General features: G+C 49.8%; 4 protein-coding genes and 1 pseudogene across 21 annotated transcripts; 1 reads left to right on the top strand and 4 right to left on the bottom strand.

Annotated features, from left to right (window-relative positions):
- Positions 1-5,172: 5,172 nt before the first annotated feature.
- CALHM3 (calcium homeostasis modulator 3) lies at positions 5,173-14,045 on the bottom strand. 2 transcript variants are annotated; one of them, XM_070780765.1, is made up of 4 exons: positions 13,678-14,045; positions 11,070-11,320; positions 8,554-8,809; positions 5,173-6,103 (listed from the first exon to the last, which is right to left on the bottom strand). In XM_070780765.1, the coding sequence occupies exons 2-4, from the start codon at positions 11,300-11,302 to the stop codon at positions 5,612-5,614; spliced, it is 981 nt and encodes a 326-aa protein (XP_070636866.1). In that variant the 5' UTR covers positions 11,303-11,320; positions 13,678-14,045; the 3' UTR covers positions 5,173-5,611. The 2 variants fall into 2 exon arrangements, with proteins under 2 accessions (XP_070636866.1, XP_019844128.2); XM_019988569.2 differs by lacking the exon at positions 13,678-14,045 and having other exon boundaries at positions 11,070-13,336.
- A 13,894-nt stretch (positions 14,046-27,939) lies between these two features.
- Positions 27,940-31,800, bottom strand: LOC139179969 (large ribosomal subunit protein eL6 pseudogene; annotated as a pseudogene).
- Positions 31,801-32,280: 480 nt separating this feature from the next.
- NEURL1 (neuralized E3 ubiquitin protein ligase 1) lies at positions 32,281-106,441 on the top strand. 3 transcript variants are annotated; one of them, XM_070780772.1, is made up of 6 exons: positions 32,281-32,493; positions 87,518-87,759; positions 88,185-88,506; positions 100,312-101,001; positions 103,451-103,597; positions 104,102-106,441. In XM_070780772.1, exons 1-6 carry the CDS (start codon positions 32,409-32,411, stop codon positions 104,338-104,340), a joined length of 1,725 nt encoding a protein of 574 aa, XP_070636873.1. In that variant the 5' UTR covers positions 32,281-32,408; the 3' UTR covers positions 104,341-106,441. The 3 variants fall into 3 exon arrangements, with proteins under 3 accessions (XP_070636873.1, XP_070636874.1, XP_019844170.2); XM_070780773.1 differs by lacking the exon at positions 32,281-32,493 and adding an exon at positions 69,169-69,522; XM_019988611.2 differs by lacking the exon at positions 32,281-32,493 and adding an exon at positions 73,234-73,396.
- Positions 106,442-107,594: 1,153 nt separating this feature from the next.
- SH3PXD2A (SH3 and PX domains 2A) lies at positions 107,595-356,030 on the bottom strand. 5 transcript variants are annotated; one of them, XM_070780766.1, is made up of 15 exons: positions 355,451-356,027; positions 295,923-296,003; positions 259,215-259,290; positions 230,912-230,988; positions 220,650-220,741; positions 194,264-194,292; positions 171,651-171,695; positions 164,997-165,128; positions 135,692-135,805; positions 131,982-132,065; positions 126,909-127,026; positions 122,765-123,102; positions 121,749-121,798; positions 119,056-119,175; positions 107,595-116,942 (listed from the first exon to the last, which is right to left on the bottom strand). In XM_070780766.1, exons 1-15 carry the CDS (start codon positions 355,520-355,522, stop codon positions 114,969-114,971), a joined length of 3,402 nt encoding a protein of 1,133 aa, XP_070636867.1. In that variant the 5' UTR covers positions 355,523-356,027; the 3' UTR covers positions 107,595-114,968. The 5 variants fall into 5 exon arrangements, with proteins under 5 accessions (XP_070636867.1, XP_070636870.1, XP_070636868.1 ...); XM_070780769.1 differs by lacking the exon at positions 131,982-132,065 and having other exon boundaries at positions 355,451-356,030; XM_070780767.1 differs by lacking the exon at positions 171,651-171,695 and having other exon boundaries at positions 355,451-356,026.
- Positions 356,031-359,299: 3,269 nt separating this feature from the next.
- Positions 359,300-425,353, bottom strand: STN1 (STN1 subunit of CST complex). Of its 11 annotated transcripts, none has more exons than XM_070780777.1 (11): positions 425,221-425,348; positions 424,340-424,532; positions 417,473-417,568; positions 412,531-412,599; positions 407,159-407,323; positions 406,331-406,454; positions 404,879-405,053; positions 398,835-398,957; positions 396,025-396,097; positions 365,925-366,080; positions 359,300-360,610 (listed from the first exon to the last, which is right to left on the bottom strand). In XM_070780777.1, the coding sequence occupies exons 1-11, from the start codon at positions 425,299-425,301 to the stop codon at positions 360,516-360,518; spliced, it is 1,350 nt and encodes a 449-aa protein (XP_070636878.1). In that variant the 5' UTR covers positions 425,302-425,348; the 3' UTR covers positions 359,300-360,515. The 11 variants fall into 11 exon arrangements, with proteins under 11 accessions (XP_070636878.1, XP_070636884.1, XP_070636879.1 ...); XM_070780778.1 differs by having other exon boundaries at positions 359,309-360,332; positions 425,221-425,347; XM_070780774.1 differs by lacking the exons at positions 359,300-360,610; positions 365,925-366,080 and adding exons at positions 388,137-388,274; positions 392,923-393,245 and having other exon boundaries at positions 425,221-425,349.
- Between the last annotated feature and the right edge of the window lie 27,167 nt (positions 425,354-452,520).

Consider the following 452,520-nt stretch of genomic DNA (forward strand, 5'->3'; position numbering starts at 1 on the left):
CATTCTTTTTTATGACTGAGTAATATTCTGTTATATATACATATTTCACATCTTCTTTATCCATTCATCTGTTGATGAGAACTTAGGTTGCTTCCATATCTTAACTCTTGTAAGTAATGTTGCAATGAACATAGGGATGTTGGCTCATGGAAATAAGTCTCAAAGATAAGAAATGCATGTAACTGAGTTCTGGTTCTTGTCACTCTAAAATATGAGAGTGTTTTGGTTTTTTTTTTTTTCAGATAAATACTCAAGAGTGGAATTGCTGGATCATATAGTAGTTCTATTTTTAACTTTTTGAGAAATCTCTCTTCTATTTCCCTAGTGGCTGCACTAACACTTACACCCTCACCAACACTTGTTATTTGTTGTCTTTTTGATAATAGCCATTCTGACACGTGTGAGGTGACATCTCATTGTGGGTTTGATGTGCCTTTTCCTGATTATTCATAATGTTGAGCATCTTTTCATGTGCCTGTTGGCCATAGATACCTTTTCTTTGGAAAAATGTCTATTCAGGTCCTCTGCCCATTTTTTAAATCAGGTTGTTTGTTTTTTTGACTTTGAGTTGTGTAAGTTCTTTGTATCATTTGGATATTAACCCCTTACTGGGATATCATTTGTAAATATCTTCTATTCAGTAGGTTGCCTTTCTTGAGAGAAGATCCTGAACCCTTAGCTTAGTTGAGTCCTGCTGACAAAGGCTTTCATACCCTCGCCCGACCCATGTACTTCCTCTTCACAGCACTGATCTCAGTTAGTAATGTGTTTTGGAGGGTGTGTTTGTTTAATATCCAGAGCTCCCATCGGACCATAAAGGCCCACATCTGTTTTGTTTTCCTGCTATGTTCCTGGGGCTCAGAACAGTGTGCCTGGTGTAAGAGAAGCTCAGTTAACAAGTGCTGAATATTGGAATGAATACTCAAGTAAGTGAATAAAGGAGAGAAGTGAGCCTTGGACCAAGATGAATTTGTGAGGAGGTAGGAATCTGGACACAAATAGGACATGACAGTCCTCACCGCTCTGGCTCTGTTAGCTTCTGTGAGCAGAGTAGGAAGGGCTGAAGAGCAGGTCCCCCTCTGTGTGCTGGCTGGGTGGGCAGGAAGGGCTGGTGTACATTCAAAGCTCACCACCATGGCGATAGCCACTGGCAGACCAATGTCACCTCTATTCTGCTACCATTGGCCACCCCAGCCATCTCCTACTGCTCTTCTCTAGAGCCTCAGGGCCACTCTCCTCTTCCCATAGCCCTCCGGCCCTCCCTGATGTGAGAGCTGATCAAGCTTCGGGGAGAACTCATTTCATTTGACCTCAAAGAGTTGGGCAGAGGTGGGCTCTCAGCAGAGAAGTATGGATTCCTTGACTCCCATCATAGTCTTTAGGTCCTGGTGCCCTCCTCCATATCAATATTCTAAATGGGAGCAGGCTCCAGACCTCCCACTCTTCCTTTATGAGGCTGGGTGGGGCAGGTGTCCAGGGATTTAGGTGATTCCTACAGAAACCCATCCATCTGCTTTGCCAGGACCACCTCCCTGGGGACGCATTCCCCTGCCCTGGAAGGTTTCCAAGAACCTGTGATTTTCACTCAGTCCCCTGTGCCTCCACCGCTGGTTTCCCTGAAGCTCTGGATTCATTGCTCATCCTTCCCTCATCTTTAGGGCTTCCCTGATAGCTCAGTTGGTAAAGAATCCACCTGCAATGCAGGAGATCCCAGTTTGATTCTGGGGTTGGGAAGATCCCCTGGAGAAGGAATAGGCTACCCACTCCAGTATTCTTGGGCTTCCCTTGTGGCTCAGCTGGTTAAAAATCCACCTGCAATGCAGGAGACCTGAGTTTGATCCCTGGGTTGGGAAGATTCCCTGGAGAAGGGAAAGGCTACCCACTCCAGTATTCTAGCCTGGAGAATTGCATGGACTGTATAGTCCATGCGGTCACAAAGAGTTGGACACTACTGAGCAACTTTCATTCATTCATTCCCTCATCTTGAAATTCACTCCTTCTTGGCATTCTTTTTTTTCCCTTAAAACAGCTGCTTGCTTATTGATTGATTCTGTTCCCCAGAAAGTACAAATCTCTATGACTCTAATAATTATTTAGATATTACCAAGATGGGACTCTTACAACCATAGAAACCCAGTGTTGGGAAGGATCTTAGAGTCCATCTAGTAAAATCTTAGTTCATCAAGGCATGGATTGAATGAAATAGTCAAAACTTGATCAGTTTTGGCTTTCAAAATGTAATTAAAATTTTTTTTCATTGGTGGATAATTGCTTTCCAGTGTTGTGTTGGTTTCTGCCATGCAACCACGTGAATCAGCCATAAGTATATGGATGTCCTAACACTCTTGAACCTCCCTCCCACCCACCACTCCATCCCACCCTTCTACGTTGTCACAGAGCACCAGGTTGCCCCCTGGCATTCTTACAGAACTTCTGTCCCTGTGATTTCTTATTCTCACTTGCTGCCCCGTCTTTCTCCCCCAAAGCTCTAAAGGTCTCAGTCTTTCCTCTTCTCACTCAGTCTCTCTCGCTGGCGTATCCATTCCTGCAGCTTCAGGGATCACTGCCAGGTGGAGTATCATTCTGCCTTCTGACTCTGCCCGGAAGCACTTGCCTGTAGGATAACCTCAAAGACCTGAGCAAAACCCTCAAGGATGCCAGCATCTTCCACTTCTCATGCAGAACCGCAGCTGCCCAGACCATGTGAGACAGGGGACTAACACAGCCAAAGTCACTCTTACAGTACATTTCTGCCTTGCCCAGCTAGTCACCGTGTCTCCCAGAAGAGAGGCCTTGTGTACAGGGTGTGTTCAGAAGGACTGTCTCCCAGAGTTGAAGGAGACTTGGGCAATGAGCATGAGCACCCACGAGGGCTGCTCTCTTGGGAGGGGAGCAGGTGGCAGCCTGCCACCTGGGTCCCTCACCCCCAGGTGGAGTGGCATGAGCTACACACGGCCTCTCTCCCAGGATATGAGTAAATGGTGGTGTGAAAGGATGATGGCAAAGAGGTTTGGGGTTTGAAACCATGTCATCTGGGGACTGAAGAGGGTAAGGAGGCATTTGAGGGCTCCAGGATCCAAGACGGTGTCACTGGGTGTGGGGCTCAGAAAGCATCTCTTGGTGGGATTCATTGGAACAGACTCCTCGGCCCTCTGGCGAAGGTCCTTCACTTTGCCCAGGCCGGACCACACACCCTGCACGCGGTTGTTTGTTCACTGGCTCACGTCTTATCTCCCCTTCAGACTGGAATCTCCACTAAGATAAGACGATGCCTTTCCTGCTCTTTGGTGCTCTAGGCATTCCATCAAAGTTTGCTGAGTGAATCAGCGAACCCCAATTCTTTGCTTTTGTTCTGTTTCCTCCTTGTATATGCTCTGCTCCCCCATCCCCATCCCTCTCTACTTGTCAAACCCCCGCCCCATCCTTTAAGGCCCATTGTAATGAGATCCTTCTGATTCTCTCAGCTTGGAGCCACTACTCTTCATGCTGAATCTCTGTGGCACACAGCTTGGCGCTATCGTATCACTTTACACCTTTTGCTTTGGGTTGTAATGATTTCTGTACCCATCTCGGTCCCTCTAGTAGAGAGTGAGTTCCTTGGGGGTGGGGCAATATGCATCATCTGTGTATTCTTCCTTCCCTCCTCCCTGGCACAGTGCTTTCTATGCAGTAGGCTCAATATAAGAAGGCAAGTGGCCCTTTACTGGTCCAGATACTGCTTCTTTAAAGCCCAGGGTGGGGTCTCTGAGCCTCCTTTCCCTGGGCTGGGCACTCGGCCCTGCTGACTGGATCATGTCCAAGGTCTGCCTCCTCCCTCCCCCACCAATCCCTGCTAACACTTTGCCTAAATCTTGGCCTGCCCAGTACCATTTTAGACATTTGCATGGCCTGACCACAGCGAGGTAGCAGGGGAAAGACTGGGCTGTATGGATAGTCTGGTCCTCCTAGGCCCTTTGGCAAGCACCCAGGAGAGCAGAGATTGCCTGATACGGAGGGAGCTGGGCTCCAGGACCCCTGTACTGCCCCCATGCCCTCATTACCAGTAAAGCATAGAGTGAACCTACTGCATGTCTGTGGTCACCAAGCACTGTTGTGCTGACAGAGGCAATAACAGGATGTGTGTGCAGGGGTGGGGGTGAGTGAGTCATCAGGGAAGGGCCGAGACCCAGAGGAGCTCACAGAATAGATCTTCCTCAACCTTTGCTGTTTGGGCTGCCAGAGACTCAGAGGCAGTTCTTCCAGGAAGATTTAACCCTGGTATTTCGAGGGTCTTCATCCCTGAGTCAGACCCCACACCCACACTTGGTCCAGAGGTTTTTAAACACTGGATTTTGCAGAATCACCTGGAGTGTTTGTTCAATGGAGATGTCTAGGGCTGCCTAGACACCTGATTTGCACCCTGACTTGTAGATCTGGTCCATTCCTCATATCCCTAGGGAAATTCTTACCATGGTGTCAGCTTCTTGCTGAGGGCAGTGGGTAGATGGCCCTGGGATGCCTGGCAAAGGAGACAGCCTTAGAAAGCAAGGTCAAGCTCAGGGGTCAGGCTGCAGGTGGTGAGGAGGGTGGTGAGTGGAGAGGTGACGGAGGAAGTGCTTGCTGGCTGGAGGTGAGCAGAAGGCTGGGCTGACAAACGAGCTGCACCTGAAGGCTGCTTGGCCTTGGTTGGTTAGAACAGAATTGGTGGAACTGGAGAAGATGGGAGCTGGAAGGGTCAGCTCCCCCTTGACATTCAGAAACAGAAAAATCCCCCTGAAAAGATATAAAGCTATTCGTCTGCAGTAGTCAGCAAGAGACACTAATTTGTACTTTTGAGAAGAATTCTCAAGCAGGGTTTGCTGAGTTCACTCAGAGAACCTTGTTGGAGGCTGCAGGAAACCCAGCCACGGCCCTGAAAACACACACACACAATCTAGAACATGCATGCGTGCATACACACACACACACACACACACACACACACACACACACATAGCCTAGAGGATTAATGTAGTAGCTCAGAGCAGACTCTAGAGCTGATGTCCTGAGATCAAATTCCAGCTCTTATATGGGTGACCTCAGCCACCTTAACCTTTAATGCCTCACTTTCCTTCTCTAAAAAAAATGGGGCTAGTCATCATCCTACTTCATCAGATTATCATTAAGATTAAATGAGTTATATATAGAAAGAAGTTAGAGCAGTGCCTGGTACATAGTAAGCATCATACAAGCAGGTGCTGTTGCCATTATTATTATTTTAGATTTAGAATATGGACATCTAGGACCCAGCACCCAGGACAGATCTATTTAGACTCTTACTCGGAGTTTGGTCCACTGACCAGAAGCATCAGGAGCTCGTCAGCAATGCAGTCTTGGCCCTGGTCCTAGATGGACTGAATCAGAATCTGCATTTGACAAGAGTCCAGGTGAACACGTGAGCACAAGGAAGTTTGTGAAGCACAGCTTTAGAGCACACAAGAGGCCACGCCCAGAAGCTCGGCCAGGCACTGGGCTGTTTTGGGGAAGGAGGCTGACAAGGGTTAAGCTGCCCTGCCATGGGGTCCCCACTGCCTGGAAAGCCCCCACATCCTTGTCAGTGTGGGCATTTTACGTGAGGATGCGGTCTGGGTCCTTACACGTCAGTGTGTGGGGACTCCCTGGTGCCCGGGACCACTGTGGGGGCGCGATGGGTGAGGCCGCACCCCCAGAGCCCAGAGGATGCTGTGAGGTCAAGTGGTGGTTTGCTGGAGTACCAGGCGCTCAGGAGGCGGTCCACTTGCTCCTGACTGGAGACTGCGCGCAGGTGGGCCTTCCCGCTTCCACCGTCCAGGCCGTCTGGGGGCTCGGGCCTCTCAGGGGCCTCCGGACCCCTACCCGCAGAGTCCCGGCGCAGCCCCCGCGCCTGCATCTCGCTCTGCATGCTGGCGAAGAAGTGTAGCACGCAGCGGTGCGCAAAGTCCCGCGCGTGCTCACAGCACGTCTCGTCGAAGAGCTTCTGCTCCAGGTCCACGTAGTTGCTCCAGTATCTGCGCTGCAGGAAGACTGTCTGGTCGAAGCAGGGCCTCAAGCAGCGGGCCAGGAAGGCCAGGAGGATCAGCAGCAGGGTGAGACTCCAGCCAATGGCCTAGAGGGTGGGGAGCGCTAATGTAAGCGTTCAGACACACAGATATTGTACAGTGTGGCAAGGGTGTCCCCTTTACTTATCCCTTCCATCCATTTTCAGATCTACCCGCCTTCCAATTCAGTCATCCATTCTACCAACTACCTCCATCCATCCTCTCTCCCATTCATTCATTCCTCCTTCCATCCACTTTCTATCCAACTATCTCTCACCCATCCCATCATCCATCCTCTTATCTGACTATATATCTATTGTCTTCCTATCAAGCCACCTTCTCAACCATGCTCCTATCTGTCCATATCCCTCTATCCAACCATCTATGCTCCCATCCATTCATGTTCCCATACTCTCATCCTTGTTTCCATTCATCTCTATCTAATCATCTATCCACTTGTTATTTATCCCCCCTGCCTTCCTCCTGAACAAACACACCTTACAATCCTTTTGTTTCCTCCCATGTATTTATTTATCTTCCCACAGTTTCCACCCTTGGAAGCATAAAGCTGCTTTCCTTTGTCCTGACATTCTTCTACAAAGGTATTGTTCATAGCTGAAGATGCTATATAAGCCGCAGTTCTAAGCCACTGCTTAGAGTGACTCTGTTTTAGGTTCCCCCTGCCTGATGAGCACTTCACACAATGCTAAACTGTTTATTTTCCTCCTGTTAATCATTCTTTTTGTTAGAGTCTCAGCTGAAAACCTAAGGTGGGTGGAGGTAACGTTTCGCCTTCTTGCACTCCCATCCATTCATCTGTGCATCCACCCATCATCCTTTCATCTTTTTATCTGGTTCTTCATCCATGCTTATATATGTGCATCCATCCCATCTATGCATCCATCCATCCTATATTTTCAGGGAGACACCGAGGACTCAGTCTTTGCTCTCACAGAGCTAACACTTTAGTGGAAGTTACAATGACATAGGTGATGACTGGCTAAGTGCCATGTTGAGGGATGTATCTTGGGTCATGGAAATTCTGAGAGGGGACACCTGACCTGAATTTGAGGCCTCAGAGAACAGTGAAGTTGAGGCTGAGACCTAAAGGCTGATGATAGTTTACAAGATGTGAACAGGAAACAGTGTTCCAGGCCAAGAGTAAAGAGAAGCTGAAGTAATTCTGAGGCTGGAGCCCCAGCCTGGCTGCTCCTGGCCCTCCCCTCTGCCCAGCCAGAGGTATTGAGACATCACCTAGGACTAGAGCAACTTTATAGACCTGGAGCAGAAAAATCATCCTCTAAACCACAAGACTTATTTGAATCCTTATCATTTGTAGATGTGATTGACAAAGCTCTCTGCCTGGCCTCTCACGAGGCCCTCCCTTCCCCCCACCTCTAAGTTTAAAATGCTTGTGTGAGTATTTTACTTGGAGGAGCATTTAATGTGACTGATCGTTTACAGCTGAGTCAGGACTCAAACCCTGGTCTGAGGATTCTGCACTCTTTCCAGGGATAGTGAACTAGTCTACAGTGTTTACATCCACAGGGACATCAAGGTGAGTAGACCGAACCTCCGTTTATTTTGCAGGAGAACCCGAGGCCCAGAGGGGAAGGGGCTCATGGCCGTGGTCACAGTCTGAAGCAGAATCAAGTGTGTCCCAAGCATGGTCTTCTCTTTGCCACTCCACGGGCCTGCATTCACCATGAGCCTGTCCTGACACCCCAGAGAGCTAGGGTGTATCTCCAGTGATGCTCTGCACGTGGTGGGACCATGTAAACACTTTTGGGGAGACACAGCCCAAGCAGGCTCTGGCAGTGGTGAGGGTGGGATCTGGAGCTTGGGCTGGGGTTTGTCCCCAGGATAATGGATTCTGTGCTCTGTGGGGAGCCAAGCGTCTGGGGAGGACCTGCATAGTAGGGGAGGGTTTGGAGGAATGGCATTTTAGATTCCTGCCCAGCCTCTTACAAACTGTGTGCCTTTGGCCTTGTGAACTAAACTCTCAGAGCCTCAGTTTCCTCATCTGCAAAGTGGGACAATCATGATGGCATCTATCTCATAGGGCAGTTTTGAGAATTAAATGAAGTAATGCATGTGAAATGCTTAACAGTGCCTGACACATAAGTGCCTCATAAGTGGTAATTACTGTTATTTCTGAGGGGTGGGCAGAATGCGTGTGTGGGGTGGGGGCAGGGTAGTGCAGTATATCTGCAGCGTTTCCTGCCATCCAACCTGGAGATGAGCCTAGCTGACTCCAGAAGGGTATGGACACCTGGTCTCCACCCTCAGGTGAGTCAGTGTTCATGGCAAAGTGCCCACGTCCTAGGCCTGACACTGTCCTGTGTATGGGTCATGTCTCTGATCACCCCCCCAGGGACCACATGCTCCGCGGTTGTGTCTCTAGCATTGGGAGGGGGCCTCAGGAAACCATGTATACCTCCTCACCCCGCACCCCTCGGAACCAGTGCAGGACATTTCCCAGGGCAGAGAGAAGAAACCCCCCAACCCCCCGAATTACCTGTGACAGGCACCGCAGGTAGCGAGACACCGCCTTCCGAGCGGGGCTGTTCCTGACCAGCTCATCCTCCTTGCAGGGCACCTTGGCCAGAAAGAGCTGCACCTGACTGGGGGTCATGTTGGTGAAGTCTAGAAACTTCTCAGGGTCCACGGAGCTGCTGAAGGCGCACACGAAGCACTTTCCATCGAGGAGGGCCAGCAGGATCCAGATGACGGGGGCGGCCAGCGCTCTCTGCAGTACAGAGGAGCACATGTACCTGGGAACAGAGGAAGGGAGCGGGAACACAGGGCAGCCAGAATTCAGCTGCAGCAGGAAGGCTACAGGGGGGATGCGAGGATGAACTTCCCAGGATGGTGCATGGTTACCCCAAAGGGAGGGTTGCAGCTCCCACTGCAGAGGCCTGAGCAGCAGAGGGTTGGGGAGAAGCAGAGCTGGGGTCCTGGGAGCCCTGGGACTGGAACACTGGGGAGCTGGTATTCTTCCTGCCTGAGCCTTTGTAGCAGACTCTGTTAGTGCTCTGCTCAGGCCAGAAGCATCTAGAGCTTTGGTGGGTAGTTTCTATTCACGTGGAGAGCCTGAAGACCTCTGACCTCAGCCCCCTGCATGGCTCTGAGGCTTCAGAGGAGTCCCTGCTCCCAGTGCGGGGTGGCCTGGAGGGTTCACCTCAATCCCAGAGGGCAGGGCCTGGTAGTTTAATGCCCCAGCATCCGGGACCCTCAGTGGGATGATTCTGAAGTGGGTTCTACCCACTCCCTTAGGCCCCTCAAAGGACTGAGCCCCAGTTGCCTCCTTATTATCACTTCTTTCCAGAGCCTGCTTTTGGGGGGACCCTAAACTAAGAGGGTCCTGTGGAATAACCTGCCCAGAGACGGCATTACACACCTCCTGCAGTGTCCAGGGAGCCTCTGATTGTCCCCAGGTGCCTCTTTTGACCTACTATGTCTAGTGGCCTGAATTGGGTGTTGGTCACAGGACAGGAGCTCAGTGGAGCTGGAACCACAAGACTCCAGAGGAAAAGCCTCCCTGCGTGGCTGAATCACAGGGAGCCGGGAGCCCCTGGCAACATTAAAGAGAGGCTGCTTGTGCACAGAATGCAGGTGTTTTTAACTTGCGCGTGTGCTCAGTCACTCAGTTGTGTCTGACTCTTTGTGACCCCAGGACTGTAGCCCACCAGGCTCCTCTGTCCATGGGATTCTCCAGGCAAGAATCCTGGAATGGGTTACCACGCCCTCCTCCAGGGGATCTTCCCCACTCAGGAATCGAACCTGGGTCTCTTATGTCTCCTGCATTGGCAGGCTGGTTGTATACAAAACATAGGATGGTGTGCGCTGGCTGTGTGTATGTGTGTGTGCGTACATGGCCTACCTGGTGGTGAATTATAAATATGTTGTAGGCAGGGGTGGCTCCAGCATTTTCTATGGGGGCAAGGTGGTTAGAAGGTGGAAACAAAGACTTGTTACGAAGTTACATAATATGCTCTTGAGAACACCCCAGTTGTCTACATCAGTAGAGGAGAGGAGAAGATCAGAAGTGAACTAAAACCCACCAAGTCCCTCCTACCACTGCCCGTGGATCTAGAGCACTTGGGTATTTTGTCTAAAACACTCAGGGCAGCGGTTCTGGGTTTGATTTGAATCTGAGCTTCTTCCTTGCTGTGGGAGCTCAGCCAAGTGACTTAACCTCTCTGTGCCTCAGGTCCCCCATCCTTAAAAATGGATCCAAGACAGGAAGAGACCCAGGGCCGAGGTAAGAATTCAGAGGCTGTGCACACACAGTACTTGGCACAGAGCTTGGCTGACTGTTGGCCAGGGAGTATTATGAATTGCTAAAGTCTGTCAGCTTTTCTTCTCTCTCTCTCTCTCTTTTTTGGCTGTGTCACAGGACTTGCAGGATCTGAGTTCCCTGAGCAGGGATTGAACACAGGCCACAGCAGTGAAAGAGTGAAAGTGTCGAGCCCTAACCACAGGACGGTCAGGGAATTCCCCATCAGCTTTTCTTGATACAGGGCACTGACCAGGGTCTGAGGACACAGTGATAGCATATGGGGTCTTTGCCCTCGGGGAGCTTGCAGGAGACAGGATGCAGCCTTCAAGCCAACCACGCCTCTCATATGTGCAATATGGTATGCACATCATGGGATGGTCCTTCATGCATGTGGGGAGTTATAATCCATGGCCAGCAGGACAGACGTGACCTGGATAATTCTTAGGAGTCCTGTGTCATTCACGCGTCTTTATCATTGGGCGTGGGAAGGTGACAGACAACGGGATCAGAAATATCTGTTTCCAGAGTGGAGACTGGCAAATCTGTCTCTGTGAACTGATGGTGCCTTGGTATCATTTTCTGGGGGAGAGCAGGGGGCACATCTGAAAGTAGGGTGCCTGTGGGGGTGCCTGGGGGAGCCCTGACCATACCCATGGGGGTCACTGGGGTTTGGGGAGCCCCTGGCAGTACTTATGCAGTTGGGGGAGCCCCTGACAATGCCCACGGGGAGCTGGAGGGGGGTGGGACCGCACCTGACGATGCCCGGGTCCTTCCTCCGGTGCCCGGCGGGCCGGCGCCACTCCTCCACCATCACCACGGACTGCCGGTTGGCCAGGAGGCCGCAGAGGAATAGGGCGATCGGGGGTGTGAACAGCAGGCCCAGTCCGTAGAGGGCATTGTAGTGCGCCAGGCAGGGGCAGTTGAAGTCAAACGAGGAGTACAGCTTGACGGTGACCATGGCCAGCAGCAGGCAGACGCCATTCATTACCGACTCGGAGCTGGACTGGAAGTGCAGGAAGAGTGTGCGGAATTTATCCATGGCCGTGGCCTGGGTGGGGGCCAGGGAGGCTTCAGCTGCCTTCCTGGTCAATGCCACACTGGGGGCAAGCCAGGGGCTGCAAGAGGTTCTTCCTTCTCTCCCAAGGGCCTGAGGGGACCAGGAGGAGACGGCGTCCGGCCAAGGGTGTGAGGCAGAGGCAGGCTCTCTCTACAGGCTCCCAACTGTCCCCTACTGCTCCGCTCCTCTCTGGGAGATGAGTCACTGCTCTGTAACCAGCCATCCCACAGTACTCTAGGCAAATGGGCCCCACCCTGTCCCCGCATCCCTCCCCAGCCGATTCCTTCCTTTCTTCAGGGTTTGGATACTGATGCTGGACAGCTGGTGGGGCTGCCCGTGGAGGACAGGCAAATTCTGGGTGTGGTTGAGGCCATGGCACTGATGGAGCCAGTTACATTTTCCGGTTCTTGGTTAAGAACATGACTTAGCTCCGCTGAGCCCAAGGAGCTTTCACATTGGTTTTTGTGCTGGGAGGAGCCAGGAGGGGCGCCTTACTCTGCCTGAAGCCATCCTGCAAGAGAAGTCTCTTGAAGAGCATTGAAACTGTTTCAGTGTTTGCCCGGGTTGGGGAAGGGGAGGCCTTCTAGATGGAGGGTACTGCCTGGTCAAGGGCACGGAGGTGAGAAGCAGCCAGGTATGGGTTGGCAGTTTGGGGTTGCTTGACTGTAGTGTCAGATGGGGGGTGTTGGGAGACGGGGTGGGGGCTCAGTGAGTGCCTGCGACTCTTTCCTCCACTTACTCTGCTGCCCTTCAGGTCTGGCCACTGGCCAGCCCAGGTCTCCCTAAAGCACAGGTCCCACTACATCACTCCTCTGCTCAAGTGTGGCCGGGCCCCCTCAGCCTCCTTATCGTGACATTCAAGGCCCTCCTGACAGTACTCACAAGTGTCTTCTCACCTCCACACATTTGCAGATGCCTCTTCCCCTGGAGAACCCATGCCCCTTCCTCCCACCTGCTCTGCAAGACGCAACTCGGATGAGGCCTTTCAGCAAGCTGCCCCTGGTGACCTCAGCTCTCGGGAGCCTCTCCTCCCATTTGGCCCTTGGAAAGGCCGCTCCTGCCTGCTGCTCCTGCCTCCCAGGTGTGGGGTGGGTCTCCCAGCTAGGATGGGACCTGCATTCACACCTGCTTGTTCCTGCAGCCTCCAGCAGCGTGCTAAGCATACTGCAAGGGCGGCAGAGGTTTGTTCTCTGTGATGTTGACACTCATTCCCCCTGCTTCCGTCTCTAGCTTTGTCCTCTCTGCCCAGGCCTTGACCTGCACCTGCCCCTCTGTCTGCTCCTAGGAAGCAGATGGAACGAAGGTGCTGCCCTGAGCTCTCTCTGTCTCTCTCCCTCTCGTTCTGCTGGTCTCTCCATCTCTGACTCTGCCTTTCTCTGTGTTGTGACTGTGCGTCCCTCGGCGTGTGTGTCTGAGTCTTTCCGAGTGTCTTTCTGTCTCTGTCCCCCTCTCTGTCCTGCAGTCTCTTCCTATCTATCTTTCCCTCCTCCTCACCTGCAGCCCACCCCACAACACCCCATCTTCCTGGCCCCCAGTTCTGACCCAGGCAGTCTGACTTATGGAGGGGAGTGGAGGCAGCCACAGGAACTGCTCCTGGTCACAGATCCATGGGCGTGGACTGAGCCTGGGCTGGGAGTGGGTGAAGCCCGGGCCCTTCCTCAATCTTCTCCCCTCTATCTCCCTCACTGGCAGCTCAGCGCTGCCCCTGAGCCAAGGAAAACCTCAGGGGCTGGGGTGCCCTTGACTCCACTGACGCCTGCTCCATCCAGCCTGGACCAGTGATGTCATCGGCACTTTGCTCACAGTCACGAGCGCCACTCCCGAGCCCTCTGGAGCATGGGAGGCAAGTATCTTTCTGAGTCCTTCTGGACCCAGGGGCGCAGCAACACTCTCCAGTCTCCACAGAGCCCATCGGCACCGTGGCAGCTGCGCTGACCGCCCTTCTTCCTGTAATTTCAAACAACTTTTAGAAAATGGAAATATCTCCATCTTTTTTTTCTGATTAAACACACCATTATGAAAAAGTTAAAAATAGAGAATATGAAAGTGTCCCCAAGACTGCCCTCCCACCCCCGCCCCGGGGCCCCGGAGTCTCCCTGTCACGTATCAGCGTGTGTTGCCCCACACTGGCGTGCCATGCCGTTGGCCTACCCGGCCTTCCTCTGGAGACTCCGGGGACCACTGAGTGAAGCTCTGGGCATGCTACTCACCCGCCCAGGAGCCCCGGGGGTGCTGGGAGAGGGGACTTCCATCTGAGGCCGGTCTCTCCCTTCTCTCAACCCTCATGATACAGGAGGACTTACTGTGTCTCCATTTCAGTTCCTCTGAAAAATGAGAGCCCGGCAGTTTGAGGGACCCCTGCTGCTGCTGCTGCTGCTGCTGCTGTCACTTCAGTCGTGTCTGACTCTGTGCGACCCCATAGATGGCAGCCCACCAGGCTCCCCCGTCCCTGGGATTCTCCAGGCAAGAACACTGGAGTGGGGTGCCATTTCTGGGACCTGCCAAATGAATGCTGTGTAGATCATTTAGCCTGTAGTTTAAGTCAGACTGTCCGCAATATGTCCTGCAAACTTGCTAAGTTATCTGTGCAGTCTCTACCTCTGATGAAGTAGTAACAGACAGAGGCCTGGGTCCCATTCTTTGTAGTTTATCCAGTGATGTGCTGTCAGGACCTGTGTGAGGGAAGGGTGGGGGCGGGGAGGGAGAGGGCTGGAGTGTGACTCTGCAGGGAGGGGAAGGAAGAAGGGAGGGGAGGGGAGGAGAGGGAGAGGAGGGAGGGAGGGAGAGGAGGGAGGGAGGGAGAGGGGAAGAGGGAAGAGGAGAGGCGGGGGAGGGGAGAGGGGAGACTTGAGGGGAGGGAGGAGGGAAGGGAGAGAGGGGAGGGGAGGGGAAGGGAGGGCGCACGTTCTGGAGAAAACTTTCTAGCCTGTCACTAGCAGAGAACCGCAGCCACCACCACCAGATTCCTGGGGCAGGGGAGGGTGCAGGGCCCCGGAGAGGCTGGGTGTCCTGACCTGGGTCACACAGCCTTGGTGGGGACAGGGCCAGGAAGGAAGCTGGGCTCCTCCTCTGTGCCTCCCAGCCCTGGTCAGCCTCGGGGCTGCTGCCAGGAGAGGGGACTGTCTGGCTAAGGCTGTGTTTCTCAACCCTGAACCACCTGAGAACAGAGGGGAGAGAGGTGGGCTGAGAGGATCTGAGCACGCCTCGCTCCCATTCTACTCTGAGGGAGAGGGGAGTGGTCAAAGGGCCGCCAGCCAGCCGCCTCTAACCTTGGGAGTCTCCAGAAAAGAATGGACAATGGGGGCTTCCCTGGTCTTCCAGTGGTTAAGATTCTGTGCTCCCAACGCAGGGGACCGGGGGTTGGATCCCTGGTCGGGGAACTAAATCCCAGGTGCCACAACTAAGACCTGTGCAGCCAGATAAATAATTTTGAAAAAGAGAAAGAACGGACAATGCATCTGGGAGAACACTGCAGAAAACTGGGACAAGGTCTCTCCCAGGCCAGCCTGTTCATAGCTCCAACCTCTAGGAGGTGAGACAGCCCTCCCAGGTCAGCCTGGGCCCTGGGCCTCACAGGAAAGGAGAACCAGCTGGTGTGACTGCACTGGCCCTTGCTGGGTATTTACTGGAAAACACTCAAGCAAAGAAAAAGGCAAAAAGGAAGCCCAGCACAGCTTAAAGGGATGTTACCTCTCAGGGTGAGCAGCTGGCTTTACATCTTAAAAAATTCTGTATTTTCTAAATTGTCTATTTTGTAATAATGATTTTTAAAATTTCCCAATAAAAACCATAAATGTTTTTTACTGGAAAAACTCAACGGGATTAAGGGACAAGGTAAAAGGGAGGAAGATCACCTTTTGTTGCCTGGAGCTTAGGCCTGCTGAACAAGGAAAGGCAGAAATAGAGGGAAGATAGAAGAAAGATTTGTTATTCCTGTGTGTGGAAAGCAAATTAACTTGTAGATGTGCTGCAGAATAATGCCTCAGATCTGATTCTTCTAAACTCCCTACCCCACCTTGGGGTGCCTCATCTTTTTTTTTTTTAAGATTTATTTGATGTGAACCATTTTTAAAGTCTTTACTGAATTTGTTACAATACTACTTCTGTCTTATGTTTTGGTTTTCCGGCCTCGAGGCACATGGGATCTCAGTTCCCAACCAGGGATTGAACCAGCACCCTGTGCATTTGGAAGGCAAAGTCTTAACCATGGAACCACCAGGGAAGTCCCCAGATCTTTTAAATCTGGAAAATTTTTTAAAGTCAGATTTTCATTTTAATGTTGACTTAAATCTATTTAGCACTTGTAAATATGTGTTAATATGTGTTAACTTGCAATTCAGAGAAGGCAATGGCACCCCACTTCAGTACTCTTACCTGGAGAATCCCATGGACAGAGGAGCCTGGTAGGTTGCAGTCCATGGGGTCGCTAAGAGTCGGACACGACTGAGCGACTTCCCTTTCACTTTTCATTTTCATGCATTGGAGAAGGAAATGGCAACCCACTCCAGTGTTCTTGCCTGGAGAATCCCAGGGACGGGGGAGCCTGGTGGGCTGCCATCTATGGGGTCGCACAGAGTCGGACATGACTGAAGCGACTTAGCAGCAGCAGCAGCAACTTGCAATTGGAAGATCTTTATAGAATAAGTCTTTGGTTTCTTTTTTTTTCCTCAATGTGGGGTCTTACAGATATGTTATTGGGGGCCCTCCAGATTTTTATTTCCTTTCAAAAGGAAAAAGGAATCTGGGTGTTATTTGAGAAACACTGGTGTGACTGTTCTTGGAATTCCTGTGATGGAGAGGGCTCTTTAGGACAGGGTGCCCCCTGCTAGGGGAGTCGGTGTGTCTGATGTGTGTGTATGTGGGGCGGTGGTATTTGTGGGGATATGTGTAGTGTGTGTATAAGTGCGTGTGTCTTCAGAAACAAGTGTGGCTGTGTTTCTTCTTTCTGGATGGAGAGCACACCCTCCTGTGAGGTCTCCTTCAGAAGGAAGACACTGGGTGCGTGGCCCACTTTCCTATCAGGACTGGGAGGCCATTGTTCCCTCGTGTCTCTCAGAGCTGTGGTGCCCTCTCCACCCTTGAGAGACCTGACCCTCTTCTACCAAATGACAGAGGTCTTCTGTGGGATCTGGATGACAGGCCTTTCTGGCTGTCTCTGGCAGAGAGAGACAGAGCAACGTGGCACTTCTGTGGGCTCTACTCTGGTGACTTTGTAGAGTCACACAGCCCTGAGGGGCTGAAAAGAGAATGGAAAAAAAGGGGGGGAGACTCTGAAAAATGGCACCGGAACCACTGGCTAACCATTTAGGAAAATGCAGGTGAATTTCTTCACCATCAGAGGCAAGGGAAGGCCGTTGTGAACAGAACACAGAATTCGGTAGTTGTGAAGGAGAAGATGGTTAAAGTGCGCCCCACAACTTCTGTGAGCAAAATGCCAATCAGCAAAGTAAAAATAACAAAAAGCTGAAAAAATGAATTTTTTCACAAGCTGCACAAAGCCCTATGTCCTTAATTTGTATATGCAGAGGAATCATATAATCAATAAAAAAAGGTGAACAAACCTATGAAAAAATGGGCAAAAGATGTGAACAGGCTATTCACAGAAAACGAAAGACAAGTGGCCCCAAATCCTGTGAAGATTCTAGTCCTTACTCATAATTAAATATGAATCTGAACATCCAGGTGTCTTTTCAAATTTACCAAGTTGTTAGAAACTAAAAGATTGGTAATACCCAATGTCAGTTCTGATGATGGGAAAATGGCAGCCTTAGGGTCACCGCTGTGCACTTGGTGAGGCCTTCTATGGGACTTGCGCTTACTTAAACATGGCCACAGGCCAACCCTATCGTGACACCGTGGCCTATTGATACCTCGTGAAAACTTTCTGCGCACATTGGATCACCAGTGAGAAGCTGTGCAGAGCCCAGCATGATCTTCATTTCCAAGCTGCCACCTATCTCTGCCTTCTAGGCAGCATCCGAGAACATGTGGCCCTTCATCGAGAATTTCATGCCAAGGGGTCTTAGCTGGATGAGGTGTCTAACCAGTGTCCCCCTGCAGTGGAAGTACAGACTCTTAACCGCCAGACCACTATGGAATTACTCCAGAATTTGTTTTTTTTAACCTGTATTTAAATGAACAGAAATGATATTTATAAAATTTGTTATTAGGTAGGGCCACCCAAGACAGATGGTTCATGGTGGAGAGTTCTGACAAAACATGGTCCACTGGAGAAGAGAATGACAAACCACTTCAGTATTCTTGCCTTGAGAATCCCATGAATTAGTATGAAAAGGCAAAAAAGATATGACACTGAAAGATGAACTCCCCAGGTCAGTAGGTGCCCAATATGCCACTGGAGAAGAGTGGAGAAATAACTCCAGAAAGAATGGAGAGATGGAGCCAAAGTGAAAACAATGCTCAGTTGTGGATGTGACTCATGATGGAAGTAAAAGTCCGATGCTGTAAAGAACAATGTTGCACAGGAACCTGGAATGTTAGGTCCACGAATCAAGGTAAATTGGAAGTGGTCAAACAGGAGATGGCAAGAGTGAACATTGATATTTTAGGAATCAATGAACTAAAATGGACTGGAATGGGCAAATTTAATTCACATGAGCATTATATCTACTACTGTGGGCAAGAATTCCTTAGAAGAAATGGAGTAGCCCTCATAGTCAACAAAAGAGTCCAAAATGCAGTACTTGGGTGCAGTCTCAAAAATGACAGAATGATCTCCGTTCATTTCCAAGGCAAGCCATTCAATATCACAGTTATCCAAATCTATGCCCCAACCACTAATGCCAAAGAAGCTGAATGGTTCTATGATGACCTACAAGACCTTCTAGAACTAACACTAAAAAAAGATGTCCTTTTCACCATAGGGGACTGGAATGCAAAAGTAGGAAGTCAAGAGATACCTGGAGTAACAGGCAAGTTTGGCCTTGGAGTACAAAATGAAGCAGGGCAAAGACTAACAGAGTTTTGCCAAGAGAACGCACTGGTCATAGCAAACACCCTCTTCCAACAACACAAGAGACAACTCAACACATGGACATCAGCAGATGGTCAACACCAAAATCAGATTGATTTTATTCTTTGCAGCCAAAGATGAAGAAGCTCTATACAGTCAGCAAAAATAAGACCAGGAGCAGACTGTGGCTCAGATCATGAACTCCTTATTGCCAAATTCAGACTTAAATTGAAGAAAGCAGGGAAAACCACTAGACCATTCAGGTATAACCTAAATCAAATCCCTTAAGATTATACAGTGGAAGTGACAAATAGATTCAAGGGATTAGATATGATAGAGTGCCTGAAGGATTGTGGATGGAGGTTTGTGACATTGTACAGGAGGCATGATCAAGACCATCCCCAAGAAAATGGAATGCAAAAAGGCAAAATGGTTGTCTGAGGAGGCCTTACAAATAACTGAGAAAAGAAGAGAAGCTAAAGGCAAAGGAGAAAATGAAAGATATACCCATCTGAATGCAGAGTTCCAAAGAATAGCAAGGAGATAAGAAAGCATTCCTAAGTGTGCAATGCAAAGAAATTGAGGAAAACAATAAAATGGGAACTTCTAGAGATCTCTTCAAGAAAATTAGAGATACCAAGGGAACAATTCATGCAAAGGTGGGCACAATAAAGGGCAGAAATTGTATGGACCTAACAGAAGCAAAATATTGAGGTGGCAAGAATATACAGAACTATACGAAAAAGATCTTAAGGACCCAGATAATCACGATGGTGTGATCACTCACCTAGAGCCAGACATCTTGGAATGTGAAGTCAAGTGGGCCTTAGAAAGCAACACTATGAACAAAGCTAGTGGAGGTGATGGAATTCCAGTTGAGCTATTTCAAACCCTAAAAGATGTTGCTGTTAAAGTGCTGCACTCAATATACCAGCAAATTTGGAAAACTCAGCAATGGCCACAGGACTGGAAAAGGTCAGTTTTCATTCCAGTCCCAAAGAAAGGCAATGCCAAAGAATGTTCAAACTACTGCACAGTTGCACTCATCTCACACGCTAGCAAAGTGATGCTCAAAATTCGCCAAGCTAGGCTTCAACAGTATGTGAACCTCGAACTTCCAGATGTTCAAGCTGGATTTAGAAAAGGCAGAGAAACCAGATCAAATTGCCAACATCCATTGGATCATAGAAAAAGCAAGAGAGTTCCAGAAAAACATCTACTTATGTTTTATTGACTGTACCAAAGCCTTTGACTGTGTGGATCACAAAAAACTGGAAAATTCCTCAAGAGATGGGAATACCAGACCACCTTGCCTGCCTCCTGAGAAATCTGCATGCAGGTTAAGAAACTACAGTTAGTTAGTTAGAATCCAGTTAGAACCGGATAAGATCTTAACTGGAACAACAGACTGGTTCCAAACTGGGAAAGGAGTACATCAAGGCTGTATATTGTCACCCTGGTTATTTAACTTATATGCAGAGTACATCATGCGAAATGCCGGGCTGGATGAAGCACAAGCTGGAATCAAGATTGCTGGGAGAAATATCAATAACCTCAGATATGTAGATGACACCACCCTTAAGGCAGAAAGTGAAGAGGAACTAAAGAGCCTCTTGATGAAAGTGAAAGAGGAGAGTGAAAAGCTGAGTGCTGAAGAATTGATGCTTTTGAACTGTCATATTGGAAAACACTTTTGAGAGTCCCCTGGACAGAAAGGAGATCAAACCAGTCAATCCTAAAGGAAATCAGTACTGAATATTCATTGGAAGGACTGATGCTAAAGCTGAAACTCCAATACTTTGGCCATCTGATGGGATGGGAAGAACCAACTCATTTGAAAATACCCTGATGCTGGGAAAGATTGAAGGTAGGAGGATAAGGGGATGACAGAGGATGAGATAGTTGGATGGCATCACTGACTAAACGGACATGAGTTTGAGCAAGCTCCGGGAGTCGGTGATGGACAGGGAAGCCTGGCGTGCTGCAGTCCATGAGGTTGCAAAGAGTTAGACACTACTGAGCAAATGAATGTCAATGAGGGCTTAGGGAAGCAGTCACTTTCATACACTTACGGCTGGAATACAAATTTGTATGAATTTTCCTAGAACAACTTGGCAATATATTTAAAGCAAAAATTTAAATATACATGCCCTTTTTATATTTTTAATATACATACCCTTTGACCTAAGAATTACATAGGTCTGTATTTGCTCTATTGATAGGTTTGCCAAGATACACAAAGATAAACAAACAATATAAAACAAAGATAAATAATAGCCAAGATAAACAAACAAGAATGTTCATTACAGCTTCATTTTAATAGCAATGCAATTGGAAAGATCCTGAATTTCATCAACAGGGGATATTTAATAATTTTTGAAATAAATTATGGTACAGCCATAAAATGGGATCTATACAGCCGTTAAAAGAATGAATCAAATCTATGTGTGTTCATATGAAAAGACCTCTAATAGATTCTGATAAGCATTTAAAAAAATATTTGGGTATACTGTACATAGTATAATCTTTCTGAATAAAAATGATATAAATACGTAAAAGTTTTGGTATTGTGCATACACTTTTTGCTGGAAGGATATATAAAATATGTAGACAGTTAATACTATTGGTTGCTAGCACAGGGGGCACTTTTTTCCCTGTTTTATACCTTTTTGTGCTGTTTGATGTTTCAAACAATGTGTACATAAAAACTTTATTTAAAAAAATCAACAGAACTATTCTGGGCAGTAAATTTATGGATTTAAAAAATTGTTTCCATATGTAAATAAATGTGCTTAGTCACTCAGTTGTGTCTGACTTTTTGTGACCCCATGGACTTATAGCCTGGCAGGGTCCTCTGCCCGTGGGGATTCTGCAGGCAAGAATACTGGAGTGGGTTGCCATGTCTTCCTCCAGGGGATCTTCCCAATCCAGGAATCAAACCCAGGTCTCCTGCATTGCAAGCAGATTCTTTACTATCTGAGCCGCCAGGGAAGCCCATGTAAATAAATATTACTTTAAAAAAAAAAAAGGATTGAAATATATGACTGACACAAAACAAAATAACCAAGTTGAAACCTTAACATTCTTCCACACTTTAATTTTTGGTTCTCACCCTATAGGTTACAGAATGTGAAAAATTTCATTCATTCACAATACATTTCTAACTCCTTTTCTCAGAAGAAGAAACAGTTGAGCCTGGTTTTATAATATTTTCACCTTTTTCTTTTAAACATGACTGACAGTCTATAAAAATGGACTTTCTGACCAAAGTGAAATGAAGTGTTCCCAGATCCTCTGAGGGGGGCTGGTTTTCTGGTGTGGAGGTCCTGCTGGTGGTGGCATCAGACATGGGGGTGCTGGGCCAAATGCAGAGACTGGGGGTACAAAAACAGGTGAGTTGCTCTCTGGGGAGGGGGGCACACATCCAGCTGGATTTTCCGAATTCTATTCTTACTCCATAAACACCAAAGACAGTACCTCTGGGCACCTGCCTTTTCCCTGTTGCAGCGCTCACAAACTCATGAGACTTCTCAGACGTGTTTGGGACAGCCCTGGGCCATGAGTGGCAAGCCCCAGGTCTGAGAGTAATTGGGCGCAATGGCCTCACACCCTCAAGCTCTGGCCACATAACAACAGCTGCCCACTGGACATATGCAGTGCCCACAGCCAGGTGCTGTGCTGTGCTGGGCACACACAGGTGCCCACGTCAGGTACCAGACACAGGCAGTGGGGCAGCTCAGTGTGAGCTGAGGTGCTCTGAGGAGGACCTCCAGTTGCCTTAAGTTTGGGGAGATTCACTCAAGTCCTGGGACAGTGTCTGCTGGAGATCCAGTCTCAGAATGAAAGATGACAAAGTGGCCTCAGGGAAGCAAATGTGCCCAGAGGGTAACCTCTGGGTGGCTAAAGAGCAGAGCTAATTTCTTCATTGACATATTTTTATTATAATGAAGTAGTTAATGGAAGCTATCAGGATGTATTTGCTCCCCAAATTCTCCTTCCGCTTTGAAAGAGGAAATCAAGCAACCTGTAAACATTTAAAAGATGTGTTGATTGGCTTGAGGTCCCCCTCCTCAAAAGCCTGACAGAGACAAAGCGGATTTTAATGGAGGTCTAGCGCCACCTCCTGGTGGCCTGAGAGAAACGGAGAGGGACGACTGGGAAGAGAAGATGGGACACGCAAGGCTGCTCACCCCACTGAGAGAAAACGTTCCACAGGCTGCTCTGGTTGGGAAGAGAGGAAGCTTTCCACAGTCTGAGGCGCCTTTGGGTGAAGGGTGAAGGAAGGTCGGAACAAGCGAGCGCCTCTGGCACCTCTCTTGGGAAAGGAGGATAGAAGTGAGAGGCTACCCAGGCAGCAGTAATGGAGAAACGTCTGTTTCCTGTTCTGCATCTGGAGATGCAGGGCGTTTGAACTGACTGAAGGCTTCTGACTTAGTGGAGGTGTGTCTCCTGGCCCTGAAAGTGTCTTCCAACTTTTACCATGAAGGAGTTTTAAATTTGTATAGAGTCTTACTTATCAGACTTTTCTTTTATGATGCTTGGATCATTGTAACATTCTTAGAAAAGATTTCTTGCCAGATAAAGTCATTCCTGGCTTCCCTGGTGGCTCAGACAGTAAAGATGCTGCCTGTAAAGTGGGAGACGTGGGTTCAATCCCTGGGTTGGGAAGATGCCCTGGAGAAGGAAATGGCAACCCACTCGAGTATTCTTGCCTGGAGAATCCCGTGGATAGAGGGGCCTGGTGGGTTATGGTCCATGGGGTCACAAACGGTCGGACACAACTGAGTGACTAACACAAGGTCATTTAAAATATCTCTGTAGGGAAAAGAAAATGCCGGGATATTACATCCACTTGGAGCTTTTCTTTGAGTTCAGTTTTGTTATTTTTAAATCTGTTTTGTGTTGATTAGTGGCCATGTGCTTCCTAACTTCTGGAGAGCTGAGCCAAAGCCCTGGGGAGTTTTAAGAGTCTCATCTGTAGGAGGGGGCTAGTTAGGGAACTCAAGGGAGGACACCTCCCTGGCGACAGGTGTCTTCCTCAAGCTGGCACCTAAAGGAATCCCACTCTGGGGCAGGGATTCGGACTCAGACTATCCTAGGACTGAACCTCAGTGCTTCACTTATCAGCTCCTAGTCAAGTATCTTAACTTTCCTAAGCTTCAGGATTTTCATCTTTAAAATGGGGACACTGTTGCTGCTGCTGCTAAATAATAATACCTACTTCACAGGGTTATTACCAGGCTCAAATGAATTAATACAGATGAAATGCTTAGACCAAGACCTTGTATATGTGACTATGTGCTCCATAAATATCTCCTGTAGGGACATCCCTGCTGGTCCAGTGGTTAAGAATCCGCCTGCCATTATAGGGCACATCCCTGGTCCAGGAAGATTCCACATGCCCTGGGGCAACTAAGCCCACAGGCCACAACTACTGAGCCCGTGCGCCTAGAGCCCATGTTCTGCAACAAGAGAAGCCATTGCAACAGATCCAGCACACTGCAACAGAGACTAGCTCCGGTTCACCACAGCTAAAGAGAGCCCACACTCAGCAACGAAGAGCCCGTGCAGCCACAAACAAACAAACAAACAAATATCATCTGTCAGTATTACCTGAGCCAGGGACCCTGGGATGAGTCTAGGGATGCTGGACTCCTTTGAAATCACTAAACAAGTTTCCCAGGTAGGGAGACGTGTGGTCCTCTTTCTGGCATCGCACGTTTTTCTTTCTGCTTCTTGCAGGAATCTCCACCTGTCCTTTTGTGTGTGTTAGTCGCTCAGCCATGTCTGACTCTTTGCGACCCCATGGACTGTAGGCCACCAGGCTCCTTGGTCCATGGAGTTTTCCAGGCAAGAATACTGGAGTTGGTAGCCATTCCCTTCTCCAGGGATTGAATCCAGGTCTCCCGCATTGCAAGCAGATTCTTTACCATCTGAGCCACGAGGAAAGCCCTTTTAGATCCAGTCTTAAGAATGCTTGGCCTCAGGCCTGGATTTTATCCATAGGCACTGTAAGTCCAGGACTTAGGTCTAAGGGTCTACATAAGACTGGAAAAAAAATCCAGTGGCTCCAAATTATGAAAGGAAAACTTCAAAATCAAAATTAAAAAATGTTTACTTAAATGTCTATAAAACAACATCGTGTCAACCTCATTAATCATTAAACGAGTACTCATAAATATTTCATTATATATGAAGGTTCCTCTGTGTCTTTTCATAGCTTGATAGCTCATTTCTTTTTAGCATTGAATAATATTCCATGTCTGGAAGTACCACAGTTTGTTCATTCATCTACTGAAGGACGTTTTGCTGCCTCCAAGTTTTGGCAATTATGAACAAAATGGTTAAAAACATGCACACGCGGGTTTTTTGTGGACATAAGTTCTCAATCCCTTTGAGTAAGTATGCAGGAATACAGCTGCTGGATAATATGCTAAGAGAACGGTTAGTTTTGTAAGAAACCACCAAACTGTCTTCCAAGGAGGCTGTACTATTTTGTATTCCCACCAGCAATGAATGAGAGTTCCCAGCGTCCTGCTTGGTGTTGCCAGTGTTCTGGATTCTGGCCACTCTAATAGTTCTGCAGTGGCATCATCGTTTTGATTTACGTTTTCCTGATGACATAAGATATGGACCGTCTTCAGATACTTATTTGCCATTTTCTTTGGTGAAGTGTCTGTTCAGGTCTTTGGATCATTTTAAAAATGAAGTTGTTTTCTTACTGTGGAGTTTGAAGTATTTTTTGTGTATTTTGGATAACGGTCCTATCTCAGATATGTCTTTTGCAAATATTTTCTCCCAGTGTGTGGTTTGTCTTTTTATTCCCTTGACAGAGTCTTTTGGAGAGCAGAAGATTTAATTTTAATGAATCAAGCTTTTCAATTATTTCTTTTAAAAACCTTTTTATTTTATATTGGAGTAGAGTTGATTAACAATGTTGTGGTAGTTTCAGGTATAACATGAAGTGACTCAGTTATGTATATACATGTATATACTTCTAATCCAGTTCTTTTCCCATTTAGGTTGTCACTAAATAGAGCAAAGTCTCCTGTGCTAACAGTAGCAGTAAATTGTCACTACATTGAACAAAGTTCCCCGTGCTAACAGGAGGTCCTTGTTGGTTATCCATTTTAAATAAAACAGTGTGTACAAGTCAGTCTCAAACTCCCTAACTGTCCTTTCCCCCAGTCCTTTCCCCCTGGTATTACCAGTTCTTTCTTTCTTGGTTCATACCTTTGTCATCTTTGCAAAAATCATTATCAAAGCTAAGGTCGTCTAGATTTCTCCTATGTTATCTTCTAGGAGTTTTATAGCTTTGCATTTAACATATAGGTCTGTGATCCATTTTGATTTCATTTTTGTGGGTAGGGGTGTAAGGCCCATGTCTAGATTTACCCTTTTGCATGTGGATGTCCAGTCGTTCATGTAACCATTTGTTGAGAAGATTACCTTTGCTCCATTATATTCCTTTGCTCCTTCATCAAAGATTACTTGACTGTGTTTGTGTGAATCCATTTCTGGGCTCTTTATTCAGTTTCATTTATCTATTTGTCTATTTTTTCACTAGTACCATACTGTCTTAATTACTGCAGCTTCATAGTAAATTTTGAAGTTGGCTAATGTCCTCCAACTTTGCTCTTCTTCAATATACTGTTCATTACTCTGGGTCTTTTACCTCTCCACGGACACTTGAGAATCAGTTTGTTAACATCTACAAAATAACATGTTGGGATTTTCCCTGGGATGTAATGAATCTATAGTTCAAGTTGGGAAGAACGGACATCTTGACAATATGGAGACCTACGAGTGTGTTCAGCCCTAAACTTGGCCCTGGGAGGTAGGAAACTATACTGGAGTTAAGGAAAGCATAGGACAGGCTCCCTCATGGTGTTGGCAAGGAAACTGTACTCCACACAATGCTAGATGTACAGAGAGTGCTCAAAAGGGTCGCTGGGGCAATGAACGAAGCTGAATCCCGAAGCGCCTGGAAACAGGGCAGTAAGGTGCCCATTGCATGCTAAGATGGTTAGCACAGACTCCGGTCCTTCAGAGGAAAGACCTGACCTCGAGGAAAACTTTGTGGCAAAGGTGCTGTAGAGAAGGGAGCCAGCCAGAAAGGCTGGTCTGGGCAAGGCTCTTGGGCTTACTGAGTGGCTGTATTGATAGGTTAATTCACTGACATTGATTCATTGATTTGTCAAATATTTATCAAGAATCTACTATGGTTCAGGCACTCAGGGATCTCCCATCTAACACGTCCAGCCACCCCCTGCAGTTCAGGCAGGACCACTTCTGTGTGTTTTCGGATGGTGGTCTGATGATGTTAACTATGGGCTGGGCCTCAGAGCTGCCATGTATCCTAGCCAGGGATGGCTGAGGCTGTTTCCTGTTTAAAGGCTAGCTTCTCAGCAGGGAGGGCGATGTCAGCTGTTGAAGTTTAAGGGAGCCCTGGCTCAGCCTAGATGAACTCCATCTTGTCTGCCCGGTGGGGGACCATCCTGTGGCTTGCTCTGGGCTCAGTCTCTAGGGGTTCAGGGAAGGAAGAAAGGAAGCTCTCCGTCAAATATTTTATTATTTTATCCACATGGAGACTCTTGAAGACTTGAACTGATCTGGGAGATGTGGAGAGTGAGAAAGGAGGGGAAGAGAGAGGTGAACCAGCAGGAGACTGAGCAAGGAGCAGCAAGGGCAGAGAGATGGCAGGACAAGGGTGGAACAGGGAAGAGGGGGAAGAAGCGAGAAAGACAAGAGGGAGGGAGAGAGAGGAAGAAGGAGCAAGAGAATGGAGCTGGTCAGAAGGGAGAGAAGCAAGGGAGAGAAGGGGCGATGGGGGCCAGAGCTGCTGCTGAAACTGTCCCTGGGTCCCCGCCTTGGGTCCCCCCCTTCTCCTGTGCATTGGTGTGAGCGCTCACAGCATCCACACGGACACACGTGTACACGCAGCCAAACACATATGCACTGACACCCACCCCCTTGGGCAGAGCTTTCAGAATCTACACTGCTGGGGAGGCGGGGTTGCCACGGTGACAGGTGCTGGAGCACCACCTTATGGGTATTAATAGCTTCCATTGAAGCCACCAAAACAGTGACTTCATCCAGACCTTCTTCCTGGCAGCCTCCTTCTCCCTCCTCGCTTTGTAATTGGGGCTGGGAAGGGCCCCCGGGGCCTCAGAGGCCACTTCCCTGCCTCCTGGCAGCCTCTTTGGTGAAGGATGCTTGAAGTCTCAGGGATTCCACCCAACATCCAGGGGAAGAAGCGTGCTGTGGTTCTTTGCTCCTCTGAGCTGGGTCCAACCACCACCCCTGCCAGGAAAGGGTTTCTGAGGCACAGGTCCCCCGGAGGGGTCACCCTCAGCTGCTCTGGGTCCTGTGCAGCCACACCCACCTCCTCGAGGTCCCTGCCTGGCCAGAGACCTACAGTGAGTTGACAGTGGTGTTCCACCCGCCCACCATAGCACAGAGCTCCTTGGGAAAACTAGGGCCAGTCTAGGGAGATGACATAAGGCGGCGGTCCCCAACCTTTTTGGCACCAGGGACTGGGTTTGTGGAAGATAATTTTTTCACAGATAGGGTGGGGGAATGATTCAAGCACTTTACACTTATTGTGCACTTTATTATTATTACATTGTGATATAGAATGAAATAATTATACAATTCACCATAATGCAAAATCAGTGGGAGCCCTAAGCTTGTTTTTCTGCAGCTAAATGATCCCATCTGGGGGTGATGGGAGACAGTGAGAGTAGGGTTTGTGCTCCTCTGGGAATCTAATGCTGCTGCTGATCTGACAGGAGGCGGAGCTCAGGCAGTACTGTGAGGAAGCCCTGTGGCAAAAACAGATGAGGCTTCGATCACTCACTCACCACTTGCTCACCCACCACCCACTTCCTGCCATGCGGCCTGGTTCCTAACAAGCCATGGACTGGTACTGGTCCGTGGCCCACTGGTTGGGGACCCATGACATAGGGTACAAGATTTCAGAGGCATCACACTCAAGCCTGAGCAAGAGCAGGGTGGCTGTTCATTGCATGGTTCTAAGGGCGAGTGCCTCCTTACATTTCATCACACAGGGACGCCTCGCTCATCTCACCCTAATCTCAGCCTCGTGGATGCTCTCATTATCTTCTCAGCCTCTGAGATCAGGGGATGTTTCTGTCCTACCTTCAGTTCCCTGCCTCAGTCCCTAATGCCTCTGGCCCTCCTGTGCAGCTCCCTGGGGTCAGGTTGTCCTGAGCAGCAGAGCCTTGGACCCCTCAGGCAGGCACCGGTGTCTGGTCCCCTTGTCTCCCCTTCCCTGTGACCTTCTCCATTTCTCCCCTGCTTGGCCCAGAGCCCCAGGTTTAGACCACATGGGACCCATGACATCCCTGCCTCCCTACCATGGGGCCTCACCAGCCCCCATCCCTTCTATGTCCCAGCCCATCCCCCTAAGGAAGGGAAGGAGATGACAAGCTTCCCCCCCAGCCACTGTCAGTAAATCCTACCAAGGGCTTGCACTTCACACACTCTCCAGGGGAACTAGTCGCGTCTATACAGTCTTCAGATTTATTCTGATGCCAGCAGCAGCCTAGAGTGACCTCATTCCAGCAGGCTTCAGTGGGTATATGAGTGTGTGAGAGTGTGGATATTTGTGTAGAAGTGAGTGTGTGCGAGAGAGTAAAAGTGTGTGTGCAAACGGATGAGTGTGCTGCCATTCAGAGCCCATGGATTTCTGATGCATGAGTCATCAGCTGGCATGAGCCTTGGGGAGATACACCCATAAAAAGACAGCACCCCTGACCTGCCACGTCCATTCTGCAGCTGGCTGGGCACGTGATCCTGGGCATCTAAGAGGCGGGGGGCGGAGAAGGGAGCTGTCTTTCCCTCCAGACCCCAGAGAGCAGCTGTCAAAGATATTTCTAGCTCGCCTGGAGTCCCAGACATTTAAGGATGTGATGCCTGCAATGGGGTGGGGGTGGAGGGCAGGAGAGGGGAAAAAGGGATGGTTCAGAGGCTTTCCTCCCACGCCTCTTGGTGGAATTCGCCTGGCAGCCAGGGGGATTCGTCCATTTCACAAGCAGTGTTGGACAGTCTGTCATGTACCAGGCACTCTCTTGGAGACTGGTGACATCATGGTGGATGGAGTTGACCTGCTGCTCCACTCACCTTGGGGGGAGGTAGACCATAAACCAGGGGGGAAAGTCTACTTTCAAATTAATTCCAGAAGATAACACAGAGTAATGGTATGGAGCGTAACTGAGAGTTGGGGGGGTTCTCTGGCTGGGCTGGTCAGAGAAGGTCAGGAGATGATACATGAACTGTGCCTGAATAATGAAGAGCTGTCACATGGAGACTTGCGGAAAGAACCACCCAGAAGAGGATGGATGGCATGCCCGAAGCCAGCCCGTGTCCTTGCTGGATTCTGGATCAGAGTTGTTGAAACCAGTCAGGGAGCTAGAGGTGGCGGAAAAGGAAGGCAGATTCCCTCTCCCAGCAGGACCTTGGCTCCTCTTCTAGCCCTGACCAGACAGGGAGAAGGATAGTACTGTAAACTATATGGGAAAATGATCTGAAAAAGAATGGACATATGTATATGTATAACTGAATCACTATGCTATACACTTGAAACTAACACAACATTGTAAATGAATTATACTCCAAAAAAAAAAAAAGACAAGGACAAGAAGATGCCCCCCTGTCCAAGTAGGAGATGACTCCCTTCCCTTCCTGCAGGTCCTAGTATCAGTGCTGAGCTTCAGGATGGATGAGTCATTTGAACAGGTGACTTGCTGAAGGCCCTTTCCTCCAGGAAGCTTTCTTTGACTGCTGCAAGCCACAGAGGCCCCCCACCTCTTGGAGCTGACAGAACCACTCAGTTCAGAGTTGGTGGTTCTCTGACAGTTTGTTCCTGAGATTTGTCCCTGAGGCTTGGCCCTCCATCCAGTCTTCTAGGTCCAGTCTGTGTTCATCTAAAGGCTCCCCAAGCCTTTTTGTGTCCAGCAACTGAACAGCCTGGGGTTCTTGATCTGAGCCTTTGTCCCAGTGCCCCTTGGAGCTGACAGAGAGCAAAGGGTCAGGTGCTGGGTGGTTTTTTTTTTTTTTTAATGGACAAGTTATTTAATTAGGTTCTTTGTAAGAAGTTCAGAACACTACTTTGTGAGGATAAATTCCATTTGTGAGAGCAAACACAGAGCGCAGGTAGCCCTGGAGCTGAGGGACAGCTTTGATTCTTTGCAGAATTTATGAGTCCACGGCTTTCTGATCAACCTTGCACTGCTCTGTGATCTCCTATTTCTCTCTGTGTTGAAGATCTCAGCCTTCTGGTGTCTGGGCTTATGCAGCTTCTTCTTCTTGAAGTAAGCGTCAGTGAGATGTTCTGGGATTTTCACACCAGTGATGTCGATTTTGGTGGAGGTGGCAGTGACAAATTTCTGGTGTGTTCTACGCAGAGGAACTCAATTGAGGGACAGAAGCCCAGTCACAAGTAACAAGCCACTGTCCAGATGCTTCAGGAAAATGACCCTCTTTCCTGTGTGGTGCCCTGTGAGGATGATCAGAATAGTCCCGGGAGAGATGCCGCTGGCACGCAGCTTTTTCACAAGCTTACTGAAGGGTTTTCTGCCGTGACTCAACAGCTTCTGAGGCACATCTTCAGTAGGGTAATACCTAGGCGTTTTGTGAAGTCTTACCACTCAGGTACCACCATTCTTGTTGCCACCAACTGGTTTTGTGACAGTAGCAAGAACTCGAACCTTTTTTTTTTTTCCTACCTTGGATTTAGCTGCTGAACACTGTCTCTTGTACAAGGCCTTCCTGGAATATGTAGCTGATCGGAATATCTGCCAACTCCTCTGACCAGGACAGGGTTTCAGCTGCAGTGGGGCTTCCCCTTCTTAACCTTCTTCACCTTTTTAGCCTTGTCGCCAGCATCAGCCTTCTTGGTTTCAGGTTTTTTCTCCTTAGCATTCGGCTTCTCAGCCTTTTCAACCGCCATCTTGCAAGACAGGAAAGAGTGGGTGGGACTCTTAATCTCACTTCATTTATTCAGTCATCATCCACTTAAAAAAAAAAGTATATATATATATATATTTATTTTTTTCTGGAGCTTTTATTGTATGCCAGGCACTGTACCTGCTACTAGAGAAATCGGAAATAAGAGTTACTTCGTCCCGGGCCTGGTATCCAGGGAGCTCACCGTTCTTACTGTATGGTTTCCCTTGTTTTCAAGACCAAGCGCCACTGTTGGTGAGGGGAATAAACCCAACCCTTGGAGCCCCAGTCTCTGTCTGATATTTGACCCCTATCTGCTCCCCCGCCAGGCCAAGAAGGGCTAGTGTTGGCCGGAACGTCGCGCACCCGGCGCCACATCTGGCTGAGCGGGCGCGCGCGAGTCACTAAGACGCTCATTCACCGGCGCAGCTGTCACCATAACAACCGGAGCGAGGGAATCCTGGCGACGGCTGGGGGCGGGGGCGGCGGTCGCGCGGGGGACCCGGCGGGGGCGGGAGCGCGGCGTCGGGGGCGGGCGGGAGACCCACCACCGCGAGAGCGCCCAGCACACCCCGCGCTCCTCGGAGCCCCGCTCCATGTCGAGCCGCCGGCGGGAGGGCACCACGCACGTCGCCGCCTCGGTCGTCCCCGCGGGCGGGGACCCAGCCGGCCGCCAAGCCGCCGAGCCTCCGGGCAGGCCGAGCCGCTGAGCGCCCGCACCGAGAGCCCCGACTCTATGGCCGGGGGGAAGCGTGCCGGAGCCAACAGCCGGAACCCGAGCGCCAGCGGGAGGAAGAAGGGAGCCCCGGGCGCCGCCGGCCCCGGCCCAGGGGCGCGCCCGCCGCGAAAAATGGCAGGCAGGTAGCCGGCTCGCGCGAGGAACCCCCGCGGCGGGCAGGACCCGCCGAGGACCGCGGAGCCCAGACACAGAGAGGAGAGGAGCGGCCCGCCCGCCCCCCGCCGCAGCCCCACCAGGGCCCTCCCCCGGCGGCGCGCGCGCCGGCGCGCGCACACACTTGCACACCGTACCTCCGCTCCAGCCCAGCCTCGCCTGCCCCCTGCGAGTGCCGAACCCCACTGGGGCCGGATGCCATGGGTAACAACTTCTCCAGTATTCCCTCTCTGCCCCGAGGAAACCCGAGCCGGGCGCCGCGGGCCCACCCCCAAAACCTCAAAGGTAAGGCTCCGCCGGGGCCGGGCTCAGCTGGCGGACTGGGGTGCAGGTGGAGGGGCAGGGAGAGGTGGAGAGGTGTGGTTGGGGAGGCCACACAGGTGCCACCTGTTGTGCGTCTTTGGAGACGGGAGATGAACCCCTGACCGTTGGGGGTGCGCTGGAGGTGGGGGCCTGCCGGTGATGATGGCGAAAATCAGGGAGGATGGCGTTCCGTGGGGTCTACGCAGTTCTCCCAGCTACACCAGAAACGTCACTGGAGTCCCCTCAGGCCACGGTGCTAGGCGAGCGTGCAGATGCAGGGGGTGAGGAAGGGCATTTGCCCAGTGGATGGGGAAGTGTGGCAGGGTGCTCAGGCCGGCCAGCTGTGCTTCCCAAGAGAAGTACCACGGCCTCCTTTTTCATCTAACCATGGCTGGAGAGGTGATGGCTGGAAACACTAGTTGCCTTTCCGATTGGAGGGTCTTAAAAATACAGGGCCGAATAATAACAGCCTGGAAGAAGGGACCAGAGCTGGTGGCCTCTGGAGTCCTCTGCAGCTACTGACTTTTTGTATCCACTGAATCAGCTTGGTTTCTGGTTCCCCAAAAGCTAGATGTCCAGTCAGAACTCTAGAAAGGATGGGCTGAGAGCCTTGAGACAGATCTCAAGGTCTTTGCCCTCTTAAGTCCACTGACCTACTCAGCACCCTAAGGGAGGTGCCAGGCCCTGTTCTTTGCTTTACCTCTTCAGTGCTGTCTCTGACCTTTTGAAGACTCACCTGGGCCTTCCCAGGCCCTCAGAGCCCACTGATTCCCTTCAGAAAGCTCCTTTTCTATCATCCTGAAAACCAGCCAGTACTGACTGGGCATTCGGATGACTAAGAGTTAGGAAGGGAAGCTCTTGGGCAAGTTTACAAAGAACTTTCACAAATACCTTTTCAAATGAGCAAGGAAACTGCTCTGCATGGTGCTCAGAGCTCGTCATACCCATTTCACAGTTAGGAGAAGCAATGCTTGTTTCAGGATCCCAAAGCCAGAGCGGCAGAGCTAGACTGCAGACCTGTATCTTCTGTCTTGGAATACTACCCTCTCTTATGCTGGACAGTTAACCTTCAGAACTGGGGAGAGGAGAGGAGACAGGACCACAATCCTGCATTCTAACTCTGACACTTCCAAAACCACCTCTCACTCACCTTGGGCACATCAGTGGGTTTGTTGTGTCTTTCTGAAAATTAATATGGTGGCACACATCAATCCCTTTTAAAATATCATTTTCATTGGCCTTGTGATTCTGCCTGCAGAATGGATCCTGAAGAAATGGAGATGAAGGCAAATACTTGTACACGAGCCTAGGATGCTATGGCAGTGTTGTTTGTACTAGGAAACAATCTAAATGCCCTGTAATCATGGTGAATCCTCTTGGTGGAGTATTATGCAACCTTTAAAATGGTATTTTTGAAGAGCATTTGATCACTTGGGAAAATGCTCACAGCAGCATAATGACAGTTGTAAGAAGCAGTGGCAAAGCTGCATAAACAGTAGAGCCCAATTTTGTTAAAATGTCATGGATGCCCCTCCCCCATAGAAATCAAGCAACCTTGGAAAGAAAGTTTCCAAAAGGTTAACCATGGTTTCCTCTGGGTAATGAGATCTTATTAGAGTTTTTCTTTTCTTTTTAATATTTTGCTCTTTTCTAAAATTTCTACAATAAGCAAATATTAATTTTAATCATCAGAAATAAGCTGTAAGTATTGCAGGCAAGTATCATTTTTAATCATCAGAAATAAGCTGTAAGTATTGCATGTATGATGACTTTCTGAACATTGAAAACAGATTCCTAATGATGGTGGAACTTGTGTTTGTCATCCAGTTCAATGTTCTCTCTTACAAGGGAGAGAAATGAGGGGAAGGGAGAATGATTTGCCCATTTACTCAATGGGCCAGTCAAGAGAAGGTGGCAAAGTCAGGCTGACTCCTTCAAGGGCAGGAGTTAGCTGGGGGCCAGTGAGCTGACTCGGCGCTGGAATGCTCATCAATTACCCTGAGAAGGCTGTGTTCCATCCATGACCCTAGGGAAGCCCAGAGAAGGCTTCCGTAATTGCACCGCTTTTTTAACCTACAGTTTGGGATTGTAGGGATGTGAAGTCTCTGGGACTGGAGTCTTTGACAAGGGAGGGAGTGGGCAGGACAGGGTCTGAGGCCCGCCTATCTCCCTGCTCCCACCCTGGCCTCCTCCTCTGCCTGACTCCCCACCTGTCTGGCCTGAGAAAGTCGCCTTGCGCTGCCTCCCTGATTGATAGGGATCAGTTCTTATTCAGTGGAAGTAAATGGGGGAGAAATTTTCCTCACCCCAGCAGTCTCCCTCTCCTGGCCATCTCCCTTCTGGCTTGGTTTTCCAGGATCCATTCTCCCCTGTCCCTAACCACACACCTACAGGAGGGGCCATGAGAATTTTGGTTCTGCTCCTACCGAGGCTGAGATGGATTAGAACATGCCAAGAAAGCTGACTTCCGTCCTTCGTCTAGGGTCTCCTGATTCGGCTTCTCAGCCTGACTTTTCCCCATCCTAAGAGAACCATCAGTTTTATTCTGTGATTGTTTTAATGTTCACTCCAAGTTCCTTTCTAACTATGTCAGCATTGAGCTAGGGGTCTTCTCTGATACATCAACGGTCATCCAGAATTCCACCCCCATTTTATTGGTATGACCTTGATACTGGCTGTGATTCTAAGACTGTCCACCCCAAATTCTCCTTTGTACTCACCCAGAATTTCAACTCTGCTTCTTATCAGTGTCCATCCAGAAATTTACTGGGGGCAGGGAACTCTTGATTGTTTTTTCTCCTTCCATAATTGCCATCTATTGATTTCTCACCGTTTTAATTAAAACAACTGGAAAGGACCTGGCATAATGGGGACCCTGGGACTCATTAGAGATCTAAGGTTGGTCTGGCTGTCAGGCTGACATGAAATGAAGCTCTTCCATCACCTGTCAGGTGGTAGACTTCGGTCTTCTTCCTGAAGACACCCTGACCTCACTCCACTGATGGTGATTCACACTGGGGTCTGAACAGTGTTGGTCTAGGAGTGTCCACGGGAGAGGTCCAAGGTATAGATCCTGGATAAGGACCAACAGATAGTTATGTAGAGCTGGTTATGTCCCTGGGTCAGGGGTGAGGGCTCGTGACATCCCTGGACATTCACAGAATGAAGATCTACTTGATAAGGTGGGGCTGAGGGAAGGGATGGCATCAAATACTTGTTTGGATTGTTAAAATCCCAGATATGTGTGAGCAGAGGTCAGAAATGGGGAATCAGGGAAGAATTTGAGTTGGACATGGAAGGAACTGTAGAAATTGGGTAGATGGCAAGGGGTGCAGTGGGAGTCCTAGATATGGACAGGAGGTAGGGCAAGGGACGTGCAGCAAAGGCTTGGGGCAGGGTGAGTAAATGTGTGTAGATGTTCTCAGTGATGGGCCCAGGGTGACTGGAGTAGGGGGTTCATGCTTCATGGAGACAGATACAGAGAACAGAGATCTTCATCCTTCCCTCTCTCTTTCTGAGTGCCTGCCTACTTGGTGCTTGGTACTGGGGGGAAGGTAACTAGGAAAGCCTTCGGGGAGGCTTTCCTCCAACTCAGTCTGCCATGGTCACCCATAGATGGGATGGGGATGGGAAAGACCACCTTCTGTCATTTTTTTTTTTATTGTGGTAAAATTCACATAACATAAAATTCACCGTTTTAGCATTTTAAGTGGCATTTAGTACATTCACAATATTGTACAGCTACCACTCTATGTAGTTCCAGAACATTTTCATCACCCCAGAAGGGAAGCCTGTGCCCGTGAAGCAGTCAGTCCTCATTACTCCCTCGCCTGAATCCCCGGCAGCCACTAGTCTGCTTTCTGTCTTTATGCATTTGCCCACACTGGGCATTTCCCTTAGATGGACTCATAGTACATTTGTCCTTGTGTGTCTGGCTCCTTTAACTTAGCCTAGTGCTTTCAAGGTTCGTCCATGTCCTAATGTGTACCTTCTTTCCTTTTTGTGGCTGAATAACATTCCACTGTGTAGATTTGCCGCATTTTGTTCACGCACGTCCCAGCTGATGGCTATTGAGATTGTTCCGCTTTTTGGTTACTGTGAATTTTGTGCTGTGAAGATTTGTGTTTAAGTTTTTGTTTGAACACCTGTTTTCGGTTCTTTGGGGTCTATACCACGGAGTGAGCCTTCCATCGTTTTAAAGCTGGTGCTTTTGAATTGGACATTTGATAAAGCCACTGGTTGTGACGGATGTAGGGGGGATCATCCCCCTCCGGCTTTGGCTGGGGGTTGTACCCACCAGACATCTGTTGTCTTCAAAGGCTTTTTTCTGTGGTGGCCGAGGCTCCTGGCAGGCAGAGGGGGGAGTATCTGAGGTTGACCGAGGAGCTTTGACTCTTTGAGGTGGACCAGAGTGAGCTACAGGAACTTGTCTGTCAGACTCTTAACCTCCTCACTGCTCTGGGGTGGGGTTGGGGGGTGCATTTGCCTAGGACAAGGTCCTAGCCATTTTTCAGCCTTCAGAGCCTTGCTGGTACTCCCCCTCATCTGGGTCCCCAGTCCAGGTATTGCAGTAGCTGACCCCTCTGCCTCTCATTCCTCCTTTGATGCTGCGAAAGGGATCCTCCTAAAGTATTCCTTTCATCTGCCCCTCTCCTATCAATAGTCTTCAGCGTCATGACCCAGACTGCCATCATCGGAAATTCAAGGCCTCCATTCTTTGCTTGACCCACAGATATTCCCACAGCCCTTGTCTGGGCTCCTCACTTGGCTGTCATGACACTTGCATGTTGGGTTAGCTCATCTGTCCACCCCCCAGCCTTGCAGCAGACAGAGTTGGCGTTGTGAAGGGGTGGGGGCTGGGGGCCTCCTCTGTCACACCAAGACTTCAGAGAGCTGAGTTGAGACAGCCCCTATGCTGAACCTGGAGCATCTGTCCTGCACACCCTGTTGGGTTTTTATCTAGTCTGACCTTTGAACTCTGTACTGTTAACCATCACAGTAACATAAGAGCAGCCACATGTGTTGGGTGGTTATTGGGTGCCTAGTGCTTCTGTGTAGATTATTTCTGAGTGGGGAGCTATCGTTGTCACCATTATAGATGGGGAAAGAGAGGCTCAGAGAAGTTAAATAGCTAATCCCAGACCGCACAGTTTGAAACTGATGGAACTGGGATTCAAACCCACGTCTCTCTGATTTTAGAGTTCACTCTTGCAACCACTATACATTTTGCCACCATAGAATTCACTCTGGGTGGGCCCTGTCTTCCATTGTGTTAGAGAAACTGGGGAGCAGTCTCCTGGCCTCTTTCCCAGAAGAGGGAAAGAGAGTACCATAGGGTTCTTGATGCTCCTTTCCAACCCCCGACCCCACCCCTCCCACCTCCTCTGCAGACCCATCAGCCAGTCATCGGACACTTTCAAGGGAACTTTATGTTCCTTTGGGCCAGTGTTTCTCAAAGTGAGGTTTTTCTCTCGCCAGCATCAGCATCAACTGAAAACACATCTAAAATGCAGGTTCCCAGCCCCCAGGCCAGACCAACTGTCTCAGAACACCTTGGTGATAGAACTCCCAAACCTGCATATTTAACAGGAGCCCCAGGTCATTCTGCCTCATTATGCCTCAGAGTCTGAGAACTATCAAGGCTGTGGGGCCTCAGAACACACCCATTCTGGTATTCTTGGAGTTGGTGAAATCAGGCTTCCCAGAGGAGAGGAGCCTGAAGTTGGATGGAGATTTGGAATGGACATTCAAGGGCACCTTGGTGAGGGCATGGAGGCAAAGGCACAGAAGCAGGAAAATACAAGGTGCTGGCAGAGACAATGAGCAGTCCTTCCCATCTGGGAGGCGAGACCCACAGTGGGGAGATGAACGGGTCGACCTCTGAAGATAGACTGAGGTTAGATCTCACAGGGCCTCGGATGCCAGAATGAGTTTGGGTCGATCCTGTCGGCAGTAGGAGCTATGGGTGGCTTTTGAGCAGATGAGTGTAGTGATTTCCTTTAAACTGCAGCATCCGCAGAGAAAAGAGGAGGAGCAAATGAAGCATCTTGAGCTGCTGGGAGGTTAATGGAGCTAAAGGGCTCTGTCCTAGGTCAAGCTGAAAGGGCTGGGTGGGACAGCCAAGATGATGGACTCATCTAGGCTTCCCATGGGTGAATCTGGAAGCATTTCTGACCAATCGCTATGGCCAGGAGGGCTCTTATTCATCAGAAGAAAAAAAGGATTTTTAAGAAGTGTGAGACCTGATGCTTGGCACTATGCTGGGTGCATTCTTGTAGGTTAATTCATTTAATCATTCAGTAAGTGGAAAGAAGGTATTATTCCCATTTTATAGGCAAGAAAACTGAGACTCATGTGTTCTAAGAGGTCTGTCCAGAATAGGAAATGGCACAACTTGGATTTTTAACTGGGACACCAAAAGTTCATGAGGGAGAAAATTCATGAGGGAGAAAATTAGCCTTGGGGGGAATTTCTGCATATTGGGACTTTCTTCTCCCTGAGCATCTGGGATGACAAGCGCCTAGTTCTAAGATGTGTACATTGAGGTCCAGGCATTGGCTCTAAATCAGAGCCAAAGATGGTGGTGGTGTGGGCACCACCAGGGCAGTAACAGAGAAGGAAGAGGTGGGAGGAAGGAGGACAGGAGCGTGTGGGGCACTGCCCAGGGCACGCGGGAGCTGCCTCCACCTGGGTGTGCCAGCTGCCTGGGCCCATTTCCTGTTGGCCTGTGACTCTCTCACTCCTGCTTCTGCACACCCAGGGGCTGGAAGCCGAGGGGCTGCTCCTCACTGAGCTGGTTGCTTTGGCAACCCTGGGTAGGATGTGAGTGGTCTCCTTGGTAACGCCTGGGAAAACTGCCTGCAGGGCTGGAGGGAAGTGGACTGGCCAGTGGTCAGGCTGGGTGGCACAGGCAGACCCGGGCCAGGCTGCTGAGACTCCAGGCCGGTCGGGAGAGTCTGGCTTATGGAATAGCCGGGGCAGCCTGTTGGCCATTCCTCAGCAAGCCAGAGTCCAGGGGCCTTGGGGGCCTGAAGGTCTACCTGGTGAGACCAGAGGCACTAATGGGCCAGCCCAGGAAGTGGGAGGAGATGGCGGTGAGAGCAGGAAGTGAGGAGACTATAGCTTCTGGATGACAGATCCAGCTACAGGGTTTATTAAAAGATGTTTATCAGAGGTCATTACGCGGATCCTGCTGCTCTAGGAAATGAGCAGGTGCTGATGTCTGTGGGGCAGGGTGGAGAGAGAAGCAGGGCTCAGAGAGGAGGAAGAGTCACCGGAAGGCAGGTGGGAGGCTTTGGCTTTCTCTGTGCTCTAGCTGAAGATCTGGGGGTAGGCAGGGCTCTGCGCTGGGCTCCAGAACTGAAGTTCTCCCAGGGTGAGAGTTGGGGTTCCAAGGATACTCTGATGGGAAGGGCTCATTCTGTTGTTTAACAAACACAGACTAAGCATCAGTGATGAGGCAGCTGTTCTCCTAGGCTTGAGGATATGGTAAAACACAAGAAGATGAGGGCTTGCTGCCATGGAGCTCCCCTTCCAGTCTGGGAGTTAGCTCAGAACAAGAACAGCAAATGAACAAATGAATCAGAATATGATAGCAATTACTCACACTTATGTGCCAGAGACTATGCTAAGCTGTTTACACCTATTATCCCCTTTAACCTTTAAAACAGTCATGTGAAGTAAGTATGATTATTATCCCTATTTATAAATGCATAAATGGGCTTCCCTGGTGGCTCAGACAATAAAGAATCCCCCTGCAATGTGGGAGACCTGGATTTGATCCCTGGGTTGGGAAGATCCCCTGGAGGAGGTCATGGCAACCCACTGTAGTATTCCTGCCTGGAGAATCTTCAAGGACAGAGGAGCCTGGCGGGCTACAGTCCATGGACTCGCAAAGAGTCAAACAAAACTGAGCGACTAAGCACAGCACATAGATGCAGAAACTGAGGCTCAGAAAGGTTAAGTAACTTGCCCAAACTCACATGGCTGGTATGAGGTGGAGCTGGGATTCTAGCCAAGATCTCTCTGACTTTGGCCCTACAACTCTTAAAAAAAAAACACAAAAAAAACACACAACTTTTCATTTAGAACAGTTTTAGATTTACCGAATTATTGCAGAATAGTAGAGTTTCCACGTAGTCCATGTCCGGTGGCCTTCATCCTTAGCATCTTACCTTAGTATGGAACATGTGTGACATTAGTGAGCCAGTATTGAAGATGGTCCTCAACTGACGTCTGTACCTCACTCTGATTTCTTCAGTTCTCCCCCGTGTTCTTTTTCTGTACCAGGCTCCCATCCAAGATGCCACATTGTATTTATAGCTACTACATTTTATATATACAGTTGTGTTTTCTTAGGCTCCTCTTGGTTGTGACAGTTTCTCGTACGTTTCTTGTTTTGGATGACCTTGACAATTTTGAGGAGTGTTGGTTAGATATTTTGTAGACTGTCCTTTCACTGGGATTTGTCTGATATTCTCATGATTAGACTATGGTTATAGGTTTCGGAGAGAAAGACCATAGCGGTGAAGTCCCATTTTAGTTGCATCATATGAACAGTAAGTGTCATCAGCATGACTCATCGCTGTGGCTGAGGACCTTGGTCACAGGCTGAGGTAGAGCTCATCAGGCTTCTCCACTGTGAAGCTGAAGGTGCACTTTCCTCTCCTCCACCTCGCACTCTTTGAAAGGACGTCGTGTGTGCAGCCCGCGCTAGAGGCGGAGAGCTGTGTTCCACCCCTGGAGGCTGGGGCACGGCTTTAACTGTTCTGCCAACTCTTTAGTTTCTCGTCTTTGTCTTTCAGTTGCTCAGTCATGTCCGACTCTTGGCGACGCCATGGACTGCAGCACGCCAGGCCTCCCTATCCTTCACCATCAGTTTCTTACACAGCACTAATATTTGGATAAGGACTGTGAGAGAGAAGACTGGGAACTTGGAGGAACGTGACCTGGTCTTGGGGGTCTGGGTAGTGAAATGACCAGGGAAGTGATCTGAAAATGAGTAGGGGTTGGCTTTGTGTTCCTGGGGGCAGGGCTGCTCCTGCCATGTTGGGTGTGGAACTATTCATTTAGCATCCGTGACCCCTGCCCATTAAATGTCACTGGTCACCTGTGTCATTAAAAAAACAACTCTCCAATATTTTAAAAAGCACCCCAGTAGGGGAGCTCCCTGGTGGTTCAGTGGTTAGGACCCTGTGCTCTCACTGCCGAGAGCCTGAGTTCAATCCCTGGTCAGGGAACTGAAATCCCACAAGCTGCGAGGGGTGGCAAAACATAAAAAAGCCATTCAGAGAAGACAGTACCACCCCAGTTGAGGATACTGAGCTGGGTGTGGGGCGCAGAGAAGGGCGCTCCTGGAAGCGGTCTGACACAAGCCCGTGTTGAAGACAGAGCTGGCTCTGAGTATGTGTGTGCTAAGTCACTTCAGTTGTGTCCCACTCTTTGCTACCCTAGGGGCTATAGCCTCTGTGCATGAGATTCTCCAGGCAGAAACACTGGAGTGGGTTGCCATGCCCTCCTCCAGGGAATCTTCCGACCCAGGGATCGAACCTGGGTCTCCCGCACTGCAGGTGGATTCTTTACGACTGAGCCACTGGGGAGGGCTGAGTCCTGGCTGGTGTCATCCCAGCCTTCCAGGCCATGGAACTTCCTGCAGAAAATCACTGAATGGCTGCTCCCTTGCCTCTCTACCTGTGGAAGCAAGTTGCTGGTCCCACTGGCTGTCTGTGTGGGGGCGGGGCAGGAGGAGGAGAGAGAACCCTCTTGGGATGATTGAGAGGGGACGGAAGTATGTCTACTGGCTTTTCCAGATAGCATTCTTTGCCTCTGTTGCCCCGTCATGCCATGCTGGCTGCTCCAGAGGTTAGGTGGGGGCAGGAAAGGGAGAACATTGCCAGGGAGGTTTCTGTCCTTCGATGAGGGTGGTGGCACTTCCACATGCTCCTGGCTTTCATCTTCGTCTTTCCCCTTGGCTGACCCCCAGCCTCTGCCTGGCATCTACTGAAAGGCTGACCTTCTCCAGGGAATGGGGCTGTGGGTGTGTCTAGGTGGGGGTGTCCGGGTACCCTTGAGAGCGAGGAGAGGAGACACTTTGCCCTTATCAGAGTTGAATGCAACTGTGAGGATGCTCCAGCTGATTCATTTCATGTGTTGATGCCCTCTGTGCTGGGCCTGGTGCTGGGCGTGAAGAATAGGGAGAGGGGCACTGGATGTCATCTCCGCCCTTGAGATGCCCGTGGCCTATGAATCGCTCATCCGGTTCTGACAGCAGTGGCAGAAGGGGCCAGGAGCCCTTCTTCTCTGTGGTTGCTTTGCTTTGCTTTCCTTTCTAAACCCTGATCTTACCAGCAAATGTCCTTAGAATACATTTTCCCTGAAGCTGGTCAGGTATGTGCATGGGGGTGGTGGAAGAGGCATGGTTACTGACTTCTAACATCAGAACCCAAGTAGACCCTAGAGGTCATTATGTCTTAGCTCCTTTCTCAGCCCAGGTCTAGAGTTCTCAGACCTGGAGAGAGGAAGTGACTTGTCCAAGGTCAGACACCTGGATGGACCAGGTGCTAATGAGGTCTTAAGGCTCTGACCTTGCTGGATGACCTCTTCTGGATGGCAGAAGTTAATTCCAGAGGGACACCTGAGGGGGACGAATGCTTGTGGCAACTGTGATGTGTACCATCCTGAGGGCAGCTATTGAAAGAAGAGAAGTCTTCCCAGGTGGCACTAGCGGTAAAGAATCCCCCTGCCAATGCAGGAGACGCAAGAGACTCGGGTTTGATCTCTGGGTGGGGAAGATCCCCTGGAGTAGGAAATGGCAACCTGCTCCAGTATTCTTGCCTGGAAAATTCCATGGACAGAGGAGCTACAGGCGTCACAAAGAGTCAGACATGACTGAGTGGCTGGGGTCACCAAGAGTCGGACACAACTGAGCAGCTGAGCACACACTGAGCAGAAGAGTGATAAGATCTTGTAGATGCTTTGGAAGGCTCTGGGGCAAGAGAGAGGGGCAGGGGAGGACGAGGCTGGAGGTTCCTGTTCCTCCAGGGGAGGAGAGGTGTGGCTTTTCCCAGGGCAGGGCTGTGAGCAGCTAGGCAAGCAGATTGATTTGGGAGACACTTTAGAAGGTCGACTTGAAGATTTGGAGAGGTGCCACCTGTATGGATATGTGTTGGAGGATTCTGACCTCTGAGGCAGTGGTCAGTGAGGCATACAGGTGGCTCAGCTTGGAAGAGCTTGGCTGTGCATGGGGCGGGGGCATCTTGGGAAGTCAGGGGTGAGCATGCTGATGTTTGAGTTTTCCCTTGCAAGCTGTGTCCTACCCAAGGCCTTGAGACCTTAGAGCCAAGAGGAGAGAGCAGGACAGAGCTGGCTCTGAGCTCTTGGCTCCATTCCTACCCGCTGGGACACCATCAATAGTTAATGCCCCCTCTGTCTGTCACAGGTGGCTCCCAGGTGGGTGGAGGCGGGGCCCTGGCACCTGTGCTGTGATGTGCCTCTGGCTTCTGCCGTGGCTTTCAGTCCCAACCTGGCCAGGCTTTCTCAGGTGGCTCCTCGCTCTCCGTGGGGGCCAGTTCCCCCAGCATACACACACAAACCATAAAAGGTGGCCATAAATCAGCCCAGACAGGCCAAGGCTACTCTTGTTTTCCCAGAATTGAGATCAAAGCCCCAGACCCTCACCCTGAGGCTCCGTACTTATTAAATTATTAAACTGTGAAGGGAAGGGAAAGCACAAAGGTCTGGATGGATGATCATAGAGTAAAAGAGAATGCGGAAAAATGGCTGAGAAATGAGGCAGCAGGTGGGAAAGGGGAAGAGAGGAGAGAAAAAAAGCTCTTTGTCTCTGCCCTGAGCTTGGAGACTTCACAGGGCTGTGAACCTTGCATTTGAACAGCCTCAAACCATTCCCTCCTACTTCTTCTTCTGATTTCTCATTGGGGCCCATGATCAGAATTCATGGCCCCACTTTACACAGGAGAAACTGAGGTGCAGATTGTCACAGGATTATCAAAGTCTGTACTTTTTAAAAAATATTTATTTATTTGGCTATGTTGTTTGCTTGCGGAATCTTTTATTGTGGCACGCAGGCTTCAGAGTGCATAGGTTTAGTGTTTGCGGTGCATGGGCTCAGTTGCCCCAAAGCATGTGGGGTCTTAATTCCTTGACTAGGGTTCGAACCTGCATCCTCTACTGTTAGAAGGCGGATTCCTAACCATTGGAGCACCAGAGAAGTCCCCCAAATCTGTACTTCTGAGTCCTGTTCCAGCCTCTTTCTAGGCCTCTTCATAGGTCCGGAATCAACATTAGGTTAATATCCGTTCTTGACCCTGGCTCTCAGGCTAGACTGGAGTTCGTGAAGAACCTCGTCCTGACCCCAGCAGGCCCAGCGAGGACCTCTTCCTGCCTGGAGACCTCGCACTTTCCTTTAGCTTCCTGGTGCAAAGACAGAGCTCGGACCCGAGGGAGTGCCTGTCCTGATGGAGGCAACAGATTCTGTCCTTGACTCCTGACTCCTCTTGATGGCAGGAAACAGCCTCCTCCCCCAACCCTGCTTCGTTGTAGTATAATTGGTAAATAAAATTGTAGTACACTTAGAGTGTACTGTGTGGTGATAGGTATATGTATATATTATGAAATCATTCCTGCAATCAAGTTAATTAACACATCCATCTTCTCACATAGTTACTTTGTTTTGTTTGTTTGGTAACACTTAAGATCTACTCTTAGCAAATTTCAAGTATACAAGTATTAGGAACCATAGTCAGCATGCTGTGCCTTAGGTACTCAGAACTTACCTTGTAACTGAAGTTTGTATTTTTAACCAACATTTCCATTTACTCCACCTCCCAGCCCTTGGCAACCACTATTATACTCTCTGTTTCTTTCAGTTCAACCCCTCCTTTTTTAGATCCACATATAAGTGATATTCAGTTCAGTTCAGTTGCTCAGTCATATCCGACTCTTTGTGACCCCATGGACTGCAGCACGCCAGGCTTCCCTGTCACTAACTCCCAGAACTTGCTCAAACTCAAGTCCATCGAGTCAGTGATGCCATCCAACCATCTCATCCTCTGTCGTCCCCTTCTCCTCCTGCCTTCAATCTTTCCCAGCATCAGGGTCTTTTCCAATGAGTATATTATATGGTATTTATTTTTCTTTATCTTTTCTGTGGCTTACTTCACTTAGTATTAGGCTCTCCATGTTCCTCCATGTTGCCCTAAATGGCAGGATTTCCTTCTTTTTATGGCTGAATAATATTCCATTTATATACATGCAGACATATCTGTGTATACATATATATATATATACACACACACACACTATATTTTCTTTATCCATTCATCCATCAGTAGACACTTTGGTTGTTACCATATCTTGGCTATCGTGGATAATGTGGCAATGACCTTGGGTGTATAAATTAGCTCCTCAAGAAAGTGATTTCGTTTCCTTTGGATATACACTCGGAAGTGGGGCTGCTGGGTCATATGTAGTCTACTTTTAATTTTTTGGGAGACCTCTACACTGTTTTCCAAAATGGCTCTGCCCAGTTTACACCACCAGCAGTGTACAAGGGCTCCCTTTGCTCCACATCCTCGTCAGTATTTGTTTTCTCTTGTCTTTTTAATAGTAGACATCCTAACAGGTGTGAGGTGTTACCTCATTGTGTCTTTTAAAATCATTTTATTTATTTATTTTCGGCTCTGCTGGGGCTTTGTTGACTTGTGGTCTGATTGTGGCGAGTGGGGGCTACGCTCCAGTTGTGGTGTGCGGGCTTCTCACTGTGGTGGTTTCTCTTGTTGCAGAGCATGGGTTCTAGGGCACGTGGGTTGCAGTAGTTGTGGCTCCCGGGCTTCTAGAGCACAGGCTCAATAGTTGTGGCCCACGGGCTTAGCTGCTGCATGGCATAGTGGGTCTTCCTGGATCAGGGAGCGAACCCATGTCTGCTGCATTGGCAGGAGGTTCTTTACCACGTTCTGATCCTCACTGTGGTTCTGATTTGCATTGAGCACATTATCATGTACCTGCTGGCCATTTGTATGTTTTCTTTGGAAAAATGACTATTCGGGTCCCTTGCCTGTTTTTTGATCGAGTTGGTATTATTATTATTTTTGCTATTGAGTTGTAAGAGTTTCTTATGTATTTTTGGAAATTAGCCCCTTATCAGATATATAGCTTGCAAATACTTTCTCCCACTCCACAGAGTGCCTTTTCATTTTATTTTTTACCTTGCACGCAAAACCTTTTTAATTCGAGGTGGTCTCACTTGTTTATACTTTCTTTTGTTGCCTCTGCTTTGAGTGTCAACCCCCCAAAATCGTTGCCAAGATCAGTGTCAAGAAGCTTAACTCTTATGTTTTCTTCCAGGATTTTCGTGATTTTAGGTCTTACATTTAGATCTTTAATTCATTTTGAGTTGATTTCTGTACCTGCTATGAGATGGGGGTCCATTTACTTTTTTTGCATGTGGATATCCAGTTTTCCTAGCACCTTTTATTGAAGAAACTATCCTTTCCCCATTGTATATCCTTGGCATCTTTGTTGAAAATTAGTGGACAGTGTATGTGTGGGTTTATTTCTATGCTGTCTATCCTGTTCCATTGATCTATATGTCTATTTTTTTATGTTAACAGAGTATTGTTTTGATACTTATAGCTTTTTAGTTTAATTTGCAATTTGTCTTAGAAAAAATTGTCTTGAAAAAAAGAAAGGAAGTGTGATGCCTCTGTTCTTGCTCAAGAATGCTTTAGCAGTTCTCCAGGTTAGCCACAAAACAAGTCTTACCGTATTGAAAGAAGGTTGGAATTTCATTGAGTATTTTTTCTGACCACAATGATATGAAACTAGAAATCAATTATAGGAGGAAAATGAGGAAATTCACTAATATGATTAAACAACATGCTCCTGAACAGTCAAAAGGGAAATTTTTAAAGTCTCAAGACAAGTGAAAGTGGAAACCTAGCAAACCAATGGAATGTTAGGAGATGCAGCACAAGCAGTTCTAACAGGGAAGTTTATAGTGATAAATACTCACATTAAGGAAAAAAAAAGAATGATTTCAAATAAATAACCTAATTTTATACCTCGGGGAATTAGAAAAAGAAAAACAAATTAAGCCCAAAGTTAGTAGAAGGAAGGGATTAAATGAAATAAAGACTAGAATGACAGTAGAAAAGATCAACAAAACTGTTTTGTTTTTTAAACAGATAAGCAAAATGGACAAGTCTTTAACTAGACTAAGAAAAAAGAGAGAAGACTCAAATAAATAAAATCATTAATGAAAGAGGAGACATTGTAATGGATACCACATAAACCCAAAGAATTGTAGGGGGCTTTCCTCTTATATTTTCATCTACTGTGAACAATTATATGCCAACAAGTTGGATAACCTAGAAGAAATTCCTAGAAACATGCAACTTACCAAGACTGAATCACAATGAAAGAAAATCTGAACAGACCAAGAATGAATAAGGAAAACCCCTCTTTTGGGGGTGCAAAGAACCTAGCCAGTGCCTGAGAGATGCACAGGGGCTTTCTGCTCTCCTGAGCCAGGCGTGGCAGATCCTCTGGGGCTGAGGAGACAAGCCAGACATCCCGACCCTGGTGTGGAGCCAAGAGGATGGAGGAAGTGGTGGGATGAGGCTGTGAGTAACCAGGATGCCACTTACATGGAGCTTTCTGCATCAGAGTGCAGCCTTCCTCGAAACGGGGGTTTCCGTTGCGTGAGAGTCCTCTAGTTCTCCTACTACAAAATGTGAAGGGAAGTATTTTAGGGAGCTTGGGTTCCCCTCATCTGGTCCCCAAGTTGAGGTTGTGTTAAGGAAACAAAATATAAGAAGAGCCTGGACTGGTTTTGAGAACAGAATTTCCTAAAATTTAGGGCTTGTTCTGAGGATGGTGGGGCTTTGCTCTCTGGTGCTAACGGTTGATTCCCAGGGTACAAGGTTCTATCTGGGAGATGAGGCTGCAATATATGAAGGCAGGATTTGGGGTAGGTATTGGTGCATCTGTCTGGGGAGTCTGAGTTCCATGCTGGGGTGAGGATTTTATCCCTAGGAGGAGTTTTCACTTCAGGGTCCAGAATTCACGATTGCAGTTGAGCATCGAGTCTTGGGGCCAAGAGTTCATTTGGGAGCTCCATATTCTAGGATTGGGTTGAGGTTCCAGTTTTAGGCTTGGAGGTTGATTATCAGATGGGAAGTCTTGTGCTCTGGGAGGAGAGGAAGAACTAGAACCCACTTTTTCTTCTGGGGAAGACTTTCTGGGACCATAAGCAGAGGAATGGACCAATACACTGATGATCAGGAAGCTGGATTCCAGCCCTTGCCTGGATATGAGACCAAGAATAAATCACTTATAAGCTCGAGGTCTCTGGCTGCAAGCTCGGCCAGGCAGTGGTGTTGACTCACAAAGCACCATCCAAGCTTGCTTGATCCTCCCAAAATGACACTAATGGTGGGCTCCATAGGCACCGACAGCCATTGCTTGGTGAGTCAAATCTCTGATGACAGTACTCAAGCCGCCCTGGGCACTGTCAGCTTGGTCCAATTAGTGCCAATCAGATCTTAACTTGTGCTGAGGGGCCCCCGGGACAGGGAGCGCACATGGAGTGAGATATGTTAAATCTGGGTCCCGGGGCTTGGAGTGTGGCTCTGGCAGGCGGGGGCAGGGCTGGGCTGGGCCCACGGCTTCTCTCCCTATGGGCCAGCTCCCACCCAGACTGACTGGCAGGGGAGACGTGATGTCGCTGTGATCAGGGGCCTTTCTCTCGTGTGCTTTGCAGGGCAGCTGGGAGGCAGAGAGTCATTGCTGGTGACCTCCTAGCGCCCCCGTCCACCCCGACGGCAGGCGGACTTTCTGGTCTTAGAGGTCCTCTTCCTTTTTGTCCAAAGGGGGCCAGCCCTGAATAATGCAGAGCAGTCAGAGTGGGGTCAGCAGGGAGCTTCCAGCTTGGGGTAGTTTCTCTAATGTTCCAGAAAAACTTCTCATTTGGGAAGGAGCCCTTTCTGGTGGCCCAGAAACCTGAGGAAACCTGAGAAGGTGGGGGAGTTTTCTCCACCACCAAGTCTGTCCTGGGGATGTAGGGATGGCTCTGTCTGGGTCTGCAGGGACCCTCCAGCCCCACTCTCTGGGCCTGGAAGGCCGAGAGGCCTGGGAGTCCTTCTGGGCTGTGGAATCACAACCTAGACATTGAACTCTGGTGCTGTCCAGCAGGTCTCTGAAGTTCCCTTGGGGCATCTGGGGGCACCTAGGCCAGTGGTCACACCTCAGATGTGAGGAGGGAGGAGAGGGAGACAGGGTGGTTGAGGCCCAGGCTCTGGAATTGGACTTTGTCTTTGCTGCCTGAGCCACCTGAGGCCACACGCTTCTTCTCCACACCCCAGCTCTTTATTGGAGGTAAAGCTAGACGAGTAATAAATGCATAATAAATACTTCTTCTCGTTGCCATCATTAGGCTCAACTGTTGGATCTTGGCTTAGACATCACTTCCACCAGGAAGCCTTCTCAGACCACCCTGGCTAGTCAGATGGCCTCGGTGTCCTCGCTCCGTGCTGCCCTGTGTTTCCCTCATGAGACTGACCACACTGGCCATCAGGGCCTGTTTACTTGTTAGTTTCTTTTACTCCCTGGCTTGCTCACTGTATCGCTGTATCGCTGCCACCAGTGCCTGGCTCACACAGTGGGCACTTGATGGATATATATTTTAAAAAATGTTTATTTATTGGGCTTCCCTGGTAACTCAGCTGGTAAAGAATCTGCCTGCAATGCAGGAGACCTCAGTTAGATTCCTGGGTTGGGAAGATCCCCTGGAGAAGGGATGCCCACTCCAGTATTCTTCTGCTTCCCTGGTGGTTCAGACAGTAAGGAATCCACCTGCAATGTGGGAGACCTGGGTTCAACCCTGGGTTGGAAAGATCCCCTGGAGGAGGGCATGGCAACCCACTCCAGTATTCTTGCCTGGATAATTCCCACAGACAGAGGAGCCTGGTGGGCTACAGTCCATGGGGTCACATACAGTCCATGGGGTCACAAAGAGTCGGATGCGACTAAGCACAGCACATGTATTTATTTGGCTGTACCGCGTCTTAGTTGAGGCACACGGGGTCTTCAGTCTTCACTGTGGCAGGCGAGTTCTTTTAGTTGCAGCATCTGGGATCTAGTTCCCTGACCAGGGTTTGAACTCTGGATCCCCTGCATTGGGAGCGTGGAGATTTAGCCACTGGGCCACCAGGGAAGCCCCGAAAGATACTTTGAAATGAATGCAAGGATGGACTGATTCTCGGGAATTCAAACTTTTCTTCTATGGGCTCTTCAGGGCTGCTACAGCCTCACTTTTCTTTGTTGAAATGACATTTCTGCACACCAGGCCCTGGGGCAAGAGAAGGGGAGAGCAATATGGAAGTGATGGTTTGTGTGTTCATTCCCTGATGGCACAGGTGTTCTCTGAGTGCCTCCTGGGCGCAAGGCCTTGTGCTAGCCTCAGAACAGACATGGTCCTGCCCTCATAGCGCTTATGGTGCTGATCACTGCGGCTGAGGCAGATCACAGCAGAGGAGGGTAGTTAGTTAGGCTGAGTGGGGTCTGGGAGGGTTTCCAGGAGGAGCAACTTGCTTTGCGGAATGGTGGGAAGTGTGGATAAAGATGGCCAGCTCTCGGGTGGTGAGCAGGTAGCAGATGGAGCAGACAGAGCCATCTGTGTTTGGGCAGTAAAGCCAAGCTGGCCAATGACGGCGTGTTCAGTGTCCTTGACTATCAAGTTGAAGGAGGATTCAGAAGCTGTGGGTGCCACCAGCTCTGCCGTCCACAGACCAAAGACCTTGAGCAGTACTTGTCACTCCCTGAGTGCTGGTTCTAAGATGGAAACTGTGATGCCTTCCAGCCCCCTGGGGTTGTCAGATTGCAATGGCAAAGCACTTTGTAAATGGAGCTGGCCCAGGAATGGAGGGATCCAGGGGCAGGCCCTGACCAGTTAGGTAAAAGGCCTGTGGATCTGGAGGGAGCCAGTGGGAAAACAGGAAGGCAGCCCAGCTTCAGCCTTCTCTGTTTTGTAAATAATTAAATTCTTATCTCAGGTTTGTGGTGTCCACATTGTGGGAGGCAGGTGGGGCCGCTGGGAGCAGGTGGCCGAATTATCCAGGAAGTGGAGCCCCTCTCCTCCCCCTAGCCTCCTGGTCACCCACCCCCGGCAGGTGGGGTTGGGGTAAGAGGAGCCTCCCAGGGTCTTCTGGTGGCTGGCTGCATCAGTCTTCCTCTGCATTTCCTTTTCTCTCTCCCTGTCTCCATGTTTGATCGTCTGGCCCCCCTCTCCACGATCCCACTGCTGCAGACACAAAGGGCCTCTTTCCCCCTCCACCCCAGCCCCTCGGCGCTGTTCCCCCAGTGCCTGCCCCGCATCGCTGCCTGTGGAAACCCTTCTCTTCGCGAGGGCCCCTCCTCAGACACCCCCACCTCCAGAAGGCCGGCACCCCCAAGTCTGCCAAGCCTGTTGGGGGCCTTAGGGGAGCACCGACCTCTCCCTCACCCCATGATCCAGAGACAAACCGTCGTTTTTTTTTCATTTTTAGTGCTTAATACTGAAACTGTGAAGGTCTGTTTAGTCTTGTCCAGTTAACATAAACCAGCCGGAACTGGGCCGTGGTTGGGAACTGTGCTCTCAGTTCCCTTATTTGGAATGAAATTCACTGTTTTTTACTGGGAGGCAGTGGGGCCTTAGGGAGGCCCCGCCGCACCCCCTCCCCAGGGTGTGGCCTGAGTGGCCCCGCCAAAGGTCACCGGGGTGCCCATGACCCAGAACTTGGCCCTAAGATGCTAACCACATTCGGTGCTTCAGGGATGGAGAGGTTTGGGATCATAGTGTCCATTCCTGCCCTGTTACAGGGAGAAACTGAGGCTAGTATAAGAGAGGGTACCAACTCAGAGTCACAGGGCAGATCGAAGCAGAGGAGGTCTGGAACGCGGGGCTCCTGGTTCTCCGGCTCTCAGATCTCTCTGCTCCTCCAGGGCACCCTGAGTCTAGGAGCTGGTGGGGGCGGGGCTGCGTGGTGGGGTGGGGGCTCATGAATCTGGCTGAAGTGGCCTGAGGTCTGGGAGTCTCCCCAGCCTTCTGGAGAAGCAGCTGAGCAAAGAGGCAGGGGCAGGGAAGAAAGGCAGTGGTTGGTGGGAGGAAAGGGAGAGGTGGCCGAGGGTCCAGGAGAGCTGGGTGCTGGTCCCGACTCTGCTGCTGTCACTGTGACTTTGGGCTCCCACCTGTCCTGGAGACTCAGCCGTGTTTTGTGCATCTCGCAGGTTGGGCCTTGGATGAACAGAGGTCGGGGGGTGTTCCTTTCCTGTGTTGGACTGAGGGAGCCAGCTCATTAGGCAGGTTACTATCCCTCCCTGTGCGCAGGGCTCCTCTGCCCTAGAAGGTGTGGTCTTTTTAAGATTTCTCTGCAAGAGCATGAGCTTTAGAGGCAGAACTTGGATTCTAGTCTTGACTCTGACACTTATTAGCTGCGCTACTAATTATGGACAGATTTCAAAACCCAGGGCTCTAGAAGGAGCAGTGAGGATCTTTGCAAGAATGACATGAACTCGATGATGATATGTAAAAGGTCTGTACCCAGTAACCAGAGCAAGGGGGCCGCTGACCTCTGAGCCGCACAGTGCACTCAGGCCAGCCTTGGGACTCTGTGACCTGCTTCCTTTGCTCTACCTAGGTCCCTCCTCGAAAACCACCAAGGGCGTGTTTAGATATTCTTTCTAGAGGGAACCTCCCCACCCCACTCAACATCCTTTAAAATAGCTTCTCATTTATTCACTTATTCTTCTTACACAGACCACACAGCTGGGACCTAGGAAGCTGTCACTAACCAGTGTAGAAATTCCTGAGACTTTGAAAGAGGAAAGAGAAGTGTTAGAAATCGCAGGCCTGAGAAATCCTAAGCAGAAGCCCCTGGCGCTGGGGAACGGGGCCGGGAGACCTTGCATTGTTTACTATGAGCATTCCAGTCACTGCTCTCTTAGCAGTAATGCCAGTGCTTGTATCCAAGGCTGTGTATAAAGATACATTGAACAGCTGCTCCTATGCGGTTAGTGAGGCACTCATTTACAAAAGATCACCTCGTTGCCAAGAGCAAACCATCACCTAGTAAAACAGTAACTCAGCATTAAAAGCAAAGGGAGATGATAGATGGACCAGTGTCCACACAAGCCGGGGGGTTCTCTGGGTGGTGGGAGCCATTAAAGGTTTTAGATTCATTTTCTGGATAGCTCATTCTAGCTGGTCCATGGAGGGTGGATTTAAGAGGGATACAGTGAGAGCTTCCCTGGTGGCTTAGAAGGTAAAGCGTCTGCCTACAATGCAGGAGACCCGGGTTCAATCCCTGGGTTGGGAAGATCTCCTGGAGAAGGAAATGGCAACCCACTCCAGTATTCTTGCCTGGAGAATCCCATGGATGGAGGAGCCTGGTAGGCTACAGTCCATGGGGTCACAAAGAGTCAGACACGACTGAGCGACTTCACTTTTACTTTTCACTTTCACAGTGGGAGCAGGGAGACCAGTTATGATGGGAGTGTAGCTGTCTGGCGGGGGTGGGACAGATGCCAAAAACTGAAGTGCAGTTTTGGTGAAAGAGAGGAAGGGACACATTTGAGACACACTTAGGAGGTGTGCCTGGCAGCACTGGTACATGAATGGAGGTGGGGGTAAGGGAGAGGGAAGAATCGGAGATGGTGCTGGGGTTTTCAAGTGTCTGGAAGGCTGGTGATCCCACAGGACACCGAGCAGGAGGGGAGGGTTGGAGGGGAAGAGGGTGGGTTGAGTTTGGGGATGTCAGAGAAGCCCCGAGGCATTCTGGGCGAGTCGTTGGGTTGGCAAGGCCATGTGTGAGCTTTAAACTCAGGGGAGAGGTTGTGGCTGCAATGGAAGGGCAGAGGGCTGGAGAGGCTGAGCAGGGTCCTGGTGGTAGAGTTTAGAGGTCGTGATATGGCATAGCGCTGTGGTTCTCAGACCTTAATTGGCCTACAGATTGCCTGGAAGCTTGAAAATCTGCAGGTTCCTATCCCCCACCTCCTCCAGTTAACCTGGTTTAGTAAATCTGGGGGTGGGTGCCTAGGATCTGCTTCTTAAAACAAGAACATCAGGCCACACTGGTGTGAAGGATCCATATACCATTGGTTGTGAAACACTTGTCTGGGGTCAAATCTTGACTCCTGGATCTTGACTTTGGACACATCTCTTGATCTTCCAGACATGGATTTCTTTGTCAGTTACTAGGCATTCTAGTTCCTACCTCACAGGGCTATGGTGTGAATTAAATGAAGTCATAGCTGTAGGTAATGTGGCTAAGGACCTGGTGCCTAGTAAGAGCTCAGTATGGAAGAAGTGTTTCTTGTTTATTATTGGAAGTTTGGAGATGGTGAGCAATGGGGCAGGGCAGCTGCTGACCACACAGACGGGTCAGTCCCAGGCGAGTACTCTTGGTTTGAACTGGCCCCAAATTTCCATCTCCAAAGTGTCTTACCTGAGTTGATAGGGCTGGGGGCTCCTGACTCATCTGATCAAGTTCACAAAAACCCATGAATCAAATCAGAAGTCAGTTTACCACTTCTCACAGAAACAGACTGTGTCGACTATTGGCACATTTCCCCCCTGCAGAAAGCCACTGAAGTGCTGGGTGAACCTGGCACCTGACAGAGAGCTGGGGCCCCAATCTGAGGACTGAATGACCTTGGGCTCTGAACCCTGCCCAGGCCACTTCATTAAGAGAAATGTCTGCCAGGTGGACCTAACACTTGGACCAGCCTGGCAGGACGTCATCTCCCTGACCGTGCTCCATGGGCCCCACCACGGTTTGCCTTGGTGACACCCCTTTCCCCTGACACCTTGGTGGCCAGTGAACACGGCTTTGCTTTGGATTTGTTAATGCCTGTGGTCATGTTTCCTGTAAGTCCCACCACGTCTGGGGCTATTTTGTTTTGGCGGGTAACTTTGCATGCCCTGATCCTATGACCAACCACTTTCTTAGACTACAGTTCAGGGAAAGCTTATTGCTAAGTTCCATGGGGACACCTCACTGTGGCCTCCTCTCCACTAATTGCCCACAGGGCGTTTCAAGAAGGAGGGAGTAGGTTGAATCAATGATGGCATCTCTCATACTTCTGGGGGCTGGCTGGGTTGGGTTCCCCTCCATAGGAATTAAGGAACCCCTTAAAGACTTCTCTGGAAGACCCCAAATCCTCCTCCTGAACCTGTGTGTGGTTTTGGATCCCCTTGTCACAGACATCATATTGCATCCTCCTCATTTTTAAAATGATTTTATTTATTTATTGACTGTGCTGGGTCTTTGATGCTGTGTAAGCTTTTCTCTAGTTGTGGTGACCTGGGGCTACTCTCTTGTCGCGGAGTGCGGGCTCTAGGGCACACGGGTTTCAGGAGCTGTGATGCCAGGCTCAATAGTTGCTTCTCAGCGTGTGGGATCTTCCTGGATCAGGTATCGAACCTGAGTCTCCTGCACTGGCAGGCGGACTCTTTACCACTGAGCGACCAAAGGAGTCCCCTCATCATTTTTGTCACCGTTTGAAACTCTACCACTATCACCAACAACAGAAGATTTAGAAAGAGTTTATTAAATTATAAGAGTAATATACCTTTTGACTAACATCTCCTCATTTCCTCCATCCCTCAGTCTCTAGCAGCCACCAGTCTACTCTCTGCTTTAATGAGTTTGACTTGTTTTTTTGGAGTTGACTTGTTTTTTTGGAGTTGCCTTTTATTTTTTTAAAAATCTATTTGTTTTTAATTGAAGTGTGAGTTTGACTTCTAAGATTTCATATGTAAATAAGTTCATGCAGGACTTGTCTTTGTCTAGCTATTTTATTTAGCATAATGTCCTCTAGGTTCATCGATGTTGTCCCTAATGGTGGGACAACATTCTTAAAAAAGAAATATGATATTGTGGAATAATGTTCCATTGTATATATGTACAACATTTCCTTTACTGACTCATCTATAGACAGGCTGTTTCCATGTCTTGGCTATTGTGAATAGTGCTGCTGTGAACATGGGAATGCAGGTAACTCTTTGAGAGAGTGATTTTATTTCCTTTGGATATATACTCAGAAGTGGGATTGCTTTTACTGCCTGGCTTGCTCACCGCTGTATTGCTGCCACCAGGGCCTGAATCAGCTTTACTGAAGTATAATAGATGCACAGTATGTATACTACATATATAATAAAGTACAGTTTTATGTGTTTTGACATACATATATATCCATTAGCCCTGTAAGTTCATGAACATCTGCATCACCTTGAAAAGTTTCCTGTGCCTTTAGAAACCCTCTCTCTCTGCCCCTCACCCCCAGATTCAAGTAATCATTGATCTGCTGTCACTAAAGGTTAGTTTTCATTTTTTGAGAATTCTGTGTAAATGGAATGATATCGAATATACCCACTTTTCCTCTGGCTTCTTTCACTCAGTATACTTATTTTGAGATACATCCATGTTGTGGTGTGTATTCATAGTTCGTTCCTTTTTATTGCTTAGTAATATTCCATGCTATGGGTGTACAATTTGTTTATCTGTTCATCTGATGATGGGCATTTGGGTTCTTTTCAATTTTATGCTATTACAAATAAAGATGCTAAGAACATTTGTGTATAGGTCTGTGCTCAGTCATGTCCGACTCTTTGTGACCCCTGCCAGGCTCCTCTGTCAATGGAATTTTCCACATAAGAATACCGGAGTGGGTTGCCGTTCTTCCTTCTCTAGGGGATCTTCCCAACCCGGGGATCAAACCCATGTCTCTTGTGTCTCCTGAGTTGGCAGGGGGATTCTTTACCACTGTGCCACCTGGGAAGCCCTTATGTATTCTGGGTGCTATATTAGATATGTGCTTTGTAATAATTTTTTTCCCTGTGGCTTTTCTGTTTATTCACTCTTTTCATTCTCTTAAAAGAGACTTTTGATACGTTTTATGTAATATTTAAATAAATGACATAGTTTTCCAGCATCTCAACCTGTCATAAACAAGTTCATAAACAACTTCGTGTATTATGCATACAGTTCAGCTGAGGAAGCAGCAGGTGCACGGAGACACCAGGGGACACCCCACTGGTTTTGAAGTCTGTGTGCTGTGGTGTCAGTCCTGTGTTCCAGAGGGAATGGAGCTCATCAGTGTGGCTGAGACCCTGTTTTTATTTGGGGTGGCAATGTGTCCAATGAAAAGACGGAATGTTCCACCTTCCCTTACATCTTGGTTTAGCCATGTGACTACATTCTGGTCAATGGAATGTAAATTAGAATTGTTGGGCTGGCTTTGAGTAAGGCATTTTTAAAGAGGCCCAGATAGTTGGTGTAGTTCCTTTGATTTTGGTTTTCTGTGTTCCTTCTGCTTCCTACCTGGAAAATGGACAAGGTGGCTGGAGCTTCAGCAGCTAACTTGGACCAGGAGGCAACCTTGGAGTGTCTTGTGGAATGGTGGGGTAGAAAGATAAAAGAAGCCTGGTCCCTGATGACTTCAGAGCTGCCACACTAGACTTGGGCTGCATACATGCAGACTTCTTCTATGTGAGAGGAAATACCTTATGTGTTTAAAAATCTGTGTTATCTCTGTTTTTTTGTTACTAGCAACCAAATCCAGTTGCTAAAGCAATTTGGTTAATATGGCAGTGGGTCAAGGGGAAGTCATTTCTACTGAATATGTATTTATATCATCGTGATCATATTGTTATAATACTTTTTATTCCTGCTTTCCATACTTTATCACTACTACTGTTTTCTTCATCATCACACCATATTCAGCTTTATCATCATCTTGCTCATATTGTTATTATTTTGAATAGTAATTATTTTCATTGTTGTAACAGTCTTTGAATTTGCTTCTTGTTGATGGAGGACTGTTTGTGTGTAAAATGTATTTCTCTTGTTTAATATTCCATAGTGATGGGACAGGTACAGAAAAGGGGGAGACTTTGCCACCAAAAATGTCTGTGGAAATGGGTAGAGTTGGTGCTCAGATCTTGTGCAGCTTCAGTGTTCATTGGGAATGAGCTGTGTCAGTCATTTCTGCTCTACTAATAGCCAGCATTGCTTCCACATGGGAAAGCCCTCCAGGCATGTAAGTGAAACAATAGGATTGGGTGGTGGGGCAGGTCTGAGTCAGCAGTTGCCTATAAAGAAAGGCAGAGGAAATTAAACTTGATGGTGTAGGAAATGAGAAGTGATTGAAGTTTTTTTGTTTGTTTTTTGCCTGCACTATGCAGCTTGCAGGATCTCAGACCTGACCCATGGCAGTTAAAGCCCCATATCGCTGGTGGGAGGCCACCAGGGAACTCCCAAGTGATTGAAGGTTTCTGGGTGGCAGTGGGGGGGCAGCATGGCTAGTGTACGAAGGATTGGGGATGGGTGAAGGGGACTCAAAGGCGGGATGCCCACTTAGGAGACTCTCACGGTGGTCCAGGCATGAAGTGGTGAATTTCCATTGTTAGGCAGGTCAGATGTTATTCAGTGACCATCAAGAGGCGAGTAAACATGCAAAAATAATTTTTAAAATTATCAGAGGATATGCTTGTATAAGGAAAAATAGGGAGAAAGTGAGGAGAGCCTGGACGAGCCATTAGACCTCACTGCTGGCGAGCCTGCGTGAAGGAAGAGAGGTGAGGAAGGAAGTTTGGCAGAAACATTTTAGGCTGCAGGGCAAGTCTAGGGAAAGTTCTTCAAGGCCCTTGGGTCGTCCTCAGACCGAGCCATAGTCACTGGTCAGAGGAGTCCCACGTCCCCCAGGAATGGGCCTGCCTTACTTTCTCTGCCCCACGTAGTCATTGGCTGGGAGTGGCTATTGGAGGCAAGGCCGTGGAGCAAGGGCTGGAGTGGATTTCAGAGCTCCGGGGTGGGGCCCTCATTCAGTTATGCCTCCTGTAGGGAATGGTCTAAGAGGGCATGACGTGGGTGGGAGATATGGGGCAGGTGACTGCTCCTGTCTTGGGGTTCTGCTTGCAGATCACACACGTGGCCCTGGACTGACTTAAACACTGAGCAGCAGGCTGTACTATCTCAGGGCATAGGAGGCCCTGAGAGGAAGAAGTGGATGTCCTCCTGTGGACATCCACAGGAGGTGGATATCAGGCTTGGTGGAGTCTGGGCTCAACGATGAGGTGAAAGATGACACACTTTCCATCTCTCTGCTCTGCCACCCATGGGTTGGCTTCCTTTGGGGCTGGTAGTGACATGGCCATGGCAGGCCCCCAAATCATAGTCAGACCCAACAACATCTAGAGGAGGAAGAACAACCCCTCTTGTGTTTCTGCTTTCATGCACGCTAAGTCATTTCAGTCCTGTCCGACTCTTTGCGACCTCCTGGACTGTAGTCCCCCAGGCTCCTCTGTCCATGGGATTTTCTCACCAAGAATACTGGAGAGGGTTGCCATCTCCTCCTCCAGGGGATCTTCCCGATTCAGGGATCGAACCTGCGCCTCTTATGTCTCCTGCATTGGCAGGTGGGTTCTTTACCACTAATGCCACCTGGGAGGCCTTTTGTATTTCTAAGGAGCTAGCCAACCTTTCTGGAGAAGGCAATGGCATCCCACTCCAGTACTCTTGCCTGGAAAATCCCATGGACGGAGGAGCCTGGTAGGCTGCAGTCCATGGGGTCACTAGGAGTCGGACATGACTGAAGCGACTTAGCAGCAGCAGCAGCAGCAGCAGCAAACCTTTCTCAGAGGGGCTTTGTAGATTCCCTATTATGCTTCATTGGCCAGAAGTGGGTCACCTGGCCATACTTGACCCAAGGGGGAATAGAACAGCTATGATTGGTTTATACTGGTGGATTGCAACTCTGGATACACATTAGAACCACCTGGAGAGCTTTTAGAAGCACACATGCCTGGGTCCCACCCTCAGAGTTTCCATATTAATTGGTCTGGAGTTGGGAGCTGGGCATCAGTAGCTTTATAACCTCCATGCTGCTGCTGCTGTTGCTAAGTCGCTTCAGTCGTGTCCGACTCTGTGCGACTCCATAGACGGCAGCCCATCAGGTTCCCCCGTCCCTGGGATTCTCTAGGCAAGAACACTGGAGTGGGTTGCCATTTCCTTCTCCAATATAACCTCCATGCTGCTGCTGCTGCTAAGTCGCTTCAGTCGTGTCCGACTCCGTGCGACCCCACAGACAGGCTCCCCCATCCCTGGGATTCTACAGGCAAGAATACTGGAGTGGGTTGCCATTTCCTTCTCCAATGCATGAAAGTGAAAAGTGAAAGTGAAGTCGCTCAGTCGTGTCCGACTCTTAGCAACCCCATGGACTGCAGCCTACCAGGCTCCTCCATCCATGGGATTTTCCAGGCAAGCGTACTGGAGTGGGGTGCCATTGCCTTCCCCATAGGTGATGCTAATGTGTAGCCAGGGTGGAGAGTCCCTGTTGTTTTGGAGCAGAACAGATGCTGGGGAGTCAGCCGCAACGTCCACTCCAGTCACTTAGCAGTTTTGTGTGGCTTGGGCAAATCAGCCTCTTTGAACCTTAGTTTCCTCATCTGTAAAATGGAGCCCGACAAGAACTGCCTCCTGCGTCACAGAGAAGACTGAATGAGCTCACAGATGCTCATAACTTTGCCGATTGTAAGTCCCTGACACCTGAGAGAGTTTGCACATCACTCCCCTTCCATGTGGAGGGAAAATTTAGCTCCTCCACTGCCTGGGGTAGCCAGGGTAGAGATTTCTCCTGAGCTTAGCTTCCTGCCATGAAAGTAGAAAACAGAAGAAAAGGGAGACTGGGGAGCCACAGGCAGTGGCAGCGGGCTTTTTCCTTCTTGGATGGCGTGGGTTTTGAATGCGCTGCTATAAATGGTTTATGCAAACGAGCTGGAGGGGCTCATCTCCCTGCCGCCTTAATGCGGGAGCGGCTGGGCTGGAGCCAGGTATGTGGTTTTTAGCACAGGCCTGCAGCCTGTGGTTAGGGGCCGGTGGTTGCTCTCTTGCTGCCTCCAGGGAAGATGGTCAGATAAGGCTGTGGTTCCTCAGTGTTCTGGGACACACCTGGCTGCTCTGCTTCTAGGCTGTTTCTACCGAAGTGAGCACTGGCTTGTACTGCCAGTAGAACTCAGGGAACAAGGAGAGCCACCTGGGGAATGTGAGATCATGGGTCAGGCAGTTTGTGACCTTCCAGTACCGCTGGGCCTGCCTGGGGCATTGTGGCTGGGCTGAGGCTCCATAGAGCCTGGAGAAGGGTCAGAGGGGATCAAGTAAAACCCCTCACCGTTAGCCTCGGCCTCTCTTCTTTCAGTATTCCAGTTCCTCTCCTTTTCTTGCTTCCTTCATAAAATATAGTTTGAGCAGACCCAGCGCCCACCACGTTAGGTGCTAGGGATCCAGAGCTAAAAAGACACCTGCCTGCTCTCAGGTTGCTCCCAGTATGGGAAGAGGACCCCTGGCATCACTGCAGGACTGGGGCTGCACGAATGGATGGAAGTGCCTTGGAGGCAGAAGGCCTAGTCTTCCCACACCCCAAGGCTGGGATGACCTCAGAGGAAGGGGCCATCCAAGCTGAGAGATGAAGGCAAGGTGGGAGTTTTCGAGTGACTGGTGTGGTGCAGGGCACTCCAGGGAGAGGAGAGCGCCGCGGACCTGTGTGATGCAGCTGTGTTCTGGGGCTCGCATGGTTCAAGTGCACAGTGTGGCTGCTTGGGGCTGGGGAAGTCACAGCCTGAGGTGACGCCAGGTACCGTGGGCTGGGACCTTGGTTGCTTCCCAAAGGAGGGTGGAGCTTATCCACTGTGGGCTCTGAGCTGGGCAGCGCCCTAGCCGATGAGTCAGGCAGAAAGGTCAGCCTGCAGCCCTGAGGGGGACAGGCTGCTAGAAGAACTGTCCAGGTCAGGATGATGCTGGTGGCCTGAACTGTGGGAGTAGCCAGGGCATGGATCATAGAAGGACACAGTGATGGCCCACATGGGGAATCCAGGCTGACGCCAGACGTGTGGCCTGGCTGGTGGCACTCAAGGGGTAGACCAGGCAGGCCACAGAACCCTGGGGAGGTGCCCATGTCGGGTGGGGTCAGGAGGAAGACTGAGAGGCAGTAAGTTAGAGCGTGCTGGCTGGCCCATCCTTGGTTTTCCATTAGACCATGGTGGAAAGCAGGGCTGGGAGCGGTAAGGGGGGAGTGGAGATCCTTGATTGCTTCTCCCTAAAGGATTCCCCTCCCACATCCTGAAGATACACGAGTCCAATTCATCCATTTTACTGATGTGGAAACTGTGGTCCACAGAGGAGTTTGACTTGCCCCAGGTCACACAGAGAATTATTATGGAGGTGGTGTCATGACTAGTTAAAATGGGTCCCCAAGCAAAGGCTTATGTAGCCCACACCCCTTAATTGGTGCTGAGAACACTTGTTTTCCTGGCAGGAGAAGTGGGTTTGGGTAAGCAAAGTTGAGATTGTGAGGCCTGGGGCATTGTTTTAGGGAGGGGAGAGAGATCCTTGCTTCTTTTCACCTGAAGTGTGTGTGTCGCTCAGTCGTATCTGACTCTTTGCAATCCCATGGACTGTAGCCCTCCAGGGTCCTCTGTCCACGGGATTCTCCAGGCAAGAATACTGCAGTGGGTTGCCATTCCCTTCTCCAGGGGATCTTCCTGACCCAGGGATTGAACCTGGGTCTCCTGCATTGCAGGCAGATTCTTTACTGTCTGAGCCACCAGGGAAGCCCATTCACTTAGTAGTGGGACCCAGCCCACCAGGAGCAACATTGACCCACCTCCTGGCGCCTTACCCCCACCAGAAGGAAGGAACCTGTGCAGACATTGTAAGAGACTGCCCTCCTTGAGTCTCCCCAAACCCAAGCAGGCTTATTCAGACCTTCCTTGGCCTTGGTCAAGTTTTACCATGGACTGTAGGAGTCCTGGCTCCCAGGGAAAGCTTATCCTCTAAACTCTGATGCTGGCAAGCCCACCTTGTGCATTGCTAGGGTGGCTGGTGGATTATCTGACCCCAGGCTCCAGCAGCTTGAGGGATGGAGGGAGGGAGAGGGTGGCATCTTGAAGGAGGAGCCTGAATATGTTAACTGAAGAGAGAGGCAAGAAAGGTGGGTGAGGCAAGGCCTCGGATGACGGTGCAAACTGGGAGATGGGGCAACTGCAGGAAGCAGCTGCAGGGAGGAAAAGGGGCTTTCTGTTATTGCATTCACCCTGGGGTGGCTGCCCTTCTGGGGCTGTCCTTTAGGTGGAAGACCATAGTCCGACAGCCCATTCCATTGGCTGCACCTGAGCTCTGGCTTCAGCAGGGGAGCAGCCAGCACTGAGGCAGCTGCAGGCTTGTGGTCACCCCTGGGCCTTTAGGGACAAGAGCCCCTGTTGCGGGCTGACTGATGATGCAATGTGAGGTTGTCTGGGTTTGGGATGAGGACCAAGGGCTGGAGGTGCAGGGGCAGGAAGTTGAGTCCCTCTGTGGGCTCTGTGGGCTCAGTGGGCTTGGAAGCCACAGGCGTCTCGTGACAGGCCCTGAACGGACCCCAGTACTCACAGGTGCCACCGTGCCTGGGTATCCTGCTCTCAGCTCTGCAGCCAGCATGGCTGACGTCCCCTGTGTTCCAGGTCATGGCCCCGGGTGGTGGGCACAGAGCTGGCATAGTTCAGTGGCTGGCCTTTAGGTCAGCCACTCACTCTGGCTCTGTGAGAACAGAAGCACCAATCTGAGACCCTGCTCCCCCAAAGGACCTGCCACCCCCTCTCTCTTTTCAGAATATTTTCAGGTTTTTGTCTTAGGCCTGTGAGGGTGGGTACTGCTCTGTGTTAATCCCCACTTCCCCTTTGGTCATGTACATGGTGTAAAGCTCTGGTCTCCAAAACTCAAGAGCCCCTGTCCACCTCCCAGTGTTGGGGTGGGCCCAGAACCTGCCTTGGGTGAGGTCTCTGGTGGTACAGGGCCCCAGGCAGGGTCGGATAGTGTCTGCGGGTACCGTATAGCCAAAGTCCAGAGTCAGCTAACCTTGGGATCAGCAGATTTTACATTTGCACCTTTGCTGACCAGGGCCCCTCTGACCAATGCTGCATTTATTGAATTGAAGGTGGCTTTTCTCAGGGCAGTGTTGTGTAGTAGACAAAGCCCAGGACCCTGGGCTCCGGAGTCTGAGATCTGGGTTCTGGACCCTGCTCTGGCACCTTGTAGCTTCTACAATTCATTTTTGTCTCCTTGAGCTTCTGTTTCTCTCATCTGTCAAAGGAGATGAGCAGCTGCCCTCTAGTACCTGATGGGGGCTTTTTGCAAATCCAGTAGGATATTTTTGTGAACATTTTCTCTGGCTTGTACGAGCTGGGTTTTTCCAAGAGGCCACATGGCAGAGAGGCCCGCGCTGGTACTCTGATACCAGGTCAGACGTGTCCAGATCTCAGTTTAGCTGCATGTTGACTGTGTGACCTGGCTGCGGTGTTCCACTTCCCAGGCCTCGGTTTCCTCATCTAGACCCCGAGTTCCCAGTGCCGCCCCTCCCTATGTGTGCTCAGAGCAGGTGTTTCAAGGTGCTGGCAGCTGATGTCATTTTCTTAATTGATCTGGATGCTTGCTTGTTTTAGTTTCTGCCTAGTTTCTGCAGCAGGAGGAGGTGGTACTGGGGCTCCCACTGATGGGGTAGTGGGGAGTCAGGTCAGAGGTCATGGTGAGGAGAGGGAGGCAGCCTAGCCCAGTGGTACTAAGGAACTCTGAGAGGCAGGAGCCCCCGGTGGCCAGCCGAGCTGCTGGGGATGGAGTTCTCTCCTTTGGATGGGATTCTGGGACTTCAGGGCCCACCTGCCCTCTGACAGCCCCTGGGACTCGCATTTCAGCCTCTCTGCTCTGCTGCATGGCTTCCTGGATACCAACTCCTCCTTTGCATCCTGGGCCCTGGGTGGTCACCAGCCTGGTCCTCACCAACGCTGCATCCATGACCATTCGCTTGACCAGTAGCCGTCTGTCCTGGGAGGGGCACCATGCAGGGCCTCAGTGCAGGCTCTGGAGGCCAACTGACCCGAGGTCAGATCCCACATCTCCCTGCTCCTACTCCGTGTCCCAGTTTCCCATCCTTAAGGCCCATCCACGATAGGGTCCCAGTTTCCCATCCTTAAGGCCCATCCACGATAGGGTCCCAGTTTCCCATCCTTAAGGCCCATCCACGATAGGGTCCCAGTTTCCCATCCTTAAGGCCCATCCACGATAGGGTCCCAGTTTCCCATCCTTAAGGCCCATCCACGATAGGGTCCCAGTTTCCCATCCTTAAGGCCCATCCACGATAGGGCCTTTGTGTCAGTTCAGGTCTGTAAGTATCTCATCAAGAGCACTCCTGCGGTCACGGCACTTCTGTGCATCCACCCTGTTCTGTACACACTACCTATGGGGATGTATTTCATACTTGAGGAGCCCTGTGAGGTCAGTGCTTTTATTGTCAACCTCATTTTCAGTTGGTAAAACGGGCACCCAGTACATTTTATATCTGAGATTTGAACAAACCCAGGTTGTCTGGCTCAAAAGCTCGTTCTTTACCACTACCTCTGAAGCACCTAATGTCTGCAACCTCTGAGTGATGCAGTGAGTAATATCTGGTGTTGTCAGATCCTTGGGGTCTGGCTGCCAGTGGCCCTTCTGGGAGTGCCCCAGAGCCTGGCCCCGTGGAGTCCTGCACCATCACCCTCGCTTGCCTGCTAATGCCCAAAGGAGAGGCCCTGGCAGTGGGCAGGAGGCAGGGTCAAGGCATAGGAGTCGAGGTAAGGGCCACGTCAGCTGGTCCTGGACTCTGCTATCCCACAGTAGACAGGATCTGGGAGGGGCATGAAGCAGGAGAGAGTCTGAGGAAGTGGACTCCTCAGAGGCAGGAAGGTGGGCTGGAGGAGGCGTGGGGTAGGGGAACTTCCCAGCCTGTGGGGGGCTTCAGATATCTGGGTGCTGAGATCAGAAAGGGTGGGCCCTGGGATTCCTGGCTGAACCACAAGGCCTGGAGGTGCGTGTATGAGTGTGTGGCAGGGAGGGGGTGGGGAGGGACAGGGTGGGGGAGGGTGGACTCTGGCTGCAGAGGAGGGATTTAAACTCCTGCAGTCAGCTGCCAGCTTTCCTCGAAATCCAGCAGGATCAGTCGAGTGTGTTTACACATCTCTAGCGGACGAGGCTCTTGTCTTGCTCCAGCGCGTGTGTTCCATCTCCTGTGTCACCTGGGATCTCTCCATCTCTCTGCTTCCCCTTCCCCTTCAATGTCTTATTGTCTGCCCTTCCCCACCTTCCTCAGCAAGGTCGTAATTTAGGGACCAAACTTTATGAACTCAGGCCCTGATAATTTATCACTTGTGATCACTGGGATGGCTTTGAAATTTAGAATAGAGTGCTAACCTGGTGACAAAGGACGATGTTTATTCTGCTTGCTTAAAAGAACCCACATTTCACCTGGTACTCTGGGATGACATTTGCATGAAAGGCGAGCACGCCATAACACATGCAAAGCTTAGAACGGCGGCGAGAGCAAGGCGAGTGCTGAGTAAGTGGTCCATGATGGTGCTGAGGAAGGTCATTACCTATGGAGGCGGGTCCTCCCTTTCTTCTCCTTGGTGTACTATATACTCATAATCTGCACGTCCCAGGTCTCGCCTCTCTGAGGTTGGGGTGGAGATCCTAGCCTCTTCAGGTTCTACCCGGATTCCTGAGTTCTCTGGCTCTCTGAACCACATCATCAGCGTTACTGTTACTAGCCGAGCCCCAGGCCTCAGGAAAGCTCTGTAGCTTGCCCAGTCATGTGGTAGAGGAGCTTGCCTATCTGACCTCCAGATCAGAGCTCAAACCTCCACGCAGGTGGGTGGCAAGGCACCCACCCTTCCTGGCGGGGGTCATAGATCTTATCATGGGCAAATGGTTCCAGCTGGGGGCTCTGTGGGTGTGGGCTCCGTCTGGCACACTGTGTTCTGGGAACTGAAACCTTGTTCTTCTTTGTTCTGTCCTTTCTGCCTGGCACGGACGGTGACCCCTCTGTCTAGTCCAGGCTGGGCACGCTGGCCCTGAGGCCCAGACCGGGGGAGCAGGAGGAGGTGTGTTGAAGTCTTGGAGGGTCTGAGAAAGGGCTACTTGGCGTTGGGCCTGGGACCTGGGAGGGGTGCCTGACTCCAGGCTGTTTTCTCAGATTCCCTTTCAGTCCCCGCCCCGGCCTCTGCACCTGTTGTGTTCCCGTCATCCTGGGCGCTGGCAGCTGTCACTGCTGGGGCACCTGTCCCACCCCCGAGGACGCCCCGTGGGCTCCCTGGCTCCGGTTTCCTGCTCTCTGTCCCTGTGCAGCTTTGTCCTTGTCACCATGTGCTTGCTCGCTCTCACAGCTTCTAGGCAGCAGCCTCCACTTTAGGTTCTGGGTGTGGGAGGCAGCTTTTGGGGGTTTTCTGCTCCCTGTTCTTCAGCACCAGGCCCGGTCTAATCAGGCAGGGACAATGGCCCTAGCAGGTCAGCCTTAAGCCCCAAATGTCAGGTGACTCATCAGCTCAAATTATCCCTTGTTCTTGATTAAAAAAAAAAAAAAAAAAGACATTAAAGCAGCCAGAAGTTGCCTCCCAACTCCTCCTAGCAGGGCCGCATCCCCTTGCTGACCTCTCTTTATACCAGGTTCCTCTGTCTACCTCCCCCGCTGTAAAGAGAAGTTATCACCTCTCCTTGTCCAGTCTTGCATGTTGCCCAACGTCCCGACCTGTGTATTATATTAAACATCAGACGACATTAAACCTGAGTTTAGTGCTCCTGCCTTCCACTCACTGTGCAACCAGGGGAAAGCCCACGATCTACTCGACCTCATTGCCGCAGCCGGAGGCGGTGGCTGGACCCAACACTCTCTCGCATTCCCTCCCCTTCAGAGAGCTTAGTCTCTGACTTAAATGGTTTCTCTTGTCCAGGGAACTTGTTCCAAGTTTTATTGTGCTGTTATTGGGTCTGTTCTAGACTTTACGTTCCAAGAGGTGCTGGGTCTTGGGAGATGTGGATGAAGAAGGATGTGGTGAGGGGAGGGTTGAGGTGGGGAGCTCGTTGTGGGGACCAAGAGGGGGCCCAGGAAGGAAGAGGAGCAGGTGGCAAGCGGTCAGGAGAGAGGAGGTGGCTGGGAGATGAGGGGGCCGCTAGCAGGGTGAGGGTCTCAGGAGCTGAATGGATTCAGAGAGGGGGAGTGTTCCCTGGACGGAGCTGGAGGGCAGAGGCAGCAGGGGGCTAGCTAGAGAGGGAGGGCTCCTTTCTGAAGCCTGGGCAGGCTTTCTCTCAGCCCAGTTGCTCCCCAAGGGCACACCCAGGCCTTCTGCCTGTGTGCTCAGAGAGACCACAGCCCCTTCCCTCCCCCACCCGCAACGTCAAGGATGGGTCTGCTTCCTCCAAGATCTCCAGGATGGGCTCTCGTGTTAGCAGGTGGGAAGTCCAGGCTTGGGCAAGACCACAGTCTCCCTTGCCTTTATCCAAGCTCCATCCCTGGGATGTCACCCTTGGCCTACTGGACCATTCCTAGGCCCTGCCTCCACCTAGAATCCTTCTGATTCCTTAAGGAGATAATTGTCCCCTTGTCTTCTCTTCCCCAGGAAAGAAGCGCTCCTACCTTTTCATCTGTTCTGGATAAAGTGTGAGTTTTGAATGTCAGGCAGATCTGGGTTTGAGCTCTGCCTTGAGTGTTACCCGGTTGAACTCGACTTCGAGTCGAGTTTGAACTCCGGGTCAATGTAACCTTCCATCCTTGCTGTCGCAGCTTTATAGCCTGCAAGATGGGGATGACTGTGATCCTGCAGGGATGTGGTGGGGTGGGCAGGTGTGATTATGTGTGTGAAACACTTAGCACCGTGTCTGGGCCGCAGCAACTGTTCAGTAAACGGTGGTGCTTGTAGTCACTTCTGTAGATTGGCTTGTAGATTCCCCTTTCACATCCTCTTCTCACATCCTTTCTGGCTACAGAACAAAGTACTGCAGATGTTCAGCCAGAGCCAAAGGAGCCTCCTTCCTTGATCCCAGCATGGCTCCTGCTTGGCTTCTGAAGGGCAGAGTTGGGTCTCACTCACTAGTGGGTCCATCGTTGGCACGCAGTGAATGCTGGGTGAGTAAATGAATGATGTAGGTCCGACAGAATTCTTTGGCCAAATGAAAATTTATGTGATGCCCCAACTGGGCATCACATAAAACTGGGAAGAGGGGCAGCACTGGCTCCCATGTCAGCTGTACAGGCCTGGACACTGCCCTGAGAGGCAATGGGGGTAACCCTTAGTCACGGGACATTGCCACTTCCCATTTAAATTGGGGACGTGGATTTGTAGGAAACAGAACCCAGGGAATCTGCTAGAAAACTCCTCAGACAGTGGTGCCGTAAAGGCCTGGGGCTGCCCAGTTCTCTGTTCATCTTCTCTCATGTGGCTGGAGTGTGGACTGCCGTCAACTTGAAGGACCCTCCCTGCCCCCACCCACCCCCCATCTCCAGAGCGTCACACAGATTCAGTTCCTTGGGTGAGTGATCTTCTGAGAGCCGGCTCTGTGCAGGCACGAGGCTAGGCCCGAGGAGCAAGGGCAAGTCAAGGACCAGCCTGACCCTGTGGATGCCACTGTTTTTGCCCCTGGTGCCTTCCTGCCTCCTCCGTGCGTTCTGCACACCAGATGGCAGGGTGGCCTTTTAGCAGTTCAGACCTGGTGTTGCCGCCTCCCTGATGAAGTCCGTCAGGAGTTCCCTATGGCTCTCAGAAAAAAGTCCAGATTCTTCGCCCTGCTCTTTGAGCCCTCCCTGATGTGTCCCCAGCTTCCCTGGTTTTGCCAGGGGAAAATCCCCCCAGGCTGCTCTTGCAGTCCCTGCTCCATCCTTGCTTCTTGAAAGGGCTGGGCTCCCTTCAGCCACAGGGCCTTTGCGTGTGTCATGCTCACTCCCTGCCTCTAACCTACCTCTGCAACACAGGGATACGCACATAATTATCCTTCACAGTTGCTTTTCAGGAAACCCTGCCCCGAGCCCTGCTTCTTCCAGAACACTTTCCTAGAATTGGGATAATCTTCCTCACTCTACCACTTGACAAATGTCTGTTTCTCTCTAGACTGTAGGTCCACAAGAACCAGGGCCTGTCTACTGTCGATCACTGTGGCATCCCCAGTGCACAGCTTAGAGTCTGGCATGCCGTAGATGCTTAATAAGCGTTGCTGTTAAGTCACTTCAGTTGTGTCCGACTCTGTGCAACCCCATAGACGGCAGCCCACCAGGCTCCCCCATCCCTGGGATTCTCCAGGCAAGAACACTGGAGTGGGTTGCCATTTCCTTCTCCAATGCATGAAAGTGAAAAGTGAAAGTGAAGTCGCTCAGTCATGTCTGACTCTGGCGACCCCATGGACTGCAGCCTACCAGGCTCCTCTGTCCATGGGATTTTCCAGGCAAGCGTACTGGAGTGGGGTGCCATTGCCTTCTCCATACTAAGTGTTAGTCATGTTGAATTGCTGAAATGCATGCAGGAAGCCAGGACAAGCAGACAAGGCCATGACTGTACCTGTGTAGGGTGGAGTAAGACAGCAGATTGGGAGAGGCATAACTCAGGCTCAGAGGAGAGACAAGGTCCAAGAAGGGGGACTCTGTCTGCAGTGGGGGCCCTAGTGGGGCTTCCAGAAGAGGGATTTCCAGTGCTGGGTGATGGTGGGTGATCAGGCTGCCCCAAGTGGGAAGGTTTGGTGAGGAAAGGCTTATCAACTGGTGCTTTTAAAGGCAGGTGGTTTGAAGGGGGTTGACTTCTGCTTTGTAGGAACAGCCTCCAGAGCAGCCTCTTTGCCTCAGTTTCCTCATCTGTAAAATGGGCATGAGAATGCAGTTGATCTCTCAGGGTTGTGGGAGAAGTGAACAGGTTAATAGGTGTCATGTGCTTAGGACTGCCTGCATACATTGAGGCCTTGTGTTTGCTATTTCTGTAATTATTTACCCCGGAGAAGTCTTTAAGTTGTTTCCTCTTGATCAGATTTTGACTTATCCTTCCAGAGGAACTGTGTGTACATGTGTCACGGAGTGTGTATGCATGTGTGTGGCCACATAGAGCCAAGCATGTGCCCGGAGAAAGGAAGCACCCCGTGTAGAATCAGGTGTCACAGCTTCTCCCAGGGAGGAGCCTCAGGCCAGCCTCTGGTTTGGGGGGCTGTGACACTGTGTGCTTATGGGCTTGCCCAGCCCTCTGGCTTGGTGACCCTAGGTCCATACCGGATGCCCCTCCCCCCTCACTGCCCCTCCCCCAGGCCCACTCAGGAGACCCCCCCACTCAGTAGCGGGGTCCTGAGGTGAGGGCAGGATGCCCAGACCAGCCCCTTACAGTGCCTGGGCCTCTGAGTTCCATCTGACACCTTTCCCGTGGTTCCTTTCCTAGCCCCACCCCTCTGCCCCCTAGCCTTCCCTCCCCACTCAGATCTATCTCTGGGAGCCCACATCCCTAGGCCTGGAGACAGGAGCTGGGGCCAAGCCAGGGCCTGGGAGAAGGGGGTAGTCCTGTTCTCCTGGGAGAGACTCCGATGGTGATGGCTGGGAGATTGCTTGAATCCTGCCCCTGCCCCTGACCTGCTCGGTAACCTGAGCATTTCAGAACCTCCACTTTCTCTTCTGTAAAATGGACATAACAGAAACTTATGCCACCTGGAATAGAAATCAGATCACACAGGCACTGCCTGCTACACACTTAGTGGCTGGTCTCTTGATGATGCCTTGGGGTCCCAGCATGCTTGCCCAGGGCTGGAGGGCCTGCCCTCCCACCACCCTCTGCCCTCTCGGCCCCCTTCTGTCCCCCAAGGTACAGGGTTCTGCACGTCAGGATTTCTTCAGAGGCTTCGCAGTCTGTGGAAGTGAGGATCTGCCGTGTGTGTACCCTACGAGGTGTGTCTGTACAGGGGTGTGTCCTGGTGAGCAGGAGGTGACTAAATGTGCACAGTGGTGAGTGCTTTCAAGTGCTTGTGAGCCTGTGTTTGTGCATATACCTGTGATGTGGTATAGCAGGTAGTGTGGTGTGTATATGCTGGTGTGTGTGTTGTGTGTTTGTGATGAGAGTGAAGGTTTGGTGTGGGGGTAAAGGAATCTAACCCCCAGTCCCCCCAGCCCCGCAAGGCTGCCTGGGTTTGCCTCCTGGCCCTGTCACCTTCTGGGCAGGTAGCCTCTTTGTGCCTCTGTTCTCTCATCTCATTTCTCAGCAATAATGATGGTACCTATTGACAATAACCATGTACTGAGCTTATCGTTCAGCCTGTGAGGACCAAAGGGGTGAATATGCATGGAGCACTTGGAAGAGGCTAGGAGGATGTCAGCTCTTTGTTATTAAGCTGCATGAGTGAGATTGTAAGCCCCTTGAGGGAGAGACCAGGTCTGTCTTGCTCACCACAGTATCCCATCGTTTTCCCAGTGTCTGCATGGAAGTAGGTGCATAACACGCGTGGATGTCTGTAGCCTAGGTGAATGGCGAGGTTGTGTATGTGTGTGTGTGTCTGTGATGGGGAATGTGCATGTGTGCGTGCGTACATGAGTGCGTGTGTGTGTGTCTGTGTGTGTGTGTATGCGCTCTGGCTGGGGCATCTCCAGCGCTTTCTGGAGCTCGGCTATTTCAGGAAGCCTCTAGTCTCCTCCTCCTTATGTAAATAAACATGACAGATCCCATCGCCTGTACCAGTGCGGGGAGGTGGGGGAGGCTCTGGGAGTGGGTGGGAGCTGGGAGGCGGCTCTGAGCGGGGCCAGAGGGGCGTGCGTGCGTGTGTGGCCCGTCTTGCGGGCAGGGCGCCGTGTGCTGGGGGGTGCAGAAGGGGCGGGCTCGGCCCTGCCATGCCGGCTGCTGCTGGCCACGGAGGAGGAGGCGGGGGGGCAGGGGGAGGGGAGCTGGCTGCCAGGGCGGCTCAGTGACGAGGCCAGCCGGCCAAACGGAGGTGGCCGTGTTCCCCGCTGCCCGCGATGGGGGGACAGATCACCCGGAGCACCCTCCACGGTAAGGCCCTGGCTGACACCTGAGGGTCTGTCCATCCCCAGCCTGGGGACCGCTTGGGGAGGCTGGGACCAAGAGGCACTGGGCTGAGGGCATGGCCATCCCCTTGCCTCTTGGGGAGGCTCTGGAACCTTGGAAGGGGGTGCCTTTGAGTGACAGGCACTGGGGCAGAGGGGACGGAAACAGGAGGTTGGGCAAAGCAGGAAGAGGGGTCTTTCCCCGGCAGTCGGTCAGGCAGCTGAGTCTCCCCACAAAGTCTCCTCATCCTCTTACCTCCCCAAGGTGCTGATCAGCGCCAGGTGGGATGCGAGGTCCGGGGTCCATAGGTCCCTCTCCTAGACCCGAGGCAACCCTCAGTTAGACAGCTGGGGGGATCTGTTTGTGGGTCCTGGGATATGGGCCATGGAGGTCAGTGCTGTGCTCCATGACGGAGCCATGGAGAGATATGTGGGTACACACGTGTGTGCATGTCTGTGCCCATCGGAGGTGTCTGTGCGTGTGTACCTGTGCTGACTTGTGCCTAAGCACACAGGGGTGTGCAAGTGACACCCCCACACTGCCTGATCTCAGTTCTGAAAGCGTGTGCTCTTCCGGGGAGGTCAATGAACTTCTGATTCCTGGAGTTCACGTCCGTGCTCACCTAGACCTCAGGCAGACCGGGAGGCTGGCAGGTGAAGGGGTGGGAGAGAGGACTGCTAGGTGGCTGCTGCCTGCCCCTACTCCTGTCTCCTCGTCTGCTTGGCTCCAGGGCTGTGGTCTTGGGAGGAACATGGCCGATGTGGCGCCAGACCCAGAAGGGGAAGTCTTCCCAGGGACTTGTTTTGTCATCGCTGGGCCCCAGGAGTTGGGGTTCCTGTGCAGACTGGCTGGTGCCAGAACAGTGTGGGCTGACCTTGGGGAGTCCCTGCTACACTCCCCTCTGTGTGCCTCCACCCTCCTCAGGCAGGGCGTTAGGAGGTGGGGCTGCCTCCATCTGCTGGGTTCAGTGGGCACCGAGGAACGGGGAAGCACCTGGGATGGAAGGAGGGTGGTGGCAGGAGCGAGTGGGAAGCCGTGGCCAGGACTGGTGACCAGGTGACTTCCCCTTTCCGGGCCCTGGACTTTGACAGAGTAATTTCTAATTAAAAAAAGAAAAAGGCAGGGAAGGAAACGTGGGAAAAGCAAATCATTGGCTCTCTTAAAAGGAAATGAATTTTGTCCTGGGCCCAGAGGGCTAAGTGACAGATGGAAGGCCCTGGAAGACACATAATCCGGAGCCGGCCAGAGGCAGTGCCAGTGGCCTGGGCCTTGGCCTGACACTTGGATTGGCCTGACCTGAGCCTGGCCCTGCCCGTCTGTGGGGCGGGGGCTCCTCTTGGGCTTGTTGGCCCCAGTGGGGCCTGCTGGCATAGGGTCTGGAGCCGACTGGCATTTTCCACTGGAGTCAGACTTGGGCAGGCCCGTGGCCTGGGAAGGACGAAGAGGCCCTCAGAACAGGCTCAGGACACAGCGTGCTATCTTCAGCTGCCTGGGAGCCCGGGGTTCAGAGGGGAGCGGGACCCCAAGAGTACCCGAGATGGTGTATGGCCATCAAGAACTCCTGCTCTGGAGGAGACAGACACGGTGGCAGCAAGGGCAAGCGTCCCCTCGAGCCTTGGTTTTCTCATCTGTCAATGGAGCTAGTGACAGTAGCCTCCTCACAGGAGTATCGTGAGGACCGCAGGGGACAATGTGAATAAGGACTGGACCCAGGGAAGGCCTAACGGGCCTGGGGAGGCGTTCTGGGGGTATGTCCTGTTCCTCCCTCTCTTTCGGGGAATGGGGATAGCTTGGCAGGGGTGCGCTGAGACTCCACGAGTCGGACCATTGGATGAGGGCCTTGGCCGCCAGCCCCTCACCTGGACCACTCTCCTCAGCCTGGGCCCCCGTGAGTGGACCCCAGCTCCGCCCCCAGCCTGCCATCAACACGAATAGGTGGGGGGAGTTTGGGGGCGTGGAGTGTAAGTGTTTGCCTGTGCCCACAGAGCCCCTTAGCCAGGACCCTGCATGAGTGTCTGTACCCACGGGTCCCCACGCCTGGACCTTGGCTGCCCCGGTGGCTCTGGTTTCACCCTCTTTTGGGAGGTGAGTTGGGGGAAGTGGGAGATGCCAGGGGCTTGCTCCTTCCTAGGGGTGCTGTCAGCCCTGCAACCTGACTCTGGAGCACAAGGTCCTTCGTTCCTGATTGGGTGCCTGGGGCTTGGTTTGGTTGGGGCTGAAGACTCTGGGTTGCTGGGTTACAGTGCGAGGTGAGGGGCTGTGTGGGGTTTTACTGGAAGTGGTATGCTTGTGGACGCGTCCTGGTGGTTTGTGTTTCTGGTGTCGGCTTATTGTACCTGAGTTTTAGACCTCCGTATGTGTGTGCCTGCATAACGTGTACCCACCTGTGTCATATTTAAGAGGCCGAACATTTTGTCTCTGGGTGTCCGTGTGTGAGCAGCCACATTTGTGAAAGTCTGTTATTTGGTAGAGGTCAGTGTTTCTGCACAAGTCGTGTGTATGTGTGTGTATGCGTGTGCCCGCGTGTGTGTGTGTGTGATCGGGCTGGTGGTGAGGAGTCGGGCTCCTCTGGGATCAGCCTGGCAGGGGACCCTTGGGAGAGATTAATTCTCATTTGGAAAATGGTTTCGGCAGTTACATGCTTGATCTCTTTCATGAGGCAGATTTCCAGAGCTGCTCCCTGTCTTGAGGGCAGGATGGGGTGGGGGAGAGCACAGAGGCCCCCCGTCCTTCTCCTTCCCACCCTCTCCTCCTCTTCCCTCCTGCCTCCTTCACTTTCTTCAGCGCTCCCCACCCCGCTGTGACCCAGGGCAAAGGATGGACCGGTTGCTGAGGGGCTGATGTGCGGAAGACACACACATGTGCACCCAGACACACATGTCACCCTCAGGTTGGTCTCTGGACCAACAAACTCCAGATGCTGGGGTGCAGGGGCCTGAGAGATTGGCTCTCACTGTCCCTTTACAAAAGGGGATGCTGTGGCTCAGAAAGGGAAATGGCTGACTGAGGTCACATAGCTGGCCGCTCAGAGGGAATCCAGACCTTGTCCCTTCCGCGGCTAACTCCCCGCTTCCCCTCCATGGTTCCTTAATTCTCACTCCGGCAGCAGGGGAGAGGCCATCACAGGGACTTAGGCGATCCGGGATTAGCATGGAAAGAGCCGCCTGTCTGCCGGCAGCAGCTCTGGAGGCTTTTAGGCCAAGGTGAGCCCCCCAGAGCCTGGCAGGTGTGTCTGTGAACACAGGTGACACACACACTCACCCCACTTATGCCTGTGGGTGTGAGGAATTAGGCTAGTCCCTATCTGTTCTCTTCACCCAGCCCAGTATTTGGAACCCCACAGATGCTTGACCAATGAGGAAGGAGGAAGAATGTGGGGTTCGGGCCCTGGCTGCTGGACCACATCAACAGAGGTGGGGCAGGTGGTCTGGGGGAGCAGATAGGAGGGAAGATGTGAGCCCTGAGCTGGGCGACAGGCCAGGCAGGGCTGGGGAGGGGGTGAGACGGCTGTTCCTGGTGAGAGTTTGAATCCTGTTCTGCTCTTACTGGCTGTGTGACTCTGGGTCAGTGCCTTTATTTGTCTGAGTCCCAGTGGGTGGGGGTGGTAAGGGTTACCTGGAAGGGTTGTGGAAAGAGTAAGTGAGCTAGCAGACATAAAGGGCAGCCCACCTGGTGCACAGCCAGCACAGTGTACATGCATGTGAGGGTCTCCACAGAGGCTCCTCCAGGCCTGTGTGCGCTCAAAAGTGTACACTCACACATACACACACCATACACCCCGGCTGCCTGTAAAGACCAAGACTGCATCTCTACCTCCTGCAGCCTTGGCAGGCCCCTGGCACAATGTGTCACCTGGACGCTGTCCCCGTTAGGCACACACCTGCTGTGAGTATATGCACACATGTGCATACAGAGGACAGCTGGGGGCGATGGTCTGTGTGGCACATGGACTAAGCCATGCGTCCCCTCATTCTCTCCGACCTGGCTTGGGGCACTTTGTGGGGTCACTGTGAAGACAGGGGCTCAGAAAGGTTATCATCTGGAATCCCCTTCTGGAATCTTGGGGTGAGGAGGGGGAGGAGGAGGGCTGGTTCCCTCCCTGCAGTGCCGGTATTGGGAGACACATCTGTATGTACATCTGGCTGCTGGAAACATCAGGGACTGGGATGCCGTGGAGTGAATGAGAGCAGGAGGCTCTGTGTGGAGATTAGCTTGGTTGTGAGGGTGCCCATCCTGCCCACGCCCACTCCCTGCCACTCTCTTTTGCCCACCTGGTCACTGGATCCATTTGGTGTTCCAGGGAGCAGCAGGACCTGCTCTGCCCATGGCCAAGCTCTATGGGTCAGATGGTCAGGTGCTAACATGTCCCTTAACCCTACACAACAAAGGGTGTGCATGGGGGCTGCAGAGATCATGGAGAAACTGACCAGGGTGGAGTGGAGGGTTCACACTGGGCAGAGTGGACCGAGCATGCTGGCTGGCTAGCTAGCTGCAGCCCGGTGAGGATGACTGCACAGCCGGACAGGTCTGCAAGTCAGAGCCCAGCTTCACTGCTTACTGTGTGACCCTGGGCAAATTACTGCCTCTCAGAGCCTCTGTCTCCTCATCTGTACCATGGAACTAAGTGATCTGTATTGATGCATAACAAATTACTCTGAAAGTTAGTGGCTTAAAACAGCAATGTGCATGCTCAGTCACTCAGTCATGTCCAACTCTTTGTGACCCCATGGACTGTAGCCCACAAGACTCCTCTGTCCATGGGATTTTCTAGGCAAGAATATTGAAGTGGATTGCCATTTCCTTCACCAGTAAAACAACAAACACACATTTAATTATCTCACATTTTCTGTGGGTCAGAAATCTTGACACTGTAGCTAAGGCCTCCAGTTTAATGTCCTTCTTGAAGTTAAAATCAAGTTGCTGGCTGGGGCTGCAGGCTCATCTGAAGGCTTGAGGGGGAGCCCCATCTAAGCTTACTTACTTGGTGATTGGTGGTCCCCAGTCCCTCCAGTGTGGGCGTGTCCACAGGGCCACCTTACACTGAGGCTACTTTTCCCAGAGGGAGCAACCTGAGAGGCAAGGAAAAAAGATGGAGGCTAATGCTGGCCTGCATTTCTCATCCTGGGGACCCTCAGCGTATGTATGTGGGGGTGGCCTGTAAAACAAGCACATATGGTTAGTATAAATTCTAAAAATCATTCTAGTGTTTCCAAAGGCAGATGGATCTGAGGCCTGGGTTTGAAGCCCACTTTGCTGGTGACTAGCTGTCTACCCTGGAGAAGGCAATGGCAACCCACTCCTCTTGCCCGGGAAATTCCATGGACGGAGGAGCCTGGTGGGCTGCAGTCCATGGGGTTGCTAAGAGTCGGACATGACTGAGCAACTTCACTTTCACTTTTCACTTTCATGCATTGGAGAAGGAGATGGCAACCCACTTCAGTATTCTTGCCTGGAGAATCCCAGGGACAGAGGAGCCTGTTGGGCTGCCGTCTATGGGGTTGCACAGAGTCGGACACGACTGATACGACTTAGCAGCAGTAGCAGCAAGGGCTTTTTACAACCCAGCCTTGGGAGTCCCATCCCATCACTTCAGCTGTATTCAATTTGTTGGAAGCTAGTTGCTAGGTCCACTCCACACCCTAGGGGAGAGGGTTATGAAGGGGCTTACAGAATTACAAAGGGATGGCCAGGAGGTGGAGGTAGGGATCACTGGGGACATCTTCAAGGCTGCTTCCCACAGATCCCTAACTGTCAGGGCTTGGCAGAGTGGGATGAGGCTGTACAGGAAAGGCATCTTGTGTCAGTTCCTGACACAGAAGAAAACAAATCAACCCTTGCAATTTTTCTCCTTCTTCCTGTAGGCAAGTGGGGAGTGCTGGAAGGTTCTGGAGCAGCCTGGACTGTAGTCAGGCATGGAGTGCAGGATTCTGGTTCTGGGCAAGGAAGGAAGCTGTGCCTTTAGTCCTCACTTTCTCTGATTTATCCACTGGGCACCAGAAAAAGCAAGGCACCAAGTGGGTGCTGCTTGATCATTAGCAAGTTTTCAATGGACTGAAGAAGTGAACAGGGGCAGCTCATTCAGTGCTTTTATTGAGTACCTGCTTTGTGTGCTGAGCTAGGCGCTGGGGAAACAGCAGTAAAAAAGACAATGGTCTCTGCCCTCAGAAGGCTCACGGTCCATCAGGGAGACACATAAATAATCCCATAGCCTTTCCTAGCCAGAGAGCCGCAGAACACAGAAAATGGTCTGAGTGACTCTTTTCTCACATGCCCAGAACCATTCTGGGTGTGAGGAAGACAAGTCCATGCATTGCCTACAGTGGGTGCCTCAAGGCATTTGGGCTGAATTCTGTGGAGGATCCAGATTTGACAAAGGCTGCTTGGGTGATGGAAGGTCTGTTAGGGACATAGGGGACCCCTGGACCTGGTTTGGGAATGAGAGAGACTTCCAGGAGAAGGTGGGCTTTAAAATCAAGGTCTGAAGGATGAGTGAGAGAAATTCAGGTTTATAGGTGGGAAGGAGGAAGGGATGGTTTCCAGAAGAGAAATAGGCTTGCGCCAGGCCTTGAGGCTAGAAGCAGGTGAGGGAGGTGGGCCCCTGGAGGGAACCCAGAGAAGTTCACATCTGGCCAGTTTTATAATCATCTCTCTCACTTGAAGCCCCTCCCCACCTGCTCTCTGGCTTCCTCTGAGTCTCTCCCAAAGAGGAATCCCTGTTCAGTGACTGTGTGTAAACTAGCCCAATCTAGGACCACTCTGCAATCTGGGTTTATGGTGTTTGGGGTAAATGAAAACAGAAGTGTCTGGCCTTCAACTGGTCTGAAGTGAACTGATCATTTCCTATGGTTGTGGTTGTTGCTTTTATAAGAAACAATAAGACCTTATGTTGGGATCAGGTGTTAAAGTTTGAAAATTTCTTTTACATCCATGAAGTCACTGGGTTCTTACAATGGCCTGGAGAGGTGGGCAGGGCAGCTATGATGACTCTGTTTTACAGAGAAAGCAATTAAGGTCCAGAGGGATGAAGCAACTTGCCCAAAGTCACACAGCAAATCTGTGGCATGGTCAGGGTTGAACCCAGGACCTCCTGCTTCCAGGGCTCCTGCTCTTTGCCCTGTTCCATACTGTCCAGAAAGTGAGACAAGCCTCCCTCGTTAGTGATGTAAATGATCATGCCAGCACTGGTATTCAGGTCCGCAGGTTCAGGATGAGGCTGTCTTAAACATAGTAGGATCCACCTGGGCCTTGAAAGATGGGTGGCATTTGGAGAGGCATGGGTGAGGCAGGGAGAGAAGATATGCAGGGAGGGGGAAATAGCTTGACCAGAGGTGTAGGAGAGCACAGATTGATGTTAATTGAAACAATAATATAATTATCTACAACTGTGGGCTTCCCTGGTGGCTCAGACCGTAACGAATCTGCCTGCAATGCAAGGAGACCCAGGTTTGATCTCTGAGTTGGTCAGATCCCCTGGAGGAGGGCACGGCAATCTACTCCAGTATTCTTGCCTGGAGAATTCCATGGACAGAGGAGCCTGGTGGGCTACAGTCCACGGGGTTGCAAAGAGTCGGACACGACTGAGCGACTTAACACTTTCACTTTCACACTTTTATTTACAACTATTATTAGTAATAATAGAATTATTATTATAGCAACTACTTACTGGGTTTTGTTTTTTAATTAAAAAAATTGTATCGCAGTATAGTTGACTTAGAACGTTGTGATTGTTTCAAGCACACAGCAGAGGAACTCAGGCATACATATACATGTGTCCATTATACATATACATGTGTCCATTATACATATACATGTATCCATTATACGTATATGTGTGTCCATTATACGTATACGTGTGTCCATTATACGTATACGTGTGTCCATTATACGTATACGTGTGTCCAGTATACGTATACGTGTGTCCATTATACGTATACGTGTGTCCATTATACGTATACATGTGTCCAGTATACGTATACATGTGTTCATTATACGTATACATGTGTCCATTATACATATACATGTGTCCATTCTCCTCCAAACTCCCCTCCCATTCAGGCTGCCATGTAACACTGAGCAGACTTCCCTGTGCTATACAGTAGGACCTTGTTAGTTATCCATTTTAAAATGTAGCAGTGTGTGCCTCTCTATCCCAAACTCCCTAACATCCCTTCTCCCCATCCTTCTACCCTGGAAACCTTAAGTACATTTTCTAAGTCTGTGAATCTGTTTGTGTTTTGTAAATTCATTTTTTTTTGGTAATGAATTTTTTTGCAGATTAATTTTTTGGTAAGTTCATTTGTATAATTTTAAAAATTGGACTCCACATGTAAGTGATATCATATGTTATTTGTATGTCTCTGTCTGACCTACCTCACTTAGTATAATAATCTCTAGATCCATCCATGTTGCTGCAAATGACATTATTTCCTTCTTTTTTATGGCTAAGTAATATTCCATTGTATATATGTGCCACATCTTTATCTATTCATCTGTTGATGGACATTTAGGTTATGTCCATGTCTTGGATATTGTAAAAAGTGCTGTAATGAACCTTGGGGTACATGTATCTTTTCGAATTATGGTTTGCTCTGGATATATGCCCTGGAGTGGGATTGCTGGTAAATATAGCATCTCTTTAATTCTTGTAAGAATGCCATGGAGGTCTGCTGTGGTCACCATTTTACAGATGAGAAAAATGAGGTCTCAGAGTTGGGTTTGGAGGCAGCAGGCCTGGGTTCGGATTTGGGCTCTTCACTCCGGCTGGGTGACCTTGGTGAGTAGCTTCACTTCTGAGGACCTGTGTCATTGGGAGTGTCATGAAGACACGGCCTGTTAAGCCACACACACACAGAGGTTGGTTATTGTCATAAGTATTGAGCCAACACTCAACCTCTCCTCCCGGTTTCTCCTTGGCAGCCTAGGTACCCAGGGCTCTGCCAGGATGGTCCTGGGGCAGGGTATGGGTGGGGGCAGTGGGGAGGTCACTCCGGAGACTACACTGGGTCTGGGCATCCCCGCCTTGGACCCCACCAAGAGGCAGGAATGTGGTCTGGAGCTGACCGAGGGTCACCCAGAGGGCTGGCCAGGCTTGTTTCTGGCAGCTCATAAATGCCCAGGAGGAATGGGCTGGGGTGGGGCGGGCAGAGTTTCCATTGTGTCAGCACCAGCTTTGCCTGAGGGGGTGCTCCCACTATGACTCCCTAGAAGCTTGTAAACCTGTCATGAAGGGGAGCCTGCCTGGGAGCAGATGGCGAGACTGGGGCTCCACCCAGGACCACTGGTCACTAGGGGAGCAGTTGTGCAGCTCATAGGCCTCCTGGCATCTTCACACCTTTTGCTGTGGCTGCTCCCCTGACTGGACCTGACCAACACTTCCTCCACACAGCCTTTCAGCACTATGCCTGCCATCTTGGGCTCACGGGGAAAGTGATCTCTAGTGTCAGCCACTGAGTAGGGTAAAGGACCCCAAACATGACATTGGGAGATTGGGGTTCATGTCCCAGCTCTGCCACTTTATTGCTGTGTGACTTCAAATAAGTTGATTAACCAGTCTGATTGGCGGCTCATCCATGGAATGGGGGTTTTAAGGGGTCATACTGTATGTCGAAATGCACTGGGGAGAAGCCCTGCCCTCAGCTGCCCCTCTGGCCCTTGGCGTCAAAGCTGTGAAAGTGAAAGTGTGAGTTGCTCAGACGCGTCTTAACTCTTTGGGACCCTTTGGACTGTAGCCTGCCAGGCTCCTCTGTCTGTGGAATCCTCCAGGCAAGAATGCTGGAGTGGGTTGCCATTTCCTTCTCCAGGGGATCCCTTTGTTCCTGCTTGTTGTATCATAGTGCTGTTCCTTTTTATTGCAGAGTTGTATTGATTGTGTGGGTGTACCATGTTTGATTTATCCATTCACCAGTTGGAGGGCATTTAAGCTATTACCAGCATGGGGTTATTATGAATAAAGCTGCGGTACATTTGTGTACAGGTCACTGTGCAGATGTTTCATTTCTCTTGGGTAAGTGCCTGTGAATGCGATTGCTGGGTTATATGATCGGCGTTTAACTCATAAGGAACTGCCAAGCCATCTTCCACACTGGCTGTTCCATTTTGCATCCTAGCAGTGATGGATGAGGGCCACGTATGGAAACGGTTTGCGTCTCTGTGTTCTGGTGGCGTGCACACATGTACTGCAGAAGAGGCAAGATAATAGAAGGCCAGGTATCCCCCTGTGTGCCACATGAGATCATTTTAGGTTTGACCCAGGTGAATATTTTTTCAGGTTTCATCAGTCGTGACCATATTTTAAAGTGCATTAAAAAAAATGTATTCAAACCCTTGCTTTCTTGGCTGTAAAAGCCGAGTAGTAAGACCTGGGCCCTGCAGTCAGATTGTCTGAGTTTGGCTCCAAGAACCCCATCCTGCTGGCTTTATGACTTTGGGCAAACCGCTCAATCCCTCAGAGGCTGATTCCTCATCAGGAAAATGGGCTTGTACTGTCTCTCCTACCTCATCATTTTGCTGTGAGGGTGAAACCAGTTAAGTATGTGTGAAACTCGCAGTTCAGAGCCTAGCACGTGTTAGCACGTGATGAATGACTGCTATTATTATTAGATGGATGGCCCATGTGCAGAAGACATGTATACTGTCTCGCACATCCATGTGTACATGAGTAGTCATGTATAAATGTGTGCGTGGGGAGAGAGAAAAGTCTCTCTGCTTCCTAAGTCTCCTAGGGTCTGGGTTACCCTCATATGCTCACAGATGTGTGTGTGCTTTTTTGAGGTCACACGTCTGGATGCACACTGTGCCCCCAGGGACCAGGGTCTCCCCATTCTCCATCTGCTCAGCTGTCAGCTAGGGAGGCTGGCCCTGGGCTGCCCTCGCCCACCCATGCCCTCCCTGTGGATGGGAGGCCCTGGGAATGGCCCTTTCAAGGGCCTGGGTGTTCAGTCCCTGGGAGTCCTCATTGTCTTTTCTCTGAGCCAATGTTTCCTAGATCTTTACCCAGGGCCCCAGGATCCCAACTAGGATACGTGGGGAGTGTCTTGAAGGAAGTTGAGGCCCTGCCGTTGGTCCATGGATTCTGAGTGGAGACCGTAGCCTCCACTCAGTGGGACCTCATAGAAGAGATTCTCAGCAGCTGCTGGGCTGGGCATCTTTAAAAACTGCTCTATTGAAACTTAGTTGATACACACTAGACCAGGGGGGATTAAAGTATATGACTGGGTACGTTTTGACACGTGCACACACCCCTGGAACCGTTTCCACAACAAGAGGGTGAACACACCTGTCGCTGTCACCCCAAGTATCCCCTTGCATTCCTTGGTGTTTCCCCCTCCTCCCACCTTCCGCATGCACCCGCCAATCTGCTTGTTATCACTCTAGCTTAGTTTGTGTTTTGAAGACTTAGTACCCTGTGGGGGAGGGTGGGAGGAGTGGAGGAAGAGTTTTGAAAGGAGTGGAGGCCCTGCCATTGCTCCATGGTCTATATCCAAATTTGGAAAAAAAAACCGGCTTCACTCAGTGTGATGATTTTGTAATTCATCCATGTTGAGGCTCCTATCAGTAGTTCATTCTTTTTTCACTGCTGAGTAGTATTCTGTTTATAGATGGACTACATTTGTTACCATTCACCCAGCAGGTATTTCTTTTTTTTATGTTTTCATTTCTGCCTATGTATACAGCCCTGAACGGTGTGTGATGTTACTTTTCACCAGCAGTTTTTTTGAAAGCAGGAGTCAAGCTGTGTCTGAGGCTGGACTGAGCCCAGGGGGTACCTCTTCTAGATGGGGCAACTGTATTAAGTGCCACCCTTTGCTCTCCCTCAACTGTCCCTTTCTGTGGAATGACCTACCTTGCTCTACCCTCTTCAAGGGTCACTCAGCTTTTCTGGGGGCCTTCTCAGACGGGCAGGGTCTCCTCTGAGTAATTCCAGCTTTCACCACTTGGTGGCTTTCTAAGCCCTTGAGCACCATTCTGGATTCCTTAGAGCAAGGTGAGCCCCGCCTTGTAAGGTGCCCACCTCGTGGGCCTGGCATGCAGGAAGCTACACCATAGAAGCTAGGAGGCTGATGTTCAGGGTATCTGGCTGGTTCTGGACAGTGGATCCTGGTGTTTGGGGCCCTCTGGGAAGGAGAAAGGGGGAAGCAAAGATGCAAAGTGATGCAAACCAGAGCAAACACTGGACCAAAGTCTGGGCCTTTCCGCCTCCTGGGACTCTTCCCTCCTTCTCTCCCACCTCATTCCATCCCCTTCCTGGAAACCCCTCCTTTCCCTTTAGGGAGGGGAAGGCCTCTTGGATAACCAAACTTTATTATTAAATTCCTGCCTTAGAGGGACCAATTTTGAAACATCCTGGAAGGCCTTGGTCACATTATGTCACCCCCATCTTCCGCATCCCCTGTGCCTCTTCTCAAGACGACAGGCAGGAGCTGTCCTTCCTGATGGATGAGACACAGGTCTTGGGGAAGAAATGACCCTCCTGCCCGAGCCCCCAGCTGCCAGGACTTGTGCATTAGTGCTGCCAGGGCTGCTGACACATGTCTCAGAGCCACAGAGTGGAGGCCACTTATTGTGTCAAAGGAGCTTCCCCAATGGCTCAGCAGGTAAAGAATCCACCTGTGATGCAGGAGACGCGGGAGACCTGGGTTCAGTCCCTGGATCAGGAAGATCCCCTGGAGGAGGAAATGGTAACCCACTCCAGTATTCTTGCCTGGAGAATGCTATGGACAGAGGAGCCTGGAGGGCTGCAGTCCATGGGGTCACACAGTCAGACACAACCTAACACATGGCATTGTGCCAGAGAGGAAAGTGACTTCCCCAGGGTCACATGGCCAGTTAGTGACAGACACGAGCTACCTGGCACCACATCCCGTGTTCTTTCCTCTCTTTGCCCTGTCTCCTGGGTGCCAACCTCACATGTTTGTATGGTACCTTCCGAACCCAGCTCTGTTAATGGAAGGAAGCACAGGCCGGGGTGCTTGAGGCAGCTCCGAGTTCCTTGGAAGCCTGGGTGAAGAGGCCTGCCTGTGTCCACGGCGTTGTGGGCGTGGGTGGTGTAAAGCAGGAAGGCAGCCTGCATGGGGGGAGGTGGCCCTGAAGGAGGGAAGAGATGGGCATGGTCCTGCAGAGGCTGCCCCACCCACCCACCTTCCTGGTCTCCAATGGCAGCCCCATGGTCACGTGTTGACTGCAGCCCAGCTTTGTCGGTTCAGCTCCAGTGCCTTCTCCTCCTCCTCCTCTCCTCCAGGAAGCCTTCCTGGGAAGTGACTTATCTGTACATCCTTTTGTGCTTCTCGCTGTCTGCCATTTGTATTGCAATTTCTGTCCATGTCTTAACTCCCTCCTTGGACTGTTGGCATCTTGAGGACAGAATCCATGTATGTTTCATGCCTTTATCTTCAGTGCCTAGGACAGGGCTTGGCATTCAGCAGATACATAATGAATATTTGTTGAATAAAATAAATGGCATTGGGAGTGAATGACAGTGAATGGTGGTAGATGTTGGTTGCAAATGATTGCTTACCATATGGTTGAGGTTGAAAATAAATGGTCATAAATACCAATGAGGAGCAGTAGATGTTAACTTGTGGTTGTGGGTGACACATGAGGGTAGATGATGGTGGTGGGAAGTGATGGGTGAAGGGTAGAGGTAGCTGGTGGTGGTGGAGGTGATGGGTAAAGGGTGGAGGTAGCTGGTGGTGGTGAGAGGTGATGGGTGAAGGGTGGGAGTAAATGGTGGGAGGTGATGGGTAGGTGGGGGTAGCTGGTGGTGGTGAGAGGTGACAGGTGAAGGGTGGGAGTATATGATGGTGGGAGATGATGGTGGGAGGTGGGTGGAGGGTTGGAGTAGATGGTGGTGGTGAGAGGTGACAGGTGAAGGGTGGGCACAGATGGTGGTGGATAACAAACAGTGGTAGGTGGTGGAGTGGGAAATGCAGTGGATGGTATCAGAAGGATAGTGGCAAGAGGCGGCGGTGGTGGTGAGGGGCGGTGGTGGTGGAAGTCCTGGGCAGTGGTGATTTCTCCTATACCCCGGCCCTCTGCCCTTCCCTAGGGGACCTTGGTCCAGCTCTTGGACTGTCAGATTCTCTAACGCTGTGGCTCGTTCCTTTGCAGACTCCACTGGGGGCCCCTGCCCTGTCCCCTCTCACCGATGCCACCACAAGCAGAAGCACTGCCCGCCGGTGCTGCCCGGCGGGGGGCTCCCGGCCACGCCGCTGCTCTTCCACCCCCACACCAAGGGCTCCCAGATCCTCATGGACCTCAGCCACAAGGCCGTCAAGAGGCAGGCCAGCTTCTGCAACGCCATCACCTTCAGTAACCGCCCGGTCCTCATCTATGAGCAAGTCAGGCTGAAGGTGGGGCGTCTTTCCCTGCTCCTGTGGCTGCACTGCCTGGGGCCTCTGGACTTCCCCACTTCTGCTTATGGCCGTCACCCTCCTTGCCCCTTCTCTTTCCTCTCTGCTGCCACTTCAGCTCTTCCTAATCTCTCCTCTCTCTCCTTACCCTTTTCTTAACCTTCCCTGGGTGACAAGGAAATAGAAAGGGGAGTGGCCATGGGGAGGTGATGGGAGAAGGATAAGGGTAGTTGGTGGGGGGGAGGTGAGGGCTCCTGGGGGAAGGAGAGGAGCCCCAGTTGTGGGTGAGCTGGGCAGGGTTACGTCCCATGGGAGTCTGCCTGGGGGTGGTCTGCAGAGAAGGGTGCCGTCCCTTCCCCTTGGGCTCGCTGATGGCCGGGGCGGGGAGCTGGGCTGGGGGTCTGAGGCCACGCCCCTGCCCCCAGATCACCAAGAAGCAGTGCTGCTGGAGCGGGGCGCTGCGGCTGGGCTTCACCAGCAAGGACCCGTCCCGCATCCACCCTGACTCACTGCCCAAGTACGCCTGCCCCGACCTGGTGTCCCAGAGCGGCTTCTGGGCCAAGGCGCTGCCTGAGGAGTTTGCCAATGAGGGCAACATCATCGCCTTCTGGGTGGACAAGAAGGGCCGTGTCTTCTACCGCATCAATGACTCGGCCGCCATGCTTTTCTTCAACGGGGTCCGCACGGCTGACCCGCTCTGGGCCCTGGTGGATGTCTACGGCCTCACTCGAGGCGTCCAGCTGCTGGGTGAGTGCCTTCTCCCTCCGGCCCCTCAGACGCAGGGCACACCTCCAGGGGCTGTGGTCAGACTGGTTCCATCAGGTATGGGGCCACCCCCCACACTGGTAGCAGTCCTGGGGCCGAGTGGGAGCCTTGGAACTGCAGAGCATCCCTGACTTCTGGCCCGCGGCTGTGGCCGTTGGAGCTTGGTGAGGTCTCTGCTCTCTGTGGCCCCACAGGTTGTGCCTTTGAGCTTCATAATCATATATGGCTGCCTCGAAGACACCCCCCGCCCCGATCCAGGAAGTAATTAATGTTAAGCATCGTGACTACTACAGTATACAGAGTATTTACTGTGTGCCAGGCACTTTGTTAGTGCCATTCTGCTAACAACTCTGGGAGGCTGACCCCATCGCTGGGCCCATGGAGGTGCGTCTCAAGCTCAGGGAGGTTGTCTTCATCCCTAGGAAGTGCTGCAGGTGAGCTGTAGAACCAGCACTCTGTCCCGAGTGAGCCCCGGCCCTGGGCTCTGCAGCCTTCCAGCAGGTCCAACCCTACCTTAGTGCTCTTTGCATGGATGGGGGTGGAAGGGGTAGTGGGGGAGAGCAGAAGGCACTTGGGGGGCCAAGACTCTTCTGGCTGCTCCCGGGCCCGCAGTGTGACTAAGGCTTCAGGGCAGTGAGAGCGCAGGCATCCTGTGGGCGGTCCAGGAGGAGGAGCATTAGAGGCTATCCTGGGGTTGCTAAAGTACCAGGCTTCCTGGCGAGGGCACATGCAGACCCCCAAATGCCAGGGCTGGAAGGGGCCTCCGAGTCTTAGACTTCCTTGAGTCTCACAGCAAGTTGGTGGCTGAGGACTGAAAATCCAGGTCACTGGACTCCCACTGGACTTGAGTGTGTGCCGGCAAGCATGTGTGTGCCTGTGTGCACAGACTGGGCACAGGCCAACCCAGGAGGAGCCTGGATGAACCTCAGCTTTCCCATCTGTACAATGGGTCAGTAGGAAGATGAAACCCAATTAAAGAGGCTGTGAGTAATGTGTCCAGCCTAGTCCTGGGTACCAAGTCAATGCTCAGCCAACACTTGCTCTTGTCACCTCCCCTCCCTTCACCATCTCTCTGCCTGCAGAGAAAGCTGCCATGGAGGTGGTGGGAAAATGTTTTTTTTTTTTTTTTTTTTGTCCTTTCTGACTTCAGAGCCTAGAAACTGAAGCTTTTCTCTTCTAGTCAGTTTATAGTGGGGGGAAAAAAAAAGATGATGAAAGTAAAAACAAATGAGTAAACCCTTCTCTGAGAGGGAGGGATCCATGCCTTACCCACCGGGTTCCTCTCCGGAGTGGAATCTTGGGCCTGGTGTGTGGAGCATGCTGAGGATATTTGCAGAGTGAGGAGGGGAAAGTGGGGGATAGATGGTGACTTGTTAGATGAAGGAAAGGGTTGAGGGGTGGCTGAGGGAGACCCAGCCCTGCTCACAGACAGCCCCAGGCTCACTGGGAAACAAAGCAAACACAACTCCAGACACGATCCAGGCAGAGCCCAAGCGAGGACAGTAAATCGCTGGATGCTGTGGTCGCAGGATCTCGTCCGTCTGCCCAGATGGTTCCTTCCAGTTACCTTATTCACCCTTTCAGCCCCTGGCCCTGGAGGGAGTGATTATTATCCCCATTTGGCAGGGAGAAAATTGAGGGCTATGGAAGGCCTGGCTTGTGTGTGTAGGGATGTGGCAGAGCGGAGACTTGAACTGGGTATTCTGGTGCCCAAAGCGGTACATTTCACATTAGCCACTGGGGGGTTTCAGCAGGAAGTCAGCGGAGGATGAAATTAGTGAGGACAGGTGGAGTTCAGGAGGGCTTCTTGGTGGAGGAGGCCTAGGCTGGGCCTACAGCTCTGCAAGGGTGAGGACAAAACGGACACACCAGGTGAGATGAGGCTTCCTAATCTGCAGGGCTGAGGGAGAGGCCTGAAGAGCGATCCTGAAGGGCCGCACCCAGGGCAGAGCCCAGGCACTGACCTGGCCTCTTTGACTATAAATAGGTTTTCACGCAGTAATTTCAGTTGCATTTGAATTTCCCGTCAGGCTCCTTTCTGTACACCCTGTAAGGCCAAAGCCCTAGCTGATTCCCGTCACAGCTGTAAATCACCATAATCCCTGGGCATTTTTAAACACTGATTATGGCCCCTAAAATGAATTAGCAGATTAAAATATGTCCTCATTTTGTTCTTCCTAAATTGATTTTTTTTTTGTTAAAAAAAAAGAGAGAGAGAGAGAGTGAGAGAGACCCATCCAGGTTATCTTCGGAGGTGGGCCTGCTGCTCTGTGCCTGCATCCCACACCCCTGCCCCCGGGACATGCCCACTGCCCGTGTGGTCTCAGGGTCTACTTCCCTCCCTGCCCTCTTCCCTCTGCTCCCATCCGCCCATCTCCCCCTCCCTCCTCTCTGCCACATCACTGCACCCGTGTCTTTCTGGGCCTCCTCCTTCCACCTAGATCCCCCTGGCTCCTCTGCTTCCCCTTGTCTCCCTCCTCCGCTGAGTTTCTCCTCTGAAGAAGTCACTCCCTGTCTTGGTGGCTCTGAAGACGGGCCTATCTTTCCTGTGCTCATCTTTGTCCCCTAGATCAGTGTCTCATCTTTAGAGATTACCTGCCAGCCCTATCTGCCTGCCCCCACCTGTCTGGAACCTGAGGCAAAGCCCTTCGAACCCCGCCTGGCCAGTGTCTGCTCCTCAGGCTAGAGACATCCTGGGGTCCAGGGCACAGAGTAGGCCTGCAAGGCAGGCCATGGGCAGATTGGCCATCTTCCCCAAAAGGGTGGAGGCAAGGGCTGGTGTCTTTCCCTGGTTGACACCGCCAAGTGGGGGCCCCATCCCTACCCCCCACAGCCCTAAACATCACCTGGGCTCCCCGCTGCCCAGGCCATGGCCCCAGCAGAGCTGCTTCAGGTCTTCCAGGCTCCCTGTTACACTGGAGTTCACAGCAGATCACCCTCTTCCCTCCGGGTGCCCTGGCCCAAGCCCTGGCTGGTATCTCCAAGAATAACAGCTTCCTACCTCCTGGAAGAAGGACCTGCCAGCAACTAAATAAACACAAGTTTTATGGGGTGATTAATACTTGGAGAGATAAGTTCCTAAACCAGTTTTCAAGGTCTCCCTGCACCTCTCAGAAGTGTTGACTCAGGAAGAGTAGCTGTGGGTCCTGGCCAAAAGCTGGTGAGCCCGGATTCCACTTATAGGATGTTCCTGCAGCCTAGGTGCTGTGCAGTGGTCAGAGGGGACACTAGAACTGGAAACCCAGCCCCTCACCTGAAAGAGTTTTTACACTGGGGGACATACCATATGACTGCTCTGAAGTGACCTAAATCCAATACTGCATAAAAGTGTGGCTGAAGAATAAAACTATGGGGGTGCATCTGGGGAGCAATCCAGAAGGACTTCCTGTAGGAGGTGAGTTTTAAGTCAGGAACTAGAGGAGGTGGGAAGAATGGACCTCTTGAGGAGGAACAGTGTACGCCAGACAGGAGGGGTGTGCATGGGCACAGAGATGGGGAACTGGCACTCAGTTGGGGAAAAGATCCTTCAGGGAAGGGGGTTAGGTGGGGAGGCTGTGGATGGCTTGTGGACTTGAGGAGAGTGGGTGTGCACAGGTGCGGATATGTGTGTGTATCACAGGGGACACTCAGCAAGAGAGTTGAGTTTCCAGCAGTTCTTACTGTCAGGTTTTTCAGTAAGAGGAAATGTGGCCCAGAGATGGGAAGGAGCCTACCCCAATTGTCCCTAGTCAGAAGCCAGGTTGGGCCCACAATTCAGACTTTCCAGCTGATCTGGGCCCAAGGTCAGTGTAAGAAGACTTATTGCTCACTCACGATGTGTGTGGCTGAGCCTAGGAGGCTGTTAAGAGGCCATGGGTATGGGTTAGGGTTAGGGTTAGGGTATGGGGGGACTCCCAAGGACTCATGATGTCATTTCAGGTCTTGGAAAAAGACCCCATCTGCCTACTGAGGAGAAGGATGTTTGGAGACTCTCAGGGTCGCTTTCTGGGGGCCAGGCTGCTGCTGTGCCAGTTTCTGGGGTGGTGGGCCAGCCTGGCTGCCCAGCAGTGAGAGGCCTGGACCTCTCTATAGATAAGGCCAGGGGTCGGGTCCTTATCCTGGCTGTGCCCAGCTTGTGGTACAGAGCGTGAGGCATCCTGGCCGGCTGAGGACCACACTGCCACCTGGGGTTTCCACTTCCCAGGCTAAACTAATATTTACCTTCAGCTGTGGCTGCCAGGGGCCGAGAGGCAAATATTAGCTCAAGGGGCCCAAGCCAAGCCCTCGGGATGAAGAGATGAGGATGCTGATCTTGGTGTCTTTCCCTTTGATGGTTTTCGTTTCATCTTAGTTAAAAAAAAAAATCTTGCTATTCCTTCTGCTTCACACTCTTCCAGTGCTTCTTTTTGACTCACCTCGAATTCTGCCAATTATATCAAGGCCCCGTACCAAACCCTCCCCTCCACTAGGAAGTCTCCCCTGACTACTCTGTTCTTCCTGACTCTCCCTCTTCCTGAAGCGAGTGGAGGTCTACTCCACAACAGGGGTTCTGTATCATGTGTTTGTCCCGCTCTTTAAGAATACAGTAGAGATCGTCTTTGATTACATTTTAAAGAAAGTTATTATTGTGCCTATTTTGCAGGTAAGGAAACTGAGGCTCAGAGAAGTCTGACAACTTGTCCATGGTCACACCACTTAGTAGAGCTGGCGCTTGAGCTCAGAAGCATGGGCTACATTACTCCCCAGGCTCTGTAAACAGGAATCTCTCTGGTCTCCCTATTATGTCTAGATGCCCCCCAGGGGTGGGGATTTGGGCCCCCTATGTCTTCCAGAATAGAACTTACAAGAGCTCAAGGCATCAGGGATCAGCCACATGTGTTGGACACAGATAGGCCACCAAAGGCCCTGGAAGAGACCAAGATGGGTGGTGGGTACCCAGCGTCCTGTTTAGTGGTGACAGTGGGTCTGCCTGCCTTGTAGTTCCCTGAAGTCTTTTGAGGACCTTGTTTGATCCCGTCATTCACAGTGTGCTCTAGTTTTCTACCAGAATGAACCTTCATAAAGTGCAAGCACATGTAATTGCCAGTAGCAGGCTGTTTCTAATGTCCAGAAATGGCAGTTTTGTGTGTCCCCATCTAGTACCTCTTTGGCCCAAGATACAGTTCTGGGGAACTTGGAGAGGCCTGGTGGCCCCAGGAGGGGAGGAGCTAGGGTCTTGGCGACGAACTGGGGACGAAGCCCTCATTTGAGAAACAGGAGGCCCGACTGAATTAAGACTCCACTTGGCCGCTCACTGACTTCGGGCATGTCTCTCAGCATCTCTGTGCCTTGCCCACCTCTTCTGTTATTTGGACATAATTGTACATGCACCATTTACCTTACAGATAGTCTGTGAGGCTTCCGGATACATAAAAGTGTTTATACAAATGGGAAGGGCTGTTGTTTTTAGGTTAAAAAGGAATATCTAATTTAAAAACACCACCAAAGTAGACAATCCCCAACCTGTCCTCTCATTGAGAGGGGGGCAAGTGCCTGTGTCTGGATAAAAGTCAAACCACGCAATCTAAATTATTTCTTGGGTTAAGGCCTGTGGTTCTCCAGCTGGGTCCCTTGGAGCACTGGGGTTCCACAGAGGCATCTCTGCGGTGGCTGAGTGGCCGAGCTCTGTGGTCACCTCCTAGACATCAACCAGAATTTTCTGTTCCTTTGGACGAACGATTCTATTGCTTGGGGGAAAAATAAAAGTTTGAGACCCACCAGACCAGATGATTCTGGGGATCTATCCATCTAAGATCCCGTGGCTTGAAGATTCTGTATATCTAAAAATCTATGACTCTGAGGGCTTCTGGAACATTCTGCCCTTTGTTCCATGAGCCTCAGAAGTGTGTTTGTTTTTCCCAACTTTCTTGTGGTTGGGTTTATATGGAGAGGGTGGAGGTGGTGTGGGTTTATATGGAGAGGGTGGAGGTGTGGGTCTCAGGGCACTTCCCAGAAGGGTGGAGGAACTCTTTGCCCATCCCAGCCATGCACCCACCCTCCCGGCTCCTTCCCCTGCCCCATGCCAGCTGCGAACCAGCAGGAGGATGTTTATGGACACAGTTAATGGGTTGGTGCGCCTTCCAAACGGGCCAGCAGAGGTCCGCCAGCCGGCTGGGTGGCCGCAGGCTGACCCGTGGTTAAAGATTATCCAGTGCTGTGGATGTGAGAGTCTAAACAAACAAGACTTGGACCGATGGCTGGCCCGCTTCCAAGGAGCCTCTGCTGCAGCGCCCAGGCCCCACTCATCCCACACTGACTGGCAGCGTGTAGATCTCTGGGCTAGAGCTGCCCGAATGCCCTCCGCCTGGCATCTCCCCCTCCTTTCCCTTCCTTTCTCCTTGCTGGTTTTGCTCACACTTTTCTCCCCAGGCATCTGCTAATGCAGTTTTCCCACCCGAGTGCCTCTTGCTTCTGTCAGTCCAAATGCTCTTGTCCTTCAGGGCCTGGGTCAAATCCTGTTTCTTCTGAGATGCCATCTTTGACTCACCCTGAAAAAGAAGTTCTTAGCCTCAGTTGGACAGCATTATCCTAACAGGGAGATTTATTCTAAAGAAGAAAAGGCTCAGAGTGGGCCCTAGGGAGTGGGTATGGGACACTTGCATCTATGAAAGGAGTTTTTTTCTAAGTCACAGGTGTCCAAAGACAGGGAATAGATAGCCTTGAGAAGTGGTGAGCTTCTCGTCCCCAGGGGCGTTCTAGCCAAGGCTGGGTGAGAGCTTGGCAGAGATAAACAGATTTCCTTATTCTCCTCTAAGGTCTTATCTAACCTGATATACTGAGAATTTTCATGACTCCAAGCTTCAAGTCTCCCAAGGGCTCCTGGCTCCGCAGGGCCTGGGTCCTGGCTGTCTCTCCTTAAACCCTGTCCAGGGCTGGGCACACAGGGCTCAATGGGTGGGTATGCCGGGTGCCTTCCCTAAGAGGGGAAGCCCAGGCCTCCTTGCCCTTTGCAGGGCCTGGCTCTTTCTGCCCTGGCCCAGGGGATCTGCCAAGCCAGCACCAGGTGCCAGACGAGGCAGGAGCTGAAGATGGACAAGTTCTTTCTTGCAAAACGGGCCACGAGAGGGGAGCCAGCTTTGCAGCTTCTCCTGTGGCCCTGTGCCACCTCTCCACCATAAACAACTCTCAAGTAGGCAGCCGCATGTCCCAGGCCCAGATTAAATAGCTCGTTGCTTCAAACATGGGGTCATCCACTGATGGAGGTTGCAGGCCGGCCGTCGGTGCCCCAGGGTGCAGTCCTGGGCTGAGGTGGGGCCATGGTGTTCTCCCCTAGCTTTGGGAGCCTGGCCCCTTCCCTGACCCCCAACTTGATGTGGACTCATTCTGCCAGGACCTTTGTTGTCCCCTCTGTAGAGGGTGCCCTGACCCACTCCTCTAGCTCAGGTTTCATCTATTTCAGGGCCTCGCGCAGACGGGCACACTAATGGGATGGTTATTTTGGAGCTTGCTGGCAGCTTGCAGCTGCTCCTGACCCTAGGAGTGGAGGGGATGGGAGAGGAGACATACTTGGGCTGGGCAGTGGCCCCAGGGGTTCTGTTTTTAGCTGGTTCCCAGTACCTCTTGTCCCTCCTCTCCCAACTCCTGTGATATTTCAAGCAAGGTCAAAGGAGTCACTTTCTTGCCCCTTCTCCTCTTTCTTTTCCCGCTGTTTCTCCTTCTTTCTCTTCCTTTGTCTCTAATCTCCACTTGAAGCTTCTCCTTCCTGGTCTTTAGTCAGTGAGGTCATTCAGCGATTCTGTCCCGGGTGCTTATGACTGATGCGAAGTCCTAGGTTCAAAGAGTTAGTCGCCTGGGTGCACGTGGACCTGACTTTGACAAACTCAACCTGAGCAAATGCAAATAACAGAAATTATCAAGTATCTAGGTGCCGGGGGCTTCGCACTCTACCTCTGGTCCCTTCAACAATATCGCAAAGCAGGGATTATTACCCCTGATCTCTAGGTGAGTGATCTGGGACTGGAGGAAAGTGGCTCACCCACAGGCCACCAGCCAAGTGCTGGGTCAGACATTTAAACCCAGGCCTGTATCACTCCAGGGCCCACGCATATCCTTCTGAGCCAGGCAGCATGGAGACAGTAGCAAAGGCTCACAGTACCCTAGGGATCGTCTTGTGCCAGGCACTCTAGTGCTTCATCCCACTCCATCTTCTTCACAGCATCCCTTCCAAACGGGATTTCAGATTTCATACTAATAAGGAAATGCTGATTTCACCACTATAGAAGAGAGGCCCAGAGGGCTTAAGCTGTTTATCCAAGGTCATACAGCCAGGAAATGACAGAGCTCAGATGGGAACCCAAACTGATGACTTCAGAGTCTTGCACTGGACTGTGTTCCTATCTTGCTGACCAGTTTATGGATTTTGGTTACCAAAACTCCTAAAACACTCTCAGGTTGTGAGAGTACTTATTAGGAGAGGTGTGATGGCCACACTGCGTCAAGCTGGTGAGAGTGTATCTGAGAGTGTACTGAGTCTGGAGCTGTTCATTGTCTACGAGGTGGGAAGGTGTGTGTGGAGTCTGAGTGTTCCCTGAGGAGAGCTGTCTTCAGTGTGGGGCTGAGAGGCAGCCCCAGAGGTAGTAGGTATAAATACAGGAAGGTTATAACCAAACGCACCCTGGAAAGTAGACTGTATATAGAGCAGCACATGAGCTGACAGACAGTGTCGGGTGTGTTTATATGTACACGTTTGTGGGTAGCGATCATTTTATTTAGGTTGATACACAGTCTACTCATTTTTAATATCTAGTACTTTCATACAAAAATAGCAATTAATTTGTAAACACTACCAGAATATTATCTAGCTGGTTTGTAATTTTTTAAGAGTGTTATTTTGTGTTTGTTGTGGTGGTGGTAGTAGCTCTTGTGTTCATTTTTAAGTGTAGATCTGTAAATACAATTGCAGGATTTAAAGCTTTAGCATGACATCTTGTGTACACGAGAGGAGGGATTTGAAGGAAGATGCCTTGCAGAGTGAGTTGGGTGGCAATTGTTAGGTTAAGGGAATTTATTTTCCTATGGGGTACGTGATAGTGTCAAAAGGAAGCATTTCTCCTAAACTTGGGAATAGGCAAACTACTAATCGGTGTAGCTTTGCATAGTATACTAGTCTAAAAAAGACAATAGGTAATATAATGAAAAAAAAAAAAAAGCTTTTATGATGGATTTTGTAAGGTTTGTTGTAGGATAACCTGTTTTCTTGTTATGATCTTACCACTCAAATGAAGGTAATTTGAATAAATTTTGTGTGGTACAGGATCAATGAACTAATTTTTCCTAAGAGTTCAACAAACAAACAAAAAAGCAACTAGGGAGGTAGATTTCAGTTTAAGAGAAGGAAACATTTTCTTAAAGACAGAGTAGCTCAGCAATGGCCTGAGTTGTCTGGGAGGGAGTGGGCATATTCAGGCAGAAGAGGACTCCTGTGGGGGCAGAGAGCAGGAGAGCGTACATCCAGCCCCATTCAGGAGTCTGTTTTGAGGGTCTGCCCAGCTCCATGGGCTCTGGCCTGATTGTCCTGAGTGTGGGGGTTGCGTGGGGTGGAAGGAGCAGCATGGGGTGTGTATGTGTGGCCCCCATGACAGCCTTGTTCATGTAAACCCTGGCTGGGCATCTCTGAGCCACTTCTTGCCTCCTTACCCTGCTTCTCCATCCCTTCTCTTCTCTGTCCCCAACCCTCTTGGAGTCCCCAAGGGCCAGTCCCTGGAGTCCTTGAGGGGTCAGGGGAGCAGGGCTGTTGCCTGGGGTCCAGGTCGGCCCACAGCCCTCCTCTGCCCGCTGCTATTGTCTCCCATGTCTTGCCCTCCTCGCCTCTGGCTCTCCGCAGCCCCCCAGCCTCTCTGCACCATTGCTGTCACAGAGTCAATTCCCTGGAATAATCACATTTTCCGGTTGGCTCCCTCCTCCTTACTAAACACGATGCTGGGAAATCCCGACCAGCCAGGCCTCGAGAGGCTTCTCCAGAGAAGCAGGAGACTTGTGGGGAGGGCTCAGCACCCTCTCCTTGCTGGGGCCCAAACAACACTGTTCCTGGATGGGGCAGAGGAGCTGGGGGAGAGCAAAGATAGGGAGGCATTAGAGAGCAAATCTAGATTCAGCTGGAGCTGAATTCTGGCTTCGCTATCCCTACCAGTCTGTTCCTCCAAACTTTGCTCTCATGCTGAGCACCCCTGCCATCCTTACTCAGTTCCTGGAGAGAAAGCACAGATTCTCCCTTGGGGAGGCTCAGAGAAAAGCCTCCTGAGAAGGGATTGGTCCATGGTAAGGCCAGCAGTGGCCCCAGCCAAATTTGGGGCCTCCCACGAAAAGGATCCAGTAAACCTATATGGCTTGAAAGTGGAGGGTGTGGGATAAGGAGTTGGGTGGATCACGCTTTAACCCTGGAGCTGCAGCTTGGTTGTCACAGAACATCTCCGAGCTTTATCTGTACAAAGGGAACACCTCTGTGGGATGCTTTAAGGAGGAAATGCAGCAGTAATTCATTGCACCTGATGACTTTTATTACAAATTATAGGACTCCATAAAGCAGACGTAACCAGCCATTAAGAAATTACGGTCTCAGAAACATGGTTATTAGTGTAAAAGGGTATACAGGACACGATAAATAGAAAAATTAGTTTTGAAAAGGAAATTTGTATAACAGAGTTCTTCACCTGGAGTCCATGGCCATGGATGCTCTGAAATTATCCACAGAATTTAGGGAGAATGTGCATTTTCCTGAGAAGATAGGTACAAGTTACATTTTCAAAGAGATTTGTTACCTGTAAAAGTTAAAGTTTAAAACTACTGATGTTTATATAGTATGATTCAATTTTTGTGTTAAAAAGAGAACTAAAATATATTCAAAAAAGGCTGGAAACTCACACATCTAAATATTAAGAGTATTTTCCTCTGGATGGCAGGCTGACAGGAGATTCCCATTTCTCTTTGCTGAACTGTCTTTTTTTTTTTTAAACAAAATACAGTCTGTATTACGTGTATGAATAAAAAGAGAAAGGGTTTGCTTTCCAGTTGTTGGTTTTGAAAGGAGGGCTTGGAAAAATTCACTTAGCGTCTCCACCTCAGCGTCCTTTGGTAGAAACAATATCAAAAGCTAATTTTTGCTATGAGACAATTTGTGCAGAGAGGTATTCTAGAGGGGAGGGTTCCCTCTGGGCTCCCAGAGGCATAGAGTATCAACATGCATTCAGCAAGTGTTTACTGCTTTCTTCTGAGTGCCAGGTGCTATCCTGGCTGCTAGGATAAAGAGCCAGGTCCCAGGAGTTCATTTTTTTAAATCCGACTTTTATAAGTGTACCATTTAGAAGTAATCGTGTTTTTAGTTTTGGTGTCTTTCCTGCCTGATGATCCTTTGCTTAAGCAGATAGGTAGTCTGAGGTCCTGCAGAATGTGTGATGTTCTTGTTCAGTGGCTAAGTCGTGTCAGACTCTTTTGAGAACTCACATGGACTGTAGCCCGCCAGGTTCCTCTTCCATGGGGATTCTCCAGGCAAGAATACTGGAGTGGGTTGCCATTTCCTTCCCCATGGGTACCTTTCCATTCCAGGGATCCGACCCAGGGATCCAATCTGTGTCTTGTGCATTGGTAGGCGGATTCTTGACCACTGAGCTACCAGGGAAGCCCCTGTAAAATGTCCGAGCATTTTCTTTGCCGTTAGAAACTAGATTTGTCTTACTAGTGCCGGCTTTAACGACTAGTGGGAGGAGACTCACAGGCGATGGGACCCGGGGCTGTGGCCCGCCTGACGGTCGCCCTGTCCCCCTACCCCCGCAGACAGCGAGCTGGTGCTCCCAGACTGCCTGCGCCCGCGCTCCTTCACCGCCCTCCGGCGGCCGTCCCTGCGGCGCGAGGCGGACGAAGCGCGCCTCTCCGTGAGCTTGTGTGACCTCAACGTGCCGGGCTCTGACGGCGACGAGGGCACGCCAGCTGCCGGCTGCCCCATCCCGCAGAACTCGCTCAACTCGCAGCACAGCCGCGCGCTGCCCCCGCAGCTCGACGGCGACCTGCGCTTCCACGCGCTGCGCGCCGGCGCGCACGTCCGCATCCTGGACGAGCAGACGGTGGCGCGCCTGGAGCACGGGCGCGACGAGCGCGCGCTCGTCTTCACCAGTCGGCCTGTGCGTGTGGCCGAGACTATCTTCGTCAAGGTCACGCGCTCGAGCGGCGCGCGGCCCGGCGCGCTGTCCTTAGGTGTCACCACGTGCGACCCTGGCACGCTGAGGCCGGCCGACCTGCCGTTCAGCCCCGAGGCCCTGGTGGACCGCAAGGAGTTCTGGGCCGTGTGCCGCGTGCCCGGGCCCCTGCACAGCGGCGACATCCTCGGCCTTGTGGTCAACGCCGACGGCGAGCTGCACCTCAGCCACAACGGCGTCGCGGCGGGCATGCAGCTGTGCGTGGACGCCTCACAGCCGCTCTGGATGCTCTTCGGCCTGCACGGGTCCATCACACAGATCCGCATCCTTGGTGAGTGCCCCTGGCCACGTGCCCTCCTCCCTCGAGGTGCATCCTGAAGCTGGCGCCTCCCGGCCTAGCATCTCGTCTTCCCTGGAGGCAGAGTCTGTCTGGGTAGGGGGGAACAGCGCCCACCCTGCTCCTTATGGGTTCTAGTCAGAGTCACTCTTTTGATTAGTCCATGGTTCTCAGATTTCACCAGATAAACCCTGGGGAGGGGGAGAAAAGCAGGGAACACTGAGTTTCAGGCTCAGAACCGGTTTCACCCACATGCCCACGTGCATAAACAGCTCTCATACACATTGCCTAGTGGTTGTGGCCTTTTAAAAATGGGGGAAAAAATTGTTTCCACTAGCAGTGAACTTTTTGAGGTTCAGTTTCCATTTATCAAAAAATGGGAACGAAGACCTCTACCTCTAAGGACGGTTTTGTGTCTAAATAAGATAAAGAGGGTGGTGTGTCAGCGGCCAGGTATCTCTGAAGAGCAGTGCCTGGATTGGGGGCTTTTGGAGAATCCCTGGGCCTTGGAGGAAATGGGGTTGCAGATGTCTGGGCCTTCCTGGCTTTGAATGGAGAGTTTGAATGGACTGGGTGACGTGGATTTGTATAAGCCATATTTCGCAGAGTGTTCTGCAGGATGCTGGGCTCAGTCAGTCCCTCAGTTGTGTCAGATTCTTAAATCCCACCTCCAGAAATTTTGATTCTGTAGATTTCAAATTAGGTCCTGGGCATCTAAAGTTTTCTTCCTTAGCAAATTTGGTCAGACAAGTTTGGAGACCCCTGGGCCTCACAGCCCCCAACCTAGACCTCACCCCAGGAGACTTCATAGACATGATAAAGTGTGTATGTGAGTAAGCATGAGTAACACCGTAAGACTGGCATACCGTGTCTAGGCACATGTGAGTAAATGCATGGGTATTTGTGTATGCGGTGCTGTTGGTAATTGTGAGTGTATGAGAGTTTTGTGAAATCAGGTAAAATCAGTGGAGACTTCCTCCTCTGGAAAAAGACCAAATGAAGATGGAGCGGAAAATAAATTGGAAAAAGAATGAAAAGAAATGGGACTAGGGTGCTAAGAAATTAGGATTGAGGGAAGATAAGTCAGGGAAGAGTGAAAAGAAATCAGGCTAGATAAAAAGACATCAGAAAGGAAGAAAATTGGCTTAAAAATTCAAGGTGGAATAAAAAGAAACCAGACTAGGGTGCAGAAAAAAAAAAAAAAATCAAGCTGAGGTACAAAGATATTTGGCTACAGTCATCAGGAGATACTGCTCCTCAGATAAAGGATATTACATAAGGGCAAGATAGTCTCTTGCATCAGCACCATCTAATAATAGTTAAGTAGCTTTTCAGTAAAGCTTCTGTTGCTCAAAGAGGCTTACTAGACTAGAGCAAAGGAGAAGCTTAAAAAACAAACAAAAACCCCAGGACTTAAATGTCCCCAGAGGGAAGTAGGCCAAGGTGGGCGTTGAAGATTAATCATTCAGAATTTAATATATGCTGAACAGTGTGCTCCTGAGCTGTTTGGAGAATTGGACATCTTGACTACCAAAGTGGTGATAGAGGATCCTGACTCTAAAGGAAAAACAAATCAGTAACAATGTATGGAAGGATGATTATTTACTTCATAGAAGAGTGCTTTGGTTTGTTGAAGGCCTAAGTGAACTAAGAATGAAAAGATATTTCCTTCACCCTAAAACTATAGCCAATTTCATGCTTCATGGTGAAACATTAGAAACATTATCATTGAAGTCGAGAATGTGATTAAGATGCCGTACAGTATCATTCTGAAAATGCTAACCAGTGCAATAAAGCAAGAAAAGCAAATAGGAGGTATAAATTTCTGAAAGAAGGAGATGATAGTTCACTTAAAACATGTTAACACTACTAAGAGAAATCCTGTGGACAGCTAATAAATATTCTTAGAAACAGTGACTATTAAGTGAATTAGATTGAATAAATTAGACTGAATAACTACTAATAAAAAAATATCTCATTGAGCACTTACTTGTGTGTAGGGCATTATGTTAGGGCCTGTGGGAAAGTCACAGGTGAGTCAGGCTTTCTGCTCTCCAGAAGCTCAGGGTTTAAATAGGGAAACATTACAAAGTTACATTCCTGGGCAAAGAACAAATAATTTCCCAGGCTCTGTGATTGCTTATTTCTATGCAAGGTGTGTATGACTGGTCAGTACTGGATAGAGATAGGTGGTGGTGGGGTGGGGGGAATCAAGGCTGGCTGGAGGAAGGGACTGAGGAGAGAGCCCCAAGAGACTCCCTGGACAGTTAGCTCTTTAAGGCAAAGGCTCAGTCAGTCTCTGAGCTAGTGGCTGGGCTGTGTGGTCAGGCTGCACCACCCGTTTCTCTCCTGGGAACCTAATGGAGGATGGAAACTCAAGCTTTCCAAGGTGGGCCTCTGAGTGTCTAGGTCCCACCTTCCCCCTCTCCCTCCCTTTCTGCAGGCTCCACCATCCTGGCAGAGCGGGGCATCCCATCACTCCCCTGCTCCCCCGCCTCCACACCAACCTCCCCCAGCACCCTGGGCATCCGCCTCTCTGACCCCTCGCTTGGCACCTGCAGCTCTGGCCCTCTGGGGAGCTCTGCTGGAGGTAAGTAGGCTGGCCTCTTTGGTTCCATGTGACCGTGCCAGCCCTTCCACCCTGAGGGACCTGCCCTCCACCCTGGCTGAGGCAGGTCTGCAGACGGGGCTCCAGAGGAGCTGGAGATGGGCCCAGTGAACCCACGTTGAGTGGTGATTCCTGGGCTGTGTCCCGTCCTGTCCCTCAGCTGGGTGGCTTTCTCCAGAGGACTTCTTGAGCACAAAGAACACCAGAGAGTAGCTCAGCGGGGCCTCCCCAAGTGGGTTTTGGGCCTCCATCCTTCCCGCCTCTTCTCATTGCTTCATGGACACCCTGGCCCCTGGTCTGGGCATGGAGGGGCTGGAAGTGGGGCTGTCCAGAGTGCATCCTCTTTCTTCTTGTGCCCAGGAGGTGGGTGGCAAGGTAGACAGGCTGATCCCAATCCATGGAGGAGGAGAGGCCGGGGCTTTCTTCATGAACCTGGGACCAGCCAGGTTCGTGCCTCCCCCCTCACTGCTGTCCCCGTGTCCCCAGGAACAGCCCCCAATTCACCAGTGAGTCTGCCCGAATCACCAGTGACCCCAGGCGGGGGCCCGTGGAGCGATGAGTGCACCATTTGCTATGAGCACGCGGTGGACACGGTCATCTACACGTGTGGCCATATGTGCCTCTGCTATGCCTGTGGCCTGCGCCTCAAGAAGGCTCTGCACGCCTGCTGCCCCATCTGCCGCCGGCCCATCAAGGACATCATCAAGACCTACCGCAGCTCCTAGCCGTCACGGACCCATCCGCTCCCCAGCTTCCTCCGAATCCGGCCCGGCTCCGGCTGAGGCGCAAGTCAACGGGGCCCCTTCTCTTCTTCCTCGTTTTGGAAATTCTTTCCCCTTCTCATTAAACTTGGGAAACAGCCCCTGAGGTCTGGGGAGGAAGGGGAGTCAGGCTGGGAGGTGGGGGCAGAAGCAAGTCTCAGCTCTTCCCTGCAGGCCGAGGGGCTAAAGCGGGGGGAGGGGGGGTCTCAGCCTGTCCTGGTCCTTTCCTGCCTGGGGTAGATTCCCAGGAGGTCTCTTTAGCCTGTGTGGCACCTTTGTGAACGTTAGAAAGTGTGTCCCATCCTCTGGGCAGATGCGGCCCTGAGTCCAGACACGTGGCCTGGCTAGTGGAGTGTGGCCCTGGACTTCAGCCTCTGTTTTCTCCCTCAGCCAGCTGCCCTTGAGCAGTGCACAGCCTGGGCTGCTGCCTTACTCTCTGACCTTCCCCCACTGTCTCCTTCCTTCTTTCCCTTCCCCTTGGGCCTGGCAGCCAAGGGTAAGACGGCCAGTGGATCCCTCTCATCCCAGGAGGGCTGCCGCCTCTGTGCTGTGCCTGTTGCCCACTCACCCTGGATGGGTGGACAGACAGGCCACGGAAGCCTCTGGGTTCTGGGTTGCTAGCCCCCTGGCCTGGTTGAGACGTGGAGGACCCCTTCCTGGTCGTGGCCTGTTTGCCTCAGTGGGCTCGGGGATGCTCTTGCCTGGGGGCAGCCCCTTGGCGTGGGCTGGAGAGCAGGGGAGGTCTTCTGTCAGGCTTTAGCATCCCTGGGAGAGGCCAGGATCCTGGGTTGGGAGTAGAGGACTTCCTGGAGCAAGAATGGCTTTTTTTTTTTCCTGTATTTTAATTTATTTATTTATTGGGTTTGTAGGGGTTAGTTTGGGCGGGGGGAGTGAATTCCCACCCCCCAGACTCCTATAAAGGCTGCCCTAGTAGGTGGAGTGCCTGGTTGGAGGGGCCAGCAGAGGTTGTCATCACTTAAACTCTGCCCTGAACTCCAGCACATGAGTGCATAGCCAGCTCTGCTTACCATGAAATAGAACTCCATAAAAAGGGGCCGAGTCGGGATGCCTTCTGGCAACTTGTGTCCACTTTCTAGAGAGGACAGCAGAACCTTTGCAGTGCCCTGGGACTAGCAGATCACCCGGAGCCACAGAATGCTCTTCTTCTTGGGCTGGAGCCTGGGTATCGTAATTGGCTCATATACATCGAGAGGCCCGAGTTCCCCACTCTGTAAGGACATGGAAAAGTCTGGCAGGCTGGGGGAGGGAAGGCCAGCAGGTCTTGTCATTGTAGGCGCTCTCTCCCCCAGGAGAAAGGAGAAGGGGTGGGTCCCAGCACCTCCAGGTTCTTGATCCTGATTTTGGAGTGAGGGGGTACCCCCAGCTGGTCTTAGGTTACAGTCATCTCAGCCCCGCACACCTGTCCTGGTAGGCCACGGGCTGGGGCCAGCTCTCGGAGTCCTGGCAAGTCTCCCCGAGCCTCCAGCCCTCTGTCCCCTCAGATGGCTCTTTTTTACGCCCATTGGAGACTGCTTTGTTACATGGCCTGCAGAGCATGGGATTCTAGACCTGGCCACTGACCAGTTGTGTGGCCCTGGCCAGGTCACAGTCGCTCTGAGCCTCAGCTGCCACCTCTGTAAAATGATTGTTGGGGGTGTGGGAAGACTTTTTTTGTGACTCTCAGGGGGTTCTTTGGTGGTGGCTGCTATGGGGTGGGGTGGTGGTAAGCACAGGGAGGGGGGTCATGATGCCAGGCTGGCCCTGTCTGTACCTGCCTTGCAGGGCAACTTTGGGAAGTCACCATTCTGCCATGGGCCTCTGCTCCCCACTAACCCCGTAGACCTCTTCTGTGGGAGTGGGGTGAGATGGGGCTGGTGGTGGCCCCAAGCAGTCAGGGCGCCCATCCCAGAGGCAAGGGAAGTTCACATGTGCAGGGGCTGCATGGCCTGAGGGTCAGGGAGAAGAAGCCATCCATCCCATTGTCTCTGTTAGTGTGAGGGTAGTTGCTGCCTCCTTTGTGAACTTGGATCACCGTGATTGTGAATAAAGGTGATTTCGTACCAGCCTGAGGGCTGTGCTGTGCAGTATGGAGGGCTGGAGGGGGGGAGGAAGGGCGGGCCGGTGTGTGTGTGTGGCGGGGGCGGGTGGTGATGGTGATGGAGGTGTGGAGGAAGAGGGCCAGGTGTCCTGGTTTGGAGGGGAGCCAACAATCAGAAAAGACCCCCTGGAGACGGCAGGGGAGGGGGAGGTAGCTGGAGCATGGCCTGGGGCTTGTACAGCAGAGGCCAGAATGCCAGGCGACCCTCGCTGTAAGCCGAAAGGGAGAAGCCACTGCCCTTCCGTGACTGCAGGTCTCTGGATCTGTCAAGAGCAGGAGCTGCAGAAGTCGGTGAAGCTCCAAAACGCTGAGCCGGATCTGAACCTGTGTGCAACCTTTGTGGAGGGGCGGCGCCACCTAGGGGCTAAAGGGAGGATGGCAGGGGCTGTGCTGAGCTCCCCAGAACTGGGTCTGCCCATCCCTCACCCCAAGCCCAGACCTCTTGCCTCTGGCTGGGAGCTCAGCTGCGCTCCCACTGGTGGGTGCAGAGGCTTACGCCAAATGAGTGGCACAGCTAGTTAGAAAGGGAGGCCTCTGGCTACGGGCCTTTGGAAAAACTTCTTAGGTGGGCTGAGTACATCTAGGTGGCTGTGAAAGCTGGAGTGCCAGAGGGGGTCCAGGCACGACGTGGGGACCTAGCTCATTTGGCAGCCTGAGCCTCAGAGGGGCATGGGATGCTTGCCTTCCTGCCCTCTCTCCTGGGAGGATGCTCTGGCTGGCCAGCCTCTGCCTGGCCTTGAATGGCCATGGGCTACTTCCTACACCAGGACTGCTCAGCCCTGCTTACTGAAGTCCAGCAAAAGTAGGGGAGGGTCAGGGGCTCCAGGCTGAGGAGCCATGGAAGCCCACTGGATGTGGTCTTGGTGGCCCCAAGGTCTGTATCTCTAAAAGCCTGGGCCACTGGCCAGAAAGCCTTCCAAAGGTGGGGAAAAGGTGGGGAGCTTGAGCACGCTTCTCACCAGCAAGGGTGGCAGCTTACATGTTTCCCTCTACCCCTCCAGTGTCCTCAGAGGGCCCGGACCCTGAAGTTCATGCCTCATTTGGGCGTAATGTGACTTTTGCCACTCAGCTGGATGTTTTTTCTGGTGGCAGGGGAGAATCAGGAGGTGATTCTGTTCAGTTAAAAAGGCAAAAACTTTATTTAGTTTTTGGGGAAATACAAGATGCATGTAAACATAAAATACAAAACAAAACAACCCAAATCTTACAGTCTAGAAGCATGCCAAGACAGAACATTTTCTGCAGACCAGAGTCCCGTCAAAAGGATAAAGGACACCTGGAAAGTGGCAGGTCAAGGGGCTGGGTCCCTTCCCCAAGGACACTGCATTTTTGTGATGAGAACAACTGAAAAAAAACCAACCCATTATTAAAAATATTAGAAACATGGAGACAGTTTAGCACCACCATTGAGCCTGGAAATTTTTTAGCACTCGAACTGCACTGAATTCAATGTCCTTTTCTTCAGTTTCTCTGCTGAGGGGAGAAAGGGGAATGACCTCCGTCAGCCCCACAGGTCCCACTAGGAGCTGGGAGGGGTTGCGTGGACACTGTGAGGAGCGCCCCAAAGACATCCAGCTAGCTTACGTGCAACCATGCAGTCCACAAACCCACGCTTCACAAACCTGCCACTCACACCTGCCTTCTTCAGAAGTCGCCTTCCTGCAGGTTTCCTGTAAACTGTCAGGGAAACCCTTTTCCTATCCTGGGTCCTGGATTTAAAGAAGACCTCTTACAGAGACCAAGTTGCAGATCCAAGAATGGAGGCTCTGTTGACCTTTCTTTGAAATGCTCAAGAGCAGTATGCCTTGCTCACAGGCCACTAACATGATGACTGCATTGCACCGTCTTCTGAGTCACACTAGTGAGGCAGGCTCAGCAAACTGAAACACCATAGACATCGTTAGAGATACTCAAGAATAACTGGTGTCAACAGAAGAGCAAATGAGGTTGCCTTCCCCCCAGATATGCTGGATGGTGTCTGGACCCCGAGGTTTCAGTCTGGGGATGGTGGGTCCCTACTGCATGAACCATTCTGGTTACTGGTCTCTGGTTCAAGTAATTTGAGAGGCCAGTTCTAGATTGGACAAAGAAAGGTGGGCAAAATCAGCCTGGAAGCTAAGAGATGGAGGAATGTTCTCCAAAGATTGGTTTGTTGCTGGCAACTTTGGCTTTCTACTAAGTAAATCAGTGACCGTTAAGAACATGCTGGCGACCCAGCTTGTGGTCCAGCAACTAGCAGTTTCCTCTGGTCAGCTTCTTCTACAGCCAAATCTTGAGACTTTCCCAGCCTATTCTGTCTGGGCCCTTGGGTGTTGAATCATTGTTTCCTCCCTACTGGCTCGCTTCCCTCTGAAACACTCAGAATTCACTCCTTTCTTCTTTCTACTAAAGACAAAACTCCAGACTCTAAATCCTGACTCAACCTCCTCACTCTTTTCCCTTTCTGCCTAGCAGACATCCTCTTCTGGGAGTCACCTTCCCGGGGAAGGGATGGAAAACCCAGCCACCCCAGTCTCTCACACATTCATCTCGCCGACATGCCTCTCACTTACTTTCAACGTGCTCGACCCATACTTTTGCTTTAAAACGATAATTCTTTCTTCCTCTTTCTTGCCTCCTGAGGTCCAGCCCATTAGCCAGGATGGAAATGGGAGCAAAGGAGGGACCTTCATCGCAGGGACCTATTCTCTAAGGCCACTAAGTTCTGGGATGGGAGAGGAAGCTGATTGTCAAGTGCAAACTCAAGATTAGAAAGATAGGATTGGGGAATGGGGGACAGCGTGGTAAAACCAACTTTACATGCAGGTTGGGATCAAGGCCCAGGAAGGCAGAGCCCTCCACCCAGTCTATAAGCACCAGTGTGCCCGACTTGCGGCCTGAGGACCCAGGTGTACAGGACAAAACGGGGAGGGACTCCACCATCAGAGGGGCTGTCCTCCTGAAATGAAGCCGTAGGTCATGGCCCTGTTCTGTCCCTGGCTGTGATCACAGAACTTGAGAACCAGAGGCCACCCCCAGCCAGAGATCATAATCGAGGCAAGAAGCTCAGTAATGTCAAGGGGGAGCCCTCCACATGACCCCGTGAAGTGTTCAGTTGGGGCCGGCGGTCTAGATCGGGGGTGATGTGCCTACACAGGCAGGTGAGAGAATTCTCACCCCGACCAGCCTGACCCACCCTCAGCCACACAAGAACCGAGGGCAAGCAGCTCTCAGGACACGGGGGTTCCCACAGTGGTGACATGCACGGCAGAGGCTGGGAGGCAGCCTGCTAGACACGCGTTTGCAGGTGGTGGCCCTGTCTGAACCCCTCAGCACTTCCACACCCAGCGGCGCCTCCTTTCCACATCTTCATTTTGGAGCCCGGGACAATGGCCTAGGCTGCTTCTGCTAGATCTGTTAATGCCAGTGTGAAGTTTCCAACTAAATACTTAATAAAATAATTACAAAAAAAAAAAAAAAAAGACACATTGCACTCTCCAGCCAGAATTATGTGTGTGAGTAACACATACACTTGCTGCCAGAAGCTGTGAGTCCCGTGGGGCCTGCCCAATGCCAAGGACTTGTTCAGTGGAGACAGCTTGCCCAGTATCTCTTTCCTCTAACCCCATGTTATTTAGTTCAAGTGGGAAATGACCAACACTCACACACATGCACTCACGCGCGCGCACACACTCACACCACATGCACAATGCACTTACTCAACAACACACAGCCCTCAAAAAAGTGAGGGAATCTTAATTCTTTAGCAATGTGGATGGTTCTCTTTCCAGAGAGCACTGCATCGTCTCGAAAATTGGACCTATAGACGTATCCACTCCAAGGAGACACACCCACCCACAGGGGCACAGTCCCACTCTGGGCACCAGATCCATATTTGTACAGAAATTCATCAAATGGGTTGGAGCAGCAAGTGTACAGTACTGGAGGGGGAAGGGATGAGCCAGCGAGGTTGCACCTGTCACCCTGAGGGGCAGAGCTCCCAGGGCTTGGACCCAGAGACTTCCCATCCTGCCCTCTCTACCCGCACCTGGGTAGGAGGTGGGAGCTTGGTACCTGCCGGGGGAAGTTATGTCCGCAGGGACCTCCGCAGGCTTCTCCAACACGTTTTTTCGAGATCTTCTGGGAACTGTTGGGGTGTTGAGCAGAGGCAGGATCACGCCTCACTCGGGCTGAAGTCATTGAGATGAATGGGTGGCCCCAGCTCAGCGCCAGGCCCAGCTGCAGGCTTGTGGGAACTGGTGTCACCGGAGGACGCTAGGCTCAAGGCACCCACATACCCCCCTGAAGGATTTGGTTACACTGAGGGTTCCTGCTCATAAAACTGAACTTGAGGTTACATAGTTTTAGAAAGACTCAAACATACATCAAAAGGATCATGGCCCAAACATCAAGAGATTGGGGTGAGAGAGGGCTGCTGAGGGTGATTTTTAGGACAGGTCTTTCTGAGCAGCTGGCTGAAAAAGAACGGAAATGAAAACAAGGAGAAGTTCCTGGAGGTCCTTGCTGTGCGCCGAGGGCTGGGGCCCTGGGAGGCCGAGCGCCCCATGCCACTTCCCTGAATCCCGTTCTTCTGGGTGGACAACACCCAGCAGAAGGGGCTGCCCTCTGGCAGAGACCCCTGCCATCTTGCCAGGGAAGGGGGAGGAGGGATAAAAGGTCACCTGTTGGCTCCACCGCTGACTCCTTCCAAGAGCCCCACCTCCCCCAGCAGCACGTGGGGCTGCTGGCCCTCCCCGCCACTGTCCTACAAGCCCTGGCATCCCTCTTGATAATATTGCACTTTTCCTGTCTCTCAGATTGTTTTCATTTTCGATTGAGAATGCAAAGTATTTGGAGGGGGAGGGGAAGTGAGTAACCTTATAGAAATTATATATTAGTTAAATACAAAAAACAGGAAACGTAGGGGTTACTTTTTCTTTTTTTCCTTAAAAACAAAAAACTACCAAACCAAGGTCTAAACTTAAATAGTTCTACACCTATTCTGCAAATACTACTAATATGGAAATAATGCTTGACCGAAATTCCCTTGTCTTTTTTTTTTTTTTTCTTAGATGATAAAAGTAGTAACATGCCTTGCTGAGGAAAGCAATGGATATAAATGCCTGTAAAATATGCTGCTCTAACATCTGAAAGTGATTAAAACGATTCTATATAATGCCTTCGTCAAGATGGAGAACAGTGGAGGAAGAAAGAGGGGCCCATGGGGCCAGGCTTGGGGGTGGAGGGGGCCAAGGGCTGGCGAGGGGGCCCGGTCACAGCTGGCACACCTGCAGTTCAGGTTGTCCCTTCCAACTCCCTCTTGCTGCCCTTGGGGTCCCTTGGCCTAGTGGGAATAGCATGATGGCTGCCAGAGACCCCAGCCAGGCCCCTGTTACAAAGTGGGAGAGAGATGAAGACATCTTTTTCCCTTGTAATAAAGTCTTTAAACTGAAAGAAAAAAGCACCAAAGGATGCATCTTCAGGCATTATATAAACCTCAATAATGACCTCAGAAGGGCTCATTATGATTAAAGTTGCAGTATACAGCAATACAACGTTATTTCACATTTTCAATCGCAACTAATGGAAAACTAGGTTTGGACACTGCTGAGATTTCTTTTTTTTTCCTTTTTTAGTCCGATCTGGTTTTCCTCCAGATGGGTCAGAGCCCCAGGCCCCTTCCCTCCTCTACCTGCTGCCAGCAGTACCCTCCAACATCACAAAGCAGCTCAGTAGCTCTAGGGAAAAGCCCTCTTGCCCTGGGCAGGGCTAGGAGTCCAGGGGCGCAAGCCCTGGCATCCCCTGGCCATGACTGAGAGGGACTGGCATGCACCCTTCTTGCTTCAAGTATTAATATTCTCTTTGGGTTTGCAGGGTTTGTGCTGTGCTGAGAGTCGGGGTGATGGCGAGGGGCAAGGGGTGAAGATGGGGCATGGCAATCCCTGTTCACTGCCCAAATCTATATGCTGTCACTAGGTGGCAGCACTCTCCACTTTTCCTGGATGCCTGAGCAGCCCCAGCCATCCTTAGGGCTGGATGTCACAATGTAAACATGATGACCACACTATACACTCTAACGGGGGTGGGAAGGTCTGCTGTCAACTATGTGATTTGGGAAAGCTAATTCCTGTCTTTGGGCTGCAGTTAACAGGAGGGTATGGCATGAAGTGATCCTGAAGGTCACTTATAATGACTCTATTACTTAAGAGCACTGGAGATTAAGGAGACGGGGTCCTTGGCAGGGCTAGGAGAGCCCCACAGGGCAGTACAGTGGAAGAGGAAGGGCAGGGAAAGGCAGGCTCTAGGGAGCACTGTGCTCCAGTCCAACTGAGATGCTCTGTGCTTGGCAGATGGGTCCTGCACTCCTTCCTGGCCTGGCTGGCATTGAACTGGCTCAGTGCAGACATTGAGGAGTGAAGCCGCTTGAGCCCTCCCCCTGGAAGATAGCTACGTGGAAGGTCCTTTAACCCGACAGTCACTCTACTTTTAAATTTTATTTTAAATAATCATAAATTACTTTTTTTCTTTTAATAAATATGTGCTGTTTAAAAATGAGAAAAGTATATACTGCATCTTTAAGTAATGCACTTTGCTCTCTGGGTTTCTTTCCATTCCACCTTATTAAAGTGCATTAATTAAAAAATAATGAACCACTTCTTTATCATTATTGTTCAAATAAGTCCAAATAATATTAATATAAAGACACTACAACACTACCATTAGTACTGCAATCTAGCAGATAACTCAACATCCTGCTCTATTTAATACTGTCCAGCAGAAGAAAATAACTAATTTTAATTTTAAACAAAAGGAAGCAAAATCTCACCACGGCCCTTTCAACAAAGAACGGGAGCAGTTTGCTAGAGCTGCCAGGCATCAGTGTACGGTGAGGAAGGGGGAGAGGGGGTGGCTGGGGGCTGAGGGCACGAGTCACGGGTCCCGTGCTGTTTTTTCCAGCAACATACACTGCCTGGGTGGGGAACAGGGGCGGAGGGAGGGCTTTTCCTCCTCGATCCAGGATCTGGCAGCTAAATCAGTGGCTGTGAGCCTGATTTGTCCACAATCAAAGGCACGTGTGGAAATCTACTCCCAGCAAAGAGTGAGTCCTCAGGGAAGCCAGTGTGGCCTCTGAAATGTTGACTGAAAGATACCACCCAGAGTTGAGAGGGACTTCACGTTCTCTCTTCTCGCTTCACAGGGGCGCTGCCCCTGGGGAAGCCCGGGCTGGCTCCGGGCCCAGGGATCTTCGTCTTCTCGGGCACTGCTCGCAGGCCACGGATGGCTGGTGGTGTCTGCCCAGTGGGGTCCCCTCAGCCCAGGGTGGGGTGACCGCTGCTTCTCCACTGCCTACACGTGAGGCTTTGGGCCCTGCCTGGGCCGGAGAATGTACGCTGTTCCTCTCCTGAACGCCACCCTCCTCCCTGGGGAGGGTCCTGCCTGCCGAGAGAGCAGCATCTTTGCTTCGCCACGTCCGGGGCTGAGGCTTCTCCCGCCTGAAATCCCTCTGGCCAGCGCTGGTGCCGTCCACACAGTGGAAACCAAATGAAGCGACTTCAGCTTGTGGAGAGGAAGAATGCAAAACACAAACCAACCAACCTCCCCACAAGAGTACGACAGAAATGCCACCTTCTCCGCATCCTGTCCCATGAGGCTAACTGCCCTTGGGCCCCCAAACAACCCCAAAATAAGGCCAAAAACCCAAGGCCTGACATAGAAGCCCCAAAGCAATACACCTCTCCCAAAACATGCAAAGGAATTGCCCACCCAGAAATACCCAAAAGAAAGTCTGTGCAGACTGATGAGACCGACGGCTCCACCCGCCCGCCCTCTCTGTGAGCTCTGGAGCTGGTGGTCCTCCACGGCATGCCCTGGGCAGGTGGGCACTCTTCCCAAGGCCAGCGGCAGTGACGGCTAAGAAAGGGGATCCTTGCTGGCACCTGGGCAACTGCCTTTTCTTCCGCAGACATGGATGGAGGCCCAGCCCAGGGACAGCCTGAGCTCACAAGAGATGTCTCCAAACCCCAGGGCCAGTGGTGTCTCCTACTACACCCACCCGTGGCGGGTGGTGGACCCTGGGAACCAGGATAATTCACAAATACAGGTTAGGACGATACAAGGGCCACTCTGGAGGCTAACAGCTACTGAAACCAGGCTAGGCAGGGGCAGGGCACGTGAGGCCCCTACAACCACATCTTTTCCAGATTGGCAGCCAAGGCACAAATTGGGTTTCCCACACGGCCTGTCCCAAATGGCGCCGAGTCCATCAGCAAAGTCCCCAAGGTACACACTTGAGGCTCAGCTTTCTCGCCCCTGATCCCAGGCCCAGGGCACCCCTGCCCATTCCCTTTCCCTGCTCAATGTGGGCCCCCGCCAGACCCCACCTTCTAGCTGGGGTCTTCGAGGTCACACATTCTGCAGGTTTCATGTTGTCCTCCCCACCCCCTCCCATTTCCCCTTTCCCTTTTGTCTTATTCCCGCTCACCCACACTAAGGCTGGAAGGACCCACTCCCCCCCTTAGTTCTTTTTCTCCAGGTAGTTGGAGGGTACCCAGCCTTTGAAGGGCTTCACCCCATCCAGGATCTGACAGTACCACCAGCCGTTGGGGTTCCTCTCCAGGACCTCCATGGACACGCCCTCCTGGAAGCCCGCCGTCTCGTCGTCCCCCTCATAGTCTGCGATCGAGACGTACACATCTTTGAGGTTGTTGTGGATGAACTGGGACTTCTCAATGGGCTTGGGGCGCACGGGGGACACGGGGATGCCATTGCGCTGAGTGGGCAGCAGGGGGGGCTCCGAGCCCTGGCTGGCAGCACGTTCAGCCAGGCGGCCCTTGGCCTCTGCGGCTGCCGAGCGGGCGGCGCTGAAAGAGGAGTTCCGGCGGACGCCTCGGAGGTTGTCGGTGGCCGTGAGCGACTCGTTCCTCCTCAGGGCGCAGGACAGGTTGCTGTCCTTGGGTGGCGGGGACACGAACACCGACTGGGGCCTGACGGCCACCTGCCGCACACCGTTCCTCATCTTCACCGCCCCGGCGCCTGAGGTCTTGACGAAGCCCCCTGGCGGCTTGGAGGGGATGGGCGGCGTGGCCCTCTTGCTCTGGTTGACGGTGTTGAGCGCTTGGACGCGCTTCTCGATCTTTTCCAGGCTGTCTGACTTGCCCTCGTTTTGCTTGCTCTTGGGGGCCACTGTGTCTGTCTCTTTGCCAGGCGGGTCGGATGGCTCGTTCTCGCCGAGCACCAGATAGTGGGCGGGGGCCCAGCCCTCCAGCTCCCCAAACCTCACGTACCACCAGCCGCTCTCCAGCTTTTCAAGCACCTGTACCTCCACGCCCGCGGGGAAGCTGATCTCCGAGTCCTGGACCTTCTGGTAGGCACTGCATGTGGTGTAGGAGGTGGCCTGCCCTTCCCGACCCTTCTTGGTGGGACAGGGGGGCGAGGCAGCAGGGAGGGTGATGAGGTCGGCGGAGCCTCTCCTGGACCCCTCGCTGGGACCCTCGAAGGCCGTCTGGGGGGGTAGCTCAGAATCCTCGCTCTTGGAGCCCTTGAGGCCGCCCCGGAGCTGGCCAGTGGGCCTCAGCTGGCGCCGTAAAGTGCTGATGTCCATCTTCTCTTGACTCTGGGACTCTGCGCGGTTCAGGAACGGCTTGGGCCGAACCGACGGCTTGGCCCGGGCACAGGAGGTCAGCCCAACCTTCGGGTCGGCATCCTTCTTCGCCCCGACCTTGGGAGTGCCACGGATGCCCGCGTCCGAGGCGGAACGGGGCTTCAGGTCCCCGCTGTTCTTGGACAAGGATGAGGAGGAAGAGGAGGAGGAGGAGGAGCAGGTGGTGTTGATGGTGATGGACGAGGAAAAGGAGGCTGAGGAGTGGTTCTTCCCCAGTTCCGCCTGGGCGTTCTTCTCCGCCTTGAGCTTCAGAAGTGAGGATGATTTGGGGGAGTCCGATTTGGGGGAATTTTTCCTGGCAAGGGACAGCGGGGAGCCCCCTGGGGAGTCGCTGTCTCGGGAGGAGCGTCTGGCCGACAGGCCGTCCTCTACACACGGCCGGAAGCCCTCGTTCTCGTAGATGGTCTCCTCCTCCAGGGCCACGTCCTCTGTGGATCCGCCCACCTTGAAGCGGGCGCGCTGCAGCGAGGAGGCCGGCGAGGGCCTGTGGGGCTGTGTGGGCCGCCTGTCCCCCGAGCCACCGTCCTCTGTGGGCTCTTCGGTCAGCTCCGGCTCTGAGTCGAAGCCAAAGGCAGGGATGTCGTACTCAGGCTCCTCGTACTTGAGCCTCAGAGGGGAGTCCTGGCTCTCGCCGGGGCCGGCTGGACCCTCGTCAGCCTCCTTGGGCTTGCTGGGTGGTGCCGGCGGGGGCACCTTGGGCCGTGTCAGAGTGCTCGTGCGGCGGCTCAGGTTGGGCTTCTTGCGCTTATCGATGTAGGATGCAGGGGCCCAGCCCTCCTTCTCACCAATCTGCACATACCACCAGCCACCTGAGTTCTTGTCGATGACCTGGGGGAAGGGGCAGATAGGCCGCTGAGCTGGGGGACTTGCCGGTGCCCGACCGTGTGTGGGCTGGGCCCTGACACTAGGCTCTAGAAGACAGCAGCTCCACTTCCCGGACAAGCTAACACCACTGACTAAGTGGCGCAGGACCCAGCGCGGGAAGTGATGGGCTGGCATTCAAACCCAGGTCTCTGTCATCTCCAGGGTGGGGGACTCCCTCTCTCCAAAGCCCCTGCCCCTGTTCTTCCAAGTCTCTGTCAACACCCTGGTGGAGCTGGCCTCCTGCACAGACCCTCACTTCCCTTCCTGCTGAGCCACTATGCTTAGAAAATGCCCTGTTCTCAGTCCCTACAAAACCCCACTCGCCAGGGACCCATCTGTACAGAAGATTGCCACTCCACCACTCCCATCCTCCAATCCCCCGTGCATTGCTGGCCCTCCCTTGGGGTCCCTGGAAAGGGTCTCTCAGGGCAGAAGAGAACAGGAGGGGGCAGGTGAACGGAACTCAGGTAAAGCCTGAGACCAGATCTCCCTGGCTTCCCCACTTCACGCCATTTCACGCCACTGAAATCCCACCACTGAGGAGCTCTCTTTGAGTTGGTTCCCCATGGGAAGGCTGGGGCTCTCAGTCATTCCCAAGAAGCTTCTTTCTAAACTGCTACTTGAGACTGGAGAAAGGCCAGGAGTGTGCTTGCCGGCTGTACCGAGGGCTTTCCACGTGTGCAAGCTCTGCATTCCAGGATACAGGGGCCAGCTGCATTCATTTTCCATGAGGGCATCGAGCATCCCAGGATCTGGGTCGTGGAACCAACCCCCCACGGATCCCGAGGGACAACTGTAATTCTGAACTGTGGAACACTCCTGGAAGAAGGGTCCCAGGGAGAAGGAGGGAGTCTCGAGAGCACTGGCTCTAGGGGCAGAGGGGGAAGGGAGGAAGGAGGAGATGGTCCTTCTGTGGCCAGCTCTCGGCAAACCCTGCCCTGCCTTGGGTCCTACATTTCATCCCTCGCTCTGCCCGCTCCACACTCAAGATGCCTGCCTGTGTAGATCCTAAGAATATCAGTTCTCTTACACTATGAACTTTGTAGGCTCTTCTGGAAGCACAGGCACCACTGAGAGGATGATTTCTCTTAGAAATTTAGTTCTAAGTTCTAGGCATGTGATTTAAAACATCCACGTTGGGGATATCACTTCCTCAATAGGTAGAGACTGCCCAATTACTCTTTTGATGGTTTTACAGGAAGTATTGGATTTAACTCCATTACTACACAGAGCCATCCAAGAGAAATGACTGAGTCAGGGATCTTCTCTGGCCCCTGGAATGCCACGTGTAGCGCCGGCCACAGAGCGGGGTCTCATAAATGCTAGGAGATGGGCTGGGAGGAAGCAGGAAAGGGCCTATGACCCATCTGCAGAGAGAGCTCATTAAAACCTGGGGGAATAAATGCTAGAGGATGGACTTGGAGGGAGTAGGACAGGGCCTATGACCCATCTGCAGAGAGAGCTCATTAAAGCCTGGGGGAGAAGTGCCTAAATCAAAGCTCAGAGGTGCCTGTGGTGTGGACATGGTCAGAACTGGGGTCCTCAGTACCTTACTCTGGCTGCCTGCTCCACGCTCTCCCAGCAACAGCATTTCCTAATGTAGGTCTTGTGGAACCCTGGCCCCCAGGTGCTCCTGGGCGAGGAAGGTAGGTGATCTGGTCTATTCCAGTCCCCTCTTAGAGACACACACAGTGACACCCCTATATCTAGGTTCTGAGAAGTTCTGCAATTAACGCAACAAAGCTGGCTGGGTTTTGTTTAAGACACTCTCCTCCAAAGTCATTCGACTCCAGAAGCCCTTTGTTTCAAGGCGTCTCCGTCACAGGCTCCTGTGATGAGCTTTGGGAAATGCTGGTGTGAGGGGAGCTGGGTGGAGACATGAGCTGTGGGTTCTAGTCCTGGCTGTGACACAGGCTTTAGGCGAATTCTCAGCCTTGTGGGTCCTGTTTCTGCACCTTTCCTGCCCACCCCTCAGGAATGTTTCCCCCCTGCCCCTACCCCCAGACATAAATGGGAAACACGGGAGGTCTCTGACCAGCATGAGTTATAACACTTAGCCTCATAGCCCAAGGCTCACCTCTGCCTTCTGTCCACCTCGAAAGCTGATCCCATCTGAAATGCACGACTGGAATTCAGCAATCGTGTAGTACTCCACCTCAACAGAAGGGGGCTCTGGCGGCTTCGGCAGCTGGAATCCCTGAGGCAGAGAAGGGCTCAGTGAGCAAGACCCACCTGATCAGAACGGTAACAGAGGTGAGTGTGGCACTTACAGCAGCTGGACAGCAGGTGACCTGAGGATTATCAATCACCTGAGTCTCAGGGTGTCTCCTTAAGAGACCATTCTCCTGCCCAGGCTCTCTAAGAATACCCAGGATTCAGTTGCAACTTGTTGGAGCTATGAAAATGACCCTCTAGTAAATCTCCACTCATATCTTCGGAATCCAGTTTTCAGGTCCCAAAGTGAACGTTAAAAAACAAAGAAACCGTTGTAACAAAGCCCTACACACTGCCCCCCGGGAGATGAAAGTCACATCCTTGAGTCTCAGGTGAAGGTCCACTGGGGTGACACCTCGCTACAGAGGTGTGGGGTGGGTGTCAGGGACTGTGGGGTTGGTGAGACAGCCCTTGGGTTGGTCATCATGATGGTGTCAATGGTCAGGCAAGCATGGAATAAAGCTCAGGATCACTTGCTCTGGGGTGGGGTGATCATGCTGGGCAGCCTAAATGCTTCCTAGATGCTGGCATGTTGATACCTAAGCCTGACATGCAGAGAAATTTAGAATGTGGCCCCAGCCCATGACCTGTGAGCCTCAATCATTCGTTTTACAAATGTTTGTTTTGTGTCTGCTGGGTGTCAGCCTCTGTTCCAAGGCACCAGGCAACCAAGAATGAACGAGCAGGACAACCCTCTTGACCTTGCGGAGAGGACATTCCAGCTTTGGCTGGTCTCATCTCTGACGAACGAGGACCTGGTGTCTCCCTATCACTTCCAGTATGTCCTGGGATCATACAAAGAGGTTAAAATAAAAAAGGTACATGTATTTGGGAGGCTAGTGTTGGGGAAGCAGCTTTTGAGGACAACCTCAAATGACCCTGCCTTGCAGATGGATACATGTGGGCTCCAAGCCCAGGTCAGCAGTTCATCAGCTGTGTGACCCTGAGAAAGGCCCTTGACCTCTCTGAGCCTCAGCTTTCTCATCTGTAAACTGGAACTAATAACAGCATCAGGAGAGAATGAAAACTTCTGGTCTAGCCAGGGGCACAGGAAACACTCTATAAATACAAGCCAAAGTTGAACACCATCCTGAAACACCATCCTATTCCTCTTAACCTGCCTTGTCCTTCAAGGCTCAGCATGTTCTATTCCTACCAGTCACTGCGGAACTGTCTCAGGTCAGAGTGAGTGAAGGGTGGGGGAGGATGGTTTTGAGGGATTGGATATGATCCGGTCAACTTTCCCTGCCCTGGTGCCTGGCCCTGCTGTTGTGAGCATATGCATATGTGGCCCTGGTCCCAGCCCAGCGTGACCCCCAGCCTGGTGGGAGTCAGCCAGACCTCGCTGGAAAGAGCAGATCTGCCTCTATGGGCTCTGCTCTTGGTAGGTGTGGAAGGAATCACCCCATTCTTGCCAAAATCAAGTCTGCCTGAAAATAGTCAGTGGGGCTGAGAGAGATGGGAGAAGGGGAGCCAGGGGTGGGGGGAAACAAGACAGAAGGTCCACTGGGGCTGGTGGCCAGGGCCAGCACGGTCCCATCTCCAGGGCCCATACCTTCACGGTCCTGTTTACAGAAGGGCCACCACTCCAGCGACTGCTGCTATCCCCCTCCCCAGGGCTTAGGTCACTGATCACAGTAAATCTTGCTGCTAAGCCCTGACATGACTGTGGAAGCCTTGTCCCGCAGCACACAGAGCTGACAGAGGACATGAAAAGCTGATGACCAGCCTTCTACACACACCACCTCATCCCATCCTCATAACAGCCCTAAGGGATGAGTGGCATGGTCCCCCTCTCTTATAAATAAGGAAACTGAGGCCCATGGCAGGTGAGCAACCTGCCCAGGGGCTCACTGCTCCTAAATGTCAGAAGTGGAGCGTGAATCCATGCCTGGCAAAGCCCCACTCTTTCCACTGCATCCCGCGGCCCCGGATGACATTTTTCGGTTCTAGGGCTCTCTGCCTGCCACCTCTCACCCCAAGCCCCAGCACCCTGAGAGCCTGCCGGCCTCCCTGACAGTCTGGGTGCCAGAAAACCCCACCCACACAGCAGTGCTGAGCCTCTTTGAGCTTCAGCCTATCCAGTCCCTGCCATTTGCTACCCTCCCACTGAGGCTACTCACTGATCTATCCTCTGCCCTCCCAGGCTCTGGCCTCCATCGCATCCGTCGGGCACTTCCAAGCAAGGAAGGCAAAGCTGAATGGCTTCCAGGCTCGCATGGAGAGCAGCCCTATTTCCAGCCTCTGGCAATGCCCTGGCTGGACACTCTCGCCAGCCAGTCTAAATGTTTATGTCTGCCAATGCCGTGGCCAGGGTGGATTTATTTAACTTTGGAGAGTGCAGTGCCTTTTCGATTAAAAACTGTCCAGCTAGGCCCAAGGAAGGCTGGGATCCCCTGGCTTTCCTCCCTGCCCCCAACCCCACAGAGCTGGAAGCCCCAGCATGGCCCTGGGAAAGCTCTGGACCAACAGGCTCTGCATGGAGACAGTCAACTACTGGAGGCTACGAGAGTGCACCCAGAAAGGGAACAAGAAAGACAAACTGAACACACATACCAGGCTGGACTCTCTGCGAGGAGGAGGCCTTGTCCTCAGGTTCGGGGAGCCTAGAAGAGGAAACAGGGCTTCAGAAATCCCAGCCAGGCAACAGTGCCTTCCCTGCCTTCTCTGGGCACGACCTCCTGATCCTGGAAGTCCCTGCTTCTGTCCCACGTTTATGGGGAAATTGTGCCCTCGGTCACCATAGACAGCACAGTTGGGCTTCTTCTGTGGGAAGTCAGATCTTTAAGCTTCCTTAGCTGTGTTTCAAGGGGATCTGTGAACCCTCTAAAACGATGCACACATTTCAAAATGTATGGACACAGGGGCATTTTTTTTCAGGGGAAAGGGTAGATAGCATGATCAGATTTTCAAAGTTAGGAGAAGAGACCATGTCTATCCACCAAATCTTTAGAAGCTAGCACAGTGCGAGACAAGAGGAAATGCCCCCAAAACCCTTCCCAAGTGACTGCTCAGAAGGTTTCAGACATAGAACTAATTTAAACAAGTTCAGAACTAAACTGAAAAACAGCTTTCCTCCAGATTTTAAGAATGGCTGGACACAAACAGAAGCTGGCCTCATAATACAGAACAGTTTAACCCTCAACCACAGGCATCCCAGCCCCAGAGATGCCAGAGATTTGGAGGGGCCAGAAGCTGGGTTTCTCCTGTACGAAAGGAGGAGATTCTGGAAGAATACTGCTTGAAAGAGCTTGTGGAGGGAGGTACTCCCTCTAAGTGTCTCAGATTTCCGGTAGCTGGAGGAAGGCAACAGGAAGAAGGGGTAAGGCTCAGCACGATGCTCTGTCAGCTCTCATTCACAGAGCAGGCTTGTGTTGAGGGCCCCATTTCACAGTTGGAAGGAACTGACTTGTCCACATGTGATCAGCACAAGACAAGCTGGCACAGCGAGCCTGGGGTCAGGGGAGAATAATCTGGGGGTCATGCACACCCACCTTGGGCTTGCCCTATACCTCATGCCCCTTCTCTAAAGAGCGGCATGGTGAGGACCTGGGGGTCCGAGAGGCTCTTACTGATCTGGGCCCTCTGAGGGGCAATCCTGGCCACGGCTGGGGAGCCCTGGGCCAGCTTGGAGACGGTCCTCTCGGGGATGCCCAGCGCGCTGCCATTGGAGGCGTTGCAGAGGATGGGCAGGCTGATCTCCTTCTTGGTGATGGGGGGCTCCGGGCCCTCGCCTTCGGCCGGGGGGGTCTCCTTGTCCCCGGACGCCTTCTTGTTCAGCAAGTTGCTGATCTCCATGATGTTCCCAATGATCTCCACTGGGCCTGCCAGATTCTTCTTCCGTGCTGGCAGCTCGTCCTTGGCTTTCTTCAGGTAGGATGCTGGCGCCCAGCCCTCTTTGCCCAGGTATCTGCAGGGAGGAGAGGGACCTGGCATCAAGGGGGAGCCCTGGCCAGACCCCAGGCTCCATCTGGCCTTGCCTGGCTGAGCTTTCTCTACTGCACCTGCAAGACACTTGGCAAAGCCACTACTCTGGAGAGAGCTGAACGAGGGCCAGTGGAACGATGCCTAGAACACCCTTTCTTCCTCTCTGTCTCCTAGGTCTTTGCCTGATCCCTCTTGGTGTGGGCCCTCATGGTCTGCAAAGTCAGGCAAACATGGGACCTTGACATGAGAAGATTCTTCCGATTTTGGGTTGCCTAAAAGGTAGATTTTACCATGACCTGCTGCCTCACGACAGCAGAGGGCAATTCTAGAGATAAGAAAGGAGAAGATGGGGACTCCCTGGTGGTCCAGTGGGTAAGACTCCACACTCCCAGTGCAGGAGGCCCTGGTTCAATCCCTGGTCAGGGAACAATATCCCAATGCCACAACTAAGTGTTTGCATGCTGCAACTGAGACCTGGTGCAGCCAAATAAATACATAAATAAAAATAAATATAAAAAAAAATAAGAAATGAGAAAGCGAAGCTCCAATACTTTGGCCATCTGATGCAAAGAGCTGACTCACTGGAAAAGACCCTGATGCTGGGAAGAATTGAAGGCAGTCCATGGGTTTGCAAATAGTTGGACACAACTTTGTGACTGAACACACACACACAGAGTTAAATGCCCAGTTGGAGAGGAAAGTATGATCAGAGAGGTGAAGTGGCAGCACAGGGGACAGTCGTGAAACCTGAGTTCTGGTCTATGGTACTTTGGAACACGATCCTCTCCTGGAGCTCAATTTTTTTTTTCTCTTCTGCAAGAGGCTGGGATAGAGTAGCTGCAAACATTTATTCAGAAGGACAGACATAGTGAGACCAACTGGGAAGATGTGTATAAAGAGTGCCCAAGTAGGGAACGCATCCACTGTAGGAGGAGCAGACAGATCAAGTTCACAGAGCAAGTCCACGAACAGACCAGTGCTCAAGAGGACAACTCAAAGGACTCGGGGGAGGACGGGTTACTCAGTGAGTGATCTGGGGACGACTGATGATCCATCAGGAAAATCCAGTGAGACTCTGGCCTTACAACTGTGTAGCAATGTTAAAAATGCAAGTTGTGAGTATCTCCTTAATCTTGGGGGTTGAGAAAATCCTTCTGAGTGGAACTCCAAAAGCAGAAAGTATAAATGAAAAGCCTAAATAAAGCACATGACTGGATAAAATCAAAGCCTTGGTATGGCAAAGCAAAAACAAAATGAAACAAAACAAAACGAAAACAAAACCCCAAACCCATAAACAAGAGCAAAAGGCAAATGACAGGGCCAACTTAATTTTAGGGGATTTGCTGACTTCTGAAAATAAGCTTTTCCCTTTTTCCCTCATGGTGTTGAGCTTCTACCCAAACCCACTGGGAGCTTACTTCCTGGTCCAGCAATTGCTGGCCAATGCCCCAGAGTCTGGGGTGCAATGTCCCTGCCTGCTCCCTGGGACATCTGGCTGTCTGGAATGGCTCCTCCATGCCAGATGTCTGACAACAGCACCCCCCACCCCCCACCGCCTGCCTCCCTGATCAGGCCTGGTTCTTGGGGGCTAATTAGGTAGGAGAAAAGGGAATGCGGAAGTTCAAGATTCTAACATGTTTGAGCTTTGCTGGAAAGCTCAGGTAGGAGGTGGCTTCTTACATTCACTCACATGAATGTGCGGGCAGACTGACCCAGGCTTGTCTGTCTGGCTCCGTTTTGGGGCTTGGAAGGCACATATCAGTGAATAAATGGATGGAAGTCAGAGAGCTGGCAGACAGAAGCACAGTCTCAGGGGCAGATGGAAGCAACTAGCAAAGGTGCGTAATTTTACGTACACCAACAACCAAGGCTCAGGAGAGCAAAGTGAGTAGCAGAGGGTAACACCGTGAGCAGCTGGCAGCATCCTGCCCAGAACTGGGTGCCCTTCATCCAGGAAGATGATGAACCTCTGGCCACTGCGAGCACCCTGTGTGGAGAGGAGGGGCTGGGTCTCCTGGGGTGATGGGCAGGGCTGCTCACTGTTCAGAGGGCTCCTGTTCCAAACCCCAATGTGCTCACTTGGTGCTACATGGATAAAATTAGATTCCAGACGGGAGATGCGAGGGAATCAGGAGCGGCTGTGTGTGCTTGGGTCCAACTTTGCTCACATCTGCTTTCCAGCTCTGGAGCACGGAATGACTCCAGAGGGAAGCGAACTGGAAAAGGAGGATGGGGAGAGAGGGGGAAGAGAGGGAGAGAGAGAGTGTGTGTGTGTGTGTGTGGGGGGGGGGCGTGGAGAAGAAAGACAGGAAGTAAGGATCAACATAGAGCCTGGGATGCTGGGAAATGGCATATTTAAGGGGGTGTTGGCAACCTTCTTAAGGTGGAAACTTTCAGCAGGGTTTTCTCAGTTGAAGCTCCCACTGGCTGAATGGCCATGCCATAGGGACAACAGTTGACTAGATGAACCAACTCAGTGATTTCACTGGTCATTTTAGAAAACTAAGAAAAAACCCCAGCAGCCTTGTAGATAACCTCTGGGTGGATGATTTAGGTTAGCAGCCTGCTAGAATGTTCCCTGGCCTTCCCATGCAGGCTTGTGGCAGCTGGATTGTGGGCTTGGCACTAGTTTCCATTGTCCAGGCACACAGTCCTGAACCACCTAACGGGACAGAAATGGGCACCTCAGCCCCAGGACTGGTATGCACAGGGTGGAGGGGCAGAGGCGGCTATGTCCTGGCAGGTCACACTAAGGTTCAGGTGGCCGGCGATCTTCACCTCACCCGTCAGCACAGACCCCTCTTAACACTGCATGGTGCGCCATGTTACAAGCAACTGTCCTGTGAGTACCCCCACCACCTGGGCTACCTACGCCCTCGGTGGGAGAAGGCTCTCACAGCACCCTGCCCACAGAGGGTATGGGGTTCCCAGGTGTGGTGAGGTGGTCCTCATAGCCCACAACAGGGACTATTGGACATCAGGGTTACAGGCAGAGAAGAGAAACTGGGTAAAGTCATCACAGCTGAACTGCTTCTAAAGAACCCAAAAACATTTCCTGGGAGTAATCCCCTTAGCTGGCCTGGGCAGAGGGGCCTGGAGGGCAGGACCTGGTAGGAAGACGTGAGTGAAGCCTACAGGGTTGAGCCTTCTTCCCCGAGCGTCAGGAAGCTCCCCACTCCCCTTCTCACACCCCCAGATGGGTTTCTCAGCTGGGAAGCAGGATGAGGCCCAAGGAGAGGGAAGGGCAGAGCAAGAGGCCTCTGAAGCAGGCCTGGGCTCAGGCCTCATTTCCGCCCCAGCTCTCTCAACTATGGAGCCAGCCCTGCCGAGTGGAGCAGCTGGGGCCAGAGCTTGTGTCTGGGGACCCTGGTGCTGAGCCGTGGGCAGCAGGGGCCGCCCGCTGCGACTTCAGCAAGGCCTGTGGACGCCGGCATTCCAGGTGGCCCAGGCTGCAGAGCACGCCGGGCAGCCAAGGCCGGACACAGAAAACCAAGTTCAGATGTGCTGGAGCCTCTTGGCAGATGCCCAGGAAGGTATTGCACCACAGCCTGCAAGCCGAGCCGGGGCCCCTGCGCCCTGCTGGCCGTGGCTCGACTCTGCTTTACGTGTCCCATTTATGTGTCCCGGGAGGGAATCTGCAAGACGAGCCTCTGTGTCAGAGCGGTTCAGCTGTGTGGAGCTGAAGCAGACAGGCCGGGCCATGGGCGCCCAGCTTCGGTCAGGGTCTGCCTGCCAGCTGCTGCCCAGGACCGGCCTGGGGGCACCTCACTCCTCTGCTGCGGCTCCTACCTGATGTACCACCAGCCTTCCAAATTCTTCCGGATCACCTCCACGGTGACTCCCTTCTCAAAGCCAATCTCGTCCTTGCTTTGGCTGGCGTAAGGCTGCACGGTGACGTACTTCTCCTCTGCGGGTTGTGGGTGAAGCAACAAAGCATGATTATTTGCGGACAGGGTACAGGTCCTTTTCCCCATCTCCCTTTCTTCCCTGGCCTGGCCTCACTTAGTTGGTGCCTGGAGTGTGCTGGGTCAGCCTCTGGCTTTTCCAGGAAAGGGAGGAGAAGGGACCCAGCCTCACAGCTGCACCCTCAGGCGGCCCTGCAAGACCCAGGCCGCACAGAGCTGGCTCTCCCAGCCTCCCAGTCCCATAATTTCAGCCAGGGTGCAGGGGCCTGGAGTCCTCAGGGCCCCCGAAAATCCCTGGACTAAAGCCAGGGCCACGAGGAATCTGGCCCTCATCGGCCTGAGTTAGGGAGTCTGAGAACAAACCTGGATGTCCCCTCAATGTCCAGAGGCCCCTCAGTAAGCCCTCTCCTTCCTGAACATGCCATCCATGCCCCAGGCCTGCTCTCCCAGCCCTTTTCCAGCCGTAAACTCGTCCTCTGTCCAGCCTTCCCACAGCTCCAGAGGCGCCTCAGTCCCCCTTATGACTCAGCTGATCACCCGATCCCATCATTTCCCCAAGGGGACCCCATGGGCATGCTTATGCGTCTGGTTAAGGGTCCCGTGGCCACACGAGCAGTGGCCACACTGAGAGCAGCACAGTCAGGCAGGAGCCCCGAGCTGGCTAAGATAACCTCAGCACTTGGCGGAACCCCACTTGGAGCTGCCTGCCCTGGGCTCTCCGTAGCACTGCACCCCCTGCTTGGGGCTCCCCAGGAACTGGGAGAGGGGCTGAGGTGGAAGCTGAGGTGGAGCATGACGGGTAGGTGTGGGGAGGCTGGGCAATTCACATCTTCCTGGATTCCCTTGGGCCTCTCTCCTGGCAGGGACCCTATGCCTCCGAAGTCCTCGCTCAGGCTTCCAGGGAGGTGCTGGGGACAGGGAGACCCACCGCTGATGGGGCACAGACACCCTGCCTCCAGGGGGAGAGCCTCCCTAGAGGAAGGGCTGGGGAGGGAACACACAGCCCCACCCTCGCCCTCACCAGAGAGAGAGAGAGTGGCAGAGACAGACAAGGACACCGACCCGCAGAATACCCTTTGGGAGGCTCACCCTGAACCTGTGCTGTCCTCTCAAACCTGGATTCTCCCTGGGGGCTGAGAGTGCCTGGCACACAGGAGGTGCTCCAAAGGGACTATGGAGTACACCGAGGAGGAAACTGGTGGGCCGAGCTGGGGCAGGATACTGGCACAGAGAGGCTGGCTCTGAGATGGCTGCCCCTCAGCCCCTCAGCTGGACCGTGACGGGCGGCCTGCTCAAGCTCTGGCAGCAGTGGAGGAGGGGGCAGCTGCCACCCTAACCCCTGGCTCAGGGGGGTCATCTGTTCATTCTGCCCTAGATTACTGGGGCCCTGTCTGTAGCCCTGTGCTGGTGGAGACAGCAGCTCCCTTTGGGGTGGAGGCAGCTGTCCTGCCCAGCTGCAAGGACAGAGCTGGCAGGCCACTGGGCGAATCTGAAAGGCTGACAAGGGGCCAGAGGTAGGCGATGCCCGCCCCCCTCAAGGAGCCTCCATAGTCCTGCGTGCTCTATTCAACTGCAAGCGTTTCTCAGCATCGACTCACTCCTGGAAGCTTTCAGATTCCAATCCAGCAATACTGGGGAGAGCCGCCAAGACTGCCTGAGAACCTGGTCCGGCCAGATTCTGACTTGGGCTTTGAGAAGTTCCATGTCGTACAGTCCAGGCCCCTGCACTCCCACCCATTCCTGGTCTTGCTCCATTTTCCAGTGGGACACCGTAAATCCTGGCTCAGGCGGTGGGATCCAGGGTCCTGAGGTTGGGGGTGAGCCGAGGCCTGGCCTCCACATTTTGCCTTTGCTCAGTCAGGCTATTTTTAAAAGGCTGTGGTTCACGCAGGAAGCCATCATTACAGTTTCCCTAGGCAAAGCTGCTTTTGCAGAGAAAAATTACAGCTCTTCTCTTGGGCAGATGAGAGGAGCCCTGCCCTGCTGCACGGCAGAGGTCAGGCCGACACTGTATCGTGGGGGGTCAGGCTTCAGCACCAGCCCCCCCCAGCCTGTGTGCTGAGGACAGAGCTCTGAGGGCCAGGTCAGAGTCCTGCTTTCTCCTGCCGCTCCTGGGGTGGGCAGTCCAGGGATATCGGTGTTACCCAGGGAAGCTGAGCTGCTCCTGCACAAAACCCTCTTCATGGTGGCCCTGCGGCTAACGTGAACACAAAGAGTTTATGCTCTGGGAACACATGGGAGTTTATGCTCCTGGAAGAGACCTGGCTGCCTCGGGGGCTTGTCCTGCCCCGTCACTAGAGGTTCCAGGAGGTGAGAATGCGGAGCCCTGATCCCAGGCAGGGCAACTCTGCCAACTGGTCTGTACAGGGGTTCTGTTTTCTGTCACATCTGGCTTGGATGATGAAAGTGTGGGCTACACCTCCGAGTGGACACATGGCCCACGATCTCAGTTCTTTTCTCCCAGGTTTCCCTGAGGCAGAGCAGCGCCGGTCCCTCCACTAAACAGGGGCCACAAATCCCACCTCAGGAGGCCAGAGAGGAGGATGCCCAGACTGATAGAAATGACCTGGGGCTGGGGGGGATGCAGATTGGGGTGCAACTGAGTCACTTGCATTGGTTGGGATCTCTAGAAAAGAAGTCCCTTAGGAATCAAGTTGAGAGAAGGGGTCCGGGAGTTCTGGGGGGCACCTCTGGGCTTCTTGGAAGTGCCGAAGCTGCGGTCACTCTGATATGCCATCAAAGGTTGGTTGCCATCTCGCCCCAGGGAGGGCTGGCCAGGCCGCCCACGGGGTGGGTGGGTGGGAGGTGGACAGGCCTGTTCTGGTTTTGGAGGCAGGGGCTGGAGAGCCTTGCAGTTTCCAAACCACAGACGCCTCCTCCTTCCAAACACTTTCCCCTCCGTCAGCAGTCTCCCTGGCTCCCCTCCCAGCCCCCACAACTTACTCAACCCCGCTGCAAGAGGCCTTTTGATTCCAAAGGCCTGGTTGGCTGCGGGACTCAGGGAGAGGAGGCCCCGGGGAAGCACTGCTTTTCTCTTGTCTAGTTAGGTACAGCCCACTGCCTGCTCCCCCCTCGGCAGTTCGGCTGTTAGCAGCGAAGCTTCTCCAGCCAACTTTCTGCGTTTTCCTTGGCTGCCTGACTTAACTTAGCCCTAATTTAACTTAGGGCAAAGACCGGGAAATGATGTTGTTTAGGTCTTTCATTTAAGAGAGAGAAGTCGTGGGCCTGTTTTGCTTGCATATTTGCATATGTACGGGTGGTCACAGAATGAATGCATTCAATTGGGTATTTGTGTCCACTTACATCATCGTATGTTTATAATGGTGACTACGCTGTGGACATACTTGTGATATAAGTTATGATATGTGAGTGCATATGCACCATATGTGTACTTGTGAGGTAGCTGCAGAGGAGTGCCCATGACGTGGTAGTGTGGATAATGCATTTGTGACTGTAAAAATAGTGCAACTGTGGAAGGGTCTACACGAGGCTGCCTGAATGTGCATCTGTGAGCAGCCGTGTGCAGGGCACTGCAGGTATGCAGGTGTGTAGGGGCTGGACGGGCAGTGTGCTGAGGCCCTCAGGGTGGTGTGCTGGTGGTCGTGCTTCACCGACTGCAGTGTCCGTGAGTCCACGTGGTTGTGGAGACAGAGGTGTGCTTGGGGTTCAGTGTGTGTTGGTGTTTGGAGCGGACACAGAAGGGGATGGGGGAAGGTAAAAACCTTCCTCCCTGCACTTCTGCCAGGCCAATGTCCCACTGTCCTTTGCTGCTGAGGCTCAGGGCTGTGTCGCAGCCTGGCCCCCCACCTTCCTCCCTCTAGGGTGCCTTTGTTTCACATCCAGCCTGTTCTTTCTGCTTCAGTGACTTGGCCCCCTGCCCTGCGCCAGCACCCAGGGTCCAACCGTGCTCCGCCCTCAGGACAAGCTGGGCTCCTCGCGGTCAGTGCTCTGGCCTGATGCGAAGCCAGCCCCAGTAGAGTTCAGGCTTGTTGCTGCTTGGGGCAGACACCAAAACCGAGTCTCACAGTCACTCAGAAACAAGCGTTAGGGGTGGAGTGTGAGACCTGGGGCATCCCTGCTTTTCTGGAAAAGCCAGTGCTCGTGACACACCCTCCTAGCTGCGCCATCATTGTTTGGAACACGCCCTCCGCTCCCCTCGAGGCAGGAGACATGGGCCACCCACTGGCCTCAGGGCTCTGGAGATGTTTAGAGGTTTGTTCAGAGGCCCACCCCTAATTTCCCTACCTCCCAAACTCCTGGTTTTCGGAAAGGCCCTAGATTGGGAAACGTCTGGGCTCTCAGTCAGCCTTTGTGGCAGGCCAGGGGCCTCTCTGGAATCATCTTGATAAGGCTAAGTCCCATTGGCCAGGCCTGGGGTGCTAGAGCCCCTGGCTGGACCTGCCCCACCCTTAGAGCTGGCGGGGGCTGTGCGCTTGGACCCACAGGATTTAGACTTTGGTCCCTTCCAGTTTCCCTGGAACTGTAGGAGGTGGGAACGGCTCCGCCTCCTTCCTCATCTGTCCCTAAACCACTGCCAGGTCGGCTTCGGCCGAGGAAACCCCTCCTTAGAGGAAGGAAGCAGGGAACAGCTCGGGGTGAAGGCAGGGACCAGGCAGAGACTCAGACCCACTCAGTTCTCTTATTCTGCAGTTTCAGGACCAACATGCCCCTTCTCAGAGTCCAGCTCCCCCACGATCCTGTATAAGTCCCATGACCCTGCCCCCAGGATGCTGGCCAAAGCCAGAGCCATCCCCAGTGTCACCCCGATTCCCAAGCAGCCCCTGCACCCTCCCAGGCCCCTCCCCGCCAGCTAGAGTAGGTGAGAGGACAGTCTGGCTGGTGAATCTAGGTGAGGAGGCCACGGGGCAGAGAGGAGCAGAGCCCAGAAAGGAGGAGGAGCGTTAGTGAGAGAGAGAGGCAGCAGCTGGGGGTGAGCAGAAGCTAGCTCCACGGTCACCTCGGCTGTGCTGCCTGTTGACCATCCCGCCCAGCGTCCACCGGCGATCCAGGCGCCGCAGGTGGGCCTTGCGTCTCTTGGACACTGGTGTGGGAGATGGCGATGGAGCACGCGGCCGACGGGCACCGGCGGAGAGAATGCAGATGAAGATGAGATGGGATGGGGGGAAGGGGCAGAGGGAGGGGAGGTGCACACCCCTAGGTCTCCACATGCCCAGACCAAGCCCCAGGGGCACAGACAGGGCTATATGGGCGAAGAACTGACCGGTGACATCGCTGGCAGGGGGCAAATAACTCAACCCAAGCCAAACTGTTTGGTTATGCCCCTCAGCCTGGGAGGGGCTAAGACTTTAGAATCCCAGCACCTGAGAGAGGAAGAGGCTCCATGGCTCCAGCCCAGTGCAAGGATGACCCTCGGAGGCAGCCCCAGAGGAAAACGTGCCCCCCACGATCCCTGGGCATTGATGGCTCCCAGGAGCATATGCCCCGCCTCCACCAGAGCTCACATCAGTCTCCCATCCCCACCCACTCACTCAGCAAGTCCTGCTTGTGAACCTGCCACCATGAGCCAGGCACCGCATGCAGAAGGATAAATGTGCCCCAGGTGGAGACTTGGGGTCCCTTCCCTGGGGGACTTGCAATTCTCACCATCCTGGTTTGGATTTGTCTTTGCGTTTTCAGTAATCCCCAGTGGATCAAATCTGCTGAGGGCTAAGTCTCCATATCTCTGCATCCCCAGGGCTCAGCAGAGGCCTGACCCCCTCTGAAATGTTGCTGAGTGAAGCACAACACAGGAGGAGGCCACAGGCCTGGGTATGTTCCTGCCCCACGCACTGCCCATTGAATTCCAGACAGTGGGGGACCTGCCTCCCAGCTGCTCACTGCTCCACACCCCTCCTATCCACACAGGTCCTCTGGCTGCTGTGGACCAGCTCGACATGCCCCCTTGCCTTCCTAGGGGACACCAGGTGGGTCAACTCCCCCCCTCCCAACCCCAGGCACTGCAGGAGGAGGGAGCCAGGCTGCCCAGGTCTGGGGGAGGAAGGCTGGCAGCTAAGAATCAAACTGTCCAGACATACCCCAGCCACACCCCATCCAGGCCACCTGGGAAGTACTCGTTTTTCCAGAGGCAGGAGAGTAGCCTGTTTGACCTGCTTCCTGGAAGTGGGAGGCCTGAGGGATGGATTCAGTCCAGGCTGCACCGCCCGCTTACTATGTCATCATGGCAGGCTGCCAGCCCTCTGTAAGCCTCTGTTTCCTCATCTGTCTTTGGGGTGGACACCATCTGCCCCGGTGTGAAGTGAGACAAGGACTGAGTGGGCTCCATGGAAGAGAGATGAGGTCCTACGTGAGGTCACACTGGGAAGAACCCGAACAGCTGACCTCCCGGGGTGTCCACCTGGTTTCTCTGTGGGAAGAGGAGCTTCCCTCAGCTAATGCCCAGCCTTGGGCCACCTTAGCAATAAGTAATACTTACCCAGTTTAAACCAGGTGCCAAGACCCTCCCACAAAGGCCCCAGGTAGTCAGCACTCTGCCCATTCTAGAAATGGGAGGCCAGAGGCACAAACAAGGAACGTGAGCTGTTAGGGAAGCTCTGATGGGATGAAAGGGCCCGATTTCTACCTGCAGGACTCAGGGGATCTATAATGGGGTGGGAACAGGGCCAGGGCAGAGATGGCCTGAGAAGGGACCAGGGTGGTGGGACCAGCGTAGAGACTGGTAGACACAGCACAACTGCTGGGCCTAGGGCTGGGGGACTGAGCCTTGAGCCCTTCTGTAGAGCTGGGGGTAGATGCCCACAGTGTGATGATGGAATTCACAGCTGCCCAAACGTTGCCGGGGTACTGGCACACAGATCCTATCAGAGCGTGCAGAAGAACCTATTATCAGAAGGTTTGCCTTGAGCATACATGTGTGCACATACACACACACACACATACACACACGTCCTCTGAATGCGGAACCTGCACTGGCTGCCTGGTTCTTACTCCATCGAGGTCAGACGTCTTTACAACCCGCTACTGCTTGTTCTGTGAAAAGCACCCAATCTCTCTTCAAACCAGCTTGGCAGCAGTGCCCACGCAACCTCTCAGGCTCCTTCCTGCCCACTTGTGTCCTGGTCCTCCAGCATCTCCCAACGTCTGGCTCTCTTGCCATCACCTTTTCAGGAGGGGCTCCAATTCCATACACACTCTCTCCTAGAATTGCTCATAAGCAAAATGCATCACAGAGAGGCGTTCATGGTGGGAAGACCATCAGCAGGGAAGGCTGACCGGGGGCTCAGGCCTTATAAGGACAAACGTGTATCTAGATTCCCTGAAGCCTCAGCTACTGCACCGGGGAAATGGAGGTGGTGCCAGAACCCTCCCTACCCTGGTCCCCAGTTAAAAGTAATAGGGCAGAAACCTAGGAGTGAGTGAGGCCTCAGGTCACTCTAGGGATGGTTACTTCCGAAAAGCCCTGGGGTGACCCCCAGGATGCGGAACTGGATAGGAGGGGAGTCTGAGTGACTGCGGACAAAACAGAGCAGATCCAACTCAGGGGTTGTGACCCTGCACCGCTGCAGTGATGAGATGGAGGACAGGCTCAGCCCCAGGGCTCGGGGAGCAGCCAGGAGGGACAAGCACCCGGACTGAACATGACGGCCCTGCCCGACGGGGCCAGGAACCTGTCACAAGGCAGACATGCACTGCAGGGGCTGTGGCACTGATCAAGGGACCGAAACGCAGCGTTTACAGGGGAGGAAGGGCAGGGCTCCAACTGCCCGGTGATCGACATTCGGGGAAGGATGAATAAGGAGCTGGCGCTGGGCGGGCTGCTTATTTTGGCTTGGGCAGTGTGGAGTGGGGGTGGGGAGGGGCAGGCTTGGAGGTGGCCTGAGCCCTGGGCGGCGGGCATCCATCCCCCTGGCTCTCAGAGGTGCCCAACTGGACGATCCTCACTGACCGTTAGGGCAAGCATTCCTGCTGCCAGAACAAGGGAGGTTTGGAAGTCACCAGGAGCAGGCAGACTTGCTGGGCTCTGGCAGCCTGCTCTGGGGAATACCCAAGTCCACTGGACAGGCTGAGCAGGCCAGTGCTGGCTGCGGGGAAGGGGCAGGCTCTTGGAAATGCAACGGAGAAAACCCCAGAAAAACCTCTTAAGGCCAGAACTAATCAGGGAGGTTGATGGTGCAAGGGTTGAAGCCACCTCTGGGTTCCGGCAACACAGAGAAACGACTCCCCCACCTGCCCACCATGTCCGCACCCTGGGCTGGGCTAATAGGTGCCTGAAGGCGAGGCCTCCGAGCAGACTGTGAACAGCAGAAGTGCCGTGCACACAGCCCCTTTGGGGTCGTCCCTGCCACAGAGCACAGTGCGGGATGGGGGAGGCAAAGGTGGATCTCGGTAGGGGCCCCCAGAGGAATCTAGGGCTTCTGGGGGGAGAGGGAGCTGTAGGGGATGAGCCCTGTTATCCCTAGTCTCTGACCCAAAGTTGTCAAAACCTGAGACCCAGACCCTAGGAGAATCTCCAATCTAGTTTGAGTCCCATCCAGGACCAGAGAGGACTGACCTGGATAGGAGGTGAGCTTGTGGGCTGGCCCCAGGGAGATGGGCCCCAGGGAAAGTAGGGGAACCATGATCCAATCTTTTTAGAGTTTCTGATGGTCTTAGGGAGAAGGGTGGGAAAGCTGTATCACCACCCCGCCCCTTGAACCTGCAGGCCCTTACCTTCTCCAGTCTTGGAGGTGTTGATATCTGAGTCGTCCCGAGTACCATTCTGGGCCTCCAGGTAGGTGGCAGGGACCCAGCCCTGCTCCTCAGAGGTGCTCACAAACCACCAGCCTGCGGCAGGAACAAGAGAGAGTGCAGCCATGAGAGTCAGCGGATGGCTGAGGTGGGGAGGGGGCCAGGACAAGGAGGAAGGAGCAGAGGAGGGCAGAGCACAGAGCCACACGGCCCCGGGCCCCAGCAAATGCCTGGCCCACATCCAGCCTCCTGGAGCCCAGGTTCCTGGCTGAGGAAGGAGAGACCAACACAGTCCCTGAGAAGAGGGGGCCTGATGGACCGCAACCCACCCACACAAACATGTGATACACCTGAAAATGAAATGGACACAGTGATATGCCCAACACACGAAAGTCACCTTGCGGGAAAGGCCAAGGGGGCTCCAGCCAAACACAGAGACCACGTAGGGTCTTTCAAGCCCACTAGGACCACCAGTGTGGCCTGGAGCTTGACCATTTTCTCTGGTTTAACGATACCTGGCAGTAAAAAGGCCTCACGAAAACATTCACGGTCATTGCTCCCACTTGCAGGTCAGTGGTAATTTCACATCGGTGCTAATCACAGCTGCCTTCAGTGTGTTGACAACTCCATCACAGTAAGTGGGCACTGCACCCTCGAGTGACCCTCGACGGTCATGGCCAAGTGAGAGCAGTACATTCACTTTCTCTCCCAATTGTTGGCTCATTCATTCATCATTCAGACAAAAGCTGAGCCAAATACTCCAAACTCTGAAGCTGTGGCACTCCACTGTCTTTCATTCCTTCCTAGGAGGTACTTTTCACAGGAGCCTATCTCTGCTCGCCTCCCATTCTGATTCTTCCCTGCCTCCAAAGCCATCTGGCACCGACGCTCTTTTCTGTCTGTGACAGAGCTCACTCACCATTTCCAAATCTGGACTGCAACCTTTCAAGAGACTCCAGGGCTCCTCCCTAGGCAGCACACTGAGGCCCCATCACTGCCCACAGCAGTGAGCGGCTACCCAAGGAGGGGGCACATGGGGACCTCCAGGCTCTCCCAGCTGGGCTTAGCACTGGGAGGTGGAGAAGGCTGCCTGGGGGCTGCTATGACAACAGTGGAGAGGGGCAGAGGACAACAGTCCCACCCCTGCACAGGACCTCACACCCAGGGTCATCACTTAGGTCTTCAACTTCCATCGCTCCGAGTCACAGGGCTGGGATAGCACACATCCTGTGGTCTAGTCTTGAAGGCCCACTGCACCCTACCCTTTCCAAGAAATTCCACAACACTCTGCACGCAGCTCTGCAAAGCTTATGATCCGCCATGACATCTGTATGATACTGTAACATCGGATACAGTCCTTGTTCGTCTGTCCACACCCACAGAATGTCCAGCACAGAGAGTGGACCCTAAGTAGAACTCGGGACCCTGGGTGATTAGGATGTCCATGGAGGTCATCAGTTGTATCGAATGGACCACTCTGGTGGGGGATGTTGACGACAGGGCAAGCTGCTTGCGTGTGGGGGGACAGATGTATATGGGACCCCTCCCACTCAATTTTCCTTGACTTAAACTGCTCTAAAAACAAAAACAAAGTCTTAAGGAAAAGAAAAAGTTTCAGACAAGGGTTTGGACTTCTGAGGCCCAGCCCTTAGCTGGGTCACTGCCCCAGGGGACTCAGGGTGGAAGCCTTCATTCTCTGTGTGCCAGATTCAGGTCAATTCCCGCGCCCCTCACCCAAGGGGGATGGGTGTGGGCCATGTGCACACTCCGGGCCTACCCACCCGGGCAGCACTGCCATCCTACCTAGAGCCTTGGCCATAACCGCGTGGCTGCTCAGGAGGCTGTGGCTGAGAGACCCCAAAGCAGCCAGAAGGCATGGACTTGCAGGGGTCTCTGCCTGGGGTGGCTTCTCCCCTTCTCTCAGGCTGTGGGGGAACTTTCAGGAACCCCAACTGTTCCTGCCAATAGGCCCCAAGCCCAGTGTTCTTTCCCAGAGTCTGACTGGACGTCACAAAACTGCCCACCTCACAGACGTTCCCACCCTACGGCTCTGCCTCCTTGACCACAGGAGTGGGCGCGTCTGGCCACTGTGTTCCGACGGGCCTGTCACCTCCCCAGACACTGTAACGGTTCACGGGCTTCTCCTGGAATGGACATGGGTGCACTGGCGACCTGAACCCTAAGTCCCACATTAACCAGGAATCGCAGGGGTGTGGGGAAGAGACGTCCTGAGAGTTAAGTCAATAAAGCCAAATCGGGCAATGGAGAAAGTCAGTCCCGATGACCATCACTTGACCCTGGGGCACAGAGTTGCTAAAGCTAGGCTGCCCTCATTACAGTGAGCCAGCAACCTTCCTGTGCTGTTCAAATGGGCCAGAGAGGGTTTCACACACGCACTTAGTCAGCAGGGTTCAAAACAGAAGGTCTGCCATCACGACTCAAGTTTGGAGAACAAAACCCAAGTCCGTTGGGCACCTGCCACCACAGACCTCATTGGGGAAGGATGGAGACCTCTGAGTCACTCTTGGTAAGCAGTCCTTCCCCAACCAAACTCCCCCTCACAGGATTAACCTCCAAGAGCCCAGAAAAACAGTCATCACAGTCCCCAACCTGGAGTCATTTGGGGAGGGTCTGGAAGGCTGAGGCTCTCACATGCCTGCCCAGGTCCAGGTCCACCAGCAGAAGTTCACAGGCTGTGGTCACCACACCCTCTAGACCCCGTCAAACTGTGTCCAGGGAGATGAAAGACCAGTTCCAGCCCCCAGAACCAAGCCAAGTCCCAGAAGGCCAAGGTAGTGCCCTGAAGGCCTAGCCTCAAAGGGAAGCCCTTCTTCCCAGAAGAGGACTTCCCAGGATGGGCTCAGGGATCTTACGGTCATCAGACAGAACAGGGAATGTGTCTGGAGGAACAGAAGAGCTTGGATACATGTGTCTCCTTGAGGATTTTCTCAGATCTCTCCACCCAGCCCCTCCCAGCCTCTTCCTCTATACCAAGCTGTGTCCATTGCCCACTCCACCCACTAAAACAACCTACTTGCTATCTCAGTGGCAGCATAGTCCCTCCTTTTCGAGCCCACAGCTTCCCAGGAAAGCAAGGAACTTGGCGGTCTCCTGGATGGCTGGGCTGACTGTCTTCTAAGCCTTCTCTCTATTTCGGGACTCTGGGCCCCAAAGGCATCCTCAGCAGAGGTGAAGGAGGCAAGCTCTTCCACGGGCACCGGGAGGACTTGTGGGAGTTCCTCCATCAGTCTCATCCGAGTTTGTCTGTGTTCTCGCCTGTGAGTCTTCAAGCCTGCTGACCTCCTGGCGTCCTCTCTCCCAACCTCCCCCCATGGCAATTTCCAGACCAAAGCCCAGTGTGGACTTTTCTCATTGACTCCAAGGGCTTTACAGTCCCAGAATTTAGGGTTCTTCTCTGCTGGTGGCATCATTTCCCCTCCCGCCCAACTTCACCCTTCGAGAACCTTCCATGTACTTTCTGCTCCCTCCCTTCCCCCAGGAGCCCGGGATCTGGGGTGGAGGGATGGATCTGGACTTGTCTGTGTGGAGTGTCTTCCCAGGGCAGGGCCTGCCTCCTACCTCTGCCTGGCATAAGCCTGGCACTCAGGGCAAGCCGGGCAGGGATTTGCTGAGGGGCTGAGCATGTGGCTGAGGCGCCCAGTGGGCAGGAAGGCATGATGGTCTGTGCCTCACACTGCTGGGTGCCCCTGGGATGTGCCAGCGCTGTCTCTCTGAGTCCTTTCGACCTCAAAACCTCTGCTGTATGCTAGGTTTCTGTGGAGCCTGGGCACACCACTGGCAGACTGTGATCATCTCATCCCAGGGCAGCAACTTAGAGTCCTATCGCCTGCTGCACCCCAGGTCGTGGGGCTGAGACTCTCCTCTTCCTCACAGCTCCGAGGTCCTGCCAACCTTACCTGAGAATACTGCAGCCCTGACACATGCAGAGCTGGGCTGTGTGGCTCTGGGTCCCAGGTCCCTCCTGCAGCAGGCCCTGCAGAGAAGAGCCTGCCACTGGACAGGCTCAGCCACTGCCCACGAAGCAGAGACGGACAGGCTGTCATCACCCAGGCAGGTGTTGACTGAACATGGGTGGGGGTGCCCACCCAGCTCCACGCAGACCCCCCGGGAGCCCTGGCACGAGTCACACAGTTGGGCCTGTGGGGGTGGCTCCTTGGGCCTGCGCCTACCAATGGCTGCTGGCAGGCCTCTCCCAGACGCCAGCAGCTGCAACCCGGGCCCCTGACCAAAGTCACTGTGTCTTCACCATGGAGCAGTTAGAGCCTGAGCCACCCTGGGTGCAGCCCAGCTGGCCAAGATGGCTCAGGCGTCAGCCAGCCCGCAGGCATCCCCGGCTCCCCTCTAGTGCACACCGTGTTCTTGCTCCTGCAGAGGCGCACAGTGGCAGGCAGGCTGTGTCCACATACACATGCATGGGTGGGTACCTGTGTGCATGGAACAGAGGTGCGTCTGTACATGTATCACACGATGATGACAGCCAGGTGCTGAGAAGAGCACGCCGTGTCAGGAGCTAACATTACACACGTCACTTGATTTCATCTTCAAGGACCCTGTGAAATAACTTACCGTCGTCACTATCCCCACTTTACAGATGTGAAAACTGAGGCAGAAGAAATCACAACCAGAAGGAGGCAGAGTTGGGCTCAAAACCAGGCGCTCCAGCTTTAGGACCCACATTCTCACCACCGCAGAAGCGGGCCAGGCGCACCTCTGTGCCACGCACAAGGGCAGCAGTGACCCCTTGACGACGAGTGTCCCCGAACACGGAAGCTTTACACATGTCCGCCTGTGAGTCTGTCCACATCGCTGAGTGTGTGCTTTCTGTGCATACACCATGAGCAGAGTCTCAGGTTTGAGTGTCTATGTCTACATGTGAGGACCCTCTGGGGACAGAGGGTAATAACTGGGAGTCTGGAGTCAGAAAGACTCAAATTCAGCTGGAGTGCCTTGTACTGAGATGCTCCCCAGTTGGGGCAAGGGAGGACTGCTATGTCCATCGACTCTTTTGAATGGGAAACTGCGAACTGATGTCCAGGAGCCTGAGAGAGGAGCACTCAGATGCTGGATGTTCAGGAGAAGCCCCCAGGCTGGGGCAGTCCCTTCTGGGGTCCCCGGGCTGGGACAATCAATCATCTGGAAGAATCTAGAACTGCCCAAGCCCCCAAGCCTCACCCTGGCCTCTCCTTCTGTGAGGGCCACATATCTACAGTGCCAGAGAAGAAAGGACTTCAGCCAGGCCGGCCTACAGGCCAGGACCCAGCCCTCTGCAGGAGGCAAAGGCCCAGAGAGAACAGCAATGTCACCTGTTACAGCAGCCGACCTGCTCGGTAGGACTCACTGAAGCCCACTTCACCATGGCCAGGAGTGGAGGGCGAGAGAAAGCAGAGCCTGGCAGGCCTGGCCAGCACCTCCAGCTCAGGGTGGGGCAGGGAGACCCTCAGCCCATGTAGGAGAAAGCTCAGGTCCAGAAGTCAGTCTCTCTCTCTGTCCAGGCTAAGCATAATCATTAGCTGTTTGGTCACTTTCAAAGCCCTTTCAAACGGACTCTAATTGAGGCTTCCTAGGGGTGGCACTGGGGGAGGGGTGGAATGGTGGGGGGCAAGAAACTTATGAGTCGACAGATTCTCTCTCTCATGAAACACACACACACACACACACACATACACGAGTCAGAGATGCAGACAGACAGACAGAAGGGATGGGAGGACCTGGGTGATGGGTGAGGGACGGAGGCTTCAGCCTCTCTAGAAGGGACCTGAGCCTGGCCAAGGGGCGGCAGGAAGTGGCGGGCACCCCCAGGCCACTGCTGTCCCCAGGGTGACCAGGCCACAATGGTCTCCTTAATGAGAGTGGATAATGAGCTCATTAGGGCCAGAGGAGGCCAGCTGCACACAATTAAGACATTAATAAAGCCTTCTGAGGTCACTCACAGCTCAGCCTGGGACAAAACAGCTGCTGGGGGCGGGGGACCCTGCTCCCTTCCTCTCCCTCTGAAACTCCCGCATGTCCTTCAAGGTTCGGTCCCCTATGACGTCTCCCCACCCTTCCCGTCCTGCTCACCCCAGGACTCAGTCCACAGGCACCTCTTATAGTCCCTCTTCTAAGACAGACCTCAGTTTGAATCCTGGCTTCACCTTGTGCTCACTGGTGACCAGGAACAGGTCTGACCTCCTTGGGCCTTATCACACCAGGGCAGTACGAGCTGCCCAGAGGGATGCCTGGCATCCTGTGGTGCCCTTGGTGTATTGGGGACACGTGGTGCCCTCAACAACCAGCCTTTACTGAGCGCCTTGTATGTGCCAGGCCTTGTTCCAGGCACGGGGATGCTGCAGAGAACAACCGCACTCAGGATGCAGGCTCTCCTTCCCCATCTGCCCCCGAATGGCACCCAGGATGGGTGCAAACACAACCTGCGCACTGGTGCTGTGGCCAGCGAGGGGGCTTGGCTGCCTCCCATCCGCCCCGGGTGCCCACTTGGAGGGTAGCGGGCAAGATGAGACAGGTGGGGCAGAGTTTGGAACACAGGAGCTTTTAGGTGCCCTCTGAGCCTTGCCTTTCCCTTCCCTCCAGGTCCCTCACATGGTCTAACCCACAGCTGGCATCTGTGGAGTGCTGCTCATGCCAGGCCTTCTTGGAGGGTTTCCGCATCCATGGCAGGAAGGAGATGATGGAGCTAGCAGCAGAGGCAGAGTCCAGGCCTCGCACACCTGCCTCCGCTCTCTGTGTACAGCCTCAGGCTCTGGCCCCCTCGTGAGACCGAAATGTCCGGACACTCTCCTATTCTTTCCTTGGAGTGGTTTGGAGAAGAGAAGGAGGAATTTGGGGCTACTTGGTGGTAGATGGAGGGAGATGCTGAGGAGGAAAGGGGCTGAAGGAGGCCTGGCCAGGCACATTTCACCAGCCCTGCCCATCTGGCCACACTACAACTGGCATGAGGCTGAGACCCAAGGGACCACTTCTGCCCTGATGCCCTTCCCATGACCTTGGGGCAGATCTGAGCCTTCTGCCTGAGAGCGAGCAGAGACGTGGGAAATGCAGGCCGTCCATGGCATGCTGTGCCTTTAAGAACAACGAAAGGCAGCCACCCTGGGCCAGGCCTCCCCTGGTCAGAAGGCTCTGTCACTGCGGCCTGTTGCCAAGACACACTCCAGCTCTCAGCACGTGGCCTCCGCGGTCCAAAGCAAACAGGAACGGGTGGGAGCCCTCCCCCGGCCGGTCCCTCCCAGGGTACCCCCACAGCCCCTGCCTTCCTACCTGGCCTGCTCTTCTCGTCCCACCTCTGACACCCACCCCCCTCTCTGTTGCCTATGGCCTCCCCCTCCCCCAGAGGGGGCTCTCAGGCCACGAGGGCCCCAGAACCTTCCCTGGGCGCCTGAGGCCTGAATTCCAAGACCATTAGCACAGGCTGCTACGTCACTGTTTGGAAGGCTCTGTGGAGTCTGTGGCAAGAAGACAGCGAGAGCTGGGCCACTGCCACCCCGCCCCCAACCCTGCTCCAGCCTGCCCACCCCACTGGATGGGCCCAAAAGCCCAGCGCTGGGTCCGGGCAGGCCAAGGGGGTGCGCTCTAAAATGATGGCTAGAGAAGAACCACGGCTCGAAGCAAGGGCTCTAGAGTGAGGTTGCCTGGGTTCAGATCCCAGCTCCGCTGTTTACTAGCAATCACCTCAATTTCCTCATCTGTAAAATGGACCTACAGTACACTTACATCTCACTGTGTTGGTGGATGAATAAATCTATGAAAAGCATTCAGCACAGTGCCGGGTGCCTAGCAAGATGCATTGAAGAGCTATGACTAAAGCTTAAGTAGACACTATGGTGAATTTTAAAGAACCAAGACCTCAAGGATTGGTGTCATGGTGGGCAGGGAGGCAGGTGGTCTCAGGTGTCTGGAGTCTCATGGAAAGAGAGCCTTTTGGTGTCACTGTCGTTTGGCCTCAACCTCAGAAAGTCGCTACTGAAGGTCTCGTTCTGTGCTTGGCATGGGTTGGGGACAGGGAGGGGGACCCAGGCTGCCCCATGCCATAGATACAGTGCTGGCTGATGCACATTTGAAGAAACTGTAGATACCAGAGATGAAACTGAGTAGTCAGGAAGAACACTTAGAAGACAGGAGGCCTGAACTGAACCTCAGATTAAGTCTGGAGGGAAGGAGCGGGGGGAAGATGGAAACCTGGTGGAAGGAACAGGACAGGCAGGCGATGCGCATCCACGTGGCCCTCACCAGTAATATTCACCATGCTTCATGGTGGGAATTCTTCCAGACAACAGGGCAGGGGGCAATTGCCTTCAACATCTCTGTCCTCCATCCACTCATGGAGCACTGCTGTGTGAGCCATGGCCAGAGGTTCCTGAACAGAAGGTGGCTCAGGAGGACAGGAGATGCAAAAAGGCAGTTTTCTAATATGATTATGAATGATGCAGATGGTGGGTGAGACATGGCTCCGCAGGGTGAGTGAGGCATTCAGATGGAGGGAGGGTGGCGGTGAGAAAAACAGAGGAGGAGGGTGTGGACCTCTCAGAACCAGCATGGAAAGGTTCAAGTCTCACAGGTGGACCCCTGAAAGAGGGCTCAGGACAGCAAAAGGGTTATTTCCCCTGCTGCTCCAGGCAAGAGGTGGAATAAGAAAGAGGAGGTTTTGAGAGACTGAGCAAGGGTGCAGACCGCGGGGCTCTCTGGGGAAGAGGGTATGAAGGGCACGTGTCCGAGGCTCAGCCCCATATGGAGATGGAGACGGCATAAACAGCTGCCTTCTGTGAGCTCTCAGCCGGCCGAGAACCTTCCAGGCCACTGTAAGCAACCTGGGAAGCCACGGAGGTGGGAGCAAGGCCAGAGGACACAGAATCAGCCATGATCTCAACACTCATAGCAGAAGACAGATTCCAGAGTAGAGGTGACCTCAACGAAGGGAAATCTGGGTTCCCTGAGGGGTGGTTGGAGAGCAGTTCTGGGCATGACCAAGGCAGCACTGAGCAGAAACAACAGGAAAGATGGGGCCGAGACCACATGGGATTCTGATCAGATGTGAATGCTGGCCTGAGGGTCTGGGAAATGTCAGAGCTGAGCCACCCAGACCTTGGGGCTCTCATGGTCCTGCTGGGGGCTGCAGGGCTGCAGTAGTAGATCACAGCTGATAGTGACCACAGAGGTTACATCCAGAGAGGATCTGACGGCTTACTGGTTACACCCACTGGGAACCTGTGCCATTGGATGTTTTAATCAGTCATAGTATGAAGACAGAAGCTGTGTTGGCTGCACCGTCTCATTTAGTAAAAGTGGTGCCAGGATCAGGAGCCAAAACAGATCTCAACAGATGGTAATGACAGGTCAAATCTGACAAGATGAAAAGTATTATAGTAAGTGGAGAGACGAAAGGCCATGGCTTAGAACAGCGGTCTTATAACTCGCTATCTAAACTTTCTGGAGTACATGGGGGCATTATTCATCATTATACCAAATATTAGGTGCCAACTGGGAGTGTCTCGGGCACTTGGGTTGTATGGGTCACCCTACTTAGCAGCGAGGACGAGGAGGGTCCTGGCGTTTGGAATAGGGTAGAGAGTGCGCCTGTGAAATCCTAGGCTGCACTAGGGTTAGGAAGCACCTGGACTGGGTGACTTCCCAGACGCCTGGTTTACAAGGAGCAGTCCAGGATTGGTCCTCAGGCCTGACTCCTGGCGCAGCATCCCCTCGGCTCAGTTTAAAAATGACTCTTTGTCGCTCCCTTTGCAGAAGGAGGCCAACGCCGCCTGCTTTTTCCATTAGGTCCCCTAAATCTCCGTCTGACAGATGAACCAGGAAAGCAGCCCTTTCATCTGCTTCTCCTCCATTCTGTCGGTCTCCACCAAGTGGACCCAGCTCTCAGGAGAGTCATGGGCGTGGCTTCCCCCCTCTTGCCGTGCCCCGAGGAGGGGGCTAACAGGCAGATTTCTGCCTCTGTCTCTAGGTAGCTCTCCCTCACCCTCTCAGAGCCCACCCAGCTGACAGAGCTTTCTGGCACAAGATCTCATCTGAGGTCTTTGCCAGGAGAGAGTGACTTTGGATCAGCATTTCTCAAACCTCAGATATTTCCACACCACTGGCTGACTTTGGCCATATCTTAGAACTACGTATACTGTGGTTCACATAGTAAATATATATTTAAAGCAGTTCCCCCCTCTTTTTTTAACTTCAAGAAAATAATTTGTTTAGGAAACTTCAGATTGCCACCATGAATAAACAATGAGGACCACTGGTCCCAACCATGAAATTACAGAGAACAAAACAAGAGAGTAAATTTGAGCTGTTGCTATGACTGAAGAGGCCACATCTAGAGACTGCTTCCTTTTTGTTACAGAAGGAGGTTTGTGAGAGAGAGTCAGAGTTGACCATCAAGCGGAGGTAAATCAGGCTTGTCAGAGAAACAGAACAAGATGGTTTTTTTTTTTCGCATGTGTTGTGGCACATACTGCCTCTCTGTGTCGTCTAAAGGCATTCCATGTGCCATGGTGTTGTGTGGGTGACATTTCCAAGAAAAAGACTGTGGGCTAGAATGATACTTGGCCATCCAAATCGGCTGGCGAAAGGCAGTGACGTGTCCTCACTAGTGAGATGAGGACAGTAAGTAGCATGGACTTCCCAGGGTTGTGCTGGGGAATCAGAAAGAAAGGAATAGGGGCCACCTAGCAATGCGTCTGCCGTGTGTATGCGGATATCCAGCTTGGAGGAAAAAGCTGAGGGAACCCTCTGTATCTGTTACACCAGTCGTTTCAAATATAAGGGGTTGTTTTTATTCTTTTAACTAGTTTACTCCAAGGCGAAGTATACATGAGTGAGTTTGTATACTTTCCCCCTTTTCTCTCTTGAGGCTTCTTGGTCCCAGAACTGAATTGGTTTCAACTAAAAGCCTTAGATGGACAACCATCCCCTCCCTTCTAGCTGAGTTCAGCCCCTCTTGAACTGGTGCAAAAAATAAAAAATGGGCAATTTCAACTTTAAAGACCATGTCCATAAACAAGACAAACCCACTCCGCAATTTGTCTAGGGCATCCCTCCCTCCAAACCCTGCTTCTTCAATTTCTGGGGAATTTTAAATAGAGGTCTTACAAAAACCCGCACCGCCTGACGTCAGCAGCTCTCTGACAACGTGGATTCTTCCACGCGGTGTGGGGAGCAGCTGCCGCGAATGCTGATACTTTTCCAGGCTTCTTTCCCAGTTGGAATTTGGGAGCCACTGGTGCTGCCCTAGGAGACTGGGAGAAGAAAGGTACCAGGCAGTGTCCTGCCTGGGGACCTGTAACTGTGATTCCCAAACTTCGGGCGTTACAAAGTAGCAGTGCCTGCGTCTCCGGCGCACAGTTGTGTCTGATTCTTTGCCTGCCAGGCTTCTCTGTCCATGGGTTTTCCTGGCACGAATACTGGAGTGGATAGCCTTTTCCTTCTCTAGGAGCTCTTCCTGACCCAGGGATAGAATCTCTCTCTTCTGCATTGCAGGTGGATTCTTTTATTGCTGAGCCATGAGGGAAGCCCTATAGAGCAGCGGGCATGCAGTTAATCTGAATAACCCCTGTACCACTGTTTAACAAACAAAAAATATGTTTCCAAAAACCACTTACTTATGTTACGCTAAATAGAAAACTTGTATCCCTTGGCACAGATAGAACATAGCTGAAAAAAATACAATGAAACAACAAGGCTATGGATTTCCAGCAAGATACTAAGGCACATTCTAGCCAACACACTGAGACTGGGGCTAGAATTCCCCTTGGTCAAACAAATAGCAGCAGCAAGTTTCAGCCACACCAAAGCCCCACATGGAAGCTTTCCTCAATGTGGAGCGAAATAACTGAAAGGAAATCAGCTTCTCCTGATGGGATTCAATGCCATTTAATGCTGGGTCTGCTGCTCACTTATAGGACCCACTCTCTGGGAAACACTGATCTTACAGAGGAGCCTTGGGTTAAGGATATGCAGCCCCTTGATTTATATCCAAGCTCAGCCACTAGCAAGCTTTGTGGTCTTGTGCAAGTCACCCAGTTTCCTCTTCTGAAATACGGGAACGAAGGCCTCTGCCCTACCTAGCCTTGCATAGCTATGCTGAGGAAGAGATGGGAAACAGGCTTTGAAAAGTCTCTGGATTGTAGGTGGATGGGGGTGGAGGGGGTCATTATTCTGAGCAGGTTGAGGAACTTGATGGACTCCTAACTTCCTCCTGCCCCCCACTCCCAGATGCAACTCACTGCCCAGACTGGATGGTGGCCCATCCCTGTCTGTTAGAGAAAAGAATAGGAAAATGTCACTTGACAATATTCTTGCACAGTAAACCTTCCCAATAGCCACATGGATTTCAAAATATTATCATCATTTTATAGATATGGGAGTTGAGGAGCAAAATGGTTACATACAGCTACTCAGTGGCACAGTGGGATCTGAACACAAGCCTTTCGTGTGGTCTAGAAGGAAAGGCCCTCCATCATGCTTCTTTGTGCATACCCAACAGAGCTCAGAAGCCCCAGATACGATGGTCTTTCTGATCCATCGCTGCCCAGGCCTCATCTTTCAAAACCATTGCCTTTGTGAAGCTCCTGTGACTCTCTGTGAGCTGGCCTTCTGCTCTCCTGCCCTCATGCTCTCCCTGCACCCTAACCTTGGGTTTGGGTTGGCTGTCAGGCCAGCTAGACCAAGAGCTCCTTGAGGACAAAGGCCACGTCTTGCTCATCTTGGTATCCTGTCGAGCCCCTGCCTGGCTCAGTGTTTGACAAAGAAGGGACTCGGGGAGCAGCTGTTGAGCACGAAATGCAGTAACGAGATGGGCACAAGGCTTCTTTCACCTTGCCTGGCTTCTCCCTCCACACTAGCCCCCCTGCTTCCCTCAGCCTCAGTCTCTCTGAGTCCAGCTCCTGGGGTCAGCACTGGGCATTTGCTCTACAACTCCCATCCCTCTGGCCTGGCATCTTCTGCCAACTAGAGTCCAGTGCAGTTCTTCAGCCCCTGGGCAGTGTTCCTTCCTCTGGTCTCTTAAACTAGGGAGGTGCCTCTGATTCCCAGTTCACCTGGAGGGCTTTGCCCACAGGGACCTGAGGCCAGGAGATTCTTGTTGCTAGTTGCATAGTGCCCAGGATCACCCAGGAAGCTCACTCCCCCACCCATGAGCTCTCACAGTCCTGTGTGTGAGCACAGCACCTGATTGGGCCATTTTCATTTGGGCCTTTTCCATTCACAGGAATAGAAAAGCCAAGCTCAGGGAGGTCCCACAAGCCCAGCACCAGGGACAAGCCCACGCCCTGGGTGAGGCTTCTGGAAGAATGCAGAGGGAATTCTATGAACCAACAGCCCCTTCAAATTCAAAGCAGTTTCAAGGGCTGGCTGCAGGCCTCCACTGGGACTCTTGGAGCCACGGTGTCTCACACAGGGAACACACTGCCCTCTTCCACGGTGGGCGCAACTCATGGGGGCGCCTCTGCAAAGGGCAGCCCCAGAGCCCTGCTACATCCAACCCTCAGAGGATGGGTGGGGAAAGCTGCTAAGCTGCTAAGTCGCATCAGTCGTGTCCGACTCTGTGCGACCCCATAGACGGCAGCCTACAAGGCTCTGCCATCCCTGGTATTCTCCAGGCAAGAACACTAGAGTGGGTTGCCATTTCCTTCTCCAATGAAAGCTACTCAGAGGAAATAGCTTCCCTCACCATGGTGCTTCTGCCTGAGGGAACCGCAGGAGATTAACCAAGAGGCAGCAGAGTGTACAGGGAAGAAGCTAGCTGTCTGAACTCTCTGGGCTTTCCGACCTGTGAAACAGAAGTCCTGCCACCGGTGGTTTCCAGGGCAAGGGTGGTGACTACACAATGGACGTTGTCTGGCTCACTGTTTGATATACAGGAGGAGCTTCAACCATTCCCTTCTTGCCTTTCCCACAGTTTCTGACATCAACGGTCTCCAAAAAGCAGAACTAGGTTTAAGTTGAGGTTGGAATACCCTGGGCATGGGATGACCACCCTGAGCCCTAGTTGGGTTTGTGTAATTTAGGAAGGTTCTCTCCTTGAGCTGGGCTTCCCAAGGGCTCAGTGGTAAAGCCTGCCAATGCAGGAGATGTGGGTTTGATCTCTGGGTCGGCAAGATCCCCTGGAGGAGGAAATGGCAACCCACTCTAGTATTTCTGCCTAGAAAAATCCCATGGACAGAGGAGCCTGACAGGCTATAGTCCATGGGGTCACAAAGAGTCAGACACTACTGAGTGACTGAGTGTACACAAACACCATCTCCTTGAGCTTCTCCTACCTCAGGGCACCATCTTGTCTTCTTAGTTTCTAAGATATGAGGTCCAGTACGGCTCCTATCCCAATCCAAGGAGAAAAGGCCACACCCCTAGTTCAGCTGCCTCAGAGAGACTGCCTGGGGCCAACTGTCTCATTCTAGTCTCACCAGTTATAATGATTGGTCAGTCAGTAGTGACTGACATCCATGGGCACCAATCAAGGCCCTGTCACTCTCTAGTGCCTCTCCTCCCCTAAGGGGAGGAGTCTGCAGAGTTACACTCTGCCCCCTTTTACACCAGCAATCCCAGTCCCCTCCTTTCCCTTGAGACTGAAGGCTCCATGACTGGGGATCAAGCCGTCCTTGATGATCTCTATGCCTCAGTGTGTGGCACACAGCAGGAGTTAAGTTGGGGAATGAATCAATGCCTCATCTCTAGCCCCTGATGACACACTCACTTAATTGCATGGTTTGGTTCTCCCCACTCTGAATGGGCTTCCCTAGTGGCTCAGATGGTAAAGACTCTGCCTGTAATGCAAGAGACCCTAATCCGATCCCTGGGTTGGGAGGATCCCCTGTAGAAGGGAATGGTAATCCACTCCAGTATTCCTGCCTGGAGAATTCCATGGACAGAGGAGACTGGTGGGCTATAATCCATGGGGGTCACAAAGAATCAGACACGACTGAGCAACTAACACATGCACTTTGAGAGCCTGCCTATGATCAACACCCCACCACAGTCAGCAGCAAGATTCTGGTACCTTATGGCAGAAAGACAGAGAGGAAGCTAGGAAGTCACTGACCGAGCCTGCCCTCCTGGCTTCTATGAGGTCATCCCACCACCACAGGGCCCTTGAGGAGAGACTGTTCTAGAAGTGGTTCTAAGGTGGGGAGGCCTGGATGGAACAGATGTCTGGGTGTTGAGGTGGGCCTTGAAGAGTTCCGCACTCCCAACCTCCCTTAAATATGTCTTTGCCCTGCCAGGCCCAAGTCAGCACAGCTGAGTCTGAGCCCTCGGCCATGGCAGGCTCTAACTTCACTCCCCAGGAAGTGAGCAATATCATCATCAGCTCCTGTTCCCCAACCCTGGCCTGTCCCTTAGCCTAGAATGTGGGTGTCTCCAACCCTGTTCTCTGTCCTGGTCTCTGGATCAGAGTTCCAAGCAAACCTGGCTCTGAATCCATCCAGGCAGTGGAGGGATGGCCCCATGGGGGCAGAGAGATCAGGGTATGGAGGGCAGGCCGGAATCTTCCTCCCAGCTACTACATTAGCAATGATAAAATACTCTGGCCCCAACAAAAGCAGAGGCCCTTTGATTCCAAAGAGGGGGGTTTGTGTCAGCTGTGTAGTGAGACCTGGGATGCAGGACTGGAGTGGAAGCAGAAGAGTGGAGTGAAGCCTTCATCGGGGAGGCGCTACAGCTACCTGGCTGCTCCCTCCCCTGGTGTGAAGCCCTGCTGAACAGGCATGCTTCCTCTCTGTCCTCCAGGGAACAGTCAATTACAATCCCTATCTCAAGTCTTAAGCTCAAAAGTCAGTCATAGAAGTTAGAAGTATATTGGAAATATAAATTGGGAAATAAATCCATAAGGGCATATTAATTCTTCAAAAGGGATAATTTTGACTGTCACCCATCTCATTGGCATCTGGGAGGGACAGCTTTCAGTGACGTGGGACAGCTGCTATAACGAGGAATGTTTGGCCTTTTTAAATATGAAGCAAGAAAGTGAAAAAACGTCACTTAGGAACAATTTTAATAAAATGATGAAGGTCTTAGATGTGCTCCAATCAACTCTTAGTGAAACACAATGAAGTAGTATTGTTTAACGGGAATGGTGAATAAGCGAAAACATTTGTGAACAGGCTAGACTAGTAATTCAAACATCACAACTCTGTTGGCAAGGAGGTTCAGGTGTTCGCCAACTCTGGTCTTGCTCCCATTACCAAGGCCAGGGGAAGCATGCCCGTCAGTGTCAGTGCTCCTGGTTTAGTATTATTTATACCCAAGTGTGAAGGAGTTGATCTGGTTCTTGCCAAAGGGGTGCTGGGTGAGGCAAGGGGCGGGGCTTCCCAGGGCTAGGTGGGGCCAGAGGGGGCGAGAGCCCCATTATTCTGTTATCTTTACAGGCTGGTCAGAGTCTGCTCCAATGTGCTAAGCCATTTTCATTATATCCCCACCCCACTGTGCCAGGTACATGGTAGATACGCAGAATACACCAGCTTAAACATGCAGAAGGGTCAAGACACTTGGCTGGTAGGCAAGACGGAGGCAAGGATGCCCCAGGTAGACAAAAAAGACTCAGGGGAAATGGACTTCTCTAACTCATCACCTCAAAATGAACTGGGCTAGGCAAACCCCTGCCCCCAGACAAGTGGAGGCTGGTGGAAGCCTCCTATGCTGGGCCTTCAGGACTCTGCACTGGCTTGAATTTTGGCCTCTCTTTTTAAGTACCAGAGCGATCGATTTCACAGATCTCGTTTAACTTGAGAAGGATGGGGGAGGAGGAGCAGGGAAAACTGCATTCTTCCCCTTCAAAGCCAAGAGTCCAAAGTAATACTTCTGGTGGTAACTGATCCCGGCCTGTTTGTGATTACAGCCCCTTGCTCGCTTTCTGGCAGAAGGGCCTTGGAGCCCCACAGCACGGCTGATGGGGACAGACACCCTCGCTCACTTGGATAATCTTGTCCTCGTCTGACATGACCAAAAGCGTCTTTCAGCCACTCTGCTTTCAGCAGTTCCCCAGGGCAACTCTTCAAAACATCACTTTATTTTAAAAAGGGGAGGGGAGAAGCCACCCCTAACCCCTATCATGAAATTCCACAACACTAATCATATTCCTTCTGTTACCAGCACCAGCCTGGAAAACACAGCAGCACCAGCTGCCTCATTGGCTGATGCAAATTAAAGGAGAGAGGGAGGCTCACGAGTGGACAATCTTCCTCCTTTGCCTATCCCCTCCGTTTTATCAGTGGAGAACACACACACACACACACACACGTGCACACACACTCCCCTTTTGCTGTCATAGCACAGAAGTGGCTTAGCAAAGCTCAAGACTATTTCTCAGCTGTTCTTTCTCCGGAAATTTAATCTGTGGAGCATTTGGCCTCACAAAGCCCATTCCAAAGGTGTGCAGGAGCCCACGGGCCCTGTGATCATCATTACAATCCCAGGGATGTTTGTAGCCAATGACCCATTTGGCTGCTTGGAGAGCTGGCTGAAAGTTGCCAACATGGTCAGATTCCCCTTGCTTGCTCCCTCTAAGCTGAAACTGGCTTTTTTTTTTTGGAGCCCCATGGCTTAGAGGGGATCTCAGGAGTCCTGGCACTATGGAGATGAATGGGCTGCTTCCTGCCTGGCTTGGTACCAGTGCAATGGTCACGGGGAACAGGGGAGCCTGGTGTCTGGAAAGCAGCCGTGCCCACTGTCTTCACTCCTAACCACAGGTGAGGAAAGGCGATGCTCAGGAGGATGAGCAGCTTGCCTAAGATCACCTGGTTAGTGGGTGGCTCAACTTGGAACCTAGACTGACTGAGATTGACTTTTACACAAAGCTTGTCATTCCTCCCACGAGGGCACACGGCTGCTCTGCCCATTGAGATGACACCCTTAGCATGGTGCCAAGTGGCAACCCACTGACCCAATGCCTTGAGCAAGAAGCAGGAGGCTGGAATTGGCAGAAAGCCCCCAACCCCAGGTGCCAGGAGGTCACTTGGCCAGCCCGGGGCTGGGGGTGGGGGGGAGGCCTGTGGCCAATACTGCAGTCACTGGTGCAGGGATGAGGTCCCAGGCTGTCCTGATTGCAGCAGCTCAACATTCTGCCTCAATCAAAAGATGGTGAGCCTGCTGAGCAGAGAGGAGGCTGGGGCTTTTGTGAGGGCGCTGGTTAGAAGTACAGAAAACAAATAAGAAAAGACAGAGTGTCCAGAAACACCAGGAGTGGAGGCCCGGCCAACCTCAACAGAGACCCCACCACCTTCCTGCGGGGAGGGAGGGACCTAAAGGATGGGGAAGGCAGCACTTTGGGCTGGAGCGGCAGCGGTGGGGAGGCGGGGAATGGGGGGCACCAGGGAACACAGCCAGCCAGTGTGATAGCCCCACCTGGGTCCTGAGAAGTGGTGTTGCTGAAAGGGGGTGTTTGCCTTCATGCCGAGGCATCTGAAGATGACCTTGCTGGGGGGATAGCACCTTGTCTGAAAAATAAGCCTGTCTGAACGCAGGTGGTTGGGGAGGATACAAGGAAAGAGGTCTCCCTCTTGGGCCTGCCTCTGCTCTCTGTGTCCTGGCTCCAGCTGTAGCAGCAGGCTGAGGGGTCCAGGGTGGGGAGCTGAAGAGCCCGCTCACCTCCTCCTTCACCTGGGGGACAGGCTGGGCCCCAGTCCATGAGTGGGTGGGTGGTGAGGCCTCGAAGGTGCCAGGAGATGCCAGTGTGCCTCAGAGACAGCTACCTTGGCACCTGCGGTCCCTGGCCCATGCAGCAGACCTGCCACAAACTCCATGGGACTCTGGGCAAATGACGTCAGGCCTCCATTCCCCCTCTGTCAAAGGGAGGTTTGGGCAGATGGTCAGAAATGTCTCCTGCAGCTTGTCTCCTTCTCTTGACATTTGAGGTCCTTGAGACCCACAATACATCCCCTCGGCCTGTTTATCACTTAGGGGATGTCTCCTCTCTGGCAGCCCCAGAGCCTGGCCAGATGCCCCTTGTCTGTGCCACTGCCATACCTCACACATGCCGTTTACTCGGCTTAGAGCACTTTTCTCCTTCAGCTCCTTGTTCATGGCCTGCTACCTCCAGCCATGACCACCCACCCCAGGCGCTACCCCATCTCTGAAGCTGGAGCAGACCGTGCCTTATGGTCCCACTCTCCCAGCCCCTCAGTAACACTGGCCCCAGTGGCACTGGGCTTTCTGCCTCACATGTGGAAGTGCATTGTCAATATCATAGACTTACTGCATCCAGGCCTTTACCCTGAGGGAAGAGAAAGCCCTAGAATACCATCTATGGGGAAGACAGGGATGGCTGCTTCTTGTCAACTGCTGCACCGAGTGCTGGGCACACAGTAGGTGCCCCGCATGTGTGGACTGAATGAGCAAACCGCATCCTACGGATGCAGTCCTTGCATATAAGAGGTCATTCAGATGGTGCTGAGACCACTGAGGGGAAGGAGGTGGGATGGAGCTCTTCACTGGATCATGAGGGGTTGGGGAAGGGGCCAGGGTAGGTCTATTTATTCTGACAAAGGGACGGCAGAGCAGGTTGGGGTCCTGACAAGCATGGCTCAGGCACAGTTCAGGCTCAGCGCTCACGCCCTTAGTCCTGGTAAGCAGATCTCCAGGGAGACCATAAGTGCCCTTGATCCATCCTCCCATCCAGTCCAGCCCCACCTCATGGACCTGGCTGAGCCAAATGCCAGAACACTCACAACTCTTCTGCAGGAAACCGGGTCAGCAAACACCCCTTCCCTTTCATACTCCCTCCACCCCACGCCTTGGCCTTGCTCCTACCCCAGCTGGGGCTTCAGCGGGACTGACCTCTGCTCTCCTGCTCTCTGTGGCCTGGAGAATTCACACAGCAGAGAGCTCTGGGGCTTGGCTTTTCAAAGAAGTAAAATCCACAAGGAAGAGAAACGCAAACATCCAGATTTCCCAACCCTGGATAAACAGCAGTGGATTAGTGTGGCAACCTGGGCCCCACCTCCCAGCTATGCAACCTCTGGGCAAGTCACTGACCCACTCTGGGCTTCAATTTCCACCTGAAAAGGAGCGGATGCCAACATCTACCATTCTTCTTTCTAAGGTGTTATACGAACACAGGGTTTTATGTTTTATAAAACATAAACTATTCTGATTCATACACAGGTCACCTTGAAAAATGTCCCAAATCCACCACTAGCTGGCATAAGTGAACACTTGCTCCCCAGGAGGGCTTGACATCCCCGATCACACCCTCTTCCCCAGACGAGTCTTCCCCAGAGAACAGACACACAGGCTTCAGAGCACTTAGGATATCCCTTAAACACTAAGGTTCTGGGACACCGGGATCCAAGGGGGGCCCGTGGCAATGCCGACAGGCCAGAGAGAACAGCGGGGAGGGCCCTGCAACCACAGCACACTGGCTCAGAGACCCCCTCACGGTTCGCTCACTTCGTGGACAGTCCCTGGCAGACTCCTCCTCTGAGTCTGGCTTTCTCTCACCTCTCACGATGCCTGGGCCATTCCCCCACCATCTAGTCCAATAACAGCTCAGGCAGGCAGATGCATTTTAGCCTGAGGCTGAGAGGTGCCTGACTAAGAAGGGAACGTGGAGCCAGGGCTGAGACGATTAAATGAAACCCCCCCTCCTGAGAGCTCCATAAAGCATGTTCCAAACATGAAGTTGGGGGTTACATGAGCCAGCAGCTTCTCTCCACTTCCTGGCATTTGACAGCTCAGCTCCCAGTGAACACTGGCTTCCACCAGGCTTCCCAACTGGGCTAACGGGGTCACCCTGCTGTTCCTCCACAGTGAGGCCAGGGAGTCCAGGTCAGCATCGGGAACCCAGAGGATGAGATTACAGAATCTGAAGAGATGCTGAGAGATGAGAGTGGCTAGTCGGGCAAACCTCACATCTACCAGAGTGATTACTAAAAGCCCAACCGCAGGAAATAAACAGGCACTATGATAATGATTAATCAGAGGAAGGAGGTGATAGAGTGTGGCTGGGAAAGGCCTCTCTGAAGAGGAGCTGGTGGAGCTGAGATGCTTGGAGCTTGGAGAATGGAGGAAGAATTAGAAGCAAGGCACTTTGGGGGTAAGAACAAGGGTAGAAATTTTTAAACCCAAATTCCCTGAGGTCCCTAACAAATTATATCCCAGAAAGCACTACAGTGAAGTCTATTTTAATTTAAGAATACAGGAAAGCTGTGGAGGGAACTTTGTCTTGCACTTCAGCAGGACTGTCACTTCTCCTGGGGACAAAGCCCGGTGTGAGTGTGTGTGAGTGTGTGAGTGTGTGAGTGTGTGTGTGTGTGTGTGTGTGTGTGTGTGTTGGGGGTGGACAGAGGGTCTCCAGTGTTGCCCGTTCCCCAGGCATCTGGGCCAGGATATGTCTGGGGAGCGGGGGCAGCGGCCACACCGCAAGACTCCCACCAAGTGAGTGGTGGTCACTGCCCCTAGAACAGCATGCCTTGGCCTGCTACCACGTGGCTTCTTCTCCTTCTCTGCCCTCACTCACTGCTTCTCCCCCAAAGCGCCTTGCTTCTAATTCTTCCTCCATTCTCCAAGCTCCAAGCATTCTCAGCTCCACCGACACCTCTTCAGAGAGGCCTTTCCCAGCCACACTCCATCACCTCCTTCCTCTGATTAATCGTTATCATAGTGCCCATTTATTTCCTGCACTGCACTTATCAAAATCTAGACTTATTTTCCTTTTTCACATGTGACTGTTTCTCTAGCACATGTAAGCCCTGTAAGTGTGGGACTCTGTTGGCCTCTGTCACCTCTGAGCACCACTCTGGAACTTAGCCAAGTAGTACGGACTCAGTGATGACTGATCACCTGAGGACCAGCCTTGTTGGGCTCTGGGCAGTGTGTGGTTCAACTGGTCCCTTGCTGTTCAAACCCAGAAAAGCAGCCTTTGAGATGCGGGTGAGAGGACTCAGTGCGATCTCGCTTTCTCTCTGCTCCACTCCCCTACAAAATGCGGGTAGCTAGGTGTTGCTGTGGGGCTGAGGCTGGGATGAGCTGGTGTCACTCTGGCACTTTCAGCTGGGTTTCCAAGGTCACCACGGATCCACATCTTTTGTTCAGAAATGTCTACTCAAGGAAAGGCTGTGGGACATGATTGGTCATAGAGCCAATGTGAGGTCAGGGTGACTGGCCACTCCACCTGTCCAACCTGAATAGATGGAGGTAAGACAGGGAGCGCCCAGGGGCCCAGTGCTCCACCCAGCCACCTGGCAGCTGGCTGGCAGCCCTCAGTGCTGGCAAGCCCCTGGATGCCTCCCTGACAACAGCCAGTGTAGATCTAGCTCAAGGGAAGATCTATTTCCAGGCCCCCAGTCCTGGACACACCTTCCCCTACCATCTGCCTCCCCACAGCCGGGACCGCTTGCCTCAAATACTCCTATTTTCAGGTCCCTCTTCTGCTCACCTATTTTCCACGGCCCCAGCCTGCCTCCCCACCTACTGCTGGCTACCTTCCGCCTTCTTCATCAAGCCTTACCTCCTGGGGCAACTGTACACCTGCCTTCCCATCTTAGCCCCAGCGGGCTCTGCCTTCCACCTGGCACTCCACTCAGGTGCCTCAAGAATTCTTCCCCTCTCTCCTATCTATCCCCCCATCTCCTATATATCCCCACTTTCTCCAAGGCCCAGCTCAATGCCCTCAGCTCCTCGAGGCAGCCTTTCCCAACTATGCTAGACCCCGCCCCCAGCACGTCAGCTTTGTGCGTGCCACAGAGCCACTGAGTGACAGCCAGCATGGGGTATTACAGGTGGGCCTCTCCTCTCCCCAGCCTTGGCATGAAGCCCCTGATCCCACAAGGTCTACTCCTGGATCACCAAGGGGACTCTGACTCTAACTCTTCCTGACACACAGATGGGGGCCAAGAACAGCTGCCAAGCCAAGGCTCCAGAGGGACACTCAGGTCTCCAGCATGGTCTCCGGCTGCCATGCCCCATAACAAGCTTCCTCTGCTGTACCTACCTCACAAACCATCAGGGCTGAGAGAATCCTCAGACACCATGAAGTGCAACCTGTTTTCTAGCCAGGTGGGAAACTGACTCTGCAAAAGGGCAACTGACTAGCTGTGTGTTCCAAGGTCGGTTGGTGGTCGAGCTGCCCCAGTCCAGCCGTCTTAATGCCATGTAGTGGTGGCAGTTTAGTTGTTAAGTTGTGTCCTACTCTTGCAACCCCATAGACTGTAACCCACCAGGCTCTTCCCAGGAAAGAATTCTGGAGTAGGTTGTCATCCCCTTCTTCAGGGGATCTTCTCGACTGGGGGATGGAACCTGCATCTCCTTCACTGCAAGAGAAGTCTTTACTGCTGAGCCACCAGGGACGGAGCCACCAACAACTATCATGTACTGAGCACTTAATTCTTCTTGAACAAGTACACACTAACCCCACAGCTATTGGTACAATTAGCACCATTTTGCAGGCAAGGAGACCGAAGTTTACTTAGAACATTCAAGTAACTTCCCAGGCTCACCACTAGTAAGTACTAAATCAAGAACCAAATCAAGATTAAAACCAAGCTTATCTAAGTTGAACCCATACTTTTCATTGCTAGGCTATCGTGCAATCTTATTCTCAGAACCATCTCCAGCCAGGGTGACTAAAGCTGGGCTGAGGGCCCCAGATTGGATCAGAATGCTCACTTCTGTTCCTGACTGATGCTCGATGGCCCCTTGCCTTCCAGCCAGCTTCATGAAGTGGGCAACAACTGCCCCCCAGAGACAGCCTTGGAGCAGCATGGACTTTGGAATCGCTGATCAGGCTGACATTGCAAGAACATGCATGTGTTGTACTTAGGAAGAGAAGTGTGTCAGAGATCAAGGCTTTCTGTCAGCTGGGACAGTTACCACAGTTACCACAACCAAATATGGCTCACTCACCAGAACCAAACTCTTAAAAGGCTGTTGCACAGTTAAGAGTGTTAGTTCGCTTATCTGTAATACAGACTGCAAGAAACTTGTCCCTCTAGAAACGGCCTATCCTATCTTTATTTGGACATCTTTTCAAGAGCAGATTGGCAATATAAACTACTAATGAGCTGGCTCCTTAGTAAGCACAGAGTCTAACCAAAAGACAGAGAATATATAGAAGAAGTCCATTTAAGACATTGGAAAATCTGCAGAAGTAGCCCAGTCTCACAATACAGTCCACTCATGCTCACACCAGTTAAGAGTTTAAAGTCCATAAAGGCAGGAACTGTATGGGTAGGCATGTAATCAGCATAGGGCCTGGGACACAAGAGGTATTCAAGAACTGTGAAATAAATGGATAAGTGAAGAGTATATACAGTGTATGTCTCACTTACAAAAAGCCTATGTAGAACCAGTTATAACAGTGTTCATGAAGAAATACCAAAGGAACAGAACAGGTACATCTTCAGTGTTAAAATGATTCCAACTCACAAAATATATGGCTGAAGAATGCATCATTTTTGACAACAAAAAATAATCATTAGGACATACAAATCTGAGAGGAAAGCTTATTAGTTTGTCTTATTGATAAAGATATTTGTCAAATAATAAATGGTTACATTTCATGGGAGGAAAAAAAAAACAAACCCATGTAGTATGTATCACTGTTCTCTTATACTCAGGAGGAAATGGATTCCTGCCTATATCACACAGGGTAGCATTAGATCTTAAACCTAACATTCAGACTCCTGGTTCTTTGCTCTCTCTACTACACACAGCCATTAAATAAGTAAAATAGATGCAGCCAACATGTTTTCAGATAACTTACCTCCCTAGATCTCTTTTCTTTAAAACATGTACTGCAAGCCACTGATAGAGGTTGGAAAGGCACCCATGTTTATACTCTATGACATTTCTCCTAGACACAGCTGATTGGCCCAGAGTTGGGCACCTGATCCAAAGTCTGCCAATCCATTGGCTGGCCAGGAACCAATCAGATTAAAGCTTCAAAGTTTGAACCTGTAGAACCAGAGACCATCCTCAGTTAATGTCTATTATCTTGACTGAAAAATCTGGTCCTGACAAGCCAGCATCAGGTGAATGGGCCACTGTTATGAGTGAACAGGAAGAGAAGGAAGCCTGGTCTGCAGTTAGGCGATCACAGCTGGGCTTTCAATCCACCTGGTACCCAAGAGAGGGAGAAGGGTAGCTGCTTTGTCTCCTGCCAGCTTTCTGGTTCCCAGTCCTTGTGAGGCTGGGGTGTCCTTCCCATCCTTGGGTTCTGGTGAGATTTTCCCGAATCCTTTGAGTAAATCTGAGTGGGTGTCTGTCCTCTGCTCACTACTCAATTGGGACTAAAGCACTGACTTTGGAGGGGACTGAAGATTCTCAAACTCCCCAAGGCTTAGTTTTCTCACCTATACAATTTCTCACTTCTATGGACCAGGAGCTCAAAATTTCTTGCCAATACAATACTTTTACCTTATTCCTATAGCTATATGCCTCCAAGGAAGTATTGTATAATATCTCCCAAGGTTATCATACTAGTGCCAGGAAAGAAGCAAAGACTCAGAGTAGGAAAGCTGGATCAGGGAAAAAACTGAGCATCTGCTGACTCATATCCCCACATCCCCTGGCTGGCTCCTAGTCCTGAAAGAAGGAAACCATCCTGGAAAGTTGGAGGCAGCTTTGCTTAACACAGAAATCAGAGCAACTGCCATCAAGATTCTGCCAGAAGTCAGACCAGATTTTGCCTGCTGGAAGGTAAAGCCAATGTGGTCTTTGAGGCGTAAGAATGTCCTACCAAGGCAGCATCTCAGGCTCTGTTGCTTATGTCAAGGGTGGAGGGCTTTTCAAAGATAAGACAAAAATGGCTGGCAAATTTAACAAAACTGCTGAGTCTTTCTGCTATTTTTGTCCCTGTAGATCAATGGAGAAAGAGAGTCCTTTTCTGGCTGGGCCCCAGGCCCACTGTTTAATCAAAAATTTTTCCCTGAAGTCACCCAAGTCCACACTGTGGGCGTCTTTGACATCTATCCACTTGCATTCCCCAGAATATGCTTGTCCTTGGTGTTGGGAATTCACCACCCTTCTCAGATTCTCTTAGCTGTGGCTTATCCCCAAGCTCGACAATTAACAAGAAGAACTCCCACTACCAATGAGCACCACGCTGGAAGGAGGCACACAGAGCCATCCTCCTGCAACAATGCTCCAGGGAGCCTTGTCATCATCTCAGCCAGGCCATGTCTGTCCTTGACCTGCAGCATCGCCAACTCAGTGATGATCCCTCCTGGGATCAGCCCATTCTCACCCTCCCCCCACTTCCTCTGGAGAAGGGAGAGATCTCAGCTGTTGGGACTTTAGGAAAATGACTTAACCTCTTAACCTGTTACTTTAGACACAAAGTGCTTAAAGTGGCTTCTATCACACAGGGTTGTTCCATGATTCCAGTAAGATGATGCATATGAAGTGCACGGCCTGAACCTGTGTTTACTATTTACTGACTCTGAAATGCCTTCCAGACACATCTCTCTTTAGATGAATGAGATTACAGAGTATGGGCACAACCACACCTCCAAAATCCCCTGGAGGCTGTGGTCCCTTCCAGAGGGTTCTGACAAGTGAGCAGAGACAGAGGTGGCTGGGTCCCTCTGTGCACACCCTATTCAAGGAGCTTTCAGCCAAGTAAGAAGGGGATACAGGAAGAGTCCTAGCTCCCAGAGGGCAAGGCCAGCCCCAAGGGGCAGAGTGGTGCTAGTTGGAGCTGCTGCCCCAACAATTTGAGTGGAAATGCCTCACAACGCCCACCAGTCCTAAGGTCAAAGGCGTCACAATTGACTCTTTGTCCCGGAGTTCAAAAGCCTCACTCACCAGTCCTTCCAAAGCCAGTCTGCAGGATTCACAACACATTTCCCCTCCCCCACCGTCCGACTCCTTGGACTGGGAAACCACTCTCCCAAGGATCTGCAGTTGGCCCTCTTCCTCTCTCCTCTTCACCCACTCAGTTTCTCCGGTTAAGCTGGTTTTACACTGGAGGAGGTCTCCTTGTTTCTGACGGCAACACAGTGTGGGTTTGTGTGGTGGACACAGCACTCCAAGGTCCTTGCATTCACCAAGGGGAGAGACATGAAGTCCAGGGAAGTGAGAAGACCATGTTCAGGGAGACTCTGTCTACCTGACACCCAGGGCCCTGGGGCATCTCCCAGCCGTGAAGCGGGCTTGGGGAGGTCATCTGCTCCAGGCCCTGTTTCGGAGCACCCACGAGGCTGTCTCCATTTCACAGAAGGGGCAGCAGAGGCCCAGAGGGAGGAAGGAACCTAAAGTCACCCAGCAGGTGGGTGGTGGGCAGAATCCCGCTTCTGGAGATGGCAGCTCCCTCAGAGGGTTGCTCTGGGGAGTCAGGCTGCCTGAGCCCCTCAGATAGCCATCGGGGACTCCTCAGGAGAGGAGTACCTTGCAGTTCCAGGTTTGCTGCAGAAGCCCCACTTTGTCAAGGTGCTCCCTCCTTCACTCCCAGGCAGGGTACTGGATGCGGGGTGACAGGGCACAGGGAACCAAGGAGTCTGATAACAGGCTGACTGCCTTTAGTTGGGGGGGGTCTCCTCTATAGCCATCCTGGCCAGCGGCTGGTACCCAGGGACACGGGGGCTCACTGCTCCCCATATAGACATAGAGCTGCACTGGTGCCATGAGGCAAGAGGGTCCCTAAGCCAGAAATCTACTTCTGAGCAGCCCTGACTTTATATGGAAAAACCGACACGCCTTCCTTTGGGCCACGCCCCCAAACAAACATGTCTCTACGTCCTCAGTGGATGTCTCCAATCCCACCAGTAGACAGCCCTTTCTCTGGGTCTTCAGGTGCTTAGGGTTCCAGAGCCAGGCCTCTCAGACATGCAGCTTCTGTGGGGGTGGGGAGGCGGGGCTGGTACTGTGACAAAGGCCGAAAGCCCCCTTCCTTCCATGCAGGAAGGGGACTGGGCACCTGGGGTGAAGGGCCCAGGCCTTACCCTAGGGACAGTTGGGTGGGGACAATGGCTGCCAACCACGGCGGTGATGACTCCAGACACAATGGCAGAGCCTAACCTCTTGGAGGGGAACAAGCTCTGAAGACTCCACATGGGGAGGGCCATGAGTCAGGTCTATGTTGGCATCACAGCCCTGTTCTTAGCACAGTCCCCAAGCCTCCTGCAGCAGCAGCCTAACCTCACCTCCCCCAGGGGGTCTGCTGGGATATCCTCAGTATCTTTACTGCTACTTCTCTACTTGCTGCCCTTAGGCACATGAACCAGGGGCCCAAGAAATTCCTGTTCTGTTTTTGACTTAAGGTGTCTCACTTCCCCTCAGTTTTTCTGTGCCTCAGTTTTTCTCTCTATAGAGTGGGCACAGACGTCTTTTGGCCTGTCTTGCTGTTGGAGCTTAAAACACTGGGAAGAACAGCGTGGAACAGGGAAAGAAGAGCAGGCCCCTCCTCTCTGGGAGTGTCCTCCAAACACAACTCAGAGAGGCTCCAGCACAAGCACAGCGCGGGGGCCTTCCCCCACAGCAAACCGAAACCAAAACAGAACGCCCCAGGAACCAACTCAAGTGCCAGCAGGTCACCAGCAAGCTGACGATGGGGGTCCTGGGCCAGAGTTCACCCCGGGCCCTGCAGGGGGTCACACGGGCCTGCACCTCAGACTGCCGGACTCGGGCCCTCCTCACTCCCCCAAGAGACTCCTGCTGCTGAGGCACTGAGGCCCACTCGGTGAGAACCCAGGAACCGGCAGCCCCCGGGACAACCAATCTGCCTGGCCCAGACAGGACAAAGCCTCAGTTCCCAATGACAGGGCGGCTGCTGTGGGACCCTCCCTGGGCCCAGGACCTGACTTCATCCCCCTGTCTGGGCCCTCTTCCCAGCTCAGCAGGGGGCAGTCAGCTCAGACACCAGCCAACCTCCACAGGCCTGGCCTTTCCTCAGACAATCCGCCCGAGGACCCTGGACCCCACAGTGACGTCATGGCCTGCCTGTCCCACCAGCCAGCCAGGTTCTTCCACCCCTGCCTCGTTCCCAGCCTGGAATATGGTCCCAAGGGAGAAGATGCTGTAGGATGCCCCCGAGCTGGGCACTATCTGCCCCTGGGCCTTGGAGGGCACAGGGTCCCTCCACACAGGCTGGACGGTGGTGCCTGTGCCGCCACCCTGGCCTTGCATTAACACAAGCCAGTTAATTACCCCGAGCGCTGGAGACATTCTTCCACCACCAGGCAAACTGCTGGCCTGCAGCCCAAACCAACAGGGGAAACTTCAGCCTCCTCGGCCCTCTCCCCGCCAGATGGAAATAACGTATAGCTGCAGAGGTGGGGGAGGAGGAGGGGAACAAAAACCAGCCGGGCTCCTGGTCTCCGGGCCGGCCAGCCAGCCGGGCACTCACCGCTCTCGTTCTTCTCGATGACATCCACCACCTCCCCGGCCTGGAGGCTCAGCTCCGAGTTCTCCTGCTTCTTATAGTTGGACACCACCACGTACTGTTCCAGGATCATGGGTTCGGCGTTGGTGTCGGCACCTGGCGAGGGCAGAAAGCACGCGGTGAGCCAGCGGCCGGCCATGGCCCCGCGGCCGGGGCGCCCCCTGTCCATCGGCCTCGGGGGAGGCTGCTCGGTCGCCAGCGCCGCTCGGAGAGGCTGCCCGCAGCCAGGGTTCGCAGCTCGCCGGGCCCCAAGGACAGGCCATATAGCAGGGCCCCACACCGGCCCGCTGCGCCGCGGGGACCGGGGGACATGGGGAGCAAGGGGGCAGCGGAGGGGGCGGGGAGCGGGGAGAGACAGGCAGAAATGAGACAGAAGCGGAGGGGACTCAAAGCGAAAAAGCCCGTGGCTGCGATGAACTAATCACGGTCCAGCACAAGGCAGAGGGAGTCGGAGGAGAGGCCCGGGGTGGACGTGGTCTCTCCAGACCCCTCGGCCACAGGGGTGCGAGGGGAGGGCCGCGGGCAGGCGGGCTGGCGGCCCATGGGGGCTGATTCTGGAGTAGAGGAAAGAGGAAAGGCCAGGCGAGGAGGAGGGCTCGGGGCCTCTCCCCAACCCCTGTAAACCCAGAGAAAGAGAGTCAGCAGTCCTCCCCTCGGGAGGGAGAGGCCGAGAGCGGGAGAGGACGGCTCCACGGCCGGGCCCAGGCGAGAAGTCAAGAGGGTTTGAGGCCGCCAATCACTGGGGTTTACTCGCAGCCCTTAAATAGAAACACATGAGACCCATCGAATGAGGAGCCGGGGGTGGAGGCAGGGGAGGGGGAGGAGGGCCGAGACTGTTTACTTGAAACCCAAGAAGAAAGTCCCAGCGCCAGCGCCGCCGCTGGAGAGCCCAGCCCGCCCCCCGCCAACTTTTCCTCAAGTTCGGCTCCACTCTTGCCCCTCGGGCTCACCAAGGCGCGGCCACCGACCCGGCGGGCCTGGCGCCCAGGGACTGGCTTCACGCTGTCGCCTCCAGCCCCGCTTCCCGTCGGGGCATCGTCTGGCCTGGCTGCCGCCCTCCAGCCACATGGAAACCGACGCAGCGTCCCTCTGCTTTTAAGCTCTGCTGGGGCTTGTGGTCAGGCTCCCGGAAGCCTCCCGCCGCCCTCTCCTGGCAGTTTCAGGAGCTTGAGGGGTCAGAAGGTGGGGCTCAGGGGGAGGAGGGCAGCAGGCCAGAGGTGCCCTGGAGCGAGCAGCGGCTCACTGGACTGGTAAGGCACTGGACCAGTGTAATAGGCATTAAGCAAACACCGGGCTGGAAGGTGGACAGACCCCGTGCAGCTGGCATTGAATGTCCAGCTAAAACCTCTCTGCACCTCACTGTCGTCATCACTAGGGTGGAGTGCGGACCTAAGCACCTAAGAACACACGTGACCGGCTAGGAGCTGAAGGGATCCACGAACCAGAGACCCACTGGTCACCTCCTACAGGAAGCTTTCCCAGACCCCTCCCCTCTGATCTCCTCCGAAAAGGGAACTCCTAGTATACGTCTTAAACTACGTGTCTACTGCCCCACACATCTACCAATCTCCTGAAAAGCTGGGGGCTTCACACCACCAGCCTGGCTATAGAAATGGCTGAGAGGGTCCCCGGGCTCCACACGGCCCCCTTGGTGCTTCAGCCTGCAGTTACATTCCCCACATGCCTGAGTCTAACTTGGCAAATGTTCTGTACCAGGCATGTACCCTGTTGCATTTTTTATCGTCACAACAATCTTATTACCTTCCCATTTCACAAAGGACACCTCAGAGACCCAGAGCAGAGGCTTGAGCCAGCCCACACAGCCTTCATGGAGAGAACCAAATTCACTCCGTGTTTTAAGTTCAAGCCTGTCTCGTTCTGTTACAGAACCGCCCCTGATTTGTTTCCAGACATCCCATTCTCCTCACAACGAACCTCAACTTGATATCACAAGATCTGGGGAGCTTCTAAAGAACACGGATGCCTGAGTCCCCAGAGAGGCTGATTTAATTGGTCTCAGCTAGTTTTTTTAAGACCCCTGCCCTACAACCTGTGGTTCTCACACAGAGCCAGGGTGAGAAACACTGCTTAGATCTTTGGGTCTTTCCCTCCGAGAGGCTCTATCCAACCGAGGGCAGGGGGCGATGTCGGGGAAAGAAATCCACCTCCCCTGCCAATTTTCTCCCCTGAGGTGGGGACCCTGCAGCCCCCGCTCAGCTCTTTGGAGAGGCAGGAGGGACCCTGTCCCAGCTGAGGCCTGCCACATGGCTATGCACACGCACTACCCCAGGCCCCTCCAAAGCCAGGATTGGGTTTCAGGCCGAAATGCAACCAACAGCTGGGCAGCAGGGCCGGCCTGGCTCTGCACTCAGATGGGGCCAGCCTCTGTGCCTGCCCCTGCCAGCCGGACAGAGGCAGCGCTGGGCACGGGGCTGGCAGAGACCACTTTCCACTGTGTCCCCGGAGGGGAGGGGGGTTGCTGGCAGGGCACCCCACACAAAAAGGGCCAGTCCCCAGCCTGTGGGACACAGAGGCTCCCTTGCCAGTTTGCGGGAGAGGAAAACTCAAGGTACAAAGAGAAGATGGGAATTCTCCAGCTGGTTAGAGAGCTCCAAAGCCCCAAGAACCCAGATGATGCTGACCATCAACAGCAAGCCTTCCTTACTGCCCACTCGGGATGCCCACCTAGCACAAATCATATTGCTGTCTCAGCGGAGCCTCAGAAGAACCCAAGAGTAGGCGCGTGTTAGCGTCCCATTTCACACACAGGCAGACTAAGGCTCATGAGGCAATTTTCTCAAGGTCACACAGCTGGAATCGGACCCCTGGGCCTACCTGACACCGCTGCTCATGTCCTGACTTCTGCCCTGCATGTGCCACTGCTCCCGAGGAGGGCCCCTGCCTCATCCAACCCCAACACGCTTGGCAAATAGTCAGTGCTTACTGAATTTGAGTATACTCATGGGAGAGAGTGAAGGACAGGGAAGCTTAGTGTGCTGCAGTTCATGGGGTCGCAAAGAGTCAGACATGACTTAGCGAACAACAACAATGGAGACTGGAGTGTGGGTTTCTTCTCCACTACGATACCTACTGACCAGACCCACAGTGCCCACTGCGGGTAGGGACTCTGTAACTGTTGGGTGAAATGAATGAATGAATGAGCAGATGGTTGAACAAGGTGATATAACGGCTTGCTTTGAGCCAATACAGATACACCAAGCAGGGCCTCACCTCCAAAATTTGGGGAAACTACAAATTCTGGGAGGCAGAAAAGGGGAGATGGGGAAACAGAGGCTGGGAGAAGTGAGGAGTGATGGGTTTGAGGCCAAAAGCTGTTTGAGAGGGTAAGCAGGGTGCCGGGGAATGGAGAGACTCACTTTAATCCAAGCCAAGGAAATCTGAGGCTAGGTTTCAAAGAGGGGAAAAATCCACACGCTGCTCCCACCTCCACCCCACCCCTTGGAAAACTGGCCTGAGCTTTCTGAAGACTTGACACTCTGGGACACAGGTAGAAAAGTTAAGAAAATGTTCTCCAGGCATTTCAGAGCACTGAGGACAGACAGTGGCCCGCAGGTTAGGGGACAAACAGATGGACACACAGACAGACACTCTGTCTTCCTGGCCTCCCCCATTCCCCAGCACATGCAAGCCCCCTGCTCACTCTGGCATCTGCTCTTAGGGTGTTGCCTCTTAGGGCTGCCCGGGCGGGCGTGAGCTGGGAGCAGGTATCCGGATGAGAAACCACTCGGCAGGCGGGCCTCTGGGTGATGTCATCCTACAGAGGCCGCTCTGGATCGCCTCCCAGCCCAGGCCTGGAAAATCGGGGGCTGAGGGAGTCAGTCCGAGGGAGGGAGAGATGCAGTGGAGGGAGCCTCCTGTCTTCAGATAGGAAGAATTTGGCGGAGGCATGGAGAAGGGGAGTACTCCTTTTAGAGAGAAGAGCCCCTCCCGGATTGGAAGGGGACTTTTCGCCAGCGTCTCCTCCTCCATCTCATTTTCGTGCCTTTCTCAGAGCCCCTGGCTGGATCTGCTGAGGCTCTGGCAGTTCCCCAGAGCCTTGCCCCATGCCTGCCTCACACCTGCATTCCTCCTGCTGCCACCTGGAGGGACCCCTGGCTCCTGCCTGATCTGGCTGCCGGCTTTAAGACTTCTACACGAGGCTTTTGCCAAATCATGCTCCCACACCTTCAGTGGGTCCCTGCTGATGAAAGAAGAAATGCTACATTCAAGCTCAGTCTTTCTTGACAACCTAAGTTCCCCAAGTTCCCTGACACACAATTCCTCTGACCCAGGCAACATTCAACACACCACACTGTTATAGGCAGGTTCTTACATCCAAGCCTCTGCTCCAGCTATGGCCCCTTGCCTGGAATGCCTTCCCCTTTACCACCCCCAATTCTACCTGACCCTCCAGCAGCCCCTCAATCACTCAGCCACAGTGCTTGCACTGGATTTTCTTGTGGGGCACTGCTCCCCAACTAGACCATGTGGTTTAGACAAGAGTCACCCCGATGTGGGTAGACAGGCACCCCAGGATTGGGGCCATGGGACACGGCACTGGACACAGTAATTGCCTGAGAGTCATGATGCAGAAGCATCCAGCTGGAGTCTGAGGTCTGGTCCTGATTTGTCCTTATTATTAACAGCTCTGTGACCCTGCAGAGGACACTTAACCTCTCTGAGCTTTAGCTTCCTCATCTATAAACAGGAACAACAACAGTACCTACTCTGTGGGGTTGTTCTGAGCATGGTATGAAGTGACAGGGTTAATACCCTATGTAAACTGTAGACAGTGTTTATAAAGCAAACAGGAAACAGGAGATTTGGGGAGGAAAGGAAGGGCTTAGGTTCCTCTGAAGCCTCAAAACCAGCAGGTAGGTTAGGGCAAGGGCCACAGGCGCCAGGTGAAGTGGCCATGGCTCTGTCCCTTCTCATGCCTTTCTCAGACCTCACCTCCTGGCAGGCAGCGGGCATTTGCCAGCTGGGCCCACTCATGGGTGGGTGCCTGCCTAAGCAGCTCAAAGCCTCTTATCTACAAGGGTCCCCAGCATCAGCCCCTTACCTCTGAATTTCCTGTTTCACTGAGCTTGCCAACATTCCAGATGGGGAAACCAAGGCCGGCCCAGAGAGACCTGGCGCCTCGCCCAAGACTCCGGCCCTGGACCCCCAGTCTGGCTGGTTTCTCCTGGCCCACGTGGCCTCCCCTCAGCCTCTCTCTCCGAACAGCTGGGTCCATCCTGAGAAGCCAAGCCCTACAGCGGCCCCACCCCCCACTCCCCACACTGTCCATGACCCCCCAAACCCTGGGCGTCCCACCAAGGTCCCTTCGGTCCCTCACAACGGATTCCTCCCAGGCCGGCCTCCGCCTGCTGGCCTCTCCATAGGCCCTCGGGCAGCCAGGCCATACGTTTGGTGAATAAAATGTATTGCTGTGGGCCAAGTGGGCTCTGGCTCACTGGCTCAGGAGAGAGGAAAAAGGGCTGGGAGCCCAGTGATTAGCTCAGGCCGAGGCCCTTGTCACAGGCAACACCAGAAGGATAGTTGCAAGGGGCCTGGGACAGGCAAGGGGTCCTCTGCCTGCTGCCTCCTCCTCTGCCCCCCGCCCTCACCAGTACGTTCACTCCCCCTTTCCAGCCTACAGCTGTGTGAGGATGGGGCTGGCCCAACCCCTTCCCCTTGACCTCTGACCTTTCTGTTTTGAGCCCCAAATCCGAGCCTCACCTCTGCTCTCAGGTTTGGGATGGGAGGGAGGGCCAGGTGCCACTCACAGAAATGGAGAGGCTTCTAGAAGACTTTTCTGGAAATCCCCGTCCCCACCTGACAACCACCCCCATCTCACAGCTGAGAACACAGCTCTCTAGGGTTTTCTGCCATCGTCCAGTAAGACAAAGGCAAAAAGCAAGCCTCTGACCCTGGGCCCAGCCCCACCTGGACACAGGGCACAAGCCCAAGTCCCTGAGGGCCATCAGTGGCCAGGCAGCCCCAGGTTCGGAAGGTCCCCGAGACCAGAGGCAGGTCCAAACTCTGGATCCCTGGGGCACAGGGGCTGTGACTTCACCACAGTTATAGGACTCCCCACCCACCTCACCGGCCACTGTCTCAGCTGGGGTGTGGGGACTCCAGCTCTCTGCCTGGGGTTAACAGCCTGGAGGAGGCTCATCACCTTCAGCTGGCCCCCCTCACATGGGTGGATGGGGTGGCAGTCTCAGCACCGCCTGGATACTTTCTGTGTGCCAGCTCCGGGGAGATGCTGCTGAATCCGCTTAGGGCGGCTGGAGAGGTTACGTAACCCGAGACCAGGACGCGGCACAGCCGGGATGTAAACCCACACATTCCAGGTCCAGGGAGCATCTGCTTCCACACTGTGCTGTGTGGTCATCACCCCTCCAAGGGCTCCAAGGCTGGATCTGGGACCTAAAAAAGGGTCGACGGGAAGGCAGAGGGGAAGGCCAGCGGGAAGGACAAGAGCGGGCTGAGGAGATGCCAGCATGCTGACAAAGAGCGGCTACACATCACGGGGAAGCAGGCAGAACGCTGCCGGCGGGCACCGGCTCCCACGCCCACACGCGGGGACACACATGTTCACATGCATGCACTCACATGCACACCAGGCGGTACCTGTCACGTCCTTCTTGGGAGACTCAGCCCAGCTGGAGAGCCACACTTCCGAGTCCCCCCCGAGAGCAAGCAGCAGCAGGAGAGGAGAGAATCAGAGGAGGAGAGAGAACCGTTAGGCAGGCAGGAGGTCCACCGGCGAGTGGTTGCAGGCGCCGCATTGGGCCAGCGGCGGAAGGCGGGGGAGGGGAGGGGAGTGATTTCCTGGCCCTGGGACGGCTGCTGGGCGTGGGCCGGAGTGATTACAGAGGCGCTGGGACGCTGCCGGCCAGGACGGGGATAATGAGGTGTCTGCAAAACGCAGGAATCCTCTGGAGCACAGAGAATCCTCCACAATCCCAGCCTGGAATAGGGCCCGTGGGTTATCACTGCCCTGGAGAAGGCAGCCTGGACCTTCCTCCCTAGCCACGTGGGTGGCTGGCCCCACAGGGCCTGGTGGCTCCAAGGATCCTCACCAGGCCAGCAGGCTCGGCAGGCTGGGCCTGGAGCTTTAGCCATCAGGGCTGGAGAGCCCAAGGCCAGCCTCCAGCCTCTGGGCACCACACTACTGGGCCTCCATGTCTTGTCCAGCCCTTGCCCAAGCCCTGGTGGCTTAGATGGTAAAGAATCTGCCCACAATGCAGGAGACCCGGGTTCGATCTCTGGGCCAGGAAGATCCCTTGGAGTAGGAAATGGCAACCCACTCCAGTATGCTTGCCTGGAGAATTCCATGGACAGAGGAGCCTGGTGGGCTACAGTCCATGGGGCCAAAAAGAGTCGGACACGATTGAGCAACTCACACTTTCTTTCACTTTAGAAGACAGGCCCTGGCAGAATGGAAGGAAGCTTCATTTTAAAAAGTCCCAACTTCCCCACACCCTAACTCCAACTCAGAAGAATGGGGACCTTTAGAGACAAGAAAAAATGACGGCTCTTGTCCAGGCTCAGACAGTCATGTGGGATCTGGGCCTCAGTTTCCTCATCTGTCAGATGAGGTTAAAAGTCATCCTCCTGCCAAGAGGAACAAAATCAAAGCATCTAAAATAACTGAAGATCATGAGATGTGAAATAGTAATGGTGTGAACATTTCTGGACTATCAGAGGGTCAGCGCATAACACTGACAGTTTACCTATAGGGTAAAGTGGCCTGTTTACACTCGAGAATCCTTGAGCTGGGTATGCCTCATTTTACACGGGTAGAATCTGAGCTCAGACAGGGGAAGGAACTGGCCTAAGTTCCAACGAGGCCACAGTAGTAGAGCAGAAATGGAACCAGGTCTGGGACACCACAGCTGGTGCTTCCTCTGCTGAACTGCTCACTGGTTCCAAGCAAGAATAGCATTGGACGCAGTGGCTGCAGTGGGAAGGAAATGTGGAGATGCAAGTCTGAGAGGCAAAGCCTTGGACTGCTTGCCCAGCGCCAGCCAGGAGAACACCTTCACAGATAGTCGTAATAGTCATCACAGCAGTGACACATATTCAGCACTGACTGTACACCAGGCATTGTGCTGAGCACTTTACATATAGTAACTCATCTCTTTTTCACACTAAACCTACAATAATAAGGAATTTCCTCCATTGTGCAAATGAAGAAGATGAACCAGAGAGGTTAAGTAACTTGGCCCAAGGTCACACAGCTAGTACAGTGTCCATCTCTTGTGGGGAAACCGGTTCAGGCTTCAGTTTGTAGTTATTCACCATTTAAAGCACCTGACTTTCCTTCGCTCAGCAAGCCACCTTCCAATTGCGGGTGGACTCCCCATGTAGACCTGGGAGCCTGGCCCTTCCAGAGCTCACTGCAAAACCAACAAAGTGGGACTCTACTGGGGAGGTCTCTGGAGTCTGTCTGAATTTAAATCTAGGCTCTGCCCCTTTGATAGAGTCACTAAACCTCTCTGAACCTCTTCCCTGGGCATATCCCATGAGTTTGGTTCGGTCAGCTTTGGGGGAGCAGGAAAGTCAGACTCCTGGAGCTACGAGGATGAGAACCAGATGGCAATAAGATACTAGATGCACCAACAAGACGCTGACACCCAGAGTTGCCTACCAAAGAGCCCGGGTCAACTGGAACTGGGGGGAGCGGGATGCTGCGGGAACTACACCCACAGACAAGCATCCTGCGGCCAGTCTCTTACTGGGCCTGCAGCCAGAAGCTTCCTGGGATAGCAGGAACCTGGCTGGCCCAGCTTTCACACCCTTGTAGGGCCATGACAAGACAGATACACTCCAAGGCTCAAGGCGTTCAACGGCTGTAGCAGAGTGGGTCCAAGTTCAGAACGTGGGGATTCATTGTCTGGAGCCAGATCTTGCTGGGCTATGACTTCTTGCCACTGTGCCCCAGATAAGGCCCAGTGGGCTGCCACTCAGTAAGGCCACCCTCACCCCCTTGGGGCAAGCCTAGTGCCAGGCCCCTCCCAGTGCCATCCAGCCCCACTCAGCCCTGGGGGAGCCAGCTAACAGGTTGCCCACACCTCTCTGTATCTCTGCTGGCTTCACTACTTTATGCACTTTCCTTCGGGTTCTTCAGCAGGAAATGTTTGGGAAGTGCTAATGTCTGTCTGTGAGCCAAGGGAAATCATCTGCCCTGAGCCTGGTGAACCCAGGAAGATGTGTTCTGCTAAAACAGGTGGTCGACAGACTTTCTACAAAGGGCCAGAGAGTCAGTATTTGAGGCTTTGTGGGCCACGTGGTCTCTGTTGAGACGACTCACCTCTGATGTTACAACCTGTAGAGGAATGAGTGAGCCATGTGCCAATAAAGCTTTATTTACAAAACCACATGGTGGGCTGGGCTTGGCCTGTGGGCAGTGATTTGCCAACCCCTAGGCTAGGAGATCGGAGAAGGCAATGGCACCCCACTCCAGTACTCTTGCCTGGAAAATCCCATGGATGGAGGAGACTGGAAGGCTGCAGTCCATGGGGTTGTGAGAAGTCGGACACGACTGAGCAACTTCACTTTTCACTTGCATGCACTGGAGAAGGAAATGGCAACCCACTCCAGTGTTCTTGCCTGGAGAATCCCAGGGACGGCAGAGCCTGGTGGGCTGCCGTCTGTGGGGTCACAGAGAGACACAACTGAAGCGACTTAGCAGCAGCAGCATCAGCAGGCTAGGAGATGAGGTTGTCAGAGAAGGGGAGCTGTTCCAAACCCCCAGGAGACAGAAGTGGGTGCTGCTGTGGATTAAATACTCACAAGGCCTTTGCCAGTTGGTTGATCTTTTTTAAATTGTCATCTTGAAGGGTCTGATGCCCTTCCAGGCCTCTGGGGCATGGGCATCTGGGCAGGCCAGGACCAGTGGACAGGAAGAGGTCCCTTAGCCTCTGGAAATGGAGACCCCATGCCTAAACGTGGAACAACTCGAGCTCATGCCCACCCCCTCCCCCCTCAATAAGCAGGCCTTTCCTCTTTCCAAAGGAAAGTGGGAAGCGGACCAGAAACGAGCCTGTCTTTTAAAAAAAAAAAAGTCTTTTAAAAACGTGATTTATTTCCCAGTCCCTGAGACCCACAGAATTAATCCAGTTCTGCAGCTCCCACCCCAAATCCCACCCCCCTTTGCAGTGCCTTCTCTCCAGCCCACCAGAGCAAGCCCTCTCCCAGGGTGGGAAGGATGCTCCCACCTCCCACCTCATTACAATGAACAAAGGAGGAGAGGCCCCTGGCTCACAAACCCTGGCCCCCCAGCCAGGAGGCAGACATGGCTGCAGGCTCAAGGCTGGGAAAATGGAGAGATGAAGGGTTGGGGTGAAGGAGCAAGAGGCAGGCGCAGCCAAATGAGCAGCTGTGAGTGACACAAACCAACTGCTTCCTGTCCTCCCTGCTGTCTCTATGCCCCCATCTCTGGTGACAGAACCAAGGGCCCTAAGAGCAGAGTCACAGGGCCTGGTGGAAAGCACGGGGCATGTAACCGGGAATCTGCACAGCTGGTTTTGCTGGCTGTGTGATCTTGGGCAAGTGGCCTGACTTCTCTGGGCCAATCCGTAAAATTAGGCATTTGGGGCCCACCGATCTCCAAGACACTGGTTTCACGTTCTAAGCTCTTCCAGTAGAAACCCGCTAGTCTCCGTAATACAAGTGCACCACAGCTGAAACAAATCTTTCCAGAGAACCAGACTGCTTTTCCTGGGAAAACCACTTGAACACATGCTCAATATATGAAACTCAAATGAAGCAGGCCAACAGTTCAGGGGGCACATAAGACAAAGAGGAATTGCAGCAAGAATTTTAAAAAAATCTTGGTTCTTGCGCTTTCTCTTCCACTTTAGTTCACTGATTCTGGGCATTTAGCAAATCTCCAAGCCCCCTTTCCTTCTGTGAAATGGTGATAAAAATATCTACTTTGTCTTTTTCTTTCCAGGGTTGCTTTAAGAGCAAAGTGGCCTAGTCCTGTGAAAGGTTTCAGAGCAGGAGGAATTAGGCCTTTGGATACAGAAGGGGAGTGGGTGTCAGGGTCCCTCCTGAGGTCACCCCACAGGAGGTGGGGTCCCTGCCACAGCCACTCCTCCTGGCTTACTGGCAGCAAGAATCCAGGCCCAGAGGAAACCAGGCGTCAGCAAGTCCTGACACTTAGGTGCTGAACCTGACTCGGGTCAAGTCCAGGTGGTTATGAGAAGTCAAAGAACAATACCACAGGGGCCCCCGACTTTACGGATGTTCCCCTCGAACACATGTACGCCCACGGACTACATTATGAACACGTGGGTAGACTTCAGTTAGGAAAGGGACTCCTATTGGTTTGTAATAGGGTTTCTTCTAATGTTGAGTAATTCCAGAGCAGTGAGATTTGGGTTCAGTTTGACCAAATCTAGTCTCCAACCATGCTTCCAGGAATTCTCCCCTGGTGTAGAGCAAGTTCCACCCATCCAAACTAATAAATCCAGAGTGGGCTGTGAGCCCAGGTGGGAGAGACAGAAGAACAGCACAAACTCCTTGGAGAATGAAAGCAAATCACAGGCTCAGGGGGATCAGGGCAGGGTCACCCGCCTTATCGGCTTACACGGCTCCCGCCCTGGGCTCCTGGGCCGGGAGGAGGAGCTGGAGCCCTGCCAGGAGTGAGCACTCCACTGTCTTCTCTGTGTCTTTCCACTCCTCAGTATCTCAGCGTACTTGAACACTCAAGACCTCTCTCTTCGGGAACTTGATTGTTCGTACCACACTGCAACCCTGAAGGGATTTCTAAATATCTGTGGTATTTGAGTCTTTTCTCTGCTTTTGTACGAGGGAACTATACACAGGGCTAGATTTCTAAAGTTTCCTACGGACGCCACGTGCTTCTTTTCCCTTTTTGACTAGGCCACCAGGGAACTCAGCCACTGCTTTCAGGTCATCAACTAATTGTCCTTAGTCGCTCAGTCACATCCGACTCTTTGTGACCCTTAGGACTGTAGCCCACCAGGCTCCTCTGTCCATGGGATTTCCCAGGCAAGAATACTGGAGCGGATTGCCATTTCCTCCTCCAGGGGATCTTCCTGACCCAGGGATTGAACCCGGGCCCCCTGTATCTCCTGTACTGCAGGCACACTCTTTACTCTCTGAGCCATACTAGCCCTGTAATTTAATCGTAGGAGGAGAAGGAACTACTTTTTCACTAGGAGACCATATATCCCTGTTGCGGGCAGTGTCCTGTCGTAGGCATGAAGTAACTCAAATCTTTACCAGAGCCCTCCAGGGCTAACGGGCCTTCACAAAGAAGGAGCAGCTTGACCTACATGATATATGGGGCCTGAAATAGGTCATCATGCTCAGAGCAGCGGAAACAGGCACGACAGTGTAAGTGGCATGAATGGCATCCGGAAAAAGCATGGCATGAATTAAGATGGCCAAGACAGAGAACAAGTAACAGCTCAAACATGACTTCCAGTCCAAAGTCACAAAGGTACATGCTGGGGACGGTTTGTGTAAGGTGTGTGAGCTGCTGCCCACAGGGGGTCCCTCTCTGCAGCTTGCTCCAGGGTGAGCGGCAGCCTCCAGCTCGTCCTCAGTGCTTAACGGTATGGAAAGATCATACCCTTGGACTGGAGGGGTAAGAGACCAGGGCTGCCACAGTGACAGCCCAGCCGCCTGGCGCTGCCTCTGATGCCTGCAACCTCTGAGGCCGGGCTGGCTTCAGGGCGGTGTGACGTGCGACCCGCCCCGTGCTTGGTTTAACACTCTTCTGTCCTCAGTTTGAGATGTTTAGTAATTTATGAACAAGAAGCCCCATAAATTTTGTAGCTGGTCCTGCCCAAGGTCTGAGGGTTCTGAGCCAGAGAATTCTGAACTAAACAAACAAGGCTGGAAGGAGCATGTAGGCACTCAGGACCAGAGAGAAGAGTGTGTAAAATCACACAGCAAGTGAGTGGCAGGGCTGAGGCTGGATCAAACATGCTACCTCCCACTTCTTTAACACGCAAGACCGTTTGACGGGCACTATCTAGTTTAATCCGATGACAATCTGTACTTCACAGACACGGAAAGTGAGGCTCAAGAAAGTTAAGGTTTTCCCCAAGACCCCACAGCAAGTCGTGGGTCGGACTGGAGCCCAGGCAAGCTGGTGGGAATGGGGAACAAAGGGGTAGAAAAACGGGGGACCTCATTCTCTGGGTCCCCTACCACCACCACTGCGGCCATTGGCCAAGGGAGGCTCGTTTATTTTTGTTGGGCTTCCCTTGGTAAACACAGCCATATTCCTCTCATTTTGCTCTCAGTAGGAAGGGGCCTGACTTCTTCCCTGGGACCTGCCTTTCCCAGAATCCAGAGTCCACGTGGGGGCAGCCCAGCCCGGGGCAGGAATGCACTACTAAACCACTGGCCACCGAGCCAGGCGGTCAGAGAACGGTCAGTCTCCCGGCTCAGGTGGGGAATGGGGTGGGGGGGCAGTGCTGGAGCCATTCCAGAGCCCCTTGGGGACTAAGTCCAAGGACACCCATACAGAGGCCAAGGTTGGGGCCAGCAGAGAGAGCCCAGCCCAGTGGGTGTGGACAGAGAGGCCAAGGCAGCTGCCCAGGGGGGCTGCCAGGCAGCCCTGCCTCCTCCTTCCACCCTGCTCTGAAGACCCTCAGCTTCCCGGAGGTTCAAGACAGGTGTTGTGGTCATCAGCTGCGCTGTGGGCGGACAGAGGGGTGCTGTGTGGGGAGGTCTCCTACAGCTGCTGCCTGACCCCACGGCTGCCCCTTGGGGTGATGGCCTCCCCCTCAGCTTTCTGGCCCTCACCTCTCCCCACGCCAAGGCACTAGCGTACATGGCAGACACAAACTCAACACTGTTCAGAGTTCCCGGATCCCAGCCACGCCCCCTCTCCCTGGGGTGGCCTGCCTTGGTGGTCCTCCCCCACTTACTAGGATATCCCCTCTCCAATTCTCCCACCCACCGGCTCCCCCGGCCAAAGCCGGTGAGAATGAGGCAGTAGCAACAGCAGAAACAGAGGCCCAGAGATGAAGTGAGCGGCTGCTGGGTCTCCAAGCCCCTGCCCAGCAGTCCAGCCCCTCCCCTGGCTCCATCTCCACAAGAGCCTGGAGAGATGGCATAGACAGCAATGGACCCAGGACTGACAACGCCATCCCAGGGCCACACAAAAAATGCAATGCCTTTTTTTCTCCAGACTGGACTTCTGCCATCAGATTATCAATGAATCAATGAATCTAATGAGCATTTGCCACAGCTGGAGGCTCCCAGCTACGACACACTGACTCTCCAGCCTCAGCAATGGGGCACAGATATTTACAATCAAATACACTCTTCCAGGTGTTCCTGACCGCTTCAGGGGTCATGGAGATTTGGGGGAGCCTGTTTGGCTCCCTCAGCCACCTGCCTGGCACCATTGAGGCTGCCACTCAAGTGAATCATTATTGTCCCAGGCTGCCCGGACCTGACCATTGAACAGGCTAGAGCCAGACACCGCAGGCAGGGCCCCGGGAGGGGATTCTTGGGGGTGGGGGGAGGGGATGATGCAGCGGGGCTGAGACCTGGAGGCCCTGCATCTGCTGGACCCCACCTCTGGAGCAGGACTCACAGTGACATCTGGCTGGACACTGTCAGGGGAATGTCTGGATAGCGCTGTAGTCCTATCAAGCGTCCGAAGAGCAGGTGCTTCTTCAAAATTTGTTACGAGTCTCTCCAACCAGATCTGAAGTTCCTTCGGGGTCTTAACCCTCTCAGCCTCCTCACGGCACACTGAACACAGTAGGCGGTACACAGAAAGTCCCAGTGGCTGATGGAAGGACGTCTACTCAGTGTACTCAGTCCCCAAGGTTTCGTGGGCAAAGTGAGGTCTGGCTGACCCCACTGCTCCAGGGCCTTTTTGATCCCCAGGGCCCTGCACTCCCTCTAGCCTAGGTTTTGGCTGGGGTGGCCCAAGACACATACAGGCATCCTCAGGCTGGGAAAGACCCCAAGCCTAGTTGGTGCCGCACAAGGTAACTCACGGGCAGGCCAAGCCCGGCAGAACATCCCTGGAAGCTGCAGGCTTCCAGCATCTGCTGTAAAGCCCTTCAAAGAGATTTTAAAAAATTGTCCATGAGCAATATGGTCTATGGCAAGATGGATGTTGCAGGAAATGGGAGTCTGAGCAAAAACAACTGGCTTATCTATGATGTCTGGTGGGAGCAGGGCTCAGCAGAGCTCGGCACAGCCTCCCAGGGTGTGTGCCTGCAGCCTTAGGCCTCTCCTCACCCCCATCCCGCTCCTGCTCTGCGTGGGTCTGGACCAACCCCTTGAGCTTTCAGATGCCACGTAAACAGGGAAGGCTATGTGTGTGCACGCGAATGCATGCATGCTTTCTCTTTCTCACACACACACACACACACACACGCACACACACATAGTTTGGGAAATCCCCACATCTGGCTCTCACGTGACTGAGCTATGCCCAGGAGGCCGCAGCTGGGAGGGTCAGGAGTGTGCAAGCTCTCTGGGGGAGCATGAAGTTAACTCTTTGGCACCACAGCTCTGGGACTCTGAGGGAAAGCCAGGGAGGAGACCAGTGCTCAGAGAGCCCTGGCGTGGCTCACTGAGCAAGTGTGGGAAGGTGGGGCCACTTCTCAAGGTCCCCCTGGTCTTCACCTGTGACTGGGAAGGGCTGCTCTTTCTTTGCCCCTGTCAATCCTGGTCAACCATCAGCTGCGAGGGAGACCCAGTAGATGAAGATTCCCTCCCCAACAGAGACCCGTCTGTCAGTCAGGGATTTAATGAGCCCTTCCTAGTGCTGGGCCCCTGGCTGGGTGGGTTGTGGCCCTGGAATCTTATGGAAACAGGGCACATGGCCCCCAGGAGACCACTGGAAGCCACAGTCCTCCTAACAATAAATAACATGTCAGAGGGGGCCTTTGGTCTTTGGGGCACGTTCTCTCCAACTTAGGCACGTGTATTATTTTATAAATCAGAACTTTTTAAGCTTCAACAACTTTAGTGAATGAGTGACCATCTGCAGTGGTATCTCTGAAATAGCACCACCCAGAAGGTATCGGGGGACACGGAGGACGCACCCCAGTCCAGTGGCAAGGACGTGGCACGCTCTCACAGCCAATGCTGAGCCTGCCCAGATGCCTCTGCAGGCTGCTCTCCCTCTCCTCCGGGCTGACTCATTGAAAACCTCAGGGAACCAGGGGTGGAAGGCCTCACTCAGCACCCCACCCCCAAGCAGATCTAAGCCTCCCCGGGGGAGGCTCCCTCCATCACCCCGCCTCCCATCGTAGCACTCGGACACCACACCGTAACTGCTGTTTACTTTTCCATCTCCCAGACCCAACCAGGACCCAGGCCTCAGGATGCCCACCTCAATATCCCTGGGCTTGGACCACAGGGCCTGGCACAGAGGGGATCCTGAGATGTTCACTGGACAAAATCTACATGACAGCCACAGCCAGTGCCAGGGAATCAGCTCTAGGTCTGGCAGGAACACCTAATCGTAGGGAGCCTGATACCAGCATCCATCGGGAAACTCACTTCTTATCAATCTAGCTAGCCCTTGAGGGTTCCTCCACCCCCACCTCTGGGAGAGCCGCCATGAGTGTCGGCGGAGCCCTGGGCTTAGAGCAGAGAGGGCAACTGAGGTCACTGAAGAAGTTGAGGAAGGGGCCCTCTTACTCAGAACCCTGTGACCAAATGCCAGGGAGGAACTGACAGAGGGCTCTCAGAGCCACTGGACTCCAGGCAGGGATAGTGTGTGGCCAGGCCATGCGGACCAGGAGGCAGGCAAGGAGAAATTGCCTGACCCGGACAGATCCGGGACAAAGGATGTTAAAATCTGCCCTGTTTGCGAGGTCTCCCCAGGGGAGCTGATGCCAACAGAGACAGTCTTAATTTGGCTTCTTGTCACTAGCTGTCATCACAGCTTTGCAAGGACTTCACCCTGCTGCCTGGAACAGTTATGTACCCAACCCTGACACACTGATCCAACACTCAGGGAGCCTAAGGTGGCCCAGGGCCAAGGGGTAGACCCTGGATAACAGGAAAGGCAGACACCTGTGGGGGGCTTTTCCTACACCACTGTATCCACTAGCCAAATGCAACATCAGGAGGAAGCATCTTGAAGAGGATGAGCACGGGGAAGTGAAGGGAATTTTTGACATGGCTCGGTTTTCCTGGTACAAGAATCCAGTTCTAATGTTAACAAAATCCATCTTCTTACCAGCTGCTTGGGTCACATGTGTCGATGACAAGATCCAGGGGGCAAAGCAGAAAGAGTTGGGGAAAAACACTTTTTTTCCTCGCAAAAGTCTAAGTTTCGCTGAAACGCTGGAAAACTTTTCTTTGCCGCCACATTTCAGGACTGACCAATTATAAAAATGTCACGAGCCAACTGAGTTACACACGCCACATTTCTGTTTCTAAACAAAGTAAAGTTCAGATCAGAAAAAGGTGCTAACACAATAAGTAATGCACATTTCCCCCGAATCTTTGTTTTTCCACTGGCTTTGTCGTTACTGGAAATGTTGCCTCTTTTGTCACATGTTTATAAACCAAAAAGCCCAAGCGGGGATTGGCTGGACCACAATGTAGGCGTCTCTTCTCCTGAAGAAGAAGACCTTGTGGAAACAAAGCTGTCCTCTTAACTGCCCCCACCCCTCACCCCAGGGACATGGCCAAATGCACCCTCCAGGAGCAGCCCCATTGAGTCACAGTCCACCCTGGGGGTCCAAGCCTTCTGCCCCCTCACTCTCTGCCTACCCTGAATATGGCCATCAACCCATATGGATGACCCATCCCAAATTGAACCCAGCCTGGATCTCGGGGTATACCTGGGGAGCCCATCAAAGCTGGCTGGTGTTTCTGGGTAGATCTGGGTCTGAGAATCTGTGCTTCAACAAGCAGGCTCAGGACTCTCAGCGCACCCCTGGGCCTTAGCACATGCTGTCCCCTTCCAGACCATCTTCCCATCACCCCAGCAGGAGAGGTCAGCTGACAGGCCTGAGGGGCAGAAAGAAGCCAAGCAAGCAGGATGGAGGGGATCAAGGCTACCCACCCGCTAGTTGCCTCACTTCCCAAGTGTGAGATACGTACTCCCAGGATTCGGGGAGCCCTCCCCTCCCCCACCCCTGCTCCGTGTGTCCAGGCCAGTAGGGCAGTGGGACCACACTGCCTGTGGCCAGACACACACTTTCTCCATCACATCACTGCCACATAGGCTGGCGGTGGAACTGCCAAACCAATCGGCCTCCTTCATTCCCAATTAGTTGGCTTTGAACTCCAGGGGTGACATCAGGCTGGGGACCCAGAGCCACACAAATAAAAATTATTTAAAAACACCAGCCTGGGTGAAATGCGCCAGAAGGCAATGCCTTCACGAGACACGTTCACTCTTGGAACAGGCCGTCGGAGGGTGCCAGGAATGTCTTGGCCGTGTTCTCCAAGCAGCCTGGGCCTTTCTCCCTGAGGATGGATGGCTTGGGCAGAAAAGAAAGCTTTGGAAAAGGCTTGCTGATACACTCTCCCAGGTTTCCTTTCCAGACACATCTCCTGCCCTCCCGCTCTTCCTAGCCCTTCATGTTTGTCAGGCTAGACAACCTCTTCTTCCCTCAAACTTTCAAACACATCCCAGACCCAGAGTCCTTGCTCAGACTGAGCTCTTCTACCAGGAGTGTCTGGCCCCCTCTCTGCTCATACCCACCCCTTCCATCCTCCAGCAAGCATCTCCAGCCCCTCCCCTCTTGGCTGCTGCCCCCCGCCCCCCCACCTCAGCCCCTTCTGTTTGACTCCCATGCATCACAACCCATCCTGGCCCTCATTCATCAATGAATCCCCGGCACATCCTGCTTTCTCAGTTGAGCTGTGACCTCCATGAGGCCAGGAACCAGTAATCACTTAAAAGAAATGAAAGCCTCCAGGGGAGGACTGAAAGCTGCAGTCATCTGCTTTGTCTCTGCCCCCTCCCTCTGTGGCTGGTAAGCAGGGCCAGCTGGGGTCTGAGAGAGGCTGGCCCTACTCTGCGTCCTGGGGTGGGCTGGGGGTGCATTCATCCCAGGGGAAGACGAAGCACCAGAGGCTTTTATAGACCTGCTTTCTCTGCTTCACCCTGGCCCTCCTCACACCCCTGCCTCATTCCAGGATTTGGTGGGAGTGCCATGAGCAGGAACCCAGGTTCTGCCTGCCCCTCCCCTTGGGAAGGCAGCAGCCTCTCTCTTAGTCACTTCCTCTGTCAAAGGAGGGCAGACTACCTTTTTATAGTAGTCAGAACCTACAGGCAGGTTTTGCTTTAAGCCAAATACACCGTGAAAGTGAAGTCGCTCAGTCGTGTCCGACTCTTTGCGACCCCATGGACTGTAGCCTACCAGGCTCCTCCATGGGATTTTTCAGGCAAGAGTACTGGAGTGGGGTGCCATTTCCTTCTCCTTATTAAAGACCAAATTCATACAAAGAGAAATGAAGGGATACTAGTCACAGCCTGCAAAGGGACCCTTTACCTCAAGAAGAATCTCTTGTGCCCAATGGGTTCCCTCTATAGATACCACAGTGGGGTTGGGGGCTCTCTTGGGGCAGGCCCTCTCCTAGTCTGTGGAACTCCTGCCAGAGGTCTCCAGAGCCCAGTCCTGCTCTCTCTGGATTCCTCGGGTCTCAAGAAGGAACCGACTTCAGTGGAAAGAGGTTTGAATCAGAAGAACCAGATTTGAATCCTGTCCACTCGGCTAGGTGACCTTGGTGACCTGGACCTACCTCCCCTGGTCTATAAAAGGGGGATAAGACCACCTGCCCAGGCTATCAGGAGGCTGGCTGGCAGCCACGAGATGGTGCACACACAGCCTTCCTGGTCTATAAAAGGGGGATAAGACCACCTGCCCAGGTTATCAGGAGGCTGGCTGGCAGCCACGAGATGGTGCACACACAGCCTTCCCACTCTGAAAGGAGTCTCCTGCAGGAGGTAAATGCCAAAGTCAGTAGTCCCTCCTGTTTAAGAGCTGCTCCTACTCAGAAATGGCTTAACCCTTGGTGTCTCGTGCACCTGACACTTCCCATGTATTAACTCCTATCCAAGCCTCAGACGACCTGTTGAAGTGCTATCATTATACTCATTTCATAGATGAGCAAACTGAGGCACAGGGAAGTTAGGACTTGCCCAAGACCACGTGGCTGGCAGAGCTGGGACACAAAACTAGGTGTTCCAGCTCCAGAGCCTGTCTTAACTCTACAGAATATTCTGAGACTAGATTCTGTCTCCTATGAGGCCAGGCCCTTGGCTCACAGGATGAAAATTATGCTTCAAGCCAGTCCTTTTTAACTCTGAAATCCCCTTGCTTTCTGAACCTATCAATAATTAAAAGAACAACAATGGCGGCTGCTATCATTGGGAGCATGCTATGCGCCACCCCCTGCTAGTTCAATCCTTACCATTCATAGAGGCAGGCACTATTTTTACCCCCATTTTCCATATGGAGGCATGAGGTCAGAGGTCAAGCAGATTGCCAGTCACAGAGCCAACACGTGGCAGGACAGGAGCTCAGACCCCGACCGACACCAAAACAGAAATTCTGAAGTCCAGGTGACACGCTTCTCTGTCGTCAGACTACAGTAATATTGATCTCGTGAACTCCATCCAGTGATGCAACCTGTGTGGTACTAAAATGGAAGCTGGGTGAGCTTGCCAAGGTTCCAAGGAAAAGCATAAAGTAAACAGGATTTCACGAGGAGCATCAACACTGACCTAAAAGAACAAACTTGCAACACACTTGAGCAACCTCATTTGCATTTAGATGAGCAGCAGCTCATCACAGGACTCCTGGGTGGGATGCCGCCTCAGACACAATCCCAGGGCCAGGATGATCCCAGAGGATCCATGGACGCCTGCGCCCCCTGGTGGAACTTCCTAGCCACCGGAACTGGAGCCAGGCAACCTACTAGAAGGGTGGGGGCCCCAGCCCATCTTTTCAGGTCTGAAGAGAACGCCCTGCTCTAGGTGGGTGGGTGGGGTGGTTGGGGGATGGGGGTCTCCTGCAGCAGTGCTCACCTGGGGGAGGCCAATCACCGACTGGCCCAGCCTACTGCTGGGCACGGCACAAAGCCCTCTAACTGCATCACGCCCTCGAACCTTCTGCACGTTCCTGCAGGTGGCCGCTACTCCATTTTCAAGGGCGTGCCCATCACTCAGGCTAGGCTACGATCCCCAGTTATCCAACCACACACTCATGCAGGAATGGCTCAGGAGGTATTATGCAGGGGTGATCAGGTTCAACATTAGCTGGCTTTCACGGATGTTACACTTGATACTCTGAGGGGCCCTGGGTCCCTCAGCTGAAATGCTTTAATGGGTAGAGCTGAGGTGTTACTGCAGAAGAAATTTCACCTGTGGACTGCAACCCCAGCCTGCTCTTGGGTTTCGGACTTGCCTGACTGGCCCACAATTGCGTAAGCCAGTTCTTTGCGTGAAATGTAATATACAGTGGCTCCTATGGGTCTGGCTTCTCCAGTTGAATCCGGCCAATACAACAGAAGAGGTGAGGGCATGGAGCTCTGGTGGAGATCTGCCCAAGGTCACGGGGCTGCGAACGGGACCCAGACAATCTGGCATAAGCTACCCCCCACGGCCCATGCCGTCCTCTGCTGCTGTCCTTGCCCCCTCGTTGCCGGTCTCCCCTCCTTGACCATCTCTACTCACTGGTCACAAAAAACCGTTCTGAGAGCTAAGGCAGATCATGTCCCCTCTCCTCAGAACGCCTCAGTGGCTCTTCATCTCTCTCACCGTGAAGGCCGAAACCCTTAGAAGGTCTGACGCTGTCTGAGCTGCTGCCCCACTCCCACATCTCTGCTCTCCCCCCAACACCTTGACCTCCCCTCCACTCCCCCCCAGTCACAGGCCTCCTGGCCATGCCTTGAGCAGGCAGACCAGCATGCTCCTACTCTGGGCCTTTGCACTGGTTGTGCCCTTGGCCTGGATGGCTCTTCCTTGGGTAACCATGCCACTTCCTTGCTTCCCTGTCCAACAGTATATTGTTGTCTGCACAGTTCATCACTAGAGTGGACTGCAAACCCCTCAAGGGCAGAAAGGCACATTCCAGTCACCTCAACACTTTACTGGCATACAGCTGGTGCTCAATAAGAGCAATTGCAATAGCTGGTCTCCAAACAAGCTGTGCTGGGTCCTGCTCCCCAACCTGTGTGCAAGTGCTATGTCTTGACTTGGCAAAGCCCCAGCTCTCTGCCCCTAATCACCAAAACTCCTCCTCTTTCCAGACAACATCCCTGACTTGAGGCCACAGCAACTCTCCTTCCTGACCTGCAGGGTCAGTTACGCGCCCAGGCCTTCTTCTTGAATGGTGCTGCCATTCAACCAGCACCAGAGGTTCCTGCTACCTGTGCGGGCCCTGCAGCTAGGTCTCTGCTTTCAAGGTGGTGGGACACAGATAACACAAGAAAACCCACAAGGTAATGAGAGTGTGGTCAGTGACATGCAGGGAAGAAGCAGGGTGACCTGAGGGGGGCAGCTAGATAGTGGATGATGGGGCAGCTTGACTGAGCAGAAATCTTAAGGGGCCAGCCACGTAGAAGAACAGGGAACAGCATTAAGGCCAGGGGGAACAGCAAATGCAATTACCATGTGAAGAGAATGAGCCTGCTGTGTTTCATGAATGGAAGGTGACGGGCATGACAGTGCTGGGGTGGCAAAGAGGGGGCAGGGGTGAGGGTAGAGCCCAGGGTGGGATGGTAGGCAGGGGCCATAGCACACATAGCTCTCTGGGATCAGGGGTTTTTCTGGGTGGGTAGAAAATCCTTGGAATTTAAGCAGAAAGGCACATTCAGTTCAGTTTAGTTGCTTGGTCGTGCCCGACTCTTTGCAACCCCATGAATTGCAGCACGCCAGGCCTCCCTATCCATCACCAACTCCCAGAGTTTACTCAAACTCATGTCCATCAAGTCAGTGATGCCATCCAGCCATCTCATCCTCTGTCGTCCCCTTCTCCTCCTGCCCCCAATCCCTCCCAGCATCAGAGTCTTTTCCAATGAGTCAACTGTTCGCATGAGATGGCCAAAGTACTGGAGTTTCAGCTTTAGCATCATTCCTTCCAAAGAACACCCAGGACTGATCTCTTTTAGAATGGACTGGTTGGATCTCCTTGCAGTCTAAGGGACTCTCAAAAGTCTTCTACAACTCCACAGTTCAAAAGCATCAATTCTTCAACGCTCAGCTTTCTTCACAGTCCAACTCTCACATCCATACATGACTACTGGAAAAACCATAGCCTTGACTAGATGGACCTTTGTTGGCAAAGTAATGTCTCTGCTTTTGAATATGCTATCTAGGTTGGTCATAACTTTCCTTCCAAGGAGTAAGCATCTTTTAATTTCATGGCTGCAATTACCATCTGCAGTGATTTTGGAGCCCCCAAAAATAAAAGTCTGACACTGTTTCCACTGTTTCCCCATCTATTTCCCATGAAGTGATGGGACTGGATGCCATGATCTTAGTTTTCTGAATGTTGAGTTTTAAGTCAACTTTTTCACTCTCCTCTTTCACTTTCATCAAGAGGCTTTTTAGTTCCTCTTCACTTTCTGCCATAAGGGTGGTGTCATCTGCATATCTGAGGTTATTGATATTTCTCCCAGCAATCTTGGTTCCAGCTTGTGCTTCTTCCAGCCCAGCGCTTCTCATGATGTACTGTCATAGAAATTAAATAAGCAGGGTGACAATATCCAGCCTTGAAGGACTCCTTTTCCTATTTGGAACCAGTCTGTTGTTCCATGGCCAGTTCTAAGTGTTGCTTCCTGACCTGCATATAGGTTTCTCAAGAGACAGATCAGGTGGTCTGGTATTCCCGTCTCTTCAAGAATTTTCCACAGTTTGTTGTGATCCACACAGTCAAAGGTTTTGGCATAGTCAATGAAGCAGAAATAGATGTTTTTCTGGAACTCTCTTGCTTTTTTGATGATCCAGTGGATGTTGGCAATTTGATCTCTGGTTCCTCTGCCTTTTCTAAAACCAGCTTGAACATCTGGAAGTTCACAGTTCACGTATTGCTGAAGCCTGGCTTGGAGAATTTTGAGCATTACTTTACTAGCGTGTGAGATGACTACAATTGTGTGGTAGTTTGAGCATTTTTGGTATTGCCATTCTTTGGGATTGGAATGAAAAGTGACCTTTTCCAGTCCTGTGGCCACTGCTGAGTTTTCCAAATTTGCTGGCATGTTGAGTGCAGCACTTTCACAGCATCATCTTTCAGGATTTGAAATAGCTCAACTGGAATTCCATCACTTCCACTGGCTTTGTTCATAGTGATGCTTTCTAAGGCCCACTTGACTTCACATTCCAGGATGTCTGGCTCTAGGTGAGTGATCACACCATCGTGATTATCTTGGTTGTGAAGATCTTTTGTGTACAGTTCTTCTGTGTATTCTTGCCACCTCTTCTTAATATCTTCTGCTTCTGTTAGGTCCATACCATTTCTGTCCTTTATCGAGCCCATCTTTGCATGAAATGTTCCCTTGGTATCTCCAATTTTCTTGAAGAGATCTCTAGTCTTTCCCATTCTGTTGTTTTCCTCTATTTCTTTGCACTGATCGCTGAGGAAGGCTTTCTTATCTCTTCTTGCTATTCTTTGGAACTCTGCATTCAGATGCTTATATCTTTCCTTTTCTCCTTTGCTTTTCACTTCTCTTCTTTTCACAGCTATTTGCAAGGCCTCCCCAGACAGCCATTTTGCTTTTTTGCATTTCTTTTCCACGGGGATGGTCTTGATCCCTGTCTCCTGTACAATGTCACGAACCTCGAACCTCCGTCGATAGTTCATCAGGCACTCTATCTATCAGATCTAGTGCCTTAAATCTCTTTCTCACTTCCACTGTATAATCATAAGGGATTTGATTTAGGTCATACCTGAATGGTCTAGTGGTTTTCCCTACTTTCTTCAATTTAAGTCTGAATTTGGCAATAAGGAATGCATGATCTGAGCCACACTAAAATGGACTGGAATGGGTGAATTGAACTCAGATGACCATTATATCTACTAGTGCGGGCAGGAATCCTTAAGAAGAAATGGAGTAGCCATCATGGTCAACAAGAGTCCAAAATGCAGTACTTGGATGCATTCTCAAAAACGACAGAATGATCTCTGTTCATTTCCAAGGCAAACCATTCAATATCACAGTAATCCAAATCTATGCCCCAACCAATAATGCTGAAGAAGCTGAAGTTGAACGGTTCTATGAAGACCTACAAGACCTTTTAGAACTAACACCCAAAAAAGATGTCCTTTTCATTACAGGGGACTGGAATGCAAAAGTAGGAAGTCAAGACACACCTGGGGTAACAGGCAAATTTGGCCTTGGAATACGGAATGAAGCAGGGCAAAAGCTAATAGAGTTTTGCCAAGAAAGGCACATTATATGTCCCATATTTGGAGGAGTTCACTCTGTGGCGTGGAGAAAAGCGTGGCGGGGCAATGGTGGGAGCAGACAGGCTGAGGAGGAAGCTGAGGTCCTCTGAGGGATGAAGGGGGCTTCTAACAGATGTGATGGTGGAGGTGGGAGAAGGGAATGGGTGTGGAGGGCAGGTGAGAGGAAGGGAGGAGTCAGGGATGACTTCTTGATGCTGGGCTTGAGCAACAGGGTGGGTGGTGGGAGGAGGAAGATGCGAGAAGGAGCAGGTTCCATGGAGGGAAGGAGCAGAGATAAATTTGAGGCTACACTGTCTTCTGGGTATCAAAGTCTCCAGTCCTGCCTCCTCTGTGAGGCTGCCCTCTGTCTGAGCACTTTCTTCCTGTTCACTCCACCCTCCCCAGGTCTGCCTGGTAGTCCTGGCTCTGTGCTCCACAGAAGATCCCTCCAGGAGATCCTCCAAGGGTGAGCCGGGGCTTTGGGGACTACAGTGTGATGAGAGGTGGCCAGGAAACAAGCATTTGTGTTCTTTACGCAAACATCCCTGACTGGAGTCACCCTGGGAAGCTTCGTGAGCTTCATCACAGAGTGAAACCCCAAATGTGAACACAGACCCCAACTTGGCCACAGACTCCAGGCAGCCACCCTTGGAGACGTAGCTTCTCATTTGTGAAATGGGAATCCCATGAGCCACCATGCAACGTGGCTCTGAGTAGGAAACGAAGAAATAGATATATAAAGTAGCCAGTACATAGTGAAAGTGAAAGTGAAATTGCTCAGTCGTGTCTGACTCTTTGCAACCCCATGGACTATAGCCTACCACACTTCTCCGTCCATGGGATTTTCCAGGCAAGAGTACTGGAGCAGGGTGCCATTTCCTTCGCCAGAGGATCTTCCTGACCCAGGGATCGAACCTGGATCTCCCGCATTGTAAGCAGACGCTTTACCGTCTGAGCCACCAGGGAAGTCCTCCACTACACACTAGATGCTCACTAAATTATAATAGTAGCTAGCACTTCAGGAGAACTGTCCAGGGTGCAGGCAGTGTTCCAGGAAGACTTATATATATATATATAGAAGTTTATGTAATTTTCATTATAACCATGAGCTGTGTATTAGTCAGGATTCTCCAGATAAATAAAACAGAATATTGACAGAGAGAGAAAGAAGAGAGGGAGGAATTGGCTCTTGTGACTGTGGGGCCTTGATGAGCCCACAATCTGCTGGGGGTATACATATAGGCTGGAGACTCAAGGAAGAGCTGCAGTTCAAGTCCAAAGGTGCTGGCAGAATTCCTTCTTGCTTGGGGGAGGTCTTTCCCTTAAGGCCTTCAACTGATCGGATGAGACCAACCCACATTAGGGAGGGTAATCTGCTTTACTCAAGGTCCACTGATTTAAAAGTTAATCTAATTTAAAAAACATCTTCACAGAAACATCCAGAATAATGCTTGAGAAAATATCTGGGCACCGCAGCCTAGTCAGGTTGACACAGAAAATTAACTCTACAAGGTGGTAAGAATAGTATCCCCTAGTTTACAGAAGGTAAGGCAGGCACAGAGGGTAGGAGGAACGCCCAAGGTCTGAAGAGCCAGACTCTAAACTCCTGCCGTCTGGCTCCAGAGCTGACTCTTTTAACCATGACAGTAAGTGGCCATTATTATAAGCACAGCAGCATAAATTAAATTTCTCCATCCATCCTTTTCCTGGCCTGAGAGTGGAAGGCAGAGAAACCGGGGAAGCTTTCCCTGGGTGGGGCCCTGCCTTGCTTAGGAAGCAGCACAGACTCTGAGGCTCAGAGATTGAGGGCTGGTAGGTTATCTGGGCCAGTCCACAACTCTACGGAGGAGGAAACTGAGGCTGAGAGTAGAGAAGGGACTCACCAGGGGGTCCCAGGGCTTCAGAAAGTGATGATGACAACAATAAATCATGCTTCTCCAGCAGTTACTGTCTCCTAGGTACTTTTCTGCATTAACTTCTTGAATCTTCTACATGTGAGACAGAGAGCATCATTATCCCTGTTTTTTTAAGGAACGAGGAAACTGAGGCAGAGAAGTCATGAAACTGGTGCCAGAATCTCAGCCCAGGCTCAACCAATCACTGCATCTCTGAGGTTCGGGGCCGGTTTCTTGGGGAGGAGGGGATGTACCTGTGTGCTAAGTCACTTTGGTCATGTCCAACTCTTTGAGACCCTATGGACCATTAGCCCTCCAGCCTTCTCTGTCCATGGGATTCTCCAGGCATGAATACTGGAATGGGTTGCCATGCCCTCCTCCAGAGGATCTTCCTAACTTAGGGATCGAACCAGCGTCTCTTAAGTCTCCTGCATTGGGAGGCGGGTTCTTCACCCCTAGCACTACTCCCAGGCTTGCCCCTCCTTCCCAGTTCCCCAACCTGGGGCTCTGGCTACAAGGGACCGGTGAGAAGACGCTGCAGTTCATGAGGCAGCCTCAGCCTCCTGTTCACGGAGGAAATGCCCTGCCGTACAGCGGTGTGCACACCTGAAACACCCCTGCCCAGGTGACAGGCATGTGTGCGCATGTGTCTCATCCCACAGCTGGACACAAGCACACATGCCAACCCACAAATGGATACATGCCAACACACTGGCACACACACCTGAACAAGTAAACATCCTCAAGAGCACACAACTATGAAACCCCACGTGAACACACACGACTCCCCCCAACACATGCCCCCTATACAGGACACATCTTTCCTCATCCCAATTAACATATAAGCAAACACGGATACACACAAACCACACTCAGAAACACACCATGCAATCACAGCTACCCCGATTCACAGCCCATCTTTCACACACAGGCATGTTCCTCTACTGATCCAGGGGTCAAAGCACCTAGACACAAGTACCTGCCCACAAGGTGAGCCGCTAATGTGAGCCATGGATTCTTCCACACTTCCCACACCCCAAGGGCCAGAACTGCCCCCCTCGGCTGTCCACCCCCACAACTCACCACCCCCATAAGTAGGAATAACACAGATCGTTCCAATCCCTTCCCTACCCGGCAACTCCCAGTACACACTCATCCCTAAATACAAGGGACCACCCTCCCCCAATTAACTGCACCGCCCACGTGCAGGTACTTGCCCAGTTCCTCCCCCGACCCCCTCTCCCCCCGCGAGAATCCTGACCCCAGAGGGCAGCGCCCAGCACACAGAGTCCAAGGACTTGCTCTGCCGCTCCCTGTCTCCACCCCCTTCGCAAACTCGGGGTGAGCCCTGGCACCTGCCGGGCCAATGCCGGGGCGGGTCAGTGTCCTACCACCTGGTCTCCGAGGGCCACCGTGCAGAGCCCCCACCCCCGCAGCGTGGACCAGGCGCTCACAGTCCGGGGAGGAGGGGCAAGGCTGCTCCTCAGGCGTTAGAAACTCACAGTCACTCGGGCACGATCCCCGCACCCCCACCCCGCAACGCCCTGCTCCTGGATCTCACCTTCTCACGGGGGAAACGCAGCATCTCTATTAACCCTTCCGTGGCTGCCGCACCGCGGTAAGGACCCAGGGAGAAATCCCAGCAGTGCCCAGCAGTCGGCCGCGCAGCCCCAGGAGGAGGATCCGGCTGCACACGTAGCGCGGATCTAGGGGGCTTAGGCCCCCCACTCTCCATGCACCCACTCCCATCAGCACCGGGGAGAACCCGAGGGACGCGGAAGGAGGAGGGGGTGCGAGTACCAGAGGTCTTAGGGGGCAGGAGCTGGGGATGGGGGCAACAGAAAGGGAGCAGGACCACGGGGCAGGCAGGCGAGGACAAGCCCCCAGAAAGTCCCCCGCAGGGTCAGAGCGGCGCGTGCACGAAGCGGGAGGGAAGGTTGGAGGGAAGAACGACCGGAGGCTCCCTTACCTGATTTCCTCTTGGAACTGCCGTAGTCTCTGAAAAAGAAGCAACAACACACAGACATGGTTAGGGTCGTGCGGGGGCGCGAGGCTGCTGCGCTGCGGCTGCAGGGCACTCGCGGGCCGCTGCTCATGTGATTCCCGCTGCCGGCGAGCCGCGCGCTCCGCAGCCGCACGCACTGCGCGCCGCGCCAGCCCGCGGGGCCCCCGCCTGCTCTGCCTCCCCTCCGGCCGCGATCGGCCCGCCCCGCCCCGCCCGGCCGTCCGCACCCCGCCCCGCCCCGCCGCGGCTCGGTGGGCCACTCGCGCCCTTTCCCAGGCACCTTCCCCCAAACTCGGATTGGGGAGGACGAGGCAGGTTTCCAAGCACTTCATTAACAGGGAAACTGAGGCCCCAGGGAGTGGTCGCTAGAGCCCAGGCCCTGCAGCGCACCGGGAGCCTGCTCCCCATTCCTGCCACACTTTCCCTCCCAGTGCTTTGACCACTCAGCCTTTAAAGTCACGATCGAAATGTTACCTCCTTCACCTGTCTTGCCTGACATCCTCCCCTTGCAGGCCCTGCAGTAATTATAGATTTGTGTGACCCTTTGAAGGAAGTCCGCCCCCACCCATGGGTCCCTGGGGTCACAATGTGCCTTGTTTCCTCCAACTGCACCCCTTGGCCAGGCAGTGGTGATGGACGAATAGGGACTGTAGGCTTAATGCTGACCTTCAGAAAGGCTCAGGCTGGGAACCGGAGGATTCAATAGGGGGTAGGCAGAGCATACTGCAGGAGAAGGCAATGGCACCCACTCCAGTACTCCTGCCTGGAAAATCCCATGGATGGAGGAGCCTGGAAGGCTGCGGTCCATGGGGTCGCTGAGGGTCGGACATGACTGAGCGACTTCACTTTCACTTTTCACTTTCATGCATTGGAGAAGGAAATGGCAACCCACTCCAGTGTTATTGCCTGGAGAATCCCAGGGACGGGGGAGCCTGGTGTCGGACGCACAGAGTCGGACACGACTGAAGTGACCTAGCAGCAGCAGCAGCAGCAGCAGAGCATACTGCCAGGTATGGTGGCTAAACTTCCAGTGAGCACTGGGTTCAAATCCTGTTGCTAGAAATAACTGCTGGAGGACCAGAAGTATGTAACAGATTGTAACCTGCCAGGCTCCTCTGTTCATGGAATTTACCAGGCAAGAATACTGGAGCAGGTTGCCATTTCCTACTCCAGCTGATCTTCCTGACCCAGGGATCGAACCTGAGTCTCCTGCATAGGCAGGCAGATTCTTACCATGTGTCACCTGGGAAGTCTGTTAACAGCTTTACCTGCCCTGGTCTGCTCCAGCCTGGAGCCTGCTCTGCCCGTGAGCAAGGAGTTAACCCAGACTCAGCCACAGGCTCCCTCCCAGTCCTGCCCCCACTGCCTTCCTGCCCCTGCTCCTGCCTTTGGCCCCTCCCTACACCCTTGCAAAAAAGTAAAATGGCTCTCTGAGGAGGCCTTACAAATTGCTGTGGAAAGAAGAGAAAAACAAAGGAGAAAAGGAAAGATATACTCATTTGAATGCAGAGTTCCAAAGAATAGCAAGGAGAGATAAGAAAGCCTTCCTCAGTGTTCAGTGCAAAGAAATAGAGGAAAACAATAGAATGGGAAAGACTAGAGATCTCTTCAAGAAAATTAGAGATACCAAGGGAACTTTTCTTGCAAAGATGGGCACAATAAAGGACAGAAATGGTATGGACCTAACAGAAGCAGAAGATATTAAGAAGAGGTGGCAAGAATACACAGAAGAACTGTACACAAAAGATCTTCACAACCCAGATGATCATGATGGTGCGATCACTCACCTAGAGCCAGACATACTGGAATTCGAAGTCAAGTGGGCCTTAGGAATCATCACCACAAACAAAGCTAGTGGAAGTGATGGAATTCCAGTTGAGCTATTTCAAATCCTGAAAGATGATGCTGTGAAAGTGCTGCACTCAATATGCCAGCAAATTTGGAAAACTCAGCAGTGGCCACAGGACTGGAAAAGGTCAGTTTTCATTCCAATCCCAAAGAAAGGCAATACCAAAGAATGTTCAAACTACCGCACAACTGCACTTATCTCACACGCTAGTAAAGTAATGCTCAAAATTCTCCAAGCCAGGCTTCAGCAATACGTGAACCGTGAACTTCCAGATGTTCAAGCTGGTTTTAGAAAAGGCAGAGGAATCCGAGATCAAATTGCCAACATCCACTGGATCATCAAAAAAGCAAGAGAGTTCCAGAAATACATCTATTTCTGCTGTATTGACTATGCCAAAGCCTTTGACTGTGTGGATCACAACAAACTGTGGAAAATTCTTGAAGAGATGGGAATACCAGATCACCTGACCTGCCTCTTGAGAAATCTGTATGCAGGTCAGGAAGCAACAGTTAGAACTGGACATGGAACAACAGACTGGTTTCAAATAGGAAAAGGAGTATGTCAGGCTGTATACTGTCACCCTGCTTATTTAACTTATATGCAGAGTACATCATGAGAAATGCTGGGCTGGAAGAAGCACAAGCTGGAATCAAGATAGCCAGGAGAAATATCAATAACCTCAGATATGCAGATGACACCACCCTTATGGCAGAAAGCGAAGAACTAAAGAGCCTCTCGATGAAAGTGAAAGAGGAGAGTGAAAAAGTTGGCTTAAAGCTCAACATTCAGAAAACTAAGATCATGGCATCCAGTCCCATCATTTCATGGGAAATAGATGGGGAAACAGCGGAAACAGTGGCAGATTTTATTTTTGGGGGGCTCGAAAATCACTGCAGATGGTGATTGCAGCCATGAAATTAAAAGATGCTTACTCCTTGGAAGGAAAGTTATGACCAACCTAGACAGCATATTAAAAAGCAGAGATATTACTTTGCCAACAAAGGTCCATCTAGTCAAGGCTATGGTTTTTCCAGTAGTCATGTATGGATGTGAGAGTTGGACTATAAAGAAAGCTGAGCGCCAAAGAACTGATGTTTTTGAACTGTGGTGTTGGAGAAGACTTTTGAGAGTCCCTTGGACTGCAAGGAGATCCAACCAGTCCATCCTAAGGGTAGATCAGTCCTAAGTGTTCACTGGAAGGACCAATGTTGAAGCTGAAACTCCAATACTTTGGCCACCTGATGTGAGGAACTGACTCATTGGAAAAGACCCTGATGCTGGGAAAGATTGAAGGCAGGAGGAGAAGGGGACGACAGAGGATGAGATGGTTGGATGGCATCACCAACTCAATGGACATGAGATTGGGTAAACTCTGGGAGTTGGTGATGGACAGGGAGGCCTGGCATGCTGCAGTCCTTAGGGTTGCAAAGAGTCGGACATGACTGAGCGACTGAACTGAATTGAACTGCACCCTTGCATCCACTGGTCCTCAGGGGAGCCTCTAAGACAGGTCTATTAAATGCTCAGGTAGGGCTGGATGGTGATCTATGTGGAGACCAGGGGAAATGCTCGTTTCCCTGGGGATCAAAGAAAATGCCAATTGCCCAGCTTCAGTCGAAGCGAACTGGTAGCTAGGTCTGCTGGCTGGAAAGAGGGAGTCTACTGGAAGAAAGGACAGCAGGTTCACTGGGAAGGGAATCACCTTCATAGACTCCCCAAGACTCCAATCCTGGGAGTCTAGGGGGTGACCTGGGCTTTGAGGCCATTTGTTAAGCTTCAAGGAGCTTTGCCTCCACAGCCTAGGATAAGCCCCTGTTTCCTAGGTTCGTAGGTTTCCCACAGAGGCCTGTGAGTAGGAATGCTGGGGCTGAGGCCCAGGAACCTCCATTTCTGATACCATCCCCTCCCCCCTCCCCACCAGCCCTCTTGTTTGAGAACCTCCTCAGTATCCCAAGCCTCTTTCAATCCTCACGTCTACACTAAGGAGGTTCTATCATCCACACCTTACAGATGAGGTTCAGCCACTGCCCAGGGTCATCCGAGCTGGGGAAGGGCTGTGGTTTATGAGCTCCCCTGCCCCCATGAAACTGCATCACGGATGGGGGATAACGGGGAACCTGCTGAATCTGTTGCCTTCAAAAGGCAGGTGGGAGAGTTCCCATTTGCCCCTGTCCCCGGCCCATCAGTCCAGGAAGGGCAGAGCCAGGGTCAGCTCTCTGGGGCAGAATGGAGATGGGGAAGACTCTGTGTAGAAGTGCCTGGCTGTGACCACTGAAGCTCTGCCATGGGGAGAATTCCCAGCGAGGAGGAGGAGAGTGTTATATGGTGGCTACCTCCAGCCCAGCAGACTTGCATCTCCCAAAGAGAAACTTTGTTTCTCAGGCCTTATTGCCGGGTAGGGCCTGAGGAAGGGCAGAGAGTGGAAGGCCAGGATCAGCTCCCCTCCCCTGCCCCACCACCTCCCAGCTGGTCCTGCAGGAGAAGCCTCTGGCCCGGGGACCACAGTGGCCCACTGCCCATCCCCTGGCGGCCAGCAGACCAGATGGGGGGCGTGGCTTCCTTGCAGTGATGGCCATTGCATTGTCCCCACTCTGTTTGTGCAGCTGCGCTGCCCATGATTCTCTTTGAGCTTGTCAACAGCCCCCAGGGGGAGACAGGCAGGTCATCACCGTGTGATGGGAGCATGTCGAGGCTCAGGAGTGGGAGACGGACATAGTTCACGGCTGCTGAGGCCGCTCTGTGCCAGGCCCCATCAGCGATTCTCAACCTGAGCATTCAACAGGGTCACCTGGGGAGCCGGAGTTACAAGTTCAGACGTGGCCCCCACCCCTGAGCTGACGAACCTAGTGTCTGCATCCTGGACGAGCCCCCAAGGCTGCCCCAGTGTTGGTTGAGAACCCCAGGCCCAGCACAGGCTCCGCTCAATCACTGAAATCCCTGTAGGCAGCAGTGGTGCCAGGGGGCACTCCAGTCCCTGTACCACAACCTCCACTGGGACTCTAGCCACCCCCAAGAAAATCTTGCTTAGTAAGAACAATGAGCTTGCGGTGCCAAAGAAGCTTCCAGACAGCCCCTGCCCGCTCCCCTCAACCCACCCCAGCCAGCCTGTCCTTCAAATAGAGGATGAGCCCTTCCCTTCAAGGACTCCTGGGTCCTGTGGTCTCCTTTTTTGGGCAGGTGAGGACAGCAAAGCTTAGAGAAGCTGGACAACATGTTCAAGGTCACACAGTGAGTAGGTGAGGCTGGGGATGGAGGCTGGGAACCTGGCCTTCTCTGGGTCAAGACCAGATGCTGCCACCAGTGGGTGCAGGGGAGGAGGGCAATGCCAGCCCTGGGGGCCTGAGAAGCACATGGGTTAATGGGGTGGAGGCTGAGGCCCTGGCATGGGAGGCCCAGGCTGGGGCTGGATGGTGGGACTGGCAGGCCTAGGACTCCTTCCACAGGGTCTGGCCTCCAGCCCGAGTAGGGGCGGCCCTAATAGGAAACCTCTTGGAGGTTTCCGGTTGGGCACCTTTTAGCAAAGCCATTTCATATTTTTAGCCATTGAATGTGCTGAGAAGCAGCTTAGATATCCAGTGGCTGGGACTCCCCCATCCCTCACATACCAGGGCATGGGGCGGGGTGGGGAGAGGCAGGGATCTCCCACCTCCTGCTGCCCTGCAATCAGTCCTGGCCTGGGCAGGACAGCAGACCCTCCGTCAGAGTCCAGTTTCTCACCAACTTGAGACCCCCTCCCCACCTCCCCTCTTGCTCAGTCCTTGCCCAGAGCTGGTGCTGACAGCCCCCACGCCCCTGGCAATTCCACTCCTGGTAGGTCACAGTCTAGCCTGCTTCCGACTTGCTGCTGAATCACCATCTCCCGCGGAGTCACAGGAAGGGAGAAAGGGAGGGGAGGCGAGGCTGGCGTCTCCCTCTAGCGCCGCCAGAAGCTAATGTAATTGAAAAGGCCTCCCAGGCTGTCCTGACACGGCTCCGTCAGGCCACTCGGCCTTCTCTGCAACTGGTCCGGGGGTGACCAAGGCCACAGTGACCAACCATCCTGGGCAAAACTGGGACACAGGACTTTCAGAGCCCAAACTGGGAAGGTCACAGACAAACCAGGATGGTTGATCACCAGATGGTGTACAGGTCAGGCCTGGCTGGAGAAAAAGGGTGGGGTTCCTCCAACCCAGCATCACACCCTTCCCTCATTTAAACAGGGGACTCCCCCTCTGCAGCCTCTGTGATATAAACAGTTCACTTAGGACGTTGCTGTCTGCAGCATGAGGGAAAGTGCTGGAAGCAGATTCCAGTTCAACTTTCTGCTACTTGCTAGCTGGGTGGTCATATTGAGCTACTTACTTCCTTTACCTCGAGAACCTCTATTTCTCTGTGTACAGAAGGAGGAGAGTAGCTATAGCAACCCGTTAGGATTTGGGGAGCAGGAGACACAGTGTTCTTAAAGAGGTCCACATGGAGCCTGGCACAGAAAATGCTACAGAAATGCTTATTTTCTCACCCCTGGCCCTGACCCCACCTCTGTTGCTACCCAAATGGCAAAGTCCTGTTTGAACTTGGACCCTGCAGAACCCCTAAAACCAAAGGCAGGGACTTCTTTTTAAGGACCCCACCACGATGCTGGCGGCACAGTACCACGCAGAGGCGAGTCCAGACTACTCTGCAGTTTCAGGCTTTCAGACACCAAACCGGCAATGGTGTCTGTCAAGTGCTGTCCACAAAGGGAAAGCCTGTTTGTACACACAATGTTTGAATAGGGCTTGTCTAGAAACAGCCACATTTTCAAGGTGACACTGATCCACAGGAATTGGCAAACTCTGGACTCATGTATTGGAAAGCATCTAACCTCCAAGGAGTGGCAAATGCTCAGAGCCCCGAACCAAGCGATGATCACGCTAAGGGCACTCAGAAAGGCCAGCTTTCCTTTTTGTTCTTTCATTTCTCTTGGTGAGACACGCTGTGCTCCTTCCCCGGACATTCCAGGGAAGGGGCTGGTGCTGGATACAGAAAAGAGGGAGAGGCTGCAGTGAGGGGGTGGGAAAGGCATTTAGCAGGTCCTGTGTCTGGGCCACCTGTTTTTGCACATGCTTCCCCTCTCTTTCTTGAACAGATATTTGCCCTGCAGTGCTCTGAAGTGGGCAGAGGTGGTGTTAATCCGTTTTATGTATGACGAGATTGAGGTCCTGAGGGCTTAAGTGGCTGGCCGGGGCTCATGAAGCTCCACTGACATCCTGACCCAGAGGGCTCCCCACGTCGAGGTCCACCGGGGACTGGGGTGCAAGGAGAGGACGCACAGGCAGGAGAAGCGGGCTCTCAATGGGGAAAGGAGGCAGCCATCCTGCCAGTGAGGGTTCCTGGAGTGAGAGGCAAAGCCAGGAAGAGCCCCCGAGACGGGAGAGACTAGGAGAGAAAGCCCAGTCAGGCGGACCGGCTGTGTGGAAGGATGCTGAGTCCCCACCCGTGGCATTCTGAGTGCTGCAGGGCTGTGCCCTTCCCTGCCTACTGCCCCTTCCCCCTGCCCTCCCCCTGCACCGTTGCTCCTGTCAGCGAGTGCCCTGGCAAAGGAGGACATGCACGCACTGCCAGCCTGATGTTCTTACCCCCTGTCTGCTGGCTGACATTGGCTGTTTGGCCCAGGATGCCTGTCTGCAGGGCTGCAGCTGCTGAGAACTGCAGGTTGCCAGATGGCTGTCGGTGACCTTGAGAGCCAAGCGGTCTTGGGGTCGTGGGTGGGACCTGGATCATTGGATCCAGGATCCAGGATCCCCTGGATCATGGGGACGGTGGTGGGGGCGGGGTGATGGTATGCAGCCCTGGCTAGGGGAGTGACGTGGAGCTCTTGAGGTGTGCGGCTATGGTTCTGACTGCTGTTACTAACCAGTAAGCACTTTGTGGCTCCTGCAGGAGGCAGCCTTGTGAAGGCCTGAGCAGGTGTGGGAGAAATACGTGACTTGTGCTTCTGGCCTGTGAGTCTGGGGTGAAATTAAGGGAACAAAAGTAGCTAGCACGGTAAGAAAGGTAACCTTCTGAGACAGCCCATGCTGAGAGTCACAGGAGAGGTTACCCACCAGGCGCAGAGGAGATAGAGATCCCAGGGCTGTAGGACATCCAAGGTGGCTTCCTGGAGGAGGAAGCTGTGAGCTGGGCCTTGGAGGAGCAGAGGAGTTTGGATCCATGGAGAGGGTAGAGAGGGGGAAAGTTCAAGAAGCAGGAACAAGGAGCTCTGAAGAGGAGGAGCTGAACTACTGGGGAGGGTTGGTGAGCAGAGGGACAGGCAGGGAAAGGCCAGGCTAGGGCCGGGGGGAGGGGGAGACCGGAGCGGGGAAGGATAGGGCTTTGAAGTCGGGCTCCCAAATCTGGAAGGTTTCAGAATGGAGGAGTGATAGGGTCAGGGCCTGGCTGGGGGAAGGCTTTTTAAGAGGCTGAGGTGGACAGCTAGGGGGCGGGCAGGAGAGGCTGCGACGACTCTGAGCCTGGATGTCCACACCCCTTCCCCACCGTCCACCCCCACCCCTGCTGATTCTGGGCCTGGCTCTGCCCTTCCGTGGCTGGTAGACCTGGGCAAGACACTTCCAGCTAGCGCTTTTTGAATGCCAGGTTGCGACCCACGAGCGAGTTCTGAAACCAACTCGGTGCGTCCCCACCAGCATGTTTAAAAGGTAAAACAGCCATCTCCAAACTTTTGGACCCCAGGGACTGGTTTTGTGGAAGACAGTGTTTCCATCGACAGGCAGTGGGGGACAGGGGGTGTCTGCCACTCACCTCCTGTTGCGCAGCCTGGGGGTGGGTGTGGGTGGTGGGTGGGTTGGAGACCCCTGAGGTAGAAGAGGCAAAATGATCTTGTCACCCAGAGCTAAGATGAAATACGATTCGGTGAACCTTGGCTTCAGATGTCTGTCTACTCATCCCCTTGTCTGTCTGTATTGGATGGTGATGTGAAATTTCTGATCATGGCAGAAAAAGGTTTAGAAACACCAACCAATTCTCAAGCCCTCAGTTTCCCCATCCATGTAAGGGGGCCTCTCTGACTGTCCTCAGGAGCTGTTAACTCTTCTTCGTAAAGCCAAGACACTGAGACAGCAAATGTGGCTCCAGAGGCCGAACGAGGAGGATCTGGAGAGCTACAGCTTTCTACCCCGCGGAGCCCCAGCTGGGCTTCTGTGCTGGCTTTTGAGAGCCCTTGCACGGAATGGTGTTGAGGGGCAGCGACCTCTAGGGAAGACAGACGGGGGTTGGCGGGGGGCATGAAGCTGTTCTTTGCCCCCATGTGTGCCCTGGTCTAAATCATGGCACTGAGGGCCCTTGTGTCCAACAAGAATCCATCCTTTCTCCGCAGGGCCTGTTTGCTCCAGGGTTCTGAGAATGGGCCCCATTGTGCCATGTGGACAGTCCAGAGAGGCCGGAATTCCTGCCCCAGGCGAAAAAGCTGAATTCCTGGGGAGGGAAGAGGTCCCCCCCCAACCCCAGGCTGTGTCCCAGAGCGGCCCATGCCAGGCGATCGCAGACCCAGAAACCTCCAAGGTCTTGTGCTAGTCACTCGAACGCCCCAGAGGGTCTCTGCTGCTGCTCTGTCCACAGCAGAAGGACAAAGCCCCATCTGTCTGTCTGTCTCCTCAGGAAGACCGGACTCACCACTCTGGCAAAGGCCCTGAGCATGTCTCCAGCCCAGGGACGACTCCAGGCCTCCAGCAGAGGGTTGGGAGTGTGAGCGGGCTCGAGCCTGGTCCAGATGGCACTTTGTGACAGAGGCAAGTTTCTTAACCTCTCTGTATCGTCATTTGTCAAAAGGGATGAAATTAGAGCCTACATCTGCCTTGTTGTGGGGATTACCTGGGATCATGCTCAAAGCTCTTAGAGTGGCATCGGGCATGTGGGGCCTGGCCAACAGCCTGGGTTCACGAGAGGGGCTGGGTTTGGAGTGTGGGCAGCAGCCAGGGTGGAGGAAGTGTTGCCTGGCCCCTCACCAGCATGGGCTTTGGAGGAGCCTGGCTCTGTTGTCCATGGTGCCAGCTCAGGACCGGGAAAACAAAGAGTGTGTGTACTCCCGGGTATCCCACCCAGATGTGACTGCTTGCAGTCTGTGGAGGAGAGGCAGAGTGGGGAACGGTGAAGGGGCAGAGTCTGTGATGGGGTTCCACCATGACATCCCCGGAGAGAAGGGCAAGGAGGGTCTTCCATGTTTGGAGGCCTTCCCTGTCTCTCTCCAAGTGCATTTGTCTATCCATCCATCCATCCATCTATCCATCCATTCACCCACTCATCCGTCAGTGTCTTAACTGAGCAGTTACTAGGGACACAGCCTTGCATCTGAGCAGAAGTGGTGGGAAGCACAGTTCTGCCCTCACAGGCCATACCATCTAGTTGGAGACACAAGACAAAAACCCAGCAAAAGAAAACATGCAAGTCACCCTGTGATTAGGTGCTACAAGGCCTGGTCAAAAGGACATGTTGTGGGGATCTTCCCTGGAAAAGGGAGGTCAGAGTGGGTTGAGGTGGGTGGGGAGGTCTACCCGGAAGGGGAAAGCCTACAGCTACCTGTGAAAGATGGATATTTAGAAAGAGCAGAAGCAGGAAGGAAAGCTGGAGTGGAAGGGATGATGTGAGCAAAGATGCAGGGATAGGAACGGATGTGGGATCCTGCATGTGTGTGTGTGTATGTGTGTGAGCATGTGGCCTCTGGGAGGCTGAATGCCTGGGGGGACAGGACATGCAGCTGGGGCTGGACCGCAAGCCAAGGAAAGTGGCTCAGACTTTAGAAGAAGGAACCCAGAGGCGATGTTTGTAACAAAAGACTTTCCCCTGGACAGCGGTGACACCAGCTCTGAGACTGAGAACTGGGTTCCCACCTGGTTCTGGTTCTCCCTGTTCAGGGAGCAGGATGGGGACTTCTTCAGGAGACAGAGACAGCTCCCAAGCTGCCATGGCCCTGACTGCAGAGGTGCATTGTTTTTGTGTGTGTGTGCGTGTGTGACAGACACCGGGGGCCCACTGCTGAGTACACCTCCGGCTTGCTCCTTGGCTGTGGGCCCCGCACTCCCCAGCCCTGGTCTAATTTGGAGCCGAGGTTGGAAAGTTGGGAGCTTGGGCCAATGGCTTCCTGCTTCCCACGGAGGCCCAGGAGCCCGTCCAAGGCCCAGCTGTGCCTGTTCCTACCTTGGCCGCTGTGGGAAAGAATGCTCAGAGGAGGGCCCCGAGCCTCTCGCAGGCGCCTGGCCCACCTGCACAGCCTAGGAGGGCAGGGGGTCTCGGAGCCTGCATGGTCACCTGAGACAGCGAGAGAACCGTCTCCCAGGCTTTCCAGAACTCTGTATCACAAATGTGTGAACACCGCGCACTCAGCCGGGCCCGGCCCCGTGACAGCTGCTTGATGTTGTTCCTGGGGCAGGTGCCTTAGGCCCCTTTTACAGATGAAGCTCAGACCGCTTAAGTAACTTGCCTGGTGCCACACGGCTAGCAACGAGGAAGCACAGCCGCAAACTCATGGTTGTCTGGGCCCACAGGAATCACTCGCACCTCCAGCCGTCTCTAGTTTCTCACAACCTTCCACGGCCTGGGGAGGGCCAGCTTGTCCAGAAAGCCCACTGATTTTTGACCTCCGATGGCCCCGAGTGTCCCAGTTTGGCCCCCGACACCTAGTACTGCCCTACCTGGAGCTGCCTGATGGAATTCCCTGTGATCACTGATGGAAAGGGCACCCGCAGTGCCCAGTACGGTGGCCACCGTAGCTGTCGAGCACTTAGGAGCTGCCTAATGTGATCCAAGAACTAATTATTATTATTTTTTTGACCACGCCATATAGTTTATGGGATTTTATAGTTTACGGGATTCCCTGACCCGGAACTGAACCCAGGCCCTGGCATTGAAAGCCCATTAGCCTAACCATCAGGGGACTCCCCAAGAACTAAATTTCTAACCTTGAAAAAGTGAAAGTGTTAGTCACTCAGTTGTGTCCAGATCTTTGCGACCCCATGGACTGTAGCCCGCCAGGCTCCTCTCTCTGTGGGATTCTCCAGGCAAGAATGCTGGAGTCGGTTGCCATGTCCTTTTCCAGGGGATCTTCCCAACCCAGGGATTGAAGCTGGGTCTCCCAGATTGCAGGCAGATTCTTTACCATTTGAGCAACCTAATTAAAATTAAAGACACCAAGCTGGACCACCCAGCGTGGGGTTCACGAGACCTAGGGGACAGCAGCCCTGTCTGTGCCTCAGTTTCCTTGACTGAAATAATCAGGGTGCTAGACTGGGCCCCACATGACTTCTGCCCAGAGGCTTCCAGCTCCTGGCCCCGGCCAGGCCAGGGTCCTCCTAGCTGCTGGAGGGGCAGCCTGGGAGCCGAGTACTGGCTTCCCGCTCCAGCCCTCCCCCAACCAGCCTTCCTGTCAGCACCGAACCTGCTCTCTCTCCTCTGGGTCAGCCTGGCTCCACTACAGCAAAGTCACCATTCAGCAGGACAGCCAAGGCAGCTCCCAGTGGGCCAGCCCTGGGCCACCTCCTCCAGCCTCTGTGTATACTGACGTCACCAACAAGTCCCCGGAGGCCCTGGAGCAGGCGGGAGCCCTCGGACCCCAGGGCATGGTGGGAAATGGGAGGGGGAATGGAGGGAGGGGGTCAGGCCACCCCACCCCGAGTGAGGCCTTCCTCTCCAAGGCGGGAGGGAGAGGCGTACTATTATTGCTACTGCTATTGGTATTATCTGTTATCTGTTATATTGTTATTATTATTGTTATTGGGCTTCCCTGGTGGCTCAGAAGTTAAAGCGTCTGCCTGCAATGCAGGAGACCTGGGTTCGATCCCTGGGTCGGGAAGATCCCCCGGAGAAGGAAATGGCAACCCACTCCAGTATTCTTGCCTGGAGAATCCCATGGACGGAGGAACCTGGTGGGCTACAGTCCATAGGGTCGCAAAGAGTTGGACGCGACTTCACTTTCACCACGGCTGACAAGAATGTCATGTTTTTCCAAGCATTCACATTATGCCAGGTACCAAACTAAGCTCGTGACACACATCAGCTCATTTGACCCTCATGTGTGGTAGGTTCTCTTATTTCTCCCACTTTACAGAAGAGAAATGGAGGATCAGAGAGGGCATGTCACTTGCCCAAGGTAACACAGCATGCGAGCCCAAGTGGCCTTAGTCTAGCACTCAGATCATTCAGCATCTTGTGGTCGATAAGGACACCTATAAAATTCAGCCAGATAAGCTAGTTAGGAGTAGGTGGGAAGAGCAAAGCAAAACGAAGCTACAGAGCCAGAAATACCAAAAGGCCACCAAGTTCTAGACACTCTGTTATCACAGCCTCAGCTCGGTGTGAGCACAGCTGTGAGGAAGAGGAAGCCCGACGTGACCCGTGGCGAGCGTTCATGACCGCCTGGGCTTGGAGGCACAGTGGTTTCTGATCCTCAAGGCCCCTCATCTGCTGCCCAGGCCACGTGCCCTGCCACTTCTCGGAGGCTCTGCAGCTGAAGTGAGCCTTCAGGGCTCCGCGGAGCCAGGACGGCCTGGCTGCGTCTGGGGCCAGCTGACAGTGTCCACAGAGGCTGCTTCTCTCAAGGGAGCGTCCCTAAGTTCTGGGGACCGTGACATTGAGCTGACACTGTCCTGGGCTCTGCCTCCCTCTCTGACTTTTCTCTTCTTTCCCTCCTCCAGCGCCCGGCCCAGTGCTGATTCCCGACACCCCCAAACCCAGCCTACCACGGCACCCTCTCTTCTCCTTTGTAGCTCTTACTATTAATACCTGCGCTGCTTCCTCGCCCCCACTGTAGGCTCCTTGAGGCAGGAACTGTGATGTCGCTCCAGGCCTCGCACAGGGCTGGGCACCGCTGGCGTTTGCTAAGTGAGTGGGCACAGAGCCCTGACGACTGGCAACCGGGCTAAGGGCTGCTGGCTGGTTCTGAGGGACTGGCCCGAGCTGTGCTGTGATCCTGAGTTGTCCCGCAGGCAGATCGTGGGTCTCTGCCCTCCCCTCCAGTAAAGCCCAGTGGAAAATGCCACTTCCTTCAGGAGGTCTTCCCCGATAATTATAGATGGGTTAGAATCGTGTGGACAGAGGAGTCTGGCAGGCTCCAGTCCATGGGGTCACAAAGAGTTGGACACAACTGAGTGACTACCACCACCCCCCCACACACACAGAGCAAGCGCGGGTGTTAGTTTGTGTAAAATACAAGAGGGCTAGAGCAGTCTCGATGGGCAGAGCCCGCCCGTGCCTCAGTGCGTTTTCTGTCCGCTGACGAGGATGGCCTGGGCCTCCCGTGCTCTGTCCTCTGTCTGGGCCATCATCCCGCCAAGTGCGTCTCTCTCCTCCCCCACCTGGCCACAGCATCTCACCACCTCCTTTGCCGTGTCCCCTGAGAACAAGGTCACGTGTGAGCTCAGAACTACCATCTGGGCACGGTTTGATGTGCTCTGGGCTTCCCTAGTGGCTCAGATGGGACAGAAACTGCCTGCAATGCGGGAGACCTGGGTTCAATCCCTGGGTTGGGAAGATCCCCTGGAGAAGGGAACAGCAACCCACTCCAGTACTCTTGCCTGGAGGATCCCACGGACAGAGGAGCCTGGCGGACTATAGTCCATGGCGTCTCAAAGAGTCGGACACGACTGAGCGACTAACACCTTCACTACTTTCCTCTTGATGTGCTTCAGACACATCATTTCAAGTGCCATTCTAAGAAGAAGCTTCTATCATTAGCCCCATTGTCAAGATGGGGAAATTGAGGCACAAAGAGCTCAGATCTGAACTGGGTGTCGGCTCACTCCTAAGCCTTTTCCATCTTTTCCATCACCATCTTTTCAGTCTCTTCTGGTCTTCTCATGCCACACCCACCCCCCCCAAACCCCCACCCCTGCCTAACGCCCCTGCTTGGAAGCCTCCCTCAGCCCAGATGTCTCCCTCCCAATCTGTCTCTGAACCCTCCCCCAGCATCCAAGTCCAGGCGGAGGCCTGGCTCACTCTGGTGGCCTTCCCTGCCCACCTCGCGCCCCCTCCCTGCAGGGGGGCTAGCTAGCTCCCTCTCCAAGTTCCCCTTGCCCTCCTGGTATGAGCATCTACACCCAGCCTGCTTGGCCATCTCATACTCAATGACTGTCCCAGGTGTACTGGCCAGGCCCGCCCTGCTAGGAAGAGGGCTGCAGGGGACTGGCCCCTCCTCACAGGCCCTCCTGAGTGTTTAGCCAGGGTGGCCCTCAGGCATGAAGCAGACTTACAGTCATGGTCATCTCCACTCTGCTTCCAGAACCTCAGTGCTTAGCGACACAGGGCCTAGTCCCGGAGCCCACAGCCGGGGTGGGGTGGTGCTCGCCCACCTTCCCTGCAGCTGCTCTTTCCTGTGATTGATTCCCTGCAGCAGCTCCACCGTCCAAAGCAAGAATGTGCCAGCGCCTCTTCGGTGCCAGGACTTGAGCTAAGTCCCGGAGACGGTGGAGGACAGGGAAGCCTTGGCGTGCTGCAGTCCATGGGGTCGCCAAGAGCTGGATACAACTTGGCGACTGAAAGACAATTATGTGCCAGGCCCTGGGGCTTGCAGCATTGAGTAAGACAGGACTCATCCCCCGCCCCAGGGAGGACAATGAACAACTGGATAAAGCCAAGTGATAAACTGGGTTAAGAGCTCTGAAGAAAGGGATAAGGATGCTAAAGTGGAGAAAGAAAGAAAGGGAGGGCTCTTGAGGAAGAGAGGATTAAAGGAGAACCTGAGGGCAGATGCAAAGGCTGGGGCAGGGGAAAGGGGCTGGGGAGAGGGAGGGGGCTGGGGAGGGGTAGGAGGTGTGGGAAGGGGAGGGAGCTGGGGAGGGGGAGGGGCCTGGGGAGGGGGAGGGGCCTGGGGAGGGGCAGGAGGTGCGGGAAGGGGAGGGGCTGGAGAAGGGGAGGGGGCTGGGGCAGGGGAGGAGGTTGGGGCAGGGGAGGGAGCTGTGGCTGGAACAGAGACCAAGCCTTCCCAGTGACAGGCCACAGGGACACTCCCGGAAGTACTCCTAAGCACAGGGAAGACCATGTGGCCTTCAGGGAAGGCCTTCAGGGAAGCTGTGTCCCCTGCTGTTTGGAGGTGGGTTGCGGGAGGGCACACAGGAGAAGGGAGCACCTGAGGAAGGCCCGGCAGTGGGTCCCAGCACCCAGGGTAGCTGTGCTGATGCTTCACTTGCAGCTGCTTGGCCTCTCCCGCCTCTCCTCACTCCCTCGCTGGTCTCTTCTCCCAAATAAGTTGCCTGGGCTCAGTCCTCTCCTCAGATCTACTGCTGGAGGATTCGGAACCAAGACTTCCATCTCCCTCTGCTCCCCCTCCCCACCTGCCCACCACGATTCCTGTGGCCACAACCCTGCCCTGCGTGGACACACAGCGGTGGCATGTGCCATGAGCCAGCAGGGGGTGACCCGTGCCCCCGGACCCCGAGGCGCCCGCCCTTGGCATCGCGGGGCCCTGTGGGCTTCCCAGGTGCCCGCTCCTGCTTGTGGCGGGGGCCGGGGCACTCCTGGCTCTTAAGCTTGAATTCTTTGGCTTGGCAGGCGCAGCCTTCTCTAATCAGGAGCCCGCCTCTGCCTAATTAAATCAGACCTGACTACAGCCCAGATCCCACTTCTCCAGCTATTCCAAGCAGGCCAGCAGCTGGTCCCTCCTCCCTGTCCCTCAGCCAGGCCCCGATTTAAGTCTGCACAAGGACCTCCAGGTGTCCTTCTGCACCAGCACTCAGGAAGCTCTGGAAATCAGCTGGGGGAGTTTCTGAGCGATGGAAAAAACACTGGGCTCTGGGTCAGAAACCCTGGTGCCAATCCAGTTTCTCTGGGTGACCTCAGGGAAGCCACGCCCCGCTCTGGGCTGCAGAACCTCAGTGCAAAGTGCGTGGGGGCTGGGCCAGAGGGTGTCGGTGTAACACTGGGCTCTGAAGGCTGGGACTGCGGGCAACCTTCCCCTCCTGCCTCTGTGGATGCAGCCAGGGATGTCCAAGCAGTCTCTCCCATCCTGGCTGCATGCATGGAGAGGCAGGAGGGGCCTCACCCAACAGCCTGTATAGAGAGAGCCTCTGGCCGTGTGTCCTGGGTTGGGAGCAGGGAGTTCACAATGACTTAGGATTCAAGCTATGTTTTTTCTAGTAATCATACATGGATGTGGGAGTTGGACCATAAAGAAGGCTGAGCACCAAAGAATTGATGCTTTCAAACTGTGGTGCTAAAGAAGACTCTTGAGAGTCCCTTGGACTGCAAGGAGATCAAACCAGTCAATCCTAAAGGAAATCAACCCTGAATATTCATTGGAAGGACTGATGCTGAAGCTTCAATACTTTGGCCACCTGATGCGAAGAACTGACTCATTGGAAAAGACCCTGATGCTGGGAGGGATTGAGGGCAGGAGGAGAAGGGGGACGAGATGGTTGGATGGCATCACCGACTCAATGGACATGAGTTGGAGCAAACTCCAGGAGTTGGTGAAGGACAGGAAAGCCTGGCGTGTTGCAGTCCATGGGGTCACAAAGAGTCGGACACGACTGACAACCAGGTGCCTGGCTGGAGAGGCTTAGTCAGGGACTGGGGTCACAGCTACTGCCCTCAAGGTCAAAGTCAAGCCTCAGTTTGGTTGGGGGAAAGGAGACCTGCTTTTTTGATGCTCCCAGAGCCAGCCTCACTGTGACCATCCTGAAAGGGGAGCTGGGCAGCACCCCTCCTCTGAGGTCTGACCCCAAAGCAGGAGGCCCTCAGTGGACACGGGCTGGACTGGCCCTGGCACTCCTAAGCCTTGCAGCTTCTCACCTGGGGAGAAGCCTGGAGTCCCCTTAAAGAGTCCCCAGGTGGGGAAAGTGCCCTCAACTGTACCTTCAGGGGCTCCCCACCCTGTGACCACAGCAACCATGAGTGCTGACTCAATTATTCATTCCTATGGTTGGATGAAAGGTCCCATCTTGCAATTTGGAAACTGTTGCATGGTCACAGCTCCTGTGTGGTTGTGGGGTGCAGACCTGGAGTGGGGAAGGATTTGGATTCGGCCTCTGATGCTTACCAGCTGAGAGATAACCAACCTAAGCCTAAGGTTTCTCATCTGCAAAAAGGAGGCATGAACCTCACAGGATTATTGCTTGCTTGCTTCGCTTTAGTCATTTCCAACTCTTTGCAACCCTATGGACTGTACCTGCGAGGCTCCTCTGTCCATGGGATTCTCCAAGCAAGAATACTGGAGTGGGTAGACATTTCCTACTCCAGGGGATCCTCCCAACGCAGGGATCGAACCCACTTGTCTTTCGTCTCCTGCTTTGGCAAGTGGCTTCTTTACCACTAGCGTCATAGATGGTTAAACAAGGTAGACCAAGCTTAAACATCCAGAACAGCTTCAGGGGTCTGCAAACGCCTGCCTGGATGGGGGTTGGTGTAATATCCAGTGCTGCCACAAGAGGGAGCCAGACACACACAGATCCCGTGAACTAAGGCACTTGAGCGACTGAACTGAACTGAAGGCACTGTAAGTGACCCAGTTACGGAGGTGCCTAAACTCCAACCTACCATAGACCCAAATACACGGCCTGTGACGGGGGACGGGTCACATGATCTCCAGAATGCCTGCCTCTTTCACATCTGACTTGCTGTGATTGTCTTCCCTTCTCACAGCCCTTAGCGCCCACTCCAGACACTAGTGGTTACATGCTCGGACTATTACAAGAGCCAACCGGTTTTCATAAGATCACACAATGTCAGAGCCAGGAGGGATCCCAGAGACCCCCACATTCTGCCCCCTCATCTGATGCCGAAGCGTAGAAGAGGTTAACGCTTGCCCCAAATCACCAGCTGGACACTGCGTGCCCCAGGCCCATCTCCTCTGGCCCAGCTCAAGCCAACACTCTCATGTCCAGGCAGACAGACTTTCTTTCAGTTCCTTGAAATGGCCCCAGTCCTGGCTCCTGGGCTCAGTCTGCCACCTCCCACAGCAGCGAGCCAGGCCTCTCCCCTCAGACCACGAGGCTCCCCAGGGGCAGGGCCTGGCCTCGCCCACTTCCGTGGCTTTGTGCCTCACACCAAGAAGATGATGAAAAATGCTCGAATGAACCAGTGCTTCCTGCCTGGCCTCCAGGGCTGAAGACCTGGGTCCGAGGCTCTGCTCTGCCACGGACTCCCTGTGGAGGGGCAGCTAGCTGGCCAGGGAGCTGGCTATAATGCAGGGACAGCAATTGCAAGGCAGGGGCACCAAGAGTCCCCTGCACAGGACATAACAGCAAAGCAGACCTCAGGGGCTTGGTGGGGGGTGCACCCCTCCAGCTGGAGCCTCCAAGGGTGCCGTCACCCTGAGAAGGAGTGGGCACATGGGGCCTGGGCATCTGCACACAAGACCCCTCCTCCCGGGGCTGAAGTTTCAGGGAAACAAAGCAAGCACAAGCCTGAGAAAATAACGGGGACCCCGCCCCCTCCCCATACCAGGATACCCTTCCCCAGCCGGCGCCTCCTGTCCATCTTGCTTTGAGAACTGAAAGTCCTGTGCCAGGACTGACCACCGAGCCACCCTCCCCTCCTGGCCGTGGACCTCACACGCCCTTGCTGAGCTGGCTGGTTTAGAGTCGGCCTCCCACTCGCTCGCCCACCCAGCATGACAGACACACCCTCAGAAGTCCTCGTTTCCCAGAGCCGATGCCCCTTTCAAGTGGGTTGGACACAACTTCCTGTGGGCCCCTTCCTCCCACCTGCCCACCCAGGTTAAAGGTGGGCGTGGGCAGGGGCTCCTCACACAAAGTTCTGTGCTGTTCCAGCCCCTGGCCTCCTGGGGACCCACAGTCCCCTGTTCCAGCTGGCCCTCTCGCCCATCGGCATAAACAGGCTGTCTGTGCAGCTGCCAGAGGCAGAGAGGCTGGGAGGACAGTGTGGCCCGTGTCCCCGGCCAGACGGGAGCTGTCCCACTGCTGGGGGCCTGACCAGGACTCAGCAGAGCTGGGCAGTGGTGGGTGGACTACCCACTCTAACTCCCAAGCCACTCGTCCCTTAGGGAGCGTCAAGAGCATGGGTGCCTCAGAGGTCCTGGTGGCCATGGGGGGCCTGGTGGTGGAGGGGCAGCTTCACTTCACGGTCGGCACAAACCCTGGAGAGAATTCCCGGAGCTAAAAGGTGCTCAGGAGAAGTCAGCCCAGCTCCTGCCTTCAGCAGGAGTCCTCTAGTCTTTTCTGAGCAGCCACTGCACACCCAGGAGGGGTGAAGAGGGAAGGGGGAGAAGAAGCAAAAGTTCCTGTGGACAGAGCATCTGTGATGCCAGGCACGCCTAAGGCATCAGAGCCCGTGAACCTCACGACTATTGTCCCAAGAGGGTCCTGGCCTCGTTTACAGAGATCTGAGAGGTGAAGGGACTTATTCAAGGCCACAGCAGAGCTGGGTGTTCTGGCTGTTGTCTCTGAGTTAGTTTAACTGAATTCAAAATTTTCACCTAGTGGTAGCAGCCTTGAGCCCTGAGTTTGTCTTCTATTTTCTTCTCCTAGCACGGAGCAGGTAGGTATGACTACGGAGAAGGTCACAGAGCTGTCAGCGGAAGCCTGGATCCTGAGATTGGGAGTCAGGCTCCCAAGTAAGGCTGATCTAGAGTTTGACCAGGATTGAGGTAGTGGGGGCTCCTGGAAGAGGCTCCCCTCATTCACAGGGCCATCCTGGCTGCACGGCCACCCACATGCTCCATCTTCCTGCTGGGTCCTGAGGCAGGGGTGGCAAAGCCCCTAAGCCCTGGACACTGCTTTCCCCTGAGGAGGCAGCCCCCTTCAGAATGGAGAGGGAGGCTGGGAGGCCTTTTCTGGGGTCTTTACTCACACCACCGCAGCCCCAGAGCGGCTCTGTCCTCTGCCCAGGGCCTCCAACTCTGGAAGCCTCGCTCAGCGCCCTCCACTTCAGCACCTGGGCCACCTTCACGAGGGGCCCGGATCCCAACCTAGCATGTGGCTCAGATCAGGTAGGACCGGCTCCCTCCCGTGCTAGCCTGCCGGGCCAGGGACACACCGTGGTGGCAGGGGGGTGGACCCCGGGCCAGATGGAGGCTGGCCATTGGGACAGGCTGGGGCAGGGACGGAAGGTCCCTCCGAACATTGGGCCATTGTTTCAGGCCACAACAGAGGGTGGCTCTGTGGCCCTGGGGCTGAGAACAAAAACCTGTTTAGCAAGGCCCTGTTCCTCCCATGCAATTTCAAGAATTTAACCAGGGTCTGGCTGGCTTCAGTGGGAGAAAATGGGCTGAGGGGACAGGACCAAGCCTAGAGCTGAGATGGGTGGCAGGGACCAGGAGACCTTCAGTCACTGTGTGAGCCCACTGTGTGCTGCTGGGGTGTGGGGGTTCCTGCGGGCTCCCGGGCCGATGGGCTGGCAGCAGGCCCATGAGTGGGAGGTGATGAGAGGGGGCCCCAGACCTGGCCTCTGTTCTCTCTGTGACACGGGGGCCAAACGTGTGCATGCCACCTGCCCACAGGCTCCGGCTGAGCGCAGAGGGCCACCACTGTCAGAGCAAGAGGAGGCTGTACCCCGACTCGTGGCAGACCTGTTCTGAGGGTGGAGGGCAATTCCCTTGCTGCAGTTCCCCCCAACCCAGGGCTGCCATGACAACGATGAGCCTGGCCTTGGGTGGTGCTGACCACGTGTCAGGCCTGTTCTTGCACTTTCCATGCGCCATCCTCCCCATGGCCCCTGGAGGCAGGCACTGTCGTCATTCACACTGGACAGATAAGGAAACTGAGGCACAGGGGGCCCAGGGAACCCAGACCACCCAGCTCCAGGGGGTTGGGGAGTGCTGTTCACTCTGCAACCTGGACAGTGGGCCGTGCAAGTTTTAACCTTGTTAATCAGTCCTGACCTGGGTTCAGTCAACATTTACCAGGGGCCAGGCCCTGCGGAGGGTGGGGGTGGGCAGTCAGAGAATGTGGGTCCCCGTGGTGGGGAGAGACCATAAACAATGTGGTGTGGCTAGTGCCACAGCCAAGGGCTTTTGCTGGGGGGCGGGGGGTAGGGGGTGGGGAGACGGCTTCCTGGAATGTCTGAGGGCTGAGAAGGACAGGGGCTGGGGTGGGTGGGGAGAGGGGTCAGGAGTGCTGTACGTGGAGGGGGAGGTTGGGCCTGGGCTCGGGGGCTGGGGACCGCAGGCTGCACCCCTGTGTGGGCACCTAAGGAAGAGGGCAGGGCCTGTGGGCCAGGAAGTGGGAGAGATGGGAAGGCGGGTCTCAGGCCCTCCGGCCTCATGGGGTTGCCTCCCTCCCACTCCCGTTCTCTGAGGGATATGCTACATGCTGGGGTCTGAGGACATGGCCACTAGACGGCCCTTTGAGAACCTTAGGTTCACTGTTTCAGTAATGGGAATCGAAACTTGAACAAAAAGAGGCTTTTGCAAGGTCACATGGTTGACTGAGTTGGGAGTCCAGCCTGGCAGCCTGGACTCCCGTTTCCATCACTGACACCACGGGAATCAGAGCTGAGGGACTGGCTGCCCAGAGGCTCCCCGGGGAAGCCAGGCCAGGGGACGCCTGCCTCCCTGGCTCACTGGCTCAGCACAGGGGTCTTGGGTGCTCAAACACGGCTAAGCCAGGGACAGCTGAGCCAGCAGATGTGGCCCCAGGACCAGGTGGCCACGTGCACAGCCCAGCAGGTCATCTTAGGTTCTGGGGTATGGCCTGTATGGGGCCAGGCTCACCTGGTTGTCAGAGTTCACCCAGGACTCGCCCTGAGCTGAATCCCCATGCGTTCCAGGGGTGTGTCCTTATCTCCCTCCTTCAGGATCTGATGACCAGGGCCTCTCCCCACCCCAAGCCAGCTATGCGGCTGCCCCAGAATCCACACAGGAGGTGGGGGTCACGGCACCCCCAGCTTCTCTTGCCGGCCCCCCTGCCAGCTGGGTGACCTCCAGGGAGCCACGGCAGCTCTCTGTGCAGTCACGTCACAGCCTACCGCCCGTGGGGGACTAACACGGAGCCTGAGTGATACCACTCACCTGTCCTGCACGTCTCCTGCACACCTGCTCTGGGCACTGGCGATACCCTGATCAGAACGGTCCTGCTCTACCAGCCTGACAATAATGCGGGGAGGGAGCAGGGCATGTGGGAGGCAGTGATACGTTCCCTGCAGGAAGATGAAGTCAGAACAGGGAAGCCAGTGCTGGGGATTTTAAGCAGGAAAGCCAGGGGCAGCCTTGCTGGGCAGCTGTTTGAGTCAAGATTGCAAGGAGGTGTGGGACCAGGCTGGGGGCTCTCCTGGGGAGGGGCTGAGTGTTCCAGGTGGAGGGGAGAGCCAGTGTGAAGCCCCATGGCAGAACACGGCTGGAGGGTGCGAGAAGGGGCAGGAGGTGTGGCTGGAGCAGAGCCGGCTGGCAGAAGCAGCAGGTGCCACCAGGGGCAAGGGGGGAGCATGCGGAAGGGCCTTGACTCTGAGCAACAGCAGGGGCATGGAGGAATGTGACAGGAGAGGGACACGATCTGATGTACATTTTTAAGTGGTCGTTCCATCCTCTGTGTTGAAAATGGACCGTGGAGGGCAAGGGCAGAAACAGGAGAACAGTGAGGCCAGAATCCAGAGGAGGTAAGGCTTGCCCCCCCTGCCCCTGGGTAGCAGCTGGGGAGACCGTGAGATGTGGTCAGGGTTTGGGTGTATGCCGGAGGTGGTGCCTGAAGGATGTGGTGACGGGTTGGATGCAGGGGTGTGAATCTAGAATAATGCCAGGATCTGGGGCCTAAGCCAGAGCCCCCCGGGAAGAGTTCAGTGCTGCTGAAGGACCCGCTAGCCAGTAGTTCGAGCAGAGGAGGGCAGGGCACTGGAGCAACCTTTGCATTCTTAAGCAGCCACATAAGAAGGCAGAACCACCATGGCCGCCAGTGCCAGGCTTACCAAACGTCTCTATAAAGAACACCCTTTCTGTGTGGGGCCCATGGTCTAAGCAAAGGCTGGCAGCCCAGAGGTGGGCCCCGCTCTCCACCCACGGAAGCCAGCGAGTGGCCTGGGATCAAAGCCGAGGGGCTGGGGCCTGTTGCCCACCTCCCCCACCGAGCTGGGCTGTTTTGCAACCTTGTCTTCCTTGCAAGATGGAAAGGGCCACAGTCCCCCACCCCAGCCCCTTGAGCGCTCAGAGGTCCCGCAGCAGCGCACTTGAAAGAGGCTGGGGTTATCTGCAAAATTCCAATTAAATCCACAGGCTTTGATAATTTGATAAGCCACTCCACAGTCGCCCCAGAGTCAAAATACGCTGTTACTCAATCCCGTGTTTATGTTTCAGGATGGAGGGGGGAGGTGTATGGTGGTCTGGGATGGTGCACGCAGTCCTGAGAGGGAGGGATGGTGCGCGCAGTCCTGAGAGGGAGGGATGCAAACGCTTGGCTGACAGATCATCAGCGCGGGTCACCCTTGGGTCTGAGCTACGCTCTGCACGGAACACAGGTCTCTCTTTGCAGGTCCTGGAGGCTGAGAGGGGCCAGGGTTGAGAAAACTGTAACTCTGGGGCCAAACCCACCTCCTGACCCTCAGACCTGTCTCGTGCTGGAGTGGTTCTGTTCTCAGGCCCTCTCTTGCCAGACGAGATGTGAATTGGCCCAGGTGGCCGGTACCACCTCAAGAAGAGGCAGATAACCCCTGTTGCCATGGAAACCTGGAGACTAAATTCCTTATGACTCCTCCCTGCAAAAGCCAGGCTGTGATCTGCAGAGGTGGAGTGTGCAAGGAGCCACGTTCCATTCTGTTCCACAACCTCCCATCCAATGGGCCAGTAGCACTGGCCGGGTTATCTCAGTACACGTGTCATCTCGGTAAGCCCCTGGACTGTCCAGGAGTCCGGCATTCCTGCTTTTCAGGGATAGAAACACAGAGAGGCTGGGCAAATGATCTGAGATCACAGAGACTTGAGTGGTGGGTATGGACTGCAGAGCCTGCCCTGCAAAGCCATGCCTGCAGCCTCACGAACACATAACTGTCTCCCCAAGCCTGGTTTCCACCGTTCCTTGAGGGCCTTCCAGGGATGGGTAAAAGGCTAACCTGTTGCCTTTAGTCCATTTCCCTGGTGGCTCAGTGGTAAAGAATCCACCTGTAATGCAGGAGTTACAGGAGATGCATGTTCGATCCCTGGGTTGGGAAGATCCCCTGGAGGAGGGCGTGTCAACCCACTCCATTATTCTTGCCTGGAGAATCCCATGGACAGAGGAGCCTAGAGGGCTACAGTCCATGGGGTTGCAAAGAGTCGGACATGACTGAAGCGACTGAGCACACACGCACACATTCCATTAGTGTACAGGTGAAATGGGACCAACTTATTTAGCTGACTGCCAGAGAGTGGGTGTAGGGTCACCAGTCAGAGGCAGGGTCAGCTGATTTTATGGCAATGCACCTGCTCCTTCACCCAACCAGTGACAATCCCTCTGGGCACACGATCATGTGTGACTCCAAGGATCAACCCACCTGGGGAGGGACATCTCCTCTCCCCGTGGAAGGAAGGAGAACAAGAGGTTCTGAGAGGCCAGCACAACTGGGGAGTGGTGGGGCCAGGTGGACCCGGGGACTCTGCGGCCTAGGATGGAGTCTGGGCACATGTGTGAGATTCCAGCATGACCTAGTGGGTCATTTTGACCACCTGGCCCAGGGTATCCTGCTTCCAGAGAAGAAAAAAGACCCGCTTGGTTCCCTATTTCTCCCCAGCATGGAACATCGACCATCTCGGAACCATGAGGAATCAAAAGATTATGGTTCAAGTCTCGTGCCTGTCCCATACCCAACTAGCTGTATGGCTTCCGGAAAATCCTCCTAACCTCATGAGCCTCAGTTTCCTCCTCTGCAAACTGGGCTACCTTGTGTGCAAGCTAAGTTGCTCAGTCACATCCGCCTCTTTTCAACTCTGTGGACTGTAGTCTGCCAAGCTCCTCTGTCCATGGGATTCTCCAGGCAAGAATACTGGAGTGTGTTGCCCTGCCCTGCTCCAGGGGATCTTCCCGATCCAGGGATCGAACCCAGGTCTCCTGCATTGCAGGCAATTCTTTACTGCTGAGCCACTAGGGAAGCCCCCTGGGCTCCCTAAGTCTATTGTAAGATGCTACAGGTAAAAGCCATTTGGTGAACACTCTGCGTGCACTCATTGTTTTTGATAATAATTATAGGATCTGTTGCCAGATCCTATAATATAGGACTGCTGGGTTACTCAGTGGGTGAGGTTCGCCTGGGCAGCACATGCCCTCCTGGTACTACATGTCAGTTGGGCGCTCGGTAGTGTCAACAAATAAGAGCAACGACTGCTAATCCCATGTCTGAACAGCATGACCTTGTATTTTCTGTTATCTCGTCTGCTCCTGACAATAAGCTGTGAACCAGAACGAGTTTGCACGAAAACCTGCTTCCCAGATGCAGAGACACCCGCCCTTGCCAGGTCTGGGGTCAGAGAAGTGAGGAACAAGCCCTGGTCACAGGCGTCTGGGGACGCTGCTCTTCCTTCCTCTGGTCCATGCTTAGCCCGCTGGCCTGGCCAGCACTCCCTCCACTGCACCCCCACGTCTGGGGCCTCTCCAGGCCGGCCTCAGCATTGGCCTCATGGGAGAGGCTTGGGCGAGCACTTACTCTTTTGGGGGGTTGACGTCCTCTGGTCGGGCCTCAAAGAACCGAAAGACTTCATCACACTGTGAAATATGGGGCGGTAGCCGGACAAGGGCCTGTGGAAAGATGGGAAGAAAGGGCGTTAGGCCTGATGACACTGGGAGCAGGAGAACCAAAAGCTAGGTCAGCTTGGCCAACAGTGACGGGGGGAGGCTCGAGGACTGTGCTGGGGAAGACATAGTGAACAGGTGCCACCAGCTACCCACCCACCACCCAGCCAGACAACTAGCCAAGAAATGAACTAATCAGCTAACTAATGAAACAACTCTCCCTCCATCTATCCATCCGTCCCTCCCATCGACTAACCAACCATTCCATTAATGAACTAAGCACACAGTCAACTAATAAACCCGGCCCAGTCCAGTGTGGAGTGCTGGGGGTGCAGGGTGAGGTCAGGCAAAGCCCTGCTTCTTGGCCCCTCGTTTAGGATGGAGAGAAGACAGTCAAAGCAATCAACCTGTCAACCATCCAGCCAGCAATTCAACCAACCAACCATCTAATTAGCCAGTAACCAACTAAACAACTAGCCAACCAAATTAAAAAAAAAAAGGGGGGGGGGGCGCGGGAGGAGGCCAGTAAACCCTAGGTCTCAGGGTCCTTAGGAACATATTATTCTGCATGAACCCTGAAAGGGTTCTCTCTTGCCCACAGAATAAGTCCAAAATCCTTAACTCCACAATCCAAGGCCTTTTCCCTCCACCCTCATCCCCCACATTAGCCACACCCCAGCCTCATCAGATACGCACAGCCTCCAAGTACTCACTGCACCATTATTATTTAATGACAAGTCAGCTGGTCATTCTACCAAGGACAGTAGGGTGCTATGACAGAGTCTGATCAGACCTGGGAAGATTAGGAAAGGAGGTGGTTTTAGGAGAGTCTCTTTGAAGCTGATTTCTGAGAGACAGCTAAGAACTGACTGGTCAAGGGACTTCCCTCATGGTGCAGTGCCTAAGACTCCACACTCCCAATGCTGGGACCGAGGTTCAATCCCTGGTCAGGGAACTAGTTGCATGTCGCAACTAAGACCCGGTGCAGCAAAATAAATAATAAAAATACATAAATATTTAAAAAATAAAATGATGAATTAAAAAAAAAAAAAAAGAATTGACTGGTCAAGGTGAGGGTCGGGGGACCCTGCCAGAGGCTGGGTGTGGTATGGTCTAACAGGGCCATACCCTGAATTGAGCCTGGAAGGAGCAGAATAAGCTGAAGGGTGTGGAAAGGCTTCTTAGAAGAGTGGGCAGGAGTTTGGCCCGAGGGGTGTGCAGGATTCGGGCAGGCGGGAGGAGGTGGGCATCCCCAGGAGGATGACTGTGCAGGCAGGGGTGAGGGGAGCTGTGAGCTGGTCGTTCAGGAGGAGTGAGAGCCCGCTGCTGGACAGTGAGGGACGAGGGTCAGGGGTGGTCAGTTTCCTGCCAGCACAGATGCCACACCTTTCAGCCCTGGTACCTGGACCGCCGCTGACCCGGCCCAGTCCAGTGGAGTGGTGGGGGGATGTAGGGTAAGGCCAGGCAAAGCCCTGCTTTTGGGCCCCTCATTCAGCATGGAGAGAAGACACTGGGGTGATCCTTTAATACAGACAGATGAGGTCAAAGTAGGGCTGGGGGACAGGGCCAGTCCTGGAACTTGGGCTAGAGCCAAGGGAAGAAAGACGGAAACCCTGGGCGACAGGAGTGTGAGGAACTGCTGATAAGCAGGCTCCGGAGCAGCAGCCAGCCAGAGGGGGGCCTGTGCCTCCCCAGCCTCCCTGCACTGGCGCTGCTTCAGGTGCAGTGACCTGACCCAGCAGCTCCCCTGTGCCAACCCTGCTGGGCCTCCATGAGTGTGGCCCCTGGGAACCTCATGATGGTCCTCACGAGGGCAGATCTCATTCCCGTGTTCCTGAGGAGGAGACCGAGAGTCAGGGAGGCCACGTGGCCTGCCCGCACGTGGGAAAGACCTTGCTAGAAAGGAAGTTCCATGCAGGCGGAGATTTTAGTCTGTTTTGTTGACTGCCCAGATTCTAGAAGAGGGCCTGGCACTCAGTGAATATTTGTTCAAATGAATAGATGAATAAGGCTCTGGTGTGTGGCCCTAATAGGACATAATAGAGGGGCAAGAAAAGCACATGTGGCCTTAGGTTGCGTTGACAGAGGTATAGTGTTCAGGAAGAGGGACGTGATCGTTTACTTCTTCGCTGAGCTGCTCAGGTAGTGATTCAAGTGTGGCATGGAGCACAGCGGCCTTTCCGGATGCCAAACCCACAGCCGGGCAAGAGGGGACAAGACCTGATCTTAGCAGGTAAGACACACTGCGCAACTCCCAGCTGTTCCTTCCAGAGCCTGCAGTTTTCCAAGAGTCTCTAACAGATCACACCCCCAAGACTGGGCAGGGAAAAACAAAAGAAAGAAAATTCACATTCAAAGAGCAACTACCACGTGTCAGGCACTGTTGTAGGACTCTCCAATCATCCAACAAGCAGGGAGCCTTTTGGTGTATGCCTGGGTGGTACAGGCATGAGCCAGACACAGCGCCTGCCCTCACAAGTATACATCTAGTGAGGCAGACCCCGTACTGTCCTGGAGGTGCCCATCACTGCTTCCATTTATGGTGGGGACACTGAGGCTCCCGGGGATGAAGCCACAACTGAAGTAAGTGGCAGAATAAAGGTCTGTGCTCAGACACAGCCTGGGCGGATTTATCCCTATCGTGTTCAAGTTTTCATTTAACACACATGGTATGTGCTGCTTTGTTCCCCAGGAGAGAAGGGTAGAAGGAAAGAAAAACTGATGAAGAAGAGAGAGAGGGACAGAGAGATGGGGGCGAGGAGAGAAAGATGCAGACAGAGACAGAGATGGAGGGAGAGGCGGAGACAAAGAGATACAGAGATGGGAAGAGAGAGAGGAGAGAGAAAGGCAGAGACAAAGGAGCAGACAGACAGAGAGATGGAGAGGGACAGGGAAACTGAGCAGCAGAGACAGAGAAATGGAACGCAGGCATGTGCAGAGAGCAAGGGCCCCTGGTGGCATATGGAGGCAGGAGGGGTCAGGAGGGAGCACTAATGGGCGGGATGGGCAGGAGGGAAGCGTTCCCAGCGACCCAGGCTGTGTGCAGAGCTGCTGCCAGTGTGACCTCCCTGACAGCAGAGGGAGGGGGCCAGGGCAGGCGCCCTCCCACTCGGGCGCAGAGCGGCCGCCTGGCTCCCCCAGCGGCAGCGGTGAACACAGGGGCTCTTCATACCGACAGAGACCGGCATTCTCAGGGCAGAGGACGCGTGGGCTGGAAGGGCCTCAGACAAAGAGGCCTTTCGGGCAAACCACTGCGGCATCTTTATTTAACAGAGAGCCCTGAGGGGAGCCACATTGAGGGCTCGTCCTGATTTCAGGCTGACAAGAGGCTCTTGGCTCAGAGCAGCTTCCATCAGAGACGCCGCCAAGCCCAGCTCCGGCCAAGATCATTTGGCAGGAGCGCTGGGTGCTGAGCAGTCAGTCCCCAAGGCCTGGGCTGGTGATGACAACCAGAGCGGGGAACCCCCAAACCTAGCTCTTCTTGCAGGAGCTGGTAGGGGCCGATCTGTGAGCACCTCAGGGGCATCACCCGTGGCTCAGACCTAAAATGCTGTCATTGGGCATTCAGCATGCACACCATGATGAGGTGGTTAAGTCAGGGACTCAGGGCTAGGCAGACGTGAGTTTGAGTCCTAGCTCTTCTGTTCACAGACTATGTGATACTGAATGCCTTGCTTGCCCTCTCTGGGCTCAGTACGATGGATCTCATAGGGTACCTGCCTATTAGGAGGTTAAATGAGATCGTGGATATGAGGAGCCTAGCACAGTGCTTGGCACTGAATTAACAGTAAAATTTAGGGACTTCCCTGGTGGTCCTGGCTTCCCTGGTGGCTCAGACAGTAAAGAATCTGCCTGCAATGCAGGAGTTCAGCTCAGTTCAGTCGCTTAGTCATGTCCAACTCTTTGCAACCCCATGGACTGCATGCAGCACTCCAGGCTTCCCTGTCCATCACTAACTCCCAGAGCTTACTCAAATTCATGTCCGTTGAGTCAGTGATGCCATCCAACCATCTCATCCTCTGTCATCCCCTTCTCCTCCCACCTTCAATCTTTCCCAGCATCAAGGGCTTTTCCAATGAGTCAGTTCTTCGCATCAGGTGGCCAAAGTATTGGAGTTTCAGCTTCAGCATCAGTCCTTCCATTGAATATTCAGGACTGATTTCCTTTAGGATGGACTGCTTGGATCTCCTTGCAGTCCAAGGGACTCTCAAGAGTCTTCTCCAACACCACAGTTCAAAAGCAGCAATTCTTCGGCACTCAGCTTTCTTTTGGGTTCAATCCCTGGGTTGGGAAGATCCCCTGGAGAAGGGAACAGCAACCCACTCCAGTATTCTCGCCTGGAGAATTTCATCAACAGAGGAGCCTGGTGGGCAATAGCCCATGGGGTCGCAAAGAGTCGGACACGACTGAGCGACCACAGTTTTACTTTCGCTGGTGGTCCAGTGGTTAACAATCTGACTTGTAATGCAAGGGACAGAGGTTCGATCCCTGGTCCTGGAACTAAGATCCCACTTGCCTCAGAACAACTAAGCCCGTGTGCCACAATTAGAGTCTGTGTATGACAACAAAAGGTTCTGAATGATACAACGAGGATTCTGCATGCTGCAACTAAGACCTGACACGCCAAATAAATAAATAAAAAATTCAAAATAGTGAACTTTAGTTACACTATTGTCTTCATTATCATTATCCATTAGGTGAGAGCAGTGAGGCATACTGGAAAGAACACGAGTCAGGAGACCTCAGTTCTAGGTCCATTTCCGCTATCATGTACTGCTACATGACCTTGAGCAGCTCACCTCACCTCTCTGGTTGTTGCTCCTTTTAGGATAAAATAGACTAGCTTTACAATTTCAAACTTAGCTCACGGAACACATGTTGGATGAGATAAAATGAGTTCTGTGGGCACATGTGAAATGGTGCCCTGTAGATCCCTGTCTAGGTCTGGGTGGGCAACGTGTTTATCAGCACAGCAAAGGCAAGACACCTGCAGAGCTGTGTTCAGGCCAGTAGTTGTGAATAATAATGACGTCCTGGGAGACAGACTCATGTAATCATCACATTAAGAGATGGGTATGACTATGACTCCAATTTTACAGAAAAAGAAACTAAAGCACAGAGAGGTTAAAACATTTCTCAAGGCCACACAGCTACCAAGTAGCAAGATTTTGAATTAGGTGCTCTGAGTCCAGAGCCTATGCTCTGTCTCATCTGCAACTCTGTACCACCTTCAGCATCGCCCACAGGTTGCTGATGGTGGAGCTGGTTTTCCAAACAATCCCTATTAACAGCCGGTGGAACACAGCTAGGCAAATCCAGGCTACAGACTTTCTGAAGTTTCTTCCAGCTTTAACAGTCATTGGCTCTAGGGCTTTAAACGGCACCATGATCAGTGAACTCAGTGTCTAACCTACCACAAACCTGGTCTTTGCAAGTACAGCAGTGGCACAGGAGGGAGGCCCCAGGCAGACTCGGCTCAGACCCTGTGCTTCCAAATGACCCCCCTCCAAGAAGCCCACCATTCTGGGTAACGTCTGTCTACCCTAGAACAAAGCAACGGAAAAAAAGCAAAGTTCCGCATTTGTCAAAGCAACTGGGGGAGCCCTGCTCTTTCCACAGGATCAAACACTCTCCTATTTTTAGCAGCATCGTTTTGGCTTCTAATCAATGGAAATCTTATAGGTAAAAACCCAGGAACTCTTGATTGCGGCCGGGGAGGGGGGCTGGGATCCCACCCATTTTGCCCCCACTCCCACCCCCTGGGGCTGCTTCTAACCTGCTCAGATTATTCCTCTTAGATCAGCATCTCGGAAGCTGGGAGTTCACCGAACTTGCATAAATCAGAGTATTTCAAACGCATGAGTTCTCTTTTTGAAGGATCTAAGCAGCAAATTCTTTTGAAATGGAAATAGTGCTTAATTCGCAATTGCTGTTTAAGCCATTTCACAAGTGATCCTATTAAATTGGGGCCTCGGGAACATGTCACCCTCCTTGGAGGCTTCCTCTGCCTGTGTGTGATCTCTGCATCTTGTCAGATACTGGCTGGACTCCCTCATGCTGGTTAGTGAAGACACAAAGACAGCAGATGGGGCCTTCGAGGGGCTCTTGCTCTGAAGAAGATGGACACACAGAAATTACCCGCTACAGAGGGTGGGTGTGCAGTGCAGAGCCTGCACGGAGTACTCAGGGTGGTCAGCTTTCCCTGGGGAGTGGGAGGCTTCTGGGAGGGGGGCCTGGGAGCTGAAAGCATGCCTAGGAAAGAGGCCAGCACAGACCAAGGGGTGGAGGAGACCTAGGGGAGTCTGGCTAGCTACGGATGGCCGCGCTTCTGTGGACTGGGCTGCAAGGCAGGGGGCCCATGGAACCAACCACGGAGGACCTGGCTGAGCCATTCAGCGGTTCTTCTGGGCAATGAGGCTCCTCAGAAGACCTCTCAGTGGAAAATGGACACTATCAGCTTGATCCCAGGCTGGAAATGTTTGTGTTTTTTTTTTCCCTGGGTCTGTCTGGACCAGAGGAGATGAAGAGATGCTGCCAGCTGGGTTTCCTCCGAGCACCAGACCTCTCAGGAGGCATGAATGCGTCAGTCCTGGCTCTGCCTCAGTCTCCCCCCATCAGCAACACTGCTAGCCCAGGCCTGCCTTAGCATAAGGGACACAGGAACAAAGTAACTCTCCTGGTGTCTAGGACTGAGCTTGCCAGGTGCTGCTTTTGAGAAGACTGTTTCTGTTGCAACATGAATCTTTTTCTTTATTAACACCAGAGATAATGATGGGCCATGGTGGGAAACTCTCACAGTGGGAAGGGGAATGGCTGGAGCTAAGAACCTCCAAGTAATAGCCTCAGTTTTTGAATCTGGGAAGTGGGGCTGAAAATGAATGTGTCTGGGAAATGCAGAGGGTTGGGAGGGGGGCGTTTTCTTTACCCCAACAGGGCTGATTGCCTTGTTGGGCTTGGAGTCCTTCCCTCAGTCAAATTCCAGCCAAGCTCTCATCCCTCCAACCAAGGAAGTCCTTGATTCTGAAACCAAGTTGATGGTGGACCGCAGGATAATAGAAGGGAACTCAACTTTTGGGGTAACAAAAAATTCTAGTTGCATCCACCAGGAAATGGAGGCTTGTATAAACAGTGATACATGGCAGAGGGTGGGCTGACTATTCTCAAACACCCTTTCTCACTGTCCACCCCTTGGGATATTTATTTTATCCCATAGACAAACACTGCAAACATGTATTTCACACACAGGAATGGGGTACATGGAGTCATTTATGGGCTAGATTGTTCATCTGAGCCCCCAAAGTATAGCTCACGCTTGTTAGTGAGATGAAAGTCTTCAAATTGTTGAGGCCACAGAACCATTAAATATTAACCGCATAACCATTCTGCCCATTAAATTAATTTATGGGGTAACAGAAAAGCCTTTGGAACCCCTCTTGATAGACAGCGGCCCTCAAGAGCCACATAAAACAATCAGCCGACTGGCGCTTGGTAAATTTTCCGTGACGTTCATCCAATCTGCTTCATATATGTTTAAAATTAACACTGAGATCTGGGCTGTGAAACTGCCATCAGGTGGAGGTGCTGGCTGGCCAGCGAAGGCAGGGAGCCCTAAGTCTAGGGGAGATGGTCAGACTTTCCATATCTGAGTCCTGGCAGAGGAGCTGGCTATGCCGTGCACAAAGCCAGCTTCACAATCTTGGGCGCATTTGAATCCCCAGCAAATCCCAGACTCGGAGCCCATGCTCTCTAGCAGGTCCAAGGAAGATTCTGGCCAGCCAAGCAGAGCTGCCTAGGCAGGTAGTGGAAATCAAACTCTAGAGGTTCTGAGTAGCATGTCCAAGGACAGGTGGAAGCAAGACAGGGCTGGCCGTGGAGTGGACCGCACATGGCCCTGACTGTGTGGCCGGCTTGGGGGGGCGCAGTGATGCCAAGTGAAAGGCTGGACCCTGAGTGGCACAGACCAGACGACTGCGTGGCAGGGCTGTGACCTGTGAAGCTGGAAGGCAGTGACCACGGACTGCAGCTGGACTTATCACTAATGATCATTCCAAGGTCATTCCAAGGTCTCAGACAATCGGACCACAGATCCCAGCTTTCAAGTTCAGCAGAATTAAAGGTCACTTCTGCACTGCCCCACCCCCCTCTGCCATTCTCAGAGTAAATGACCGTCTCCAAGCCGCCTGGCGGCCTGGTGAACCCGTGACATTGCTCTTGTTGCCTGGCTCTGAGCAGTTCACATCTATGCTAATTAGGTTAGGGGGCCCCCTCTCCTCTTGCAGACCCCACTTAATGGTTTCCTAGCCAGCAGTAGCACCACTGGGGCCCCAGAGTCCTCATCCTGACTTAGGAGTCCTGTTCAAAGCCTGATCCCAGGAGATAAGATGTTATCACTTTCTTGCTCCAGACAACCCAGGAGACGGCATTTCCATGGAGCCCAACTGCAAATGCCCCGGGCTCCACCGGCTCAGGGAGGCCGAGGCTGATGTAAACCATAGGTCCCAGTGGCAAAAGGCTTCCTCCTGCCCTGTGCCCTTCCTCAAATAGCTCTGCCCATTTGTTTAACTGCTTGAGACAGGAATAAAGAGAAATAAACACGCAGGCTGCAGCCATCAATTTAACTGGAATTGGCGATTGCCCTCAAAAGAGAAAAATGAATATTGATCTGAAGAAGAGAAACTTCTAGCTTAAGGAAATTCATCAACAGGGCATCCTTTTACCTTAAAGGCAGAAAAAGTGACTGAGCATAATTTGCACAGTCACAAAATTCAAACTTAGGATAAGGAAGAATATTTGGGAGTGCTTGCTTCTCCGTCCTCTTGGGAACACAGTTACATAATTGAGCAACTAGGTTCTTATTTAAATATTTTATTATTGACAAGTACTCCAAATTACAAAATATTTATGCAGAAAGGAGCCTTATGGTAACAACTCCATGTAGGGACAGAACATTTCAGAAGTTACAAACACTGTGAGATACATTCTCCTGCTCAACCCCTTCATGAACCCCGTGAGACAGTTATTTTTACCCCCCATCTTACAGATCAGGAAACGAGCTCAGAGAGGTATAGCAACTTGCCAGGGTCACACAGCTAGTCAGTGGGGCACTGGGATTCAACCCCAGCTCTTCTCACTCTAATACCAGCACTCACAACAAAACATTATCCTCCACTTGCTTCTCCTCAAGATTCTTGAGTCAGACTCCACAATAGTTTTCACTTAACTAGGAAATTCCATCTCCATTAAAAGCCAGTAGTGCCCCGTGATAACACTGAATTGTTTGGGTGTTGTAATAATAATAACAAAAAGCCAGCATCCATCAAATGCTTCCTCTGTGCGGACACTCTGCACGGCTGCCTTGCGCCTGTCCGGTCACTGCATCCTCACGGCTACACTCTGTGAGGTACCAGTCTCCTTGCCATTGGACAAGTGTGGAAACTGAGGCTCCGGGAAGTTCAGTAAGTTGCCCGAGTTCACACAGCCAGCAGGCATTCAAACCCAGGTGGTCTGGCCATCTAGAGGCCATGTTCCAAGGCCACCGAAGTGGCAGCCTCGCGTCCTCACTGCAGGGGTCCCAGGCTCTGGACAAAGTAGAAAGACAAACCGGTTCTGCTTCATGACCCTGCGGTCACTGCCTGTCTGTTTTGGGGCTTTGGCTGTTCTAATGTACGTACGTACGTTGTGTGTGTCTGTGTGGTGAGTTTTTTCATCTATAAACATGTGTACATGAGCGTCTGTATCTACCAAGACTTCTGTGTATAAACAAATATGCATTTCAGATGATACTGAACCCGAGACTGATTCCAAAATGTCCCAAAGAGAATTCAAAGAAAGAGTTCTCCTGTATCCAGCAAGATGCCACACACGAAATCCTTTCAGCGGAGGTCCCTGCACAGAGCCCCCAAGCTGGTGGAAGTGATTTAAAGGAGTGTTTTGTAAACACAGACGCATCCTGAAAGGAGTAGAGCCCACAGCCCTTGCGCCCCAGAGGCAGTCTAGTCTTGGGGTGACCCCTCCCTGAGGGACACCCACACCCACCCCTCTGGCCAGGAAACACCGGGCCTCAGGGTGCACTTGCTAAACTGCAGCAGAGAGTTTTGAATGGACAACCCTCTTTTTTAGATGCACAGAATCTCTGGCAGGTGGACCACCCCTCCCCAGCCTCAGACGCCCTCTTACCCGGCAGTACTCATCGATGGGTTTCAGCCTCTTCACAGCTACATCTCGGATGTGGCTCCTCCGGAAGAGGATTTTGCCTGGAAGAAGAGAAGCTCATGAGCGGGGTGATTCTGGGTGAAGCTGCCATAGGAACCTGGGACCCCACGTTCCCTCTCCCTCAGCTTCTCAGCATCTTAGCTGGCCACCAAACGCCCCCACCTCCGCCCGCTGCCAAGGAAACAAGAGAGGAGTGGTCACCTCTCCCTGGGGGCAGGAGACGCCCCAGGCTGAGGGTCCAGGACCTCTGGGGCAGGTGAGGAGCCCCAGAGGCTGCCATCTTGACCAAATCACCTTGTCTGGGTCTAATGGCAGGATCCATGCCCCAACGTGGGTGCGGCTCTCCAGTGACCTCACGAATAAATACAAAGGGTGGCCCAACCCACACGCTATGCTTTGTTTTCAGGCCCATCCCTCCTTGAGAAATCTGCCTTCGTTCCTGCCAGCTGGGCAGGAATTCCTATTCTTAGCTTAGGTGGGTGGCTATTTCCAGGGCAGGCACAGGCCAGTACAAGGAAGAGCGGCTACCCCAGCCCAATGGACCCCTCAGCTGGGCTGGTAGATCCCTCTACAAGTATGGGCAAGGCTTCTGGGAAATGCCAGCTCCCAAACCTTCTCTACTGGTTACACTTAGAATCAGAACTCCTGGGTCTGATACGTAGTGGCCATCAATGTCCAGGTCAGTGCCTCCTTTTTAGAAGACTTCCTTGATTGCCGAGCTGAGAGTAATTACCCTTTTTCCAGAACACCTACACATTTTGTCTAGTCCTAAGACACACACCACATTCTGCCGTGTACTGCTGACATTCGTGAGCCCCTCTACCAGGGGCCTGTCTGACTCATCTTAGGGCCCGAAGAGCCCAGCATGTGGTGAGGGGCTCACCTCATGGCTTTAACAGGCATCTGTTGTCCCAAGACCACCCAGTGCCCCTCTGGAGAGCCTCCTTCCTCCATTTCTAACCGTGTGGTTCAAGTGGAGCTGACAACACCCCCGTCAGCAATGGTAGGCATGTGACCCAGTCTAGCTACCCAGAGTCACAGTGATTGGCTCAGAGACGGGCAAGAGGACAGGATCTGGACCAACGAGGGTCGGCCCTGAGGCCTCTGCTGGTGCCCTCTTCCTCCCAGTGTTTGCTCCCACGCTTGCTAAGCTGGCAGGATGAAGGCCTGGAGCTCCTAGTGACCATCTCTATCCTTGCCAGAGATGGAAACAAAGCAAGAGAAAGGATCTGAGCCTGGGACAGAGCTGGTGCTCAATAATTTTTCCTTTTCTTTCCTCTTTTTCTCGGCTGTACCATGTGTCTTATGGGGTCTTTGTTCTCCAACCAAGGATTGAACCTGTGCCCTCAGCAGTGAAAGCGTGAAGTCCCAGCCACTGGACCACCAGAGAATTCCTTCAGCAAATGTTTCCTGAATGACTGAAAAGCAGAGCCAAGAGATGGTGAAGGGCAGACCCATTTGACATCATTTGAGCCGCTGGATATAGCTGTTCCTGAACCCAGGGTCTACCTGGGACTTTTCCCTTATATAAAATAATACAATTTTTTAACATTGAAACTTGTTGGAGATGCGTTTTAATCACTTGCATCTCATTTAGGAGTCCTAAATGAGATGATTCCCATTGAGTGAACAAATAAATAGACTGCAGGTTAAGATACTTAAGCTTCCTCTACTGTTATCCTTTGGTCACTAAGTTGGGTCTGACTCTTGTGCGACCTCATGGACTGCAGCCCACCAGGCTCCTCTGTCCATGGGACTTCCCAAGCAAGAACACTGCAGTAGTTGTCATTTCCTCCTCCAGGGGAATCTTCTCGACCCAGGGATCGAACCCACACCTCCTGCTTGGTAGGCAGATTCTTTACCACTGAGTCACCAAGCATGAGCCTTGTGTTGGTCTAGGTTGTCTCCCCAGAAGTGGACCCAGAAATGAGGAAGTGAGTGCAAGTTGTTTGGGAATTGATCTTGGGAATTAAGGCAGGTCAGGCAAGGAAGTGTCACCCTGCCAGTTAATCACCCGATGGCGGCAGCTCAGGTCTGTTGAGGAACTCGAGGCGTGTGTAGAACGCACTACAGAGGTATCCTCGATGAGGGCGAGGAGACTGGGGTGTTCACCGCCAACACCCTGCTTGTCTGAGCTTCTGAGAGCACTGCTTCACAGGCGCTCCTGGCTGAGGATGTTCCCATGGCTAGGACAAAGCTCCCAGTTGTCTGCATGAGCAGACTCTGGCAGGCAGAGTGGGATGGAAAGGGGCCCTGGGGGCCCTGGAAGCAGCTGCTACAGTGCTCCCTGACTTCCCTGTCACCACAGGTACTGGTCACCAGCCCTTTTCCAGCCAGACTGCCGAGTACCTAACTCATTAAATCGCGTGTGACTTCTTGCTCATTTGTGTCCCTCACCCCTCCACGCTCAGCGTCAACCGGAGGCCCTGCAGCGGCTGCTTCCTCCTCTTTCACCACACCTGCACTGAGCACAAGCCTCTGCATACAGCAGGCGTCCAATAGGCACTTGTTGATCCAAGCACCTCCCTCCCTCTCTCAGATGCTCCCTCAAGCTCCCCTTCCTCCCTTTCTCGTGGAAGCCTGGTAGAGGGGCCGCGTCCCGTGCAGAGAGGTGACACTGTGCAGACTGGACCGTGTCATCAAGATGAATGGGCTCCTCCATGTGCTCCTTTTGAAAGGAGATAAAATGTGATTTATCAAGACATGAGAGGTGACCGTCTTTCCTCGGGAGAAGATGTCACAGAGTTGGTATTCCTGGCCTCTTTGTCTCCTCCCCTTTTTTTAGCTGCCTGTCGATCTATTGCCTGAGGGCCATAGGAAGTACACGTGTGCAGCCAGAGGGGATGACGTGTGAGATAAACGTGCGGTGGGAGGAGACCCGCTCTCCAGACCTATGAAATGACAGGCGGCCCTGGGCAGGGTTCTGGGCCTTCTACCCGAGCCGGTTAGCTGTCAGGAGCTGGAGGCCACCCAGGCTCAGTGACACCAGCAGCCCAACGGTATCCCACAAGAACCTGGAGCACTTGCGGCGAGGTAGAGCACCTGGAGGGGCAGGGACCGGAGTTGGGGGCGGACTGGCCCCCAGACCTGGCTCTGTCCTGTGCTTCTTTCAAAGGGGGAAAAAGTAACTGATCCACCCTCCAAAACTAGCACTCCTGCTCTTTCTCATCCTATCGCAGGACAAAAAAGAGCAGAGAGATGGGGAGACAAACTAGGTCCCTCTTCTGGACCTCCATCTCAGGGCTGGCCAAGCCTATGACTGGGTTTGGTATTCCTGAGATATACAGACACAGATATAGATATAGACATAGATACATCAGATAGGACCTGATCCAGTTGCTGAGACAGAACTAGCAAAAAAAAATTAATAGTTAAGGGACAGTTAAGGCCTCCAGACATGCAGAAATTTAGAAGAGAGGGCTGGGGTAGCCGAAACAGGGAGGGGGCTGGGAGGGCTCCTCACCCTACCTTGCCCCTCAAGCCCACGCTCTGCAGTCATGCCTCCAGGCTGGACACCTCCCATCTCCCTCCCAAAGCTTGTGGGTCTGTTGCTCAGGTATAAAGTCAGAGGAGAATTTCTGTACAAGCTATTTCCCAGTTGAGTTTTTGGACTCCCAACAGGGCTTCCCTCCTTCTCACTGAAATCCTGACTGGAGCACTGTCTTCTTTTCTTGGGGCCTTGGCACAGGCTGCCGGGAGTCGGGGAGGGGAGGGGGAGGGAGGGCAGATCTGGAAGGGACTCTACGGTCTTGACTTCTCTGTTAGGAATCCAAACCACACTTGGAAGGCCAAACCGGTGACCATATTAAAAGGGAGAGAAAGAGAAAGGAGGAGGAGGAACATCCCCATTAAGGAAGTCGGGTTCACGGGGCATTAAAGGCCTCTTGTAAATGTAATTCAGCCCGTTTACGGCAAGGCCAGGAGAGGCCCCTGCCAGAGCCTTCAAAGCCAGGCAGATGCAGCCCCAGAAATATGATAAGCATCGTAAGGAAGATTACACTCAGGACCTGAGACAGACCTCAGGATTAACTCATTCCTGAAAGCAGAGAAGAGACCTGTTGAGCCCAATAGGGCCTGAGCCTGTGAGCGGAGGCCCCTCTTCCTGCCACTCTGGGCTGGGCTGAGAGGTTGAGGGGCACTCAGCTGGAGTCCTGGGCTCAAGTTGTGCCCGAGCGGCAGGCTGGCTGTGTGCACAGGCCCCTCCACACCAGGGCCTGTGCATTCTCATCTGGAGACTGAAGGGCCGGGTCTTGGTGGCTGCTCCCTTCACAGTCCTAAGATGCATGTTGGGGTGCAGTCGTTGAGGGGTCAGAGGAGGAGTGAGGGATAATAGGAGCTAGGTGGTTACTCCTGCCAGGCACAGGCTAACAGTTTCCCATTGGGTTCTTTGACCTAATCCTCACCACTTTAATTTATTTTTAAATTTTTCTTGTAAGTTTTTTTTTTTAAGTCTTTATTGAATCTGTTACAATATTGCTTCTGTTTTATGTTGGGGTTTTTTTTTGTTTGTTTTTTTTTTGACTGTGAGGAATATGGGATCTTAGCTGCCTGACCAGGGATCGAACCCATACCTGCTGCATTGAAAGATGAAGTCTGAACCACTGGACCACCAGGGGAGTCCCTGTACCACGACTTTATTAAAGCAACTGCTTTTTCTATCCCCACTCTGCCCAGGAGGCAATGGTGGCTCAGAGAGATTGAAGAACGTGTCCTAAGTCACACAGCTATTAAGTGGCTGAGTTGGGATTTCAACCTGGGGTTTTGGAGCTAAGATAGTGAGAGCGAGAGAGAAGGCAACAAATCTCCAAAGAATTCCTTGGGCTCAGATCATGTAAGGCAGTGAGAGCCACTAAGGATGTTCTCGCGTGTGTGATGGGAATGTGATTCACATCTCCTCCACGCCAGGTGCTGGGCTGGCGATCTGGGGAGCAGCTGCCTTGGGGGCTGAGTGGGAATGAAGCAAGCAATGAAACAAGCACCGATTGTGGAGGATGCCCTGCGCTACAGGAGTCTCTGCTGACCAGACACAAGTGAATGAGTGAGTGGGTAAGAGTGAGCAAGGGAATGAGCAAAAGGACCAACAGACCAACGAGGCAGGGAAGGAGAGGTGACCCTGGTGGACTTGGGGAGGAAGAGCTCCCCGAAATGGCAAACCTCCCTGTCCTTTAAAGAGCCCTTAATGCCCCACCCCCATCCCCAGCCTGGCTGAGCAGGTGCCAGCCCAGTGGGAACAGGGGGATGCTCACCCTCATAAGCAGGAGGGCATCACATGGGGGAGGCTGGCTCTGCCTGACCCCCCACCCCCCTGCAATCTGGCCTGACCTTCTCACCATGAGTGTCCACTCTGGGCAGGGACACACAGGTGGGCATTGACTCAGGAGGTCCCTGCATTTAGGTGGCAGAGTGTTTCTCCCTCCCACACAGGATACCAGGCACTTAATGAAGCATCTTAGTGGCACGTGAGGGGTCTTGGTAGTTGGCATTTGCTTTTAAAGAATTAATTATTTCAAGGAGAGAGATGAGGACATGGTTCCTTCTCACTGGTCGGGAGAAGTGGTTAAAGAAAGGACTGAAACTTCTGAGAGCTGTTAACCCCAAGTTCCTCCTTGTGAAGTGTGGTAACTACAGGGATTCCTTGAGCAGGAGTTGGGGGTTCAGGCACATAGGAAGAGCAGAAACACCAGACATGGTACCCATTGTGGGGGATCCCCCACCCCAGCCACGAGGAGCCTGCGGGAAAACTCCATGAACCAGGCACGTGTTCTGACAAATGGGCAAGTACCCACTGCACGGGGGTAATGAGAGGGTACTGGCTACAGGGGAAATAGGAGAGGGCTGGCCTCGTGTGGTCTGTCCAGGCTGATCTATTCTTGGCAGCCTCTCCTCTTCAAAATCCACAGCATATACGCATGCACGAATATATCCTCATATAACTCCCTCTTCCTTGCTATTTTTGTCATCTGAAATGCCATCCATCTACCCATCCCTCCTTCCAATCATCCATCCATCCATCACTGTCTTGATGGAGGGCCTGCTCCACTGATAACAGATGGGGGAGGCCCTGCTCTCAAGGTGTTTAGCTTCTAGGAGGGGAGGGGATGTGTATGGAAGGGATATAGTCTCTGATTTCCATGGAGACTGAGGAGGAGAAGAGCCAGCCACACAAAGCTCCAGGGCAAGAGGGCTCAGACAGAGACAGACACAGAGCAAAGATGGAAGATGGAAAAGAGGCCATGAGGAGTCTTACAAGCCACAGAAAGGAGTCCGGTTTTCTTCTAAGTGTCATTGGGCCTGCTGACCCAAATCCCTCCCCATATAAGGCTCAATTTCTATCATCTAAGGCCTTCTCCAGGAAGCCTTCCTTGAATGCCTGCCTCGCCCTCCTTTACCAGCCTCCTGGACCACTGGCAGTCACCCCACTCTTGCCCTCCCCTCCTGCTGTCATGGGGAATTTGCGAGGGAACTACCATCCTCAGGGGACCCTCTCACCTTCCCAGGGGTCCCTGATGCACAGGCCAGCTCCCCGCAGCCACCCTGCCCTCCGAGGACACAGGTGCTCCCAACCCTCTCTCTTCAGTGCAACCCAGAGAACTGGGGCATCAGAGGGACTTGCTTAAATTAGAGGGAGACCACAGGAGGCCCCAAGGTTCACAGACCACAGGACACAGAGTCCTCGTTTTCCATGAACATCACTCCTGCCTGTCTAATTGGATCTGAGGACAAAAAGGAAAGGAGAGTGACTCAGGCTCCCAGGGCTGCCAAAGCAAATGACCACAAACAACAGAAATGTGTTCTATCCCAGTTCTGAGGCCAGAAGTCTGAAATCAAAGTGTCAGCAGGGCTGCGCTCCCCTTGAAGGCTCTAGAGAACAATCCTTCTTCGACTCTCCTAGCTTCTGGGGCCCTAGGTGTTCCTTGGTTTGCAGCAGCATCACTCCAGTCTGTGCCTCAGCCTATGTCTCAAACCTCCCTCTGCCTTTCTCTTGTAAGGACACCTGTCTTTTGGTTTCAGTTCAGTTCAGTTCAGTTGCTCAGTTGTGCCCGACTCTTTGCGACCCCATGAATCGCAGCACGCCAGACCTCCCTGTCCATCACCAACTCCTGGAGTCTACCCAAACCCATGTCCATCGAGTCGGTGATGCCATGCAGCCATCTCATTCTCTGTCGTCCCCTTCTCCTCCTGCCCCCAATCCTTCCCAGCATTAGGGTCTTTTCCAATGAGTCAACTCTTCACATGAGGTGGCCAAAGTATTGGAGTTTCAGCTTCAACATCAGTCCTTCCAATGAACACCCAGGACTTATCTCCTTTAGGATTTAGTGCCCATCTTAAATTCAGGATGACCTCATGTCAGGATCCTCTATTTAATTAATGGGTCTGCAAAGACCCATTTCCCAACTAAGGTCATGTTCACAGGTTCCAGGGGTTAGGAAGTGGACATATCTTTTGAGAGCTACTCTTCAACCCACTTACAAGGCTTATGGGAGAGTCCACAGGGCTGACCAGACACTTTAGAGAGTCTTGATCCCTACTTGGATTGTAATCATCCTGAGGTCAGGCATGACTTTCTCTACTCCCTTTAGCCCTGGCAATACTTGGCATGGAGCTGGGTGTAATGAATGTGGGTGTTGCCTGATACCCTTAGGAGGGATGGGGCAGTGTCTGGAGAGAGGGGGTCAAGGGTCTCTGGAACCTAAAACGGGAGAGACAAACTGCTAGTATCTGCAAGCTAAGGGAATGGGGGACAGGGGTCCTCTCTGGCTCTGTGGGCTGGTATGGTACCCTGGGGAGAAGCGACAAATTTCCCAAAGCAATTAGAGGAAAGAAGATGTGAGGGTTACTAGAGGGACTCCCCACCCTAACCAAAATGCCATGTATGAACGTTTGTGCCCCTCAAAATTCATGTTGAAACCCTAATGCCCACCGTGATGGTAATTAGGAGGTAGGGCCTGTGGGAGGTGACGAGGTCATGAGGGTGGAGCGTTCATGAACAGGATTAGTGCCCTTACAAAGAGGGCCCTGCAGAGCTAGCCCTTCTGACATGTGAGATGCAGAGAGAAGTCTGCAGCCTGGAAGAGGGCCCTCACCTGACCATGCTGGAACCCTGATCTCAGACTTCTGGCCTCTAGAACTATGAGATATCAATTTCTGTTGTTTACAAGCCACCCAGGCTGTGGTATTTTGTGATAACAGCCTGAACAGATAAGACAGGGTGACGAGGCACAGGCAATGCCTATGGAGAGGAAAAGGGAATAATTAATCTTCTACTCCCCCAGCTCTCTGCAGGCTCACGACCTGGCGTGGGCCCTTGGGTGAAGTGGGTCAGGCCAGAAAACGAACCCTGTGTCCGACAGCCCAGCCTGGGTGCCTTGCACGGCTGTGGTGCTGACAGACTGATGAAGACAGACGCTCTTAAATAAAAAGCCTTGGGCGGAGGAGGACCAAGAGAACCTAATGCCTGAACCTGCTCAGGGCTCTTCCTTCACCACGAAAAACAACAAAAAACACCCTTCCTTCATTTTCATGCCTTCAATTTCAAAGGGGCTAATACTACTAACCCCCAACTCCAGGAGTAACCCCAGCGGGCAGGGACCCAGACTGCTCCAGGGAGAATCAGCCTGGGACTTCATTAATCATTCAGACCTGAGTACAAAGAGGCATCAGCTTTTCACTGGACAACAGGGTCTGGTTAGGGGAGAGAACACAGAGGCTCTGAAGGAAGGGAACACAACACGTGGAGGGGAAGAGAATGGAGAAACAAGGTCAGCCTTTGCCGGCTCCCCAGGTTTCTGCAAGCTGATCCTGCCCTCGATGCTCAGCTGTTTGCTGACTGCAGCGGAAAGGCAGGCCCCTGCTTGTCTCTCCAGAGCTGCCCCTGAAGCCTGTATGCTGTCTCTGACCTGCTGCAGTCTGGGGACAGCTGGCCACCGGCTCACACCTGCTCTCAGCCTCTGATGTGGCCGAGACGACAGCCCCACTCTCTGCGGCCTTCTGCCTGGCTCAGTCTGCACTCTGCCCCCAAGCCTGCTTCTTACATGCTACACCTGGCCTTGCTTGCCCTTGACCCAGACCAGTAGAGACAAAAGGCCCTGTGGGCTGGGGGAAGGCTGGGGGGAAGCCCAGATGCTGAGGCCGGAAGCAGTAAGCACACACAAGTTCTGCAAGGACCTGGTCCCACTGAGGAAGGTCCACAGCCCAGGGAATCCTGACTCCATGCCCTGAGTTCTGGCTCCCACGAATCTTTTTCTTCTAAATCCATGCCAAGATCCCACCTTGGCTTAAAGTCTAGCATGGTAAGCATTTGTGGGTTTTGGCTGTCAGAATTTGTGCCTGTTTTCTTTGGAGGAATAACTTCTCCTTCATTCTCAGTCTGTGTGATTTTAGGAAGGCTCATCCTACCCTAAACTCCTGGAGTTACCAATTAGTATAGTCCAGCCACGGATGGGCATGTGACCCAAGTTGGTTGAGTGAGAATCAGAATGGGACTTTGGTAGAACCACCAGAAAGAGAAGTGCTCCTTCTACAGGGGCTGCTAACTCATCAACTGTAAGTCCCAAATCGCTAGGAAGCATCTTTGCACTTCCCCATCACCATTTGGGGAAAGCCTGAGAATGAAGTCACCAGAGAAGAAAGCAAAGCTGAGAGCTAGAGACCCAGCCATGCCTGAAGCCATTACCCCTGAGGTTTTCAGTTAGGTGAGTCAATAAATTTCCACTTTTTTCTTAAATCAGATGGAGATGGGTCTAGTCCTTGTCACCAGGAGGCTCCTTCTTTAGGTGGGTCCAAAAGTTCATGTCAGTTTTTCTGTAACATCTTATGAAAAAACCTCCATGAATTTTTGGCCAACCCAATACATCTAGTTCTTTACATCATTTCAATACATCTAGCTCACACTGTGTGATATGAGACAAGTCATAACCTAATTGAATCTCCGTCTCCTCAAACTGCAAAAGGGCACAGTAATGTCTAACTCAAAGGATTATCATGAGGAGCCAATGAACAAGTGTATTAAAGCATTTAATGTGGAGCCCAGCCCATAATAAATGTTGAACGAATGGGATCTCTTAGGAGCCGACAAGTCCAGGTCAAGTAGGTGTGGGGTGGGGTGGGGCGGGGCTGGGCACCACCTGGCCCGCCCACCTCCTCACTGGGCACGTGGGGTCCGGCGCTGCAGCGTTCCTTGCGCACCCTTCCACCTGGTTTCCCCACCCAAGGCCGAACGCTAACTCCCTTCAGCCTGTAGAACCTTTCCTGATTCAAACCCTGCCCCCTAAACACACCGTGTTTCCCCCATGGCTCCTGTTTCTCCTCTTCCTCCATCCACCCGATTCAAAGAGCAGAGCGTGACACAATGGGGGCAGGATTACTCACTCCATCCGCCCGCCTTGGGCACTCTGGGATGACTCACACAGGTGCGGCTGCCCCTCAGCACTCTCCGCCCCCGGTTCCACACACTCAGGGAAACAGAGTTACAAACTCCACTGGGGTTTTGTCACCGAGAAAAACCTTAACCCTCCTGTAGCCGCAGCACACTTACAGTAAGAACCGGCACGCCGAGGAGGGAACAGCCATCTCCCAAGTTCTGGCGTGGAGGCGCCCACTCCCAGTGCAGTCCAGGCTGAAGGGAACAAAATCACTCCTCCACCCTCAGTGGGGCTGGGGGCGGGGGGTGGTTTCTGGGTGTCTGTCAGAAAGCAAGCCCCAAGTCCTGGAGGATCAGAGGTTTTAACCTGACTTTACTGAACCAAATGGAATTGAAGGTTTTTTGAATAGAGTTATGGGACCAGAACACTTTCTTCTTTATTTTCTGTAAGAAAGCGCTTTTTGGGAAGGGAAATGTAAGGGTTGCAAGGAGTTGGACACGACTGAAGCGACTTAGTAGGCACATATAATATACATACAGCAAAGTGCATATGCATGTATAAAACGCAATGAATTTCACAAACTGAGCCCCCCAATGTAACCAGAACCTAGGCCAAGAAATGGAGAAGAACTTCATGGCACAGGAACAGATTTCAAGTGGGGGTTTTTTGGTACTTCGGGGCTGGCATGGATGTTAGACCTCTGGACTGGCATGGATGTTAGACCTCTGGACTAACAGGGTGGGTCATATCTGTTGCAGAGAGGGGACACTAACACATTTATTGATTTTAGTGGTATTTAATTTTATTTTAAAATACATGCTTTATCATTTAATTCAAGCTGCAACAAATTTAAATGCACAGTGAATGTAGATCCCTGATATGAGGGAAGTGTGAAATGTGAACATGTTTGATTTGTTAATTGGCATTAATTAGACAAGGAATAAATTACCTACAAGCTTAGCTATGGGAAGAACAGTGGAGATAGAAACAAAGCCTTTGAATTTGCTGACTTGTTCTCCCTTGAGTTGGAGAATACCCAGGGTAGTCTTTAGCCCTGACATAGGCTGGAGATATTTCATGAGCTATAAGGTCTTATTTTATTTATTTATTTGACAGCGCCAGGTCTTAATTGTGGCATATGGGATCTTTAGTTGGTGGCATGCGGGTTCAGGCTCCCTGCATTGGGAGCTCGGAGTTTTAACCACTGGACTGCCAGGGAAGTCCCTGTAAGAACTTAGTTTAGAGAAGCCCAGGTCTTATGAATTGCCTGTAAGGTAGCCAGCATCTCAGGATTTCCGACAGATATCAGCTCAGAGAAGGATGTTTGTCCCAATGGCGCCATGGATTGGCAGAGAATGTGGGCTGCCCCAGCTTGACTCTGGGAGGAGAGGGAACATTGCAAGGTGGCCCTGAGCCTCAGGGAAGGAAGAGGTTTTGTACTAAATATAATAGCATTTAAAGTGGCCACACTGAGGACAAATGTCACTTGGGTACCACTGAGGTTCCTCAGAGCGCAGGCTATGGCCTCATTCAGAGCTGAGCTTGGACAGGGCTGAACGCACCCTGGCAGGTACTCGGTAAACCATGTAATACTTACTCCAATGGTGGGACAGGTGGCAAAGGCCGAGGGCACTGGCCTTCCCAGCCACGCACGGTCACACCAGTCTGGTTTCACCTTTCAGCTGTATTTTTCTATTCTTGGTCTAGTGGAAACATTAAGAGAAACTAAAAATCTAGGACTGTTGAACTGCCAGCAGCAGGATCAGGGTGTGGGTTGTAGAGCTGAGAGGCCCAAGGTCTTTAAAATGTCTGTGTCCCAGGCACCTTCAGCTGCCTGAACATCGGGGTTCTCATTTGGCAAGTGGGATCACAGGGCTGGGATGTGGATTGGAAACAGCACTCGGGGCAAACACAGTGCATGGTGCTGGGCATACGCGAGGAGCGATATGAGACACCTGCTGTTACAGAGAAGGACGAGGATGAGGCATGACGCTTGGCCAATAGTCCCTAATCTTAAGTCTGCCTGATTTCCAATTCCACCCCCATCCCACCCCTGCTCCTAGTCCTTTTTTCCACCCAGAAGCCCAAATATTTTTTTAAATGAAATCTTTCCTGGGATTTCCCTGGTGCTCCAGTGGTTAGGACACCACCCTTAACACTGCCAAAAGCAGGGGCTCAATCCCTGGTCGGGGAACTAAGACCCTGCATGTGGCTTCCCAGCACACTGAAAATAAAATCTAAACTCCTCACTGCAACGGGCAGGATCTGACTCATGCCTCTCTCTCCATCTCACCTCCCCAGGCCAGCACCAGGCATGTGGGGATTTAATTAGCACCACAAACACATCCAGAGCCTTCTCACCTCGGGCCTGAATGCCTGCCATTCCCTCTCCTGGGACAATTCCCGCTGCCCTTTGCATGGCGAACGCCTTCTATCCTTTGGGTCACCTCATTTCGAGGCCTTGGCAGACCACTCTGCCTCCCTCTCCCAGGGCTTGATTGATTCTCTCCTAGATTTCACTGAGATTTGTAGTGATCTTGCCTCTCTACTTGCCTCTCTTGGTGAGATCCTACATGAGGTCTCCTTAAGGCCCAGCAGAAGGACAGGCAGGCAGTGGCCCTTGGTTGACATTTGCTGCTGCATAAGTGTGAGTGTGTGTGTTGACACACCTTTGCTCCAGACTGTCTCTTATTTTTACCCACACACACACACACACACACACACTAGTATACATAGCTCACCCCACACACACTGGGGCCTGCTGGACCAGACCGGGGCCGCAGCAGGGACAGACTCACCCTCCAGGATCCAGACAGAGTGGGGCCAGAGAGTGTGGTTAGCTCAGAGCCCCGCATCAGGGCCAGGCGGTCCCCCACTCCGTGTGGGTGTGGGTGCGGCGGGCGTGGTGGGCATGGCTCAGCACCCTCCCTCTGGGAGCCCAGGAATAAAGGGCCCTATTCAGCCCTGGCAGTCGCAGCTCCTCCCTGCCAGGGGAGGCTGCCCTCAGGAAAGGGGACGGTGGGACGCTGGGCAGTGCTTCCCGGCAAGCTCTCCCTGTGGCATGGCCCACAGCAGGGACGGAGGGTTTAGGGGGGAGCAGGCAGTCAGGGATCCAGGGCCTCTGGGGCTTGAAGAGACAGAGCAGAAAGGCCCAGCCAGATGAGGAGGCTGTGGGGCAGGCCAGGGCAGTCCTGGTTCAGCGGGCAGTGCTGAAAGGCCTGGTTCACTGTCGATGCTCTGAAGTAGAGGAAAATCCCCAGGATGTGGAGGTCCATTGGATAATTGCCCCATAACCACAAGCCTGGCTGTGCCAGCCAGAGGGGTTCTTGTCTGGCATTCTGGAGTGGACACTGTTCCCAAAGCCGGCTTTTCTTGAGCTCTGGCTCTGTTGGTAGAACTGAGCCCAGACAATCAACTCTCTTCAGCAACCTCCTACCAATATCTTCCTGGATTCTATCACCTCCTGCAATGGAGGTGAGGATGATACAAACAATAGCTCACATTCACTGAGTAGTTGGTGTGTACAAAGCACTGTGCTGGGTACTTTATATTTATTCTCTTATTTGATCTTCACATCAACCTATGATCTAGGTAACTGGGTCCCATCTTACAGGTAGGTAAACTGAAGGTCAGCAAAGTTGAGTGACCTGCCCAAGGTCACACAGCCAGTAAACGGCAGAGCTGGAACTGGATGTGTCATGGTCTCTCTTTGGCAGTCTGAAAGTTCCTGGCCTCTTAATTCTTTAGCTGTGTTCCTTCTTTTCTGTGCATGTTTCCCCAGGTGGTACATCCCAACCCTACTCCACCCCATAAACATGGTCAGGATGTATCATTCACTCACTCCCTAATCATTCAGCTTTCCCCGATGTGTGTGTTGACTGCGGGCTGGGACGTGATGGGGAACAGTATGCACAGCACGGGGCCCCTCCCCTCCCAGAGAACAGGGTCTGGGTGGGTACTGTGCCGCAGAGCAATCAGTTATGATGGGGACATACAAGAGGGAGACAGGCCTGAAAGGCGATAGGAATGCACCAGGTTAAGGGTAGGGAAAAGAATGTTCCAGGAGGATGGGAGAATGTGAGCAAAGGGCCAGAGATAAAAGAAACCAGCTAGGGTGAGTTCAATGTGGCTGGCAGAGTGAGAGAAAAAGAGTGTATGTGTGAATGTGTGTGTGTGTGTGTGTGTGTGTGTCTGTGTATAAGTGTGTTGGGAGGTTATGAGATGTGGTACTTGAACAGACAATGGTAACAGGGGCTCAATCACATGGACCACACAGCAGAGGAGAGCCACTGACTTTATACATTGCAGAAACACACATTCCTGAACTCTTATGGCCACAGACCACAGATTACTCCTGGGAAGACACAGTCCCCTTAGACCCTTCCGAAGCCCTTCTCCCTCAAGTTTGAACCCTGAGGGGGACACACTTGTCTGGCACGCATAGCACAAGCTCAAACCTGTGTTCTCACCAGTATCTGCACCTACCACAATCCAAATGGATCCTGGGGGGTAAAACCAGGAGATCCTGGAGGTCACTGTGCCCAGCTCCCTCACTTTCTGAGGTCTAGGCTGAGCACAAAGAGGGCCATGTCTTGCTTGACTTCGCAGAGCAAGTTAGCAGCCAGGCTGGGACTCGGCAGGACTTGGGCTGGCAGCCTGGTTCCAGGGTGGAATTTGTAGCGTCTGCACTTAAAATTTACATTCCCCAGAGTCCCCAGCTGAGCTGTTTTTCTTACTTCCAATTTTTACCCCAATCCTAACCCAACAACAAGAGCTGCCACCATTGACACCATCTCACAGAACTGAGGACTCAAAGGAGCGTGTGGCAGTCTGCCTTCAAGGTGGTCCCCGGTGGCTCTGGCCTCCTGGTCCTCACGCCTTGTATCGCCCCCTCCCACAGTGAATAGGGCCAAGCTGTGGGGCCAATAGGACACTTTGGAAATGATGGTGTGACTCCCAAGACTAGGTTAGAAAAGGCACTGTGGCTTTCTTCTTGATCTTGCTCTGGGGTCACTCACACTGTGAAAAGACAGCCGTTGAGTCGTAAGGACACTCAAGCAGAGGTGCGCCTGGGAAGGGACCGAGGCCTCCTGCCAACAGCCAGCACCAGTCTGCAGGCCACCAGTCTGCAGTCTGAAGTGAGCCACCTTGCCCGTGGATCCTCCGGCCCCAGTCAAGCCTTCAGATGACATCTTGACTAAAAACGTCATGAGAGAGCCCAGGTCAAAACCATACACCTAAGCCATTTCTGAATCCCTGGCCTTAGAAACTGTGTGAGATAATAAATGTTTATTGTTTTATGCTGCTAAATTTGGGGGAGTTATATTTGTTATGCAGCAGTAGGTTACTGATACAGGGCCTGGCACTACTTTTGAGAGAATGAGAGTCCCTGGGTTACCTGAATCAGAGATATTAGGGGTATTGACTATAAATGCAGATTCCTGGGGTTTAGCCAGACCCTCTGAATTAGAGAGAGGGGTAGAAGTCTGCATTTTAAATAAACACCCTCCCCGTCCGCCCCCTCCCCACCCACCACACACACAAGTGAATCTCATGTACCTTTTAGGCTTAGACGCACTGAGCTAATCTAACTTACTTTACAGATCTAAAGAGGCTCAAAGAGCTGGTCACTTAATCTTTGTCACATAAGTAAGTTGAGGCAGGCTTGTGTTGAGAATTAACACTGGATTTCTGGTCTGGTGTTTTTTCTACTTATTTCCTCCTTTGTCCATTCCATTTTGCTTTTTTTGAGAAGTGTAGGCTTTGTTTCTTTTTCTTTTATCTATGTTAAAAACACTCACAAAGCAAAATTGAAAGCCACTCAGTGGAGTCCGATTCTTTGCGACATTCTATGCAGTTCTATACATTCTACAGAATTCTATACAGTCCATGGAATTCTCCAGGCCAGAATACTGGAGTGGGCAGCTGTTCCCTTCTGGGGATCTTTCCAGCCCAGGGAAGATCTGAAGAAACTGAAGCTCAGAGGTATCTTCTGACTTTCCCCAAGTCACATAGTCCTGGAGCTAAAGCCAGGTCTGACTCCAGGCACTGTTACTTTGCTTCAGTGAATGTGCCTGGTCACAAAAAAAGATTTAGCAGAAGACGGGTACCAGGGCAGCAAACAACGAGGGCATTTCTAGAGCCCAGAAAGAGAAACGAGGCCCCAGCAACAAGTCTGAAGTATCCCAAGAGACATCAAGCAGACGAACAGGGCTTGCTCACTTCCAGGCCACCGTGATTTGTGACTGTCTACTGCTGGGCAGCGTTTGTGCCTCCAGATATTTGGGGGCAGCATTATTTATAGGCCATGTTTCTATTTATAGTTTCATTGAATTTCTGCTCACCCTAGCTAGATTCCGCTCCCCCACCCCCAGAAAGGAGAGGATAAGAACTCTTTTACCAGTTGTGTCAGGGCAAAGGTGAAGGTCAAAGCCTTGGCTGTGTGTGCAGCCTTTCAGCAGGAGCTCTTCATGGGGAAGCATTCAAGACAAGGGGGCTTTCTACGCTTTCTAGAGGAAATGGGGGTTGGGGGAGGACACAAAGCTGGCCTTATACAGAGACAGCCGCATTCTGCCAACACAGTAGGATTTGAGGTGGGCCTAGAAGACCTCTATTCCTCTAAAATGTTTTTTCCCTTTGCATGATATTTCACCATTAGGCACTTGTTCTTTTGGTCTTAATGGCTATTAGATGACAAAATGTTGAGACTGTGTGTGAGAAAACCCAGACAGTATCAAGTCCAGTAATTTCACAGGTGGAGAAATTCGGGCTTACAGAGGGGCTACGACCTGTCCTCGTGGCGGGGGGAGGGATCTGAATGAATAAGACGTGGTTTCTGCTCTTCAAAAACTTCAGTTTTCAAAATCCCCATGACCAAGGAAGAAGGAACTGAAGTTCAGAGGTATTTTCCGACTTGCCCTAAGTCACACACTGCTGGGACTAAAGCCAGGTCTGATTCCTTTCTGAATAAAGGGACATCCATTACCATACACAGGAAACCATCTCAATGTTGGAAGAGCCGTCAGGCACAGCACAAGAAACTGTGGACAGCAAAGCAGGCTCAGAATTTCTCTCTAACCCAGTTTTATGAATGAACAAGTCAAACCAAGTGACATTTCCTAAGGTTCTATTTGGTGCTCCAAATGAAAACTTCCTGGTTTCAGGGTTACATAGAAAAATAAAGGTAAAGTGGGATTTCTTTCTTATTTTTAGTCCCCTGTTGAACCATGGTTTGGAAAATAGTTATCTGTGACGATTGTCACTACATGGTTCCTTTATACATTGATGTTTACAAAGCCAGCTGGCAGAAGTCATTCCTTCTGGGTACTATGCATGCAATTCCAGCATCGAACACTAGGTGGCTTGTTGAAGTTGGGTAGGTTAAGTGAAAAGGGACAAAGTGTTATCTAGAGAAGACCTTTACTGTCGGAACACTTTATCAAAAGGACAACACTGATCAACCTCTAACTGACATAATTTAAAAAGCCCATAATATGAAACTTGAAACAAAATCTAAAGAAATGCAAACACTCTGGTGTGGGTGGCATACCTTTTCTAGCCAATGAGCCTTCATCTGCAAAGTGTGGTTGTTGTCATTGAAAGAGATGAATATAAGCACATGAAACCCTTTGCACAGTCTGACAAAAATAAGTACTTAATAAAGAGTAGCTATAATCCTTAAATAGAAATCTCTCAGTTACAACTGTTAATTTTGTTAAAAGTTCTAAACGTACACATAGTTCCTCAGAAAGCTGTCTGCAACTTTTCTCCTGTAGCCAATTAGTATCCCTGGGCTACTGGGCTCACATGTGAACTCCTTCTGCAACATGCCTTACTATTTAGAGAGAAGAGCTCTGCCCACTACAGAGATCTTACTTAAGCCATCTTCATCAATTACCAACTATTAAAGTTGTAAATTCATCTTTCAGATCAGAAACAAGAAGCTGAGAGTAAAAAAACTTGCCAATCAGAGAAGGCACCAAATTACCAGTCACTCTTCTGGCTTGTTTTGAAATTTAGGTCTGCAATAAATGCTTTATAAAGAAGAGCAAAAGATACTCCTTTAGAATCTCAGTTTATTGTATTTTATTATTTTTTTGTCTTTACCTTTTTGCTGGAGACTCCTTAAAAGAGACTCAAGCCTTTTCCCCTCCTAACAGTACAACACGACGGTACATGTAGACTCTAGATACCATGTTATCATCAAAACCACCAGTGAACGGTTCCTAGGCTAGTCTCTCCCATCTCCCATCTCCAGAGAGACTTTTGAAACAAAAACCTTAGCAATCACCTTGGCCCCAAAGTTCACCCCATCTTTGAAGGGAGGGGAGAGTGTTCCGACTTACTGACGACGAAGTGTGGCTGGGGCTTGAGCACCCTTCTGGTTAGGCTGGTGATGGGTGGGGAAGAGGGCTGTGCCGTGACATACACCCCCAACCAACAGGGACCCAGAAAACAGGCAGGCAATTCAGGTATGTATAGGGATTTGAGATCGATGAACCAGCCCTCACAGGTGTGATGCCTTGTCTCCCATGCACCTCTACTTTAGATCAGAAATTGACTTACCAACACAGGGCCAGTGGTTTATATTATGTGAATGGCCTGAATGTAACCAAACACCCAGGAAGTGCTGAAGACAATCAGCCAGTCTAAGGAAGGGCTCCACTGGACCTTAAAACAGTGCTTCTCCAGCTTTCCTACACATACAAATACCCTGTGCATCTCATTAGAATGCAGACTGTAACTTCGTGGGTCTGGCATGGAGCCAAGACTCTGCATATCTAACGAGCTCTCCGATGAAGCTTCGCTGCTGATCTGCCAGCTACATTTTGAACAGCAAACCTTGAAATGCACAGACCGCCTGTAAGACCTCACTCTTGGAAAGGAGCTGAGAGAGACAGCTCAGCCTTTTGTGTTGAGCCCCCCGAACTAGGACTCACCAAGTCACCATCAAGTATTGAGTGCTGGCTGTGTGCTTCATGGATAACATTTCATCTGATACTCTCAACAGCCCTGGGGGAATTTAACAGATGAAGGTCACCAGGGAGGTGCAGAGATGCAGCATAAGGCTAGCCCTGGATCACAGGCTAGGCTGTGGAGAGGTTGAAGTGAGGCCTCCAGTGCTGACTGACATGCAACACGCACCAGCTCCATCATGGAAAAAGCACAGTTTTGGACAACAAGCACCCAGGTGTAAACCCAGAGGCGTTTGAGCCCAAAGCTGGTGTTTGGAACCACGACGCTCTGGGGCTGGCAGAGCTGAGGAGTCACACAGTATATCCTTTAGCAATGCAGCTTTGGAAATTCTCCCTGAGATCTGCCCCTTCGTCCTCATTAAGGGGAAATCCAGCCCCTGGGCTCCAGCCTGGGGAGAAATAGAAGCGTGGCCCTTCTCCCTCCCTCCCTTCCCCTGAAGTGTAGACAGAGACTAGTGCTGCCAGCCCCGTGCCCACCCCTTGCAGTGCCCTCGCTTCCTCCTAAGCTTTCTGAAGGTGCATTCAAGTGAACAGACTTCACCTTCAGGCCATGCCAGTCCCTCAGGCCCACTGTGGTCTGGAGGCTGGGCTGTCTGGCATCCTGGGGCCTCCACGGTGGACACCAGTCCTTGCAGCCGTGGAGGTGAAGGGGGAGGGGTGCTCTCAGGGCCCACAGCTCGGAGCAGGCGGCCCCTGGATGAATGGGGCATCAGTTCCTATGGGCCTGGGGCGTCTCCAAGAGCTAGCTCAGTTCTCACCAGGGAAGAGCTCTGGCTCAGGGCTCTGTCCTTGGGCTGGGTCCAGTTGGGGTGACCTTGAGCAAGCAGTGGAGGGGTCAGCCCAGGGACACCATGGAGATCTGCCACCAGCACCCTTACCTCCTAAGAAGGGGGGCCCTGAGCTCCCTCTCAATGGGCCTCAGTGTTCTTCCTGCACCATCACTACCCCGCCACCCCTCCTAACCCCTGGGCCCAGAAGCCAGAGCGCCTAATGCCTGGAGGCTCCTGGGGAGAGAGGCTGGTGGTGGGACTCCCCAGCACAAAGCATCTTTCATACGTGCCAGAGGCTTCAGCTAGCTCAGAGAGTGGGGGAAGCTTCCTTTCACCCCAGGGTGAAGTCCAAGGCCCACAGTGGGGAAAGGTCCTGGGAAAACTGGGTCTGCATCTTGGGCTGGGCTGCCCCCAATACAACCTGCATGTCATCAGCCGTTCTCAATCCCTCCCTTACCCCCAGCTCTAGTCCATCAGCGAGGCCTCCTGGCTGTTCCTCTGAAATACACCTCAGGCCTTCTTCCCTCCACGCCATTGCCCAGCCCGGGCCAAGCCAGCCTCCTCTCTTGCTGGCCCCATCCAGCCTCCATGGGTCTCCCCACCCCACGCTCGCTCCTTTTCCCTTCTAGTCTATCCCAGATGCTCAGCTGAGAATCCTTTCAAAACAAAAATCAGATTATGGGTCCTCAGCCTAAAAACTTCAGAGATCTCTCACCACACTGAGGACAAATCCTCACCCCTCAGTCTGGCCCAGCACCGTGGCACAGCCTGGCTGGGTGTGGCAGCCACACTGAAAGCTCAGTGACCAGGCTTCTCATGGTGCCCCTCCCCCACCCACCCAGGGGCCCAGCACCTGCTTTCTTCTCCGACTTCAGCTGCCCTCTTGCTATCTCACCTGTATCACACCTGAGCTCAGGTAACTGACCTGGCATTTCCTGATAGTGTGTATTTCCTGATAGTGCCACTCCCAGGGCACACCTGAATGCCCTCTAAGCAGGAGTGAAAGGATGTGACCCTCGAAAAAGGATGTTTGGGCATGGGGTAAGCACACCATTTATTTCTAGAGAGGAGGAGGTGGGGACATCAGGAATGTCACGGAGACTGGAAGTCACATCTCTCTGGTGACTTTGCCAACATGCAAGATGACCCCAGTTGCTCTACCAAACTTCTAGTTTTCCGTGTGCAATGTGCCACAGTGATGAGCAAGAGTTACACTAGAATCCAGGACTCTGGCTCCTGCCCAGGGCACATTTCCCTGCACATTACCTTAGGCAAGCTGACTGAGACCATGTAAAGAATGCATTTCTGCTTAGATCACAGGCTTCTTGTGGAAGATACCCCAGGACACACTCCACTGGGGGCTGAGGGTTTGGGGTAGACGTTCAAGAGGCTGATTCTCTCCTAGAATTATCTCTGGACAAGAAGATACATGGCACATGGTAACAAAGTGACCTGACTCCTGCCTTGGTCTGGAAATGACGGAATGGCATGGGGGAAGGACGAGGGGGCCTGAGCCACACTGACATTTAAAAGTAAAAGGGGCCCTTGAGTGACTGCCTTCCCCAAAGCTCATTACCTCCAGGGAGACCTGGCTGCCGTGAAGCTCGAGACCCTGCTCTGTTATCACAGCGTCAGGTCCAGAGATGCTCAGTCTCCTCCCACCTTTCTGCCCAGATCAACCGTCTGGATCTTCAGCTCTTCAGAAAGGAGCTCTCTGCAGCTTTGCAAGTGACCACAGGGAGGGCAGGAGCAGCAGGAAGCGCAGCTGGGGCTGCTCTGTGGCGCTGACTCAGCACAGAGAGGGAGGGTGGGCAGAGGGTGGCGCACAGGAAACCCACGTGTCCTGCAGCCGAGCTGCCCGAAGGAGAGGCAGGCTGGGAGCCCTGGAGTCTCTCCCTCGGCAGTTCACACCATGAGTTCTAGGTACCGCATGCTTGCACCACTGTCCCAAACCGTGATTAACCCATTTGACAGATGAGGAAACCGATCTGGGAGGCCTGTGACTGGGCCACGTGGCAGACCTTCCATGCTGACACACGCATGTGGAGCCCTCTCATTCCTGGGCAGCTCTGCCACGGAGACACGCTGTGGAATCCTTGGTTCCACAACTCCTGTCTGCCTGGTTCACTGTGGCCATTCCACCCCGACACTTGCCACCTGCTTTACACACTTCCTGCTGTTCTTAAACATCCACACTCAGTCACACTTAGCCTGCTGGCCCCTCAGCCTGGCACCTGGGGCCCTGATCTGCCCACGTCTGGCTCAGTTCAGGTGTCACCTCTGTAAAGCAGCCTTTTGGGATCACGTAAGCTCAGGAGCAGGGCTTCCCCTGTGGCTCAGCGGTAGAGAATCCCTGCAAAGCAGGAGACACAGGAGGCAGGGGTTTGATCCCTGGGTCGGGAAGATCCCCTGGAGGAGAGCGTGGCAACGCACTTCAGTATTCTTGTCTGGAGAATCCTATTGTTAGAGGATCCTGGAGTTTATAGAGTCACAAAGAGTAGGACGTGACCAAAGTGACCGAGCATGCGTACACATATGGAGCCCCAGTGGCATGACCTGGCTGCTTTTCTTTCTGGCTCTTACCACTATTGGAAACTGCTCGCTGGTTTGCTTCCAGACTCCCCCGCTGGAAGGAAAGCTTCCTGAGAACAGCGGCCCAGTCTACCTTGCTCTTGGCTACGTCACCAGTGCCTACAGCTGAGCCTGGCACGTAGTAGGTGCTCAACTAATACCTGTGGCAGAAACAAACTCGGAACACTCTTCCACGTAGCGTTCAGAATCAGATGCCGAGAACAGGCCCGGGAACCACCCGCCCCAGATTACAGAGTGACAGGATGATTTTGAGGGGTGGGGGCAGTAATTACAGCAAGAGAAGACCCAGCACTTCCAGAGGAAATAGAGGAAAGTTGCTTTTAAAACAGCACACGGTGCTGTTCAGGCCTATAATCTTGTTGATCTTTTGGAAACCCTGGCATTACCAGCAGACCCTACTTTCCCTTCTGCATCACATAGAACCTTTGCTTTTTCCTGCCATCCCAGGTCATTGGTGGGGCTCAGAAACCTCTCAGGCCATCTCCCCTGGGGGCTGCAGCACCTGCCAGCATCTCTGAGCTGCTGATTCCCCCGCAGCCCTCCAGGCCCTTTGGGGAGGGTTTTTTCAGGCCTGCTGGGGATCAGCAGAACCACCGACAGCCCAGGGAGAGAGCTGACTCTTCCCCAAGCCACAGACCAACTCTAGCTAAACACATCCCTCCCCCTTGCTTCCTTCTGAGCTGGAACAAACACCGGATCTCCTGCACAGGGCTCTCGGGGGGCAGGGAGAGGAAGGACTCAGAGCCCGTGCTTGCAATTCCCCCAGCACCTACCCTGCATTGGGGCCCCAGACTGCCTCTTCACTAAGGGGGCAACATGTAAACTGGCGAGCGGGTACCAAAGGACGAAGCATGCTTGCTTTCTAAAAATACACTCCTCTAAGTTCGTGAGGTCATGAGGCTGTGGGCAGCCTGGCAGCACCTCTCTGATTAAGGTGATAGGCTCACTTTTCTTCCTAAGCTATCTAGCTTCTCCACGCCTCGCCAACCTGGGAGTATGTATACTGGTGGGTGGGACTGACTCTGATATGAAGGTGAAGGGGCTTTCTGGAAGTTCAGAGGCCAGCACCAGCCGTACAGAGACACAGATGGCTTGCAAGTGGGAGGAGACCTTGCACAGACTTTGCCAAGTGAGTTGACCTCTTTCTGCTCTGCTGCCTGGCTTCTGAAGCCCCTTGGTCCCTGGTCGCAATGGTTTGCTTTTTACATCAGCAGCTACACATTCTATTTCACTCTGTAATGACCATTTCCTCCCCGAGAGCCTCCTTGGGCTGGCAAACTCAAGATATACAGGAAATCTATTCCAATCCCAGAATGGGCAACAGGAGATGGATTTTCCACAATAGTCTTTTAAAACAAGGCAGAGAGTTCCATGTAAACAGTAGGCTGCCCTGAGAGGCTGCTGACCCCATCGTGCTTGGCCCAGTATCCTAAAGAACTTCACTTCTGTCCACTCCTCCCCAAAGCAGGAGACCTCAGAGAGATGTACTTGTGAGACAATTTTCTTTGGTTCTCTTGCATTTCCGTGTCTTGTCAACAAAGTACTGCCCGCCTTTAGTTCTGGATTATCTTTTCAAAGGTGCTTGTAGAGCAAACAGTTTTAAAAGACAGAGGCAATGTCTTGCTCTGGAGTAATCAGCAGGTTGCACAGAGCCTTGGGAGACTGGGACAGTCTCTTTCCAGAGCCAAAGGAGTAGGTTTGCTTACTGCCCCTTATAAAAGATGTGGGCTCCTTAAGATCTGGTTCCTCTCCTATAACGTAATGCATTGCACGTGCAGGCATTGTTCTGGGCCCATGGGGCCATGCCCTACGGGACTTGGAGGCAATGGGAGCTGATGCCAATGTGCTGTTGCTCATGCTGCTTGCAATGCCATCATGAAGCCTCCTGTCTCTGACCCAGGAGTCTCGTCTTTTCTGCTGGCATCCAGGAGTCTGGGGTAAGCTAATGTAATTGGCTTGAAAATACGGTAAAATCCTATATCTTACTCTAAAATCTCAAATCTGGTGGACTAGTGTTGCTCATACTGAGGTCAACACTGTTGACCAATCTCTGAGTTTCAGGTCTGTTTCCCGCTTCCAGCAAACTCAGAAGAAGTCCCAAATTATAAAAATATACATAAACCCAGAAAAGAATTACTTTAATAAAAAGTACGCTCTACTTTGCAAAAGGGTTTATTATGTGTCTCTTTTACAAAAATAGCATTTAGGATACCTAAAAGATGATGTGATTTGTCCCAAAGAGAAAAATTTACACAGAAGTTTTTAGGAATAAGCATTAAGATAAAACAAGGTTCACTCCTGCTTTCTGTTAGAGGTACGAATGCCAATGGGTCAGGATTGGGAGAGGAACTTCTCAGGGACAATTGTCAAACCGCCGTCTCCTTCCTAAGGATCAGCTGGCATGCTTGCTTACTAGTCCTCTCTACCTCATTATACTAAAAGTCAATTTCTGGAGTCTGTAATTGTAGATAACTGAGTCATCAATTTCCTGGGTTTGATAATGTACTGTTGTTAAATAAGATATTACTACTGGGGAAGCTGGGCAGTGGGTACACAGCTCAGTGGCTATGTGATGACGGAAAGTGATGTGACCTGTCCATAAATTGGGACTAATGCCACCTAGCCTGTGGTTTGGTCGTGGAATTGGAGGGGAGGCATATAGAGTACCTAGGAGTTTTACAGGGTTTCCCAGGTGGTGCTAGCGGTAAAGAACCCGCCTGCCAAAGCAGGAGACATAAGAGACGTGGGTTCAATCCCTGCGTCGGGAAGATCCCCTGGAGGAGGGGATGGCAACCCACTCCAGTATTCTTGCCTGGACAATCCCATGGACAGAGGAGCCTGGCAGGGTATGATCCATGGGGTCACAAGAGTCGGACACAACTTAGTGACTAAACCACCAAAGGTCTATGAGCCTCCAGACAGGAGCCTGCAGCCAGAGCACAGCAGCTGGCCTAATGCTCCAAAGACACCCCCAGAGCCCCTGCCTGGGCAGCAGAGAAGCACATCACGTCCCAGTCACTTCTAAAGCTAAAATTAAGGCACCTCTGGAGACCACAGGGGCGCCCTGCTTCCTGCCCTTGGATTCCCCTTGTTCTGAAATTCCAGGCAAGGCAAAGTGCTGGCGGAGCTGTTCCTGAACCTGGCTGCTGCCCTCCCGGCTGCCTGCCGGAGCATCCGCTGCTGGATTACCTCAGCGTCTTTGAGCACCGAGGTTCTGCTGAGTCACTGCCGCCAGGGCTCAGCCCTGGGGAATCAGCAGGTGACTGCAGACGCCCTCTCCAGAGGTAGGGAGGTGGGAACAGGGTCTCCAGCTGGTGTCAGGTAATACAGTCTACCTGTAGGCATCCTGTCCGGGGCCCCTTACCAGCTGATGCTCCCACCCTGCGCTCTGTGGGTGTTGGCTGCTAAGGGCTCACAGCTCCCCTTCTGTAGGGACACGCCCTCAGCCCTCAAGAGCACCTGTCCACATTTCACACTGCTGAGAGAGGGGGCAGCTCATGATAATAGTGGCTGATATACTTCCCTAAGATGGGACAACTCTGTGGTGCCGTCCACCCTCCAGGTCTCTATCCTGCAGCAGGAGGCTTTTGATGCCTTGGGCTCACAATGAGCTCTTTTTCGGTCAAAATTGGAATTTCAGGGAATTCCCTGGCAGTCCAGTGGTTAAGACTTGGCACTTTCACTGTCAGGGCCTGGGTTTGATCCCTGGTCAGGGAACTAAGATTCTGCAAGCCGAGTGGCAGGACCAAAAAAAAAAAAAAAGGAATTTCACAGGGATAGGAAGGGTCACATTCTGCCTTCAGTGCGTCTATGATTAAGGAGTAGACCTTCCCTCTCTCTTAGCTTGAGGGTTCCTTTAGATGAAGGAAACAAATCCAGATCTCCCTGGATTCACCCAGCCACCCCAGTCCCTGGCCCTGGGGACTTATTCCTGGGCCCCGCACAGGCTGAGCCCCTCATAAACATCCAGTGAGTAAATAACAGTGACGTGCTTTCTCCTTGGATCACTGGTCACAAGTAGGGGAGAAACTGGTTCTTCTTGATAAACAGGCAGCCTTCATACCCCGAAGCTGGGTCCACTCAGCAACAGGGCCCGGCACTGGCTTCCTAGGCTCTTGGACACTAGCTGGGCTCCCAGGTCCTTGGTGGGTGGAGAATCTGACTGTATGGGAGCAACATCTAAGGTCACTACAAACCTGGGTGTTGGATGTCCCAATTCCCTCGAGGCTCAGCGGAAAGCCAGGCAGGGTGCAAAAGTTAACTCCTGGGCTGGGGAATGGAGGCAGTCTCCTGCCTCCATGGCAGGGGCCCAGGGCTGAGATTCCTGACACCCTCACTGACTCGTTCTCATCTTGTCTGTTCTGTAGGGATTAGAAGTTCTTTTTTTGTAGGTAAATCAATTCTCTACAGCTTTAGCATTAGGCGGGGAGGGCAGGCAGCAATGCCTGCTTTTGTCTTTCACTGATTTTGAGGATGGGGGTACACTTCTTAGAGAAGAACCACTCTCTGGGGGAGCTGCCCCACAGTAGGTTTTCAAGTCAACAAGCAGGTACTAACCACGGGCGGGCCACGTGCCAGGGATTAATGAGACGCAGATCTGCTACTTGCAATGGCCCCACTGATCCCTGTCATTCTGGGGGCTGGCCCCAGGAGGGCATGGAGGGTGAAGACCACTGGAGGGCAGCTCCCCAGGAACCAGCCTAGCCCACCAGCCTGGGGAAAGACAGGGCATCGGAGAGCCAGCAGGCAGTACCACCCACGCAGTTCAGGGCAAAGAGCCCAGTTTGGGGCAGGAAACCAAGCTCACACCTCAGGTCTGCCACTTTGATGGTCAGTTACTTAACATCTCTGAACCCCAGCATCTTCATCCCTCAAGCAGAAATCATAATGCATGCCTCAGTTTGGAGATTTGTATATGATCACAAATTTAAAAGCACTTTGTAAGCTATATATTCCTATACCAGTTGAAGACATCACAGTAATAGCAGGTTACGCCACCCTGAGAAGAGTCCCTCTCGATTACACAACATAATCAATTGCCTTGAACATGCTCCAAAACGGTGTGATGGTTAATGGCCTTTATGATCAGACAAACCTGGGTTCAAATCCTCTCTCTGTCAGCTCACAGGCTGAGTTATGTAAGCTGGCAGGACCTCGCTGGATAACTGTGCCAGGAGGACTCGAACAGGGTGGGAGGGAAAGTGTGCTCGATTTAAGGTTATCTGTGATTACAACGGGAGCCAGTGGAGAGTTCAGTCTGCAGGTTTTCATCCTTTCATGGGAGAACTTGAGCTCTCTATGCTTTTTGTAAAAAGGACACCAAAGTCCCAGAGCTGAGAAGCTCCTCATAGGTTACACAGTCTGGGGCCAGCAGAGGTAGGAGAGGCCCCTGTGAAGGCAATGGCCTTCAAAATCAGGGACTTCCGATCCCCTGGGGGTTGTTAACATGAAGGTTGCTAGGCCCACCCTGAGCCAGAATTCTGGTAGAATTGCCAACCTTCTCTTGGCTTAGAGAACGCCCCTCTCCAGGGTACCCCCATCCCATCAGCAGGGACCATCCCAAGCTTACCTGGGAGGAAGGGGATGATTCTCTGCTTGGGGTCCTTCTGGCCACCTTCGATGGGAAACTTATCCAAAAGCTGCATCTGAGAAGCCAGACAGAGGGATAGGATTCAGAAGACTGGGACTACTCCGCATCCCCTACTCCGCTCTACTGCTCCCGGCCCCACCGCCCTCACACGGATGAGCGACGCCTCAAATCCCTCATTTCACAGACGATTAACAAACCACATGGGGCATGAGTGCGCACAGGCAGAGCTTTCTGTGCATCAAAGGGGGTGCCTGAACCGTCTCAAGGAGGCCTGAGGGTGCAGGAGGGGAGGTATCCGGAGACGCCCCGGAGGAAGGCCGGTGTAGGGGCCAGCAAGATTTCAGGCCAGGCTGCAGGTGGGATTTCCAGAGGCTTCTGTGGACCCAGTTTTTTTCACACGTCATATGCTGGGTGAGCTCTTTAGTCATTCAACCCATCCCCCCCAACCCTGGGCCAGGATGCAGAAGGCCCCACCTGATACATCAGACAGACCACCCACCTTCCAGAACCACTCTGCAGAAACAGACCCAGATGTTATTTTAATTGCAAAACCAAGTCTAGCCCCTTGCCCCCTCTTCCGTCTCCTACCTTCCCACCCTGAGGTCGCTGCTGTTTTTCCAGGGACAGACCCATTGGAAGAGCTTCCAGGGTTCTGGAAGAACAGCTGTTTTTTCTTCCGCTATGCTGGGCTGAAATTCTGTATAAACTGGAAAAACACACAGGAGACGGGATGGACGAAGCCACGGCCCCTGTGTGTGTGTGCGTGTGTGTGTGTGGTTAGCCTCCCTTCCAAGGCAAGGGAGGATGGGAGGTGGAGCGGAGTGGAGAGCCGGACCCAACCCACTGCCCCAGCTGCATGACCCTGGGCCAGGCTGCAAGCTTTTGCCTCATCGGTAAAATGAGGAAGATCCCTCACATGATGAATGAAAGTTCATCCCTTCTTTCTAATATCAATTAATATTTATTGAGCGTCTCCTTAGAGCACTGGGCACTTAGAAAAATCGGCAGTAAAGAAAAGAGACGAAGTTCCTGCCCTCAGGGAGTTTACATTCTAGTTGGTGAGACCACACAGTAACCAAATAAGTGCTATGCTGTGGGGATACGTGCTATAAAGAAAAATGAAGTAGGATAAAGTGGTGGGGCAGAACAGGAAGAAACAGTGATTTTATATAGCGTGGTGAGGGAATCCTCACAAATCAGATGGCAATTTGGCAGAGACCTGATGGAGAGGAAGCGAGCCACAGTGGAGGGGGAGAATAGTCCAGGCAAGGGAAGAGCCAGTGGAGTGGAGGCTGGAGAGGAGTGTGCAGGGCTGGAGGTACAGGTAATGGGATCCAGGCAGAGGTGGATCATGCAGAGGACGGCTGGAGCTACAGGGAAGTGAAGGGGCCACACTGGGGAAACAGGAGATCACTTAGGAGTCAACTGGGACCAAAGTGCTGCCTTGGAGGTGGTGACATGTGGTCCTACGCTAGATTTGACGTGTGTGTGGTATGTGTGCATGCGTGTATGTGTGTGCACACATGCCCGTGTGTGCATATTCCCATCTAGCCACCTGCCTGCCCAGTTCTAAATCTGCATGATTTTAGGATCCTCTCTTGCACAGCCATAATCCAACACACACAGGCTATTTAGAGCCCACATGTGAAGGGTGGGTCGTTGTTGGATTCCATTCAAAACAACACAACTATTGCACCGTTATTAACTTTCACTTCCCTGAACACAGACTAAAATTTAACAAAAGCTGGCTCATGGGTTTTCAAACCCCAATGTTGTAAGTCCACCTCTCTACCATTTAATAATTGCCTGCTACGTGCAAATACAGACAACAGACCTAACACTATAAACTTGTACTTAGGATTTTTTAAATTAATAGATTTTCAAATAAATTCTACATGGAGTACAACTTTTACTTTTTTCTCTCCCCATCCCCTCAGCCATCTTCTACTTTGTAATTTTTTTTCTGTATTACACAAGTAATTCATATTCATTGAGGGAAAAAACTAGAAATTACAGAAGCAGTAATTGGACTGACTCATTGGAAAAGACCCTGATGCTGGGAAAGATTGAAGGCAGGAGGAGAAAAGGGATGACCGAGGATGAGATGGTTGAATGGCATCACCAACTCGATGGACGTGAGTTTGAGCAAGCTCTGGGAGTTGGTGACAGATAGGAAGCCTGGCATGCTGCAGTCCATGGGGTCACAAAGAGTCAGACATGACTGAGCGACTGAACTGAACTGAACTGACGGAAGCAGTAGATAAAAAAAGAGAGCAAGAGTCACTCACTATCCTTCCCCCTGAAAAAGCAACATTAATATTTGGGCTGTATATCCTTTCCAGATGTGCATTAGATAAAATAAGCTCATCCATGCATTATACTGTGTAATGGCATTGTCTCATGTCAGGATTATTTCCATACCAGCATTCTTCATTGTGACATAGAATTTCGATGTTTGAACAGGCCATGGTTGACTTACCTACACTCTACTGTTGGATGAGATGGTCAGATAGCATCACGGACTCAATGGACATGAACTTGAGCAAACTGCAGGAGATAGTGAAGGACAGGGAAGCCTGGCGTGCTGTAGTCCATGGGATCGCAGAGAGTCAGACACGACTGAGCAACTACTGTTGGGTATTCACTACTTACGTGTAACACCAGAGTGAACATCCTTTCCATGTACCTATGTACACCTTAATACTTCTTCTATCCTTTGTTTCATCTCATTGAAATCTATGCAAATCTATAGGTGCCTTAAATCTCTTCTGGAAGAAGACTGAGGATAAATAGATGGATATAACTGACATGCTATAGGCCAGGCCTGGGGCCTCTGAGCAGCAGCTTCATAGGATTTCTGAGAAATGGCACAGAGAGGATGGGGAGAAAGGCAGGCCCGGCTCAGGGCCCAGTGTAGAGTAATTTGCCCTCATCAGATCACTTTTCTCCTGAAAAAGGGAGGCTTGCTATGCCTGGCAAGCCAAGAGACTTGCCCAAACTGCCCTGTCTCTTTGGGGCTCGAAGGAGTTAGGCTACAGAAACTTTAAGTTGCTTATCTGCTCTGATCTACATTTGTTCGCTGACTGCTAAATTCTTTTTCAGACCTAGGATTCTGAGATTCTCACCAACAATGCATAGGGAAGGTGGTGCCAAGAGAGGTGGGCAGAGAAAGATTCATGCGTTCCTTCCTTTCCTCTCAAAACATTTGCCGTGTGCCTTCTATATGCCAGCCCTCTGTGAGGTGCTAGAGATGAGTTACATCACAGTCTCTACACCAAGGAGCTCATGGTCTCGATCTAGAGCAGGGCTTCACTGCCTTCAACACACATACAGAGCACCTCTGCCAACATGTTAAAAGGCAGGTGCTGATTCAGTGGGTCCAGGCAGGGGCCCGAGATCCTCCATTTCTACGAAGCTCAGGTGAGGCCGAAACTGCTGGTCCACAGTCACATTCAGCAACAAAGCTCTAGAGCTGTCTCATGTTGCAGTCACCACCCACATGTGGCTGTTGAAATATGGCCCATCCAAATTGAGATGCCCTGTAAGTATAAAATATGTGCCAGGTTTCAAAGACTTAGTACGAAACAAAACAAGTGAAATATCTCATTAACAATGTCTGTACTGATTGTATGTTGAAATGATAATATTCTGGATATGAAAGGTTAAGTAAAAATACTCTTAAAACAATTTCACCTGTTTTATGCTTTTACATAGCTACTAGAAGAATTTAAATTCTACATGTGGTTGATATTATATTTGGATATTATATTGATATTACATTATATACTATAGACAGGCTGCTGTAGAGCAAGATGGTTCTCAAAGCATAGCTTAAGGTCTGTTCAAACCCGACGCCCTGGTGGAAGGAGGCGTCTATTAAAAATGCAGTTTCTTGGGCTCTGCCCAGAGGTCTGTGAAGCTTTGTCCTGGTGCTAGAGACAGACAAGCAAGTTCTGGAGTGACGGGGAATGGTGAGGATGTATGAACAGCATCCTGTGGGACCTGAAGGGAGAGGTCAGGGAAGACTTCCTGTAGGAGGTGAGGCCAGCTCTGTCTTGGCAGAGCGATGGTCACGTTCCCTGTACCTTCCTTGCCAAGAGCAGCCTGACCTCTCCCCCTGGGTTCATGTGCCTCCTAGAAGGCAGGGGTCATCTGATAGCCTCGCAGATTTGAATTTTCCCTCAGAAGGCCTCTTGAGGATGCTAGGCAGCTGACCTCTCTCCCACCTCCTCCTTCTGTTACAGCTTTTCCGCTTCCCCCAACTCTGTCTTAATCTGGGTCCCTCTGAGGCCAAGACAAGCCCATATAATTAAAGTACTGGGTCAGTGGGCCCTCCCCAGAGCTGTAAGCACCCAGCTGACCGGCCGCTCTCAGGTGCGTATCCCAGCTACACCTGTCATCTGATCACACCACCACCGCTCAGCCTCGGCATCTGTCCTCCTGGTCTCCTCCAGGGCTTACTGGCCACAGGAAGGCGACGCACTGCTAACCAGATGCTTGTGACATTTTCTCTGCCTACAGGTCACTTTTCAAAGAAAGCAAATCCCCTGGCTCAGACTCCAGAGTAAACCAAATACAGGCAGCCAGCTGAGTTTACTCAGTATGGGGGGCTTGCAAGACCTCACCGGGCAGTGGCGTGGCCCGTGCACAGCACATTAAGGCTGGGGATGAACATCTGCCATCATGTGTAATACACAAGGTGAATGTCTGGGCCAGGTGGGCTGCAAAGTGGGTTCGATAACCTGTTGTTGTTTAGTCGCTAAACTCTTTTGCGACCCCTGGACTTAGCCCTCCAGGCTCCTCTGCCTGGGGGATTTCCCAGGCAAGAATACTGGAGAGGGTTGCCATTTCCTTCTCCAGGGAATCTTCCCACCTAGAGATTGAACCCATATCTGCTTTGCAGGAGGATTCTTTACCGCTGAGCTACCAGGGAAGCGGAGTTGTATAACCTGGTGGGTGTCTAATTTGCAGGACGGGGGTCTGATAGAGAAAAGTCACATGAAAGGAAGGCTGAGGGGGGGCTGTCTGATGAAGAAGCTGCCCAGACCTTCCCTGGGGAGGAAGCCTGGGTGTGTGGGCCATGAGGAAGGAAGCTCCGCCCCTCAGAGAATACTGCTGCGGCCACCTTTTTGGGCAGGAAGTGGATTCTCCTGTCACTCCAGCAAGGGCCTGACTTGGGCTGGAGGAAAAGCAGGGCCCGTTGCCAGGGTCCCTCTCAGAGCAAGAGTGTTTGGCTGAGGAAGCCCTGAGCAACCACATCAGAGCTCTGCAGCGTGTGGAGGACGCCAGGCTGTTTATCTAAGGGGTGGATAGTGCGAGAGATACGGGACAGCTCGGCTCCAAGAGCCAGCCCCGGCCAGAGAAAGCTGATTCGGCCAGAGAAAGCTGATTCGGCAGCTCTCCCTGGGCAGGGCTGAGCAGCAATAAACACTGGGGAGGGAGAGGGGTGGGCCCCAGACCCAGCTGGGGCACATCTGTAACCCAAGAGTTCGGCTCCTCGCCCTTCCGAGTGGGTGGAGTTCCCAGCGACTCCGGCTCTGAGGCCCCAATGCTTATGACCATTTCCAGCTCAGGAACAAAGGGAACATTCGTTACTACAAGAGGCTGGTGGGTTCCTTGATCTAGAGATCCCACTTATAAAGAGGCAAAGTCACCTCATCTCCCTGGGGATTCAGAGATCATGGCTTGTCTGTTCACCAGGCCCTGTGTTAACAGACAGGGACGATAGCGATGCATCACATGACTTTTCTTAACGTTCTCATCCTTCGTGGTCTGAAATGTATGTCCCCATCCCTTCCTTCTTTGATGAAAGTATCAGGAAATATCTACACTGGGAAGCCCCTGACCATCCAGCCTAAGGTCACCCCTCCTCTCTGTGAATTCCAACAGTCCCTATTTCAGCACTTCATATAGTTTTTTGAGACGTTTTGGTACAAGTTCATCTCATTGCCCTCAAGAGGAGGGATCCTTCCTCTTGAATAGTCTTGGTGCCTTCGCAGAAAACCAGTTCAAGATAGATGTATGGGTTTATTCCGGGACTCTCAATTCTATCCCTTTGATCTATATATCTAGCCTATGTCTGTGCCACTCCATCTTGATAACTGTAGCTTTATAGAAGTTTTCTTTTTTAATAGACTTTTAAAGAGAAGTTTTAGGTTCAAAGCAAAATGAAGCAGGAAGTACAGAGAATTCTCATGGACTTCCTCACCAAGCACATTCCCAGTCTCCCCCATCAAAATCCCAGACCAGAGCAGCACATTAATTGCACTTGATGAACCTACAGTGACAAAGAACTATCATCCAAAGTCCATAGTTCACACTATGGTTTGTTTTTGATATTGTACATTTGATAGGTTTGGACAAATGTATCACGTGTGTCCACCATGACAGAATCATATAGAGTAGCTTCACAGTCCTGAGAAACCTCTGTGCTCCACCGACTCATCCCCTTTCCACTAATTCCAGCAACCACTGGAATTTACCATCTCCATAGTTTTGCCTTTACTACAAGATCACAGAGTTGGAATCATACACGATGTAGTCTTTTCAAAATAGATTCTTTAATTTTTAAAATGTACAATATGCATTTAAGTTTCCTCCATGTCTTCTCATGGCTTGATAGTTCATTTCTTGTTAACACTGACTAGTAAGATTCCATCATGTGGATGTACTACAGCTTATTTACCTGTTCACCTACTGAAGGACATCTCGGTTGTGTCTAAGTTTTGGCAATTATGAATGATGCTGCTGTAAACACCCATGTGCAGGTTTTTGTGTGGACATAGTTTTGAGCTCATTTGGAGGATGACTGCCGAACTGCATGGTAAGAGTACGTTTAGTTTTGTAAAAAAACTGTCTTCCAAAGTGGCTGCAGCATCTTGCGTTGTGACCAGCAATGAATGCAAGCTCCTGTTGCTCTACATCCTTGCCAACATTTGGTATTGTCAGTGCCTTGGCTTCTCACTATTCTGATACAGGTGTGTCATGATAGGATTTTGTAGATTTAATTTGCAATTTCCTAATGACAGACAATGTTGAGCACTGCTTCATATGCTTATCTGCCATCTATATATCTTCGGTGAGGCCTCTGTTAAGATCTTTGTTTATTTATTAGTCAGGCTGCTCATTTTCTTATTGTTAAATTTTAAGAGGTCTTTATATATTTTGGATAACAGTCATCTATCTGATATGTCTTTGCAAATATATACTCCCAGTCTGTAGCTTGTCTTGTCATTCTCTTGATGTAATAAGTTTTATGTGTTTTGAAACTGTTATTAACAGTGTTTGAAATTTTCATTTTCTAATTGTTTGCTGCTAGTAGCATACATTGGAGAAAGAAATGGCAACCCACTACAGTGTTCTTGCCTGGAGAATCCCAGGGACGGGGGAGCCTGGTGGGCTGCCGTCTATGGGGTCGCACAGAGTCGGACACAACTGAAGCGACTTAGCAGCAGCAGCAGCAGTAGTATACAGATATACAGTTGGCTTTTGCATACTGAACGTGTATCCTGCAACTTTGTTAAAATCATTTATTGATTCTAATAGGTATTTTTGTCTTTTGCAGATTTCTTAGCATTTTCTACATAGACAGTCATGTCAGGAGGAAAAAAAAAGACCATTATATATCTTTCTATTTCCAACATGTATGTCTTTTCTTATTTCACTGGCTACAAGGTCCAGGACCATGCTGAATAAAAGAAGTAAAAGAGAACATTCTTGCCTTATTCCAGTCTATTTTGGGAGGTGCCATATGGAGTGGAATGCTGGATCTTAGTTCCCTGACCAGGACTGAAGCTGTGCACCCCCTGCAGTGGAAGCATAATGTCTCAACAGCTGGACCATTAGGGAAGTCCTGCCTTATTCCAATCTTAAGAGGAAAACACTCAGGCTTTCACCACGAAGTATGATAATACTGGCAGGTTCTCTGTAGATGCCCAGGATAAGAAAGCTTTCTTTGATTTCTAGTTTACTTAGATGTTTTTTAAAAAATCATGCTTTTACTGAATCGACTGATGCATTTTTTCTCCTATATTCTGCCAATATAGTGAAATATACTGATAGATCTTGAAATGTTGAACCAATTTGCATTTTTGAGATAAATTCTACTTGGTTATGGTACAATTATCCTTTCTATACACTGCTGGACTTGATTTACTAAATATTTTTAAGAAAAAATCTGCATCCACGTTCATGGTATTCTGATATTTTCCTTTCTTATAGTGTTCTCATCAGGTTTTGATATCAAGATTATGCTCACTTTATACAGTGAGTTAGAAACTATTCCATCTTCTTGAGTGTAAGAATGGTATTATTTCATCCTTGAATGCTGGATAGAGTTCATGAGTGAAACTATGTGGATTTGGAGCTTTCCTTGCAGGAAAGTATTTGATAATGAATTCAATTTCTTTAACAGGTATAAAGGCACTTAACATTTTTCTTTTTCTTGTTGAGTCAGCTTTGAAAAAGTTGAGTTTTCCAAAGAATTTGCCCATGTTGTCTTATTGGATTTAATGACAAAGAACTGTTACTAACACCCCCTTATTCTTATTTCACCTGAATTAGTATCTTCTCTTTCTCCTGATATGGGTAATGTGTCTTTTCACTTTTTGGTTGTTCTTAGTAGGAGTTTATCAATTTTATTAATCTTTTCAAAGAGCAGACTTGGGTTCTATTAGTTTTCTTTACTATTTTCTACCTTTTATTTTATTGTTTTGTTCTCATAATATCTTTTCTTCTAATTAATTTAGGTTTAGGGTTTTTTTCTTAAAGTGAAAATTTAGATGATTGATTTTAAGCTTTCTTTTAAAATTCACACATATCATGATGATAGTTTTCTCTCTAAACAGTACTTTAGCTGTGACCCACAAATTTTCATATGCTGTGTTTTCACTATGTTTAATGTTCAAAATTTTTTTAAATATCCTTTCTTCTTTGGACTCGTAGACCCCTTCCCACGCAATTCAACTGCGAAGTCAAGAAACATAACGAAAACTATACCAAGGCACATCATAAGCAGGTTATTCAAACATCAGTAATAAAGAGAAAATTCTTAAAAGCAACCATAGGAAAAAAGACATTTTTACATGCAGGGGAACAAAGCTAATGATGACTGTAGATTTCTTGTTGGAAAAAAATGCAAATAAGAAGACAAGGGAAAGTCTGAGATGCCTGCGGGGGCCAGAAATTCCTCTATCTTGACCCCAACCACAATTCTGCTTCACATTAGGGAACCTCAGCTACAAAGTCTATGCAGGTCCTCCACATGACACTGACCTCTTCATCTATCAGTTGGCAATCAAAAAATTTATCATCCAAAATGGGAAGCTACTGAGAGCGAAAAGGAACACTATTAATAATTATGTCAGGATACAAGGTACAAAATAGGACTTCCAAGACTGTACTGGTTAATGGAGCCATGTAGTCACCCTAACTCTGAGTTCCCAGCACCTACCACAGGTCCTGGTATAAATGCTTGATGATAAAAATAAGATTTATTGAGAACTTAGTTTGTGTTAGGCACTTGGTGGTGGTTTAGTCTCTAAGCTGTATCCGACTCTCTTGACCCCATGGACCCACCAGGATCCTCAGTCCATGAGATTCTCCAGGCAAGAATACTGGAGTGGGTTGTCACTTCCTTCTTTCCTTCTCCAGGGGATATTCCTGATCCAGGGATTGAATCCAGGTGTCCTGCACTGCAGGCAGATTCTTTACCGACTGAGCTACCAGGGAAGCCCAAAGTATTAGTCGCTTAGTCGTGTCCGACTCTGCAACCCCATAGATTGTAGCCCACCAGGATCTCTGTCTATGGGATTCCCCAGGCAAGAATACCGGAGTGGGCAGCCATTCCCTTCTCCAGGGGATCTTCCCAACCCAGAGATTGAACCAGGGTCTCCTCCATTGCAGGCAGATTCTTTACATTTGAGCCACCAGGCAAGTGGTTAGGCACCTGCTCATCTCAATTCTCATACCAACTTTGAGGTAGGTACTATTAATACCCTATTTTCCAGACAAAGAAATGACTATACAGAAAGATTAAATAACCTGCCTAAAAAACAAGATGTGGAACTGGGATTTGAACCTAGGCAATCTGGCTACAGACACCGGTCTCTTGACTACCATAGTCTGAATGAATCAACTGAATGAAAGAAAGGATTCAGAAATTCTACCACTAGAGTTCCATTTCTATGAAATTTCACTGAAGGTGTAGGAATGATGCATACTTAGAAGATATCAATGTAATTTGCCACATTATCAGGTAAAGGATAAAAACTACATAATCATTCTTTGATAAAACTCAACACCTATTTATGATTTTCTTTTAATGTGGCAAACAGGAAATGGGAGCAAACTTTCTTGATCTGAGAACGTTTACCCACAACACTCCTCAGTAAAGAAACACTGGGATAAAACAAGCACGCTCTCCACTACTTCCATCTGTTATTGGATCTATGCTGCTTCCCAAGGTATTAACACAAGAGAAAGAAATGGGAGGCACAAAGACAGAAAGGGGGAAAAAGTCAGTACTCACAACCAATAGAAACTTATATATAGACTACAAATATAAAAACTGAAAGAAAAAAAAAGACCCCTCCAAAGATGCACGCTTTTGGCTCTTGAAGGGTTGTGACACTTTGATTAAAAAGGAACTAACCCCTAGAAGGTATAAGACACTAGAACTTGAAGGAGAAAGTAAGATGAAAAGTTGTGAAGTGTGGTGGTGATGGCCGCACATCAGTGTAAATGTACTTAATGCCGATGAACTGTACACTTAAAAAAGGTTAAAATGAGGGACTTTCCTTGTGGTCCAATGGTTAAGGTTTTGCCTTGCAATGCAATGGGCACGGGTTCCATCCTGGGTTGGGGAACTAAGATCCCATATGCCACAGAGCAACGAAGCCCATGTGTCACAGCCACTGAGACCGTGCGCTCTAACAAAAGATCCTGCGTGATGAAACGGAGATCCCGACTGCTGCAACCAAGACCCAATGCAGTCAAATAAATAAATAAAGATATTTGTTAAAAGATATCATTTTTAAAAAGGTGAAATGTTTTATATGTATTTTACCATACTACAAAAATGTTAAGATTGATGTTATGCATATTTTAGCACAATAAAAAAAGAAAGAATAAGATACCAGGGCTCTACAGCAGAGAGGAGTCAGGACAATTCTCTCTTTGTCACCCCAGGAGCAGCCGCACACAGAGCCCTGAGCACAGCATTCGAGTCTGGAGCCTGGGCTCCAAAAGGCACTGGCTGCACAGTGGCCCTGTGCAAGGCACTGATTCTTGTCTGTGCAACGGGGGAAGATGATGCAACTCACAGGGAAGATATGAGGACCCAGAGAAGATGCTGCAGGAGACGTGCTTTGTACACAGAAAGGGGCAGCACAGCCATGAGGCAGCCTGGCAGCTGCTCAGAGAGCTCCCAAGATAAGGAGAGGTTGTGGGTGGATGGATAGGAAGGGTACAGGCTCTCTTGCCAAACCCACTAGAGTCTTCGGAGAACAGACTCGACACCTTAGGTATCCCGGAAGCAGCAGCAGAAGAGACAAAGGGTAGAGAGGACCCCTCCACCCCGGCAAGGAGCTCCCTTCCTTGGATGCCTTTGGTGGCTGGGGGATGGGCACAAGCCACACTGAAGACTCGGGGTGTTGGTACACACGCCAGCTTTGTGAGAGAGCCCACCCTGGGTTCCAGAGTCCTTAACAAGCCTAAGAAGTCGTCCTTGAATATTTTCTGGAAAGCGTGCAAGCTTTCATGACTTCAAATCCCTTCCCAACCAAGCCATTACCATGATGTTCCAGACACGCTTCCCAAATAGTGTACATCACGGTCCATGATGTGACTGGGAGCTGGGAAAGCCACACGGGCACAAGAGGCTTAGCCAGTAGTGTTAGATGAGTGCCAGGCTTCTGAGAGGCATCAAAAGCATGTGATGGGGCTCAGGGAAGCACAAGACTGGTATGGCTGGAGGAAGCAAAGCAGACTTCTTAGAGGAGGACACGTTAGATGTAGGGCTTGCGTAAATGGGGGGCGGGGAGAAAGGGGAAGAGGGCATTCCAGTGGGAAAAATGGCCAATACAAAGGCTCGGCAGTGGGAGTTTCAGGACTGCTAGAGGAAGCACTCAGACTGGAGTGCAGTGACTTGTCATGAATTCCATGAAACGCTGCCATGTGTTGGAGAAAGTGGTGGGATCTCGGGTGGAGGCCCCTGATCATTCATTCCAGTGATTTGGGGATGAACACACAGCTGGCCCCAGAGCAGGATACGGGCAGAGGCCCGGTGTCCCACTCCACAAGGATGGGGGCGGGCAGTCATGGCATCTGAAAGCATCTCAGAAAATGTGACGATGTGGAGAAGGAATCCATTCCAGAGCTCATCTCGAGGCTGGTACTGCATGTGGATGGAGACTCTGCAGGCGGGGATGGCAGGTGAGATGCCCCAGATGCCTGCTTGAGTAATAGCCCTTACTCACTAAACTGCTGTCTAAGTGCTGAGTCTGGAAACAGGTGGGCGCTTTGCTTTGTTGAGGGTCTGAGATGAACAACTCAGAGCAACAAAAGAGGCTTTGGGTACCACCAGGGCCCTCTCTACTTTCCCCCAACACCTTCCCACAGATGCTAAAGACATTCTCAACACATATTTAAAGACCACCGATTTGAAGGGAACGTCAAATTGTCATCCTCCCCAGGGAGCCCATGCACCTCAATTTGGCCTTGCTTACCCCAAGGTCCCCTCTCCAGGAAGCACCAGCTTGTCATCGTGTGCACATATACAACACACTCTCAAGCAAGGGTTCCTCGATTCTGAGTCTGACTCTGCAACACTGATGCTAGAGGCGCTCCTGCCCTCCCAGAGCTGAGGTGTGGTAACTAGGGAGACCCAGGGGTGGGGTGGTTCACAAGCTCACCAGTGCCCTGGCCTCTGCACCCACTATGAACAATCATGCAGAAGCAAGTGAAGAGCAGAAGCCAGGTGCTCAAAAATGATCCACAGATAGATCCTCCCCTACCTGCCTCTCAGGGCTGTTAAGAGAATCAGAGAAGGTTAGAATATTGAGCAATGATCGAGGCAAAACAGAGTGTGCTGCAAACCAAGTAGGTGTGATTCATCCTGTGTTTTATAGGCAAGGAGACAGGTGCACAGAGAAGTTAGGTAACTTGCTCAACAACACAGAGCAAAGGAGTGATAATAGGCTAGAGTGAAGCCCAGGCCGTGGGGTTTCCCCAAATGATGCAGTTCCCCCTGGAGGCAGGGCAGCACAGAGTCCCTCAAGTATAGGCACCAGCCCCCTTCCCTACATGGGATCGATGCTGCTACTATGATTTATCTATTACTTTTCTTTGAGTCCCTTTCCGGAAAAACTGAAATAGTTATTTTTGTTGTATATTAGTTTCCTGTGACTGCTATAACAACTTACTACAGCTCAGTGCCGTAAAACAACACAAACTGATTTTCTTAGAGCTCAGGTCAGAAGTGCAAAATGAGAACTAAGGGGCTAAAATCCCAGGTGTCAGCAGAGTGGTTTCCTTCCTGAAGCTCAGTGCGGAGACTTGGTTTCCTTGCCATTTTCAGCTTCCAGAGGCCACCCATACTTCTGGGCTCACAGCCCCATCCTCCATCTTCAAAGCACGCCAATCTCTGCTTTCACTGTCACATCTTCTCCTCTGAATCTCCTGCGCCTCTTGCTCACCTGGATAATCAAGAATACGCTCCCCTTTCAAGATCTAAAAAGCTCCTTTTACCACAGAAGGTAACAAGCCCAGGTTCCAGGAATTAGAATGGGGACATCTCTGTGGGGGAGCATTATTCAGCCTATCAAAAGTCACATCCAAAGCAATAATATCTATGAAATCATAAGCGTGTTGGTGTGTGTGTGTGTGTGTACACAAACTATATGTGTGTGCTGTGCTTAGTTGCTAAGTCGTGTCCGACTCTTGTGACCCCATGACTGTAGCCCTCCAGGCTCTTCTGTCCATGGGGATTCTCCAGGCAAGAAGACTGGAGTGGGTTGCCATTTCCTTCTCCAGGGGATCTTCCCAACCCAGGGATGGAATCCAGGTATCCTGCATTGCAGGTGGATTCTTTACCATCTGAGCCACCAGGGAAGACCAAGAATACTGGAGTGAGTAACCTATCTCTTCTCCAGGGGATTGTCCTGACCCAGGAATCAAACCAGGGTCACCTGTATTGCAGGCAGATTCTTTACTAGCTGAGCTACCAGGGAACACTATGTGCACACACACACACACACACACATACATTCATATTCTAACTGGATTAACTTGCTAGGGTCACCACAACAAAACATCACAAACTGAATGGCTTAAACAATGGAAATACATTGTTTCAGTTCTGGAGTCCAGAAGTCTGAGAACAAGGTGTTGGCAGGGCTAGCTCCCTCCGAGGTCTGTGCGAGAGGCTCTGTTCCATGCCTCTCTCCTAGTTTCTATGATTTGCTGGCAATCTTCAGTGTTCCTTGGCTTGTGGAAGCATCACCCCGTCTCTGGCTTCATCTTCACATGGCGTTCTCCCTGTGTGCCTGTCTGTGTCCAAATTTCTCCTTTTTATAAGGATATCAGTCACTGGATTAGGGGCCCACCAGCATGACCTCATCTTAACTAATTGCATCTGCAACAAGCCTATTTCCAAATAAGGTCACATTCTGAGGTGCTAGGGATTACAGCTTCAACATACGCATTTGGGGAGCACATAAGACTTCACCCCCTAACCCCAGCACACATTGAAACAACACATAACTATGAAAAGAGAAAGAATTAGCCCACGTATTACCCCAAAGCCTCTTCCTGCGCTCACAAGGTGCCTGCACAATGTTTTGGAAAATGTGAATAATAATAAACGGTACATAGCTACTCAGATCTGGATTCAAATCAGTCTCCTCATCTGCGAAATGAGGACAGTTGTAGAATCTGCCTGATGGGGTGAGCGAGAGGATTCGATGAGATAATGTGTGTCAAGTACTTGGCACAGAGTGTGCACAGACTAGCGGCCCCCACACGTGAGCTATTATTATCACCGCTGTCATCAGCATCACTCTTGGTATGGCGCTAGCCTGTATCCCCAGTGCCAGGAAAAGTGCTTGGGAACCTACAGCCCTGAGGTCACGGAGGCACAGAGCCCATGAGGGACAGACGGGTCTGGGAGGTGTCTGTGAGCCTCTAGGGGCCCCTGGGGAGCTGCCCAGCTGTTGTGCGTGGGCTGTTTGGGGAGGAGACCTCTGGCTTTCCCAGCAGCTCATTGGGTGCGTGGGAGCTGGCTGGGATGTATTTGACATTAACGTGGTGGGGCCTGCAACACCCACAGAGAGATGCAGAGTGAAGAAGCAGGGATGTGCACAATGGCCTTATCCTAGAAAGTATCCAACCAGAAGAGGCCCTGCTTTCCCCGTGAAACTACAAAGGGGGCTCCTTCCACACACCTCCACCATGCAGACCCACAACCTTTGGAGAAAAAGCATGGGGTGGGAGTCAAGGGCAGAGGGTTCCAGTTCCAACCCGTCCTGGCTATGTGACACTGACTGGATCACTTAACCTCTCTGGGATCCAGTTTTCTCATCTTTAAGGGGGTAGTCACTGAAAACAGCCTCCCCACCGTGGTGTGTGGATTGAATGAGATTACACAGGTGAGCACAGTGTTTGGCTTACATACATGCTTGACAAATGAGGTCGCCCTTTCCAAGGTGAAGAAGCTGCAGTGGGATGATCTTCCTATTCCTCCTCCAGCCCTTTCTGCTTTGAGGGAGCTGCTCCGGGCTGTCAGTCACACCCTGCCCTCACTATCGATGGCTGAGAGGACTTCAGGTCCCTCACCTGTAACTTCACAGTCCAACACACATGGCCCATGCTTCCCTGGACCAGGGAGGAAAGGAGTGTTGCTAAAGCAGCCAAACACCTGGAAAGCTAGGGACCAAAGACTGGGTCAGAGATTCTGGACTCTGTCAGCTCTAAGCCGGGCTCTGAGAATGAGCAGAGCTCCCCCAGGACTCACAGGGCCTGAGACGTGGTTTCCTGCCGTGGAATTGGAGCTACACCCCAATCTCCCAACACCCCTGTGCTGCTGTCTGGGTCCTCCTTCCTCTCACACCCAGGAAAGCAGCGGGGCTGTGGGAGCTGGGTGCTGGGGCTGCAAGAGTGAGTGCCGGGTGGTGTAAGAAGTTGGCTGGACAGTCATCTGACACAAGAAGGAAAAACTTGGACTTCCTCTTCAGGGCAAGAGGGAGCCCCTGGAGGATGCTGAGCAGAAGGAACCATGTGAAAGTGGAATTCTGGAAAGACAAGTCTGCCCGGAACATGGGATGGAGCAATGGGGAAAGAGACATCTGCGCGGGGATGAATTGCCAAAGAAAGCCTGGGACCGGTCCAGGGTGTCAGCACAGACACTCCCCACAGAGAATAAGGTCGCCTAAGGTGAGCCTGCCCACATTGGGGTGGCAGTTCCAGCGGGGTCCTGGCTAAGGTCACTCTGGTCCCTCCTGGGGAGAGGTGTCTCTCTATCCCCTAACCTCACCAGAGACCCCTCACAAGGTCTCAGAGCTGCCTGACACTTCCCTCTCCTGCCTGAACCCCTAAGGACTGTCAACAGAGTGAGAGGGGGGTTTCCATGGTGGTTAAGAATCCACCTTGCAATGCAAGGGACACAGGTTCCATCCCTGGACCAGGAAGATCCCCACGAGCTGCGGAGCAACTAAGCCCATGTGCCACAGATACTGAGCCCACAATCTACAGCCCGCAAGCCACGACTACTGACGTCCGTGCACCAAGAGCCTGCGCTCCGCAACAAGAGAAGCCACCTCAATGAGAAGCCCATGCACGGCAATGAAGAGTGGACCCCGCTTTCCACAACTAGAGAAAGGCCACATTGCAGCAATGAAGACCCACCACAGCCTAAATTAATTAATTAATTAAAAAAACTAACAGTGAGAGGCCCGCAAGGAGGTGAGGAAGGAGGAAGGGGCCGAAGGAGGGCAGACCTCTACCTTCTCTGCCTGGCTGGACCACACCCCCAGCCCCAGTGTCTCTTCATTCTCTCATCCTGATCATCCCTCCAAATGGCCCAGAATTGTGGTCTCCGACCAGCCATGGGATCAAAGTCAGGTCAAAGTCTGGGGCAAAGACAGCACATTCCTGGCAGAGATGAGACCGAGACAGACCCTCGGTGGTCCTGGGCCCAGGCTGCTGTTCAGGCAGTGAGATCTCAGAACAGGTGCTGTGGTGCTGCCTTAACCCTGCCTTCTGGGAAAGAAGCCACGTGGGACGCTCCCAGTGGACAATCCAACGTCCTTGCCTTCCTCTCCCTCCCCTTCTCCACGTGTCTTGTTTCCGTATTTTCTTCTCTCTTCCAAAAGGGTGAGGGTACTTCTGGACCCCATCCTCGCCTCTCCCCTCCCAGTCTTGTGTAAAAGGAAAACATGAAGAATTGGCTACAGAGGCTGAGATCACTGTGCAGAGTCCAGCTCTTCCCTGTGGCCTGGCCCTAGCAATATGGCACGCTCACTTCCCAAGAGCTTGACTCTCCCCTGCCTGAGTGACCCTAGAGCTACTGGAAGCCACTGGTGAGACCTGGGCTGTCGGGTGGACCTGGCAGAAGCCACACGGGCCCAGGGAGTGCCCAGGGGTGCTGCTGCAGCTGGTGCCTCGGGTCAGTCCCCTGCCCACCTTCCCATATCTTCCTCTGTCAGACACCCCACAGCACAAGAGGCCAAAACACATATAAAACCTCTCTAAAGGTTCTGATGAGGAGAGTGCTAAGCACTTACCATCCCTGATGTTGCTGTAATCCGCCTTCATCTGGCTGTTTCAGCTTTGAGCCCTTTGTTGGCTGTCAGCCTCCTGTGGGACACAAGCCCATTCACGACCTCTGCCCCGCCTGACCTCTCCAGTCTTGTGTCCTGCTACTACTGCAGGTCCGCACACACTGCATGCCCTGCCAGCATCCTCCTTGGATACAACATGCTGTTCCAGAGCTCTGTGCTTTTGCACATTCTGTTCCTCTCTCCTGGAATCCAATCCACCACCTCTGAGGCCTTTAGCCCTCCTTGACTCCTCTAGATTGCTTCTGTGGTTCAGTCACACTTCTAGAGCCGCACTTACTACCATATGGTAATGATTTGTTCATACATCTGCCTCCTTTCAAAAGCCTGTGAGCCTCTTGTAAGCAACTGTGCCCACTGCTCATCACAATGTCTGACACATAGCTGGGCACACAACTAGACTACATCTCCCAGCCTTCTTTGCTGGGAATTACAGTCATGTGACTGAATTCTGATCAATGGAATATGAACAGGAGTGATGTGTACCTCCATCAGGCAACCCATAAAATCTCCCTGCAATTTTTCACACTCTCTCCTCCCTCTGTTGCTGGGTGGAAACAGATGCATGGGGAATTGAGTCACCAGATGGGAGAGTCTGGATTCCCTGAGTGACTACTTGGAGTAGAGCTTGTTTTGATCTATGACATGAGCAAGAAATAAACCTCCATTGTACTGAATCACTGAGAGTTTGTTACAATAAATCAAGGTCTGTTGAACCAAGCTGAAGGTGGGAAGACAATATAAAATGCAGAACCCCCTCCCACTCCTAGATCCAATCAAGTCAGGCATTACATTCCTACATGACTGAACTATTCCTGAAGCCTAGCCATCAACCCTTCTCCCCCTGCCCTGCCTACCAAATCACACATACAGTACTTAGAATGCCAATGGAAGGACTGAGAAGGGTGGGGATTGAAGCTTGCCAGATGACCTGTGAAAGTCACAGGTGAATGAGCCCCAACTTGAGATCCTGGTTCCACAAGTTTGTAGAAGGCACACAGAGGCACAAGGTGAAATTGTACGGAGGAGCCCCCTCGTCCCCACACAAGGCTCATGACACCTCCGACACATGACCATTTGAGCTCACAGGAACACCTCCAGTGACGAGCACACCATCCCTCTGAGGCCACTCACACTCACCCTTGGCAGCTCCTGGGAAGTGCTGGAGCAGTGTTCTGCACCAGACTCACCAGGTCAAATTCCCATCTGATCACAATGGACCATGGCCAAAGGGGAGATTGACCACATTTGAACAGAAGGAAGAAACAGCAACGGATGGAGAGAAGGGCTTCAAATGTATCTTTCCAATACTCCCTGGCCTCACTACTCAAGCTGTGATCCTGAAACTAACCTAAGAGCTGATGGAAATGCAGAATCTCAAACCCCCGGGAGACCTGCTGAATTAGGACCTGCATTTAAACAAGATGCTAAGTAGTTCGTGTACATTAAAACTTGAAAACCAGCAGTTTGTCACAAGGATTTAAGCTAATCTTTCTCCCCACACCCCCCAACCCATAAACCAAAGATATACTTTATTTCCACACATAGACTTTTCTTTCATTTGGTATATTTCTTCCAAGACAAAAATCTTCTTTTATAGCATTATTTATTTTACAGCAATACACAAAAATATTTTGTGTAAGTAATATATATATACATGGTAACAAAATTTCAAGTTCTTTCAAAATAGAAGAGTTCAAACTGGAAAATAAAATTTTCCCCTAGAAAATATGACATGTATTCCTCTGTCACTAATTTGTGCTATCCCAAAGAAAACGTTACTAAAAACAAGAAGAGAAACAGGGAGAGAAAGAGGTACTTCAAACCTCGTTCCCATCCTCTCTCTTATTAGAACATAATTTTTTAATCTTTTTTACAAAGATAATTAGCTATTTAATCATGCATTTCTTACAGATAAGAATATCTTCAAGTGGAAGATATTCTTGTTGAAACCTGTGATTCAGGATAAGCAGAGGGTTAAGGGTAGAGAAAACTGACTCTGTACTGAAAGAGGTAAAAAAGTCTCATTGCAAAAGTCATGTGGAACAGGAGATGTGGCCATCTTTGGAAAGATCAACCAGAAGTATTTAAAAGAACATTCAACCCAAAATACATACTATTTTCATTATTAGAGAACTTGCTTTCATTAATCTCTCTCCCTCTCTGTTATATTCTCTGTTCTCTCATGTAAGAACTCCTTTTCAACAGATACTGACTCTTCTGGGTTGATCATCTGCAACTTTTCTTCCAAGTTTTGTATTTTAATCTTTTAGAAAATTTCTTTATCCCTCCCCCCAGACCCTCTACTGAATGTCTTATGTTGCGATGACATTTTTGATTTCACGTTTAGTATTTAGTATTGCACTTTTAGTATTCTTTGCATATTTTTTCTTAGCATTATATTCTCGCTTTCCAGATGCACCTTGTTCTCGAATTTGTCACTGTTGTTTTCTAGTAGTTTTAAAGTTGAAAGTTACTTTCTGTTCCAGCTAATCCTTACAAGTGTTCCCAATGGCAAGTCCAGTCTACAAGCAAAGACGGGCACCCACCAGGGGGAATGGGAGCTACGCAGCAGATCTCATCTTTGGCATGGAGCAGAAGGCTGCGGGCCTGTCTCGCCCATTCCCTTCTCTCAGTGCCAGCTCACCACACACCCAATCCATTCATTTGATGCCAATTTCCTGAATATCTGCTCTGTTTCAGGCACTGTTCTAGGCATTGGGAAAACAGAAGTTGCTGAACAAGCAAGATTTTGCTCTCCTCAAGCTCACATTCCAGCAAGGACGAGACATAAGCAATAGACAAAGAGTTAAGAAGATAATTTATCACAGAGATAAATGTCTTGAAGACAACAGAATGTGACAATGTGACAGGTGCATCTGTGCTAAGTCGCTTCAGTCATGTTGGACTCTGTGGGACCTCATGGACTGTAGCCTGCTGGGCTCTTCTATGGGATTCTCCAGGCAAGAATACTGGAGTGGGTTGCCATTGCTCCTCCAGGGGATCTTCCTGACCCAGGGATCGAACCCAAGTCTCTTGCACCTCCTGCATTGGCAGGTAGGTTCTTTACCACGAGTGCCACCTGGGAAGCCCAATGCAACAGGGCTGGGGGGCTTTCGGAGGAAGTGATCAAGGAAGGCCTGTCTGGGAGGTGCCACAGGAGGTCTGAAACCCAGAAAGAGTTGGCTGCTTGAAGACCTGGGGGAAGGGCATTCCAGGCAGTGGCAAGAGCAATGGCGAAGGCCCCAAGGCAGCACTGCACGGGTGCCCCAGGATCAAGCAGGTGATCTGAGAGCCAGGGAAAGAGGCGGCAGGGGACAGGTCTGGAAGAGCAGGTGGGTGGGGTAAGGAATTGGGAGTTCATTCCCAAAAGAAAGGAAGGCTTTCATAAGGTTATAAAAGGTGGGTGTTATACAATCTGATTTATTTTTAGAAGGATCTCTAATGGGTGGGAAGACAAGAGCACAAGTGGGGAGATCCCTAAGAAGGTTGGTTCAACTGCCAGGTGGAATGTGATGGGAATGTGATGGACCAGGGTGGGGGTTAGAGTGGACAAAGAGGAAGAGGGCGGAGCTGGGCTCATTTTGAGGATGTGCAGACTTGTCTTTGAGCAGGATATGGCATGGGGATGGGCCAGGTTTGGGGTGGTCCCAACTGGATTTGAATTCCTTTGGCACCTCAGGTACTCCTAACAGCTGCCCTGGGGGGCCCAAGTGCCCTGATCTGGCTGATGGCATCCAGGGCCAACGCTGGGTCACTGCTCTGATGACTCCCTTCCTGGTCACTGAGGTTGGCCATTTAGCCCACAGGAGGCAGCAATCATATACAAATGTGAGAGTTGGACCATAAAGAAGGCTGAGCATTGAAGAATTGATGCTTTCGAACTGTGGTGTTGGAGAAGACTCTTGAGAGTCCCTTGGACAGCAAGGAGATCCAACTAATCCATCCTAAAGGAAATCAACCCTGAATATTCATTGGAAGGACTGATGGGGAAGCTGAAGTTCCAATACTTTGGCCACCTGATGCAAAGAGCTGACTCACTGGAAAAGACCCTGATGCTGGGTAAGATTGAGGCCAGGAGGAGAAGAGGGCGACAGAGGATGAGATGGTTGGATGGCATCACTGACTCGAGGGACATGAATTTGAGCAAACTCCAGGATACAGTGGAGGACAGAGGAGCCTGGCATGCTATAGTCCATGGGGTCACAGAAAGTCAGACATGACTTAGCAACTGAATAACAACAAGGCTTTTTCCCCCTTCTAGAGGCCCTTTAGGCCAAGGGTGTCCTAGTGTCTCTTCACAACTTGCAGAAGGGGAAGGCAAGTGGGGCCCAGAAGAAAAAGAGAAAAGTCCCCGAAGCAAAAACTTGCACTCAGGCAGAGTTGCCGGGGGAGCCTAGACAAGCAGCCCATGCAGTGAGGTGAGCCACCCAGGCCAGCCCTGCCCTCCCCAGGCTCTGTGGCCAGGCCAGCTGGTTTAATGAGGCTTTCCTGATGGGGAGAACCTGACTCCTGCCAGGGAACCAGGAAACGCAAGAGGAAGAGCTCCCCACGGAGCCCACCCTGGTGCCCAGCTGCAGGCTGCCTGTCCAGGTGGTGGTGCTGCCGCCGACCCAGGTGATGGCTTCCGCTCACGACCTCATAAACTCGGCAGCTGCCCACTTAGCACCAGGTGCGGGAGGAGGAGGAAGGCCTGAGGGGGAAAGGGCTTGGCTGCTTGAGGCCTGCCGGCACCCGTGGCCCTCCCTGCCCAGCTCCGTCCTCCACGAAGCCGGGATCCCCCGACCGTGATAGGGGCAGGCAGTCCTGCCTCCACACCTTCACACACTCAGGGTCCACACAGGTGGACATCTTCTCAGTCCACCAAACCAGCCCTTCCCCTAGACCCACCTCCAGTTCCACCTTCTCAGTAAGACCCGAGGCAGGAGGACGGGAATCTAGCATTTATCCTCCTCTATTTATTTACCTCCTCTATTGGCACCATTTTATTTCCTGGAAAAAGAAGTATTTGATGTCAAGTATGTGAAGTGAAAGTCGCTCAGTAGTGTCTGACTCTTTGCAACCCCACGGACTGTATAGTCCATGGAATTCTCCAGGCCAGAATACTAGAGTGGGTAGCCTTTCCCTTCTCCAGGGGATCTTCCCAATCCAGGGATCAAACCCAGGTCTCCCGCATTGCAGGTGGATTCTTTACCAGCTGAGCCACAAGCGATGTCAAGTATACCTCCATTTAGAATAAGCGTGTGAATAAAGTGTGGCAAAATGTAAACATGTGTTAATGAGAAGATCCACTGATATAGTATTTTCTGCAGGATTAAAAAAATTCATAATTAAAAAAATAAACAATAGAAAAGAAGAGCTGACTGGCTGCAATGCTGAGAAACAGCTGGAAGGGGCCGGACTGGAGTGCTGGGAAGCCTGGTAACAAGGCTGTGGATGTGAGGGAAGAATCAGGAGGGCTTGGCCAAAGGGCCAGGGGCAGAGAGGAGGGCTCTGCAGGGGTGAGAGATGGTGCAGTGACTGAGAGAGGGAAGGAGGGAGGAGGGGAAGGAGGGAGGCACTTAGGTAGGGGCTGGGTGTGGAACATGCTGAGCTTCGGGCGTACGTGTGACTTATACGCGGAGAGGCCTCCAAGAGTCAGCCTGTGGTCAGCTCATGGTCATCTGTCTCCACCCCCTCAATCCCACCCTGGACCCAGTGGCTGGCCCCTAGCAGGTACTCAGCAAACACGGTCAGGTGCTCACCCCCACCTGCCTTCTAGCTGACAACAGAGGCTGGGCCCAGAGAACTTGCCCTCGCTGAGAGAAGAGGCCTGGGGAGAGTGGAGCTCTGCCCAAGCTATTCGTGGTGTCCTATCTAACCCCGATCCCTGACAGCTGGTGGGGTATTTTGGGGACCAGCCTGACCCTGCAAGGGCCACTCCCTGGTCTGGGCAAATGCCCCCTGCTCAGCTATTTCTAGTGGGGACAGCAGCAGGGGAGGGTGGCCCTGGAGGAACAGCTAGCACAGGGCAGGAAGGGATTAGGGGAGGGAACAGAGGAGAGAAGACCCTCTGTCCAGCCAGAGAAGGGGAGGAGCCAGCCTCCCTGGCACAGGTGGGCACTGCCCTCCCTGTGCCCACCCCAACCACAGGAACCTGGAGCCCAACTCTGGGCAGCCTGGGTGAGGGCTGTGATCAGGCAGGGGAAAGGGGGAGGAGCCAAGCTGGCCATCATGCATGCCCTCTGGAGGCAGGACAGCCCCCCAACCAGGGTGTCAAGGCTGTCACTGGATTCTATACATAAGCCATCATCAGGAAAAAGGTTAATTTTGAGGCCCCAGAGTCCCTGAGAAGGGAAGCAGCCCCACTCTCCACCACAGGCTTTTGCCCTTGGGGGTGCAGACTTGCCAAGCCCCTGCTCATTGCAGTCAGGTCTGACCCCATACAGACTAGGGTCAGGCCCTCACCTGCCCTTCTCCCACATGCTGGCTTGGGACCTGGTAGCATCCCCGAGGAAGAGATTCAGACAAGAGAGACCCAGAGACTGACAAAGACGTACCAGAGCCAGAGGAAACGCCTCCAGAAAGGAGGCTGGGGAAAGGCCACAGCGATGAACAGAGCCATGCCCAGAGACAGGCTGAGACTCAGAAACCCCTGGGAGACAGAGAGAGAGAGAACAGACAAACTGGGGAAAGAGAGAGACAGAGAGATTCCCCATTGGGGGAATCCAAGACTCAAGGGAAAAGGAAACGAGCAGATGCAGAGAAATGGACAACCTCTCTCACTCTCACTCTTGGCCCAGCCCAGACCCTCCCCAGCCTGGGCAGGGGGTCAGGGCAGCACCCACCTCCAGCAGCCAGCTCAGCACCACCTGCTCTGAGGCAGAAGCCTTCCTGGCAAGTGAGGGAAAGGATCCCCCTCCGCTCTGAGGTGCTGGGGTCTCCCAGGCTGGCTCTGCAGTGCTCTGGCCCACGCAGGGGCCACATTAAAGTTACAGGTTAGAGTGGACAGAAGGGTTTAGAGCTTGGATCTCAGAGCTAGACTGCTGGTCTGGGTCCTGGCCCCTGTGGGCGGAGAACGTGGTTTTGCAGCTCCATCCGTCCTCACCTCAGTTCTCAACTACACAGCCAGGAAACCCAGGTATTTCAAACTGACGCAAAGTGTCCCCTTAATTCATTACATGATGGATAAAATCTAATGGTTTTGAGTCCTGCGTGTGGTAGATTTCCTGGCCGGGATACCCCGGTCCTTGTCCCTGCCCCAGTGCTCTGTGAGATAGAGGGAGGGGTGGGCAGGGCCCAGCACACACAGAGAGGGCTTCCTCTCCACCCTCCCACTGGGGATTCCTCCTCACAAGGTGGAGCCCTGGGAATCTCAGGATAAAAACAACCCGGTCTCCTTGGGGAGCCAGCCGGGACAGCCTTCACCAGAGATGGAGAGCAACTGCTCCTTAGGAGACCAGACCGGCACTGTCTCTCTAAGAGGGAAGAAAGGCCGCTTGTCGAACACCAGAGCCTCCCAACTCCAGCTATACACCAGCCTCAGGCTTCCTGTTTGGGTGGATTTTTTTAAAGGTATATCTGAATGTGGTCCATTTAGCCCCAGGGACGCCCCCGCACCCGCCCCATTCCTAGCCTCCGCCCCAGCAGCCCCCCCACACCCACACTGAACTCAGCCTTCCAGCGTGGCTGAACCGGCCACTTTGTTCTGCTGGGCACCAGATAAACGTTCCCTAATTAGCAGACGGAGCCAGACCCTGGCTGGTGTGTGGGGCTGTCTCTTGGCCAGCCCTGGAGCACTTCTTTACTGCAGCTTGGGGGTGCCTAGGACCCTTTCGTGGCTGGGAAAATGTTTCCCCCGTCCAGGCTGGACAGGATCAGTGTTCACAGGGCAGTGATCGCCATCCTAGTGATGCTCCAGAGCTGCTCCAGGCTCAGCGGAAAGGTTGCCTGTGTCTTGTCTCCTGGAAATGTCGTGAGGACTCTATGAGGCTACTTCTGCAATTAGAGTCATTAGCTCAGTCGGTAAAGAATCTGCCTGCAGTGCAGGAGACCTGGGTTCGATCCCTGGGTCAGGAAGATCCCCTGGAGAAGGAAATGGCAACCCACTCCAGTATCCTTGCCTGGAAAATCTCATGGACAGAAAAGCCTGGTGGGCTGCAGTCCGTGGGGTCACAAAGAGTTGAGCATGACTGGGTGACTAACAGTTAGCTTACTCAGCAGATGAGAAGGCTGAGTCTCTTGGAGGCCAGTAATGGCTCAGCGTCACACAGCTGATAAGAGGTGGGGCTGAGGTCACATTCATTTAAGTCTGTCTGACAACGAAGCCTGAGTGTCCCACCACCAGGACAAACTGCTCCACTCAGAAAGTGGGAGAGTTGGTTCTAGGAACCCCATGAGCTCTTCTGGAGCCTGATGTCACCACCCAACTGTGAAGGTCTCTAGGGAACTAAAATCTTTTTCCTTGGCTCTAGCTAAAATTTGAATAAAAAGGAAAGAACTCCAAGTCTCCAATAACTCGTACAATGGTCTGGCCTGAGGAAATGGCCCTGAGATGCTGGTGTGGCAGCCCCTGACATCACGTGGGGGCTGGGGTCCACCAGAGTGGTGGGGAGCCAGTGAGGGAACCAGTGCAGCTGGCACCTCTGGCTCACCTGGGGTCTGTCTTCCCGCAAACAAGCCCATAGCTCAGGCTCCCACAGTTTACCCTGGCTACCCCAGGTCCCCAAGAGGCAAAAGCAAAACCAACTGCTGCTACTCGGGGGAGGGGTGCATGGATGCTGAGACCTCAGCAAGTCTGCTGGGATGCCCAAGTGGCAGGCCTGATCGCAGGGGTCCACACCAGGGGTTGCTCACTCATTCCATGCCTTCTGCCCTACCCTGATTCTCCCACCAGCTGACAGCTGTGGCTCAGGCCAAGGCTGCCAGCCTGGCTTTTCCACCCAGGATGACCCTGACTTTTCCCCTTGGGATCCCTGTAACCAGGCCTGTGCAGGCAGGTAGCTGGCACTCCTCCAAGGTGCCAAGATTAATCTGAAATTCCTTCCTGTGGGAAGGGAGTGACTTGGTCACAGCTAAAGGCTTCACAGAGCAAACACACACACCTGGCCACCACCATAGATCTTCCTTCCCCTCATTCTCCAGTTTGAAGGGGACATTTGCCCCCATCCATTTCCCAGCCAACTTTCCCACGGTTATACAAAAGGGGTCGATGGGGGTCTGGTAGGGGCAAAGCTGGGTTTTTCTAGGTCATATCTTGCAGCCTGAGACCAGAAGAGGAGGGAGGTGAGGGCGGCAAGGCCTAACGTAACACCCAAACACACCCTGCCATGACACCCTCATGCCAGGAAAACAAGGTGCACACCTCAGAGCGGTCAGGCAGGTGGTGTGGCCTGACTCAGATGCTGCTTCTGGCAAAGCTGGGGTTTATTAGCCAATGAGAGAAGTGGGCAGCGGCAGGTAGGACATGGATTGAGCTCCAGGCAGCAGAAGGTTGGACCTTTCTGGGAGCCGGAGAGAAGTCTTCTGCTGTGCACAGGCCACCTCTCGCCGGGGAGGGTGAATGGTTGCCCTCCCCTGTGCCCCAGGAGCTCTCTTGATGATGCAGTGGGGGCTTCCTGCCCTCCTCAGCCAAAATAGAAAGAAAACTTCTGGAAGGGAGGCTAGAATTCCACACTGGAATGAGAACTAAAGCTAGAGCACCCGAGTCCTAGTCTTGCTGACACTTGTGGCCCCTGTGATGTAGAAGAGCCACTTCCCCCTTGTAGGGCCTCATTTCCTCATCTGTCAAACAAAGGAAATGGACTACATCAGGGGATGGCCAATAGTTTCATCTCAAGGTACCACTGCCAACTGATAGGTAGTGACTTCCTGAAGCTATTTGGGGTTTTGTTTTTAGAAAGACTCTGAGATCCAGATCGATGAACAATGTCAGCCATTGACAGAGGATGAGAATGTACCATAATCGATTAGTGATGCCTGTCATGGGCACCAGGCCAGAAAGTGGCAACATGAGTGCTAGATATGCTATCTTCCTGGTAGATGATTTCCACCCTAATTCTCCAGCAGATCTGGTTAAAGCTGGTTGGCAAGCATGTACCTCCCATTTTATGATATTTGCACACAGCTGATTTCTCTCCCTGAAAGACACGTTTTCATCCACCCTGCAGGACAGTCACTGGGGGAGCAGGCAGCCCCCTCTAAGCCCCTCAATGTCCACCCTCACCAGATTTCACCCAGAGGCTTAGAGCCAACTGTTCGTGCCAAGATTTACCATCTAGAGGACATTACAGCTTTTTTTTACAATTTTCATCAATGTCTACATTTTCCCTTGCCATGTGACAATCCCACCTTGACCCTGAGAGAGGATGAACCCAGAGAACAAGGCAGAGGTGGCTCCCGACTCCTTGGTGGTTCCAGGGAGGGTCTTGCCAGACATGGTTTGGTCCCTGAGGAACTCCTCTGGAGACGTGTGCCAAGATCACCTACAGATCATTGGTCAGGAAGACGAATTCACCAAACACATGCAGGTACCAAAACAGGCACTCACAGACCAAGTACTCATCTGTATAGGAAAAGATTAATTTCCCCAAGTCAGTGGCAGCATGGCGAGGACCCCACAGCTCTGGGCTGCTTCAGGCCTTCAGACAAGCCCCTCTCTTCTCATTGCACCCTTAGGCTCTGCCCAGGGCAGGCGGTGGGGGTGGCTGACAGCATGCACCTGGCACAGATGTGCAGAGACCCTCTCCTATGTACCCTGCCTGCGGCCACCTCTCCCCATCTATCCTGGACCTGCGAGAACCCTCCTGTACAAGGTCATTCCTAAACCCGTGGAGTTGGGGAAATTGCACAAGAAGGCATCATTGTACAAACTATGCAAATTCCATCTGCTTAGAGCAGAAAAAAATAAACCCGCCTTCAAGTTTATAGATAAATAGATAAATCCGTCAAGCAACCCAGGAGTCCAACTCAGTGGTCAACGGCTTTCCATCCTGAGCTGGCCTGGAGATGCCACTTCCCCAGGCCTTCCCGCCTAACACTCCCTGGAGAACAGACACCCCACCGCACCCCGCCCCCACCCTGCCCATCCTCACCCCTATGCTAGGCAGAACTGCCAAAGTGGAAATCAGTAGAGACAGAGAGGAAGCTGGAGTTCACCCTCAGGCCACGGGGCCAGATGAAAGGGAGCTGCTGAGGCAGAGCCAGCTCCTGGGGGAGGGGAGGCCAGCCACAGAATTCTCAGGAGCTACTGGAATCCCCACAGGGCTCCCCTGAATCCCCCTGTGCCCGTCGGGAATCTGAAAGATGCCTCTTTCCAAGGGCAAGAAGAAACTGTTGATCAATTATTAGTTTCTAAACAGCTGTGTTTTCCTAACAGAGGAAGGTGGGTTGGTAATTAGTTACACTTTGGACGTGAAAGAGTTATCTGTGAAACCCTTACCACCACCACCTGCCTCTCTCACAGACAGAGGCGGCAGACATAACCACTTCGTGAAAGTGAAGTATAAACTTCATTTGGTGAAAGTGAAGTATAAATGGGGCACAGGAAGAAACCTTGGCCTCCAGCTAGAGTGGGGATGTCCAGCTATTTTTCTCTTGGAGTTACGTTTCTGAGGACATAACTGATGAAGGCTCAGCTTCTCTGTCTAGGGGTTTCACACCAGGCACTATTCTCAGAGCTTTCTTTACATGGATTGTCTCATTTCATTCCTTCTATCCTGCCCATGAGGCAGGTATTTTTATTATCCCCATCACACAGATGAGAAAACCGAGGTACAGAGAGGTTAAATAACTTACTGAGGGTTATATACAGCTAGTAAGTGATAGAGCTGGTCTTGGAATCTAACCTCCCTAGCCCTGGATTACCTACCCTCAACCACCACACTCCACAGCCATGAAGCTCTCAGTGTGGTTCATCATGACACAAGAACCACCACCCAAGTGTCTCTTGGCCCAATACACACATGTTCATGTGCTGTACGCAATATTTGAACACAGGATTCCAGTTTGACAAGATAATCTGGACACATCCCTGGGGTTTGCTGTAATGGAGTCTAATCAGTTTCATTCCACAGGAATGATCTAGAATGCTGGTTCAGTAAATATGAGGCAATATGATTTTAATCATCATTTTCACTTTATCTTGTTAGATATGTTCTTCATGTCTATTTTTTTTAACCTGTGTGTTTTCTGTCCCATTATACTATAGTGTATGCTATGGTTTTTCTAGTAGTCATGTATGGATGTGAGAGTTGGACCATAAAGAAGGCTGAATGCTGAAGAATTGATGCTTTTAAACTGTGGTGTTGGAGAAGACTCTTGAGAGTCCCTTGGACTGCAAGGAGATCAAACTAGTCAGTCCTAAAGGAAATCAATCCTGAATATTCACTGGAAGGACTGATGCTGAAGCCCCAATACTTTGGCCACCGGATCCAAAGAGCTGACTCTTTAGAAAAAACTCTGATGCTGGGAAAGATTGAAGGCAGGAGGAGAAGGGGACGACAGAGGACAAGATGGTCGGATGGCATCACTGACTCAATGGACATGAGTTTGAGCAAGCTCCAGGAGATGGTGAAGGACAGGGAAGCCTGGCGTGCTGCAGTCCATGGGGTCACAGAGTCAGACATGACTGAGGGATTGAACGACGACCTCCACAAACACTGTAACGACCAGGAGAGACATAGTTTATTTTAGACCTCCCGCTTTCCCCACCTCCTCCCACAGGTATCCTTTTAATTGTTATATATAATGTTGTAAATAATATATGAACCCATTCTCCTTTTTTAAAAAAGTAAAACATTACAAAGAAAGCTAAGATTCCCCTTAAACCAAGCCCTTCCTCCTACCCATGTCCCCAAACCTCTTTCAGAGATAACTCCATTACCAGTTTGGAACGCATCCTTCCAGACCTTTTAAGAATAATTATGTATTTATTCTGTGTATGTATTTGTAAAAGATATATCTTGTTTTTGCCTAACTACTGTCATACAATTTTTTGAAACTTGCATCGGTCATTCATTAACATTTCTTAGCACTCCATCCACAGGACAATTTCATTTTTTTTGACTGCTGTACGAAGTGGTATGAGACAACAATTTACTTAGGCACCCTCTATGTTCCCATTTTTGCCGTGGCAAACAGTAGGAGGCTTCCTGGGATAGGGAACTGATCTCGGTTAAGGTCAATGTTCTTGTCTGTCTGGGGCCTGTGAGCAATCACAATGAGCCTCAGCTCATTGCACCGCTGGTTCTAGAACTGCCACACTAGGTGCCGGAACTCTCTAGAATCCTGGGTATAAAACTGTTCTTAGAACTTGGCAAGTTACCTCCTCCAGGCTTTAGTCTAGGGTCAATGATCTCAAACAACACAGGGCTTGCTTTGATGATTAAAAGAGCCGGCAAGAAAGACACCTCCCCCAGACACCTCTTCTACTCTCAAGTTGACCCCTGCACAGGATCACCCCAGTTTGACCCAAGCAGAGGCCTGCTCTGGACACCAAACTAAACTAAAGTTCATATAAATTTAATGAATAGAAAAATGAGCATAGATGTTTACCAGTGAAATGATGGACTGGAAGTAGAATTCTAATTATAAAAATGCCGTGATCCTATGACTCTCCATACATTACATCAGAACATGCCCCCCCACACATACACATCCCTCCTAAGGTTGGTTATTAACGATTCAAGGATTATAGTTTTCCTCACCCATCATTAGCCTGGCTTTTGGAGGGCTGGGTGACCCTGGGTGGGTAAGAGGGTGGACAGGCTGGAGAGACGAATAAGGAAGAGAGATAAAAAAGATCTTCAAAACAGGTTAAGTCCTTTAGAGCAAACCTGAACAGCTTTCTTAACTCTATCTTCTAAACAGCGTGGGGGAGGCTAAAGGGCCTCTCCCTGGTCTGATCAAATATTGACCCTGTGCACTCACTGGCCGGAGTTCAGACTAAGGGGCCAGCAGCACTACGGAGTCAGTGTTTGCAGAGCAATTACTGCATCCCCGCGTCTTGTAATCGGATTGTGAAACAACCTTCGATGGAGCCGGAGCCTCAGAGAGCCTTCCGGTCCTTCCTCAATGGGGCCAGGCCTTGGAAAAGACACTTAACAGTGAAGGAGCTGTGCGAGGAAATTTACAGAGGCTGGAAATATGGTCCAGCGCCAAAAAGAAGGCAACTTAAGAGCATCTGCAGGCCTTCTCCCTCCTCCTTCTCCCCTTAACTCCACCTCCACATCCACCTCCTATAACCTAAGCTCTTTATAACCAAACAGGCCTCCACATCAGACACTGTCCCCGCCGGCTCCCTCTGGGACAGGTCCCTTTCCTGGTCAGATAGGGCTGAGTGGTGAATTATTTTTAGAAGAAACCAATTTCCACTTGGAGACCAAGAGCCTCTCCTCTCTCTGTTCCCAATGTGACATCTGAAATGCCCTTAGAAGCCCTCTCTAGTAACTGACCTGGTTTCCAGAAGAGGTGTTTGGAAGAGTTGTTGAATTTGAACTGTCTATGGATGGGGCAAGTCATGGTGGAATGCAGCCTCCCTCCTGCTGCAGGGGCCCTGGAAGATGTTAGAGGACAACTGGGGAGGCCTTGGGAAGTGGCAGAGCATGCCTGGGTGGGCATAAAGCCAGATAGAGCCTGTTGTGTGTCCCAGATGGTCAGAGGCAGCCCAGACAAACAGAACCTCCTGAGATGATAGAAAAGTTCTGTATCTGCTGTAGAGCCCTGTGCTCTAGAGCCCAAGAGCTGTGACTCCTGAAGCCTGCACACCTAAAGCCCATGCTGTGCAACAGGAGAAGTAACGGCAATGAGAAGCCTGAGCACTGCAACGAAGAACAGCCCCCGCGTGCTGCAACCAGAGAAAGCCTGCACAGCCGTGAAGACCCAGAACAGCCAGATAAACAAGTAAATGAAAAATTACTTAAAAAATTAAACTTAATTTTTAAAATTTAAGTTTTTTAATTAACTTAAATGTAGCTAGCCACATGTGGCTGGTGGCAACTGCGCTGGGTAGCACAGGTCTAAAGGCTCCGTATCTGGTGCTTCCCAGCGGGCAGGAGGAGGAGCTGGGCTCAGGGTGCAGCCTCCTGGGTGAGAAGGAAGGAGAACCACTGAGTCTGAAGGCTCAAGGCAGAAGACACAGGGAGAGAAGCTGTGGGGCAGAGTAGGGGGTCCTCTTCTAGTTCCCTTGGAAGGGTTTGAGGTGGGTGTGAATGACCAAGAAGGTGATCAGAATTGTATATGTACATTCATGCATGTCTGAAAGGATGTACAAAAGAAACTCTGATCCCCAAAATAAAGTATAAGAACTCACTGATTTTTCAGATAAACTAACTTCTTCAGGGAAGCCTGGTCTTCTAACAGAGTATAACGTTTCCCTATAACATGTCTATAGTGCTTTTCTTTGCAGCATTTAGCATAGTATAAAATAATATGTATGTATATTTTAAACTAAAACCTGTCTTCCCTCACTAAGCTGTAAGTCCCATAAAAGCAGTAACCAGATCTGCTTTTGCTCACCAATAAATCCCCACCCAGAGCCTGGCATCATGCCTGGGACATAGAAGGTAGGCACTTAAGACTGGATGGATTGAGGACGGACGGATGGATGGATGGATGAATGGATGGACACATGAAGAGCAGGCAGACAAGCAGACATAAATGAAAAAAATATGACATAAGTTAGGGACACATTTTACCCCAATAACTATAAATCTCAAAAAGCAACCAAATCCCCTCAACCTGGAGTGGGGGTGGTTGGCTCTTTCGCTCTTGGCTTCTGTCACCAATCAAAACCATATGTGCATCTTCTTAGCTGCCCCCTCCCAAGAATGTTCTTTCCTTCCTCTCCATCCCTCAGCATGTTACTTGTACCTCAATCTAGTATTCATTTCGTCTATAGTGGACTTAATTGCTTAAAAGCCTATTTCCCCTATCAGATACAGACCTCTAAAAGACAGGACCTTGTTCTCAACTGAGTGTCCCTCAGCCTGGGCCACTTCTGCTCTGCAAAAGTGCACATGTGGTGGAGGCCTTGCTTGCTTGCTAAGTCACTTCAGTCGTGTCCGACTCTGTGCAACCCCATGGACTGCAGCCCACCAGGCTCCTCCGTCCATGGGATTTTCCGGGCAAGAGTACTGGAGTGGGGTGCCATTGCCTTCTCTGGGTGGAGGCCTTACCAAAGGCCAATTCACTCCAGCCTTGGCTTCCTCGTCTTTATACTTCCACTGTCACCATGCACAGTCAGCCTAAGGCTGCCAGATGTAGCAAGTGAAAATAGAGGACAAAGGATAAAATATGAATCTCAGGTAAACAATGAATAACTTTTTAGTATATCTCCGGCAATATTTGGGATATAAAGTATATGATCCCCAGAAAAATCAGAACCATGAGGTAGTAAAGCCAGTTAAGCAGCTTTCCCCAGGCTGGCTTAGTCAGCCCAGGACTTCCAGGGTTCCAATGTGGAGCTCAGCCTACAAGGGGAGGTGCAGAAGGATTCTGAGAGCAGGCCCCTGTGGGCCACACCCCCACTCCCAACTCACTCCATCCTGCCTGAATGGCAAGCTCCAGAGAGAGCCGGTGGGGCTCTGAACACTCTGACAGAGGACTGGGCACTGCACAGCTCCTCAGCAGAGTGAAGCCAAGGGCGGGAAACAAGAAAGCAATACCATGACAGGAGGTACTAAGCCCCCACACCCTTCAACCAGGCATCCCAGCATTCTGGTCACCATTAACACTGAGTAACATACTAGACAACCATGTGTCGGGAGAAACATGGATTCACTCATTTAATCCTCACAACAACCCTACTGGGTAGGTACCGTTCGAATCTTCATTCTACAGATGAGAAAGTGGAGAAGTTAAGGAACCTGTCCGGAGTTACAGAGTGACAGAGCCAGCAACTGGCCTCAGGAAATGCGTCCCCAGGGCCTCAGCTCAGAACTGAGATCTGAGAGCCACCAGTGACCAGAGATGGAATGAGCAATGCTGTTTATTCTTCGTCTTTTAGGAGTCGCCATATTAAAATCAGAGATCTTGATAAATGAGAAAGGCTTTCTGAAATGAATGCCACTATATGTCCTTAAGTCAAGTTCTGAAAGATACTTGGTTGAAAGGTTAAATTCCGAAGAACCACCCTTTCAAACTGCATCTACAGGGTGGCGATGACCCATGGGGACAGGCCTGGCCATGCTCATGACTAGGGCTAGCGCATCACACAAGCGGCTTCATGCCCTGTGTCCCCTCTCGACACACAGGAAATGAGCCCTCCAGGCAAGGGAGAAGTGGGGGGAGCAGCATTCCTTCCTTGTGAGATTCTGTAACTAGGGAGGCGGTGGGGGAGTAGAACAGAAAAGGGGGGAAGAAAAGTTCTGATTTGAGAGTTTCCGCTGGCTCTCAGACCCCTTCTGGCTCATCAATGAGTCCTTTCAGGGTTCCCTCTCCCCAACTAAGTGATCATTTCCTGTCCAGCACACTATACCCATTGAGGGGGTATCAGCAAATTCCAACAGTTTACACCAGAAGGACACAAGGAGACTGGACAGGAATTGATGAGGGAAGAGGAGGAAGGGAGAAGGGTAAGGAGTGGCTCGCAATCCCATACTGTCGATTAAGAGAGGATTTGTAATGCAGGAAGCTGGCTCACCTCTGGCTCATCTCATAGGCAGAGCCATAAGGACAATGGGATAAAATCAAGTACTTGGAGGTAAACGTGCAAGCCTGGCATCTCCAAGATGACTCACCACCACAGGAAGAAGTGGAACTCGGTTGTGAGGGCCAGCGGTGGATGTCCCTTCTTTGTGTTTTTAATAGGCCTAAACCAGGCTCATGGCCCTAAGGAAGAGTCTGGAAGCTCTCAGCTTCTGATAAACAGGGGTGGGCCCGCTAGTGGCCATGTTGGTGTTCATGCCCCTCCAGCCTCGGCTGTAATGATTGGTGCAGAGAGGGCACCTGATCTAAGTCAGGCCAATCAGAGTCTTGCCTGGGGTTTTTCAATTTAGAACTGGGAGAGAGGCAGTCTCTGCTGTTGGAAACCACAAGGTAGGAAATTTGGGAGCCACTGACTGCCAAACTGCTGAGGACAGTGCCCAGAGAGAAGTCAAGACAAGACAGAGGGAGCACAGCCTTGTTTCAGGCATTCTTGGAGCCACTGTCTCACTTTCCCTTCCACCATCTGGTTGACTGCATAAGCTTCCCTGGTATATCTTTCCAACCAAGTCTCCTTTTCATCTAAGCCAGTATGAGTGCGAAACTGTTGCTTGTGACCTAAAGAAGCCTAGCCAAATTAACTGACATCAAGGGAGGTGTCTACACTGGAGCTGTGGGACCCATGCTACCATCTGCCATGTGACATGCCTGGGTATGGGAAAGAGACACACATATTATATATGCGTGCAAACAGGACAGCAGAGCCTTATTCAGTTAGACAGACACAGTGGTATGCCCAGTTTGTGTCTGTAGTTGAAGACATTGCTTATTTTCTGTTTCAGTCTTTTCTGTGTGTTTGCTTTTCTTTGCCTACAATGATGTGGTGGCTTGTGTCTCACTCTGTATGTTTATAGACACATGTCTGCTGAGGCACACAGCACCCACGGCCATCTTCCCAGCCTCCGAATGCGTCAGGGTGACAAGGCATGACTGTTAACAGTCATGTTAAGAAGTCAACATAGCCCCATGTGTCTGTCTGCAACATCCAAGACTGAGCTCAGCCCAGCTTGACTGCCAAGGTGCCCTCCTTCATCCCTCTGTTCTGTCTAAACTCTGATCCTGAGATTGCTGGAAGGGGGTCTCTGGATGAGTGAGGAATGAGACAGGCTAGCCCACCAGAGGCTCAGGCCACTTCATATGGAACCAGGCCCCACCTGAGCTCAGACTCACTCACCTGCAGGTCAAAGAACTTGCTGTACCTCCGGTAGATGGTCTGGGATGTGGAGTCGGACCAGGTCACGTTGATGATGTATACCTGTGGGGGACAGGTAAGAGAAGGTGAGTGGGTATCTAAGGCAGGGCCTCAAGCTGCACCAATCATCATTTCCCATGACTGTGGGTATTCCATACCAAGACCATTCTTTCTCTCATTTTTGTCCCCAGGGCTTTAGCATAGTGTCAGGTATACATGGATGCTACACACATGTCTAAACACACACACACACCTAGAAGGGTATTCAATAAAATGCTAAGGATGATTATATTAGGTGGGTAGGGTTACAAGTGGTTTTAATTTCCATCTTCTTGTTATGTACTTTATACAATGAACATAAATTTGGGCTTGTTTAAAAAAAATCTAAGTAGCTAATTTCCACTGATTCTCAAACTTTACGGTAAATGAGATCCTGCAAAGCATCTTCCAAAATCACAGATGTCAGAACCCCACCCTCTACAATTCTGCATAAGTAGACCTGGGTTTTGGAGGCTCAGCCATCTACATTTTCTTTTGTTAAACAATTTTTATAGAGCAGTTTTAGGTTCACAGAAAAACTGAGCAGAAGGTACACAGGGTTCTCTTCTATCCCCGCCTCCATACTTGCACAACCTCTCCCAGTATCAACACCCCTCACCAGAGCGGTATGTTTGTTGAAACTGGGTGTCTATGTTTTAAACAAACCACTCCAGCTGATTCTGCCTCAGTTGATCCTCGGAACCCACTCTAAACCTGCTTCAGGAGCCTGTGAACATTTCAGAGATGTGTGATTCATCCCAGTGTCCCTGAGTCTTAGCTCTACGCCCGGCACAGAGTCGGTGCCTAGCAAACACTGTGCCCCATTGAATGACCACACTGGCCTTCTGGCTGAGACACAGATGTGCAGGAGGGAAGTTAGCGTGTGGAAGATCTGTAGACTTTTCTGAAATGAAGGCATTTCAGGACCCCATTCCCAGTGTCACCCCAGTTCCCAGTGCTCAGTCAGGCTCTGGACCACTGATGGCCTCAGGCCACCATGGAAGGCTGCCTGGCCCAGGAGGTGGGCAGGACTGCTGACCGGAGAAAACCCACACAATCTGGCCTATTGTTCGCACCATTTCTGTTCCTCTCACCTGAACCCACACCAAAGACACGCCTTCCTGGGCAAGGCCTCGGTTAGAGGGAGGGTCCCCCACACAACCTCAGAGCTACTCTGCTGAACTTCCCCCGGTGCCTGCTGTGAGGTCTCCGACCCAGCATTAAGATGTTTGCTCCTTCTGCCTTCAGAGCAGACCGGGCAGCTCTAGGCCCCATCACCAGTCCCCTTGCCAGAATGCCCTGTCCATCCGAATCACCTGGGGAGCTCAGTAAAAATCCCTATTCCCTGGCCTCTGCCTGGTGATTCTGATTCAGGAGGTGTGAGGGGAAATCCACCAGAGAGGGGAACAAAGTGGCCAGAGAAGCCAGGGTCGTGAAAAGGAAGGAACGGGAGCGAAGAGGAGGTGCATGCGGACACCCTGGCATCAGAGTGGTGGGCTTCACTGCCTGGAGCAGGGCTGTCTGATCTGTTTGGGCCACTGTAACAACACTCCACAGACTGGGTGGCTTAGACAACAATGTTTATTTCTTACAGTCATGGAAGCTGGAAACCCCAGATCAAGGTTCCTGGTAGAACCTGCTTCCTGGTCACCGTGTCGTACCTTCGCATGGTGGAGACAAGAGCTCTGGTTTCCTTCTCTTCTTGTAAGGACACTAAACTCATCACTGGGGCTCTACCTTCATGACCGCGTCTGGACCTAATTAATTCTCAAAGGCTCCACCTCGGATACCATCATACCGGGGATCTGGACTTTAACATGTGGACTTAGCAGGAGGGATTGGGGGAGGCACGAACACTGAGTCCGCAGCAAGGGTTTTGCACACAGGAGTGTGAGGCTGTATGTTTGGCTGCTCAGTTCACAGCCAAGGAAACAAGCCCTGAATCTAGTTCCTTCTCCACTCCAATCTCTAAGTCACAGAGTTAGCCTCGTGCAGTGCGGAGTGTTTGTTCTGAAACGCACCCAAGGAGACAGCTATAAAGCAAAGCAAATACAGCTGAGTGTTGCCACCCTGAAATGGGGTATTTATGACATGTTTTATGTGATCCCAACAAGAAAGAACATTAAGTGAAAAGGCTGTCCCTGTCCTCACAAGCCCAAAATAAACTACTGACATAAATAAACATCCAGGGATATGCTTTACTTTATATCATATATAAACATATATCTCATACAATAAACTGTAGAAACCATTTAGGTAATGGTTACTATGTGCCAGCACGGTGTAAAGCACTCATATGCATTAGCTCATTTAATCTTCAGCTCAATGAGGTAGCTACCACTGCCACCCCCATTTTGCACAAGAGGAAGTTGAGATTCAGAGAAGCCAAATAACTTGCCCAAGGTCACACAGCTAGGAAAATACAGAGCAAAGGATTGAACCCAAGTCCAGCTGAGTTTAATCCCTATGCTCTTAACTACACTGGACTGTCTACCTATATGTAAATTCAGGAGTGGGGATATTTAATCAAACTTCGTGATCAAGACTGAATGGCATCTTTTTAAATAAAGTTTTGGGTGATCTGAGAAGTCTGTACAACCCTTGAGGAACATGGGGGAGGCAGACTAATTCTGAGAGCCTGAGACCAAGAAGAGACAGAACTTGTCCCAGACAGAAGTCAACAGTGAAGAATGCTACAAAACCAGACGGACACAGAGGAAACTCTCATACATAACCGGCTCCACCAACTGTGGCCGGATGCTCTGGGGTTTTTCTGGGGGTTATAGCCCACCCCATCCCCCCTGTTGACTTCCAGCTCCTTGAATCCCAAATCCTGCTGGCTACAACTGCCTTCCACCCACATCTCCCCTTCGTACAGACGTTATGCACAACACACCAGAAGGAGGCCCCAAATGAGTGGGCCCTCTTGGAAAGAGCCTGCCCTCACTCGCAGGCCATCAGACAGCAGTCTTTCTCCCTGGCCAACCAAGCGGGACCCAGAGGAAGGGCTTAACTGGGCTTAGCATGACCCCTGCTCCATCCTCTCTAGTAATTAGGGGCTTCCCGTCACCTCCCAGGGAGAATTAATCACAGGCTCGCTGGCTCTGGCAGCTGGAAGGCCCCTCCTTTTGCAAAGGAGGAACGTAAGACCTAGGATGGCGATTCGCCAGGGAAGAGGCACAGACTCTGGAGTCAGCCACTCTTAGGACCTTCCTTATCATGGCTGTGAGACCTCAGCCCAGCCTCTCAGACCCTCAGGCTCTTCCTCTGCTCTGTGCACACAGCCTCAAAGCCACCGGCCTGACCCACTACGGTGGTTTCATCGCAGGTGTGCTCCCCCTGTAAGTGGCAGAGCGAGGACAGGAGACCAGGCTTCCTAACTCCTAGTCTAGGACTGATCAGCACAGGACCAAGAACGCCTGCCCTTCCTCCTTTACTATTCAAAACGGTCGAAGAGTCACAGGGCATTGTTGCTATCTAAGACTTGACCTGAACCCACAAGAAAAACTGGCTCTCTGGTGACTGTCCCTTGGACAGCAAGGAGATCAAACCAATAGATCCTAAAGGAAATCAACCCTATGTATTCATTGGAAGGACTGATGCTAAAGCTGAAGCTCCAATATTTCAGCCACATGATGTGAAAAGCCATATCACTGGAAGACTCTGACTTTGGGAAAGATTGAGGGCAGGAGGAGAAGGGGTGACAGGATAAGATGGTTGGATGGCATCATTGACTCAATAGACATGAGTTTGAGCAAACTCTGGGAGATAGTGAAGGACAGGGAAGCCTGGCGTGCTGCAGTTTAAGGGGTCACAAAGAGTCGGACACTGAGTGACTGAACAACTGGTGACTAGATGTGGGAGTGGGGAAATGAGCCCCCATTCCAGGTTCTCCCAGACCTCTGGGACTTGCCAGAGCCTCCCACCCTCATGCCCAGCCCACCCTCCTGGACAAACAGTGTAAACCCTGACCTAAAGAAAGGGTCAAAGGCCTCCCTGAAGGTAAGTCCAGAAGATCCACGGATACCCTCCAGGCCCCTTTACTTCGTTGTTTGCTGGTCTGCTTGCTTCCAAATCTCGATCATCCTAGATCATCAGCCCAGATGGGCACCCAGATCATCATAATTCCAGCCCTGCTCCCATTGCCTCACCCCCACATCAGAGTTTCTCAAGCCCACCTGAGCTGGCTGTGTGGGAAACCCTAGGGATGAACCGCAGAGAAGGAGCAGGTGGAGGGGAAGGGGACAGGGCAGAGGTCACTGGAGAAAGCCAGCTCTGTTCACCGGGTCTGCGTCAGGGGCCCAGGTAAATCCTCCTCTGGCTGCAGGAATGACCAGGATAAGGTTACCCAGCAGCCGGGTCTCAAGAAAGGTTTGCAATTAAACATTCTGCTTGCACGCACTTTACTTGGAGTCATGTTTCCCCAGGTGGAGTTTCCCTTCCTTCTGGATTAAAAAACGCATGGATTCTATTTCCCCATCTCTGGTCATTTCAGACAGATGGCAAGCATCTAGGGATTGCATTCAGCCTCCCCCAGAGAGGAAGCCCTAGAGTCTCAAGTTCACCTGCCACGCTCACCCTCCTCCACAGACGCAACTACAGAAACTCTGCGATGCCTCCGTTCCACCAGCCCACCCACTCTGGGGCCATCTTGGGTCGCTTTCCATCTGCTCAGCTCATTAGGCCCAGAAATGTCTGTGGCTTCCAAGACTTCCAAGTCCTGCTCCTTTCAACAAGGAAACAGCCTTGATGCAAATCAGACCAGCAGCTCAGCTCCAGAGAACTGAGACTGAAGCCCAGCCCAGTTCCTGTGGAGGGAGAGCCATGCTCAGATCTGGACTGTGACCAATTAATGACCCAAAGCTATGGCCTAATCATTCCTAGAAGGCCTGGGACCTGCCCACGCTTAATTAGAAAGTGCCAGTAAGCACCCACTGCTCCCTATGCTGATGAAAAGTACAGTTAGAGGCAAGAAGCTAGGAAGTGTGGGGAAATCCTCTACTTGGGCACAGTGGCTCAGTTTACTGAGGAGGTCTTATTTTCCCTAAACCCCTGCCAGCTGCCCCTGGCCCTCGACCAAGTGGAAACCCAATGACAACCTTCCTTCACCTGCTTATACCAACACAGGGTGGGAATAGCTGGCAAAGACGAGGGCTGTCGCATATAGTTGTATAAGTTGTTTACTGTCCAAAGACTGCCCGGGACAAGTAGGGGCCAAAAGTTAGCCTATACTCTGCACCCCAAACTGTGCACCACAGCTCTGGGACGCAGGCACACAGAGAAAGGAGTCCCTCCTTCTAATGCATACAGAAACATTTTAGCCAGGACACAGCACCGTGTCCCCTGGGTAGGTTGTCACTGCCTTCCAGGTCCCTTGAGGTTACAGTATCTCCTCAGAACCCAGTTCCTCCATTTTCCCAGATCTTCCAGATGAACGGATGCTTAATGTTCGGGACAGGCTGCTAAAGGCTATGGCCACAGAGGTCTGAACGAATACATTCCAACAGCCAGGAAAGGGGAGTTCTCATTTAGGGAGCTGATTGCAGCTCTGGCTTCCTGCTGGAGAAGTTCATCATGCCAGCCCACCTAAGGTACCAATTGGATATAACCTTCTATTCAAAGGGCCCCATATACTAAGTCCTATGACAGGCAGGAGAGTCTCAAATTAGAACGGGTTGATCCCCAAGATCCAGCTGACCCAGCAGGGCAGAGGATCCTAGGGCTGCTGCTGCCAAGGCAAGGGGTCCACCAATGCTGGGCTAATGCCCCTTCTCCTTCTGCCTGGGGCCCACTGACCCCCACTATTAAGTGGCAGAGACTCCAGTGTCAAAGACCCATCTTGATAACAGTTGGCTGCACCCAATTGGAAAGCCTCCCGGATTTCATCATTTGACCTGGGCCCACCAGCCTAGCAAGTCTGTGGTCCTCTCTTGCAGTGCTCATAGTCTGTTTCTCACAACTAGCCACTTACTAGATCTGCCTTTGTTTATTACTTGTTGACTGCCTTTGTTTATTACTTGTTGATAACAGTTGGCTGCACCCAATTTGAAAGCCTCCCGGATTTCATCATCTGACCTGGGCCCACCAGCCTAGCAAGTCTGTGGTCCTCTCTTGCAGTGCTCATAGTCTGTTTCTCACAACTAGCCACTTACTAGATCTGCCTTTGTTTATTACTTGTTAATACTTATTTATTACTTACTAGACTGCCTTTGTTTATTACTTGTTTATTACTTGTTTATTACAGGATGACCCAGCACTGGACACATGCTGTCACCCTGTCCATTTCACTTGGGTGACTATGTCTTCCCAGTCTCCCCATGGGCAGCAACTGTGTTCTCTCACCCCTCTGAGGTATCCCAGGCCTGGCAGTCTGCTGGGCACCCTGAAATACGACTGGCTGGCTAATGACTGAACACCTACTGGGTTTAAAGCGCCAAAGAGGTCGCTAGCAGCAACACCTGGGGACCACCCCCACCTCCAGAAGCAAATTCTCAGTGGCCAAGGGGCAGAATATAGATACGTCGGTACAAAAGCTTTGCCAACCCACAACCCTGCCAGCAAAATCACGTTCAATGGCCTGTGGCCACCTGGCTAACGTTTCTGAGCACCCTCAGGGTGTAGTCCTCTAAAATTCTGACATCTCCTCTGGAGTGGATGATTATTCATGGGGTGGGGAGGGTAGGTGACACTGCAGATTTGAGCAATAAGCAGCACTTAGAAGCCTGGACTTGGGGGCAACCTCCCCTCTAAAGCGCGCACATGCATGCATACACACACACACACACACACACACATACAGAGGTTCAGTATGGGTTCATGACCAGATGGTGGAGCCTTTCAGGCTTCAGACCACCCTAGCCAGGCTCCCTCTGGACCTCTATGGAGCAATCACAACAAACACAGCAGGAGCGAACCCCAGAAAGGCTTGTGAGAGACAAGGAGTGTGGCCCACAGAAGGCTCCTCCCAGAACCAGGATCCACCCACTCCTCCAAAACATGGCTGCCATGCACACGCTATAAACCTGTGCCAAAAGGCTCTCCTCTGGGAAAAGGGCTTTTCCCCTCCCAGTTTCATTGGGATATACTTGATATACAACACTGTATACATTTACGGTGTATGGCGTAATGATTTGACTTACATCCATCATGAAATGACTGCCATAATAAGCTTCACGAACATCCAGCATTTCATATGGGTATAGCATCAAAGAAATAGAAAATTTTTTTCTTGTGATGAGAACTCTTAGGATTTACTCTCTTAACAACTTTCACATGTGATATACAGCAGTGTTAATTACATTTCTCATGTTGTACGTCATATTCCTAGTACTTACTTATCTCACAACTGGGAATTTTTATCCTTCATCAAATTCCCACTCCACCCGCCCTTCTCTGGTAACCAGAAATCTGATCTCTTTTGCTACAAGTTTGTTTTTGAAGTAAATTGACCTATAACACTATGTTAGTTCCTGGCGCATAATATAGTGACTTGATATTGCTACACATTTCAAAATCATCACCACAATAAGTCTAGTTACTATCTGTCACCATACAAAAGTACTACATAATTACTGACAATATTTACTGCACTGTAATTTCATACCTATGACTCATTTATTTCTTAGCTGAAAGTTTGTACTTTTTAATCTCTCTCATCTGTTTTCTCCTCCCCTCGCCCCCTCTCCTCTGGCCACCCACTTGTTTGTTTTCTGTATCTATGACTTTGTTTCTGTTGTTTGTTCATTTCTGTTTGTTAGATTCCACATACAAGCGAAATCAAGTAGTATTTGTCTTTCTCCATCTGACTTACTTCACTTAGCAGAACATGCTGCTGCAGATGGTAAAATTCCATTCTCTGTATGGCTGAGTAATATTCCCTTATATATACACATGGAATATATATACATATATATACACACATGCATATATATGGGCTACCCTGGTGGCTCAGATGGTAAAGAACCTGCCTGCAATGTGGGAGACCCGGGTTTGATCCCTGGGTCAGGAAGATCCCCTGGAGAAGGGAATGGCTAACCACTCCAGTATTCTTGCCTGGAAAATTCCATGAACAGAGAGAGAAGCCTGACGAGCTACAGTCCATGGGGTCGCAAAGAGTCTGACACGACTGAATGACTACCACTTTCACTTTCATACATATGTGTGTCTCACACCTTATTTATCTATTCATCTGTTGATGGGCACTTGGGTTACTTCCCTGTCTTAGCTATCACATATAATGCTGCAATGAACATAAAAGTGCATATATCTTTTCTAATCAATGTTTTCATTTTCTTTAGATAAACACCCAGAAGTGGAACTGCGGGATCATATGGCAGTTCTATTTTTAATTTTTTAAGGAAACTCCACACTGTTTTCCAGTATCTGCACCAATTTACATGCCCACCAACAGTTCCTGAGGGTTCCCGTTTCTCCACACCCTGGCCAACATTCATGATTTGTTGTCTTTCTGATAACAGCCATTCTGACAGGTGTGAAGTGACACCTCATTGTGGTTTTGACTTGCATTTGGGAAAGAGGGCTTTTTAAAGGGATGTGAAGGAGGGGATAGTCAGCAGGCTCCTAAACTGTATCAAACACCTTCAAGAATGTCTAGTGGGGATCCGTCACTCTCAGCACCTGCCATCATTTGCGTGCATCCCGGGCCTTTATTATTTAATTTGGAGGGCAGTGTGTAGGCAACAGGGTTTGGAGGAAGCGTCCAATAGCTGGTTACTCCATTCGTTCCTCTGCAAGATGGGAAGAACTGTGGTCACCTCACTCTGGGGCTGTCTGAGGATGTTTGATCTACCCCATATCTCCCCATTAGAACAGAAGCTCCTTCAAGGCAGACCCTGGCATTCTAACACCCAGCAAGACAATTTATACCTAAGAGGTGCTCATTTAATGTCCCCTAAGTAAGTGAAGGAACAAAGCAACCAGCTGATGTCGAGTGACATTACTGCCTGCTGCTGGCTTTTGTGCCACACGACAGACGAGGCAGAGACCCCGACCTCCAGGCCCTCCAGCTCAGCTGGAGCAGCCAGACTCACACTGACCAATCAAGCAGGGAAACCAGCTGGAGCGATGGGGTACCAACAAATGAGGCTCAAAAAGCACCAAAGGGAGCACTGACATTGCAGAGGAGAAAGATGGCTTTTGAAGGCATTTGGTGGGTTTGAAGTTTAGCTTCCACACTTCACTGCTGTGTGGGCCTGAGCATGTGTCTTAGCCTCTCTGAGTAAGAGGGTCTCGTTAGCTGCAAAGTGTGGTTTATAATGGGAGCTTCCCATTAAATGTGATGACACAAGGTGGGGGCTGGCACATGGTGAGTGCCCAAGTGGACCTTAGCTATTTGGATACTCAGGAAGAGGGAGGGGTGAACTGACTTCTTTCCATTTGCCCTGAGACTTGAATCATGACACCAGGAATAGGAGCAGCGGGGGGGAACAGGAAGTAAGAATCAGGGACACAGACGGACAGGAGCAGGGGAACGAACACACACACACACACACACACACTCTCTCTCTCTCCCCCCACACTACTAATAACAAGGCCGGCCTGGGAAAGTAGAAGAGTAAAAATAGCTCTGGGCCCAGGGCCGGGAGAACAATGGCCATCCTTGGGAGCACCCCACTGAAAGGATGGATGGGCTGTGGCAGGCCCCTCGGGGTCGGAGGCGTTTTTTCTTCTTTTTTTCATGTTTCCTGGAGAGGAAATGAGTGTGCAAAGTAGAAGCTAGAAGGATTGACAAAATTTACACAGACCTTTACAAAGGTTCAGCTGCCGAAGCTCCATCCTTGCAGTCAGCAGAGCTAGGACAGCAGGATGAGCCAGTTTTTTGGTTGTTTTTTTCTTTTTTTTTTTTTACAAACCTTTCTCTTCAATGCAGGAGCTTGTGGTTTCAGTAGGAATAAAAATGATAGCCATGCCCCCGTATTGATCACTTAACTGCATTCCAGGCTTTGCTAAGCACTTTATCTTGATGATCTCATTTAATCCTGACATTGATTCTGTGGGGGAAAATGTTGTTATCATCTCCAGTTAACAAATGAAGAGACCTTGAGAAATAACAGATCTACCTGAAGTTCCTGAGTGATGAAGCTCAGGTTTAAGTGCGGTGTTGACCCCGCAGCTTGACCACTTCTCTTTTTGATAACTACACCAGACTGCCTTGAGCCCAGGCGGAGCCCCCAGCCGTGACGATCTGCTCTTCAATCGGTTGCTTTACCTGTAGGTGACCCATCAGTCAGTATTGAGGCCACCCACGTGGCAGCGGGGTAGTGAGACCAGCTTGGGGACCAGGGCTCTATTTTGCATGGTTCAGACGCAATCCAATCTGGCTACTGGAGAAGTTGTTTCTGTCTCTGAGCCGCCACTCCCCATCTGTAACATGGGTGTGGTAACACCTGCCCCACCATGAAGCTTAATGAGAACACGAGGGACGCAGCAACCACGGTGCTGGGGTTGCTGCAGCTGCTGGCCACACATGACCTCTCCTCCCCCCTTCCCCTTCAAAGAGCCTAGCACAGTCTTTTGTGCTCCTGGAGTTTTTGCCTCTTTCCTAGAAGTTTCTGGAGGCACCAATGACCCTTCCTGGGTCAAGAAAGGAAGGCACTGCAGCTTCTAGGGCTCTGGGTGTCGCCCCCCACTGCTTGCTCTCCAGAGTACCTGAGGGCATGTGGTTGGACCTCTGCACCTCCCTCCTCCAGCCCTGCCACCTCCCTCTGGTCCCAAGCCAGTTTATCAGAACAGACGCATCTGACCACCTTGGGCCAGCAGGTCCTCCGATGGAGAGGCCCAGAATAGGTGAGCATAGGTGTCTTGGGTAATGCCCAGGAGCTCAGAGAGGGTGCCGGGATGCCCGGGATAGGGGGAGGAGGCTTTCTCTATGGTAGAAATCGAGAAAAATTCTAGATGTATATTGACATTCAGGAGCTAGAGACCTGGAAACTTTAAACAACCATATACTCGCTTGAACCCTGGAAAGGACCATGGTCCTGGGTTTCCAAGGGGCTTGGATGCAGCCCAGCGATCTAGGACCAGGCCGGAAAGGACGATTCTAGCCCCACATTCTCCGAAATCAACGGCTGACCTGGGCCTGCTGACCTGGACACACACATCCTGTGAACGTGCCCCGCTCTCCCGTCACACCCTGGGGAGCAAGCAGAGGTTAACACACACGGGTTGGTTTCCTCTTCCTGGGAAACACAGCAGCCAGGCAAGGCCAGAGGCCAGCGGATTCCTCCACACACAACCTGAGGGGGAAGTGACCCCACCGCTTCCTCCCCGCCATCTGACACACTCACACCTTCCTCTCTGCTGTGCTCAGCAAAGCTTGACTTCTGACACAAGGCGAACTGCTGTTATTAGGAATTCTGTTGCATGGGATAGACAGGAACAATCATTTTAGAGAGCATTTTAGCAATCTCTACTCCAAACCTGCATTCCCTTTGATACAGCAATTTTACTTCTAAGAACTTATCCACACAAGTGTGTGTATATGTGCATCTAGGCATGTGTGTGTGTGTGTGTGTATTTATATATATATATATATATAAAGATGTTCATGCAGCTTTGTTTGAAACAGCAAAAAAATAAGGAAGGTTGACAGTCTATCGGTTTAAAAAAATGGTCAAATTGTGAGTCATATATCTATTAAAGATAAGGTGGCTCTTTCTGTGTCATCAAGGGAAAATGTTCATAGTATATTGAGAAAAGAAAAAATATTACAAAACAGTGTGTATACAATAAGATTAGATTTATTTCGGGGGAAGGGGAGTTATATATGGGGATTTGTGCATATATATATGTGTGTGTGTGTGTGTACATTTAAAAAATTTGGGAAAATGTCACAAATTGATGATCATGGTTATTTGGGTTAAGAAAATAGAATAATTTCACTTTATACATCTCTATATTGTTTTATTGGACTGTGTTTGGCTTTCAAATTTAAAATGAGATTCCCATCTTTACAAAACAGTTGTGTTCTCTCAGCCTGTACTCTGACTAGTGTTAGCTCCTAGATATTCTGCCAACATCCAGTATGTGCTCACTCTCGGGGAGCTGAAGGGGATTTCAAGTTCAAGGTGGAGCTCTTGAAGCCAAAGTCTGCAACCTGTCTATACATACCATCACCTGGAGTGCTTTAAAAACATAGTCTGCCAGCGCTACTCATAGCATTTGAATTAGAATCCGGGAAGGCGGGGTGGACACTGGTAGTTTTCAGAGCTCCCAGGTAAGTCTACAGGTTGTTACAGGTTGAGAACCACTTGTTGACTAAAAAAAGAAAAGCACAACATAAGAGTTGCTAGTTTAGTTTTATTTAGAGTAAAATGAGGACTGCAGCCTGGGAGACAGCACCTCAGACAGCTCTGAAAAACTGCTCCAAAGAAGTAGGGGAAGGACAGTATATAAGTGACTCTAGTGAAGGGAGTGGAGAAGGCAGTGGCACCCCACTCCAGTACTCTTGCCTGTAAAGTCCCATGGGCGGAGGAGCCTGGTAGGCTACTGTCCATGGGGTTGCTAAGAGTCGGACACGACTGAGTGACTTCACTTTCACTTTTCACTTTCATGCATTGGAGAAGGAAATGGCAACCCACTCCAGTGTTCTTGCCTGGAGAATCCCAGGGACGGGGGAGCCTGGTGGGCTGCCGTCTATGGGGTCGCACAGAGTCGGACACGACTGAAGCGACTTAGCAGCAGCAGCAGCAGCAGCAGTGTAGGGAGAATACACACAATCAAGTGCATATTTTCCCAGAAGGTTTCTGCTGGTCTCATGAAGCTTTCTGCTAGTCACGAGAAATAGCTGTCACCCTGAAGGATTTTAGTGCTTTTCTAGATATGAGGAGATAGGAGAACTGGACTCATAAACTCAGCTCCTATAAACATCTAACAATCTAAACACCTGTTCTACTAGTTCTGTACCCTCCCCTCCAGTCTCCACCTTGGACTCCTTTCAGGGGTTCTGAAGGTCAGCAGCTGCAGCAGCACATGACTTAATCCTTGTAGAGGTAGATGGCAAGTACCCATGGCCAGTGCCAACTTGTAGCTAACACACTCAAGGTGGACCTGGACCAGCACCAAACAGACCACCGGACTAGCTGAAAACAACACTTCAAGTAGCAAGCAGTATCATAAGTAATGGGTACTAGTAGAGAGTCAGCTCCGTCTTCAAGAGATCCAGTTAGGGAGTTTGTATTTAGTGGTTTTTCTCAAAGTTCTGCCTCCAGTTTTGGAATGCACCAACTCAAGTGGGAGAAGAAAACAAGGGGACAGGGGTTCATCTGTTCTGAACTGTGGCTGGGCCTTTGCTTCTTCAGGAGCTCATGGCTGTCACCACGTCCATGGGGCCTGTATCAGCGACTCAGGGGTCAGAGTCCAGCCCTTTTCGGCTCCAGGAGGAACAGCTGAAAGAATTAGAGGTGCTGAGCCCAGAGAAGGCATTTAAGAGACACACAACAGCTGGTTTCAAATATTTAAAGGAGTATCAGTATGAGCGGGTCAACTCCAATTATACCGAAAGGAAGGTGGTGGACAGTGAATGCAAAACATAGAAAAGCGGGTCTTGCCCAATGTTGGGAAGAACTCGCCAACTAGAGCTGCCCAAGGATGGGACGGGCCGTCTTGTGAAGTAAGGGACCATCAGGGCAGAGATGAGTGATCACTTGCCTGTGATGTTGCTGGGAAACCCCTTTCCACTCAGCCCTCCAACTTCCAACTCCAGGAGGCCAGAAACACTAAGAAAGGTTTAGCAAAATCCACTGGGAATACAATTCCTTTAGCAAAAAGTCTTCCACTTGCAAAAAATCGTCCTGAGCATCAGCTGAGTGTCAGACTCTGCAGAAGGTACCAGCCATACTAGAAGTAAGTCAGACAGTCTATCCTCATGGGGCTTCAGACACAAACATGGTCATTTCTGATGGTCCAATAAAATGGAGTACAGTGACCAAAACTGACTTCAGGGGAGGTGGCTAAGTCAGATTGATGGTCAGGGAAGGCTTCTTTCAGGAGAAAATATTTGACGTGAGATCTAGATGCAAAGAGAAAAGCACTATTACCAGCTGGGGAGGTGGGTAGGATCTCCGTTTGATTCCATCCAAAATTAGAAGGGAACCCTACCTCACATCATATACAAAAATTAACCCCAAATGGATCAAATACCTCAGTGCGAGTGATAAAACTATACAAAAGTCTTAGAAGAAAACATGGGTGCAAATCTTCAAGACCTTGGACTAGACCATGGTTTCTAAGATACGATACCAAAAATACAGTAAACAAAGAAAGAAAGAAAGCAATAGATAAATTGGATTTCACCAAGATTAAAAACTTGTCCTTCAAAGGACACCAGCAAGAAAGTAAAAAGACAGTCTAAAGAATGGAAGAAAATATTTGCAATCCATGTATATAAAGAACTCTTTCAACTCAATAACAAAAAGACAACACAACTTAAAAATGGGCAAAGGATCTGAATAGACTTTTCTCCAAAGAAGATATACAAATGACTAATAAGTACAAAAAGAGACGCTCAACATTACTTAGCCATCTGCTGCTGCTGCTGTTTAGTCCCTAAGTCACGTCTGACTATTTTTCAACTCTATGCACTGTAGCCCATCAGGCTCCTCCGTCCATGGGATTGTCCAGGCAATAATACTGCAGTGTACTGCCATTTTCTTCTCCAGGGGATCTTCCTAACCCAGGGATTGAACTCAGGTCTTCTGTTTGGCAGGCAGATTCTTTCCTACTGAACCACCAGGGAAGCCCTTCCATTTAGCCACTGCTGCTGCTGCTAAGTCGCTTCAGTCGTGTCCGACTCTGTGCGACCCCACAGACGGCAGCCCACTAGGCTCCTCTGTCCCTGGGATTCTCTAGGCAAGAACACTGGAGTGGGTTGCCATTTCCTTCTCCAATGCATGAAAGTGAAAAGTGAAAGTGAAGGGGAATGCAAATCAAAACTATAATGAAGTATCATTTCACACCCACTAGGATGGCTATAATCAAACAGACAGATAATAATAAGTGTAGGCAAAAATTGCTGGCAAATCACAGGCAAAACTATCATTTTTCCCATAGTCATGTACAGATGTGAGAGTTGGACCATAAAGAAGGCTGATTACCAAAGAATTGATGTTTTCAAATTGCAGTGCTGGAGAAGACTCTTGAGAGTCCCCTGGACAGAAAGGAGATCAAACCAGTCAATCCTAAAGGAAATCAACCCTGAATATTCATTGGAAGGACTGTTGCTGAAGCTGAAAACCCTGAATATTCATTGGAAGGACTGTTGCTGAAGCTGAAGCTCCAGTACTTCAGTCACCTGATCTGAAGAGCCAATTCACTGGAAAAGACCTGGATGCTGGGGAAAGATGGAAGGCAAAAGGAGAAGGGGGTGGCAGAGGATGAGATGGTTAGATAGCATCACTGACTCAGTGGACGTGAATTTGAGCAAACTCTGGGAGACAGTGGAGGACAAAGGAGTCTGGCTTGCTGCACTCCATGGGGTCGCAAAGAGCTGGACACGACTTAGCGACTGAAAACAACAAAAAGATGTAGAGAAATTAAAACCTCCATACATTGTTGACAGAATAAATGGTTGTCAAATAGTGCAGCTGCTTTGGAAAATAGTCTGGCAGTTCCTCAAATGGTTAAACATAGAATTACCATACAAACCCAGCAATTATATTCCAAAGCATCTACCCAAGAGAAATGGAAACTCATGTCCACACCAAAACTTCTATGTGAATGTTCATAGCAGCCCTGAATTACAAAATATTATATATATTACATCATGGCCCCAAAGTGAGAACAACCCAAATGTCCAGCAACTAATGACTGGATAAATAAAATGATATATTATAGCCATACAATGAAAAACTGTTAAGTAATAAAAAGGAATAAAGTACTGATACCTGCTACAACATGGAGGAACCTTGACAACATCATGCTAAGTGAAAGAAGCTAGACACAAAAGACCACACATATGATTCCATTTCTACAAAATTCCCAGAACAGACAATTCTATAGAGACAGAAATAGATTACAACTAAGCATTTTTAAAAATATTAGGAGGGAAATGATGTCAGTCTCAGTTAAGGAGTTCTTGCCAGAAAAGGCTCCATCTCTCCCTCCTTTCAGTTTGTCTAATTTCCCCAAAGTTCAATCAAGACCCACCACCTCCTAGAAGCCTTCCTGGACCGCCTCAGCCCTGGGGCTCCCTCTGCCCCAGGGGACACAGCAAACCTACATATTGTGGGTCATGTCATGACCATTAGTCTTGGAGGAAACTGTGACCCCCGTGGTACAGATCACCAACACTGGCACACAGTAGGTGTGTCTAGCTGATTAATGAGAAAGACTGGTTTAAAATGCACCTGGTTTCCCAGACTCAGGAAGAAGAGACCAGGTTCCCTTCCAGTGATGACTAGAAAGAACCAACGCCAGAAACATCCCGCTCTCTGCCTGGAGAGTTCGCTGGCCCTGGCAGAACCTGGCCTGCAGTAAAAGTTTCCCAGTCAAGCAGCAAAACTGGAAACACAATCAGCTCCTGTTTGGCTTCCAGGACAGGGAAACTGTGCTTAAAATCCACTAATGCTGCTCTGATATTGGAAGCGCCCACAGAGGGTAATTGCAGAAATAGGTGAATCTGCTCACCTTCTCTAGAAACATGTTCTCTGCTCACACTCCTGACTCCGGAATTCGGCCCAGCCTTCTTTCATCTGATCCCACCCAGCCCTTGCCCTCCTCCAGCCCTCTCAGACCCTCTGCCCACAGTCTTCTCACCTTTTCCAAAACCCTTAAGGGCACCCGTAGCTATAGCACCCACTTCAGCATCGGAGACCTAGATTGCTAATTTCATTCCCAATTCTGTTCTCAACTGGGTCACAGAGTTCTCAAAAGCAAGTGTTTTATCCTGACTTCCCTTGTTTTCCTATAATAACTAAGGACTTTGGGCAAGTGATTGATTTCTCTCTGACAAAATTCAGATCAGTCCTATAAAGTTTACTGCATGCTGAGCTCCTCATTTGACACTGGCAACCCAAAGTCAAATAAAATATCGCTCTGGTCCCAGGAGCTACTGGACCAAGAGAAAGAGCAGCACTAATAGCTAATTTGCTGTGGAGGCCATATTGAGAGGGGAATCAGAGGAGAGAGGCACCAAGCCAAGACAGCTTTCTGGAGAAGGCGATGTTGAAGGTGGGGTGAAGGATGAAAGATGAGGAAGGTCAGCGGGGCAAAGAGGTGAGAGCCAGGGTGGTGGTGGCAGAGGGTATCTTAAGCAGAAGGAAGGGCACAGACAAACACTGGGGGGTTGGTCTACCACAGCCTGAGCTGGGTAGAGGACCAAGAGCACCTGGGGCGGATGCATCCTGAAGCCCAAGGGGTGAGTGGGAGGAGATGGGCAAAGAGTCCCTGGCTCTGAGGCTGGAGGGAAAGATGAGGGCAGGACAGAGTAGGAAGGGAGGAAGCCAGAGAAACACAGGTCAAGCTAAAGCGTTTCTGGGGTGGGAAACTTGGAACAGTTTGGGATGGAAGAAGGACAGAAGAACAAGTGTGGGGAGATCTAAGGAGCAAGGGAGAAGATATGAGAATGGAGGAGCCCAGGAGGAACAGAGGGGTCCCTGAGCCAGGAGTAGGCACCAGCAGGCTGGTGATAAGAACCAGGGCAGGAAAACGGGGTCTGGGAAGGGATACTTGGAGACTAAGTCCTGCCCCAAAGCTTCTGGGACCCCAGAGGGATCACAGTCAGGATGCCATGGCATGACTGGGAGAGAGCTCAGAGTTGGAAGCAGGGAGACCTCAGGTCCTGGCAGTGCCCGGGGAGCTTTGCTGCTCATTGGTGGACAGTGTGAAGAATGATGGACACCTAGAGATGACGGAGGATAGTGCAAAGAATGGCGGACACCTAGAGGCGGTCCGTGCTGAAAAAGCGTGAGCAGCTTTGCAAAAGGAGAGCGACCAAGCACTCGGAATCAGGCTTTGTTTTATGCTCACTTAGCTCCCAGGCCCCAGATCTGACGGCAAACCTTATAAACCTCCTGTCCCTCCCCCAAACTTGGCTCAGAAGGCAGAGCCATTGGGGCTGAGGGAAGAGGGTATCAGGTCACGTCTTCTGGGTCCCTGACCTGCTTTCTCCCTGCCTCTGCCTGCTGCGTGGCCAGAGGAGACCCTGCTCTGCCGCAGCCAACTCTGGGACGTCATTTGCTCCCGGGTCCCCTCGGGGAGATAGTGGAGGGATCTGCCAAGCTGGCTAGAGAAGAGCTGCGCGCAGCGGCCAGGGAAGCCTGCCAGACGCTGCATCTGGCTCGGCTTCCCGCACCGATTCCCCATCTGGCTGAGGCGTGGAGGTGAGATGAGAAACACACAGTTGGCCTCCTCCCCCAGCGCCCCCCAAAGTCACGTCATCCAGGCATTCCCTCCGGGAGGGCGGCCCGCTCCCTCTGACCTCAGCCTGTTTCACTTGGCCAGAGCCCACCCCCAGGGACCAGGCCCCCTCCCCACACCCACACTCACACCCAGGCCCAAGCAGGGCAAGCCGTGAGCTATCGATTCCAGCTCTCCCAGGCTGCACACCAAAGCCCCACATAAGGGCCCACCCCTCCCAGCCCTGTTTTCGCCGATGCCAGCTGGGCTGTGGAGGGCAGGGCCGGGGGTTGGGATGCTCGGCCAGGACACCGTGGGCCTGTCGTCTTCTAGCCTCTATGTAGAATCTCCCTCCAGCTTTAACCAAGGGGTCAGGGCTGGGGAGAAAAGACAAGCAAGTCCAGTGGGTGGTGTCCAACAGCTTAAGGTTCTAAATCCTAGCTTTGCCTCTATGTGCTGTAAGAAAATTAGGTGGACAAATTATCTCATTTCTCTGAGCCTCCATTTCCTTGCCTGCAAACGGAGGGTAATAAGAGGACATGCCTTGAAGAGTTTGAGTGATGATTAAAATGCAAGCAAAGTGCTCAGCACACGCCTCGCCCACAGCAAACACAGAGCATTTGGTCGCTCATTTACTTCTTGGCTTCCTCCGGGGGCAGTGCCAGAGGAGGCTTAGTCCCACCAAGCTCCGCTGGCCAGCTCCAGATACAAGTGGTAAATCTGTTATGGTTATAGTGACTTCATCTGTCTTATTTATTTTGATAGCTACTTACGCTGGGAAAGAGACAACTGACCTTTTCTGGGTGTTTTACATACTGTGCACAAAAGCAAGGTTAGTAAATTTGCTATTTGGAATACACTCACTAATGGGATGCTTCTTATGCAGATATAACCCCTAGAAGACCAAGCTCCCCAAAGAAATCCTGGGGCTCACACAACTACACACACACACACAGAGGTTCTTCCTTGGCATCCTGCCACACTCCCTACTCCCCTAATCCCAGAAGCAGTGCATCCAACATCAAGCCCTTCGCTCAGCTGTCCAATCATAAGCTCTGCCCTGACATGCTGGCCAGCACTGTGATGTAGAGAGAAGCAGCACTTTCACGCTTGTTAACAAAGAGAACCCTAGGAAGCTCAGAGCAAGCCCAGGGCAGCCACTTGGGTGGAGGCTGCAAAGAGGCTCACCTCCAACTCACAGCCTCAAAGGAAAGTGACGTCAACACCACCAAGCCCCCTCGGAGACTCCCTACCCACCCACCGGGGATAACCCTTTAAATCCAAATGAATGAGTTGAACCATCCAACAGAAAAATGTTTAATGGGCCAAGAATGTAAGTAGGCATTTACCAAAAAAGAAATACAAGTGACTGAACCATCCACGGAAAGATACTCAACCTTATGCAGAATTGAAAAAAAAATCAGAACTCTTTTTCTTAACTGACTGGCAAAACACTCAAGTTTGGTAGGTCCCAGAGCTGATGAAGGTACGAGGAAACAGACACGTCTCACACACTGCAGGAGGGACATGAAATCTTTTAAGAGGGCCATTTGCCAGTATATATCAAAATGAGAAATGCAAACTCTTTGACATACTTAGTTCCCCTGCTAGAAATTTATCCTGACTCACAAAATTTATCCTTGACTCATGAAAGTGTGTCAAGTTTTATGTTCAAGGGTGTTTGGGGCAAGATCCATCAAGTTGTTCTGGGACATCTTCAGAATTAAATACTTCACAACGATCCCAAGAGCAAGGTCTTCTAGTTTTGTCCAGAGCAAGGTTATGCCAAGCAAGAAGTAAGAGAAAACTATGGGAGAATCAATCCTTCTGCATAAATACTTCTTAAAGCAGTGCTGACTTTGTCTAAGAATGTGTCATTCCTCATTCTGCTTTCATCGGTCTGGCTTTAACCACTTCCCTTCCAGGACTGCACGCCTGGTCCCGGTCAGCCAAGTGCTGCAATTTTTATGGCACCTGAGGAAGGGACAGGAGCTCCAAGCAGGGTCTATGCTGGAGGCAGCCATATATACCAAGCTCAGGGGACCCATACACCAACCCTGCAAACAGGCACAAGGATCATCCCCATCCTACAGAGAAGGTGCTAAGTTTCTGAGAGGATAACAGATACCAAGCTCAGGGGATCTGTATGCCAGCCCTGGAAAAGGGCACAAGGATTGTCCCCATCTTACAGAAGATGATGTTGTTTCCAAGAGGGTAAGTGACTCGCTTGAGGTCACACAATCAGGATGTACTAAGCTTGGATTCCAACCTCTGTGCTCTTTCCTACCTTGTGACAGCCTCGGACCTCACACTACGCCTCCCAGAGAACTTGAGGGAGCTCCCAGAGAGTTGAGGGAGCTTGGGGATGGGAGGCAGGAAAGAGGGTGCAGAAGCAGCTAAGCTGAGGGAAGGAGGTACAGCGGGCAGGGGCCAGGCCTCGGCCAGGACAGCCAAGTCAGGCCACTCAGCTTGCCGAGGCCTTACTCTTTCTTTACTGGTGTGAAAAGACATCTCAGCACCCACACTCCCTCCCTCCACCTCAAACTGCTACCCTAGGCTGTCCCCTGCCAGCTGGTGCCTACTCCTTGGCCCCTAGGAGGAAGCTCACAGGCCTGCGGGCTATTTTGAAAGCTGAAGCCTTGTGGAATGTGCCCATATGGCACTCTCCCATTGATTGTCAAGGACCAGATGCCCGCCCCTTCTGCAGTACCCTGCAGAGGCAGAGGAGACATCCAGTGGGTCCTAAGGGCAGAGAAGGGCCTCCCTGGTGGCTCAGACGGTAAAGAATCCACCTGAAGTGCAGGAGACCTGGGTTCGATCCCTGGGTTGGGAAGATCTCCTGGAGAAGGACATGGCAACCCATGTATATATATATATACCCATCCAGTATTCTTGCCTAGAAAATTTCATGGACAGAGGAGCCTGGAGTCCATGCGGTTGCAAAAGGATCAGACACGAGTGAGTGACTGACCATGCACACACGCAAGGGCAGGAGAGCAGGGATGGAATTTGGTTCTGTCCGTGGCTTTGGTCAACTCATTTCATCTGTGGGCCTCAGTTTCCTTGTCTTTGAAGTGGGAAGACATGAAAAAGGGCAGAGCTGGGATATGACTGCTGGTGTCCCTCCCCTCCCCCACCCCCAGCTTCTAAAATTCTCTGTTCTCTGGGCTTTTCTGTGGCTTTGGGAGGCTGCCTGTGCACAGGCTGAGTCAAATGCAAGGGAAAGGGGACCTGGAGCCAGAGGCTGGGGTTGGTATCCAGCATGGTCACCATGGGCTCTGTGCCCTTGGATCTAGAAATCCTCAGATTCTACAGGAGGTTCTGGGTACATACAAACATTCAGCAAGGCCGAGGCCAGACTGCTAGTGTAAAGGACGACCACTCACCCTGTCCCCACCCTCAGGCCCCGAGGCTCTGACACCATCACCTTCATGGACACAAATGGGAATCTCAATGGAGGGACTGAGGGAGGAAGAGCTGTGCCCCCCAGGTTTCGACCACACATGGAAAGAGCTAGTGTCAGCCCATCGGGGAATCAGACTCTTAGGACCAGAAGGGAACCTGAAAGGTCACTGAGCCTTGCCCTGCACTTGCATCCGTCCAGCGGGGGCAGGGAGGTGATGAGCAAAGCAGTCTGTGCAATCTCTGGGCATCTGAGCATCAGACTGTCTGTCTTTACACCGCTCTGAATCTCCTGCCTGCTGACTACCACCCACACCTGCTAGCTCTGCCCCTGGAGCCACAGCGCTCAGATCAAACTCCTCTCCTGAAGGAGGGTGCTGCACAAACCCCCTCTTCAGGTGTCTCCTCTGTTCTGGGTGGACTGCCCCACTTCTGTTGCTCCCCATGACCAGCCTGTGTTCTCCTCCACCAGGCTCTCCTCCATGTACCCTGTCCTCACGCAGCGTGCACCCAGCCAGACCCACCCTCCCAAGTGCAGGCAGACCGAGATGGCGGGACAGAAGCACATTCTCACCACCTCCTTCCTCTAACTGTTCCAAACCCTGGCATTCTGAGCAGTCTAAGAACCATGAACTCTGTGAACGCGGATCTAGGGTTGGAGAGTCACTCACGTGGCCATCTGCCGACCTCTCAGATGACCCAAACTCTAACATGTCACACTTCCTCTTCTACGAAAACCAAAACCAGCATTTGGGGCACTGGTTTCTATAATAAAAACAGGTTACATTTATGCCTATTTGATCCCAATCTTCTTCAAGGCATTTTTGGAAGCTGGCTTGTTGCCTGACACCGTCTTTCTCCTTCCTCTCTGGGTTGCCTATAGATGTGAGCAGTTCTGTTCAGTTCAGTTGCTCAGTCATGTCTGACTCTTTGCAACCCCATGAACTGTAGCATGCCAGGCTTCCCTGTCCATCACCAACTCCTGGAGCTTACTCAAACTCATGTCCATTGAGTTGGTGATGCCATCCAACCATCTCATCCTCTGTCGTCCCCTTCTCCTCCCACCTTTAATCTTTTCCAACATCAGGGTCTTTTCCAATGAGTCAGTTCTTCTTTGGCCAGGTGGCCAAAGGATTGGAACTTCAGCTTTAGCATCAGTCCTTCCAATGAATATTCAGAACTGATGTCCTTTACAATTGACTGGTTTGACTTCCTTGCTGTCCAAGGGACTTTCAAGAGTCTTCTCCAACACCACAGTTCAAAAGCATCAATTATTTGGTGCACAGCCTTCTCTATGGTCCAACTCTCACAACCATACATGATTGCTGGGCTTCCCTGGTGGCTCAGATGGTAAAGATGTGAGCATCATGACCTTAAAATCCCATCCAAGTCATGGACAAACACTTTGGGTCAGAAGCAGAGAGCACAGCCCTGTGGCACACACCTTCTCAGGTCAGCGCTGACACACTCAGCTCAGTTCTGAATGAAGCTGAGAACAAGGCGGGGAGGGGCGTGGCTCCCGGATAAAACACAGTTGTATATAAAACAAATTTATTTCCAAACTGTATGAGGAACTCTCTGTACAAAAGATTCATCAGCAGATTTGTTTAAAAAACAAGAAGTCCTCTTGAAAGGACTTCCCTAGCAGTCCATGGTTAAGACTCCACACTTACAATGCAGGGGTTGGGGGTTTGATCCCTGGTCAGGGAACTAAGATCCCACATGCCGAGTGGTGCAGCAAAACACAAAACTAGTACAAACAAACAGAAAAAGAAGTCCCCTTGTAAATTAAAGAAATCACAAATTGGCCTGTTTTGCACACCCACCGTTTCATGAACTCTAGTCAGTAAAGGTGCCAGTGCGTCCTCAGGTCTGACCACATGCCAGACTCCCATCCGAGCATTTCAGGCACAAAGGTCATGTCAGTAACACTGTCACTCCCATTGTGCAAGCAAGGGCACCTGGGCTTTGAGAGGTCACATGATTCACCTAAGGTCACACAGATGGAAACCCGGATGCACAGCCAGGTCTGGTGGACTCCAAAGCTTCTGCCCTTTCTACTGGACAATGCTGCCTCTCAGGTTTCCCTAAACAAGGCTCCACTTGATTCTGTCCTTTCTCTGCACTGAGCCCAGAATCCCCCAACCAGGCTCTTCATGTGTTCTCTAGCTCCTTCTCGTGATCAGAGAGCTTTAGATCTACTAGGAACGTGGCCAGCCTTTGAGCCCAGATGTGGGTGGAGCTGGCTCCTGATGCTAGGACTGTTTTCTCAGTGAGTCCAATGGCATCTGGTGCCCCAGGCACACTTTAGAACCTGGCAGCAACCTAGGCCCAACCCCAGGTTAGGAGAAAGTAGCATTCCTGGGCCTCACCTAACTACCTATACAATGGGAATCACAGTGGTAATAGGGAACTTCCCTCATGAGAATCCTGAAACACCTCCCTCCCTGCTACCCCACTGAGACTTTGTCAGTGCTGTTTGCTCTGCTTGGAACACCCTTCTCTTTCCTTCTAAATTTGCAGGGCTGCCTCCTGTTCATCTCATCCCATTCTATCTGAGATGGCTAGATAGCATCACCGACTCAATGGACATGAGTTTGAGCAAACTCCGGGAGATGGTGAAGGATATGGAAGCCTGGCGTGCTGCAGTCAATGGGGTTGCAAAGAGTCAGACGAGACTGAGTGACTAAACAACTGCTATTCGTGCTTCAGAGCATGCTGCTCCTATCCTAATCTCAGTCCATCCCTGCAGGTCCACGCATGAAACTGTTCATAAAGGCGGTCTTCCCAGCCAGCCTGTAATCTCCTTCCTCTCCTGACTTGTAATTGTTTTGATTCATGCAGGAACTTGTAACACTTCAAAGGGTGCCTGGCACACAGCAGGCATTTAATAAATGCTTGTTGGATGAATGAAAGGTCAGATGAGAAAACAGATATGGGCACGCTTTCCTCAAGGACAGCATGGCTGAACCAGTGCAAGGGTTCTGCATGGACAGCATTAGGGAACTAGGAAAAGGTGCCTGGAGGGGGCTGGGGGTCAAGGACAGGTGAGTTTCCAATTGGGCAGGAAGTAGGGAAAAGCAGAGAGCATGCATGTGATCAAGGGACGAATCCAGTTCCTTCCCAACAAGGATGTCCCGGGGCTAACCAGTTATCCTGATAGGTCCACACCCACTGTGGTGACCACATTCATGAATTACCTGGGGAGCTCGGGTGGAGGAGGGACGGGGATCAGGCAAAGAGAATGTGCTTTGGAGTTCAGTGTGTGAGGTGTTTTTTTTTTAATTTAAGTATAGTTGCTGTACAATGTTATATAGGTTACAGGTACACAATACAGTGATTCACAATTTTTAAAAGGCTAAACTCCATTTATAGTTATTATGAAATATTAGACATGTGAGCTTGAGCCCAGATCCACCACCCATGAGCTGTGTGGTGTCGAGTAAGTGACAAAACTTCTCTGATCCTCGGTCCTGTGAATCTCACAGGGTTGCTGTGAAAATTAAAAAGAAGTCATGGACACAAGGCATGTAGCACAGAGCCTGGCACGTTGTATGCACCGTAAATTCCTTCCACCCCCTCCTTAGAGCTCACCTGGAGTTTTTGCTACCAAACTGTCTTTCTAAAGACGAAGTGTTCACTCTCCACCTCAACTGTGAAGTGTTGAGGACAAGGCTGTGTCCTGGCCATCTCTGCACAGTCCTCAGACACAGGGGGCAGCGTTGAAAGACATGGGCCTAGGTGTAAACTCTGGGGTTTCCCTGATGGTTCAGGGGCAAAGAATCCACCTGCCAATGCAGGAGACGCAAGTTCAGTCTCTGGGTTGGGAAGATCCCCTGGAGAAGGGCATGGCAACCCACTCCAGTGTTCTTGCCTGGAGAATCCCATGCTCAGAGGAGACCAGCAGGCTATAGTCCTTGGGGCTGCAAAGAGCCAGACAAGACTTTGTGACTAAACAACAGCAACAGGTGTAAATTACAGCCCTGCCACAGACCATCCATGTGACCATGAGCAAACATTTCTATGCCTGCTGGAGCCTCTGTTTCCTCATCTGTTAAATGGAGTTAGCAAGAGTGGATGGTGATAGTCCTGCCTTTGTAGAGGGCTGGTGTGAGGCTTATAGTGAGGCCTGTGTTTACTGAGTTTTGAGAGACTTTACTTTTTTGGGCTCCAAAATCACCACAGATGGTGACTGCAGCCATAAAATTAAAAGACACTTGCTCCTTGGAAGAAAAGCTATGGCCAACCCAGACAGCATATTAAAAAGCAGAGACATTACTTTGCCAACAAAGGTCCATCTAGTCAAAGCTATGGTTTTTTCCTGTAGTCAAGTATTGATGTGAGACTTGGACTATAAAGAAAGTTGAATGTCGAAGACGATGCTTTTGAACTGTGGTGCTGCAGAAGACTCTTGAGAGTCCCTTGGACAAGGAGATCCAACCAGTGAATCCTAAAGGAAATCAGTCCTGAATATTCACTGGAAGGACTGATGCTGAAGCTGAAACTCCAATACTTTGGCCACCTAATGCAAAAAAATTGACTCATTAGAAATGACCGTGATGCTGAGAAAGACTGAAGGTGGGAGGAGAAGGGGTTGACAGAGGATGAGATGGTTGGATGACATCATTGACTTGACAGACACGAGTTTGAGCAAGCTTAGGGAGTTGGTGATGGACAGGGAAGCCTGGTGTGCTGCAGTCCACGGGGTTGCAAAGAGTCGGACACAACTGAGCGACTGAACTGACTGACTGACACAGTCCCTGGCTAGAATTCAGCAAGTGCCAGAGATGGTGGTCATCAGCCTGGCAGGGCCCAGCATGGTGGCACAGGACACTGGTATCTTTGGGGAGGGAGAGAGGGAGGGATGTCTTTGTAATAGGATGCTGTGGTCCTCCATCAGCTGATGTAGACCATCTTGGCAGCCACACCTGGCCGGGGACAGGAGACTTGTGCTCAGGAGAGGAAGCTGGGAAGCTCGTGAGTGTGTCGGGTCCCAAAGCAGCAGGAGGGACACGAGTCCACTTTCTGCACCTGGGAGTTCTTCCCAGTGAGTCAAGGACAACATTCTCAGGTTTAAAAACAACATTCTCATGTCTCAAGTCTGGTGAGCAATTTTACTGCTGCTCCTCACATGAGCTTCCCCCAGCTCATTAAAGTGGGCAGGCCAGCAGCTCAGCACTTGGTCAGCTTTGAAGCATCACCGTCCCTGGGGGAGAGCCCTGAGATAACCCAGCCTAACTTTTTAATAAAAGCAAGATGATTCCTGGTCTCTTTCCAATTAAAGTCAGGCCGCCTGGCCTTATGGCGCTCCCCCAGCTTCACAAGCTCAACCTGGCGAAGGGAGGTGGGCCGGGGAAGCCAGCGGGATCTCATCACTCAGATATTCCACTTCAGGGTCAGGGACCCTCCCTGGCCAACAGCCCAAAGGCAGGGCCTCTGCTAGAGCCATCAGCCCTATCTCCCAGGGTCCATCTTCATTCCAGGCCCACGAGGACTCTCTTCCTGTGAATCTGCCATTCGGGTCTTGCAAGAACAAAGACTGTTTCTGTTCAGCACGTCCTCCCCCTCCTCCTAAGCTCACCCCCAGGCCGAGTCACAGTTGGCCCATCGTTGGGGTGAGTCGAGATACAGACACCAGTGCAGTCGTTAATTGATTTCCCAGGTAAACAGTACAGTCACAACTTCTGCCATAGCATGTGGAAACACACACACACACGCACGTACACACTTTCTTCTCTCAACGGGGCAGTCGCCCGTTGCCGCTCATGCTGTCTTGACAGTTCTTCTTCCTTATGAAGTCTCCACCACGTCTTTTGCCCACTGAGTGGGACGGTCCACACGGCCGGGTTCTTATTTTGTTAACACGATGGAAATATTTGGCCTTTTCCATAATATTTAGCTCTCCTGATGCAATACATAGGCAGCACTTTTTTTCACGTTGTGTTTTCAAGGGACTGTTTATTTAATGGCAATCCGTAGGATACCGCACACTACTCTGGAAGGCAAGTCCTGCAGGCAGGGGTGGAGGTGGAGGGTGGAGGTGGGGGTGGTGAGCAGAGGAACCGTCTGAAATGTTGTGCTCCCCACCCCAATTCTGGGATACAAGCAGCTATCCAATCTTCTCTAAAGGGTGTAATTTATTACGTCTCTTTTAAGAGGCTCTCAGAGTTACTCTCCCAAGAACCACTCCACCCCAAAGAGCAATAAATGAGCCTAAAATGAACATGTGCAAGAGTAAGAGGGTAATGCCACTTTTTAAAGGGAGGATTCTGTTTGTTTGTTTAAATAGGTCTGGTTTGAGACTTTGAAAACAATGGATTAACATGTAATCCAGTGTCAACCACCCAACAAGTATTTACCGAGCACCTGCTAAGTGTAAAGCTCTAGGAACAGGAGTTGGAGGGGCAGCAGTGGGGAGGGGCGGTGGGGGAGCGGGCAGGCAGGCTCTGCAGAGACAGAGGGTAAGGAAGACCCTAGTCATCACCCTCCCAGAACGCACAGAGGACCTGGAGAAATCAGGCAAACATATAACATGTACCTAACATAGGACCTAAAGCCACATTTGTGCTTTGCTGGAACAAGGCAAGGTTGCAGACTTCAGTAATAGTCCACCCCAGCAACATAAGACGTCATAGAACAGGGAATTCCCTGGAGGAGCAGTGGTTAAGACTCCCCACTCTCCCTGGGAGGGCTCAGGTTCCATCCCTGGCCGGGGAACTAAGATCCCACAAGCTGTGCAGTGTGGCCCCAAAAACAAAAAAGATGTCATAGAACAGTTATGATTAACTATCCACTGAAACATTCAGGCCAAAAGTTGGATAGTATTAGGTAAGGGTCTTTTTCCCTATAATTATTCCGAGCAAATAAGCCCAACTGATTTCTGTTTGCAAACAAGGCTACAGGCCACATTTTTTAGAGAGAGTGAAATCCCAGACCTGGCTTCTGTGATGGGAGTGACATCCGGGGCAGGTCTGCAGTCCTACGCCCACCCATGGCACACACAGGTGAATGAAGCAGGACCTGTCCAAGGCCATTTCTGGGGCATTCACAAGAATGGCCCGTGAGGCTTGGAGGCACTGGGCAAAGGGGGAAAACGAGATAAGAGGGGCTTATTCTGGATTAACTCAAAAAACAAAGGAGGTTTAGTTTTGAAAAGCTGGCTGAGTTCTTAAGATAATTGAGAAAGGTTTTAGGTTTCTGGTCCCATTAGTGAGAACTGGGTGGGGAATTGTAAAAAGAACTTTCATTACAGGCAAGGGAGACAGGCCAGGAAGGAATGATATGAAGACATTAAAATGTACTATGTCTTCCAATCTTGGTTGGATTGGTCCATGGGGGAGAAGCACCAACAGCCTGGAAGACCCTCTCTGGAAAGGAGAGAGAAAAATCTACTCTTCTGAATAATATCAAATGTTGGTGAGGGTGTAGGGAGATAGAACCCTGGTTCACTGCTGGGAGGCGAATAAACCGTATGTATAGCTGTTCTAAAGAAACAATAGGGTGGTGCTTAAACTCCGTTTGTATATGCCTGGGCCCTAGTGATCCCACCCCTGGGTGTCCGTGCTGGGAAATCTGTGCAGAGTGAAAGGGCTGAGTGTACAGGGATGTTTTTCTGCAGCAATGTTTGCAGTAGGAAGTGTTGGAGGTAAGCTAGGTGTCCATTAAGAATAGGGAGCCAGTAAACAAAATGTTGTGGCTGACAGTATGGAACACCACACAACAGGCAGGAGCGATAAAGCAGACGCATACAACGACGTGAATAGATCTTGCAAACACTGTATTGAATAAAAAGGGAAACCACCCAACCAAACCTACAGCACACCATTTATGTAGATTACAAACCACACATATGAACAAAACAGCCTGTTTTCTAAGGATGTGTGTGTTGTGCTCAGCTGTGTCTGACACTTTGTAGTCCCATGAACCAGGCTCCTCTGCCCATGGAATTCTCCCGGCAAGCATACTGGAGTGGGTTGCCATTTCCTACTCCAGGAGATCCTCCTGACCCAGGGATCGAATCCCTGTCTCTTGCATCTCCTGCATTGGCAGGTGGATTCTTTACCACTAGCACCACCTGGGAAGAAGCCCCCTTCTGAGGACACATGGGCTTATGTTAAACAGGTTAGAGGGGATGTATAAGGGGGAAAGGATAGGAGTGAAAATTAGGGATGAAGAAGAAAAAATAAAAATAAAGCAGGAGGAGGGCATTGCAATGGGATGATGTGCAATAAACTGAAAAACACAATTACCTTGCTGCACCTGAGGGCAGAAAAACCAGCATATGACCTACTCTTTTGGGAAGGAAAGGCAGGATACAGAGCCAAGGCCAGCAAGTATTGACGGAGAGCACACTCAGGGTCCTCCAGAGCCCTTGTCCTAAGGAGTTTAGCATCTGGTGAGTAGCCTGGAGTGTAAGGACAAGGACCCTGTCTGCCCCTCCTCATCCTAAATGTCTGGGTTAGTGCTTCACACATGCTTGTTCAATTAATCTTGCAGAGGGAAGAAATATGTAAACCAGTAGTTATTACAAGCTAGGAGTGGAGGAAGCCTATCTGTCTTGGGTGGATTTCAATGGTCCTTTAGAAGACACATCTGACATGAGGCTTAATGGATTTCAGCAGGTGAGGGGGCAAGTTCCAGGCAATAAATGGCTTTGGGGCAAAGGTGCCGAGAGAGATGCTGGGTGACCACAAGGTGACCGTTCTGGTCTTGGCTGGCTGCAGTGCCCTGCAGAAGCCCATCTAAACTGCCACGTGGTCTAGAATTAGGGTGATGGAGAAAGGAGTGCAAGATGGAAGTGAAAGGCTAATGAATCCATGAGACAGCGCAGAAGCAGACCTGGGCAGTAGTTCCAGCACTTCGCTCAGCATCAGAAGTTCCTGGAGAGCTTTGAAAAAGACATGGACTTTGGGTCCCGCCCTCATGCCCGGCTACCTGAATCAGCCTCCAGGTTTGGAGCACGTGATCCCAAAGAAAGAAATTCTTCACCATCTTCCCAGGTATATCTGGGAACCACTACTCAGCAGATCACGGAATCCAAGTGAATGTCAGGGGAGAAGTCAAATGTCACTCTCAGATTTTGACTCTGGGGATTGGGAAAACGGTGGTGCTGTTAATTTAAATACTTGCGTGGTCAGGGAGTAGGGTAGGGTGAGTGGCGGGGGACAGTCTGCCCTTGGGGAGAAGGTGGTGGCTGTCTGGAGCCAGGAGAAGGTCCTCCTGGGGACACAGATCTACCCTGAGGTCATAGATTAAGTGGAGAAGAAGATCCAGAAGCAAAGAGTACAGAGAGGAGAAAATGGAAGTATAAGGTTTCATGACTGGACAGAATCTAGGGAAACATCTTTGTTTGGGAAGTGGAAAGGGGTTATCCCAGGAGATAAGAGGAATGATGAGAAGTGAGGAAAACCAGCACAGAGAAAGGCCATGAAGCCAGCAGCTGCAGTGGAATCTCACTGCTCTGGTGCTACCTTCACCTTCTGGGTCCACCCTCCTGACTACAACCCCCTAAAGGGGCTGAATTTAACTCAGACGATCCTTATATCTACTACTGTGGGCAAGAATCCCTTAGAAGAAATGAGAAGCCCTCATACTCAACAAAAGAGTTGGAAATGCAGTACTTGGGTGCAATTTCAAAAACAACAGACTGATCTCTGTTCATTTCCAAGGCAAACCATTCAATATCACAGTAGTCCAACTCTATGCCCCAACCACTAATGCTGAAGAAGCTGAAGCTGAATCGTTCTATGAAGACCTACAAGAACTTCTAAAGAAAGATGTCCTTTTCATTACAGATGACTGGAATGCAAAAGTAGGAAGTCAAGAGATACCTGGAGTAACAGGCAAGTTTGGCCTTGGAGTACAAAATGAAGCAAGGCAAAGGCTAACAGATTTTGCCAAGAGAACACATTGGTCATGGCAAACACCCTCTTCCAACAACACAAGAGAAGATTCTAAACGTGGACATCACCAGATGGTCAATACCAAAATCAGATTGATTATATTCTTCATAGCCAAAGATGGAGAAGCTCCATACAGTCAGCAAAAACAAGACCAGGAGCTGACTGTGGCTCAGATCATGACCTCCTTATTGCAAAATTTAGACTTAAATTGAAGAAAGTAGGGAAAACCACTAGACCATTCAGGTATGACCTAAGTGACAAATAGATTCAAGGGATTAGATCTGATAGATTAAAGTGCTTGAAGAACTACGGACGGAGGTTCACAGCATTGTATAGGAGGTGGTGATCAAGGTGATCCCCTTTCCTTGGGGAAAGGAAAGATACACCCATCTGAATGCAGAGTTCCAAAGAACAGGAAGGAGAGATAAGAAAGCCTTCCTAAGTGATCAATGCAAAGAAACAGAGGAAAACAATAGAATGGGAAAGACTAGAGATCTCTTCAAGAAAATTGGAGATACCAAGGGAACATTTCATGCAAAGATGGGCTCGATAAAGGACAGAAATGGTATGGACCTAACAGAAGCAGAAGATATTAAGAAGAGGTGGCAAGAGTATACAGAAGAACTGTACAAAAAAGATCTTCGTGACACAGATAACCATGATGGTGTGATCACGCACCTAGAGCCAGACATCCAGCAGTGCGAAGTCAAGTGGGCCTTAGGAAGCATCACTACGAACAAAGCTAGTGAAGGTGATGGAATTCCAGTTGAGCTATTCCAAATCCTAAAAGACGCTGCTGTGAAAGTGCTGCACTCAATATGCCAGCAAATTTGGAAAACTCAACAGTGGCCACAGGATGAGAAAAGGTCAGTTTTCATTCCACTCCCAAAGAAAGGCAATGCCAAAGAATGCTCAAACTACCGGACAATTGCACTCATCTCACACACACTAGTAAAATAATGCTCAAAATTCTCCAAGCCAGGCTTCAACAGTATGACAACCGTGAACTTCCAGATGTTCAAGCTGGATTTAGAAAAGGCAGAGGGACCAGAGATCAAATTGCCAACATCTGTTGGATCATCGAAAAAGCAAGAGAGTTCTAGAAAAACATCTACTTCTGCTTTATTGACTATGCCAAAGCCTTTGACTGTGTGGATCACAATAAAATTCTGTATAAAATTCTGAAACTGATGAGAATACCAGACCACCTGATCTGCCTCTTGATAAATCTGTATGCAGGTCAAGAAGCAACAATTAGAACTGGACATGGAACAGCAGACTGGTTCCAAATTAGGAAAGGAGTAAGTCAAGGCTGTATATTGTCACCCTGCTTATTTAACTTATATGCAGAGTACATCATGAGAAATGCTGGGCTAGATGAAGCACAAGCTGGAATTAAGATTGCTAGGAAAAATATCAATAACCTCAGATATGCAGATGACACCATCCTTATGGCAGAAAGTGAAGAGGAACTAAAAAGCCTCTTGATGAAACTGAAAGAGGGGAGTGAAAAAGCTGGCTTGAAACTTCAGTTCAGTTCAGTTCAGTCTCTCAGTCATGTCCGACTCTTTGTGAACCCATGAACCGCAGCACGCCAGGCATCCCTGTCCATCACCAACTCCCGCAGTTCACCTAAACCCATGTCCAGTGAGTTGGTGATGCCATCCAACCATCTCATCCTCTGTCATCCCCTTCTCCTGCCCTCAATCTTTCCCAGCATCAAGGGCTTTTCCAATGAGTCAGTTCTTCGCATCAGGTGGCCAAAGTACTGGAGTTTCAGCTTCAGCATCAGTCCTTCCAATGAATATTTAGGACTGATTTCCTTTAGGATGGACTGGTTGGATCTCCTTTTAGTCCAAGGGACTCTCAAGAGTCTTCTCCAACACCACAGTTCAAAAGCATCAATTCTTTGGTGCTCAGCTTTCTTTATAGTCCAACTCTCACATCCATACATGACTACTGGAAAAACCATAGCCTTGACTAGATGGAGCTTTGTGGACAAAGTAATGTCTATGCTTTTGAATATGCTGTCTAGGTTGGTCATAACTTTCCTTCCCAGGAGTAAGTGTCTTTTAATTTCATGGCTGCAATCACCATCTGCAGTGATTTGGAGCTCAGAAAAATAAAGTTAGCCACTGTTTCCACTGTTTTCCCATCTATCTGCCATGAAATGATGGGACCAGATGCCATGATGTTAGTCGTCTGAATGTTGAGCTTTAAGCCAACTTTTTCACTCTCCCCTTTCACTTTCATCAAGAGGCTCTTTAGTTCTTCTTCACTTTCTGCCATAAGGGTGGTATCATCTGCATATCTGAGGTTATTGATATTTCTCCCAGCAATCTTGATTCCAGCCTGTGCTTCCTCCAGCCCAGCGTTTCTCATGATGTACTCTGCATATAAGTTAAATAAGCAGGGTGACAATATACAGCCTTGACGTACTCCTTTTCCTATTTGGAACCAGTCTGTTGTTCCATGTCCGGTTCTAACTGTTGCTTCCTGACCTGCATACAGGCTTGAAACTTAACATTCAAAAAACTAAGATCATGGCATCCAGTCCCATCACTTCATGGCAAATAGATGGGGAAACAATGGAAATAGTAACAGACTTTATTTTCTTGGGCTCCAAAATCACTGCAGATGGTGACTGCAGCCATGAAATTAAAAGATGCTTCCTCCTTGGAAGAAAAGCTATACCCCAACCCAGACAGTACCCCAACCCAGACAGCATGATAAAAAGCAGAGACATTACTTGACTGACAAAGGTCCATCTAGTCAAAGCTATGGTTTTTCCAGTAGTCATGTATGGATGTGAGAGTCGGACCATAAAGAAATCTAAGTGCTGAAGAACTGATGCTTTTGAACTGTGGTGTTGGATAAGACTCTTGAGAGTCCCCTGGACTGCAAGGAGATTCAACCAGTCAATCCTGAAGGAAATCAGTCCTGAATATTCATTGGAGGGACTGATGCTGAAGCTGAAACTGCAGTACTTTGGCCACCTGATGTGAAGAACTCACTTATTAGAAAAGACCCTGATGCTGAGAAAGATTGAAGGCGGGAGGAGAAGGGGAGGACAGAGGATGAGATGGTTGGATGGCATCACCAACTCAATGGACATGAGTTTGAGCAAGCTTAAGGAGTTGGTGATGGACAGGGAATGCTGCAGTGCTGCAGTCCATGGGGCTGCAAAGAGTCTGACACAACTGAGTGACTGAACTGAACTGAAAGGGGTTGCAGATTATCAAGGCTTAACCTTAAAGCAGAATGGAGTCAACTCTGTGGATGAACTGCAGCTACCTCCAACCTCTTATGTTACAGTCCAGCGAGGGCTATAGATCTGCCTTTTGTTTCTTTTACTCTAGTTCAGTGGTTCTGATGCTGCACAGAATCATGCACAAAGCACCCTCAGCACTGAACTGGGAGAGCAATTTAAGGGATGTTCAGTCCTCCTTGTTGGAGCCTGACCCACTCATCACGTGTTGCTGCATCACACTGCCATCCCCTCCTGGTCTTCCGGTTTCCTTAGTCCCTGAAGTCCAATCCATCCTTCACACCATGTGTGCAGTTACATCTTTAAACACATCCTGGGTCATGTCAAGCAACACCTCCAGGGGCTTCTTATGCTTGCAGGGAAGTTTGAACACCCAAGCATGATGCTCCAGCCCCAGGCCCCAGTCTCTCTTCATGTCCCAAGGTCCCACAACCAGTCTCCTCAGGGCTCCCCATCATCTATTGGCTGCTCTGTCGCTGCCTTCCCCAGAATTGTCTTTCCCTCACCCCTACCCGCTTAATAGCCTAAGGAATGAGAGCACGAGCTCCAGAGGCCAGGGCTCCTGGCTCTGATTCCCAGCCCACCAATCACTGACTCTGCCACCCTGGCTAAGACTCTTTCCTCTTTGGTAAGATGGTGATGCGATAACACGTCTACCTCCCAGAGTTGTGAGGATTAAAGGACAGGGAACTCAGAAAGCACTCAACAGTGCAGGGCACAGAGTAAGCAATCCGCTGGACATACACATGTGCTCATGGGCACACAGACGCACACACGCTCCTGTGCACATCTGCTCTTGTATCTCCACAAAGCATTCATTTCATGCTCAGTGCTCTAATAAATGATACATCCCACCCAAGGCACTGAACAGATAAGCTCTACTCCCAGGTAGGGCTCACCCAGTGTGGTGGGCTCTGGGCTACTTTTGTAATTGCTACTTTTGCTATTTCAAGAGTCACTCAACCAAATTCTGTGTTGGAATCAAAGCTATGTTAAGATGCCCCTATCTTTCTTGCCCTTTTAAATTCTGATTTAGACCCAACTTCCATACCAATGACCAAGGCACCTGATTCTGAGTTTAATATTTTTCCTCAATAAATACAAAATGAATTTTTTTAATATGAATTATTGCTTTATGGTAACTTTGCAAAATCATTAAATAAACAAAGAAGGAATACATTTAAACATTAAAAAGTTTTAACTTTTTATTAACTTATCTTTTTAACCTGGGAATTGTATTATAATTTTTTACTTTGAAAAAGTAAAAAATTTGTTTTACATTTCATTGGAATATAAACTTGTTTTACATTTTTTACATTTCATTGTTTTTTTTTTTTACATTGTTTTTTTTTTACATTTCATTGGAATATAAACTCCCTAGGACAGGGATTTTTGTCTGCTTTTGTGTGCTATATAGTCTTGAACCTAGAACAATGCCTGGCACATAGTAGGCATTTAACAAACCTTTGCTGAATGAGTGAATGAACAAATGAAGAATACATGTAACATATAACAAATCCTTCTAGGCGGCAATCAAAATAAATAAAGGCTAAAATTTTAACATTTTTTAAATTAGAGAAACACATTATGGAAAAAGTTTAAATACCTTGTTCTCCTCCCAGCCCCATTTCTCTCTCCCCATCTAGAAGTGGCCAGTTTCATGAATTTTTTTGTGTGTTTCCTTCTGATCTGTGTTTTTATACTTTTTCCACAAACATATGTAAACATGTATAAGGCACTATTTTCTTGGGAATAATTTTTAATTTATAGTAATGGTATGAAATTTAGATAAATAATATTTACATAAATGGTGCAAGAGATAATATTCTATTGCTTGCTTTTTCACTCAGTATTGTTCTGGGGATCATTCCAGGTTGACACTTGTAAATTTTATTCACATTAACTGCACAGAATTCCATCATATGAATATAGCATATTTATTTATCCATCCTCTTCTCCTGTGATTTTGTGTTATTCCAAGTGGCAGCCTTAATTCACAGAGTATTCCAGTTTTCTTCCTCCCCAGGCACATGGTAGGACTCTGCTTCCACCAGCAACATCTGAGGCTCCCCACTTCCTTATAGTCTAAACAATACTTGGTATTGTTAAGACATTTCCCCCTGTGCTTTCCAACAGGGAATCACATAATCTTTTGAACAAAACTGCTAAGTAGGGTACTCAGAGGACAGAATATACCAAATACTTGGGTTGACCAAAAAGCCCTTTGCATTGTGCCTTTTGCTTTTAAACATTACTTTAGCCTGATGCTCGGCCATAAATTGTGGACGGAGATGTAAGATAATACTATGTTCCTGAACTGATTTCACAAACATCAGGGATCCACAAGGGTCTTCATTGGAAATGTCAGTTCTCATTGTATGAAATTAGATACTGAAGGAATAGAAAAATGGATTAAATGTGGGCTGACCTACCTGTCCTCAATCCCAGACACTCTTTCCTACCAATGTCGCTTTGACAACGTATCCTACAAAAATAGTAGCCTAAGTTCCCAAATACACACACACACACACACATATATATATACATATGGATGTTTAGGGCACTACTATCTAAAATGGTGAAAATAAAAAAGTTGAAAATGACCTAAATGTTTATTAATCCTATAGTTTTTTAAATTATAATTTTTTTGCTATCTACTTCTGAACTGCCTTAAGAGTAAGATGATAAATTTCTATATAGCTGAAGATAGTTTTAGATGGGATTTAGTTACTTGCAGCCAAATGCCTCCTAACGGATTTCCAGTTTTGCACTGGACGAGCTCTAGCTAGAGGACAAACAAATGCTGTTTGAGTCCATATACGCAGAGGACTCCAAAACACTTGGCGACTTCCCCATCAGCTGCCCCCAAGAGATAAGTCTCATGACCCTGTGTCTCAAGGGAGGAGAGCCTGACCAGGAACCCAGGGACTTTCACCAGAATGTGGTAAGGGGGCTGGGAAGTTAGTCAACATTAAAAACAAATAAAGATGCTGTGTTGTCTCTCTCCCCATCCCCTCCCGGAAAGAGAGTCCCCCGGGACAGATAAGCAAAGACTTTGCACAGTTTCCACCCTGCCCCCACGCTGCTGACCAGGCCAGAGGAAGTAATGGAAATAAACTCTAGGCACATTCAACATTTTCCTACAAGATCCAGCCTCCACCAGCTTCAAAACAGGAGAGCAGCAGAGAAGAGCCAGATGCTCCAAAAGGTAGGGAGAGGAGATGCTCCAGGAGAACCTGTGCTTGGGGCCACAAGCCACCTGCCAAGGCTGTGGTGAGGCTCTGTGCCCTGGGCCCCTGGGCCAGCACAAAAAAAGAATCAAGCTTCTCCCATAAGCCATCAAAGGGCTGATGGTGGATGAACTTGGAAAGCCTTATATCAGTGAAAGAAAGGCAGTCACAAAAGTCCACATAGTTGTTGATTCTATTTATATAAAATGTCCAGAATAGGCAAATCCATAAGGACAGAAGGGAAATGAATTTCCAAGGGCTGGGGACCAGTGCGAGGGAGGAGGTTAGAAGTGATGGTAAAGCATACTTGCTTCTTGGGGTAATAAAAGTGTTCCAAAATTGACTGTGCCACAATTCTATTAATATAAACATACCCCAAACCACTGACCTGTGTACTTTAAATGGGTTGATTGTATGGTATGAGAATTATATCTCATAAAGCTGTGCCCCAAAAAGGGGGGCGGTGGGCTAAGAGCATCAATGTGGACTACCTGCAGCCATAACATGAGGATGCCCTGCTCCCACTGTTTCCTGTGTTTTTATCATTAATAATGCTTCGATGCCAGCCACCAGCTCTATGAGTCTGTGCTGCTTTTATTATCCCTGAAGCTCAAGGAGATTAAAATAATTTCCCAGTCACGTGGCTTGTGGGGGACTCTGCCTCACCTGTAACTGCGGCACTCTGCCCCTCCGCCCTAATTCACATCAGCAATTGTTGTTGTTGTTCAGTCACTAAGTCATGTCCAACTGTCCAACTATATAACACGCCAGGCTTCCCTGTCCTTCACTATCTCCCAGAGTTTGTTCCAACATGTACATTGAGTCAGTGATGCCGTATCAGCAGAGAGTCAAACAAGTCCACAGGGTTAACACCGTAATAGTTTAACGCCTAATATTAATAGCATTGGTGCTGGGAATTTATTAAAGGATGGCTTTTGAAAATTTGGGCTGCTGAGGCTGCCTTGCCTGAATCCACCTACTTCCTAGGGTATAGCCTGGCTGATGTTTGGGGCACATGGGTGAGGCAGAGTGGCTCTTTACGGTTCTCAGGAACGCTGGCAGGAACTGTCTGCTCCTGAGGAGTTGTTTGGAATCGCTGAGCTGGCTGGGTACCAGGGAGTCCTCTCCCAGCAGCTCGGGGAACCCAAGGGTATCTGAGCTCCATGAATGAGTCCCAGGACACATATCTGGGACCTCGGCTTCTGTGGGATTTCCCACTGGTCTGACATGAGCTCTCATGGGTGGGAGTGGCCAGGGAAGCCCAGGGGCCCCACTGATTCTGTCTGTCAAGAATGCACACTGATGAAATGGCTGCCCTCTGCTCCTTCCAGGAATCCAGGCTAGGGAGGCCTGTTTCTCTGCATGTCACCTTATTAGAGGTTAGATCACATAACAGATAACATAGACATTTCCACACTACCCCAGCCGCATACACCTGGACACGTGACTGGCTCACCGTAAAACAGGAGGTGGACATTTGCTCTTGAAGGGTAAAACCAAGTATAAGGTTCCTTACTCAGCAGAAGTGTGTACCTACCCTCTCCTTGAGGCCCAGGGATGAACCCAAGGACTCTTGCAGCTTCCTCCCCACCCCTTCTCAATTCCTTGCCCACTTCCTCAGTCTCTCCTCCATCTTCACCCCGGTCAGGGTCACAACAAGTCCTTCCTGGGATCAGGCCCTCTGGCGTGTCTACATCAGTCTGGTTCAGGCGGCCCTGCCTCACAGCCTTCCTCCAAGGCCTCTTCTGAAGCCAGAAGTCATGTTCCTGAAGCAAGTGCCCTAGATGGAGAGGAGGGCCCTTTCTGTGTGTGCAGAGTACGGTAGAATTCCACCCACCAGCTCACCCCACGTGGGTGGAGGGAGCAGGGGAGGGTAGACGTTAAGAGGTTGGTCAGACCCCAGTTCTACCACTTAATAGCGCTGTCACCGTGAGTCAGCGACTTAACCGTCCCCATCCCTAGTTTCCTTACCCATAAGATGGGAGTAATTCTATCTTTCTTCTGTGAGAGTGAAATGAGGTCTGCCAAACTCAGAAAAGGCACAGAAGAAAAGATAGTTATGGTAAATACACGTGAGAATCTATGAAACCATTTTATACTAAAATCTAAGCATTTCTGGACCCTTTAGCCTGATCATAAGGAACTTTCAAGGATACAAGATGGCCCCAGGAATATGCCTGATGAACAACGACCCAACAGCTTGTACTCCACATACACACACACACACACACATAAACATACCACATCCAAAACACACAGACACACACACACATAAACACACACTCCCAAACACACAGATATAAATACATCACCCAGACATATCCCCAAACACCCATAACATACACACATACACAAGATATCCCCAAATACACCCCCACAACACACCAACGCACACACACGTGCACCTAACACATCCCCACATACATGTGCATTCCACACTCACTCATACACACTCCTTTTTTTCTATCTTCTTAAAGATGCTTTCACCAACTCTAAGGATACCAAGTCTCACCACAATTTCCAACACTGTTACAAGAAACTAGATTACAGCAATAAAAACAACAGAGTGTCTTGCTCGCATATGTCACCTTGTACCTGAGCACAGAGGCCAGAAACTCTCGTCCTTACTTCCTCAGACACACACTGCTGACCTATGCTCCGGGCCTGACCTATGATGGATAAAGACACTAGATTTCTGTTTATCCATAAGTCCCTTGTTTGTTTACTTCTGTCCTGAGACAAGTTTATATAAGGTCAGATTCCCACGTTTCTAAGGCCCTGCTTCTCTCCGTCAAGTTTGCATTGACTGGGCTCCTTCTCTGATGAGGTCTGCAGAAGCTGCTGTATTGATCAAGAATTCTTCAGCCCTGCCCATGATGACTCACTGCCTCTTATTAACTTAAAAAAAAAAACCCTGGATCGCATAAGGATCTTTTCCGACTCTTCTATAACAAGAACCCCAGGAACCTCCAGAAAGACAGCACGGCCTGGGGAACTGAGTCTCAGAGGTTCTCACTCCGGCTCCACCATTTGTCAGCAGGAGGAAGCCAGCTATCACAGTTTGGGTTCATCCCAAAGCAGACCCTGAGACAAGGCCTTGGGTGCAGGCTGTTTACCAGGGAGATGATTCCTGGAACCCCCAAGTGAGGAAGTAGGGAAAGTGAGACCAGAAAAGGATAGAAGCTGATTGTTGTGGTTGTGCAGTCGCCAAGTTGTGTCCAACTCTTTGCAACCCCATGGGCTGCAGATGCCAGGCCTCCCTGTTCCTCACCATCTCCTGGAGTTTGCCCAAGTTCATGTCCATTGAATTGGTGATGCCATCCAACCATCTCATCCCGCCACCCTCTTTTCCTTCTGCCTTCAATCTTTCCCAGCATCAGGGTCTTTTCCAATGAGTCGGCTATTTGCATCAGGTGGCCAGAGTGCTGGAGCTTCAGCATCAGTCCTTCCAATGAGTATTCAGGGTTGATTTCCTTTAGGATTGCCTAGTTTGATCTCCCTGCAGTCCAAGGGAGTCTCAAGAGTCTTCTCCAGCACCATAATTGGAGCTGCACTCTGCCATCTTTGTGGTCCAACTCTCACATGTGTACATGACTACTGGAAAGACCATAGCCTTGACTATACAGACCTTTGTCAGCAAAGTGATATCTTTGCTTTTTAATACACTGTCTAGGTTTGTCATAGCTTTCTTGCCAAGAAGCAATCGTCTTCTATAGAGGGTACTTAATGGGCATGTCACTGCTGTGGGCATCTGGGGCTCAGTCCTGCTGGGGATCCTCTGGGCCTCTGGCTAGAAATCACTTCCAAATTGTCCCAGTGGAGAGCAAGCAGCTGAGATATCAACTCCCAGGGATGATGGAATGATGGGATGACAACTTGCCTCCACTCCCTCCCCTGGCCTCCCTCGGCTATACCTGCTTGGGTGGAGCAAAGCTCTCGTGGAGCCCTAGCTGGAGAAAGCCCTCCCCCAGAGAGGTGAAGTGGGGAGAGGGGACAGGGGGAAGCGGGAGCGGGGAGTTGCCAGCATGCTGGAAGCCACTGCAGGGGAACTCAGGTGAGCTCAGGGTATGGGGGACGGGCACTGATGGTGTCCTCCACATGTACAGTGCCTCTCCAAGCCTCTCTTACCTGCAAAACGGGCAGAAGACCTGCAGCCCTTCCTAGCAGGCCCCTCAGAGCCAGCAAGACCATTTGTGGGGAGCGTGACAACCTGGGACACCGCTGGTACCAGCAGGAGGCACCGCCACCCTCTGTGGGGGCTACCCTGCTGCAATAACCCCCTCCTCCCAGAAGCTGCTCATGAGAGAGAGGTGTGGGAAGAGTGTGATTCAAGGTTCCTGGTCAGCAAGGTCAGGCTGGAGTCCACCGACCCCCACCCCCGGTCCCCATGCCAAACCCCAAGGCTGTTTAAATGGCCACCAGAAGGAGAGTGGCCCTGAGATGCTTTCCCCGGTCTCGGGTTCTCAGAGTGACCCTATGAGGAAGGCCTGGGCACAGTCATCTGAGGAAACTGAGCTGGAGCGGTGAGCAGCACGCTCAGCACTGGAAAACCCCCTCCTCTAGAACATGCCACGACCCCCAACCCAGATGCCTCTATCACACACGCCAGGTGGCTTCTCAAGGCTTCTCTATGTATATCTGTCAGGCCTGGATTGATGGGGAGCTGCCTACACCTACCCTGCTGGCTCAGCTGACAACAGGGACCCTCAGGCAGCACTAACCCTGCCCCAGGCACTGTTCTAAGTGCCTTTATCATCATTATCTCATTTAATCCTCCCAACAATCCTATGAGGATGGCACTGTTATTATCCCCATTTTATAGAAGAGGAGACTGAAGAACAGAGAAGTTAAGTGACTTGTCTAAGGTCATATGGAAATAAATGGAAGAGGGGAAACTTGGATTTAGGCAATCTGGTTCCAGGGTCCTGCTCTAAACTACTTTGCTATGTTCCTTTCAAAAGTGCAGCCTGATTCTCATCACTGTCTATCAGAAAGTGTTACCCCAAATGTTGGGAATGAAACTGCCACTGACCTTTCTCCTGGGACAAGAACAGTACGGCGGAGACAAGACAGCACACTCAGCCTCCTTTTTAAAGATCAGGCTTCCAGGAAGACGGGGCAAATGCTCCATGCTGAGTGAGGGTCTCTTTTCTGGGGGCTTCATGTGCCCACAGTGGCATGTAGCACTGAAGTCAAACACAATTGGGGTCAAGTGCCTTTTTTTTCCTTTTTGAGAATGATAACTCTGGATGCTTTAATTGGGGCTCCCAATACAATCTTTCCACAAGGGAGGATAGATTGCAAGGAAGAGTCAAAAACACAAGAGTTTCCCGGAGTATGGAGCCAAGGCGAGCTGGCCCACAGGGAGGTTGTGAAGATCACATGAAAGAACATCTGGGGGCTCACACATCAGCAGAGATAACTGGTCAACCCCAGGGGATCTGCCCCACCAGTTGAAGGCAGGTCATGGCCTCGGACTCAGTCTTCTTTCCGTTTCTTATATTACATCAGCAGAACCACTGCCAAGTAGAACAGAAATCCCAGCTTTCCTTGCTTGTGCCTGCATCCTGCTTTATAACCAGTTCTGCCATCACCCCCGCTCCCCACCCTCAGCCTTTCAAGTGGAAGTTCTGAACACAGGCTAGAAACAAAGCCAAGTGAACGGGCACAGCCGCGCGAATCCAGCCCTTAGGAGAGGAGCCATTCTGTCAGTTCTTGAATGTGTGCCTGCAAATGACTCTTTCAGGGGGTGTTCTGTCTTATCTGTCAAAGGGAGCACACATTATTCCATTCATCGAGCTCTTATTCTGTGCTTGGCACTGCTCATCTACTCCTCACCACCAGCCTGGGAGAGGCGTTTATTACCCATGTTGTCCAGATGAGAAACTTCCGTGGGGAGGGCTCCAGTACCTCCCTGGAAGGCACAAATTTCCTGAGTGCTAAAGAGAGGACTCAGCCAGTCTGGCTTCAATGGCAGAAGCCAGACAGCACTGTACCGTCTTAATCCTCACAGGATGCCAGGATATAGAACCCATGACCAGATTTTTGTCGTTGTTGTTTAGTCACTAAGTCACATCTAACTCTCTTGTGACACTGGACTGTAGCCCGCCAGGCTCCTCTGTCCATGGAATTTCCCCGGCAAGAATACTGGAGTGGGTTGCCATTTCCTTCTCCAGGGGATCTTCCCAACCCAGGGATTGAACCCACATCATCTGCATTGCAAGTGGATTCTTTTACCACTGAGCCACTGGGGCAGCCCAGATTTTCACAGAGAAGGAAACTGAGGTTCAGAGTTAGGCTACCTGCCCGAAGTCAGCAGCTAAGCAGAAGAGCCAGGAGCAGAACTGATGTCAGAGTCTGGAGCCTGAGTTCTGTGATCACCATGAGCACCTGAAGGGCAGGACGGGACAGTGCCAGCATGTGGCCAACAGGTCAGCACTGCCTGGGAGAGGGCATGCCAGGGCACACCAGCTGGCCACCAAGGCAGGCTGTGCAAAGTCCCCAATGCCCCATGCCATTAAACCCAAAAGAGGCGGGCCAAACGAAAGCCAGTGGCTGTTGACAGACGGGCAGCGACAGAGACGATACAGCCAACAGCTGCTGTTTATTTTGGGGCCTGGGAAGAGAGGAAGGACTAGTTAGGGCCCAGCTCATTCCAACAATAAACCGGGCAGGGCAGATGGGGAGGTGCCCCCTCCCAGCTAAAGCAACAGCCCTGGCCACCTGCTGGGCTTTGCTGAGAGCTGAATGGCCTAGGTGTCAGAAACGTCTTGCCAGACGCTCTAATCTGGCCTCCACCAACCTACACATTGCTCCCCACTCCACCCCGCCCCCGTCCCCAGCCCCAAGTGCTGGACTTGTAAATGGCCCAGGAAGACAATGGCACACAGCAAACCCACCCCCTGAAGTGTCAGGTTCCAGGAACAAATGGTTTTTCCTGTTTCAGGGACAAAGAGGGCCGCTCCTGCCTGCCACCAGTGGTCTCTGTTCCCTGACTTCTATACTTGGTATCTAAGGTCTATGGACAACCTAGGCAGTGGCAAGACTGGCTGGCAGGATTCCCTGGAAGGCCAGGACATAAGATACAAGAGGCTTGTATCCCCATTGCCTGGCTCAGAACCCCAGGCCTGCCTCCTCCTAGCTTATAACCATTGGTAAATTAACCTCTCTGTGTCTCTGTTTTCTCATCAATAAAGTAAGGACTGTAAGAGTGCTTTTCTCATCAAGTTGTTGTAAGGATTCAATGAGCAAAGTGCTTAGCAGAATGACTGGCACATAATTCATGCTCCAAATATTATTAGTAGTAGTATTATCATCATCATCACCATCGTCATCAATTAGCCTGGAAGTTTCCTTCTCACTGAACAGTGGAGGACAGCTTCCCTGGATATTACACATGGACTAAGCTAGCCCGTGATACAGGTGAACTAGAGACATCTGGTTCTTGATGCTATAATTGCACCTACTCAATGGATGAGAAAGGTTTTGGGGACTGGCCTGAGGATCTGACCACACTTAGAATATTACAAGGATGCATGCTTAATCACTAAGTTGTGTCCGACTTTTTGCAACCCCACAGACTGTAGACTGCCAGGCTCCTCTGTCCATGGGATTTCCCAGGCAAGAACAGGAATATATACTTGACATTTCAAATAACCAATTGCTACAATTGTAAGTTAAAAGCTGTGGTTCTTTTTAAAAAAAAAAAAAAGGAGTTGGGTAGGAGGAAGGGGGTTTAATAGAATAAAGACTTCATCTACAGATTTATCTCACTGTTTGAGGACCCACTGTGATCCAGACCTTCTACTAGCATTAGGGAAGGGGTGTTAAAGACGGGAGGATGTGGGGGCTGCCGCCTTTGTAGGAGCTTGCCACCCTCGGGCTCCCAGTCGGAGAAACTGCTTTCAGCATGGTGGTGCCCTGCACGCAAGTAGGTATTTTTGGCCAGTTTCCATCTTCAGCAAGTCAAGAAGCCTTGCTGCTGAGCAGAGCACCCTGCTCGGTCTGGACCCAAACTGGATCCTTTACCTGTCTGACCTCACTGCCCACTGCTCTGCCGTTGCTCATGCCCTGGGGCCACACCAGCCCCCTGTTCCTCCCTGAAAGGGCCAGGCATGGTCTTAGCTCAGGGCTTTAGCATTTGCTATTCCCTCTCCATAAACCACTTCCCCTCCAAACATCTGCAGGCCTCACTTGTCCTCCTCCTTCAGATCTTATTCAAAAGTCACTATACTCGGGGGCTGTCCCTGGCCAAGCTCTAAAAGCTAACACAGCAACTCACACCACGGCTGCCACTCCCTGTCTCCCTCCCCCGGCTCAGTTTTCTCTACAATGTTTATCCCCCATCTACCACACTCCAGATTTCACCAATTTTTCATTTGTTTATTGTTTCCCTTCCCCTATCAGAATGTGAGCTCCAAAAGGGCAGGGATTTTTAGCAGTCCTGCTATGTTCCCAGTGCCTGGCACACAGTTAACATTCAAATGTTGATTGAGTAACTGAATGAATGAATTAGTATTAAAATGAATGAATAAATGAATATAAATAAGCATCAGATCAGAGTCCAGCCCTCAACAAGCTTTTTAACCAGTCAAGACATAGGCTTGCCCCAAACTGAGCAACCCAAGGTCATTCTTGGTAAGAGTTACAGGAGAGGTAAAAACAATAAACATTATAAAAATTCACAGACAGGAGACATTGTAAGATGAGAAGTCAAAAAAGCTTCTGAGAGGTGACAGAAACTAAGCAAAACCATGAAGCATGAGGACTTTCCTGGAGGTACACTGGCCAGGAATCCACCAGCCAGTGCAAGGGACATGGGTTCGATCCCTGGTCTGGGAAGACTCCACACGCCTTGGAGCAACTAAGCACCGTAAGGATGGAGTCTGTACTCTGGAGCCTGAAAACTGAACTACTGAGCTCGCATCCCACAACTACTGAAGCCCGAGCACCCAGAACCTATGCTCCATAACAAAGAGAAGCCCCTGCCACCGCAGCAAGAGAGATCCCACACACAGCAACGAAGACCCAGTATAACCGAAAAGGAAAAAACTAGAAAACAAAACAAAAAAACCCAACCAACCAACAAACAAAAAAGAACCATGAAGGATGACCAAGATAATAATAACAACAGCTGCCATTTATTGAAAACTATCATGTGCCCAACATTATGTAGAGTAACAGCCTGGCGTGCTGCAGTCCATGGGGTCGCAAAGAGTCAGACACGACGGAGCGACTGAACTGAACTGATTTACATTTTACAGATGAGAAAGCTGAGGCCCATGGCAGAGAAGACATGTGAACAAGTGTAACAAGGCAGTAGGAGTTTCAGAGCTGAGCCCGTGGGGCAGAGGCGTTGTGCTCTGCTCCCATCCTCATGTCCTCAACTTCCAAATGCGGACACCTGAGGCCCTCTCCAGAGCTGTCCAGTTGCCAGAGCCTAGTTTAGCCAGAACAAGCAGCAGGCTGCAAGTGCCAGGGAAGTAAACCACTCCCTGCTCCCAGCCACGGTGCCATGCTAGCCCCCATCCTCCAGGAGAGGATGGAGAGCCCCCGGCAGCTGGAGCTTCTGAAGGAGCAGGCTTTCAAAAGTGCTCTGGACAAGAGTCCGGGGGGAATAAAACTTTGAATCCCAAAATAGCGGCCAGACCTTGCTAGGGGTCCATTCTGGGTAGCAAGAGGCTTGTTATCTTATCCCAAGTGCCAGCTCCAACCACATCATGTGTCAATGGAGGGGCTTGGGGGGAAGGTCAGGGTGGGCAGATAACCAGGGTTTAGTCCAGACCCTTGAAGTTTTATCAGGGACCCACGTGATGTGTTCCCTAGGCCCCCAGCCTCTCGGGAAGCTCTTGAGAGACAAAACCACTATAAAGCTTCAGGGCCCCAGCCTTCCAAGGGAAGGCCTGCTGTACATAACCCTTTGGGTTCACTTCCCTTCTTCAGCCCAGGGCAGTGCTCTCAGCTGTCTGTACCCCAACAGAACCACAGATCATGGCTGGGATTCCCAAGGGTGCATGAAGCAGAGGGAGAAATACAGCCACGGAGACCAGAGTCTGATGAAGACCAGAGTGGGTAGAGAAAGACCCAGTGCAGCTAGTTTTTGATATGTGTGGATGTCTCCAGCTGGGGGCAAGGACAAAAGACTGATACTTCCAACTAGCTACCTAACCTTTGTGTGGCAGGGATGGGTGAGCCATCAAACCTGCACGGGCTTTGTCCCTGCAGACATCTGGGTTCAAACCCCGGCTCTCACTGTTCAGGGCCATTTGACGCAGGGTGAGAGGCTGCCCCTCCCACAGGGATGATGCTCAGGGTGGCGATGGGGATTCCAGAAGACAGCAGATAAGAAGCCCCAGCCCCATGCTTGCACCCAGAAGGGCTCTACTCACACATTCTCTGACTCAACTTCCCCACTTCCCCTACCCGGGAGCCGCGACGTCCAGTGATCATGGGAAAAATGAGGCTGCTTTTCTCCAACTGCCAGTGAGTGATGACTAAAGTCAATAATTAACCCCCGCTTGAGACCCAAGTCCAGACATTGCCTATTACAGGCCTTAGCTCTGCGAGAAAAGGATCAGTTTGCCAAGCTGCCTAGGCTTAGGCAAGCAAAAATCCCTGGGCAGCCACCTTCGGAAGCCCTGCCCTCATGGACAAGCAACTGGGTCCCTCCTGGGTGCCGGGGCCCTGTACTGAGAGCCCGCTGAGTCCTGCCCAGGAGGCAGAATTCAGGAAAGAACTGCATTCTCTCGGAGCCCCACTGCCAGCACCATGCCAGGCCTCCCTCCCTGTTGTTACAAAGAGAAATTCTCCCACACAGGCAAGGCCCTTAAAATAGCCCTTTGGGTCTGGGCCATCAGGAAACGGAATAAAGCTGGGTCAGAATGGGGCCTACCATGAAAGAGTTCACAGAGCAGCCGCTTCAAACGCCAGAGACAATCCCTCAGTGCTCAGAACCCTCAGGTGGGCAAAGCCGCAAGGCAAGCCCTCTCCACGAGGAATACTACTCCCCAGGAGGACCCTGTGCTGAGCCCGGAGAAGCCCCCGATACCCTGGGGCAGCACCCTGGATCCCTCTGGGAGAGGGACCCACATGTGAGTCATAGTGACAGTGTGACACAGGCATCGCCTAGGGCGAGGGGCCCAACACACCTGGCCTTGTGCTTGACTAACAGTGCGACCTCAATTTTCTGAGTCAGTCTCTTTATGAACAAAACAGGGTTTAAAATGCACATCCGCTCCATCCCTTACCCCACTTGCTCCGCCCTGAAGTTCTCTATCAGCATTGGGCAGCACCCCACCCCCCTACCCCCTGGAGTGATCAATTTCCACCAGGTCTGAAGTTCACACTCCAGGAATCCCAGAGACAGACAGGAGGGCCCCCACAGAACCCTGCTGCATAATTTATGCTGCACTGATACACAGAGAGGAAGGGATACGGCCCCCACCCCACCCACGCACTTCCACCCAGGCTCAGGGAGGGCGGCTTCCTCACCAGGCAAAGGAAATGACAGCAAAGGCTGGAGAGGGCTGCTGAGTGGACAGCAGAAAGTGCAGCTGCTTCCACATCACTAGCTCAGCCCCCTGGATGTCACCTCCTCCCCTCAGGTGACAGCAGGCAGAGATGGCACTGCAAATAGCTCTGTATTTCCCGTTCACAGAAATGACCAACTTGGAGAGAAGCAAAGTTCCCAGAGGTGGCTTTCTAGAGAACATCTTCACTAAGGGCCTAGAGTGGTCCTGAATTGACCCTGGCTACAACTGTGTGGATCACAATAAACTGTGGAAAATTCTGAAAGAAATGGGAATACCAGACCACCTGACCTGCCTCTTGAGAAACCTATATGCAGGTCAGGAAGCAACAGTTAGAACTGGACATGGAACAACAGACTGGTTCCAAATAGGAAAAGGAGTCCGTCAAGGCTGTATACTGTCACCCTGCTTCTTTAACTTATATGCAGAGTACATCATGAGAAACGCTGGGCTGGAAGAAACACAAGCTGGAATCAAGATTGCCAGAAGAAATATCAATAACCTCAGATATGCAGATGATACCACCCTTAAGGCAGAAAGTGAAGAGGAACTCAAAAGCCTCTTGATGAAAGTAAAGAGGAGAGTGAAAAAGTTGGCTTAAAGCTCAACATTCAGAAAACTAAGATCACGGCATCTGGTCCCATCACTTCATGGGAAATACATGGGGAAACAGTGGAAACAGTGTCAGACTTTATTTTGGGGGGCTCCAAAATCACTGCAGATGGTAATTGCAGCCCTGAAATTAAAAGACGCTTACTCCTTGGAAGGAAAGTTATAACCAACCTAGATAGCATATTCAAAAGCAGAGGCATTACTTTGCCAACTAAGGTCCGTCTAGTCAAGGCTATGGTTTTACCAGTAGTCATGTGTGGATGTGAGAGTTGGACTGTGAAGAAAGCTGAGCACCGAAGAATTGATGCTTTTGAACTGTGGTGTTGGAGAAGACTCTTGAGAGTCCCTTGGACGAAAAGGAGATCCAACCAGTCCATCCTAAAGGAGATCAGTCCTGGGTGTTCTTTGGAAGGACTGATGCTGAAGCTGAAACTCCAGTACTTTGGCCACCTCATGCGAAGAGTTGACTCATTGGAAAAGACTCTGATGCTGGGAGGGATTGGGGGCAGGAGAAGGGGATGACAGAGGATGAGATGGCTGGATGGCATCACTGACTCGGTGGACATGAGTTTGAGTGAACTCTGAGAGTTGGTGATGGACAGGGAGGCCTGGCGTGCTGCAATTCATGGGGTTGCAAAGAGTCAGACACAACTGAGTGACTGAACTGAGCTGAACAGGCTTCTTGGAGTAGAAGTATGGCAGAGGGACCTTGTCTAGAAACTTGCTTCAATCAGGAAGAGCTCCTTTTGGTAAAGCATCTCCTTCCCAAATGATGAAGAAACCAGACAGAGGGTTCTAGGACCCCTTCACACAGCTATTTTCGCTAGGCTCAGCATTTTCCAAAGCAGCTTTCATATCTACCCTCCCCTCTGCAAGGCAGCAGGCCAGAAAGGAAGCAATGAGCCCATTTTCTAGATGGGCAAATGGAGATCGAGTGCGGAAGGTGACATGTGGAAGGTTTCCCATCTTAAGGAGCCAACCAGCCAGCCCTCAAGTGGAATCTCCTTGGGGCTTGGTCTTCCCAGACGCGAAGAGAGATCAAGGGCTGTGAGGCTGCTGTGGGAACAAAGTCAGCTTTGGAGCTGGCAGGCCTGGGTCACCTTCTTAGCTGCATGGTGTTTGGCAATTCATTTTAAGCTCTCTGGACCTCCGCATCCTGGCCTGCGTGAAGCGGATGTTGGTAGTAACTACACACTTCAGCACGCTGTTTTGAGAGTTTCCATGTAAAACTCAGAACGTAAAAAACATTTAGAAATGTTAGCTGTTATTATTACATTTTCCCTAAAGAGTCAGGCTTACTGGGGCATCTGACAATGGGGTGAGGGTTAAATAAACCAAGAGGTAGTTTGAAGCACTGTCTTTCTAACTAAAACCAGTTGAGAGAGATGCTGAGATAGAAGACAACGCTGGCCTGAAAGTTTCAGGTGACGCTGAGACTTTGGAGACATCCTGGGCTCCCAGCAAGCTGTTCAGCATTAGCCCCCAGGCCCTCCAAGAACAAGGGTCTCCTCTCTTGCCACTGGGGTGCTTGAGTGGCAGCGCTGGGGACTGGAGATGGAAATGACCTCGCCGTGACATAAGGCCCTGGCAGCGGGCCCTCCACGGATGAGGCCCAAAGCAGTCAACACCTCACTTCTTGCTGCCCCTCCACCACCCTCATTCCCCAAGACCTCTGGGGTGCAATCAACTTTTATGAGGCAGCCTGACCTTTCCGAGTAAGAGCTATAAACAGAGAAGGGCCAGGCGCTGGCCTGCCAACTGTAGAGTCCCCAACACACAGAGATGGTTCCCATCCCTACATAGGTAGCTCTGTTCCCGCCATGGCTGCAACAATGACCCTAAAGCCAGTTCTGGGGCTCACCAGAAGGACTACACAGTGACAATCAGGTCCCGTCCCCTGCAATCCTTGGGAGGAACGGAAGTTGCGGAGGTGAAGCCTCTTGATGCGTATGTGAGGCTCTCAACAGCTGGTCACCCTTGCTCCCTGTCCTTCCCGGCTTGGGTTTTGCCCGTGTTTTCCTTGCATGCTCCACCTCCAGCACCTTTGCTTTCCCTTTCTTGGCATGCCTTCCCCTCTTTTTCCCACCTAAATCCTATTCTTTCCCACCCCATCCCCAGTTACTCCTTGAGGCCCATCACGAAGCTGGCCTTCGCCAGTCAGTCTTCCCTGAAAAACTCCAGTTCACAGAGAACTCCTTCTGAAGCTCTGAAAGTAAAACTGTTGGTTGCTCAGTCGTGTCCAACTCTTTGCAACCCCATGGACTGTAGCCCACCAGGCTCCTCTGTCCATGGAATTCTCCAGGCAAGAATACTGGAGAGGTTGCCATTTCCTTCTCTAGGGGATATTCCCAATCCAGGAATTGAACCCAGGTCTCCCACATTGTAGGCAGATTCTTTACCATCTGAGCCCCCAGGGAAGTGGGTCTCAATATTAGTACAAATGCCTATGCAGCACTTAATATGTGCCAGCTACTGTTCTAAGCTCTTTACATTTATCGACTCATTTACTCTTCACCACAGCCCTTTGAGCTAGTTCCTATTTCCCCCTCATTTTTGTTTGTTTGTTTGGTTTGGTTTGTTTTTAACAGGTGAGGAAACTGAGGCACAGAGAGAGAAGGAACTTGCACCGAATCCCAGGGGAGTAAGTGGTAGAGACAGGATTCTGGCCTGGGGATAGCAGAGACCAGGAACTCTCCAACAATACAGCCTTCCAGACACACATCTTACTCTCAGGAGGTGTGGCCCAGACTCCTTGGTTCCTTTCACACTCCTCACATTTGACCTGGCTTTAATGGGGAAGAAAGTGACAAGCTCATAGACTCCGGTATCAGATGCCAGAGTAAGGATCCCAGCCCTGACACTGAATTACTCTGAGTGAGAGCTGCATAAACTTTCTGGGCCTCAGTTTCTACACCTGTAAAGTGGGGATAAAAACACTGACCTACTTCATGGGGAGGTTATGATGTTAAAATGAAATCCCCTCTGAAAGGTCTCTTCTGCACTGCCTGGCACATAGCAGGCACTCATATACTGGTTCTCCTCCTTCTCACTGCATCTCGACGTCCTCACTGGATTCTGCTCAGCACCCGCTGCTAATGTGAGCCACCTGGAGGCTCCTGGGGGCCTCCTTGTGGCCCAGTGTGCCACCCTCCCTCCCTCCTGTCCTGACTCCACTACACAGAGCAGCAGCCGAAGCAACCCGGTCCAGGCGAGAAGTCACACGCAGCCCTGGGAATCGCCTCCTGAAATGCTGATCACCCTCCTGGACTCTTCCGTTATTGTTGGCAATAGCCACGGCAGAGAACACCTCTGGCCCTGACTCAGAAACTGTTTCCAAAGCCAGAGTCTCCACCTCATTTCCCACACACACCCCTTGTCCTTCCTGTTCCCGGGATCCCTGTCCTCACCCATGATCCTGTTCCTGGACTCTGAGAACTCAAGAGGAGTAAGTGTGACTACCGTATGTATAACTCTATTACTTGTTTTATTTCATTTAATAAAGAGGCAAAAGAGAACAGAGTTGCCTGTTAGGCTTTTTCTGGCCAAGAAATAGTCTGGTCAGTGACTCAGGCTGAGGAAATTAGAAGGCAATTTCCAGGGACCGTGGTGCAAACCCCAAAGTCAGAAGTCCTAACAACACTCCTCTAATTCACTGCCTCCACCGACGATTAACTCATGCTGGCCTCGGAATATCTCTTTGGAAAATGCAGCAGCTGGCGCTTATATTTCTGGATCTGGAACCGGTCTCCAATGACATCAAATAGGTTTATTTTTCCCTTCCCTTTGCCTCCCCTCTGCCTGCCACCACACATGGTGATTCCAATCCCGACTTGTCCCCCCAAGCCCTCACTCGGCTGGCTCTAAAGAGGACCATGATAAATGGCTGACTGTGTTCCTTCTTCCATCAGCCTTGAAGGATGTGGTCGGTTGTTCCATGAGCAGGAATCTTTGTCAGACCCGTGAATCACCCCTAGATCACTTCCCTCCTTGGAGCAGGAGAAAAAACTTATGTGTGTGTGAGAGAGAGAGACAGACAGACAGACAGTAAGAAAACATGTACGTGTGCTCTGTCGCTTCAGTGGTGTCCAACTCTGCACCTCTATCAACTGTAGCCTACCAGGCTCCTCTGTCCATGGGATTTCCCAGGCAAGAATACTGGAGTGGGTTGCCATGCCCTCCTCTAGGGGATCTTCCTGACCCAGGGATAGAACCCATGTCTCCTACATTGCAGGCAGATTCTTGACCCTCTGAGCCACCTGGGGAGCCCAAAAGAAAGCAGGGCAGAGTGCTGACCCGTGTGTGGCACTGACTTTGGAGCTGGAATCCTATATGACCTTGCCCTCACCTGCAGCACCTCTCTACTCTGCTCCCCCAACACATGTTCCTTCCCAACACACCAGCAAGCCAACACTTGGACAGCTCCAGGAAGCCCTCCAGGTCTGAACAGCTGCTCCTTGTTTATCTGCTTCTTTTGTATGTTGAGTGTTTTCCACGGGGCATGTAGCCCACTTTCCCATCAGACTGTGAACAGCTGGCCTTCCTTTTTTGCCTCAGTCTTCCCTTCTCTCACAGCTTCGCCTATCAGATTCTAAATGTACTCACGGGTTTCAGTGATAAGGAGCACCAGACAGATGCTAGTATGTTGAGTACCCATGATGGGCGCCAGGTACTTACTTCAGTCGTGTCCAATTGTTTGTGACCCTATGGACTGTAGCTTGCCAGGCTCCTCTGTCCATGGGATTCTCCAGGCAAGAATACTGGAGTGGATTACCATGTCCTCCTCCAGGGGATCTTCCCGACCCAGGGAGTGAACCCACATCTCTTCTGTCTCCTGCATTGGCAGGGGGACTCTTTACCACTAGCGCCACGAGGTAAGACACTAAAAGTAGAAGCTTTGCCCCCAAATTATCTCAGATCAATTTTCTAAAATCCTTGTAAGGTTACAGGTGAGGAAACTGAGACCCAGAGTGGCTGGCTCCAGGCTGCTCACCCAGGAAGAGTCAGAGCCAAGATTCAAACCCTGAACTGCCCAACACCAGTAATTCTACAGTGGGACTGGCCTGAGAAGACCCTGTCCATACTGCAGCTGCACATCCTTCTTCCCCTGGGGCTGGATCCACAGTCTAAGGGCTTAAGGAAAAAAAATGAAAGGCAGAGAAATGAATGGGTCTATGCCCAATTCCTAAAAATGTAGCTCCCAGGACCAAGCCCCAAATCTGCGATGCTCTAAACACACAGGAGAATGTATTATTTCTCCAGGGTGGATCCTTCATTTATCAGCTCAGACATCACTGGAGAGCAGACATCATCTTGGGTTTGTTCTAATCCCCTGCCTCACAGTGACCTCCCCCCATTGCCTGTCACATGCTCTCCTCTGTGACACCAGGTCCCACATAGTGAGTGAGTTCTCAAACACCCCCTGGGATTGCTCTCTCGTTGTCCTGTAAATCTGAGCCTGGTCTCCACAACCAACTCCAGTGGAGGAGAAGGGCCTCACTGTAGGTTCGTATCTTCCTCTGGAGGTGAAGTGACCTGAGTGGACCCACATCTCTAACTGGGAGACCCTGAGCAACTTCTCACCTCTCCACGTCTCAGCTCACCCATCTGTATAAAGAAATCAAAGACTTTGCATGGACTGTAGGAATCACATGAAATCTTACACATTGAGCATCTGGCACCAATGACAGTAACTGCTCACACTGGCTATTATTTGCATTCCCTGAAGAGTCCTGTAGAGGATCAGAACATTCACGACTGGTATTTGTCTGAAATAAACAATCAGGAGAGGAAATGACTGCGAAAGCACAATGCCTCTCAAATCCAAACAAATAATTTCTTGTTTGCTTTAGATGCGCCAGCTCCTCTCCAACACCATATGACTTGACTTACACCTACACATGCGTGTGGGTGCAAAGAATGTGAACCAGAGCTCACATCCTTATGGAAAGTTGTCAAAGGTAACTGCAGTTTGCATCCAGCGTCATTAGGACCGTTTGAAAGACAAGTGGTCTGAGGCCAAAGCCAGTTTACCTAAGGTCTCTCCAGGGACAGCTCATAACAGCTGAGAGAGGAGCCCAACTCCAGGCATGGAGCCTGGTCTAAGCAGCAGCTGCCTACCTCCCCCAACACTCCTCCCTCCTAGCATCCCAAGCAAGGCCTTGGCAGAGAGGAAGGAAGCCAAGGGCTGACAGTACCACCCAAATGATGCAGGTCACCTGCCTGCCCTTTCATAAACAGGCCAAAACACAAGACCCTTGGTATCTAGGCGGCTCCACACCCATCCCAGAGACAAGCCTGCCTTTGGCTGGATGTCCTGAGAAGACCTCTGCAGTGTGTTCCCAGCGTTCTGGAGCCGGCAGAGCCCCTCCTGCTTGGGCCCCAGGCCTCTCATCAGCTAGCTCCGGCTAACGTGCATATCCCATAAAGCCGCTCAGCTCTGCAATTTGCCAAACTGCAGACTCAGAATTCACTATCACCTCACCAGGAGAGGTGGGAAGAGGGCAAGCTTCTACAGTGCAGAACGGCTTCCAGGACATACATGACACGGGCGCAGTGTGTCCTGCCAGCTACCCACACCAAAGTGCCTTGGCCAGAACACTTGACCTTCTGGTGTGTGGTGTCGGCCTTGCAGAGGCCAAGGGAGGAGGCGACCCTAGGCTTCAGAGGTGCTGCCTCCCCGCCTGGCTTCTCCTGCCCTGTTGGCCCCATCGACACATTCTACTATCAGCCCCCTCTCCTGATGCATTAATGCCCCGCACATGCAGGAACCTCTTGCTATGACCAGATATTTGTCTTCCTCAGCAACCCCAACCAGCCTTCCAGGGCGCTTAGATGAACCCAACAAACATGATGGGCAGAAGGCCAGTTAGACCAAGGTGCTGTGACTTGCTGTGTCACAAGCGACTCTACCCCAACCGGTTCTCAGTTTCCTTGTCTGTAAAATAACGGGTGGAGTCTCAGGAGTCCTCAGGTCCCTGCCAGCTCCACAGTTCCATAACACACAACACTGTCTCTTTTAGCTGTTTTCCACAACCTGCGTTCAGGGCTCTGTATGCTCCCGTCTGCTCAGTGACATCACTCCCGGCCCACATATAGCATCATTGATTCTTAACAAGGGAAGCGGACACATCCCAGAAAACACTGTCCATGAAAAGGGAGGAAATGATCATGTCGATGGAACTGGACGGGACTTTTTTTTTGTATTTTTCACAGAGAACAAGTTATTAGCAATCTTAAAACCCCAAATCTTTCTTCCTTCTTGCCAGACCATTAATAGCTGCTTTTCAAAAGTGCTTTCTTAGTCAGAATCATGCCAATCATAAGCTACCATCTAATGAGTGCCTTATGTGCCAGGACCGCACTAAGTGCTTTGCATGGATGATCTCATATAATTCTCCAGACAATCCTATGAAGTAGATACTACTATTATCCTCATTTGAAAAATGAGGAAACTGAGGTACATGGAGGTTCAGTAAGTTGCCCAAAGTTGCACAGCTACTCAGTATGTGAGCCAGGCTTTGAACGAGAGCCTCTCACTCAAAGCCTCAGCACTAACCACCTCTCAACACTGCTCGCAGCGGGCCCCTAGTCCCTTTAGCAATGCTCCTGGCTAGTGTGTTCCACATCTGTATGTAACCTTGGACATCACTGGTCATAGCTAAGGTCTGATGTTTCACCTAAGATCCACAGAGAGTGCCATCTGTTGAAAGCAGTGCCTACCTTACCTGAGGACTAGAAAAGAAGCCCTAAAACTGCAACATTAGAGAAAAGAAGTTAGGAAGGCTGACTTCATAATAAGGGCTGGGATATGCCAATGGACATCTGCCTCAGAGGAGGACGACCACATGGGAACCCAAATCCTCCAAAGACAGCTTTCTCAAAAGGGCAGGGCGGGGGGATGCCTGCTGGGCCAGTGATAGGAAAGGATGAACCCTCCCACCAGCACCCACCTTTCCGTCCCCTCAGGAACCAGACTCCTTGGTTCACCTCCTCCCCAACCTGAGTCCAAGCTCATTTATTCCACTAAAAAGAAACCCGAAGATCAGAGCTATTGGGGATAAAGACAGAAAGAGTAGCCCGAGGCTGACATTAGCACAAATCCAGTCCCCTTCCAACAAGGAAATAAAAGGCAGAGATCAATGTGCTGTCTAGGGCAGCAACCCACAGCCTGTTTTAATTGTGAAAATTAATGCTTTGAGCATTCTAAATGCTCCTTTAAATGCCTAATTTGCAAATAAGATGCAGTCCTTGCTGTCTCTTCTGTCTCAAGAACAGGAGCAAAGCTGCTAGGACTGGCAGCCTCGGGAGCCAAGGACACCATTTACTTCCTAAGGTGGGAAGGATGGGAAGACGGGATGGGCTGAGATGAAGGGGCGTCGCGTCCTACTGGCCCCCAGCTCGGCTCGGTCAACCTTAGCCCCTTCTCATTAAGTCTGGGAAGGCAGGGGGAGGGGCAGCCGGCCGCTCCTCAGAGACCACAGCAAACATTTCCCTCCTCGTGTCGGAGACGGAGCATCACTTAAGAGGACATGAACCCCGGTTAAGGGTCACGTCCAGAGGAGGGATAAAAGGAAAAGCCACAATTTTCCTCACACCGACCGACACGAGGGCTTTAAGAAGGTAATCAAAGCTCAGGGCTGAGGGTGGAGGTAGGGCAGAAGCGGCGGCTTCTCTCGGCCCCCCAGACCCAAGCCTGGGGAGACAGAGACCAGGGCACAAGTAGGAGGCTCGTGCAAGGCGTCCGTCCCCAGGGTAACCTCTGAAAGCATCTCGATCTGCGTGCGCCTGAGCGACCCGAGCCCCCAGGGAGGGCCGGGAAGATGCTCTTTCCCAACGGAGCTTCCCAGCAAGGGTTTGAAGAACGTTCCCCCCACCATCCATCAAAGCTCAGGCGGACAGATGACTTCACCGTTGTAACAGACAAGGGCAGCCACTTGCCAATTCCAATGCCAAAAAAAGAAAACGGGCGTGGGGCGGGGGGGTGGGGGGGAGCAGTGGAGGAAGGTCAGAAAAGGGTTCCCTGGAGATCACAGCCCTGCCAAGAGACCCCACCGCCAAAGGCTGCCCTGTAGGCGCTCAGCTCCGGGACTTAACACGGAGAGGGCTGAGGGGCCACCCAGGGGCCCTCAGGGGGTTCCTGGCCAGCCTCCCGCAGGAGTCGTGGGGGCGTACTCACATAGTGCTTGGAGGGGTTCCTCCGTTTCTCCACGTCCACCACGGTGGCATCTTGCACGCAGTAGGCGAGCATCTTCCCCCACAAAGCGAGTGGCGCCCCCCGGCGGCGTCACCTTCTCATCCCGGTCCGGCCCCGGCTCCTTGTCCCGCTTCCCGGGTTCCCGGGTCTCCCCAGCTACCTCGGGCCGGCGCGCCGCTGCCCGGGCTCCCCAAGCCCACAGGTACAGCCGCTGGACGGGGGCTGTTCAGAGGGCACGCGGGCTCCGTGCGCCCGGGCGGCTCCCCGTGGGCCTGCCGCGCTCCCCTTCCCTCCCGCGCCGCCGCAGCTCTCCGGCTCGCCCGCCCGCTCTCTCCGCCGCCCGGTGGGTCCGGCGGGAACTGGCGGAGCAGAGGAGGGGCGGGGGTGTGTCCCGCCGGCGAGGGGACGGGGCGGGGGCCCCGGAGCCTGCTGTCAGCGCGCTAGGGAGGGGCCGGCGGCGCCCCTTCTCTGCGCTCCGGCTCCGGGGGGCTCGGCGCTGACGGAGGCTGCGGGCGCAGGAGGCGGAGGCAGGGCCGGGCAGGCAGAGAAGGGAAGGGAGGGGAGAGAGGGGAAGCGCGCGGGGAGGGGCTCCGGGCCCGGGGGAGGGGCTCGGGGCGACGGGGAGGGGGGCTGCAGCCCGGCCGGAGAGGCCGGAGCGGGCCCGCGCGCCCCCACCGCGCAGAGAGCGCGGCCAGCGGCCTGGCGCGGCGCTGGGCGACTTGGCCAGGCACGGAAACTCGGGGTGGCTTCGGAGGGAGGAGGGGCGAGGGGGAATGAACCCAGAGCGCCCCCGCCCCGGCTTTCGGTCTGGGAGCGGATTTGTGCCTTTCGGCCCCCACCTTTACGGCCCCCTCCCACTCCTATCCCCCAGAGCTCTTTCATGAAAAGTAGTTTATTACCCCACCGTTTTCGCTCAGGCCCTCTGAGCTGGAGACAAGGACTGGGAAAGTAGGCGGCATTAAACCTTTCAAGCCAGAGCCTCTTTTGATAAACCACCTGCCCCCCTGCGGGTCACAAAGGGTATATTCTCCCCGGAAATGTGATCGATCCACTGCCTGAGTCGCTTATCGATCTGAGCCTGGATAACCAATCTGTGATATCATTCACCAGTGAGGTTACAAGACGATAACACTCCTGCCTTTAAGCCTAAGGCTTCCCTGGAACCCTCTCCTCCAGGTCGGGGAGGAGGGAAGGGAAAATCCACCACTGAGTTGGGGACCAGCTCATCACTGGCCCCAGACTCTGACTTTCTCACCACCTCTCCCTCTGGTTTAGAAAACCTACTGTTCAAGTCACTTGTCCATCCCTGGACTTGGGACACAATTACTATTTAATTCAATTTACACCCCACCCGCCACCCCCAACTGTTTCCAGCATTTTTCCATTCTAATTTCAAATATTTAAAGTAGTGTCTTCACAATTAATCCTATTGTTCACAATCACAATAAACTTTGTGACTGTGGAGCAATGCCAAGCATCTGAAATGGAGGCCAAGAGTTCTAACTGTGTTAATACTTTTTTCTCTGTACTGTCAGAACTCATGTAGATCCCAAGTTCTAAGACTGTTCACACAACTGCTTGGTACAGAGTAGCCTATTATCCTTCCAGCTTTCTTGAAGAAGGGTGCTAGGACACCAAAGGATGCTGCTATCTAATTAGTTGACCTGGAGCAAATCACTTAATACCACAGGCATTAGAGTCATTTTAAAGTTTTCTGTGAAATGGGGCTGCTGAACTAGATGGTCTTTTAAGACTTGTCCCTACATACATTCCAAACTCCTAGCAGTAGTTACTCCTTTGGAGACCATTTTGAGGGGGTTTTTTGTTTTGTTTTTCATAATTATCATGTATGGATATTGACATTTAAAAAATATATTTTTTTAATTTCTTCTCTAAAATTCTAGAAGTTTAGGCTTGATTGAGCACTTATTCTGTGCTCCTTTACAGGGCATTAAAAAACAAAAGAGAGAGAGTGAGAGAATTCAGGTGATGTTTGTGGAACTAAAGACTGAATCCAGTTGACAAATGCTTGTCCCTTCCCTCAAAGAGAAGAAAGTACACTCGAGAAACAGGGACACCATGAAGACAGTATGTAATAAAATGTCCGTTGCATGCTCAGTTGCGTCCGACTCTGTGATCCCACAGACTGTAGCCTGCCAAGCTTCTCTGTCCATGGGATTATCCCAGCAAGAATACTGGGGCACTGGGTTGCCATTTCCTTCTATAGGGGATCTTACTGACTTAGGGATCGAACCTGCATCTCCTGCTTGGCAGGCAGAGTCTTAGCTCTGAGCCACCTGGGAATGTCCATTATTATTGTTGTTCAGTTGCTGAGTCATGTCCGACTCTGTGACCCCGGGGACTGCAGCATGCCAGGCTCCTGTGTCCTCCCCTGTCTCCCGGAGTTTGCTCAGATTCATGTCCATTGAGTCAGTGATGCTATCTGAACATCTCATCCTCTGCTACCCCTTCTCCTTTTGCCTTCAGTCTTTCCTAGCATCACAGTCTTTTCCGATGAGTCAGCTCTTTGCATTAGGTGGCCAAGGTGTTGGAACTCCAGCCTCAGCATCAGTCCTTCTAATGAGTATTCAGGGTTGATTTCCTTTAGGATTGACTGGTTTCATCTCCTTGCTTCCAAGAGACTCCCAAGAGACTTCTCCAGTACCACAGATCAAAAGCATTGTTTCTTCGGTGCTCAGCCTTCTTTAAGGTCCAATTCTCACATCCCTATATGACTACTAGGAAAACCATAGCTTTGACTAGACGACCTTTGTCAGAGTGATGTCTCTACTTTTTACTATGCTGTCTAGGTTTGTCATAGCTTTCCTTCCAAGGAGCAAGCATCTTTTACTCTCATGGCTGCACTGTCCACAGTGATTTTTGGAGCCCAAGAAAGTAAAATTTGTTTCTGCTTCCAATTTTTCCCCCTTCTATTTGAAATGCCCTTTAGGATTCCAGAAAGTGGAGGCCTGGAATAATCAGGAGAACTTCCTAGAGGAAACTGTCTGTGTTGTAGGGACTCTGTATGGTCTCTAAAGTCTCTATGGGCAGAGTTTAGAATACCTTGGAATACTCTGCCTCTTCTGAAGTCCTCCAGGTCGGTTGCACTTGCCACAAGCTGTTCAACTTGTGTGTATTTGTCCATAACACATTCATCTCTTCCGAGAGTGGCTGGTGCACAGGACTGGCTGTAAGTTATCTCCTACTTCTTTGCACTCCTCATGTAGCAAACCTTCACCTTATCCACACTAGTAGTCACTGTACGAGAATCTGTTGAATGAATGATTGGGGGAGAAGGAAAGGTGGAGCGAGGACACTGAACCCTGAACCTGCAGTGATACACAGACGGCCAGGAGGATAGTGTGCACCTGGGGGAGAGTCAGGGAAGGGAGTGAGACACAGGAAAAGGAAGTGCCAGGGTCCTGCCCCGGCTGATCCAGGGTATTCGAAGGAGAGATGGCATAGGCGAGGATCAGGAAACAATTGCTTAATTAAACGTTAATTAAGGATATAAAGAGTGATAGAATGAGGATAGCTCAGTAGGAAAATTCAGTGGAGAAAAGAGGCTGAGTAGCTTGGTTTACTCGGGAGACCAATAAAACTTCAAGACAAGAAGTTTGCACCACTTATGTAGGCCACAGGCGTCCTTCCATTCTCCCGAAGGAGAGGAGACACTGAGGCCTCCCCGGTCGGATCTTAGAAGCCCAGGCATAATTAGTAAGCATGGTGGGTTCCGCGCTCCAGATGGAGACTCAGCCAGAGTGAGAGAGAGAGAGAGACATGGGGAGACCAGTATTTCGAGAAACTGATCCCAATTCTTTATTTTCCAGAGTCTGTTTTTATACACTGAGATGTTATACAAAAGTCACGTGGGGACAGCAGTCCTGACTTTTATTAAAGTCAGGTGCTTCACACAAATGTATACAGAGGTCTTAGGGGTGTTACATCATCTTCTGGCCAGGGGGGCCTGCTGACAATTTACGACCCTCTCCTTGTGACAGCGGTCAGTCAATCAGGACACTTATTTCTCCAGGGCTGATTATTCTCAAAACAGACGCCACCCAAATAAAGTTACATTCCTACAGGGTGAGGGTGTAGTGGGTTTTAGTTAAGGAAAGAATTTACTTAGCCTAAGGTCTAACGTGATTAATATCAAAGGTTAATACTTATTCCTTCTATATATTCATTAATGTGTGTAAGGGCAGGGGATATGGAGACTTAGCAACAAACGTTGGCTCAACAAATGAAAAACCCTGCACCAACACAATTTCTAATCAGCCCATTATACTTATACTAATAGTTTTCTAACTTTTCTAAGGAACCTGTTTTTAGAAGGTTTAAAGCATCTCGTGCCTCTCACGGTTGGGAGGCTGTGAGCAATCACATGTGGCCGGACGAGCCTGTCAGGCAGGCTAGAGAACCTTCAGAGGAGTTTGTAGGTTAAAACACTCTTGTCACACCCAAGAGTTTTTATTGACTGGAGCTCTAGGTTAACTCCTTCTCCAAAAGAGGTGGTGGGGGACAGCCCCCCGTAAAGTCAGAGGTGTAGGTAAGAGGACAAAGTAGTAAAGTAGGCAGGCTCTGGTTATGGGGGTAGACGCTCGAGGATTTCCAGGGGGACTCCTGAGGCTCGATCCCGCCTTTGCGTATGTCGAGCCTCCTTCCTCATGACCTTTGTCACGGGCGGAGTACCTCACTCTGGCCCCCAACATCGAAGCAAGGAAGGAAGGGCGTAGGGGCTCCAGACCGTGAGAGATCTTGACACCAGGCAACGGGCTTCTGTATCAGAGAGGATGGTAGAAAAATCACTGTGGATGCTGGGCAGGCGTCCTGGGAGAAGAAGATCTGAAAGTGATGCCCAGTGCTGTGGAAAGGAGGAGACCAGGCATCACTGCCTTGAGCAAGTCCTGTTCCTTGTGGGAGTGGGAGGGAGGCCTGGACAGACCCTCAGTGCTGAGCTCTGCAAGGAAAGGGCTGGGCTGTAGGAAAATGGGAGGGCTGCTGGTAGAAAATCTGGACAACCCATGGGTTCCTGGTCAAAAGATTCTTAACAGCACACAGCCACTCTTCTTCTGTGGACTGCAAGGTGTTCTGGAAGTGCTAGTGAAGCCTGAGAAGCCCCTAGTGAGGGGTGTTCAGCTGCTGGAGGGGAAAAAAAAGGAGAGGGTTAGCTGTCCTGAGTCCCCTTGTGAGTCCAAGCACTCCCCCAAGAGGCACTGGTGGTTTTCTGCTCACCCTCCTCCTTCTGGATCAGGATTTGAACATGGACCTGAGGATAAGAGATCTAGGGGAGAGAGGGAGGATGCTTGGCTACAAGGTGACGGCCTTCTTCTGGTTTAAGAAACCCCGACAACCTGACATCTCCTAAATTCAGGGTCTTGAAGCACAACTTGAGGACCCCCCACTTCTCCTTGTGCTCCCAATTACCTCAGTCGGAGGGAGCAACTGAGCACCAGCCCCCACCCAGCCCCATGGTGCCAAGATCTCTGGGGACTAGTTGCGTAGAAGTTATCAATCAATACCTATGGGAGAAAATCTCCCTCTCCTGGGGCTGTAGAGCCAAGAGACTGTAAGTATAAAATGGTACAGACTCTCCCTTCTTCCCTGGGTATGTGTCAAGCTTATGCAGACTTCTTTCCCAACAGTGCCTTAGGCATGCCTTTCTGCTCAACACATGTTTACTGAGTGCCTCGCATGTGCCTGGCACTTTTCCAGCAATGACTGACACTAGCTGAAGGCTCCTTGGAGACAAGATGGTGTCTCATTTGTTCAATGTCCGGCATGCCTGGCACACAGTAGGTACACTGGGTGGTCTGTGTTGAAGACATCTGCTCAAGGAGTTAGTAGTGCTGAAGAGGACTAGCTAAACCCCTATTTTGCCACCTCCATCCATGAATTGGGGATGACTCCAATTCAAGGACATAATATGAGTTCTAATGACAAAGTATAATGTCATTTTTTTTGAAGTTTAGGATAAATAAGGGAAAGAGGACCCAAAATAAAGATACAAACTGACTGATACCTGAAAATCTGATTTTTCAGAAACAGAGAACTGTAGGATGCTTAGAACCAAAGAATTTTCCAACTGGAAGGGATCAGAGAGTTTACTTAGTCCTTAATTTTACAGAGGCACAAACTGAGGCCAAGAGAAACTAAGCAAGCTGCCCAATGCCACACAGCTAGGGAGTACCAGATCTCCCATCTTTGTCCTTCACCACTCTCATAAGCCTATTCACATGCAAGAAGAAATCATTTAGAGCATTACAGATGCCTGCAGATCCAGAATGTTACTCTCCCTTGACACTCCAATTCTTCATTCACACAAGCATCACAGGCTCCTTAGAACCCCCTCTCCTGCCTATTCCAGGCAGGATGCTCCTTAAGGTCAGGGACCATGTGTGTCTCCAAAGTCCCTTTGTGCACATGCAAATCCGATCAGCTCCCATATGCAGAGCCCAGCCAACCTCCTCTCCCGTGTAATCTTCATAACCACCTCAAAGATGACAACATACAGGAAAACGGTGAAAACAGTTAAATTACCAAACATTCATTTGGCTACTAATTGAAAATTGCCCTATGACAGTTCAGCCACTACTGTATTGAACCCTTATTAACATCTTTTAATTTTTTTTCAAACTTTGCTATGCTTAGTTAGGTTGTGCATTCTAAACCAGTAAGAAGCAGGTGAGGGTCTGAGAACCATGGACTTGGACTGTGGCACCACCTTTTCCCTCCCCACCGTGATGACAGCACCCCGGCCACCTGCCACATACACCCCCAACCCAGCAGAGAGCCTTATACATGCCAGGCACTCAATGAATGCTTGTATTTTAAAATTGGATATTTGTCGACGCTGCTGATGAAAATGATGCCTACATGCTGCAAAGAGTCCCCCATCCTGGGTTCTAGTCCTACTCAACCACAACCCAATCTTGTGACTTTGAAGTCACTGCCCATCTCTGGGTTTCTGGTGGTAGTCTGGTACCATGCACGCTCTAGGTTGGTAGACAAAGTGAGGTCTTATGGGTCTGAGACTCCGGGAGTTGGCAATGAACAGGGAAGCCTGGCGTACTGCAGTCCATGAGGTCGCAGAGTCAGACAGGGCTGAGCGACTGAACTGAACTGTACTGACCCAGAGATGTGCAAATTTTAGTGAGATTTGGAGCCCCCTCCTGGTCAAAGTGGTTTTAGCACCTTTAACTCAAAGCTGCTGGCCCTGCTCTGTATCCCTTTCTGTCCCTGGCTGACCTCTGGCAGGAACAGGCAGGTGGGCCTGGTACCAATAACCTGCCAGTTTACAGACTATAAGCAGTCCGGGGTGTATATGCATCTCTCTTGATTTTCCTTGTTCCTTTCTCTCTTTCTTTCAAATCAGCCCTAATAAAGAACTGTTTGGGGAGCGTCTTGAGAATGGTTCCTCCGGAATCTGGAGTAGACAGTGAGATCAACTTCTGCTTTCACCAGAGGGGAGTAAATTACTGGCCAGACTTCTCCTCCCCTAGGTTGCTGGATAATGGGACCAGGATGAGACACCAGAATTGCCCTGTCTGCTTAGCCCTATTGTTCACTAATTGCAGCCGTAATAACAGGCCCCTCCTGCTTGCCAAACCACGAGGTGGTGGAAAGCACCTTTATTTGACTCCCAACACAGTAAGTTCATCAGCAAAATCTCAGCCAGCTTTTGTACAAGATGCGAGAGTCTCAGCCTCCTGTCTCAGCCTTGACTCTGAGGGTGAGGGTCCTTATGCAGCAGAATTATTTGATAGAACCAAATCAAGTTCCAGCCTTAGGAAATGACCATTGCCCTGGAATACCAGAGAGAAATCTGCCAACTTGCATATCCAAAGAAGCCAAGGACACAATTAGATTCACAACGGAAAAAAAAAAAAATTATTCCATAACTCCAGACTACATCCCTAACACTGATGGGACATCTGGTCCCCAAACTAGCACATGGTGCTTTAAGACCTTCAGGGATGAGGGTGTGGATGGTCTATCTCAACTACTGAGAATGCCTTCAAGTATATTCCTGCCTGGTAGGGACTTACCAGCATCCTCTTGGTATAAAAGATCAGTGTACCTAGTTCCATTTTAACCATAAACCACCACAGATTTTCTTTTTCAAAATCCCCTGGATTTTCCAGAAGCCAGCAAACCCTGACTTGTCCACTGGATGACAAAAAAGAACAGGAAAGAAAAAATCCGTTGGGGAATTCAAAGGCAGTTTCTTAAAATAACCTGAAGCCACAAATAACCAAAATTATGAGTCTGGTTTTGGTTTGACCGCCTTTCTTTTTTTTTTTTCTTTTTTCTTCCAGTTCTCTATTGAGAAATGTTAGAAATTACTGATCTTTATCCTGTTTGAATCCACTTGCCTATTTCAGGTGAAAGATCCAAGACTCTTAAAAGTCAAGTCTGGCTTCGGTAATGTCTTGCCCCCTCTGTCTCATACAGATCAGATCGGATCAGATCAGTCATTCAGTCGTGTCCGACTCTTTGCAACCCCATGAATCGCAGCACGCCAGGCCTCCCTGTCCATCACCAACTTCCGGAGTTCACCCAGACTCACGTCTATCGAGTCAGTGATGCCATCCAGCCATCTCATCCTCTGTTGTCCCCTTCTCCTCTTGCCCCCATTCCCTCCCAGCATCAGAGTCTTTTCCAATGAGTCAACTCTTCGCATGAGGTGGCCAAAGTACTGGTGTTTCAGCTTTAGCATCATTCCTTCCAAAGAAATCCCAGGGCTGATCTCCTTTAGAATGGACTGGTTGGATCTCCTTGCAGTCCAAGGGACTCTCAAGAGTCTTCTCCAGCACCACAGCTCAAAAGCATCAATTCTTTGGCACTCAGCCTTCTTCACAGTCCAACTCTCACATCCATACATGACCATAGGAAAAACCATAGCCTTGACTAGACGAACCTTTGTTGGCAAAGTAATGTCTCTGCTTTTGAATATGCTATCTAGGTTGGTCATAACTTTCCTTCCAAGGAGTAAGCATCTTTTAATTTCATGGCTGCAGTCACCATCTGCAGTGATTTTGGAGCCCAGAAAAATAAAGTCTGACACTGTTTCCACTGTTTCCCCATCTATTTCCCATGAAGTGATGGGACTGGATGCCATGATCTTCGTTTTATGAATGTTGAGCTTTAAGCCAACTTTTTCACTCTCCACTTTCACCTTCATCAAGAGGCTTTTGAGTTCCTCTTCACTTTCTGCCATAAGGGTGGTATCATCTGCATATCTGAGGTTATTAATATTTCTCCTGGCAATCTTGATTCCAGCTACCATAGTTGGTTCATTTCTTACCTGATAGACAATGGCAGGTTGAGGAAGACTTAGCTGGCTGGATTTTCCCACCTAGGTGAATCTGGCTGGGATTCTGACTGGCATCTACAAGGTGTTACCCCAGGAAGATTACTATGATCACTTTGATTAATCTTACTGCCTAATATATAAATAGCTCATGTTTCAGTTGAGACTCAGTTGGTTTACGAGTATTTGAGCTGAGCCGGCTGAAAGAAGGAGAAGGGGCTCAATTTCCAAGGTACAGTCCTATCTCATCCAAGGATGTCTGGACTTAGAGCCGAACCAGGAAGTAGCAAATCTTTAAGAACATGATACTTTCCTCCGTCTTTTATCTCTGCTTACGGGTGTGTCTGTTTTATTCTTCTTGAACTGCAGACTGCTTTTCTCTGTTACTTTACCCACATAGCAGGAGTCCCCTACTACCCAAATGTCTACCAGTCCCTTAATTTCAGACACTTGAGACTGGTTGCTTCTGTAGTCTAGATCCCAGTACCCAGGAGAAACACTCTGATTGGCCCAGCTTGGGTCATATGTCCACCCCGTTCCAGTCAATTATCAGGGGGTGGGGTCATGTAGCATGAGGATGACTATCAGAGCTAACCCACTGGACTGCGAATTAATTCGAACAAAGAGGGCTGGTGCGAGTGGCTCCCACACCCCGAAACACCCCTACTAAATTACTGTTTACTTTTTCAAGGACATTATTCATTCATTTATCCACTCAATGAATACTTAAGTTACCAATTATGTCACCCACTTTATTAGGAACTGGGGCTACACTTGGGGCAAACCAGACAAAGTCCTAGTCCTTAGGAAGTTTTACACTTTTAAGGAAGATACACATTGTTTTATGAATCATCCAAATAAATGCCATATTATAATTGTGGTAATGTTGTCAAGGTGGAGAAAACATACTAAAGTATAAATGTTGGTCATCTCTGGGGGTAGCGATACAAAGCTTTAAAATTAATTTATTTAAACCTTAAAAAATTCTATAGTGTACATTTCCTTTTGGAGAAAGACTGAGTTTTAAAATTTGCCTTTTAAAAGGATCATGATGGTTCCCTGGTGAAGAGGGCTGCCTGGAGGATAAGCGGGGGCATTTGGTGGGTTGGCAGTGAGATACAAGAGGCGATGACATTGACATACCCACACTACTACAGAGACAATAGTTGGACTTCTCTGGTAGCTCAGCTGGTAAAGAATCCACCTGCAATGCGGGAAACCTGGGTTTGATCCCTGGGTTGAGATGATCCCTGGAGGAGGGCATGGCAACCCACTCCAGCATTCTTTCCTGGAGAAACCCTGTGAACAGAGGAGGCGGTCAGGTTACATACAGTCCATGGGGTCGGAAAGAGTCGGACATGACGGAGGGACTAAGTGCAGCATAGCATATATAAAATAGATAACTCATAGGAGCCTACTGTACAGCAGGCCTCTGTAATGACCTATATGGGAAAAGGATCTTAAGAAGAGTGGATATGTATATGTATAACTGATTCACTTTGCTGTACAGCAGAAAGTAATGTAACATTGTAAATCAACTACATTCCAATAAAAAAAAATTTTAATTAAAAAATTTTTTTTTTGAGTGTTGGCCTAATTAAAAAAAGAGAGAGATGACAACAGTTTAGACTAGGCTGACAGTTCTGGGTGGAGTGAAGAGAACTTTAGAAGGTAGAGCATCCTCTGTCTGATGATATTGGTCAGGGATGAGGGAATCGGAGGTGCTGAGGACAATCAAAGGTTCTCAGCCTGCATACCTTGAGGGGATGATTATGCTATTTAGTATTCTGACTTTTTCTTAGCCTGCAATATACGGACGCTGTTCTAGTCAAGGTCAGAAGTTTCCTTTAGCTATAATAAAGATCATGATAATAATAACAATAATAAAAATAATATCAACAATTGTTTTTAAGCTCCTATGTGTTGTGCCAGGCACTCTGATGAGTAAGCATTGTGCTTGTGTATTCCATAAACGGGAATTTAATCACAAACAAGAATGCCCTCCCTTGTGGGGTTCACAGTCAAGGTAGAAGAAACAATGAATTAGACAAGAAAAAAACCAAGGCTTTGGGCCTCTTCAACTCTCTAGTATTTTTTAAAATTTTGTTCAGCATTTATTTAGTAAGGGCTGGAAGAAATAAATTTTCTACTAAATGTCCACTTTTCTCCCTGCATTGAAAGTAAGGCATTTATTATATGCACTGAAAGCAGTATTTTTTTTATTTCATGAGTTTTCATACCTGGATAATGTCACTTACATGCTTGCTATCAGTAAAAGTAACTTACATGGATACAGCTTCAAACTCATAAAAGATATTTTAAAAGTTTTCATTTTAATGGAAATCAGATGTTTCCTATTTGTCTGGAGTTCTTGTTTTCCCTTTAATTTGGGGAGGAAGAGGAGGAAGTTTCTTAATAGTTAACTTCTTGGGAAGTATATTGAACGGTTTGAAGTTACTTAAAACAAATCATTTCTTCCAAGAAAACAGCACTAGACCCTACTGCTGCACGTTGACCTAGACCTTGAAGTCGGGGGGTGGGTTGCGGGGGGGGGTGACTACTGCCGCCTGAAGGGCTGCCTGATGGAAGGAGTCCAAGTCCAGCTCAGCCCACAAGGGCAAAGCATCCTGCAGGAATACCCCACAGAGATGGGAGGCGTTAGAGAGGAGGGGCTGTGAATTTTCACTTGAGGATACTGTTTATTGTGGAAGGACCTAGACCATTTGTGCCAGGAGAGCCTTGGAAAACCCCAGTCTTTCAGGCCAATTTGTCTTCCTTGCCTAATACAAGAGGGGTTACCACTGCTCAGATTTTTAGAAACAAAATGGAAAATTCTCCCTGATGGACGGTTAAGAAATCCTGTAGATAAATGCCTGATGATTAATTCATGATATTACTGAAACATGAGGGGACTTCCCTGGTGGTCCGGTGGCTGGGACTCCGTGCTCCCAATGCAGAGGCCTGGGGTTTGATCCCTGGTTGAGGAGCTGGATCCCACATGCTGCAACTAAGAGTTCACACGTGGCAACTAAGGCCTGGGACAGCCAAATAAATAAATATTCTTTAAAAAAAGAAACATGAGAATGCCAGCTCATAAGGACGGAAATGTTGGTCTGTTTTTTTCACCATGATACACCCCCTGTGCTGAGAACAATGGCTGACACATGGCAAGTTTTCCACTAACTGTTCGCTAAACCAACGATAGTCAATATTTTCAATTTGGGGGGCCATACAATCTCTGTTGCAGCTACTCAACTCTGTCTAATATACCTATACCATGACCCTGCAATTTCATTCAAGAGAAATTTCACCCAAGAGAAATCTGTACATATGTCCACCAAAAAAATATGAAAGCATTTATAGCAGCACTAATCATAATAAGTCAAAACTGAAAGCCACTCTAACGTCCACCAATGCTGAGTGGGTTAGTAGAGGTGTTATGTTCATACAATAGAATACTATACACCAGTGAGAAAAACCAAACAACAGCTTCAGACAGCAAACTGGCTGAAGTTCACAGACACATATTGAGCAAACAGAGGCAGGTGCAAAGGATATAGGCATACTATATGGTTTCATCTACATAATGTTCAAAATAGCCCAAGTTAACTTGTAGTGCTAAAGGCCATATAAATGGGTGCCTCTGAGAAGTATGAGCTGAGACGGGCACAGAGGACTATGCTGGAAATGGTCTTTGTCCTGATCTGTGTTGAAGTTTTGGCTGTGCCCTGGCATTTTACACTTGAGTGTATATATTTTACAACTTGCTATGTGGATTGTTTATGTCTCCACAAAGTTCATATGTTCATTTAAATAAAAGAAGGATTTAGCTAATAACAGATTTTCTTGATCCAGATAGAGAGTAGTTTCTGGCAGTAATTTCTTTTCTCACTTGAAATGGTCATACCAGCATCTTGCTCTGGCCTGGAAAGTAAAAAAGTGAATTTCACTGCCCATATTATTATAATAACTCAGAAATGTCGGAAAAGTCTTCAATGTGAAGACAGTACCTCAGCATCACTGAGATGCTATATATAAAGTGCATTTTAAGATTCTCTTCTTGGAGTTTTCCCTGGTGGCTCAGTGCTCAAGAGTCCGCCTGCTAATGCAGGAGACACAGGTCTGATCCCTCATCCGGGATGATCCAACATGCCACAGAGCAACAAAGCCCGTGCGCCACAACTACTGAGCCTGTGCTCTAGAGCCCGGGAACTGCAACTACGGAGCCCACACGCCGCAGCTACTGAACCCTCATGCCCTAGAGCCCATGTTCTACAAGAGAAGCCACCGCATGAGAAGCCCACGCACTGCAGCTGGAGGGTAACCCCTGCTTGCTGCAACTAGAGAAAAGCCTGTGCAGCGAAAAAGACCCAGTACAGCCAAAAATAACTAACTAAATAAAAATTATTTTTTAAAAAAGATTCTGTCTTCTTGATGATGGCTAATGCTTGACGTATGGATCATATAATGACAGCTTAACCCTGGCACAGGCACAACTTAATAGAAGCCACCACTTCCTCACTTTCCCCCATCACTGTTTTCTCCCCATCTGAATGTCACTACTACATTTTTGCTAACATTTCATGGCAGGTTAAAAAAAAAAAGATCTTTCTTTTGATAGCTTTTCTGAATGCAAACACGGCAGAGGAAGGCGGTGGAAAGAGAGTGGCTCTAGGTTTGGGTTCTTGCTCGACCGCTATTCTCTGTGCAACTCTGAAAGCTGTTTCACCTTTCTAAGCTTCTGTTTCCAGCCTGTAAAATAGAGATAATAATGCCTACCTTACAGAGTCACTGTCAGGTGAACATGAGATCAGTCAGGTATTGGGTTGACCAAAAGCTCATTTGGATTTTTCTGTGAGATGTCATAGAAAAACCTAAATGGACTTTTTGGCCAACTCAATAAAATGGTGAGCACAGTGAGGTCACATGATAAATCCTCAGTATATGTTGACCATTATTATAATTATTAATATCATTTACTAAAATAAACACCATTTGTTCTCTGATCCCATTGGTCTGTAGATTGTCTATAACTTTAGCCTTCAAACTTCAAGCAAGTTGCAAGTTGGAGTATTAATTCATTCAATGAGTACTGAGTACGGTTGGACTTCCTTATCCACAGGGACAGAGGCCAACTCTACTGTGTGGTTTTACACACGGGACTTCAGCATCTTCGGATTTTGGAATCACCAGGTGTCCTGGTGCACAAGCTTGAATCTAGATTGCTGGGAGAAATATCAATAACCTCAGATACTCAGATAACACCACCCTTATGGCACAAAGCGAAGAACTAAAGAGCCTCTTGATGAAAATGAAAAAGGAGAGTGAAAAAGCTGGCTTAAAGCTCAACATTCAAAAAATGAAGATCATGGCATCCAGTCCCATCACTTCATGGCAAATAGATGGGGAAAAAATGAAAACAGTGACAGACTTTATTTTCTTGGGCTCCAAAATCACTGCAGATGGTAACTGCAGCCATGAAATCAAAAGACGCTTGCTCCTTGGGAGAAAAACTATGACCATCCTCAGTTCAGTTCAGTTCAGTCCCTCAGTCATGTCTAACTCTTTGTGACCCCATGAATCACAGCACACCAGGCTTCCCTGTCCATCACCAACTCCCAGAGTTTACCCAAACTCATGTCCATTGAGTTGGTGATGCCATCCAGTCATCTCATCCTCTGTAGTCCCCTTCTCCTCCTGCCCCCAACCCCTCCCAGCATCAGAGTCTTTTCCAATGAGTCAACTCTTCACATGAAGTGGCCAAAGTATTGGAGTTTCAGCTTTAGCATCAGTCCTTCCAATGAACACCCAGGACTGATCTCCTTTAGGATGGACTGTTTGGATCTCCTTGCAGTCCAAGGGACTCTCAAGAGTCTTCTCCATTACCACAGTTCAAAAGCATCAATTCTTCTGTGCTCAGCTTTCTTCACAGTCCAACTCTCACGTCCATACATGACCACAGGAAAAACCATAGCCTTGACTAGATGGACCTTTGTTGGCAAAGTAATATCTTTGCTTTTGAATATGCTATCTAGGTTGGTCATAACTTTCCTTCCAAGGAGTAAGCGTCTTTTATGGCTGCAATCACCATCTGCAGTGATTTTGGAGCCCCCCAAAATAAAGTCTGACACTATTTCCACTGTTTCCCCATCTATTTCTCATGAAGTGATGGGACCAGATGCCATGATCTTAGTTTTCTGAATGTTGAGCTTTAAGCCAACTTTTTCACTCTTCTCTTTCACTTTCATCAAGAGGCTTTTTAGTTCCTCTTCACTTTCTGCCATAAGGGATCCAACCTAGATAGCCTATTAAAAAGCAGAGACATTACTTTGCCAACAAATGTCCATCTAGTCAAAGCTATGTATGGATGTGAGAGTTTTACTATAAAGAAAGCTGAGTGCCAAAGAATTGATGTCTTTGAACTGTGGTGTTGGAGAAGACTCTTGAGAGTCCCTTGGACTGCAAGGAGATCCAACCAATCACTCCTGAAGGAAATCAGTTCTGAATATTCTTTGGAAGGACTGATACTGAAGCTGAAACTCCAATACTTTGGCCACCTGATGCGAAGAGCTGACTCATTTGAAAAGACCCTGATGCTGGGAAAGATTGAAGGTGGGAGAAGGGGACGACAGAGGATGAGATGTTTGGATGGCATCACTGACTTGATGGACAGGAGTTGAGCAAGCTCTGGGAGTTGGTGATGGACAGGGAAGCCTGGTGTGCTGTAGTCTATGGGGTTGCAAAGAGTCAGACAAGACTAAGTGACCGAACTGATTGGGTGTCCTGGAACCAATCCCCCAAGCAATCTGAGGAACAACCGCATTTACTCTGTGAATGAGGTAGACCAGAGCCTTGCCCTCAGGGAACTTGCATTTCTATTGAGATTTGTGCATTAGCAAACTTCTCTCTGGGCAGAATGATCTGCAGTGCTTCCACTCTTCCCCAGTAGCTTGTTCTTTCTGTGTTCTTATTGCCCGATTACTAATAGGTCTTATTAATTAACAGCTTGAGGTTTCCTAAGCTCTTCCTTAATAGTATGTTCTTCTCAAGACTTCATGTGCAATGTGTTGTTTATCTGTAGTACTGTACATTCATTTTCATCACCAGACTTCTTTGCATATGTTTTTATGAAAACATTAAGCTGTTCATTTTCCATGGAATGAATCGTAAAGCTTTGTTTTCATGCTCCACTGTATTTAGTCTCAAAATGGCATTGCTGCTTGGCAGGGTCTATAAAAATCAGGTGCAAAATTTACTACACAAAACATATTTAGGACTTGGGTAATTTTTATTGCTATAAAAGGTAACTTTTCCAAACAACTAAATATCATTATTCTCTGTTGCCATTGAGTGGCTTTTTTTTTTTTTTTTTTGGCATGAGCATTTTTGACAGCTTTGTGGCTTTTCCCTTTATAAGCCCCTGCCTCCTCTACTCTGGAATATTCTTTCAGTTTTACTTGAATCAGTTTCTCCTGAATTGTAATTCCTAAGATCCCAATTAAACTTGTTTCATGTTTTGCGGCCTTCTTGGTCAACACAGTCAGAGATGTAGTCTTTACTCTGAGAGTGTGGACCTTCCATGGTTTCAATTGAAAGCTTGAGTTGTTTGCCAAAGCCCCATAACTTGGTAAGAAACCATCACCCCTGGGATGGGCAGTGGTTGAAGTCTCTGCTCCATCTCTTTCAGCCATCAACTGTTGTTTTCCCCCGGATTCCTTTGAGTCTCACTTGGACATGTACAATTCAAGAGTCGGTCAAGGATTCGAGGAGAATTTATACACATTTTGGGACTTCCTACTCTGTGACTCTCCTTTTCAGAATTTTCACCTCAATTTCCAGCCACTCTATTTGCAAACTCCTGCTCAGAATCATCAGGCCACTAAGCCTGTGATTTTAGTCTTTCAATGACCTCTACCCTGTGTGAGCTGATTGTGGTTCTCTTAGTGTGGTCCTTCAACCAGTAATTAGCATCACATAGGGAATGGGTAAAATGCAAAATTTAGGGCGGCATCCCAGACCTAGTGAATTAGAAACTCAAGGTAGAGTCTAGCAATCTATATTTTAACAAGTTTTAGTTTGAGACTGACTGCCTTAGTGGTAAAGCTATACGAACGTGGGTCTCACCCAGAGTGGTTCCCATCCTTTACTGTCTGGATGCTCTTCAGTGCCATCAAATGAGGGGGTTTTTGTGTGTGTGTGAGGGGAGGGGTCCAGAATTTTGTAATATTATTTGTAGAAGGAATTAGCCTGAAACAAGCTACTGTACCAGATGGGAATTTGGGCATTCACTTTGTCGCATATATTCCATACTGTATACTGCTTGATTCCCCCACTTCCAAGCACATATATCTTTGTAATTTAAAAAATAAATTTAAATTCTTTTAAATTGAGATTTGAATAAAATGTTTGTGAAACCCTGGAAGCACCTTATAGTTTTATGGAACACGGCTTGAAAACCTCTAGTTGGTGTTGATTGACAGTATGGGTCAGGATTAGCCTCAACCATGCATAGGAGAATCTCCATAGTAACTGTCACCATAGCATCAAGCCTATGACAGAGGTGATAAATGAGCTTGAACAGAGTGGGGGAGAATCTAGTGTGGTATCTTCTGGTCTCCCTTCCAGCAAATCCCAAAGACATGCCTGTACCTTTGTTGCAGGAGGGGGGACCTCCTTCCAGGGCCCAAAACTGGGCTCGTCTAACACTTGGAAATGAATTGTCCGAGGAGACACATGTGCTGACAAAGCAAGAGATTTTATTGGGAAAGGGCACCCGGGTGGAGAGCAGTAGGGTAAGGGAACCCAGGAGAACAGCTCTGCCACGTGGCTCGCAGTCTCAGGTTTTATGGTGATGGGATTAGTTTCCGGGTTGTCTTTAGCCAATCATTCTGACTCATAGTCCATCCTGGTGGTGAATGCCTTGTTCAGCCAAGATGGATGCGAGAGAGAAGGATTCTGGGAGGTGGTCGGACAGGTGGTGTCTCCTTTTGACCTTTCCCGAACTCTTCCAGTTGGTGGAGGCTTATTAGTTCCATGTTCCTTACCGGGACCTCTTGTCGTAAAACAACTTATGCAAATGGTTACCATGGTGCCTGGCCAGGGTGGCCGGTTAAATCAGTGTGCTTCCCCTAACACCTTGAGAGAGAAAGCCTGCAGGTAATGACCAGGTGAAATGACCTGACATTCTCCAAAGTGCAAAGGGTCTCTGCTCCTCAATGAGAAGCAGGGACTCCCCCTCAAGAGGGAATTAACCCCTTACAACTTCAAGAAGAGGGAATACCTTCACAATACTGTCATCCTACCAACCCAGTAGAATGGAAAATTCATCTAAAAACTCACTCTAGCTTCTCTCCCTTTCCCTGCCTCCACCCCCAGACAGACCCACTGGTGTTTTATCCCCTGGGGAGCAGGCCCTGGGCAGTACTTTTCCAACTTTAATGTGCGCTGGGGATCTTTTTCAAATGTAAATACTGATTTAGTAGGTGTTATAGGCTGAACTGCATCTCCTTCAACTTCATATGTTGAGATCCTAACCCCAGTATCTCAAACATGACTGTATTTGGAGATACGGTCTTTAAAGAGGTGAGTAAAGTGAAATGAGGTCACTGAAGTGGTCTCTGACCTAATATGACTTGTAAGAAGACAAGACAGATAGACACAGAGGAAAGACCATGTGAAGATACCCAGAGACCCTGAAGAGAGAGACTGTAGAAAAAACTGACCCTGCTGACACCTTGACCTTGGACTTCAAGCCTCCAGAACTGTGAAAAATAAATTTCCATTGTTTAAGCCACCCAGTTTACTTTGTTAGTGCCCAGTGGGGCTTTGTTCTGGCAACCCTAGCAGACTAATGTAGTAGGTCTGGGGAGGGAACTGCGATGTTACATATCTAACATGTTCCCAGATGATGCTGATGCTGCTGGTCCAAGGACCAGACTTTGAGTAACAAAGATCTGGAGAATCAGGTTCCTTTTTGCTTGATGGCAGGCATGGTCAGCAGCTTCCCAAATCACCTTGCACATTGGAGAGGAGGACACTTTTTCTCCACTTCTGCTTTCTTTAGGATGGCTAAGGCAATTGTTCTCAGCCTTCTTATGTTTGCAGCACTTTAAAAAATATAGAGTGGCACCTTTCAGGGGATGAGGCACAGGTTAGGTTATGTAAATGAATGAAGTGGGCTGGATACAACACAGGACCTGATGGATGCAGTAGGTAAATGGGGAGCTCACGCCTCACGTGAAGTGGGCAGATCTACACTGTCTCCAGTCAGAATCTGAGCTTGGTGTACCCAGATTTTCCAAAATTTCAAGAGAAGATAGAAATTTGGATTTTTATATTAAATCTCCAGAGTTTTTAAATGTTGGCAACTCCGTTCATTTCTTTTTGAAATGTGAAACAAAGGAGCCCCTGAGGTCCTGGACAAGTTATTGATTTGTATCTTATTTTAGAAGTATACATATGTAAGGGCTTCCCAGGTGGCGCTAGTGGTAAAGAACCCAACTGCCAGTGTAGGAGACATAAGAGATGCGGGTTAGATTCCTGGGTCAGGAAGATTCCCTGGAGAAGGACATGGCAATCCACTCCAGTATTCTTGTCCAGAGAATCCCATGGACAGAGGAGCCTGGTGGGCTATAGTCCATGGTGTTGCAAAGAGTTGGACATGACAGAAGCAACTTAGCACGCATTCATATGTAAAAATTCATCAAACTGCAGGATTAAGATTTGCACCATTTACTGCTTTTAAGTTATGCCACAATAAAACACCTGCATCAGGGTGATGCACACCAGCTTCAAGCAGTCGTTATCTGTGGGAATGGAGGCAAAGCAGGACTGAAGTTGGCTTTATCCGTATCGTCAATGTTATGTTTCTCTCTAGAGGAGAACTGAAGCACAGGTGGGAAAGGAATAACAGCTGTCTCGTCTCAGTGGTATCTAGATTTTCTGCTTCATTATTTTCTGTATGTTTGGACTATTTCATCATTAAACATCTTAAATATTAAAAAAAAACAAAACAAAAACAAACCCCGAGAATACCAATACTGCATGGGCTAACCCAAACCCCTTGGAGGTTACTGAAACATATTCTCTTGGTTTTCCTCTGGGACCATATTGTTGTTTAGGTAGGAATGTTCTCTGCCTTGTCCCAGATCTCCTGCAGCTTCAGGAAACACCTGCTCCCTCCCTGCCATGGGTGTGACGTGATGTCACCCCACCCACTCAACCCATATAACCTCCATCTCCAGAAGTGGTGTTCTCAGTGCAGGCTCAGCCGGAGCAAAAATAAAATATAAACATCAACCTAAACCTGAAGACATTGTGTTGAGTTCCCAGTTCTGAGCCACCAGAGAACAGGCTTCTCTGATCCTGAAAGCAGTACAGCCTAGTGGTTAAGCTCACTGGGTAGAAATCTGGCTCTTCCACTTAGTCAGATCAGATCAGATCAGTCGCTCAGTCGTGTCCGACTCTTTGAGACCCCATGAATCGCAGCACGCCAGGCCTCCCTGTCCATCACCAACTCCCGGAGTTCACCCAGACTCACGTCCATCGAGTCAGTGACGCCATCCAGCCATCTCATCCTCTGTCATCTCCTTCTCCTCTTGCCCCCAATCCCTCCCAGCATCAGAGTCTTTTCCAATGAGTCAACCCTTCGAATGAGGTGGCCAAAGTGCTGGAGTTTCAGCTTCAGCATCATTCCTTCCAAAGAAATCCCAGGGCTGATCTCCTTCAGAATGGACTGGTTGGATCTCCTTGCAGTCCAAGGGACTCTTAAGTCTTCTCCAACACCACAGTTCAAAAGCATCAATTCTTCGGCGCTCAGCCTTCTTCACAGTCCAACTCTCACATCCATACATGACCACAGGAAAAACCATAGCCTTGACTAGACGAACCTTTGTTGGCAAAGTAATGCTCTGGTTTTGAATATGCTATCTAGGTTGGTCAAAACTTTCCTTCCAAGGAGTAAGCATCTTTTAATTTCATGGCTGCAGTCACCATCTGTAGTGATTTTGGAGCCCAGAAAAATAAAGTCTGACACTGTTTCCACTGTTTCCCCATCTATTTCCCATGAAGTGGTGGGACTGGATGCCATGATCTTCGTTTTCTGAATGTTGAGCTTTAAGCCAACTTTTTCACTCTCCACTTTCACTTTCATCAAGAGGCTTTTGAGTTCCTCTCACTTTCTGCCATAAGGGTGGTGTCATCTGCATATCTGAGGTTATTGATATTTCTCCCAGCAATCTTGATTCCAGCTTGTGTTTCTTCCAGTCCAGCGTTTCTCATGATGTACTCTGCATATAAGTTAAATAAACAGGGTGACAATATACAGCCTTGACGTACTCCTTTGCCTATTTATGTACTCCTTTCCTTCCACTTAGTAGGTAGTTACATATCCTTGGGCAAGGGAGTCAGTCCTGGCCTCAATTTCCTCATCTGTAAGGTGGGAATGATAATAGTATATACCTATTTAGGTTTATGTTAAGATTTAAGTTGGCTGGGTGGCTGGTGCATAACTGTTCAATAAAAGTTAACTCTCATAACTGTTAGTATTATTAAGTACTTCCACTTTACTTTAAACATCTTTTATATGTCGTGGACTAAGTCTGAGGTGAGGCCACGATGTTAATAAATTGGTATCTGACCACTGAGTCCCAAAGAGAAAATATTTTCAACTGTGCTTCAAGTAGTAAATGTGATCAAGCTTTGTCATGCATAAGAAAGGAGAATCACAGAGGCTCCAGGCTGGTTCATTTGCTGCTTGCCTCCAGCCTCAGGGCTGGGACACCTGCCCCTCCCCGTGGATGGTGGTGTTGCCAGGGCTACAGGGCTTGTTGATGCACAGGGTTGCTGTTTGGGGTTGGTTGCTCAAGGTAATCCTCCCAGGAACAGCATCCTACTGGAGGCTCAGTGACCCAAAAAAGGGCTTCAGAAGTGACTAATATCGCTGCAAAGGATGCACATAGATTCAAGAAAATGCATTCCCTAAAGGGATACGATTTCAACCACTTAGTTGGTGCTTCTTTGCCTTCTTTAACCATAAGCATTAAGCTTCTCTGTTTGAAATTCTAGTTTCCCCAGGTGGCATTCTTCAGAGGGGCCGTTTTCTCTGGTAACTCACGGAGACTCTGACTACCTGGAATGGGGTGGGGAGGAATATTCTTTCCAAAATGTAAATCTGATGTCGGCTTTCAGCTTTAAATCTTTAATGCTGCCCTTCTCCCCACCTACACACTGCTTCCAGAGTAAATGTTCCCAGTACTGTTAGAATTCTTTGTCAAGAAAAATCCAGAAAGCTAGACTTTGGTCAGGACTTTCCCCATCCCTTTTTTATTTGTAGAGTTATAGCATTTTACACATCAAAAAATTACAAAACATTGCAATAAGTCTCCTACCCACTTCAGCCCCCAATTCCGTATCTGAAGAAGACACCCCTGATACAGTTTCTTCTGTCGTTTTTCAAACACATACACACCTTTTTTTTTTTAATACAGATGATAGCCAATTTTTTTTTAATGTTGGTTTAATATTTTTACCAATAGGAAAGCATGGCGTGCTGCAGTCAGTCCATGGTGTCACAAAGAGTCAGACACGACTGAGCAACTGAACTGAACTGAGTATTTTTAAACTCTGAGGGTCAAACAAGACCATATGTATCCATGGGTTGTAAGTCATATAGACATGTGCTTATGATCCACTCTACTTCAAGTGTCCTGGAGACAGGGTTGCAGCTTTGCCTTGGCATCCCCCTCTACAACATGGCATGATGCCTAGCATACAGTTGACACTCAATAAGTACAATGCGCTGGCCAAATCCACTGAAACATTTATTAAGCACCATTCTGTCCCTACTGCTGGGTCTGTCACAGAATTCCAAGTGAACTGTGATGTGGGCAACCTCTGAGGGAATACATGGGAACGGTCAAGTCCAAGACCTCCGCTGGCTATAGGTTCAGAACCTGTCCACCTCCTATTTTTCCTCGTTACCTGGGTCCACAACAAATGGACAGGAATGGCAGATGCCTCCTCACCTCGCCCTCAGGCTCACCCTAGGGTGTGGTGTGTGGGCTTGTGCCCAGCCCTCGACGGAGTGCTGACACCACCATTCCCAAGCTGGCTCTTGTTCCCAGGAGTGGTGTGTCTACTTCTTGCCTTCCACCAGGTCAAGGCAAGCTGGGACTGGAAGGAAACCACACAGGCTGTTTGCTGACTCTTCCTGAGGCGCTGGGCTGGGCTGGGCTGGGCTGGCTGCTGGATGAGTCAGGCCTTTTCAAGCTTCTTCATGTTGGGAGAAGACTCGCTGCTCAGGTGGTTTGGGGTCTTCTAGGTTAGATCCTCTCTGATCGCTTGCCTGTGGTCCAGGTCACGTCCAGCTGGTCACCATGCATGATGGTTGCAGAGAGGGTGACATTTTCAGTTCATGATAAGTGGACCCCACTGATGATACATAACAAACTCATCATATGGCCCTCCCCATCTCCTGAGGCTGCGATTTCCAGTTGTTTCCACAGTGACGCAGGGCAAGTGGTTTTTGTATGCACGGTGCTCCTGCTAGAGTATTTGGGTTGGCCAAAAAGTTTGGGTTTTGCCATAACAGCTTACGGACAAACCCGAATTAACTTTTTGGCCAACTCGATATTTTTTTCTTTCCCTTCCACTCAACAGACCATTCTGGATGCAAAAGCGGGTGGGGTGGGAATGTGATCTTGTTCTAAAATTCACCTTGCCTTGATTCTCACTGCAGTGCAGTAGGAATCTTACTCCTAAAACTCAGGGTGAGGGGGGCAACACATCATATGCCTTCTTTTTCTTTATTTCAAGTTAGCTGAGGCTTGGGAGCCCTCATTCTCTAGGCTGGAAAGAAAGTAATATTGGTGGTAATGGGGTGGGGCAGGCTCTCCCCTTCTCTTGGGATGCGTGAAAATCCATCATATAGGAGGGTACATGGTGCCTGGAAAATGGGCGCTGTGTCCACTTTTCTGAGACCAAGTCTTCTGCTCATGTCCCCAGGGTGTTCCTTTAGAGGACGCTTACAGAAGCTTCCTTTCCAAGCTTGAGAATCTCGGCTGAGGCTGGGGATCTTAAGTCAATGCTTAAGTCTGCAAGAGACACTGCAAAATCTCCCCACAGAAGTTCTGCCAACCTGCCACCTGCCGCAGGCACCCTGGGCAGCACATTCTGGTCTGCCAGGCCTGAAGCCCACTCATCTCCAGTCCCTCCCAGGCTCCAGGCTTCCAGAAAACATAAGCCAGCTTGTCTGCACAAACAACTTCTGGTTTCAGCCTCCAAACCAAACCTCCTGGAGGCAAGGCTGGCTTCTTGCTTGGAAGAAGAAATTGAAGACAGGAAATACAAATCCCATGCTAACAGCTCAATATATTATTCTGCCACCAAATTTATATTAGAATAATCATTCACAAATTTCAGTACATCAGAACACTGTGTACTTCTCACAGGTTACTTGTGCCACATATCACTGCTTGTGTGACACCACTGTTGCTCTGCTCTAAAGTAAAGCTAAAAAAACCAAAAAAGAAAAACAGAAGCATTTTCTGTCTTCACCCCTGCTTTCTTTCCTCCATTCACTGACTGTCCTCAGAACAAAACTAAAAAGCCTTCTCCCTGAGGATGCAATTTCCAGCCAAGAAGATTATCCAAATGGGTGTTGCCCAGTGCCCCATGAACTGTACCAAACCTGGTCAATGATGAAAATGCAAGATCACCTTATTATGATAATTAGGCTATGCTGATTAAAGTGGAAGCATCATTAAGGCCATTTCTATTACTAAACCTATCTTCTCCACTTAATTAGCACTTTCTTAAAAACATCTTTAGTTTCTTACAGTTTATCTGACTGGGGACAGAGTCACTGAACCAGAGTTGAATGGCGTCTGGTTTATGAGAGGACTGAGTCTATAATATGGTGATTGGTTTTTAAAAGATTGCTGCCTTCATGTATTATATAACATTTGGGCAGGCATGTGTCCAAGCACTTGAAGTAGCAAATGGGGAAAATTGAGGTTTGAGTTCTTCAGGATGTTTATTCCAGCTGTGTATTAACTAGGACCTCAGCGTCCGGCCTTGGACTATTTCTGTGGCTGATATGACCAGGCCTCCCTCAGCTTCTGATGGAAGTAATGGCCAGTGTCCAGGGCAGAACTACATTCGTCCAGAGGTTGCCTGTAATGAACTGATGCTAGATGCCACTCATATCTAAAGTAGAAATGCAAGCAAAACCTACAAGTTGTTTTTACCAATCAGATAGACAGTGATTAAAACTACTAATAATATGTACAATTTTAATATGTACATTCTCAGTTGTGTCTGACTCTTTGCGACCCCACGGACTGTAGCCCTCCAGGCGCCTCTGTCCATGGGATTTCCCAGGCAAGAATATTGGAATGGGTTGCCATTTCCTTCTTCAAATATGTACAGTGTTGGTGAGCTTGTAAGCAAAGAGTAGGCTCATAAATAAAAGAAAATAGGACTTACTTCCCTGGTGGTCCACGGGCTAAGACTCCACACTCCCAATGCATGGAGCCCAGATATGACCCTTGGTCAGGGAACTAGATCCTACTTACTGCAACGAAGAGTCGCATGCTGCAACTAAGACTCAGCACAGCCAAATAAATAATAAAAATTTTAAAAATAAGTATTTTTTTAAAAAGAGAAGAGATAACAGATCAACCTTTCCAATGAATATTTTGAATTTTTAAATGTTCAAGACCTTTCTCCTGGTGGTTGTTAATAAAAATTTACCATACAGGGACTTCCCTGGTGGTTCGCGGTTAAGAATCTGCCTTGCAATGCCAGGGATGCTGTTCAGGGAACTAAAATACCACATTTCTGTGGAACAACTAAGCCCCTGCACCACTAGAGAGTCTGTGCCCGCAATGAAGATCCCAATAACTGCAACTAAGACCCGTCACAGCAGCCAAATACATAAAAACAAAACAAAATAAAACGTACCTTACAAATATATGCAAACATATGTCAAAGAAAAGGAAAATGTACAAGGATGTTTCCTGCATAATTGGTCACAATAGCAACAAACTGGTGACCAATTAAACGTCTTTCATTAGAGGGTCTGGTTAAAAACCTTAAAGGATACATAAAAACGTTAAACATACAAAGGTATTATCTGACCATTTAAAAGAACGTAGTCAATCTTGCATGCTGAAGTGGAAAAAAAAAAAAAAAAAACCTGAATTTTAAGATATGTTATTAAACAAAAAAGCAAGGTGCATTTAAAATAATGACATATATTTTGGGCAAAATATTGTTATTTTTCTAAGTATACATATAATCTAAAAAAAAAAAAAAAAGAGTACCTGGGAAGTGATACACCAGTTTTTCTCCTTTCTTTGTACTTTTGGATATTAAGAAAATTTTTTTTAAAGAACAAGGCTGTGACAGGGACTTCTCTGGTGGTCCAATGGCTAGGACGCCATGCTCCCAATGCAGGGGGCCTGGTTTGATCCCTGGTCAGGGACCTAGATCTCACATACTGCAACTAAGACCCAGTGCAGCCAAATAAGTAAGTTGAAAAAAAGAATGAGGCTGTATGTATATAAAACCTGAAAGATTATCTGTGAGTGATTATATTTCCCCAGTGTGGCCACAGCAATATTCCCATTCTACATGCACTTCTCAGACAGTTCAGTCGCTCACTCATGTCCGACTCTTTGCGACCCCATGGACTGTAGCACTCCAGGCTTCCCTTTCCATCACCAACTCCCGGAGTTTACTCAAACTCATGTCCATTGAGTTGGTGATGCCATCCAACCATCTCATCCTCTGTCTTCCCCTTTTACTCCCGCCTTCAATCTTTCCCAGCATCAGGGTCTTTTCCAATGAGTCAGTTCTTTGCATCAGGTGGCCAAAGTATTGGAGTTTCAGCTTCAGCATCAGTCCTTCCAATGAATATTCAGGACTGCTTTCCTTTAGGATGGACTGGTTGGATCTCCTTGCAGATCTACGTGCACTTCTGGAGCCTTGTTACTCCCCATCAGGGGTACTTTATTCCCTTCTTCTGGAGTCTGGGCGGCACTCGGTGACAGCCCTGACAATCAGAATGCTGCAGAAGTGACACTGTGCGGCTTCTGGGACTCTGCACAAAGTGGCCGTGCAGCTTCCGTGTGGGATGTGCTCTTCCTTGGGGTGCCTACCCTGGAACCCTGCTGCCATGCTGTGAGGAATCCCAACCTAACTCACAGTTCATTGAGTACATTCAGAGTTGTGCAAACACCATCACTACCTAATTTCAGAAAACTTCTGTCACCCCCAAAAGAAACCCTGTGCCATAACTCTCCGCCTGCCCCGACTAATCCATTTTTTGTCTTCATGGATTTGCCTATTTTGGACATTTCCTATAAATGGAATCATAAAATATGTGGCCTCTTGTATCTGACATCTTTCACTGAGCACAATGTTTTCAAGGTTCATCATACTGTAATATTTATCAGTACTCTATTCCTTTTTTATGGCTGATTAATATTCCATTGTATGAATGTATCACATCCGTTTATCCACTTATTAGTAGTTGGTCATCTGGGTGGTTTCCAGTTTCTGGTTATTAGGAATAATAGTGCTGAGAACATTTGCGTACAATTTTTTGTATGGAAGTATGTTTTCAAATCTCTTAAATTCAAGTGCTATAAAATCACCTATTGATATTAAATGATATATAATACATAAAAATGACACAAAATACATAAAAAATTAAGTGATACTGAATAATAACAAATGATACATAATTTAAGTAATCATTCATTAGAGCAGCTTTCCTAAGAGCAGCAAACCTGTTCCCTCATAGTAATTCAGACATAGTATGATTCATTGGGTAGACCAGAAGTCACAAGATGGCACTATTTCAAGCCCAGGTTTTTCACTAACTTACACAAAGATTTCACCACATCAGTCTGAATTAATGAGACACCACTTTACTGTCTCTGTTTAAAAACAAAAAACAAAAAACCAGGGCTATTTTGTGGTCTTCAAAATTCCTCTTTTGATGTTACAAAGTGAAAGCTATCATTTAAATTTGACATACAGGGAGAGGCTGGAGTCTCTTCAGGAATTTGGGATTTGATTTAGAATTCCTCTGAACATGGAAAACCTGGGACTGACCTGTTTGGGTTTACCTAATACAAGTTCAATAAAAATAAGTCATTAAAAAAAAAAATTCTGGATTAAGTAAAAACTCACTTATGTGGGAGTCTGGGATCACATTTAGAGCCTCCACCTGTAATAGACTCCTATGCAAATAAAAACTCTATTGCAAGGTTCTTTGTCCACGGACATGATTTCCCTTCAGGTTGCTCTACTTCTCTCCCAGCACCTGCTGCCAGCTTCTCCAGCAAGCCTCATCACCGTCTTCCTGAGTTTGCCTGTATGCTTCATGTAAATCTAGTAAGGAAATAATGAGATGCTTTTTTCCGGCAGTTGCTCTAGAGGCCACTTGTAGAGAAGAGATGGCACTAATAAAAAAGTGCGGATGTTTTCTCCAGTGGAAAACTACAAGTTTGCTTGGTTTTAATCCTTGGCACCAAGTTTTGGGTTCCTCATCACTGAACAGACTTCTTTCTGCTTGGCTTCTTCCCGGCCAGTGTCCTGGCACACTATCAGAGGGGGAAATAATTAGAAAGAACTGTCTTATAGGGATGAGAAGCACTGGGCGCTTACCAGATGGGGATAATCAGGAGTCTTCAAACAAATCCTTGACCAGACAGAGCACCATGTGTCTTTTCGCTTACGTTAACTATAGGCAGTGTTCCCGGCTCCTGAAATGTGTGCGTGGAAAGGGCAGGGGGACGTCTGCTCAGTTTCCCTCATTCCCAGGGGGACCCCTGGGTTGCTCTTCGGTTCGTGAGCAGTGACCCAACTGTAGCCCCAGAGAGTTTTCTAGGAGCTTCCCTGATCTCACTATGGAGGGAAAAGTCTCATTGCATTCTTGGTTCACTGAGTGTGGGGTGGGGAGCGAGAGACAGCTTTGTTATTTCTGCATGACACTTGGGACTCTCCTGGTGGTCCAGTGGTTAAGACTCTGCTCTTCCAACGCAGGAGGCACAGGTTTGATCCCTGGTTGGGAAATTAAGATCCTGCATGTTGCTTGCTGTGCCCCCAATTTTTTTTTTTAATTAAAAAAATGTTTGTGAGACAGTTGGGGAAGTGTATGACAACATTTACTAACTGTAACACTACTCAAGTATAGATATGTAGTTAAAAAGCATCTGACATCTCACCTTCCAGAGGTAACAAGTGTGTCACTTTGGGGAGCATTTCTAACAATCTGATGTGCATAATTATTCATTAGAATTTCAAATAAACTTGTGAGCATTTGTGTTGTGCTTGTTCAGAATCTGACCCTGAGACGAGAATCAAAAAGGAAGCCGTTCATTTGGGAGAGGCAGCAAACAGTATTGGAGAGGGGTAAAGTAAGACAGGGTAAGGTAGCCGAGTGAGGGTGATTATCAAGTTAGCTGCTGTTGTGGGCGGATGGAGCCTAACCCCACAGACAAACTCTGCGAAGTGCTGTAGAACATGAGCCTCAGATATATTTCACTGGAAGGGTGAGGGAACAGAAGTATTTACACCCCAGGTCCCATTGGCTGAAGCTGGTAGGTGTTAATTCTGAGTACTTCCAGCCTGAACTGGAGAAAGTCCCCAGGAAAGAGAGGAAGCTCTTAGCAGGTGGAGGGGAGCCACACACACACACAGTCGTGGTATCACTTGGAAGATGTGCTGGGCCCTGTTCTAGGTGCTGGGACACAGCAGGAAATGAAATAGAGAAAAAGTCTTGCTTTCATGGAGCATTTCTTCTGTTGGGGAGAATATAAGCAGGGTAAGTAAGAAACATACAGAGCGTGTTCCACGTGATGAGAAAAGCACTGTGGAGCGGGGCTGCTGTGCTCCGCTCCACAGTGGGAGCTGAAGAGGGGCCAGGGAGCAGAGAGGACAGTAGGAACCCCGCCATATTCCAGGCGTGGCAGTAGAGGAATGAGATGCCGTTATGGGCAGGTAGGACATGGGATATGAGAGGAGAGGAGTCAATGGGCTTGGCCTGAGCAACTGGGAAAATGGAGCTGCCTCTTCCTGAACCAGGGAAAACTTCTGAAGGAGCATGTTTGGGGTCAGTGGTGGTTGGGGCCTGGCTTTGGGTATCTTACATTTGTGATGTCTGTTGGGACACCTAAATGATGCTGTCAGCAGGAGGCTGATTGGAGGATCAGGAGTTCCAAGAGGTGTGAATTGGATGTAAACTGGGGTTTGTCAACATACAGATGGTCTGAGCCTTGGGACTGGTTGAGATTCCCATGGGAGCAAGCTAAACAGAAAAGAGGTTTGGGACTGAATCCTAGGAGTGGAGTGGTCAACTGTATGTATGCATATACTTGCCACATTTATATGGATGGATATGCAAAACACTCTCTTTTTAGAAACATACAGACACACACAGCGGGTTGCAGGTCAGTGGTATTATATAAATAGATTTCCAACTCAATTTTCTTCCCACTCAATCTCCCGGGGATACTGCTCCATGGCAACAGTATTTGTCTACTCCATTGACTTAATGGCTGCATAATAGTTCATTGTGTACATGTACCCTAACTGAGTTTTCCCTATAGAGGAATATTTACCCCAGTTTTACACAGCAGTGGGCACCCTGGACACTCTCTCCATCCTCTGTGATCACCTCCTTGGGGTTATAGCCCTCCTAGAAGCGGGGTGGTTGTGTGCAAGGATGTGTCCTTTTTTTTTTGTTTTTGGATGTGTCCTTTTTATGTTCCGACTCAAGACCCCTTCCTGGCAGCTCCGATAATCTGAGATGTGTTCAGCATGGAACAGCTGCTGACCTCAAGGAGGAACCATTGGGGTGTCATTACAGGTAAACCCTGTTCTATAGGAACCCTTCTAAATACAGGGCACCTATCTGGGTAATAACTGCTAGAAGCTGGGCAGAGGTTTGGGTCAAGTCAGGAAAGTCCAAGACAGGAAGTCGTCTGTCGGGACTCATTCCAGGACTCACACATGGAGCCACAGGCGACTTCTGAGTATAAAACCACTGTTTCCACACAGAGCAGAACAGACCAGGCCTGCAGGCTCTCCAGTAGAGCTGCTAAAAGCTTATTACATCAAATTCTAAGGATGCAGCCAAAGGCAGATGTGCTTTTGTGAAATGACTGTAATTAACTCCAAATCTTTCCCTGCACTTGCTTTTCGCTGGCTGGATTTGTCATTGAGCTGTTAGAACAAGCCTATGCTGTACCTGTCTTTCCCAGCAAAAGCATGACCCCATCACCTGTCTGGGCACATCCCGAGTGTTTAGAAGGTGTCAGGGCGTCCTGCATGTTCAATGGTAACCTTGAAAATAACATCTATCACTGCCAGGTAATTGGCCGGCAGCCTCGGAGAACTTCAGGGTATTAAGAGACGATGTGTTGAATTTAGTCAGTGTCCTCAAGCACAGGGACATGTACTGAAATGCCTTGTGATTCAGAAGGGAGAAAAGGAAAATGGCAAACACAGAGCCATGCCTTAGATTCTGTTTTATTCCCATCATTATAAACAATTCAACCCAAGACGGGACCCACTGCTGGGGTTTGATCCACAGAAATTATAGGTCAGCAACACTCATCCAGGGAGACCTAGTCCCCTACACCAGGGTCTTAACCACCAAGAGATGCCAAGAAAGTACCTGATAGTCTGAAGTTTTCAAAAGCGTCTGAGCTGGTGATCTGTATGCTCTTCTGTTCCCGCGTCCAGGGGCCTTTACCATGGAAGGTCCCTTCCCACGGCAGAACCTCCATCCAGGCCAGCCACCAGCAGTTTCTTCCTCTTCTGCTCCGTGAGTGATGCTTGGTCCAGCCCAGAGTCCAATGAGGAGGGTTTTCTTGCATGTTGTAGCTGAGATAAGTCATTTTATCCAGGATACAGCAGGTAGAAGTGAAGAGCTGATTCATTAGAAAAGACCCTGATGCAGGGAAAGATTGAAGGCAGGAGGACAAGGGCACGACAGAGGATGAGATGACTGGATGGCATTACTGACTCGATGGACAGGAGTTTGAGCAAGCTCTGGGAGTTGGATGGACAGGGAAGCCTGGCGTGCTACAGTCCCGAGAGTTGGACACAACTGGGTGACTGAACTGACGGCAGGTAGAAGGCAGCCTCCAGAATTTATGCCAAATTCCCATTCCTCAAATCACCAGATTTCATAGTTTGTTATGAGATAATTGCCCCCAGACCTATAAGCCTGGGCACGATGTTAAAACCAGAGCTTGGGAGTGAACACCAGCTGGTTTCCCTCCTCCCCGCTCTGCCTGTGCTGCCTGCTGGCCTCTGCTCAGAATGCCGTGTAGTATTTCTCCGTGGTGCTGACGATGTCACTCTGGTCCTCCAGCAGCTGCAGCACCTGCTGCAGCACAGGTTCACTCAGGCCTGGGCTGAGGCTCAGGCGGGCACAGGCCAGGATGTGCAGGAAGTGGCAGCCCTTCTCCACATCTGTGGGAAAAAGGGAGTTGGCGAAGCTTGAACACACCCGTCAGACCCTCCTCTCTCCCCCACGTCCTCTCCTCTACATGGAAGTCCTTCTCTGTATTTCCTGAATCAGAACCTGCAGCTTCGTAAGACCTCCCCACCTGCCTGGTGATTCTTGTGCACGTTAAAGCAGGAGATGCACTGGCCTACCTTACTGATGACAACAAACGAAATCACCTGTTCTCAGGTGTGTGCCAGGGACCACTGCTCGGGGACACAGGCCTTCAGCCTTCCAGGATTCCCAATCAGTAACTGTATACTCATAACCCCATTGGGGTTTTAGCACTTGATCATCTTTTTCTCTCAGGAAGTCACATGTACAGGTGCACATGTTCAGTGCCAACCCCCTAGCTTCCCAGGTGGGAGCCCTCCTGAGGTGGACAGCAGAGCCAGCCTGCAGCAGTCTCCTTATTCCTTCCATAAATCCTGGACCATGAGACTGCAATGGTGACCTCTGGCCTCTTCTGACTCCTCTCTGCCTAGGCTTCCAAACAGTCTGTCTGTGGTGGCTGTGTTCGAGGAACTTCTCACCCTCCACCAGAACAAATGGGACCATTTATGACAGTTCAGGGTGACTGACCACCTTCCTAGCAGAAATCAATCATTTTGCAATAGTGGTATTCATACTGAAGTTATGACCACTAGAGGATCATGAAATCAATTTAGTGGGTTGTGAATAGCATTCTTTTCTTACCAAACAGACTGAGGCAGACCAGAATATGAGATTACAGAATGTATTGCATTTTAGGTAGGATAAATACTAAGGTAGACTAAATATTAATTTATATTCAATTATATATGTATATATATAGTTGAATTAAAATGTATAATAAAATGATATAATTTACTGGGTCATGACACAAAACTTATTTGTAACATTGAGTCAAAGTCAAACCTCATTCCTGGAAACCAACCCTCCCCAGTTTTCAGCAGTCAGGTCTCTCACTGACATATGCCTAGCACTTGGCCCGCTAGTGCTCTGCACAGTCACTGAACATTGTTTTCAGATGACAGAATGCGTTAGGCTCCAGGAAAGTCCTGGAGGGGTTGTGGTGAGGGGCAAAACATGGCTGTGGCTTTGGGCAAGTCACTGCATCTTCAAGCCTGGTTTTCTGATCAATAGGGAGTGGGACCGGAGGTGGGCGCACCTCTGAGGTCCTTCCCAGCTCTAAGGGTCAGGGCTGATCACAGGTAGTGGGCTAACAAAGACTTGTTAATTCTGACCTCTAGTGGCTACTCAACTCATTATTCCTACCAACCGGGGTTTACTGTTGGGAAACTCCACTGGTCTCCACATTTCCAGGCTGTTTCTTCAACATTTGTTTGATCAAAATTTCCTGAACACCTACTATTAATACATGTGCGGCACTAAGCAAGTGGGAACAGGTACAGAGGGCAGATGGAAAGCAGACTCTGGAGTCCAAAGGACCCAAATTCAAGTGCTGGCTCTATGACTGGGGCAAAGTGGTCCATGTTTCTCATCCCGCATCCTCATGTATAAAATGGGAAGAAAAGCACCTGCTTCACCTCTGGTTGTGTTGATGAAAGGAGACTGACGGTGCGTGCTTCATCTTTGGAGAATTTACTTATCGTTATATTCATAATCTAAGAAGATGCACTAAACCTAGTCCGTGCTCTAAAGAAGCTTCAACTTTTCCCAAGAGGAAGAGCTGATGATGCTGGGTAGAGAAGGACACCAAGCAAAAACGGGTTTGCTCACGGCAGAGAGGGAACACTGGGAATCCCAGCACTGCTCAGCTTGTAACCTTAGTTTTTATAAGACCTGGGTGCTCAGGCTCAGGCAAGGTGATGTACACGCACGTATGTTCAGCAGTGCTGACTACCCCAGAGGTCTCAAAGGACTTCACAAAGGCCATTCTGCCATCTGAGGGTTGTGTAGCAAGGCTGTTCATAGAGGGGTCTTCCTGTCAAGGCGGAAAAGGACTGGCATTAGTTCTTTAAATGTTTACAATTCACCAGTGAAACCATTAGGTCCAAACTTTTCTTTGTTGGGAGATTATTTATTACTGATTCAATCTCCTTACTGTAGATCTATTCAGATTTTCCATGTCTTCATAATTTAGTCTTGGTAGGCTCTGTGTTTCTAGGAATTTGTCCATTTCATCTGGTTATACAATTTGTTGGCATACAAGTGTTTACAGTACTTTTTTATAATCCTTTTTATTTCTGTAGAACCAGTATTGATGTCCTCATTTTCATTTCTGATTTTAGTAATCTGAGTTTTATCTCTTTTTTTTAGTCTACCCAGCTAAATGTTTAGAAATTTTGATGATCTTTTCAAAGAAGCAATTTTTGGTTTCCTTGATTTTCTCTATTGTTTTTCTATTCTCTATTTCATTTATCTGTGCTCTAATTTTTATTATTTCCTTCCTTCTATTAGCTTTGAGCTACTTTGTTCTTCTTTTTTGGTTCCTTATATTGTAAACCTATGTAAGTGTTCTTAGCTATAAAGTTCCCCTTTATACCCAGCTTTTGCTGTGTCCCGTAAGTTTTGGTTATGCTGTGTTTTCGTTTTCATTCATCTCTAAGTATTTTCTAATTCCCCATGTGATTTCTTCTTTGGTCAATTGGTTAAGAGTGTGTTATTTAATTCTCACAAATCTGTAAAATTTTCAGCTTTTCTTCTGTTACTGTCTTCTAACTTCAAAAGATACTGGTCAGAGAGAAGATACTTTGTATGAGAGCTATCTTTTAAAATCTGTTGAGAATTGCTGATGGTCTAACATGTTCTGTCCTGGAGAAGGGCCCCGTATGCTGCTGTCAGGTGGTCTTCTGTGTGCACAGGTCAGATCTGGCTGACTTGTGGTCTTATTTAAGTCCTCTGCTTCCTTATCTTCTGTCCAGTTTTTCTATCCACTATTGAGAGTGGAGTACTGAAATCTCCAACTATTATCGTAGAACTATTTATTTCTCCTTTCAATTCTGTCAGTTTTTGCTTCATGTAATATTCCGATGGTCTGTCACTAAACACATAACATTTAAAATTGCTATGTCTTCTTATCGAGCCTTTTATTAACATATAATATCCTTCCTTGTTTCTTGTAACAGTTTGATTTAAAGGCTATTTTGTCTGATATTAGTATAACTGCCCCTGCTCTCTTCTTCTGAGACTCCCATAACACATACGTTGGTCCATTTGATGATGTCCCACGGGTCCCTTAGGTTCTGTTCATTTTTCTTCAGGGCCCTGTTGATTCTTCTTCCTGTTCAAATCTGCCTTCGAATCACTAGTAAATGTTGCATTTCAGTTCCTGTCCTTGTCAGAATTTCTTTTTAGTTTTTCTCTTAATCAATATTTTCCATTTTATTCACCCATCATTTTCATGAGCATCTTTAAGACAGTTGTTTTAAAGCCTCTGTGTAATAGATAAGCCATCAGGTCTTTTCCAGGGATAGTTTCTGTTGCTATTTTCCCCGTTCCTTTGAATGGGTCATAGTTTCCTGTCTCTTTGTATATCTTTCACTTTTAGTTGAAAACTGGACACTTGAATCTAATAATGTGGTAATTCTGGAGGTTAGATTCCTCCCCTTTCCTGGTGGTAGCTGTTTTTTTGTTATTGTTTCTAATTTATTTCAGTTGTTGAAGGCCGTCTCCAAGCCAAGAATAGCCTGAGATGGAAACCTAAGGTCTTCTCAGGTCTATTTCTGAGTCTGTGCCTTTTCCTGGGTATGTGAGGTCACTTTCTAATTTTCCCCATATATGCAGTTGATTTTGAATGTCTTAAGTCGTTCTCTTCTGGCTCCAAAAGGGGCAAAAAAAAAAAAGAAATGAAGGGTTTTTAAAAAGAAGGGTGCCAGTCTTTTAAAAATCCCTTGGAAGTCACCTCAGCTGTTGGGTGAGGCAGGCACAGCAATGGGAGGAGGTGCAACAACGGCCACCCACCTCTCTGTCCACAACTCTGTGATCAGAAGCAGTAACGAGTGACCAGAGCACAGACCCCTGACACAGAAAGGACTGGGCCCTTTCTGCCCACCCTAGATCCAGAAACACATGCACAGCTGCCTGCTCTGTAGTTGGAGGGATGGGATGGGCAGCTGCTACTAAGATTTGAATCTTGACTGGAAGCAAGCCGAATTACTGTCCAAACCTTCCTCTGGAAGTTGCCAGCCTTTATAGATACTCTAGAGTTCCAAAATAGCTATAGCAGACAGATGGGACTGCTGTCTAAGCGGAGGGAAGGGTTTTTGGTGTTTCTCACTCTTCCAGCTTCCTGAGAGTTTTATAAAACACCAGTTTATTTCATCCTTATAACAATCCACAATGTAGGTACCATTATTATCTATTTTGCATATAAAGAAACTGAGCCACAGACTTACCCAAGGCCACATAGCTTCAAAGTGGCAGAACCAGGATTCAAACCCAGGTAAGGTGGCTCCAACAGCTCGCTCTTTACAACTATGCCACACGGCCCATCTTTAGACAAGCCTAGTACCAGTGCTTTAGGGACTTAAAAGTGGCCCGTATTTATGATCCTGTCATTATTGTAGGTTTACCCCTTGCTAAAATACTCATCAGTTCAGCTCAGTCGCTCAGTCATGTCTGACTCTTTGCGACCTCATAAGTGACTATAAAGATTTTAAGTTCTCCTACCAATCATTGATGCTTTAGAAGTGTGGTGTTGGAGAAGACTCTTGAGAGTCCCTTGAACTGCAAGGAGATCCAACAAGTCCATTCTAAAGGAGAGCAGTCCTGGGTGTTCATTGGAAGACTGATGCTGAAGCTGAAACTCCAATACTCTGGCCACTTCATGTGAAGAGATGACTCATTGGAAAAGACCGTGATGCTGGGAGAGATTGGGGGCAGGAGGAGAAGGGGACGACAGAGGATGAGATGGCTGGATGGCATCACTGACTTGATGGACGTGAGTCTCAGTGAACTCTGGGAGTTGGTGATGGACAGGGAGGCCTGGCGTGCTGCGATTCATGGGGTCACAAAGAGTCGGACATACTGAGCGACTGAACCAATCATCCTGTCAAGGAAAACTCAATTCTATGTTTTGTTTGAAAGGTTAGGAATGAACTAAAGGTTCAGTTGTTGTAGTTCAGTTGCTCAGTTATGTCCGACTCTTTGCAACCCCATGGAATGCAGCATGCCAGGCTTCCCTGTCCTTCACCATCTCCTGGAGCTTTCTCAAACTCATGTCCATTGAATCAGTGATGCCATCCAACTATCTCATCCTCTGTCATCCCCTTCTCCTCCTGCCTTCAATATTTCCTAGTATCTAGGCCTTTTCTAATGAGTTGGCTCTTCACTTCAGGTGGCCAAAATATTGGAGCTTCAGTTTTAGCATCAGTCCTTCTAATGAATATTCAGGGCTGATTTTCTTTAGGATTGACTGGTTTGAACTCCTTGCAGTCCAAGGGACTCTCAAGAGTCTTCTCCAACACCACAGTTCAAAAGCATCAATTCCTTGGCATTTAGCCTTCTTTATGATCCAATTGTCACAGCCATGATTAAATAAATGGTCAAATATCTGTCTATCAATACATATAGTGAAATATAAAGACAGCTATTAAAAAGACAGGTACTTAATACACATACTGTTGCTGAATAACCTCTAGATTTAAAATATAATGTATAGAACATTGAGTATTATATGCTAAGCTTTATTTAGGCATTTTAGGAAGGATAAACTATACAAATGTGTTTTATAAATGCATATGACATCTCTAGGATACACCAGAAACCAATGACATCTACTACCTTGGAAAGGGAAACACAGAGCCTGTGGCTTGGTGCTGGGAGGAAGTCTGACTTTTCTCTGTGTGTTTTTGTACTTTTTTACCCTATGCATACAACATTCCGAATAACTTTTTAATGTCATAGGTATTTCTTATGAAAAGGGGTGGCTGCAACAGACTCTAAGTCCCTACATGATATTTTTGTTGGCATCCTGTTATTCATGCTCCAGAATTCGTCTCCTGGGAATTCACTAGTTTCAGGGAACTGGCTTATCATTTTTAGAGGCTCCCTTTTATAGACTGACTAGCAGAGCTTTGACAGACACACTCACCAAAGCAGGACCTGGCCTGTGGATTAGAAGTGGATATAAAACCTGCCACTTTATAGACCCTCAGGTCACCCAGGCTATTTGATTCTCTTAAGAAAGGTAGTGTGAATTACCTTCATTTGCTTCACCAGGCCCTAGGATTACTAATCCTTTATCCATCCTGTTCCTAATACACATCCAAATAAGAATCTGGCCAGATGGCTTGGGACTAGCATGAGTGGAGGAATGTCACCTGGGAAGCAGCCTCCCCTCTCATCCCTTCTTGGTGGAAGAAATGCGCATTTCATTGCTCTAAAAAGCTCTTCAGTTGTGGACAGGCAGTTTCCCCTCAAGGCAACTAAAGGATACTTTTCCTTCTTGTTCTGAATGAAGTGAACAATAGTTAAGAAACCTTGCATCAAATAATAGATTGCTTTCAGTTTATTTTAAGAGCTGTTATCACACCACTCTGGGAGGTGACCTCATGGGTCCTCAAAGGCTAAACAGGGCTGCATACCATCACCACCAGGGCTGGAGACCTGGTCCTGCTCCACCCACTGACTCAGCCTGGAAAAGATCCAGGTCTCAGGCATATGTGGGCTTTAAGGACAGGAGGTGGACCTCTCTGGAAAGAAAGCAAGCAGGGGGAAGAGGCCTGCCTGTGCTCCTTAACCAGCCTTTCTACTCTTCTTCTGGCGTCATTTGTTGACATATGCTGACATTTGTTCTTAGCATATGTTTACAAAAGGTAGACTGTGAAAAGTCACCTTTAAGAGTGGTCAGTTTACACAGGATTTAAAGATAAGACAAATGCTTTATTTCTAACTTGTGTGAAAATGGCAATGTCTGTTGTCAGACTATCTACAATTTGAGTTTCTAACCACTAGGGGTTGACCTAACTCCACTAAAATCAACTCTTTTTCTAAACCATTTCTCTTGCAAATTATCAGGCTTCTAGGTGACTGAATTATACTCTTCATAAACTGTAATGTCTAGAACCACTCCCAACACTGAAGGGCTTGATGGTAGAAGAGAGGAAAATGTCAGGTTTGGGTTTAGAGACAAGAAGTCAGAGTGGAACAAGGAATAACACAAATTTGGTGGTGTTAGTGGTAAAGAACCCACCTGCCAATGCAGGAGACATAAGAGATGTGGGTTCAATCCCTGGGCCGGGAAGATCCCCTGGAGGAGTGCATGGCAACCCACTCCAGTATTCTTGCCTGGAGAAGCCCATGAACAGAGGAGTTTGGCAAGCTACAGTCCATAGGGTCGCAAAGAGTTGGACACGACTGAACCAACTTAGCATGCACACAAGAGACTATGACACCAGAAAGACGTCAAAAACTCCTAGCCTGACAACTTACCTCGCTGTATCAGAGTCACCTGAGGAGTTTATTGTCTAGCCCCCAGCCCAGCCCCGAGTGAATCAGAGTCCCTGGGGCTGGGACCTGAGAGTGGTATGTTCATAAAAGCTCCAAGGTTGACTCTTAGATGTGGCCCAGGTCAGAACAGCCGTGCGAGGCTAACATTCACTTGAGCCAGGAGAAACCTGAGCCTCCAAGAAGGCAGGTGTCTGAACCAGTCACATCTCTAAGCTGTTACTGGGAAAAGCCCTAGGTTTCCTCACCCTCTGACCAGTGCCCTCCAGGAGGGAACATTTCCCCTTCCAAGACACTGGAATACACGGATATTACACCACTTACGATTTGGTTTCTGGCATTCTTCTTGAATGATCCGGTGGATCTTTCTGTGCAATTCTTTGTCTTCTCTCGTTACCTAAACAGGAAAAGAGAGTTTGGAGAGAAAGGTTAAGTGACAGAGAGGCTGTGTCACCTACCCTGCCAAATTATTATTTAGGGTAGTTCCTAAAGATTTCATAATAATCATCATCCATTCGCCATCAATGAGTGTGGTTTTCAAAATCAGACCTGTTGTCACGTCAGTTCTATCCCCAAGCAGCTTACTGCTGTGTGTGTGACCCACAGACATATTCCCATGGGAGGTGGTTCACTGGGGCCAGGATGGAAAGAAAATCTGGAATCCCTTGGTTTTGAGGAGCAACTTTCTTCTTAAATATTTATAACACATTCATAAAATTTCTCTTATTTGTTATATTTTTGAGGGAGGCACAGTGATCAAATCCCAGGACTCTTTCCTCCTGTGTTTCTTCTTGGGTTTCATGTTCCTTCACCCAACCATAGGGAAAAACAACAGAAATAAAACTGTGAGGAAAAGCTAGGAAGAGAGTAAGTCTAGCCTATAAACAGAAACACTGTATGTTCTCAGAGGCAAATATAACCTGGGTTCCTTTCTCAGCTAGCTCAGGTAACAGGGAAACAGCCACCAAATGGGCTTCACCATCACATTCAGTAGTAAATCTAATGACACACAAAAAAAGAGAAAGGAATAAAGAAAGGAAAAGAGGAAGAAAAAGAGAGAAAAAAAAAGAATGGAAGAAAAAAAAAGAAAGAAGTGGACAAACACATAACGTCAGGAATGCACCCTGGGCCGATGGGACGTGGAATGACCAGATTTAAGATGATGATACTGACAAGGACCCATCTGTGGACTCATGGGCTTGCTGGGAAGATTAAGGCAATGTGGGAGAGCTGCTGAAAGCTGGAAAGCACTAGACAGACAGAGGATAATGATGCCCCTGAGGCAATACCCTCAGGAAAACAGAAACCTAGGGCCAGGGTTGAGATGGGGGCAGGGAGTGAAATCAGCGAAGTGGGGTGGTTCTGCTGAGGAAAATATAGCTATTATAGCTGGATCACCTCACTCCAGCTCAGACTGATTCACAGGAGGAAGTGCCCCAGCCCTGCCACACCTCAGCGCTGGATGGCTGCCCACATCTGCTGTTCCTCAGGAAGAGCTGCTTCCTACCAACCCAGGAGGCCACGCAGAGCCTCATGGGAGAATGCGACAGTGGGGGTGGGGGTGGGGGCTGTTAGGGTGAGCTGCCCCACAAGAGGCAATCAACTTCCCTGCCCCCCCCAACCGCCCGCCCACCCTTATGCAGAACGGAATACCCTTTTCAAAAGTTACTGAAATAGTATTTAAAACATACCTTAATTTTTAAAAACTTTCTGAAACAGGGGAATCACTAGAGTAAATCAACATCAAGAAAATGTCCTGTTAAGGAAGGCTTCCCCTCAGGAATCACACTGTAGAGAGTAAGGCTCCTGGGTATCCTCAGGGTTTTGCTCTGTCTTCAGGAGAATCATGTGCTGCTCAAGCCACATCTATGCTACTGACGTGGACATGGATATCACTGTCAGCTCTGTTCCTCCAGTATTAAAGTCAGGCAGTGGGAGGTGAATTTTAACTCTAAGTCTGAAGGAAATGGCAACCCACTCCAGTATTCTTGCCTAGAAAATCCCATCGACAAAGGAGCCTGACAGGCTACAGTCCATGGAGTTGCAAAGAGTCGGACATGACTGGGCGACTTTCATTCACTGAGACAGGCAAGTGCTTGTATCCCTGGTGGGAATGGTAACTGTTACCACCTTTGGCAGAGCCAAGCAGATTGTATTGACCCAAACCATAAAGGTACATGCCCTTTGCTCCAGCCATTCCTCTTTTAAGAGTCAATCTCACAGAAATACTTACATAAGTCCACAAAAAGACAGACACAGCAGCAGTGTACTCGAGAACAGAAGATGGAAACAATATAAAAGTCCATCAGAGAGAAGTGGTTAAATAATTGATGGCAAGTACCCATCAGATAGACTACCATACAGATGTCAAAAAGAATTAGGTGGACATCCAAGGACTCATATGGAAAGAGGCCTGTGCTGTGCTGTTCTGGTATCCAAAAACTTACAGAGTGTTATTTAGAGCCGTGGTTCTCCACTGTCCCAAGGGATACTTGCAATGTCTGGAGACACTAAGGTTGCCACAACAGGGCCTGCTGCTACTGCTCTCAAGTGGGTGAAGACCAAGGACACTGCCAAACACCCTACAATACAAAGGACAGCCCCCCACAACAAGGAGTCAACTGGCCCAAACAACTGAAGTTGAGAAATCCTGATTTAGAGGATGATAACATTTTTTTTTTTTTAATAACAGGAGCATATATTTAGAAGTGTGCAGAAGAATGTACTGCCAAAAATGATACCAGAGGAAAGACAAAGGCCGGCTTCCATTCCTTATGTACCTCCTTAATGACTGACTTTTAAAAACAGCAAATAAGTTTCATCCACCTCATTAGAACTGATTCAAATGTATTCTTTTTAATGGCTGAGTAATACTCCATTGTGTATTTGGAGCCTATTATACAGAGTGAAGTAAGCCAGAAGGAAAAACACCAATACAGTATACTAACGCATATATATGGAATTTAGAAAGATGGTAACGATAACCCTGTATACGAGACAGCAAAAGAGACACTGATGTATAGAACAGGCTTATGGAAAGAAAAAAAAAAAACAGCAAATAAGTATTCCTAAGTAATACATATATTTGCAAATGGAAGCTAAGGGAAAAAAAAGTTAAGTTGCAGGTCTCTTACATAGAATAGGTTATCAAAACCACCATCTTTCTGGAAAACGAGTCCTTCTTCCTGCAGCAGCTTTACAGCATTCCTAAATATACTGTGAATTGCTCTGGAAGTGGTGTCATTCTTAAAACCCATCTGTAGGAAGGAAAAAAAAGAAGTCAGTCCCATCTTATAGCACTTGAGGGCAACTCCCTAGACCAACTGGTTATAAATGCACCCAACAGGCTTTTTATGGTAGAGTCAGAAAGATTCAGGTATGCACGGGCCTAGCAGGATAGTATTTAAGGAGGGCTGGGAAGTCTGCTCTGGCAGAATCACACTTGATAACTGTTCTGCTGCTGCTGCTGCTAAGTCACTTCAGTCGTGTCCGACTCTGTGCGACCCCATGGACGGCAGCCCACCAGGCTCCCCCGTCCCTGGGATTCTCCAGGCAAGAACACTGGAGTGGGTTGCCATTTCCTTCTCCAATGCATGAAAGTGAAAAGTGAAAGTGAAGTCGCTCAGTCGTGTCTGACTCTTCGCCACCCCATGGACTGCAGCCTGCCAGGCTCCTCCGTCCATGGGATTTTCCAGGCAAGAGTACTGGAGTAGGGTGCCATTGCCTTCTCCGGATAACTGTTCTACCCCTTAGTTTTTTGTTTAATTAATTTAACTCAATGATAGGTAATAGAAAAATCAAGATGAAAGTCTTTAATTTTTTTATACAGAACAAAAGATTCTATACATATTGGCTCATTTCTTTGATAAAAATTGTTTTATCAATTTTAATATGGTCAATATTAAATTTTGTAATAATTTATTTACAATATTAAAATTTGTAGATAATCAAATTTACATATGGCCACAATTTTAATCAAAAAAGTGAGCCAATATGTATAGAATCTTTGGTTCTGTATAAAAAAAATTAAAGATTTTTCATATATGTATATATATTATATACATATGAATATATACATATATACATATAAGGGAAATCAACCCTGAATATTCATTGGAAGGACTGATGCTGAAGCTGAAGCTCCAATACTTTGGCCACCTGATGCAAAGAGCCGACTCATTGGAAAAGACCCTGATGCTGGCAAAGATAGAGGGCAAGAGTAGAAGGGGACGATAGAGGGTGTGATGGCTGGATGGCATCACGGACTCTATAGACGGGAGTCTGAACAAACTCCAGGAGACAGTTAAGGACAGGGAAGCCTGGTGTGCTGCAGTTCATGGGGTCGCAAAGAGATGGACACAACTTAGTGACTGAACAACAATAATACAACTTCTTCCTAAGAACATCAAAGAATTTTATACACACTGAAATAGGTTAGAGATTCCAACACAGACAGCGTATTAAATAGACTCCTTATTTTAAATAGAGGATAGTGAAGGCAAACAGCTGTGCAGAGACCTATCAAAGGGGAGGGTCCATGGGCTGAAGGCAGACAGGGCCCCAGGGGAAGCAAGAGAGGCACGAGGCTGCTATCAGGTTGCTCTCTCTTCAACTTCGGTATCCCTTCCCTTCTCTAAGCGTGCCTACAGAGGTTGCCAGGTCATCCTACTTCTTATTTCAAGGAAGCCATGTTTTCCACCATGTCCCACCACGGTTAATCAGATTGCGGGCTTCTTGAATTGGGGACTCTGTGCTTCATCTCGGCCACCTGCTCCCTGACACACAGTGGGTGACCAAGAAAATGTATGTGCCATCAGTGGAAAGAAATACCCTGTAGAGATAGGAAGTAGCTTTCTAACTATTCCACTAGGGATTTTCAGTTCCTTCCTAAAACAAAGGAAGTGGTGAGTAATAACTGTCCTTCAAGGTACATACCCATTTTTTTTTTTTTAAAGATGTGACCATTTTTTTTTAAGTCTTTATTGAATTCGTTACAATGTTACATTTTTGGTTTTTTGGCCATGAGGCACATGGGATCCTAGCTCCTCGACCAGGGATCAAACCTACACCCTCTCCACTGGAAGGCAAAGTCTTAACCACTGGACCACCAGGGAAGTCCCCAGGTCCATTTTTAATGTGAGAGAAATCCGTAAAGATATTAAAAAGATCAGAGAGCCTAAAAAAGGAAAAACATGGCAAAGCGAAGGCGAAGTCCTGCCTCTCTAGTGGGAGGACCTTATGGAGGCTGTCTGGACAGCACCCACAGATGCTGAAACAGAAAGTGTACCTCAGATTTTCTATGATGTTCCCTCAAAGTGACAGGTAGAGAAAATGCACCCCCACGTGGCCTCCGGTATTGACAATTCCATCTTGAAAGAAACCTTTGCTTCCTAGGAGAGGCCTCCCAGACAACATAGTTTGAATTCAATAGATCCTGGCAATGTTTTACCAACGTGCTCTCCTGGGCTGAAGAGAAGAGTCTAACTTCCTTGATTACATTCAGAGTCGAGGTTTTTTTCCTCAACAGAACAGGCCTGGGGAACCTGGGCATTAGAACCTGGGTCTGAGAGTTGACAAGCATTCCAGATAATGACAGCATCCATTCTCTGAAGGGAGAATAAGGTTGAGAAATACTTGATGACTCCCACAGGCAGAAAAGCTATCTGGGTGTGTTTAGAATAAACACCTCATCCAGTCATCCTCGGCCACATGTCTTTTTACTCGGGGCGGGGAGGGCTGGGGGAGAGCTATTTCTAATTTCATACATGAGTGCTCGTACTTAGGAAAAGCAATGATCAACCCAACACAGGCTCCCCCACCACAACTCTTCATCTTCAACAACTTCATCTTCATAATTCTAAGGTGATTCATCTTTAATAGAAAGATCCTAAGGGTTGAGTTTATTCCATCTCTTACCAATATAGAAGTAAATTGGAAATTGACTAGAAACGCTTTTACGTGGTTATTCCTGTCATTGAAAATGACTGTTGATTATCCCCAGACCATACAGGAAGCCCGATTCCTCCTCCCCGAGTTCAGTGAGACGGAGCAGCAGGAAGGGAGGGTGTGAGGCATGGGAGAGTAACAGCAGTTTCGGCTGTGAACCAGGGGGGCCCAGCAGAAAAGGCTCTCTGTAAATATCAACAATGTGTGAAGCTTCCTTTCCAAAAACATTTGCCTCAGCTGACCTTGGGACATAATTCCCTGCTGGTTGTAAAGACATGGTCCCGAGGACAAAACCCCCAGTGGTCCTTGTAGCTAGTAGGTTTCCCTGGGCTGAGAGGTATGTCTTTCTTGTCTTTTTCTAAAGAGCAGTGACAGACTCATCCCATTCAGGAAATCGAAACTGCTCAGAAACAAAAACAGTGAGTGACTGGCTGAACGGGCTGAGCCTCCGCAGGCCTCTCCTCGTGGCGGGTCAGGAACTGGGTGGATCTCTGAAGTATATATATAGTCTTCATTCCCAAACAAACTCAACATTTATCCAGCTGTCAAAGAAACAATGGTTTTGCAAGTTTGCTTATCATGTTTCTGGATGTGCTAAGATGGGCCACCATGGAAAAAAAAGAAAGGAGGAAAACATTCAAAGCCACTCTTCCTACCTTCTCAAATATAACATGATCACAACAATTTTTTGTTGTTGTTGTTAAGCTTTCATCTGTATGACTACACAAAGTGCCAAAGGATCTAGGGTTTCACTGTCATTGTGAAGTGTCTTAGGTCTCCCAGGCTCTATTAAACAGAATTCAATGTCATGACACTGACCTCCCCAACCAGAGCCATGTGAGAGAATAATTCATAATTGATGGAAAAATAGCTTGCAGAGACAAAACAGATATAGCGCCATATTCATTGCTTTTTAAACATACAGCACCGGGCAGGCACGGATTTCTGCTCTGAACATTTACAAAAAGATAATCATGCCAAAAGTCCCCTTTGGAATGTTCTGAATGGAGGGGCTTTCTAGTCCTCAGTTCTCCCCACTTAATTCTTGCAGAAGAGCTGGCTCACAGGAAGAATGTGGTCTTTGGTAAGCTTCAAAGTTCCCTTCTAAACATGCCAAGAGAGTGCTCTGAAGTCCTGGGAGGCCAAGTTGGCACTGAGCCTCCTCTAAATGATTAAGTGGGAGGAAGGTCACTGGTGCTGTCAGTGGACAGCTGGGGAGCTAGCCCTGTGCAGAAGCCACGGCGGTGCAGAACAAAGCGGCCAGTCCTGAGCCACCCCACCTCGGTGTTTCCTGAAACGGTATCCCTCACCTCCGTGTATGAAACTGCGGATCACTGGGCATGCGGCCTGGTGCCAGGAAGCGATAATTAGGTTCATGAACGAAACTGAGAAGCAGTGGTCGCACTCAGAAGGTGGGGATGGGGACTTGGTATCTGTTCCACCAGAATGCTGTTGTTGATTAGTCGCTCAGTCGTGTCTGACTCTTTGCGACCCCGTGAACTGTAGCCTGCCAGGCTCCTCTGTCCATGGGATTTCCCAGGCAAGAATAATGGAGTGGGTTGCCATCTCCTTCTCCAGGGGATCCTCTGGACCCAGGGACTGAACCCACATCTCCTGAATTGGCAGGCGGATTCTTTACCACTGAGCCACCAGGGAAGCCCTCCATCGGAATGGTGAAGAATAATCATGTTACCTCGCAAGGGTTATTACGCCAGCCCTGCTGCTAATGACAAAAGACTAGAAAACTCTGAACAGTCCAGGAATGACCAGACCCCTTATGGTACACATAAGAAAATTCTGGTACACATAGTAAAAGATTATTATGGAGTGGCAAGTATGTTCACATGGCTGGGAAAAGGACCTATAAGACACACACACACAATGAAAAGCTACGTAGATATAGTGTTTAGTAGGATACCGTTTGTGTAAAAGAAAGGATACAACTACTTCTAGTTTATATGTGCAGATTATCTGCAGAAGGATATTCATGAGACTAGTAGGAGCACTTGTTTCTAGAAAAAGGGGAGGAGGAAGGAGGATGGGAAAACTAGATACTTTCAGGGACTATTTGGATTTTTATTTTCTGTTTATTTTTGTTGCTTGTTTCCTTTTACTTTTTGGCTATGCAGTGAGGCTTGTGGGATCTTGGCTTCCCAATTAGGGACTGAACCCAGGCACTCGGCAGAAAAAGCTCCCAAGCCCTAACCACTGGATTGCCAGGGGATTAATTCCTGGGCTACGTGAATTTTTAAAACCATTCATTGTTTCTATCAACAAATAACTGTGGAGAACATACTTTATGCCAGCTCTGTTCCAGGCCTCCTTCTAGACAGCAAAGAAAGAGACAGACAAAGCCTCTGCTCTTGGAGAACTTAAATTCTGGTGGAGGAATAGGCAGCCAAACAAATAAATACCAGTGTTATCAAGAGATGTGGAAACAGGGTGATAACATGGTGAGGAAGCTAATGGCTATTAAAGGAGAAGGTCAGGGAGGGCAAGAAGGTGACATTCAAGCAGAGATTATTCCTGGTGGAATAAATAAATACAAGTTGTGTTACAACAACGAAAAAATTGAGGAACTGTGCTGAAAGGGAAAGCCTAAAAGCAAAGTCTCAGATAATTTTTAATTCCAGGCCAATAAGTAAAGACCAAACAACTTGAGTTCACCCTATAACACTATGGGTGAAAAAACGGGGATAGCTCTTTCTAGGACAAATAAAAAATTATTTGAGTGTTCCTTAAAATTTTTGCTTATTAACCAGACTGAATACAACTTGTTCTTTATTCAAACTCCTAAGACAGGACAAGTTAATCTTATTATGGAGAAGAGAGAGCAAGTCATTAAAAACCTTGGTTGAAGTTCAAGAATCATCTTGTTGTTCAAAAAATAATTTTGCAAGAATAATCAGTTCTTCTCATCTATTTCCCCCTTCTTTGGCTCCTGCTGAAATTAAATGCCCATCTTAGTAAATACCAAGTACTATGAACCTTAGACTTTTTTTTTTCCCTACCCAAAGATTAAGCTTCATGAGATTAAGGAGGGGAAAAGGGCACGTCCATTCTCCTTTCAAATTCTCAGTGGTCAGTGACCTTTCCAGAACAGAATCAACATAACCTCTACACTCTGAGTACACCCTGTGAGTCTTAATGCCACAGTCATGTCTACCCACACTTTCCAGCTGCAGATCTGGGGCAGGGGCCTTGATTTCTCACGTGGGCATACCACACTTACTTGCCCAGAGCAGGCGCTGTGAATCACAGGCTGGTTGGCAAGGGACAGAAGGGACTCCACAGTTTCCAACTCCTGCTGGTAAAAGCTTTGCACTCTGTTCTCCACAAGGAACTCTTTGGCCTTTTCACTCAGTAGACATGTGAGACTGTCAAGGTCCAGGGTCCCAGGATTGCTGCTGGGGGAAAGTTTCAACAGACTTGCAGAAAACCATTATGTTTGTTCCTTTTGAACATGCATGAACCTGAAACGGGATCCCCAAGTGGCACAGTGGTAAAGAATCCACCTGCCAATGCAGGAGATGTGGGTTCGATCCCTGGGTTGGGAAGATCCCCTGCAGAAAGAAATGGCAACCCCCTCCAGTATTCTTGCCTAGGAAATCCCATGGACAGAGGAGCCTGGCAAGCTATAGTCCAGACGTTTGCAAAGAGTCTGATGTGACTGAGCATGCACACACACAAATGGCTAGCAAATGCCATGTTATAAGGATGTGTGTTTTTCACAAAAGGGGCAACGCAGGCAGGGAACACTGCACGGTTGTTTATAAGTATGAGGCAGCACTATGGGAACTGATATTCGTGATTGATTTAGAAAAAAATCAAGCTGAAGAACAGTATGTGAAGGACAGTGCCGTTTTTGTCAAGAAGCAAATGACAACCCACAACATATGCAGGTGGATACGCAGGCTTGTGTGTGTGCAGAACAAACAAGTCTAACAGGATACACGCTGCGACCCTGCACAGTGGTAACCTCTGGGGAATGGTACTGAGGCGGGAGACAGGAAAATGGAGAACTTCCACTGTTTACACAGGTCTCTAGTCTGGGGATTTTTTAAAGTAATTTTTTGGAATATGTAATCTGTAAGTATGTTTATAAGATTAAAGGATACATGGTAAAGAGTTTCTTTTCCACCCTCCTCCCAGCCCCCCATCTACCCATCCCCAGCAGCCACTATGGTTATTTCTGTCTTCTCTGAGTTCTTTGAGGCACAGAGTTACAAACACACATATATTCTTACTCCTCCTGTTTATTTTTCCCTCCCTCAAAGAGAATCAACTCCTCTCTGGCTGAGGTATTGTTTCCTTGATCACAGTGAGCCTTGGTGCAGTTTTCTTCAGATTTCTTGGGGTTCATGGACCTTCTTGGATCATCTGTGAGTGTTCAGTTCTTATCAGACTTGGAAAATTTTCATCCGTGAATTTTTCAAATATTTTTTCCCTGCTCCCCACTCCACTCCTTCAGAGATTCCAATTACACATGTCTTTTCCTTCCCACCACCTCAGAACACCTGCACTGCTGCCTCCTTCACGTTACAGATGAGGACATGGAGGCATCTGGAGGGCGACAGACTTGCCCGGAGCCCCACAGGGAGGGAGTGGACGGCTCAGGCCCACCCCAGCATCTGGGATCCCACTGGCTGGCCCACACCCACAGCAGTCGCAGTCCATAACTTACCTCAGTGCCTCATCTTCCTTTAGGGCAGGGCTGTGGAAGGGCTGGTCATACACTTTCCTGTAGATGGCAGGCAGCTCCAGCATCCTTGCGATCTGAACGTTGCACACTGGGTCATCCACTTTATCTACGAGCCACGGAAACAACACTGAGATTAGTTCTTTCCCAAGTCCAGACTGCTGCTGGGGCAACAGTAAATGGGGCCCTTGGTGAGCCTTCTTCCTTATGGATGCCCAGGATCACACGGTCTAGAAGCACTAAATGGTCTTCGGCCATCCCATGAAAGGGGAGGCGATGCCCTGAGTGTCATAGACATGACCAGAGTAGACCAAGGCGAGGGAAAGCATACAGACATATTCACGCATCTGGTACAGTGGTGGATAACTGGGGCTGTCCTTGAGATTTCCAAGTGCAAACCAGCCAGATCAGTGCAAAGGGCATGGCTCAGATGACAAAGGACTGTCATGCTTCCGATTAGCTGACTTCCTCAGTGGTGCTCCAGAAATCTCCCGTCATTTTGAAGACTATGAACGCTCTTCCCTAAATGGATTCATACTAAAAACTTCAAAGTATTTTACAGACTCTACTATGTTGTCCAAATAAAATGTCAGTCATATATGATAAATCACTTATTTTCTTTCCCAATTTATTTAAAATTACTTCTCTTAAAAATAAATAAATGCTGATTTTCTTAAGGAATCATGTTGCAAATACAATTTTTTTCATTAAAGCTTTTTATTTGAATTTTTCAGATTTGACTTTTTACTAAATGAGCTTACTGGACACACACACAAAATAACAAGCAATTGGGCAGAGATACTGTATGCTTACAATAAGTCGTGGCATGAATCTCTCGCTCTCCTCTGAACATGCGGATGTGGCCTCTGACCCGGATAATGTCCCCAATTTCTAACTTTGCTCTCTGTGCAATGGTCTCTTGCAGCTTCTTAAGCTGAGAGGTTAAGCTCAGCTCTCTTGCACTTGGAGTGGCTGTAGCTGTTGGGGTCAGAAGGAAAGAAGGAAATGTACAACACGATCACTCCACCATCTTTGGGAGAGAGCTTGGGGTAAGACAGGCACAAGACATCTATTTATTCTACTTCTGACTTGTTGCTCGACTGTAGGAAGTCTGCGGCATCCTTCAAAATCCTCTACTGAATAAAAGGCATAAGCTGTAATTATCCAAAGGTCTGGGTGACGGGAACAGTCTGGTGGGAGGCTGGACAACCCAGTGTCCAGTGTCTTCTTTCCTCCCCCAGCACCACCTGTGCAAGGGCCTGAGCTGAATTCTGTGTGAGTTCAGCTGGGTTTGGTGGCAATAGCTCTAAACAACCCTTGAAAGTGTCCTTGCAGGGAGACAGAATATTGGCCTGAGGGGAAAGGGGCCCAAGAGTCTCCATTTGCAGTTGTTTATGGGGAAGGCAAATCTGCCCAAGGCTGGTGTTCCACTGAGGTACTCAATACCCTAATCTCTCTCACTTCTCTTCTTTGTTGAGTAACTAGGCTGACTTCTTGCTCTCTCCTGCTCTCGCTCACTTACTTACACACACACACACACACACACACGAACACTCACTCACACCACTTAAAAACTATAAATTTAAGCAACTTCAAGAATTTGCCTGCCAACGCAGGAGATGCAAGAGACAGAGGTTCTATCCCTGCATCCGGAATATCCCCTGCATGAGGAAATGGCAACCCACTCCAGCATTCTTGCTTGGGAAATCCCATGGACAGAGGAACCTGGCGGGCTACCATCCATGGATTTGCAAAGAGTCAGACACAACTGAGTGACTGAGCAAGCAACTTTATGGTGAAAAGAACCCAATGCACATTCAATTCTAAATAATTTCCATCACTTGAATTTACTTCCAAAATGTATTAGTTAAATAATGAAAATAAGAACAGCCATGAATGCTCAGGTACTGCCAGTGCTGTTCTGAAGACTTTATAACCTATCAGCACATCTAATCCTCACAACCACTCTTATTTATTATTAGCCCTATTTTACTAATGAGGAAACTGAGTTACAGAGACATCAAACAACTTGCCCACAGTAAAACGACTGGTTAGCAACAAAGTTGGAGTGTGAACTCAGGCAGTCTCTAACCCCAGAGCCTTCCTGCTTATTCTTTATTCTCAGCTGCTTGTGCCATGAATGTACTCATATTTTCCATAGTTACAGCTAGTGTGTATAAACAATTTCGTGTTGTTTTCCTGTCTAGCATCACTTCAAATACACACATGTATCCACAGAATCTATACAATCCAGCATCTGAAATAACAACACAGCATTCCGGCATGTTCATACGCCACGGTTTTAGATAGTCTCATTAGATGTTTCCTCTGCTTTGGTAATTTTTTTTTGTTTTGGTTTTTATCACTAGCCCTGTACGGGGCTTTGAGGTCAGCACTTAGGTAATGGAGTCAGACAGACCTGGCTTGAACGTCAGGTCACTTCCTGTTAGCTGTGCGACCTTGGGCAGGCTGCTTAACCTCACTGTGCCTGTTTCCTCAGTTCTGTTGTGGATGCAACAGTCCCTCTCGCACGTGGACTTGTTGTGTGTGGTCTTAGTTAATCCTTACATCATGAGCTTAGCATAATGCCAGATCCACCACAGGAAACATTCAAAAAATGTCAGATACTTATGAAAAATGAACAATTAGGCCCTCAAAACAAAAATTTTGTTTCCCTTGGGGTCTTTCATTTTTACTGGATAGAAAAGGACAAACAGGTTTAGAGTTCACTGCATATTATCAGAATGTGTGTCAGAAAATAAACAATCACCATTCTCTTTTTACAAAGTGTCACCAGCAAGGCATGTAGCCTTGTGGCTCCTACACTGGCTTCAGTCATTTGGGTTTTTAACACCTTAAAAAATACATAATGATTCTATAGCATTTCATTTGCTTTTAAATTGCCAGACTATGTGTTTTTATATAAGATGATCTACTCTCTGCATTTCTTTATGCATAAGCCCTTCATGTCTTTTGAACATTTTATGTTTATTTCTGAAAGAAATGCAGGGAAGCTTTATCAATAATGGTGATTACATCCCTTCTCCACATTCCAGTGCTTTTTTTTTTTATGTTTATTTGATTTCATTTTCATACATACAAGTTTGAAAAAAAATCATTTAATCTATCTCTTGTCACCAGTGATAGCTTTCTTTGCTGTAACAGCTAAACATATATAAGAGCTTAACATAGATAGCCCCGTACTTATTGTGATAAATATGTAACTCTATCTTCTTCGGGTTATTTTATGTAAGTTGCAAGACAGTGGTCACAGTTACCTCTTTTTAAATATTGTTATCAACCTAAACCAACAACATTTGTTAAATGCTTACTTATTTCCTATTGTTGTATTATTTCTGCTTTGTCATATACTAGGGTTCCTGTAATGGAATGAATAATAGTCTATTGACCAAATTTTCTGCTTTTTAATCTAATACAACTGAGATAACCGTGGCTCTGTAACACACAAAGGCACTACTTTTCTTTTAATACACTGACTATACTAAGGGAAAAAGCAACCCAAAGAGCTCGGAGAACTCTTGTAGACCAGTAACCAGTAGCTTGGAATCTAGACACAATCAGCTTAATGTTACTCGACTTACTGGGTTTCTTCAGAAAATACCCAAGTATTACTTTTCAAAAAGTTATTCTGTCTGGGTTCCTATCTTTAAGTCCTCTTCTATTTAGGCTGAATTTTAAACATATTTATAAATTTCACTGCCATGATTCAGACGTTATAAGTAATAATAAATGATTCGTATAGAACTGCTGAAATGATCAGACTGAGAGCTAGTCTGAGAAAAAGAGGTTCAGCTTTCATTTAAAGGGTGAACCAAACTGCTGAAAGAACGGCTCAAGCTGTGTAATTTAATGAGTATAATGAGATGGCTGGAGCCTGACAATTTCATTTTAAGTAGCCTATTCCACTCCGAAAGATAAATCCCCTTTAAAATTCTAATATTAAATGCCAAGCTTTCTTAACTTTTCTCATAAGCTGAGTCCAAATGGTACATTCAATGTGACATTTATAAGAGTTAATATTATATTTTTACATTGATACCAACTGGAACATGATTTTGGACTTAGACTAAATTTTGTTTAAAAAAATTAGTCTTCAATGGCCACTTTCCAGCAGAAAGCTTTAAAACTGAGGGCAATTAAATTAAAAGGAGAGAATGGGCTAGTTGGGAACAATTTTAAAATATCACTTCGTATATAACATGATGAGGATCACTTTCAGGCTTTCTCCTTGTACATTTACCCTCACTTTTATTCTCAAAGCAATTTCTAATTAAGGCTACCAACTGTGACTACTCATCTATTGGTCTACTTACAGTTATTTTTAAAATCTCACTTTCAGTATTAATAGACATTTTATCTTAAAAGTTACTAAGAGTTACATAATATATCTGATGATATCATTTTTTTTTTAAAAAGAGTTGATTTTTAAAATGAAAACAATGTCTAAAAACAGCAGTGTATCAATGACAGCCCATGGACCAAATCCATCCACAATCTGTTTTTATAAATAAAGTTTTATTGAAACACAACCATGACCCTTTGTTTATGTACTGCCTGTAGTCATTTTGGTGTTACAGTGGTGATGCTGAATGGTTGAGATGCAGACTATGGGGCCCACAAAGCAGAACACAATTATTGTCTGGCCCCGTATAGGAAAAGCATGCTGACCCTCAATCTAAAGACAGCACATTGAAACTACCCCTTCTGATTGAAGACCGTGTCAATACAACCACAAACCTGAAAGTAATTTTAATACCCTGGACATACATGAAAATTCAAATATCTGATTGTTTCATAGGTTTATTTCATACCTTGTGACGTATCTGCATAAAAAGCTGTTGTCTCCCTTCATTTTTTTTTTTTAATCTACAAAGCTTCCTCAGCTTAGTAGTACCACTGATACCAGTGTTCCCAAATTAGGAAATGGGAATATCAAAGTGATATGAAAACAATGGCCAAATTCTAAATGTAAATACATCCAAAAATTAAGCAAAGGAGCATCCTTACTGGTCAGTAGAGTCAAAGTAGGGAGATGAGATTCTAACAGGTAATGTCAGGGGAAAAAAAGAGAAGAAACTACTCCAAGTGTTATACATTCTCACCATGTATAACAGAAGGACATAGATAGTACATGTTAGATATCAGAGCTGGCAATATTTATTGAATAACCCCAGTGTACATGGCACTATACTGCATATGCTGCAAAAAGAGAGATATAAGAAATAAGCGAAATTTCCATCGCTTCTCTAGAACCAAAAATGATCACCACTATTGTACAATACATGTATTTTTTTAATATTATGAATTTAAGCAGCTCATAAACTACCTAAGGACTACTAAAACATATTCAACAAATTCCAAAAGATGTTTCAGTTATAGCCAATGAGTTCAATACAATTTTAAAGTTCTTCTTTAGTTTGTATTATTTAATGGCTAACTTCAAAGGAATCCTATCTTACCTTCTCATCAGTCTCAGAACTCCTGGCATGTCTGTATGAATAAGCTAGAGATTTCAGAAAATCCAGATCATGCTAACATAGAAGCTAGTGGCAACCATATCAGGGCAAAGGCTTTCAAAAGAGCATTGGTCAAATGATACATCCAGATCAAGGGGATTCTCACTTGATCAGCAATTAGGCTAAACCATCTTGACTTTTATAATAACTGGATGGTAAAAATGAAATGCTGAAACTTCTAGTTATCTATTTACATTCCTATAGGCTTAGGAGGAAGTGAGCATCAAAGAAATGGAAGCAAGAAAAGCAATGGGCTCCCCTATATCAGTTTACAGAGCAGCCAAAGTTCTGGGTATAGTGCTTCAAGTTATCAGTGTAATTCACCAACGGATAAATATGAAAATTAGCACTACCGCTGTTCACCTGAGCTAGCTTGAGTTACATCTGTTGGCCAGCTGTAAAAGTAAAGTGAAGTGAAGTGAAAGTCACTTAGTCGTGTCTGACTCTTTGTGACCCCATGGACTATATGGACTATACAGTCCGTGGAATTCTCCAGGCCAGAATACTGGAGTGGGTAGTCTTTCCTTCTGTAGAGGATCTTCCCAACCCAGGGATCAAACCCAGGTCTCCCATGTTGCAGGCAGATTCTCTACCAGCTGAGCCAAAGGGAAGCCCCGTAAAGTAAAGAAGCATGGCAAATAAAATTACCTGATGAGGATTTGGTATTATTCAGCCTTTTCCAGCAGATGCAGTTTATAACTCCAGTGCTATCATCCACTGCAATAGAAGTGTCAAAGAGTAAACAGAGACGTGGGCCACTACAGTGTGCAATAGCAGCACACTGCTACTGCATCCAGCCAAACTAAAAGATGACATTTTTCAACAGCCTGGTTAGGCAAATCCCTGATCAAACTTTTTTTCCACCCTTAGAAATAACTGCTTACCACACCCCAGTGGGAACTGATTCTCTGGAATGTCAATGTAATACATGAGCCCAGCAGAATGTAGTCAACGTTTCTCTTGCCCTATCTCAAGGGTATTAACTTCTGCCCAGGCCTTATCACTGCAGGGGATGTAAGGAAAGCTAAACATATCACAGACAGCCATGTTTTACTTTCATGATACAACATAATTATATCTTGGTCACACAAACAGTACTGGTCTGGCTTATTTTATCCACAGTGCAAAAGAAAAATAAAAGAATTTCCATTGTACTTGGATTTATAACTGCAGAGAAATTTAGAGATGTTTGATCAGGGATGGTAAGTGTTTCTCTTTGCCTAATTTCTGACAATCTCAGAACAGAGACGGATCAATAAGGGGTCACTGGGCTTAATGATTTTTTTAAAAAAACCAACAGCTAGACTGTTATAAAAGCACACTATGTAATACAGAAGAAATACATGGCAAAATCTTTTTATTGCTGGTTTAAATCTGTGTTTAAATCTGGTTTAACGCAGAATCTGAGAAGACTTCTTAAACTAAAATAAATTCTAGATGGATTTTATTTTATTAAATATAATACAGGTAAACTTCAGAAGATGAGAAGAAAACATGGGTGAATACTTTCAACCCTGGACTTAGAGTTGGTGGGGGGAAGACTTCTTTAAGCAGACCTGAAAATCAGAATTCATTAAAAAAAAAAAAAAAAATCTGATATATTTGAACAACTAAAAACTAATTCTGTATAGCAATTTTACAAATGATGGGGTTAATATCTTAATATATAAAGAACTCACAGAAACTAATAAGGAAAAGATCAAGACTATAAGAGAAAAGGTGGCAAAAGAAAAAAAATATGCCATTCATGAAAGGTATAAAAGTGACCAACAGACATATGTCAGTATGCTAAATCACTAGTTACCAGAAAAAAAGAAGAAAATTTAAATGATTTCTCAGATACTAGAATGACAAATATTAAAAATACTGATACCCTCACATGCTGTTAGTAGGAATGTAAATTCACACCAAATTTCTAAAGATTAAGTTTGGAAATATGCATCAAATTTTGAAGTGTTTATATTCTCTTAGTACTTACTTCTGTAATTTATGATGATGAGAACAACAAAACAAATATACACAGATACATACATCTTATATAAAGCTATTCATTGTAAGATCGTTTACAGTACTGAAAGCTGGAAACAACCTAAATGTTTGTAAATATCTAACTGGTTAAATGGCTACAGTCCATAAGGTCGCAAAGAGCTGGACAGGACTGAGCACACACACACTGGTTAAATAAATGACAACGGCGTGATGGACGAGAATACAAAGCACAGTGAAGATCTACAGTCACTGCGGGCTTCCCTGGTGGCTCAGCTGGTAGAGAATCTGCCCGCAACGCGGGAGACCTGGGTTTGATCCCTGGGTTGGGAAGATCCTCTGCAGAAGGAAAGGCTACCCACTCCAGTATTCTGGCCTGGAGAATTCCATGGACTGTACAGTCCATGGGATCGCAAAGAGTTGGACCCAACTGAGTGCCTTTCAGTTTCACAGTCACTGCTGTTAAAAGTTATCTCACTGTAAAATAGAAATGATATGCTAAGTCGCTTCAGTCGTGTCCAACTCTGTGCGACCCCATAGACAGCAGCCCAGAAATGATATATATATAGACATATATGTCTTATATGTAATCTAATTTGCATAAAATATTAGTCTGTTTTGATAGAAATGATCTTAAGACACTAAAATATTTATGGAAGTTTCTTTTGGAGAATATAGAAGGAACCCCAAAGTCAATGTATACATTGACTGTAAGCTTAATTTCAGGAATATTAAAATGAGAAAGAAATATGCATAATAGCAATGAGGAAAGAAGGTATATCTATGTCTCTTCATACTGTGCTCAGTCATGTCTGACTCTTTGTGGTCCCATGGATTGTAGCCTGCCAGGCTCCTCTGTCCGTGGAATTTTCCAGGCAAGAATACCGGAATGGGTTGCCACTTCCTATTCCAGGGGATATTCCTGACCCAGGGATCAAACCCGTGTCTCTCATGTCTCCTTCATTGGCAGGTAGATTCTTTACCACTAGCGCCACCTGGGAAGCCCCATTTCTTCATATTAGGAACATGTTAAAAATATAGGAAGGATGTTCACCCAAACACTGACACTGTTTTTGCCTGATTTATAGATTTTCACAGGAATTTTATGAAAATTTATTAAAATTTTCTCTGGCTTTAAATTTTATCTTATAATGAGTATCATTTTAAGAAGCAAAAAAAAAAAAATCAATAAAATGTATGACGCTTCTAGGCAACACTACTTTTCTGGCCAGTTTAAAACTCTTGATTTACCATGTTAAGTAAAAAAATATTAGCACCCAAGCATTTGTCCTAGAAAACGTGAGGTCATTCTGGTCTTAACTATAGTCTCCCTGGATTCTAGGTTTGAGCTTGAGTTGCTGCCAGGTGCTGTGTGTGCTCAGGATCCCCCCACCAAGCTCTCTGACTTCCTGGTTTGTAACCTCTCCTGGCAGACCCTGTCCCGACGCCCTGAGGTCTCACTGCTGGAAGGCCCTAGAAGGGGAGCGTCCCTGCAGTGCTGGGCAGTCCTCCCACACTGGGCGCCATGACCTGGGCTGCTGACCTTTTGTTTCAGCCATGGGAAGAATCGGGCTAAGCAGGAAGCAAATCTAGCATATAGGAGTGGGGTGAGTCAGGAGGAACAAACAGGACCTGGGACAGCAGGAGTGGCCGCCTGGCAGGTAGCCCGAGAGCCAAGCTGGGCCTAAGAGTGTCAGGGAGTGTGTAGCTCTCTCTTGAGCAGGCCTCACGAGAATTAAAGTCGCAGAAGTGTTTCTACTCTCAACTTTCAAATGCTTTTCATGTCCCCACAAACCACAAATGTGTCACACTCTCACGATATCCAGTCTAAGAGAAAGGGTTATTGGGGAAGAGGCAGCCATATCATCTTCATCTTTTCATAATGAGAAAAGGGGTTAGATGAAGCCCTTTTAGGTCAGAGACATTATATCTGGCCTGGTTCTAGAGCCAGGACTAATGTCCTCAAATAGCCACATTTTGATCTAAAAATCAGAAAATTAAAAACCAGATGCAAGGACTTCACTGGTGGCCCAGTGGTTAGATCTTCACGGTCCCAAGCAGAGGGCCTGGGTTGTTTGATCCCTGGTCAGGAAACTAGATCCCACATGCCATAACTAAAAAAAAAAAAAAAATCCTGTATGCTGCAAATAAGACCTAAGCCAAATAAACAAGTTAAAAAAAAAAAAAAGGTGCAGCTGATCTTTTGGGGGGAGGGGTGTAGGAGAGAAAAAAACCACATTTGAGTTATACAGAGACTACAAGAACACTGGAGTCAGTAAAGAGATTGGATCATCAGTGGAACCTTGAACAAATAACTGAGCTTTAGTATTCTCGTCTATAAGATGGCAATAATATTTGTCCTTTCGACTTCAAAAGATTAGGAGGAGAACAACATGAAATTATGCATGTAGAAGTGCTCTGTAAACTGAAAAATACTAATATTTCATCACTGGTACTTGGAGAGGAAGTACTATAACGTCTTACAGATAAGGTAGTAGCCAGTAGTTGAGAATGCTACAGGAACTTGGTGAATGTTTATTGAACTGTCTGGAGAAAAAGAGAACCAGTATCTTTGGTAAAATAAGGCACAGAAGAGATCCAGGATGGGGATATATGACACGATGATCTATTTTAGAGTTTAAAAAAATATATGTAGGCTGGGAAAAAGCAGAGGGTGTGAGAAATCTCCCCTCTCACATGTCATAAGCACAAGACAATCATCCCCAGGAAAATGAATATATGTTGGAGAAACTGTATCTGTAAATTATCAACCAAACACAGATAGTCAAGGGGATGTTCTTGGTCACCTAGTTCAACTACCTTCTGTTTTTCCCCCAAGTAGAACAAGAATGCAAATCCAAGTCAGTACAACAAAAAGTGACAAAGTCAATTATAGCAAAGGTTTGGAATTCAAAGTTAAGGTTCCCACAAAACATTTAGCTTGGCCTCTTAACTATGAGAATTGTAGGCAATATACTAAAATGATGACATTAAATTCAATGAAAAAAAAAAACCAAGACCAGTGACACTAAATCATATTCTAACAATTTGCTGGTGTTCAAACTATATAGAAACCCTTTATTTAGTTTCTGTCATCGTAAGGGAAGGGAAATTTTCTGATATTCTTTACACCTTTGGGTACCAAAATGTTTTTTTTAAAAACTGTTTTGGATATAAATCTTGTAAATTATTTTTCCATCTGTCCCCTCTTCTTTAAGTTTACTTTAATGTTAGTCTGGCCTTCTTACTTTAAAGGTTATCAATATAAACGTATACTACCATCGTCTGCTATTTATAGCTATGCCCTAGGTATCAGGTGTCTGGCCCTGATCAGCCAGTGACCCTGGACTGCATTTTAAGTCTTCTGTCTCCCAGCTCCCAACAACTGTCACCTGACAGCATTCGTCAGTATCATTCCTACCTGTTGCTTCATTTGACACTTAGTCCATGTTGGTGGCTGCAAATGGTTCCCATTAGGGGCCAAGTACATAAGAGTTTGTGAGAGACCTCCGCTGCTCTGAAAGGCTGGGGTTTCTTTAGATTCAATGTCCAGCTAAGTGTGGTCCTTCCGCATAAACTCAATGCCAGACAAAATTGTTCTTACCTCCGTAACTGTAGAATGCATCTTTTTCTCGCACTCCAATCACGGTTCCTAAGATATCCACCTGTTTTATTGGATGCCCATTGTAAAAAAATACACCTGAAATTAAAGGGAAGAAGAAGGCAAAGTCCATATAATGTATGATGACGTTTTCTGCTTCAGTAAATGTTAACTGTGTCAGAAACTCAATGGCATGCTGCTTGCTAAAATTTCAGACGGATCGGCTATTGACCAATGCCAAGCCCTAAGAAATGCAGATGTCTTTTCCTCAAGGGTTATAAGTGAAAGTTTGGTTTTTAAGAAGCTCGAGCGAGTACAGAAGAGAGAAAACCAATACTGCTAACTACATCAGGTTAATCTCTCCACCTGTGACAATGAAATGCACCTCCCTGTAGAACTCTCATAAGGGGCATAAAGACAGCCATGGTATTATGAGACCTGACACAGTACTTATATTTTGAGGGACTGGAAAAGGAAAGAGAGAGCAAACCACGAGAAAGGCTTCTTTGGCTTTTATAGGAAACCAGTCATCATTTCTACGAATTAGCAGGTTTTTTTTTTTAAAGAAAAAGAGACAATAATTAGGTTACAAAACATGACCCTTTGGGGCCAGCAGATTACAACTCAAAAACTTCTCTTTTAAAAATTCTACTTCCAAAACTTAGGCAACAGACAGATGCCAGCAGGCAGGTTCCCCCCAGAGGAGAAACCTGAGAGGGAGAACCCTACCCACCAACAACCAGAGGCCTTTTCTGGACTCAGTGACAGAGACGGAACAGAGAGGGGGACTCCTGGCACTGGTGAGTTCCCTGTTCCCACCTGAGGCCCCAGTGCTGCCCCACCTCCTGGGAAACCCCCAACATCCTTACCTGAACTGCCTATTTGAGCTTAAGCTACCTGCACTGGGTTCTGGGGATTAAAATCTTTCCCAGCCTTTTTTTTCCACTCCCTATGACGACTGAATTCTTTACTTTCAGAAAGAGGCTATAAACGGTGACTTCCTTTTCAAATACATACATGAACTGTAAACAAAGACTCAGTTATCACTCAGTTATCAGCATTTGGCCACCCTCACCCTCTCTGGTTCTTGCCAAGCCTGCTCAGAGCTTATCTTTTCCACATCGCCTGTGGGGAGGGGGCCCTGCACTGAACCCTGAAGCCCTTCAGAAACCACCAGAATGACTTTGCTGATGGTTCTCTTGTTTCCCACATGGATACAGGGGCTGGGAACCTGTCACCTGTGGTTCAGTCCCCAGGTGGGAGATGGACAAGGAGACTCTGAGCCTCAGTCAGCCTGCGATTTTAGGAGAGGGGGACATGGTTTGAAGGTGTCAAATTTAGCCGAAAGAAGGGCCATCTCCCTAGCAGAGGCAGACTTCTAAAGATGACTTAGCAGACTGGAGAGCCTGTGCAGAGGGCAACCTTGGGGGCCAAGAGCTGAAGTGGCGGGGCCACATGGGCTAAGGAGCCTGGATCCCTGCGTCACTCCTGGAACAGAGCCGCTTCCTCTAGGAACACCTGGATTGAACAGGGTTGAACTGACTCCGTGGAAAATCCACGAAATCTCCAGAGTAGGGCTGTACTTGAATGACTTCTGAGTTCTTACCATTGAAATCCAGTGATGAGCTGCGGGGAGACCCTCAGTCCCCCGGCCCTGCCTGCCTGCACTGACCAGACACAGAGGAGAGAGTGAGCCTTCAGAGGGAGCCAGGTCCCACAGGACCTTTGCCGGCAGGCTCAGGCTTCCTGTGGCAGAAGGGAAGTTTAAATGAGGGCGTGGGGCATGGCGTCCTCGGCACCACCCCCGCGCCAGGACATGCTCACACGCAGACAGGGGCCATGGCGGCAGACCTTGCTTTCATCCAGCTTTGCTGTAGGGCCGGATGGGGGTGATGGTGACCCAAGTTCCAGACTGGTCTCTGGCTGTGGTCAGCCCTTTCTGCTTCCCCAAATGCCCTGAACTTTCTATTTGAGTACTGAGCAGAGCTAACTTAGGGAGAACGCTCTCCTAGAACCTGACTGGCCTCTCCCTCCCCCAACCTAACTGAAGGTCGGTCCAGGTTGTCAGGCTTTAGAAACGGTGCGCTCCTGGTGCCATGAGAGATGCAACAGCCCACCGGGCTCTATGTGGTTGGCTGTGGCTCCCAGGACACCAGCAGTTAAGGGCAGAGCCATGGAGCCTTGTGGACCCCTGGAGGGCCTGCTGCCTGGCCCTGAAATGTCTTTCCAGCACCTTGAAGCCACGAAGGCTTGAAACAAGCCCCAGGACTCTTTGGGTCTTCCTGGGATAACCTGGTATGTACTGCTATGGTGGTTTTTATAACGAAGAGTGGATATATTTTAAGAAGGGGAGAAGCGCCAGCCAAAAGGTGTTCCACCTGGGCTGAAGTACACGGAAAAGCCAAGTACATGGAGTATACAGGATTGATGACACAAAGCCAACCAAGTCCTCAAGTTACCTGTGGTGGATGCCAGTCCTCTGACATTACCAACTCTGCATGGGGCAACACTTAAAAAATATCTGAACAGGTAGGCTTTCTTGAAAACAGATTGAAAAGAGAGCCCCCTAAACTTTCACCTCATAGACTGTCAATGCTTGTCTTCAAGGCCAAAGTCACTCAAAGATGCAAAATAACAAGGAAAAACATACAAGCAAGATAGAACAGTGAAGGACACATATAGCAGAAAATAACAGATGATTTGAGTAAAATCATTCAGAGAAAATTGTTTGAAGAGGAAATACACTGCTTGGAAGTAGAGAAGGAAGTTCCCCCAGTACATAGAAACTCAGATGATAGACTTCAGAAGCACAACCTCCACAAGGAGGAGGACCTTGAAAAAGCAATGGAGAGAGCCACTTCCTTCTCTCAATACCAAGTCTCTTCTGTGAGAAAAGGAAGTTGGATGGCAGCTCCACGGACAGAGAGAAAGCCTGAGGAGCAAAGAAAAGAAAATCACCACCACAACAGATACTGGCTGACAATGAGTTTAACCTGCAGCCTTTGTGAAGTGGGCCTTTCACTCCTGGTGCCTTTGCTCCACATGCGGCTCCCAGAGCCCCAACCACCTCAGGGGATCCATTGCCTGGATCGTCAGGTCCCCAGGAAGGAGGACGGTCATGCTGGGAGGGCTCAGGGACCCAGGGTCACAGGCAGCTTTGATTCAGCTTTCACAGCAATGACCTGAACAGCCACACCCACTGCGAGACATCGGCCTTTATTCTCTTTCTTAAAAGCAACTTTGATTTATTTGTTGGTCTTGTTGTTTTTGTTCAGTCACTCAATAGTGTCTGGCTCTTTGAGACCCCCGTGGACTGCTGCACGCCAGGCTTCAACTCCCAGAGTTAACTCACGTCCATTGAGTTGATCTAACTCCTTTTATTTAATTGATGCTACAAACACTCTTCCCCAGTGGCTCAGACGGTAAAGCGTCTGCCTAAGGTGCGGGAGACCCGGGTTCAATCCCTGGGTCGGGAAGATCTCCTGGAGAAGGAAATGGCAACCCACCGCAGTACTCTTGCCTGGAAAATCCTATGGACAGAGGAGCCTGGTAGGCTACAGTCCATGGGGTCACAAAGAGTCAGACACGACTGAGTGACTTCACTTCACAGATACTCTTACTGAAGTCTGATAGCATTAAAATGCCTAAGATAATATTTTTTTAAATACATTATTCATTTAATATAATTCTTATAAATACATTATATCCATGTCATTGGGTCCTCTACAATTAGATAATATAAGCATCGTATTTTGATTCAAATAAAAGAGTCTCTATTATTTTATCCCATCAGTAAAGCTTGATATAGATAAGGAAATTCAGAATAATAAAGACCATTTCTGTATGCTATGAGCTGTAACAAACCAAATCAAACCAAACCAAAACCCCAAACCTAAGCATCATCACCACCATAGTCAAATTTCAGGACATCCTGTTAGTTTAACGCTAAATTCATAGGTTAATTTAGGGGAGCTGACAATTGGCAACCATTTTGCAAGGCAATTCTGATGCTGACTAGCCAGAGTAAAGTTGAACTTCCCAGGATAAGGGCAGAGTCTCTCGTAAGAGACTCGTACTTCAGGCACCAGCCCCAAGTTTGAGGCTCCTCAGGCCATGCACACTTCTGACAACTGGCTACAAACACCCTCCACAGCAAACTCAGGTCTGATACTTTCATACAATGACACGCGGGACTCGGGAAGGTGCTATACTTAAGACTATAGTTTTATAATGAAGGGGACAAACCGGGACCAGCCAAAGGAAGAGATACATTGGACAAGGTCTGGGAGAGACTAAGCATAAGACTGCCGGGTCCTCAGGACACATCGCCTTCACACATTGATGTAGGATTACCAACCAGGAAAGCTCACCCAAGCCTCAAGGTCCAGAGTCTTAATGAGGATTTCATTACACAAGCGAGACTGACTCAATCACTGCCCACTTGACAACTCAATCGCCAGTCCCCCTCCCCTCCCACAGGGTTGGATTGATGTCACCTGGCTCAAAACCAACCCTCTTAATCACATGGTTGGTTTTTCAGGCCTGAAAGGCCCCCACCCTGAAACTACCTAGGGGCCCAGCAGGAGGTTCCTCATTAGCATAAAATCAGATGTGGTTCAAGGAGTCTACCATGAATAACAAACACACTATCATTCCAGAAATCCAAAGATCTTCCAGGAGCCTCCCACAAAAGCCACCCGAATTCTTCATTATACATTTGTTTCTTTTTTTTAAGTCGTTTTTTTGGTTAACTTTTGTTATTTTAAAATATTCTTTGCTGTTTAAGCATTTCTAAATTTTATGCGGTCAAAATAAAAGTTTTTTTCTTTATGACAACCAAACCAAACACAACAACAGCAAAACAACACAAAACTAAAACCTAGACTAGTAGTTACTTCCCACCCTTCAGGATGCTATAGTCTATAGAAGATCACTCTGTGAAATTAGTTAATGACTTCTTCAGCCATGAAGTTTTGAAACCAAGCTGGTTGGTTTGAACACCAACCATGAAGTTTTGAAACCAAGCAGGGCCTTGCAGGGGCTCTCCTGGGTACAAAAGCATTTCTGTGTCTGTGTCGATTTTTTTTTTTTTGGTAGAAAAAAAGGTTTCAGCCTCTTAGACCTTCCCTGAGTTCCAAAGGGCAGATTCAAGCAGTTACTAATTAAGGGAGTGGGGGATGCAGAAGCAAAGCCCAAGCAGTCAAGAAACAATAGTGCCTCAAACAAAACAGACTCCCAGTTCCCCCTTAAGGGGAATACCTAACAACCTGATTCACACCTTTGAGTTCTTCTGCAGGCACTAAGAACCCCCACCCAGGACGATGGTAACTACAAGCTGAGTGCCCAGACTGGTCAAAACCAGGAGACTGACGATTGCGATTCCGGTAATAGCAGCCTGTTACCTGACCACCAACCAATCAGAAGAAAGGCATACACCCCGTAGCCCTCATTCCAAATATTGCTTTTCAAAACTCTTCCCTGAAAACCACGAAGGGAGTTCAGGTTTTCTGAGCCTGAGATGCCTGTTCTCCTTGCCTTGGCCCTTACAATAAACCTTTCTCTGCTCCAAACCCCAACATTTTGGTTTCTTTGGTCTTGCTGTGCAAGCGGCACACAAACCTGGGTTTGGCAACAGTTTCGTTTTAAAAATGACATCTGAAACATTACCACCAGTGACTGGGAGCAGTTTTCCATGATGTGTTAATACATTATAAAGTCCTTCACCCACAGGAAGAGTTTGGCCCCTGTCATGTCCCTGATACTTCCTTGAGCACCTACAGAAGACCTTTAAGCAAGACTGGCATTTGGTGTGAATTAATTTCTTCCCAAGGAGATGAGTTATGAAGAATACCAGACTGGTCTGAGAAACAGACAACAGAGAGGAAGGACGGCTGCCTTCCAAGGAAAAAACCAGATCATCTCCAACAATACTTAGAAAATAAAGGTGTGGTGAAAAAAATCTGTACAAAAGCCTTTGGTATAAGGTCATCCAAATATATTGGTAATGAGGATGGGAAACACACAAAACATGGTCTCATTAAAATTGTACATAGTTGAGATTCTTAACCACTTCTGACTCATAGCTTGCTATTCATTCAAAATAGCAAAGAGAGTTTAATCAAACTTCTCAGATAGCATAATAAACATGTGAAGATTCATCCACAGCTATGTGAATTACTTATTATCCTAAATTGTATTTGCTATACTTGGAGGTATGAAGATCCTACCTTTAGCGACCACCACTCTGATTTTAAAAATGATTTCTAACTTTATAATGCTTTGTTGCTCCAGTTACTATGATTCGAGAGCCCATTAGAGGCCAGGCACTGTTTAAGAGCTGGGATTACATAGATGAACAAGGCAGATGATGTCTTTCCTCTTGGGGAGTTTATATTATTTTGATTCTGATCTTGATTCTGATCTATTCAAACAAAACCAAACTCCACAAGAAAATCAGGCACAGTTAATCCTCTCTTTACAAAGAAAACTCTTAAGCTTTACAGGTGAGTCACATACCCATACCCAGGCCAGGTAAGTGGTTAGAAAAAGAAGTAAGGCCTAAGTTTTCTACCACAAACAGGTCCAGAGAAAAACAACTGAGCATTTTTAAATATGAAAGACCTCAAACCCAAGTAAAAACATTCTTCAGTACAAAGTTACTGCCCCAAACATCTATTTAAAAAAGATTTAGATTGTTTTGAACTTGCACAGAAATGAACTTGTCTAAGGATGCAGGTTAGGTCAGTTTCAAAGCTGCAACTGGAAAGGTTCTTCTAAGCCCCTAAGCCCCAAATTTCTGCAGCTTTGGGGGAAGGAAGGGTGGGGTACAGATGCAGCCCAGAGTAGCCACCTGGGTGACCAGCCACATACCTTGTACCTGGCCAGACTCCTTCAAGTCCAGGATGTCCCTGATGTAGAGTTTTGCAAAGGCTAGAAACACAGGATCCAAACCCCACAAGAGGGAAGGAGTTTCGTCTTCACACTGGCTGGAGTTAGACTCCATCTGGAGACTGGGCTGTGGCTTCCAGCCAGCCCTGAAAAGCTCAGCATCTAGAGCCGAGATCTAGATGGGAGACAAAAACCAGGACGCAAAGCTGGTAACTTGGGTATTGAAATCGTCACGGCCCCTAAGCTGTTCCCTGGGCAGGCATCCCGAACTCTGGGAGGGGTAAACCCAGGGCCCCGGGCCTGTTAAACTGCGCGCCAAGGGCTTGAGGAAGGAGGTATTCCTCCAGTGAGGGCCCCTGAGTTCCTCAAGGCTTTTTCTTCTGCCCCACGGCAGTGTTTCTCCTTCTCCAAGGTACCCATTTCTAAATGGCTAAACACCAACTTTTCACTTGGGGGACATAAGGCCATATATGCGTACCCCGAAACCGCTTTAATACGTGGGTTCCAGAGAGGAATGGGCACCCTCGTGGCCAGACACGAGAGGGGGTAGAGTGGGTGGGACCGTTTGTAGCTAGGCCCCTGCATCTTCCGGTGTTGGGGATGAGACTGAGACAGGGAGGAAAAGGAAACGAAAAACAGACCCGGTCGCGGCCCCTCCCGCCGCACCCGCGCCGTCGGCCCACAGGTCCTCGGAGCGCGCATGCCCGGCCCGTCCGGCGCTCAGAGGCCGCGGGCGCCCAAAGCCTGGAGGCGGCGCCGCCAACCCCGCCCGGAGCAGAAGCGCTAGGTCGAAGTCACCTCCCGTGCTCGCAGCTAAGGAGTTGGGGGGTTGGGCCCGACACCCTCCCGCGCGCGGGACCTACCACTGTGTCCCCGCCCAGGCCCTTCCTTCTGGCCGTCCGCGGCTCCGCCCCTTCCCAACGAGGCCGCGCCCCATTTTGCATCCCGCTGCGGCCTAGCCAGGTGCTCCTTTCCAGGTGGTGGCCGGCCTTGGCAAGGGCTGCGCGGGGCCCATTGCTTCTAGCAGCGACTTTCTTGAGTCTCCGCGGAAGTGCAGAACCCAAATCTCCGAGGCCTGGAAGCTGGCCCTAAAACTCCTGCTGCCCAATCCCCGCCTTCTTAAGTCCCCCTTTCATCCCAACTTAGTGGTGGGACCCTGACCCATGACCTCCAAGAGGTTAGGACTGGGTCAGACTTTTTTCTTTCCCTGATATGTTAAATGAACAAATAAAGCAATACCAAAAGCAGGGTTACATTGTGGTATTTTAAATATTTATTTACACTTGATAAATGATTTACTAACACACCCACTCTTTGATACTATACAGTCTCACTTTAGATAATGTTGGTACCTAAACTCGAGTTCTTGAGTGAATGTGAGGCCTTGGCTCTGCCAGAGACTAGCCTTCTTTGCAAGAGCATGACAAATTTTGTCTCCTTTGCTCTTATTCTGTGTGTACTCCAGAATGTTGTGCGTTTAAGACTTTTGAAGACTGCCATTTTGGTAAATTATGGCCACCTTGATGGTGCTTGTCCCCTGTATCCCCAATTAAAAGTGAGAAAAGATAGCTATGTTACTCTCATAAATAAATAAGCCACATCATGACATTGCTTGAGATGGCAAGAGTTCTTCCTAACTTACAGGGACTCTGTAAAATGGCAGAAAGGGTACAGGTCATGCTGGAAGGCCATGCCTACGGGAGATAAGTGGTGGCCAAAGAGATAACTGCCAAACTATTTAGCAGAAAAGGAGCTTCAAGCAGCTGGAACGGAAAATGTGTGTCATTGAAACAATGGCATTTAATTACATCCCTGGCCACTGAAGAAGCTAAAAAACAGAATCCTTGGTAAAGAAGAGCATCCCCTGTGATGAACAGTTGAGTCTATCAAGATTGAGGTTTAATTAAGAGAAGTACTTTTCTAATAGGGGGAGGTTCTCTTCAAGGAAGGACACCCAATATGAGTAGGGTAGGATGAGTGCTTCCAGCTGACTTGTAAGGTGGGGAAAGACAGGTTGGGTGACATTTCTGACTACACACATCTGTCCCAGGGTGGAACTCGAGAAGAAAATCACTATTGAGTGTAGGCAGAGCCCAACATTTTAGGAATGACTCTTATGACTCTTAAGGGTTGGGTGCTAGAAACCAAGGCCCTTCAGGACTCCAAGCTTATTAATGACCTTGGGGACGGCCACATCCATTTGGTAGGTGTGGCCCCATACCCAGGGACAGACTGCCCCTGAAGTCATCATTTACCATGAAAGGACTCCTTGGAGTTTAAGGATGTTCCTTTTGATCCGAGCTCAAAATGTAGTTGGGTGTAGAATAGAATGTTCTAGACTGTTGAAGCATCTGGAAGAGTTTGCAAGGATCCTCTTCTCTGTTCCCTGGAGAAGGAAATGGCAACCCACTCCAGTACTATTGCCTGGAAAATCCCATGGACAGAGGAGCCTGGTAGGCTACAGTCTATGGGGTCGCAAAGAGTCGGACACGACTGAGCGACTTCACTGTCACTGTCTTCTCTGTTATCACCATCAGGAGAGATTCCAAGTTCCAAGTCATGCTTACACGTGCAGAGGGCCTGGAGGACTCTTGGCTGGGATTCCACAGCACTGCAAAGCAGACACTTTAAACCCAACCATCGACACAATGCTAGGAACCCTTCTCAGAGTGAAATAACTTGGTTTTGCAAGCATTTCTGACAGACCAGACAATCCTTTCCAGAAACTGAGACTTTAATAAATTCTTCTAGAAAATGAGGGGATTGAACTGCATATCTTCTACCTCAAAGCACAAACCATATTATCTTAACTGTTTTCTACACAGGTAGAATAGAGTGCTCTCTTGCACATTGACTTAAATTTGAAGTTTACGTTAGTAGAGTAGCAGTTAGAAGTTTATAATAAAGACAGCTTATCAATGCTATTCGGAGAAGGCAATGGCACCCCACTCCAGTACTCTTGCCTGGAAAATCCCATGGATGGAGGAGCCTGGTAGGCTGCAGTCCATGGGGTTGCATAGAGTCGGACACAACTGAGCGACTTCACTTTCACTTTTCACTTTCATGCATTGGAGGAGGAAATGGCAACCCACTCCAGTGTTCTTGCCTAGAGAATCCCAGGGACAGCGGGGCCTGGTGGGCTGCCGTCTATGGGGTCGCACAGAGTTGGACACGACTGAAGTGACTTAGCAGCAGCAGCAGCAGCATCAATGCTATTATGTTAATGTTATAACCCTGGGGGGTGGGGTGGCATTTTTGGCCACTCAGCCTACTTTAAATACTCTCTGCGTGCTATGGGGAAGCACTAGAAATTTTTATTTCACTGGAGCAAAAAGAGTAATATATTAAATAAAACAAGAGGCTAAATTGTGTGGCCTGACTAATAACTAATACGTGGGTTACAGAAGGTAAACTGGAAGGGAAGAGAAGGGGGCTTATCAAATAAAATAATGTATGTAACCACTGGAACAAAGTAAGCACTCAAAGTGTGTCCAGCTGTGATAGTGAGTGATGATAACATCTTATAAGCACATATAAGCTGTTATCATCTTTCACTATGGAGGGGGGATTTAAGCTGGATTTTGAGACTGTGGAGGAACGATTCATTCATTCATGAAATGTATTTGTCAAGCACTGTACTGGACACTGGTGGGTAAAAAGGAGATAAGACAGATTGAGTACAGCCCTCAGGGAGCTTCCATTCTGTTGGAGGGAAAGGGGAAAGACAGTAGACAAATAAATGAATAACACAAATACAGATTGGTCTTAGTGCTTTGAAGGAAATTGGAAGTATGTTATGATCACTTATAATGGGATGTGGGATCTGCGTTATATAGATCTGCTTTGATTGGATGAGAGGAGACCTGAAGGATGAGACAGAGTCAGCCATGAAAACTGCTAAGAGCATCCCAGGCAGTGGTCAAAGTAAGGGTGAATGGAGGTGGGAAAGGACTTCCCTCCTGGAGGAACAGAAGAGAGGATGGAGAGAAGAGTTGCATACATAATTGGCACACGAGCAGAAGGCAGATCCCAGAGGGCCTCACAGGCCATAAGAGGTTGGAATTTTATTCTCAGTCTCCCTGTATGTAAAAAGAGGGATAATATGGTGATGGGCTGGGAGCAGGGCAAACACAGCAGGATGGCACATCTGTGAGCAAGCCAACAAGGCAGACTGACCCAGGAGAGCAGCTAGCAGGAACAGGCTGGAAATCAAGATTGTAGAAGGGCTTGAATTAGGTTCTATTTTTCTTCCCTGTAAGCAGTAAAGTGTTGTTATCTACCAGAGGAATGATTTAACATTTTTTTTTAATTGCAGAGGTTCCTGCTGAATCTAACATACTATGGTAAGGAACCCAAAAATATGTAAGAAGACTTCTCTACCCAATTTACTGAATCTATTCAAAAAATTGTGCCAAGGGATATTTACCAAATGATAATAAAAGACTAGAGTAAAAAAACACTACTGGCTATCTTGCTGGGGGCCTCACCTGTACCACTTGTCCTGCCTCCTCAGCAGTCTTGCTCAGTCCACCGCGATGTCACCGTCTCCCTCTCTCTGACTTCCCCTGGGCACATCCACAGGCTCACCTCTCTCTTTTAAGCTTAAGAAAATAGCCTTTCTGAAAACTCCAGCCCTTGAACTACTGTTCTCGCACTCTCTTGCTCTCTGTTCAAAGTTTCTTGGAAGAGTCATACATATTCCCTATCCACACTTCCTCATCTCCAATTTGGTATATCATTGTTTGGCTCACCCTAACTTAACCTTCAGCTAACTCTACTCCAGCACACCACTCCACTGAAACTCCTCTCCTAAAGTTAACAATTATATTCAAATTCTCAAATGGTACTTTCCTTTCCTTATCATTCATTTTTTTCCTGATTTTCTAGCTTTGGAATGATGAGCTGATTATATTCTCTTCCTACCCACCTTGGTTTCCTGGTATCCTTTTGGGTGCCTCTTCTACCTTTCTGTTGCTTCCTTTGCAATGTCCTCTTCCTCTGTTAATCTCTTATGTGTTGATGTTCCCCAGAGTTCAATGTCCTTTTCTAAAAACCGTATCTAGTTTTGATTGTGCTGGGTCTTCATTACTGTGCATGGCTTTCTCTAGTGTAGGTGAGCGGGGTGGCTACTCTTCGTTGTGGTGTGCAGGCTTCCCATTGTGGTTCAGTTCAGTTCAGTTCAGTCACTCAGTCGTGTCCGACTCTTTGTGACCCCATGGACTGCAGCACGCCAGGCCTCCTGTCCATCACCAACTCCTGGAGTTTACCCAAACTCATGTCCATCGAGTTGGTGATGCCATCCAACCATCTCATCCTCTGTCATCTCCTTCTCTTCCTGCCCCCAATCCCTCCCAGCATCAGGGTCTTTTCCAGTGAGTCAACTCTGCATGAGGCGGCCAAAGTACTGGAGTTTCAGCTTCAACATCAGTCCTTCCAGTGAATACCCAGGATCTCCTTTAGAATGGACTGGTTGGATCTCTTTGCAGTCCAAGGGACTCTCAAGAGTCTTCTCCAACACCACAGTTCAAAAGCATCCATTCTTCAGCACTCAGCTTTCTTCACAGTCCAACTCTCACATCCATACATGACCACTGGGAAAACCATAGCCTTGACTAGATGGACCTTTGTTGGCAAAGTAATGTCTCTGCTTTTGAATATGCTATCTAGGTTGGTCATAACTTTCCTTCCAAGGAGTAAGTGTCTTTTAATTTCATGGCTGCAGTCACCATCTGCAGTGATTTTGGAGCCCCAAAAAATAAAGTCAGCTGCTGTTTCCACTGTTTCCCCATCTGTTTCCCATTGTGGTGGCTTCTCTTATTTGTGGAGCACAGACTCTAGGATGTGTGGGCTTCAGTAGTTGCAGCACATGGGCTCTGGAGTGAGGGCTCAGCTGTGGCACAGGGGCTGTATTTGCCCCTCAGCATGTGGAATCTTCCTGGACCAGAGATCAAATCCATGTCCCCTGCATTGGCAGGCAGATTCTTATCCACTGCACCACCAGGGAAGTTCAAGTCCAGTTTCCTGCCCACTTCCTTGTCATCCCATGTCCTCTTACTGAGTAGCCTAATCCAAACCCATGGCTTCAACAGAACCATTGTTCTAGAGACTCTCCCCTCTTCACATCTAGCCCAGAACTCTCCTCAGCTCCACATCTGAAGTTCCAACTGGACTCTCCTGGGTACTGCAGGCTAAACCTCTTGCCCCACAATTCTGTCTCTCTCTTTTCTGTCATGTGAATATTATCACCACCTGCCAACCATCTAAATCAGAAAACTGGAATGTTTTATGGATATCTCCATCTCTTTCACCCTTAATGCAATTAATCACAAAGACCTGTCAACTCTGCTTCCTAGATACGTGCTCTTAATTTAGTCCCTCTTCCCTGCTCCTGTTACCATAGCCTCAGTCCAGGCTTTCATCATTATGGCCTGGATCACTGCCACCACCTCCCAACTAGTCCTTCTGCCTCTCGGTGTGCCTTCCTCCAATTTATCACCTATGCTCCCGCCAGGATGATCCTTATAAAATGCAATTTAGACAATGTTTCTCCCTTGTCTAAAATCTTCCAATGACTATATGTAGTTTGCAAAATAAAGTTCAAATTTCCTTGTATTTCATACCTAGTTCCTCATTGCCTGGGTATAATCCAGCTCTATGGGCTGGGACCCCACCAATCCCTCATAGCTATACTTTCTACGTCGGCATCTTCATTGCTTTTCCTCAAGACATTAATAAAAATCTAGACAAATGAGATTGAGAACAAAAGAAAATAGATTTCACCTCAGTAATGGGCACTGAGAATGTCCAAGAAATTGACAGAATAGGTCAAGTTTGAGCACCAGACTCTATTATTAATAACATCTCAAGGTGTTCAATTTGGGAAATGCTACTAAAGGCATCTGAACCAACTGAGAGTTCCTGGAATATGGAACTCTCTTTTGTTTCTCCCCTGTCTGCCTGATGCCATTCACCTATTAATTAACTTTTTGAAATGAACCCTATGTGCTAAGGAATTCTAGATACTAAGCATACAAACGGCAAAAAGGCTCTGAGTAAGCTAAGCAAGTAAACCCATGAATGCAATATGTCGTAATAAATGCTATGTAACTTCAGAGAATAAGGTGGGGGACCAGAGTTGGTGGGATTAGGAAACAGTAACCTTGCTTCCCCCTTTTTCACTTGGGTTATCTCTGACATAGTTGTCAGTTTTCACTTCATGTATTCTGAGTTCTAGTTAAGTGCATGTCCATTTATAATTGTTAAATTTTCCTTACTACTCTTTTATCATTTTGAAATGTCCCTCTTAGTCTCGAGTAATATTTCTTAACGTCTATTTTGACTAATAGTAATATAATCGCTTCAGCTCTCAAATGGTAACTGTTAATGGAATATCTTTCTCCATCCTTTCACTTCCCATCTATTTATGTCTTTGCATAGGTGTGTCTTCTGTAGGCAGCGTAGTTGGATTCTGCCTTTTTATCCAGTCTGACAATCTCTTCATTTTGATTTGAGTGTTTAGACATTTCATAGGTAATGTAATTATTGATATGGTCAGATTTATATTCATCATTTATCTGTTTTCTATAGCTCAACTCACTTCTTCATTCTTCTGCTCTGTCTTGACTGGCTTCTTTTATGTTAAATATTTTCATTGTAACATTTAAATTCTGTTAAGTTTCAAAAATAATTTAGTTTTTTAGGGATTTTAATATACATCTCAATTTTATCACAATCTACTTCAGATTAATACTAATTAAATTCTAGAAATATGTAGAAACTTTGCCTCAATATACCTCTATTCCCTTCTCCGTTTTTGTGCTATTATTGTCATATAGGGTACATCTATGTAAGTTATAAAACCAGCAACACAATGTTATAATTATTGCTTTAAATAATTGTATGTCTTTTAAAGAAGTTGAGGCATAAGAAATAGATAACTGCAGTCTTTTATACTGGCCCATATAATTATCATCTCTGGTCATCTTCATTTCTTCCTGGAGGTATGGGCACTTCAAAATGAATGAGCCCCTTCAATGGTGGCAGAGGTGCTTTTGGTACTGACAGCCTGCTCTGTCTGGACAGAACTTCTAGATTGACCAACCTGGATCTAAGAATGGGGAAGGAAATGGCAGGGGCCACAATGCCACAGACTTTCATTTTCTTACCTGAAGTCGAAGCATGAGCACTTTTCAGATAGTTGCGTGCCTTTGATCTATTCTCAGAGTGCTGATATGGTTGTTTTGGTCCATTCTTTTCTTTTTTTAGGTCACACCTTGTAGAACATGGGATCTTAGTTCCCCAACCGGGAATCAAACTCACGCCTCCTGAATTGGGAGCACAGAATCTTAAACACTAGACAGCAGGGAAGTCCTGTTTTGGTCACTTTTGTCTACTTTTCTGATTACATTTTAGAGAGATCATTGCTGATATTCTCAATGATCCCAGCTTTTGGTTAATAGTAGATCAATCAAGCAGGATAAGGAAGCCAAGAAATAGGGATAAAGGACTGAATCTTAGAACAAGGTCAGAAATTTACCTAGTTGGAGAAAGCAGTTACTCACATTCCATCCTACTTTATGGAGTTTGAGAAGATGCCTAAGTCAGCAGAAGGCACTGTGCATACCAGTGCAAACCATTGGAGAACTTTCTGGAATGAGAAGAACTGGAATTGACATTAAGAGGTGGCTGAGGCTGAGACACTGTCTAGGTCCTTGCATTTAAAACAAGTAGCTCCTCTTTCCTGCATATGTGGTCTAATTTCACCAAAGGGGATCCAAACCTTAGGAGGATGGCCTCTGGAAAGCTGAAGACAGCATGAGGTAATGAGCTTGGGTTCAGCCTAGAGGGCAGAGAATGACTTCTCATAAGTAAAACTTGTGTTCCAAGAGCCTGGCTTGAGTGAATAAGAAATAATTTTGAATTTTGTATTTTAAAAGTCTGTATCTCAAAGAAAGAAGGACAGTGGTTGCCAGGGACTGGGGGGAGGAGCAAAGAGGGAATTATTAGTGCACGAGTACAGAGTTTCAGACACGACTGAGAGTGCACACATGCACAGTTTCAGTTTTGCAAGATGAAAAGAGTTCTGGGGATGGATACTGGTGATGGTTGCCCAACAACATGAATGTACTTAGTATCACTGAACCATACACATAAAAATGATTAAGATGGTAAATTTTGTGTGTTTGTTACTACAATTTTGAAAACTGGGGAGAAAAGCGTATATCTCAGGACAATGCTAGGCACAGCTGTGGTTTGCGGTATGTAAACTTATGTGACAGTCACCTGTGTACTACTTCATGCCTGGTCAATTAAGCCACAAATCTACAGGATCTGTTGCCAAGGTTGGAGGTTCCTGGGCTTACCAGGTAGTTTATGAGCTAGATGGATGATTATGAATTGAACTCATAATGAGGTAAGTAAAAGCGATCCAATCTTGACTCTTGACCTTAAGTTTTAGATGTACACCCACTCTTCTGAGCAAGCCCAAGAGCGCCACTCTGACTGATGACAGGTGTCTTTGCAGGGGCAGAGCTGGCAACACAACCACTTCCCTAGTGGCAACCAGCTACCAGAGAGCACACCAGCTGGAAAATAAACTATCTGTGTCTTTTCTTATATTTCCCTTCTTATTATAAACATTCTGCAAGGATTGTGAAGCATTTGGAACTAAGGATTATGTTTTGGAGAAACGGGATTAGTAGTTAATAATAACAGGCCAGCATAAAATCATTAATAAAAACATCAAAAGAAATGAGAACTTTTTGGGGGGAGGATAGGGATAAATTAGGGCTTTGAGATTAACAGATACACACTACTATATATAAAATAGATAAATGACAAGGACCTACTGTATAGCACAGGGAATTATATTTGATATCTTGTGATAACTTATAATGGAAAGGAATCTGAAAAAGAATATATATATTATATACATATATAAATGAATCATGTTGCTATACAGTGGAAATTAATACAACACTGAAATCAAGTATACTTCAATTTTAAGAAGATGGAGATATGCCATCTTTAAAAGTTTAAAAAATGAGAACTTTTAACGCAAGACTTTCGTAAAAGCTTATAATCTTGATCAAATAAATTATGTACAGACATTAAACGAATTAAAAATGATGGTGTGTTTTCCAATTTTTTACTGTCGAGTATATATTATTTAATAACAAAAGTCATTTTAAAATTAGCGTCCCTTAAATTTCACAAATGTGATGCTGAGTGAAACAAGCCAGATACAAAAGAGAGTGTATACCGTATGTTTTATTTACAAAAAATGCAAACCAAGTGTAAGTATTCTATGTTGCTTGAAGTCAGGATAGTGGTTATTTTTGGGGGAGGGTGGTGCCTTTCCAGAAGGAACCATGAGGAGCTTCTGAGGATATGTGTGTGAGTGCTCAGTCGCTCAGTCATGTCCAGCTCTTTGTGATCCCATGAACTGTAGCCCACCAGGCTCCTCTGTTCATGGGATCTCCCAGGCAAGAACACTGGAGTGGGTTGCCATTTCCTTCTCCACAGGATTTTCCTGTTCCAGGGATCAGACCTGGGTCTCCAGCATTGGCAGGTAGATTCTTTATCACTGAGCCACCTGGGAAGCCTTCTTCTGAGGATACTGGTCATTTAATGTTTCTTCATCTATATTTTATTTCAATAAAATATTAACAATTTTTTCATCCTTAGCTTTGAATTAATTGCATTTAAAGTTGAGAGGAATTAAAACGTGAAAAGTTATTAAATTATAAGACCCCACATTTTGTGTTGCTGTCACTTGTGTAGAAAAATAGACCATTTTTAATGTAATTCAAGTGATAAGATACAGACAACATCAGCCTTCACTTTTCTTAATTATTTGACCTGTGCCTATAGGCTCAGGTAGTCATAGCATTTCATAATCATTATCACAAAGCTGGCCAATGGAATAGAATTTTGTTTCTGTTATCGATTTATAATTCTCCCCAGGGCGACTTTCAATCAAGGAAAAATTGAACTCCCCAATGATGTCAAAGACAGCATATTGCAGAGGTTAATTAACGAGTCACCCGGAGAAGATTGAATAGCCATTGTGCTGACATGTTCAAGAGCTAATCGGTTCTGATGATGTAATTTGCGGTAGTGCTTGATGTCTATTAGCCTGATGGCTGACAGCTGCTGTGGACCCTGAAGATTAAAGTGTGAAGTATGCGGGATGAGTGCTTTCAATGGAGAGAAACTTATATAGAGCAAAGTGAATATGACCTGGTCATGCTGGTTATTCTACTTGGAAATCCTGCCCACTTCTTCCTTATTTATACAGATTGCTTTTACCAGGTCTAAGGCAATCTCAGCTCCAGGCTCACACTATCCAAGACCACCCCAGTCAACACAGACGCTCTGTTCCCTGAACTCTTGTGAAACTTACAGTCAGAATTATATGCTTTAGCACTTCCTGAATGTTTATCATGTACCCTCAACTTGACCATAGGCTACTAAGGATATCTTTCTTTTCTGTATCTCTCACAGTGTAGAACCTAATGGTTGGCACAAAATTTAAATAAAAATAATTGGGGCAAAATATTGATAATTGCCTAAGCAGAGGGATGGTTACATGTGGATTTCTGCTATTATTCTTGCTGCATCTGTGTGTTTGGAAATTCCCTCAATAGCAGAGTTGACAGATTTAGCAAATAATAATGCAGGATGGCCCACAACATTTGAATTTCAGATAAACAGTGAAAATTTTCTTCTTATTAATAATTTATATTATATTTTATTATAGAACCCATAATTTTTCATACTATTAAATTTAATCATATAATTTATAATAATATTCTTGTATATTTTTATTAAACATTATATTACTATGCCATTATATTTTATATTACTATTTTATGTTCCTATGGGACATCTTTTTACCAAAAGTTATCTATTATTTATCTGAAATGCAAATTTAATTGGGTATCCTATACTTTATCTAGCAACCTGACTTTCTGGAAACTTAAAAACATAATTGGTGATTAGTCAATAGACTCAAAGAAGTGGGTGATAGAAAGAAGTAGTGCCTTTCTCTTAGACTGTGACCTGGTGTCACTTACTTATTAAAAAGGCAGTTCCCTAGGGTCTCCTCCCCAACCTTGGGGTGCCAAATCAGTATTTCTGCTGGTGGGACTCTGCATCTGCAATCAGATCTCAGATGATTCTGATGCTATTGCTAGCCAACCTGATGCCTTTATTTTAAAACAGCCTGATGTTTTTAGTTTTTCTGATATGGTATTAAAAAAAATTTATGAAAATGTTTTTAAAAAATAAATGAAAAGTTTAAAACATTTAAATTTATTATTTATTTATAATTTATATTTAAGGATGAGCTTTACATATATATAATAAATAAATAAATTATTTATTATTATTTGTTGGGTCTTCGTTGTGGCACTTAGTTGCGATCTTTGTTGCAGCGCATGGACTCTCAAGTTGTGGGGCATGGGCTCCAGAGCTCACAGGCTCTGTAGTTGTGGCGGGTGGGTTTATTTGCTCTGCTGCATGTGGGATCTTAGTTCCTTGACCAGGGATGAAACCACTGGACCACCAGGTAAGTCCCTGATATGACCTTTTATTTCCTTGTAATGGTCTTATTTGAGTAACTTCTCTGTTTTCATGTCAAGGACTTGACTGAAGAGATACTGATTTTCTTGTACCATGACTCATCCACTAAAGTTACAAGTCAAATGCTGTTACAAATATTCTAGTAGCCTTTTGTAGTTAAGCTCATCCTTAAATATTCATCAAACCCAGCATCTTAACTACTGATTTTTATTTTCCTGGTACTATTCATTATTATTGAGAAATATGTCACTGGCAAGTTTGCAGCTCCTGTTAGTATTTTCAGGGATTCTAGAGTATCAAAATATCCTGATTTGTTTGGGACTGTTCTAATTTCAGCATTGATGTTTGTGTGTCCTGGGAGGTCCCTCGGCCCTGGTTGCCCTGGCCATCCTACCTGAGTAGATGCCCCAGTATCCACCCAGATGCTCATGTCACAACTAGGGCACTCTTTTCACCAGTTGCTGGTAGTGTCAGCTTACAGTTGAGACTGTACTCAGACAATTGCCTCACTCCAAATTATGGCCTGTCCCCAGGAACTGTAAGCCATTGATGGAGCCCAGTCCTCAATTCAGGACTTCTCTGATTGGCCATCCCTTCTCTGGAGATCCCTGTGGTGACAACTGAAGCCTCTGTTACAACTCCTTGCAATTCAACTTCTCCTTCTACACAATCCTGCTTCCCTAGCTCCCTTGCAGGGGCAACCCCTGCAGGCACTCCCTAATATACCGGCTACAGGCTGGTAATAAAAACCCCTCACTAGTGGTAGGTCACTCAAGTACTCTTGCCTGGAAAATCCCATGGACGGAGGAGCCTGGTAGGCTGCAGTCCATGGGGTCGCTAGGAGTCGGACACGACTGACCGACTTCACTTTCACTTTTCACTTTCATACACTGGAGGAGGAAATGGCAACCCACTCCAGTGTTCTTGCCTGGAGAATCCCAGGGACAGCGGGGCCTGTGGGCTGCCGTCTATGGGGTCGCACAGAGTTGGACAGACTGAAGCGACTTAGCAGCAGCAGTGGAAGGTAGTGGCGCTATTATTCCCAGGTGGCGCTGCTGCTGCTAAGTGGCTTCAGTCGTGTCCGACTCTGTGCAACCCCATAGACAGCAGCCCACCAGGCTCCATTGTCCCTGGGATTCTCCAGGCAAACACTGGAGTGGGTTGCCATTTCCTCCTCCAATGCACGAAAGTGAAAAGTGAAAGTGAAGTCGCTCAGTCATGTCCGACTCTGCGACCCCATGGACTGCAGCCTACCAGGCTCCTCCGTCCATGGGATTTTCCGGGCAAGAGTACTGGAGTGGGATGCCATTGCCTTCTCCTGCCAACCAACGCAAGAGATGTAAGAGTCACAGGTTCGATCCCTGGGTCAGGAAGATCCCCTGAAGAAGGGAATGGCAATCCACTCCAGTATTCTTGCCTGGAGAATCCCATGGACAGAGGAGCCTGACATGCTACGGTTCATGGGGTCGCAAAGAATCGGACACAACTGAAGCAACTTAGCATTAGCAGTGGTAGGTGGAATCACTGACAAAATAGTGCAACTGTAAAACTTTGGCCAGCAGTGAACAGGAGTGGAATGCTAGTGGAAGGGAATGCACTGGAGGGAATGCCGCATCCCGGGCACCCAGAGATTCAGGGAAAGTAGTCATTTAAGGACAGTAAAACAATGGGTTTTACTGGCCGCTATCAATGTATTAGGGAGAGACAAGAAAGGCTGAGAGTGATTAATCACCAGTTTGAGAGGCGAGATCTCCTGGGGCTAAGGCCTAGAACTTAAATTACAAGGTAGCAGAGCTCCAGTGAAGACAGAATTCTCAGTCCTAACAAGTCAGCTGGAGAAGGCAATGGCAACCCACTCCAGTGCTCTTGCCTGGAAAATCCCATGGACGGAGGAGCCTGGTAGGCTGCAGTCCATGGGGTCGCAAAGAGTCGGACATGACTGAGCGACTTCACTTTCACTTTTCACTTTCATGCACTGGAGAAGGAAATGGCAACCCACTCCAGTATTCTTGCCTGGAGGATCCCAGGGATGGGGGAGCCTGGTGGGCTACCATCTACGGGGTCGCACAGAGTCAGACATGACTAAAGTGCCTTAGCAGCAGCAGTAGCAGCAGCAACAAGTCAGCTATGTCAAAGTCATGACCTTAATTGAAAAGGAATGAGATCCTGCTATATGGGATGAGGACCTGTGGGTCAATGTCCTTGTAAATCTTGACTCTCCAGGTGTCCTCTGAATCCTTTGGCCTCCAGAATGGGCCCGCTCTCCAGGTTAAAATTTAGCACTTCTAGCTTTTGAAGTTGATACAGAGATTTTTGCCTTATAAGAAAACACTTCCTATAGATATACACCACTGTGTATAAAATAAACAATAGATTTACTATACAGAACATAGAACTATATTCAATATCTTGTAATAATCTATAATGGAAAATAATCTGAAGCTGTACACCTGAAACTAACACAATATTTGAAATCAAGTAAAGTTTAATAAATAAAATTAAAAAAATTTTTTTTCCTCAAAGGATCTTAACCTACTCTGCCACCTTCACTCTCCACCCAAAAACCAATAACTTTGAGTTAAGTCACAACATAAGCAATGAGAAGAAAAAGACATTATGTCTCAAAAAGCTGTATTGGTAGAAGCTGGAAGAATATAGAGAGAGCTTGGGTATATGTGGTCAAGGGGGGCTAAGAATATAAAGTTGGAGGAGGAAGAATTCATTCCAAAGAGAGCATTCACCTGTGACATAGGAGTTTATTCAGGCAAGAACCCCAGTTGTTGCCATCACACTGCTAGAATGACACTGGGAAGTTTGGAGAAAATATCCTAAATCAGTCTTCGGCATCAATGATAACATATTAATCACACTAGGTGAGCAGGAAGTGTCAGTAAACTGAAGGCCTTGGTGAGATGCTTGTGCATCAGAGGGTGGGAGTTAAGCCCTACAAAGATCCAGGGCTCTTCTATATCAGTGAAGTTTTTAGGGGTGTAGAGGATGGGCTATGCTGGGACATTCTCTCCAAAGTAAAGGACAAATTTTCATTTCATGCCTTCCACTACTGAGAAGGAAACACAATGCCTGGTAGGCCCTTAGGGCTCTTCAGGCAGCCTTATCCACGCTCATGAATACTGCTTTGGCCCTTTTGCTGGTAACTAAGAATTGATGCTTTTGAACTGTGGTGTTGGAGAAGACTCTTGAGAGTCCCTTGGACTGCAAGGAGATCCAACCAGTCCATTCTGAAGGTGATCAGCCCTGGGATTTCTTTGGAAGGAATGATGCTAAAGCTGAAACTCCAGTACTTTGGCTACCTCATGCGAAGAGTTGACTCATTGGAAAAGACTCTGATGCTGGGAGGGATTGGGGGCAGGAGGAGAAGGGGACGACAGAGGATGAGATGGCTGGATGACATCACTGACTTGATGGACGTGAGTCTCAGTGAACTCCGGGAGTTGGTGATGGACAGGGAGGCCTGGGGTGCTGCGATTCATGAGGTCGCAAAGAGTCGGACACGACTGAGCAACTGAACTGAACTGAACTGAAGAAGACTTCTAGGGCTTTCCTGGTGGCTCGGTGGTAAAGAATGCATCTGCCAATGTAAGAGACACAGGAGACTGGGGTTTGATTCCTGGGTCAAGAAGATCCCCTGGAGGAGGAAATGGCAACCCACTCCAATATTCTTGACTGGGAAATCCCAAGGACAGAGGAGCCTGGCGGGCAACAGTCCATGGGGTCACAAAAAGTTAGACACGACTTAGTAACTAAATAACTACAACAGCAAGACTTCTAGCTTTGACTGGGGCTTTGAAACAAGTCCAGAATGTGGTGACTACAGTCCTGCCTCTTGAGCCTTTCTAGCCAGCAGACCAGTGCATTTGAAGTTGTTTGCATTGCCTTGGAAACCCCCTTTCCATCACCTTCTAGCATCTTCAATGAAGGGGTACCTCCTACCGCTGGTGCGAGAGGCAGTGGAGTTTCATGTTCAGATTCTTGTGCTACAAAATGAAGACTCTAATATAAAAGTTAAACCCCCAGGCAACAGAGAACCTAAATACCCTGGAAACTTTCAGAAAACTAGAGAAATAGAGCCCAAATTGGATTGGGCAGAGGGACCTCAGCAGACAATAGGTTGCACGTCCAATTCCTCATTATTCATATTAGGAAGGCGGGGAGGAGCTGTTCAAAAAGAAAGAGCCAAATGAGTTATAAAAGGCAACAAAACATTAATGCTTTTCACAACTGTTCTCCAACAATTTGCATAGAAAATATAAAGGTGCTGCTAAAGCTTTAACCCACGTTTCCTGACTAGGGGGTAAAAATTGGGATCCTGATATAAAAATCATATTTCTCTGGCTCTTCTCCCAGATACCAGGTGGCATCACTGTTTCCCTCCTCTGGCTCTGTTCCACCTCCCTGGGATTCTGTCTGGCCAAGGCAGCCAATGCCGGGGACCCCAAAGCACTTGATTTCTACTGCAGATGCCCTTGCTGTCCCAGGGGCAGGGCAGCCCCTGCCAAGGCTGCCAGTCCCCACACTGCCACTGCAGCTGCTGCCCTTTGGGCTGTCAGAGCCCCACAGACAACCCAGCTAAACTGTCGTCACGGCCTTGACCTCCCTCCATCACAGCCTTCCCCCAAGACAGGAACTGAGCTACCCTGGGTAACCTATACTCACTTGTACTCAGCAGTACCGTACGTAATGATGTGATACCCAGAGGGGATCAGTTTTAATCACCCTTCCATCTGATCAAATTATTCTCAGTAATAATCATGAAACAGAACAAACAGTGATAATGGCCAGGAGAGAAATGCAGCAGGGAAAAGTTTCCTTTTTTTGTAGTTTGTATGTATCATAGGCCTGTCCTATAGATAAATACAGAAGGAAAACAGAAGGAAAGATTATAGCAAAAGAAAAAGATAAAAAGAATGTTTTTAATCCCATAAACATATTTTTCCATTTTATTACAAATTTTTTCAAGCATATAGCAAAATTGAAGAAGTTTTAATGAACATATACACCTAGCACATAGATTTTTACCAGTAAAAATTTACAGTCCTTGACTTATCAGATAGTTACCCACTTATCTGTTTCTCTCTCCACCTATCAATCTTATCTTTCATATTTAAATAAACTAGTTTAAACTGGTGTTAGATTTACAGAAAAGTTGTAAAAATAAGTACAGAGCTTTGCCATATACTCTCACCCATTTCCCCCTATTATTAACAGCTTACATTTGTATGATACATTTGTTAACGAGCAAATTTGGAAAACCCAGCAGTGGCCACAGGACTGGAAAAAGTCAGTTTTCATTCCAATCCCAAAGAAAGGCAATGCCAAAGAATGCTCAAACTACCATACAATTGCATTCATCTCACACGCTAGTAAAGTAATGCTCAAAATTCTCCAAGCCAGGCTTCAGCAATATGTGAACCGTGAACTTCCTGATGTTCAAGCTGGCTTTAGAAAAGGCAGAGGAACCAGAGATCAAATTGTCAACATCCACTGGATCATGGAAAAAGCAAGAGAGCTCCAGAAAAACATCTATTTCTGCTTTATTGACTATGCCAAAGCCTTTGATTGTGTGGATCACAATAAACTGTGGAAAATTCTGAAAGAGATGGGAATACCAGACCACCTGATCTGCCTCTTGAGAAATTTGTTTGCAGGTCAGGAAGCAACAGTTAGAACTGGACATGGAACAACAGACTGGTTCCAAATAGGAAAAGGAGTTCGTCAAGGCTGTATATTGTTACCCTGTTTATTTAACTTCTATGCAGAGTACATCATGAGAAACGCTGGACTGGAAGAAACACAAGCTGGAATCAAGACTGCCGGGAGAAATATCATAACCTCAGATATGCAGATGACACCACCCTTATGGCAGAAGGTGAAGAGGAACTCAAAAGCCTCTTGATGAAAGTGAAAGAGGAGAGTGAAAAAGTTGGCTTAAAGCTCAACATTCAGAAAACGAAGATCATGGCATCCGGTCCCATCACTTCATGGGAAATAGATGGGGAAACAGTGGAAACAGTGTCAGACTTTATTTTTCTGGGCTCCAAAATCACTGCAGATGGTGACTGCAGCCATGAAATTAAAAGACGCTTACTCCTTGGAAGGAAAGTTATGACCAACCTAGATAGCATATGCAAAAGCAGAGACATTACTTTGCCAACAAAGGTTCATCTAGTCAAGGCTATGGTTTTTCCTGTGGTCATGTATGGATGTGAGAGTTGGGCTGTGAAGAAGGCTGAGCGCCGAAGAATGGATGCTTTTGAACTGTGGTGTTGGAGAAGACTCTTGAGAGTCCCTTGGACTGCAAGGAGATCCAACCAGTCCATTCTGAAGGAGATCAGCCCTGGGATTTCTTTGGAAGGAATGATGCTAAAGCTGAAACTCCAGTACTTTGGCCACCTCATGGGAAGAGTTGACTCATTGGAAAAGACTCTGATGCTGGGAGGGATTGGGGGCAGGAGGAGAAGGGGACGACAGAGGATGAGATGGCTGGATGACATCACTGACTCGATGGACATGAGTTTGAGTAAACTCCGGGAGTTGGTGATGGACAGGGAGGCCTGGCGTGCTGCGATTCATGGGGTCGCAAAGAGTCAGACAGGACTGAGCGACTGATCTGATCTGATCTGAATGAAAAAATATTGCCACATCTTTTTAAGCTAAACCCATACTTTATTCAGATTTTTTCTAGTTTTTTCCATAATATCCTTTCTCTGTTCCAGGATCCTATTTATAATATTACATTACATTTAGTGGCCTTGTCTCCCTAGGCTCCTCTGGGCCATAACAGTTTCTCAGACTTTCCTTGTTTTCAGTGACCTTGACAGTTTTGAGCAGTACTGGTCAGGTATTTTGTAGATTGTTCCCCAGTCTGATGTTTTTTCTCATGGTTCTCCTGGTGTTACAGGTTTTGGGGAAGAAGACCACAGAAATCAAGTCATTCTCAATACCTAATGATCAAAAGTCCATGCTATCCACATGATTTATTACTGATAGTGTTCACTCTGATCACCTGGCCAAAGTAGTGTTTGCTAGGTTTCTTCATTGTGGGGCTACTTTCCCCCCTCCTTTTTCTTTTTTTCTTTCTTTTTCAATATACATATATTTTGGCCTCACTGTGAAGCATGTTGGATCTTAGTTCCCTGACCAGGGATCAAACCCTTGTCCTTTGCATTGGAAGCTTGGAGTCTTCACGTCTGGACCACCAGGGGAGTCTCCTTCCCTCTCCTTTTCATACTGTGCTCTTTGGAAGCAAATCACTTAGTGTAACCCACGCTTAACAAGTGGAAAGGGGATTATTTAGGATTCTTTTGTATGGGGGAGATTTGTCTCTTCTCACCCATTTTATTTATTCAATCATTTATTTATATTTGTATTATAGGCCCTTGGATATTTATTTTATGCTTTGGATTAAATCTTTTTTTTGCCCCAATTTTTCCAGCTTTGGCCTTTGGGAGCTCCTGCAATTAGATTTGGTGTCCCTTTGATGTATACTCAGTTTTATTATTATTATTATTTTGAGTGTTTCCTTATTTTCTAGCACTATAAGATGCCCCAGGCTCATCATATATATTCCCAGACTCAGTCCTAAAATCAGCCATTTTTCCAAGGAGTCCTGGTTCCTTTTTTTATAGAATGGTGTCAGAAACCAAGATCTGGGCACTGTGGCTGCTTGTTACTACTAAAATGTGGTTGTTTTAGAGCTGCTGAGCCCTTTCAGCAGACAGAGCTAAGAAATACATGCATGTGTACTAAACTGCATACAAGAACATATCTAGATATGTAGATATAGATTATTATGTTATGTCATATATATATGTATATATGTATGTATGTATATATATATATGGATACAAGTTTGGAGAAGGCAATGGCACCCCACTCTAGTACTCTTGCCTGGAAAATCCCATGGATGGAGGAGCCTGGTAGGCTGCAGTCCATGGGGTCGCTAGGAGTCGGACGCGACTGAGCGACTTCACTTTCACTTTTCACTTTCATGCATTGAAGAAGGAAATGGCAACCCACTCCAGTGTTCTTGCCTGGAGAATCCCAGGGACGGGGGAGCCTGGTGGGCTGCCGTCTCTGGGGTCGAACAGAGTCAAACATGACTGAAGCGACTTAGCAGCAGCAGGATACAAGTTAAATCTGTGTCCATCAATATCTACATTGAGATTATTAACATGAGTTCATACGAATGTCTCCCAGTCTAATCCAAAACCACAGGGCTCATTCTAGCCTCCTCTCTTTGCTTATCTGTAACCTCTCTCACTGATAATGGGGACTGTGGCTCCCACCACTCGTCAGTCATTTAATTATTCTCTCACACACATATAGCAGTTTTGGAACTTGTTCCCCTGAAGAAGCACCTTTACCAACCATAACATAGTGTGATGTACTGTTTCTTCTGTCTTTAGTCTTTCAGTTTCCAGTCATTTCCAAAGCTAGGTAGGTCAGCATCTCTTTTCCCCCATTTCTGTAGTGAGGATATATTGCATAATAGTGATACAGTTAGACTCTCTGGTCACAGGCTATATTCCATCCCAGGATTCTCCCTCTCTTTTAGTTGATTTTTTAAAAATTTGTATACATTACGGTTCACACATGTTCTGTAAAGTTCTGTGTTAGTTGCTCAGTCCTGTCTGATTCTTTGCGACCCCATGGACTATAGCCCACCAGGCTCCTCTGTCCTAGGAATTCTTCAGGCATGAACACTGGAGTGGGTAGCCATTCCCTTCTCCAGGGGATCTTCCCGACCCAGGGATTGAACCCAGGTCTCCTGCATAGCAGGCAAATTCTTTACCATCTGATCCACCAGGGAAATTCCAAAGAAGTCACCTCCCTGTCATGGAATTGAACCCTGGTCTCACATGTGACAGGCGGGGATACCCATAGCTGCACGGGTGGCTCAGATGGTAAAGTTCTATGGGTTTCTACAAAGGGATAGTGCCATGTAGCTACCACTACAGTAACTCACAGAATAGTTTCATGGTCCTACAAATCCCCTTTTCATAACCTGCTTGGTCCTCCTCTCTTCCCAAATCCCTAGCAATGACCGGTTGACCTGTTTTCCATCTCTAAAGAGTTTTGCCTTTTCCAGAATGTAAACTACCGTTCTGGCTTCTTTCACTTGGCAATATGCATTTAAAATCCACTCATGTTGTTCCATGGATGAACTCTTGTTCCTTTGGGAAAAAAAGGAAAAAGCATATGCCAATTTTTGTTCAAGCTCAATAATAAGTAATAACATTTTGAGACTTAATATCTGTAAATTGGTTAATGACTTCATCAAACTTGATCTGTGCTTCTTCATGTTCAAAAGACGGTACAACCTGATTTGACAATCTACCTACTCACAGTTGATCAAATAACACTTTTTATTCATTTTAACTTTGAAAAGTTTCTTTCACATAAAATATGTGCACATTTCACAGAAAATATGAAACCTTACCACTGTTAGAGCTATAGGAAAAGATGTTCAATTTCACTCTAAGAGAAATGCATGTTAGAATCATGCAATTTACGCTTCTCACATGGCCAAAGATCAAAGAGTTTGATGACATAAATGTAGGTGAGAAGGTGAGAAAGAAAGAACTTCAATATATTGTAGGTAGAAGTGTAAACTGGAGTATCCTTTAGAATTATGACAATAGCTACCAAAATTACAAACGCACATGCCTTTTGACTCTGTATTCTACCTATAGGATTTTTTTTTTTCCTGTAGAGAAGCTTATCTATGTGTGAAGTGAGGTATGTAAAGATTATTTACTGTAGCATTTCTGTAATGGCCTGTAATTAGAAACAAGATAAATGTCCATCCATGAAGGACAGAATAATCAAATTAAGTCAAATCAGGTCAATTCAAATTATACACTGTCATTAAAAAGACTATATGAAAAGATCTTTCAGATATAACAAGTGAGGAATGCAAGGTGCAGAACAGTGAGTATAGTATTTGTACTAGGGCTTTTTAGAGAAATAGAACCAATAGGATGAATATACAGATAGATCAACGGACACGTATGAGAAGATTATAGGCACTGGCTCATGGGATTATGCAGGGTGTGAAATCCCATGATCTGCCATCTGCAAGCTGGAGAACCAAGAAAGCCGGTAGTGTGTGATTCTGTCTGAGCACCAAGACCTAAGCAATAGATGAGAAAAAACATTCTAAGAATATGGGAGGATTTTTTTTTATCGAGGATTGGGCCTGAAAGTCATCTTAGACATTTTTTTTCTCTGCATCTACATATCTATGAATCATTAAATCTTAGCAATGTAACTATCAAAAGATATCACATATCTCAACTTTCTTCCACAACTTCCCTAGTCTAATCTACCACCAGTCACTGCCCCAGACTGGCAGCCCTGAATCCCTTCATTCTAAATTAGCATCCTTAGAAGTCTCTATTCTGTCTCACAGAACTCTTTATCTTCATAACTCTTGTCCATGTATAAAAATACTTATTGGTGTACTTGTTTGATTAATGCCTCTTTCCCCAAATGGACTATAAGCTCCAAGAAGTCAGAGAACATGTCTGTTTTGCTGATCACTATTTGCCCAGCTCAAACTTCTGTGTTGGGTAAATGAATGAACTTGATTATGGAACTCATTGAATAAACATAGTTGTGTATATAAGGGGAATACTTTATAACTGTATTGAGGAGAATATTATTCTGACAATAATATAAACTGTCAGAAGCAGCTGTGTATTTGGTCATGGAGGACAGTCTAGAAAAGACACTAGTTTTTGTCAGTTTCTGACCTCCGCAAGTGTGCCATGCTTTGAGAGCTGTCAGCCTAGATCCTCCAACAAAGTGTGGCTTCAATACCAGTAAAGTGAACAATTTTCCTTTTCGTTGTTTCACTCTATTCTGCCTTTGTGTGCAAGAGCAAAGAGCTTCTTATTTGAAGAAGTGAGGTCAAAGAAGGCTATATATATGTGTGTGTGTGTATACATATATATATATTTTTTTTTTTTTTAGCAGCACCTCCCTTGCAAGTCTGTACAGGCTGAATATGAACTGGGTGGAGTTCATGGTGAAGTTTTGCTTCAGGAATTTCCTGAAATAACTCTCCACTAAAATTCGGCTCTCATAATTGAAGATTACATTGACCTCATGCACTGCTAGTGCACATTTAAAAATTTTCTGGGACTCAAAACCATCATGAAGAAGTTTCCAGCGAATTTGTTACCAGGTTTTAATGACCAAGAGAGCTTTGTACACATTTTTTCGTGTTCCATTGTGATAACTGTAATGCGTTATAATAATTTATGTGTCAGTCTCTCCTACCTTTGTTCTGTGCCCTCTTCAAGGACAGGAATATAATGGGAACTCCATAAATATGTCTTAAATGAATAATCTGACTTTAGTACCTGAATTTGCCTCTGGGAGGAAAATTTTATTCTAGGGAGAACAGTTCTAGTCCAATTCACCACTTATTAGCTCTGTAACTCTGGATGGGTCATTTAATCTTTCTTCATTTTCCTCCCTTTTAAATAATTATGAAAAATGTAAAGCTACAGAAAAATATAAAGAATGATACAATGAACCCAGTTAATTTCTATCTACCACCCATTTTTTATAAAATTGTAATACTTTTATCAATTATAACGGAGAGAACACTATATGTTTATCAAATCCTATTTCATTTTCCTCTTCCTGGGACACTCAAAAAAACTTCATTTCTTAGCCTCCTTTGCAGGCAGATTGGGAGCAGAAGACTAGTTCTACCAGTGGGCTGTAAACAGATGTGGTGTGTGTGTAAGTTCCAAAGTAAGCATCAGTTCAGTCGCTCAGTTGTGTCCGACTCTTTGCGACCCCATGAATTGCAGCATGCCAGGCCTCCCTGTCCATTACCAACTCCCAGAGTTCACTCAGACTCATGTCCATCGAGCCGGTGATGCCATCTAGCCATCTCATCCTCTGTCGTCCCCTTAATTCTCTGAGCTCTCTTTCCTGCTGCAGAGACTGTGGAAGCCATGCTTTAAAATGGTAGTACTGGAAGATCTGGATCCTCCATGAGCCTGGGTGATTGATGTAGCCCTGAATGACTATACAGATCAGTGTTTGAGAATCTCTCTTGCTCTACGTCTTCATCGACATTGAGTTTTCTTAGTTTTAAAGCTTTTCTGCCAGTTTGAAGATATGGAATCAGTGTTTTAAATTGCGTTCTGCTGATTATGAGTGATGCTGGAGAATGCGATGGCACCCCACTCCAGTACTCTTGCCTAGAAAATCCCATGGATGGAGGAGCCTGGTAGGCTGCAGTCCAATGGGTCTCGAAGAGTAGGACACGACTGATCGATTTCACTTTCACTTTTCACTTTCATGCATTGGAGAAGGCAATGGCAACCCACTCCAGTGTTCTTGCCTGGAGAATCCCAGGGATGGGGGAGCCTGATAGGCTGCCATCTATGGGGTCACACAGAGTCGGACACGACTAAAGCAACTTAGCAGCTTAGCAGCAGCAAGCATCTTTTCAAATGCTTGTTTGTCCTTGAGTTCTTCTGAGACTGCCTGTTCCTTTGTGATGGAGGTGGTGGGCTTCCTTATTCTAGTGTTTTGTGGAAATACATTTTTAGTTTGGAAATTAATCTTTTATCAGTTACATTCACTGGAAATACCTTCTCCAAATATGTGGCTTATCTTTTTACTTTGCTTAAAATATTTTTGTTAGGTAGAAATTTATGTTTATTAATCTGCTGCTGCTGTTTTATGTGAGAGTTCTTTCCTGTCTCATGGTAGTTAAGATATTTTCTGTATTTCTTTTTGAAAGTTGTAAAAACTTCTCATTTTTAAGCATTTGATCCATCTGTAAAAGTTTCTGAGCCTGTATGCATGTGTTTGTGTGTGTGTAGTAAGTTATGAACTTTGTTTTCCCATAAAAATACCCAATTTCTCAGGGCTTTTTGTCCATTTTTTGGCCATGATGCTCAGCTTATGGGATCTCAGTTCCCCAGCCAGTGACTGAACCTGGGCCATGGCAGTGACAGCCTGGAATCCTAACCACCAGGCCACCAGGGAACTCCCTTCAAGACCATTTATTGACAAGTCTATCTTTTCAACTGATGGTAATACAATTTTGCCATATATCAAATTTCCATTTATGCAGGGTTCTGTTTATAGGCCCTTTACTCTGTTTCACTGGGCTATGCTGTCTTAATTGCTATAATCCTATAGGTCTTGATATCTGGTAGTTTGGATATTCCTCTATCTTGATCTTCATTACTGTCTCATCTATTGTTGAGCCTTTTTGTTTCAATGTAAACTTTGGGTTGAGATTGTCATACTCTACAAATAACCTGAGGGTTTTTACTATTACATTTTCTGGTTAGTACCAATGATGCATAGAAATTCTATTGATTTTCATATGTTGATTTTGTATCCAGAAGTCTTTTGCCCTGATATCAATTATATGTAGACTTTTTAGAATTTATAGATAAGCTACAGACCATAAATAAAAACAGCTTTGGTTCTTCCTTTCCAGTTCTTATATTGTTTTTATACATTATTAAATCGAAATGGTTAACTTTATTCTTTATTTTAATAAAAATGTCTTTAGTGGTTCACAAGTATTTGTTTGCTCTTTTTTTCTCTCCCTACACTGTTTTGGTGGGTATACTTAAGCTAAGGAAGTATATTCAAACTTTTTATGCTTCAGTCTCATTTGTAATATGTAGATATCATCACCTATTTCATCTGTTTTTTTAGGCTATAGTGAGGATTAAATGAGATACCTTCTAGAAAAGACCTTTGAAAATAGTAAAGTAGTATATTCAAATGTTAGTTTGTGTGTGTGTGTGTATTTTTGTTCACTGCTGTATCCTCAGCACCTAGAACATTTTCTGGGACAAAGTTAGTGCTCAATGAATATGTGTTGAGTGATTGTGAAGAAAAAGCTAAAATTAAACAAATGTTTCATGTAAAGAAATATTTCCTTACATTGTAGCAGAGATGACAACAAGGGCATTCACGCTGCCACTCCCTGTACCAGTGGCAGAAGCCAATAAAGTATCTCAGAATCCCTTCTGAACTTGATCACTGAAACTCAGAACCCGGTTCAACTCAGTGTTCTAGTCAGCCATTTCTAACCCATTGTAGTTGGCATATGAAAAAGAACTTGTTTGCCAATTGTGCCTTAATAATAAAGCCAAACCAATAATATTTAATCTCTACTTGATTGGACATTGGGGACTGCTTGAAATAGAGGTTAAGTATTCACAAAGGTAGAAATCCACAGGACGGCTACATAGCAACCAGCACATAGAAATTCCATTCTGTTTAGTTAGTTTATTTTTCTCACATCTTTCTTCAAAAGTGTAATACACAATGATATCTTTCCTTTTTGTTAGTAAAATGCTTTGTTCATAAGTTTATCTTCAATATTATATTGCTAGCTAGAAATGAATTATGAGTATGATTTTAATAATTACCCTAGTTTTTAAAAAGTTTTTCTAGCAAAGCTTACTGAATCTTCTATTTCTGATAGGTAGAAATTGAAGCGAATCATAATAAATCATCCTCTTCCATACAAGAATAGATAAGCACCAAATTTCCAAAGTAATTGCTTTATTTTATACATTTACATGCTTCTCATAGGGCTTCAGAAGTGGCTCCATCGGTAAAGAATCTGCCTGCAATGCCAGAGACAGACGTGGGTTCGATCCCTGGGTTGGGAAGATCTCCTGGAGGCGGAAATGGCAACCCACTCCAGTATTCTTGCCTGGAAAAATCCCATGGACAGAGGAGTCTGGCAGGCTACAGTCTATGGTGTTGCCGAGAATTCGACGCCACTTCGAGACTAAACCACCACCGCCATTGCTTCTCATCTATTTGCCGTTTTCACAATTTCTCATGTTATTAATCGGAGAAGGCAATGGCACCCCACTCCAGTACTCTTGCCTGGAAAATCCCATGGACGGAGGATCCTGGTAGGCTGCAGTCCATGGGGTCGCTAAGAGTCGGACACTACTGAGCGACTTCACTTTCTCTTTTCACCTTCATGCATTGGAGAAGGAAATGGCAACCCACTCCAGTGTTCTTGCCTGGAGAATCCCTGGGACGGGGGAGCTTGCTGGGCTGCCGTCTATGGGGTCGCACAGAGTCGGACACGACTGAAGTGACTTAGCATAGCATAGCATGTTATTAATCTACAGTTTCATGTCAAGAGAGACCGGTTGTGCTTCTCTTCCCGAACATTTCCACCTGTCACTTTCCTCCCACTTATCACAAACCCCTGACAATTTTTGCGCTAGAATATACAAAATTTGGAGCTTAAAAATAGAACTGTAAGGTGTGTGCCCTGGAAGGACACATTCATTTACTGCGAGGTAGGTGACCAGTGAAACACCTGAAAAGATCTGTGATTTTCCTGTGGTCCCTGATGCCTGTTATTTCTCACTTCTTGGTTCCTGGAGAAATGAACATGTTCCAACTTTGCACTCTGCTACTGGGCTTTTAGGAAATGTATCATAACATTAAAAAAATTCAGATGCTATTTTCTCCACCAACCAACTTTGCCAAAATCAAGCCTGGAGTCTTTTATGAAAGATTAACATTTCAAA

Source organism: Bos indicus, chromosome 26 (assembly GCF_029378745.1).
Source record: "Bos indicus isolate NIAB-ARS_2022 breed Sahiwal x Tharparkar chromosome 26, NIAB-ARS_B.indTharparkar_mat_pri_1.0, whole genome shotgun sequence".
In the NCBI taxonomy this organism is placed as follows: Eukaryota; Metazoa; Chordata; class Mammalia; order Artiodactyla; family Bovidae; genus Bos; species Bos indicus.

What these genes read in the sequence shown, in the direction of transcription:
- STN1 (XM_070780784.1), bottom strand. Translation starts at nt 425,301, where the DNA reads ATGCAAAATGGGGCGCGGCCTCGTTGGGAAGGGGCGGAGCCGCGGACG. An exon ending in GTTTTGATAACCTATTCTAT is followed by an intron (nt 396,098 to 398,834) that starts GTAAGAGACCTG and finishes TTTCCTGTTTAG; the next exon opens with GTAACGAGAGAAGACAAAGA. An exon ending in AGAATGCCAGAAACCAAATC is followed by an intron (nt 366,081 to 396,024) that starts GTAAGTGGTGTA and finishes CTCTGTTCACAG; the next exon opens with GGTTTCTCCAGGAAAGAATG.
- CALHM3 (XM_019988569.2), bottom strand. Translation starts at nt 11,356, where the DNA reads ATGGATAAATTCCGCACACTCTTCCTGCACTTCCAGTCCAGCTCCGAG. An exon ending in AAGGACCCGGGCATCGTCAG is followed by an intron (nt 8,810 to 11,069) that starts GTGCGGTCCCAC and finishes CTCTGTTCCCAG; the next exon opens with GTACATGTGCTCCTCTGTAC. An exon ending in ACCTGCGGTGCCTGTCACAG is followed by an intron (nt 6,104 to 8,553) that starts GTAATTCGGGGG and finishes CCCACCCTCTAG; the next exon opens with GCCATTGGCTGGAGTCTCAC.
- NEURL1 (XM_070780772.1), top strand. Translation starts at nt 32,409, where the DNA reads ATGGGTAACAACTTCTCCAGTATTCCCTCTCTGCCCCGAGGAAACCCG. An exon ending in CCACCCCCAAAACCTCAAAG is followed by an intron (nt 32,494 to 87,517) that starts GTAAGGCTCCGC and finishes GTTCCTTTGCAG; the next exon opens with ACTCCACTGGGGGCCCCTGC. An exon ending in TCGAGGCGTCCAGCTGCTGG is followed by an intron (nt 88,507 to 100,311) that starts GTGAGTGCCTTC and finishes CTACCCCCGCAG; the next exon opens with ACAGCGAGCTGGTGCTCCCA.
- SH3PXD2A (XM_070780766.1), bottom strand. Translation starts at nt 355,522, where the DNA reads ATGCTCGCCTACTGCGTGCAAGATGCCACCGTGGTGGACGTGGAGAAA. An exon ending in GGAACCCCTCCAAGCACTAT is followed by an intron (nt 296,004 to 355,450) that starts GTGAGTACGCCC and finishes TGTCCCCCACAG; the next exon opens with GTATACATCATCAACGTGAC. An exon ending in GAAGGCTGGTGGTACATCAG is followed by an intron (nt 123,103 to 126,908) that starts GTAGGAGCCGCA and finishes TCCTCCCTGCAG; the next exon opens with ATACCTGGGCAAAGAGGGCT.